General features: G+C 39.6%; 2 protein-coding genes across 3 annotated transcripts; one reads left to right on the forward strand and one right to left on the reverse strand.

Moving 5' to 3' along the window:
- Window positions 1–14,683: 14,683 nt before the first annotated feature.
- On the reverse strand, window positions 14,684–333,784 carry POU6F2 (POU class 6 homeobox 2). Its single transcript, XM_082015100.1, has 10 exons — window positions 333,485–333,784; window positions 271,852–272,023; window positions 199,418–199,509; window positions 198,248–198,476; window positions 114,760–115,082; window positions 73,086–73,232; window positions 40,959–41,165; window positions 29,496–29,664; window positions 19,646–19,814; window positions 14,684–16,326 (listed from the first exon to the last, which is right to left on the reverse strand). The coding sequence occupies exons 1-10, from the start codon at window positions 333,587–333,589 to the stop codon at window positions 15,822–15,824; spliced, it is 2,118 nt and encodes a 705-aa protein (XP_081871226.1). The 5' UTR covers window positions 333,590–333,784; the 3' UTR covers window positions 14,684–15,821.
- A 43,998-nt stretch (window positions 333,785–377,782) lies between these two features.
- On the forward strand, window positions 377,783–490,241 carry VPS41 (VPS41 subunit of HOPS complex; the record flags this gene model as incomplete). 2 transcript variants are annotated; one of them, XM_082014943.1, is made up of 29 exons in its annotated part: window positions 377,783–378,268; window positions 382,302–382,340; window positions 398,115–398,222; window positions 401,195–401,272; window positions 418,981–419,055; window positions 424,732–424,794; window positions 425,952–426,017; window positions 436,466–436,585; window positions 440,838–440,984; window positions 442,181–442,247; window positions 450,390–450,487; window positions 452,874–453,003; window positions 454,713–454,828; window positions 456,433–456,489; window positions 458,692–458,753; window positions 459,524–459,605; window positions 463,733–463,825; window positions 464,313–464,440; window positions 465,293–465,437; window positions 469,567–469,608; window positions 469,738–469,788; window positions 471,027–471,164; window positions 474,091–474,145; window positions 475,249–475,389; window positions 476,893–477,029; window positions 486,079–486,178; window positions 486,986–487,030; window positions 488,503–488,582; window positions 490,161–490,241. In XM_082014943.1, the coding sequence occupies exons 1-29, from the start codon at window positions 378,227–378,229 to the stop codon at window positions 490,239–490,241; spliced, it is 2,586 nt and encodes an 861-aa protein (XP_081871069.1). In that variant the 5' UTR covers window positions 377,783–378,226. The 2 variants fall into 2 exon arrangements, with proteins under 2 accessions (XP_081871069.1, XP_081871070.1); XM_082014944.1 differs by lacking the exon at window positions 377,783–378,268 and adding an exon at window positions 381,665–381,685.
- Window positions 490,242–516,976: the final 26,735 nt, after the last annotated feature.

The raw sequence follows: 516,976 nt of genomic DNA on the forward strand, positions 1-516,976 counted from the left end.
GGGGAGTTGGAGGTCAACACTCCTGTGGCAGGGACCAATGGCCCTGGGATGGGCTGCAATGGGGTCCTGGGCCATGGGCAGGGGTGGGGGGAGCCCCGGGAGGGGCTAGGCAGGAACAGTAAGGTCTATTAGTGCCCTTAGTGCTCTGACAGTACCAGTCTTCACACAAGTTCACATCCTTGAGAAAATAAACCCTAAATCAAACCGACAAAGCCTGAAAATGCAACTAGAATTTTTACCCCTTGAAGAGAAAAGGGCCAGTGACTCCCAGAGTCCACCTGCCATCTTGCCAGCACTATAGATCTTCTCCAGGATGGTCCATCCTTGCTCCACCTCTGCCTTCTGAGACAGCTACTGGTTTTCAAAACTCCCTGTTTTGCTGTTCAGGAATTGCAGGGGAGTGCCGTTAAAGTGTCCTCTTCAGTTTTCCATGCATTTGTGAGTACACACATGCATGTTACCTACCAAGACAAACGCTGAATGCTAAGAAACCAGAATAACTGTTAGCAGTGTGGAACTTTATTTTCAAATATGCAGACATTTATGTTGGTTGCAAGTATTAGAGTTGGCGTGCTTTAAATGTCATCACCGTTTTAACATCTATAGAAGTCTGTAGAAATAATGATGAAAGAGATTCTTACTGTAAATGTATTGGAAATGGCAGCATTCAGTTACCTGTAAATGTTAAAACATTGTCTACTAAGAGCTGACAAAGACAATCAGTAGATGCATGCTTTAGTTTGTCAGACATTCAGCCCCGGAAGACCTGTTCCAGCTCACTTTGTGTCCATCTGAATGTTGCATTCATGGTGCCAAAAGGAGCGGTCTGGCCCAAGGTTGCGGTGACGGGGGGAAAGCGTAAATGCCTCGAGATGATCTGAGGGGGCTGCAGTCACTGGTGCTCTGGGTGCTGGTTGCTGCGTGAATGCTGCAGCGTTCCTGTACTTGCCTGTGCGGAGAGGTGCCAAGGAAGCTACCACAAAGGCTTTTGGAGAAAGAAAGATAACAGGGCAGGCTGCCCTTTTGGGAAGCACAGCGGGAGCAGAGTCCATAGAGCTTCCCTGGGGGTGCCCCTGCCAAAATGCAAACACAAAGAGTTTTAACTCTTCGGACGCTGTGCATACATCTGTACAACCTTCCAAGTGGTTGTTCGGATGGAAAATGTCAGTGTTGCCAGAGCTAAAAAAAGTAATTTATGTACTTTCATGTAAATAGCTCTATTACTTTAGATTGTATTGGGTAGTGGAAAATAACCAACAGCCTTTATCATGCAACACCGGTGCAGATTGCTGCGAGTAATTTCCAGTAGTGATAGACTATCTTGACAGGATAACTTATGTTTGAATTTCACCCATTTCACTACACAACTTGCTGTTCACTGCTGAACTGGACTCTTCTACCACATCTGAGAGGAAACCAGACCCCTCATGAATTTGAAGTCTGTGTATGCAGCTGGCACCCCAGAGAGATGCTTCTGCTGTCTTATTTGTGCTTTATGTAACATCGCTTAAAGTGGCTAGTGAAGATAGTGCATCTGCCACTTGAAACTTAGTCTAAGTGGTTATTTGAGTTTTAGACTTGGACAACAAAGATGGCACTGCAGGTTAAACACCCAAGTGTCTTCAGAAAGCAAACACAGAAAGGTCACTAATCAAAATTCACTAATGAGTTTCAACACACATGCAAAGAAATATTTTTTTCCAGTTTTCATTCAAGTCTTGTTTATTGTTTACTATCATTGAGACCACTTACAGTCTAATTTCACAGAATCAAAATTCTCTCCTGCTCACTCCCTTCCTTGCAGCTGCTCATAAGAAGTTTTATTATTTTAAAACTGTTCTGAATCTATGCAGGTATATAAATATCCTATCCCCACTCCTGTTGCAACATCTCCCACACCCCCAACAACAAACCCCTGTGAATTTTCTTCCAGGTTGATGTGTACGAAAACACTTTGAAAAAAGTAGTCAGACTTTTATATGGTTATTTTATGTGTGCATTTCACTTTGCTGCAGGCAATGGCAGAATAAAAAAAAATCAATCCATATTTGTGCAGAATGAAAAGATGAAAAGAAAAAAAAATTTCCAAAATAATTAGCTGTGTGGTGTAAGGAATGAAATCATCAAAAATGCTTGACCTGTTCCCCTGCTTCTGCTGAGCCCTTAAAATACACAAACACATTACGAAAAATGGTTACGAAGGTTTATTTCAGGGAACAGGCTGCTCTCTGTTCTGGAGACTAGTGAATGCTAGCCTTTTTCTGAAGCCTGGAACCTCCCTAGTTCTAATTTAGGGGTGAGTGCTTTAAAATGCAATTGAAGCCAAAAATAAGATAGCAAGGGATTTCTTTAGTGAGTCAGCCATTCGTTCAGCAATGGATTCAAATGTGGCTACAATAGCCACAATTGAAAAGTTTTATGTATGTACATCTGCATCTATGGCATGTTTGTGTGTGTGTATATAAAAATACAAATACACAAATACATATATTCACATAAATATGTATATGGTCATTTGCATTTGTGTGAATATATATTCACATGCACATACATGGTAAATTTGGTTTATTTCACCTCCCTTTCAAAAGGCTGAATGTTCCTGTTAAGTCTCAGGAAGATGCAGAAAGGAAATGTAGATGCAATTGGTATGGTTGAAAGATACTTGGGAAAATAGTTTATTAAATGGGAGGAGGACTTCCGAATGGCTTAAACATACAGCCTTACCATGACAGTGCATTAACAGTGGCCAACTCCAGCAGGAAAGATTAATATTACTTATAAAAAAACTGGTGTAGAATGTTTGTTGTACTGCCAACAACACTGTATAGGAGGTGATTTTTTGGTCCCTGGAAATGATTTTTGCACAACGCACTGAGTAATCATTGTCTACAACGCACTTTTTTCCACCATAAAACCTGCAGAAGGAATAATACGGCCCTAATTTTTCCTCTAGCTTCTAAGGAGAACTCTAAAATATATACCTCATGCCAGTAGTCCATAAACTCCAGTTGTGCTCAGGCATTATGCAACCTGAGGCTATCAAGATCAATAAAATTATCGAACCCACAAATATTTCTACGGCCAGACTTTTGTGGAAAATTTAGAGAGGCATATATATCTGTATATAGGAAAAATAGACAAAGAGGCCATTGCTGGTAGGAGGAGCAAAGTCTGCTCAGTTTAGACTGCAAGACAGTGAACATCAGAAATGTGATGTTCATGGTTTGATGCCAGAGCAGTATAAATTCAAGAGATGCAACACATTCAGGAAATGGATTTAAGGAGGATGGATGACTGGCTCTGGCAATTGCTAATAAGATGCAGAATGTTTCCTGCCAAGGTCACTGGTTTTACTCCATTTCATTATCAATTATTAAATATCTCTTCCTCTTATTTATTAGTTTACAAGTTGTTTTCACATGAGGGACACCATTTGGTGTCCTATGTGAGGTGAATTGTTGATGACAAGTCGGGCTCAAAGCAGAGCAGTATCTGTAACAGGAAAACTGTTCTTTCATTGGCAGTAGCTTGCAGTCTGTCGGGAGTCTCAAGTGTAAGGACAAAGTCTGTGTAGGCATGTAGAGCTTGATTACTTTTTTTTTCTCTCTTGCTGTATGTTCTATACTGCATCAATAAGAAAGATAGCTCTTGATTTTTCTACCAGTCTGATACTACACATATGCAATAAACTTCCTTCCAGCATGGTAGCAGGGAGTGTACTAGATGGTCAACCACTGGCTTTCTACTCGGACTTATATCAAGGGCCACCTTACCTTATGAAATAAAAATCATGAATTTTAATTTTTTTTCACCAGAATGGCAGCTTAAATTAGAATTTATGAGGTTGAGAGGCAAAGAAGGGATTTGGTCATGTCATAATGGTAAAATGTTAATAAAGAAAAAGGGCAAACTGCTTCAATATATATGAAAAACAAGAGCACATTTCAGTTATTTTTTTCTCACAGAATTCCTTGTATAAAGGAAACAGTCTCTGAGGTTCATTAACAAAAATACAGGTATTTCTGGCAAGTCAGTCCTCAAACAAATAATTCTCCTTCTTCAGAACAGATATGGCATATTCTTCATGTTGCCAAAGGAAAAAAAAATATTAGATATTACTGAGAGGATGTAAGAGAGTAGAAAATTCAAAGCACAATCATAGGTGGTATGAATCACCCTAAAGGACATGCTGAAACTCTGAGGCAGTGAATAGTCATCTGCTTTTTATGGGGGTTGGATGGGGTGAGGTGGTTTTGGATCCAGCTGTGCTTATGGATGACATTTCTGTGCTCAGCATTTTCCTCATTCCTTTCTTTTTCACCTTTGCCGTTGGAGTGGCTTGTGTGATTGCTCTTCAACTTGTTTCAGTCATAGAGAAGCGAGTTAGCGTAAAAAATTGGAATATTAAGTGTTTGTTGAGGTTGTCCCAACTGAAACGAGCTAGTGAATGAGAAGAAGAGAGTATCTGCTAGAAGACCTGAAGAGTCAGTCATCTTTGGTAGCTGGGGTTAGGGATGAGAAAGGAACATAGCAGCCAATTCTACTGTTGCAGATGTTTGCAGAGCACATTTGCCTGCACCAGGAGAAACTTACGGATCATCATCTTCTGAAACGTGTTGCCTAGTTGGGTATCAGGGTGTTGGGGAAGACTGTAAATTGCATCTGCCAGCTGTATTCATAGCCTTTGACTCTGTTCAGGTTGCACTGTAAATGTCAAACGCAAAGGAAAGCAGTGGCTGAAACCCTGCTTCCTTATTCATATCTCCCATACTGGCATATTGAAGTACCCTTGCGCTTCAAGAGCTAGGCACCACATGCTCCGGGTGCCTGCATTGCAGGGCTTCCTATTTCAGCCACAGCGTTTATTACCAGACAGCTCGTGAAGGAGCATCCCCACTGCAGAAAGCTGCCTGTAAGGTTGGTGTGGGCTTCTTTTAGCCCTGCAGCACATTTGGCTTGCACCGTGCTCTGTGGTAGGACATGTGTTTTCCTCTTTGGATGGGTGGGTTCGAGAGAGAGCAATAAGCCTCACTGCCAAGAATGATCAACCTTTATTCTGATAAACTAAACTGGATATCAACATTGCTGGCCTCCTCTAACCCATTTCACTGCACAGGTGCTGAAGGAAGTGAGCTTCAGAGCTTCTTTGAAAGCAGATGAGCAATAGAAGAAGAGGAAAGCATTGAAATGTCAAAATCCTGTCCAGTTCTGGAACCAACACTCAAGCGGCTAAGCAACAAAGCTACTTAAGGTAAACCTATAATCTCAAACACTTGAACATCTCCCTCCAGTTTAAATAGGCTGCTTCCAGTGTGCAAAATCTTACTGACAGTAGTGAACAAAAGTGGCCTCAAACCTGCTGCAGATTTTGTTAAATTAACGAATGAAAAGCTGTGTTTGTCTCTCCTGTGTTCACAAGTAACGTATTTTTCTGATTTAAACCCTGAGCCAGAAAAATAGACTTTCTAATACAATATCTCATAAGCAGTATCTACTGGGAGGCTATTTGCCTCTCCCACCTCCTTTTAATCACCTTACCAGTGCAATAGGAATGGAATGTTCTTTTCAGCTAGAGATTTTTTTCATCCTAAATGACAACATAACTGCTGTATTGGAAATGGAAGTGAGAGACTGCTTTCTTTTAAAGACAGTAGCTCTCCACAGAAAGGAACAGTTTCAAAAGGAAGCCAAGGCCTACTTGTTGTGCTGGGAAAAGTGTTGTGCCCACTTACTGTGATTTAAATGCACCTCTGCAAGATTTACTTCTCTGAAGAAGTTAGCAGTGGGCTTTGTGAAAGGAAGGATGTGAGCCCTGGCAGCCCACTGGTCCTTACTGGTATACCTGTTCTGAAGCATCGGTGGCTGGGCTTGTAAATCACACGGAAAATAGGCAGAACTGTGAGCACGAGGACTAATGAATTCTGGTTTCCTAGGATGTGCATCTCCTGGTGGCTTGTGAGCTCAGTATGATATTTTTCCTACAGCTGGGGATTTTAGAAGGACTTTCTTCTTGTCCCATGTTGATTCTCTGGTGTTGAGTAAGGGTTGAGTTTACTGCAGCCTTTTTCTCACCTGGGACTCTAATCTGCCTCTTTCTTCTCTAGGCTATTTTCATTAAACCTGTAGTTATCTGTGAGGTTTCTTCTCTTCCGTCAGGTTAGTTTGAAACTGGCCAATGTTTTAAAGCATTGAGGTTAAAATTGTATGAAATCTAAGTAAATAAAGCAAGCAAGCAAGCATGCAATGGATTGTTTCTTTATGATACCAAGCTAACATGGCTACATAAACGTTTAAACACACGCAGAACTGCTTGCTTACCTGAGACATGATTGGACTAGGCTGGAGATGCTGGTTTTGTATATCGGCACATTCACTTTTAAATATTACAGAATTACAGTATGTTGATACAATGAAAATAGAAAAAATAAAGCTGTGCACAATCAAAAAATAAATAACTGTGCCATGTGATTCTTTGAAAATGGACATTACTTTCCTGTCCTCTAAAAACCACAAATGATTACAAACAGGATTTAAATTAGTTTTAGGAAAATTATTTCTATTACTTCAGTAAAATAGTCTGAGGCTCAACATTTATCTTTTAAAAATGTTGACTTATTTAAAAGAGTCAGGTTTCAATTTTAGCATGAAACTCAAGCCATTTCCAGATATAAAGGTAACTTGCCATATTCTCATCTTCAGCTGATGTTTGAGGCCACAGAACCTGCTTTTGATATCACACCTTTAACCACAGCAGAAGAAAGTACATTATAAATAATACAGACTCCTCAAAAGCTTGATGTAGAGTGAGTGTATGCTCAGCCGATGCCAAGCGATTGATAGGCTTTTATTACCATGTACAGCTGTTCTAACACATCTTAAGAAGAAACATTCTGTCACTTGTGCCTTTTTTATTTTTTTTTAAACAAATGACTATGATTTTTGTCTTTTCCTTTCTCAGATATGGTCTTTATTATGTATTACCTGTTGAGTAATTTCTTTGAAGATACCATGACCTGTGAAGTGCATATGCCAGTGTGGATTTTTGATCCCTGCTTTTTGTGTTCCTCACTCTGGACGTATAGGCCACCTGGTGAGTTTTGATCCCCAGACTAGCTGATAAGTCTTAGAGTCAGGTTGCTGATGCAGATGCTTGGGTATACCACAGGCACAAAGTAAAATGGTGCTGCTTTAAGTCCTCCTTATTAGTGGTCAGTATGGGAATTTGTTAGGGCTCCTTCAGAAAGAAGGATCTTAAATGCAGTGGAACAATAGAGAGTATTTTAAAAATATTTAATGGCTTGTGCTCTTGCATTTATCCTGTTTTCTCCAATGTTCCTGCCCCCAAATTATCTTCAGCAGCAAGTATTTCTGGCAGCCGTCCACCAAGCCAGAAACAATAGCTGTATTGACTTTAGACGGAATATGCACATACCTTTCTTGTTGAGATACGGCCCCCTCTGAGTTGTTTGTGTTTCAAAAATAATAAAGGACATATCAAGATTTACTGATGGATGAGCTAGAAGAAGTGATAAATATGAGTATTGATTCACAAACGCCTAGGGTAGGTCCAATCCTGTGAAGACTTACACATGTCACTAAATGTATCTATAAAGGTAGCATCAAAACATCAATAACACTAGTTGCACAAATGAAGTTATCTACATCATGCACTTGCAAGATCAGTCCCTTCAGTTTTCACAACTAGTAACTGAAAATAGCTCTTGCTATTCAAGGAATAACCGCCTCTTCAGGTAGCTTAACCTGGATGAATTGAGGGGTAATGTTGGGGATAGTTTCATATTCTTCTGTTTAAGAACACTTAATTGAACTGTAAATGTCAAAAGGACAGAGGCAAGATGGTAAAAAACAAACACCAGAGTGCCTTCTTTGCAAAAAATTAAATAGCTTTGTCTTCTTTTAAATAGCTTTCTTCGTAGCTTTGTCTTCATTTCAGTTGATAGTTAAAAGACAAGTTTATACATTTTAGAGAAAAGATATCAACAGTTCATGAGAATGTGAGATGTTTAAAATTAATAGCATTAAAACCTAGCAGGAATGATTGAATGTCAGCACAAGTTCTTCAATGAATTTAGAAAAGGGGTAGGTGTGCAGAGGTTACACACTGGACCAGGTAGTTCCGGGGCTGCTGGGGCAATCCTGGCTCCCCCAGGATCAATTGCAAATTGCCAAACAATTCAGATACCCTCTAAGACCTTCAGCATCCTGGGATCATCACTAAGAGAGAACATACCAGGTGGGAGATCTTCCTGTTGATGATATTGATGGATAGACTGGATGAGGCATGGATTTTTGTTAATTAAAGCCAGGAGCTCATTAGCAGAACACCAGCAGTATGCCGTGTCCGAAAAGAAGGAAGCAAGTTCTGACTTGACAAGATCCACATGCTGTGCTGGTGGAGGTCATGCCACAATTTTAAGCTGCTGCTCCACAAAACCAGAATCTCTCGCGTTCTTTTAGGACTGGCCCACTTGTGTAGTCCCCAGCACAGCTGTAGTACTGCCAAAGCCAGGTTTTGCTGCCCCTTGAGCTTGTGTGTGTGTTTGTGGCCCGAACCAAGACTTAGCCACGCTGAGTGTGCATGTGATCACACATACAGCTCTTGGGCTGAGGCATTTTGACATGAGGCCAGTGATCATGCAATGATACAAGTTCAGTGTCCTTATGAACACAATAAAATGAAAGACGACTTATTACATAAGCTGCTGCGTGCCCTCCCTGCAGCTGCTTTGGTGGATTAGACAAGGCTGCTCCTGGCATTTCAGTGGAAATCGCGGCAATTGGCATCTGGATTAAAAACCATGGTCATTGCTGGTGAACAACCTGGTGACTCTCTGCTCAGTCCTGACGACTGTTGTCCACAATGCGGAAAAATGCAACAGTAGAGGACTTGAACGATGGAAAAAACAAACCTGCAGGTTTTGTAGAGCCGAGGGAGAGAAGCAAAAAACCCTTGCAACTCAATTATTTTCAAGAACATCACGATCTCATATGGGAGTGATTCATATTAAATCTGAATTCTCAGATTAAAAAACAAACCTCAAGAGAACCTTCTCTCTTGATAAGCCTGTTTTGTTTCCCGAGTGCTTGTTTAACTGAAGTTTAAGTCAGTGGAAGGGAATCTTTGCTTACCAAAATCCTCCTAATACTCCAAGTTTGTATCCCATATATATACATTTAGACTGTGACCGGTCATGAAGCAGCTGCACAGGGGAACAGGACATATAAAAATGTGTCTTCCTTGTGTAGTTCTCTGATCTTAGTGCCAGCTTTCCTTCCATCACACCTGTCTTAAGGGGAGGGCAGGGCACAGAGTTTACCGTTTATCAGGAATATTGCAAATGTGTTGTTTTTTTGCAAGAAGTACAAAAGAGAGGCCATGGAAAGATTTGTAATTCTAAAGCACTTTGTCCTTAATGTTGCACTTAGGGAGCTTTGAAGTATTGTCATAGCCAAGCTTAGAAATTTCATTTTTAAGGCAGTCAGTAAAGGGTGCGAAGTCTTATAGTCAGCTTTCAGTGGCTTGAAGGTAGGATCTATTTTGAGCTTTCGGTGGTCAGTGGGAACATAACTGATACAATCTGCAAAGTCACCATTTCTTGCGAGAAAATAGATCCAGGTCATCTAAGTAATGGCTAGGTAGGGTCATGTGCCTATGAGGCAGCTAAAATACCCATAGTATGATCCAAAGAGAAAATTTTGCATTTTTAAATAGGGTAGGGGGAAAAAGCCTCTTACCAATGTTTGCTTGTTTCTTTATCACTGTTGAATGAAAAAATACCACGTTCAGATTTTAGTAGCTGGTATGAAAGCACAAAGGGTCATTCTCCACATTCTTGTATCATTTAAGTAGGTGAATTATGTGGGTTTGAAGTTTGGCTGTTAGACCGTGGCATGGCGGCAGGATGCCTAGAGGAGCTGGTGTAATTCTGATACCCTCACAGGTCTGTAGTATGCTAGGCTGTCCTTATCTGTACCACAAGAGGTATGCTGCCGCGCAGGTATTTACCAGTGGGTAGAGGTAAAAACTGCTCAGTCCCATGGGGATTAACGGTGTTGGCACTCCCTGTGTGTAGAAGGCGTGTGGAAACCTGCAGTCACTACTTCTGAAGTGAAGTGGGCACATGGTGGTTTGGCCCAAAGACATGGCAGTGGAGGTAGTACCAAGATATGACATGCAATCATCACGGTACCCCAGTGTCTTCTCTTTGTTCTCAGCTTCTGTTTACCTTTGGATTCGGCTGCTTTTGTTTCAGACCAAAGGAGGATTTTGGCACTTAAAAACTTATCTACTTTTTCCATATATACTAGCTGGTCTAACAAAAGGCTACACCTCTATCATCTTTGACCTGCTTGTGGTGCCTGGATCATCATGTCTAAAAGAAAGTTACCTTTTTCCTTTATCTTTCTCATGTAGCCCATAAAATGCAGTAAAAAATGCATGGAATAAGGGAAATTCCAATCTGGAAAAATTCAGGATAAATAAATATCCCAGGTACTCCCTGTGTTTTTTATGCAATTTTTGATTTTTTAACACATGGTATCGGGAACGTAAACCAATATTTAACAAAATCAAAGGAAAAAGGTTTTGCAAAAGTTTTGTTCCAAAGTCTCAAACACTATGTTCTAATATTGTCAAAACTTTTCTCCTAGGCCGTTTTTTCCAAAACAACTTTATAATACAACTAATTCACTTCTCAAAACATGTTGATTTTTCAGAATCATGTATTTAGAGAACTCAATATGACTCAATGCAAATGGCCTGAAAAACAGGCATTTCTGCTACCTAATATCATAACCACAGAAAGAAATGAGGAATGAACCTCATGAGCTCTGCAAAACGGCAAGAGAAATCATTTGAAAGGCTGACCCAAGCTTGCTGCCACACTCCCCTTCCATCACTTACCAGGGCTCTGTTCTGGGAGCTGGGGAAGCACTGGGAGAGTCACCGTTTCTGGCCTTCATGTGCATCTGTGCTTTGCTCTGCTTGGCCTGGGGTAACACACACTCACCTGAGTGATTCCACCATATTCCTGAGGCAGATCCTCTACTCTGCGTATCTGTAGAGAAAATAAGACATGGCCAATGTACATGCCCACTCTGGGTACAGAAACAGCCTTTAGTTTTGCACATGAAGTGATGCTCCACAGTGCAAATGGATTTTATTCCTTCCTTTCTCCTGAGCGTTTAACTATTTTTGTATTGAACCGATGTGAAATTACATGAGCTCTGATCATGTGAATAATGCATGGGATTTAAGACAAGCACGTGAAAGGAGCTTATTTTTCATGTCAAACAATTCTTTATTTTTTATGGTACAAATTAAAAGTGACAGATCTGAAGCTGTTAAGAAATACACAAAGTGCAGCTTTACTGACCATACAGATATTGCTCTAGATTAAGTACAGTTTTTGTCAGTTTTTTTTTTTTTTTTCATGTTAAGCAACCTGTGCAGATAAATCAGCTTTGGTTTCAAAGTCAGAGTAGTAAGGAGCTTTTAAATATCCAGTTTGGTTTCTTGGTCACAAGTCCACCACATCAACTCCTTTTGTAATTATTTGTATTTTTTAACAACACAATACAGTCCATTTTGTACTGCCATCTTTCCTGCTGCATGCTCCATGCATGGAAAAACAGATCTCTTTGCAGTGCTTCATAAGTGACCCTGGTGACCATCTGTAGATTATAGCACATAGGACAAAAAAAATAATAATAATAGTAATAATAATAATAATTAATAATAATATCACTTTTTAACAATAAATAAACAAATGTGCCCCACATAATCTCAAGTTGGAAACAAGCAAACCACATGACAAAAAGCTCATTACAAAATGTTTTCCAAACAGATTTTACAGTCAAACATTGACATGGAAATCAATTTCCTCTCATCTTCTTGTTTGAATGTTGGTCTATAACTGGGTACAAGTAGAGTGCTGAGGTAAAACACTGATGAACAGTTTTATTTTTGTATTTCTTTTTTTTTTTTTTTTAATAGTAACAGTTTAGTATTGCGAGATTGTCAGCAACATTTAGCCATATCTATACAATGTGCATATACCTACATACATTGAGCTTTGGTCCAGCATTGAGAAGACGAGCAAAGGCATTTTACATATTTCTTTTTGGTTATAGCTTGAGTTCTTTGATACGCCTCTACTTGTTCCTTCCTAGCTCCTTTTTGCTTTCTTGTTCTCTCTTTTTTCTTTTTTATTTTTTTTTTTTAATTTTTTTTATTTTTTATTTTTTTCGGTAATAACGTAAAGAAACTGGAACCATTTGAATGTGTTTGATTTCTTCAACTGTCCAAAATAGCTTTTTAGTGAAAAACATAAAAAAGCAAAATCGGAACAATAAGTGAACCCTTGGTTCAGTATTCAAATAATAATTATCTCTTTCTCTCTATAAAAAAAATTTCAATGATCAAATTGCAAAACCATTAAACCTTCACATATGACTGAAGAGACTTTTGTTTCATTTGCTGGTAGCAATCTATCTTTTAGTCACATGCAAAATTAAAAGGTATTCAAATGTAATCGATACATGAAAATTGTTTACAAATGGAAACCAGAAATGTCACCATTAACAAAATAAAACAAAATATTTATGGCCCCCCAAAGATGTATGACTCACATGTAATTTATCTTCCTAAGAATCTGTTCAGGCACCATTTATGCCTCATAGCAAAAATTTGTTTATAAAAAAATTAATATAAGAAGCATTACAACACTTTATAAATAATTTACAAAACATAATACAAAATTAGAAAACTGTAAAAAAAATCACTGCACATGAATGGTTTTAAGACTGTGGGATGAACATCATTTTTTCTTCCAAGCTGGCAATTTATATTTATTTTACATTTTCACTGTCCTAGTTATATCCTTCTGATATGTACTTTGGAACAGAAAAGAGCTTATATAACTGCTGCCAGCATATTTTTAAACATTTACTATCTTTCATACACTGTTTAGTTAACTTTTCTTCTTGGGGGATTTTTGTTCACAAAATTTAGAGCAGTCCCTGGGAGAATTGCAAATTTAGTTTTTAGGCAAAGAATGGTTGATGGTTTTGTTCTCAGGCTGTTGATGATGAGGTGGAGGTGGGAGGTTGTACAGTCTCAAGGGTGGCTGAACAGGTAATTATGCACATGGCGTCAGTGACTGGACAATTAGCAACATACTGGAGACACGGGTAGGACTGTAGGAGTGTCTGCTTCCAAATATGATCTATTCTTCCCTACTTCCCTGTTGGCTTCTGGGTGGTGTCCTGATCATTACGTAAATTGAATTGTGTCCACAAGTTTAGGGCTGTTCGGTATAGATAACATAAATATATCTGTGTATATAGGTACCTATGGACAGAGAGGGAAAAAGAAAACCCAGAGGGGCAGATGTTGCTGTGAGACTCTCTTGCCTTCATGTACTTAGCTTTGGTGAAGCATCTTTTTTGTCTCTCACAATTTGCCTGTGGTTACTGAGGTGTTTTTTCCCCGGCAGATATTTATATATCAACAGTCAGAATAGAGTCAATAACAATTCTCACTTTCCTCCTCATAAAAGCAATACTGAAAATATCCTTAAACATACCCTGCTGAAGCTTAAAGCCCAAAATGTATTTGCTGGATGTGAGCCCAGCCCAGAGTGCTGGATCCTCAGTGCTCTCCAACCCTGACCTTTGAGAGTGCTCACTTTTAGAGGCAGTTTCTGGCACAGATGATCATCTCTGAAGCCTTTAAAACTCCTCCAACCACGCAGCAAATACCTCATTCTACAAGGCAAATCCCATTAATAAAATAGTGAGGGCCAGATTCAAAGCCTAGTGAAATCAATGGAAGTCCCTTTCTTTCACTACGTTTTGGATACAGCTTTGAGTTCTTGAAAACTCTGTAATTCAGGAACCTCCTTCAATGTCCTGGGTAGACCAGAAAAAATCCAGTACAACCATCTTGAGGTCAGTGAATACAACCAGGAGTTACACCAGCAGGGTTATATACTACCACCTCTACAGCAAGCTGAACCAAATCCCCAGTGTCATCTTTTGGAAAAGTCCTGATCAAGATGCAGTTCCTACCCTAATAGAGGGCTGAACCCCAAAGGCTGGAGCAGAACTCAGCAGAAGATGAAAACCACAGGTGACCTTCACGGGTCAGCCTGTACCCCATCGCGAACCTGCAACACCTTTCTCTCCCTCTGAGCCTTGGTATACTCATAGGTCTAATGACCACAGTATTTTAGAAGGTGCTTGTCCAATCAAAAAGGAAGCCACAGAGATAAGCTGTCTTTAAAGGAAAATCAATTCACCTGAAACATATTGCAGGTGACCCACCTTACTATTCCCAAAGGATATTCAATGGATTTCCCTATATCCTGATTACTTAGTCTAGCCAGTGGTCACAGCAAACACCTGCAGAAACGCATCCTCCTACTGAAGAGGTCAAGCATGAATATTGGGATGACATAACAAAAAGGCAGAAGGAACAAAACGCTACGATTGAAACAGTCCATAGTGACGCAATGATCAAAACATCCTCCTCACTTCTTGGCTTGTCTGTTTGTTTTCATCAGAATCTCAAGACATTTCTTTGGCTAGCAGACTTCGGAGAGAAACTGCTTCAAACAGAACCATAATATAGATGCAGTGCTGAACTAAGTGTGCAGTTTATATTTATACTACAAAATGAGTTTTGGTAACCTCTCCAGGTTCATGGCCAAAAGACAGAGAAATCCCAAGCTACGCAGTCGACAGTAAGCACAATGTTCAGCGTGGGCTGACAGTTCATCAGACATAGTCCTAATCCTTCTTCATTCTCTATTGCATTTCAGCATATCAATATAAAAGTGTTCAGATTTCACTTTTCTTTTTAAAAATCTTCAAACAGTACTGGGTTATGTGGGTTTGGGGAAGGGGTGGAGAATGAGCTGGAATTCCCCCTGGAATGAGGGGGAGGCAGCAAAAAGAATCAGAAAAAAAGAAGAAAAAAGAAATGCAAACCAAGACATACACCCTTAGAGGAGAAATACCAGGCCCTGCAAATCACAATAAAAATAAATTATTCTTGGCACCCAAACACTTGGAGATTGCAAAACTGTTGTCAAAAAAAAAAAAAAAAGAAGAAAAAAAAAGAAAAGGAGGTGACTGCTATGGAATGGCTTTAACACCTGTTTGTACACACCTGCAGGGGGTGCGAACAAGGATGAGAGAAATGAATCCAGTTGTTTTCCTCTTTGCAAAATACAAATGTAAAAACTCGTAACACAATTTTACACTCATAAAAGAGCAGACTAACAATCTAGTTTGCAATGCCATGTTTCTGACTTTGGTTAGTAGTTTTCATAGTGAATCAGCACTTGATACCTGAAAGGCTACCATCACTCCTCCAGGTGGCAGGCTTGTATTCTCTTTTAAACAGATAAAAGTTTTTTTTCTTTTTTTTTTTTGTTTTTGTTTTTTTTTTGTTTGTTTGTTTGTTTTTTCCTTAAAATGTGTTCACATTGTCATAATATACAGAAAAAAAGTAAGCAGTTATTTGGTTTACTTTAAGTCCATTTAAAAAAACTGGCTTTTTCTTTTTTGGGGGAACTAATTCTACGACACACACACACACACTAAGTGCTGTGTATTTTCTTGTTTTGTTTTTTAAATAGGAAAACCCACAGACATTTATAAACTGTTCTGTCCTTCTTGTAGTTTTCTCAGTCTTTTACTTACAAGCGTGATGAACAGGTATTTTCACAGAGTTCAAATGGTTACATTTCTGTTGGTGCGGGTTTTTTTGTGTGTGGTTTGGTTTTGTTTTGTTTTTAGGAGTTTTCTTCCAGAGAGTCTGTTAAAGGCTCCATAGGAACTGCCGTCGCAGGCTCGTGTTGTTTCAAACGTTTAATTGTGTTCTTCAGTGCTTGCCTCTTATTGCAGAACCAAACTCTAACTACTTCCCGGTCATAGTTCAGTTTCTCTGCAATCTCTGTCATTTCTTGCCCAGAAGGGTGCGTGTTCTTCTCAAAGTGGGCATTCAAGATCTCAAGGGCTTGTGGCGTGAATGAGGTACGCCTCTTGCGCTTTTTGGATGGTTCGCTTCCGATAAACTCGGTAAGGTTCTGCATACCTGCTCGATGGCGGGCCTCAGCCTCAGCCATCCACCGCTCAAGCACCGGCTTTATCTTCTGGGCACTTTTAGGGGTGATGTCCAGCTTTTCAAACCTGGCAGGATACAAAAGGCCAGGGTTCAGTTTGGCTGTCAGACTGCTAGCTATAGTGTTCTCTTGGGCTTCCTGTGGTAGGAAAAAGTGGCTTCTCAGGATGGTGTGTCTGAGGGAAAATTGAGAAAGAAGAGTCTTACACTGATGCTCTGCCAGGGTGGGACTTCCTGCCTGCCTGACTAATTGACTGGCAGAGGTAATTTACAATGGATTACGAAAACTATCAGATAGGTATATCTATAAATATTTATATATATTTTTAAGCTAACACAAAACGAGCACTACAACAAAATTCTTAGTACACTAAATAACACAGGTTATGAGTTGCGTTTTCATATTTCTGGCGATCTTCAAAAACCCTTAAGGCTAAGTCTAATTACAGGAAATGACATCAAAGGCAATTGCTTTTTATTATCCCGTCTTTGTGGTTAATCCTTTTGTTTCCCCTCCCATGGCATGTTGTCCAAACACCACAGCTTTAATAATACAAACCAATGGCAGTTTCTAGCCTCTGAATATCAGGTTTCCTTTCCTTTCATTTTACAGCAATTTTCACTGTTTGCAAGTTAACACTATATCCCTTTTTCGGGTCGGAAAAAGATTCTCATAGCTACGGTGGTGTTCAGCTGAAACAGCTGGACACATTGCAATTATCTTGACTGCCCCCACAATGTGCAAAGACAGACTCATGTTTGCCAGATGAAACCCAGCATAATAGTCTACTAATATGCTGTGGCACCAAGCTGGGTTTATTGTGGGATTTCTGCAAACTGTACCAGAATGATATCATTTCCTGTAAATGAGGTCTTCTATATATCATTTCGCCATCAAAAGTCTTTTGCCAAACCAGATTTTACAAGTATTATAAAACATCTGGAAAAGCAGCCACACAAAGCTTTAATCCTTTCAAAAACAAGCAGAAGAAGTGAGTTCACATTTCATGTCTTATAATATAAGTACTTGTTTCTTTCATTTACCAAGTTCATTCTCTCTTGCTACGCATTAAAAATCTTAACCCAAGTCCTCTGATGCCACCCATTTGTATTTCTCCCCTTCGCCTATGTCCACCCTGCACATTGCGGTATTTAACGTTGCGGAAAGGCAACAATTATTGCGCGGCGCTGCTGCACTCTCCAGCCCGCCCGGTGCTGAAGTGCCGCTGCCGCTAATCACGACGTGCTCTGGAGACAAGACTGACCGAATCAATGCCTTTGCGCAAAGCAACTTGGTGACTGGAGTTGGCAATTTCTAGCATCTCTATTCAGCACATGGCGGCTGCAGAAAATATTCCAGCAAGAAACAAAGCATTTTTCACAAATGAAGAGTAAGATGGGGAATAATTTCAGACAGTAACGCTCCAAAGGATTTGTAACTGGTGCCTGGGATCCTAGTGTGGTATTGACTGCAAGGTGTCCTTCCTTGGTGTCCAGTGATATTTCAGGCTGAAGTGAATGTTTTAGAATGCATTGTCTCAAGTTAAGAAAATGCCATTGTTTGCATGCAGAACATATCAGCAAGGTGCTATATTGCTGGTGTGATCTGCACAGGGCACCAGGAGACTCTGCTTCTGTCTCCAAGTTGGTTGTTCAACTTGCTTAGCTTACTGCCCTTTCCATTACCCTGGAGTTCATAACGAAACTCCTTTGTTACCATTAGAAGAAAAATTAAATCTACTATTTCTGAGGAACTGCATACTGCTGCTGAAGCAGCTTGTCTTGCTGCTTAACAAGAGATGAACAGTCATAGCAGGTTATTACACCCCAAAGTGACATCTATCTGGGGCGGTCAAAGGAGATAAAAATACCCTATAATCTTGCAAGTATTTGGGACCAGACTCTGCACCCAGTCCTCATGTTCTGAGCAGTTTGCCCCTCTAAGAAGCCCTCTGTAAAAGGTCTCCACATTCTGGGCTTTTGTTAGCTGCGTCTGTGCTCCAACTTCATCCTTACTTGGGTTTTCACAATAATTGGTTAGTGGGGAACCCTTTCATTTAGTAAAATTCAAACCATCCCCAGTGGTATTCTCAGGTGTGAGGTAGATGGAAGAAATGAGAAGACAGCAAACTAGACAAAAGCAAAGGAAACTGCAATTTATCACTTTAAAGTACAGTATGTTAAACAGCAACTTAAGGCTACAACAAATTGGCAATTGCTAAAAACTCCACCCGTTTTAGGCATTCTTTACCCATCGATCACAGGGAAAAAAAAAATTAATTCTTAGCAACAGGGAGCAATAGTATTCATATCATTGGCATTGCTTGTTAGTGTTGATGCTGCAGTACATGTTGTTTGGTATAACGGTATACAACTCTTGAAACAAATTTCCCAGCAGTAGTATCCTTGTATAGACTGAATAAAGGTTATTTTCTACAGGGAGGTATCTTATAAGAAAAAACAGTAGGGGAGACCATAGAAGTGAGAGGATCCTATGGAGCTTTTTGTATTTAACAACAATCAATGGGTTTTATGGAAAATCATTGAGCAAAATGTGAGCTGCAAGCTCACTACCCCATACTGATGTTATTTATAACCTTAGTCTTAAACTGCAGGAAAAGTACACTTCCATTCTATGGGGAATACATTAAAAGTATAAAGACCAGATAAAAAGACAGAGCATTTCATGGATCACCAAGAACAAAATCCACTTAAATAAGCTTAGAGTTGGTTTCTTGGCTTTCACTGATGGAGAAGGACTATAAGGCATTGCCCAAGAGGAAAAAGCTGTTACTTAAGTGTGTTTGTTACCTCATGCATAAACATGGGATTACTGTAACACACATACATGCATATACGGTGTTTGCTTCTAACTACTTTAACTCTGTCAAGACTGTATTATCATTTCTTATGATTAGGGAAGATTTCCGCTTCTGCTTTGCATACATGGGTTGTCTGTTTGTTTTTTTTAGTAAACATTTGGGTGATAAAAGATGAATAGCTGCTGGTCTGCAAGATAGCAGGAAGGATAATTTTTTCCCTTCTGTGTTGCCTAGGTAAATCATCATTAACATCCTATATGTGAAGTGCTAACCACAGTAATACAGGTTTTAACTTAGCAGGGATGCAGCCATGAAATATTTGTTCAGTAACCCTATCTGTAGAAAATGGCACAGTATGAAGAGGGTCAGCTGGTGCTTATCCAGCACCAGCAGGGTCTCCAGCTTGTCTACTGAATTAAGTCTCAACGCCAGGAACATTGTTTCTCACTTGTTTAAAAGGAGGAGTTAAAAAAAAACCCCTAAAGTTACTTTAGGGCTACACAGTAAGAACATTTTATCTGCCATATACCAACATTATTGGCTGATTTCAGTCACAGATTAAATAATACGTGCTGAAGACATGAGACTCAAACACAAGCATGCTCCTTGCAATAAGCTGAATAATTATTAAAAACAAAGAGAGGAGAGGAGAGTTTATGATGTAACTTGTTACCTGCAGATGGCAGACTGGCTATAGGCTGGGCCTTCGGTGGCGCTTAGGGCTTGGCCAACTTGAGTCTGTGTCAGGCCAAGGGACAGGCGCCGTATTTTAAAAGCTTTGGCAAATTCTCGGATTTCTTCCAGATTCACCCCATCCACCTCTCCAGTGGCTGTTTGAGGATCTGTTGAAATATTGTTTTAATCATGTCAGTTCTTCGCATCACATATAAGTGGGCTAGGCTTACACCAGCTATCATTGTCAAGACGTTCATATTCTTTTTTTTTTTAATGCTTATCCCTTTCTCTTCTTCCCCAAACAGAAACAGGCTTGCCTTGTCAGGTGTGTTACAAAGCATGTTCAGATTGCTAAAATGCTAACTAGGCTGCAGTGTTTCCAGGTGCTGGTGAAAGATTTTCAAAGACATACTTTGTTGCTGAACTTCTGAAAATGGCCAGCTCACCTCAGAGTGAGGAGGCGGCTGGGATCCTCACTGACATTTGTGCCTTGCAAAATGTCCCCCAGGTTACTAAGTCATGTTCTCCGTTTTCCCTTCTTATCACATACAGAAGGAAGGCTGGTGTCAATATAGGTATTTGCAGGCTGTGGGGAGGGCTAAATATATGCATGAACTGCTTGAATTTTTAATTTGAAATCAAGACTTTCTGCTTTATCTAAAATCAATGCCAAATAAGGAGATTCATAAGCCTTCCTTCCCTTGTCCACAATACCCAACCCAAACTGCCAGCCAAAAGTCCAAAATAACCCAGCAAATGGTTATTTTTTTATATTTAAAAATATAAAATTATTTATATTTATATTTATATTAGTTATATTTAAAACAAGCCCAAACAAAACGCTGCCTTTAAAAAATCCTTAATTTAAAAATAATCTTTTAAAATACGCCCTTCTGAGAAGCAGCCTTTCAAGCTTTTTATTCTGCCTCCCATCAGGTTGATAATCGAAGAGCAGCAACATCAGCCATTAGGTTTCAGATGGTAATGCTGCACAATTTTTTGCTTTTACATTAGCCCCTCAGAAGATAATGCTTATGATGCTGAGAGAATAAATCTGTCCTTCCTCTCCATAGCAGTTTACTGACACAGAAGCCTCTGTCCCTTAAAGGGCACGTAATAAAGCATGTGTACCACAGGAAAGCTCCTTTGGTGCTGGATAACTCGGTCAATTTAGGACTTATCAAGGGAAATGACACAACAGCTGGAGAATGGAGCATTTTTTTCTCCCCAAGCTACTGATCCCTGGCTAAATGAAAGCGTTTGCCAAGTCACAGACAGCATGGGACTGGGATGGTGAAAGATTTCAAAGTGTTGTGCAATCCTGCATGTAGTGAAGCCATTCTCCTAGTGAGACATCTCTATTGTTCCTCACCTCATTCCTCAGACTTCTTAGGTGAAAAGTTTGCAGCACAATAACCCATCAATTTCTGTAAGTGCAAGCAGTTGTCCAAGGACGGTGCTAGACTACATTACTATTCTGAACCCTATATGAGAGTGGCTCCTGCGAGTACTGCTATAGGTAAAGGCTTCTCAGCGTTACAGTAACAAAGCTTTTATTTTCAGGGGTGTATAAACCTGATGCAAATTCCCTTATGATGGAAATGTCCTATAAAAAATCTTTTAGTCCAATAATGGACAGAGGGAAGAGGTTTTTCTGCTATATAAATTTAGCCTATACCGATTCGTAGCTTGAGCGTAAGAAGCACACACAGCAATAGTATTCTAAAGACACTTGTGTATGCAATGAAGGGCCACATGAGCTCTGCATACAGGGAAACACGCATATAGGCTGAACCTTGTTTTGACAATGCTCCACACTCAGAATTGTCCCTCCTGTTGTCAGTGCTGTGCTTTAGCTTGCCTAAAGCACAGCATGCATGCACTCATTCGGTATAAAGCTAGGGTACGTATTACTTGGTTTTAAGTAGTTGGTGCAATGACAGGGGCCACTCAGATTTATAAAGTAATTGCCTTTAGAGATGTGACATTTTCCTACTTACCCCATGCACAGTCTATCTAGCATACCAGTTCTGATTTTCAGAGACACAAAATGGAGCTGGATGCTTGTCTGCCCTTTGGGTCTCTGAAAAGCAACTGATAAATGTACAAAATATCATAAATTATAATGGCCTCAAAGATTCCCTTGAGTAAAGTGCACTAAGATGGTGACCTTCCTCACCTCTTTCCTTCCTTCACATTAAGGCCTCTGACTAACGCTATTAGGGATGTGACAAAGGACAATTCTGATGTTCCCAGAGAATTTTCAAAGTAGCAAACACTATGGCAACTGGCACCTGTAAACCTCCCCAGCTCCTGTTAGGAATAAAAAGGGAGGTAAGAAAGCTAAGGTGTTATTTGCTTGCACATTATAGAGAAATTCTGCTAAGTTCTGCTGGATCCTTCTGTTGCAACAGTGACTATCATGGGAAGTCCTTTCCTGCTTGAACAAGGGAACAAATTAGGCTGAGCTCTCCTTCAGATGAGAAGAAAACCTGGGATGCACTTCAGGAATATGGGAGTAGATTGTAATATATGGCGGAGTATCTGATGAGAAAGAGGCTTCATTCTTACATAGCATCTTTGGGAGGAGGAAAGTACTAACAGAGATAGACCAAGACACAGAAGCCTTTTATCCCTGAACTCTAGGGAGAACTGCATTTGTATCAAATCAAAATCACTTCTACTTCAGGTGTGATTCAAAGCCCTTTGAAATCCATAGAAGTAGTCCCTTGATTTCTGTCAGCTCCATAAAACTCAAATAGTACTATGAAGACCACTCTATTGACATGATTGTACAACAGCACTGGTCTGTTTTACTCTATTGCCATTAAAATGCCATCAATACATAATCTTGGACTCTGTGGACTAATATATACACATATATAAATGTATACAAATAGATAATGGACTTTGTTTTAATAAGCTCTGAGCTCTCAGGACAGTTGAGTGTGTAGTGTGCTTCATATTTTAGGAAGAGTAGCTTATTAAGGACTGTAAATAAAATGGTGCTTTTTAAATTAAGTGGATATCCTAGAGAAGGCAGCACAGTGCCAACACAAAAAGAAAGAATACCAATCTCAGTGAGTGGTTGGGATCTACAGTAGCAGCATTTAAAGATTTCCAGCGTACATTATGGCTTGATAAAACAATGTCTGCTGTGTCTAGGAAACTACTGGGTGCAGGAGAAAGGTGAGAGACTTGTCTGGGACCATTTTAGAGGATATGTGTACCTATCCTCTAACAAAAAGGAAGCCATCTAAAATTCCCCCAGATGTCCTGGTGGACAGTGAAGGTGGGCGGGCAGAATGGCAGGAATAAAATCCACAGGCTTTCCTTCTGCATTGAAACCTCTTTTTTCCTACTGAAGGAACTGTTGAATTCTCCTGAAAATCCCACGTGACTTTGTTGGTGAGTGCAAATATGCTGTGATTTTAATAGTTAGGGGAAAGAGTTGCTACAGAGAAATCAGTGCACCCTGAAGGAGAAGGCAAATTTCTGTTGAGCAGAGTTCTACCACGGGAGGAATTACAGGGGATGATTTCCCCAGTCAGACAGGAGGAGAAATAGCTGGCAGAGGAAGTCCAATGGAAAGTAAATTGGATAAGAAAGGCAGGACAAAACATTGTTAATGGAAAATGGACTGGAGCTCAAGGGAAAGAAAGAAGAATAATTTGTTTGTGGGAGGCATTTTAATTTTATAATGACAGATGACAGTAAAATGAATTTGGAATGAAGAAAGGAACTTCACAGAGACACAAGTCTCAGAGCATGAGGGGAAACCAGTGATTTCCACAAAGAGAACATATGGTGGAAAAGTTAAAGCAATGAGAAGAGGGATGCATCTGAGAACAGGGAAAAGAAATGTAAAAAAGGAGGAATAATGATATAGAATCGAATGAAGAGAAAACAAAGAAGAGAAAAGAGAACAGAGATAAGATGAGACAATACAGGAAAATCATACAAAAGGGACAGGAAGACTAGAGATGAATTTTGCAGTCCTTCATTAGGCAGAGCTTCTTTTAAAATGTCTTTTCTTTGAAAACAACCACAATTTTTTGTCTTTAGAAGAACTAGCACTTGTTGCTGGTGAGAGATGAAGAGGTGAGGATGAGGTAAAAGGGAGAAGCTATAAAGAACACAACAATCCAGGAGGGAGGAAAAAAAAGGACAGGAAATAAAAAATAAAGGATTTTTTTTTTAAAAAAAAAGGAAGGAAATGCACCTTTTTTAAAATTAGGACACATGTTAAAGAAAAAATGTGAAATCATAAAGAAAACATGACTAGAATGAAAAGTAAAAGGAATAAAAACAAGGAACATGGAACACTAAAGTTATTAAAGCCCAATTCTGATTCCTTTCTCTCAGTACTTTAGTAATTTCACTGATGTGAGGCGGCCTCTTGTAAAGAGAGTTACTGTCTTTACAGTAAGTGTGCAGAACCTTGACCCAAATAATTATTTATACTGAAGTTATGTTGCTCTAAGCAATCCAATTAACAGAATAAGGTAGCTGAATATGCCTAGCTTTTCATGAACTTTACTATATTTGGCAACAACTTCTGGCATATGGCAAATCTCCACTAAGGTACTTGACTCTAAGTCCTCTGCTGGAGGACTGGACTGCAGCTTTGGAATGAATGAGGAAAAGGAAGCAACAGTATTCCTGCCTCAGGAGGGGTAAAGCAATCAAAGCGATGTTCAGGGGGTCACAAGTTGTTTCTTGCTGCCCTCATGCCTGTGGATTTCTTTCAGGACCACTGACCCATTGCAGGCCTCATCCCAGTAAAAGATTTTGAGTGGACTTCGGCAAAGACTGGATTTCAATTGTAGGCCTGTTTTACAAAGCTCTGCTAGCCAGTGTGGGAGCTGGGAGGCTAAGAAGGCTTTGTTCAATTATGGGCCATAGGCTTGACAAAGCGGTGCTCCTGCTCTTCAGGGATCTGCACCCAGAAGCTGAATGGATTCTGCAAAGGAGCAAAACAGGGATGACTTTCTGTCTATTTATTTCCCTGTGTGCAGGCACAGTTGTATGCAAATAGGTTTTTAGTCACATGAAACAATTTTCAAATTCGTGAAGATCAATTAAGACTATTTGTCTAAAAAGATGGTATTATCAACGACAGCAAAAAGCTGTAAAGGATTCTGTCTGCCTTTTCATGTTTCATTACACAGGTGGTTTGATCTTTCCCTACTGAACTAACCATATTTTCCTCTTTCATGCAGGCTCTTTCCACATTACTAGAAACCAGCAGGTAGCTCTCTTGTGCCCTTGAACATTGTCACTTACGTGCCAGCACAAGCAGGCTTACACATGCAGTGTTAGCTCCAGTTTGTCGTTGGCTACATGCTCTCAAGAATATGTTGGACAGCCATCAAGGATCACTGAGATGACTGTTTTACTTTTATCTGTGTTACAACACTATGTAAATGTCAGAAATGAGTTGATTCACCCCTCACACTACTCAGTCTGTTGGTCTTGAATAGCTAGGGACTAGATGAAGGCGGAAACATAAATTTAAAACAATTCCAGAACATTTTATTTATGTGTAATTATAATCATGCTTTTTTAGAGGCGCTCCCTATCAATAGCCTCTCCCTTTGGAATGCTCTTAAGATCTGGGTCCCAGTGAAGTAATTCCCAAGCACAACGCCTTCCTCAGTCTGATTGTATGAAAAACATTTTCTTTACCCTGAGTTCCCCACTTGATTTAATTGAGCTTTCTTCTTTTTTGAGCAAGTGAGCAGCACTTCAACTATCTTCTCTGTGCCATGCATTATCACAGGTAGGGTATTGACTATGGCTAAGTTTGCCTGGCATTTGCCATTATAAGACAAATTTCAGGTCAACTACTTCTGAGAATGAGGCTAATAAAACACGTTGTTCTGCCTGGGATAAAAGAAAGATATTGTAATAACCTCTTTTCTTTAAGTAGTTTCAGTTTCCCTACAACTTGAAGGATGGCCTTAATAGGTGTCAGGGAGATAGCTGTTATGTCAGTAATTGGCTTCCTGCCATCCCACGTAAAATCTGTCACAAGTCCAAGCAGGTGAGCCTCCAAAACTCTTATCTACTCAGTAGAGATTTGCTAGACCTCTCTGTGGAGCTTTGTTTAATATTTTCTCTGTACTGAGGATGCTTGAGCCTAAGGCTGAAGTAGATGGAGAAGAACTTCCCCCTCCTATGGTTGTGGCTCTGGCCTGCTTTGGGCCAGTACGGCAGTAAAGACAGAGAGACTGACTCGCCTCTCCTCTTGGTGATTATTTTCCACATTCCCCTGATGGGAGGGTAGAAGTGGTGTCTGCACGATTTTGATGCAGAGGGGGCAAAAATTAACCTTCAGTCTGAAGAAAATGGAAGGAAAAAAATACCCTGAAGACTACTAAGGAGCAGGGATTTGAGTTTGGAGTGGAGGGAAAGAGGGCCTGACTGTGCAGAAAGTAGTAATCATTATAGTAGAGGAAAGAAAACATGTAAAAAGAGGTGGCACAAGTGATAAAACAAGGTAGAGGAGGACAGGAATTACAGAATCACAGAATGGTAGGAGTTGGAAGGGACCTCTGAAGATCATCTGGTCCAACCCCCCTGCCAAGGCAGGATCACCTAGGGCAGGTTGCACAGGAACGTGTCCAGTCAGGTGTTGAAGGTCTCCAGAGAAGGAGACTCCACAAACTCTCTGGGCAGCCGGTTCCAGTGCTCCGTCACCCTCACAGTAAGGAAGTTTTTCCTCATGTTGAGGTGGAACTTCCTGTGCTCCAGTTTGTGCCCATTGCCCCTTGTCCTGTCACTGGGCACTACTGAAGAGAGACTGGCTCCATCCTCCTGACAGCCACCCTTCAGATATTTATAGACATTGATAAGGTCCCCTCTCAGCCTTCTCTTCTCCAGACTAAACAGCCTCAGGTCTCTCAGCCTTTCCTCATACAAGAGATGTTCCAGTCCCTAATAACCTAATATTAATTACCTAATAAAAAGGCTGGTAAAAGGGACACAGATATGGTCTGGGGATAGAGACTGACTGGGAGCTGGAGGGGAACTGAAATGGGAGGAGGAGTTGAAGAATGACGGACTGTGGTGAAAGCAGACTGCAGGGAGAGGGGAAGAAGAACAAAACCATGGAGGCAAAGGGAGTGCAGATTGTGTGGAGAAGGGAATGAGGAAGTAATGGGACTGGAAGTGGACAAGTCATGGAAGGAATCAAGCCTGAGAAGAACAAGTAGAAAGTCTATGTTCATTAGTGTATCCCCTCTCCTCCCCAAATTGATATTCCTGTGCCTCATACTCCTGTGCTTTCAGCCAAATCCATAAGCAGAGCCAACAAGTTGATAACACAACCTATCAGCTTCTCCATCCATTCAACTGACAGAAGATCTCATATTTCCAACTATGAAAATAAGCATTATCTCACCATATGACTGACTTGCTATTCTGCTTTTGTAACGACCTTGAAATTTATCCAAGCAAAAAATGAAGCTAAAAGAACATCCTTAGAGTTGCACAAATAAACACTCAGCAGATACAAAATGCTGGAGTTACAGTAGCCCACAACGCAGTGTAGCATAGTCTTTGAGCTCCGGATTACCAGTTCTTTCTCCCCAGACCCTTGTCCAGTGCACAGGAGAATCGTGCTTCATTACAGATGAACTGATTGATGTATTTCCTTTTTACTTCTTCAGTGTGTGGCCCCAGACCTCTATTAAAGCTCTTCACCAAAGACATAGTTATTCATCTCCTCTTGAGCTTTTCTGCTTTTTTTTTTTTTAAATCTTAATTTATTTTCTTGTGTTTCTACAAGATGAGGGTCTTCCCCTTCTCATTCACAGAGAAGTGGACAGATATTAAGGGAAAAAGCATTTTTGGGTACCCAGTCTAGGTCAAGTAGGAGGTGATTTTTTAGACTGTGTCTTTAAATGGTTCTTTATACAGTTCCACAGTGAAAGTGCACTTAAAATTGTAACTGTGAGTACCAGGTTCTTCTGTAAATTAAAGTCCAGAGTTTCAAGCTGGATATTGAGGGAGCACTTGTGAAAAATCTGATTTAAGTGACTTGCCTGCCATTGCACTGGAATTACGTGGCAGACAGAAAGCTTCAGCTCCTCAGCCCTCTACTGCCTGAAGCAAGTCCATCCTTCACCCTTCTACAGCTCCCCACCTCAAATGTTATGCAAACTGGGGAACAGTTTAGCGAATCAGGTAGGGAACAAACCATGGGACAACAGCCTGCCTGTTGCGTTAGTAATTTTGGTGCATCCCTAGAACAATTCCATTTGGAATGCACTGAAAGAAGGATGAGAAAATAATCACCATTGCATGATTTTAATCATAATGTATATCGTTATCATAAAATACGTGTTCTAAGAGGAATTGCATACAGTTGAACAAGCAACTATTTTTCTAGTAGCTCCTCCTAACTTCGGATGGATTTGTACTGTAAACTTAAAAGGCTTTCTTCCACATAGCTTTTATTGTGTAGTGTGCTTATCCACATGGGGAAATTGACTGGAATAACTATTGGAATAGTGGAATATTTTTAAAATAATTTTTTAAAAAATAATAAATAATTGTAAATATTTTTTTTTAAACTGGAATATTTTTTTCATAAGAATGTTCACAAGGGAAGCTATTCTGGACTAGCCATTGAAAAGTAACTTATTCTGCGCTAGCTATTGTAGTCAATTTTCCCACATAGACAAGGGGTAACTTTATGTATTTTTAACATGAAGCGTCTTATTTGTCTTCTTCCTATAAGCTTGTCTACATGAGAAAATTTACTGACAGAGCAACAGCAGTATATTTATATCAGTATAATTATATCTATATATTTTATGTACTTACAGCTACCAATGCGGATATTTTTATTCCAGAATAAAAGCATTCACACTGGGAGTTACACCAGCATAATTTTACCACTATAGCTCTGCTAGTAATTTCCCCATGTAAGCAATCTCTGAAATAATCTAACCAGGATTTTTTCACATCTTCCTTTGCATGACAATTTCTCCAAGCCCTTCATAAGCTTGTATCAGTCATATATTTTACATTACCAATATGGTGTGAGCTATTGTGTTTGTTTACATGAAATATGTACATTGGAGTATCTTTGAACAAGGTCATCTAATACACGCAGATTTTTGCCGATGTGCAAAAACTGTTAATGCTTCTTATGTATACTTTTAACACATTGTTTTTGCTATGTAAAGACCAAAGTTAATGCTGATAAGGTAACAGCGAAGACTCTGAACTGTGTGATCTGGAAAAAAGGGCAGTTCAGGAGGTCAGCTCTTACAGTCCTAATACTGAAACTCAGTTATTTCACTGCAGCGTGCTTCTCTCTCCTCTCCCACGTTACACTTCATTCTTATTTAAATTGTGCAAGATTGGCAAGAAAGGTCTCTTGTTCTAGATTGGTGTAGTGCTAGGGTTTGTAAAACAGTTTGCTACACTAACTAAGCAAACAAACAGTAACGAACAAGCAGCCTAACCAAAAGAAGGAGGATCTGTCTGTCCACCAAATTCTGAGCAATATAATTCATTATATTGACTAATTCAAAAATTCTCATTTCCAAAGACCATAAACTACATTTTAGTTAAAAGAATTGCCCTTATAAGTCACTTAACGGCTGCTACCATTTTTATGACCATTTTTAGCAGTGATCAATTTCTCAAGGCATGTTTACCTTAAGCCCCATCCACGACAGCACTTAGCAGTTCTTACTGGTAAGAATCACTCTACTTAGCAATATACAATCTACTATATGGGAAAAAAAAGGAGGGAAAGCAGATCAGGAAACTCAGCAGTGAGGAGGACAAACAGAGGAGAGAATTAAGGAGAGCCAGGGAGCAATACTTACTGCTGACTAACTGGCCAACACTCAAAGCTGAAGAGGAGGAGGATGAGGAGGAAGAAGAGGAAGCCTGACGCACTGGGCTTTGAGACATAGATGCTTGACTGTGAGCCAAATGCAGGAGATTGGGTTGTGAGGCTGCTTGTCCCACTTGCGTCTGGGAGGGCTGATGGAGCTATATGTTAAAATGTAAAAATAGGTATTTAGAAAATGAAGCAGTAATAGGAAACTTTCAATGCACCATCTCACCCGTCTACTTCTGGGGAACAAATCCCATAGGAGCATTAAATACCAATGGACTTAGTTCAGGTGAATGTTACAGCAGGAGCAATCTGGGCTCCTTTGAATTCTAACTTTTCATTTTCCCAGTTTAATCAAATACTTAATCTAATTAGAAGCTAAAGATTTGTTTGAAATGGGTAATAAGAGACCTATGACATTCCCAGCAGCATTATGATTTAATAAATACATGTCCTTACCTGTTTTCTGACAGATGAAGTCAGACTTCTGTTCCCTACATGGATTCTCATATAAATCAGCACTGTTTCAGAGAGGTCCTTTCATACTGCAGGACCAGGGCCAACAAGACCAGGAATGGGGAAAAGAAAATAAATCAGGGGAAAATCCCTCTCCTATAGAAAGGAATAATTTGTTTTATGACTTAGATCTAGCAAACAAACAAAAAAGTTCAAATCTTATTTCTCAATCGATAAATCGTCCTTGCCTAAAATACACAGTGAAATTTCTGAGCCCCATTCACATCAGGACTCTGTCAAGTAAGACATACCTAAAAGGTCGAGTGAGTATGGTAAAAGCAAATGATATACTGTGATATGTGAATCTGGCTTCACAATTTTTTTTAAACAAATTTTACAACAGTGTAGTCTTTGGTTGTTCACTAGGGGAAAGGAAAGAACCATTAATCCCTTCTGCCTATAACAAGTTTTCATGTGGGATTGAAAACTAGGAACATTGTCTGGTCCTGATTTTTACATAAAACTCCCAGCAAATTCAAAGGGCAATCTCTCTGCAGAATGAAGGACACAATGGACCTTACAGTTTTGAACTGCCTTCTAGTAGTCCGGTATAGCCCTTTCAGAGCCTCATGATACAGTAATAGAATCCTGATACACTCAGGTGACTGCTACTGATTATACTTTTATTTTATGTTGATTCTTGATATTGATCAAAAAAGATTGCAAAAATGTATTAAAAGACTTCCCTTTTAAGTGATAGTTGTTATCTGCATTCTCAGAAAGGGGGAAAAATAAAGGCCTATTTGGCCTTGCTTGAAGTCAGTAATTTAAATCTATTTCTTGAATTCTAAGGGGTATGAGTTTTTCTCTTTTGATATTTAACTGAACAAATGACTTCAGAAAGGGAGCTGAATTCATTAGTAATACTCAAATTATATATAATATGCTCCCAGAACACACAGAAATGACTGCTGCTAAGTAGACAACAAATTGTATGGCATAGTAGATAAAGGTATCTGATCACATTCAAGATGACACTTCTCTGTGGAATACATATGAACAATTTTAATGACATTATTCCTGCTGTGGGTCTGTTTAAAAATGGAAAAAAATTACAACTCCTTTTTCTACCTCCCACATAGAATGATATAATGCAAAATGAAGCAAGAAACTTTAAGCTACCCTTTAATAATAATGAAAATTATTTATCTGACCAGTTTTAGCCTATTCTGACTTTCCTAGGGATAAATAAACAAAAACATTCTATTATCTTGAGGTTTTTTGGATCAAGCACATTTTAAAAAAGAAAACTGGCACTGTATCAAAGGGATCATAGAATCATAGAATAGTTTGGATTGGAGGGACCTTTCAAGGTCATCTAGTCCAACCCCCCCTGCAACGAGCAGGGACATCTTCAAGTAGAGCAGGTTGCTCAGAGCCCTGTCCAACCTGACTTGGAATGTTGCCAGGGATGGGGCATCTACCACCTCTGTAATAGCTGAGAAGCTGATTGAAAGGCTTCCAGATTTCAGACTCACACAAGCAATGGGCATCTTTAAAAAAATTTCACTAAGGGCTGGATTTTATCTATAGAGAGCTCCCAACCCAGAACGTCTACTTTTATAACATCTTCTTTTTGGGAAGCAGTCCACCAGGAGGGCTGGCCTCCTCTGAATGATGCAGAAGTGGACTGCCCATCCATTACACCCACATCATTCCAGACTGCAGCTTTCGGGAACAGGCAGGTGTTTGGGCTCTGGGTCTGTTGTCTGAGGGAATCTCTAGCAAAGCTAAAGATTTCAGCCTAGGTGAGGGAATAAAAATATGGTATTTAGATGAGTTAGGTGCTTTCACACTATCTGGAACAGTCTTAAAGATGTTAGTGCTTATCGGCGAGGATGGAGGAGCAAATGTGGTAGCTATCTTTAAAAGAAAGATCTGCAAAATTATAGTCCAGTCAACTAGACTTCAACCTGTGGAAAAGTACTGAAGAGAATAATCAAACAATTTGTAAGCACCCGCAAGACAGTAAGGTAGCAACAGACAACATGGATTGTTAGGAACAAACTGTGTCAAACCAATCTGATCTTGCTCTAAGACAGGATAATTGGCCTCGCAGACAGGGAAAAAGCAGTAGGTGGTTTGACTTTACAAGTCTCTTGACACTCCCTTGTGTGACATTCTTTATAACCTAGGGAAACATAGTTTAGATGAAATTGCTGCAGAATGAATGCAAAAGTAGTTGGAAAACAAACCCAAGAGGATAGATATCTATCTGTTGAAAAGGAACGGTGCATGGATGGTGCTTCCCAGAAGTCTGTCCTCATTCTGCACTAATCAATATTTTCTTAATGACCTGGATCATAGAGAAGAGAATATGCTTACTAAATTTACATGCCAATGACATGCTGGGAGGGACTTTTGGTATGTTAGAATACAGGATTAGGATTCAAAATGATCTTGTCAGTTTGAACACTGGGGTGTTGCAAAAGTTAAGAAAAGGCAACTCCCATACCAAGCTGTATGAGCAGGAGTGAAGTCTGCAGTGCATGTGAAGAAGATTAAGGGATTGAGAGCAGCCCTGCTGAGAAGGACTTCGGGGTGCTGGTGGATGAAAAGCTGGACATGAGCCGGCAATGTGCACTAGCAGCTAAGAAGGCCAACTGTATCCTGGGCTGCATCTACAGAAGCGTGGCCAGCAAGTCGAGGGTCGTGATTCTGCCCCTCTGCTCTGCTCTGGGGAGACTGTGTCCATCTCTGGAGCCCTCAGCACAGGAAAGACATGGACCTGTTGAAGAGGGTCCAGAGGAGGGTCACAAAAATGATCAGAGGGATGGAACAGCTCTCCTATGAGGAAAGGCTGAGAGAGCTCGGGTTGTGCAGCCTGGAGAAGAGAAGGCTCTGGGGAGACATTACTGCAGCCTTTCAGTACTTAAAGGGGGCTTCTAAGAAAGATGGGGACAGACTTTTTAGCAAGGCCTGTTGCAATAGGACAAGGGGTAATGGTTTTAAACTAAAAGAGGACAGGTTTAGACTGGATATAAGGAAGAAATTTTTTACGATGAGGGTGGTGAAACACTGGCACAGATTTCCCAGAGAGGTGGTAGATGGCCCATCCCTGGAAACACTCAAAGTCAGGTTGGACGGGGCTCTGAGCAACCTGATCTAGTTGAAGATGTCCCTGTTCACTGCAGGGGAGGCTGGACTAGATGACCTTAAAAGGTCCCTTCCAACCCAAACTATTCTATGATTCTATGATTCTACTAAGCACTGCAAAGTACTTTGCAGGGGGGCACCATGTCCACAGCTAAATGCCACACTTCAGAAAAAATCTTGACCAGCTGGAGAAGAATAATCAGTGTGGCAGAGGGCCTGGGAGTTACCTGAGACTTATGAAGACACCTGGAACGAACTGGTCATGTTTAACCTAAAGAAGGAAAGACTGAGAGGGATATGATGCTCAAACACAGGCAGAGCTAATAAAAAGAGGAGAGAACGAGTTTGTCTTACATTTTATAGTGGAGAGAATGAGGTGTAAAAATCTGGAAGACTCAAATTTTATGCTGGGAAAAGCTGTCTAACGTGGCAGTGAAGCACGGCATAAATTTGTGGGGGAACCTTTGGAGTTCCTATGAGAGTGCTTAGGAGCAAGTTAGACAAATACTGGAATAGCTACTCTGCCTGAGAACAGCAGCGTGGACTGGATAATCTCTTGAACCTTGACCTTCCAGCCTTAATTTTTTATGATTCTATGCTATTTCCCATTGGTATTTCTCAGGGAGAAATACATGATCATGTAAGACACAGATGGCAAATCCAACATTTTTCCAGCCATGCTACACATATAGTCCCTAAACAGTTCAGCTGCTGAACATGTACACAATAAATCTGATGCTTCCAGGAAGCACCAGAATGAGATGGCATTCTGCATTCTCCAGTTGTGCATGCAAAGTACACGCACACCCCACAGCCACTACGTAGCACATCCACAGTATGCTGGTTAAGTCTAGGAAATGTTTGATTCTCTGCACATGTATCACAAAACGCATTTGCAAATGTATTTTTGAAATAACTGGGATACCCAGAAGCTTGGCAGTTTTCTGGTCAGATGTCCAGAAATCTTTGGACAAATGTAAGAAATTCTCAAAATTTGGCTGGGCAAAAAGTGATACGGCTAGGGAAGTCTGGATGCACAGTGACCTTAGGTGTAATAGCAATATAGAAGGGATATTTACAGATTGTTGGTTTCTAACTCACTGCTTGTGAGGGAAAAAGAGAGCAGTGGGGTTGGAGAGGCTGAAGAGTGACCTTAAGGCCTGTCCATGGACTGAGGGAGGATTCCATCTTTAACTCCCTACATAATTTTCAGCACACCCTCTGTTTTACAGACGTGACGGATAAGCTGTAAATGTCCTGCTTAAAGAACAATGATAGTTATCTATGTCATGAAATTGCATTAAAATACGCTCTCTCTTTTCATCCACTATAATTTCCACTCCAGAAATAGCCGTAAGGAGAGGTGACGATTAGATTATGAATTAGATTCTAGATGACAGAAACAATTCAAACTTGCAATAGCTGACTTTTCCCCATTTTGGACACGTACATATGATACGAATTATATTTATGACTGTTGTGCATTTTCCATCCAAAGACAGAAGGAGGCACAGAAATTACGGAAGCAGTTGCTGTAAGTGCCATTCTGTGTAGGTGGATATAGTAGAATGATGACTGTATGCCAAGAATGATGACTGTATGCAACACTGATCAGTATCTGGCAGGAATGTATGTATGCACACTACAGCTAGAGGAATAAGATGAATATGAGAAGCATAAAGTGCAGCATAATACTTTATAAGAATAAACTGAAAATTAAAAGGGCCTGATTCTTATTTCTTTTACATCAGTTTTACATGCTGCTGTCAACAGTGAAGGTAGTATTGACTGATAATTGCAGAGGCAAAGAATGAATTGGGTCTGTAAGAATAAATTTTGTTCTTAAATGATGTATGTAGGATATTCCTACATATGGTTGGGATGGTTGATCGAAGTTCTGTATTAAGGTCTTCTTATGACATCAGGGATGTTACCCTGCATCCAGAAAGTGACATGATAGTGATAGAGTAACAAGGTATTTTGCATAAGCTAAGGAAAGAGAAAGAAGCTAAGTGGAAATGAAGAACAAACTTTTGACAGAACATTGCCCTGTATCATAACAGAACTGCTACTATTTTTACAGAGAGTCTGGACAAACAGCAAGGGCAAAACATGGCCCTAATGGAAGGGAGAAGAAAGTAATGGGTTTAAATTGCAGTAAGGGAGGCGAGGGTCAGGCATCAGAAAGACCTTTCTAATGCTAAGGAGAGTGGCCTAGGTTGCCTAGGGATGTCAGGGAACCTCCATCACTGAAGGTTTTTAAGAACAGGTTAGACAACCATCTGTCAAGAATGATACAGGGACAGCTGATCCTGCCCAGGGGGAGGGGATGGACAGCATGACCTCTTCAGGTCCTTTCCAGTCCTATTCTTCTACGATTCAGTGAAAAGGAAATCTGAGAGACGAGGAAACACAACAAATTAGAGAAGACAGAGGTGAAAAAGACAAGTATAACAAAAAGGGCAGAAGAGATGAAACTAAGAGAAGTGGCACAAAGAGCAAGAAATACATTTTAAACAACCCTCTTTATGACACAAATAAAGATTTTGATTTTTTTTTCTGATGTCAGCTAGTTCTTCCTGGGAAATATGGACATTAGCTCTAGTAAAGACTAAAGTCCATGGAAGGTGCTGAAAAATAAATACCTTGATATAAAAAGACATTCCCAAACACTTTGAAATGCCATGATAATGCCTTACAGAATTAGTAGTTTTAGTGTTTCATGCTTCCATTTTTCCTGTAAACAGAGTTCTCTGCTCCATCTATGTTTCCTAAAATGTGCCATACATTTGTTTTTGGGAAAGTGTGGTGGTGTGCTGTGGCCACTGCATGATTTGAGAGCACCATGGCAGAGGACGTCTATCTTCAAACCTACTCATACTCCATGACCAGGCATGGGCTTCAAAAACGTTTTCTTAAGTCTGCTAGCAAATGGAAAGAATAAATTATTATGCATATCCACACACTTCATGCCAAATCAGTTTCACTGTCAACTCTGCCAGAATGTTTCCACCCTGTGGCCCAAATACTCTACCCGATCACCCGATCACCGTACTTTAGTTTACTCAACTAAATTCACGTAAGTGAATATATGAATCTGAATATGAAACCTATTTGATGCTTAGTAAGTGTTTTCTCTCTCGGTATAGTATAGTATATATAGTATAAAGGGCTTCTATACACACTGCTTAGACTGACAGAACAGGTACATTTGAAAACTAGCATAAAAAAAGCTCTTTGGGTTCACGCAGGCTGTGCACATACTCAGCTCAAAATGAAGACTACAGCAAAGAAGTGCTGGTGTGCTGTGGACATAACTGGGCGTAGGACTTTAACAGCATCTGCTGAAGTTCTTTTAAAGCCTTTATGTGGGGTCAGAACTACGTCCAAAGTATACGCTGTAACTGAAAGTCTCTGCGCTCGCTAAATGAAGTTGAGGACACAGCTGGGCTTCTGTAGGAGACATAATTTTATAAGCAAATCAGGTGCATCAGTCATCTTTCAGATCCCCATCAGGAATGACATAATGTCAGTATTACAGTAACAGATGTAAATGTGTTAGATAGGTGTAGGTAATTCAAAGGTAACAGTAACAGTGAACAGTGCTTTACTCTCCCTATGCCTTAGTTCCTTAGAATGACACAGGTAGTGTAGTGATATCTTCCTATTCCTAATGGTGTGGTGCAGTTCTATTGACTTTTCTGAGATATCCTATTCCTACAAGTGCAGATGCCACAAAGAATACTGGTCAGGAAGAGATGTAACTTACAAGTCAGGTGTTCATGCTGTGCCAAAGAAAATCTGATGTAGTCACTCATACTAGCAAATAGTGTGGTAATCCTGACTTTCAAAAATCTAGTGATTTTATCCATGGATGAAATGGAATTATGCAATGCTGATCGTAAAGGAAAAGAGAAAGAAGTTAGAAAAAATTGTCATCCTCATTACTGAAAGTCATAAAAAGCAAAACAAAGTTGGATTGAGACAAAGCAGTTTAGTGGCTACATTAAAACACAGAGAAAGAAGAGTGCATTTCTCATAAAACAAGACAGCATCAAAGCAATAAGAGCATCACAGAGAGAAAATGACTGAGAGCTGGTTAGATTTTAACAGGAGAGGAAAACAAGAGATTGCATGGAGTTGTGATAATGAGATGGTAGGATGTATGTGGGAGGTTGAAACTGCAGAAAGAAAACGTCTGGCATGAAATTTGGAAAGCAAATGTACAAGAATGACCACAGACCCATCTGAGAGCTGTCTATGTCTTTTCAACAGTTTATCTGGAGCATGATAGCCAATGACAACAAAGATGGAGAACTGACTACGTAAGAAAATGCTGCCTAGTAGCTTGTTTTATTGTGTTAGGAGTTGGCAGAAGCCCAAAGCTAGTAGTGCTATAAGACACAAAGAAATACAAAAAGTTCTGGCAGGCAGTGTATATAAAACAAGACTGAGGACAACTGGGACTACAGGCCTGATTTAATGAATCCAGTATGTAGAAGGAAAGAGCCAGACAACAGCAAGAAGGGAACCTGATGATGAGGTACACTGGCGAACAATATAATGTGTAGAAGTTGTTTCTGTGTGCTGTGGGCAAGAAAATAGTTGTGAAAACACCAGTTTTTAGGAAAGCTGTTTAAGAAATTCATAAACAAGAATGTGTTTTGAACCCCAGTGATCACTGACAGCTGGATTCTTCTTACCTAATTTCAGTCACTCAAAAATTAATTGTCTATCCTAAAATAGCTACCTTAGCCCCCTCTCATGTCAATGGAGACAATAGATACCTTAAGATACCTATTAGGGATTCAACCTATCTAAAAATTATTCTATTTTGACAGCTTGAGTTGCACCTTGGACATGCATATGTCTCCTTGTTTCTACAGGAAATCTAATTAACTAGCTATCTGCTAACTGCTCTATGACTAAGTTAAGCAAGGTGAATCCTTTCCTAAATTTCAGAAGACTCTAATTCATGGTTCAAGTTCTTCTGTCAGTTATGAATATATGAATAAATAAATAAATATATGAATAAATAAATAAATAAATAAAAGAATAAAAAAAAAAGAATAAATAACGCATGTAGCCTACCTAAGTAAAGCCGACTAAAAACAATGTCTGAGGCATTTAAATCTTCATTCTTCACACAAAAAGGAAGCATTGGCACGCATTACTTAGCAACTGAAACAGGCTACACAGGTTCAATCACTGTGACTCAGCTAACAAGAAGCAGCTTACTATTATCGCTTGCAATAACCTCTCCTTCTCCTGCAGTACTTAGTTTCTAAGGAAGTGACAAGTTGAAAGTTAAACTAGGACCATCTGTAACTGCAACATTTTACTACATTATTTATTTCCCTGTGACATTCTCAAAACTTTTCCCAAACTTGTCTTGCATTCTTCTTTCACCCTTCTGAAGCTTCTTTCATCAAGTTACAAGACACCAAATGCTGTGTGACACCATTTTCAAAAATATTTTGAATTTGAAATTCCTTCTGAGTTTGAGCTCTCAGTTCCTCTGATAACAAGGTTTTAAACTTATGACTAAATATGCTATCATTAGCCAAACACTACAGTTTTGCTAAGTGTTTAACCAGGCAATAAGATAAATTCACAATCTCCTTATACTTTGTGTAATTCTATTTACTTTCCAAATGATATGGCAGTTTGTATAGTACTAGCTCAAGTGCTTTTGACTGTCCATCAGCATTATTCCTATGAGGAATCTGGTTTTGATACCTATTCTCTGCTTGCGCTGAAATCAATGGCAAAATTTCTTCTGACTTTCTTCAGTAAAAGCAGAAGAGCCAGTAGAGGGAGCACAAATACACAGAAATAATTTTCTGTGGTTCCTATAAAAATGATAATGTGTAGTATTTTTTCATATAGTATTTGCATGACACACCCCCCCCCCAGCCGATCAAAAGTACTGTCTTGATCAGGCTCCAACCGATGCAGATAAGGAGGCTCTGTGTTGCTTGGTGCCCCTTCCTGCAACCCCTGGGACCTCCGGACTCTGTGTGAGAGGCACAGGCTGGACCCTGCAAAACTGATCTTGCAAAATAATGTTTTCTACTCACACGGCATGGCTGGGCACACCAGCACAATTCGGGGCACATCTTTGGCTCTTGGACATAACCAGAGTTCTGCTGACTGACGGTCTGTGCCGGCTGATCCTCTGTTTTGAGGACCGCACATGAGCACGCAGGTTGGATGAACTAGTACAATACCGCACGATGTGGCTAAATAGTGACTTTCTACCTCGAACCCCTGCTCTTATTCAGCAAGCTGCAGCCTCCAGCAGCAGTTTGCCCCTTTATGTGAGCCCAGTGCCACAAGCCGTGCAGAGAAAGGTCACACCGCTGTCCCCTCTCTGCCCACGGATCCTACTGGTGGATGTTGCCTGGAACAGGTTGCTTTGCTGCAGGACTCAGAAGGTGCATTGCTCTGCGAGCGAGAAGGTCTCGGGGAATAATACAAGACCTCTATCCTCCTCTTTACCTCTAAACTTCATGCATTTTAAATGGGATCTCAGGATTGCAATGCTTTTTGAGAGCTTCCCCCATAAATGAAGGAAAGACCTAATCTTTCTAGAGGACTGACTCAAAAAGAAACACCCCACCCTACACACCCTCCAGGAAACCAAATTTAAGCTGCTGAGTTTCTTATTATTCCATTGTCAGGCTTTCCAGTGCAGGAGAACACAGAGCCCTCCCTCCCATCCATTCCACTTTGTTTAAAGCCTCATACATACAACAATTGCAAAAGCATTTGCCAGTAGTATAAGTCTGCTCTCATTAAAGAAAATAGTTAGATGAATGACAAGTGCTTTGGAAAATGCCTCTGCTAGATACCACAGAAGATAGGATGGAAAAAAAGACTGTAATCATTTGGATGTGACATATTTTCAAAACAAACAAAAAAGTCACCTTAGAGATCAATTTGCTCTCTGCTGCTAAATTTGGAAAAAAAAAAAAAATCATTAATTTGGAGTTCAGGGCGCCCTGGGATTCTCAGAAACATACAGAAGGCTACTACCTGTGACTGCAGGCATAGGCAGGACTAGCAAACGAGCACCACCAGCAATAGGAATGGTAAGTTGAACATTTGAGTGACACTTTCATAAGTACCTTTTTGGTAATCACATTTGATGTCTTCTCCATCCTCAATTTCCTCTCTTTCAGAGAAAAAAGTTGGCACTACAATTCTTTGCTCTACAGATGTAGACAAAACTAATGAACTTGACTTTAGAATACTATAAAAAGAACTACAGAAATCTTTTTGGACCTGAGTGAAGTTGCTGCACCCATCCTGAAGTCTGTGAACTACTTGGTGCCAGTGAATGATAATTTCCCTAAAAATACAGTCAGTCTACGCAAATATGCACAATCATATCTGAATTTCCAGTAAAGAAGACTAGTAAGTTTTTGTATTTTCCTTTGTTTTCTCTGCACATTCCGAAACACTTCAAACCCCAGTCTACTGGGTGATCACTAATGGAGGAACTGAACTTTATAGGCCAGGTGGGCTTCTCCTGTCTCATATTCCTACTGCACTTTTGCTGCAGAAAATTTCTCAGTTGGCCCTATATTGACCTTTAAAAGAAAAAAAGAGAATAAGTGGATAACCCCTGAATGTATAAATAAATTATATAATATATTATATTATAGCTACATATATAGTAAGCACTAATACGCCATGTAGTATGACAGAATTCCTCTTTGGTTAGTAAAATTGGAAACAAGTGGGAGGTTTTGGAAAGTTTTAGAGAGTCCATGAAAAGTAGAAAATTTCTGCGCATCTGTTTTGATAATCATTCAGGCTACAGACACTTTACCTGCTGGCCTGGCTTGAGTGGCGATAGTGTTATTCCCTGGGTATTGATCACTGGGAGTATCTGGTTGCCGATGACGGTAGCGATGATCTGACCCTGGGCGTTGGTCAATAACTGTGGAGTTATCGGCTGCACCTGAAGTCCCTGAGCTCCACCTGCTGCCTGGCTGGAGGGGACTGGATTAGGCATCAGTGGGATTGTTCCTATAATCTGGAAAAAATGACACAGAAAGGGAAAATGCACACATGCCACATACACTTGCCACACATAATTACTTGTTTTACGCATGTTAAATCAAACTTAGGTGAAACAAGCACAGAGAGACAGATATGCCAGGCTGAGGGTGGGAAACAACCGTTCCTTTACGGGAGTGAGAAAGGCTTTCAAACTCATTTGTCATGCCACATATCACCTGTACGTTTTACCACCATCCACTGTCATCCCCAACAAATCTGTTGTGGCTGAGAGTGTATGAAACAAATGCTGGACCACACTCTGTCCCCTGGATGATCATTTGTTCTCACCTCTCATTTGAACGTAGAGTGAAATAGATGCAAATATCAGTCCTGTTTGTCTTGCTTTCTACAGCTCATCTGTACAACTGTGAACCGATGTGCTTATGTAATTTTCCTCGATTTACTGATACCTAGATGACCACCTAGGACTCCCATGCGATCTCAGGAAGGAACAAAGAGATACTGGTGCCTTTCAGGACCCAGCTTATTAAGATATGTTCATAAAAATGCAGCTGCTTTTGGATGACAACTAAGTAGTACAACACAATGGGAGGAGTGCTGTTAGAGAAAACATTTTAGCTAACATTTCTAGGGCAAGTACTTGCAGAAAGAGACACTTGTGACATCTCAGATTTGAGAATACAGTGTTTTCCTAAAATGTGAACGCGCCTGTAAAACTAATATTAGGATGAGATGTCAAATAGATACTGTAAGAAAGCTTGTCAGTCAATAAGCTTCTAGACTGAAGAATGTTACTCTGTTGGAAGACATTTTTTCCAAGTATTAAAGCATCCGAAACAAACTTCTGATGAAACTTGTGAATAAAACAAAACTTTTTTTTTCCCCCCAGACAACAACAAATGAAGCTAGAGTCATAGGATTACTGCAACAGGAAAAGTAAAAAAAAAAAAAAGCAAAACACATCTCATTTCCTTCACCACCTCTCCTCTGACTTTCCCTATCACAGCCCCCTTGAAAACATCTATCCCATTTTAAGGCTTCCACTCTTCCCTCTTCAGAAGCCTTGCTTCCTCCTCTTTATCCTCAACATCCACCACACCGCATGTCCCTTTGGTCCCCCACCAGTATCACTGCAGCTGCCCTGTGTTCCTCATCACATAAATTGACTACTAGTGTGGACCTGCTTGGTTGCTGAGAAATAGGGTGGTTTATGGCTGAGTTCTCCCTCTTTTTTCCTTACTGGGTATAGTAACAGGGGATAGTAACAGTAACAGCTTTCCCCAGTCTGTCTGCTCATTCTCATTCCATTTAGGAGCTTAATTGTCTTTTTAGATCTCTTTATTTCTGATAAATTTTGTTGAAATTGGTCAGCTGTTTCAAAACCATCATATGGAGAGATGGATGAATGGAAAGAGGGAGAGAAGGATAGACAGCACTAGCCACAGCACTCATTTCCTCAGGAAAACAGGCTAAAATGTTGCTAATGAAATTTGAAGGCAAATTTGTCTCCAAAACAAACATATACCATTCCTATTGATTTCAACTATTAATTTACATTATACCAATGGGAAATGGGCAACACCGTGTAAAATTTCCTTAAAATGACTGTTTAATGAAAACAACGGTGGCTTTGTGGGCAGACCACTAAGTTACTTTCTGACAGTGCAAAACTAGAGTAACAACTCTGAATCTCTTGCTGAAGATACTAAAAGGGTACGTGTATGAACTGTGTTAAGAACAGCAAGGATCTGCAAAGACGTCTGCATATTTAAATCACCAGAGTTGATACACAACCATCCCAGAAAAATCCATCCTCAGGAAAGCATCACACAGGGATATCCAACTAACTCAGGCATAGCTGGAGGGGCAAGAGGCTCTCATCAGAGAATCACCCGCTTTCTTCCGTCATTAGGCTACGATATCACTCAATCAAGTGACAGTGTCCTAATGAGTGACTGCTCCTTCAGCAGTCACAGCCCGATGGCATGCCTCTAGGTAGGCTCAACTGCGAAGTACAGTGTGACAACTTAAACCGACTCCCTGAGTGTAAAGAGTGCACTTGGTTAGCTATGGCCGCTCAGCTAATCAGTAGTAAGTGCTGAAGTCATCATCACTTTACCAAATTTGCCCAGTTAGAAGTTTGGATGGGAAGACCAGAGAGCCATAAAGAAAAGCAGGACAGCTCTCCTGTGGGAAGACCTGGTAAAACAGCAAGCCCAGCTACTAAGCTATACTGTAAGAGCTGCATACATCAAAACTGTTCTAAACATTTTAAAGATATCGTTTAAGTTCTCCTTAATGCATTCCTAAAAGGTAGACAGATCAATAAAGATTATTCCCCCCATTTTACAGAGCATGAAAGTGAAGCACGATGGAGCATATTCAGACAAAGGTTGTGATTTGGAGAGTTAGCCTTCTAAGCTGGAATTGCCTGTGAGTTTCTCTCTGCAGACCACAGTACTTTTATATTTATTTAAGGTGTCCCTAGCTGAACTGCAGCTGCTCTTTAGTTCATGTAAGAAGATGGCTGTTCACTGAGGAGGGAGGCATTTATTTACATCATTATCAGATTTCAGAATGTTTCCTAAAATCTTTCAGTATGAATTAAATACAACTTTCATGCAGTGCAACATGTAAATTTCTCCTAGTTTTTGGTGACCTAAAATATTTATAGGTCACAAATACAATCTTTCACTTTTACCATATGTCACCAAATACAAGGAATAATCCTTCTTAATTTTATCAGCAGAAACATAACAAAGGCCTCTCCTTCCTTTGCCACGTCAGTAAAGGATGCGACCTTGGAGTGTCATTACTCCAATGTAACTTTAACTATCAAGGTCCTAATCCCAGCAAAGCAAAAAATGCTGCGCTGGTGTTATCAGTAAATAGAAATGTTTGCATTCACATTTAAAATGCATTTCTTGGACTGCAGTTGGACATTTTATAGAATGACAGTGCTGAAGTGGACAGTTTGTAAGGTCAGAAGCAGAAGGCTATCTATATGTATTAATGTGTGTCACACACCATTCTGTACATGGTGTGCTGTCCATGCACACAGCCAGAAACAGAGCAAGGAAAACATCCAGCTGGGAGAGCTGTTCCAGAAGGACAAATGAACAAATGCCCTCTGGGATGTTACTGTAGGAGCCAAGGGTAAATCTGAATGGGAAACAGTTTTCTTATTTTGTGAAACTTACTGAGATTTCAAGATTTTTTTTTTTTGCCATTTTATACCAAAATAAAGTAAAATCTTGTCTGGTTAAAAACAAGACGGCCACCTGTCTCTAGTTATAACCAACAGTGCTACTGTTCATGGCATGCATCTTTGATATGGCTAAACCCAGATTCAAATCCTTTCAAATTCCCCCTTCTCCAAGTACCCTTTCCCAAACATCCTAACAGTTCCCCAGTTCACACTGCTTGGCTTTCTGTGAGTAACTAAAATATTGACTAAGGAGGAGTACTGAAACTGGATCCCCTCCTCAAACCTTGTGTGACTGTTCTGATGCTGGGCCAGATCCCTCTTCTTCTCATTTTGGTGAGAAAATCCATCCTGGGCTTTGCTAATCTGTCCTGTTCAAGTATCATAAAAGCTGGCACTTTATGAAGACAATTTAAATTTTCTGAAGACATAAAACAAGACCATGCCACGGGCTTGAGACACTGGCATGCCACAGTACAGACTATTTAATTGCCAGTGATTTCCCTAGTGGGGAGGCATCGTTCCTTTCTAGCAGCTGCTGTTATTTCAGATTATATTCAAGGACAGTTCAGGAATAGCACGTGACGGGGACTTATCCCACAAGATACTTACAGAATCATTCAGTCACAGAATGGTTTGCGTTGGAAGAGACCTTTTAAAGATCATCTGGTCCTCCTGCCATGGGCAGGAACATCTTTCACTAGATCAGGTTGCTTAAAGCCCCGTCCAACCTGACCTTGAACACCTAAAGGGATGAGGCATCCATAACTTCCGAGACACAGCAGAGGAAAATTCTTACTCTGTGAATGTTTGGACTCAAATTCATAAACAATCCCACCTGTCAAACACATTCTTGAGAAAACAAACACATCTTTTAGGTCCTTATGCTACAAAAATATAGTTTTAAAAGTTTTGGTGGTTTTTTTTTTTTTTTACACCATGCACATTATTTTCACAATTCCTTTTATACCTCATACAATTGAAAGCAAGCACTAAGTGTTCACAGAGGAGGTGCAAAACAGGTCTCGTATGCAAAACAACAGACAGTTCTGAAAGTCCAAGGGATAACTCAAGGAACCCCTTTGTCAAGGCTCCATAACCTCTAAGGGGGTCAGGCACAGTAACCTGCAGAGTGCTGTTGGTTAAAATAACTTACACCTGGTTGTATCTGTTTGAGGTGTGGGCTACAGACATAGGCACAAAATGTAGTGCAGATGTGACACTGGAAATCCTATCGAGGTATTTAATGTAAATTCAGATCTCAGCCTTTTTACAGAGCCAGGGCTTTGGGCCACCTCTAACTAAAACACCAAGACTGTAATTCTGGCCCTGTTCAAGTGACAGAGTTTTGCCAGAAGTCTTGGTGGAGCCAGGTTTTCACTGCACATATTCAGTAACATTCTTTCATTTCTGTTTATGGATTAATAGATAGAGCAATTGCATTTTGAGATGCTCAGAGAGCAGGTTTTACAGATGTTAATTTAGTTTTTATGCTTCCCAATGTTAATTAAATTTTAAGAATCAATTATTTGTTTCTAACTGCAAAGGAAATTCAGGGTGATCTTTAGGACCATCTGAATATTCTCCACTGATTAATCTGTTACTATCATTTTAGCATCCTTGGATTTCAAGATATCTGAGATCAGGCCTCTCAAGTCTTACAACCTGAATCTGCCATTGCCAAAGACAACTCCCATGATTAAGTGTTATTCACATGAAATACAGTTGTAAGGCTTGGCTTCATCATGGATTAACCGGGCAGATACCTAAAACAACCACACAGCCGTCTGCTCACCAAGGAATGGGGGAGAGAATCAGAAAAAAGGTGGAACTCGTGGGTTGAGAAAAAGACAGTTTAACAGGACATAAAACAATGATAATAATAATAATGATAAAGATAAAAGAATATACAAAGCAAGTGATGCACAGCACAATTGCTCACTACCCGCTGACCTGATTCCCAGCCAGTTCCCAAGCTATGGCCCCTCCCTGGCCAACTCCCTCAGTTTATATACTGAGCATGACACCGTATGGTATGGAATGTCCTTTTGGCCGGTTTGGGCCAGCTGTCCTGGCTGGGTGTCCCCCCCACCCTGTGCACCCCCTGCCTCTCACTGGCAGGCCAGCATGAGAAGCCGGGCAGTCCTTGACTGCTTAGCGACAACTGAAAACATCACTGTCTTATCAACATTATTTTCATCCTAAATCCAAAACATAGCACTATGCCAGCTGCTAGGAAGCAAATTAACTCTATCCCAGCCAAAACCAGGACAGGCTTGCATCTGAAGCTCATTTGTTATACCGCTCCCACACACCATCTATGGGCGCAGCGGTCTTTGCCTACACAGCCCTGCAAACTGTAAATTCATCTGCACTGAAAGAATAAGCACACAAAGTGAAGGTGAAACACCAAGGAATGGAGCTGACCATGGAGGGAAAAAAATCCCAAACCCTCAGTATACCAACAAATATCTGTGAGTGTTACCCGCAATGGCAGGGTCATGTCCTAGCACTGATACACTGAAGTGCTAGTAGCTATTGTGCTGTTAAACAGACTTTGGCCCTTGTCTTGCTCAGTAAAGGTTTCTTCTTAGAAATGAAATAAAAACATCTGATCCCTTAAACAACTGATGCTTAAGAAAGAATAACATTTAAAAAAATCCATTCTTATCCTTTCTTGACTGACAACATATCTTCATATTTAATTGCCTTTGTGGATTACTTGGCTGTACTCACAGACTGAAACTGGGGGCAGAAGCTGAGCAGCTGCTCAGAACTTCTGAGGATAAATGTCGAATTGTAGCCCCGTTTGCGCTGCAGATATAAAACAAGATTTTGCATAACTGTATGAAGGACTAATTGCTGATTTCCCAACAGTGAGTCTTTCCTTGCGGCTCCTAATAAACCAACTGTGTTTTGACATTAGGTGAAGTTACTATGATATTCTAGAATGAAGCATACAACTGTTTTATTAAGTTTTTCTCCCTTTCCCCTCATCAGAAGCAGGGATCACAGAATCATTAAGGTTGGAAAAGACCTTTAAGATCATCAACCCAACACAGAATCACAGAATTATTAAGGTTGGAAAGGACCTTCAAGATCATTAAGTCCAACCGTTAACCCAACACCACCATGCCCCCTAAACCATGTCCCGAAGTGCCATGTCCACACGTTTTTTGAACACTTCCAGAGATGGTGACTCCACCACCTCCCTGGGTAGCCTGTTCTAATGCTTGAACACTCTCTCAGTAAAGAAATTTTTCCTAATATCTAGTCTAAACCTCCCCTGGTGCAACTTGAGGCAATTTCATACAAGGATGCTGCCTTGGTTCACTGTTTTCCTAGCACAACCAAAGGAATATTAAACTGTAGCCAAATGGATGGTTCAGCTGCTGTGAAAAGGCTAAGTAAAATCAAAGACTGACTAGGTTATTTCTACTGTCAGCTAGGGCTGACATAAAGCAAATAGTGCCACTTCATCTGAAAAAGGAAATGTTAAGTTTTTTCAGCAGTATCATCAAAATAAACATCGCTCTGATTTTATCAGTGTTACAACCCTTTAAATATTGAAGGTTAATTATTAGGTTTTGAACAATACAAGGACAATATAAAAATAAAAAACAGGGAAGAAGTAAAATGAGCAATAGAAAAATTATTCAGTAAAATGAGGCAAAACACCATATACACAGAAGCTAATTTAACGTCTCAAACTGTGAACAGAATGCATCAGCGTCTTACTCTTAGGTAGTAAGCCACAAAATCACTATTTGAATGAACGTTTGCTGATTTAAATATGCTGCATTCATCTTCACCTTCTAGTCCTCAAAATATAATCTGAAATGAAAGCTCACTTTGGTTTCTGTCATATAATGCTGGTACATTGAAACACTTTTTTTTTAGTTTTACAGGGCCAAAAGCTAATTTAACACCAGGAGTGATACCACCTACAGTACATGGGACAGTGTTTATGGTTTGGTTCATTTTCTACAGTTTTGCAAATTTGCCTTCAGAAGCTGCTTCTGTTTACAGATCTGTTCCTTCTTGTATGGTCACTGTACCAGCATGAGTTACTTTAAGGTGATAATCTAAGGAGAAAATGACTGAGGAAAGGACAGAATAATGAGAATCTGCACAGGATTCTTTAGCCTCTGTGCAGCTGCCCGTTTCTTAATCACACATATATATTACCTATATAAACATGGAGACAGATATTTTTATTTTTTAGATATATATATGATTTATTATCTACCAATATCAATAAACCCAGATATTTATATACATTATACTATAGATAATACTAATCTACACACTTAAAAACTGGAAGCATGAATACAAGCTCCATCTGCAGATTACTTCTGAAAGAAATGTGACTCCGTCTGGTTCTTTGGAGTAAGGACAATACGATTCTTGAACCTCAAGACAGGATGAGGCTAAGGCTGCCTGTGTCTTTTGAAGTAAAAGCAGTATTAATTTATGCAAGGCTTGCAAATTGCCTTTTCTTGATGAGAACTCAAAAAAATGGCACAGCAAAATGCTATCATGAGAACAAGGCACTAAGTGATACTAGAAGCAGGCGGCTATGAAACTACTTCCGAGTCATCATTTCATGTAAGGAATTATAATTTTCAAGGTTAAGTATTGTTCATATATCATAAAATATACTGGATGGTATATTGTTTGTAAGCATCATAATGGAACATTGAGTCTGACATTCTGCCTGACTTTTTCAGTGCTTTATTTTTCAGAAAATAATGTTTGTATAGTAACATCAAACTATACAGAACTTTATTTGTCATCACTGTAGGAATTATGTGGTAAAATTTTTCTCAAGCAAATACTATTATGTTCTGTTAGCAGGGGCATGTATACAGTCAGAAAAAAAAAAGTCTCTTTTATCCAATATCTCTATTAACACAACATAACATTTTCTCGTTGCAAAAATCTAAAGATATATAATTACCAAATTAAAATTAAAAATTATGTTCAGTGTCTGCTGAACTGTTCTTTCTAAGCAATCTACTTATCAGATTTAGCTTCCTTTTAAAATCAAGAATTAAGTCAGGCATAAGGACCCTTAGAGGTCACAGTTCTCCGAGTTGAGCAAAGCATCTGTTGATTTTAATTAGATTTACACATCCCAAGGATTTCTGAAAATCAGCTAGCTAGATTCTTATGGAAGTGTTCATTATTTAAAATTCTTTGATGGATGACTTGTATAAAATATTTTAGCAATATTTTTGTTTGTTATGACAACAGCGATAATACTGTGTTATGATAAAACAGCAAACACTGTCATAACAGAATTGTTATGACAAAACAGCCATAGTTTCTAATAACATTTGATGATCCCAAAAAGAAGTCACAACTTACTGTTTTTAGCATTTGACTGCTTGTCTCCCAAACCACAAACAACTCCCCTGATTGCCGTGCAGATTCTTGTAGAGTGTATACATGCAAATACATTTTTGTATGTGCGGTTTTGGTATCTTTTTTGCTGTAAATACTCTTAAGAACAAAAAGTAATAGTATTCACTTCTCAGGAAGTAAATACAAAGCGACTGGGCCACCAGCATGACTTTCTAGATTTAATTACAATGAAAATATTTTGGTAAATATTCATTCACCTCTACATTCTTTTCCTGCAGGCTGAGATTTTCACAGTAGCCTACAGGAGTATCATTGCTACTTTGGCTTCTCTGAAGATTTCAGTTTCAACTAAGTATCAAGCAACTCGGAGACAAGAAATCCCTGAACTGAAATAAAATTTCTCAACCTTCGCAAGCTTTGTATTGCTGTGGTGAAGGAAGAATATGCGCTGCATCTGCAAACCCTACCATTACTTTGTGTCTTTAGACTGCAAATCATTTAGGACAAGGATTGTCTCTTTTGGGCATTAACGTAATATAAATATTTACTGCTACTTCTCCCTCATAGCATAAAGAGTGGACTTGCTCATAGCCATATCAGAATCTAACATACTGGACATACAGCAGAAGAAAACGTAGGCATCCCTACACTTTGCAATACATGCCATGCTGAGCTATTCAAGGCTAGCTTGGGAAACAAATTGCCCTTTCTCAGCAAGCCTAATTAGGCCAAGCCCAATGCGTGCCAATGTGATTAAGTTGCTTCCATGCTATGGTGACATTATCGGCTTGTTTGGAACTAGTTTTGATACTTGGTGTTGTATTGCACTATACTGGCCTGCTATAGAGATGCTATTTAGAGGTCGGGAGCCAGAATGAGGCAGGATTTAGTAACTGCTCTTTGATCCTCTGGCTTTTAAAGAAGAGCTGCTATTGAGACATAATCTTACGTAGATATGAACAAGATAATGTTCTCTACTGCCACAATAGTTCTCACTGAAATAGTGCTCTTTTAATTTTTCAAGTTGTAATATTACCCTTTTAAAAAAGGGATCTTACACACTATTGTCAATGGCTGTGTCTGGGCGAGCAGAAGAATTTTTGGTGCTCTATTTTTATTTCTTTCTCTAGTTACTTCTCTCAACTTGTTTTGCAAAGACAAGAAGCTGGATTAAGGACATGGCATGCTCTTAACTGCCTTCAGTGGGCAGTCACTGCTGTTGCTGCTTTATCTTTTGTTGCCATTCCTGAGAAAGTTATTCTACCACAAGTATTACGGTCTTACACATATATGTTAAATTTGGAATCCTCAAAGACTTCTTTTTCTTGTTAATTTTCATTGATGAAATTTCCTGAGGAAGCCAGAGTGTATTCTGGACAAATTACTTTGAAGGTTTAATGATGTTTTATTCTAGCCTTGACTTGTCTGTTTGGAATACCAGTGTGTGTTTTCTTGGACACTTCTCCATGATAAACTGGACTGAAATCATTAACCATCAAACAATCTTCAGAAGCAATCTTTAGGACCACAGCTGATTAATTAGATTACAGGTCAAAGAATTTCTAGGTCATCAATACATTCTTGAATAATCTACTCTCATCTTCTCACTATCAAATTACATATACTGTATAAAATATTTATCAGAGATCATCAGATTATTTCTCAGTCTGTAACTCTCATAAAGGTGAAATTAGTTAGGCATGCTGATTCAATCATTTCAGATTTAGCCAAAATTCACTACAAGAAGGCTAATAGATATTGCAATCAATCAGTAGCAATGATACTCAACATTGTTGTTATACAATCATATTTCTCCAAATGCTGTTATAAATCTTGAGCTTGCTGCACAGATGCAACGACTACTGATGTCACAGTAGTTGTCTGTCAACCCATCACTTCAACATTGCACTTGTGCAACAAGACATTCTTTTAAATACAAAGTCATGCCCTACTTGAGCTGATGTTTCTACAATTTTAGATGATCTGGACTTCAGTTAAATAAAAGATAAAACTGTTTGTCTTATTAATTTAGAGTTGTAACTTTTAACATGATAGCCTACAAAAGCTCAAGGCAAGGCTGAGGTGAATAACTGTGCTAACTTTTGCACCTGGTCAGACGAAAGTACTACTGAAACACTTGTAAATTTTACAGGGCACACATTTCTTCAACAAGAAAGTTTCAGACTACTGAGAACGAACTACAACGCTAATCACAAGTACGACTACAGCGGAATGAACCATTCTGCATTTCCTCCCTACCATGGATCCTCACTATAGAAACCAATATTCCAGCCTATAAAGTGGAATTTGGTTGCAATGCCACACAACGGATGTTCAGAACAAGAAGGAAAAATTCATTTCACTGAAAGGAGGTCGGAAAATTTAGGTGGGTCATATGCAAGTTCTTGGAGTCATGACTCCAAGATTCTAGATCTGAATTGCTAGGGAAAAAAATCCTTCCCAAGAACAAATACGACTTCGCTTTGTCATACAATCATCAGAAATAGAGTTGATTGTTCATTTCAGTACCACTGGTTCCTTGAAAATTTACCGACCAAATATAAGCCAGACTTAGTCCTTCTTACTTTGTGAAATTTGGTATGGCTGCTGGTTCAGTGTGCTGCTCTGCCAATCAGTTCACCTTTGTCACTAAAATTCCAGTCCTCCATTCAATCATCTGTAGTATGTTCATATAAATACTATTTATCTCCCTACCAGTACTCTTAGGAGCCTTAAGTAATTTTTGTAAGGCTACCATAGTTATCAAGAAAAGCCACCACATAAAAGTAGGGGGTTTTTACGTCAAAGGTGGCTATCTCACTGAAAATACCCTCATCTCGTTCTTTTCTTGAATGTTAGTAGTGGGAGTGTATGCGTCACTGTTTGAAAACGCAATAGCTCAAGTATCTCGCATTATCAAATGCAGCATTAATCCATTTCACCTGAGCTGACAGACAGAATGGAAGGAAAGGTGTTCCACTCACATCTTAACAGCTTGACTTAAATTTCCACTCTGGCCACCATCCAATACAAATCACAGTTATAATAAGTTCTGTAATACCGATACTTAGTATATTGTGATGGTATCTACCAAAAATGACTGGTCCTAGCATCTCTCTCAGGACAAAACATTCTCCTGATGCAATGGCACTTAACTCGGGAGGTAGCTGTCTGTGGATCTGGAGATGGATATCCAACATTCAGTCACTGCTCCATTTCCATTTGCCAAAATACATTTGTTTGCGATAGTTTATATACAGATTTGAGTCCCTGTCAGGGCTATCAATTTATTTTGGTACAATCAAGATGTTTCTAACTGAACAAAAACTCCAAAAATGACAGTTAAATCTAACTAAATTATTCTCAAATTTGGGGAAGACATAGCAAGAGACTGCATTTTATGCACCTGTGAGGAGAACATGCATCTTAGTTATTGGTTTCATTCAGGGCTGGTCCACAAGTTTTCTTAAGGAAGAGTTAAATAACTATGATTTTCTTATTAAAAGCGACAGTGGACCTGAGGTAATCTCACCTCTAGCACCTACATTGCTACTATACTGAAGCAACATGCTCCTGATACAGACAGGCATGCTGAAACGTCTCTTTATGTATTTTGTTATGAATTCAAACTACTTCATCTTTCTCTTCTGCTGGCAGCAGAGCCCATATCCTTGAGGCCAGTTCTGTGGAAAGTGGAGAATCAACAGACATTTAGAAAATTATCTGTTAGTCCTAAAAAGATTTCCTTTTCTTTTCAATGGTGACCTACAGAGGACCAAAGGTGAGGGGCTCCTTTACCTTCTTGACTCCAGAGGAGGGGGAGGACAAGGGTAGAGATCAGCTGTTTCCAGGATCCCTTCTCCATCAGTGTACTTGTTGCTTGTCTTACACTTATATTTTAAGCTATTTTGGGCAGGCCATCATTTTTTTTTTCTATGTTAGAACCAGGCCGTAGCACAGTATTCCAGCCATGATTATGGTGTTGCTGTAGACAATAAATAGCAACAATCCTATTTTTCATTTAAAAAAATAATTGTTCTATTAAGTAATATTTTCATATTTCCTCTTAGTTAAGATAACTGAAAACTGCGATGCGCTGTACCAAGACTTGCAAGTGGGATAATATTGCTGCACTTTCTGGTAAAAATTACTGGGATTATGGATTCCTGATGGAAGAATTAAGGGGGTGCTACGTTACCTTCATCAACACTGAAACACTCCCAATAAAAAAAGAAAATACATTAAGGTCATTTTTACACACTGTTGAGAATGGTTAAGACCAATGCTACAAACTGGGGAAAAAAAAGGAATTATAATGCTAAAAGAGACCCTTATGCTTACAGTTTATGCATTTCCTTAGAGCTATTGTTTTGCACAACTTACTCTTGCAACTGTGGCAGCTGGGGTGTCAGTGGACCTCAGTGAATCGCACTGAATAAACAGATCCTTCCCAAGTTCAGAGGACATCATTCACAGTTACAGCTATGGCCCTTCTCTTTTGTTACCTCAGTTGTTCCTCTCCATGAACATCCAGAGCACTTCCACAGCTCAGCTTTGCCAATTCACACTTGGCCAGATTCTGCCTCTCTCTCTTGTTATGCAATTATCCAAATGAAGCTAGAGGCTCCTTATGGATTGATGCACTATACTCATTACCTGAAGGAACCAGAGAACCTTAACCTCAGGTATCTTTAGTATATGAGAATTTAAAACTATTAGTAAGGACAGCCAGATGGTATTTCTGTCCTTCAGGCTTTGCCTTACTTTGAGTAACCTCCCTGATACCAATCCACGGAGCAAGATACTAGTTAATAAGACTAAAAATGGTAGAACTTTCTATAAGGAGAACAAAGCTCATATGAATGGGGGAAACAGCAACTGCAAAATTTAATTTAGTTTTAAGTATTGTCAAAATGCATATTGTACTTACAAATGTCCTTGTAAAATATTTTTTAAAAAACAATGAAGTCTCAATAATACAAACCCTCTGTAAAGCGCTTCTTATTAAATCTTGGAGCAATAGAAGATTCCCTGGTGTATGTGAATTACAGCAGAGGAGGATGAGTGAAGTGCAAATGCCACAGTATAATTCGTATATGGAACATTTTAATTGTGGGTAATGGCAGATTTTCAATTTTATAAGTCAAGGAATTGTGCTCATTTCTGAGACAGAACTGAATATATTAACTGCCCTTGAAACAGTATCAATATTTCTTCCTGTGCACAGCACAGCACAGTAAAATGCATTCAAAGATGAAAGCTCTTTGATCCTTTTGAATGCTTAAAGATACCAGAACAGTGCCAATAAGCTTTGAGGAAGAGGCTAGACAGAAAAGAAATATTATTAATTGCCAAGATAGCACAATATCCCAAAATAGTGACACTGAGTATACTAAGGACTCTGAAAATATTTATTGTTCATAGTTCTACCCCACTGAGTCTCTTGGGCCATAATGGGTTCCTTTCTTCCCCTCTCTTCATTCAGGTGAAGTCATCAGTATGCAAACATATTTTATCTTGACATACACACAATAGCTGTATCTTTTTAGCCCTCGATATTAGGGAGAGAAAACTGTCCTAGATTATATCACAATGTAGATCTTACGAGTAAGAAACAGACTGAATAACTGGAATCCCAGAAGTCATTTACAAGAGCCATTGAGCTTTGCTCAATGGTCCACTGGTTCTGCTGCACTCAATGGCCTGGTGTGGTTCTGCTGCCAATTGCCAGGTAATATTTTCTAGGAAGATTTCATCTCTGGGCTTCTCATTCATTGATAATGATGCCAATTATCTCTGGACTCCATTTTAGTTTGGAGCTACGCTTGCGTAACATTATCAGGCCTTGCTCTGATTTGACTTCTGCTAATAAAAATCAGAAGTAAATTTACTGACCTGAATGCAATGGCCCCTGGGACTTGAACAAGACACAGGCTGATGTTTGGGTCTAGCTGCAGCCTGTAGTTCTTTTTAAATTATGAATAGTCTCAGGCTAACTTGTACCCTGTACAGCCAAGGTCTGGTTTTGACTGGTTATCTCAGGCTTTGGTTTCAGCTGAAGCTAGAAAAATGTAGGGCTTCTCCCTCTTTTTCCCTGTTCATACAGAACCCATTCTGCCCAGTGGAGCAGACCTGTGCAAACCGAGCGGATGATTCATGAGTAGTTCTGGAAAGAAAGTGGGAAATTATGTTATTTCATTTTTTGGTTTTGCTTCAAAATGGAACTTAAGTTAAATTTAAAATTAAATAAAAATATGAAAAAAATGGTTCTAGGTAGATTGAGCCATTCTGTTCAAAACTGAAATATTTAATATTCTTTTTAACCTTTCTAGAGTTGAAAAACCCCCCACTAAATTTTCAAACAGAACAAGTAAAAATGAGACACTTAAATCTTATCAAGACACTGTACTTTAAATTTTTACTGAACAAAATTTGTCAAAATGACACATTTTATATCTAGATTAAATGCCATTTTTCCATCAAAAGTCAGCGATGAAAACAATGTCATTCAGTTCTGCTCACAATGCTGCACGAATTTATACTAAAAGATTGATAAATGAGGTAGTAGAATGTAATTATACCTCACTCTTTAACATAGATTCAAATGCAACACTAGAATCCTGAGGGGTGCTTCTGGATACATAATAGATTTCTTTCTCTAGAGCCCACTGCATTAATCGCTAAGGCCTCCAAGAGCACTTGCACTGGGGCAGACTCCAAGAGCTCAGCCAAGGACTAGAAGCCTGATGTGCTGGGTACCGGAGAAAGAAAGGGTTGAGGTAGTCCCTCTTTTGAAAAGGGAGAGGAAGCCCTCATGCTGTCAGGACGGGTGGTACTCCGGCATGCTCCAATGGCACAGAATAAAGTCCTGCTGCTTCCCCAGTGAATCTGTGCCTGAAAAGTGCAAAAGACAATGCTCTCTTCTCTACCTCTTTATCCTGAAGATATATGTGTTTGTTGAGAGCCCAAAACTTCCATTTACTCTATAGCTTTTAACAGGGTGTCTTTTTTAACCTCTTGGGACACGGGACAACCTGGCTTTAGTTTGAGAGTTGCTGTCAAGTGGGGTAAAATATAAATGACATTGCTCCGTCTACCATGATTCTTCCTCCAGCCCCGTGCTCTGGAAATACGTGCATGCATTTCTTACCCATCACCCTATCCTGAACAATGCTCAGAAAACTCAGTGATGTCTAACATGATAGTTAAGAGACTCCGTACATCTACCAGCCTCTCCTTCGTTCCCTCACTTTCCCCCTCAACCCTCCCCCAAAAGAAAAGGAACCCATTTCTCAGATTAAAAATGAAAATTCATCCAGGCTCAACGTGTTGTTGATTTGTCACCCAGGCTGCTTCGCTCAGAAATGAAAACGTAAAGATGTGTAAACAACAAATAACCTCAAAAAAGAAATGAGCATGTCAAAAAAAAAAAAAAAGTTATCAAATATGCATTTGTTTATCACAGTCATGTTTTATGATTCAAACCTGATTCATATATATTTTATGAAGAGAATATCCATTGTGGTGGTAAAATTAAATGTATTTTGAAACTTCTATGTGGCATTTATCTATCTGCTCTATCAGAAAAAAGTTGTCATATTCATTCAGACATATATTACTTTTTCAATTTCCTGTCAGTAATATTTTTTTAATGTTCTTTAGGGTGAGACCACAGGATTTCTCATTTCTCACAACAAAGACCATAACTCATTAGAATTATGTTGATGAGTTTACACCTAAAAAAGTGCATCACTTTTTCTTTTTTTAACAGGTGAACAATTTGCACTCTTATCCATGACAATCATGGCTTTTTTTTCTTTTTTCTTTTTTCCTTTTTTTAAGATACAGAGTCAGGTAGAGGATTGTTGGCTCCTTTTTTTCTTTCTTTTACAGATGTTCATCATATAAAACACGAACTTATGGTGCAATTTTACGATGATTCAGGTTCTATTGTGAGCCACAAGAGATAAAAAGATAGCATAAGTATTGAAACTCCTTATCACATATCTCCCCTATCTTTGATGATTTTGATAGAAAGTTTATATAAACCCAGTGCGTAAGAATAAACAGTGCTGTGCAGCAGCCAAGGCCGAAGGGTCATAGTTAAAGAAGAAGCAGAAACCAATTAAAGTGAGTTAATTGACAAGCGGCTACAGGTCCCATGCAGAAGACTGGCTGGAGAGGTGCAAAGTGGAGATGGCAACTTTTTTGAGTTACTATTAAAGTTACACTGTAATAAGAACCTTATATTATGTCCCGTACGCTCAGTACAAGTCCTGCTACGGATGTTGAAGTGCAGTGGGTCAAGCCCTGGGTAGAAAGACCACTTGATCCTTATGGGGCTTTTTTGATAGGCTAGTAACGACACCATCCACAATACAGACTAAAGTGTGCTCTTTGTTGGCAAAAAATGAGGATAATTCCATAAGCAACCTTTGAGTTTCATTTCTGAATAAAAGCAGAATATTTGGAATCAAATTAGAGGATGTGCCTCCCCTTCTAACCATACATCATATTTGGGAATAAATACAAATTTAAATAATATTTGGTAAAGCTGGAAATAATAATGATGGCCCAGCTTCAAAAGGCTGTTGATCAGTTTGGTTTAGAGATGTATCTAAAATTATTTGAACACCAGCAACTTAAGCTATTTTTTAGGACAGAAATTCTTATGTGGTAAGACTCTCTGATGACATTTGTGGCATCTGCTGGTTGGAGGTGTGCTGGAAATACTTTTAAGCTGGCCTGTGGCCTGAGGATTTAGTGCATCCCTTTTCTGTCCTAATCAAAACAACAGGGCAAATGCACAGAGAAATGTAAAAAGTGATCTGTTAAAAGGAGAGATTGCTTCCTCACTACTACAGGCTCAAAGTGTTTTTTTTTAAACCAGAAGAACCTCGGAGATGCAAAGTCTTCATTTATGCACAGCTGATTTTTAAATAACAACATCCTACAGATGGAATACTTAATCTTACTTGAAAGAAAAGACACTCAACAGAAAGACCCTCCCTTCATGTTGCTATCCATCATTTAGTTAAAGTATCAGTAAAGTTAAGTATATTTTAAATAATTCAAACAGATACCATTACCTTGGTCTCTGGGATGCTACTTCTCTATTTATTCAGAAGACACAAAGAAGCAAGCAAGCAAAACAGGAGCACAATTTTCACAAAAATTGAAGAGTGCCTCTAGACTCATCCCAAAAATAAGGCAAGTCAGCCAGTGCCAAGTTCTGTGTGGCCATCATCAGCTGCTACCAGGATCTGAGTTAAAGCTCCTGTGACCGCCATGGGGAGCTTAAGGATAACATTATCAAAAGGACTCAAGTCCCATTAGAAATAACTGGTGTGTGGTATTCTAAGGATGGAATTTATGTCATTTAATGTTTGCCTCCTAACGTTAGAAGTCCATTTGTGGACTGCCATTCAAGCTCTCTCTAGTCAGGGTAGCAAGTGAGGAATCTCTGCAAGGTGATTCATCTCAGCCTAAAATGCATGCCTGAGATCATAGAATCATAGAATAGTTTGGGTTGGAAGGGACCTTTAAAGGTCATCTAGTCCAACCCACCTGCAATGAGGATCAATGAGATGTTTTATTTTTCAAGAGTGCCTGTTTCTTTCAGTGATGACAGAGAACACTAAGCAACTAGCTTAGATTTGATGCAGCCTAAGCTAACTTTTATGTGGTTAAAATTAGGGAAAACTAATTCCGTCAGGAGTCTAAAGATATGTATGGCTCTGCTGAGGACCAAAGTAAATTCCAATAATGACCTACTGCCTAAGTCATTTGGAAAACAGTTGCCTTTTTATTGACCATCTGAATACCTCATCTGTACAAAAAGGGAGGATAAAATAATAATAAAAAAATCTAAAAAAAACCACAGGGTTTTTCCAGGGAAAAGGCTCAACCTTTCTTTTTTTTTTTACTTTGTGAGTTGTTATTAAAATAAGACAAGGCTTTGAGAAGGCCTCATTGGTAGAAAAGCAACAACACTTTCAACACATGCACAAAATTAAACCTGTTTGACCATTCCTGTCTATCACAAACATAAACATGGAGACAGAGATGATTCACTTAAATGACTTCAACTTGACTGGTAATATCTTGACACATTTCACTGGGGAGGGTATAACTTACAGAGCTCTTAAAAAGTACGTTTAAAAAAAGGACACAGCAATGACTGTGGACTGAAGATTTACTAGAAAGATTCCCTAACCATCTCTTGGAAGTCAAATTTCCATGTTCTTTGCAAACACACTGAGAAATTGCCTTCTTGACATGATGCTCATTTATCTCCCCTCACTTTGTGTTCTTTGAGGGCTCCTTTTGCATCATTTGTTGGGTAGTATGAGGCCGATTTAAACATTTCTACATTTGTGCTGTTTGCCAGAGACCATAGTGATTTAGTGAATCAGGCATGCATCATTCATATTTGTTCCCTCTTTTCACTGCATATGATTTTAAGGAGGAATAAAAGGCAAGGGGAGCCTAGGGTACAACTTGCCTCAGTAAATGCTTTTTAGGAGGGGGCCTTTCCACTGATGGATCAGGTTATGATAATTTGAGCTTGAGTCAGTAGTATTTAACATATGTATTTTTATCTGTATTCAGAAAAAAAAGGCTTTTGTTGTAGCATACTCACTTGTGACATTTTATTCTCAAAATACAGGATGTAACACATTGTTGGTTAAGGACTTCCATGTAAGCAAAGCTCTAACTATTCATGGTTGTAAGTAACAGAAGCATGAAGGTATCTGAACAGGCAAAACGCTTGTGTGTATTATGAACAGTATTTCTGTCTAAACAGAAATAGTCTAACATTCAGATTTTAATTAATCAACCTAACTAAGAAGCTGGCAAAAAGCTTGTCTAGATTTTGTCCTGTACTCCCTTCCAACACCTCATTATACTCTGATAAAAACATACTTTGTGATTATGATTTCAGAACATTTTCAACCAGTGCTTAGACTTCATAGATGAGAATCGTATCAGGGCTTCCTTTGCATTTCTGTATCTGGTGAACTGAGGATCAGGTAGTTTTGTTCTCTTTGGACCTTTGTGAAGAAAACTTAAAAATTGAAATCTTAACTTTTCTAAGCAGTTATTAAATATTTAATCACAGTCTCCAAGGAGGTTTTTGTCTTGGCTGTTGTGGCAAAAATTCTCTGATGTGGTAGAGAAGAATGTTCTTTCCTAATGCCAATTACATGCTTTTCTCATTCAAAGGTGGCGACCTTATGATTTAGCTACCCTCTGTGCCCATAGATTCTTGAACTTTCTGCTTTAGCTAAAGGAGTATCTTTCAACAAAGCCCATAAACAACTTCTGTTTTCAAATTCATGTATCTACTTGAGGGCAAAGATAGGTGACTCTCTTCTACATGTGTCTCTACCCGAACAGTAGGTGTGATGGCTGGTACGCTTCAGTGTATGAGTTATGAGATAAATACTCCTGGGTATAAATATAGACTATCCAGAACAACAACATATAGATTTAAACATATAGAGTGGTGCACTGTAAGTCCTAATAATAATAGTGAGAGACTGCACATATAAAACCCATACACCAGTATCTGTACAATTAAAATTAACAGATCTATAGTGCAGATGCCTGAAGATGATTTAAACACCTAAAAATGGAAGTCACCTCCCAACACTTTGGAGGGGTCTGTGGAGGTGATGTTCATCAATGTGAGAGACTTGTCAAGAAACTGTGAGACCGTGCCATCCTGTGGGCAGGGGTTGGGAAATCTTTCCCATGCAGTTCTGCTAACAAATCTCAATTTTCTTAGCCTTTTAAATACTTCACTTCTGGCCTCTTGTGCAGAGCTGCCAATAGTACCACGCTACATGGTACCACCTAGTAGTGAAAGGATATGAGTGTTAACACAGTATCCTTTAACTCCCACTTCGCAGTCATTCACTAATACTTATATCTTGGTTAGAAAAATACAGGCCTAGTTTTATTCCCCAGTTAGCAGACTGCAGACAATTATGACCTGTGTACAGTCATGATTACACACTTCTAACATTACACAAGAGACAGATTTGAGGTAAAAGAGAGCAGTGTGGCATCTTCCATACCAAGATGAGAAGGTTTAGTCTATCTTCGTTTGTCACCAGAATAAAAGTTCAACAGATCCCAGAGACAGAAGCCTGACTCAAGGAAGTAATTAAAATATTTGTAATTTGGGGTCCTTGTGGGTACTTGTATCTTTACTGAGGAAACGAACATGAAGGTCCAGGTAAGCGTATGTTCGCCTGTGTATGTGTGTATGTACACACATGCATGTGCTCATGTAAGTGGGGAGCAATTCAGCTGGAAAAAAGGTTTTAGGGTTTTGTCAGGATTCTGCAATAAGAAAGAACATTTTTCTGGATTGGCCACAGGAGGCCTAATAGAGTATTGCACAGTATCTAAAATGGGACTAAAGACTTATGTTTAACTAACTGGATCACAGATAGAGTGTGGCAAAGAGCTGTTGTCAGGAAACGAAAATGGTAGAGATAGGGGAAGCAGAACAGGAGCAAGGGAATTAGATACCTTGGGATGTCTGGGGATCTGTCGCTGACGTTGCCACCAGGTACCTGTTCATCCATATGCCTGTTTCCACAAGGTTTTATGCTTCCACTTACGGAAAGAACGGAAAGAGCGAAACCAGGACAGGTGACAACAAGCTAAGGCTAATAAAAAGAATTGAGAAGGAAAGGAGGACGGTTTAGCATGGCAAATGGAACTAATTCCCCCTCAAAGCTAGTGCACTGCATGAGCCTGATATCTTTTCACACTGAGGCTGTCTGTCTATCTTGTGCTATCAAATAAGACATATCTCAGCTTAATGCACAGCCTGCAATGAAAGGAGTGGATTAGGCCTCTGGAGATGATGACTAACAAGTTAAAATCAAACTTTTTTTCAGCTGGGCTGCAATGACCTATTTATACAATTTCTTTCTTGCTAGCTAGCTTTTTTTAACATTACAAGATGTACCTGGCCTCTCTCATCTCTCTCTAAACTGTCTCCCTGATGTCCTGATCACTCTCTGATCTATTTCTCTATCTGCTGGGTGGATGCTAATATGACATATCCAACCTCTAAAACAAACCATTTATTTTGAAACTTGGCTATGTCTGAGTATTTGATGCGTCAAACATTAAAATGAATGTATATTTGGATATTGGGTACATCATGTCTTGATATTAAATTATCTCCTGAAAGGTGGATTGATTTTTAAACTGGCAGGATATATGTATTGCTTCCTTGAATCTCTAGCATGAAGCTAGACATGAGGGGAGACTCGGAAAGGTTCTCTGTGAAGCAGACACAGAATTGCTCAAGGGCTATGAGTGTTTTCTTTATATTAATAAATTCTTTTTTGTGCTTAAGGAAAGAGATTCTGTCATTCTCTTCCATTATTATGTGACAATAATACATTAATCTTCTATGAGAGACACTTATCCTAGAGATAATATTTAATTAATGTGCAAAGAAGGAAGTTTAAGTGAAAAAGGTACTTTAAAAATCATATATATTTAATAACATTGGCATAGATACTTCAAAGTCCTTTTTTTCTTTTTGATATCTGGGCCATTTGCATACATAGACGCTGAAGCCTAACACTGTCAGTTTCTGAAGAAAAATGACAAACTGAGATACACTTTCAGAAAGATAGATTGAGTGTCCATTCATGGTTAGGACTGTGATTTTTTTCTGCTTGAACTTTTCCTACCGCTGTTCACAGATGCAACACACAGAAAAAGACATCGCAAAATTCTTTGCAATACTCTAGATTCAAACCAGAAGACAGAGAATCCTTCCTCTTACTCCTGTTCAGTGTGCTACTTGGAAGCTTGTGGGTCCACATGTAGAAGCCTATGCGCCTGCATCTGTCTGGTTACCACTATGAACACTACATGAAGACAACTCAGTTGTTGGTTTACTATCAAATGAGTTAATCAAGTACTTCTGCAATTTTCTGCTCTTCATGTGAAGACTGCTTGGGGAAGACATATTTTTTCACTTTCAAAATTTTCACAAGATATCGCTAAAATATGGACTTCTCATCCTTTCAGATTTCAAAACAAATACTGACTGCACTGCAAACAGAGTAGCCCCAAGTTCCTCTCCTCACGTGTATCTCTAAGACATTGACATACAGATGTCAAGATGGCAGCCCAACAAGAAAGCCAATGGCCTTCATTTGTGTATGAAGACTTATGACTTCTAAGAAAATCCAAACCTTCCCCAAACAATAGCAGTGCTTTACCAGTGAGTCAAGGACCTTAAATATCTACCATTCTACATTAACTTCCACTTTTGAGAGAGTGATCTGGCTTTTTTCCCCTTTGCCCAGATAGCCCATGTTGATTTTCTTTTTTCAGGTATCAAGGCCAGTTTAGCAGAAAGTAAAATTCTGGCACTGGCAAAAACCAGTTCATATATACAGGATGAGATAAAACCTAAATGAAACTAAGCACCATGTTATATAAAGATCTATAATCTGTGGGGTTTTTTTTCCAGGAATGATGAGGCACATCTGGAAAGATAACTCTCAGATTTGGCCCACTATTTCCTCTGCTTACCTACAACCCTTCTATACTCCAATGTGCAGAGCATTCCCTTGTAAGAAGCTCTGGACAGTCTAAAGGAGAAATCCCAAATTAAGAATAGTCTTGCATTCCAGCCTAATGTGAGTTTCTTATAAAGCAGGATTTTTATCATCTCTGGTTGGACGATTAAGTGGCCTTAAATTGTTCTCAACTTTGTGAACTCCTGAAGGCATGGAGTGATGCAATATTCCTGAGCATAACACTTAGACTGGTTGGGAAACATCAGTAATATAGAAAGCACATTTCTTGGCACCATCTACACGCATCAACTTTGTCCACTGCTTTGTTTATGTCACCTTAAAGACTTTTCAGTGAACTTAGAAGAACTGCTTTTGCCTTCAAGTTCTGTGGTCTGGTTCCCAGGAATCTAAATGGCCACCTAGTGCTCCTTGATGAAAGCAAAACCTGCCAAATTCAGTCTTCCCAGATAATAATGGTCAAACCTTCTCTATGTACAGCAGAGTTTGTTTTCAGGGGAAGGTCAAGGCTTGGAACAAATTCTAACAGTAGCCGAGGAACGTTTCTGGGTTTATCACCTCTGGCTTCACATTCTGCTGCAAAAGCTAGGTACCTTTCTGTTATCTGCCTTTCTCTAATAAGCAATAAGCACCTCTAAGAAACCCCTTCATAAAGATTTTTAAATCCAGATGAAAACAAAACCTTAAAAGTAAAGTGAAACAAACAAAAAAATTCCTAACAAAGAGACAAAACCAAATGCCCTTATCAAACATATGACTATTCTACAGGCTTCTCCTGGGAGGAAGACCAATTTGTGACACTTACTAGTCATGTTTCTTAATGCTTTACTGGAAGGTGATAAGATATGATGATAAGGAGAGCAGTGTAAGAACCTCCATAAAGCAGAAAGATTTCATTGACTGTGATGTGTGTCACTGGTGATAACAATGAAAATTTGCCATGCTTATAACCACCTCACAATGCTAAGATGAACAAATTATAGGAGTGGTAGGTGCTTCTTTTAGTTACTAGTTATCTTTCATGAAAATGGTAGGTAAGCTGAACTAGTAGTTAGTTTGTTTTTCTCCTCCATGTAAAAGTAATTAAGAAGGCAATGACAAAAGGATAGGTATGTCCTGTATTTCTGATTTGAAATAATTTATTTAAATTAGTGAATAATGTTTTCAAAAGTACCTAAATGCTTCAAGCTTTAAGGCTCTCTTCAAAGTATATTTACTCCACATACATAATACAGCATGCTACCAAGACCCCAGAGCTAGTAACTAATGAGCTAGATCCTGTGTCACCTTGTTGAGCAGCAGAATTAATTAGTACAACCATAAGACCCTAATACCAAGGTTTTTGGCTTTTGGGATCTGTGCTACTAGCTACTATGGCGCTGAGACATAGAATGTACCGTCTTTGGGAGTTTTCTTGCAATGCTCCATTACAATGCTTAGACATGCCTTCAAGCACTAAGACTGGTAACACTGACTGAAGGAAACTCGGGCTCTTAAAGGTATATAAGTTGCTCTTGAAAGTAAGACTTAGACACCTCTGAAAAAATCTACGTCAGATACATCACCTTGGCAGAGATCCAGGCAAGAGGCTATAAATCTGAAGTGTGAAGCTCAAAGATTTGTTGCAAGGTAGATGAAATAAATTTTGGAGACCTTTCTGGAAAGTTGTTGATAATTTTCAAGCTGAAAGAGATTTCAATACACAATTATCCTTTCCTTGGTATCTGATTGGAGACTTCAGTTGTGATCCAGTATGGCTCCAGTATGTGTTTTGCAGTAAGGAAAAGTTTCACACCTCCCTCAAATACTGTTCCCCTTCCAGCTTCTATCTGCAACAAATGTTTAACATACCCATATTTTGTTCTGGTAGTTTTTGGGGAATATTAGAATCTCCTCTACTAGAGGTTTGACTTCAGCTCATCAGCTAGCCTTGAACTATTCCTTCCTACTACTCATTTTTCTGGAGCTTTGGAGGAAAGTGATGCTTCTACTTTAAAGCCAGCATCTTTGTACAAGCAGGTTGTGAGTTGGTCATACTGTGTTTTTGCAACATTTTTGCAATGGTTGGGTTTTGGATAATTAATTTCAGAACCTTTTCTACCCTGTCCTGTTTTTAATCCTGTGAGAAAGTTAGATTCTTTCCGTTAAATATAATGGCACCAGGATGGTTCTGAACTTCTTGTTATGAGGGGCTAATCGAATATCACTTTTCCATGTTGCAGATGGGAACTGTTCTGAATTTCACCACTGTTTTAAAAAACATGGATATGGATTTCACAATTGTTCACAGTTGTGGATATCCAAAATTTATTAGTGATCACTGCCTAGAATAGACAGAACAGACTGGCTGGGTCTTGTTTTGGCATAATTAGCCTCACTCGCTGCCCCTGTCCATTTCAATGAAACTACCAATTTGCATGACCTGAGAGTTTGGTGCATACATTTTCACATTTATGCCACTGTGGCTAAAATTGAGGTTAGATAAATAGTACAGTAAAATAAGGACACAGTCAGCAAAAGTACGTTAAAAGAATTTTTCGTCTTTTGATTCAACTTCACATGTAAGGTAATTAAACAAATAGCCTCCCTGATGTTTAGCTGCGGGGAGAGGAAACCAATGGGAAAAAATCTTCCCCTACAACTGACCTTTTCTCACACTGTGTGCCCTTTTCTTCCTGCAAATAGCAGAAACATATGTATCCAGCCCAAAGTGAAACGTTGAGGGGTGGAATAGATAGTCAGACTCCACCCAGCAGAAATTCAATATATTAGTATGAAGGTCTGTCAAAACAAATTCTCCTGGCAAAAGGTTTTACAAGGAATGTTCTTAAATGCTAGTATTATTTGATTGTTACAATCCTTCCCTCTAGCCTCTCCCTCAAAATGTGCCTCTTCCATTATCTCAGGCTTGTAATGAAATTTCCTTAATATATACCATCCTGATACCACCAACTCCAATTTCTGTCAATCAGCCCTGGGAAGACATTGTTAGCAGTCGCTATTTAAACAATTATTGTTTAGATTTTTGTGAACACTGTTAGATGTTGTGAGGGCTGAAACATCAGTGGTTAGCATGTATTACAGCTGCGTAGCTGAAACAGATGTAGCAATGATACGAATTGTTAAGAGGAAAGGATAATGGACATCACACACCTGGAGAACAGTATGAATTGCACACATTCAGAAGGACTTTGAGGAGTGTTACACATTACTTGGCTTTGGGCCTCCTAGAATTTCTGAGAGAGTTAAGAAAAAACCCACAACAAACACCCAATAAATGACCAACATCCTTCTTTAAGGCCCACGACGAGGCCCACGTTGCATTCCCATTGATAGCTGCCAATTTTATTGCTTAGTGTAAAAAACCCAACAAACTAGGTCACATACCAGTCTCTACATACCTTCTTGGGAGATGACTAGTAATTTGACAATGTTAACTTTTTACTTTGACCTGTAGCTGTCAAGAGATTCTTGCATCTGCGGTTCAAGAGAACTGAAGGTTTTATAAGCAACTTTGTGTATACATACTAATTTGCGCATCGTAGCATACTCTACCAGCAAGAAAAAGGAGGAACAATTGTAAAATTGAACAAGACAAGAAAAAGCAGCAATGTATTAGTCCCTTTAGTTGTATCTAAACACAAAATTATACTATTGTCACTGAATATGTACTTCAGTGATTTAACAGAAACAGTGTAAATCCCTGTAAAGGTATATATTTCAGTATTAGAATATCTTATTTCTATTTAGCTGAAACCTGCTCATGAAATAAAATGGAAACAAGTTAATAAGTAAATAAATAATAAAATCAGGCTCTCCACTCATTTGTTTCTCACTTGTTTAACTAAACTGTATTAAAGTCTACCTTAGACTTAAAAAGGGTGTTTGCTCTTGTAGGGGAGACAGCCCCAACTGAGTATCATAAAAATAGAATGAAAATGCTACAATCACCTTTTTCTACACCATTTTGCAATTACCTCACCCTCCAAAAGAAGGCAATGGCCTTGTCTATGGAAAGAGAGTGGTCCTAGCGCAGTGGCCTATCATATATTTTCCAGATTGTGGCCTTGGGCACTTTAACTATGACAAGACAGCTGCTACACTTAAAATTATAAACTCACGTTTGCAAATAATTCTTATCACGCCAGGAAAAGGTAGTTACAGAAAAAGGTGAAAATAATAGTACCTCCATGTACATATGTAATAGTTGGGAGGACAGAAATTCCCTTCTGAATGAAAGATACTTCAGTGCTTTCCAAGCCAGTCCACAATGAGGCCAATGCTCTTTTTTAAAATCCTATTCTCTGTTTTTATTGCACATGACGTATTACATTGTACTGTACAGTGTGTGGTGATGAGAAATTCCCTGCTTATTTAATTGTGATCCTTCAATGAATCTGAAAGGGAGCGCTTTATTTCCATTTCTTTAATTTACTAGTTCTTTAGCTGATGATTTTATTAACCCTTGTATTTGAGAACTGATGCTTGACAAAAAAGAAGATGAAAAAAAGGCCTTTGGCAGTATTGTGAAGGCCTGGAACTGAATAATGCACTTTAATAATGAGGGATAGAGCTATGGCTTTTGCTGATGGCTGTGACCGGCTCTGTGACCTGATTATGTCGCAGAGTGTCAGCAGCTGAGACACTACAAAAGGGAGCGCATCCCATCAAATCTATCTCCTTTGTAATCACTCGCACTGCTGAGAGGCTTGTTAGGAGCAGGGAATCCATCAGGCCTCATTAGCACCATTTACCATCAAGAAGCTCAAAGAGCAAACGTGTACCCTCTCATCAGAATAATGAGAACCAAAGTACTCCTATTATCTAATTGGATCAACAATGCCTCTCTCTATTTAGTTTCCTAAGCTACTTGTGGACTACAACTCTCAAAAATTAGTTATTTTTTGTTAATTGCCAGGGTGGAGCTGTGCTCAAGGTTTTTCATATACAGGTTTTCATATCTAAAGAGAAAGGCATGGGCACAATGAAGCCTGAGCTCCTCCAAGGGCATTCTTACATTATACTCATGCCATCCCAGTTAAATTCACTGTTCATTTAAAGTATGTACTGTAAAATTATACCATACATACTAGGTTTTCCTATTAACCTACGAAGAAATAGAACCTATTGCCCTCTCTAATCACAAGACAGTTCATAATGCCAACTCTTATCATGCTACTTTTTTTACACTTTATGGTAAAATGTTATTTTGACATTGTATTTTGAAATTGCTGAATTAGGATGCATTTTTCTTCTATTAGACAACTCCCATCTTTCAAAAAGAGAAACTAAACTTACTCAGCACCCATAGTTAAAACATGTCTGATCCTGTTGAAGTCAAGGGACTTAAATGAATGCAACTGATGACAATTAAGCGCTATGTTTTAGCCAAGTAGAAAGCTGGCTTGCAGGCAGCACTTATGGAAACCAGAAGCAGCAACCTTGCTTCCATATTTCTGTGGTTCATCTCCTTACAAAGATTAAGAAAACAGCCAAAATACACATTTCATGTACTTAATAGACATAGTAAACCCCACTCAGAACTCCTAATATTTTCTTCATTTGCAGTAACAGAGCAAAAAAGAGAAAAGTCTGGTTGCTACATCTCTGAAGTATCCAAGTGCAGCAATGCCATCAGGATCCTACTATAATGGCAGGCTGAAGCCAAGCGGGTAGACAGCTTCTCTATGAAATCAGTGTATCTACTGACAGGGTGGAATCTAGCAATTCTGCTACCCCGGCTTTTCAATTTAAGATATGAAAGCCCAGTCCTGCAAACATTTCCTGGAAAGTACTGAGGGCAAATATAATGTAAGCAGCATTACATGGGCCAATAGCTCTTCATAATAGGCCTCTGAAAATGAAAATTTGATTTAGAGTCCTCTACCTGTACTGTATCAAATTAATCAGGTGATGTAATCATATTATTCCAATGGATTAGATCTCTTTGCTACAGTGGTCTTAGGGAGCTCTGGTATTACAGTTCATATTGGCACCCAAAGCAAAAAAACCCCAAACTTATTACACCATAATTGTGAATTCAGTAATTAAATTAATAACAAATATGTAATATAAAGTATTGTTAAATATATAATTTTGTTACTGTAAGAACTCCTAGGCTATTGGGAATTAAGGCCATGCCATATGTCATTTAAAAGATCATTTCCCTAAATTTGCCATAGGATGTTGGATTTGACCTATAGCTTAATGTCTCCAGGGATTACTGATCACCATGTATTTAGCTAGACAGATGGACATTTACAAGCCCTGAATTTCTGTAACAGAAGCAGTGTATAATTACAAAGATTGCACATACAAACAGTCTGGTAAGTCATCCAGCCTTATATTTGCAGGAGTGAATTTTGGGTGTCTCACTTGTGATTCTTTGAAAGGGGCAATTTTCAAAGGGCAGATTCTTAACATATGATGGAAATCTGGCTCCTTAACCAGAACCAGATCATTCAGAAATGGAGTATCCCTAATTACTATTCACTTATGCTCCCAATTGTGAAGAAATATACCTTTCAGTTCGTGTTTAGTTGCTATAATGCTATTAATTGCAGGGAATGTAATTTAATTTCTGGAATATAGTTTAGTTATACCGAATAGTCCTGTTTTGTAGACAGATAGCTTCAGAAGCATGCTTTAGGCAATATGGGTTTATGCTGAATATTGTAAAAATGGGTGTCATATTACACACTTATTATCAGTATTTGTCTATATGGTGGTGAGTTGTGATTATAAACCAAGGAACATTTGTAAAAACAATTAATAAAAACACAGCCCTTATTTAAATGAGCTAGGCAAACAGACAGATTCTGTAATTTTACCTAACAATAGGGAAGATTCTGCCTTTCTCTTCTCTTCCTCTGCAACCTGTGGAATTATTGGACTTTACATTATGTGTGGAATAAACAAGACTTAGCATGAGGGATTCTATAGTTTCACTTTGTGATATCTTCACAGTAGCATCCTTTTGAACATACAATGAATGGCCATGCTTTGCTTATGTTTTCTGTGGAGAACATGTAAAGGGAAAACCATCAAAAAACTAGTCTGGGTTTATATCCAGCTCTTACAACGAACATCTTTGGTGCCAATTGCTTCGTGTGAGTGGCAATTGTGAACCATTTCTGGAGCACAGATAGAAACAAGCAGGCTTCTAGGTTGGAGCTGATCTGACTATGAGTTATAGGTATTATAACCAACTTTTCTTCCAAACCAATACTCCATCCCTCCAGAAATCTTAATAGGCTTTTGAGAGCCTCCATTTAAAGCTGGCTGCATAAAATGATTCTTTGATGAAAAGGGATTGAAACAAGGGTTAAAGTAGACATTGAAAGGTTATTGTAGAGGGCACATTGTTCATACAATCCTCCTTTAATATGTGTGGTGTGCACCTGCGATAAGATGATTCATTAGATAAGGCCTCACTTTGACAAGCTCCATCGTTCAACCCCCGGGGTAGTGATGGAACAATTCTGCACCCACCCAGTAAATATAACAAGGTCAGCATTTTTTTTTCCTGGGACTTGGATGGTGATAGTGAAGCTCAGGATGCATCTTTGTTTATATGTTATGTTAACAAAAAAAAAGGGGCCTCCTATAAACTGTTGTTTTTTATTTTTTAATGGGCCAAAATAAAAAATGCCACCCTGTTCCAATTAAACAACACGGTGAAAGGCAATTACCAGGAAAAAACTCTTAATCGTTTTTTTCAACCCCTAGTAAACAGTAAGAGTAGAAACTAAACTTTAGATTCACATATCATCCAAGCTGCATCGTTTCAATACATGTTCACCAGGGCCTAACATCCACATATGCGCTGTGGATATCACTTACAGCCAATTTGTAGCATTTAGAATAATGACATGCAAATTACTCAGTTACCAGGTCCAGTCATAAGCTATATTGACAGATTTGTTGCAGTGACTTTACGTGAAACTACTAGCTGTGTTAATTTTAGTCATAGCAAATGCGATAAAGAATGACAGCGGCCCCAATCTGAAAGCTAGTTAAGCATCCTGCATCAATGGCATTATTTTTTTATGTATATATGGATTCAGATGCATCATATGAAGACTGAAACCAAAACAGTTTGCAACAAATAAACAACTTCCAAATTCAGATAACGCACAATCTCTTAGACACACCATAAATATTGTTCAAGTTTCTGTTTGGAAAATTTTCTTTAAAGCAAAAGTGTCTCCCAAATCTGCATTACAGACTGGCAGATTCATTGAAAATTGCTTAACTTGGTTAATCAGCAAATGAGTAAGCCACACAGTTAAATCCATCCCAGATACTTCATTACAACTTACATTGTGTTGCTGTACTTAAAACATTTAATACCTTTTAGAAATTAAATAATACAGAAATATTACAATTTGCAAAAAAGTGTAGTCTTAATAGTACAGTAGCACTTTAATAATAGTTGTCTGTTATTAGGCATATATAAGTGGAAGATGTTTTTTAAGAATCACAGGGTTGCTGGACTTGTAAAATACTGTATTATTGTGCTATTTTGATCTTTTCAAAATTGAATTAAAATAAAACAAAACAAACCTTAAGGTTTTTCTGGTTTGAAAACACTTTCTAACAGCTCTTAACTTCTTCCCAGTTCTCAGATTTTCTATTTCTTACCTTGTCTGGCAAATCAATATTTATTTATCTTCAGTATGTGCACTTCTAAATTGCTGTCATGCAAGCGGAACTCTTTTTTGTCCCAAGATCAGCCCGCCATCAGAATTCACTGTTTGCTCCATCATCTACTCACCTGTCCTTGCGCATTAGTGACAAGTTGCCCTGTGACCCCCTGAAGACTCGAGAGGGCATTGCCAAAGGCCTGGGAGCTTGCTATTGAGCCCATGGCTGCTGCTGCTGCAGCCGCTGCTGCTTGACTTGCTAGTGGATTATTAACCAGCTGAAAAAAGAAAGAAAAGATCATGGTAAAACCCCCAATAAACACAGAAACACAGATTGCTAACTGGATAACATAAAAGTGATTGTGCTAGCGTGAGTAAAAAACTGTCTACTCCAAGAGCTTGAGAAGTTTTGAGAGGTTCTTACTTCTGAGGCTTTGGTGTTTTTGACATTGAACGGTTTTTAAAAAGCCAGAGGAAATTCCATGTTAGTATTAAAGAATAAAACTCTCTTTTTTTACTCTTTATTGTCTTTTTTTTGTTGTTGTTATGCTTGATGTGTTTCCTTAGGTTCAATGTGCTAATGCCACAGGTGTAACAGCCTAATCCTGCTGCAGACAGCAATCAGTGAAAGATTAGCATTTGGTTTGAATGGGAGTGGGATATTTACTTGGGGATATTCAGAACAGAGCCTATTTTACTAATGACCCCAGAAATGAGAAAAACCTGCAGATCCTTTAATTTATATCACTAAAGAATTGGTCTCAACATCTAGATAAATCACAAATGACTCAACCCTGTGATTAAGTTCAGTGGAAATCAACTAAAAATTCAAAATTCATTTGCAAAATATGATACTAAACATCTTACTGCTTCTCAACTGTGAATGATTAATGGCAGGACTCATAAATTTTCAGGAAGTGAGTTGTACTGCCCACTTCAGTCATTTCTATCTGGGTGCTCCACATAAAGCATTGAGCACCGTCAATGGCTTTCACCTTGGGAGACTATGGGAATCCTACGGAGGAATGCTCCTATCAACACTTGGGTTTATCAAACTTACAAAATGTGTGTTCCTCTGTCAGAATCAAATGTCCTCCGGGAGATGGCTTGTTCAGTGGATTATTGTGAAGTTTATATTTTGTCATCCTTTTCTGAGAATGGACAAACTATGAACCAAGCACACAGGAATGACAATAAAAAAAAAAGTAAAAATGCTGGGACAGCTGTCCTGAGAACAACCAAGCAAACAGAGTTCAACAGGCTGAAAATGTATTTTAGAGTAGGTTTGCCCCCTAAGAATCACTGCATTTTAGCAGAGCTTTCAAAATGCACATTAGCATGGGAAAGTAAGGGTAAAGCCAAAAGTTTGAAGGAGAAAAAAGTCTGGGTACAGAAAAGATATTTTTTTTTTAGACTGAGTTGAAAATGATGAAGCTAACTCAGAAAAGCTTAATATTTGAGCTGAAATTAGTAGGAGTTCTAAGTCGTTGAATGACAAGTGAATTTTATCAATCAAATGTAGAAATGGAGAGTCACAGACACCAGTAAGGGATGTACTCCACAGACAGGCCCTGCTTCAAAAATAGGTTATAAAAAATTAATCAGTGATTAGTAGATGTTTTAAGCATGTTACAGATATGAGTAGTGTGTATGTTATAGATGTTTAGAAGACCATCAGTAGAAGATGTCAGATATGGTTATAATCTATGCTTATAAGAAACCTACTTGTCTGTTGGACATTGTGAAATCTACAACAATTGATTGGTCATACATTAAAGCATCTATTAATAATTCATTAGCCCTTCATGAAGTATTTATAAATGGAACCTTGATATAAAGCGTTGCCTAAAGGGGTGCCTTGGGCACATCCAATCCCTCTAGAAATTGTAAAGTAAATAACTAAATAAAGATTAGTAGCAATGCTGGACAGAAAAGATGACATTGTTGGAGGAAATATTTTGATTTGGAAAAAATTGTTATATGAATCTCCAAAGCCAGTCTGCAGCATCCCATGGCAAGAAAATCAAGCAAGAATAAAACACAAAGGGGGAAACTGCAATGGCTGCTTGATTAGCAGTCCTGATAAGCTGTGAAGAGAGCTGAGACACGCACAATGACCAAGGCAAAGCTCGGTCCCTGAATGCACAGTGCAAGCAATTCCACTGACTCCACCAGGTGTGACCCCAAATGTGGTTGCATGCACTCCTCAGTGACTTGGGTGGTGGTGCTTGAGCACAGCAGTGTAATGTCGGATAACAGTATAGATAAACTTGTCTGTTTTCTGCTCAAAAGAGTGACATTTCTTTATTGTCCACATCAGAAGCTGGTAAACTCTCTTTCTCCACAGCACTTCATGGGCAGCGGCTGGGACTTGGAATAATTCCCTTGTAGCTGTAAATACTTGAAGAAGAAAGGGGCAGTAGCAAAAGTGTAAGACTTTCAGAAAAGGCCTTCTACAGTCTTATTAGGAACCCACGAATTACTGCACTTATGATCCTATAGCATCTGACTGTAGGTATAAATGATAATCTTTGCACAGTTACCTGACATCAGCTAATAAACTACACTAGCTGCTATAGCTTATTGGCTTCAGCTGCATATAGGAACAGTTACTTGGGGAGCATAGGTAGGCTTTTGAATCTGGAAACTACAAAGGGTTAAAACTTTCTAAAAATCAGACTATCATCTCCTAGAATCTCCTTTCCTTTTTTCTTGCTCCAGTTTTCAAAAACCGTACATTTTCAAATACAACAATAAAATTTAATTACAACAAACCCTGGAGACACTCAGGATTGCTTTTAGTTGCATCACAAAGATAAGCTACTTATTAAAAATGATGGCAGAGGCTATGATATGCATAGGTACTCTGGGAAGTACCATGTTCCAGGAAAAATCACAGTGAATTGGCCAACTTGCAGGGTAAGAGATTTCCAAGTGCATATAAAAACATCCCTATCTGTTCATAAGTCTGATTAAAAATGAGAAGATGCATTTTTCTTTGAGCGCTTTGGGAAGCTGTTGACTGCAAGTTACGCTGTTAAAGTGATGCCTTTTATATTGTGTGCAAATCGGGGATGGAGAAATATACCTCATTTCATTAAGTCTGGACACCAAGGTACCTCCTAACACATTATCTCTTGCTTTTATTTTAAAAATAAAATCTCTGACTTAAGAGGTTTATGCCATTTCTCAGTGCAGGTTGGATCCCTGAGAACGCTTATTGGAAATATTAGAAATATATTATGAAAGGTCCAACAAAGGGCTCTTCCCATTTTGTTTCTGTATTTAAATAATGATTTAATTTGGAAGGCTGAGACATTTGGAGCTGTCAATTCCAGTGCCCAAATTTCTGCTCCCACGCAAAACACCAGCCATAACAGCAGGTAATAGCAATCTTAGTCTAAAGTGACAGGCCAGCCCTCTCAAGGATGCCTCCGCTAATGACATGATCATATGGGGAAGCAAACTTTATGAGGAAGAATCTTGTAATAACTGAGTAGCTTCAGTACATTTTTCTGACTTCCCAAAGCTGAACTTTTAAAGGAAAAGTGTATGAAAGTTGTTCTGCTCTAACTCACTGTAAAGCAGGAGCCATCCCACTGCAGCAAACAGAACTCACACAAATAAAACTAACCTGTAAAAATGATGGGGGATGAAAGAGGCACTACTTACAAGATCCTGGAACTGTGACATGTGAAGTGAGAGATCCTAGGGTTAAGAAATAGTCTTCAAAAAGAACAATTTCAAAAAAAATTTGGTAGTGTCCATGCTGCAAACAGCTTGCTTGAGAGCCATAAATACTTTTTATACTGGAAGAATACCCTCTTCCTCTCTTTTTTCCAAAGCTAACTTAGTATGTCAGTGAACTTTCTGTGTGAAACTGATCAAGCATTCATGTATTTTTGAATACAAGATTGGATTTGATAGCCTATGCAGCAATTTTACTTTTCTCTATAAAGGGCATATCCCACTGAATTTTCATTCCCCTGGTCTGGAAATCAAAGAGCCAGTTTTACTTATTACAATATCACTCATTCAAAAAATATAAAGGAAAAACCAAATGGTTTGACCGATAAAAAGACAAGACATTTCAGGAGGCCAGAGCACCACATGAAAAAATGGGCCTGTAACCTGAAAGGTAAGGTCACTTTATATAGTGCCAGTATAAGAATAAAGTTAGATCTTGTGTCTTTTCTACAGGACTTGTGGGAGAGGCTAGAGTGAAGATACGCTGTCTGAATGCAGCAATGGAGAATGGAGGGACATATTGTGGGAGTAACAGCAGGCATAACTTCATTTTACAAAATCGTATCGGTGTTTTTCAGGAAGGCTGTTAAAAAAATCACATTTCTGGATATCTCCTAGTAATTAAATTAGTGTAGAAAAGCAGTGTATTTGATTAGGGACCAACAGATTCTCAGTCTCTTATGTTCTCAGACAACCCTTTCTTTAGGGAATGTCACACTACTAGATCAGCTACTGATAAGCTACTGAGAGTGTTTGCCTAAACCAATGCTTTTCAAGGCAAAACAGAAAAATCCTTTGATTTAAATAACTCTAAAAGTTGAGAAGAATTCAGCAATGGCTCTCAATCAGAAACACATGATATTTTTCTTTTCTATTCAGCCTATGTGAAAAATTATCATAGAAATGAAATTTTTATTAGCATGGCATTAGCTTTTGTAGGAATTTTTAACCGAGAATCTATGCAAATTTTATCTGTGTTTAGTTTATGAGAAAATTACATGTTAAAATCTAATGGGTTTTATTCCCATTTTTTCACAGTGGCTGGTGAGACATAGTTTTGGTAGTAGTCACTTGGCCTTAAGGGTAAAAGACTGTTTCAAACTGAGCACGGGCTTCTGAGGATATTCTGGTACCTTCTTTGTTACTGTGACCAGCGTTACCATCTGCACTGGGTGTAGACAGCAAGGTTTTGGTAGCAGGGGAGCTGCAGAGAAGGAGGGGAAGAAAACAGAGTGAGCACAACAGAGGGAACACCAAGGTCAGAGAAAGGAGGAGGAGGTGCTCCACAGCGGAGCAGGTACCCCCACTGTAGCCCTTGGAGGACACCACACTGGAGCAGGTGGATATTTCCTGATGAGAACTGTGATCTGTGGAGATCACGCAAGAGCAGGGGAGGAGTGTGAAGAGGAAGGACCAGCAGAGAGAACTGTTACGCACTGACCACAGCCCCCACATTCCCTGCACCAGTGGGGGTATGAAGAGGAGTCAGGAATGAAGGAGTGAAGTTAAGTCTGGGAGAGGGGGAAGGAAAGTTGTTTTAATGTTTGTGTCTCTGTTTCTCACGACCTGAATCTATTTTAATTGTCAATAAATTAAAGTTGAATCTGTTTTGCCCACAACAGTGTTTGATAAACAGTCTCTCTATCTTGACCCCTGAGCTTTCTCATCCTATTTTCGCCTCCATCCCACTGAGGCAGTGAGCGAGTGGCTGGGTGGACATTTGGCTGTTAGCCAAAGCTAACCCACCAGACCATCCCATTACAATAGCTGTAGACTATATCTAACAACAATAATATGCAAGTGTCTTCAATGCCTTGAAGACATAGAAACAGAGTATTCCAACCCGGATACCCTACGCTTGGTTTCTAAACATGAATGAACTGATGCAGAAGTACAGTTTCCCTGGAAGTCCCTAGTGGCTCTTTTGGCACATACTTTACATAGTATTAATGCTGATATTCCTAATTGTCTTCAATATGCATATATACCTTATACCAGTTGATAGCTCCCTGGACATACATTGAACCTCAAAATCCCTGAAGGAATTTTAGAAAAAACACTGGAAAGACTGCTTCAACTGAATCCTGGGAAAGCACCTAGATACCACAGCGATGAGTGCCAAATAAATGTTTGTAATAATTGACAATAAGAAGACCACTTAGCATTTATATAGAATTTTGCAGCCAAATTTTTCAACTGTGGGTGCCTGAGCTCTGCTCATTTAATTTATTTTTAGGGTCCTAAACAAAAATAAGTCAAATTTTCAAGAAACCTGTGAACATGTAGATCCCAAGAAAGCCAAGAGAGAACACACAGGCAACATAAACCAAAATAAGTTAATTTTATCCAAAAAGATACTAAGATCAAACAATTTGGAAACACTGTATGTTTCAGAGCTCAGTCAGAGACTTTTTTTTTATTTTGACCCTCCCCTCCTTCTTTTTACTTTATGTAATAGGATAATTACAACATTTAACTTTTATAAATGAACAACAGGGTAAAATGTCTAATAAAATGCCTGTCATAGAGCCTAATCATGCATAACTCTGAAAACATGCCCCAGCAGGCAAATGTTTGAAGCAAATCCCAAATTATAGAAAAAAAAAATCTGTCAACATTTGTTTTTTGTACAGTGCTGGGATATGATTAACCTATAAACTATGCAGTTACAATATCCAGACCCATCCCATAATGTCTGTTTATTTCAAAATTGCACAGGTCTATATTTGCAAATGGTTGTAGATGGTAAAGAGTTCCAAACAGGCTGCTTAGACAGACATTTTAGTATATGCACATATATCAGATATTTATGTGCAGAATACAGTGTAGAGACAAGGATATTGGAATATCTGAAAGCACTGACTTGCCAGGGACACTTAAAATATCTGGTTCTCACAGATACTTAATCTGCTCATTATATACATTTATTGTGGCTGAGCTATTTGCTGTCTAAATCTATGCTGCATTTTCTATCAGGAATAAGTACTGATAGTGGTATCACTGATGCGACATGACTTGATTCAATGCAAAGCGACGCGACCTGAGGTGATGGGAAGTACACAGTGCTCATGTACGCCTTGATATGACATGGGTAGAGGAGGATGCACAAAATTCCTCACAATATCTCTGTAAACAAGGTGCTGCTGGTCAAACTGGAACCAGTCTAAGAAACTATGATAACAATTTACAAAATAAAAAAGGCGTATTTTTAATAGAGTCATGGCAAAGCAAATAAGGAGCAGACATAATTCCCAGATTTCTAGGACCAAACTACTGGAGACAGGAATAATGAAGAACACTTCAGGGCACAAGCAAGGAGTGAGTGGAAAGCATCCTAGCCTTTTCTGCTCTATTAGTGACAGAGAGAAAAGAGAAGAAAGGAAACTAGAGGAAAGGGATCCTACTTGGGTCTAATCCCACAAGATAAATTAAATCGAAGGTGTCAGCATGTCTAAGGATGGGTCTTCTATGTTTAACAAAAAGAAGAGCAAATATATTTAAATATATTAAATATATTTAAATATAAATAACTACAGGGAGTAGCTGATTGACTCCTTTAGCAGCAGGTCAGTACTTATGGACTACTCACAGACTCTAGTCCTGTGGGTTCCTGGCTGTCAACGTTTATAACTTACAAGTAGGAAATGTCCCAGATCTGTATAAGCTGGCACACATTGTTTCAGATTTTAATGAAACAGAGCCATTTTGGTTTAGTCTGGTTAGTTAGCTTTATGATTATGCAGTCTTTAAAATATCTACAACTGTGTATTTTATGCATGATATAAACATTCTGTAAACAAACTACCTCATCTGACTTGATGAAATTTTGCATCGCTACTAATCATATTGTATTGGTGCTCATAAAAAAGGAAAGAGTACTGAAAAAATTAACTGAATTCTCTAATTTTCTGAAGTAGTTCCCATGTGTGGAAAGAATGAAAGCAAAGAGCATCTCCTAAACTTTCTGAAAGGTGCTGCAACTCAGCTCATTTCAGGTGGATTAGTTCTTTGGTTCCTGTGTTTGTCTATTTTAGAATGATTTATCTGGCTTAAGAAAGATGCTTTCCCCACAAGAAAAATGGCTACTTCAGGGCTCCCTTGCTGCTAAAAAAATGAACTCTTATCAAAAGGAAATTGCCATCTGTCTTCTCGGATAAGAGCCCAGTACTTGGGTCTCAGTGATCTAGCCTCTGTAGAAAGTGTGTCAACCATGAGACATACCAAATTAATCTCCCTAATATAAAACATTTATTTGCCTTTAATTTGAATGTGTGAATGGCACGTGCACATGTAAATATGACAATTTGCATATATAAATGTTAAAAATGCAATGTGAGGTCACACCATGATAATATGATGCTTCATGTTGGTATTTGAGAAGGTATTTCTGAAACAGTCTTGCTTTACAGCACAGTACGCAATCTTAGTATAGAAGCCTGGAGCTGTTTATTTGAATATTCCTTAAAAATTGGACTTTTAGGTACAGACCTTCTCTTTTGCCCTTACAAGAATAAATCCTACTTAATACTTAGGGACACATTGCTGATTGAGAACATCTATAAGGCTTCTTTAAAAATTCTAAGCCAGGTGCTCTGCAAAGAGCTTCATTTTTGAAGCTGGAAATACATCTGTATACTTTATTTGTCATGTAATAGCATCACCAAATAGGTCTGCTTCCATGCAAGCTAAGTGCTTACACTGAAGTCTTATTGACGTGAACGTGAAGAAGATCAGATCTAAAACTGGAACTACATGGAATATTTTTCTTTTCACTGCTTTCAGCTCCAAACTTGACCTTGCTAGGTGCACCCATCTGATACAAAGTTGAAGAACGATACAGGTAACTCCTGAGTGCAGTGGAAAGATTGCTGGCAAAGGTACAGGTCAGTCCAAAATCCACATCTGGTTCTGAATCCAGTTATCTAGAAAGCTGGAAGGACTTAATCCTCTGTGGTTATGTCAGTTTACCACAAAGTCAAAATGACATAAACACCATAATTGATACTGCACGTTTGAGAAGTTGTCTCTCTATTTTCCAGGTTTCATGGAGAATATATGACATATCAAATCAGTTGACACTGATTTTTAATTAGACTTTTGAGTTTTGCTGAAATGTCCATATACAAAGTGAGATTTGAGAAGTGTGAACAAAGTTGAAGGAAGCATTTAGTTTGAAAACCTTGAAGTCAAAAGCACATCTCTAATAATATAAATGTAAGGGGTGCGTGGTAGCCACTAAAACAAGAAACTTGAGTGAAAGTCAGTGTGAGGGGAGAGGGCATGCAAAAAAGGATGCTGGGGGTCTCTAAGGATACTGTTAACATTTCTTTGGGGCACTATTTTATTACTTTAGTACAGTCCCGAGTGCCCAGTGATGGACTGAGAATGTGACTTTGTTCAACTCTTTGCTGTCTGTGTGTCAATGAGGAGGTTACAGCTGCTACTCCTTTTCTAAAGATAGAGCAATGAACACTTACAGCCTGTGCTCCCCCTCCTTCCACCAGCACTATGTGAGCATATTGCATCTCAGATGGTAGCGACCTCCTGCCACATTCACCTTTGGAAGGCTTAATTTGACTGTAAATGTATAAGAAGCCACTAGCTAACACAGGACTGACTACAGCACTTTAAAGCCACTGTTTATACATACACACACCCGCTAGCCTCTTTTTCACCAGCAGTCCCGCTCTGTACATCAAACTACATACATACTGGTAACAACTGTGTATTTAACACGTCAAAAATTGTGCCCTCAATGCAGCTCCTACAGAAGAGGAAAGGCAGAAGGGTTAATAGGGTAATGCAGCCACACATGTAACATTTCCACAGAGAACCCTCTCTCCTCCCAGGCACTTCCATCTCATTTTGTGTCAGCAAGAGACCTGCTCCCAAAACCAAGCTGCAAGTCCTGCCCCAGAAGCAGCACTGCCGGAGCATGCTTACGCGTGCTGCGTGGGGCTGGGCTGTGTGCAGCATCAGCTACATGCTTCCATGTTTAATTTTGTTAATGTTCTTCTGAGAGATGTACAGAGTATTTACCAGTTACTTTAAATTTACTGATTTCCTTGAAAGCTTTCCCCCCCCCCCCATAATCCAGCCACGTCCCACTTTTCCTGTGACTTGGGGGGGTGGGTATAATTTTTTTTTGCCATGATAGACTCTCCTTCTGCTTTTACCTATTTGATTCCTTTTCTCTGATCTCTTCTCTCCAGTCTCAGCCACTTTGCTCGTGTCACTCTGGATCTGGTCACAATAGGTTTTCCATATGGGAGTTCACACAGAGCTGCAAAAGCAGCAGTAAATCTACTGTGTCTGTAATGCTGCCATATTAATTCCTAATCAATTTCAAAGCTGCATTTGAAACTCATATATTTCACCTCAGCAAAATCAAAATAACGTCAAGTTGCCAACAGCAAATGAAACTTAGAAATATAATTAAAAACATATAGGCTAGGAATGTATTGTTTCTGAGGTCTTTGCAATTGCCACTGTGCCAGGCACTATAAATTGATGGCAAGAGGGTATATGAAACTGAGATCCTCTTATAACAAAAGCATAGCTCCATATTGCTTGAGGTAACAGAAGAACTGCTGTTATCTGAATGTGAGTGATGACTGCAAGTATAAACTGAAGAATTTTTTTTGCTGCAAGGATCAATTCCAAATTGGTTAAAATCTGAGGCTGAGATCCTGCAAAGACTGCTTTAAGTTAGCCTGTATGCAAGTCCTAATGCAGTCCTGGGTAAACTCGAGAGAGTTTGTGTTGGTCTGTTCTTGTGACTGTGATTTTTCTACTTACAGATAAAGATGGGGTGTGACTTATACATGTCCTTACATAAAATCACATGCAAATATTAATTTACCCCGTGCTGCTGTTACTATATTTCAAACAAAAGTCATGGCAAGGTTTAGCTCCTATCATCCTGTTGTTTTTTGTTTTTTATTTTGTGGAGGCAAATGTCAGAAATAACGCCTATGTTATTATTCAGTATCTGGCTGAATGCATAGCCTGTGGGAAGTCTAATTATCATTTACAATAAATAATTTCCTCCATATTTATTATCAATGGAAATCTACTGATAGACATTCAGCCAAGGAATTCTGCTATATGGGCAAAAATATGTACTATCTTTTTCAAGAGCAGCTCAGCTTACAACCTGAATGTCTGTAGGTTTTTCATTAAATTCATTATCGCCTTATTGTACCTAGACTCTTGTTTTTCTATAAGGCACTGTCAATAGACAGACAGATGAATTTCTTCATGTTCTAAGTATTTTCTACTTTTATCTGTTGACCAGATTCACAAAATATTTATGGGCCCTGTAGCAATTCTTGTGCTTTAGAAAACAAGGGATTTTTTTTTTGTGCTAAAAATAACATAAAGTTCCACGTTCTTGGTCTGATTCTGATTTCTCTCCACCAGGATATAAACCTGGTGTAATTTTAATGAGGTCAGCAGAGTTGCAACTGGTTAAAACAGAGGTAACTACTGTCAGCCCCTTCAATTTCTTATAGGCTTCAAATCTGCAGTAAGGGGGAAATGATACACTCATTTGAAATATGAAAATTAGCTAATTACACTGATGTTTTATTTAAATCAAATAGTCTCACCAAAAGCCTGATTTTTTTTTTTTTGCATTTATTCCACTGTAGACGCTATCCACTGAAGTCAAAAGTCAAAACATTTACACCTACAACTGTGAAACGAACGGCTTTTTCTGTTTGCAGACTGAAAAATTCCCTCGAAACAACCTACTCGCCCCCTCCTCCCCTCCCCCCCAAACAATAACAAAACACAGTCCAGGCAGACCTGGAGTGGTAAAAAAAATGGAAAAGAAATAAATTTTAGGCCATATGAAACATTTAGTACAGACCAAAATGATTTCTTGAAAGGAAATGTAAAATGGATCACCCTCACAGATGGGTGTTTTATAAATGGAGTGGAAATACTTCATTTCCAAGAAATCATTCTTATGTGCCTTCTCCTAATCTTACCCATTTTGGGGTGGGAGGAAGATATATATGTTCCTAAGTATTTGCCACAATATACCTTTGAAAAGGGTGCAGTCTGCAGACCTCTTTGCAGCCACTGGTACTGGTGGGTGCTACTGGTAATTCTGTCGGTTAAAGGAGTAAGCCAAGGGTCAAAAATGTTTTTGCAGGCACCCCAACAACAACAACGCTGTTGTTCTAATGCACCTCCAGCAAGGAAGAAACTGGGATAAATCCAGCCCAAGTGCAATTAAGGCAGAACTCTTTCACGATGCCTATCACATTTGTATTACTTGTACATGCAATAAGAACAAAAACTCCCTATAAAGTATGTACTATTTGCCATCCAAACTTAAAGTTGAAGGTAACCCCTTGAAAAGAAAAATTTCACAGAGGGCACTTGCATAGTTTCTTACCATTCCAGGAGAAAACAGATGAACAGAAAAGGTACAGCCTAGTTTTAAGTACGTATTAACTGAACACAGAACGAGGGTGCAGTCATTCTGTACTGGACTGTTTCCTCTTTCAGCAACGGCAATCAGCAGGCAGGTAACAATCCTCCTAGTTTTACCTCAAAGAGACAAACAAGGATTCTGACTTGCAGAAGATCTGGTGAACCTCAGTCAGCTAGAAGAGGCAAACAAAATTAACAGCCTATTCTAAACCAGAATTTGTTACTTTTCCGTGGGTCCAAGAGCCAGTTTTTCGGTTGTACCCACAAGAGAGCAAGAGTGTTCTGAGGGGGAATTTCCTTTCTCTCTCCTGAAGACCATGAGCTGGCTGAGCACTGCAGGTTGCTAAGGCATCTGAACCAAGATCTGCAGGGAGCGAGGGACAAGGGTCCATTTGGCAAGTACGCTGTAACTCAAGGGCTCCCTGACATTTCCACTGGTGAATACCACAGTAGGGGATATCAGAAGGCTTCCTCTCCCCACTGGTCTGACAGACCTAATTTAAGGCAGATTTACCTGATATACTGTTAGAAGTCAAAAATATTTCCTTTGATTCCAAGAAAATTACACTGCTTATTTAAATGAATGTCAGTGAAATCAGACCTCTTCTCTTTGCTCCTAACTAATACTCATCCAAAAACAGTGTGCCTCTGAAGAACCATCAGTGCAACAGGTGGAGTCCCACCAAAGGTCAGCATAACTGCACCAGCGCAGAGCAAGGCAGAATTTAGCACACTGATGCTGGCTTGTGAAAAATAAATTAGAAACTTTATGGATATTAAAAACAATGCTAAACCAGGGTGTTTTATACAGTAATTATAAAGTTATTTATCAGTAATTCAATACTGAGGGTGAAAATATCTTTTTTATTGTTGCCTGTGATGGTAATAATTCTCTCTGGCATCTGTAAAAGGAACAATAGCTTTTCATTGATTTTGCTTAAAAGGAAAGTTCAGGGTTAGAAAATTAGTATTTCATGTGGAAACATGAAAAACTTTCCAAAGTATATATGATGGAAATAGTAATAATTATGCTTGAGGAGGAAGGAAATCTTGTGATTAGGGTCCCTGGGCAGAGATCTAGAAATCTCACTAGGGGTCCAATTCTCATATTTTCATTTCTTTAATTTTCTGTCTGAAAATGAGAATAATAAAACTCCCTTTCTTTTATCCTGATTGTTTGTTTGTTTTCTCTTTAGATAATATACCTGAAAGTCCATTAGGGCTGGATTACATATGCACATGCACCAAAGTAAGGCAAGATGCAAATTAAAACCAATCTTCTCATTTCAGGGTAAATCTGCATGTGGAATATTTTTTCCTGTTTGCTGCACAGTACCTAGTGATTATGTATTTATGTAGTATTTATGTGAAGTTGGGCCCTTAAGCCACTGCCATAATATATATGCAGGTAATATTAATGGAGGCCAAGAAATTCTTCTGAGGTACAGAAATGAATGAACATCTAAGCAAACCTGCTCACAAAATGTAGGTTTTTAACTAAGAAGCACATAAATGGTAAAAATAACTACAAGGGGCTATTTCAAAGTGAAAGCCGACTTTACACAAGGAAATAGTAGATCCAAGAGAGCACAGTATATATGTCTGGATCTGCTGCTGTTTAGAAATTAACTGGTTCAACTTTGTTGGCTTACATTATCAGAACACCCTGCATAAATGAAAGCCTTGTCTTCTTTCTGAAGTTGCGATCTGAACATACACATATTCTTTAGAAAACACTATTTTTGCCATTAATGATCTGGACACTTTTCGTAAGACTTCTCAATTACTCAACTTGCCACTGCAGTGGTGGGGAAACCCCCAATGCATCCTACCATTCCTTCTGGCTTTCTGTTTATTCACACTCTTGTAGTAAATGTCACATATAATACCTTGTTTTTATCAAGTCCTATTTTAAAATGAATTACAGTAACTCAGAATACTTCTTTGAGCTCTACACAAATCACACTCTTACTATGCAGAAAAGATGACTCACTTGTATAAATGACCCTCATCGTATAGCTGTTAAAGATAATAAAATCTGGGGGAAAAATTGTATGTCAATTGTATATGTCTCAAGCCACGAGAGCCACAGAGTACTAAAGGCCCCTTATTTAGGATTGGCGCTAACTGGCCTCCAGCTTGGTGGGCAGAGAGGAGTAGCCATGGATGCAAGGCCTTATCTACTCAGCTGTACAAGTGGCTGTTGTGGAAAAGAAGAACTGATGATATGGTGGGCAGCACTAGGTAGCTCTTGTTCTGCCTCTCATCTGTCACTGCTGGGACACGGGTGGTTTTGCCTCCAGTTAGAGCTACCCTAGTGACAGCCAGCTCCCCACTTCACCAGCAGTGTCTTGGGGACAGGCTCCTGTCCCAGGAAGGATGGTCCTAACTGGCCTAATTTTTTTTCTCATTTGGGGGTTGGGGTTTTTTGTGTGACTGCTGGGAAGATATTTTTTCAAATGTTAGCAATCCTATGCCTCTTCAGGGTACTCTTACTACCCAAGATCTACTTTTGCTTCCTTGGCACTACCTCTTCCTTGCTTGGGGAAAGAAGTTGGAGAGTCAGTAGAGACCACGTGCTACTGCATGCTATCCCACGGAGCAGTCTGAGTGCAGGCTGTCTTTGAATCTTCCAAATACATTAATTAGCCAGAACTGAAACTGGAGATGGTGCTTTACTCAAGGGATTTAATGGAGTTAAATCCAGTTGTCAGCTGGTCACAAATGGTGTTCCCCAGGGCTCAGTTTTGGGGCCAGCCTTGTTTAAGGTCATCTTTATTGATGACCTGGATGAGGGGATTGAGTACTCCCTAGGTAAGTTTGCAGATGACACCAAGCTGGGTGGGAGTGTTGATCTGCTGGAGGGTGGGAAGCCTCTGCAGAGGGATCTGGACAGGCTGGATCGATGGGCAGAGGTCAACTGTATGAGGTTTAATAAGGCCAAGGGCCAGGTCCTGCACTTCAGTCACAACAACCCCATGCAACGCTACAGGCTTGGAGAGGAGCGGCTGGAGAGCTGCCTGCCAGAAAAGGACCTGGGGGTGCTGGTTGACAGCCGGCTGAACATGAGCCGGCAGTGTGCCCAGGTGGCCAAGAAGGCCAACAGCATCCTGGTCTGTATCAGAAATACTGTGGCCAGCAGGAGTAGAGAAGTGATCGTGCCCCTGTATGCGGCACTGGTGAGGCCGCACCTCAAATACTGTGTTCAGTTTTGGGCCCCTCACTACAAGAAGGACATTGAGGTGCTGGAGTGTGTCCAGAGAAGGACAATGAAGCTGGTGAGGGGTCTGGAGAACAAGTCTTACGAGGAGCGGCTGAGGGAACCGGGGTTGTTCAGCCTGGAGAAGAGGAGGCTGAGGGGAGACCTTATGGCTCTCTACAACTACCTGAAAGGGGGTTGTGGTGACGTGGGTGTTGGTCTCTTCTCCCAAGTAACTAGCGACAGAATGAGAGGAAATGGCCTCACGTTGCGCCAGGGGAGGCTTAGACTAGATACTAGGAAAAATTTCTTTACCGAGAGAGTGGTCAGGCATTGGAACAGGCTGCCCAGGGAGGTGGTGGAGTCACCATCACTGTAAGCGTTCAAAAAACATGTGGATGTGGCGCTTCAGGACATGGTTTAGTGGGCATGGTGGTGTTGGGATGATGGTTGGACTTGATGATCTTAAAGCTCGTTTCCAACCTTACTGATTCTGTGATTCAACATACGATGTTGTAAGGGCATCTGAAGTTAAGATTCGTCTCACACAGCTGAGATTTATGTCTAGTGCTTACTACCTATTCTTCATAAATGCCCTGGATTGGATATGGGGAAATAAAGGCAATGAGAAAAATGTGTGCAATCAAATTATTCTTGGGCTGCCCTTTACCTCCAAAAGGGAGTAAAGGTTTGGAAAAACATAGTACAGCTGGAGGCCTGTTCTTTGCTTACACTAATGTAAGTAAGATAATAGTCAAGTCCTAACACTATAAATCCAGAAACTTAAAAATAGATGGACAAATAATCAAATTACGGTATTACAGAACAAACATGCAGCAATAAAAAGAAAGGGACTCCACAGCCATACTGCACATGGAATGTATTTGCCAAAGCTGTATCAAAAATGTCCTTGAAGTCAAATTACAAAAGCCAACAGGCATAAAAGGAAAACTGAGAAAAAAGAATATAAAAAAGAAACAAAAAAGCAATCACAGTTGAATAGGTTGCCTTTAGGACTGAGCCCTGGATATCCATGACTCTGAGTGTGTGTGCATGTGTGTTTGTGTATAAGAAACGTGCAAGAGAAAATACGTGAAATGCAGGATTGCTCCATAAACTTTAACGAACAAGTAACAGCCTAGTATAAGCTACCATCTAATACAGTGATACGCTATATTAAAGAAAACCCAAGAAATATGTCATATATACATTTCAGAATGTTCCCATTACCCAAGCAGAAAACAAGTAAAAAAAAGTATATAGAGATTAATCTCACGAAGGATAAAAAAATTACAGGTCTTGAATTATATTTACAGAAGCAAAGCACTGCTGAGCTAATAAAAGAAATAAGTAGTTCTAACATATCAACACAAGAGTGCTGAAACATAAAAAAGTGGAATCACAGGAACGACAATTGAAATAATTATTTTAAATCAGACACATGACATACAACACATCATAAAACCACTAAATCCTAGATTAGGAATAGAAGAGAGAAGACTATAGGTAAATCAGAACACTTATGTATTTCTGTCATCTTTCTGCATCTCATGAAGCCTATACACCACTCCTGCTGAGCAGAAGATCTAGAAGAAGAAATGATTGGCATATATAAGTCACTGCATAAGAAATGAGCTTTTAATCTACATGTGATGATCTTAGAAACATACAGTCTTTTTGACTAGTGTTCTTTTTAGTTTTACAAAATAGTGTCACAACTATTCTGATATACCTTACAGTAGTAGTACAGGAGAAAAAACTTGCAATAATGCTCCTCTCAAGCCCATGTTCTGTCACAAAGCTATAAAAATGGTCTCTGTGGGAACACAGTTACCCCACACTGCAGTCACACCTTGGTCTTTCTGTCTGTTTGGGGAATGCCCCCAACACCTACTTTCGGACACTAAAGTTACAATGCCAGTCACCCTTCATTGACTCTATACTTGGTAAAGGGAGGCAGATGCTCTAGGGGGTAATTCAGAACTTACAAGACAAGGCCCTTTTCTGCACTGTCTTCTGGAGAGGACTCTTCTTCCATTGACCATGGGGGCAACTGAGCATCCATTTAAGCGGCTCAGTTGGATGGCACCTACCAAAGGCACAAACCAAAGGCATGTACCTTGTACCAGGACCTATTGCAAGTGGAGTTTTGCAGTTTTCCCAGTTTTTGGCCACATTGCACACCAAGTCCCGCTACCTGACTTTGGCCATGTCTATGTGTTACTTAGTGATTTAGATTTGAGCAGAGAGAGGTAAGAACCTGTGTTAAGGGACTACTTCTGACCCCTAACTATACAGGACCATATAGTCTAGCTCCCAAATGACACATTTCAGTTAAACGATCATTAAGTTAAATGACAGAGTGACTATCTCTGAATGACATTCAGGGTCTTGCAGCTCTTCTGCCCCTCTACTCCACTCTGGTGAGACCCCGCCTGGAGTACTGTGTCCAGCACAGGAAAGACATGGACCTGTTGGAGAGGTTCCAGAGAATGTCCACAAAAATGATCAGAGGGAAGGAACACCTCTTCCGTGAGGACAGGCTGAGAGAGTTGGGGTTCTTCAGCCTGAAGAAGAGAGGGCTCTGGGAAGACCTTACTGCAGCCTTCCAGTACTTAAAGAAAGTATTATAAGATGGGGACAGACTTTTTAGCAGGACCTGTTGCGACAGGACAAGGGGTACCAGTTTTAAACTAGAAAAGGGTAGATTTAGACTGGCTATAAGGAGGAAATTTTTCACAGTGAGGGTGGTGAAATGCTGGCACAGGTTTCCCAGAGAGGTGGTAGATGCCCCATCCCTGGAAACATTCAAGGTCAGGTTGGACAGGGCTCTGAGCAACCTGCTCTACTTGAAGATGTCCCTGCTTATTGCAGGGGGATTGGACTAGATGACCTTAAAAGGTCCCATCCAACCCAAACTATTCTATGATTCTATCTTCAGGAACCTGTGACTGGTCTCTAACTTCTTATAATGAAAGCGAACTGTAAAGTGCAGCAATGCAGAAATGCTTGCTCAGGCCACAAAAACCATTGACTGTGCTAACATGGTAGTCCCCTGCGCCCTGCTTTTCATTCAGCCTAGTTATCCTGCGTACAGCGTTAACAAAGACAGACCTCTGCACAAGCTTCAGTACCACTGCATGGTTCGGTATTGCACAAGGCAAGCCCAAGAGCCTTACAGAAAATCTGCTGTTGTGCTCAAATTATGCTTCCCTTTAACCACATACTTATTTCCTGTGGACAGTAGAGGTGCAGTCCTGAATGTACTCCATGTTATAAGAAAAGTGTTAGTAATTTTTCCCCTGCTTTTAACAAATGAGTACATAAACCTCCAACGAAATAATTAAAAATTATTCTTTAAGATTGTTCCTTACTGGTTGTTCTTCACTGAGTATCCCTGGTTCGTTGTGATCCTGTTTTCTCCAGCTGTTGTACAATGCAATATTACACTGGAAGGGAACTAGGAGAAGATCCTGACATCCCCCCATATCTTTGCTTTTAAGCTCCACTTACACCTATAAAAAAGTAAAGAAAATATTTCATCTCCTAAAAAGAACAGCTGAATTTATGCCCATTATGGTCATTATTACTAACAATAGGACTCCTGTTGGTGTATTTTCTCATCACAAACTTTTTAAGCAGGGGTCAATAATCTCTCTGGGAGTTCATAAAATGCTCAAAAGCAAAACAGCAAAATTACTCCATATAAATCAGCCTGATGCAGATGAAATCACATTTCATTTCGGGGAGAATACAAAACAATCCTACAATCTTCTGAATGTTGCTTTAATGTAGACTTCTTTCAGGAACTTTAGAAACTAGCATTCAAACAGTAATAGCCCATAAAACATTGTAAACAGCTTATTTTAGATAGAAATCACAACACTTCTAAAATAGGGTTCATGTACTGACCGGCAATCAAATAGGGTGAACCAACTGAGTAACACTGTGGAAGTTTTCCCCTCTGGTTTCAGCTTTTCTTAGAGGATTAAGGTCTGGAAACTCAATTTGTTCTACTATTATATTATCTATAAAAGGTGGTCTCTTGCTAGTTGGCTCACCATCATGCCAAATCCTAGCACTTTAAAATACATCTATTTGATAACTAGAAGTTATCGGGGGTGGTGGTGGGGAAGAAAACAAAATCTACCTGGAGTTAATCAAAGGGGTTTTTTTTCCCCATCATTACTTCCTGAAAAAAAAAAAAAAAAATTCAAATACTCTATATTGTAAAAGGAACTTGCTTTATTGTTGTGTTGTGAAGAATCCATTAATCAAACTGAAAGGTAAAGAAATTGCATTTTTACTTTTGTAATGTTTTAATATGAGATTCTTTTATTAAGAAACATAGCTTAGAACACTATTTCTTAGAGATTGAGCCTTCCTTAGGAACTCAGAAAATCTAGGTCCTAGTTCTGTGCCTGCCACTCTCCCTGAGTGACCTTGGACAAGCTAGTTAATGCCTTACTAACTCATTTCTCCATCTATAAAGTGGAGATAATCGTCATCCCTTTGTCTTGCTTGTCTGCTAAGACAAGAACATCTTTGGGAGGAGGAAATGTTACAGACTATGTGCTCGGACTTCCTATAGCCCAGTGGCCTGTGATCTTAGCCAGTTCTTCTAGATCCTTTCCTCACACCCAGTCCTACTCCCCATCTCCTTTATCAATATCATCTGTGAACTGCTCTGAGATGGTAACAGTGAACAGCCAGCAGGACTGCTGATCACTGTGAGCTGGTTCTAACACTCCAGTAAGGCACAGTGTGATGGAGGGTAGGCAAAATTACTGTGCTAAAATATGGGTAGACTGAGGCATAAGAAAAGTCTGGATAAAGAAACATCTTAAAACTGTCTTTTCCATAGCCTTTTTATCAGTAATACTTTAAAGCATACTCAGCAGAGTTGGGGCAATAATTTATGCCAAATAGATTTATTTAATGTATTTTTGCTTTCAGTGTTGTCTAGATTGGTGAAAAGGAACTACCTGTATATTAAAAATACTACTTTAGTGACAGAATGGAAAAGCCAGCAAATGATAATGCCTTCTAGCCAGCTAGTAGTGGAGTTAAGTGCTAACAGCATCATTAGAGCTGCAGAAATCTCCAAATGCTGCAACAAGAAGAGTGTGGGGCTGAGAGGGAGCCTGGCTGTTGATGAACAGAGACAGGTAATGCTACCCCATGCTTTACACATTACTCTCTTACACCCAGCCTAAGGATCCTATAATCCCCCATTTCAGCTGTAGCCTGCTGTTTTCTGGTAGCCTGCTGTTTTCTGGAAAGACTCTCCCGGTGCTGCCCAGGCCTGGTGGCTGCATGCTCCTAGGTTCTCTGGAAGGAATTCAGCGAAGAAAAAACAAGGAGAATTACTGGTACGGCAGCAAGGCCCAGTATGAGAGTCCAGAGCATATGTGTTGGGGTGTAGGAAATGGGCTGAGAAGGGGACACCCTTAACAAAAAGATGAGGGATAGGGTTTAGCTCCACAAGGGCACTCTGCTTGTGAAATTATGCCAGGGTGAGGTGCAAGCTGCCACCGTACATTTATGGCACATGTTCTTGGACAATTCTATGCAGCACTTGCTTCTGGCTGGCAGTAGGAGGGAGAGAAAAACCTTAAAATAATTGCTATGAATATAATTTGCAATTAGGAGATCACACACTAGAAGTTATGCTGAGTTTTCCTGTAGAGATGTAGAGCAGAACAGTAGTGTCCTGGCTCTCCACAGTTTTAAGCATCACTCAACTGCTTCCTGCAGGCTAGAGCCAGGAAGGAACACCATTTCCAGTATTTACATACTGCTTTTATTTCTCCTATATTTAGATACTGGTTTTATTTCCCCTGGCTGCTCCTGCAGCCTCTGAAAGTTTTAGGAATTTGAGTGAATTCCTAACAGCCACAGGGAGTGTGAGGGTTCAACCTGTGGGGCCTGACAGGATGCAGGATATGATACTCCTCATCCTCAGTTTGGCAGCCTTGTGAGATTCAGCTTTGGCCACTTGCCAGTGGCAGACAGGACAGCCACAGCCCCGTTGTGCTGTTTGTGTATTTGGGACCCTGCATACACACATCTCATGTTTCTTCTCATTGCAGCAGCCCACCCATAAGCTTTTCTCAATTTGAAGTAGATGGCCCCAAGTTGACCATGACATCAATATTTAAAGTACCCTAGCAGCTGTGGGCAACTTCTCCACACACCTTAAGACACTTTTGTCCCTTTCTTAATAAGCGTACTTAAATCTTACCCCACTGCTTTGAGACTGGATGATCAGTTTTCACACATTCAGCCTGTTACATAAAACAGTGTTCCTTTGTAATACAGAGCACACCAGGGAGAGAGATCAGGAGGTAGAACACCTTTCATTCCTACTTGGGTATGTTCTTAACCCAGTGATTTGTCACTGCTACCTAGGAGAGAAAAACAAACACAAAACTGCCAAGTGTATAATCCAAGTCCCAAAGCACTTGGTGTGGAGACATTGATGTTATTTTTAAAGTTGGAGTATATCTTGTCTTGCATGCCAAATTTAATACAGTGTACACTTTCCCACTCTAGTCAAATAAGAAATGCTTGAGGGAGTGTGTCTCTCACTAAGGCCTGCCAGTACCAGACGCTGATTTACCAGTCCTGGAACCAGGGTAATGTCTTTGTGTTTCCAGGGTCAGATCCTGCCTTACTGCGTGACGCACTTCTTAATGTCACCAGGCAGGGAAGGCTCTGAAACATGATGCTGTGCTGAGAGCTCTACCAATATTTCTCACATGCAGAGCTTTTAAGAGAAACTTAAGGATGAAGACAAGTGACAGTCATAAAGTTTTAGTTGTGCTATGAGGACAAACTTCCCAAATTTCACAGTCACTAAGATCAATCTCACTTACACTGCTTTCGTACTGATGTATCACACTTGACCTTCTACAGAGTTGGTCCTGATTTACACTGGCATGAAATGAGTATTAGACTTGGTGTTTGATTCAAGACTAGACAAAAAATCTGACTAATGCTGTCAATAGAAAAGGGAAGGTCACATGTTTGCAATTGCTTTGCAATGAATACTGATCAATACTGAACATCTTTGAATTAATGCGCTGTCCTTTTATGAAGTCTTCCTAGAAGTTAGCTATAGATGGAAGAATGAATCAAACATCAGGACACTGGAAAGAGTGAACAAAGCAGGACATTGCTAATTATAATAAAAAGAAATAAGTGTTTCAGATTATCAGTCTATTTTTTGTAACTAATTTAGGCAAAGGCATTATCTGAGCTCTGTTTTATCAACTATTGTTTGCGATTGCTGCTTTTTTCTATCAAAACACTATCTAACTTCATCCTCCCAGATTATAACTTCCCTAAGATCTGACAGATTTGGCTAGCTAGTCCTGTTTGAAGACTCATAATGAGGGTCTCCTAAAAAAGATTAGATCCAAGTGTGAGGGCAGTCTTCACTCTTCTTTGCTCCTTCCTCCTCTGTGTTTGCCGTTCCTAGAAGGGAGGAGCCAGCAGATGTCTTGATCCACTCATATTTTCCTTTAGTTTATTTCTGTTCATTTTAGTGGCCACATGAATCCAATCTTTCTTACTCATGATAACCATGTATGGAGTAAAGGGAATACAGAGAAAAAGCAGCACTGGCTAAGAAATAGGCTGTTGAGGACTTCAAGAAACGTCTGCCTTAAAAGACCAGAAAAGAAAGGCAAGGTTGAGTACCAAATAGTTTAATATAAAATTAGAAAAATGTCATCTAAATTAAGCATCCTGTAATGCTCTATTACAACACAAAGGAAATGTTCCCTGCAATTTTAAGCATTTTTCCCCCTATTGACCTTGTTCATAATCGATGAGCTGCAGACATACAGGTATTTCTGAGTGAAGGAGCAGATCAAAAAAAGTCACCTGTTAGTATTTTAGCATGCCACTAACACTGGAGGCTTAAAAAAATTCAACTGGAGGCTCTGGTGGGTCCACTAATTGCAGTTAATGAGATATCATACTCTAAGTGTTACAGCATGATCGTGGAATTTAACATTCCTTGACTTTGCTCCCCATATTGTGGTCTATTAACATGGAATTAAAGCAATGTCCTAACATCATGGCTACAACATGGAAATATTAACTAGGAAAATGTAACTCCAACTGAATGGAATACATTCACCACTTCAGGCCTTTCAGATACAGTAAAAGTAGAGGAGTACAGTCAAACTGTTGAAATTTTACAGGGTATTATGCAACCTTCCTCTCCTGCAAATACCATGAGACCTTTTATTCCTCCATGGCGAAAAGAGGTGAAAACCTGCCTCCTTCATGATATTTTGACATTTCCGTAGCTTGCCCTAGCTATAACAAAGCAAAAATTAAAGGAAAAAACTTCAAACTTAAGAATTCCCTGAAACTACCACTCAGCTTTCATACTTGAGTGATTTGCAGCCAGAGATTTGATCCAATTTGTCTTTTATTTTAACTATTTTCACCTGTGCCCATTTCCAGGAACTTCTTGGTATTTTACTAGCACAGATGCCAAATGGCAGATAGGTCTTACACTCTAATCAGGAGCAGGTGGAGTCCTACTCAAGCCCATCTAGTTCATGCCAATCCCACGATGAAGATGCAGCAGTATGGACTTCAGCATAGCCTGTGTAAGTGTGCCTGTGTGTTTGATTGGGTGGCTCGTTGCATTTAATGCCCTGTCATTGTACCTCCACTCTTCCTGGCACTGAATCTTGCTTCACAAAACCTAGCTTGGGTATGTCAACACCACTGCAATGCTACTTCTCACTTTCAGGGCAGACCTAGCCTGGACAACCATGGATTGCTAGAGGCCTCAGATTCCACAGGGAAAGAGGTTTCTTCTGAAACACCTGGAAAGAACAAGGAAACAACTCATATTTCTAGTCAGTTGTGCTGCTATTAAACTCTTCAGACATAGCACTTATTTGTTTTGGACATAAATGCAGAATTTTCTTATCCCATCCCCAAGAGATGATCAGCATTGTAGTACTATAGCACCAGCCTCACAAGGAACACTCTGCAGATCTATGTCCATCTTGAGGCTCCCCCATCTGCCTGGCCTGTAATGAATCTTAAATTTTCTCAAAATCATCGCTCATCACCTGAAGAGGTACTGAAGAGTAAATGAAAATAGCCATCCCACAGAAAAAAAAAATCATTTAATGGCTGAAACAAAATGCCATCACTGCTGTGATAACAAAAGGTTTAAAGCACATTACTGTCGCTTCTCTATACACTTGAGGGCTGGCTACTGGGTCAGATGGTGCAACAGTCCATGTAATCTCCTGAATGGAAAAAAATTAGGCTCAAAGTGCCAAATAGATGCCCACAACATGATATCAGGTAAAACAAACACATTCCACCTATACCCCCTCCTCAAATGTTAGAGAAATAGAGAGAAATTCCAGTCATTTCTCATTACTGTGAAGGTCAGCCTAGCTGGGAAAATTGTTTCTGCTTTACAATTCCCCAAACTGTAGAAAGCAGTTAGAGTTCTGGACAAAAACTAATGTTGCATTCAAAGGGAAAAGAGGCTGATATGGCATTGCTGCTGTAATAAGAGAATTTTTTACTCTTTCCACTTCCCTGTGAACCTAATCAACTGTGACATGAGAAAATATACTGGGCTCACCCAGCCAGAATCTGACTGCCACCTGAAAATGTCCTCAATATTCCACTGTTTGGGACTTTACAATGATCCTTCCGACATCAATTTTGTACATGTACATCAAAATGCCATTAGAAATGCTTACAAACACCTCCTGCTCACAGGCCTGCACTCAGACTCCAATCGAAGCCAGGCTGTAAAGACTCCCCAGTGGTTGACTAAAGGTTTCTTTCGATTACTCATATGAAAGCATTTGGTTATGGAAAGGCATCTTGGAGGAGCCTGGGGGATCTAAAGATCTCCACCCTGACCTCTCTTATAAGCGCCCTTGAATGTCATTAGGAGCAATATATATTGAAGGTACTTTAAAACCCACCTTTAACATTTAATTAATATCTGTCGACTTATTAAGTTTCCTCATTCTCCTTGAGATTCAACAAATAAGCCATACCTTTCCAGGGTTGCAAGTATATGGCAGGGAGCGGGAAGGTGTACTGAAAGGAGAGAACAAGAACACATGGTATATAGATCCTATCATACTTAGTTACATGGATGGGTAGGTTCCTGCCTTCATGTACGTGAACTAATGCACACATAACACATACATGATGCAGCTGTAAATTAATTTAGCCTTGATAAATGCCTGGTACATTTAATGCATTTCTTAGTGGCACTTTTATTGTTTCTCAGTGATGAAAAGCTGAATAAATCTAATGAAACTGAACAATGGTATTATCACCCTCTTCTTTTGTTCTAATATTTACAGGAAATATTACAAGTGTTTGACATATAAATTGAGCATTTGACTGAATTTAATAACCATGTGATCAATAAGAAGTGATATTTTTACAGTCTAAGTTCAATATTTAAAGGGCCAGATCTTTATCAAAGTGCTAAAGCTAAAACTTTGTTTTCAGAACCTATAATCCCTCTATTTTTAAAGTCTGTATTGACCAAGTATCATTAAAAGTCAAATTTTGCTCATAAAGTCTCAATCCTATTGGAGCTAGAATTTAGATATTTAGGGATTTATTTTAACTGTACATTCTAGAAGCATTTCAACACTTCCTTATATTAAAGTTAGTGTTGAGTGATAGGAAGTCACACAATACCTACATTAAAGATCATTCTTTATGCCTGGAAGATACCAATTATTTAAAAAAATAAGTCTGACCAACCTTCATCATACATATGCTCCCTATGCATCTTATACTCAACTTTCTGTATCAATCATGTTTTAAGATTTTCCCCTTAAAGTAGCTTAGGAACGTCCTTTCATTTTGCATGACTGCAAAATGAGAATAGGCCAAATGCAATCCAAACACAAGGCAGCCCTCCGAGGAAAAGTAGTGCTCATGTTAGGCTAAAGTGGTAGCTCTCCCATCCAAACAACTGACAGAATATCACGTAACCTATACATGAAGAGGGCCTGCCCTCTTCTCCCCAGAGAGAACAAAGCCAAATCAGTCTTAGCTTATATCTGGAATATATACAGAGCTCCTTGTGGGCAGGTCTAGCACTTACAGAAATTGTTCATTAAAGTTTCCAGCAGGCAATTCGCAAACAGAAAAGACATGTATACTTATACACAGAAAGTTACAGGGTCATGACATTTCTCCACTGTTACTTAGAATTGTTTCCTTTGTAAAAGTTACTATACATATTTGGGCAAGTAGGAGGGTAAATTCTCTTTCTGGCCTGGTGAACAGTGAACTATTTATATTCCAAGATGGAAAAGTAAAAGCCCTCAAGCATTCATTATTCTGCCAAATCAGGGCACTCACCAGCATGTGGAGACCCTGGTTGAAGCCTCAATCCGAATCAGGTGTAGTGAAAGGCTTGAACCTGAAGCTAAAATACTGTTTCATGAGATGATTTCACCAGATGCTATGAATAGATTTGCTTTTCAGAGAATCTACAATTTTCAACAGGCACTAATGACAAAGAAGCCTTGAGTTGTCCATTTGTTTCAAAGAAGGTTGCCAGGCATTTTGCAAAGGAACAAGTTGTAAGAAAATGAGGGCGGTTATTGCCCTGATGACTACAAACCGCAGCTCTTGAGGTAAAGCTCCTTTGCTCAGTGCTGGACCATTTCACTGGCATGGCTGACTTTAATTCACAGGGCAAAGCCAGGTCTGTCAGCTGTCAGAAGTGAGAAGTGTACTGATCTTTTCTTTCTACTTTGTGAGGAGTCTCCTCCTCAGATCATTACCCCTGTTGCCTTGATGCACTGAATCACCCCCTGGGAAATTTCAAAACAGCACCCTAATGTGAAGATTATATTCAACAGTGTGAAGCTGTCCAGTTTACTGGAAAAATGTCAGACTCAGCTTTTCTAAGCACCAGGCAGTATTTCTGAAGCCTATGGTGATTTCCAGGATAAGGATTAATTCAAAATATTTTGTCACAATTTTTTTTGCAAATAGGTTTTAAAAACTTTGATGGAAAAATTTATTGCACTATTATTATTTCCATTTGAATTGCAACTTTTTGAAAAGTGATGGGCATTTTGATTGTGTTTAGGAAGTCTCTCCCTCCATAAGCTCCCAAAGAAAGTGTTTTGGTAGTACTGAAATTCCCCAGTTTTGGGCTCTTCATTTTGAATCCAATTTCTCAAATGGCATAGGGGTGCATGCACATATGGTAAAGTAAAATGGATGAAATCAGACTTCACAGTTTTATTTCAACCATGTGAAACTTTGTCAGATACCCCGTTTTTTCAGTTTTCTTTTTCTGGTTTGGCATCAAATATTTGTTGAGATCATGGAATATCCCTGGGCCTGATTTTTGCCTAATCCTGGTAGTAAGACTTTCTCCTGTGAAGAAATTACAAACCCAAATATAGCATATCTATAAAAAATTCCACAAATTTCATTATCTATTGCTCAGATGAGGGGCAGGTCTTATCTGAAAATAAGGCAACTTTTTTGGACAGTCCCAGAAAACAGAGCATCATCTGGCTGACCTTCAGACTTCCAAGTGAGGCTATAACCAGGACTATCATCTTACTGCTATGACTTGGAGTAAAGGATATTGTTAACCTAGAGAATCAGACTTTCAAAACCACATACCGAAGATGAAGCTTGCATGTCCTTATTGATTCACAAAGGTAAATGGAGATGATGCATACAAGTGTTGCGCATTTTAAGGTCCTGTTTAGGTTGATGCTTGTCAAAGAGTATAAAGCCAGAGAGCTGGGAGATGTTTCTACATTTCACTAGGTGGTTTGAGGTTTCTTTGTAGGTTTTCCATATAAATGAACGCTATGCAGGCCATGGTTACCATGAAATAGGTACATGGTATCTAGTGCAAAATGGTAGTAATGACTTTTTTCATAAGTAACGGTCCCACCAAAGGCATCTCAGATGTATATGCTGACACTTCTAACCGCTATCCTCATTTTTATTTTGTGAATAATTGCTCTTTCTGTATGTGACTGCTGCTTTTTCTGCTGACTCAATTCCCCTTTTGACCTGCAGACCCCTCAGATAAATATCCCAGGGATATCCACTTTGTGTTCCAAGACATAGGGTAGTTTAATGACTTGTGAAAGTGTCTGTTTCAGCCTTTAAATAATTTACATGTTACCATGTTTTCCTCAGTAAACTGTGGTAATCTCCCTTCTAGAAATAACAGGTAAACCCTTCTTGTAACTTACACTTTACACAACGCTACAGTTAGAAAACAAAAAATGGAGTTATCACCTGCTTGACAGGATCAGCAATCTTTGGGAGGCACAGCCATTTCTGCAGAAGAAAATAATTAGGATCTTTTGCTAATAGGCAACCTAAAATTTATTAGTATGCTTCACTCAGGTATGTGTTAAATAAGTATCAAAAGGCAGACTTCTCATCTGCCCACCTCTCAGGTAATTGGGCTGCTCTTGGGACTCACAAGAAACAGCACATCCCAGGGCAACGCACATGTGCAGTTGCCTTCAAAAGCTTTTTATTTTTCTTTTATTTGCTCACTTGGGGTCTCGATAGAAACTTCCTATGGGTAAGACCTGGCTCAGAGACCATCAGGTGCATAACTTTGATCTAAATGGGCTTTACTGCCTCTTCTAGCTTCCTTCTTGCTGGACCACTGACTGATAGTCTACACAAAAGGTTTTGTACTTTTCCTACTAGTTTCCTTAGTGTGTTTTTACCAATGTAATCCTTAGTATCATTAGACTACTGTAAATACTAATTGCTTAGAGGACCTATAAAGTACTTATTATAAAGTTTCTTAATGATGATATATTAATATGCCTATGTGAAAAGTTATACATTTAAGAGCTCAGTAACTCAAATAAACACAGGACATTGTATGAACCTGGCTGGTGTGGACTGAATTTTGGCATTTCCAAATTGTCAGTTTCTTGTGATATAACTATAGACACGAGTAAGATTCTTCTAAGAAATCCAGGGGTTGAAATCCATGTTTTCGCTCCTTCAAGGGCTAAGTAATAATTTCTACAGTTCACATCAATGGGAGTGACTCAACCCTTCTGCAAATTAGATCAATGCTTATTCAAGAGACTAGCATTAGACTTTTGCACAGTATTATTTAATTTTAACTTGTCTACACTCCCTTTGTCCAAAGGCTAATAGAATATAATTACACTAGGCTAGGAAAAATTTGATAATGTTGTAGGCAGCCTTACATTCAAAAGTCCCTATTGTCACTTTCTCCTGATAACTCTGTCAGTGACATACTATTGTGTCTCTCAGTCATAATCAAGTGAGATTAAAATTATTCTGAAAAGTAAATGTATGAGGAAACAACAGGAGGTACACATCAGCACAAAGGATGCAATGGCCCACAGTGCCCATACTAAAGCAAAGGTCGTCATTGCCTTACTATCATAACCATGGGTTTAAGCCTCTTTTCACAGATGTTAAAGGACTTTTAAATTAGCTTCAACTATTGCATGTCAAGGCTTGATTAAGAGATGGTTTCTGCTGGACTTCAGCATGATGAGTAGTGCCAACTCTGGGAATAGTATAATGGAAAGAAAATGGATGGGAATGGGGACACATTTGATACTTCATTTCTAGCATTTCCTCATTCTCCTCAACTCTTGATGTAGCCAAATACCTTTATATCCATTTCTGAACAAGATTTAGGCTACAATAATGTAACACAAAGATATATGATGAGCAGATTTAACCAGCACAACACTTTTACACAAATTTAAAAGCACTGCCCCAAGAAGATACAAACCGTTAACTAAATCAGTCCTCTACAACAAAATGGTGGTTACATTGGGATAATTTCTGTATATACATAAGCCCTCCATGAATACTACACAATTGTTTCATAGCACAGATTAAAGTTTGAAAAGCTGCCCCTTCTTTTTGAAAAATTAATATGAACACTTTGGAAAAAAGAAAAAGAAAAGAAAATACACATAAAGACCATTAAAATTCTGACTCTCCAGCCCCAGGAGTTTATCTTATACATTTGTAGTTAAGTATGTTAGCAACTCGACTGTTTTCCTTTGCCTACAGATTTCTCATGTTGCTACAGGTTAAGACTGAGTTCTAAAGCTGTTTCTCTTACTAGTGAGTGCTTGCTTTTCAACATTTTAAAGTGAAGATGTGAACAAACCTTTGAAAAGTGATTGAATATTTCAATGCAAATATATTTTGTATGTAAAATATAAAAATCTCTGTGTGTTGCATTTGAAATCTGATAAATATTTATTATCAATGCTGTTTGCTTTTAATCTGTTCAGGATATCATTCATCCAGCTCTTTAGTACTTAAACAAAAATGGCATTTACATTACAATATTGCTTGCCAACAATCTCATTTTCTGGTTTAGTCAGCAGCCTTCATGCTTGATTAGTCTTTAATTATACAAATACCTACATATTAAAAAAGTTTTCTTTTTTTTCCATACTTTGAGCATGTAATTATTTTCTCTTGCATGCAATAACCTTTAATTTTAGGATTAAGCAACTGATTCTCTTTAGTATGGATGGATTTTTTCAAGTGTTAAAGCAAATTTGGTTATTGTATTACGAGTAGGAAAATTAACTTTAGGAAAACCTTTCATTAATGCATTTGACAGCACAGTGAGCAGCTGATGGAAACTTCAAAATATTGAATATACTTGAAAACAAAATGGATACCAATTCTGTGTCTACTGAAGTCAACGGCAATACTAGTCTGAATTCAGCAAGACAGTGACTGGGGCTAGGCGATTGCTCTTTTGAATATTTCTTGCTTTTGTAGATTAGTGTTACAGCAGTACCTAGAAGCCCAATGCAAGATCAAGGCCTCATTGCATTATACCAAAAAACTGTAAAAGTCTGCAGTCTAAAGAGATCAAACAATGGTGGGAGAATCAACAAAAGAACAGAAAGATGAAGTGACGTACCAGACAGTGACAGAGCTGGGCCTGCACCAACTGCAGTTGTTGGTGCTCCTGACTCCAACAACCCACTTACGAGAGCACTTTGCTTCCTGATGCAAAATATTTTTCAAAAGTGAATTCGGTAAGCAAAGGTATAACTTGATAATGAGATTAGAGCTAAATATGCAGACTGTATGTGGTGGTAAAAGAACCCCCTCCCCACTTGCAGTTTTCACTCATGAGAGCATGGACTGCCAAGTTTGGGTCTACAGAACTGACATATGTTATCTCTATACCTGTTTGTACATTTGAAGTACCAGTGATTTCCCCCTAGACATACTCTTTGAATGTCTATGGGGAAAACATCAAGGATTTTTAGAATGGCTTGGTTTTCTCAAGTTTTGTTTATTTTTATATTTGTTTTACATGAACTGAAAATTCTGTCAGGCACATTTTGATTGCATGGAGAACATCTTTCATAGTCAGAAGACAGTTAAAAAAAAAGGAAGCTGTAATTCTATAAAGATGAGGAGGGAGAAGAGGGGGAAACCTTCCTAATGGCATATTGAGCTTGCTCCTGTCTCATTTGAGAGCTATGAGAAACCTTCTGCCAACTTCCCCAATAGTAGTGTTAGGTCTTGTTATAAAGTGAAAAGTTGCAGACAGAGGCAGGATGGAAACGCACAGGGCATCTTATTCCAGAGTGGCGATCAGCCTTTCACAATGCCAATCCTTGTGGGTTTTTGTGTCTCTCTCTCAGTGGAAAAGGTCAGTAGGAATAAAGGCACTGTGAATAACAAAGACACTGTTTTTCTCCCCTCTCCTCCTCCCAGCGTTTTCCTTTTCCTTCCTAAAATCAGGGCCTGTCCCTGAGGAATTCTACACTGATGGAAGCTGCAGCCTCAGATGAATCCTGGGAATGACACTGACTTCTCCTTACTTGCCACCTCCTGGACCTTGATCCAGCCCTAGTCTTCATCATCTGCCCTCCCCCCACCCTGTAGCCCATGGAGCACCCATGTTGGCAGCTCTTCGCACTACACAAGGTGTCCCCCATCCCCTGGGGAAAGGCCAAGTGGAGATCATCCCTCCACCACCTCATGTCCTGTTCCACCTGGAGCCACCAGTGCACAAAAGGATAGCACTGCCCAAACTGGAAGAGCAAGAGGGACAGATAGCACTGCAGCTGAGTTTGGCTATCAGCAGTTTGAAAATGGGATTATAAGGTTACTGCGGTGAAAATCCTAAGAGCATTAGCAACTAACAATTTTTATATCACTTGTTATCACATTCATTCAGAATCATCTTCTGATATAAATTTATTTGCTGTCACTACTACAGAGTACCACTCTATACTGTGACTGGGCCCGTATTTTAGGGTTTTCTTTATAGTATCTGTATTTTTGCTAAGAGTCTAGGATCCTCCCAGGTCTGACTGCTTTCCTGACACTTTTTACAAGCATCTGAGTATTTCTTAACAGGTATACAAAGATATTGCAGCAGTGATTGCTGCTTTAAAGAATCTCAGCTCCTTTAAGAACCACAATGCACCATCATCATTCCTTTAGTAAAAGGATAACCCTAGCATTACATGGTGTGCTATTTTCATACATCAGTTTTTCTCTTCTAGAAGCTCAGGTTTGCCTTCCAACCTCTTTCACAAACAAAACCTAGCTTGATTCTCCAACTGGAATCCTCACAGGATATTTAAGCTATCAGAAATTAGTCGAATTCCTGTCCTGCTGGAAATTCGCCTAATTTAAGATGTAATTTCTGATGCAAATGCAGATGAAAGAAAGAATATTGAAATGTTTCAGCAAATAAAAACTTGCATTTGAAAATGATTAAGTATTTCAGTAGTTTTCAAATCATCATAATGAATTAAAATGTTTTCAATTTGTTTTGCTAAATCACTATTTTTTAGAAATCTAACGTAATAAATTGTTTATACACAACTTAAACTGATTTTTAAAAAAGCTATCCTCAGTTCCTTCCATTTCCCAGGCTTAAAATAGAAAATTATAATAAAATTTTGGGCAGGGGAGAAACCAACTTTGTGGAATTACATCATTGTTGGAAAAGAAAAATCACTTAGAAAATTCCTCATCAGTTTAAGTTACTACAGTATCAAAACAAAAACTGGGTGTAGTTCAAAGGTAAGAGAATTCTTTTTCCTGGGTCTAACAGTGCTCATCTACTTTGTTGTTTTCTTTCTTTTACTTCATTTCTTTTCTCAACTTGTGGCAAATTTCTTCATTTCTTGACTTTGTCCTGGGTCAGCCACAAAAATACAGTGGTGCTACAAGACAGGTTTTCCTAAAAATCTTTCAAACTTTGCTGGTGGAATGAATACTAGGAAACTTGCAGAAGACTTTTTTCCACCTGAAATTTTTATGGTGAGGTCCCTTAAGACCCACAACCTATCTTCTTCTAACATGGATTCAACCAGTTGATTTGTAGGTTTGGGGTTTTTTTTTAATAAAAAAAAGGTTATAGTAGAATGTAGTATATTAGAAGTACATAATCTAAAAATAAATTTTAGGATCACCACATCTATAAAATATCGAGTCTGATTGTTGATTTCCTACCTTCTAGGACATGTATTCTCATGTGCTGCTATATACCCATTTGCTCAAATAATTCTAATTTCCTCATATCCTAACCCACTAGGAGCTCTTAGAAATACACATTTTTTGACTTGTGCCTGAGGTGGTAACCTCTGACCTTTTAGATTTCCAATTTCCACATAATTAATTGGTACTTCAAACAAAAGTAGAAGGTTGGTGGAGAAAGGGGGGAAATGAAACAAGAAGGATTTGGGAAGCTCATGTTTCCAGTGCAACCCCTTAGATAAAAGGATTTTTTTTCCTTTTGCCTAATTTGTTTCTAGTTGCAGCACTAAGGTCAGAATAAGCCAAGAGAATGAAGGGAATAAACGTCCTGATGGGCTGCCTGAAGCTGCCTGGTGTTACGGATCAGCGTTAAAACCAGCTCTCTTTCCTCTGCCTGGGCCGATGTAACTCACTGGAGTGGCAAATTACATCAGACCTACAGCTGTAACCCGACATTATGATTAATTTGATCAGTAATTTCTCCTGTTTTTCATTTTAATCGGTGTGACTATTCTGCTGTGGCAGGTCTTTCAGATCTAATTAAGATAAATTTCAGAGTAAAAGACTTGGCAGAATTTTCGAGTCAAATCCGAGCGTCAAGTGTGAAGACCTGCAGCACCAGTCAATCAATTTCCAGTAAAGACGGCGGGCTGTAACTCAGCAATCAAACCATTAACACTTAAGCAAATTTCATAATCTCTAAGCTTATGCTTAGTCACTCTCTCAAAACACTCTGGCTACCAATAAAAAACAGAAAGTAGTATTATTTTTTTAAATACCGGCCGTAAACTGCATCGGCTAAAACCACCAACAGAATCCACAAGAGGACACTCTGATAGATCTCAGCAATACTGATGAAAAAGGCTTAATTTTAAATTTTAAAACACAGTCTGGAGTGGTTTTATTTTTTATTTTTTTTTCCCAGGCAATACCTAGAAGCTGAGCACCTCTTTTAGTTGCTTATTTGTACAAGGAACTTTGAATGATATAACATCAGGGCTATACCACTTCCAGAATATTGCTCCTCAATCAGATTCAACAAGACCACTAGGTTCTCTATGTCCACTTGCTTCCAAGTAGAATAATTTTTTTCTCACAGGACTAGAAACCTGTGATGACTTGCAATTTTTTTTTTGTTTGTTTGTTTTTTTAGCTTTATTACAAAGAGGTGAGAAGTACGACAAATAGGAGAAAATAAAGCAATGCTTTGGGATATCCTCTACTTCCCTGAAAATTTTGGAAATAAGAGTGAAAAGAAAAAATAAGAGAAATGAATGTTAGCAAACCAGATCTACTGGATTTAAAAGAGTATCTTTGGGGCTGTGTCAATTTTTCCTGTCCCTAAGATCCCCAAGGGTCCTCCTCTCTGCCTAGAGAGACTTTAGAAATAGAAAACCTTATAGAATATGGATCCTTTCCCAGATTTGTCCTGGAATGATATTATTTATTTATTTCCCTGTTTATTAAATACTTCAGTTGCTTTAGGGAGTTTATGAAATGCTCCCATTTCAGAAGCCAGGGCTTGCTACGCAAACAGCTCCACTTTCCTTCAGAGAATTCTCTAGCAAATGGTTTCCTATATTAGCCTCAGCTTCTGCCCCTTGGGTGCTAATAATGCCAGTTGTTTTGCTCGAAGATTAATTTCCTTTGCTTTAAGTGTGAGTCAGACACTAGTACTCCTTATGCTTCTGAAAATAGCAACACCTGCAGAGCATATTTGGATGGACCAGGCAGCCAGTAGCCCAACTGAGAGAAGGTTTCCTCAGGGAATGAAGAGACTTGCTTTTAAAGTCTCTTTGAGAACCCTTAACAATCTCTTTGCTCTGTTTAAATGCAGTATTCAACAGCTTTACAGTGTTACGTCCCAACGCCTGAATGACCCAAAAAAAGCAATGAGCTTTTGGGAGAAGGAAGACAGGTGAGGAGAAGATCTGAAACCCTAGTCAGTCCTGTGAATGGACAGTCTTACACATAAGTGAAACTAGCCTTTCTGTGGAAATGACACCGATGCATCTCCAGGTAGACATGAAGAGTAGCAGTCCTCAAACAAGCTAGCTGTGCCAGGAAACCAGCTTGCATGTCTCTGCACTGTGCACTGGGGCCAGGAAGCATGGTACAGCACAGTGCAGCCGGAAACACATCAGAGTGTCCAGCTAGGACAACTGCCATGCTGCTATATCAGACTGGCCTAGCCGGTGGCAGACTCAGAAGGGATGAGGAGGATCATGGAAGTGCCTAGAAGAGGTCAGAGGAGAAGAAGAAGGGAGGCCCCGGATGCACTGAAACTCAAACCCAACAATTTCTCAAGCAAAGTTCAAATTTGTGAACAGTAAACAGCGCATACAGAGCATAAAAACAAAAGGAGGGTACCTGAATCACAACTGCATTTGCAACGGGTAAAAAGCACGTGTGTGTGTGGTACATCAGTATGACCATGCTTTCTGGCCAGTGGAAATTTTTACACAAGTACTTGCCTCTTCCACTCATGAAATCACCTTTATCAACACACAAAAATCATTAAAATACCAGAAGAATACTCAGAAATCCAAAACTGTCAGTAGAACAAGATGTTTAAATCTTGGACCTGTTTGAAATGAGCAGGGGATAAAATATGCAAAATATTTTCAACAATTCACCAAGCTCAACTCAATGTAGCTGACTGCAGGGCAGTTTCCATCCTGTTCATTTAGAGCTGAGACCTAGCTCTTGCCAGTACCTCCCGGAAATCCACCTAAGATCAGCACTTCAACAGGCTCACTCTAAGGAGGTCATGGGTATGAACCTTCCTGAATATATGTCCACTGTACGTGTCTGTATCACCTGTTGCCTTGTGATGTTCTGTATCCCACTCCCTATTGACACAAAAACTTATACAATTTTGGAAAATGGATTCAAAGCACTGCATTTGCTCACCATTTTTAAAATATTTCTTTGTCGAACTGATTACAAAGTAACTTGGGAACAGATTCAGACAGTCTGCACAGTGTCATATGCAGGAAGAAGGCTAGATAGTTTTACCAAAGCAAACAAAAAACCCTAAGCGGGATTACTGGTGTCATGATCTTGATCAAGTTTTCTTGATCTCAGAATTCAATAAGCATGGGAAAAATACAGCAGGTCTTGGATGTGAACGCACACGTAGGACAGCCCATGACTATAGTCCTTGCAAAATTATCCTGGCTGCCTTCCTCAAACCACCAGAGACTTGCTTGCTCCTTCTGTATCTTAAAAATATGCAAATTTACCAAAGTATCAGTAAACACTGAGATTTCTTTAAAGTACATTTTTCCTTAATGAGAAGCTAACCAGTGAATGAGGCTGAAGGGAAGGGGTGGTTTGGTTTTTGTGACTGTTGGAGCCTCAGGCATCTCTGTATACGTTCTCCCTCATTTACAGCTGAGTGTTTCAGCCTTTCTGCTTTTCTTTTCTCCTTTGTTATAAAAGTGTTGAGGTTCCAAATACATTATTTAAGATTAGTATGAAAATTTAATCTGAAGGAGGTTCTGGTTTTGCTATCCTAGAGTTTCCTATTACTTGGAAGATTTTTCTGCTGTTGTCATCTCCTCACTTCCCTCCTTCCCTCCTTTTATTATTATTTTTTTCTAACTCATCATTTTCCGTCAGCTCCAGTTATTGTAGGTAGGCTTCTATGACAAGAAGGTGTTTTAGGAAAGAGTTCTGAAAATGGTCAGAATAATTTTACAGTGGGGCAATCCCTGGGGGATTTCCGGTTTGTCTGTTCCTATTCACACATGAACAGAGCAGTAGAAATCATTGGGAATTCTTCTATTCCTGTAGTGCAGCCCTGCCTTTCTAGTTCTGGCTGTGGGTACATTCATCTTATCCATACTGTTAAAACACACACTGGAGTGTCAGCACCAGAAGCTAACCCCCATTTGGAGCCAGTTAAATACATGTTGCTGATAGAAAGTGCCTTATTCTGGTAGTCAAGCAGAATAATTGGCTACTTAGTACTTGGCTCATCTGATTTTATACAGCATATAATCAAGATCTATGGCTCCAGAAATTTAATTGAATGGAAACTCTGTAAGAGGCACTAACTATGGTTTGAAGTTGCAACACGCTGACCATTCAAGAACCCGTAGATTTTGCCATGTAATAACATTAAACATTCACAGGAGAAGCATATTTGGAGAAGTGTATTTTCCCAGAAGTAAGGGTTTCAAAGTTCCCAATTTACAGCATGAGCCAGGTTGTCTTTCACCTCTGTATTCCTTTGTCTCAATCATTTGACACAATGAAAGTAAAAATCAGACTACAATTATCTATATGAGGAATGTCACCATTTTAAAATGAAGGGATGAAAGTCTTCTGTCATCTACCTGACCCACCACCTCCTGAAATACAGCTCTGCTTTGGAAAATTCTCCTCTGGTTTGCTGTCTTTTGCAAATCAGCAATGACCCTGGTTCTGCAGTGTTTTGCTTTTACCAGTGTAAATCTGGAGCATCATCACTAATGTCAGCACAGAAACCAGGCCCTGGAACCTAAAGTGAGTTTTTTCATCTTTCTACACAATCATTAAGACTTCCTAAAAATAATAGTTTTGTAACTAGAATCCAGCCCACTGAACTGAGTAAAGAATAGTGATAAAATTAGAGCAGAGTATTACAGAACAATCTGACAAGAATCGTTCTGAGACTTTTAGCTGGTGTACGCTGGACCGGTATTATTAATTTCTGATCAGCTAGCAAAAGTACCTCACGCAGGTATACCTAAGCAAGTCACTTTCATTTAATTTGCCTTCTGAAGGACATGACAGCATCTGTACGTTTTGAGATGTAATTGCTGTTATCCTTCAGAGTTTTTTTGAAACAAACACAATCATCCTCCTGAATTACTGACTTTCCATGACAATTTTTTGAGGTTGAATTGTTCTAAACTAATATCTTTCAGACAGATTCTGAATAATGTAAGAGGATAAAGCCCACATGAAAAAATGAAGAATTCAGAAATGAAATTTAAGCTGTCAAACTTTAACTTAGTTGATCTTTATTCCCTTAATATTCTTCAAACAAAACCCATTTCATTCTAGTTCATAAAGAACATTACCTTAGAGGCCATAATATCTCTGAATTTTGTTCTAGGTCGATTTTTAAGTTAAAGCATTAGACATTAAAAAAATCCACATTCTAAGCAGCTATTATGAACTGGATATATGAACTGCTGCCAAACATGGGCTCCCTCCTTTTTTTTCTTTTTAAAGTTTGTGCAGAAGTAAACAATTTCAGATCCAGTCCTCAAGCTAGATGTACGGTGAAAGAACAGTTTTTCTCTGCAGGATTTAGAATGGAAACACAAATTTCATGGAGGAGATTTTACCACTGCTCTGCTTTAGAAAAGTACTCGAACACATCCTTCAGCCATAAATAAAGTGCAACAGCAGTTCCTCTGAAAATATTTCTTAGTGTCACTTGTTTGCATATTAAAGAGTCTCACCATTCTCAGCAATATGACAGAGCATGTTTCAATTTCTTAAGTAGTTCTTAGGGAAGCTTGCTGTAGAAATGCTGCAGAAATGGCTAAAAGGCCAAACTAATGGCCCTACACACATCGCTAAGGTGAGGCCTGAAGTACTGCGTGGAATTCTAGCTTCTTTTCTGCATGTCAGCACACGGTGTATTTGTATCTGTGGACAAACTTTGGGTTTTCATGGTGAAAATCAGAGAGGAAAGAACATTAAAAATAATTATCCCCCAATTTATTAGTAACTCTTTAATGCTGAGCCAGAACTGACAGCTAATGACTTCTAATTGCTTGACTGCTCTGAAAGTGTCCCAGTCACACAGCTAGCTTAGCAGTACTGTCTGAGCTCAGTCCAGTGGGAACGACAGACCTCCCACGCTGGTGCCTTTCATTAATTCTAATCCCAGTTCCTAAAAGGTTTAGGGCATAGCGTTTGAACTAAAAACCACCTCAGAGAACTTGGTTCCCTCCTTCCACTTCTGTTGAGTCTGCCACACCCAGGCTGCCCTCAGAAGGGTGGCTGTGAGGATAAGCATGCTAAGGAGAGCAATATGGCAAGGTATCTCCATGAAAACATTGACGCTGGCACCTCCCAGGCAAGCAATTACTGGTTTTACTTATTTTTATCGTACTTCTGCAAGTGAGATGTGACCCTGGAGAGCGAAGACTACAAAGTGCTTCTACTGGCCTGTACCTGTAGGTTACAGATGAGACTGGAAGTACTCAGATTCAGATGAGATTTAGATTGGGACCAGCAGCTATTTGAGAGCTAAGACTTCAGATTCAGTGCTAGTACAACCCTCTTGAGGTATGTTCACTGAGATAATCCCCATTCCTCCCTACCCCAACTCTAATTTATGTATGCATTTTTGTTTAGAAAACTGAATGCCTTTTGAAGCAAAATATTTAGTAGGCAGTTTTAGCAACATACAGTGTATACAGTTAGTGTGCATACATTTAAGCTGCACCAAGACAATAAAATGTAACAGAAGCTCCTCTGGAAATATTCCTGTCTCTGTATGTCAATAATCTGCATATTAAAGAGTCCCAAAGCACTCACTAGCATGATAGACTGGGCATTAAGCGGTGCCTAAGTAGCCCTTAAGACAATACACAGAAGAAGCTCTAGAAACATTATGCTCTACTATAAGAAAAAGCTCAGGAAGCAAGGACACATCTCTTGTGGACTTTTAAGTCTATTATCAAAACCATTAAAAAATCAGATTTGATGCAATTTAGTTGAAGCTTAGATTAATGCAGGTTTAACTGGCCACACAGCAAACACAGCTTCTTGTAAACCAATTCCCTTAATTGTTTGAAAAAGGATTTTTTTAATTATCAAGCTAAGGCAGTTTCATTTCTGCAGGAAACCGAGCCGAATGCATTACTGTGGATAAAACTTTTGAAGTGGGGTCTCAAAATTTAGGGAATAAAGTGAATAGAGACTTTGCTGGTTTCTAAGTGCGGTTCCACTGCCCAGTGAAAGAGACCCTGCTCACTTCATGTACTACCCTTATTCAGTGTCACTCGCAGGATGTGAATATAACATGACAACATGTAGTGCAAGAACACCCAAGTGTAAGAAATCACGACCATTAGATCAGAGCTCTCTTGTTTCTGCCCAGAAATTCCAAGATGGGCAGTGCCCAGCATCAGTGTGGGTGCCATAGCTGTCGGTTTATTGAAAAACATCCATGTCATTAGAGTGAGCACCTAGGAAAGGCATTAACTGGCATTATTAGCTTTGGAGTCTATACTGAGACTCTTAACAGAAGTATTTGATTCTCAGCAGGATAAATGTTAGGACTGTGATTTCAAGAAGAAGGATAACCCATCCATCCCTTGTGCATGTCCACCAGCAGAAACTCTGTTTCTTTTAGGGACAGTCAGGATCATCTGCTAATGAACAGCTAACTTTGCTGTCCTCATAAGCTACCATAAAGGGTGACCACCAGGCAAATGCCATTTGCGAAAGTCACATGCTGAATTGTGGAGAAAATTAGACAGTTTTCTATAGATTTTACGATATGGACTTTAAGAGCAAAAGATGTTTAGTCTTCAGAAAGGAGCAGACTAGGACCATCATTAGTTAGCTTTGATGGCTTATCAGGCCTTTTAGCTGTTCTAAGCTGCATGCCTGTAAGGATTAACTAATATGAGGTGAAATTTCTCAGCCTGTATGGTCAGAAGGTGTAACCTTCACTGGATTTTCCCTTGCGGTGGGAGATTATGCACTTTCTCTTGTTAGACTGTGTCCTGGTTTCAGCTGGGATAGAGTTAAGCGAGTGGCTGCATGGTGCTTAGTTGTCGGATGGTGTTAAGCCATGATAGTCGATGAGAGATTTGTACTTGGTGTCCTACCTGCAATGGATTTGGTGAAGTAAGAGGAGATGGAAGTCCATGCCCTGGCGACTGGCTGGGTTTCTGAGGGGAGCTGGAGGACTGTGGGGCCGGAGGCGGTTGGCTCTGACTCTGGGACTGTGTTTGGTTCTGCTGCGGTGGTGCTGATGGCTGTGGCTGTTGGGTCTGCTGGGGTGGCTGTGGAGTCTGTGCCTGCTGACCTTGCTGCTGCTGCTGGCTTTGCTGCTGCTGTTGCTGCTGCTGACCTTGCTGCTGCTGCTGTTGATGCTGGAGCTGCTGAAGATGTTGAAGCTGTTGAAGCTGGGAGTTCAGGGATGAGGTAGCTGTGAATTGAAGAGAGGTAAGGGAGTTATGTAGGTTTCAGTAATACCTACTGTGTTAAAGATATTGTGGATTAAATTCTGATCTGTTACATTGCGGGGCACACTGCCCCCTGAGGTCAGCTAGCCTCAGTCTTCAAGTTGTGGCAGGAAATTAATTAACATGTTCCCATCAATAATAGCCTGTGGCTTTGCCAGTGAAGTTCTGCGTAAGAGCTGGACTTCACCGGAGGCAATGAAAGCCTTTGGCCCTGCCCACAGGATGGGCATCAGAGCTGACCAGCAGTCTTTGCTCAGACAAGCTTACCAGTGAAGTCAATGGGAATTTTGCCTGCCTAGAGAAGAGGCCAACAGGATGTCACTGTACGCAGCACAGGAAGAACTCATAATATGAACTGGTGCTGTTATATAAAGAAGAAAAACATAGCTGTAAAGTAAAGCATGCTCTGAAAAGAGCTTTGTCACATCTTTATACAGCAGGTGTCAGGAAATAAAACATTCATCTGTGAAATTTCTTGTGCAATGCATAGGTAGCAAAAATACCCAATAAAATGCATGTGTCACTGAAATAAGAACCGCTCCTTATCATTCACATCTAAAAGCTATACAGTTCCTCTTGTCAAATAGTGTAGGTATTCTGTGCACTTGCACTGCTCACTTATTCCTGGTAGTAAAGGTCTGTTGTGTTTTGCTAGCATGTGCTCCAGATGTGAGGCTTGGAAACTGGTGGCTCATATCAACCTGCTGGCACAGAGGAGAAACCTTTTTCTTCCAGAGACACACTCAAATTGACTAGGACATTAATTACATTCAGGAAGGCAAGAAGTGTGACACAGAGATGTCACTAAGGAAGAACAGCTTTAAGCTACGCCCAGAACATCACAGGAGCCTCATGCTTTCTGGAGTTATGCCCTGAATAAGTCACCCGGGTCTCTGGCCTTACCCACTTTAAATAAACATCCTAGGGTTTGCATTAGATGGCTATGAGATCCCAAGAGGAACAGTTTACAAGATCTTTGCACTACTTTGCCCTCTATACTGCTTTGCCGACACCATTCTGTATTGTAATTTCCATCAGCAGAAGCCAAAGTAAACTGGGTGTGAATCAAATTTGTTATTTCTGAAATAGCATTCAGATTTCATGGTCAGAAACTGTGTTCACCAAGTTATCTGTGGATTAGCAGATAAAGCCAAGTCATCTCCACTTTCTTTTCATGTCAACATCCCTATTTCAGCCTTCCAGATGTCTATGCCCTGTGGATGAACCTGAGGTCTTGGTGCGACTTATGAAATCAATGAGCCATAAACTGGAATAAGCAAGAGAAAAAAGAAAAGAAAAAGGAGAAAGATAAGGCAGAATGGGTAAGCCAGAAAAGGCTGTATGAAGGAAAAGTAAAAGGCTTGGTAGGAAGAGCTGTTGGTCATCCATTCCTATACTCATAGCTGCTCTAAATTTTCTTTCACCAGATGTGGGAATCAAACTACAAATACGCCTTTACAAGAATTATAGTATGTGTATGTGACTTCAACAAAGAACCAGAATAATGCAGAGAAGCAGGACTGGTAACACCAATATATTTCCATCAGGAAAATTACTGATGGAAGTTTTGTGTTTCAACATAAAACATTGTGACCATCAGATTAAAAACATGCATGGTATCTCATGCAAAAGAAATCAACCTGGAGAAGTAAGGGTACACTCCCACGAATTCCATGATCAGAACTCGTATCTAAATGACCCAAAGCCAACAGTGTAGTAAATGGAAATCTGATCTAAGGCATATGAGAACAAAAGAATGGAGAAGGTGTGTATACAAGAAAGCAACTGCATAGACAAATATTAAGCATAGTGTGAGGCACCTCAGATGGCAAGGAATACCATTCACCAATTCTATCTGTAGGCATCTACATAGAGGTAGAAAGACCCTTCCTATTCCCATAAGAAAAAAATTAACCTAGACCAGCTCTTTATCATGTGCAGGCCATTTCCTCACCTGTGATAACTTAGTAGTCTAGACAAACCATTGATAACCAGAATCAAGACTTCAAACACAACATGCCCTTACTGCTTCCACAGATTCCAATACAGAAATGAACGCAATGATGCTCCACAGAAGCATAACTTGTAATACATATGGCTCATAGAGAGAAACAAGGGGTTGTTTTATATCCTGCACAACTGGACAGAATGAAACAAAACTTTCTCTATAAGCAGATATAGTGGGTGTTCTTTTGTACTGCAATGTTCCCCAAGCCCTTTTGCTCCCACAGGGCACTCTTAAAGACCATGGCTTGGAAGAACGAATTTGTCAGAATGCCATACGTTGTATGTAGTGCACTGGGTCATGTAGTAGGAAAAAGCATTTGAGGTGGTGGGGGAGCCATCTACTGAAACATTTTTGGAGCACAGAACATGTTTGGCTCCTTGAGATACGCCTTTCAGCTAGAATTTGGAAAATATGGCCAATAATTAAAAGAATGCTGGAAGTATCAATCTGAGAGAACATGAGATAACATAGGGATCACTGTGATTCTGATAACATAAAAGCACAACAACAGGGCAGCGCTAGATTTTTGTCAATGGTCTTATGTTTGAATTTACGGTATGCAAAAAATATCTGTTGATATAATATTAAAGCTGAAAGCATCACTGCCTGGCCTTCTTAAAATGGTGACATACAACACATGAGGAGAATAGTAAAGAAGCCCAAAGTGTAAAAGAAATGAAGTTTCTTGACAATCTAAGACAAACAAAAGAGTGGTTACACTACATTGCAAAAAGTTAATTATTTTGTGCGTTTGACTCAGATCAATCAGAAGACTAATATTTAATAATTATTAGTTTTAGTGTTCACCACAGAGCATACAATTTTCTTTCAGGATCCTTTCATTGAAATGTTGCCAAACAGTGGCATAAGTACCCTTACAAAATTACAGAGTCTAAAACACAAATACAGATATACAGAAATAGTACTTATCTGTTTGATTACCCTTGGACAAAAGTCCACACTTATTGAAATGTGATTTTACTAAATGTATGAATCTGCTTAAGAAAGAAAGATTATATTGTTGCACATGTTGGGATTTACTTGCTAGGACAGTCATCCTAATGGTGTAGGCCTCAGTTTGAGTCATGCATTTAATCAGCTGTTGAATTACATGCTTAAAAATTAAGTCTTCATTAAACTTCCATTCTCCACAAGACCAATACTCTGTTTAATGGGTATTTTGATTTGCATATTCTTTTTTCTGCCAATACATAAAATAAGGGATGTAATCCAGAGGGGAAAAAAAGAGGGAAAAATGCCTCAAAAACTTTTTTTTTAACCTAAAATTTTGCAGGTTCAGATCCTGCTGAGCTGCTAATGTAACCTATGTTGAATGGCCATCGCCAACGTACTTCTGAGCATTGACAATGTAAGCAGGTGCAATCACTCAGGCAACTTGACTTGTCTGATGAATGAACACGGTCTGAAGCTGACTTGGAAAACACCAAGTTTGTAAGTTCTATGGGCACATCCAGCACTTTCAGATGATGGCTTGATATGGAGATATTGTTCAATACTTGAATGTTGGCCTATGCAGGAATACCAGTAACTCTACCATTCACTTTTGTACTGGAAGTGCACTCATTCTTGCTGGGGTGGAATGTGGTCCCTTGGGGAAAATTTTGTTGATGACGAAAAGTTACTTCATGGAAAAGTTTCCAAGTTCACTGCCAGCAACTGCAGAAAATTATTCAAATAACTTCTTGTCTTTTCATATCATTCCTTTAAAAAGCCTCTCTGAAGCCTACTATCATGCTGAGCTATAAATTGCACTGAAGTGGCTTAGTGACGTACAATTAACATGCTGTTGCTAAACAAACAGAAAGGGAATTGGAAGAAGGACTGTTAGATCAGACAAGGCTTTCCCAAAGCCACACAGAAGGTGTACTGCAAAGGTGGATTTAGGGCTCTGGGTCATGCCTGTAGTCCGGTGTTCATGCTGCCTGGTTGCACTGCCTCTCACAATGTGTGTACTACCCACAGCAGGGGTTGTGTCATATTATTGTTTGTAATCAAATCCAATCCAACACCTAGAGCTTGCTGGCATAGCTCATCCATTATAAATCGTATACCTGTCTAGCATTTGTCACTTTCTGCAGAGCTTGGAGCCTGATGGAATTTTAGGTAGTACAACAGTGCTGTGTCTGCATGTATAAAAGATAACATGCACTGCCTACCTCACAGGAATCTTTTTATGACTTACTGGCTAACAGCTGGGTAAAACTTTGACATATTTAAGTGAGAGGTGCCTACTTTCTTTCAGAACTGCATTCAAGAATTAAAAAGGCTTCCAAAAAACTGCAAAAAGTTATTTCTATGGTTAAAAAAACCAACATAAAGTACATCACTTTAAAAGAGAGATAATCAACTAAAAATGCATGCAAGCTATGAAAAACTGTGAGGAAAATCCACAAAAGCTGTGTAACATTTCAACTTTCCTTAAGAAAAATATATGTTGAATATATAGCAGGTATCCAAGAAGATAGTAAGGAGAGCTAATACCTATGAAGAAACAATAGCATGAGGGGTTTTCAGACTTAAATTTTAACTATAATTTCTTGGTTTCTGTGGTTGGCAGACTTCCTAAGGGATCACCCCACGCTTCATGATCTTACTTTAAGCGGATTATACTTAGCCACAGTATCAAAGCATTTACATTAGAGTAAGAGATGTGGAGTTAAGTAATGCAAATAGATGGTCAAGAGGCAGCGAAAGCAAACTTTCTCATCTCCCAGGTCACCTACTTCTATACTTGTCACAGACCTCAGACTACTTTAAGGACTTAGAGAAAGTTATGATCTAAGGAACGCACTCCTTGACTTCCTTTGGGGAATATCTTAGGCACAATGCTGCTATGCATTTACAATATTTACAGAAAATGTGTCTTTATATTTCTGTTCCTCTGCTGGTTACCTGCACAGGAAACTGAAATGAAACTTAAATGCCCCTCTGCCAGGTAGAGTAGTGCAATGGGAAAAAGCAGCAGGCTGATCCATGACAGGGAGAACGACTGAATCATTTTCTTAGCAGGAAAACTGAAAAGGCTCCATCTTCAAATCCCAATCCTGGTTGTATTCGCTTGAAGTAGTATCAGCTGCCTGCTGCCTCTGGCTAACATATTACTGCATAATTATGGGAATGGCTCTGGTTATATTTTAAATAAAAATACACATTTGAAAGTTTAATCACATCTCTCCAAAAAGCAAGGAACATACGTTAGCCCACAAACGTTTATATAATGAAAACATTGTATGAATTTTAACTCTTTTTTCACATCTCATTCACAACATAAACTCAGATTCTTAAGACCTCTACAGTGCTTGGCAGAAGATCACATTAATCCTCAGGGATTCAATTTTTATCTAGAATCTGCTCTTGTGGATAAGCTTCACATAATGTCTGATTTATTTTATTAATGTTTTGTGTATGTTTGTTTCTGTGTAAAGAGGAAGGAGGAGTAGGAGGAATAAGCCACATTTTTACCCTACAAACTATTGTGCTGCTCTATCCTCTAGCTTCCTATTTACATAATTGCATAGATGTTTTTCAGTGCCTTGATACAATATACAACAGACTAAAAAGCAGACAATCATACATTAAACTTTCCCCTATTTGACTGAACACAGAACTTGGTTCTTGCCATTTCAAGGGCCTAATGCCTTTTTCTACTTCCCCAGTAATGAAGAATGGATTTGCATTGCCTTAAACTGAAAAGTATAACTAACTTAAGCATCTGGGCTTGTGTTTGAACTGACATGGCCCCCTTTTTTTTTCCACCCTGTTGTTTCTCTTCTAATGAGGTATGTGCCTTTCTTTTCTTTGAAACAGATTTCTAAAGATTGAATGCACACGCTGAACAGCCTAATGCAAGCCTGTGTTTACACTCTCTCCCTCCTGGGTAATGAGGGGTAGGCTAGCCAAATATCCAATATGTTTTTGCATACGCTTGAATTTTCTTTTTGAGAGCAAAATGTGAGTTGTTTTAAATAGGTTAGCATCGTCTTTGTGAAAAAAAATGAAGGGTTGGACTTGTGGCTGAAGAGATTAATAATGGGATACAGAGCATATTATTTCTAAATCATTGGTTCAAATCCAGGCTAGGTCAATACAGGGAACAAAAGTCACTGCACTTTAATGATGCTTTTGAGTGTTCCCTACCTTATAGAAGATGTATTAGATGTATAGGAGATGTATTCACACACACATGCCCACAGAGAGCCTGCACTGGAAGCAGTCTGCGACACAGTCAAGGTAATAAATTGATGGTCTCCCAATACCTATTAGGAAGATCATAAAGACTACAGCCTTGGATGGCATCAATTGACATCTTTATTTGCACTTTCAGCAGAGAGGCTAAGGATAGAAAGAGTAAGGAGACCAAGTCATCTTGTCCTTCCTAAAGGTGATCCCTCAAGGTTCAATGCAGGGGAAACCTGCATTGCCAGTGCTACTCTGTACCAATTCTGCAGATAAACAGAGGGCTTCACTTTCTACTGTTGTCATATCTAGCATCTTTCATGAGCACTAAATTCACTTTAAAGAATATAGGCAATAAAACGGAAGTATTAAGAAGAAAACCATCATAATTTATACGGTGCCTGTGGTGTCTCCACATTTTGATGTATACTGGAACTTCCCTGAAAAATGATCCACTGCATTAAATAAATCTGACATTTTTTTCCCTTACCAAACTTTAAAATGTACAATAATCCACTAAAATCTTAAGGGGAAAAAAAAAGAAAAAAAAAGTTGTTGGATAAGAGCTTGACTAGGTATCAGGGCAAGTATATTTGGAATACTTCCCATTCTGAGATAATCTAGGGGCTATTTTCCACTAGTTTATGACAACACACTGTGAGTAAAGTTCCCTGAGTGTATTGTAAAAATTGCATTAACCTATTTAAAATGCCCAAAGGCAAGAACAAGCTGGAGAAATTAGACTTTAATAAGCCATTTGCTTCCTCAGCTCAAATGGGACCTTAGGCCTCATATTGTACAGATGGCTGAAACATTAACTGGAGTCAGGGTATCATCAAGACACAGAGGATCAATCAGGGAGTCGTCTTGGGACTCTCATGCAAAGACAGGCAATTAAAAACCCACCATAGCATAGTCTGAGGGCAATGTAAGTGTTTGAATGCCAAAAGCTGGGTGTCAAGCAAGCGATACCTAGATCTGGTAAACTCCTAATTTTACCAGCCTCTTTTTTTGGTGTTTTTTGTTTTCTTGTTGTGAAAACATGAATCTCTCAGAGATCAGGGGGTAGGAGTCTAAACATCAAGTCCTTATGCCAGATAAAAGCAGTTTTCTAGTTACAGAGAGCAGGACTGGTCCCAGATTGTCTAAGAACAAAATAGTGTTGGAATGGAAAATCAAATTGAGTGGCATGGTATTCCTACAGATCGGATTTCCAGACCATATTGAGCCCATAAGAACACTTCTATGGACAAGAATTTAAGATAACCTCCCATTTCTTGGGAAAAAATCTGCAGGACTCCCTTGAAAGAAACTAATTGACAGAGAAAAAATGATCATCTAAAGGCCAACAGAGCCCAATATAAGATTTCACAGCCGAAGGGATGTGACAGGGAACAGATGAATGACACAAAGAAATTAAGTTTGAAACAACAGTCTGCTGACTCAGAGAACAATGACCATGACTCATAATGGACATGAGACAAAGGCTGGGCACTGTCTGAACACACAGCCTTTAATAACAGAAACTGCAGCTTATTTTTTTCCCTCTTTGTCTCTGTCAAATGCTCGAATATTGATGGGAACCATAATTTCCATGGCCCATATGCAGACTATGTGTTTGACATGCCTCGAAGTACCAATGCTTGTAGAAAAAGCAGCGCAAAGACATATGGCCCCAGGAGCTTTGGAAGAGGTCGTGCAGAATCCTGTCCTGCAGTTCAGAGGGCCACAGGTCACCAGTCCACCTGCCATTTCTGCTGGCAAGGTGGCTATGTGAGGCTTCGGGGCAAAGTTTTGTCAAGAGGAACTGGCTGAATTGCCTGGTGGCTTCAAAGGGTGATTCTGCGTTCCTTCAGCTAATAGATCTGCAGTTGCATCTTCTATAATTGTTTATGGCAAATGGCTCTTCTGAAAAAGAAATATTTATCCAGATATAGCTTCAGCAATGGTTCTTTGAAGATCAGGAATTATTACAAGTCTCTTCAAAGAGTCTTTGAAGTGAGTCATGTTTCCTTAACTAAAAGTGAAGTTACTGTAAGTGAAATGTACTGTGTTTTTTGTGCACATGTGCGTTTGCAGTTTTTTTTAAACAATACAATTGAATAGTGGATCAAAGTGTTTGTAGTTTAAAAGGTTGGCCTTGATGCTGAGTTTGTGGAAGTGTCCTGAGAACGACAAAGGCCAATGTCACTTTCCCCCAGCCTCAGCCGAGGAAAGTAGCAGAGGGTACCATGCCTACCAGGTGACTTGGTATGACTGGTTGCTTTCATCTCTCAGACTTTCATTATATCTGTCTTTCTATCATTTTCCACTTACAGTCTATTCTGAAAGCTGGTAGACCTGAGACAACTGTTTTCTATCAGGAACTCCAAGATTCACGCAGCTGCAAATTCTGTTCCCAGCGTGCAAATTCCAGCTAGAGAAGTTAGATGAATAGCAGTGCGAACAGGCCATGGAACAACTCAGAAAACAACGTGTATGCTATAAGGGGAAAGGGGAAAAATGCAGCTAGACCAGTCTTTTCCTTTACAATCAATAAAACTACAACAGCAAGTATGAGAAGCAGGTGCAAAAGTGGCAGTACTACCTCGCAGCAAGGCTATGCACACAGATGTATTGCTTGAGCAGTGGCTTAGGCTTCAACCTTGTTGTTCAAAAGGGCCCTGTTATCCTCAATATAGCCTTGAACTTCTCCTGGTTTTACCAAGCCATGAAAAATTAAAAATGTTGAAAAAGGTGGGGAAGAGAACAAAACAAACTGATACTGCAAGGGCTGTAATAGTCTCAGTCCCTATGCAGCTCCCAGGGACTGAAGGCCATTCACAGAATCACTAGGTTGGAAAGGACCTTCAAGATCACCAAGTCCAACCATTAATCCAGCACCACCATGTTCCCTAAACCATGTCCTGAAGTGCCACATCCACACCAGCTGGGACATATGTACAGTACCATACTGAAGATAGCCTTCTTCATCAGTCATTGAAGGATAAAAATGGACTAAAAAACTTTCTCTAAGTGACACAATATATTGCTTAATAGCTGTGGTACGGGAGAGGTCTCGAGCATCGGTCACTGGGTTGGTGAGGAGGTGCTGTGCTGGGTGCTGTAACCTCAATATGAGAAGATGGAGGTGTTCTTTCTTCAGATAAGGGATCAATGCAGAGAGACTATGTAACTCCCGCCACATGAGAAATCATAGAAGAGCTGGGAAGCGAACTCTAATTTGTAATCTGTCACGCCACAAGCCATTCCTGAACGTATGTACCACTAGCAAGGTACATTATGTTTACCTGCTGTTGACTCACAGTAGCTCTATTTTGCCATCTTTGAGAATCTTCCATGATTTTTATTATTTGCTGTGCATAGATAAGAATAGCTGTATTTAGTTGTGTCCATTTCAAAACATACCACAGTATTAGTAGCTGTTTTATTTTTGTAAGCTTTATGTTAAGTATAGGTCAGTTTAAGGCGATCTGCCTATATCCCTGTTTCTAGTTTGTTTATTTTACTTGCAGAGATACTAAAACAAAGTTAAACAGTAAGTGAGCAGCAGTTCTGAATTCTGCACCTGGTCATCTGCTGCAGATGAACTGACTGCTCATTTTTAATTTGAAGTAAAATGGGGAGGCTGAATATCAGATTTCTCTCCTGTCCCTATAGCTCATCAGCCAAACATGTTGCTGCTTCAGGTGCTAATCCTAGCTCGGCTGTGCTTGGCATCTATCACCTTCGCCCAGCAGCAGTGAATTAGCTGCTCTTCGAGTGCTCGCGTGCTTCCAACTACCTAAATTTCCTGCTCACTGTTGAAATAAACCACCTGGTTATTCACATAGATAAACTGCTCACCAGTAGAAAATCTGGGTGGGAGACTTAGGGAGAAGATTTTATAGGCACTCCTTATTCATGGGCTGTAAAGTCAGTCACTCTTCTGTGTTAGAATGAAGCTCCATCCACAGGTGAACAGAAGGGCTGGGGAGTCCAGAAAAGCAGCTGCACTGCTCTGCCCAGGCAATGCACTAACCACTTCATAGTTTTCAAAAGCACCTCAGGAACCCTCAAGCTGTTTGGTATGTCATACATTTTTGTACACTGCAAAATAGTTTATAGCAGGCCTTTGAACAAACTGCATCTAGATCTTACTTTAGTTACTAAGCTGCTTCTTCAAGGTTAATTATTTTTTATTTGAAAGGGGTACACAGCAATTAATAAAAGAACTTTGACTTAAATAATGTGTTTATTTACATGGAGCAGGAGTCCCTAGTTATAGAAAAGAAACAAAATCCAAAGGACTAATCTAAAATTGGCCAAAAATCTACTTAAAAATTATTTATTTACTATTTCTGTCCACATATTCAGTCAGAATAGAATGTTGTTGCCCTTTTGATGCAGTGACTAGTACCTTATTACCCTTATCAATGGCAATACTTGCTTTTCCAGACCAGATAATGGAAGAAAAGCTGAATTTGGTTGCTAACCAGTAATTCACCAAAAAGCTCACAGGAGGCTAGTCCTTGCCTTCCTCAAGGCAACATTGCCTTAATTTTAGTATTCAGGAGAATGAAATATCATTTTAAATAAGGGTTTAGGTCTCATCAGCTGCATGTGTTTAGCTATACCAAATCTCAATGATGCTACAAAACATTCTTCTCACTGTTTGTCATCTCCAGGTTCCTCAGTCTTTGAAACAAATTCATCAATGTGTTAATGCATAAAAAAGAGAAGTGTTTACCAATGCACTAAGGCTGTTATAAATATTAAATACACCTGCTCTTAACGTTATCCTTTTGAGAATTACAACAGAATCCTGCAGAACTTGCTCTAAACATACAGAAAATTCACAAGAGAATGTATACTAATAGGTGTATTTTATTCATCCTATAGAAATATAGTTGCAGTGTTGTAACTAGATTGTGTGAATTTTCCATACAACAATTATAATTTTCTCTTACATTTTTCTTCTGTTATATATAACCTTATCATAAAATAATGCAAAAGGTAAGTTCTAACTGTAGAGAACTAAGACGATTTTCATGATAATGAGAACATTAGTCATCATGTGAAATTGATTGCTAACGTATAGCCATAGATAATGATGTTTGGCTTGGGGGGGAATCAAGGGGACAGAATTTACTGTTCAAAAATTTCCTTGCTTGTGAAATTAGTGGATTTCTAATCTTCCTGAGGAAGCCTACTGAGAGGTGTAGATGAAAATACTACATAAATACTGGGCAAACACCATTACTAGATTTACTGCAGTAACTCCAATGTCAATTAAATGGAGATGAGCTTTTTCCAAAATAGTGTATTTAAATGAAAAGCCTGGACCATTCAACAGTACAAAATAAAGAAACATGTCAGTGCTGATACAAGATCTAGCTTTTCGCTCAAATTGACTTCTCATTAAAAAAGTTAGAGGAAAAAATACTTCTCAAGCGGGATGAACTACCTATCATGGCAACCCTGTGAACAAAAGTTGGCACAGTTAGTGCACACAGAAATCTGAAACCACTACTTTAGTTTTGTTTTGCCAAGTTTTAACTAAATAGATGCAAAAAACTGTTCCTTTCATTTTCAGTGCCAGGTATTTTGTCTTTAATCTGTTGATTTTAATAGCTTGGAAATGAATGTTTCTTCCATCATCAATTTAAAGCTTTTCCATTTGCCAGCTATGGATGTTTTTTCTACTATGTGTTTTCAACAAAGCTGAAATTAATACGGTTCCCTTTGATTTTCCATCCAAGCACCAGGGAGCATGGGGCAAGCTATGCTTTCATCTCCATCCTTGAGACGGAGCCAAGTTCAGCATCACATGACTGCAACACCACTCCTCTCTTTCCCTCTCTCCCACAATCTTCCAAAAAAGGCAATTTTTGGACTCACGTTTGTCTTTGGGAAGACCAGCTCTACAGGTATCCTCCAGCATTCTATAGGGAGGGCAATTCCTATGGCTGTCATCTCTAGCAGTTCAACTACTGTTCTTCTTATACCAGGCCCTCACGCTGAGCCCCAACAGTCTCTTTTTCCTAGCAGCTCTAGACATTTACTTCTTTATAGCTTATGAAACTATGATAACACTCCAGCAATCCTTGCCTTTGAACAGGGGACTGAAGCAAATGCAAATTTGGCTAAACATTATTGTCAGAAAGTCTTATTCATGTGATTGTGGACAAAAGCAGTTGTGTAAATTCCTGCCTTTCTTTTTTCAGGAATGTTCAGGGGTTTTTTTTTGCCAATAGCTACCCAATCATTAGAGCTTGATGAGAACTGCCTCAGAAAAACACCTACAAAGATAAGACACATAAGTGAAGGCAAATGTTCTTTAAGCAATCACCCAGTGCAACACATTTCATTAGGAGGTTTGCAGCATACACTGCTGACAATTTTATGTATATGGACTGTGGATCACATGGATTTCCAATTCATAAAGAAACTAATGTCAGGAAAGCATTTTATGCTTTAATGTTTTGCACTGGGAAATTGAGAGGAAGACAAGAACATAAGACCTCTGATGTCTGTGAATCAACAATGGTCCACAGACCAGTACAGACAAAACCAGAACTAATTTCCATCTCTTTTTTTTTTTTTAAAGCAGCAATAATTCTTATACATTTACAATACAATACAATATATTATATTCTTATATATGTAAGAATATATATAAAACAATACATATATAAAAGAATATAAGACTATTAAAACATTATTATAGAAAATATATCTTTATATATAAATATATAGTATTATTATAGATAAAATAATATACAATATAAATATACTGTATATTATTTTATATATCTATAATATATAAGAATATATAATACATATAAAAATATATAATATATAATATTCTTACACAATTACAATATTCTTAAAGCAGCATATTCTTAGATACATTAATTCTAATAGCCCTGTCCTGGTTCCAGCTGGGATAAGAGTTAATTTTCTTCACAGAAGCTAGTGTGAGATTATGTTTTGGATTTGGGATGAAAATAATGTTGATAATGTACTGATGTTTTCAGTTACAGAATCACAGAATCATTAAGGTTAGAAGAGACCTTTAAGATCATCAAGTCCAACCATCATCCCAACACCACCATGACCGCTAAACTATGTGCTGAAGTGCCACGTCCACATGGTTTTTGAACACTTCCAGTGATGGTGACTCCACCACCTCCCTGGGCAGCCTGTTCCAATGCTTGATCACTCTCTCGGTAAAGAAATTTTTCCTAATATCCAATCTAAACCTCCCCTGGCACAACTTGAGGCCATTTCCTCTCGTCCCATCACCTGTTACTTGAGAGAAGAGAGCAACACTCACCTCACCACAACCCCCTTTCAGGTAGTTGTAGAGAGCAATAAGGTCTCCCCTCAGCCTCCTCTTCTCCAGGCTGAACAACCCCAGGTCCCTCAGCTGCTCCTCGTAAGACTTGTTCTCCAGACCCTTCACCAGCTTCATTGCCCTTCTCTGGACACGCTCCAGCACCTCAATGTCCTTCTTGTAGTGAGGGGCCCAAAACTGAACACAGGATTTGAGGTGTGGCCTCATCAGTGCCGAGTACAGGGGCACAATGACTTCCCTACTCCTGCTGGCCACAGTATTTCTGATACAGGCCAGGATGCTGTTGGCTCATGTCTACGGTTTTTTTTGGTGGGTGGGGTTTTTTTTCCTATTTGTGCTGGTTCACAGCCAGCTGAACATGAGTTGCTGCTAAGCAGTCAAGGACAGCCCAGCTTCTCATGCTGGCCTGCCAGTGAGAAGACGGGGGGTGCACAGGGAGCTAGAAGTGGCACAGCCAGGACAGCTGACCCAGGCTGGCCAAAGGGCTACTCCATACCATATGGTGTCATACTCAGTATATGAAGCTGGGGTGAAGAAGAAGGAAGAGGTGTGTGGGAGGTGTTTTGAGTGGTGGCATTTGTCTTCCCAAGTAACTGTTATGTGTGATGGAGCCCTGCTTCCCTGGAGGTGGCTGAACACCTGCCTGCCCATGGGAAGCGGTGAGTGAATTCCTTGTTTTGCTTTACTTGAGTGTGTGGCTTTTGCTTTACCTATTAAACTGTCTTTATCTCAAACCATGAGTTTTCTCACTTTTACTCTTCCAATTCTCTCCCCCATCCCACTGCGGGGGAGTGAGTGAGCAGCTGCGTGGTGCTTAGCTGCCGGCTGGGGTTAAACCACAACACCCTAATTATCTGTCTCACACAGTGAAATGACGTCTGACTTCTTGCAGTCACAGTGCTATAAGCATTGCTGATTTAACTGACGCTGCAACGATTTTCAGATTTGATCACAGTATATCCACAAAATTGATGAACTTTAGATGCCTGCATGATTCTGTCACTGTTTTCAGCTGTGACTAGGAGCGGCCTTTTTGTCAGGTTCTGTCTGATGGGTGCCTTGCAGACCTGCATCGCACTTGGCCGAGAGGGCTCAGTTTGCCCCTTGCCATAAGAGTCCTCCAAGAAATAGTCCCAAGAAGACCATGGGGAAAATTTGGGAGCCACTGCCCACGCCTTGTGCCACAGACTGGCTCTCTTTGCTGAGATTCAGAGAGCCCTTGGCTTATGTACTGATCTGAAACTTTAATCTCTCTGTGGAACACTTTAATCAGAAACTATTTTCATAATTTGTAAACACCGCCAAATGTTTGATTTCAGGCTGTTTAAGTGATCAAACCTTCTGATGGAAAATGAAATAAATAAGAATCAAACCATCAGACAAAGAAAGTAGTTATAAATAATTAAATATGCTGTACTGACAAATACTATTCTCACCTGGATTCTGTACTTCCAAGATGCAAAGCACAGTCTTCCTAATTAGAAAAAAAAATAAAAATCCTGTATGACAGAACAAGCCAGATCAGAAACGGGGAGGCAGGACTGATTTTCTTATGGATGAACATCAGTGCCTGGAAATACACTTCCTATTCCTGAACTTACCATACCTGGGCATGGCAGTTAATCTCCCTGCCTCACTTTCCTGTTCTATAAAAGAAAAGGAGGGATAATAAACTTCACTTCCTTCAGCACAGGAAGCTAAGTTAGTGAAGTACAGCAATGTGTACTAAGATCCTTGTATTGAAGGGGGTCAACGATACAAAAAGTCTTATTTCCACATGGAAAAGATTGTTATAGAGCTACCTCCTACATTGTGTTAATGAGAGATAGGTGGTTTAAAAGCATCCATTTATTTTCTTTTTCTTACATTTTGATAATGTCTGGGTAACACTTTTATTCCCAGCAGTTCGTAAGACTTTTTGAGATCTCCAATAATAAGGATGTCTTTTAAGATGAACTCTCAGCTCAGGCACATTTTAGGCACTTGTCTCACATTCGGTTTAAAGGACACCTCAGAAAGAAAAGCAATCCCAGGTTTCCTGGAAGGCTAGTACTTAAAGAGTTCATTGCACACCACTGTGAGCACCTCTATCATCATGGACACACTGATGGAGCCAGCTAAACCAAAATAGCTAATGATAATAACAATAAAAAAAAAAACCACAAGAAAATTTCACCAACAGGACATCACAGGTAATAAAGTGATTCCTCCAGTGCAGTAAGCTAGGGCAAAGAAACAGGAAGATGACAAAAGAAAATGAAGGAAAACAAATTCAAGGGTGATAACTATAGGACCCCAGAAGGCTTGTTATGTGAATTGACTGTGAGTAACCACATCCTGCCACCATGATGCTTCATAAATTCTGTGATCTTAAGAGGCTGTAGACTACTGATGTCACTTCCTCTGCTAATAAGACTGATGCTTTCTGCCCAAACTTTTATTATGCTTATGAAGTTTGAACCATTGTGTGAGCCTTCTTCCTTCCTGCACCAATGATTACTGCTTCCCAAATTTCAGAAGAACAAATGGGAAATGGAAACTCCTCTCAATCTCTTGTTCAACAACTCCTTCTTTCCCTCTTCCTAAATCCTTGCAAAACAATTCTCTGGCTCTCAGGAACAGTGATGGTAGGGCTTGCTTGGTTTTATTTTTGAATATATTAGAAGTAATAATAGTAATAAACCAAGAAATCTGAGTAGATTTTATGATGTTCACATGTAGGTGTGACATACATGCAAGAAAGACTTTCACACATTATAAAGCCCGTGCAGGCAACATTCAGCCATTCTGTCCACTGAGAACACATAGCAAGGCTCAGAGAGCCAAAGAAAGAGCAGCCACATGAGGTGTTCTGGAGGTACTCTCCAAGCAGAAAGCCTATACAGGCTATATACTCAACAGCTCTCCTTACTGCAGTTCAAATTACAGGAAAACAGTTACTCCTCTTAGCACTTACTTCTGAAGAGCAAAATATGCAAAGGCAGCTGAGATCAGGTGGCTATGGCCAGTCATGATCATGAAAATTGAAGAGAAAGGCAGGCCTTGTGACTTGTCTTATCCATACTTTGTATCCTTTTCTTCCCAGTCTAAAAAGTCACAAAATGAATCAAGGCAGAGTCATCCCTTCTTTACACATGACGGGGCAAAAATGTGTTCACATCATACAAGCCACAGAAGGCTTGTCCATCATCTGCTTAAGTTTTGAGTGTTCACTCAAGTAAGTGTATACCAAGGATGTACCTTCAAAATTTTACAATACTTAACTTAAAAAAATGACCGTTCATTATTTTCTTTGTCTGTGAGACTAGTACCTTCACAGTAATCACTGGCAATAAAAAAAAAAAAAAAAAAAGCCCTCATAGACCCCACCTTTTCCCCCAGACAAACTCTTGTCCTTAAAAGCTAAAAACCTCCCAGTGGTCACCTCTTGCAGCTAGTGAACTACATTACAGATGCACTTGCTGACCAGACTTACCTTTAGTATCTCAAAGCAAAAATGCTGCAAATAAAAATATACAAATCAACATAGCTGATGAGGACAGTGGGACAAACTCTTCTCTGAGCTTCACAGAGCAATAAGAGCAGTGTCAGTGAATTCACACTGCTGAAACCAAGAGGAAAAGTGGCCTTTATTTTCTTAGTGGAGCATTCTGTCTTGCGGATCTGATTTTCTCTTTGCTTCAGTTGTGCCACTAACACTGTGCTTGGCACTTGCTTTGCCAACCCTAACAGATAACACAGGAGATGTCTACTCTCTAGACTTACTGTCCTTTGCAATAATGAGGGTATCCAAACTCTTAATAGTGTACACAGCAATAAAACTTGAAATAACACAGTAAAAAAACCAAAACAAAACAGCATAAAAGGTCTGAAAATCCTTGTTTCTTCCTGGCCTTCTCACAGCTCCTGCACAGGATTGTATTTCATCTTTACTATGTTGTCACTCCTAGTAAGCAAAGGCCGCTTATATTTAATAATTCTATTATTTTCTTTTCTACATTACGTAAGACTACTTTAAGAGCCCGCTGTGTGTTTTTGGGCAGACCCAATCTGTTCTGCCTTGCACAGTCCAGGCATTACCCTCCAAAATGGCCCTGCTGAGCCTTAGGCACCACCAGCAGCTGTTCCGCACGGCTCTTTGTGCCAGGGACGCTGCACTGCGCATTTAGGAGGAGGATGCCAAGCCGCTGTTTATTTAATGTCACCCTCCAAAGCCCCAAAGATATCACAGCCATTTATGAGTTGCATGTATAAGTTGGTTTATCGCTGTATTTCTTTTAACCCCGCACTGCCCTGATTGTCCATTTCCTAATTCCTTTTTCTCTCTGTCTCTTTTTCAAGACTACCTTCTGTTTTGTGTGGTCTTGCATGCAACACGCACATTTATTCTTCTTGGACTAAGTATTCAAAAAATGGAAGAAAGAAAGAAGGAAAGAATGAAAGAAAAAAAAAAAAGAAAGAAGGAAAGAAGGAAGAAAATAACGGAGAACAGTAAAAATCCAGAGTCAAATGTGAGTGGCACAGCTATAATTCTTTATGAAGCAGCAGGTAAGATTGATTGTCAAGGGTCAAAAGGCTAGGTCAAACTCCGCTCATTCGTCAGCTGAATGTCATTTTTGTTTTCCCTGTCACCAGATAGCTTTAAAAAAAAATTGCAACTCCTTCCTCATTATCTGGGACTTGGCTCCTTTCCTGCCATCCAGTATTAATGAAACTGTGCTTCAAGCCTGGCCTTCATCTTTGAGGTTCTTCTTCATGTACTTCCTCCCTTTCTTAAGTACTACAGAGCGAGGACAATTTTAAAGATCGTTTTCTCGCACAGAGAAGTTGGAAAATTGCCGCTACAGTGAGAATGATTTGAAAACATACATGCAGTATAAACGTCTGAATGAACAAAAATGTAATTAAATCATAGCAGGTCCAAAGCCCACACAGCAATGTAATTGAATCATGGTTAAATCCGTGCACCTCATATAGAATCCTTAAAAAACCAACACGATACAATATTTTGAAATCATTTATGAGGGGAAAAAAAACACTTTTTGTTATAATTACAAGCTGTGCACCGCTGGAATAATGCTAATACTGAAATTATCCATCGATTTACCGTGAATATGATTTATATACGCCTGATTCAGATAAAAACATAGCCAATAATTCCCTCAAAGAGAATTAAACATCTAAATTAACTGAAGTTAAATTATACCTACATGGTGAAATTTCAGCTGGCCTGAAATGGGATGCCATTTCAAGCCAGCAGTTGGTGATCCAAGGGAAGCCTCCTCAAATAAAACCATTTTGTGTCAAAGGTAAATTTAGGTGCAATTATCTTCTTGTGCATTTACATAAAGGCAATACTCTTGTGTCTATTGAGTGCTTTTCACAAAGGGAACTCAGGGTAAATTACACAAATAATTAAACCTCATCTAAAGTATATCCATATGAGGACTGCCTCTGTGTTTAGAGGAACAGAATCAGGAACCCTTCAGCAACAGAATGAGAGGATTTACTAAATTAATTTTCATTAAACACATTGCCGCACAGGGTGATTTAAGTATGTTGACTAATTGAGATAATACCTCCTTTTAGCTAGAAAAAGGACCTTTTAAAATATTTATAACCACTTCGGGGCAAAAATATCCTGAAACCCTGTGCTAAATTTGTATGGAATAACATTTCACACTAGTCTAAGTTTCCTGCACAAGCAAACGTGGTGACTTCAGTGAAACTATCTGCATGAACAGCATCTCAGACAGGAAACTCAAAATGCTTTGTGAAAACAAATGAGTTTTAACTGTGAAGAAAAGATAAAGATAAATAACAACTTAAAACAAAAAGAAAAGGTTCTGATTTCAAAATATTTGGTGGACTATCCACCCGCAACTTGGGAAAGCTATTTCAAGGCTTGGCTGCTGCAGGAGCACAAGCTAGTCTCTGCTTCCAACCATAGGTGGAAGATAATACCCATTAAAAATGTACAGAATTCAGCTCACAGAGTGGTGGATGGCAGAATTATTTAAAATAGAGATAAGAGGTTCACTAGTTGAATCACTAGTAATTAGTTAATCCAAAACTTCAGTTGGATATGGCTGCTTTTCTAGCCATATTACAGTGTGGACACCCTTCTGCATGTGTGCTGCAGTGTTTCAGTTTAAAACCTGGAGTGACTCTACATCACTAATGTGGGAAGCAGCACTGTGGGATCAGCCCAAGTGCATGAATAAAAGTAATTGGAAAACAGAGCCGGGCACTGCCTAGGAGAGCCTCTTCTCATTACATAAAATGACTGATTATGAGATCCCAGCTGGGTTTTGCATGGGGCCTTGTTCACTGAAATATTAATAGATGACATTTAGCTAAACAGTACAACAGAACCATGATACTGTGCTGAGAACCACTGCCATAAACGCATTTTACTTCCTTGAATGAATACTAATTCATTGCAGGCTGTTGCCAAACTGCCACACTTTCTCGTGACAAGCTACAGCCTTCTCTACTACCCACAGCTCATTGGAATTACACAGCTTACTCAGTTTGTTGGTCACGTCTAGCACAGAAATTAGCTAAGGAGGCAGTGAGTCCTTCTCTGTTGCTCAGGTGGGAGCGGGGAGCATGGAGGAACCCTGTGGATATGACACAGGCAGCTGCTTTCTTTGATAGTCTGGAAGTGATGCAGATTGTCAAGCATTACTTCCAGGTGCAGTGAAACCCAAAGTTTTGCCTCCATAAGTGCCACTCAGCATTTGCTCCCCCCAATTAGCTGAGGAACACTTATTAATTATGTGGCACACAATAAAGCTTAATATTTAGTGAAGGACAGAAGATCATACATGAGCCTTCATACTCGCTGAAAGTCAGTTGGTTCACCCATAATATACTTTCTTCTTACTCTGAACTGGCCTCTTTGCTCCCCCTTTCTCAAAAAATCACCTTTTTAATTTCCTTTTTGTTTATATTTTTTTCTCCATTTCCTTTCATTCTGTGACTCCTCGGGGTTCCCTGTGTGGATTCACTGTAGACTATCAGAGAGCATCTTTACAACTCTCACGGCATGAATCTGAACCATGTGAGTGAAAAGCAGCCGAATTCCCCTCAATTTTGGTAACAGCAGTTTGAAAGCTGCCCCCACTGAGATGAAGTTTTGGAAAATTTCTGTGCTATTTTCCATGCTTTAGTTTTGCAGGGAGACAACAAGCTAAATTTTACTCTCATCTGCCTGAGGACCCTTCCATGCTTTTTGGCCTTTCAATTGTTGTATAGTTAATACAGAAGGAGAAACCTGTAGGAAGCTGCTCTATCCTTGAATAGGATATTAGTAGCACTTTGTTCTCACCATTGCTTTAATCAGACACTGGTTACATTTCTACTGCAGGCTGACCCTACCTGACTGGTTCTTCCATGTTATTTTTAACACTGATGTTCCTATAACTTAAAACCATTTCCAAGCAGACTTTTCCTCACAGGACGTTGCGCTCTCACCTTCACTTTCCTTCTTTTGCTGTTTTCCACAGCGTTATGATCAGCTGCTAACAGCCTTGTTATTGCGTCATGAACAACACTGCTCTGATGGACTTCTTCTGTGGCTTAGCTGTGTGTAACCTCTACATGTTTTGCAGAATCACGTAATACAAAACAGGCATCCCTTCTCCCTGGCACCAGTCTTACGCTAAGCCTGTTTTCCTAACTGGAGGAGTACCTTTTCACCCCATCCGCACATGGCATTACATCTCATCTCCATCCCCCTTCCCATCTCACACCTGATGTGGTTTTCTGCTTTCAGAATTTTTGTGGGTTTTTGAACCTTAACGCACTGACATTTCTATTTTTTCCTGATTCTCTATTCAGTTTTTAAGGTTTACATTTTCTTCATGTAACTTACAGAAACCTGTCACTCCAGCATTTTTACAGCTCTCTCCAGTCATGACTTGGGCCTGAAACTACCTTTATGTCTTCTGTCTAATCTCCCATGATGAACCCCAGGTTTATAGTGAAACAGCACAAAATGACATATATGTTCTGATCATGCTGATTTATCTTTTCCAATACCTCACTTCCATCTGTGGTTTTGCTGTAGGAGTCCTCAAGACAGTCCTAAAATTCTACATCGTGAATTCTACAAATGAATCCAGAACCGGATTTTTCTAAAAAATCAAGGAACCAGCAAGCATGGACTTTACAAGACAGAAGGGCAGGCTCTAGAAAGCTATAGTGAGAGACATTAAAATAAACCTGTGGTGTGAGCAACAAGCAACATATTGCTATTATTTGTTTAGAACCAAAAAAAGGCCAGAAGTATGCAAACCCAACCAAATGAGCTTTGCTGGCATTGTGGTCCCTGAAAACGAGGGGTTTAACAGCCTCCCTCTAAGATTGGCTTTGGCACAGGCTCTGCACATGTAACCGACAGCTGGCAAACTCGGAGCTCTTTCCCCCAGCCTCACAGCAAAAAACAGCATACAAAAATGAATAGATCAAAAAGGCAAGCAGGGGTCCTTCCCACTTCAACTTGCTGCTGCTCCTAAGATTTTCCTATCAGAAAGCGACTTCTACCTATGTGTGAGAGAAAAAGCAGCGCTCTCATGCAGCTGCAGGATGTGGGAAGGGAACAATAGGGCAAAGGACTATAGATATTGCTTCATTGCATCCTAACATCATTTTATGGCATTGAATTGAAAGATCGCTAAATACTTAAATCGTAAGCCAGATGATGCAATTATCACTTGAGCATAATTCCTACTCACTGAAGGAAATTTGCCTGAGCACGAACTGTAAGAACTTACAAGCTTCCCTTGTCACAAGATTATTCTTTATGCCTCACATGTATCATGAGTAGCTGGGGCAGACAACTACATAAAAAATCATTTAGAGGAAGACCACGGACAGCAATGACGTCTTAGAATTGGGGCATAAGGCTTTATAAGAACTTTAATGCAGAAAGCTGCGAATTGTATAGATTTGTCGCTTTCATTTTAACATTAAATGGAGATTTAATATGACTACTTTCATTTGTCACAAATGCACAATAAGCAAGGCTGAAGGACTAATACGCAGAGACCTGAAATACATTTCCTCAACAGGAAGATTCGCATTTCTGCAGGCATAGCGATACCACTATTTTAAGAAATAAGGATCAAATTAAATGTTTACTGCTGTAACACAGTGTTGCCAACAGTGTCAGTAAATTTATAAACAGTTTATAATTTTAACTGTCTTCCAGACAGTGGGTCATATGTGCATTTAAGTAGTCATAATAACCTGTCAGTAAAAATTTCCTGTAGCACATTCATAGCAAAAAATATTTGCAAGTTGAGCTTATACATTGCTTATACATTGGCAGAACAGCTTCTCCTATGAATTGGTACAGCCAACCCCTCTGAAAAGTAATTTCAGTTTGATCTGATGTGCTAACTGGGATTTTAAGATTTTTTTTTTTTTTTTAATTTCCAGAATTCCTTTTCAGAATTCACCAAATAGAACTTTTAACACAAAGCCATTGACCAGAAAACTGCTTGCTTTTGACCCTAGATCAATAAACAACTACCCATATTTGCCTCGTGAGCTGTTATTTATTATTTATACTGGGGGTGTGCAGAAAGCGAGAGAGGCTTTCCAAACACTTTGGGAGGCAGCATTCAACAACAAGAAGCTTGCCAGCCAGTGTGCAATCACCACAGCTACAACTTCCTCAGGATTCGTACGCCCTCATATTCTCTTCCCCTGTTCAGAGCAGCTCTCGTTCCCTGTGTATTAGAACTCCTTTCAGTGGGATCAGGCCCACCATGATGCTCTCGCTGTTTAACCTCAGAAAGCAGAATGCTTTCCAGGCCTGCATCCACCTATGATGTCACCTAGCAGAGTACTGAAATCTCAAATACTATCCATCAGTCATTCCTAGTGCCACTTGTCCCTCCTGGCGGGTCACGGCACTGGCAAGGTCAGCAGCAATGCACAGTGCAATGCTCACTCACTAAAGAACAGCCGGGGAAATGTCTTGCTTCCCCTCTTACTGGTTTAAGCAGCACAGAAAATGGGAGTGAAAGTTTGAACCTTTCTGCAGCGAGATGTCACTTGCTGGGATATTAGGAGAGAATACTTCTCTCCCACACGCAAGCACATTGGCCAACGTGTGAGATTTGCGTGTACCTTTGAGAGGAAGAATTGCCTCCGTTTACTCAGACCATTACACAGAGTGGAATAAAACAGTCACAGCGTGGGTCTACTGATGCCTTATTTCAGAAGGCAGCATTCACACTGTGGTCAAGGGGAGCCCAAAGAAGGCAGCCCCAGCATCCCTGCTAATGAGCATCCCCTCTCATACTAATAAACTAAAGGTTACATGCTTCCATTTCAACAAAAATGAGGTAAACTTATTTTTGCCTGTGCAGTGACCCTCTGCAAGAGACAGCCAACAGGTAAAGCATTTAAATGGTGCATTCAGAAGTCACAGGCTGAGTGCTTTCCTTTCTATGCCTTCCTTTAAAAATCACGAGCAAACCCAACCAGAAATAGCTGCTGATAGAGACCCTTCGAAGACAGTTAGGAAACCAGCTAAATGTGCACAGACAATTAGATAAAGTCATGTTAAGATGAGGGTATTTCTCTCTAACTCAAAATGGTAGTTTATTATATTGGAAAAAAAATTACTGTCCTTGATTCCAGTCCACAATACAGACCTGTGTTTGCTCAAGACACCAGAAATTCAGGACACATAGCCAAGTGCAAATTCGGCAACTTTGCCTCTAATTTACTAAGGTTATTGGTAAAGTTATCAAGCACATATCCTGTATAGAAGAATATACAAAGGAAACACATCTCCACTGAGTTTAAACAAACTATTTCTAAATTTATATACATGTGAAAGTAACATTCTGGATGCATGTTTAAAGACGCCAATTATGAAAAAATGTGGCATTTGTTTCTACCGAAGCCAAACTTCCATTCTCAGCATGTTATATATAAACTCCTACTCCTTTTGTTAAATGGCCTTTCTTTCATTCCTATGTTTTCACTTGCACTTTACTTGTGCATTAAGTACATATTCTTTAAGCTACCTGGAGTGATTTCTAAACATTTTCATGTTACATTTAATTTAAAGTGTTTTATCCTTTGTATGTGGTTTAGAGTTTTATATATTATCTTGTATTTAGTGAATTTTATCCTCTGGTATGCTGCCCAGTTCCAGTAGCAGGGATGGGCAAGGGGGAGGAAAAATAACACCTTGGAACAATGACCTGCTGTGAGTGCACTCTAAATGCAAAGCTCTGAAATGTAACTGTTATTATCAGTCTCACAACTATGTAAATGTAAACTTCTTGGCATACTCAGTAAGAGACAGAAGAAAAGCACTTGATTAAACATTGCCAAAAAATGGCAAGTTTAAATACAGTGGTCTACAGAACTTTTAATATTCAAGTTTAGGTTCAGTCTGCTCTTTACAGAACCGAATTAATTCAATAAAAAACTTTTAATTAAGGGTGTTCTCCAACTGGGTATTGTTGGCACACAGACTTCTGTACAGCATGTACCTGTTGATCGGAACGATACCCATATCCAGCAAGATAGTTATCAGAACAATAATGGACAGGCCACAGCAAGAGACAGGGGAATAAAATCTTTCCATAATTAAAGAAGTATCAATAGTTCCTCTATATTCAGGACAAAGTGAGGGAACAGAAGAGTGTTAATAATCATTCTGGAAGACTACAGAATACTTGTATTGCTGAGCTTTCTGGCCTTGTCATGTTACAGTATTCACTGTGTTGCATATCTCATGAGCTATCCAAACCGTAAACTCATTTGCTCTGCCCCTGCTACTCTATCTAGAATGGCAGGCATCAAGCCTTCATAAAACAATTGTTTCTTATTGCTTTTTAATATTTTGTTCTTCTTGGAGCAGCTACTGGGATAGATTAAATGGAAAGCTGACATATCTAAACCTAATGAAAAGGACTGCCCTTTCCTGTGGCAGTTGGTGCTGTGGAGAGAGTTACAGTCTACAAAACAGCTTAAACAGATGTTGCAAATTTCTGCAAAGCAGTTGATGCTTCTATTCAAACACCAACCTAGGGGCCTACCTGCAGGATCTGATATTGCTGTATGCACATAGAAGCAAGAGACTTGTGTATCTCAGCTGTTTATTTTTTTCCTCGCTTCTGTGCTCCCTATTTACAGCACTTACTAATTCCAGTGATTTTTCCTTTTTGTTCTCTTCTCTGTATCCTTGTCCGAGCAAGTTGGATTTGCTATGAAAAATCCCTGATTTTGCCCCTGCACTGTTCCTCGCTCGTTGCATGCTTCGGGTTTTAGATGTACGTCAGAAACACAAATAAATCACTAATAAAGATACATCTCCAAGTAAAACCTGTCCACTCATGACAATGAGACATCTTTGAGCAGCTCCACTCTGTTACATCCGTCTGCACAGCTTCATCCATTTGTACATCCTGTGTTTAGGGCCTTTATCCTGCAGTCCATTCTTACATGAAAAATTTATCAGAGAGATTGTCAGACATCATTTTCTGAAGGAGGTCAATGCTGGAGACTGGACATTAAGGTAGATGGATTCCTGGCCCAATGCAGTATGACAATTTCTGTATCCTTAGACTCAAAAAACAACTCACTTTTCAGCTGGAATGGTGTTTTACTGCCACGGCAGTCTGCCAGGCTGAACTTATGGAAGTTGTTGTCTTACTGCATGTGACTGAAAATGCCTTAGTATACTACATACCTAAGACTCTTTCGTGTGCACTTAACAGAACTATGGTAGGTCTGGTCCCTGCATCTTCAGCCCTTGGTTGTTGATATAAAGGGTACAGCCGAGAAGCTGTGCCAGATCTTCTTTCTCTTTCCCCCCAGAATTTACCCTATGGTTCTCACCATTCAAATAATAGGAAATATAGAGATCATATATAGGCGCAGTTGTTATGACACACTGACTTGGTCAGCTACACAACAATTACACGGCTTTATGAGTCCCTTTTCAGGTACAGAACAATTCAGGTTAAGGAGTGATCGGTCTAGTTACCCTTTTTCAGCTTAAAAGTAAAAACAATACATTTCTAGCATATTGCAGAATAGTTATATTCCAAGAAAGCCCAGTAACACACAGTGAGTAAATACCTGAATCTTTTCCTTCCATTATTACTGAAAATTATTCTCTGGGAAAATTACTCCCAATGTGAATACTTCCCAGTGCAGTATTGTTCTCGCTGAGAACATGGATATCATATTGACAGGAATGCTGTGAAAGGCTTCTCCAGCAAGAATAAGGAAAGAGCACAGTGATCTTGCAGCTGTGGTAATTCAGGGTCACCTGTGGAGCTGCACCTGCAGCATCCCCTTTGCTGGCAGAATATTAAGAACCAGTACTTTTCATATAATTTCGTGTCTATGAAATCATTGCCTGGATATAGGAAAATTTTCACGGCACCAGCTGAACACAAAGCAAATGATCCTAGCTCTTCTATCCAAGCGGTGAATTCCTTCTTATCTGTCTGTACAGACTAGCACAAATGATACATCACCCAGCTGGTCCTGAGACACATTAGGTGCTTGGCAAGTGGAAGATGGCATGTTGTTTTGCATGGCATGTTGGAATTGACCCTTCAAAGCCTGAAACTATTTGTTCTTTTGTTTACAACCCAACCTAGTAATGAAGTAGTGACTTGCGGCAAGCACTTGCTACATGAATCATATTTTTGAGTGGTAACAGCAGACACTGGATGCCTGATCGCTGCTGTATCGTGGCTCAGGCTGGCCTTAAAGCTCAGGGATCTTTATCTACTGCACCTGCTTGACACAGCTGATAATTTTCTCTTTTTCTACAAAACATTCCTTGGCTTTCTATCACTTTCTGTTTCCAGTCTCCTTCCTAGGGGCAGAAGTCAGTGTGGTGGTTGAGGATCTATGTTAATTACCCAGATGGAGAAGACTGCTGACGTATTCTTGCATTATGGCACAGAGATGTCATCTGAATTACTTGCCGATTTCATACATTCTTATTGTTTTTCTTTCTTGCTCCTAACAATTTTTCATGGATTTTACCCAGCCCTTTTGGGTTGTTTGCATTCACTGTTACACCTTCAGCTATAGTCTCTAAGCTCATCATTCCTGAAGAGAGTTTTTCCCTCCACGCAGTCACTGTCCGTTCAACCTGCCCCACACTCCCTCTTTTTGGGAGTCTGTTTGTTATTACAGGTTTACTATCTGCAGAAGGTATGATTGATTCAAAGTCATAAACAAGCATGATGTTTTGCAGGGAAATAAAAAAGACAGATTCCTGACATGAGGAATTTACATTGTAAAAATTATTCTCTTCCCTAATTCTGTTCTTTTTCTGTCAAGATTGACAACATCACCACGATCCCTTCCTCTCAGGCCTCCAATGTAATCTCGAATTGTTTTTGTTTATGACTGACCTTCATAATTTGCTTTCATCCTCATTGGGCAAAAGCATCTTTCTCATCTCTGCCTTTCCAACTTTCCAGCCAATTTGCTGGACTGCTTCATCCTGTTTCTTTTTCCTGCAGATGCTCCAAAGTCAGCTACTGTTACTCTCCCCTCTCTCAAATCATCTCACCTCACCTCTCTACTTCCACACCAAGTTCATGTCTCTCATTATTTTCAAATCTCTCCCTGTACTTGACTGTAATGTTAAGCTTATTTTTCTCCAATATCCTCTATTCAACTCTTTCTATCCAGCAATCTTTTCTTTTTAGCCTTTTTCCTCTCCTAGTTCTGGCTTCTCACCTTCTAGTCACCTACCCTCGCACTGGATCAGTTACCCAGTGACTGTTATCCACAAAGTTTCCTGCTTTTAATCTGGAAACTCCTAAATACACCCCGCTCTGTGAAGCTACAGATGAGATGGTCCATACCTGACTCCGAGTCTTTCCTTCTTTAATCCTCCACGAAGGTCCACCACTTACTGTAAGTACCATATGAATAGTATTGTACACATTTGTGTTTTTTTTTTTCTGGAGCTGCTAAGTTGCTATGGTTTCTGTGAGCGACTGACCCACGGGGCAAACCACAGGACACTTGCCTCAAAGATGGCTCGTCTGGGCGAGAATGCCTTCGGCTGGCGATGGGAGTGGCTGCAGGGCCACAGAGACCTGTGATTGGTGCCACAAGACCCAATCATGCACCACTACGTCATGCAATAGTCGCGTGATAGTCGCGTGAGGAGCGGGGCTGGAGCCGCGTGAAGCGTATGCGCATGTGCAGACGGGCAAGAACGCGTCGTTGTCATGGAATTTGCAGCCCGCGAATGAGAAGAAAAGGGGCTGCCAAGACAGGTGTGCGTGTGCGCGCGTGCGCGCGCCGCCGCCGCCGCCGTCATCCGCCACCGAAACATCGAGAAGCTTGGACCCCAGGAAGCCGGGGATCTGCGGTGGTGACTGTCCTTGCAACTCTGTCCCGAATGCTTGCTGGATTTCGGTCTTCTTATTCCACTCTGTCCTATCGCTATTAGTTTCTTACTTTTAATTATCGCTACTATTTTTTTTTTTATTTTACTTTTGATAAAAAAGTTGTTTTGGGTATACGGCATTTGACCTCGTTTGTGTCTTAATCCCGCTCTTGGGATCATATCGAAACCTCCCCTGACATTGGATCGTGACAGTTTCAGAACAGTTAGGATGCATCTTCCTTTAAATTTATGGAATCTCAGTCCTTGCTCTTTGTTTGGTGCAGTGCAAAGGCTGTGAAGTGCTATACAAAACAATACAGTGTAACACAAATAACTACTAATGACAAGCAAAAGATAAGCAACAGAGAATATACTTGCACTTGGGCAAAATACACTGTTGAAGCTTTGTATTTAACATGGTTAATCTTCATCATAGCTGTGATGTCATTAGAGAAACATATAATTAAATCCACAGTTAAGTTATACCGGAGCCTGAAACACAAACATCGGCATGTCCTGAATTACATCAAATGATGTAACATAAATAGTAAAATGTTTCAGGAAGTGCTTAACTTCCATCACAATTTCATTGTCCCTTTCTCCATGAAACATGAACTTCTGATCCAATTTCCATGCAATGTGGATCATTTGCTCATTATAAAAGCCCTGGTAGGAGTCTATTATAAACCAACCCATATCTGCATTTAATACATGAAGGGAGGGAGGGGATGGATAGAAGTGACAAGTTATGAGATAAATTTCTATAGTTACTTAGTGAAAAAAAAACAAACCAACAAACAATCGCAGTTTCTAAAACATGCAGACAATTCTTTCAAACAAAATATATTGCATCTAAAAAGCAGTAACCCCAATTTGGATCTCCAAATGAGTAGTGAAGATGAATTAACATCTGGACATCATGCTGGTGAGTGATGAGGGATCAGAGATCACAACCAGATTAGGTTCATCATGTTCCTGGTGTCATAGAGAGGCCTGAACCCTCATTAACATTTATAGCTGAGGATTCAAGAGCAGTTACTGAAACCTGAAAGAATTTGACCAAAACCTGACTAAGAGAAAAAAGCATATGGGAAAAGTATGATGAAAATCACCATTTGACAGAAAACAGGCATAATTAAGAAAAGAGGATAGTTTTGACTAAAATCCTGCCCCTCTTTAATAGAAAACCAGAGAGAGAAGTAAGAAAAAAACTAAACATGAATAGGAAAAAATAAAAGGGAGCAACTGGTCTGAAATAAAAGCTTATTTTGTAAAGAGTTAGTGTGATAAATTAAAATATCCAGGAAAAATTATGACAGGCCTAAAAGCAGCAACAATAACATGATTTTAAAGGTATATTAGGAGTAAAAATGTCTAGTAATGTGCCAGACCCATTACTAGACAAAGGTAGTTAAAATCATTAAAATTAAGCAGAGAGAACTGCTCTGTAAATAAGAAAGATACTAACCTGACCTCAGTCCCAAGGAAAATAATGAAAAAAATAGTATTGGATTCTCTTAATTAAGAAACAGGAATATAAATAGCACCAGTCAATGTGGCTTTATGAAAAACAGCCTTAGTTGGACAAGCCTGACTGCAGTCTTCAAGAGAGCTACAAGTTTGTTGGACAAAGAAATTGTGATGACATGAACTCCTCAGACCTCCTTTTTAGAAAATCAGACGTATACCACAACAATATAGTACATGTCAAATGGATTAAGAACTAGCTAACTGACAGTTTGACACTCGGGCATAATTCTCTGGAAGGGGTATTTTTAACAGTCCTGCATGGATCAAAAGTAGACACAGAAGAATATGACCGCTGCAATGCCCAAAGGGGTTTACATTTTCTTTCATAACATTTAATATTTTCATCCAACAAGTAAATATATAATCACCACATCAGAATGGCAAATATTGGGAAGAACTGGGTGGTCATAAAAAGTAACCTGCCACACCTGGTAAGCTGGGTCCAAATCCATTTTAACACAGTACAAAAATGCACAATGATACACCAATGGACAAGGCATGAGGACATATCCCCAAACAGAGTACTGCCTCTTGCAAGTTAAAGCTGCTTTTCTTAATGCATTACAGAGCTTCCAGGACACAGCTGCATCTCAAAGAACTGCTGGAATCGGAAACATCATGTGCAAGAGGACAAGATTAACATTATTGCTGTGTCACTGGTGAGAAAAGTACTGGAGCACTGTATAAAGTTCCAGTGACCAAAGAAAAAAGTTCTTAAAAGGTTCTTGAAAAATAGAAGAGGTGTGGAAAAGAGCTGCTAAAATAATTAGAGAAAGTACACTACTGTGACAGACTGAAAGAGCTCGACTTTAATTCATCTGAAACAAAACCAAGCAAATAGTGAGAGATGTCATTTGACTTCACTGAAAGATTCCTCAAGGTAGGCATAAAAAGCTGAATTCTAAGTATATACAAACAAGAAATGAAGCAGCTTGTAAGTAATGAAGACCACTGAGAAAAAGATCTCTGGAAGACTGTAGATTTTTCCATAGTTCTGAATTCAAATTCATGATTTGACGCCTTTCTGGAAGAAATATGCCAGCTGAACTCCAGAGTCTGCTGGGTGAAAAATAAGAAGAACTTGGACAAACAAATTACTCTTTTAGTTCCAAACACCTGAAATTATAAAACAAACTGGACTGTAATGTATATTTTCTGAATAAGAAAGTATATGTTATGTGCACTCAGTGACAAAATACAACAAAAGCAACATTTTAGAGCAGAAAATCAAGTCTCTCCAAAATCTAACACTGGTGATTTTGTGGAAGAACTCAGAGGGAAGAATACGGACATCAGCCTTTGGAAATCAGGGCATTGGGGCTGTTTTGCAGTTCTCCTTGCTGAATCACTGTATTCACTTCATAGGAAAGAGGTTTTTCCATTGATTTCAGAGAACCATCATCATCTTATATGCCTAATTCGCCATGCTTATAAAGTGTTTTGAAAATTGCTAAAACCTAGTACATCGCTTCTTTTTCTTTAAACTCCTTCTGGAGCTTCAGTTACGGGGTGGGGCAGACAGGACTGGGTGACTTGCCTGTTCCTGAATGTGCCGATATATCATCTGCTTAATTGTGTGTGTTGCTTCCTCTTATTCCTACTATAAATGCTGCCTAAACAGTTCAGGAGCTGATTAGCACCTTTCCTTCTCAGCGAATGCATCCTCTCACCACAGGCCCCTAATAATTATCTGTTCTTTAGCCTTCCTTGCTCTCCTGCTTGACAGCCCCCCCATTACCCTCCTAATGTACTGTAAAGTTGAATGCATTGCAGGATTTTATTGTTACAGTTTTGTGGGAAAAAAACCAAGAACTGAATAGTCACTGAATAATAAAAGCAAGCAGCATACTCTTTAAAGCCTTGAGTAGTTCAAAAGCATAAAGAGGGAGTTCATTTCAATCTGCAGGAGCCAGTTGCCATTACAGGCTGCTAATGTGGTTGATGGGCTGAAGGCATGCCTTTATGCTGCCTGGTGCAAATACATGTGCATTTCTGGAAAGAAAGATGTCTCTTTCCAGTTGTATATGTCTGTTCAGCCTCTGTAGAGAAACGTAAGAGAAGTTTGCCACCGGGCTGGATTCCAGGGGACATCCATTCTAGTGTGCCCTGGCCGACTCTGGTGACGCTTTGGGTTGGTCTGTCCCTCACAAAGGACACGGACCTTACAGCTCTACAAAAATAAAGTGTTTGCTGTGCCAAGCAGGAGGGGATAAGAAATGAGAGTTCAAGAAGGTGTTTGTCTCTGAGAAGATGAAAGTTTAGACCAATGTCCATATACACTTCTTCTGAGATGGCCAGTTACTATCAGTTATGACTTGGATTTTTTGGTAACCTGGATATCTATTTTCTCAGAACCAGAACAGTTCATTTCACATAGACTAGTAGGTCTTCCTGGCCTCATAACTGCATCAGCATAGCCTTGCTTTAAACCAGTGGTTGTGTCTTCTTATTTTTCAAATTAATTCAGTAATTACATCTTCTTTGACACTATAAGATCAAAGAAAATTGTCTAGAGAATAATAATAACAATAATAATAATAACAACAACGTGTGCAAAAATTCAGAGAGATCTTAGTGGTTGAATCGTGTATGCTTATCCAAAAAGGGGACCTATCATCTCAATGGTTTCTATAGCAGCATGTAAAGAAAATGACATATAGTGACTTTTTCATAATCTTATCATGGTATTAACATTAATATTTGATACAAATTCCTCAATTAAACAAAGAGATGAAAGAAATAGAAAATTACTTAACCCTGTTTTTTAAATTGAAAATTGAAATTCGCAGTAAAATTCAGCGCTACCACCTCTCACAGTGGTCACATACCACCTGAGAAATACCAGGCTGCCTCACTCCATTGTCTTACCAGCAATTATGTAAAAATGACTTGTAGAAAACCTGTATTTGGTACCTGAAGAGTTAATCAAACCTTAGCTGATCCGGGGGAGTTCTTCCCTGCAGGTCCTCAGAGACAATTGTAATTAATTTGATCTTCTCCAGTCATTAACTCAGATTCATAGTGAGCTCTCCACACACTGCTCTATTAATTCACTGGAGATCAGTTCTCGGGATTCATTTAGTTAAGCAGCACTGCTGGATTACAATTTAAAACCCTTTAAACTGGTTGTAATTGATGTCTGTTTATAGAAGCTTACTTTAATGGAGTCAACGTGAGATGAAAATCTACCGTACTAGTCTAAGATAGTGTCTTGCTGTTTAGAGCAGGTCTCCAGAGGCATCCAGTTAAATAAGAGACACTGCAAAATAAAATAAATTCCTCATTAATCACCAACCTACTCTTGGCATTTTTAAAATAGTTTTTGGTCCTCCTGACTGCTGGTACCTTGGAAACGGATCTAAAGTAGATCTTCACTGTGCAATAACATACACATTTGTTAGGTGTTAAGACTTGATCCTGAACCCAGCCAACAAAGCTCCTGCTGGCTTCAGTGTAAAGTCAACAAGGGTGAATGTAAAGAGCAACATTGTCTTCCATTAAAATCTCAAAGTATCCAGCACAATGGCTGTATTTCTCATTGTCAGATAGCAACGTACTTGCAAGAAGCTCTTCCCAAAGTCCTGGAGCAACAAGACATGGACATTGGCACTCTGAAAACTACATTCTGCTGTTGCTGTTCAGCGATTAAAGCATGGTTGGACAATGATGTTAGTGCTGCTTAAATAGCTTGACTTTAATTTCTGTGTTCCACGTGGCAGCAGGTAGTTACAGTAATGGCATCTAAAACACAAAGTCTGAATACAAAGTCTGGTCAAAAATATACAGCTTAGAGCCACCTCTGAAGCGATACAAGAGGAAGAGTGCTATTTATTATATTTCAGGCAGAAGACTGGAAATTCAGACGATCTTGTGCGGACCATTAGCTTTATGCATTCTACCTCCACGCTTGGACTATGGCCAACTCAGAGCAAAGACAGAGTAGCTTAGGTCTATCTGTATCTATGTGGCTAGACATAAACTGCATAACATGAGACAAAATATCTCAGGTAATGTTTTCTGAAGTAGTTCATTGACCACAGAGTCCCTGTTTAAGGGAAACTAATTTGAGACCACACACACTTGATTTTCTTTCTAAGCACTCAGAATTTTAGCTGAAATGAAGAACAATTTCAGGTGTTTTCTCTGAAAATGAAACCCAAGCTCTCTTAGATTGCCATCCAAAAACCACAAGCATCACAAACTAATATTCATCCAGAAAATAAAACCGGTCTTTGTGTTGGTCTCTCTGACCGCAGAAGAAAGATAAACCTATTATTAAGTTATCTACTATTACATCTACTGTTATCTACTGTTCATTTGTAACTTCTTTACAGGGCTGTTGTGAGGCTAAATTAATAGCTTTAAAAACTTGTAAGATCTTGGGTGGAAGATGTTATTTAAATGCAAAATCAAACCATTGCATGACATGGAGAAGAGATTCCTATCTTGCAGCACCCTTTTCTAGAATAATGTGTTTCAGACATCCCTGCTTTGTATACAAAATGCAAAGAAAAATTAGAGTTTTAGTAGCTTAGTTTAGTAATGACAATCTTAATATTCACAGGTCCAGATTCAATTTTGTTTTACAGGCAACAGTTTTGTGTTGTTCTGCAGGTAAACTGGTACACAACATGGCCCTCAATACAATATATTTTTCCAGGCTATTTTACCCGCTAAGTTTTGTGTGTACAGGGAAAAGAACAAGTATACCTTTTATACACAAACGGTAAAGGGATGGAAAATACTGGATATACTTTTTTTTTCAAGCCCTAATTGCAGCAACATATTTACTCAGCATTCTTTAGGTGCACTCAATCACTCATACTTGAAGTATGGCTTGAGTGCATAGGGACAGTATGTGCTTTCACAACAAGATAAGACAAATTGCAACAATCTTCTTTAATGTGATCTTATACCAGATGAGTTGAACAATACTAGAGGAAGCCAATGGCAAACTTGACTGTTTTCTCCCAAATAAAAGTGAGGTGGAAATGGAGGTCAGTGATTTTCTTGGTGATAGTGTTCTTCTTGTCAGAACTGAAAAGGAACTGGGGTGCTGCTCACAGCAAATGCAGTGGGTAATTTTGTTAAGTATATGTTACTCACTGCAGCTTATAATATACAAAGAAAACCCAACAATGTTGTTTGATTCTCCAAGACGGGAAAGAATCTACAAATAAGGCACAAGCATGAAGTTACAATATATAAGGAGGAGGTGGCTTGCACTTTTCTGTATTTACCTTTTTTATTTTTGTGGGATATACCACCATACTGCAGCATCACAGAGCTGTTAATGAGTTAATTCCGTTAACAAGTAGGGGATGATCATTTTACTGACAGGGAAACTGATGCACAGGACAAGTCTGTGACTGGCTCAATGTTCCACAGTATGTCTGCAACATGCTGGAAAAGAGAAAACAAACACCTAACCTTCATACCAGGGACTTGAGCACAATCCATCTTTTTCAGCTACTGACATGAAATGAAAATTCCTCAAAAGGTCAAACAGGTGGCTAAACAGCTGCTTAATGATCGTTTCCTCTGCTTTTGTTGATTTTGTGTAATTACTCACTATGCTCTACTAGCAACACTAGAGATGACACAGCTTCTCTCACCTCTGTATTTACTGCATTGGGCCCTTACTGCTACCAGTGGGCTGCTTTTCCATTGACGTGGAATTATTTCAAGAATGCAAGAATACACTGAGTAGCCAAAACCAGAGATGGTTTTAGTGGTACGAGGGACGAAATCCCAGCAGGCAGGGAGATGGTTGGCTCAGTTCCCCTGTACTGGTTCCTTGTACTCAGTTCCCCTGTACTGTGAACAACGCAAATGTGGTTCCCACACTGAGTTATGCCCTGGGACCAGAGCAGTGTGCAAGCTGCTGGGAAATCCAAGCCTCTGTGAGGAAGGACCTTTCAAGGTCAGCATCAGCAGATGGCACATGGACCTTAGCCCAATTTGCAGCAGGACCCCTGGGGAAGCACTGACATCTCCTCTTTATGAACTACCCCAGGAACTCTGCATTCACCTGGCCATTGATCAGTTCCTGGGGTCATGAACATTGGCTGACAGGCCTGCACCAAAGTACACTCCGAGGCTGAAGGCTTTCAAAACCTTTCAGGCCCTCAGTAATCAATACATTACTTCATTCATTTACTGCACACATGCTTCCCTCAAAGGACTGTTAATGGAAGCATTCCAGATACGAACATCCACGTTAAGGATCAAAAGTCTAGCTCTCTGCACAGAAGAGCATTAACCAACTGTGTCCAGTTTGTGTCTATTTGTGTCTGGACGTTTGCACCTCAAATCTGAGAGCCTTGAATGTCTGGTCTGGCAAAATAAAACACATTAGCTATGTAAAAACCCTGCTTGTCATGCTCAGGAAACTTGACCAGCATAGTTCACCTCCAGATAAACCGCTAACTTGAGTGAATTCATCTGCATGTCTTTTAGGGAGTCTTTCGAGTTTCTATCCCACATCTACTCTATTGCTGTGTTTATACTCGTTCATTTGTCACGCTGGGAAGGAGCAGTAGATTTGCTATTAGGAATCAGTGCATCATCTCTGTAAATAAGTTTGGGTATAAAGTAACTTTCTATGTTAGACCTAACATGCTGTTTCCATGAGGAAGAGGAAGAGCAGGGAAAGGCATTTCACATATCTGTATGTAAGTATCTGCATTATTCTTCCTATATGAGGAAATGTGAAGAGCAAGTGCCTCCCTCAGCTGGAGCACTGGTGCTGGCAAATGTACTGCTGTTACCTCTGACACTTGCTCTGAGGCCTCACAACCAGTGAATGGGAGGATAAACCTACTTTTGCCTGCTTCATGATGGTGGAAGAGGAGCCCTTCCCAAACCTGCTTCCTGAAGAGCCAATTCAGTGAAACAAAACTGGAAACAGAAGGGATATTTCTTGAGACATTTAAAATGCTGACGGTTACATGAAGGGTGGGAGAGAAGAGGAAGCAAAATCAGGTTTGTGATACAATGCAAGCTCCAGTTACAACTACAGAGAGGCCACCACATTACTGAAATAACTGCAAAATATCTTTGCTTTCTATTTCAGAGGAGAGCAAGAGGAGTTCTGCACTGAAAGGGAGATGTAATGCAGTGTTATACTGAAGTGAATATATCTTTCGAGTTTCAAATGTGAAAAGCAGTGCCACTTACTTCCCACAAGCCATAGAGCTCAGTGCGTAATAACAAATAGTTCTGTCTTCATTAATCCATACTGTTCTCAACAATCCTGCCCAAAGCTGCTTCTGGGTGATCATCACAGTTTGATAAAGTGATTACTAGATAATGCTATCAAATAACTATCATGATTAAACAAGTTACACGAGTCTTGAAGCACTGAAGCAATTTACGTGAGGAATGAGTTTCTCCTTCAAACCACATAATAAAAATATACTAAATAAAACGGGTTTTGAACAGTGTACTGGAATTAGGTCCAGAAGAATTAAGTTTGCGTTTTCTGAATAGCTACAAATACTACAAATGACCTTCCTATGAATAATACAATTACTTTAAGTAGCAGAATTGTTTTCCAGTCCCCTTTCTTTGGTATGTTGTTTCACTCCGTGTGTGAAATCTGTAGCAAGGTTGTTACACCTGTCACTGTGGCTTTCTGCACACCTGGACTATTTTATAACATTACAGATTTCCTCTTCTCTACCCAATGTACAGACACACAAATCAGTCAGAAAACAATTTGCAGCTATTCAAGAATTTTACATCCAAAATGTCAAAAGCTGCTCAACATAATTTGAGCTCAGAGCCCCCATGTAATCCTGAGGTTGAGATGAAAGAATTAATAATCAGTCAGAGTGCAACTGTTCAGATTCTATGGGAAATCAGATCGACCTGCAATATGAAATATTTCCACCAGCTGAAATGACCACCAAATAAATTGATGGCAGTGTTTATTATGTGCAATTCATAAACAGAAGGCAAAAGATTTACTATAGAACAAACATGATTATCCTGAAGGCAAGAAGGACTTGAAATAAAGTCAGACAACAGAGACTCTAGGTCATCAATGAAATCATAAATACAAATATTCGATGGCTATCCTCCCTGCAACTGTCCTCTTGATGCCATGCATAAACAGGCCATTTAAGATCATAGATTCATAGAATAGTTTGGGTTGGAAGGGACCTTTAAAGGTCATCTAGTCCAACCCCCCTGCAATGACCAGGGACATCTTCAACTAGATCAGGTTGCTCAGAGCCCCGTCCAACCTGACCTTGAATGTTTCCAGGGATGGGGCGTCTACCACCTCTCTGGGCAACCTGTGCCACTGTTTCACCAATGTGATTGTAAAAAAAAAAACTTTTATCTAGTCTAAGACCTTTCAGTACAACTTCCTCTGTAAAATAGACTAAAGATCAGTAATCTTCTAGTAGGAGACAAGACTTGTTCTTGCTGCCTTCTCTCTGCTTAATTTAGTAATTTGCGGTTCTCTCATGCTTGTTTCAAGTTTAAGCAACTCCTCCTTCACTTCCAGGAAGTGGAAGTGTATAACCATGCCCCAGACTGCAATTCACATCTTAATTCTTATCACGTGTGCCTGTCACCCTGTGGCACTCTATGTCCCTTTTGTGCCCAACTCTGACTTCTGCTCCCTAACTTCCCAGGTCTTGTCCCCAACACGTCAACTGTTGTTCAAGGCCCCATTACCTCCTCTTCATCCCGGACCATTCCCCAGACCCATGCTCTTGCACTCAGGTATCAACCTATTCCTGAAATAGTAACGCATCATTTCTGAACAACCAACCAGCACCGTACACCTAAGCTATTACTCCTCTCTGCCTTCCATGCAGTAAGTCCTACAGGGCACGAACTCCCTTTATATTTATGTCTTGTACAGCCCCAAGCACACTGTAAGCATTTAATGCATAAAATAAATAACAACAGACATGCAGCTCTGCTGGAGACAAGCAGGAACATTGAGGAAGCCAGGTTCAGCTAATCAAACTTGTATTGTGTGAAGTGGGGCTTCAACTTACAAAATAGTCAGAAAAGACAACTGGGGCAGGGAGGAGGACACAGACAACTCTTAATATTGACCCAGCAAAGATTCTGACATGTCTTTAATTTAAAGACCTTAAATAACCCTTCTGAGCATAAAGTCACTACCCATATGTACACGACAGGCATTTTGATACTCATCTGAGCTTCCACTTGCATGAGATAACCTTTTGGGTATCAGAGTATTGTTTTAAAGACTTGAAAGACAGAGAAATTTACCACAGTCCTGATTATTCAATGGTTAATTACCATGGCACTTACGAAAATGCTTCTTTTCACCATGTAATTTCAGCTTCCTGTCATCTGAAGCTATAGCTCTGTCTGTTAGACTGATTTACTGTTAGTCTTTTACAGTAAGCAGAAAAGCTTCCCTCATTTAGGCACTTGTAAGCTGTGATTAATTTTCTCTTTTTACAGCTAGAGACATCAGACTTTCTAAGTTTCCAGATGTAAAGCAAACTTTCCAGCCCTCTAGCCATTTTTCAACCTCTTTCCCGTATCTTTGCCAATGCAACCATTTTTGATGGATGTCTACCAGAAGTGTGCAACTGTTTGTGTGAGGATCCTAGTGGTGCTATAAACAGCAATACAAACTCCCTTTTGCTGCACATCAAAATAGCTCCACTCCCCAGTTTTAAGGCAGTTAAAACACATTCATTTAGTAGTTCTCAATAAGCTTTTACTTCCCATTTCACCATTCAGTTTGACATATGCGCAGCCCTGATCTTGTGCAGTATTAATTATTTAAGCAATAGTATTACCTGATGTAAAATTAAATGCCTCAATGCAGGTGTGAGATTGTGGTTTTGTTCTTGCTTTTTGTGTGTGTGCTTTTTGTTTGTTTGTTTTACTGTTAGAGCATTAATATGCATTAGCTATTGCATCTTTGCGCAGACATGGGAAGACAGCCTTTACCATGCTGACGGCAAGTTAATCCAGTACTCCCCAAACAGGCGTGACCTGGCTTAAGGAGGTGACATAACGTGCAGAATCTGGTGTCCACCAGGACATTACAGAGTAGCAGCCACTGCATCTCTGTGGTCTCACCTTTTCCAACAGGGCATCAAAACTACGCCTATCCTATTGACAAATTCTTTCTGTTGATTAAAATTCATCAAAATACCAGAGACGTATCCTCTACAAAAAACAGCACCAGTTAGGAAAAATTTCATTCCCATTGTTTTAGTTGTTTACAGTATTAGCTTTCTATTATTTTATCCATTATTCCATCTTGATGGATAAATGGGATAGTACAGTAAGTAGCTCCAGGCTCTGAAGTTGTTCCAAACATATAATCATTATGTCTTAAAATCCAAACAAACAAACAAACAAAAATCCCAAACAAAAATAACCCACAATTGAATACTTCTCTTTATTCAGGTGTGCATCTTATTTTCCACAAAGTTGCCATAAACACAAATAAGAGGGATGAGTATTATTAATCAAAAAGTCCTTGCTTGGACCAATTTGGACACCTTTCCCATTTGAGTGATGTGGCTCAGCATTTTTTAATATCGTTATTTATAGATCACCACAGGTGAACCTGATGCTTTACAGAGAACTAGAATGACAAGACCCTGCCCTGAGGTGCTTACAGTCTAAATTAGATGTACACAGTGAAAGATGACAACAAACAACAAAAAGAGGTGTGGATTAAGAGTGTTACAACAGGGAAAGAACAATACGTGCCGCCTCACATTTCTAGTAGCTGTCAGTGTTTTCTTCAATTCTTTGATTTATATTTCAGATAAAACAAATACACTTAAAGACCAGGAATTAGAGAAGATTTTTGAAAAAGGATAGGGAAAAAATATGACTTATTAAAGCCCAACACAATAAAGGAAGTCTTCTTGCCTATCTTGTGGTCTGTGCCGGGTCCTACCAACTGAATTATGATGGGAAGAGAGCTAAGGGAAGGAAACCACAGTGACTTGTCTACAGAAAGGTTTTATCACACACTGACAACACTAGAGCACATGGAAGGCCTGTTTAGTTTGTCTCATACAGACAGATGGAACCATTTCAGGAACCATTTAGACTTTGGGAGAAATACCAGCATTTCAGAATCAGAAACAAACTATTTTTTCCCTATGAATTAAAATTAGACAAAAAGAAAAAAACCCACATGAAAAAGATAGGGTCCTCCAAACATTGCAATTGAATAGTTTTGTAATTTCTTTGCCAGGGCAAGGAATCTCTCTTACTAAGTGTTTTCTAAATGGCCTTATTCTTGAGTGGAATCCATGGATGCTATAGTAAATCCTAACAATAGGGAGGGAAAACACATAGCTATATCTTAGAAATCCATCTGAGACATAATGTGCAAAGGCACATACTTATATCGCTATTGCTGATACAAATTTCCCTCTCTAAGGTGTGACACAGGATCTGGGTCCCTCAGGGTATTCATATAAGAAATAAACTATGTATGGATGGGAGTCAGGGAAAAGGAGTCAGCGTCTTTGCTTCACAAAAGCGTTAGATATATTGTATGGCACCAGAGCTATTTAACATGGTATACAGTCTCCAACCATGGCTGTTGGCTGACTTTTATGATGTTTAAGGGCACTGTTAGAGTGATCCTTCCCTTGGCACATCATCCCAGGATCAAGAAATCAGCAGTCAGGGGAATTCCTCAGCCTGAGGTCACATCTAAACCACTGAATTTAATTACCATTAATTTATCTAGTCCCGTTTTGAACTCATTTATGTTTTTTGCTTCCACAGCTCCCTGTGGCTACAAGTTGCACAATTAAATTACACAGTGTGAGAAAAAGTATGTCCTTTTTCTTGTTTTGAAGCTATTCTATGACAATTTCAAGAGGTGGCCCATGTTGAATAACTCTTTCCTATTTAGTTGCTCTATGCAATTCATGACTTACAAGCTTCTATATCGCACTCTCTCTTTTCTAAGTAAAGATGACCAATCTATTTAGTTTGCCCATGTCTAAAGCCAGGCATTCACTTCTGAACATCTCAGTCACCCTTTTGCTGGGTCTTTCTAATTCTATTATGTCCTGTGTCTGGGCTCAGTAACCAAAAGTGGGTGAGATACCCAACACGTGGGCAAACTATGTACCTGAAAAGTAGCATCATGATGCTAATTTTGCTTTTGCTCTCTCCATTTCTTACTAATAATTGCTAACATTTTAATGGTCCTTCTTAATAAACTGATTCTGATGTCCCACCTCACCACAAAACTCATCATGGCCCTCACAAATCTTTTCTACTTCTTTAATTTCCGCATACTCTGGGATGTGGTGGGATGAAGGACTAGTTGAGCTATCAAGGTAATTTTGGTTGTCTTTGCTATTACATTAAGAGGCATCTCCACAAATGTTATTAGCAAACAGGGCTCTTACTCAGGGCTGAAACTTCTAAATCTCTCTTCTGAAATTTCTTCTTGCTCCTCACATGATAGTGGCTTCATGACAGAGAACTAAAGTTGCGAAGTAGGGAAACAAACTGAGGATTGCGTTTGCAGCTGTTTTGGTTTTTTTTTACTTTTCTCTGTTAGTCCTACAGCAGCATGATATGATTTCCTTTGGTTTTTTTTACCAACAAAGTTGAGTCACATCATGACACCAGATCCAGAACCAAACACAAACTGTTCTTCAGTTCTAAATGCTGTCTTAATATGATAAGCTGAGTCGTTACTGTCACACATATAAGATGGGGAATTCAGAGCTGTATTCAGGTAATAAATTTCTCCAAAGCTTACTTTTAATAGATTAAGATCTGTCACGCTTACTAAGGTTATGTATTTCTTTATCCTGAAAATAATTCATTGTTAGTAACGACAATATTTAAGAAGTATAGAATTTTGCAAGATAGGTAGCTATGGGAGAAACAAACTCTGAGTCTTTAAACTGAAAAGTGTATCCACTTTACAATTAGATCATTCTTTCTGAGAATTTACTCAATTTTAAAACTTGAATTAATAAGAATCAAACACCTACTTTTTTGAGAATGAAGTTGTAAGAACTGTTTAGCAAGCCCACACACATTCAATTATTTTAATCTTCAGTCATAAGTCAATACTTGCAGCACCTTAATCATTTTTGATTCTCTTCCTTGAACTACCTTCAATTTATCAATGCCTTTTTAAATACAGATTCTGTAAGATATAGTGGAGTCATTTTTTATGAAGAAATGAGCAGTCATTAGCAATCTGCTCAAGTGAAAATAAGTGTTAAAGATGAAATACACTTTTGAATAAAGAGTAACTATTATTTAATGTTGTTGAAATTCAGCTTTCCCCCTTTCCTGAAAATGAAATAAAACTTTCATTAGAATTGCATTCACTGGGCTTTTTGAGGCATTCATATGGATGTGAGATTGGGCTTTTGTTCACATGTATGTGGACTGGGTGTATTTTAATCTCAGAGCTAGTTAGTGTTAATGTGAAACTGATGGAGTCTTCACAGCGCTCAGTGTCAATGAGAAGTCAAAGAGAACAGGCCAAAATACTCCTGATCAGCAGATATATAAGCTTGGTCAGATCTGAATTATACTACAACTTTGCCAAAGAGTCAAATAAATCCTAATTGCAACAGGCTTTAGGATTGTGTAAATTTTCTGCATTATTTACAGGCTAGCTAGTGATCAAATAAAGTTTGGGAAATTAAAAAAGTGGAAGCAGTCAAGCAAATTAGTATGTCCTACTTGTGCATACCGGTCAATGTACATTAAGGCAGTTCTTTACCGTTCGTTCCCTGCTTAGAGATTCCTTGTTTCTGCAGTGTGTGAAACTATTAAGTTGTTCCTTTCAAAAGAAGACACATTGGACAAAGTTAACTCATGGGAACTGCTGTGAAGCAGCAGGTGGGTGAGGGAAGCAGGAGACAAAAATCAGTATCAGCAAACACATACAAACAACTCTGCATCGTCTTCCAAAGTTACACTGATGGAAACCAAGCCTTAGTTAAGGTCTGCGAAGGCAGCTCCCTGCCTTTGCCAACTAGACATGGGCTCAGCATACGTGGTGGTACAGGACCAAATACAACAACCTCCGATTCCTTGAAAAATCAAACCATGGTGGTGAAATTACCCTAACCACATTACTGCTTGCGGAATGACTATTCTACAGGAATTCCAAGCACTCGGAATGATATATATGGAAATACATACATACTTTACTTGTATACCCCTCGCTGCTGCTTACTTAGAACAGAAAAATAACCTGTTAGAAGAAGCACCAGTGGATAGAGAGTAGAGCACAGAATTTTGACCTGAAGTTATATTCTCAACTTAGTTACTAGTACATCTACGACCACAGATATTTTAGACGTACTTGCCACTTGAGGCATATCCCAGACTGTTCACCTAAAAATTGAGGCATTTGGAACCTGTGGCTTTCACTTCACCATCCTTATTTTCCTGTATCCAAAGAGCTCTGAGAGTTTTGGGAGGAAAACCTTCTGCACGAAAGGAATGGCTACCTTTATACTCAGTAAAAGTATTTCTAAAATATGCGTTGACACTTGAAGCCAAATTCACCCATCTAAATCCATGAACCTCAATTCATCTTAGACGCTGTTCATAGCCAGTGGAAAATTACAGGCACTTCTTGCGAGTGACTCACACCTCAGTCAGCTTATTCAGTTTCTGTGGGTGCCTCTCTGTGTGCATTAACTCCAGATGGCATTTAGGGGGGACATGTTCCCAAAATACACACTTCAGGTGTAGCACTTAGGTGGGAAGCACTGAGGCATTTGTATCCTTTAAACTGACTTGGAAATTTCAGCACTCTTTCAACACACTATGCAAGGCTCCTAGACTTTTCAACCCAGGAAATGGCTGCAGCGATACCACCTTTGGCATTATGAGCCTTTCTGGAGGAGCCATCTCCAGGCATCTGAGTTGAGGTTTTAGTAAAGTCTAAATGTGATGCTCACCTCCAGTTTCAGTTCTGGCACTCCCCTGGCCTTCTCAGTGCTCCTAGTGAAGGAGAAAAACATCTCGAGAATTCACTCCTGCACCTGAGCCAGGTATTCCCTCTAACGTGAAGTGGGAAGATGAATTTTAAACCTGGCACAAGGGAAAAAGGCTCTATCTAAGCATATATCTACTTACCCAGGTATTGCTAAAGCCACTCAGGCTTCCTGGAAAAAGACTTATTTCGTTGAAGGTGGACTATGCTGATCTTAAATTGGACATGTCTATATTACTTCCTGCAAAGCTGCGTATCCTTTCTGAGGGGCATAAATTTCTGTTTTATGACTACAATGATGCAAAGCAATTTTAAATGCCCGGAGGAGAGAACTAGAAAAGACGAATGAAAAGGAATTGAATGATTCATTAGATTCTGAGGAAGATTTGATGAGGAATTCTATAATTCTGGACTTTTAATTTAATTGTATCTCTATTACTTTTTCCCCTTCTTTACCTCATAAAAATATAATTTTTAAGAGCTCCTTATCTTGCAGCACATAGTAAGAAATATAACACTGTTTATTTTGTTTGGACAGTACATTTGGGTTTTGAGGTTGGTGATTTATCAGTCTTCTCAGGTACTAACTGCACCTGTATACCTGGAATGTCCTGATTCCTGTTTCAGTAAAATTATGCCTTTGACATAAATTTCTTACTATTTTTGAACTTTATAGCATTTTCTATAGGTAGGAGATGAGTGCTATGACCTCTCCGTTTATTTGCTCAGGTATTGGCTAAAATCTCTCCTCATTCACATTGCTCCAAGGCACAGGAGTGCTGCTGAAATCAATGGAGCTGTTTTGGATTTACACTGACTTGTGAGCACAATCTCACTGGTGTCTGTATCTTTTCTTGAGGATACTGTTATGGTTTGGATCAAACTATGAACTTCATCCTATAATAATTAATCTATATTTTGGGGGTCTGAGATTTTTCTTGATACTATAACTCTGCATATCAGGCTCTCAGTTGTTACAAAGAAAAATCTACCAATCTATGAGAGATGAGGTTCTAGCCTCCTAATTGCAAATCTGATATAATTCCTCTTCATTTCAATAGGCTTTGGTTCAGTCTTACAGCATTCCTTTGACCTACCTTTTCTGAAACCTGTTCCCTTTACTCTTGCTTCAAAGATTTGGTTGATTTTTGTGTTCCACACTATTCGGAGCTGAGGAACACCTGCAAACCAGCTACTCAAACAGAAGTAGCCAAATGCTAAAAGACACTTTCTTAACATTGGACAAGGTAACAGAAAATAAATTAAATATCTTAATTTCATGTTTATAAACTGTGAACAGTTGAGCAGAAGTATGAATTATTCACATGTGCAAATATTATATGCATAAATTATCCCAAAGCACTCTGCCAGATCTGCCAAAAGAGGAGCAAGCAGGGAAAGGTCTTTCTTTCCTGAGAGAAATACAAAGCAAGAAAAAGGTGTATAGGCGTGCTTCCCCTTGAATTACCTAGTTCAAAGTGACTTTTGCTACTCCATGCTGTGTTTCTACAACAGGTAACAACCATCTGTTCTCTTCTTTTCTCCTCATTGCTTTTTCAGCCCTGCAAAATTCTCCTGCATTTTCCAAGCAGCTTTTCATCTCGTACAGAATATTCTTCCCTGAGAAACTTTATTATTAAAAATCTTTTGATTTTTTCCACAAGTCCTGTCACCTACATTTTCGGAGAACCCACGCCACTTGTCCTTCCTTCTCAGGAGAATAATTTTACACATTCTTTTTTTTTTTACCATTTTACAAGGAGTATGGCTAACACTTGATTTTAAAGAATCATCTTGTTTGAGGGCTGCACTCTACTTCCACTGCACCAAAATGCAAAGTTTGCGGAAATGAATAGTGCTTAGCAACACAGTGTACTGCTAAAGTTCCTGTAAATTCATTAATAATTTCAAACCAGCTAGGAGAAAACAAGGAACAAATAGTTACAATACTTCAGCAGTGACCCTCTGTTTCTGAAACAGTCCAACAATAGGCTTGGTTTTTGTTGACTATTTTAATGACAAACACTGAAATGTAATTCCTCCCCCTACCCTGGTTAAGTTACTACTTAACTGTACTTAGGTGCAATTTCATCCCAGACCCTATAAATATGTTTTTTCAGTATGACTCAGTAGAACTGCCCTCTCCTTAATATTAGCTACTTATTTAAGTATTTGCATGATTAAGAGTGTATGAGTGTATCTATAGAGAGACACATACCTCTCTAGGTACAGGTATAGGAATAGGTATAGCTATAGATCAATCAAATAAAATCAATCAAATATTTCTATGAAAGGAAGCTAGGATGTAGCTCTGGGACTTATCTCTTTTAAGTAGTGATTAATGTCACAAATTTAAAAATATGTAGGCAGTTGTTTACGAATTTACAACAGATGAACTATTGCTCTTATATGCTTTCCAAACACCAATAAATCTGACAGAAACCTCTACTGGTATAAAGAATAGCACAAGATTCCTGAAAGTCACCTTTCACTCAGTCAACCAAGCGGCAATTTAATAATTAGACTACTTAAAGTTCACTTAAATCATTGAAAAGTTCCTCTCCGACAGCAATCACCACTGCTCTGCAACACCATGAAAAAGCTCAGCTTTGCCTGAACAGGGACACAGAAAGGGAAATGCCACAACATATAGCAGCAAAATATATGATTATCTAAACAGCATCATGGGATGTAGCTGTCTGGATCCTAGGCTTTCAGCTGCATTCAGATAGGATCCAAATCTCGTCTCACATTTGCTAATGCATCCATATTTTCTTTGTTTTCACCCGAACTGTGCTTGCTGGTACAAGGGCCATAGCATGCAAGCTATTCACCTGGTTATACCCCTTAATGATTTAAAAACAACAGCCTCCCCACACACCTTCTCTGCTTCTGCCTGTACCAGTCTCACAAAGAGCCAGCCTATGGACAGTCATAACCCGGAGTACCTGCTCCCTCCAGGAGCAGCAGTGCCCTGCAGCGTGCCGGAAACCTGCATTTTGCTCTTGGAAATCCAGCGTTCGTGACAGGACACAGATTTCCACCTGTCAGAACTGAAGCTGGCTACAGCTGTGACATTATGGAGGGTCACAGTGTTCACGTGGTAGCCTGCTGGGCTCGTATAACTAAAATCCATTTTAAAGGAGAGTTAACCCTTCTGAATGTGCCACCAAATGGTTCTAAAATAATGGGACCTGTTGCTTCCACTGGATTTAGGCTGGTAGTTTATGTGGGAGAAGATACAAAATTCATGCCACATCTGCAGAGCTAGGCAGATAGTCTGTCTTCAAATTTTCTTTTTTATGGTACTTACCTTTTTACACAGCCTTCCTACAGCAAACACAGGGACACAAGCTAATTTTTAGCTTTTTGCTTAGCCAATCAGCCAAGATTCTTAAAAAATGCCCCTTCCTCTTTTCTAAATCTGTATATTTGTGTTTAAAAGCCAGCCTTCAAAAATGCTCAGGGCCATGGCTTCCACCATGGAAATACAAATATCTTTGCTTAGGGCCATTATAAAAACTGGCCATGAATTCAGATACCTAAAGATTACTTAAAAGCCAAACATTAGTCATATTTGAGAATTATTTCTATTATCATCTTGCAAGTCTCTGTTAAAACTGACAGGTTGTGTTCTTTTTTCAGTACAACTTTTCATGCTTTTCTCATATAACCAGATTTTTGCAGTGTGAACTATAATATATAGATATATTTGTATCTGAGGGCACTTGTGAACCTGCCTGTAACTTCTAGGACTACTCAAAATCCCAGACACACCCCTGTCCTATACCTATATTTCTTGTATTCCCAGTCTCATTAACAGACACCTGTAGTGAAGCTCATGTATGCAAGTGTCATTAATGCTCATTGTCCTTCTGGAAAAAAAGCTCATTTCAGAGAAAACAATTCACTGTAATAGTATAATTCCTTTGATTAAAAAACAACACAGAAAAAAAGCACCCCCCACCCCCATCTTCTGAGATATGCTCAACTCAAAATAAAAGTAATAGCCATTTCACGACTCTGCCCATTAAGGAAAGGTAGCACTTACACACTCACTGTATACAGATCAGTAAGTTATTGTAAGCTCAAAAGAGGAGACAGGCAGGGTTGAGTGAGGAGGAAGAAAACAAATCTAAAATACTCCCTCTGACCAGGGAGGTCAAAGCTTTTTTTTCCCTGGCAGAACATTTTCAAATGAAAAAATATGATTTGTCTTTCAATGCGCCGAACGCCAATCTGCCTATACTATGGACTAACTCCTACTACTTAAACATTAAACATTTATCTGGATTCTGCAAAAATAGAAACAGAAGCAGTGTTTCTAACATCTGTTGTTGCTGGAATAATCATGTTGCCGTGCAATGATTATGTTGGGATCCTTTTACAAAATGAAAACAGCATTCATTCGCAATTATTCATTACAGTAGGGCCCGCTCACCTCCTGTGATTGTTATTTAAGATGAAACAGCACTCTCATTTTCACTGACTAAATCTGGCTTATCAGTGAGCTTTTTGCTTACAGATAAATTTTCCTCTGGGTCAATTCAACTTAATTTTAAGAGGTTGTGTTGCATTATACTATAAATTAATTACATCAACTGCCTGCAGTTTAGTGCACTTTAATGAACAGTTAATACACTGCTGCAGTTCTGAGTGAGAAATTACTCTTCGTACGGTTATTTCAGACTCACGCTGGTTAGGATTACTCCTCTGTCTCATTCCATTGACATGATCCCGTAACAGGACGAATGTATTTTGCACTAAACATTTAAACAATAAAAGAGGACATGGAGAGAGAGACTGTGGGAATATTAATGAGCAGGGGAACTTCAACAGGGCAGCAATGAGATGAAAGCAACGTTGCTATTAAGGAATGTTTTCACTCCTGCCTGTCTATCAGAAGGCCGAATCTTTAGATAAGGGTTTTTCAGCATGATACAAGATGTTATCAAATGCTGTTGTACAATATTTAGTCTCAAGGGCTGACTTAAAAGAAATGGCATCAATATAAAACAAAACAACACACCACTACCAAAGAAAAGTGGAAGGCAAGTACAGCAAAGGGTTCAAGTTTGATGCACAGTTATTATCACAGCTTTGCTTGTCCATAGAGCTGATTTTTATCTGGACTGGATATCAGTGATAAGTATACTTTATGTCTATACATGTCTGTGTGTGTGTGCATGTGCATTTCCTCTCTAAAAGGGGAATGTGAAAATGTAGTGAGGGAGAGAGAGAGTATAAAATTGAATGCAGGCTGCCAGGATGGAAATGATATTTGTTTTCTATCACACCAGAGATGCACCATTCCAGCTTTTGTCCTTCAAAGCTGCGAGAGACCACGCTTTAATGCCTGCAGGTTGACCATGCATTGTTATTATACAGTTTTCATGTTCACATCATGTGTCATCTGACCAAAGGAGAGTCTACAAAGTGAAAGCCTCATGCAAAATTTATGCTTATATGGCTGTTTCAGTCAGTGGAAAAATCAATACTGCAGGCTTGATGCACAGAAATGACTGAGTGCTCTCTGACTGACACTAAAAGCACTGGGAGATTGAGGGGCTGCATTTGCCGTTCAAGGAATTGAGTGTATTAGAGCTCTTATAATAGTCTGCTCACCTTATATTAGCCTTTCCTTGGGATTATTTTTTGATAACAATTATGATTGTGGGGTTTAAGGCAATTACACTATTACAAAGAAAAAGCTGCTTTTTATGTCCTGTAAAGCTGTCATATATTTCACACCACAACTGCCTTCCAATTATTTTGCTACAATGCACTTTGGAAGCAAAATGTCCTAACTGATATATATTAGTCCTTTATGTTTTATAAATAAAAATCAGAAGCTGTAATGTAATCCTTCAAAAGAAGCTTCTTAGTTTCCCAGATGTTATTTTTAAAAGAGTAAAATGCAGTGTTTGTTGTAGGTCTTAAAAAAAAACACACACAGTATCTGTTTTTATATGGGAGGACAACACAAGCCAGAGATGTTGCACAGATTGTGCATGCTGTTGTAGCTCAAAATGCTAATACCACTTGTTAAACATGGACAGATGTGATCCACAAAGATGGAGTTTAACAAAAAAAAAAGGAAAGAAAAAAAGAGGGAGAGAGAGAAATAAAACACCAACTAAAAAAAACCCTAACTCCTTAAAGGTTTTTTAGAAAGCAGGTTTCAAGATGTAGTTTAATGTTAGGGTGAACATCCTGCAACAATTTTTAAAGACTCATGTTAGACATAGAGGAGGGTATCAGAAAATGGACAAGGAAAATTAATGTTTGAAATAAGAAACAAACTCTGGTAATCTACTTCAAGAAAATTACATATATTCCCTCCATCAAAAAATACCTCTGGTCGGAACAGTAATGCATTTGCACTGCATTTTTGTCACTGTAAATACACAGAAGTATTTTATTAGATGGTATTACAAGCTTTTCATCAATGTCTTCTACTTTTGTAGAAGGTAGGTAATGAGTAAAATGATTAATACAGATTATAAGAAAGGATTAAGAAATGCATTGCTAGTTGGTTTAGGAATTCCTGAATTCCATAGCAACTGTCATTATATTATTACAAAATATACTTCAGTCCCATATTCAGCTTTTTGACATCTATGCACATATTTAGCTGTGGCTCGCACTTTTAAAACATACAGTAATGCTGATTAATTAGAACAGCTCAAGTGGGTGGCTTTATTTCAAATTCAAACCATCAGACATGAGGTGGGTAAAAAATATGGCCCTTTCTAGCCATAAAGCAAATAAAAAATTGATGAAAGCGAAACACACAAATTACCTCACAAAACACTGGTGTTTGTATGCCGTGGAAATATAACGAATACGACCTAGCTGAAGTCTCACAAATTACAAATGACTACCTCTGCAGCTCCTGCAGCAGAGCCACAGCCACCAGCGAGCAGCTGAGTACAGTATATTTCCCCCAAAAAAGTTTTACAAAGGAGTTGTGTCTAATAGATAGTGCCAGCTGGAACATGCATTCAAGTATCCTGATTACTTTAACTCACTTCTAAAACGATAATTTCTGCGAATATGTGAATTTAGACTAAATTTGCCATCACGTTTCTGTATTTTTGTGTGTGTGTAGTGGGGGTGTATGACCCTTTTGAACTCAGGACCACCAAGAAGCAGCTGCCATCCACAGAAGCTGGACTGGCACAGCTATAAACCAGCTCTGAAGCCCTATTCAATATGGGGCCACTTCCAAGAGATGAGAGTATCTGCTTGCAATGACTTCATTAAAAATGCTGGAGTGGCCAACCTTCCTCAGACCAAGGTCCTCCATTCCATTTTCTTGTTATGTTAACCCCCTGCCTGAAATCGGTAGGCAGTTTGTCTGTGGAATGACTGCACCCGTTCAGGCACTTCTGGGGCGCAGAAGGGACCACCACGAGGACTGGGCTGATCATATAACTGCATGAAGCCTACACGGGTGGTGGGAAGGAGATTCAGTGAGTTCTTTTTGGAGACAGGCTGAATTTTCACCTGCTTGTCGTAAGGAAGGAAGAGGGAAGGCACCTGCTGACTGAGAGGGTAGACAGCTGATTGATGCCTGATAGGAACTAGTCAATGTACAGTCCCATTGTAGCTCTACGGGACGCGTCTGTCAAGCCTTGACTACAGTGTCTCTGAACAAATGCTGAAACCGACTTTTTCCTGCTGATTGGAAAAAAAACCCCAGCAAACAAGGAACACAGACATTGGCAATACACCTTAGACTATGGGTGCTGTCACATAAATCTCTAGCTTGCCTGTTTTTTCCACTACCATGCAGAGAGGAGTATGTGGGGCAATGCATGTTTCTACCTATGGAAGTTGTAACCAACAGCACAGAAAAAGGCCTCAAAGAGTTTGAGGGTCTTTTCTCTGGTAAACTAGGTTTCTGTGTTTTAAAACTCTTCCCTCAATTTTTTTTGCTGTGTAGTGATACACCTCTCCAGTAGACCATTCAAAAGAAGAAACAAAAAGAAGAGGAAAGACCACAGTTTCCATGATAAAATATACTGATTCTTTTGATATCTCTTCTCTCTTAGCCTAATAGATTAAGAGTGTGAATAATCTTCATTAGAAATAAAGCAGCACAACAGCAGTGAAAACAGCATTTCTAGTGCTGAGTGGAGGCATGCGAGGACTGAGAAAGACGACTGATTTCAGGGTCACAGATGACTGTTGCTGAAAGGAATCAACACCAACCTATTTACAAACTGGTGTATTCATCTCATCTTTGCTGGCTTTCATGCCTCATCAGGCATACCAAATTAAAGAACAAAGTCTGTGTAACAGAACATTCTCTTAAGTTGAAGGTAACGGTCAGATAAATGCTGAGCTGAAGACCAATGGCTCTGTTCTCAACCCTTTACTACAGCAACTACTTCTCTGGCTGCAGTGGGTTCCTTGCCAATTTACAAGATTTGGCTTAAGGAAGATGACAAAACCAAACTGGCAAAAACTCCCCTTGAAGGGAGTCCGGACTTCTGGGTGCAAGGTAACTGAGGAGAGGACATGGCTGGCTGTTTCTACAGTGTGGTAATTTCTTCCTTTGTCCCATATTGAAAAACCATTCACTATGCTCATGAAAGAAATAGCTATGACTTTCTCTGTTCAAAACAAGAAGTTCTCTCTCTCCTAGTCCTTCTCTCCCCAAAACAAGTGAACTAACAAAAATGCCATATTAGAAGCCATGTTTTAACACTCGAGCACTGAAAAGTAACAGCAACTACAGTGAAGGTTACTTGTGGAGCGCTAGTGTATTCAATACTATACAAAATACACAGGTTTTGCTTCAAGGATCTTATATTTTAGTGAGAAAGTATCTTCTCACCCGTAGACATGGAAGAGCTGTATTGAAGTACCCACAAACCTATACCATTGTCCTCACATTGACAAAGCTTTAGTAGCAAACTTTGGCCAGGTAGAAAGTGAGCCAAGAACTTGGCTTAATACACAGCAGCTTGTTTTTCTTCCATTGTGTGCTGCTCTCATGCAGTGTATCTGATCACAGCTGTAACTGGGAGCTGCCCAAGACAAGAATAATTGTGTTAATGTGCATTTGCGGAGTTTCTAGCACCCAAGGTCTTTGATCAGTGTCTCTAAGTGTTACTGGAGTACAAATAAAACCTAAACACTACCAGCTCTACTCAAACAGCTAAATGTTACCTAATGTGAAAGGTATTATAAAAACACAAAGAAAAAATATAAAGCCCTTACACTGTGAAAGGGCAAAACTACAGCTGAAAGAAAGGATAGAAGGAAAACAGGAAATTGCAAATGTGGAGTACTTCAGCCTGTTAAATGAAAATCCTGACAACTTTTTGAAAATATTTAAATACATGCATATATACACAGTGAAATTTAAAGGTAGCTAAGGTTAATTTGCATCCTTGCCGCTACAAATAATTGTTGTTAATATGTCCCTGGAATGGATATGAGTAAGTAGGTGTCTTGAGAACGACGGCAAGAATAGCACATCCATGCGCACGACAGCTAATTCAGAAGAAGATACTTGATACTTTTTACAGGGGTTATCTATACTTTACAAGAGAAGAAGTGTGAGCAAAATTATAGGGAATGACCAGAACCTTAATGACACAGACCACAAACACTGACAACAAATTGGTAGCAGTGCAAGGCTGCCCAAGAGATCAGACTGAAAAGTTTAGAACCTAGTGTCTGAGCTTGGAAAGGACATGGAGCTTTAACAAGGTTTATTAGGAAAGAGAGAGGGAAAAAGATCAAAGTAAGAAAGAAGATGGAAAAAAGTTATGTTAATGGTAGAAATCAACTATTAAAACTATTTGGAAACATGAGAATGGCAAGTTTTGGGTAAGGCTTGGATATGCAAGGAAAGAAATAGGGATGTCAAAGACAGGTTAAATGATTAATGGAGAGGATGTTGCCAGAAGTGACAGACAGCAATGTAAGTTGAGGCATGTCTGGAAAAACAAAAGTCAGAGAGACAAACCAAGACAGGTTTAAGCAAGTCAGGAGCAGATGGACACACCCATAAGTCACCACTGTGAAGACTCTAGGTGAAGATACATTGAAGGATGACAAATAGTTTTAGCTATTTAGCTTTAGCTTTCAACTAAATCCAATTTAAAAATGTAATTTAATAATTAAGGAATATTTTGTGTTATCTGTGTAAGAACAATAGTTTCATTACCTCAAAACTTGTGTGTTGACTTTTTTCCCCTTAACAATGTAGTATATTTATTGTTTAAAACATCAGGTTTGAAGGAAATTCAATGAGAAACAGTTGAACAGGTTATGTGTCTACTAGTACAAATATATTTTGTACAGTTACAAATGGGGGGGCAACTAGTCAGAGAAGTGAAAAAGAGCTCCTCTAACTTTCTCAGCTACTTACCTTCTTCCTTGTCCTGCAATTTTGTTTTTAGTGAGTGAATGCAACCACCTTATTATTCTGCATGAGCTTAACCATTGGCTTACTTTGTCTTGTTCTCCTGCTTAAGAACTTCATTGAAAAAATGTTTACTTACCAATTATGACTGACAAAGTACTCAGCTGGAAAAAACATCTTCCAGCTTCGTTCCCTCATGAAATTTTGTTGTGTGGAGTCCTATTAGATGACTGTTTAGCTTTTTCAACTTTTCCATAGCAACATCTTAATTTAAATGTATATTCTTTCAAACAAAGAAAGCATACATTGGAGTACAAAAGACCTGAAACTGCCGGCCTTAATTATGCTGAATAGTAACACATCGAGATCAGTGGAATAATATTATACATTAAGTACAACTCAACATAGTAAAGACAATATATTCTAAAACCAGAATGCTCAACAGATGGCATAAAAAGCCTCCCCCACCTCCTTAACACCTGTGAAATTAATATATACTTTATAACATAGTCTAATATCTTACAAGATTAACCAAGAAAGAATGGGAAAAACATACTGTTATAAAACCAAGAATCTTGCAGCTGGAGGACAAGCTGGATTCCACCCCTAATCTTAGGTCATCACCTTCTGAACAATGCATCCATGCTTCTGAATTCATAGCTGGTGTGCAATGAACAGTATTTTTTATGTCAAATACGTAACTCTAAAACATAATACACATATCTACATGGGGTGTATGTTTGTTGATCTAATGGACTGAACAAGAATAAGTTGAAACAAGGTTGTATGGTTAGCTGGCTATACAATAATATGCACAGATAATTAGTTGACTCAAGATTTTAAAGAACTGAACAGATGTGGAAAGTCATTATCCACTTCACTTACACTGCTCTTGTAGTTGGAAAGGGACAGTGACAGCAGAGGTGAGCTGCTGTGACACTCCTGGAAAGCCATTTGCTTCTGAAAATCAATATATTTCAACAAGTTTGAAAGTGGTTGCTCCCAAAGATAAGTTACAAGTAAGAGGAAGGCAGCAAAAAACTGAAGCTGTTAAATTTTTCCAGATTTGCATTCCACAGTTGAGGAATTTGTTAATTTAATGCTAAGCATTTCTTCAGAGGCAGAATTTTAAGTACTAAGTTTCAGGGAGAAAATTAAAGTGATTACTTTACTCTCTTTGCCTTCCCCTCTTCAACTGTTTCTGGAATACATAGTGCATTTCTGAGATGATCAGAAGAATTTGTGATTTTTTGGCAGTTGGGTATCACTGCTCTGTTGCTTTGAGAACCATCCTGTGTGGAAGCCTCTCCTATCCCAGCACTACCTGACCTGAATTAGCTTGTGAGCAGAATAAGATGCTTCTCCCATTCTGTGGTTTCTACTTCACAGCCTCATTCTTTCCCTTGTGCTTTTCCTTTCAACAACCCTGCATCTAAGTCTTCTCTCCTTTCTAGTGCATTGTTGGTGTCTCATACCAACCCAGATGCTGCTTCATGAAGAAACCTCCAGCTTCCTCTTCATATTCTGCTTTCTTCACTCCTCTTTCCAGATAGTATTGCTCTGCTGTCTTCCAAAGGGAATTTGACCAAGTACAATGCAATTACAACTTTCTCTTTCTCCAACCACCAGTTTCTTACTGGTTGTTCCACTAGTCCCACTAACTAGGTCCTCTCTCCTCACTGGAGATACTCTCATTGCCTTTTGTTCATGCCCTACTGGCTATCCTTTTCAAAATACTAATTTTCTTTAGTTTTAGGGAAAAAAAAAAATCAGCCTTAATGTCATCTTTGACCTCCTCTGACACTACAACTACTGCTCCAGCTACTTACTTCAGTTAATTAATAATTAAACATATACTCACAATCACAGCCTGAAGTTGTTTACTTAATTTCACCACATACCTCTACAACCTGTCTCACATCATTTGCACTCAGCTGAACCTGTTCAGATCCAGTGCTCTATCCTGGAGCACTTCACATCTCACATTTCTAATTGCTTCATTGGCATGCCTTGCAGAAGATCCTTCTAATCCCTCATTCCAGCTTTCTGTAACAGTTTCTTCAGGTCCTGGTCCTCCTAATACTTTATCCGAGTAATCTCAAAGACACAAATTCAATTCCGTCTATATGCTGACAGCAAACAAATCTGCCTGTCAACTCTTAAATTTTAAAGATTCTTCACACATAGCCTATTTTAAGGTTGTTCCCTATGTATTTGCACAACCAAAACTCTTGTCCAAACTCTGAGCACCTTACATCTCAGTTATGATAACATCCTTTTTTTGCTCACAAGAAAAGAAATTAGTCTCCTTTTATCTTACCAGCATTTAGAGAGCTGGTGGTTCTCCAGGGCTACTATCAGAGATGTCTCTTCACATTGTTTAGTTAGCTGACCCTTTTTTCATCACTTTAAATACAAGCTGCTTGTTTTCATTCTCAAGGATCTGTATTGCCCAGCTCTGCTCTTCCTCTTCCCCCTTTATGCCTCATTTACTCTTCAAGGACAGTGTATAGTAAGACCATACTGACCACTACTACTTTACTGTTTCTTTTTATTCCCTATGTGACCATATTAATCTGTGGTCTCCTGTCTTAGATGCAGCATGGGAGCCCTTCTAGTTCTGTATTATTTTAAGTGCACAGCATGATGGGATCCCAGTCTGTTCCTTAGGCACAACAAACAACAAACAAAAATAATCATATTTTTTTCACAGCAATACCTCTGTCTAGGAAGTCTACCTAAAGCAAGTACAACTTGAGGGCAAAATCTGCCCCAGTGCTCTGTGGAAATAGAATAATAAAGAGATGTTGCAAATCTCTGAGTATTTAGTATCTACCTTCAGGATTCAAAGGGAAATCTTGTACCCCAAATCAAAATCAACAACCTTGAGAAAAATACCCATCAAGTGCATTGAACCACATGATGTTAGGACTCTTCGGTGGATCGTGTTTCTCTACCTCTGTCCCCTCAGCCCCCTAGGAAAGCACAAGGAAGCATAAGTACTTCTAACTGAGGGTGGTTCTCCCCCTGCGTATTTCTGTTAAGACGGCATCCTATTGCTCTGCTTTTGCCAAGGGGCTCTGCAGTAAGAACATAACAGAGTCCTTTCTGTCCACCTCCTCGATCAGAACTCTTTTCTGAACTTGAAGTACTGCAAATCTAGGGCATCGACACAAAACACTTGTCTCCAGAATCATAAATCAAATGGACAGCAACTAAAATCAAGGTGTTGCTGAGGAATACATAACAGGGACCAAGAGGTCTAAGTCTTCTTTAACAGAGGTTTCTTTTTCTAAAAGAAACAACCCCTGACCCTGGAGTCTCTGTTCTTTCCAGGGATACATCCTTTCTGTAGGTGTTTTTAGATTCTGAGCATGAAAGGGAAGAAAATACTGTGTAGAAAGGAAGGGGATCACTGCACAGGAAAAGATTTGGAGGCAGATCTTGGGTTCTGTTACTCCCTGACTTCTCAGCATCTTAATTTTCTCAGCAATGAAATGGATATAACATCACTTAATAGAGATATTGTGAAATCTTAATTGATGGTTGTAGAGCACGTTTAGATAGCAAGATGATACAAATCATGGGCATGTAAACCATTATTTCTACACAATAAAGCTATAGTTGCCTGCTTTTTTGCCTTTTTTTTTTTTTAATGTAGCTATGCACAGGTTTTCTTCAAATGCTGTCTTTAAATCTACAAACCCACCACAATAAAATCAACCCTTCTACTAACCAGCCTTGGATATCTTTCAGGAGGACAAACGAGAACATCATTGATTGAAGTATCTTGACAATCTTTCCTCCATAATACATCGGAGTTTCTTCCTGTCTTCTGTACTCATGTTAAATGCACTGTGTTTTACTAGCAGCTTAAAAAAGCAAAGTAAATTAGCATCTTTTACCACTTTAATAGCATATGAAAGAAGCTGGTAAGGCAAGAAAGGTGAGGCATGCTCAACATGAAAAGAAATTATTAGATCACTTACATATCAACATTTTGTATTTCATAGGCCAAACGTGATCAGTTCTGATGGGGACTCCAGAGGAAAAGCTCTCAGCTTTTGAAGGAAATGAAGGCAATGCATTTAGGAGATTCTATTCTATCCTGTCACCTAACCTGGCATCTTTCCTAAAGCCCATGATTTCAAAAAGTGCAAAAAACCTTATATGCATGTTCCTTCCACATCCACAATGAGACATGTGACATCTGGGCTAGTTTTGCTTTCCTCTTCTCTCCCTCCCTCCTCTATTCTCTCCAGACATATTTCTATCAGTTCTGATAACCTAGTCAAATTACAGCTCAAGTAATTAAACTCTGTTTAACAAATCCTTCTTCATTCTACTTCAAAGCTAGAATGCAATGTCACCATGAGCCATTAAATGCTTGTATGCCTCTGTAGAAACAGATATATCTGAGCGGTAGTTGAAGTGACTCTTTTATGTGCAGTTTTTAAAGGATGTAGGATGAAAGGTGCTATATAAATGTAAGATATACTTTTTCACAGTCCAATATCTTAGTGAAAGGTTGTAATTAGCGTAAGTTCTGCTTAACATAAATCAGAGCTTTGCATTCAACATTTCAAATGCAACATCTTCACAGAATCACAGAATCACAGAATCACTAGGTTGGAAAGGACCTTTAAGATCATCAAGTCCAACCATTAATCCAGAACCACCATGTCCCCTAAACCATGTCCTGAAGTGCCACATCCAAACGTTTTTTGAACACTTCCAGGGATGGCGACTCCACCACCTCCCTGGGCAGCCTGTTCCAATGCCTGACCACCCTCTCAGTGAAGAAATTTTTCCTAATATCCAATCTAAACCTCCCCTGGCGCAACTTGAGGCCATTTCCTCTTGTCCTATCACTAGTTACTTGGGAGAAGAGACCAACACCCTCATCGCCACAACCCCCTTTCAGGTAGTTGTAGAGAGCGATAAGGTCTCCCCTCAGCCTCCTCTTCTCCAGACTAAACAACCCCAGTTCCCTCAGCCGCTCCTCATAAGACATGTGCTCCAGACCCCTCACCAGCTTCGTTGCCCTTCTCTGGACACGCTCCAGCACCTCAACATCCTTCTTGTAGTGAGGGGCCCAAAACTGAACACAGGATTCAAGGTGCGGCCTCACCAGTGCCGAGTACAGGGGCACAATCACTTCCCTACTCCTGCTGGCCACACTATTCCTGATACAGGCCAGGACGCTGTTGGCCTTCTTGACAAGATGTAGATTATTTTATGTTGGCCATAAAAAGCAGCCTGTAGTAAAATATTGTAATGATGGTCTGAAGAAGCTTTGGAATCAATAGATGAAATTAGGGAGGCCTGACCTGCTCTGCTAGGAACAGCCAGTACATCAGACAGACTTGGTTTTATTTGACCCTTAATTTCTTGCAATTGTTTTCTTTCTGGTGAGTTCAAAATTCCTTAAATGTTTAAGGATTTTGTTGGCATTGCTGTTCTGGTTGCTTTTTTTAATCTAACTTTGTTTTATACAAGATATGGTGAATGTTTAAACCAGAGAGAAATGCTAGGAGAGCAGAATGTTCTTAGCACTGCTGGATATTTCAAGCCTGTGATTTATTTGCAATGTAATTCAATTATTAAAAATAGACAGTATTTTTATATCTTTCAATTCTGCTATACAGCAAATCACAAAAGCCAGATACTTTCTATTAGTGTTTGATAGCATGTGGTTACTGAGGCCATAAAAAAAAAAAATAAAGGGCACTTACAGTTTTAGTATAAACTATGATTAATTTTTATTAAGATGATACATTTATATATTATAAACTGACAATTTATTTGTAGATTTTTTTCCTGCTAGTTTAGTAGTTTCCCTTGGTGCAGAATGCAGAATTGTATATGAGATATTTGAGTGTCTAAAACGATGTATGATAAATGAAGTAGCATGCTACTTATACGCTTATCATGTTCTCTGACTAGCAACAGGTTCAGCAAAGGGCACAGCCAGTAAATGAAATTTTCCACCAGGACAATATATCATCACAAGAAATGTATGCGTTGGAAACTTACAAGCTTGCTCGAGATGCGGACAAGGTGTGAAATGGTAAAAAATGAAAAGCAGAAACAGCATATAGTAAATTTCAAATTCAGCTTTATTTCCATACTGGCTGAGCCTGGTGCTTTAACTGTTTGCAGTCATGTAGTTTAGAAAATAATAAACGCATACACACAAATTTATCTCAGTTTTAATGCTAGGATAAACTCCTTTCATTAGATATCCTAGAACTTCTTTTGAGAAAAGAAACTGTAAAGCGTCTCATGAGAGTATTTTTTTAAATCCCCTTCAGAGTCAAAATATAAAGCAACATCTTTAAATGCGTATTTCTCCCTCAGAGTTACAGGCTGAAAATCTGCTCCAGGAAATGTTTATTATAACTTTCAACACTCTGCGGAGAGCACTAATTAAAAATAATAATAAAAAACTGAGAAAAAAAAAGTATCTGTATATTTCCCAGTGGAATTTAGTTTGTTTACAAAAACATTTCATAATAAAAATTTCTGACATATAGCCATGAAATTCTAACACACTATAAATACTTCTGTTTTCTTGCAAAAAGGTACACCAAATACAAAGAGAAACTTCTTGGTATTCTGGTGATAGGTGGAATCTCAGCTAAAAATACATTGAGAGTGTCTGTTTTCATGGCTACCAGCTGTATAGCCTCACTGAAGAGAGATGAGCATTGGAAAAGCTGGTCAAATTCTGGAATTCAACCTGAAAGAAGCTTCTGAAACTTCTTGAAACTTAACTGCTACACTGCAAGAAATCTAGCATAATGACATTGGCTTGTGTTTATTACAGTAGTGGCTGTATTTAAATGCTTGAACAACTGAGTAGAAATTCCTGCTCTTTTCTTATACCCTTGCTGGATAAAATACACCTCTGGAGAGATTTGGCTGATTTAGTTTTACTGTGCACAGTAATTTTAAAACCAGCTGAACATACTTTGGGCCATAATGTCTTTCTATTGCCTTTTTTTAAAAAAAAAAAACAAACCAGAAAATTCTCCCCCTCTTATCTTTCTCCATCTCGCTTCCAACTAGCAACCCTTCTTCCACATCCCACTCAAAACAGAAGCAAAATACGCTTACAGTCACATTCAAATATTTATTTAATAAATGTTCTATTCTCTGCCAATGTATGTTATGGTGGACATCTTGTTTCCATGGGCAGAATTTTTACCACTCCATTCCAAAGATGTTAGTGACAAACAGTCACAGAGAGACATGTGCAAACAAGTAATATTTCTTTTAATGAACAAGAAGCAGCGCCTCTTCTGGACGTAGGCTTGTCCTGTTCACTCTCTAAGCCTTCCTAATGGCAGTGCTGATGTGGTTTAGCCAAGCATTTTGATTGGAGAGCAAGACAGACTCTCTGATGCACCAAACCTCCAGAGAGAATGTGTGTCTCATTCTCAAGCTGGCTCTCCCAAGTCCTTCATTTTTCATCCCATGTGTTTAGGTTTTCTGTTTTCCCCCCACAATGGCAAAATCTTAACCTGACTGAAATCAAAGGAAATTCTGCTATTCCATCCAATGGGGCCAGGACTTCTCTTCACATTTTTGCTCAATTCCAGGCTTTCCTGATTTATATTCTTTGGCTTTATGCTTGACATTTTTGTGCCTCACTGTCTATTTGGATTTACTGTTTCTCTGTCCATCTCAAGGTCCATCCAGGTTGTGATTTTCTCTAACCTTTTATTCTTATAATCCTAACTCAGAAACAAACTTTTCCTGGTTAGGCAGACTGCTGTCTTTTGAAACACAGTGAATCAAAGTCTAAAACCAAACCAAAAGAAAAGGCAATGAGATTTCTTTGGGGTTTAAACAGAGAGAATTAAATAAAGTCTGTACTTTTTCTAGAACATGAGGCTAGACCTTGTCCAGTCATAGTCCTCTGGAAATTTAGCCCCAAATTCCCAGTTTCAGCAACAGCAGTCTAAGAACTAACTCTCTAAGTGAAATTAATTTTGCAACTCAGAGGAAAATGAGACCACTTGTTGCAAGCCTCCGGTTTGCTCTTTTGCTCTCTCACACAAGTCTCATGACCTTTGCTGTGTCTGGAACAAAAGACCTAATCTGCTTGGTTGATGTCAAACATCAGAAGTTTATGCACTGTCTGGTTAACTTTGTCACCGAGCAATGACTGTCGTCTTCCAGGGTCAGGCTCGCTCTCAGCACTGACACGAGGAGACCCCATGGGCTCTGTTACCATTTCAGAGCGTGGGTGTCTCCTGTGCCAGTTCTTTGTGCCACTGAGTTCAAACACCCAGGCACTGCTCTGTAGTTCTAAAAGCCAAGCCCTCTTACTCATTCACAAAGTAGTTTCTTTACTACTCTCTCTCTATTCCTTTCTTGCTGTATATCATAGCCATCTTTTTGGACAACTGGCATATTTTCAGTGCCATTTGTTTCATCCTGCCTCGTTGGATGCGTTGAGACTTCCATGAACACTATCTTCCACCCAGTTTCTGTTCTTTCCCCCCAAATCTGTTACTTGGGATTGTTTTCTTGCTCCATAACATTGTTATTCTTTTATTTAACTTATCAAATTGACATTAGCATCCCTGAAACATTCTGTATAAATACAACAAAATATAGATCTTGTTTATTTTCTTCTTTTTTTACAGAGGATAAGTAGACCTGCAGTTAACCCTGATATCTTTTTATTTGCCACCCTTCTCAGGGGTGTGAATGAAGATAAAGACTATTGAGCTTCATCACTACTACTATGGCATAATGCAACATGAACTACTTAAAATACTTAAATTTTTTTAACATATTGTCAGAGGTAAAATCTTTTGGAAGAACTGTAAAAATTAATGATTTTAGCTGGCAAAGGAATTCATTTCTTTAACTGTTTTGTACCTTTTTGCTCTGTTACTTCAATACCTTTCTAACAGTTTGTTCCTTCTGAGACAAATATACTTACTATTATAAAACATATTATTACATAAATTGTCTTGTGGGAAATCACAGGACCTTAATTAAGGAAGATAGCAATGATTTAACTTTTATATCTGGTTTCAAAAGCCTGGGGACATTTTCCTCTCAGTCTACATGACACTGCGGTCTCTAAAGAAGAGTGGCTCCTAAAATTCATCCTGCTTTCTTCCTTAAAAGCTTCAGAATCCTTGTCTTACTTTGGCACTATGTACACTTGCCTTTATGGGCATAATTAGTAAATAAAACAAAGCAAAGAAAAAATACCAAAAGCCCATGAGAAATCAGTGCTGGAAAAAAAAGAATTTTTTTACAAAATAAATTCTCTGTTGTGGACTGTAGAAAATGAATGAGCCGCCCATACAAGTACCATGTTTAGTCTTGCTTCAAAGTGCTTTATAGTTACTAGGTTTCTAGGTATATATATTCTAGGTTCTACATTCAAAGCAACATTTAACTGATTTTTCCAGTTCTTTGAAACTTCCATAGATTTTTCTATAAGCAGTTCTCCCTTTTCTACCTAACTAAAGATGGCTAGGACCTTTATCAACTAGCAGCTTTACAGCTATAGACCAGGACAACTCACACTGGCCTTAAGCAGCTTCCTTGTCCATTTGGAGGGCCACGGGAAACCATCAGAAGCAGCAAATGCAGCTAAGAGAAGATCTATCTTTATGAGCTCTTCTAACTCCCTGAAGACAATATGAGGAATCATCAACTAGTAGTGTAAGTAACCTGGATTTATGATATTACAATATTACTTTGTTGTTTGCTTGTTTAGACAAAAAAAAAGGCTCCAAAATGGGGCAGCACTCAATCTTTTATTGTTCCATCCGATCAAAGGCCACGGACGAATATTCCAAAGTATATTAATAATTCTTTCCATCACAGACTGCAAGACCATGAGAAATACAGCTCTCCTTACATTTTCCTTTGTGCTTAATTAACATGATCTTGATGTTACTGGAATAATTCTGTTGCCATTTTGACAGCAGTCAACTATTGATTTTGATGATACAAGATTATCCCTGATATTCACCTTTAGAAGACAGCTAGATTATATGCCATGAATTTATGGATGTTACAGGATTCATATACTTATTTATGGGGGATGGGAGGGATGAAGGACAGAGAGAGCTGAAACAGAACTGAACAGCCAAAGGAATTAGACCCACTCTCTTATGTAAAATAAACTTCCCAGTCTTTAAAAGCGTACAAAAATTAAATTATGTCAATAAAGATTTGGTAGCATTTTAAATTAACTCCAGTAGAAACAGTCAACTTAACTAGGGTCAGGAGAAAAGGCAATAGAAAAAATTGGCTTTTGTGGTTCATTTAAAGCACAGCCTCAGAAGTAGAACCTGCTGATTGCAAGTACTGTGAGTCTGAGGTTACATGAACTTAATAGTGACTTTACAAATCAGGAACTTTATGATGAAATGGATCTCTTCATTAGAAAATCCCTAACTACTTTGTGGTGTGTGGAGATGTTATCTGATCGTTCAGTGATGTACTTGTGGTTTGTAAAAATGGGGACCCTAAAGATCATCAGAGCCAAAGTCTCTTCCCTGGGGCCTTTTTACCGTGCTGACACTTACTGAAAATCTACCAGCAATACACTCTCCAGAGCAGCAATCATTAACTCATTCAAAGTCACAGGCGCAAGGGTCTGGGGTTAGCAACTATTAATTAGTGTAATTATTCCCAGGATGACAATTACCAGCTGCAGGATCCACTTAACATCTATTCTCAAATCTTGTCTTTCTGCAATGCTAATGTTTCTAATAGGTTCATTTACCACCATTTACTGATTACATTCACTATGGTATATTGTTTCAGATGGACAGGACGGAAAGCCGATACCTAATATTGACCTTTATAGTATCCTGTGATTAGAAAGGCTGCTCCTACCATCATTAGCCACATCATTCTATTGAAAAACATATATACTATTTGTGATAGATTTGTGGTATTTTTCCTCTTTCAAATATGCTTACAAAATTAACTTCCTAGAGGAATAACACGGCGTGTTTCAAACTATATTCTTCAATAATGCACTCATTGAAACTAACACATTGCATATATTAGTTGCACAATTTGATGTTTAAGACTATTTCAACTAACGGTGCTATGCACATAGTATAATTCCAAACCTGATTATCCAGTCTTCATTAGAAAAAAATAACAATGAGAAGAGGTACAAGTCTACAGTCTGTGTTTGCTTGGCAGTGTTTGAATCCTGCATGGTGCTGAGCCATATTGAAACCCTGTGCAGTTCAAAGAAACTAGAATGCTTGGCATGCATTTAAATCAGACCTATATTTTTCCTAAATGAACAGAACAAAAGAAATTGCATAAATCTATTTTCACCTGTTTAGGGAATCTGACACACCTCTCCTGTGAAAAGGGAGAGAAGATGTCCACAACAAACAAGGCTTTGACAGGACGTAGAGCTAATTCATTTAATAACAGAAGGAAGCAAGCCTTTGATGGGAAGATTTTTCTTTAGATTGTGAAAATTGGAGGTATTTTAAATCCATGGTGGGACTAATTTCACCAAATGCTTTAATAGATCCTACTGATTCCAAAGAATATTAATCTCTTGCCAAATCAGAGCCTTATATTTCAAAGTGCATAAACTATGATAAATCAGAAGTTGTCATACATGGAGACTACAGAAGGAAGAAGATTATCTGTTAGAAGGTGATACAAGAGTTCCTCTTTCCAATACCAGTAAAGTCTGGATTACTGAAACAGGAGGAAGATTTTCTAGTACAAAAGCAGGAGAAGAGTGCAGAGAGTATGGCATCATGTTATTCTGACATGTTTCTCTTTCTTCATTCTCCAAGAAGCTGACAGCAAGAGAAATCAGGGATGCCATACACTGAATATCAGAGTTCAAAAGGGATGGCAGAACAGAAGCATGGCAGTATGTTTTCTGGAGAATCTTTAATTTTTTACTCTTAGTATGCTGAGTCACAAATCAAAAGATAAAATATTTTTTAAACTGTGTTAATATAGGGTTTCAGAGTGGTAACATGCTACTTTAGTATATATTTTAAAGGGACTCCTGGACAGTGCCTCAACTATGCAGGAGTAAGTGGAAGCAGCAGTGTTGCTTTTAAATGTGCTGCTAGATTGTATTTGTGAGCATTTGATGTTCTTCTTTAATAACCTCAAGTAAAAGGCTGAATGAATTCAACAACAGTAGCTGAAAAAAGTGCAATGAGTCATATTATAGGAAAATGGAGAAAAGGATACAGGACTCTCCACTGAACACAATCCTATATTGTAGGCAATCTGTGATAACACCCTTTTCATTTCAGTTCAGTCCCATAAAATTACCACTAACATTACAACTCATGCAGAACACAGATAAATGTAAAAATGTCACAGAATTCTTCCAGATGGGACTTTTAGTTCCACTAGATCACCATCTACTTTTTTACTTGTCTAATATTTCATTACAACCTTCCATAAGTTAATTTTCTTTCCACTGACCATGTAAATCACAAATCAATTTTCATTTAAAATGCCTGACTACAGATTGCTCCTGAAAGCTCAAAGCATATGCTTCAGTGAGCTCTCCAACATTCTTAATGCACATTAGAAAAATGTTGTGGTTTTTTAAAAATCTTTTAAAAGGAATTAATTTTATATTAAAGTCTGGCATGAGACCCAAGTAGTGGTACTCCTCCCTTCCCTCTTCTCCCCCCACCTCTAAGAAGCCAGTACATATTTGAAATGTAACTGTATGTAGAACTAAAAGTCCTTCATGACAATGACATTTGTTCCTAAACCAAAAATTCAGGCAAGAATATAAACTGCTTTAGATTTGCAGAAAGCAGACATGATTACTTAATCCCAAACCCCTAATGCAATCATGTACTTCTCGAGGGGAAAGAAGACAGAAAAGGAAGAAGAGGAGGAAAACCACTCACAGTTCAGCCATTGGCTGTGCTTTATTTGAACTATTATTTTTCTCATATTCTAACAGAACATTTGTTTGGGCTAAAATATATGATTGAATATTCCTAACTTTACTCATGGAAGCAGCCACACTAAAACCAATAGGATATGCCTGCGAGACAAGCAGGATTCGGAAACGTTTTATAGGAATGCCCCAAAAATATCCTGAAGCTGCATTCTCTGAAATGTTATTTTCTTACATTAATTTAAACATAGTGCTCTCCCCCTACAAGTTTGTAAACATACATGTGGCAGATTGGATTTGGGAAACCTGGTTTCTATGGCTGGTTTTGCTACTCTACTGCTGAGAAACACAGGGCAGTCACTTTGCTACTCTGTGCCTCAGTTTCCACATTAGTAAACAGTGAATCATTAAAGAGACCCTTTTTCATATTAAGCAGGACCACCTGAATGCCTGAGCTGACACATGCATAAGCTTTTGCTGAAGCAGAAAGAGCTAGGAGTGATCATGTGGTCATTTTACTCTTTTTATAGGTAGACTACATTTCCTCACACCAGAAACTTCTGTGCTGTTTAATCTCAGATTGTTTTCACAGGCTTTTATTATTTGAGAACCTCAGCACCAAACCTTGAAGGAAAAATACTCCAACAGAGCAACCTGGTGTGATGGGAGAAGGAAGGGTTGTATCTTCTCTTGGAACACAAAGGAATTGTAACCCTTTCTAATAGCATGACCCCAGATCACTGAAGTCTAATGAACCAATTAAGTGCGAAGGACTTTGGTCCTCTAAGTCTCTTTCCTGATCTGAATCTGCACGCAAGCTTTCCCTTCACTCTCTTTTCCTCTGCTTACCTGGCACATCCATATTTACCATGTCTCCCTCCACCTTTGGGATTGTCCTTCCATCTCTGAAGTTCACTTCCACGCCGTTCTGCACCACTCTCATCACAGCTCTTAGTGAGACAGTACAGCTTTGAATCCCAACTTCTTGAAGTACTCTGACATTGGGATTCTAGCTTGAGGGTGATGGAGAGGGTGTCGGTTTAAATAAGGCTGAGTGCTCATGACAATTGAAAGTAGTTCTGCGTTAAGTGGGGCTCTTTCTCATAATGCAGTATGTCAGTGCTGACCACTGAAATGGGGGAAGGGAAAGGCTCTTGAGCAGTCTCTCTAAATAGGGTCTTGCCAAACCATTTGCAGGTTATAGTCAGCCAAACCTTGAGGGTCTTCACAGAGAGTTTTTTTAAAACCCAAACTCCCAAATGTCAACGGGGCCTCAAGCATCACATCTAATGTGAATCTGCCTCACTAAAACTGAGAGTAGAGGGCCTCCGGACTTGGCTCTGTGCTGGCATATCACAATCGCCACTTAGAGCTGACCACTTACTTGTTACAATGACGTGGAATTACTTCAGATATGAAGAGGTGTGGGGAAAAAATGTTTACTTTGCTTCCTTATTTAGAGAAAACCCATCATCTAAGAAGGAAGCTATTCACAACAGTGAAGTCTCCAAAAACATGTCTATTAATAGTCCCTGAAATCTTTATGGAGTGGGATTACTATGGAGATAACCTGGTCTGGTCCTCTAGCAAGCTTTTAAAGTTAATGACTTTAACTAAATAAACAAGTAGTTGGTTGGGTTATCTCACCAATCAGTAAAAGGCCCACAAAAATATTCAGTGTGGATGATGCCTGTGAGCTGGTTCAATTGAGTGACTAGCTTACTTTTTTTCTCTTTTCCCTTTGCCTGGCCAGCTAAGGGCCAGAAGGCTGTGCTTTTTGGGTTTTACCTCACTTGCTTTTTTATTTTTCCACTCATATTTCTTTTAGTGGGTTTTTGTTCCATCAGCATTGGATTGACAAATGCCTCTAATGATCAAGAGGAGAGCAACCAAAGACTAATCCCAGTTACGGTGGCTAGAAAGCATGCTAGACACCTGAGAGTCTTTCAGTTAACTAGATCCTCTACCTCGGTGTGTTACTTTGTGAAGTACTTCTCAGGAGGAGTTTCTATTCCACAGCCAACTGGATAGAGGCTCCTGGATGAGGGAGCTAGCTGAAGCTTAAAAGGGGCAGTAGAAGTATATGCACATGCTCATAGGTACAAGCTGGGATGTGAAAAATAAAATATTTGAAGGCATATTAGAAAGAAAAGTAAAGCAGAGACTTCTCAAGAAAACCATGCACTCTCCTAATAGACTTTTCAACCACTCACGTTTTCATGTAATTATCTTCTTGATGAAGAGACTAACATCCATACAGAAAACATGATGCTTGGGAAGCCTATGTTTCCACTGTGAATCACACACTACCAAATACAGATCAAAACTTCAGATTTAGATGTCTATATGCCCATTTCAATGCCTATCAATAGATTTATATACACACAACATTCAGGCATCCCATTTTCCCATTTTCAGCATTTTGTTTACAATTACTAAACAGAACATTACGGGTACTGGTGGCTAAAATCAGAGCTGCCAAGTTCAATTTAACTCTTCAGGTGCTGATGGCAGAGAGTTGTTTATTACATAAGCTGCACAACCCTGCAACCTGGGCACTCAGTGCTCTAACAGAAGCCTCTACCTAAATAACATTGCTCTGAATCATTTGCAATGAGGATTTGTTTTCATTGCATGTACACCAGTCACTTCTTCCTGAACATCGTGGTTTAGCCCCAGCCGGCAACTAAGCACCACGCAGCCGCTCTCTCACTCCCCCTCCCACAGTAGGGTGGGGAGAGAATTAGAAAAAAAACCTCGTGAGTTGAGATAAACACGGTTTAATAGGACAGAAAGAAAGAAGGAAAGAACAATGATAATACCAACAAAGGAATGTACAAGAACAAGTGATGCCCAATACAGAGATTGCTCACCACCCGGCGATCAACAGCCCGTCCCCGAGCAGCGATTTCCGCCCCCCGGCCAACTCCAGTTTATGTACTGGGCATGACGTTGGATGGTAGGGAATATCTCTTTGGCTAGTCTGGGTCAGCTGTCCCGGCTGTGTCCCCTCCCAGCTCCCCGTGCACCCCCAACCTCCTTGCTAGCAGGCCAGCACGAGAAGCTGGACTGTCCTTGACTGCTCAGCAACAACCCAAAACATCAGCACATTATCAACAGTTTCTCATCCCAAATCAAAAACACAGTCTCACACTAGCTTCTGTGAAGAAAACCAGCTCTATCCTGGCTGAAACCAGGACACTGAAGCATTAATACAGGTTTAAGGCTATGTCAATATTAGCAAGTGATTTGCTACAGTATGGAAGGATCCCTGATGGAGGCAGTTGGTTTTGAGTCCCTTTCTTTCCCTCTACTTGCAGTTCAGGGTTTTTACTTTGGACTGTATTTACTCTGGTTTCTTGCACTGAACATATGGGTCTTGAAACTGTCCAAAGGGCCAACTGTTGGTTCGGGCCTTTGTATCTCCACTTGGCTCTGGAAAGCAGTTGGTGTGCACGTGAAGTGGAGCTTCTAGTTTAGTTTCCTCCAAAAGAATCTGGTCTGTGCATATTAAACTAACGTGCAGCAAACGGTGAAAAAAGAGGGATTAATTTAAAGTCTGCTCTATTTCTCTAAGTCAAAATACTTCAGTAGATGCAGCCTGCTATACAGTAAGATTTATTTTATGAACAATGGTTTACCTCCTGCTTTCCTACACCACTTCAGCAAAAACTTTGCCCTTATTAATAGCAGCTAAGTTTAGGATTCTCAGCCTTGGTTTCTAAACTCCACCATGACATTTATGAAATGATCAGATCATGAGACAAAAAGAATGCAAGTGGAATGTGACTGTGTATAAATTGCTCTGTATTGGAAATCTCATCCCATTCTGCTATTTACTTTTCTCCAAGTAAGATAATTATATTTGTATAGGTATAGGTATAGATATAGATTAGATGTTACATTACAAAGCCACAAGGGTTGCTGATCTTGTTAACATGATGGTTGTCATAGTTGGTTTTGTTTTGCATGAGCATGAGCTCATTACTGAGAACCCTTGTCATTCACATCGACTTGTCTTCTTAATGGAGCATTTCTGAAATGAATGGCAGGACATATACATTTCAATTCAAACTGTACCTTGGAGTCTTGCTCCCACTGAAGTCAGCAGGGCTTCAGGACAAAGCTTTATAGCTTGTGTTTTTACAGGCATGCTGTAGTCTCTTGTTCAGTGTGCTTTTAAGGAAGGCCAGTAGTGGTTTTCAAATCATTTTGCTTTCAGGCACTATTTCAGCTGGTCTATTTGGCTACCTTCTGTATTAGGTTACTTGCACACTTACACTCTCCTAGGCTCAAAAGATGCTATAGTTCTTTGTATTCCTTGCAGTGCAGCAGGATGCCATGATGCAAATATACAAGCCTTACCCTGTCTCAGCCAGAATGAGTATAGTTTGCTGTGCAGAAGAGGTGAACTGAAAAGAAGTCTCACTGCTAGGGAGGGTAATAGCAGCACTGCTTTTGCATCAATCCCCTGCCAGGCAATCCATAGACTGACACTGATGGTTGCTCTGGAGGGAGTCACTTACCCTCCAAGCTGGAGGTAAGATGCCAGATAAGCAGTAGCCTGTAAAAAGGGATTAAAAGAAGAGAGAAAACCAGGGGGAAAGATTAAGATAATTTACCCTTGTCTATCGTATCCATCATAAATCCCATTGTCAGTATCTATTGTTCAAGTATGTGACAAACTTCTGTTTCTCACCCCTCCATAAAAGCCTCCATCATATGGAAAGTTGCGTCCCTTTCATGGTTTTATAATAAACTGGAAGTGAGTAACAGTGCGATATCAAAGGAAATAAAACTCCAGTTGCTATTGCTGCTGGGGTTGCCTTCTGAATGTGGCTTATACAATATTTCATCTGTGCTGACACCTTTCACTCTCAATTATTTGGCTGCTGTCAAAACAAATCAATCATATTATAGCATTGTGTCTTCATGTTACCATTCCACTGCAAGTTAGCTGCATTAGCTTTGAAATATATGGAAGTATAAAATTTATCTCTATTATTTATTTAATACAACTTTCTCCCTTGTGAGTTATCTCACAAATAAGGCAAACTCAAATTATCTGATGTCAAACGTTGAATATATATAAATGTCACTAAGAAATTTTAAAATAATGGCACTCATGGGAACATAAATGCATGAAGATACACTTGATAAGTCTTACACTTACAACCAATTATATTCTTCTGACAAACGGAACAAATAGTATATGTTTTTAATCTTGGTTGCAACTGGCCAAGGTGCTCATATTAGATAAATGTAATTTCATACAACATAACTTTGAAGTACTACTCCTATGAAAGTAGAGTAAAACGAAGATTTAAAGAACTGATCTTGTAACCAGTAAAATGAAGGCGGGGTAGGGGGGGGAAGCTGGGACTGAATATTTTTTAAAGATGCTACAGTGCTGGGAGAGGAACATGGTCTTCCTTTACAGTTCACAAGCATTGACTTGGGAAAGGAAAAGTTGAAATCTCCAAGAGAGAATCTGAAAGTGATTGCTCTGTTCAGATCGCTACACTTAAGGTTTTCAGTGAACATGTACAAAATTTGTTATTGAGAGGTTTTATCCTTTTAAAAATAAACAAAATAAAAGAAACAACTTTCAGGTTGCCAATAAGTGAATTTCCTGAAAATGTACTACTATCATTTCCTTGCTTTTTTGACAGGATTCATGCCGTGTTACAACTGCATCTTCTAAAATACAAAAGCCCAATATACTGGGGAAATTACAACAGCTTTATCACCTTCAGATGTTTACCTCTTCTTCATTTATTACTGCTGATGTAATGGGAAATCAGCTGCACAGTATAAAATAAATTCAGGAATATTTGGATTCAAAGTATCTTTAAAAAAAACAAGCTGAAATATAAAGGATGGACAGAAAGAGCACTGTATGAGGAAAGGGACAAGAGACTGAAATGGGATCTGGGAAACAGAAAGGCAAATATATTCAAGGATCAGATTATGTAAATCCAAAGCATCAGCATTGACTTGAATAGAGTCAGTCATGGAAGTGACATTAAAAATGTGTCTTTATGATGAAGATTTATTTTTAACATTGCATAATTCATCATAACAAAATACAACTAAGTGAAAGAAGAGTATGTAAGATATGTCAAATCTACAGCTGATTAAGTTTAAAAGCAATATTCATGTTAAAATAAATAAGCAAAAAAAATCCATAGCAGGCAATAGTCTAAGAACCCATATAGCATTGGATCTTACTAACTTTCATGGAAACTTCCAATCCTTCTATGGGGTGGGTCCCAAATGAGGAAAATTCACCTTATTATTGCAGCTACTGCAAAAGAGCCTAGCATCTTTTAGGTCTATCAACCAGAACAAGACTTAAGAATTCAGGACATTTAGCAAAGATCTAGCTGTGTCTGAGGAGCTCAAGGCATCTAACAGTGGTGACTTAAGCCACTTTGTAGGAAAGCATAGTGCTAACTATCTGCACATTCACTTACAGGTGGGAAAAGAAGTTACAGAAAACATACATGAATTGTCTGCCATCACATGGGGTATGTGGGGTGGAGCACAGAGCGGAACACAGGTCTCGCATCTGTGCTCTCCGCTACATCTGTCAGAGCAATAGGCTTGTAAAGAAGAAACATTCAAGAAATGAAAGCAGCTTCAGGGGTCAGTAGCAAAATGAGACCAAGGCCTGAAGATCTCCATGAGTACAGATTTCTATCCAAAGGACATAAAATTGCATAGAGGTCTGAAGACAAGAAAACTCAAAGAAGTTTCACTTTCATCATTTCTGATGTCACCAGACAGGTCCCATTCCCATTTCTAGAGCAATCTCAGTGGCAGACAGAATTATTTTTCTCAAAAAAAAGGAGAAAAAAAAGATGCTGTAAAATGTTTCAAGATGCATAAACGTTAAGATTTTAAAGGCGCAAGACAACTTCAGAACTTTCCATGACAATTAAAAAAAAACCAAACTGGGAGATCTCCATAAACAGAGGTGTATGGTTCTGTGGTACAGAACCACAGACTTCAAAGAAATTTCTTTAAAAAAATTGGCTCCCAGCCAGTTAACTTATATGTTCCATGAATTCAAAATTCACACTATTAAAAATGCCCATAAACCCAGTTGGTCAATAAAGACTTTGTTGTTTTTATGAGTCCCTAAATATATATGTTCTTGATTAGAATCTCACTGGTCTATCAGGAACACAAGTTTGTATCCAGGGAGTTTTTAAAACATGAATCATAAGGATTTTATTAATACAAACACCATGGAAAAACAAAGGAAATTAAACCACAAAGACTATAAATGTCTGACTTAAATCCACTAAGGCAAGGAAATTAAGAGCGAAGGCTGCAAATCCATCCAGGTAATCCTTCTACAACTCACTGTACTGAAATAAAGAGTCTTGAATCAGCGTGAGTCATATATGCATATACCATATGGATATACCTACCTATTTGCATGTGATCTACCAATGCATGTAGCATGTATGCTACAATGTGGAGGTGAGGAACAGAGCGACAAACACTAGCTAGGATTTTCACTTGCATTTGAAATTTCTTAGCTTTTGTAAGATTACTGTAAGTTAAGTGCTTAACATTATTGGAATGAGTTTTCTCTACATTAATTTAAATTGTCACGGTCTAAATTCAAGAAGAAGATTAAAGGCTCCTGGAAACAGGTACAAAGATATACTTTAAAAGCAGCATTAAAATGCATCCCTGTTCTGGTTGACAGAAATTTCATTTATAATCCTGCACGCACAATATTCCTGCCAGGAGCGGAATCAGTCTGAGTCAGGGCTGAATAAAAAGGGTACATTCCCAGAAATGCCCAGGTCTTTTATACCAGTCACGCCACAACTCCTAGCCTAGTGGTCTTGTCTGCTACAGGGTAATTAACCGATAGGTTTTTGGCAGAAACTTTGGTGAGGTCCAGACTACTTCTGTCTTTCCCATCTGCTTCTTGGCATACAATTCTGGAAAGTTAAGACTCTGCCAAAAATTGGCCCACAAAGTTTAAGTAGGTGTGAACACTTTGATTTCAGAATTAATTTGATCTACATCACATCATTACTCCTCACTGATGTTGTTCCATAACCATCAGTAGTGAAAAAAATAGGCATGTCTGAGGTCTGTTTTGGGTGGAAGTCAACAACAGAGCACGCAAGCTTAAGCCTACTGCATTTTAATGCCTCTGACGGTAGGCCTTTAACTTATGGGACAGAAAATCCAAACAACAAATAGCTAACACACCGGGAATGATCAATAAACAACTGGTAACTAATAAAGCCCTGAACCTTTCACATTCCCTCTGTGAAGGTAGCAATTTGCCACTGAACAAGATGAGCAATTAACATGGGGCCACAGCATTCCCACAGGAGAAGCCTTGTATGACGGGGAAAAACAAACAAAACAAACAAAAAACCAGCCCATTAAGGTTCTTTCTGTACTACCCTCAGAAAAGCAGTTTTTGCCTTTTCTCCCAAAAGCAAATGTTAGGCCTCCCAAACAGTACGTTTCCTGGGTGACCAGACGGAGACACAAAACCTTCTACCTACCCCATCTTTAGGGATCTCTGCCTATTACTTCAGTTCGCCTATACAACGCAGTTTGGATGGGCTACAGCTGTCAGCCTGAGGAAACCTGCTGTAGTGGCTGCTAATCCATAGGCGCTCCATCCATGCCACAGCGTGCTTAAGGATGCACAAATTTCTCCTATTTTTTTTCCTTGTACCAAGGTAGGGAGGTTAGTCTTAGGGGGTGGCTAACCCCTTTTCTTTGTGTACGTGAGCCCTTCACAGCGACTGCATTATGTGCAGCATTTATACAGTTATAGGGGGGGTATATTTGGTTTGAGGGCTTCACAGAAATTGCTAGCGAGTGCAGCTCCTTTTCTTGGTTCTTGTCATTCTTGTTCTGGTTATGCTAGTACACTGTAGAAGTACCTGGGAATAAACTATTCCTCTAAGTGAAACATCATTTTGATTATTACTGACATTGGTGCTCATTAAAATACATAAGTGAAACACTGCCTTTCTGTAGACTCTGAAAGCTATTTCATGTTACTTGAAGGGGAATACAAATGAATAGGGACTGCATCACTTTAGTTAAAAGGGAAATATGTTCTAAAAGCCTGGAATTTGGACTCTAGATCAGTAAGAATTGAGGTTTGTAGTTTATTTCTTCTCTGTCTCTTTTTTGTTTTTCATCTCTCTCTGATTTCTGATTTTTAAGGTGTGTGTACATGGAGGAATGGAGACAGAGCATGTTTACTTTATCTGTTGCACAATTAATGATACAAATCTCTGTTCAGATGAAACAAGATCTAGTAAGTGTAAACAATACTTTTTTCTTTTTGTTGCCATTGTCTTTATCTAACATTCATTTTGACTGATCTCCACGTAAAAAAGCCTTTTTACTTTTTTACCATCATCTATGTTTATTGTTACCCATATCAGTGCATTTTAACGGCTGCCTCCTGTTAAAACTCCTCTCAAGTTGTTTAATATATTTCCCTTTCCATTGTATTGCAGCTAAAATATGATCTGCTGCTCTTTAAATAATGTAATTTAATTATTTCACATTTTCAGCCATGTAAGGCTTCCTTTCAGCACTGAAGCCTTTCACTAATGATTTGGTGAGATAGTTTGTTCTCATTTCTTTCCGAGCTCAAGACTGAGAAACTCTGACTTGGAAATAAATTACTGACATCCACTTTAGGAACAGTACAATGTGTAGTGGAATTAAAGTACACAAAGTTTCAGTGCCATGAGGCTAGAATCTCCAACTTGTTGATTTCTTTCAAGGTTCAAGTGTCATTCAAGCTCCGTATCGGTGGAGATATCTAAAACACTCTTGTGCTAGTGCTATGTAATGTAACATATTCAGGCCAGCCCTTTGCAGAGAAACTCCCAAATTGTTATCCATGGTGTGTGAGTGGCCAGCAGTGAGCTGGAAGGCAACACCATGCTAATTTCTTGTCATTTCAAACATGTATACATAGCTAAAGGGATAGCTAAAATATACTAACTTTTTAGCTAAAACTGCTTTGGCTGTCATGGAAGAGTGAAAGAAATGAGATGAGAGCCTTTAGCAGCTCCTCAGCACTGGAATACCTTCCCATTTCTCAGTGATTTCAGCATGAAATCAACAGGGCTAAAAATATATTAATAAAACAAGACAGAACAAACTCAGTCTCCCCGAAAAAGGTATCTTTCTGTTCAGATATACAGAAATATTACATTGAGACATAAAAATCTGATGCTCTTAAGGAGAGAATGTCTCCAAGAACATCGGCTCCCAGGCGTTACTGAATACTCTGAGATTAAGCAGCTACTGGTCCCTTGGAGAGATCTTTGAGAAGGGTAACTTAAAAAAAGAACACACTCCCCCCAAAACCTAGAGAAATCTGACCTGGCAAAGGATGCAGAGACTGAAACTGTTCAGCTAAGAGAACAGTTCCCAAAGATGGAAAGTTGAGTATTGATGAACACCAATTTGGACAGTAAGAGGAAAGCTGGCAGAGTGTTTTCTGCATTAAGTCAATAAGACAGGCCAAGAAGCTATGGACTAAAAGCAACAGACAGGCAACACATTGTCTTGTAGGGTACCTACCTCACTTTTTCCCTTCTCACAACCTCATCATTGCTATTGTGACACTTCCAAAATTTTTTGCTGGTTAGGAAACCATGGCTATGTTCCAGCTGCAATTCTAAGAAACAGTGTTGAGGGAAACAGGTGTATAAATTTATTGTGGACAACAGCTTTCTCAAATGGTATTTAAACTCTTCTCTTCAGTGCTTTTAGTGGATTACAGTAAAAAGCTATGGTTGTTGATTTTACTGTTTTCTTCAAAGAACTCTTGGTGCAAAGTTCCACAGGTGAATCTGTGTTATGTTCAGGGATTTCTGTTTACTCTAAAGCAGATGGCTCTATTCTGCCACCAACCATCTGGCATTCCAGTAAATTGTAATCTTTGCATATTCCTTGTACATTTTTTGTGTAAGTTTCACAGCAAGAATTTACACATTCATCTTCCTTCCTTCTGTTCACACACATTGGACTTATTTGCTCAGGGAACAGATATGGTATAGCAGTGCGTATGGCAAATGACATAGTGAAATGAAGAGAAAATAATCCAGTATGCATCAAGAAAAGTAGTTCTGAAAGAATCTTGCAGTCTAAGCCTCTCTTCACTTACAGCAACAAAATTCCTATTGACTTAGTGGTGGATAAGGACCATATAGCAACTGAACAATTTAACAGAAATACAGGAAAAAAAAAAATTCTTGTTTATAGGTAACTGACAACTGAAGAATAGGTAATTTCCCTGAATAAGTTATACTGTGTGAGTAATTTCCATATCATTAAACTCTCAATTTTACCAATGTCTTGAATTTTTAAAGAAACTGTTTTCTCACTTTAAATACTTAACATATTTCCTTTATGATTTCTATCACTGAATGCTCTTTTCTCTTTCCACAAGCAAGGGTCTTCATTGTTTTATCCAGTCGTCCTGAGGTCTTACCATGCTAAACGCTGAGTTAGAACCTGATAGTCCCCAAGAAAAAAATCAGTTAAACATATATGTGGATCACACAAAATTTAGCGGGATTACTAGCTTGATCAACATTTAGTATGAACTCAAGTATTCTGTTAGATCAGAACTTTCCTGAATTCATATATTATTCAAAAAGTCTTCAGGGTTGTCTTTTGAGTTACCTACCTGGGGTAGTTTGTGATGAGGAGGTTTAGAATTTTACTGAGGAGAGAAGAAAAAGAAGACAGGAGAAGACCCAGCTCACAGGAGCTGTGGATATCTATGCTTGACTGCACTGGAAATTCAGGGACAGCAGACATGACAACAACGGGAGTAATGAGACAGTTTAGAAAACAGTGTGAAAATATGTCCCGCAGTCGTCTAGGCTGACCATTCCACAGTGAGGTTTAAGAGAGATGGAAGTTGATGAATATGGTCTGATTTTGCCCAAAGGGCATGAGTTACCAAAACTGTGTTGAAGCACAGGATTCTAGGAGTATATCTATAAAAGTGCTGGCTATAAAACACACATTCTATGATTATCTTTCAAATAACCACAAAAAACAGGGACCAGAAGTCAGTCAGATTCAATGGAACTGATGATATCACACAGCTAAAGAAGTTCTGTAGAAACACAGCACTATTGCCTGACTCCTGTCTTCATTCAGGCATGCATTGGGTAGTGGGCTACATAGGAAGCAACAGAAGCTTACAACTATGATTTCAGGGCTCTTAAGAGCTATCTTGACCAAGTTACTTCATTTCCTTGTGTATCAGTTTCACTTCCAAATAATGTGGGCAATGACGCTTGTTTAGAGGATCGGGAGGGTGGAGAAGATGACAAACAGCAATGCAACTAACTGAATTTGTAGGTTCCGTTCCTTTCATACCTTAAGGAAGGTGTGGTTGCCTCCATAGACAGGGAACTGCACCCGATGCCCAAGCAAGTCCCTATTTGAACCAATGCTTCTGTCTACCAGTAAAGAATAGAGAGGGAAAACTTTTCATCTGGTAAGGTCATTGGTTGCAAAATTTATGTGGCAGCAGAATTACACCTTTTAGCTAGCAATTATACACCGATGGCTAAACTAAAGAGCAAAGGTTGCCTGGCTTCCTCCCTTCTCTTCAACTTTGCAACATGGGGTGAATAAACGATGTAAGAACTGCACAAGCTTATGTTTATTTATAATACTACATAGCCAGCAACTATAACCTGGAGCACTCCAGAGTGGAAGGATACATTTTTATAATGCCTGTTTCTTCATTAAGATTTCATCATCCACCTACGCTAAAAAGCCACTTCCCCTTCACTTTGTTATATCTGCTTTCACCCTCTCCTGTTCTTGCATTATTTTTTTAATCTCCAGTTCCCTACTTTACATGCACTCTCAAATTTTAAACAAGCAAAATTTGTGCATTAGTGTGTCCTTTTCATCTATGATTTATGAATGACAGGTTCTTTGGTGCAGCTTAATGGTATGAGAGAGACATTATTTTAAACATTAAAGTGAAAACCATTTACAACTATGATGAGAGGTCTGTTGACATTAAACTTTAAAACATGCACAAGGTAAAGGCAAGCAGCTGCTCCAACAGGTGAGAGTACTACGCATGCAGTTTGTAAGGGAGTTTGTTCGACATATGAGCCATCTCTTCCTTTTCTCTGTTTCACAACCTGTAGGATTTGGTTCTTCAAACAACTCACCTGGTAATCAGCGGCCACCAGAGTTTAGTAACTAAAAAGTACTTAGGGCGCCGTGCAGAGCATTCATGTAGAAAAATTACCATTCTGTCTAAGGAAAACTTTTCCTACCATTTACATCAGCAAGAAATAAATTGTTAAAATAAATAAATAAATAGAGAGCGCTAAAGCTTTATTTTGCTATTTCTTGCCCACCCTTTTATCACTTTCACACTGACAGTCACTCCTTTACCATCCTCTTCCACTAAAGCTGTACAATTCTATTGTAAGATTTTAGCCAATACTTATGTTCCTATACTTGGTTCAGTTCTGTTCAGCAGCAACTGCTTTCTGAGAAGCAATCAACATAATTAGGAGCAAATACATACATCTGTATTTCACATCGTATGTGTTTGGATTGAGTACTGTTTCTAACAGTGTTAGACACATTCATTGAACAGCAGAGAATACTGGGGAAGAACAGGGATTTGGAATCTCATGGCACTGCTTTTCAGTCTGATTTTTGACCACAGGGAGAATGCAGCAGGTATCTTAGGGTAGAACTATTGCAAACACGGTAGAGCCCAGACGTGGGGAGGATACATACAGAGATGAACTTTTTGCTTGTGTAACTCCCTCAACAGCTTGGATGAGGATGGCAGAACCTTACTGATAAAGTAGACCTCCCACAGCAAGAACAAGAACGCATATCTGGGGCACTGATGACAGCTAGCTGAGAAAACTGATTTTATAATAAAAGGTTTTTAAAAAAGTGATTGTGATGTGATACTGTGTTTTTAGTTGCCCCTATTCATTCAGCTACCCCAATCAGCAGTGGTGAAACAGAATAATTGTCTTCACGCTGCCATTTGAAATTTTAAAGTGAACTGTGAGTAGGGAACACTGGTCACTGATGACAGAAAAGCCAAATGAATCATTCAAGTACTTTAAAATAATGACCCATAGAATCTAAGACCCAAGCTCCAATCTGTTTTTATAAAAATGCAAATATCCCTTAAGTATCTCTCAAGTATTCAAAAACAATCCAAGTATTAACTTTCAATACACATCAAGAGCAACATTTCATTGGAAAAGGAGATCAATGAGTTTAAGAGAGAGAGATAAAGTGAAACAAACAGGCAATAGAACCTATGAGAAAAATGCTAAACATGACTTACCTTGTAGATTTTGCAATGGCAAAGTCATGATGCCTCCTGCTGCAGCTGCTGCTACCAGCCCTTGGATGTTGGTGAGATTTGCTGTAGGTAGAGTTAGGACGAGTCCTTGTTGGCCCCCCAGCTGCCCAGCCATGTTGAAAGGAATAAGAATTGGTTGATTCAGGGCTGGAGTGCCTCCTGGCATCACCCCTGCTACTGCTGAGGCTAACTGTTGGGCTGTCAGTAATGGCTGTAACAAAACACAGACAGCAAGCCTATTTTACTCTACATAGCTCAGTATTTACACACTTACAACTCCTCTGGGTTGGGATCCTTTCATGTTCCATTATAGGCATGCACTGTTTCCAGTATCTTAAAGCATACATTTTCACCAACACAGAAAGTTTTGACAAACTTGACAGGCTGAAGCTGTAAGCCCTGCAATCATGTAGCATGGTAGCAATCCCAGTTCAGTCTAGACTGGAAAATTCATTACACATGCACCAAAGTTAGTTTATGAACACAAGAAGGCCTAACTCAAGTCAGCCTGCAAGTGTCTAAATGCCAGCATTTCCCAAATTTTCCCAGTTGTATACTGATTGATAAAAGCTGAAAACACTGCAGTGACAATTACCAGAAGCTATGTGGACCAAGACCGTCCCGGGAATTTGAAAGAACACTGAGTATATTCTTAGAGTGTGGCTGAACTTGGATAAAACTGTGAAGTGATATGGGAAATCTTTTAAGAAGTTATACAGTGCCAAAATATTATGCCTACATTTTGCTCTGAAGAAAATAAATACCTGGCATAAAAGATAATCAAATGCCTTTACTAATGCAGGAACAGTGTGTGACAGGCAGAACTGTCAGAGCCAATAAGGTTGCATTAAAATTGCACAAGCTTTTAAATATTAAATTATGACATGTATTTCAAAAATAGCATATAAGAAATTCAAATAATTTAACCTCCTAAGTATACAAAACTGCTTAGTTTTTATTTTAGAAAAACATATAAAAACCTAATATTTCCAAACAAATAACTTTGAAACATACATGATACATACATGCTCCCTTTTTGTAACACTAAATGCAGCCAAAGAGAATCACATTTTCTACATTACACAGACCAAAGGTGGTCAATCGCAGTTTTCAAATTGCATGTCTCGGTTGGTGGAAAGGAAAGATACTGACCTGAGGCCCAACAGGGAACGCAGGATGGGACTGACTGGGTTGGTGCTGGTCTGTTGGGCTTGTGTCAGGCAGCACTGTGTTTCCTCTGGCCTCTGAAATCCAAAGAGCAGAGTGACTTTAATATCAGGCCTGGGGACTGGCACATTACCTTCTACTCTGATGTCACATAACATCAAGCTGAAAATGATATGTTAAAGTGCTTTATCAATAACTCAAGCACTCAAATCACTTATCAGCTGCATAAATTATGCTAACATTCATTCAGACCAGCCAACTCATTCAAGGAGCTACAAAAATCTGACAGCAATGAAACTGAAGCTATCATCAACCCAGCTAATGCGGGTTGCATTATACATCAATTTACATACAGTACATGAGCACTCCACGTCTGTGGGAACTGCATTTTTTTATGCTCAGATGAGCATCAGCCATTCTAATTTCTGAAAGCAAAAATTATCTGAAAAACAATCAAGTCACATCTACTTTGTATCCTAATAAAGTCTCTTATTTTGTCAGTTACTGAGGCGGCAAAGGCTGTACTATGTGCAATAAAAAGGCACTGTGAAAACTGAAAACAGGTATGCTTCCAAATGACAGCTATTCCCCTTGTTTTCTAAATTGCATGTGGGAGGCAAGCAAAATTCTGTGAAACCAAGGATTTCCAGCATTTATTGAGATGATCAATATCCAACAATCGAACTATATGCTGGGCACCAATGACTTGCTAAGCACAGAACACAGTCCAGCACTACTGGATTTTGCTGAAGTCTGCAAAACAGATTTGGAAAGGAAAAAGAGAGAGAAAAACATCCTATCAGTTGTAAGAAAGTACCAAGATGTTTTCAAAACTACGTCTCGATCCTCTGTTTCCTCTGGGTGAAGGACTCGCATTGATTCACAAAGTTTTGCAGTGCTGATGGCACGATCAGGCACACATTTATCTTTGAAGCTGAAAGAATGACAGCAAGCATCAAAAGTAGATGCAAGAGCACTGTGGTCTCTTAAAAAGAAAACCCTGGCAACAACATCAGGTTTCCTGGTTGGTACAATAGCTCCTGTTCTGTTAGTTCTTTCTGATGCGCAGTTGAAATCTCGTTCTATGTAAACCTTCACGAGATGCTCTTTTCCAATGTTTGTCCTGTGAATAACTACTGCAAGACAATTCAGAACCGGTTTATTGGCACATGCTGACGCACTAAGGAAAAAGGATATGATTCTGTCACACTTATAAATTTTAAAGAGGGTATTATCAGCTCATTTAAAACAAATTCTTGTATATATTCTCCAAGGGGACAGACTTATAAATAATGGAAATGTGGGGAAAAAAAACCTTCAGTACATTAAGGTACAAATAAAATTGACTGCTACATATTATTCAACTGACTTCTATCTCTGTTATCTCAAACATAATAGCATTTTAGAATAGGATCAAATGTGCCGAATTATTATGCAGAAAGCTGTAAATCTGATTAATTTGCAGTATTTTTGTGTGGTCTCAAAAAGTCAGAAATGGACATTGCTTTGGGAATACTTAAAAACTATTGAAATATCTGATTTGGAAGTAATAAAAAAATACAGACTTGCTGACATTTTATAAAGTGAATTCTGTAAAAATACATTTGGCATTTTAATAACCACTGTCATTTAATAGTAAGAATAAGGTGACCTATCATAATTGGTGAGGACTCCAACAATTGCCTAATAACATGCAAAAAGAGACCCAGTCACTAAATTTTTAATGTGCAAATTACTCATCTGAGTTACTTGAAAAGAAAGAAGTGTAACTAGATACGCGAGATTCAGTGAAAACTGTTTCAAGTGCATTACAATCCTAGTGCTGCTGCCATCCCTAAAAACCAAAGACAGGTTTTCTTCAGTATTGCTTCCTCCAAAATAAAGTGCTATGTTACTAAACACAATTTTACCTTTAGTAATTTCCACATATTGTTATAGGTTTTTTTTAATCTTCTCATCCCTGCTGTATGTATCAAGTAATATTAGATCAAAGGTTCAATACCAATGAATATATCACTCCCCATTAAGATCAAATCTTATAAATCAATTTTGTTTATGTAATTTTAAGGGCTGAGAATTTGGTCTTTGTGTGTGATTTAATTAATATTAAAATAAGCTCCTGATCATCTGTCACATCATTAAATTGTCCTATGAAAGCTTTGGGAGAAGAGCAAAACTGGAGTCAAATATTCACTAGAATTAGATTTTATTGCAATTACTGTAGCTTGAGCTCTCAGAAAATAAATAAGAAGTTCTGAAGAAATATGCCTGTGCTTTAGTATTTTTTTCCATGGTGCAGCTATCCTGCGAACCACTGTTTTCTGCTATCTGTACCCTAAGGATTTTGCAATATTTCATCTCACAAGCTGTATGTAGCACAAGTGGGTTATACAGGACCATAAAACCAAAATTAATTGCACTCCTTTCCTTTTGCATTGCACTAATTGGAATCACTTAGGATTACATTCCTTTCATATGGTCACTCATTGCAGATGATGTATCTTTTTATTTCAGTGCTCGAATGCTCTGCCTGCTGCTCCTAGCTCACTTCCCATAGGATGCAGGCAACTCAGCAAAACAGCACATACTTTCATGTTCATGAATGTGGTCTTACATGGCACCCTATATGAAACTATGCATACTGTATTCTCAGACTGAAATTCTCACATTGCCTCTCATGCCCCTTCTAATCCACCTGCTACAACAGCCACTCAAGAATCAAGTTTTTTGTTTGTTTGTGTGTTTTTTTGTTTGTTTGTTTGTTTTTATACACGCAGAAAAATCTGCCTACTAGGCTGGCAGTAAAGACAGTGAAGTGAGGATTTCAGGGTTAAGTTCTGTTGCATCACACACAGTGACGGCATTTGTTGCTTGCTGTACACTATCTTCAGTGGGACACATAGGTCAAAGCTCCCAGGAAGGCGAAGCACAGCACAAAACACTGGTAGAAGACTACTTTTCCTTTTCTGCCTTATAATGGTGACTGGGTAGATTCCTCTGAGTTCACAGAATCTGAGGAGTCTGGAGAGCTCTGTGTCACAGCTACTATTTCTGATTCACAGAGGCTACTAATTTGGGAAAATACCTTCATTAAGGCCATTGCCCTAAGCTGGCAGCATGCCATTCCCTGCATTGTTTTTCCTCTCAGTTCTTACCACCTGTATCTGGGAGCTCATTAGTTCCAGATGCTGGAATGACCTCTGCAGGTAAATTATTCCCCTGTCCAAATTCCAGTCCTCACTAATAAAAATGACCTGTCAAAATCTAGCCTAGATTTTCCACTTGTGCAGACCCAGGCCATTACCTCCCATTAAGCTATCCTCCCACGTTGCTCAGCTTTCTATCAGCCAGGGGTATGGCAGCTAGGAACCAGGACTCGTAGCAGTCCCCATGGAACTGGGGAGCTACAGGCAGCACCTTCTCTGTTCCCAACTATGCTTTGGAGAGATTTTATTCTCATTACACCTCTGACTGCTGGTGCATATGGGGGCAGGGAGAAGGCAGTAACAGGGCACCTACTCTGGGAAGAAAAGTAATTCTTAATGCCATTTGCCTAGGCAGGGAGGTAAGACTTCTCTTGAGCACTGCTATCACAGCCTAAGTCAATGAGTTTGCTCAGTAGTACCCTACGAACAGACAGTGGTGCTACTGCCATGGTACGGCCATAACTGCAGACAAGGATTTAATATTTAATAAGCAGTATTCATCATATGTGATTCATCATAAATTAATTATAAATTATATAACACATACACTCACCTCTCATCCCACCAAGGGACTGGGAGGACATGACACAATAAAAAATTGAAGTGCACTGTAAACATTGTAAAATAACCCTCTTAAAATAAAATACTATTTAAAATAAAGCTAAGTAAAACAAAGGCAACCTTCTTCTCCACTTATCAGAACAAAAAAAGAAGCCCCAAAACCAAGTGAAAAACCTTGTTGGACAATACCTGGTTTGAAAATGAAAAAACCACAAGAGAAACATCAGAAGGAAAAAAAGATTCCACATCCAAAGGCCTCTGAGCCTCATTACAAAATTACAACTGTAAGCGCACTAGTTATAAACAGGCTTTCCACAGTTCGCTTCCTTTTTGTTCTTGCACACCTTCAGCCACATAATGGGTAATTCATTTTTAAATGTCTTTATGTCCCAGAGCCCCACAAAGGAGGGAATGCTCTAATCCCCACTTTACAAATGAGGGACTAATGGACAGAGGGACTCTGATGCAGATTCTCAAATCGGCACCATTTAGGCACCTAGGTCTCCTCAGCTGTAGTTAGAATGTTTAGGAAAGCATGGGTCAAAACACAAAACTGCTCTGTGACTCCTTGGCTGCTCCAGGGCTACCAGCAGCTCTGACAAGGCGATCCTGCCTGTGTTCCCCGGCACCCTGCACTTGGATGCACTATCTGTCCCAGTGGCCCTCATCTCACACGATGTCCGATGCTTGCAGAAAACCCGCAGCTGACTGGCACATGTGACTGTACTGAAGAGAATTACAGGATATATGATGGAGCACATTAAACACGTACATCCCACTGTCCTGGAACCTCCTAGCTCATCTGCAGGTGTGTGCTTGTGCCTGCTCACCGGTGTGACGCACACTGGCGTCTCCTCTCAAACTCCACACCAAAGCTCATTTAAAGCCAATGCTCAAACCACAGCATAGGAATAGCCTCAGCAGATGATCCGGGCATAGATAACTTCCTTGTGGTCTTCAAGAATTAATTCAGTGTGTCTTACATTTGTATCAGAACCAGGGAGATGCTGGGCCACCTCTTTCTAGTACTCAATGCTTTGAAGAACAAGCAGGATCAAATCAAAGTACTAGATTTTCAGTTATCAAAAGAGTATGTAAATCCTTCTAAGATACCCGTTTAAGCAAATATTTTAAATGAGTCAATGTTAATAAAAGAACACAGCATTTCAAGCAACAGTTCATATTAAAATCCTTAGATACAGTTCCACAATGTGACATTAAATTACTTGTATTTATCTATCAGTAACTGTAACAATAAAAAAATCAAGAGTAGACTTTTTTCTTACTCACTGAGACAACTCACATTAAAGATACAGCTTTAAGAATGAAATCATTAAATTGAAAATACTGCCTGTGTGAAAAAGTAGTCTCACATTTTTAAAACTAATAAACTCACAGTCTGAGCATGTAATATAGCTGCATTTACATCCTAAGCCATATTATCAGGACAAAAAAAGATAACTTTTGAAGAGAAATTAAACAGACCAACTGATAATATTCAAATTATTGGGTATGGTATGTGAAAGTCCATCACCCCTGATTAAAGTAACTCAGCTCTTCATTAAATGAACCCTTAATTGTCAGCAATTACACCAGAAACAATCTTGCTGAACAAAATTTAATAGCTGGAAGAAAAAGATGCAGCTGATAATGAAAAAAATGTAACATTCCCTCCAAACAATCCTCATGCTGCCACAAAGCACCATACTGTGGCTCTTAATTTCACTATTTTCGTTTTCTTGATGCCTCAAAGGTTGAACATGTAGGTAGGAAGCCTTTCCAAATTACCTCACTGTAAAACCTTACTAATCAGATTACTACACAGAATTTCACAAACAGATCTAAATTTTACAATACTTGCAGGAGAGAAAATTGAGATTTTATGCTGAATCCATTTTACATCGGTATTATCCTACGGTTATCAGAGGAGATATTCCTGTTACCTCAGTAAAGAAAATCAAGCGCAGAAATTAAATGAGAATCACCCACTGAAAGGTATGAATTTAAGCTCGGACTTCTCATGTTTAATTTAAGTAGTCAGATAGTTGTGTTCTTCCAGTCCATGACCAACATGTGGCATACAATTCACTCATCTGGACTGTGTATCTCTTTAAGTGTCAGGTTATCCCACAGATTGTTAAGCAATTCACCTTTTCCTGCTGACCTCTACTTCAGAATCTAAGCTTTTATTTCAATGCAGAGATTTCAGCCTCACAAAGAAAAATGAACAAGTAGAGATCTGGTTGTGTGCGGAATTGCCACCAGCACCTGTTAACTCTGAAACCTAACAATGTCGCAATGTCGGTATTATTTTACTGTTCGATCATTTTAGCACAACATACAAGTATGTGCTTGTCTTCCACAATGTCAGATTGTCTCAATTTACATAACTCTCACTCTTAATTTTCCACTACCTAAGTACAAAAACGTTCTAGTTTACCTTTGAAAATGTTTGTGGTGTGATAAGGAAATGCCATGTTGATCTACCATATTGACATATATGTCAGTACAATATCCTGTACAGAAAAGTTAAAAATGGTGCATGCAAAATGGCCTAAATTAGACAGCAGAATGAATAGAGTGGATTTGCTTTACTGACTGTATCGTTCAGTACTTAAGTAAAACCCCACAGTTTTATACTTATCTGAAACTGCCACGCAGTTGCTGCTGCAAAGCTACCAAAATCACTGCAGAGCTCAAAATCATTCTGCCAGCAGAGCACAAAATCTTGCCTTTGCCTGGTCCCTGGGGATATTTTCTCCTAAAGGATCTTCTCCCGCAAGACATATAAGGTAGCTGAAATCACTCTGCTCATTACCCATATGCACAGAGTTTGGCTTATATTTACGCATCTGCATCTTTCTGGATCAGGACTGATAACATTAGAACTCTATGACTGTTTATAATGAAAATACAGCTCTTGAAGTGATTCAGTTTACAGAGAACTTCTCCTGGGCAACCAACAGTTGTATCTACCAACAAAAAAACTACCATACCAAGGCACAAAAATCACAGATAACACAAAAACCAAGCTCTCCCAACTGCCTTAAATGTTCTTCTTTCCTGTCTTTATTTTTGCTCCCTTTCCACTATCTTATCTTTTCTTCTTTCTTTTTTCCCTGATTTTTTTTCTTATTGGTGCCTATATGAATATTCTTCCACTTCAGATACTTCATGTGGGAAAAGAAGCATCACTACTGCAGTAAAGGTGAAAGGATATAATTGTAAAAGTATGTTATTTATTCAAAATAGACTCATTCTACTTTTCTTCACCCCCTTAGTGCATAAAAATCCCTTGTTAATGGTGCATACATTTTTTATGAATTGGACCCTTCATATTGAGAGTTCTAGTTTCTTTTATACTGTATGCATTAGCACAAATACAATCACATTAAGGTCACAAAGACCCTATCAGTTTTCCCTGAATTCATACAACATTTCATACTCACTGTTTGCTGTTAGTGCTGGTGAATGCAATGATGATAAAGGTTACTTACCAGAAGATGGACAGTTGAATGCATTATTATTTCATGTTGGGCAGCTGATCCCTAGCTAAGAAGGGCAGGAGGCTTCTCTAAATTAAACTTCCCTTTCTTTCCATCCCTGGAAGCTTACTAAATGCCAAAGAGGAGCACATTAAAGAACATCTCTTTTGGAACAACTGCTACAGTTTGCCATCTTTCTACAGTTAACTAACATTTCTTTGTGATTTTTACAGCATTTATCTGTGCATGCATTTTTCTTCCTGACAGGGCAGAGGGCAAACTTTCCACCAAAAGCCCAACTTCCTGACACTCATCCTCCCAATGTGACCCCTGTACCCTCCCCAAAATAAGGTAGACTATGATGATATCTTATAAGGATATACATTGCTGTTTTCCTGGAGAACCTTGCAAAATTTACATATTATGGGCTTGGCCACTGGCACTAGAAGTTACTGAAATCCAGGCAATACCTGTGGATAGCCTCTGGTGCACAGTAATTCAGACTTCTGGGGGGAGAAAAGGGTAGCATCACTGACACCTTTTGCTTTTTAAAGGTTACGTTGATAGGCTTATTTACAAAGAATAGGGCACAGGTAGGTGGCTGATGACCAAAATTTAACTGTCAGCTTTGACACTTTCCAGGGACTGGAAAGGAAAAACTGTAAGGTGGGGAGGGGATGAACCTAGTGTCCTACCAGTCATACAAGAGCCTGTTTAGAAATTCAAATCATCTGGTTCAGTGAGTAGGGAATACGCAGTTAAGGAAGGAAGCATTCAATTAAACCCAGTAAGAGCACCTGCTACGTAGATCTTCAGCAGAGTCAGTGTTCAGCAAAACACACCCCACAATGTATGTAAACTCCTACAGGAGCATCCTGACCAGCAAGTATGGTCAAGCAACAGTGGTTTATCACTCTTGCTACTGAGTTCACTGTCTGGTTTCATCCCTGTGGTGTCTTTAACAATTTCACACTCTCTGCTGTGGTCTTTACACAGCCCTGTGGGGCAGCTCCATCAAGTGTCTCATTACAGGTTGTTCAGCTGTTCAGACTTTATTGAGACTCTTGAAAGAGCCATCCCACAGAGCAGCATACTGCAGGAGTCCAGTCGAGATCCAGGAGGAAAGCTTAACAGTGACAGCAACTCTGTATGCAGGAGACCACACTCCCGGATCAGACTAAATCACAAAACTGGTAAGTCTACATTATAAACCTATTTAGCTGCACACGTACCTTCAGAAATTCCTAGCTACAAAAATGCAACAGCCTTCCCCCTTCAAAAAAGCCCGTGCTGTTTGCAGCAAGTTCTCATGATGTGGCTCAGCAGGGTGAGCCATTATTTCAAATGAAAGTGTCGGCTGGGAGCTGCAGAAACTCATGGTATACATGCCTCCAGATCTTGTAAATCCTGAACTGAATTAACTTCTGTCTCTTTATTATTGTCCGAAATCAATCGTAGTGACTATTTACAAGGGGCTTTCACCAGGAGTTCCCAAATACTTTATATTTATCTGTTTTTAAAAAGCATTCAGTCTGCTGGCCAGGTCTTGCAAGCTATGTCAAGCTTGAAGTTTAAAACATGCCACAGGGGCTTCTGGTCCCCCCCCCCTCCCCACACACACACTTCTATTCCCTCCCTCCTCTGTAGACCAAAAGCTAAAAATATAAAAAAGACCTAAAGAACTAGTAGTCAGAATTGTCATCCTTTCTGCATCCCAAAACTGAGCAGCTATTTGCCAGACAATGATAGTGAAACACTCCTCAGCAACCACAAAGATGGTCTTTCGCACACTTAAAAATACTGTAAAGCAGATCTGCAGGGAAATACAGACCCAAGTGATTTACAAACAGTTGGACTCTGTTCCTGTAATATGCTGATCTTGCCTTTACGTCAGTCAAACTCCCATCAGCTTTCACATGTGTTGGATTAGTTCTCTAGGAAGGTGTTGTGGTTTAGCCCCAGCCGGCAACCAAGCACCACGCAGCCACTCGCTCACTCCCCCACAGGGGGATGGGGGAGAGAATCGGAAGAGTAAAAGTGAGGAAACTCAAGGTTTGAGATAAAGACAGTTTAATAAGTAAAGCAAAAGCCGCGCACGCAAGCAAAGCAAAACAAGGAATCCATTCACCACTCCCCATGGGCAGGCAGGTGTTCAGCCATCTCCAGGGAAGCAGGGCTCCATCACGTGTAATGGTTTCTTGGGAAGATCGACGCCATAACTCCGAACGTCCCTCCACCCCTTCCTTCTTCTTCGTCCCAGCTTTATATACTGAGCATGACATCATATGGTATGGAATATCTCTTTGGCCAGCCTGGGTCAGCTGTCCTGGCCGTGTCCCCTCCCAACTTCCCGTGCATCCCCAGCCTTCTTGTTGAGCAGTCCAGCACGAGAAGCTGGACTGTCCTTGACTACTTAGCAACTACTCAAAACATCAGCACGTTATCAACATTTTCTCATCCCACATCCAAAACACAGCCTCAAACTAGCTTCTATGAAGAAAATTAACTCTACCCTGGCTGAAACCAGGACAGAAGGGTTTAAGAACACAGAACAGGTTAAAAAACTTTGTACATAACAAGCACATATCCCACAACAGTCGTATTGTGTGAAAGATCTCCTGGTTAGTAACGCCTTTTCAAGGCAAGACCTCTTTGTAACAACATGCCATGCAGGAAGGAAATAGGCAAAAAGAAGCCACACAACTTAGCTTTGCCAAAATACCAAGCGGCAGACAACTTACTTCAAATAGAGGGCACTGTGATACCTCCTAACGGGATTAAATTATATGGAATATACAAACTGTCTCTAATCCATGAGAACGCTTGTGTTCATATATATATGTATGCCTCTCTCTATATAGATATGTATTTTTAAACAAATTAATTTCTTACATCCCTTTCATTTTTATATTATTGTTCTGTTTATTTTTTCAGCATTACAGTAATTGAAAAATATCTACTGGTAAAAGATGCTATTAATTTAAGTGCATTCATAGTGTGTTATGTCACTAATAGACTTAGGTAACATTATTCTTTTATCCTTTTTACAAAGCATTATTTTATTCTCCTCTCATTTCTAAGATTTTACTTCCACTTAAAGTCAAGTAGAGTGAGGGCTTTGCAGAATTCTATTATATTATTGTCCTGTCATTATTCTAACTCCATTACACAACAACACAAAACCAGCATCAGCCTCCATTTGTCATATTATTTATTTTGAGGATTATGTCAGGTCTCAGACTATGTGTACGTGCCTACTAAACATAATTTGGAGTTGGGCAAAAAGTAAACATTGATTCCTTCTAAAAATGCTTTTAAAGCAAACACTTTTTACCTAGTCTATATTTCTCTGAGAGCTGTGTCATCTGATTTTGACCTATGCAACCCTTTAGAAGAATCTAGCTACATTTACAAAATATAAGACAATGTCTGAAGGTACATACAGACAAACAGACCTGAAGTTCTTTGTCCGTACTCCTGGCTGAGCTGACATAAGCCAATCCTGGTGTGGAAGCCACGCAGCTGTGCTCATGTGATGCTCTGCACACACACGCTGTGCGTCACTAACACAGCTATGTTGCTTCTAGGCAGAAGCTGGCTTGTGTCTGGCCACAGTGGAGAACAGTGGACTCTGAGTAAAGAGGACCTTGGGCCCACCTTTCCTACAAGTCAGAGCTCTCAGCAGCCAACAAATGACTCGGCACGCCTGATGTGCTTTGCAGAAGTGGATTGTCATTGCCTTCTTAATATCTTCTTTTAGCATGCCGGGCTTTTAGGATATGCAAAAGACAGTCAGGGCTGGTTTGAAACAGCCAACACTCCTACCGTCCATTCCTTATGGCTACCATAAAGGAAAGAAAGATCAGGAGCTAATCCAGCAAAAGCAAGATTTAGGCTCAATGCCCAACCATCACAGAATTCCTGCAAGACCTTCACCAGCCCTTTTCATCTCACACACAGAGAGCATTTAGGCCCTCAGAGCTTAGAGAAGTCCTGGACCAAAGGAGCATGTCAATCAGAGCAGCTGCATCGGCAGGTACTGCCAGTATGCAGCTTTCTCCAGTCACAGACTTCTTATCATCTGACACTACTCTACCTTCAGGGAAAACACCTATGTTGGACATGGTGCAATGTCTGTGCAACTGGACTCTAGAGCTGCCTTTCCTCCACATTGAAGGAATCTGCACTCAGCTGTCCAGGATAGCTTCATGTTGTCTGCCACTGCATGCCTTCCTTGCATCCTCATATCGGCACAAAAAACTCCTCCTCTCTTCACCTTACCTCTCCTTAACTCTCTCTCCACATACAGGCTACTGAACGACTGCTGGAGGAAATAATATCTACTCTCTATCAACTACATAGTCCCAAGTGAAGTTCTGGTCATAATCAGTAACTCCATTAACCATCACCCAGATTGCTCCCCTTGTTATTCAGCAGAACCTGTTGATTATATAGATAACAACACACTAAGTAGATTTAACTCAGCAAGAGATGTCTGGGTTCAAAACTCACTCTAGATTAAACACACATGAAAACAAACAAACAAAAATACTCATATTCATACTTACTGTCTTCTCAGTTAAAAACTTATTTAAAGAGTTTCCGGGCAAAATCCATCTCTTTACCATATGTACGAGTGACATTCATAAGGGAGTTGTATACAGAAAACGGGATGCAGTAGGTTTTATTTCAGTCATTGTGAAGCACACCACTTATATGTGTTAGTGTACTTTGCACGTATATTGTTATAATAGCATTGTTTTCACTTAATATGATTCTAATGACTTTCCTCTGAAGAGCATTTGTGGACACCACAACTCCCTTAATGGTAACAATGGATAAACATCAGCTTGAGAAATGCAGGTCTATATTATTTATGAAGCTGCAATTCTCCTGTAAATAACCAGTTGTTAAAATGATATGTATCTATGTAATTGAGTCTTCTGTACACAAATAAATAAGGCTTTATTGCAATGTCAGAAGTTAACAGACCAGTCAATAAAATCAATAACTCACTTTTTCTTGCTTATATATCTAACTTTTCTCCACCTTTCCTATGTCCTCTGTTTGTTCTGGTTACATATTAACACTCCGATGAATAAATAGCTCTTATGATACTATTTAGTAAATGGAAATCGTGGCCTCAAGAAAAGTCTGAAGAAACACCATCTCAGCAGTTTAACACTGACTATTCATCGTGTACTTTAACATACACCTGTTTGGTATAAATCGGGGAGAAATAAGTTGTCTTGATCTATACATCAGAGTGACAGATACTTTTAATGTGAATGACTACATGAAGGTCTAAGTAAATTAGGTTCATATTGATACATTTAGATAAAAGTTCTCCAGGCCTGGCCTACATTATCATATATCCATTGTCAAAATGGCACTGCCAGATTGTAACACTGTGCTGCTTATGACTCTATGGTTAAGGTTGTGTCAGCATTCCCATTTTTCAAATATTTATAACTTGGCTGTAAAATTTGCTTTGGCTTGAAACTTAGTGAACCAGAAGCCAGATCCTACAAATCTTTACTCAAGAAGGTTGACCATTTTATTTCAGTTAGAGTGTTTCCATTAGCTGGGTCCTGCCAGATTACAATCCAAGGTCAAAGTTTACGAGCCTGGTTGTTTTATTTTCTTAATGAAAAGAGAACTGGGTTGCTTTAAAAATATTCTTTAAGAAAAAAAAATATGGAAGCACTGGAAAATAATACTTGATTTTGTGATGTGATTAGGTCCCTAACTTGATATTCTCTTGTTTTCAGTACTTTGAAGAAGAAGAAGAAAAATTAGCAGCAAAGCTGCTGCAATGTCAAAACTAGCCGTGGGGCATATACACTAAATTTTGTTCCACTAATTACATTTTCTTGTGGGTTTTCATCTGGGATCTAGCACACCTCCTAAACAGCATAAAATTGGGATGGCTCCAAGTGAGCCATTCTCATCTATCAGGAATACAAACATGCTCGCAAAAGCTATCTTATTATATATGCTCCACACAGGCTCTTCATTCAAAAATATTTTAACAGATGTCATGCTGGATAAATATAATGGCTCATCGGAGGCTTAGAAACACTTTACCCACAGTAGAAACAAATTTGGGCAGCATTTTTCAAATTGAGTTAAGTCCTTAATACACACCCACAGGCTTACTTAGACTTATAGATACAATATCTTTTTCTTTTGTCCTCCTTAGCTAGCTGAACACATGATCTGTTATCGATGAAATTTTCCTGTTCTGATGCTGCTCTTTTGGTTCACTGATGAAATATGTCCTGCCTCTGCACTTGCCTTTTGGATAAGATCACTGCGGAGCACTGGTTGGGGGACAAATGCAAGCCCCTTCTGCACAGCTCCAGCAGCTTACAGGTTATCTGCAGAGAAGCGCAGGAGGTGCATGTTGCACAACAGCATCCTTTGAATCCTTTCATTTCCAAAATTGACCATGGACAGGGTTGCCCAAAACAGCAGAAGGTAGCGACACATTCCTACAATTTGTTAACCTAAGCCAAAAAAAACCCAACAACAGGAAATGCTTTTAAAATAGATAGAATATAAATCCAGTTGATGAACAACAGAAAACTATGCCGTTTGGGATTCCTTTTAGTTTCATTTGGAGGAGACTTTTACTTCTACTTTCACTGTCCCTGGTACAGAAGACCATGTTGCAGTAAGTTGTATTTGGCTTGATACTGTAAAGATCTTAATAAACAACTTCACTCTTGTGAGCAGACTCACTGAAGTAACACAAGCATGAGGCACCCGTGATGCTTCTTTATGCTCCTGGGGTACAATCCCTCTATGCATAGAGTGAGCATGTGGTACTATCCTCAGGTCTTTGAGAAGTTGCAAGGCTTTGCAAGGCTTCATAAGAATTTAAATATTTTCTTTTAGTTTACACAATTTTGTTTGGCATTGAAGAACCAGGCTCGAGCAGCTGTGCAGATGGAAGTACACTATTAATGTAAAGCAATATCTATTGTGAACAGCATGAAAATTCCTTGCATGGAAATTACTTTCTTCCCCATAAGTTTCATTTCATGTCATATAATAACACCAAGACAAATTGTAAGCTACAAGCTTGCTGTTTTATTATAAAGTATTTATAAAAGTATTTATAACTTTATTCTTTAAAGTACCTGTCTTTTACAAAGTTTGAGATCTTAAACATCCAGGTTATACGACAGTGCATGCACCTGACATACCAACTTGCAGGATGGCATGACAGTTGTGTTGTGTCATGTGTTGAGGCCCAGGGTTATGACAGTAAGCAGGGATGCCGTGCTTTCTCAGGGGTCCCAGCACTGTGGCTGGGCTCTCTAAATACAGTCCTTATCTGCAGCACTTCCACGCTGGGACCCCTCAGCAGCAGCCCCGGCAGCCCAGCTGCTCTGCAATACCAGCGAGTGAAGCGGGAGAGGGCTGCGGTGCTGCTCTGCTGCAGACGAAACGCCAGACAAGAGGCCGAGCAGCACAAATATCAGTTCTCCTAAGCCACGAGTGGCAGACTTAGGGGATGACGTAGCACAACATGGTGGAAAGGAGTTCATCTAGCAGCGCATGTGCTGGTGCTTGCTGTTTTTAGTAGGGGTTGATCTTTCTGCAACAACCTGTCTAGGGCTAGCTCCCTGAAATATTAGGCCAGCGTCATCAAGTAAGGCAGAGCCACTGCTAAGACCTGGTCGGTTGTTTGAGTATCCGATACACTGAGCACCTCAGGAGCAGTGCCTTCCCTTCGGAGAGTGAAGGCATGGCAGCATTGGCTGCTGTCTACCTAAAGCATCAGGCAACATGCTGAGCCTGCCTCTGCGCTTGAACTCCAGGCACTGAAGTAATTTCGTATCAGAACTTCAGGCTGACCAGCTATGGGGGACACAGCTCAGGGGATAGAAAAAAAAGTGGTTTAGTCACTGCAAAGAATAGTGACAACATTCGTGTCTCATACCTAGATAAAATGCTGTCTTAACCTTCATTCATTTCCTTTTGAAGCACATGGTTCTAAAGTAAAGGGGGAAGGAAGAATACATACCCTTCATTTGTTTACAATAAAGTGGTCACAAGACTATAAAAATAAAGGTATGTGGTGCAAATCTATAATTCTGAGCTCTTTTTCTCCCACTCTGATGAACTGTGACAAACATCACAGAACAAATCACACCATACCTTCTTATACAGAAAGACAACGGTTTTTAATCACCTGTCTCAAAGACACGCTTAGAATCCTTAATTCTGAGGATCACTCTGTAATCCTAAGAAAAATCCTGTGGATATCGGGGGACAAAACCACTCCTACAGTGATCCCTACATTTTTCTCCAGGGCTCTTCACTGGGGCTGCACTCTCATAACATACATACACTTATTTTGACACCTGACATACCTCTCCTAAGAAAGAATTGGTTTCAGACTACAGTTGCTTTCCTTGGCTCCCCTTTCCTGCTCAGCTTCTCCTTTTACTGTGCTGTTTTCCTCCTCTTTTACGAGGATTCTTGGACAAAACCCTTGAAACAGTGACTTCAATAATATTAAAAATACGTGGGGTTAATTGCTTGTGTTTTTAAAGGCAGGGTGGGTCTTGAAAAAAAACAAACCTCGCATGCAACATATGAGGCAACTTTTAAGCCCACAATTTTCTGAGAATAACTTTGTACTTGCAATAAAAAAAATATTTTGCATTAAAATGGGAACAGTGGAGGAAGTCAGAGTAGATGGGTGACAGATCCTGCCACTAACACAAGGGTTTAAAACATATCAGGGCATCGTCCTTGAGGCTAGAGGCCCCACACACTTCACCCTCTCATGCTGGAACAGAAAGTAGAATTTTCCCATTAGGAGCAGCTTATCTTCCAGGGATACTTTCCTCCTCCGCAGACAAACATTTTCAAACACTGTATCATATTCACACTCTTCTCCTGTACTTACCAAAGACATAAATATCTTAATATTTCAAAACTATAATATAATGCAATAAGATTCAGCATAATAACATCCATCAGAAAGGAAAACTTAAAAGAAAAGCATTGCATTTTCTATATGAAATGATATATAATGACCATTGCCTAGAAATGGATCAATCTGGCTCCAGTGGAGCAGCTGTATAAGCATTCAAAACAGCAATAACTACAAGCTCTGGTGAGGTACTTTTCTTCCCAATGTCATCTCATTTTATCCCCCCTGAGCAAGGCTGAAAGTCATGCTGAAAACATGCAGACAGCTTTCTCTCCCTGCCCCCATTCCTGAAATTCTTGATTTTACTAATAACACTCAATTGGGTAGCAATTTTCAGTTGTAACACATTGTACTGAGTCCAGTTGCAACAACCATAAATTCTATTTTTAATGAGTTAACAATGTTTGGGGGTAAAAACACACCGGGGAAAAAAGTGACACATACAGAATTTGTACTTTAAAAGATTTTTTTTGTTGTTGTTTTAAAATGTTTTTGACATTTAAATTTTATACAATTGATGGGAATAATGCAGGTAATTAAAAGTGTCATCATCATCATCTTTTTCCTCTTTTAATATACTTTTAAATAATTTAAATGGAACAGAACAGTCAAGACTGAGTTTTTGTATTTGGAGGCCAGATCTCACTGAATTGCACTCCACGAAGAACCAAATAGAGTTTTCCACCACATTTCTACAGTTTGACAGAATTTGACAGACAACTTGACACCAAACCAATATTTGAATGTAAATAACCCTCAGCTTCTCTAATACACACCAGTTTGTGGTTATTCTCAAGGGGTATGTTTGAAAGTTGCAAAAGGTCATGACAGGAGTGCCATATACAAAGACAAATGCCAGAGCTGTGCTTAGTCAGCTCTCAGTCCTCATGTACCACAGGTTTTTGGTTTCTGAAACCCCAGATTTTTTCTGGAGCAGATGTGGAGTCGTGTACTCAACCTAAGTACAATAACTTGTTTTTTTTTCATGGGTCCCCAAGTGCACAAACCAGACTCTAAAAACCCTTTCCTACTTCCTCTAGGAAATTCACAGGTTCTAGGTCCATTCATTTTCCTTATTTGATAGCTTTTACAGATTTTGCAACACAGAACTACAGAACTTTCCTACTGTAATGACAGTGAATATCAAGGAATTATCACTTGCTTTTAACAAATGACAAGAAATACCAATGATATGGTAATGGCAGTTAACAGCATTATTAGAGTGAAATTTTTTCTGCTCAGTTTACCTTGGGGGCCAATTTCCCAGAGCAAACAGAGGCCAGGAGTGAATTCACATCCCAAACCAAACAGTCAAATGCAACCCACAGTCAGGAGTTTTGAAATGGACTCACTTATCTGGTAGACCTGTACAGTTGTCTCCTCTCTGTGTGCTACCGCAGAGAGTGTACACACTTGGGAGTGTGTTGGAAGCGACAGCCCTCATCTTTCCAACTAACAAGGACTGTTTTAAACTGCCCAACTCCACAGTCAATTTTGTATCAAACCCCCCTCCTCTATGGATCAAACAGCAGCAGCGAACACTGCACAGGGGGATGCACCACAGCAAGCCTTCTGATGAGGATTTTCCATAGTCTGCCTTCTCATCTGGCAGGATTGCAGCAGCACTGCCAGGTGAATGTTGGAGTTTCTTAGATCCCATCATCACCATAGTAAGTACACTTCAATAGTGCAAAATGCTCAGGCCTCACTGCTGTTCCCCGGGCTCAAAGGTTTCCACAACCACTTTGCATCCAATTTCCCCCAAGTCCATTTCTTTGGCATCCCCTACCATTTACATAGACTCACGACTGCTTCAGCTACTCTCACCGTGTCACCAGGTAACCTTCTACTTTCACCCAAAAGCTCATCACGCTGTCAAGATGTTAGGGCCCATTTGCACAAAAGACCCAAGGCAGTGTGTGTGGGAATACATTATCTTGCTACCTTCCGAGACATTTGTCTGAATTATTTTCTGCCCAATAAACCATGAATAAAGATGACAACATCCTTTACGAGAACTAGAATGATTAGCAGAGTATTAACTTTTATCCTTGCCTGGCATTTCAGCAGCAATGATGGTGCTCCATGAAGTCTTTCCAGTCATTTACTTACTATAGTTTAAATTTTTCCAAGGACTTCATGTAGCTGCTTCGTGTGTAAACAGTACATAATTATTACCACACTATGCTATTCTGCATTACAGAATAGGCAAAAAACCCTGCAACTATTTTTCCTCTCACAGAAGTTGTCAGCAAATATTTCTTTTTCCTGAAAAAGTCAAGTCCAGGGATGGTAGACTTCCCAAATTTACATCCAGTTACCCAAATTCTGCTCTCTGACACACACAGTTCAGCTGAATAACGGAGAGTTCCAGTGGATTGCTCAAAAAGATGAAGGTCTGACTGTCCACCAGCTCTGCTAGGAGTTTATAGATCTGGTCCCGACACATGTTAGATTAGGCAGGCATGCGTCAACATCTTTTACTGCTCAATTTTAAGCCTACACATTTCTGTTTAATTTCAATACAACTAGTCACGTGCCGACACGTACAGACATGGGGATTAAGTGACAGCTAAACAAAACCCCTTTTGCATACATATTTTTATGCTTATATATCATGTCCTCTGCCGAACATGAAGGTGCAATGGCATATATTTCTGCACCTAGTCCATGTGTTTATGCATCTGCTACAATGTGATGTGCTGGCACCCCTTTTCATGCACCTGTGTAGTGACCCAGCTGGGGGAAATGATATATTGGCTGGACTGGGGAAAACACAAGAAAAAAATATTCTTTTCAGCAGGATGGTCTCCTTGATCTGGTTCACCACATGGGTTCAGTGCAGAGGGCAGAGCAGGGTCAAAGTGGAGCAAGGAAGCTCAAACAGAATTACTACTGAAGGCGTTAATGGCTACTTCTGCAGAAAGGATTCATCTTTGGGCATCTACTGATGTGAATGGTTCAAACATATACAGAGACTTACACTGCCAGCATATTGGACCGGTCATTTTTATGAGCCTGACCACAAAACCCAATCCTGTGAGATTGTGCTCTGGCAGACAGAACGGGAAACACCTTCAAGCATCAAACCAGACTGAAGGCCTTGCTTTCAAATTTTTGGACAGGTGCACTGTAATACAGTTGAAACACCATTGTATGATACTCTGTCTGCTTTGGATTCTCATATGTTCACTCCAGAGGGTAGGAAAGCTTGACAATATAAGTTTTATTCAAAAATTCCTCTTCTCATGCAACATTGCTTGCCTCCAAACAGCACAGCAGAGCAGCACAGAGGGGTTGTCTGCCTTCTCCCAAAGAGGACAGTATGCATTTCACCACCAGCAAGCAGAGCTGGTAGGTCCAGACTCACAAGGGCATAGATTATGCTGGCAGCATGAAGCATTGAGCTTGGAAATGAAGCTGGCAGCAGGCCAGGAGATAAGATCCAAAGTAGCTCTTCGTATCCTAATACACGTGTCTCAATCAATGCTCAAACCAATAGACTCCCAACGGGTCTGCAGTCTTTCCTGACACTTTGTTGACATGTTGCTCAATTCCATGTTGGCCAACACGTACACTGCTCTCAGGGTGTGTTCTCAGGGAGCTTGTCCTGTTTCTGAGTGCTCAACAGTTTTTAGACTTTTCAAGCTCTCCTCTGCTGATTAAAAAAAAAAAAACAACAAACACCAAACAAAAACCAAGAGGCTCTACATGATTTAACACATGCCTCTTTCGTCAAATTGCAGTTTTGGTCCTGAATTAGTTACATCTGCTCTGCAAAGGGAACTCATGCTCTCAAAGAGATTTGCTGCACCTTGGTGTAGGGATGCTCTACACGGGCATGACAAAAAACTTACTTTTGCAGGGCATGACACAAAGTTAACTGATTTCAAAGACATTCATTGACTTCCGTAGGGTTGACTCGGCATGTCAACATCAAGCCATCTTCTAATGAAGACCAGAAGGAGCACATGCAAACAGTGCTGTTTGCGAAGGTCCCAGCAAGTGCTGAACCCCACAGGAGGGATCTGCGTTCCACTCAATTCTGACAAACATTCCTTTAAACATGCTCTCATCACCCCTGGAATGTGGCAATTCCCTCTTATCATAAATTTATCATGTACTCAAAAGTGCCTTGATTTTCAGATCTGTAGCAGACACTAGCAGACAATTCAAATGAGAGAGAGAAACCACCACTGTTTAAGATCAGCCTAACATGAAAATGACAACATACTTCCCCACCACTGTTAGCCACAGTGAGAATTACTCAGCAAAGCAACTCATGTGACTGGCATTACCAAACCATGTGCAGATCCCTTTGCCACCCTATTTTATGTACAACACCATTGTGCGCCATTCTGTTTGGAAATTTTGTTGCTATTTCTGTTACATGGCTGAGCTTGTGGGAATTGGTCCCCATGTCTTCTGAAGGTGATAATCCATGGCTTTTTCCCCTGTATGTCTTCTTCCCCAAGTCTCCTTCAACTATCTCTCTGTCTTTCTAATAGGAGAATGAATTTATTGTTTGTGAAGTTTTCAGGGACACTTAATCATGCAAGTCTAGTTAATCACTGAAAACCCATTTCCTGAATGTCAAAATTTCTCCTGTTGGATAGTAGTGGCCTAATTCTAAACATGCTCAGGTAAAGAAAAGGACACAAAAGCTTATTTCTCTCTGGTTTTTCAAGATCCCCATAGATCTCTGGTGGCCCTCAGATTAAGACTCCTTCATTTGTCTTATTCCCAAGAGAAACCAGGCAAAGCATGAATAGGAGAAAAATAAGCATGCATGGCAGAACTATTTTCTCTCTTTACGATGTTTCTCACACCTATAATCTACATAGAAAGAAACCCGAAAATAACAAAAACAAAAAAAGGAGTTCATAAAAATTTTGGGAGTCTAGAAGCTCTGCAGTCAGCGACATTTTCATATTGAGATAAGATTCATATCCCATCTACTGTCTGAGGTCTTAGCTCTAGCAACCTGAAACAACAGAAAAGTTCAGCTAGTATGGGGCTACGTTTTGGATTTGTGCTGAAAACAGTGTTGATAATACAGGGATGTTTTCATTACTGCTGAGCAGTGCTCACACAGAATCAGTGCCTTTTCTGCTTCTCACCCCACCAGTGAGTAGGCTGGGGGTGCACAAGAAGCTGGGAAGGGACACAGTTGGGAGAGCTGACCCCAACTGACCAAAGGGATATTCCATGCCATATGACAACATGCTCAGCATATAAAGCCGGAACGAAGAAGAAGGAAGGGAGGAATGTTCAGAGTGATGGCATTTGTTTTCCCAAGTAACCATTACCTGTGATGGAGCCCTGCTTCCCTGGAGATGGCTGAACACCTGCCTGCCCGTGGGGAGTGGTGAATGAATTCCTTGTTTTGCTTTGCTTGTGTACGCAGCTTTTGCTTTCCTTGTTAAATTGTCTTTATCTCAACACATGAGTTTTCTCACTTTACTCTCATGATTCTCTCCCCAGTCCCGCTGTGGGGGGAGTAACCAAGCAGCTGTGTGGTGTTTAGTTGCCAGCCGGGGTTAAACCATGACAAAGGAGAAGAAATAAGCTGTCCCACACCTATTTCACTGATGGGGAAACCTAGGAACAGGGAGTAGATTGACCGTGATGTTGCCCAAGATTGACTTGTCCAAGATGATGCAACAAATCCATGTCAGAATTGGAACTGACCTTTCCTCTGGAGCTGTTTTGTGCCTAGACCTGAGCTCAAAAAAAAAGCAAAAATAAACCACAAAACAACGATAAATGTTATTGGCAGCTGGAAAAGTAGAAAACTGACTCATGGGGACAAAAAGTTGCACGTGAGATAAATGCAAGCATTCTGCCCAAGAAACCTGAAGAAAATTGAGCTGTAGAAACTCAAAACATTCCACACAAATTGATGAGCAACAGCAAATTTTTAGGTTTTCCAAAATAGGTGATAATAGAAGCTGTCTCCCAAAAGGGCCGAGAATAGCCTGTAGTAAGAGACAGCAAACTTTTCTAAGTTTCTGAATCCTCTCTGTGTTGCCCCTGTTTTTCCCTTCAGAAGATGCGAGATGCCTCTCTTCTTGATGCATAGAGCATTGATTGGATTCAAACTCTTTCCACTTCATCCACTCTCTTTTATCTGGTGAAGTGCATGCGCAGCACTCTGATCAGTGGACAAGATCGTTCTGTAGTCAGCCAAGGTATTTGTCAAGGGGCTGTATTTAAATATGCATTGTTTGCAACAAAGGAATAAAGCTATGAAAGGTTATTAGAAAATCAAATGCAGCTATAAATTAATTTCTGTAATCACTATTCATTAATATTTAATATATTTATATAAAGGATAAATTTCCTCAATTCCCTAGGCATCCTGCATTTAATAACGTGGAAACAGCTTATCTTCTTCCTGTTGCTGAGACTGAATTTGTAATAACTAGTAATGTTAAATGTATTTTTTAAAAATCAATAATAAATAAATACATAAACACTTCCCCCCAGAATGGTCCTGATGTTATTTACAAAATTAAAAAAAACAACTACGGAATGCCAAGGGACTTCATAACCATTTCATTACTACCTTCCTAATTGCATGTGGTGGAACTGCATAATCAGTTTATTGAAATTGAAATCTTTGGAACTGATTCTCCCTACAGACATTAACAATAAGCATCCTGTGCAATAACACAGTGCTTAATGTAATATAAACATTATATGCACCAAGCTTTAAACATCCCTTGGCTTTGCCTGCTGGAAATGGACATTTTTAACACTCTTGTGTTCTGCCACTGCATTGAATCAAATATCTAATTTACAGACTGCAAAATACAATATTCCCATATTACAATAAATAAAGGAAGACATTCAGAAAACACACACACAATCGGTATGAGGATAAGCAAGACTACATTTAATAAAGTGGAAATAAAGAAGGCTCTTCTAGGAAATCTGAATGGATTTTGATGCACAATATGAAAGAAATTGCTTCTGCTTCCCACTGTCTCCCTGCAAATAACTAGGCTGATACTACATAGTCCGGATCCAACTTACTTCTGCTTAACAAGGGGACTTTACTCTTGTGAACAGCTCCATTCATACAAGCAAAAGTATTTTACTCACGTGTATACCCAGTTATCAATAGGATTGCTTTCTAAAGAAAGACATTCATATTTCAGTTTGCAGGATTTAACATGGTAGCAAGTGATGATCAGACTAAGAAACATTCACCTGCACATTCTCAAGTCAACATTAAGTCACCACACAGAACTCAAAGAAAAATGTTGTACCTTTATCTGCTTTCATTTTTAACAGCAAATAAAGAAAAGCTGAGATTTTATTATTATTACTACTATTACTATTGCAAAGGCATTTGTCCTTTTTAAAGATCAGGAAAAGGTGGGGGGGGTTTTGGGGGGGGGTGGGTGGAACTCTGATTGGTGGGTTTTAATAACATTTTTTTCAGGTGCTTTAAACAGCATAGTTAGAAAAGTCTTTACCAAAGAAGAATTCAAATACTTGAATTAAAGAGGACTAGCTGGCTCCACTAATTTTTCCAACAGTTAAAAAAAGTAGAAACAGAAAGCAGTCCTAGAACAACTTTGAAGAAAGTTGTTTCTTCTTCTCTGTAACTCTGTCATCATGCAGCATCAATGGCATGTGGACCTCTTAAAATGTCAGTGTCAGTCACCTTATCTTCATAAAGACACTGAAAAGATAATTAAGATTAGGGCTATTAGTTCTTGGGACTGTTCAGTTGTCTTGTAGCCTTCCCCTAGATTCAACACTGATGGTGCATAATACTGGGGTGTCACAACTGGTGTGTGACTTTATAACGACAGCCAGCCAGCAGAAGTACCAGCTCTGCTTCTAGAGGGGGGACTCCAGATTTGAGCACAGCATTTTGCAACATCATTTTATACTTTTTAAGAACATAACAAACAGTATTGCACAGTTGTGCAAGGCACCAAACGTAGCATTTGGAGCCAGCTCTGTGCTCGAGCAAAGCCTCCCAACAGACTTGCTCCTACCACAAGGGCTGGACATCACATCACGGGCAAAGGAGATAGCTGGTTAGTGTCCTAAGAACTGTGATGACAAAAAAAATTGAAGACAATTTTAAACATAGAGCGTCCAATCCAATACCACTCAGTACTTTTCAGTGCCAGCACAAGCTGTGAGACATAGCGTCACACAAGCCTGACACTCATTTCAGGCGGAATGGGGGGAAATATTCTTCCATAGACTTGACAAGAGTGTAAATGACTGCAGAGGCCATAGTGCAACACCTTGCACATAGTGTGCTACTTTGATTACTTAAACCTGAGTCTGGCAAAACACTTGAAACGCATAAGCCTCCCAAAGACAGAAGGGCTCAGCAAGGCCAGTGGAAAGACTCCCGTTGATTTGAAAGATGACTGTTGGACAAGGACCATTTGGCTATATGTGAAGTACTGGTTTATAACAGAAAGTTTTGCCTGCTGCCTTTAAAAGAATAGCATGCTAAAAAAGAATTAGAAATGGAAAGAGAAGGGGAAAATGCAGTCAACCAAATTTAACTACACTTCCTCCTCAGTGGGTCCATCCTCAGTTAAAACATCAAACAGTGGGGAAGTACAGTACATTCACGCCAGCTAAAAGCCCACTGAAAGCAATCTAAGAAAGAAGCAAACCAAAATGAATGTGACAAAATATCACAAGAAAAACAACATTAATTCAAGCTTAATGAAAAAGGGATGCAATTTGTTTTGTTGCTCATACTGACTTTTCCGAACACGGCACAAAGTATTGGAAGTAGGCTGGGTACTTTCAACAAGTTTTATTTTATTCAGTAAAAGTTTTACTTATCGAATAAGTTTTGGAAATAACCTGTTTGTCGTAATACATGTGTGTGTGTGCGTATGTATCTCCCCCCTCCCTCTCTCCTTTTTGAGTAAAACTGTCCTCAGATCACCTCATACACAGAAATGCAAGCAGGCTGACTCCTACACAAGTAGAAATACAATTTCCCTCCATCCTTCCCTAGTGTTAGTTTATGCTTCAGCATCATTCTGAAAGGTAAAGAACTACAATAGAAATATTTCTCTAAAAGTCAGTCCCCTAGTGGAGTGGATCTCATCTTTAAGCAAAATTTTGCTTCTGCAGTTTGCAGTAGTTACATGTACCTAGTTGTAAAGGTGAGTTAAAGTACTCAAACTACATTGATAGCTTGTTTTTAAACACCTGTTTACATTCTGTAAATCATATACCTCAAGAAGCTGAAGCATTTGCAGGTTCAAAGCAGATTCAGGAAATTAATTGAAGGGGGAGTTGCAGTTTTGTGACTTGAATCTTTTTTCTACCATCTGAGAAATAAGGAAAAGGCCTGAGTTGCAATGCTCTCCTTTTATTTTGGTATATCCAGCATTTTGCACCCAATCTCTTAAAATCTAATGCTAAAATGTATCTGTAGCTGGCATGGGAAAAGATTTTCAGAGTTGCACTACAAATCAACATATTTTCAAATATACGTGTTCTGGATGGATGAGATGCAGAGAAAAAGTATTTAGGATTGGGAGGATCACGTCTATCACTGGCATAAAAGAGGTGAAATGCACGTGAGTTAATCTTGCTATGGCATAGAAAGCCTATAAAGAAATGAAATTTCTATCAAAGATCACTGCATTCTCCACTGAACTTTCATCATTGAAAAATTAGCATTTACTATTACACGCAGTTTTCAGAAGAGCATCTGCCATGTCTTTCTGTAAGCAATACACCCAGCTGGGAGAAGGGTCCAGCAAGGAGACAGCTAGCCCTGGATTAGGGACATGATGAATTGTATATTCAGCTGCAGACTAGAAATGCACAAACCTGAGCCTGAAAAGGAAGGTCTTTGACCTATTTGCTATGAAACCAACAGACAATTGCCCCGGACTGTAAGATAACTCCTGTTGAGGAGTGCCAGCTTGTCATGGAGGCAGCCGCAGGGGTAAGTCACCCCCGCAGAAGTATCTCATTGCCTGATGGGAGCACATCAGATCAGTGCCCAGTACAGAAAGGCAAAAGCGCTTGTCCCCTTGAGCTCCTCCTGTCCCAGGAGCACACTGAGGCAGGTAGAAATACTTCCTGACTCACCACAAATTCAGTAAAGGGTACTCCCAAGGGAAGCTTGAACTAGATTGGGTTTGGAGCTTGGCAGCAGAGCTGCTAAATAGAAACAACAGCAGCTTTAAATAAAAGCAGTGGTGTGTTAAAAACCCCTGTGCAAAGCCTGTTTACCTGTCTGATTTCTTCATGTTTCTTTCCCTCTCACTTCTCCCCGACTCCCCCCAAATTAAAAAAAAAAAGTAGATGTGAAGGTAGAAGGCAAACCTGAGGCTCTGCCAGACTCCAAAAGCTCATAAAACCTGTAAGAGTTCAACGGCTACTTCTTCGGACTGCAGTATGGTAACTTGCTAACAGGGTTTGGCCAAGCCATATGTTAGTATAGTACTGGGTCTTTAGTGATGGATTTGTACCTGAAAATGGCAACAAGGGGGGAAAGCAGGTTGTTATTAAAATATTCATGAAAGCCTAAGAAGATTTTAAGTGAGAATATAAAAGCAAACAGGTTCTTTGCATTACTCCCATGCTTGAACTCACTTCCAATAGGGCCAGTGAGAGAAGCTCCAACAGACATCAACAGGAACCATATCAAACCCCAAGTCTTACAAACCTGGACGCATACTTTACTTCAGAAGCACTTTCTTGACACAAACGTAGTCAGGAGATGACAAAGAAAACTATGCCTTTTTAAAGCTGTATAGCAGAGCTGGATAATAAAAATGTTTAAGAAAGGAAACAGGGAAGACAGTGCTCTAAATTTCTTTAAGTACAATACACTCTCTATTTCCTTTGTACCAGCTCAGTTCTCCTTTCTATCTTCCTTAGTCAGCGTGCCCAAATTGTCAGGGAGAGTGGCAGCACTTCGACAGGACAGGCCACTAAAGCTGCTTACTATTATCTATTGTCATGATGTGCAGCTACATGACTTGTTTTTCCTACTTTCCCTCTCTCCTACAAAAAGCACAGGCGAGGAAGGAGGAAACTCTGACCAGGACTCGATACTTGGAAAAACTCCATTTTCCTAAGGAACTGATTCCTTTTATTATTATTTCCATTACTGTCTTCAATAAGACACATCACCAGAGGACTCTCACACATCCCTAAGATGCAGAGGCACCAGGCAAGCTCTGGAGGAGAAGGCACATTACTTGGCAGGGACAGAGGACACAAGGCTGCTTCTGCCAGGAGGAAGCATAAGGGCCTCCGGAGATGCTGGAGGGAGCTGCCCGCAAGCCGTGGCACCTAGCCCCAATCTGCAGACCAGGCACTGGTTCCAGAAACACAGGCACTAACTCCTGAAACATGTTTATTCAGTGCCTGACACAACACTTAGCTTGGGCCTCTGGCTGCCACAACAATACAAATACTGCAAAGCAAAAAAAGGCAACAGTGTGAAAGGGACACTCATGGACCAGAATAACAGGCAGCAGCTTTTCTGCACCTACAACATTTTGAAATCACTTAAATTGTCCAGTAGATACTTGACATCAGGCCTGAAAGACAGGCAAATATGAAGTATCTCTCTGATCACAATAACAGGCAGCAAAAGTCAGAAAAGAAAGCCAGGCGTGTTTTGCCCAACTTATGATACAGGATTTCTTGACTACCAGTCCCCATGCTCCAATCACTAATCCTTGCATCCATTAGCTAAGGAAGCTCCATGCATGTAACACTAATCTGATCTTGATGCTGGAAGAAAAACAGATCAATACAGTATTCATAAGCTGATGTATGACTAAAGTATTGATGCAATTTTTCTCATGTGTATCAATGCTTTGCTATTTCTATTTTGTTTGCTTTTCTATGTATGCAAAATACATGCTGTGTTTCTACCTGTTGTATACTCTGCTCTTTCCCATTCTGTAAGAACAAATAAAACGAAGAAAAGGCTTTAACGAAACTCCTGCTCATGGTTGCTTCAGCATTGTAGGGTTCAGTCCCACCAGACACTGAACCATATGTTTATGAACATTTTGGCCCATCTTGGAATTTATTAGTGCCTAGTAGGAACAGTGCCGAAAAATCTTTACCTTTAATTTCCACTATCTAATTTAATATTCCCAGCATCGTTAAAGTTTTCCTTATTTTTCAAAAATACTGTGACTTCTGGGGATAGCTCCATCTTTTTGTCCTGTATTTAGACAGCACCTAGTGCCACGAAACCCCTTGTAAGGAGTGGGATTGCAAAGAGCTGATACAAGAGTCAACCTTCCTGAATTTGACCACAAGGAGTGGGCTAAAAATCTGCATCTATTTTGATATTAAAAAAAAGTGTCATTCTCCTATGTCATTTAATTGCCAGTGCTCTATATACTAATTAAAAATACATTCCCAATTTACTTTTTTTTAAGACACCAAAATTTTGCAAATTTAGTTTTCCCTGCTTGGAAATAAGGATTGCTATAAAGCCTGCATTCCACATCTCTGACATGGGATTCATCTGACCTATATACCCAGGTAGAAAATTTCTGATTCTATGCTATTTTATTTTTATTGAAAAATACTAAAGTAGCTAAAACCAGTCGATGGAATTTCACCAAAACTCCATGTTCAGAAGAGTAAGGGTACATTCAATGTATAGAAGAACACTAATTTCTAACATCCAGAATGAAATTTCAGACCAAAACCAGAACGGGCAAGAAACAGATCAGGCTTCCTAAGAATAGCCAGTGCCCCAGTGGTTTCTGCACTTGGCTGAGTCTGGGAGCACTAAGATCTGATTCAGGACACAGAACTGAGTCTCTCATTTCCCAAGCTGATGTCCCACGACACTATATCCTTGCATTCTCTAAAGTGCACATTCGTCTCCACCTTCTTTTACTGAAATAGCTCAATTTCTTTTCCACAATGGGAAAAAAGCCAGGCCCAAATTCCTTGGTGTTTTAGTGAAGTAAGACTTGAATGTCTGGGTTGGCCCCAGGAGCCCTCAGCGCTCCCGAAGCCCAGCGCATACAGAATTACCCCACGTGTGCTTCAGCATCTTGAACGCAATGTCAGTGCACAACTCAGAAATCCAGGTCCACCTACCAGTTACAGTGGAAAGAAACTGCTTGCAATAGTCCTGGTCTCATGCAAGGCTAGATGTGGTTCACACACAGACAAAACAGGAGGACCAGGATCACCCTCCCATATTGTTTCTATTAAAAAAAAAAACCAAACACCACTATACCCAAGGCAAGCAAAAATTAGCATTTAATTGTGAAAATTAACTGGTGATAATTTTACTCAGAATTGCAAGAAACTGGGAAGTGTTTAACTTTTCAGTGTTGGTAATACCGTCAAACAACTATAGGCTAGTCCTTCAAAACCTACCAAACTCACATCATGCATAAGAATACATAAATATGAGTAAGTATATATGTATTTTTAAGAAATATTGATTTTACATAATGAAATTTCTTTCATCATCTGTTACCTATCCCTATGAAATGTTTATTCCAATAAAGAGATCTTCCCCACACCTTCCGTAGAAGGAAACCGAATTTTTTCTCCACTGCCTCCCAAGCTCTGTAGAGACGGCTGTGCAGGCTCCCTGCAGAGATGACTGAACATGCAGGGTGCTGGAAGCCCTCTTGGGCTTATCCAGTGCATCATCCCTGTTCTTAAAACTGGACCTAAGTGCCTTACTGGGTCACAGCCAAGGGACACTGTATTGTGTGGGGCTGTGAACATCTTTTTGGAGGAACAGCATACTGTGGTTGCCCATTTAGTTAAACCTTGCAACTTTAGCAACAGTTCCTCTGTATGTCAGCAACATTAATAATCTGATGCTGAAGCTACTGGTTGCTTTCCCCTCCAGAGGGGTTTCAATCAAAAGGGAAGAATAGCACTAATATTAATCACTGAGCAGACCGGCTTCTGGGCATACACCGAAATATCTTTATGCAGGACATGAATTCTCTCTCTAATGCTGCATGTGCAGACATAGCTGCTGCCATTCCTATATGAAGTCTCATACATGTCCCACAGACACATCATACAACACAAAACATATAATCTGCCAACAGACATTTCTTTAAGTTTTCTTCCATTGTTCTTTCCTTGGATTTATTATAATCATCATGAATTTATTATAGTCATCACGATATGTATTTTCTTCACTTTCCTGACCAGCTTTCTAATGCTTATAAACACACTAAAATTATATGCAATCCTTCTCAGGTTTTTAGAAAACACTACAATACAAAAAATATAGAACTATAAAATCTAGGTGCATGCTTTATCCATATGATATTGCAAGGCATGACATACAGCTGTCATTCAGATCTTGCCATGTCACATACAAACATTTCATTAATGCATCTCACATCACTTTTAACCTTTAATCCCCTGATTAGCTGACTGATTCAATGGGTAATTATTTGATTCCAGTCTCTCTGCCACAGCAACATGTTCTCCACTCCCCAAAAACATGGAACTTCTATCAAAAGTTAAATTAGCTCAGGATACAGGAATAGAGTATCTTGCTCTAATGGTAGGCTTAAGGTGGAAGCCTTTTAAAACACTCTTATAGAAAAAATGAAGAATGTTACCCTAAAAGGGAGAGTCTTGGCTTCCCGAAGCAACTCATTTTCTACACTAGGAAGTCTGCACTGAAAACACTTTGTCGTCATTACAATTTTATGTAGCGAAAAGATATTTTAAGGTTTTTTTTTTTCCCCTGAAGATTTAATGGATCCCTCCGAGCCTTGCTCAGTTCAGCTCGATCCAAATACACCTGAGAATCAAAAAAACCAACTGCAGTAAAACTAACACCAAGTAGCTACCAGCTGTGATTTTGCAGGCATGTTTGCATGTGCTGTCTTTTACCCTGGAACTGGTACAGCAGGTAGAGACACTGCAGGGTGGCAAGGGGGCAGCAGCCCCCATTAAGGACTGCTCCCACCTCACCTGATGCAAGTGGCAGCAGATCCTCTCTTCCCTGCCCACTCTGCACCTGCGCTGGCTGGGGGCAGGTTCTGCTCCTGTCAGCAGAATTACATCAGTAAGATTATGGACACATGGAAATATTTATGAAACCAAAAACCCATGGTATTCACTGCAAGAGAAGTCTGGCACACAGATAATGAAAAGTTCACCTGTCCTGTTGGCCCATCCATATTTCACCACATCAAAAGACTTAAAGATCCATTGGAGGGGGAACAATATGAGTGAGAAACATAGCTGAGGCCATTAAGCACAAAATTTCTAAAATAGTCTCGGCAGATCGTCATGACTTTATTTTGCACACTCTGTCATGCCAAGTTTCTCAGGCTTTCACTTGAAGGATTAAGACTTTCTCCTGAGATATGTCAGGCCAGGCTCCCATGAATTCCAATTCCAGTGCTAGGGACTCCATGGGACTTGGATAATTTATTATGAAGCTGGCTTCACAGGTCTTTGATAATTTATTACAGATCTCTCAAGCCCGCTTAAAGAGCTGTCCTTGATCAGCCAATTGTCTAAGTTAAAGGAAAAAAAAAAAATTCAATCCTAGGCTGCATAAGTAAGCTGTAATAAGAACTAAACACTTCATGGACACAGAGAGATAAAGACAGCACAGAAACCTCACTCAGCTGGCTGCACTGTTTCAAATGTCTCCAGTGACCACAATACATCACTGCAAGTCCATCTAGGATATTTAGTTTTAATTCTCTGTTAGAGTGTTACACAATAATGAAAGTGATGAAATAACATTAACATGAAGGTTACATGTAGTTATTGAACTAGCTCCTCATTTAAAATTAAATACCATTACTCCAGCAAATAGGAACAAATTGAGGGCACAGTTTGCCATTGTTCCTGCATCCTATGAAGTCTAGAAAAAGTTAATTGACACAAATTTTGAGCAGCTTTTGGACAGATCTGCCGTTTATTGATCATTAAAAAAATTCAAAGGGAAACAATGCAAACATAGGCTTGTAGTTCTAAGGACTATATTTGGGGATTTTGTCAAAAAACGTCTCGTGCTTTGGAACCTAGAAGCTAAAAGGTAACTTAAGTCCTTAGCCTTTAGCTTCTAAGAGGTAAAGAAAAAGGTGTGTCAAGTAAACAAAGAGCTTTTTAATTTTTTTAAATCCATTTTATTTACAATGACTCATGAAACAAGGTGGGAATTTCTGATATTTCGTGCTAATAATGCAGCATGCAAATGATTCTGAGAAATATCTGTGTAGTCTACTCACCTTAAATTGATCTGTCTCTTAATTTCTTTTGGTGAGAAAATGCCATAACAGGTAAGGCCTCTTACTGAAAAAAATGCAACCTTTTATCTTACAAGAACACTCTCAATTACCTACTGCAAGTGAAAGTAGACTCTCTAAAACTACAGGTGCTATTCAGACATGGATCCAGTCTGAAACATCTGAAATTCATTTCACATCATTCTTGCTTCAACAGATTTTGCAGGTGCTGTAAGCATCCAAACCACACAAGCGCAATTGCTGAAGAACTTTCATGAAAGTTACTCCAATCGCTGTGTAGAAAGAAATAGGAGAGAAAGCCTTTGTGTGCACACTCTCTTTCTGTTGCCATCATACTGCAGTATGATGTTTGGTACTCACATGCTGTTTACATTCTTCATTAGGGCATTTCATGAAACCATCACCAAGGTGTAGGATTTTCAGTTCACTTTAGGAAGAAAGAAAGGGTACAACTGAGAGAGGAGGGGTGAAGACAGCATTTGTATGAAGAAAGGCCACATTGCATTGCTACCTTCTTGGATGGGGTGTTCATTCCTGATAGAGTTCAAAGGCCTGGACACAGCTATTTCTTTGAAGATGCAGGAGCTGTGTCCTATTCTTTTCCCAAGCTGTACAGCTTACCACTTCTGTTGTGCAATTACGCCTCCCTCCTGACATCCCATCTGTCAGTAGGGTTCTTTAACCCCTGGAATGAGCTTTTAGTGTTCACACTGAGACTTCAGACATATGAGTCTACCGGGAATTGTCATGATGGGCAATTAGCTTTAAACTTCAGCATAGGGTAATATTTTCCAGGCATTTCACATCTCCAGTTCAAATGCGTATACCATCACTAAACTAGTGTTTCATGATGAGGATGTGTAGAGGGAGGATTAACACCATCACCGTGTCCCACAGAGCTTCAGACTGCAAGAACGCAATTATTGTGCACAGGTATCTTTGGTCCTTTCCTACTGGGGGAATGCCTGTCTACTAATAATCTTGGAAAAACTCATATTCCACTCAGAAGAAGCCTGTCTGCTTCTGTAATGTTGCCAGAAGTGCAAGTAAGCAGCCTAAGTCTTTTCTGACTCTCTCCCCTCTGCGACTAGGTTACTGTGTACATTAAAGTTTTTTCTCCCTCCCTCCCTCTTCACAAAGCTTATGAATTAAAGGAAGGAGCCATGGAGGTGTGATAACTTGCCTCAGAGTCCCTAGGCTGCATACAGCACAGCAAATCTTGCCACTGCAGCTGCCACAGGCAACAACAATCCACCAGCAATATCTACACCGAACTTGGGTGGAAAGCTTTTATGATACAACTGTAACCTTGGAAAAAAAAGTAAACAAAAACCCCACAAACACAGCTCCTCCTTGCTCTCCCTCAAAACCAAGGTGCATGGCAGCTTTTTGCTGCTGATCACCCTGGGGTGCTCGGGCTGCCCGGGATCATCGCACATCGTATCAGCACGTGTGGGAGCACAGCCTGCCGGCACGATCGCCAGCGATGCTCACGCTCGGCAGCCAGCAGATAAACAAAGCAGCAACACCCACTATCAAAATGTCAAATACCTATAACCTCTAACACAACATAAAGATTACAGCAAACAAAATGGACATCTAAGAGGCAAAGAGCTGTAGGAGCAGAGGAGAGAAGTGATTGTGAGCACGGAGCAGGTGAGAATGCTTTCCTGACACTGCGAATAGTGCAGAAACACAGGGCTGACATGTTGTGACTACGAGTTACCAGTAAGGTATGCTTTTTACAAACCCAGGCTCCTTCCTCTTACGGTACTTCAGAAAACATTATCAGGTTTGCAATCAGCCTAAAAGCCAAGCGTGACTTGTGGGTCAGCTCGGACAACTCAGCAGCATTAAGAACAAGTCTCCCCTCCAAATACTCCGGAGCAATTTGCCCAGATATTTCAGGCACTCATTAGGCATTTGTTTCCAGCACGCATGGCAATTATTCCAGCCAGCTGAAGATTTCATAATGTAAAATCTTTTGGATTCTGACACACCAACAAAAGGCCAACAGCTAAACTACAGATGCAAAACTGGAGCTCAATAAAAATGATTCCTGAAATGCAGACTATTTTCAAGTTATATTAGCAAAGAACCTCTTAATTGCTGTCTTTATCGGTATTTTTACCATCTGAACTATAGCTGCTACATGACAACAGGCTATATATACCCTGCATGAGCCAGATATGCTGGGTACCAGAAGGTGTGGGCCTAATTCTGCTTTCCTGATATATTCCCTATTTCAAAGTCAGTAACACTCTACTCCACCATCTGGGTTTGCCTGCTGGCAAAACCACCTGCAGCTGATGCGGATGACCATGTCCCTCTGCCAACCAGCCTCCCTCTGCTCCTGGCCTGGCAAAGCTTCCCAGTACTTGCAGTAACTTTTGTAAGCATTCCCCCATGCACACGTGGGGAGAAAATCCCGATGCCCTGAAACAAGAGAGAATTTGCACGGCAGGAGGGGGCTGCTGCACACACACAAGTTTCTGACAATGAAGAGGTTAAAGTTCTGCAAGTGTTTGCTAGAGTGAGGAGTATTGTCAGCAAAAATAAAAGAAATTATGTTAGAAGCAGATGGAGCGAATAATTTCCCAACCTTTGCTACATAAACACAGAGTCTAAAGGCTTCGGGCGACTTTTACCCTGGACGCTGTTTTTGTCAGATCAATGACAAGTCACGTTAACAGCGGTGTTTAATTCTATCAATATGTGACCAATTGTGTTAGATTGTTTGGCCATTGATTTCACTTAGTGCTACAGTTGAGCTCTGAAAGGAACTGCTTTCCCCTGCATTACCACACATGGTGACAAATGCCCAGCGCTGACTTTCGCTCCGGCATGCACAGAAGCTCTACTTTAAAAAGCCAGACTGCTTACATGCTGGGAGAATACAGCATTACAGTCATATTCATGTTATTCTTTATTTATTTTCTGAATCTCCAAGTCATGCCATGCAATCCTATTTAGGTTTGAAAGAGGACATTCACAGAAAACAGCTGAGCAGACAATATGACAGACGACAATCTGGCCGCAGGAAAATGATAAGGCAGACCTGGGAAGCTGCACAGTGGAGGAAAACAAAACTGAGAAGGCTAATTCCTTTCGTATTTACTGTGAGTGGGCCACATCCTGAAGCGCCCGCCTCAGGTTCTAGCACTGTTTGCTAAGGCAAACTCACCTTGTGCACAAGAGTTTTGACCAACAATGACTTAACTGCAGTGGTCTTTAGTGTATCATATTTGCCATGGAAACCCCCTGCACCAAATTCCTAATAGGGGTTTATACGGGGCTCGTACGTCTGCCACAACACATACAGCTCTCAGGCTGAGGCTTAAAGAAGAAATTCAGTGTTTGGCTACCCTTTCTCCTGGGTAGAAATGAAGAAGTTCTTAATTAAATACCTATTAAACTGAGTTTATTTGAAAAAAAATAGCAAAACCACTCATGTAAATACCATTTTTTTAAGCAATATTCTTCCTCCCAGTATCCTCTGAAACTACAGAGATTTCAAATGACACAAAATAGCCCAGAAATCCTTAGGTTCTCACTAGCAACAGGGTAAATCACTACACATAAGATAAAGCAAATTTTAACTTAAGCTGCTTTTGACAAACCCCTATTATTTAAAGCATATGACATAATGGAAAGATAATATTCTACATGGTTCGGGTTTACACATCTTAAATATTGCACCTTTCAAGAAAAGTTATGTTGCCTCCGGGTACCAGGCTTATAATTTCGTGGCACCCTACGCAAATCTGCGCCAACAGTCAGCATACCTGTAAGAGGGAGCCATGTTACAGAAAGCCTGGCTCTTCATAGGACCTTAGTGACAATTTCTAATTTTAAGTAATTCCACCTGCATCTCTCTCCCGAGTCATCTTTGTGATTAAAACTGCCCTGATCTCAAACCCCAACACATACATTTTTATTTAGCCATCTTCTGATAGTTTTTCATGTAGAGATTACCTAACTTAAGTGGGTCTTGTAGCTTCCACGTGCTCATTCACCATCTCCAGAGGTGCTCCTGGGGCACGAGTGATGGGACATGCCAAGGCTCCGTGGGGAGCTCATAGGGGTTTGCACAGGGAGTTCAGCCAGGCAGCATCCTGGGCTGGGGACTGTTTTCCCCCCGGCTGGGCGTACGTAACTCCTGCTATGTAAATTCCACTGCTAACGCTTGATGGTCTTCTGCGTACCAGCAGCTTGGGGCATGCCGGCAGGTGCAAGCATACAGTACACAAATCCATTAACTGTTCTCCCAATTTACAGCTTTGCAGTTTTACGGCACATCAGGGCTGCCACCAAGGCTGTCAAACCCGATGTTCGCAAAAATCAGGAGTTAGGCTCAAAGTCTTGAGGAGATAACAAATCACGCAGTTTCTATAGAAATACTAAGTGACCAATTCTTTGCTTTTTCAGAGCATTTAGATACTGTTTTCTGGCATTTCTCCCCAGAAAGAGAAATATATTTTGATGTTCCTTATGAGATTTTTCTGTGAATCTAAGAAACATTGCTACATTGCAAAAACCAAACCAAAGCAAAACCAACATAAGATTTGCAGTAATATGAGTCTTATTTGATTCTAATTCTTTCCTCTTGCCCTGCTGAAAACGATGCTTCAGAAGATTTCTATAGCATTTACTAGCCACCTTGAAGAAGCAGTACTTGCCTGGATGACAGTAACATTGGACCAGGAAAACAAACATGACAGAGATTCTCTGGACCCCTCATACACAGACCTTATGTGGCCTCAATCAATACTTGACTTTGAGTCAGAAAAACATTATAGGAATCAATTAAGATGATGAAATTCATTGTATTTTACCCATCTTCCTAAAGGAAGGAGGCCTATTCATTCTCTTGCTGAATTATCAAGCAAGGATCTGCCAAAGACACCACACTGGATGGAGTTAAGTATAAGCCTTGGCAGCAAGGAAAGCTTCGGTGGGACCTGTCATTTGAATAGTCTTATATTTCGGCAAATATGTTATTCTGGTTTACTTTTTACATGTTGCTTACAAGTGCATTATGAATTTTTTGTTGATCCACCTGCGATAAGCTTATTCTTTAAATTATTTAACTATATTTACCAAAAAGAAAAGAACAAAAGAGAGGAAAATAAACACATACTGCTAGCTGATTTTAAAAGTGAAGAACAAACCAAAAATATTTTTTCAAAACAAACAACCCCAAGAAACCCTGATGAAAGCTACAAATAACTATTTGGTGCAATCCCGCTCCAAATAAGATACATACCAAACACTCTAAAAGCTTAAGTCAAAGAAAGAGTGCATTTATAAAACACAGAAGTCTCATAGGGACATTTTCCACTTATCTCAGAAGTCCAGGATCAACCCCAAAGTAAAGGCATGCATTTGAAACACAGTGCAGCTGCCTTAATTGAAAAAATATACAAATACATACATTCCCAGAAGGACTCAACTCTGCTCTCTCATTGACCTGCATGCCATTATTAAAGGTGGGGAAAAGGCTCTCCAACTTGCATCCAGCTCCACTGAGTTGGCAGGGAAAATTTCTGTTGATTTCAACCTTGTCTAACAAGCTTCCAAACTAACAGCGTTCATTTCTAAATCTAAAGGGAAGGAAAAGTGCACTTATTCATGTCTGTTCCATCACCGCTGTGAGAGAGATACAGCAGAGAGTTTAATTTGAGTGTATTGCCCATCCTCTCCCTCCTCCTGAGCCACCTGGGAGGACAGCACCCACAGGCCACTCTTAATTAAGATGGTCAGGAGGTGTGCGCATATTAAAACAGCACAGTCAGTGGGCTGTTGTGTACAGCTTCCTAAAGCCTTTAGCCCTTGTGCGCCTTTACAGCGCTCAGCTTATCAATTTACTTGCAAATGGCTCCCTGAAGTATTAACCCAGGTTAATTATTCGTCAAATATGATTATGCAGTGGTAATGTAAAAAATCGGAAATGCGGGATGGAATTTTTCACTCCAGCAGTTTGGCAATTGTGGCAGCTGGTGGAGAAGCTGGAGTAATTACCAGCCCATTCCAGCTGGTGGATCAGCACTCTGGTTCAGGGCGGGTGGGGGGAAGAAAAAGCAATAAAGAACCAGAGGAGCGGGAATATGAGCCGTGCCAATCGACGTGGGGAAAATTTCACAGCTGCTGGTGGTGATAAATGAGAGACGGTGGCCCTACTTCTAATCAATACATGTAAATGCTACTCATTACAGCTTTTATACACACTTCTCAATTAGCCTTTCCTCCCACTGGTAACAAGGAATGTCATGCTTTCTGGACTGTGAAAGTGGTTCGGCAGTAAGTTCACCTGCATCGGTGAGACGCAGGAACAACACTCGCAGCTCAGCCTGGCAGCAGGTGGTAGCAGTGGAAGTCTAAATTCCTCCTGTAATGTGAACTAAATGAAATCCCAAGTGTTGTCATTTAATTAAATGTTTTTTTTAAATACCATTTCCTCTTTCTTGCTGCTAGCATAACCCAGTTCCAGACACACTCCTTTGCCTCCCCCCAAGTCTTTCAAAGTAGTGGTGGTGGGGAACAACTAGCTAAGATAAACATTTAGACCTGTAAGACCCAACTAACTTTGCCCTGTGAAAAACAAACACATAAAAAGAGACTAAATATTAGTCCTGCACCCTAATAAAGAAAGTGTCTTTTTGCAGAGTTAGGAGTTTCCCTGCTTCATTTCCTCCTTATCAAAAAGGTTATGTGCTCCCATTCCCCCCCGCCCCCAGCCTCCATGTGCCATTTGAAAGTAGAAAGCAAGTGAGATTACCCCACACAACAGCACCTCCTTTCTTTGCAGAGGAGAAAATCATCACCACCCACTCTTTTCTGGGAGTTCAGCCCAGCAGAGGCCCAGGCACTGCATGAGCTCACCACAGCCATCCTCCTGCAGTTCCTGGTGCCATGTTATGAAGCTCCCCAAAGCTCACCTTGCATCTGTAGTGGCTGTCTCTTGACAGAGGCCAGCAGAGAGCTGAACTCTAAATGGAAATACATCACTAGGTCCCACCCCAGGATATATCTTTCATCACAAGGCTTACACTTTTTGAAGAGTCACTAAGTCTGCTTGCTTCTTTATTAATCCTAGAAGCTATAGACCAAATAACAAAAAAAGAATCAACACTGCTAATTTTTCACAGAGTCCCCAGTGACCATGCATAGCCTTGACAGTCACCTTGCTTTACTGAGACTTACAGTATTTAATGCTTCCCTGAAGGTCCTGTTGTGGGAGTCAAGTGAATACAGAAAACTAGTTTTCCCTCTTCCTTCTCCCTGCCACCTCACAAAAAAAAAAAAAAAATCTTGTCTTGTCATGGTTTTAAAGGATAGAAACGTGAATATAAGAACCATGGAGCCTCAAAATCCAAGAAGCAAGAAATTACTATTAAAAAAACCCCAAACCTGTGATTTTTATATTCATGATTTTTGGAGTTGATGGTCCCAAGGTGATTCGTCTGTTAACACATCCTGCTCATGTGAACAAATACAGACTACTTATCTTAGAATCTTATTCTTAAGGGTACACAATCACTATATATTTCTGAAAATGCAGCCACACATGTTTTCCTTCAACTTAAAGAGTAAAATACTCCAATTTCACCACCTAAGGCCTGGTTCATCTATCATCATCAACTGGATTCTTCATGCACATCCAAGAGCAGTATCTGACCCTGCAATCTAACTCACACATGTAACCTTTCCACTTGAAAAACTACCATTGCACTTTGTGGGAACAATGTGCAAAAAAGGCCACAGGACAGGATCTTCAATACATCCTTAGTTGTTAGCTAATTTTTCCACCTTACAGAGAAGTCAGAGGTGAAAGTAAAGTTTTCTAAGCACCATTAAGTACTATTAATCCAGAATTTTAATTAATTTTGAGACATCTGCTTTGCAGACTTCTTTTGAGTGTCACAGACCATGTAACATGCTGTTCAGAACTTCAGTACTCAGGCTGCTTACGCATTCAGCCAGAGTTGTAATACATGTGGCTGGGTGCATTCTTGCCTTCCTCTCAAGCACAACGCATTGTAGAAACACCATGCAGTTGTGTAAAACTGAATTTTTGCAACTAAACAGGGAAAACGTATGATGTGAGGTATTACGACCAGGCACATTGCTGGTCTACTACTACCAGAGATGTGCCTGATTGAACCAACATGTGATGGTTTGGGAGCATATACGGTGCTAACTGTATTTAAACAGTTTGCCTGAATACAAATGTAATTCTAGGATCTTTAATCATAACTCACTTAACTGGCTTATTTAAATTTACTTTAAATTTTTCTTCTTTGCTGATAGGTGAATATGGCCAAATAAGGCTGAATAATCTCCACACAAAGGGCTAATTTGGCCCTTTGCGCTAGTTTAGCTACAGAGACCTTTCAAAGCTGCACTAGAAGTGGGACATGCACAATCCCACACTCAGACAAGCCCCAAGGCACCCTGCGATTAGGAGGCAGCAACTCCCTGGCAAGAGGTTAGAGCCAGCAATAAGGACACTTTCTCAAAGCAGGGAGTCCTGCCAAGCCATCAGTGTCAAGTTGTTATCTAGAGAATGGCTACTCCAGAGGTCCGTAAATCAGCTGCCTCAGCTAACGCTCTCTCCTGCTCCTCTTGTCATCGTTCTCAGAGAGATCTTTATGTTCAGTGCAATCAATTTTTATAAGCCCAAAGTATTAATTCTTCATAGCAAAACTTAATCCAAGTCTATGTAGTTGCACAAGCAGCTTGCCACTTTTAGGAACACAAGCTTTTACTACAATAAGGCCCTCAAAGCGTTTGGATTAACAATGACCCACCATACTTTCTGTCCACTGGATGCATCAATATTTACTTACTACTAACACAACATATTTCTGATACACACATTCAATGCAATATGATACACACATTTGATGCAATGTTTTTTAAAATCTTGCTGTTACTGATACTCTAGTTTATATAGAGCCAACAATATATGTTGGCTTTTTCTGTGTGTATTACATGAACATATTTGTAATTATACATAATCTTATTTGTTTCCCTAAGCATATTATCATGGACCTATAACTAATTTTGTTTCATAAACCGAGCTATGCTTCTGTTATTTATTAAATGTGTATGTGTGCATTCTTTTTACATGTTGATAGAAAAATGAGTGAGGAAGAAGAGGTGTCAAAGGAACACTGCAGATAGAATCCACAGGCTATGAGCTGTAGCAAGATGTTTTAGATAATGTTTCACATGTTTTTAAGTGTAGTTTTACTTCTAGAAATACATTGTTGATATTGACAATGTATCTGCTCTTTCTATTGGACACTAAAGCATACATTTGCCATCCTGAATAGGTGACTCCCCACACTTCCATACTTTTTTGGTGATCCCATTCTGTACTGCCTTAAAAACACAAGATTCTGTGTTTTTCTCCCTGCCTGCTATAAGTCCTGTAGGATATTATAGAGCATTGCTATTTCTTGTCGCTACAAGTCACCTTGCGCTATGCTAACTTGCCAATGGCATTGTTTCAACTCATCTACTTTACACACCCAGGATTTGCACTTTTCTCAACTTCCATATTAAAAAGAGAAAAAAATTAAAAGAAATCCTCAAAATAGAGGCTTCTGCTTTAAAATAATTGTGCAACGTCCTCTGAGTCTACAGTATACTTGTTCCAGACTTTGAACCTACTCTGATACGCTCAGATCCAAGATGCTAATATGGAAGCACCACAGATATGTTCCCACAAAGTCACCCATCATTGGGCAAATACCAACATTGCCTCTGGTTTGGGACACCCTTCCAGGATTCATCAATTATCTTAGGATTACTAGACCACAGCTGGACAGTTCTGGCCCCTCTGAAAGTGTTAAAGGATGAGGAAAACCGGGATGCTCTAGACCTGTTCTACTATTCTCCTATTCAACACAAATGGTCTTTCTGGAAATAGAAAATACAGGATTTTCTTTCCTTGTTTTCAGTGGATTTGTTTTTCTAATAAAAATTATTTAAAAAAAAATAACAAAGGAAGGTTGCTTTCAGGACTGCTAACGCAGCCAATACAATTTTCCCTATATACACATGTGCTGGAAAAATAAACACCCCTGTACAAATTAAAACAATATTTTTCCACTGATTTTGAAGATACCAGAGCTGGCTACAATTTCCTAGTGCTTACAAAAATACGCAAACACAAAATCAACAACCTAAACACAGTAAAAGTTATTCTAGTTTTGTTGCCCATGCTTGACAGACATAACTATGTCCTGTTATTCCACATGCCTTAGTGAATTTGAGAACTTTCCCTTAATTTTCTTGAATTGTGTCCTTTTTACTCTTCCCCTGTCAACTATCTTGACATTTCCTAAATTTCCTGTAAAACTTTCTTTGCTATGTGCTCCCCGCTCTTCAATAAATAATCGCTAGTCTTTCACCAAGCAAATAAATCCCTGAGTTTTCTCAAGTTATTCTGAAGTATGGACATGAATCGTTCTGCCCCAAGATAAGTTTAAATATACTGTTTGTCTCCCCCAGGTATCTAAGACACTGCATTTATTATGCCTGCAACTATGTTATTTTATAACTTATCCAAAGGCTGAATCCTTGCTTGCACGAACACAGATCACGGGAACAGAGCATACGAGAAGACATGGTGCATGCTCGCTTTTGCAAAAGCTGTTAATGAGCTGTACTGAAATGGTAGCTGTCACTTTGCATTGGATCAGAGCAATCTGTACAATGTAAGGAAATTAAAAGCTCCCAGTGGCAATGGATCCTGTTTCAGTCATTAGCTGCTAGGGAGTGACAGAGACCATTCAGAGGACCAGCCCCCCGTGAGGTTCTTTGGTCCTCAGGGGATTCACTGCTAATGCTGTTTTATGCCCCACTTCTTTGTGATGCAGAGTGAGCACAAATGAATTGCTATTTAATTTATTTATTTAGGTGCAGCTAACATTGCAGGGGGGAAAAAACCCCACAAAACATGGATGCATTAATCTAACAATCAAGATGGCCACACAAGACATTTGGTGAATGCCTATAGAATACCTACATGGATGCGTGTGCGGTAGATACATTATAATACAATGAATACCAAATATATACTTCCCAGTCCTTTGCTATTTTCCTTTCAAGTAGGTCCACTGAGACTGAATTAGAAAAGCAAAACCTCCATTAAGTCTTATTTCAGTATGAGACATATGGGAGAAATATCTATCTATCTATATTTTAACAGAGAGTCTGAGAATATTTGCTTCAATCTTTGTGTTTCAAAAGAGAACGAATCAGGCAGAAGGACAGAAGGTTACAGATTAGTCCTGGTCATTGCTCAAAGAGTGTGGGTTATAAATAATAAAGGAGAAAAGGGTGAAGGACACTAAAATATAACTTGGGGCCCACAATGGAATAATCAAAGCAATGAATCTAATTTCAGCTTAAAAATACCAAGCAACTTTGGATTGCATGTGTCTGTGCTGGTCTTCTGAAATATAGGAACTGATACACTAACACACATGCCATCCACACACTTTTAACAAGTTCCGTAAGGAAAACAAACTAAAGTGTAGATGACAGGAATATTTGTGTGCGTGCATGTGTATGTATGTATACCTGTATGCATATATAAATTTATAGTCCATATACATTCTTTAAAAGTTCCATGCTAAGCAGAAGACAATCAATTGTCTTGCTAATGTACAATAGATGACAAGCAGTTTATACATACCGGGGTATATGTATGTATATACGCACATATTACATATACACACCTACACATACAAGCATAATTTTTTGTCTGTTAGAGAACTGTTTTTAAAGGGCAATAGGTGGGGCTAATCCTGCAAACCTGCCGTATGATGGTTACAGATCTGACATACTTGCAAGATGAGGCGTATTAGGCGAAAAGCTGCAAGGTGCTGAGAGGCAAATATCTTCAATACACACCACTTCTCCCTTGCGGTGAGAGGGCTCTGCGCTGCTGAAGAAGCAGTCGCCCTCTGGCAGGATCAGCTTCGAAAGGGTCTTTTGCAAGATTGGTTTTTAGCCAGATAACTCAGTGTCAAAATGAGGCAAGGAAGAAAAGAATCACTCAGTGAGCACCTTTAAAATTACGAAAGGTTCTGAAAGATAATTTTCTCCAGCCTCTTGGTTCAGAAGCTTCTAGGTCTGACCCCTGTATCTATTGCTATAAGGGAAAAATCACACTGCTCCTCCAGGATCAGGCCATCTGTTTACCCAAAGTATAAGGTTTCCTAAAGATGACCACTGACTACAGGAGATTAAATTTACAGACAACGCTGGGGCTAAGGCAATTTTCCTCCTTCATACATGTCCTGAAAATATACTTAGTGTTTCACGTGCTCAAGCAAATGAAGAGCCACAGCTTTACTCAGATCACTAGGTCAAAAAAAAAAACCAGATTGTACGCAAGCATGTAAAAATGGGGAAGTACTAATATAAAGTTTATCTGGGCTTTAGGGGTGCCATCTCCTAACCCTGATGTGATCAATGATGCAATTTTAATGTCCTAACACAAAAAAGCAAACTGAGGCAGTGCAGATAGGATCACACAGCACAGGACTGGGACTTCTTGCTTCCCCATGCAGGTCAAGTGAGAAGGCATCAGGGATCTGCTGTGCAGACTAGTCACTACCATGTGGGTAACATGCATTTTTCTAGGGTATTTTGAAATTATTTACTCCATAGAGTAGTTTCTGGACCACAGGAAGGAGTAATTTTCTTCAGTTACTATTGGCTGGTTCTTCTGTATTTGTTTTCTCTGTTTTTATCTTCCGCAACCTATCCCTCACCAAACCTGCTCTCTAGATGCAGCGCTTCGTGCCAGAGCAGCCACATAATCACAGACAAGCAATGCCAGAAGTCCTGCTCAGTTTCTCCACACCTGAGATGAATCACACTGGTGGATACAAGCAAGACCCCTCCAGTAATTTTGTGGCCAGCGACTAACAAGGCTGAGTGTGAAAAAGGTCGTTTCTCAATAATAAGAGACAAATTTGGACAGATTTTAATGGAGGTATTTAGAGGATACCACCCTACCAAATTTTGTTCCAGTATACAAGGAGACACAAACAAGCTAAAATAAATTAACAATACTAGGCAACATGTATTTCCCTGCTGTTAGTTCAGGAAATGGTTGAATCATCATTGTTGCAGGCAAAAGTTACCCTCAGGCAATCATATGACATGGAAAAATTTTAGTTTGAAGTTTAAAACTTTAAGACTGGAGCTTATTAACGTCATGAAAACATGCTCTTACAGTGGAAGGTATCAGGCAGGCCTTGCTATATGAGTTTCTCCCAGTTCTTATGACACAGAAAAAGTTTCAAAACCATTCTTGGCTAAATTTGCTTCTCAAATCAAACACACATATACCTGTACACCCATTACTATTACAAGAATCTTGTACCCTTGCTGCAAGTTCTAATTACATGCCATAGTAGTCAACAGAAGGCTAATCTCACACATACACAAACACACACAATTTAAGACAAAATCTGAAAAAGAAAATTGCTAGATTTCGACAAATGTGAAATTGTACAAATGTCAGTACGTGTAACTGTAAATAAAATAGAGAAGAAAAAGGCTCAAAATAAAGGTCAGTGAAAGCTGAAATTCTCTCTCCTAGGCATAATACAGTATATAAAGTTATTACCAGGCCTTCCAGGACTTGCACAACTTTGCCCCTTCTTACATCTCATCTCTAGTTGCTCATGACCTCTGCTTTGCCAGTCCAACTTACCTTTCCACTATCTAAGGTGTTTATATAGCCCCCATTAGTGTAGTACAGGAAAAAATCTCACAATCTTTTAATGTTTTTATCATTGTGAGACAGGGACAAGTTATTATCCCTACTTTGTACAGAGGGAAGCTAGGCAAAGCAAGGATAAGGCACATTTTTTTACCTGCTTAAACTTTACCATTAAGCTAAAGTGCTTGGAAACTCTGAGGATAAAGTCCGCATAGACATATGAAGCTGCCTTAATTTATGTCCCTTCACTTCCTTCTTTTTTTTGTTCCTCCCTAATCATTTTGAGGGTCCCCCATTCCATATCTAATTTCAAAAGTGACTACCACAGACAGTGCCTAAAACACAGTGAAAATCAATGGAAGTTAACCTCTTAAGACCTTACAGACCAGATTTTTAAAGGTTTTTAAATACCTGGCTCTCATGCTTCAATAATCTGGACCTAAATGACTCCCCAAAAAACAGATGAGCTCTTGCCATGCCTACAAGGGCAATGTTTTAATACCTGTAAAATTTGGGCTGTGCCCACCAGTGTCATAGGAAGTGTGAAAAGTGTGAAAAAGCTGTGACTTGAACCCTGGACTCTTAAATCCTTCAGGAAGACCTTCTTTGAGGCACTATCTTTTTCTCTGTTATCTGTCAAATTAATTCTGTTCACTGAAGCAACTGCCCAAAGCTGGGAGCTCACTCATTCATTCCTCTGCCAAAAAACCTCTTTATACGAATTTCTGGCTAGCTGACTGCTACTGACTATCTCTGAAACTTCGAGTTCAAGTGAAATAATGTCATTCTTCCCTCCTCCCCATCTAATTAATTTTAAGCTTCCTCTAAATTTTTAACAGTGTACTACAAATTTTTTTTTCCCCTACATGGATTTGCACTACAAATTTTGAGAGCGCAAGGCTGAGGTTGTAACTACAGGGCACAGAAAATGGGAAACATATTTGGTGAGCAAGAAGGTGCCTTAAGAGCGTGACAAAGAAACAAAACACGCCCTTGCTGCTTCTGTTTAAATGATTGGTAAAAGGGGAAAAAAAAAGGCCATTTCCAGTATCATCATCAAGATTCAAAGATTCATCTCAAAGTGAACCAATTCCACATCCCCTAGCTGAGCCTAAGTAGATTCACAGTCCTCAGGTAGATGTCAGTGCATTACTTTACACTCTATTCAGATTAGAGGTTTGCTTTACAGCTATAAAAAGGTTAAGATCTTTCACTTTTTAGTATTTTATAGAAGCTCAGACCTGATATTCACTATGAGGAAAACACTAACAGGAGGCCAAATCCTCCTAAAGACATGTCACTTTTAGTAGTAAGTGCTAACAGGCGACAAAAAACCCTAAGCTCTTCCTCAGTGCTTACCACAGTACTTTCGAATGCAAAAGCATAGAATTTTACCATGCAGCATTTCCATTAGTTTCTTAACATAGGAAAGAAAAAATACTTTTCTTTCTAATAACAGAGCAAGGCAATGTGATAAGCAAAGGTCGCCCCCCTATTTACACTGTCAACTGAAATTCTCTTCCACTTTTAACTAAATATGAGGTTCTTCAGTCCCTGTCCTGAACTACCTGCTGAAATTATTGTGAGCTACTGAGCTTAGTGAGTGTTGCGAATGTAAATCGGGCAAGACAAGTGTACAGCCCACATAAAAATTTGTAACAATTATACTTTGTGGTAAAAAAAAATCAATGTAAAATATGACTGATGCATTTTTCTAAGAAATGCTAGATTAAGACTTCACTTTGTTTGCATGGCTTGCAAATTTAAGGTAAACTGTTCTGTACACAAATCATGAATTAATGAAAATTAGGATTAAATGAGGCAATAACAAAAGGATTATAAAAAAATTGTTGCCTTTAAGATGAATACTCCAATAACACTGGCTCAAAACAATAATCAAGTGCCCTCCTGTTAGCCTGTTACAGCTATCTATCTTCCCCAAAAAGGGTATAAATGAAATATTTGCATTAATCTACCCTCTACAAAAGTCCACATCATCCCCAGCTTGTGAGGATGTTATGTCTGAAACACAGCTTATTACTAAACATAGCCTGCTACTCAGTTTGGTTTTTTCTTTTTTTTTAAGAAACATGAAATAGTAATACAGTATGTTATGTGTAAAGAGACTTTATTAGAATAATCTCTCCCTTAAAGATGCTTTAAGACTAACCCATCCACTGACCCATGAAGGGTAAATGCTAAATTCTTACAGTCAAATATTCATTGTAACTCTTTGAAAAAGATGGATGAGCTGCGGGCTCCTCTTTAAATTACTGTGAGATGGATAAGTAGGTACTATCATCTGGAAGGTGATCACCATCACTAGAAGCATCACCTCCCAGCTGTTAAAGATGACTGAATTCTGACAAAGGAGGTTTGTTTACCTAGCCATAAAACTGCTATAGCACCTCACTTTCTCATTGTACATATCTATAACACTGCTCTCACGAGAAGGCAAACTTCAGATGTTGCAAAGGCAGCTAGAGAGTAGATTTTTATTAAACCATCTGCTGTTTTATAAAGCAACACAAGCTAATAATTAATTTACAACCTGACAAATCTTTAATCTTAAATCAGGAAAGAATTTATTAAAAGAGTAACAGTGCATGATATGCAGAATGACATTTTTTTGAAGACCCACTGAAGGCTAAACACAGTGGGTTTCCTTAAGTTCAGCCAGTGACAACAGTTATTGTGGCATATGGTGTTGGGACTTGGCCCCAGCAGCACGTGGCTGAATACCTGTAGGTATTAGGGAAAACCACTGGAATTTCTGGTCTCAGGATCCAGCCCAGGGACTTGGACTCCATAAGCTGAGAGTCCTCAAAACACTGGGAGCTTCATTTGAACCTGAAGGAGCTCAGAGGCTAACCCTTAGCGTATTGTAACTTTGCCACAAGGGTCATCAGTGCATACATAGGGTACAGAACCCACTGGAACAGGGAACTACAGGGACCAGTTCTACCGCATTCATGCCGAGTAGAGAGCTGGGAGCCAAAAGCTACAGCTTCTGAGAGGCACAAAAGCTTGGGCAAAATTAAGCGTTAGCCTCTGGCTCCCTCTGCCAGCTGAGCTCTAGACAGAGACCAGATGCTGGCACTGAATGTGGCTAGAGCCAAGAACCATGTACCAGTATGGTCTACCCTACTCTGAAAAAATAAAAACACAAAGAAATCCACCACCATCTTGTAAGAAGTTCAGAATAACACAAAGATACTTGATGGATTTTTACCAAGTTTGTGGGTTACATCTCATGAACTGTGCTGGTCTGACCAGTCAGTGCATTCAGTCTTCAAGGCTGAGAACTGCAGATGCTCCCTGGACCAACAACAACACTAGGTACAGAAAACTTCTTCCTCAGGTATGTGAGAAGTATCCCACACAAAGCATGTCTAAACAAAACCTACTCTCAGGCCTAAAGCTGGTCTACGTCTCTCATTTCCGTAAGATGGGTATTGTGGGGTGCGCTATTCATACAACTCTCCCTCTCCTACTGCCTTGAATACTAGGTGGCTTTCAGAGATTCACCACCCCAAATTTCTAACTCCTGTTACCACTGCTTCAACAGGCTGCCCTGATGCCACTGACCACACTTGCCTAATGAGGTGTCTTGCATACTAAAAAAACTGAAAACAATGCTGTTTTTTTATTTGCAGGGTGTGGGTAGTTTTTTAATTAGTTTTGTGGGGTTTTGTTTGAGTTTTTTTAGGTTTTGAGAGAGACTTAAACCATACAACTACGGTACTTAAGACTCAGAATTACAAGTTGATACCTTATTAGAAATATAGGCCAAATAATTTTTGTACTGCAGTACACAAAAAACTATCGACTACAGTAATAATAGAGGATTGCCTTTAAAAGATGAGCACATGTGGTCGTAAGTGCTAGAACCAGAATGAAAACCGTGTCTGTTTGATAAACCTATGACTGCTCCTGGTACATATCCCCAAAGCACCAAGTTCATTAACAGCATAAAGAAATAAGTAATCATAATCTACTGAGTCAGAGCAGACAACTCCCAGACACATCACTTCTCAAACCCTGTCTGCTCTCCAGGATGCCTGCGATATTTCCAGAGTCACCCAAAGTGGTTTAACTCTGGTTTAATTAGAGAGTCCTCATGTAATATCAGGGGCATTGTTTGTAAAGTATGATACAGATAATAAGAGTAATTAAATTTGATGTTAATTTAACATACACAAGCAACAAGTTAAAATTTTCGTAATTTTCTTGATCTTCAAGGCTTATCTGCCTAACTATATAAAATGCTACTCAATAATCTGAAGCTTAATCTTTTTCTTTTAAGAAATCTTCAAAATTTAGAAATAGAATGTGCTATAAATGAGAAAAAGATCACATTTTTAAAATATAAAATACTGGTGTAAGTCCAGAGTGACTTGGAATGAACACAGCATCAAGGAAATCCAAAAATAAATTCAAGAAAAATAAATTAACCATTTTAAAATGATAAATGCTTGTAAGTGATGAAAATATTATGAAATGCTACATTTCATAGCATAATCTCAGCTAGTAAGTCTACAGCTGCACTTTCAAACACAGCTCTGCTTTCCCTATTACTATCTTCTGAATACCTGGATTTGACCTCTAAGCTGTGTAACTTTTTTTTTTTTTTTTAATGGGAAACCTAGAGCACACCAAGTGCTTTATCCTTACCATCTCATTTTGTTCTCTCTTCTATATGACCCTTGGGTGTATAGGTTATAATAACTCCGTTTCAACGCCTATTACAGTTAGTGCAGCTGTGGGAATCTAACAGTCAACATCTACACTATCAGTAACTATTGCATTCTTAATCAGAAGGATCAAGCCAAAGGAGATAAGTAGTTGAGGACATTAGAAGACTCAACTATCTCCATCTTAATAAAGACAACTTTCTTCTCTCATCACAATGACTGAGAAGTCATGTAAACACATGCACAAGGAAAAATGGTGTACTTTTCTTTAAACCATAAGCATTTGAGTTTCAAGCTGGCTTTTGGGCACATCCTTGAAGTTCAAATTTAACTTCACCGCTGGAAAGTGTAATGTTTTCCCTTATTCTTCTGTAAATATTGCATGATAGTTACAGTTTAATAAATTTCACTCATTAGTTTACACCACAGATCTTAGTCACAATTGATTAAAGTGGGAGGTGTTTCACAAGTAGTGAAAGGGAAACAACTCCTTAAGATATATCACTGTTTTAGTTTACATTTCCCACAGCACAGCTCACCAAGTCCAGAATGTATTTTTCACTCTCTAGTGTTTGCTTAAAGACTCTCAAACACAATATAAATTCCTCTGTCAAACCACACAATTATTTTTACTAATCCATTGAGAATGGCAGAAGCTGAAGCACTTGAACTGAGGCAGCCCACTACAATAATGTAAGAGTTCATTCAAGCAGGTGCAGAAGTGTTATGTAAATTTCAACTAACTTCTTTTTTTATGCATTAGCACCTCACATTAATATGCCTCAGGCATAAGATTAATTCCTTTGACAGTCACCACTAACTCACCGTAGCCAGTTATCAGCAGAGTGGTATCAACCTATACACGCTACAAATGGAACATGTTTTCCTAACTATTTTAGTTAAAAGGACAATAGCCGTAAAAGATGACTGGGGTTTAACACACAGAAGAAATAATCAGAACTAGCGTGGTGTTCCACAGCCACCACCAGCAGAGATCCTTGGGGAGTTGGTCCTGCATTTGAAAGTTGTATATTGAAAATTTTCTTCCACAATAAGCTTGAAAGGCCTTCCACAAAAACTCCAAAGACCAGGAGAACTCAAAGAGTATGAAGAACATCACTAAATTTTGGGAGTGAAAGTGTTTTTCCTATCCACGGTTCATGCTTATTTTCAATTAAAATAAGAGTTAGAAAGTTTTGCCAGAGCAAAAATCTGTTAATTACAGAAGCTAGGAAGTCTTTGCTTAAACCTGTAAGACCTATTTGTTACACAAGGTCATAACACAGACACTGCAATCAGTCTTCACAGACTCATAAGGCTGAGGAATGAGGATCTACGAAAGCAGCTTTCTCCACTGCTTGAGGTCGTAGGCAGAAAAAAGCGCTTCCACACATCAAGCTTCATAGAATCAACCAGTATGGAGAAGTTCACAGAGCATCTTCTCTTAAATCTGCGCCACACAGATTATGAAAATAGCATCATCCCCTAGCTGGAATAACCTTCACGTACACCACTGCTGAGCACCACTGGTTTGAGTAGAGCAACAAAACCTGCTCCACTAGTGTCTTACCTGACTGTACCAGATATGCTTCATTTCAGGGCTTACAATGTTAAGTTGCTTATTACAGAGTTACAACGACACTTCAAAATTCAGCTCTAGCTGCCAGTGAGAAAATGGTGGTGTCAGGGCCATGAGTGCACCAACAGGCCTTGATGTCCCCACTCTGACAACCTGGGCCCATGAGTCAGGGACTCCTGAGCATTCAACCCTTGCTTTAGTTGCATTTTAGTTGTACCAGCCTCCAGCCCTGTCTCTGACCCTGCCTCCTGGATGAGCCTTGGATCTACACTGTAGATAGCTTGTCTCCTGAGCCAAACTCTCATGCATGTGTTGTAGCTTGTCTCTAGTCCTGTCTTTGACCTCATTTCCATTCACTCCTGTCTGAGCTCCCTGGGTAGGCCTTGGAACTGGTTTAAGGCCCCACTGGATGCACCCATCAGTGGGGGTCACCCTCCACTTCTGCCTTACCTTCTCTTAGGGAACAGCCAGCCTCACTGCTGCCTGATAGGAGGACAGACAGTGAGGACAGTCTCTGGTCTTCCCAAATCATTCTTACTACACTGCCTGCAGCAGAATACTCCATCAGAAAGCCTAAAACTCATTCCGATACAGCTGTACCCCACTGTTGTACTCCAACTTCCCAGCATCATAGGCCATCACATGCCATTACTCCTTTACAAACACTTCCCTTCATTAACATGGTTCCAAGCACGAGACCATTCATCCACAGCAGAGACTCTTCTCATCCAAGAGACACCCAACAAGTTGGTGGACAGAACTTTTCATTGATATCTGCACCAGATTGCCCATCACCAGCAGAGTCACACCATTGTCTGGGCTAACAAAAAGACTCATAACGTCCACAAAGTCCAACATCTAGGGTCTAAATTGCCATCTTACTCTCCAAAGATGACACATACATAGGATAACTGCATCTCCTGCACATAGGCTTTTTACCTCTTAGTTATGGGAAAGTGCAATTGGCACTGCCTGAGGCAGACAAGTTAAATCCAAACCCAGAAATATGTGCTTTAAAAAGGGACATTGAAGATGAATCAGAGATGTCCTGTGTTGAGCAGGATGTAATGTAGAAGTATGTTTGTGAACAAATATCGAAGTGTTTATTGTTAAAACAGTTTGAACAATTTTTAATTATCTAAGCCATAGTTTTTATTTCAGCTGTGAATGTAATGTACTGTATTAAACTTAACAGTAGCAAAAGTAAAGGTTTATTAGCTAGTTTACAAAATCTCACAAAACGGGTCAATAAAGAGTAGGGAATGTCAGCTAAAACTATGACTTACAGCAATACATGATTATAAAAAATAAATGGATTTATGGGTTTTATATTGCTGGGCTGCATTTGAGATAAAAACATAATCCCAAAGTAGAAAAGTCTTTCCTGCATTGCACCATGGGTAGATCTGTGTTAAGTAGGCATAACACATCCCCATCCTGCAGAGATAAGCATTTTACACACATGGAGTTTGGGTATAAATTACCTTAATGAAGTTAGGTAGAAATTAGCTTTTGTGTCATAGGAATACAGGCCAGATACAAACTATCTTTAATAAATTAATATAAATAAATATTCCTTCTAGCAATAGGAGCTCATTCTACCCTATAGATGAGTGAACAGGGGAGAGGAATATCACCCCACAAGTTTTTATTAGAATCCTCCCTAGTCCCAATCCTCCCCAAGAAGAGAAGGATCACATCCTAAAGAACAGGATGGCTTTAAAGATTGTAAATACTTCTTCAGCTGTACAGCCATTGCACTTTACTGGACACAGTCTCCAAATATGCCAAATCCTCCTGTGGGTTTCATTCAGCTGCCTTGCACCTCTTGCTCTCTCAACCCAGCATCTGAAGGTGTTGCTTGGTATGCAGCTTAGGACCTGTTAGGATGATCACAACGCTTCTCCTGGAGTTATTACTTATTGTCAGCATCCTAGGCAAGCCTCCCTTAACTTCCCTTGACAGTTCATCATATCCTTACAGCAAAACTCCTCTCTATCAACTTAGAGGCCACGTGTCCCCATCACAGAGTCTGGAGTAGGAGTTTCCATGAACTGCAACTAAGCAAATTGAGAGGTGAGTGTTTTATCAATTCATGTTATTGAGTTTCATTTTATTGCTTCAGATCCTATTTAAAATTTTTAAGCAATGCAGCATGGTAGTGCTATGACCATTAAGTTGAGATATTTTGATGGTGTTTTTTGGTCCTGCTTTGTCTGAAATGCATGAATATGATTTTAACTAAAATTACATCATAGAAGAATAAAGCCTAGTAAACAAGCACAGATCATGTAAACCACCATGCTTCTTGCAGCTAAAATATGCAACATTGGCAGCAGCTAATGTGCATCACAGAAGTCCCCTCTTTGGACAGTAGCAGTCCAGCAAAATGATCTACAAAAAAATCATTCCTAAATGACTATTGATTGTTTCAGAATCGCTACATTTATAAGTTGTACTTCCCAGCAGGAAGAGACATTTATATACGTTCTATCTGAATCCACTGTCATTTGTCACCTCTCATTAAACAAGCAGATTTGGCTCTTATCTGCACTTACATGACAATTCTCTAAGAAAAAGCAAGTTGGACTGGAAAGATCGGAGAGTTATTTCAGAACCAGTATCACGGCATGTGAATAAGAAAGGCCACTGAGCATTTTACCAGTGTTGCAACAGCTCTCCCCATATATTCTGTTTATTTTGTGGCATACTAAGTAGTTAAACCAAATTGCCTTTCTGGAAGACTGACAAGTAGCCAGTCTTTGCTGCTTCTGCCTCTATATACAGTCCTTTGCAATTAAAGGAATAAAACAGAACAGTACTAAAAACCCCTCCTACCTAGGGGATATAGGTGACTTGAGAAACACCTACATTCAAAATTCCATTATCCCTTTATTTTACACCAGCACCTCAGCTTCACTGAATGTGAGTGAGAGCCAGTCTCAAGGCATTCATGTGTCACCCTCTAATTCATGCTGGAATCAAGAAGACTCTCTAATCAAAAACAATTAAAGAAATACTTGTAACGATATTAAAGAGGCTTCATTTTGTCTGACCAATTCTAGCTGATAGGCCTTAAGACTTTAATTCCTATCGACTGACTTTTTAAAGGTGTGCCCTTTAAAAGAAGTAAAAAAAAGTGTCACTTGTTTTTACTGACTTTTAACTAACTTTATTGTAACATATTCTGAATCATTTAAAGGGGAGGGCACTTTCTGAAGTCACTTCTGGGTTGGATTACACACTTGAAACCTGCAGACAATCACATCGAACACGTTCATCATGGACTGGCCACCTCCAAAAAAGCACCTTTCCCATCCTTCAGAAATTGTGGTATGTCTTCCTACACACAAACAAGTATAGCAGAAATGTAATATTGCCAAGTAATTCCAGCATTCACTGAAATTATTCACAATTTGCGAAGTACAAATGAGAAGACAGTCTTCAACACCTGCTATTGTACCTGACCAATATTAGCACATGGTTTTTCCTATTTCAGACCTGTTGAGCTTCCTCAGCAAAACTGAACAGTTCTGTACTTGTGTTTTTCAGGGATGTATGGCTTAAATTCTGGTGTCAGAGGCTGGCCTTTAGGGACCAAAGGATGCAATGACAGAGGGATTTGCATAACTAGCTCCTGCTGCTTTTTTACAGTTTGCTACCATGTGTTCCTCCTGCCTCTGAGGTAAAAGCTGGTGAAAGTCTTTTTAGGGGAGAGAGTGAGATATACTTAAGAAATATCTTAATGATTTTTAAAATGCAAAAATTTTATTTTATAGCTACAGGTTTCATTAATTATTTAGTTGCTAGTCCAATAATTTCAATAATTCTACTAGGCCTGAACAACAGCTTCACTTCAAAAGAAAACCCACAAAAGCATTCACAAAACTGCGTAAGTGCAACTTTTTGTGCATGTGCTTGTCAGGGACTGATATCTTGTGTTATCCAGTGTTTGTTCAGCAGAATCTTATCAATGATTTAATGAGCTGCTTGTTGGGCAGGAATTTTCTAAGAGGAGATGCCACAGTCAAAGACAGTTTAAAAAGAAACACAGTTGAATGGTAACACGAAAAGGTTGAATTGTATCTTCAGAAACACATTTATGCATGCTTATTCACTTCCACTTACCCATGAAAACAATGCACAGTCAACTCATGTAAACACTAACCCAGAAGCATACAGAATTACTCCAAGTCTCATTGTGCAAGAGCTTAAATAGGCACTTACTTTACATAAGTGCATGCTCCTCCCAGCCTCTTTGCATTTTAGTTCAGGCTTTGGGTGAAAGATGCCTTTGTGTACACTGAAAATGCAAAACTGATACCCAATTTGCCATTCCAGCTTTTTCCGTTTGATTTTGAAATTAACAAAACTTCAGGTTTTAATATTTAAGCTTTAAAAACACTATATTCATGTACAGCAACTGCAGTCTTCCTTCTCATAAGTTTACATATGAACTTTCGGTCTATCACATGATGCTCTCTCTAAAGTACCAGGTAATTCTCGCCAGAACAGCTTAGAGAGTGGTTCAGAAAGCAGCTGGGTGCGCAGCACAGAGTAAATCAATATAATTACTTCAGCAAAAGCTACTACCTATCCCTGTTACTTGTAGGAGGATAGGTAGAAAGATAAAACACATCCATAGTGCCTTAAACATAGTGGCTCCTCTATCTTCATTTATGGGGATCCATTTTCATTTCCTGGATCCTACTGTGAATGTTTCCAATGGACTGCAAAACAGCTACAGTTTAAATACTTTTTTAAGGAGTTGTTGCTCAATGTGGGGATGCTTGGTTTGTTTGCTGGCACTGAGCATCTGCATTAGCTTCCCTGCATGTATCTCTACAACTTCCATAGTTTGGGGTCTGAGAGCAGATGGAAAACAATTTACAGACCTTTAACAGTATTTGTTACTAGTGTTTGTTTTCTGCACATTCATGCTTGAGAAGAGGGACAACATGCCCAAGCACAGGGGAAGAAGCCCGAGTTTCTAGAGCATCCTAGAGCACCAATGAAGGGACTGAGTAAGGAAGATACACAAGCTAGGACGGATTCAAGCATAGCTGAATTTATACTTGGGGGTCCTGTAACTTTGCAGTCACTCTTCCCTCCCCTCTCCATGCACCACAGCATTTCATGATCTGGTCTGGAACATAAATACCAGGGAGCAACTTCACCAAGCTAGTGATACATACCTAGCAACCAGCATCAATATGAGCCCATATGCTTCTACTGAAAGAGATGGTAATGAAACAAGCCTGAGCTAATGCACAGACCTGGTAAAAACCCAGCAAGTAAATCCTGTCCTATTAGAAACAAATTCTGTTCAGAATACAAGCCATTTAGAGAGACCACTTACACTCTCCAGTTGTACTATGGATCTTGCACAACTACATTCATGCTGCCTTTTGGTCATATTTGCCCTTCAACCTTTACCACTCCTTAACGTTTTGACAGTGAGCATCCTGCAACGGAAGCATCTCCCTGTCTCCCCACTCGGTCTCAGAGGATGCTGGTTTTCCAGTGGACAGTCTGGGACAGTATAGAACAGAGCAGAAGTGGATGCACAAAGAATCACACTGATGTGGAAACAGCCATAAGTTCTCCTTCAGAATAATTCAGCAGAAAGATGACAAATTTCTGAATATAGCTAGGCCTTATGAATAAAGCAGGAAAGCTTTTTCAGGGGGAGCAAAAAATGCTGTTTATTCTGGACATAACAGTCTGGCAGTTTAACCATCTGCAGCTCTTTAAATGCACACTCACTTCTTATAAGAAGTTCCCTGAAAGACTGCACACTACATTGATATATTATATACACAAAGGCATTTACATGTATAGGAGAACAAATTCCTTTGAGAAGTCACTCTGTACTGTAGCAGAAATACCATACCACTGAGGTGGAAGTTGTTAGCGTATCTTACCAGTAGGTTAGTCAGTGATTCCATCTGTCTTTTTGACAATTTGTTCACAGCTTTCCAATACCCTTGTGGTTTCTTGTCTGGTGAAAACCCTTGGAACGCACCGTGATTGCGGGTTACCTTTTCTTCAGTGTTGTGCAAAGGCGAGCCATAGAGCAGAGGGTTTTTTTTCCCCACGAAACCAAACACATTCCTTCACAGTTCCTTCAGAGCTGATAAATTCCCGATTCAAAATGCAGAGCAGCTCCAACCGAGTCCTTCAGCAGTGGCTCCTTTTTAAGAAGGGTTAAACAGCTTCACATCCCATTGGTTTCAATGGGAGATGAAGATGCCTGACCCCCATTCCCTCCCCATGTTACATGGTCCATGTATGGTTTGCATACTGAAGCCTGCTTCAGGCACAAGATACACCGATAGCACAACCTGTTTTTTTTATTTTTGTTGCTTAAATCAAAGAAGTCAGAAACGAGGGAAACAATTTTACTCCATATCACCCTTCTGTGTCTCTCCCTGTCAGCTCCTCATATCCCTTGTTAGCAAAAAGAGCTGCGTAATGCCAAGAAAAGAGGTGGCAAGATCCAGATGACATGAAAATAATACGTACCACAGAAGAAACCCTCAGAAGAGTTTCATTCGTGACATCCAATAGAGATGCCAAAAAAAGCTTGCTTAAAGCACCAGTCTTATTTTCTTTCCTGAAAAGCTAGAAGCCTGTACAAGCAAAGTGACTGCACATTTTAAACAGATTCAATATCCTCCTCAGGACTTGAGTTTACTTAGGCAGTTGAAATTGCAAAGAGCTAAACTCTGCCCTCGCTCATCTTTGGGGGACCCACATTGCATTTGGTAAGACAGCAGATGTGAAAACAAATACAGCTTTTGGACCACCAGTTTCAATGAGGATTTTGAGCACCAAGGCACATAGACAGACAGGCAGTTTACTTATTATCATTTCAGTCCTTGGTCCTCTACAGCAGTGTTCTCTAAGGTGGGGTGTGCGCACACTAAGGAGTGTGCAAGACAATCCATTGGGGTGCAGGGAGAAAAATTTTTTTTGTACCCCAATAAAATTTAAAGATTTTTAAAAATAATGTTAATTTCATCTTGATCTTATCCTTTTTTTAATATTTATTTTTGTTTACACTTTAAGATGTACATATTACTGCAGTAGTACATATAAATAATTTATTTATAAATATACATATATTGGGGGTGCATGCTCAAAGGCTTGTAGCTGATAGAAGTTTACAATCAAAAAAGTTTGGTGACCACTGTTCCACAGACATTATTATGGTTTACTTGAGAACACTGTCACACCAAATTATTTTGCTAGGATTAATAAAATTGCTTTTCAAATGCTGTCTTTCATCATGCTGATGTACTTTCGTCATTAACTTAAGCCCCATGAAAACAACCACCAAAAGAACTGCTTCTAAGGTCACATCCCCTTCCTTCCTTTAGGACTCTCCAAAACACAGAACAACTGCCCCTCAATTCTGAAAAAGTTATAATGAATAGCACATATAATGCCATATTACAAGTCTGCAGAATGAAAAGGGGAAGGGAGAGACTGGAAATATGTCCTCAGGCAGTGCACATTATCACAACTCTGGTTTCCAGAAGAATATGGTCGACAACAGCTGCCCACACAAAACTGAATGGGATACAAATAGGGTGCAAAACACCCATGTGCAAAATCAAAGATCTCATGTGATATCATTTAAATGATATCTCTAGGTAACCCTACTGGTGCTGTACTATTTTAGTCTGTACTCAGGTATGTCTACATAAGCTGTTAAAAATATTCCATTTGTATTGATATTATGCTGAATTCAGCCTCCTAATCCTTGAGTGAAATCTTAACGAGTCTGAGTGAGCCAAGATTTCTCCCCTGGAGCTCTTGAACATCCCACTCAAAGAGGAAAAGGGATGTGATCGCATTTTGAGGTTATATTAAAACAATGGCATTTAAAATAGCTCACTGTTCAAAATATTTGCTAAATAATAGAGTGTATATCATTTTAAGGAAACTTCCTTTTTTCTTTAAAAAATATTTTTAATGCTTCAACAGCGCATTACTAAATAAACTGACACAACATCTCAGAATGAACATAAACGTGCAATTTTAATGCCTTCTAATCACACAAATCAGCACAAGATTTTTGTACTTGTGCATGACCTTCTTCAAATTATCCCTCCATTTTGGCTGAATCAGAATGAGCATGGGCTATTTGATAAAAAACACTAAGTGTGTGAAATGAGGGGCCCTCATCGCTTCTGCCAGACTCCTCTTGACAGAATGATGATAGAAGCATCACATCCCTGGGAGAGTAAATGCAAACTGACAAGAGATGAGCCTTTAGATGTTGAATATAATCTTGAATTGTGCTTGAAGTGTCTTATTATCTTGTCTTTTGATGTCTGAAGGGGTGGCTCATTGTTAGAAAAAGGAAAGCCCTTGCACATCTTTGCCGTCTTTAAAAATTGTTTGGCCTTTAACAACTGCTTTTCCAACTAATGTCCATTTCTCCTGACAATAAATATGGCAGGTCGTCAGCAAGTGACAAACAATTTACTTTACATGCCAAGCTTTTATGGTTTTTGAGAGCTCATGTGGAAGCATATCTTAAAAAGCAGTAGGAAATTAGCACCATTACAAATGTTAAGATGGCTGTGTGCGTGTAGTTCACTGTGTGGTTATTCATTAAAGCTACGTTTCTGTTTTAAAGTCCTGTCTTTCCTGCATTCAGACTGCTGTTAAAGTTCTTTATTTATCATTGACTAAAAATAGTCAATGAAAAATAAAGAGCAAGAAGCAATTTTCTTCTGCTCTAAAAAAAGCACTATTATAGATACAGTGCATGGGTAATGCATAAAATCATATTTATTAATCATAACAAATCAATATCAGTAGTAGTATGGCACAGTATACCTGTATTGCAGACCCTCACAATCACATCACTGTTTTTTCCACCTTCAACCACCTCGATTGTGTGGGGGTTTTTTTTCTTCAAACTTAAAAGTTTAATGACGAATCAGATCAATATGATTCCTTAGCAACTAAATCACAGGCGCACTAGTTTTTCCTGTCACAGCACCAGTTTTGCGAAAGCAGTCAAGTTCTTTTTTCAGGTCTCCGTCACTCTGAGAATCCATAAGAATTCTCAAATGGATCATAAACTGTTACAGGGTTCAGGTTATTGTATCATTATAAAAACATATTGATACAGCACAGATGACAAGACATGCAGCTCTTGTGCTAGTCTATTACAACCATCTGAATACCATAAGAAATATCAGATATAAACAAAATAGTCAGCAGTAAGCTGTCTTTTAGGGAACCTGATTTTTTTTTTTTAAACTGTTTTAACCTGATTTGAAACTCAGCAGTTATATGAACCCACAGAACAGAGAATACAAAACCATAAAAATGGGTTATTAAAAATAACCAAAAACCTGACCAGAGCCTAGAGTTTTGGGGTTTTTTAAAATCATTGCAAGAAAGGGCCTGATTTTGCTCCTTCTGATAAGTATGAATGTTTTGCTCCCGAGTTTTCACACAGAGTACAAAACAAAACCCTGCTTCCACCCCTCCATCTCCCTATCCAGTACAGCCCTGGCCAGCCGCACTGCTGCTGCTAGGAGGATGCACTGTGTTGTAACACGCCAAAAGTGCATCAGCTTTTACACCAGACAGGGGTCTGCCGCCACGTGTAAGCCTGAAATATGTAAAGTGCTATTCAAAATACACCAGCCATCATTTTACACAAATGAGATAACAGTGATGTGAGAAAGGCTCAGCCCCCAAACCCAATCCCTTTGAGGTCCAGGTCACAAGCCGGAGTCCCGCAAATCCAAAGTTGCTCATTGACTAGGACATCTCATCTGAGTAAACCTTTGCATCATCTGGTCCCTCTTTTATTCATTGCCTCATAAAAGCAAAGAGAAGTGGGGGCTGGGGGAGAGCAAGCAGGACCTGCTGATTGAAAGATTATTTTTTTTTGTCAGCAACTGTTATGAGAAGGTTCACTGTGCTGTATCCATGCAGTTAAAATAAGGAGACTCTGAAAGCAATGCATCAAATCCCAGCAACACAGCCACACAAGAGTTTCCTTCACAGTCTTCATACCAGGGAAAAAGCCTGCAACTTAAATGACTTATGCAAGAGCTTTTCTTGCTGGATATTGTAATGAAATTTACTGTGCTTATGAGAGTAAAGTATACTCAATTAGTAGAAAAAGTATTTTTAAAGTATTTTCATTTTCTGCTTTCTTCCAGTTGTAAATTTCGTTTTTCCTTTGGAGAGATTTGTGACTTGCAGTCCCAAATATTTATGATTTCAGGCAAGGAAGCATAAGAAAGGAGGAGAGATATCAAGCCTGTACATTTACAATGACCTTTGAGCTCATTCATATCTGTCCAATTTCTCCCCCTCCCCACGATCACTAGTCATGTATTTGTTTCTGTAATAACGACCATTTATGGCCTATAATTATTGTTGAATGCCTAATTATGATAATCTGCTCTACCATAAACATGCCCTAAAAACTTTTCCACCTTTATGGGAGCTTTACATAGGTTCCAACACAGAAACAAGGTCTCTGCCCGCAGCGGGTCAGATGCCGTTCCTGCCCCAGCTGCTACCCCTTTCCCCGTGGCGAAAGAGCAGAGGTGGAATCGCAGAGCCTTGGCAATATGTACACATACCTGCACAGCGTAACAGAAACGCACAGTAACCTGGGACTGGCTCAGTAATACATCTTTTGTTAAATATGAAGGCAGCATAATTACAGAGTGGCTGCTCCTTCCTGTCACCATGTTTGCTTAGCTGATTTTAGCTCCAGAACATGGGAAGCTGTAGAGCAGTGACCACGTTAGAGAGGTGGAGGCCACAGACTGGCATGCAAGTACTGATAGGACGAATACCCCGTTGAAATACATAGTCTTCCTGCGTATGTGATGGATGGTCACCTGAGACCTGTCAGGATGTGGCTTTTGTTTATTCAAATCCCTGAGCAAACATGACATCTCTACACCATGTGAATAAATCCTAATTGTATGCAAAAGAAAATATAAAAACTGGCCCATATTGTATTTGCTCAAGAGATTAGACTGAATTCAAATGATCTTTCCTCCTCTCCAGTTAATACTCTGCTATCTCAAGAAATAATTACACATACTTAATAGCACAATATATTAAAGCATGCCTTAAGGTATATTTACTGAAAAGCAATTCTGGCTTCTTGATTAAACACAGGTTTTGGATCATCCTCTTCAAGGAACAAACCCCCCCGCAAATGCTAAGCTTCAAACAAAGCACAGAAACCTAAAGCACACCTCGACAGCACAGACGCAAAATGCACTTGACTAGACCCGAGCAACAACTGCCCGTGCACAGCTGTCTACGTTTCCAGCTGTACACACACACCAACAAGCATAAGAAGAGAGGGGAATAGCTCCAAACCTGTCCGTAAGGAAGGAGAGGGGCAGAAAGGAAAGAAGGAACGGCACTTCTGTTTTTATTGACCCTCTATTTTACAAGCTTTGGCATTTGTGATGAGAATAACAGACTAGGCTGTGTGACCAGTGTGGTCTGGGAGAGGACTTCCTTAATCTTCTGCTGGAAGGCAACTGCCTGCTAATAGTTCTTTATTCAACAATTTGAAAACAAGATCTTAAAAAGCAGGACTATGTCAGATAGGAAACTGAGATAGAAAGTGAAAATAACGGAATCTCTAATGGTCAAACCATACAACCACCATCTGAACCAAAAAGCACAAGGAAGTTTTTAAAAGCTAGTATTAATGCATGTCTATAAACTCAATGCTAGTTTTTAAATAAGTAATCTAATGATAGATTGCTGTAGCAAATACTGTTCTTATAAGATCATCTTTATTTCTTCTTTGTGTAACATTTGAATCTTCAGAGTAACATGGAATTTTTTTTTACAACGGTTTTTTTTAACATCATATTCCAGTCACACTGGTTGATAATTTTTTTTTATATATACACACACACAATACAATAATATATATATTTAACTTTTGTAATCACTTTCCAGTAGCATGATTGCTCTGTTTTCTGAAACATAACATTTTCCTTAAGACAACTTCAAACTGTTCAGGAATTAAAATGATGGTTTACCTTTCTGAAAAGAAAGGACATCTGATAAGAAAAACAAAACTCCCACTCTGCCAACAACTCCTCTTGTATATTCTAAAATAAAAATAAAAATGCAAACTACTTTTAGGAATAGACAAGCAGTAGTTTCCTGTTAAACTGATACATTTTAGAGTGGTGGGGCATGGGTTGTGAATTGCTTTAGTGGATGTAGCTATCCTTGGAATATCTGGAGAACAAACCCAATTTCAGTCTCTCTGAGAATGGCAGGTTTTATTTAGCCAGATGGGATGAGGTACTATTCTTCTCTAGATGACCTCTGCTTTCAAAGTAAAAGGGCTTAGTCCCGCTTCCGAGAGCAAAGCAGTATCACAACATAAAGGAGGACATGTCACAATACAAATCTTCCTTTGTTTCATACTGATATTGATTTTTATTTTTATACAGCGGAAAAGGAGAAAAATGAAACTTTACACTAACAAATATCAAACCATTTCCATGACAAAATAATATTCCTGTTGAAACCCACAAATTATGACACATTTAATTTTATTCTGCTTTTGCCTCTGTTCAGCATTAATTTTCTCATTTAGTTGTCATTTTAATGTAACTTCTCCCACTGAGCTCATCGGGAATAATTTTGTAACAAGAAAAATAATGTTATTTTGGTACTACTAACGGTAGCACTAGTTGTAGTCACATAAAAAGTCAGAAAATAAACCATTAATGGAAGAAACGTTAATATACCGAATATGCAATTAAATCAACGTATAGAAAGCCATAAAGCTGATCTTCCCATCCTCCGACCATCTCTCTCTAAAAAAAAGGACCACAGGTGATAGATGCAACAGAAGAAACAGCTTAGCAAGGAAAAAGAATTAAAACAAAGAACCCACAAATGTCAGAAAAAACAAAACCTGGGAAGACAACACAACAAGTAAAACCAAATGCTACATAGGATATTAAAGAGAAAAATGATCCACAGGAGAATGGCAACTGTTACTATGAGCTTCCTGCAGCTACCTCTGCCTTTGGATATTTTTTAAAAATTTATTAACCTGACAGCAGGAAACTTTATACAGATTGCCCCCTGACAGGGTGCCAGCTTGGTATAAGCACTTGCTATCTCTTTGTTTAGCATAAGGAAATCAAGAGAGGTGTTAAGTGGTACCATGTGCACATTTGGGCATATCTAACTTCGCCTCCATCTGCCTCACCTGCACATTTCCATGGAGAACTTGCTTAATCATGTAAAGTCCAATAGAAACATCCAATTCTCCTTCCTTCTGTTTTCTACATTTTCTTCCTTTTTAACGTGGAAGTGTCTGATCTATTATTAATCTCAAAACACAAACCAGCAAGGATCTCAATCAAAGAAAGTAACAGTTCTTTCACAAATTACCTGTTTACTGCCTAGTAGCCAGCAAGTCCCCTTTGAAACAGCCAGTCATTTACGTTGCTTTTAAGCAAGTTTGTTTGTTGTTATTTTCCTCAAAGAAAATTGAGGTTGTTGTTCTCCCTCAAAGACAGGGAGAAGAAAAATTAATTAAAAATGAACTATTTGTCAGTCATACCAATTACATACTAGGATTTAATTCTTTTTTCTCCTTCCCCCTCTAATGCTAGTTATTCTGTATGTAAATACAACAAATCAGACTTCAAGCCTCATTTAAGAAACACGTAACATACACTTAGCTCAAAAAAATTTAGCAAAGTAGTAATTAGAGATCCATGAGAAGAAACAGAATTGCCTTTAAAAGACCCACAATTAACTTTCTCCATACTCAAAATAGCTTCTGCTCCTTGTTTGCTTTTTTGAAATAGGCTGTCTTTGTCACAATTTGGGCACAGCAATAAGAGTCTTATTTATTTCCATACAAGCAAAGGAATTTATAAGTGGGGCTGCAATATTTGCCCTTCATCAGCCCAATATTGCTTTCATCAAAGATTAAAGCAGTAAGACTCCAGTCTCCTCAGAGTTGGAAAATACATGCTGCCAGCATCAGTGCCACCACTGCCTCAGCTACCTGCAATACCTAGGTGCAGCAGGAACGCTGAGCTAAGGATGGATTTTCTATCTTACCATTGCAACATCCTTTGTGATTAAACACTCATAACAACTTTTTAGGCTTTAATGGGCATTTACTCCCCGTTCAGAAGTGCATCCCACACTGACTTCATCAAGAACTCTGCCAAGGAATCAGACAAGAACATTATTCAGAGTAGTTATTCAAGTCCCTAACTGTTTGCAAACACCTATTTTAAAATGCTCAGGTCAAATACATCCTTCCGAAATAACAATCAATCACATAGCCAGATTTTCAGATTCATTGAAAACTTACTTGTTAATTGAGCAAGACACCACTACATTTTAGAAAATGGATTTACAAGCCTATATAATGACCCAATTTTGTAAACATGCCACCCATTAACATTCCGCATTGACACAGTCTTTGTAATGAAATACTGCTCCTAATCCACAGATTACTTGCTTTAATAAAGGTATCACACATTCAAGCACTAGCAGTATCAGCCCTATGGCCCTTACAGATGGTATGGATAACCAACAGCGTCTCAGAAGAAAGCATCCACAACGTGGAAAGTACTGAATAAAATTATGTGAACCTTTATATGCAGATTAAACATATTTCAAACATTTGCTACATCTAAAAGGTGGCACCAGTTTTAATATTGAGACCATTTGGGCCATGAACTTCTCTATCAGAACAGAGCTTTAAAAAGCAGCAAGAGCGATAAACACACATTACTTCCTTTCACTGAAATTACCAAACCTTATCGAAGTGTTCCTGTTGGACAGGGATCTTATAGGCCTTTAAAATTTGATATAAGCAAAACACCGAGAATCATCCTTAAATATACTGATGAAAGGAAAGCTTTTAGTCTGAAGGTCTTTTCTCCCCCCACAGGCTAGATATGCTGTTAATGACAATAATGTGAGCTTCCTCACAGCAACCTGACAATGACCTCTGCTCTGACCTGCAGAGACCACTGTCTCAAGAGGTAAAAGACAATTTAGTCCTTTATCCTTTGTAACCGAAATTACTCCAGTATCATAAATACTAATCAAGGCAACTCCAATTTAAAAAAAAAAAAATTACAAGTTGGATAGTGTATGTTTCCTTAAAGAGCAATACAAGGGATCTACTAGCAAAACACGATCAGCTAGAAACGCCTTCTACCCCATTACGCTACAGCATATATGTGTATGCTTATATAGAAAGATGCACGCACCTCTAAAACATGGGTAATAATACAGGAAAACAAAATCCCAATGCCAATGGAGGGGTTTGAAAATAAATACTTGTTTATGGAAATATGTGCGGAGTCACTTAACCTGCATATCCACGCTCTGTATTTCAAGTGTACACAGTGTTACGAAAAAGCAAAAAACTGGTAGCGAATCAAATGAAACCACGGTCTTCAGATCCAGCACAGGAAACCCAAGATTTAATTTCACTGGAACAAAACCTTGCCAGCAAAAAAAGTCAGCAGTCAATTTTTTTTACTGTCCTGCAATTATTAAATAGGAAACACTTGTGTTCCACAATTATAGGCTTGGTCTCGCACTCACTATATACTTACAGCTTTATTTATTTCAATAAGTTTGATGCATAGAACTACAGCCTCGACTCAAACAGCAACTTTTTATAATTCAGTAAAATCACATTAACACGCAAGTGCATTCCTGGCTTTCTTTTTGCCATCATCTAATTATGTCACAAATTACCTTCAATTAAGGATGAATTAAGGACTGCAGCTAACTCCACGAAAGCCAGCCTCAGTCCCACAGGGGCTTCTAATGCTTGGACTAGCCACTTATTTCCTGGGATTTTACCACACAGAATTTTATGCACGACCTATCCCTAGTGTCTATACCAACTCTCGAATCTCAACAGTTATAATATTACACAGCTAAACATGAAGGTGTTTTTTCTTCTTACTAAGACTTTTTCAGACCAATATTTAATAACTTATCCTAAACTTGTTTAAAGATATTGTATAAAATGGCAACTAGGATCAACTAACTTAGGATCAAATCCCAATGTGTTTATTCAGGTGAAGCTACTACTTAGCATTAACAAAAGCTTTCTCTAGCAAGAGCCACGGCATTTGGTCTGTGTTACTATTTTGAAGCATACTGCAGAGTAATACAAGTTGATCGTATAGACACCGCTAAGAATGTCAACCGCCAAATCCAGTTTCTCTGTTTCTTAATTACATCATATGCTTAAAATAGGAGATACTGATTCATAAATATTTCAGAGTAAATAATATAATGTAACATAACAAGATCTCTTGCAAAGCAATTTCACCTCTTACTGCTCAGCAAAGCTGGGATTTCTGTAACTGAAACACTGTAGCTGTGCTAACTCCAGCTTCAAAACTGTACTTCTGAACTAATGTGTTTCAGGGTAGAGTCCTTTACCAGCATTTTGCACTTCAGAAAGTATTTTTAACCATGTTCTTTACTCCCTGCTTGTTTCACATGATTTCAGTATCGAAAGTCTTTTGCACACAGGTATGCAGATTCCAAAAATTCCACTGGTATAAACACACAAGTGGAGGATGAGAGATGCAAGCCCCCAGACTACAGGACAGCCTTTTCTTTCAAAAACAACCTGAAACAAAACAAAAGCACAAACAAACCAAAAACCACCACCACCAAGAGAAAGCAAGCAGGCAAACAGCAATCAAGCACAACTCCTCTAATCACAGCTGCTCCCATCATCACTCACAGTAACAACTGCGCACAGTGACCAAGTGCATCTTCCCAGACACCTGTGCACCAGTTTCAGGTGGGAGCTATGTCAGATCATCAGGAACTTATCCCAGTTCTTGCTGGTATTTCTAAGACCCAAGGAGCTGCAGCATTCACCTCCTTTACCCTGGGAGCAAAGACCCATAAGAAAAACAAAAGTTTACTGTATCTCTTCCTAAGCCAAAAATAACCATAATTAATTGTACTCCTGCCCTTTCCTCACCTGCAGCAGGGACTGATGTTTAAGAGGTGTAATTTTTACGATTACTTGTGCTATCTGCTACCAAAACAAAAATAAACACCCATTGTTTCTATGGCACACAGTGAAATACCAAAACAAGGAAGTTTGTGGAAAAGGAGTTGGCTTTTCAGAAAAGGTACAGGTGAGCAATGCAGATTCTTGCAAAAATAAACCCATCCATCAACAGAAGCTAAGCAGAATGCATCTGGTGAGAAAGAAGAAAGCTGTTTGCATCTAATCATTCAACTCTGTTCATCTATATGAAAATAAGACTCATGAAATACTGCTAACATCAACAAGACACTCAAATGCTGGTCATTCATTCCAACTAAATCAGTACATGATTTTCAGAAATTTTTCAAAAAATGTGAAAGCAGCAGTGTAGAAAAACTTTGTTCTCTATGGACCTGTCTCCTCCCCTTGACTTTCTAAAATGCTCCTCCCTCTCCTGCTTAACAGATTTTGGGCAAATTTTCACACAGCATGTGTTAAATGTTGTATTGTAAAATGAAAGTTATCTCTGATCACATGAAGGAAAGTTGGAGGAGAAAATTGGCAATCTCTATGCCATCATGTCAGTAAGTCCACAAATAATTTAAATTTTAGAGACTGCAAAGAAAGGCCCAAAGTATGCATTCCTAACACACTATTCATAACATTAAACAAAGAGAAACAGCTATAGAATAATGCTCCATATTTACGTATCAAAGCTTTAAACAAAATTACACTTAATTATTTTAAATATTTACTGCAAATCTATCTTAACGGATGCATCCATGACAAAGGTTAATAATCTTTATTTTAACTTTGCTCAGTTTGATCCTCAAGTGTATCAAAATAGCCCCACTGTCCTTTCTTTTATGTTCTCAAAGTTACTAAAATTAACTGACAAAGGGCTGCTGCTGAAAGATCTGTAGCATCTGTCATAATTGTAACAGAACCTCAGTAAGTGTTACATAAGTTCATACTGAAGCGGTTGAACTATTTCACCTACTTTTGTTTAGTTGGAAACATCTTTTTAGCAGTATAAGAACCAGGCTAGCAAACATCTTACACTCACCAACATAAACAGCATAATACATTAATTTGTAGCTTTTTCATTAGTGCTTTTAGGAACATAAATTATATTTGCGGTTCAGGAGGAGACAAGATATTGCTGCATATCATTTCTATATCCCACACAGCAACTCTAATGAAAGTGTTTGCGTATATTTCACTATCACCGTAGAGCATCCAAATGACAATGGCTAAAAAAATACCCTGCCTTTTATTACAAGACTTGCCTGAGCTAAAACACAGACATTTCACTACCCTCAAATTACAAGTCCTTTTTTTGTTTTGTATATGCCTTGCTAGATTTAATAGGCGCACCCTAAACATTTGAGCAAATAAAAATACACAAACACAGCTAAAGATATTTATACTACTGTAGACAACTAATAGCCCTCTGAATTTTAGACATTACAATTCTTTCCTGGATGAAATGGACTAAAACAATTATTATATGTTTTTTGAACATTCAAACTGCTAATGGAAATTATGCTTTCCATGGAAACAAAGATTACTAAGAGGGTGCTTAAAAATGGACATGATATTCAGTAATGGTCATTACTACAATCCAGAAATTAAATTTGAGGATTTTTTAATTATCATCTTCCCATATCTGTTGTGAAGTTGTTTAGTGGAACATTTTGTGTTACATCTTTTTGTAAGGAATAAAGAACATTTTAAAAGAAAATTGCATGTATTCTTTTGTTTAAAAGAATCTTGCAGCTCTTACCGTAGCTGGAATACTGAAATCTGAACACTGCTACAGATTTCCTTACAGATTATGAAATCAAAACTTGAATCTTAGAAAATGGGCTCTCACTCTCTTCCTTAAAGCTGCATTCCCTTTAAACAATTTTTTTTCCCCTTCAACTTCCACCTATAGGATCATGTAAAATAAGGATATGCTCCATTTCTATTAAGGTTTGCCTCAAGTCACAAATTGAAATAATTAAAAGGAACTCCTTCAGGAGAGCAGTCCCTCTAAACCCAAAATGTCAGTATGTACCATACACTGCTGCTCCAGCTCAGACATCTATCAACATCTATCACTCAAGCACGCGCCTCAACAACTCTGCTCCCTTTTCTGATTAGAGATCAGAGTTGCTTGAGTTGGTTTACAGGGTGTCATCCGTTTGAATGACAGATGTCTGTGTTGGAGTGCCACTCTTGCTGCTTTTGTTTTGATTGTGAAAGGTTACACTTATCTGGCACAATTTATACTATTTAAAATAAAGATTCAAAAGGTAATTTATGTTTGCACAGGCTTTAGAAAAAAATACTTCATTTCTAATTTAAAATAAAAAAATAGCTCCATGTGCAATACCCTTCGTAGCCTTTGTTTACTCAGTATACAGAGTATTGTTTATGGGAATGTTTCAGCTCTCTTCAGCCAGCTTTATCTTTACCATATAAAATGATAACTTTTCAGTTTAATCCAGCCTTAGAAAAAGCTAGTAGCATATGAGACACATCAGCACATAATGCAATAAATGTTGATAAACTCCAAGAAATTGCTCCCCCCTCTATTTTTTCACATTAGAGACCATGGATCAAAAGAAAATGTAAAATGTCTGCAACTTGCTTAAAATAAGTTCATTGTTGACAAAAGTTTTCAGGACTGACGCTGTCATTCTGATAGCCAGTTGCAATGGGAACAGAGGGCTGTATGCCTGCATGCTCCAAGCTACTCCTTCATACTTACAAGAAAATTGAGGGGGGGCGGGGGGGGGAAGGGAAAGATGACAAAAAAAAAAAAAGAACGAGGGAGATTGCTCTTCCGGACAACATGGTAGCAGTGAAATGAAATACCTAGACAGACTTACCGAAGAGCTTGCTGGGAGTGTCCTCGCTGTCATTTGATTCCACAGGCGCAAGCAGGGGCTCATTCAGCTCGTTGTCTGAAGTAGCTGCCTTGTCCTCACCTCTCAACTCTGCATTCATTTCACTCCGCAGTGACAGCAAGGGCTTACTGACTTGTCCAGCTATCATTGGATCCTAGGATGGGGGGGGGGGGGGGGGGGAAGAGTGAAGGGGGGAAAAAAAGTGGCAGCTTTGGTGTGCGTATATTCTCTCTTCCACTCCCCCTCTCTCACACACATACACACACTCTCTCTCTCTTATCTCTGGCTGCTCCTGCTGTTATTGCTGGCTGCAGTCAAGTGAAGAGCTATTACAGATCCAATGAGTTTTCCATTACTCCCCACCCTATTAAAGCTCAACTAGCATGTGAGAGATTCAGGATGCTTTGGAGAAAAACTTCTATGAAAGCAACACAACCAACACAGCTTTAATTGTGGGATGTGCTTTTTCTGTGCATGTATGTTTTTACACCTCACCCTGTCCTTAACGTAGTAAGAAAAGAAATTCCTGTATGCTCCCACGCCACGGAAGAGGAGCTCCCTGTGAGTGCTCCATAGTGATTTAAAGAGGCATCCCCAGCTGTACAACATTAAGAAAATCAAATACACAGTTTCTAGCATTCCAGCATTTCTATGAAAATACACAGCTGCAAATAGGCATTTCATTACATACATTCAAGAGAGAGACAGATTTCTTCTAACTACTCCTGTCTTTGGGATACTCCGAAAGTCCATAAACACACACATACACACATTTTTCTTTTGCAAATAAAAAACCACAGAAACCATTTTTTTAAAGATAGAATTAGGGAAGATACTTACACAGAGAGTTTGCAATTATTCTTGTGTTTGCACATTACACATATATATACATCTAAATTTTTTCTTGACGATTTGGATCTGGTTTATCTTCTGCTCATTGAGGACATTTGGGGGTCAAGAGTTATTTCCAAGCATACGCTATTATTCCGTTTGCAAACTAATAGGCATAATACCATGACAGCACAGAAGCCAGAGTAAAAAAAAAAAATTAAAAAAAGGAAAGGAACAAGTGACCTTGCTGCGCTCTCTGGCAGCTATTTATTGCAAAGTTCATGCCTAAATGGTTCCTATGCAGAGAACAGGTGACCAGCGAGCAAGTAGGTTGGTTAGCATGTTCCCTCTGTCCCGTCCTCACATTGGTCGATGTTTGCCTATGGGTTTTTTAATGTATTCATGTCTGAAAAGTGAATTTGATATGACACATGATAATCTATGAAAATGTTAATCAATACAAATAGTTTAAGCTGTCATCAAATGCACTTCTTTAGTCAATACTCATATTGCTGAAAACAATGTCACTGTCACCAGGGCTTAATTTGCACAGCACTTAAATATTGGACTCTGTGCATCAATGCACTCCTCTTCAAATACTGTAGGTAAACACATTTTCTCCCTATTTAAGGCTGAAGCACTCAGCACGCATTTAGCTGAGCCGAATCCTCCCTTTTGAATACCTTGATAGGTCCACTGGAGGGCAAAATTAATACTTAATTGAATCTCACAGTCATCAAAATAATCAATACTTTTTTATTATTTATTCTTTACAGTCTGTTGACTGTTTCAAACCTCTGAGGGAATGGTGGAAAGGATTCATGGCTTTGAAACACTGTCATTTAACAAGGTAATTTTCAGTGGGGCATTAGGGGTTGTGAAACATATAATAAAACAAAAATGGTGGCTTATAATAGGAAGAAAGAAAAGAATTATATTTCTGCCATCTAACAAAACAGGATAAATAAAAAAGCAAGTGCGAGAGGGAGAGGGAGAAAGGAGGGGGGAGAGCGAGAGAAAGACTGGCTTTTGAAGGGTTTTATCATATCAAGAGCAGAGCTGAGCTTTCATAATGCTGACATTTCTCATCCTGACAATCCTAAACAAGTGGAAAGGATGAGATCGCAGATATCATCTTTCATCACATTCCCCAGCTTAAGAACCAACATGACAGCTTCTCTCCCCTTTACACTGTTAATTACTAAATAAAATACTGCTCTCTGTCAGCATTAGATTATTGCAGATAGCAACCACAAACATTACTCCATTGTTTTGTTTTGTCTTTTTTTTTTTTTTCCAAACCAGTGATACCTACCTTGAACTCTTCAGAAAATAAATTAGGCTTGTGTCTACATATTGTAAATATATGAAACATAATCAATTTAATCAATGTGGTCAATCCATGTTATTGTCAGACTAAATTGCTGGTGATTTATTAACATTCTGTTTACTGTATTTATTAGCCAGCAACAATTTGAACATCTCTTAGATGTTTCTGGGGAGGAAACAAAAGTTAACAGCTTTCTCTTGCAGATGCTATAAAAAACCTCTGACTTGTTTTTCCTCATATTCATATTGCATTATGGACAGTCATTTACCAAGGCAAAAATTTTGTTTGTTTGCTTTCACATACTAAATAATGTATTTTAGCAGATTTTGCATCTAAAGGTCACTGTGAACACTAACAGCATTGTTTAAAAGTCTGGGCTGTTGCTCTCCATTTCGGGTGTTCAAAACTAACATCAAGAGTTGTTTTGTAACAAGTGTGAATCACAACAAAATTTGACCCTTTTCATCAAAGTGTCTGGGGGAAGGACCTAATCCTGTCCCCAGAGCTACCCTGCTAATGTGAGGAATAACAGCAATTTAGTGGAGGATGCTAAATCAGTAGAAATCTAGATTAAAATCTCAGCTACCAAATTCTGAAGTTGACTATACGAAAAACGGGAGGAAGAGCAATGCAGGAAATGCGACAGCACTGGGAGAAACCTCAGCTCTCAGATGTTAGTGAATTCCCAACAACTTCAATGGGGCCTGGATTTTAACCATTATATACATCAATAATTCGGCCTCGTCTGGAGTACTTTGTTCATGTCTGATTAACCCACCTAAGAAAGATACATCAGAAGGAGATGTGTGGTAAGAATGATGAAGAGATCGAAAGGATTGGGAATGTTTACAGGAAAAAGTGAATAAGAATGAGCATGATCAAAGTATACAAAATAATAAATGTCAGGGAGAAAACGTAGATCAGGAACTATGCACCCTACCTCATCTGAGAGAAAAGGGGCCTCCACTGAAATGGCAAAGTCATAAATCTAATAATAACACAAGAGACTTTTTGAAACAATAAGCGGGGAAAACCTGTGGAACTCATTGCTGCAAGATATCACCGAGACCTGCACCACAGTAAGCATCAACATAGTCACTCTTATTGCTGGGCAGACTCTTAGCAGTGAATTTAAAACAGCTTTGCAAACAGAGCCAAGGACTATAAAAACTGAAATAACATAAACGGCTGCCCCCTCCCTCAGACAGTACCAGAGTCTGTAGTTCACCGCCAGGGTAGTGCACTCTATCAGGTGGCAAATGAATGACAGCTTTCTCTACAAGCAGATGGATTAGATACTGCCTAAAATTCCAGTCTATATGAAGACTAAATAAATCACTCGAATGATGGGTTAAGGGAAGGTTTGTTTCCTTCAAAAACATACTTTTAAAAATTTGACATTTTAACTTCAGGTTGTCTCCAGGCTTTCAATTGCTTTCCATACTTAAAAATGCATCTCTTCTGCAGTGCATTATGCATGATTAAAAACTATTATTTTTACAAAAAGTATAATAAATTCTAATTCTAGTGTGCAGCAAGTGGCCTAGTCTGCCAAATTCCTTGGGGACTGGAGGGGTTGTTCTTATATTTCACAATGGCCCCCCTTAAAAAACTCTGGAGTAGTTGCTGTGGCAGCTGCAGGTCGAGCAGCCTTCTCCTCCTCTGCCCACCTGCCAAGTCCAGCCCAGAGAAGACACACAGCGTCAGAGAGGATACATCGAGGCAGGGCATTGCACACGCATCTTTTGCGGACAGTCCTGACAGAATCCGTTCTCCTTCCTGCCCTGGGTGTCTGTGGGCTTGATGTTCAGCATTTTCTCTTTGGAAGGTGTTAAAGGTCAGGTTACACTTCGCAGTATAACACGGGATCTTCCATTGACTTGACCAACAGCCACCCAAAAGTTTTTAATTTTGTATATGAAAAGCTAAAAGTCTAAGAATGGATAGAAACCAGCAAGATGAACTTCATAAAAAGGGTTTACATGCTTTAAATAAGAGGCAAGGGTACATAAAAGGGATATAATGATTCAGAATTTCAGATTGCATTATAACCACAAGAGCAAAGTTCAATTATGTGAGAACTAAGGAATTACAATCCCCTTATTGAAAGTATACCTATATATACCACATGTAGTGACAAACTTTACGTGTATCCTTGGCAGATACTCATATAACTTGTCATCTATTTCTTGTCCAACTAGCACTAGTATTTCCAGACTTGCCTGTTTTCTGACAGTTTTGTGCAGTGAGTGGTCCTCCCTGTTGTGTGTCTCCCTTAAGGGTGGCTTATACATCCTGTAATTCAGCTGCAATACCTGCTACTCCTCTGTTCAGCTCTACCACTCCCTGACGACTTAAACAAGCTGTTGGGCTTAATTTAACAGTAAAAATCATGTGGATTTGAAAATGCAAATTACAGTTCTGGTTACACACCCTCTTTTAAAAGCCAAAACCTTTACCTTCTTATCTGCAGCACTGTACCAAGTACAGGAGAACATTTATCACTGTGTTAAAAGCTTTGCCTCTGCACTTTAAGGGTAAAGGTGCAGTTTCTAAGCAAAAGTATTTAGTAATCAAAGACAGCTTTTAAAAGGAAGCTATATGGTTTTGTGTGAAACACACACTAGGCAGAAGTCTAAAAACAGGAGAACAAACTTCTTTTATCCTTAACATAGGCCTTGATAGGGCTTTATAAAGACTTCATGCACTGGTTTAGTCACTGATCTAAATTTTGTACTTAGTGTACCATAAATGTTGTTAGTTTGAATTTAATCAGGACAAAAAGATGGGGGGGGGGGGTTGCCCTTAGTTTGAAATTACTTTGCACAGACTACTTCTCTGGCTTAGAAATACTTGAAATTAATTTTCTGATTTTTTTCAAAAATATGAAATAAATCCTGCCCTCCCTCTAGGATTCTGATCTTGCACAGGCTTCTGTTTAGGACATACACAGTCCATATGTTTGCTCAAACAGTCCAGTTAAACTACCAATAAACATAAATTTTACACTGTTCATACATCATTCTAATGACTACACCAAAAAAGCACTCAAATTGTAGCTTTTAAAAATTTTTAATAAAGACAAAGCACCATCATAACCCTGGATAAAGCTATGCTAAGACATAACCTAGCTTAGAGACTTTGATTGAGGAATACATTAGAAAGACTCTACTGGGGGGAAAGGATTGGATTTATTTTGTGTCAAGTACCAGTGAAATTTAGGATTATGTTCCTTTTAGGAACTAGTCCTTCTTTCTTAATCTTATTGCTTCTAGACGTATTCCATTTTCTTCCATAAATAGTGATTTCTCACAGGCAACTTTCTTTGATTCTTTCTTCTAATAAATATTGTTTTACCTGCTGTCACTAATGTGCTGATATTTCCATCCCAATCTATCCATAGTCTGGTTTATGCAAACTACTTTGAATCAACCTTTTGTCCCCTGCTAGCCTCTGACCATTGCTACCTGCTGGCTGTCACTTCCCCAGAAAAAGTTAGAGAAAAATCTTCTCATTTTCTTCACAGCCATATGTACCACCATCTTTAGATAGATGTTTCTATAAGCAAAACAAAAAAGATTGCTGATATATAATCATTGATCTCCCTTCACTACTTTGATCTTATACTTATTGCATTACATATTTACTTACATCACCTATATTACTCATATTTAACTTAAAAAAATTTTCAGTATTGCCTCTCCTTCCTCTTACAGCAAAAAGCTGATACATCCCCAGTTCTTTTCACTCAATATGAATAATATCACCCAAAACAGTCTCCACTTCTCTTCAGCTAGAATGGTATTTATTCTCCTCCTGAAACCCTCTGTATCAGAAAAGATAGTTCTTCTCCCTTTTCTCAAGACTAGTGAGACTTTGGACATTGTATTTTTCCACTGATACCCATCTTCACATCTAGCGTTCAGGTTGCAGTTAAATAGGAGCATTTTCTAGTTAAAAATAACGTAGATAACTAACCAGTGTCTAATTATACTCATGTTATTAATAGTACTGAACTTTAATTAACAATTTAATTTGCAAAGTTAGAGAGACTATCACTACCCATGGTGCTTTCTTTCACGTAAATATTTTTCTCAGGTTTGGCAGTAATGCTAGGATAGTCTCCTTCACGTATTTACATTATTTTAAGCTGTCTTGAAATTGAAATGGTTAGTGCTGGTTAGTATAACGGAGCTTCTGACAGAAAAAGGGTTTTTCAGAAACACATGCAGATTTTAATTGTAGGTTTAGGAATCTTAAAGTTGAAAGAAACTTTTTTTTAAACTAAGTTTTATGTGGCCATGCCCCTTGAATTGCTGTGTCTTAAGATTGAGATACATGTTTTCAAATCATACCAAAAACCCCTCACTAAACATATTTCCCCCCCACACCTGAACTATTCTCCATAATGAAAATATTTCACATATTTTTACACCTATTGAGAACAAGCTGAAAAGTTCACAAGAGAAGTCCTTCTCAAATTGTGAGTCAGGTTGCCCTGCAACAGGCTGACTAGGGGCTGCAGGTTGGGAACATGCATATAGCAACTGCACAGTAGTAAATGGCTAGATCACCATTTATTTTATAACGAACTTGGGTTTATTGCTCTAAATGTACCCCAGAAGTCATGCTGCATGCTTCAAACCAGAAAGACAGACAAAGGTTGCTTGTTTCAGCATAGAAAAAGTGAGGAACAACTTATATCACTGTAGATAACTGCTGCATCTTTTCTGGTCCAGAAAAGCCATTTCTGGAACTGGCTGCCAAAGAAAGACTTACCTGCACAAATCCAGACATTGTGTTTTTCCTGACCTGTATGACACTTAGGAATTGATAAAGCCAAAGTACACACAGCATAGAAGCTTTACTCTAAACATGGCTTTCAACTCTTGAAGTTGACCTTAATGCTTCTGATCAATTATTAGTCTGATTTAAGAAACATTTTGCTCTTCTTGTTGCAAACCATTTCATCTTTAGAGTTTTGTACCATGTACAGAGTGAAGCTATATAAAAACTTCCTCTATTAATTAGGATAACAAGAGTTGTAATTTTGGCCTTGTTCCAATTATAATGATTCCCCATTTAAATGACGTTCTGGCTTACTGGAACGCAGCTTGCTCATCCGTGGACACGTAGCAGAAGTTTGTATGCATACAGAGGTCAAGAGCTAGAGAAGCTAGGAAGCTACCATGCTCCTCAAAACACATGATAGATAATAGTGCACAGCCACTTGGGAGAAAAAACAAGTCTTGACAGTGGCAAAAGAAACCAGTCTTCTAGTTAAAGATTCTGGCAGCCACACAAAAGCTGACCCTGTTTGTGAGAAACCAGAAGATCAGGCCCTACAGGTCATGACAGGACAAAGGCCAAACAGGCAGGAACATTTTTGACTGGGGCCAGTGTCATGGACTAAGCCTTCAAGAGACTTTCCCACTCATTTCATAGCATCATTTAGGTTGGAAAAGACCTTTAAGATCATTGAATCAAGAGATTTCCTACTCTTTTGCCATCTAGTCTCCTGAAAGTACAAGAATGACCTAGGAGAGCAATTAAATCTGAAATTAGAAGATAGTCCTAATAAAACTAAGACTTTGGCACATTTTCTTTATAGGATTAGTGGACATTATAGGAGTAGTGGACAATTCCCACTGCTCTGTCAGTTTTATTCTGCAGGGAGCCATGTCAAACACAAGAAACCATCCAGGAAATTATAAGCCTGTAATAACAACTAGGATTTTCTAAAACTTGTACACTGTGGGGCCAACTTACTAGAAGACTTGAAAAAATTTCCATTATGAGGAGGAAGACACTGTCTTCTATTAAAAAAATTTCTATAAAGGTATTAATCACTCTTAGGGAAAAAATGTACCCTAATGTAATAAACACATATTATAGCTGTCTAAAGGATCTTTGCTATCAAAACAAAAAATTCTCATTCATCCTGAAAATGATTTCACATGGGGTTGTTTTCATCTCCACACTCACCACCTAAAGGAGACATGAGCTTGTTTACCAAATCATTGCACTATCTTCACATGAGTGTTCTTTTCTTTTTTATTCGCTCAATTTCTGTTTTGCAGGGGCCTTAAACACAAGGCTTCTCTTTCCACATGATCTTGCTACACATGTTAAAAGATCATTCTACAACCTACAGCATCCCCTTATCAACATAATTCTTCTGCTCTCTATAAGAAAGAACAGGCCATAAATGGCCTCTTTGGAACTAAGAAATGCAATGAGATACTCCATGGGATACTCTGAGTTAGATGAAAGATCAGCATTTCTACCACAAAGCATTCAAATGATATTACTTTGACCTAATCAGAACTTAAATATGGTATTATATACAGTTTCTCTATATTTTAATTTGTCAGGCTTTGTCTCCCATGCATGCACGAGAAACAACTTGGGGGCAAGAAATATCAAAGACAGATTTCAGTTAAAATTGTTTTCTTTTGGAAATCAGCACATCCAGAACCACACCAAAAAACAAAATTACAGTAACTTTTGGACATTGATCAGGTACAAGAGAGAAACTTAACTAGGAAGCATGGAGGGGACTCACAGCAATTGCAAGAGCCTCTCCTCTTAGTTAAACAAAAACTTGATTTTACATAACGTGTCAGGACTTGCAAGTTGTAAAACAAAGAAACCATTAACTTGAATTTTTGAAAATCAGAGCATGGGTTAAACAATAACCTAGCTCAGCAGTTAAATTACTTGCATTTGATTTAGGAAAACACAAATCAAGATCTGTCTGTAGCCAGCCATGGACTTGGCTATCTCAGAAAAGTAACTTTCTGTTTCAGGATGGGTCTTCCCTGGCTCTCACCAGAAATTCCATCAGACACAAAGTAACACCTTCAAAAGAAAATTTGTTGAAATATGGACATATCAGTTTTAGTGCAATGAAGCAACGTTTTCTGGTGAAAGCTTTTTTTTTCCCCTGAATATTTTTTTAAAGTGGTTCTAATCTAATTCAAGTTTCATCCTACTCTTGGTCTGAATGCCCCTTTTAAAAACAGTTACAATTTATAATACAATACACAGCCACAACCTAGACCAGCCTGGAAATTGTGTGTCTATTTTTTGCGAACCTTTCAAAATCCTTTATAAATAAGGGTATACTACTTAAAAGAAACCCACCAGGCACATCAGGCTTTCACCGGAATATCACAAACAAAAATTGCTGGAAAATCTTCATTTCAGTATCGAATTGTTCTTTGTCAGCTTGAAGCAAGTGAGAAGGTCTGCCTTGAATTCTTCTTCCTAAACAAGACTGAAGGCTTCCAAAATCTGAATCCAAACTTAGGACAGCTCAGCCTTAATTTTATACATTATGTGATTAACCAAGGTAATCATCTCTTACAGGTGCTCTTCATGGTACTTGCCTTAACACAGCATTACTTGAATTCTAGTGACAAGTATGGGAAATGACTTCTCTCAGCTTTTCTACTGATACCATACCTTCTAGGGGTAGACCCTCAGATTTCCTTTCATCTACTCTATACATAGACTAAAATAGCAATAATGCCCATCTACTGATGAAACTAAAAGCTTCACCTGAACGGAGCCTCACAGACTAAAGTATTCTTTTCTTTTTCCAGATACTAGAAGATGCACTGCCATAAAATGTGGAGGTCCCAGGTTAAAAGTGAGAATCCCAAATAATTTTCCTATGGTTCTCCTATGTTGAGCTCATCCGACAGCAAAACCTGCTGTTATAACTGCTAAACATACTTAATAGTGCCACAAATACTGCAGATCAATAATGTTATGCTTTTTATATTTTCCAAGCATTTCCCATTGATAAATGAGTGCAATTTTTTAATCATACAGAGGATCTTCAGGCTCACTTTTCTTCATATCAGGTCTTCATCAACACCTGGGTACCACATCTTTCTTTTCACATAGTAGAACACAACATGTTAATTTCTGATTAAATGTACTCCAAATTCAACATGCCTGTAACTATCATACAACTTCACACTTCTAATGCAATTTGCATAAGGACTTGATTTTCTTTAAGAACTTGCAGCCCAGAGAGTGCTTTGCCTTTTTGTCAATGGCCTTAATCTGCTGGAAGCTGCAGGTATACTTACGAACTCCCAATGTTCCATTCATTATGCTAGGGTAGGATATGTCACATACCACACACGGTAACAAGTATTATAAGTTGGACACGTAGGAGGATCACTTCAATTCAGAGCCGTGTAAGAGCAGCTTTTCTATTTAATGCCTCAGAACAGGAAAACAGCAGAATCCTTACTGATCATTGTAGCAGCAATTACAGTAACTGGATTATCAATAAACAGTGAATGAAGCATTTTTCAGATCTGCTACTATTTTCCTACATGGACAATTCTATTCTTTATTAGATACTGTTTGGTTTGGATTTGTGTTTTGGCTTGGGGAGGGTGGGGTGTTTGGTGGTTTTTGGTGGGTTTTTTATTTGTTTTGTTTTGGTTTTTTTTTAAAACAAAAGTTGCCATGGAATGATTTGCCATTGGCTCCCTACTGTTTCTTAAGAAAACTCATTCTAAACAAACAATATTTCTGATCAGGTTTTCTGCCTTAAAAGTAAAACAAAACATGCAACTACAGCAACACTTTGTTGCTTCTGTATGTTATTTGCAAACTGGCCAACATCACTGGGCTGCTCAGTTTCACCCTTAAAGAATAACTATCACTGCTTAGAGAGTAATCACAAGTGCCATTGATTCCTTTCTGCTTCAACAGCAGAAAAGTGTTTCCAAAGATCCTGCTATTGTTTGTCACATACATATAGAATGTATGTACGTATATGTGTGCATATATTACATACATAAAAAAAGTTTTAGCAGACCCAATTCCTTCCCAATTGAGCCATTTGGACTGCTGCCATCTACTTCAACATGGACAAACACATACTCAATTCTCTGCATGGAAACCTCTGAGATGTATGCAAGGGCCCTGATCTTCTTGTCACTGAAATAGATAACAAAACTTCAATAGGTAACCCTAAATGTAGTTTAGTTGTTTCAAAAAAAGCATAGCTCAACATAAGCAATCTCATAATATTATTGGTCTCAAATTACTTTTCAACCTGCTACAAACTTATATGTTATTTTTCAAAAACAATTCATAAATGTAGTTTTTGAACATAAAGGGTTTCTTTCAAATTATTAATATTAGAGACATGCCATAATTTGCAGATTTTTTGGCAACATGTAGGATTACACAAAGTATGCACAACCCATGCACAAAAGCACATACCAGTACAAAATCTGGTTTTCAAAACATTAGTGTACCAAAAATTAATATAAAAATAGCCACCAATAATTGCAGAGTGAAAAAAGTTAAAATAATAAAATGCAGAATGTAAGTTTTGATCACAATCTCACATTATTGTTGATTACAAGTTATTTTCATGCGTCACTAAATGGAAATTAATATTGTGTTTGGCATGTATCTATTTGAAAAAAGCATCCTTGCCTTTTACTTTTAAGAAAAAGCCAATTCCTATGTCCATATTTATCACTAGTTTTCTGAACCTAGAAGCTATGTGTATATATAGTTTGTATAGGTGAAGGCAAAGAGCCACTTGGGTTTCCTGTGGCAAGCTTGAGTATACTAGTACAGCTGTGAGAGCATACCAGTATTCAAAGCACCTTCACCCTCCCCATTAGTTCTCTTTTTATTAAAAATAGTCTTTTCTTTGTGGGAGAGGAGGTTTGCCACCAGGTGGTTAGAATAGGAGGGCTGGCACCTTGGAGGCTCAGTTTTGCCACTGACCCTCTATGCATTGCTGGCCAAGTCACCTAATCTCTACAGTCTGTTGAACCAATTTGCAAAAGGTGTCTATTTTGACTTTTAATCATTCATACGAAAATATGCAAAGTAATCTACCATATCTCCACAGAGTCTCTACTGAACTCTGTCTTGATCTATGCTTTTCTATGGTTTAATAATATTTAACTTAAAGTTTCATAAAAACCCACTTTCCTCAAACAATACTTATCAAATTGTAATGGTATTTACTGTTAGGACACTTTCCACTATTTAAGTGGTCCACTTAATTTTATCTTGTTACTTCCATTTATTCTTTTTGTTAGCCTACTCCTTTGACAATTTACTTGCTTCCAATATCCACAAATAACCATTTTCTCATGTGTTGAGCAAATAATCAAGCTATGCATATTTAACCAATTTAATCCTTACATCAAGGAGAATCCACCTCTGCCATTTCTTAACCTGATGGCACTTCTGATCTGTTTCACTGAGCCGCTGCAGGTCTCAATTGTGCCTGGGAAGCCCAACACTGGAGCAATTTCAAAGGGCCTTCTAGGACCAAAAGGTGCTTTTTCCTTGCTCTCTTGCTACTCACTAGTACAATGCACGCCCTCCATCCTCCCAGCCTGAAGATCTCAAGAGGAATTAGGAAAGCAGATCTTCGTTACAAAGAAGGAAGACAGGAGAGTAAAGCAGCGTAAAACAGAAGCAGAACAGAGCTCATTTCTTCTGCTACCAGGCCCTGACCTTGTTCCTTCACCTTTTCTTCCATAGCCAGAGCTAGTACTGCTTTTTCCTCAGTAATATTCCCTTTCCAAGCAGTTATTAATGTGACATTCAAAGCAACTCTCCTTAAAATCCCAGTAGATGGTTCTTAGTCCTTAACCTACTGAGATTTTCTTCCAGCACATTTACTCCTCGTTTAAGTGGTCACAGTAGTTGCTCCCTCCTGAAGATTTGCAAGGTTGTGGTGAGTTGAGCCCGGCCAGCAGCCAAGCACCCACACAGCTGCTCGCTCACTCCCTTCTCCCACAGAATGGGGAGAAAACAAAAGGAAGGAGATAAGACTTGTGGATCAATATAAAGACAATTTGATAGGGGCAGCATGAGATACATGTGCAAGCAAAACAAGGTAAGGTATTTTTTCCACTACTTCACATTGACAAGCAGTCCAGCCAAATCCAGGGCAGCAGGGCTTCAGTATGCCTAACAGCTACATGGGAAGACAAGCATGCCAACTACAAACATCCCCACTTACTCCTCCTTTCCTACAATTTTTAATGCTGAACACTACATCACATGGTATAGAATACCCCTTTGGTCAGTTGGGGTCAGCTGTCCTGGCTGTGTCCTCTCTCAAATTCTTGCCCACCTCTAGCACAGACACTGTGCAAGCACTGCTCCACAACAGCCAAAACGCTGGTGTGTTATCAGCACAGTTTTAGTCACAAATTCAAAAAACTGCACCATACTAGCTGCTATGAAGCAAGTTACTTCCAGCCAGTCAGCCCCAGTACAACAATTCAGAGCTACAATTTAGGAAAATGAGTGGAGCACCCATGTCTGTGACATTCCTTGAGCTCCCTTTTTGCACAGCCAGGCAGCTCTGCTCAGCCCGCAGGCCTGATGGTCCCAGCTTCTGGGACCTCCCTCCCTCCTCCTCCTCTGGAACCAAGCATGGGCTTCCAACCCAACACATTAGCCTGAGGAGTGCTGAACAGAAATCTTGGCATAATGAAAACATAAGCAAAGACACTTAGGCAAACATCAAATAAATAAAACTGGCTACACTTGGGGTGAGTAAAACCAGTGACTTAAACCATCCCCTTTTTTGCTTGTTTGCATTTTAGACCATATTCTTATTCATAGATTTAAATCAACTATCTCATTTACTTTTACCCACATTTACTTAATCCATTTATTTCATGTGTTATCAAGTATTTCTCAGAACTACAGTATCTGAATGCTTAATTGTATCCTTTGAGCTCTGTGTTTCCACACAGGCTACAGTGTCCTCAGAATTCGTGGGGATATTAAAATGTTCTCTTTGGCCATAAAATCAAGTTGGTGGGCAATTACTTCAATGTGACACCTTATGTAAGCTTACTATCATGCCTTCACTTTAAACATTGTAAGTCCATGAAATTATATTGTAGCCATTGACAACACATACAATTTTGCCTGTTTGATATCCCATTACTGCAATAGCAGCCACAACAGTTTTGGAAAAAGCTCTTTTTCCATAAGAACATGCTACCATTTTTGTGCTCAGAAGTAGGGCACATTCTTAGGGAACACAATAATGCCACTTAAGTGACTATCACAAAGTATTTGCTTGTTTCCAAGAGAATGTAAATACAATCACATGCTTACATATAGAATTATTAGTAAAAGATGACCATCAGCTCCTACGCAGAATCAAATCACTTGCACAAACAGTTGATTCACCTGTGCTGTCAAAATAGCAAAAGCATTAAGTATTCTCAGACTAGGTACTTAGCTAGGACATGGAATCAGTTGCGTAGCACCAGGATGTGCACACAGATCTTCCCTATAAAGGGAAAACTCTAGCAGAAAAGAGAAACTGTAACCTCTACATAAGTAATACTATTTGTACAGTTCTACAAGCAGTTCCCAAACTTCCCTGTTCTGCTACCTTTCATCTTCAAATCCTTACACACACAACCAAATTTCTGTTGGGCCCAAAACATGTGGGAAGCCTGGAAACTCACAAGCTTTGAACTCTAAAGGGAATACGCTTCAAGAAGGGGGGAGGGGAGAGGAAAGAGGGAGGGAGCAGGAGCAAGGGGGCGAGAGAGGGAGGGAGGGAGCGGGAACAAGGTGGGGAGAGAGAAGGAGGGAGGGGTAATGCCAGTTTTAGAAGACTATGAGGGTTAAGCACAGAATATCACTTTCATTATATTCTAAGGCCAAGTGTTGTATGGAACAGAATTTATTAAAATAAGGAGAAAATCTAAATCCACAATCATCAAAAAAAGCTGGACTGCTTTTTAGTTTTCTAGGATCATATATTAAATGTGAAGAAACATTGAATTCTGTTCCATATATCAGTTAAAGAAAAGCTACCAAGGGGCTATGCTATAACCCACTTAGATTAATCAGCAACTCACCAGGGATTGGGGTGCATTAACATGAACTGCATGCTTAAGTAGCAATTCCCTGGACTTTATCACACCAAAATCTGCCTTATCTAGTAGTTTAAAGCCTTTCTGATCTTCCAAGTCTCACATGGCCACATGCACAATCCTTTACTCAGAGAACTGTTCCCAACTCTACATCACTCCCCAGCCTGATTCCAGCACAGCAATTGAGAACAGTTAGTAATAGGAGGAGGACAGACTATCTAACAATACAAACACTTGATCAAATCACTGGGCTTGTGTTCCGAAGACTTCTAGCTGCAGACTTCCACTAGTTCTTAATCAGTTTTTACAGACATCAGGAAACAAAGTGAATGAACCTGCACTTATGACAAGAAATTGTTAAAGGAAAATTATTTAAATTTCCACCTCTCTCCCTCACAACAACGAACACAGGTAAGGTAATGCTTTCAAAAGTACCTAGACACCCAGTTCCTATGATATCTAAGTAAGCTGCAAGACCACAAAAAAGGAAGATGCATGACACTGAGAAGTGACAACACAAATGAACACCTACACTGGTGCAGGTGTTCATTTTTTTCAGTTTTCAGAGGTCACATCATGTTACACCCCTGTATAGTCACTCCATCTATAGGATTTTCTCCTAGATGACGTAGTGTCTGTACACACCTTTAAGGGTTTTTAACGAAAAGATGACAACATACTGAAAAGCACTACAAGAAGACCAACCAGACATGTTAAATTTATTGTGACAGAAGAACTGAACTGCTGTAATGAAAACAAAGCCATGTTTATGCTGTGGTTAAATTATGGCTTTAAGATATGATACTCATTTATCTATATCTTCAGATCTAGATATATGGTTATAAATACACCTTCAGGCTATAAACTGGGCCTTCAAGTATGTAACCCTGCACTAAGTATACATACTGGAATCAATGGGACAACTTATACGACCAGATTTTGTGAGGCTGGAGTGCAGCAGTGGGGACAAATTGCTCAAAAGGTAACCACAGAGCTAAGTAGGAGGAAAAGAATGAAAATTACATCAAAACACATATAAGGGGCATTATGGGGGGGGACACATACGGACGACGGGGGGATGGGACACACAGAAAAGCAAGTACTGAGACTACAACCTTCTCCTGAAAAGTAGAAAAAGCTCTTCTGTTTGTGAAACTTTAAGTTCTACTGGATAGTGAGACACATAACACAGGGGTGCACAATCATACACAGTTATGGTGTCTTCTAAGCTAGATCACCAAAGGTCTTTCACCTTGAACTTGCAGCAAGTCAAAGAAATACTTTTTGCACTATTATCCAGTGAAAAAAATTAACACACTGCACTGACAATGAAAGTAGAAATGAGAGAACATGTGGTTTTGTGTTTATGTCCTCTCCACGAGTCTTTCCCAAGTTTGCTGGCTTCCCCTCTAAATGCTGTCTCTACAAACTCAGTCCAGGATCTCACTATCAAAGTGGGTTCTCTCCTGCCTCATTTACCACATTAACATCATTAATAAGTTATGACCTTGGTAACACCTATTCTAATTGTAATTGCCTTCACTAGGGTTCTGCAAGTGTAATTTAGCACTTCATTTAAGGCAATGAGATTGCAAAAGGCATCTAGAAAGTGGAGCACAGTTTATAACATTGCTGATGATAATGCACAGCTGAGTCCCTTTTAGTCTCCCAGTTGGTGTCACAGATATAACAGCAGTAAAATCTGACTTTGCTTAGTATCCCTGCTCCGCATATATGCTTACACCGATCTGACACTTTGAACAAAGAACTATAATGTGCATAGGTATTATTTAGAAAACAATCTCATTTTAACTATTAGCACAATGATTATATAATTTCATGGCAAAGTCCTATTTTCAGCTCTGCTTCAAATCCCATTGCTTTGGCTTGCAACAATTATTTACAAGAATAAAGTCAGATACATTCTGAAGACCAAAAGACAAAAACTTACACTAAACTTGGGGAAGATCTGTCAGACAATTCCTGTTTGCAACTCACAGGGGGGAAACGTGTATGCTCTGAAATTTTTCACTTATGACTACTGTCCCTCCAGTTTCCTTGTAGCTCAAGAAAACTTATTACCAACCCTGAACATCTTTATATAATGTGAAAATATTTTAAATGTTAGAGCTTAAGTCTACTGAAAGAAATAAGTTGTGAGTAAATTGCATTATAACTGAGTATAGCTAGTCTGTGCGAGAGAAGTTCCTACTTTCTCAACATCCGGAGATCACTCAGATGAAATAACATCCAATTTAAAAAAAAAAGCCCCTTAAAATGCTGGACAGCTGTAACTGATGACTTGGAGAAAGGGACACAAAACCTTGAAAATGATACAGCTGAAAAGGAAGTTTTCTGTAGACCTTTGTCTGCGCATGGAGACTCTAGCCTTGCCACTTCACTTCTCATGTCAAATTTTGAAAGCTTGAGATGAAGACAAACCATACCAGGAGTGAAGACTAGACAAATTTACTAGATACGTACTTCCTAAGAGAAAGCTAGAGGAGCTCTGACCTGTTCACAGTGACCGTACTGCCATCCAGAGGTAGGCTGCAGCTCAAGAGCAAGCAAAGTCTTGAATTGGCAAAAAGTAAAGACCTCCCTTCAGCCCACATGGCAGACCCCAGTTTTCAGTGAGCCATATAACTTATGGGGCAGTTTAGTCCTACAAGAGCATGAGGTTTATCTACTGTTTGCACCATTGCCAAGCATGGATCTGTGGCAGAATAGCTCCCAAGCAGGTTTTCCTAGTTTAGCTTGTCGCAAGAGGTGATTAACTCTGTACCAGTAGTCTCATTTTTTCAGGACAGTTAAATGTATGCACTCAAAGCTTTGTGAGGGCAAAGTATAGTTGGTCTAAAAGAAAAAAAACCAACAACCAACAGTGTGGGAATAAGGCAGGGTGGTCTTCCATAAAAATGCTCAGGACAGTCTAAGATTTATTTTTGGACAATAACCTGAAGAGACATTGAGGACTTACCGAGTCTGACCAAGAGATCTGGTTGATGGAGAACTCCCTAGGAAGTAGTACTGGCATTCATACATTTCCTTTCCAGGCTTCTGTGGTGAACATTTCAGTTTAAGGGAAGTCAAAACGTGGAGGACAGACTCCCTTTCTTTTTACTTCATTCAACAAGTAGAAGGAACTCAGAGATAAAATGTGAGAGATCATTTAGACCATAGGAGGAGACAGGAATAAGGCAGGGTAAGGAAAGTGAGCTCCTTATCAGTTGGTGACTGTGATCCAAAACCTGACCTGTAAAATACATTCTGTGGTTGCACTTGGCACCAGTAAGCGAGGGGTGGGTAAGTAGCTTATTCATCTAAATGAATACAAGCACATTCTTAACTCTTGACCTAGGCTGAGAATAAACTGTCATTGCAATAAACATTTAGTGTTGAAATATGCAGTAAGGTATCTCACAGTTTAATATTAAAGATCAAAAAAGTGCAAAGTTGTTTAACTATTTTCCTACCTTCTTAATATAGAATTTTGCATGCTTGGAATTCTTAAAACTGAAACATTGATTTCAGGTTTAATTTATAAGGTAAAAGGGGAAGATGGTTTGTCTGATTAAACAAAGCACAAGTCACAACAGGCATTCCTACTCCATATAGCGCATTAAGTTGTAATCATCTTATTCTGTAGAGCGGAGGCTTGACATAGGATATCTCTACACTACTACCAATAGTTTATACACTCTTAGCATAGTGTATCAAATTGCTCAGATAGATATAGCAAAGGGCATTGAAATAGTTACTTGAAATCCAAATGTGATTATACACATATATAATTACATCCTTTCCTTGGAAAGAAATCTGTTGTCTCCACACTATACGCAGCCAATGCCACTGAAGACTCTGGAGAGATGGAGAAAGAACTCACTCTAGATGAAGACAATCAATCAAAATCTTCTCTGGAACTAGAACTGCTGTTACAACAGATCAATAAATGCTACCTGTTGATCTACAGCAGTAGAAACATTAAGGAGTCTACTCAAGGAAAATGATACATATATGCATATTAACTACAGCATGCATGTGTGTTTTTAAATAAACATTAATTCTAGACAAACTTTAGAGGTTTGTTTTTACTCATGCATGCACATAAGCTGACATTGACCAAGACCCTGTTACTGTTCTATCAGCCTGAAATTCTGCAATAGGAAGAAACAGAGAAGTCAAATATTAATGGAAAGTGGGATTTTCCTTGCAACAGCCTCAATAAATATGTCGGTTGGTGAAAAAAAATAGGTCAAAAGTAGAAGGCTTATATCTCCGATATCAAAGAAAAGAATGTTTGTGTCAAATCTATTGGAAAAATTGCCATGAATGGTTCATCTGGGTGAAAATACGACCCTTGTAATGCTGCTAAGATCAGCGAGACCTAGGATGATATGTTGAATAAGAGCTGGTTGCAGAAGTTAAAAATGTCCATGGGAAGCTTTAATTTACATGTCTGTTTTCACAGTATTTTAAAATGGGTAGGAGAGGAAAGCGTAAAAAAATTGCTATTCAGGATGGTTCATTAATTAGTATAAAAAGGAAATTAGATGACTTTGAATATTAAGGTGACGTCCTTAAAAATGACATTCAACATTTTCCTCGTGTGCAAAATTTTTCATTTGAACTCATCTCTGCTTCCTCACTTTTGGATCATTTGTACTCCGTTTCCCTGTGGCCCATACGCTCTTGTTGTTGTATACGCAGTTCATCTTCCACCCTTTCCTAAAACACTCCAAAAGATAAAGTACAATGAAATATACAGTAACTTTAAACCAGAGAATCAGAAAAACACCTTCTTATTAGCCGCATATGTGAGGTCTGCTCAGGGAAGTGTGTACGACTCCAGCACCTATTTCTGCAGCAATCCTTGCACAGAAACCCGGTTGCTTCTTGCTCCGGATTCTGCAAGCAGATATTTCACCATAAATCTCAAAAACAACTTTTTCATGAGTGGAGACTTGGGAACTTGACCCTGTTGGGGTTGGCTGTAACAACCAGCAGATCTCTCTGGGGAGGCCAATAGAGGCTGCATATGCTTAACTCAAAGAAAGTACCTTAAAGGGCAGCAGTCATTGTGTCTACAACAAAACATGTAATTTAACTCTCAGTGACTTTTTGGTGAGAATCACTCCAGGCCTGCTGTCCCCACAAGACAGACACCTCAATATTGGCTATAAAAAAAGTTAATTGCGCTACAAATAGACAATGCTTCTGTTCAACTGAATTCATACGTGCCATGGTTTATCACCTTCCTACATTGCAGACAAGGAGAAGGAAAGAGAAATACCGATAACCAAGGTGTGTCCACAGGAAAGCATTACAGATGTTGCAGTATTTTCTTCCCCACCCCCTTTTCTGTATCACCTTCTGATTTATTTTAGGTTTCACAGAGAATCTGGTGGCTCATTGTGCTATTGTTTGAGTTTTATATAATCTATCTGCAATTGCCACCTCTTTCCATGATCTACCAGAGATCTGTTTTACAATGGAATGTGGTTACTGCAATGGGCTTTTATTGCCAATATCTTCATATACAAAATTCAACTGATACATTTCCTTCTATGCTTTATCAAAAAGGCTTAGCTGGAAAATATGTAACACATCTTAAGAATGCACCACTAAGGACCATTATGAGAAGATGTTGAGGTGGACGATGTTTTTCTTTTTTAATGAGAATATAAACTGAAGTGTTCTTACTCCAGGCATACATGAAAACACAAATAAATCATTTCAGGTGAGCATAAATTCTGCTTGCATTGTAAATGACCCTGCTAACAGAAATTAGATTGAGGCAGAAGCTTAAGTTCCCTTCTGTACACCTACTCTTCTTTGGGGCATTTTTCAGATTCTGGCAAACAAATTTAGACTTGAGCTGTAGAAAATCTATGATTCTTAATGCTCTTCTCACAAATCTTCAATTACTCTATTTTTAAGATGTTTAAATGAAAAAGGCTGTCAAGGCCTTGGCTTGTTTCCTTATTTTGGTATTGTTTTGTACCTGTGTTGAGGGAATAATTTGATTTTGTTTACTGCCATCAAAAAGGCCATTTTTAATACAGGGGGCAGGCTTCACTGTTTCCCCTTTTCCTCCCCTCGTAGCCTCTGGTGGACATTTACTTATGCAGTGATGTAGCATAAAGTGTCCTTCAGACTGAATACTTAAATTTGTGAAATGGAAGCTCAGAAAACACAGGATACAATCTACTGACAGAGGATTATTGCAGGGGGAGGGTGTTAGCTGTTTTCTTTTTACTTTTTAAAAACAACCAATCAGATCATTTAAATCCCAGGTTTAAGTGGCCCTCTCATTCACAAAGTACAGTCCAATAGCTGACTTGCTTTGAAATTGAAAACAGTGTCAGGACCTATGTCTGTTAGGGGAGCGTAAATTTGGAACAACTCCATCGACTGCAAAGCAGTTAAAATCAAATATATCTGTGATTAGAAATTGGCCTATAACATGCTTTAATTTCTTAACCTTTTCACAACAGAGATAAATCTCCTCCATATCAGTCAATTATTTGCTGCTACCAGTGTTACAGCTATGTCAGACTCACTGATCACATTCTTCCTGATTGCTTCCCTCATCCTAGAGAGGTAACCACACAATAAAGGCAAAACAACAGATGATCTTTCAGATGCCTGAAAACTTTAAGGAAAAAAATTATCACAGCAATTCTGTCCCAAGTATCCACTTGCTACTCAAAAGAATGAAGCTTAACCAAAGACACGCAAGAATTTGTTTTAATCCATGGAAGCGTGAATCATTTCCAAAGAAATTAAGGAATTGGCTATAATGAGTATAGAGGACTAACAAATTAATAGTAGAAAGTATATTTTATAGAACAGCTAAATCTCGCATGATTTTTAACCAAACGATTCAGTCATTTTCTAACCATATTTTAAGTGTTATCTAAATGCCAGGCAATTACAACTCTACAGACACAGAATAAAAAACCTCAGTGTAGTTAACATTCAAAGTAGCTGCTAATTTGTCCATTTATTTGCAGCTCATGCAACTTCATAATAGAGTTTGCCAGACTAACCTGTTTAGATATACACCCCCTGTGCTAGCAGTTATTAAAACAAACAATACATTTACAGTGCATCTTTCTCTCAATCTGCTAAAGCTGAGCAAAACCACATTTGAAGCTCCGAGACTCGCACCCAGCGGTGTCCACTTTAAATAGAAAAATCTCATTGATTGCATGAAACTCAGGTCTCATCTTTGTCCATCGATTCCCCTGGTGACCTTCTGCAGCATCAAAGCCCAGAGCGAACCCAATCTGACCCCGACTTTATGTGCATTATTATATTGAGAGACAGGAGCTACTTACAGTCCATGCCATTGTCTCCGTAGATATGTAATAAAGTATTCTAGAACTGCTCCTGCAGAGAACACTTCATGCACTCGGCATTTCCTTTTCTCTGTCTCTCTCTCTCCTCTCCAGTCTTAAAATTCTTCTCTTTGCTGTGCCGAATGCTTTTTTTTCCCCCCCCCTACAGTGGACAGCTCAAATGAGCAACTTCAGACTTTGACTAATACTCACATAACTCTCAGTAAACAACATCCTTCACACAGATCTATAACTAATAATAATGCTCTTTATTAAGCTCTCCTGTGAAACAATATGTCTAATAAAAGCTGCTCTCCATGTCGTTTTAATTATAATAAATCACCTTCATTATGATGCATACTTCAATATAACATGCCTAATGCTTAGCTACCTAGGATACTACAATAATGAGGACAGAGAGTAGACACATCTTAAAGAAAGTTATTTACACACACTGAAAAATTCTACAGTACCCTACTGCTTTGCAACATGAATTTCAACAACTTTTATCTTACCTTACTGTTCATAACATCACAGTTGAGAAGAAAAAACCCCCCTGAAAAATGCTGTTTACACAAATAACAGGACCCTGAATACATCCACTAGCATGGAAAAATAAGTCCTTGCAGTGCAATCATTTCTCTATAAATGTATAAAAGTATTTTACCACCCTGTGCAACAAATCAGTGATGAGACTATAGGCTGTTGTGCGCCGGTACCTAGGGATTTCATGTCAAAGTCAACTTCCTTGGCAATCCCTAGGGAACTGTGCTGTGCACATTCTCATGAAAGGTGTGAAAATCTGATTTTCTAAAATGGATCAGTAATTCTCTATGAAGGGGAAAAGGATCGATAAATCTTTGCTAAGTAGATTGTAAAGGAAAAATTATTCTTTCAGTGACAGTACATTAGGATCCTCCAAACAATCTCAATAAACTAAAGACATAGCATTTCTCCACCAGCTACTTTTGACTTCTGATATATTTTTGTAATCTCAGATCATTCTGCAATGCACATACATTTATATTTGCTAAGCAATGTTCCATGTTGATGTTGATTTATGAGTATATGCCATTATAATGCTTGGCTGTGAGTAGAAAAAGAAAATTATTAGCTGCTTGTAACCTGATAGATGTGATAGGAGGAAATGTCATTATACCCATGCACACATATATGTTTGTTAGTATATCACTCTCTCTGTACCTACACAATATCCTGTATTCACTCTCTCTGTATATACACACACAAAAAATATTTGCTATAATGTGTATTTTTATGGGGTTTTTTTTTGTTTGTACCTGCACATATATAGTTACAGTTTCAGGCGCTGAGACTTCATTATAACATATATAGCAACTGTAACACTACAACGTGCTTCACAGACCTGAAAGGTGTTCAGCCAGGTACTGAAGTAGTACACGCCACCTGGCATTTACACTTTCAAATCAGACAGCCACTTTGGACTTAAACATGTGATTTTTACATACAAGCAAAAGCAGCATCTGCCTGAACACAGCATGATATGGCCTACAGCAAGCAGTCCAAACGTATTGCCAAGTCAGAAACGGGCTACACACGCAAGCAGAGGAATTAATTCATCCTTTTTACACCATCTCTTTCTCCAGCTCCAGAGAGTAAGAGAATCCTGCCAAAAACGTCTATAGTGTTGTTTCTGCAGTGGTGGTAATATGCTCAGTGTGGGCACTTAAATGTCCATTCCAATTCTAAATGCCAGTGCCGGTATGAAACTTAACATGCTGGGTTGCATTTCTATTCCTGGCACTCCCAGCACAGAAGTATTCTGGGTGGTAATCTTTGAGGGGATGCATGATGAGGAAAGGAAAAAAGAGCTTTGTCCCTCTCCCTGATGCTGACAAAACCAGAGAGGAGAGGAGGCAGCCTCTGCTACCCAGAGAAACCTCCAGTCTGGAGACCAGACTCTCTCCCACGAGTAGGTTTTGGAACAAAGACACAAAATCAAGTCTAAGGAAGCCCAGAACAACATGAGAAATCAAATACAACAGGAAGGTGCAGGCAGGCAAAATTCTGAGTTCAGCACTCTGTAACTGCTTCATGTTTGACTGACCCCCCCCAAAATGGATGGAGTTTGAACCCTACAGTAAAGTTCTGAGTATTTTAACATGCAGAACTCTAACAGAGCCAGTGACATCCTGAAAACTGAATTGTACACCTGAGTAAGTTTCTCTGGCATTTTCCAAGTGGTGGAATGATGGGAGAAGCCATCATCATTTATACTCAGAAGATCCAATGCCTTGTATACTTCCACAGTTCAAGGATCCTACTTGCACAGTTTCCTTATCCTTTTGGCTTATTTTTTGTTGGTTCATGTGGGGGTTTTTTGTTTGTTTTTATAAACAGAGCAATAACAACAAGAGTGCTTGAGACAGATGCTGCCTAGCTGAGCAGAGGGTATCAGAACGTACCCGAACAGGCTGGGCCATTGCACTGTTTCATGCTTGAGGAAGCATGTAGTTAAAATTATGTCCTTTTTCCCGCTATTATACCATTCCTGTGTCCACCAAAACAAATGAGACTGGAATAAATGGACTTACAGTGGACAAAAATACATAAAGGAGAGTAACAAATGTGGCATATCAGTCTCTGATAAAGTCAACTCATATCATTGTCACGAGGGATAAAAGAGTAAAATTAAGTTCTTTTGCATTGACAAATCTCATTTTTACCCAAGAACACAATGGTAAGGGATCCTCAGGAGCCCGCTGCAGCTTCCCCTCAGACATGTGTATTTTGAACCCTTTCAGTGGAGTTTCTCAAAGCACTTAGCACATTCCAGATAATGAAGCTTTGCAACACCTTGTCAAGGTATGTGAGGGAGGAGAATTAAGGCCCACACGTGCACATATACACGTACACACACACACTGGGGTACCACAGGGAGGCAGAGTCAACATTTTAAAGCTGGATGCTTAATCTATTCTGGTCTGAAATTTTGACTCAGGTCACTAGGTTAAAACCACACAGGAAACCAATGCCAGACTAGTCCTTCCCTCTTATCCTGAGGACATGGAAACACTCTTGAAAGGCAGAAAGACATAGCTAGTCAGTAGGAGCCCATGGCCACTACTCATGAAAGGGAAGCTCTGACCCTTACAGATACTATAATATACACACACACAATAATATACATGCTCTCATCCATCACAGGTATCCAAAAATTGTTTGGGGTATCCCAGAGAATTATGGAATTGTCATCTTTTACCATAGGTTTTGGAAAAGGATATCTTCATTGAAACCAAACCATAGAAGCATTCAATCTCCCTGCAGCACCACAAATCAGAAACAAAAAATGGAAAGGACCTAATACTACTTGCGAAGCAGCACACTGGTGCCTCATCTGTCAGAGCGCACCTTGCTAAGGTAGTTCATGATCCACCACACCAGCAGGGTATAACAGCTGTATTTTGTTCTCTATGTCATACTGAATAAACCCCATTCTCTCTTAGATCAGTACGCGTCTTGCACTACACTTCTGAAGATTGCCCCCTCCCGAAGTCATAGTTCAGACCCATGTCCAGCATTCTAGCTGCGACTGACTGACCCAGAGTAGCATGAATTACCTGGTTTAGTCTGTAAGCATTTATTCAGACAGTTCCCTAACCTGCACAGCCAGCACCTCTAGGTGTTTGGTTTCCTCTGTTGTTCACAGAACAGCTGGGTTTTTTGGTTTCATTCAGTGACATGATTTTCTTGGAATGCAGGTAATATCATTTGCTTAGAAAACAACCTCAACTTTTTATTCTTTCTTCATTTTTTTCTAATATCATAGATTAGGAGGACAGCGAATGCAAGATTAAATACTGTACCTAAATTTTATAATAGTCTCCTCGCAGAGGAAACAACACTTACAGCTCCCTGTCTGCCTACCCAAGATGGGCTTGTTGCTACTGGACAAGAGCTATTTGGGTGAAAAATAAAGGGATGAACAATTGGGTTTGTTTTTCATCTCCTTTAGTTTTCTCGTATTCAAACATGATTTAAATTTTGAATTAGCAGTACTGTAATTGTTCAGTCCTGTTTTAACACAACTTTTTTTATTTACCTACTTTTGCATTTGATACTGCGCCCTTTCATAAACCATACAATGGAGGTGGATTCAGAATGCCTATGACCACTACTGGAATAATATGCAGTGGAGGCCAAGCCTAATTGTAGGACACTGCCTCACAGGAAGCATTTGCATGATTATAGCCAGTACAAACCATGGCTGTCTACACTCACCCCTTTGAGACTACCTATCTACTCCTCATCTGCACTAAAAAAATCAGATACTAAACATTATAGATCCCTGGTCAGAGATACTAGCTAAAAAAAAAATACCTGAACACTAAAGTACACATACACCTTCAAAGTTCAATAGTTGTATCTTGCACAAAGGACCAAATCCTGCACCCACCGAAATACAAAACTCCCATTGCTTTCAAAGAGCAAGACTCCATCCAAGAAATCCAAATGGCCGTTCATCAAGGGGAGGCCCATGGAAACATTGTATCTGAGGGCCAGGCTCTTTTTATGCCATAAAATGCCCACAAGTTACACCAGTGGTGCATCACAACAAAATTAACCTTACACTAGGCACCTTACAATGTGTCTTCCAGAATATTAAAAAGTTTCTTCCAACTACATTTTAAAGAAATGATTTTGAAGCTTTGCCCCAAACAAATAAAATTAAATAAATTAATTAACTTAATTATATTCTCTGAACCCTGATGTGACTGTTATACAGGCTATCACATATACATACATGCAAAATTCCAAGATATAATTCTATAGTAAACTGCTAGAAAGTTTCAGGAAGGACCTCTTCTATATCACAAGTGAAAAACTGCATTTGTATTCAAAAGCATGTTACACTCATGCTAATACAACTAGACAATGTGTATTTTCAAATTAAGTTACGCAGCAACCCTGTAGTAAAGGCTGAAAGTTACTTCCCCTCTTAATGGCACAAGATTTCACCTGATTTCTCAAAGAAACTAAACTCAAAAAGTTGTATACCATAGCTCATCACAGAATATAGCTTTTTCTGAGAAGTTGTCACGGTTTAACCCCAGCCGGCAACTAAGCACCACACAGCCACCCACTCACTCACTGCCCCCACAGTGGGACAGGGGAGAGAATCATTAGAGTAAAAGTGAGAAAACTCATGGTTTGAGATAAAAACGTCTAATAGGTAAAGCAGAAGACGTGCACGCAAGGCAGAGCAAAACAAGGAATTCACTACTCCCCATGGGCAGGCCGGTGTTCAGCCATCTCCAGGAAAGCAGGGCTCCCTCACACATAACTGTTACTTGGGAAAACAAATGCCATCACTCTGAATGATCCCCCCCTTCCTCCTCCCAGTTTTATATGCTGAGCATGTTGTCGCATGGTATGGAATATCCCTTTAGTCAGTTGGGGTCAGCTGTCCCAGCTGCGTCCCCTCCCAGCTTCTTGTGCACCCCCAACCTACTCACTGGGGGGGTGAGAGGCAGAAAAGACACTGACTCTGTGTAAGCACTGCTCAACAATAACAAAAACATCCCTGTGTTATCAACACTGTTTTCAGCACAAATCCAAAACATAGCCCCATACTAGTTACTATGAAGCAAACTAACTCTATCCCAGACAAAATCAGCACAGAAGTTTAAAACACATAATAAAAAGGAGGTTTTGGATTTTGAAAATGAACCTATTCTAACCTGTTTTATCTGCCCTGTAGAAGAACAATTATCCAGAGGGATCACAACAGGCTGGAGAAATTGGCTCACAGGGACCTCATGAAGTTCATCAAGAAGTGCAAAGTCCTGCACCTTGGCAGTAACAACCCTGTGCACCACTACATGCAAGTGGACAATCATTTGCAAATAAGTAGCTTGTCAGAAAAGAACATGGGGTTCTGGTGGATGCCAAGTTGATCATGAGCCAGCAGTGGGCCCTTCCAGCAAAGGAAGTGAATGGTATCCTGGGCTGCATTAGACAAAGTATTGCCAGCAGTTCAAGGGAGGGGATCCTTCCCCTCTACTCAACAATGGTGAGGCAACAGTTGGAGTACTGTGTCTGGTTCCGGGCTCCCCAGTACAAGAGAGAGATGGAAGGACACCAACAAAGGATCACTAAAATTGATAAGGGACTGGAGCACATCATGTACGAGGAAGGGTTGAGAGAGCTGGGACTGTGCATCCTGGACAAAAGGTTCAGTGGAATTTCATCAGTGTATATGAATACCTGAAAGGAGGATGCAAAGAAGACAGAGGCAGGCTCTTTTCAGTGGTGCCCAGTGACAGGACAAGGTACACACACTGAAACACAGGAGGCTCCCTCTGAACATCAGGAAACACTTTTGCACTGTGAGGGTGACCAATCACTGGCACAGGTTTCCCAGAGAGGTTGTAGAGCCTCCTTCCTTGGAGACATTCAGAAGCCATCTAGACATGGTCCTGGGCAACCAGCTCTAGGCGGTCCTGCTTGAGCAAGAGGTATGAACTGGATGACCTCCAGAGGTCCCTTCCAACCTCAACCATTCAGAGTCTGAATTTTTAGCATTTTTCTTCCCCATTGGACAGAAGCAAGGCAGGGAAAAACAGGAAAAAGAATCACCTTTAACCATATAAAGACTAATAAAGAAAATTTACCTTGTTTTGTTGGGCTTCAGGTTTTCCTATGTCTTATCTAACAAGAGAAGGGAACTAAAATTGCTGCATCAGGTACCGAAAAGGGAGAAGGAAGAAAAAAGCCCCACAGAGAGACTGAGTTTTCAGAGGGCAGAGGAAAACAGAGGACTTAAAATGACATCCTGCCTTGAAGTGAACTAATTTCAGGTAAGAGCACAGTGAAACAGAGTAAGGAATGGAGAAGTGTCATTTCCATGTTCCTCCATTATACATTTTGCAAATTAACACCTTGGAGTCTGCAGGACATCTACTTTGAATGGCCCAGTAAGCCTCCCATTCTTTCATTCATAACAAAGAAAAAAAAAAAACCCACTTACAATTACCAGAGGGGTCAAGTTCAAACATCTTGTCAGTGCAGTGTTACTGTTACCCTGAAACATTGCGGTAATTTCTGTAAATTTTTAAAGAACAACTTTAAGGTGAAGATTCCTTAAGGGTTTCCACCAGTATCTGGAGATAGGAGACTTAAGGGTTTCCACCAGTATCTGGCAGTTCTGTGCTGTTAACTGCTACTATCTCTTGTTTATATCATCCATCTTCTGTAGTCACCTTCAGGTTTGGCTAACCATTAACACACTAATCCATTAAACATATCAGGAAAACGTACTAATTACAGAAGCCTATATATGTTTTCAGAACTGTATACCTAGGCCAATTTTAAATGGATGCTCTTGGCCCCTCTTCTCAGTTGCTTACACAAGTGATCTGGTTTAGAAATACCAGGAATTTAGAAATACCAGGAATTTAAAAATTTAATAAAAAGCATAGATATTTCCTGTAGAAAACACCTTTAAAAATCCCTGAGGACTACAGATTACAGAGCATTTTTGCAGAGCAGACCACACCATTGTAAAGCACATATGGTATTCATATAAATTTCAGTAGACTACTGTATGAATGTGCTTAGATCTGTTGAGGACTGCTGAATGCAGATGAACATCTAGGACCTGATCCAGGTCACTGACATCAGTAGAAGCAGATTTACTGTACTCTGGGGTACAGATTTGGGCAGCATTCTTAGGATTTTCACAAGAATTAACATTCTTATTTTAATTAAAATACTGTCAGAACTTCCACAATACTTCACAATGAGCAAACACACTCTCCACATTTCTGATGGGCATAGATAATGGTAAACAAATGCCATATTCTTAAGTATTTGAGACTGGAAGTAACCATCTTTGTTTTGTTCAGTTGATCGTCAAAATTATCTTCAAAACACAGAACGAGTTACCTAGACCTTGCTTTCCCCACCTCTATTCGCTTCTTCGCTAATCTTCTAGCATTATAAACAAAAGCTTCAAGAAGTGTTTGCAGTTGTGTTATCAGCTCTACCATCCCTGCTGGAGAGCCACCTAAGACCTCCTTCATGGGCACAAGCAGTCATTTTCAGGTAAAGATGAAGAATTTAAAGAGCCATGACTGAAGAAGAGCAGGAAGTTGGACAGAGAAGAATCTTTCTTGCTGGGAAGATAAAGAAACCAGCTTTGCAGCTGGCTCTAGGCAGAAACTTCTGCCCTACTGAGGCCATCCATGACAATTTTGTAGCCCTTCTGAGCTGCAGCCCTAGTTCTAACAAAATAAGCAGGGTGTGCATTTGAAATAGGAACAGGGCTGGTGGTGAACCTTTTTTTGTGTAACAAATAATTTATTTTCCCTTGGCTACCTATCATGCCACCACTGGGTTAGAGCAAGTTACAACTTGAGAACAAGCAGAGATTCAAAGTAGGTAGAGTGTGAAAGAATGGGCATTTTGTTCAAACACTAAAAAGAATGCAAATACCATTGGAAATGGCTTCTCTGTTAAACTTCCTCTCCTCCTCTTCCTCCGTAGATTATCAGCATGAACAAATCAGAACACAAGACTGTTTATAAACCAAACTGAAACAACTCAAGTCTATTTTATTGACCAAGCAAAGCAGGCAGACGGCACAACAAGGGAACGGTATGTTTTTAAATACTTTAGAAGGGGAAAAAGTAATGCTGTTGCTAGCAGCCATGCAGTTCATGGAAGGAGTGTCTTTAAAAAGCAGGGGATGTGTAAGGAGAAAGGACTCCACAGAGCAAATCACAACACACCTCCAGATTACTTCATGCACAAGGTTGACAAGTCTTTTAAATATTAAGGGCCATGTTCTACTCTAATTCCACACACAGGACTCCCATTAATGTCAGTGGGTGTTTCACACAAAGCACAAGAATAGAAAACAGCCCTTGGCATCTTTCAGTATTAAAGAAAAAAGATTTCAATAAGTTTACTTAATCCATCAAACTGGCAGACTCTAGCATTAGCTCCTGTGATAGTGCTGTCAATGCTTGGTCAAGCCTAAAAAAACCTTGAAGCTTAAGCAAGTCTTGACACAGCAGAGAAGCAGAAGCTCAAGATGGCCAACTGTAAGAAGTAAATAAACTTTTACAAGCAAAGAGAATAAAGGATTAAAGGATAAAGAAAATTATTTTCCCCCTTTATATCAACTTTTTCCAGAGAAAAATATAAGTTTCTGAAAAAGAAACCCTGAGCTTGGCAGGCTGGGTGGAAGAAGAAAAGCAGAGACAAGTTTGGTGGGTTAGGGGGAATGGGAAGTAGAGTGTGGCTGCTAATCCTGCTAAAGGAGTCTTGCATTGACTTTAGTGTATTGCGGCCATACAAACTTTTTGACCATGCACTAGCTAGTTCCGTTTTCAGCCCAGAGTAACTAGACTTAAAGGTCTCAGTATATAACTTACATCCATGGGAAGAGTGGATTTGTGCCCGAGAGAGTATTTTGTTGTCAGATGCACAAGTCAGAGCTTTATCAAAGGGGGCAACTACAAGGCAACTCTGCCAATGCCTTCCCCCCATTGCTGTCCTACCCCCACATTGCCAAAAAGAACAGTCTCTTGACCACCAGTCCCTGTTGCTTGCCTTTTTTTTTTTTTTTTTTTTTTTTTTGAGATCACAGAGGCCCCATGCACTTCTTAGCCTAGGTTTTTGCTGGCTTGGTGTCCTTGGTTCTGGGGTACTAGCCCTCACGATAATTTCAAGCAACCTAGTTGCTTTGAAAGACAGTAGAGCCAAATCTGAAATATTAGATTCCATTCTCATTGCCATATTTAGCATCCATCTGGTTCATTTATCACTCAAGGCCGCACTGTGGGATTTCTGTAGCAGAGAAACTGACACAGGTATATGATCTGCTGACAATTTAGCTAGACAAGTCTATTGAAATGGTGTAAAACTCACAAGATACATGGCATCAGTAGTCTGACCTTGGTCCATAGAATATTTGAGGCAATTTAAGCTGTCTTACCATAACGCAAAGGAGACAATTCGAAGAAAGCAACAGGGTAGAGGTACAGGTAGTTGTTGGACAGTATTATCCAGGCTTTTTCTCTCCCCCGGATATATTGATGCACTTTATTTATAGCAGTAAAAGCATCTGAGCACACGCAGCATTTGAAGACAAAGTTAAAGATATTACAGAATGACGAGCCCTACAGCCAACTGTACTAACAAGTCTGTTCTCCCTTCATTTCTTTCTTCTAATTCAGTATACAGCTGACTTATTTGCACTCATCATTTTAGCACATGAGCAGTAACAAAGCATAGCAGTTACAATGTTCTACTCCCTCCTTGTTCAGTTGCTCTTTGGAATGAACTCCCTCTTACTCACCACTGTCTTTCTTCCCTGTGTAGTTACATCAATCTCTCCTTGGATTGCTATTGAGGAAAAGCAATTGTCCAGAAGCGGAAGTTACATGTAGCTCTGAATGGGGCAGCTTCCCCATGTTCATTATAATCAATGGAGTCTCTTTCATTGACTTCTGTAAGAGATGGATCAAAGCAAGAACCTTTCTTTAAGGTCCTTCTGAACAAATTTCACATGAAAATGCCAAGATGCTTCCTGCCAGGAAACCTACAGAGAATCCAGGCAGAACCCTGTTTTCAGTTACACAACAAACTCAGATTAAATGAATTGCCTTCTGTGGTTTTCCAGTGTCGATTCCAATTATGGCTAATGCTGTGTAAAACCTAGGCTTAAAAAAACTGTATCAAGAAAAGTAGGGTGAAGGTCAGCATGCACGTGGGAAGCACCATGATTTTGGTTTCAATTTCTTTGGGGTAGCAATTTTCAAATCTACTCTGTTTACAATTCATGGCAGGTGGAAAGGTTATACTGGAAGTGATTTGAAGAAGTCTGTGTCCTGGTTTCAGCTGGGATAGAGTTAATTTGCTTCATAGAAACTAGTGTGAGGCTAAGAAGAGACAGAGGCACAGCAGGATATATAAAAACATTCTAATGATATGCACAGAAAATAAAGTCACCCTTAACTACTTCCTCAGCAATCCACCAAAAAGACTAACACAAGCATGTGCTAATTAATGTCCTCTGAATTCAATGGAGGAACTGAGCTCTTCAGCATCAATGGCCTCTGCTTGAACAGGCCTTATATTTGCAAATAGACCTCATTATGAATTCCCAACCAATTCCAATACTATGTGAACCACTGCAACTTAAAAATACAAATTTACACTAGTAGAAGTTAACTTATTTGGACCACTGAGGACTTGCTATTAAAACAACTCTCCTCCCTTCCCTGCCTTCACATATGTAGTCCTGTTGAATCCAATGGGGCAATTCCCATGAGATGAGCCTATTTTCTGAAAGAAAGTTTTCATCATTGCTCAACAGCCATACTAGATCATGGCAGAAGAGTTTGATCTAGCTAAATTCCTGCCAGGCATAAGGTTCTTTAAAAACGTTGCAGTTTCTCCATCTCTAGCCTTTATCCACTGCTCTGAGAAAAAAAAAGAAAAAAAGAATCAAGTATCTGAGTAAACCACCGGCTTTAGTATACAAGTTAAGTATATACATTCCTTATAACTAGGACTCCTAATAGTGCATTTAAATTCTAACTTGCACTTTTGCAGCATCCCCATGGAGTTAATACTAAAAATGAATGAATTAAATAATGCTACTATGACTACAGAATTTCTCACACACACCCTTACACTGGCTTATCTAGTTTTAAGGTTTAGGACTTACACAGTTGCAAACTACAGCTGCTTAAATGACAACTATTGTTCACTGCATGATATTTAGTGAAATAAATGCTGAAGTATGAAATCCATTAGTGCCACATATACCATACACTGCATTTGCAAAGGCTTAGTTCAGGGGGGAGGGAAATTACTCTCCCCAGATAAATACAGCTTTTAAAGGGTTTTTTATTATTATTATTTTCTTCCAACAAAATATCTGTTTTTTTGGAACATCTCTATCTGCTGGTATCCTGAAACTCAATTAAATACCTCAAGGCAAGTATTTGTTTGCTATTTCCTGTTGGAACAGTGCAAGAATGTTCTTTGTGTTATTTGGAGCAAGCAGCAAAGACTGCAACAACACATTGGTGACTTAACTTCCTTGGGGGAAGAGAAATTCCAACATATATTTAATATATATTTATATGCTATAGAATTAGAAAGGTAACCCAAAGAGAACAACAGGCACAGATAAGCACTTGTTATTGAAAAGGGCATAGGAAACAAGAGGAGTATGCACCAAAGTGTAGTGGAGCAGGATCAGAGGTGTGGTTGTACCAACCAGCTCCCACAGAGACCACTGGACACCCAGCTCCAAACTAGCACAGCAGTCCTGTGACTTTTGCCTGATTTAGCTTCCTATAAATTCTAGTGACCGCAAAACAAATCAAACAGTAAGAGAAACTATAGTAAATTCTGTTTCTCTGTGTTTTTTTCCAACTGGTTTGGAAACCAACTGTGCTACCACCTGCCATAGAAAAATGTTGTCCTGGGTTGCTGCCACTCCTGGAAACGGAATATACACCAATTTGGATGAGGATAGCTTCCTTTTACAATGCTTCATTTGCTCTGTGATCCCAAGCTGAGAGGGAAACCAGCCAATTATGTTGAATGCAAACACATTACAGAGAAGTATCCTGTGCTTTAAAGAAAATAAAATATCCTTCATTTATTTATGAATGATCTAGCCTGGCTTTGAATGAAAATTCAAATACAGGGAACAAAAGCAGCTTAAGTAAAGCTATACTCTCATTCACACTCAGTAAAACTGCGATTACCTCTTTTTCCCTTCATGAAATAAACTATTACTCCTCTAAAGTCAATTTGCAAAAGCCTCAGCTTATAAGAAAACAAAACTCCCCCTCCCATAAAAACATTCAAAACAAACCTGTCTAGACAAAAGGCCCAGTTTCCCTACTGCTTTGTGCTAGGGTAGAAAAAAAACAGTTGTCTGCTACATTAGTGAGAAATAACAACTTCAGAGAGTCAGACACATGCTGAAATGTTTCAGTTGAAATCAAACTCTGAGAAATTTTTAAAATGTTTTCAACACATCAGCATGAAGCATCGACCTAGTTGGAATCACTTAGATCTAAAGCAAATGCACTGATTGTTTTCACAGCATGCTTTTCTTCTTCAAGCTGCAACAGGCAGACTGGCAACTGCTGTTCGGAAAGGTTTTCAGCCCCCTGCCTTGGTCTACTGTAGCCTATGACACGATCAATACCAGGGTTAGAAGGCAGAGGAAGCTAAGGAAAGATTATGAAGATGAGGTGAGTGGCAAAATTGCCTTACAGAATTTGTTCTATCTCACCTTGAGTCTTTTCTGCTGCAAACAAAGATGGAGAACCACCCCAATTCTTTCTCTGAAAGGGGGCAGAGATGGTGGGGAGACCATGTGACATAAGTGCAGACAGCTCTCAGTGCACTTCGGAACATTCCACTCAACAGATGTGACAAGAAAGTAGACCATGCCAGAAGATGTCTGTCTTTGTCAGGGTGGGATGGAGATACTGCTAGAGAAAGCTTTTCCCTCATTAATCAGTATAATTAGCATGCACGGTGAGAAAAAGTTCACAGTGAAATAAAACTTGAGCACTGTCCTTTAATCATTTTACCTCAACCCAGCCTGTGCTATCTGCAGGCATCTCTGCTCCAGCCCATCCAATAGGGACCAAAGTCTTGCAAACAATCCCCCTCCCCTTGCACTGGTGCATAATGGGAGAGCGCTTCAGACACCAGTCCTGTTTAATATGCCACTGCACAGGATGCTTTCACTGACATGTTATAAAAATCTTTACAGCTTTCAGTTGTTCAGGTACCACATTATTAAAGAATTTTTACAGTAACCCTAACAACTTTAATACAGTGCAGCTCTTGTTAGGCTCTTCATGATGGAAAATGTGATTTTTAAGCCCCTTACTGGAGACACCATGCTGTTCTGCTACTCTATTCTGCCACCAGTTTATGGAGATAGGTGACTTAGGTTGAACTTACTGCAGTAGTGTGAGAAGGGGTGGGAAAAAAACCAGTTTTTCAAGGGGAATAAGAGAAGGCCTGGCTTATGCCACTGTCTGTTTGTTCGTTTCAGTTAAGCATACAGAAGAATCCCAGGAGAAAAGCATATTTGAACATTAACAGCATGCAGAAGCCAGAATATTGTTGGGATTCAGTCAATCTGCATTTATATTTTAATATGATAAAAGATAGGAAATGGAACAGAGAACAGAAAACCCCAGCTTTTTTCCTCCTTTACTGACATGAATTTTATATAGTAATTTAAGTGCTCTACAGCACAAGCAAAATATTTATTCTAGATTATGTAGACCCCAGTTCAGTACATCACTCCAGCCAGGATAGGGCTCCTTAGACCCATGGCCTAGGCTTGTATCACCACTCCATAGTGATAATGGAATTAACCCCGCTGTAGACCTTTTGTTTCTAAACCGTTACAGCACTGTTATTTGTGCTGTGGCTACAACTACGGCATTTGTGCAATTCTTTATGTCCAAAGAGATGGAAAAACACTCCCAGTTCAGACAGAGGTAAACACAGGTTAGCAGACAATAAGGGACAAGCCCTCCAATATGCATCAACATGTTTAAGTCTGACTATCATCTTGAACTTGAGATTAGCAGGAGCTACAAAAGTTGGACACTTTGCTCTCCTAGAGAGCAGCACAGGTGAGGTAAACAGCAAATTAGGTTGGGGAGGAGGTTTTTTTGGTTTTTTGTTTTGTTTAAAACCTTTTAGTAAAGTGGCAGTAGAAAAGGTGGCAGAAGAAGCAGTGAGGGATTGCAGTGAGAAGCCCACCAGTATGGGGAGGCACAGCCCCAGGGCGTGGACAGCAAGCGCCCTGCTGGCACCAGAGCTGTTTGGGATGAGTGCTGCAGGTGAGCATGTGCCAGCCCAGCACTGTGCACGCTAGCACAGGGCCTGCTACAGCACCCACACAACTACAGCAAGGGCTGGCAGACCTCCCCATCCTGCAGCCCTCGCTCCTATCCCTTCTTTTCTTCTGCAATAACTCAGAAAACACCATTTCACCTCCCCCAACAGCCCAGCAGTACCTCTTGGATCTGCTTTCCAAGAGCTTTGCAAAACACACCCAAGTGACTCCCTCCCCATCTGACCATCATCTCTTGGTCTGCTCCCACTCTCTGGGGCCCCAACTGCCCCAGCCATTGGGGCCAGCTCACACAGTCACACCCCAGGGGCCCCCTACCCGGTGCTGTGTGGGTTCCCAGTTCACAAAATTAGTTAGGGGAAAGCACACCCAAACTTTGCTTTGCCTTTTGTCCTGTATTTAGAAAAAAACATCATCTGACTATAGAGGTCTGTTGTCAAGTTGGCATCTATACTTCAAAAAGTTCCTGGCATGAGACAGGAGACAAAAAAATTCATTCATCCCTGTGAATTTGAGGACTTTTCTTTTGGGGAAGGAGTTCCCTACAGACAAGTCAGTCACCTGACAGTATTGTTTGTGACCAGGCAATATGTTTGGTAATTGCGTCATACTGACATCTGAGGTTTCAATTAATCCCATCTCGGAGTAAGAGAGAAGTTTCACACGTCAGAGGATTTCCTCTCTTACACTACACTGAGTTGCTTGGGGCAGAGCGGGTCTCTTGTTTTGTGTTCATCTTTATAGGTTTAAAAGATGATTGCTGTAATGTAACATGCAGGCAATAGACTTGAACAGAACATCTTGGCTGGCTGGATGGATTTTTGCAAAGGTTTGAAGGTCTTTGGGAACCAATACACAGGGTTCATACTGTAAAAGTTGCCCTAAGAACACGTAATCACTGTCATTTGACAATTAAACAGGCAGGTATTTGCTTCGACTTTACTTTATCCTGCTAAGTACCAGACTCAGAACTCATCCCTCACTAAAAGCCATGGAATTTAGTCTCACATGAAGGACAACTACAAAGTCTACATGTGACTGGGGTCTCCCACATATCCCCTCACAGTGATACATACAGTAGTTCATTAGTTTGAAGGCTTTTCTGCACAGATGTTAATCCCAACCTCAAAACCCAAACCCACCAATTCTCAGTTACAATTCAGCCACTTCCTACCAGATGCAAGACAGACCCTAACTTTTGCTTGCAGCTACACAGTCAGCAACAACATGACAAAGCAGTGGATGTATGAGCCACATTTTTTGTTGTTTGTTGGAAACTCCCATTACAAGCTGAGAACACAGACAGCAGAAACCTACACCAAAAAGTAGCATCAGTGCTAGCAGCGTTGGGAGGGGTTGAATGAAGCAAGGAGGAAGATGGCAAAATATCTTGTCTGCACAGCAGAAACACCAGCTGGTCCTGTAGGACCTGGGTCAGAGGCTTCCACATGGGGTCACTTACACATGCACAACCTTGATGTGTCTCATGGTGACAGTGGGACTACTGCTTAGAGCCTCAGCTGGAGACACCTTAGGTCTCCTAAGAGCTTTCATCTCCAGCTCTTCTGGCATAGCACCAGCACCACGTGCTATTAGTTTTCCCTTTGAAACTCACAGCTTCTCTAGAAATTTCATGTGCAGCACTGAAGAGCCAGAGGAGAGCAAGGAGGCTACCTTTAAGTGATTAGGGCTGCTTACAAGCATATTGGCACTTCCAGACCTTCTTTTGCCCAGTAAACTTTGCCTGGACAAAATCTGGAAATGTAAAATATAACAAATGGAGAACTTACACTTTTCACTGTGAAGAAATTTAGCAAACAAACTATTGCCTACAAAAAGCTGTTTAAGGTTGTTCACTTTTACCTTAGAAAACTATTATTATTTTTACATTTGGTATTTGTTATTGCTACATCATTACACATCCTAGCAAGACAAGCATCAGAAAAATCAACATCTTCAATTTCACACTACAGCTTTGCTTAAAAGAACAGTAAAGCACATTACAACAGCCATTGCTGATAGCTGATAAACAGTTACCAACAAGCCTACTCCAGATATCACTATGTGTACATACTAAAGAACTTCTTGCTGTGAAGAACTACACAGACAGAACTTAAGACAGACCAGTAATTCATAATTCCCAAGAGCCTAGATCCAGGCTCAACAAAGGGATATGATTTTTGGACATGGGGCACTTGACAAGTTCTGAAAATAATGGTCACAAGGAAGTTCAGATAACATGGCCAAACCAGAGGCCTCCATTCACTAATAATTTCTTTACATTGTCCAGCACTAATCATTATGACGTGATTATAAGTATTACTTCACAATAATATGAGGGGGAAAAAGCTCTTTATAAAGAAGTGGAACTTTTTTGCACAATGCTTTTCCTTTCCCAACTACTGTTAAACTCTCATAGAAGTTACATGACAGTCAGTACTTGCTCTGTGAAAAATTCTAATTTCATGGTATTTTTTAAAACTTCTTTGGAGGGATACATGTCAACTGTATGAGGTTTGTCAACTGTATGAGGTTTAATAAGGCCAAGTGCCGGGTCCTGCACTTTGGCCACAACAACCCCATGCAGCGCTACAGGCTTGGGGAGGAGTTGCTGGAGAGCAGCCCAGCGGAAAGGGACCTGGGGGTGCTGGTTAACAGCCGGCTGAATACGAGCCGGCAGTGTGCCCAGGTGGCCAAGAAGGCCAACAGCATCCTGGTCTGTATCAGAAACAGTGTGGCCAGCAGGAATAGGGAAGTACCCCTGTACTCGGCACTGGTGAGGCCACACCTTGAATCCTGTGTTCAGTTTTGGGCCCCTCACTACAAGAAGGATGCTGAGGTGCTGGAGCATGTCCAGAGAAGGGCAACGAAGCTGGTGAGGGGTCTGGAGCACAAGTCTTATGAGGAGCAGCTGAGAGAACTGGGGTTGTTTAGTCTGGAGAAGAGGAGGAGGAGAGGAGACCTTATTGCTCTCTACAACTACCTGAAAGGGGGTTGTGGCGACGAGGGTGTTGGTCTCTTCTCCCAAGTAACTAGTGATAGGATGAGAGGAAATGGCCTCAAGTTGCGCCAGGGGAGGTTTAGATTGGATATTAGGAAAAATTTCTTCACTGAGAGAGTGGTCAGGCATTGGAACAGGCTGCCCAGGGAGGTGGTGGAGCCACCATCTCTGGAAGTGTTTAAAAAAATGTGTGGATGTGGTGCTTCAGGACATGGTTTAGGGGACACAGTGGCGCTGGATTAATGGTTGGACTTGATGATCTTGAAGGTCCTTTCCAACCTAGTGATTCTGTGATATATCTTCACATACCAGATGATTCAGAAAAAAAGTCAAGATAATACTTAATCTAAAAAATCTCTTTTGACTATTTAATATAAATGAACCACATTATGAAACACATGTCTGATGGAGGAGAGCTGGAACATTTCCAACCCTCAATTTTGGTACATTGCTTAGGACACTCATTCCATCAGGTCAAAATTACAGGCTTTGGAAATTTGTTTGTGAGAATTAACTTGCCAGCTAAAAGTTAAAAAATAGCTTTTTAAAGAGTTATTTGTTTGTAACTGCTATATAATGAGAGGCACAGTTCATATCTCCTAACTTAAAAGACTTCCCAGTGTAGATTACAGTCCTTTCCTTCCTAGAGGAACTTTCCTTTAGTACTTAGAGAGAAAACAGGATTTAGAGTAACTGGCTCAGACTTCGACGTGTAATTTAAGATGTCTAAGTCAGAGCAGATGAATGCCATATGAGAAATTAAGCACCAGAAGACATACAGACACACATTTTAAAAGTCTAGCCATAATTATAGGTTGGAGGAAGAAACTCACTGACTGACAACTACAAGATTCATAAAACATGCAAGTACATCTGGAAAATTGAAAATTCTTTAAAAGTTTCCTTAAATTATGTAGATGGAAGTGTGCCAGGCAATTCTTCCATTAAAATATATAATTGTACAAACTGCAACATCTCTCCAGTTACCAGAAACATGCTGCAGTTTTATGTTGGTCTCCAAATCTAAGAACTTAAAAATTAATTAAGTCACTCATTTCAGAGATACCTGTAATGATTTAAATTTAGGAAATACTTGTAATGATTTAAAATCCGTTCAGGTAACATTAACTCTAAACTAATTCCTAAAAATTGGATTAAGTGCTAATTCCCATTTGTGCAGCAGCAATCTTTTTATCAGATGAAAAATCACAAACTTCGGAGGGGAAAGAAAAAAAACAAAGCATGTTTAAATCTGATCTTGAGAAGTAGTATCTTTCTCTTCAGATGAACTGAATCAACATAGTAAGGTCCAATTATGTTATACTTAGGCAAGGACTGTAAGCATCCTGAAGTCTGTGTGCCCATCTGGAGGCTTATATACAGCCAGCACCTTATATGAATACGCATCTTCAGTTTGCATAGGTTGTATAACAAACAGAAAAAACAGAAGTAAACCTTTCAGATGTTCTGCAGCAATGAATGCATCACTCTTACATATTCCTAGACAATATTTCTGTTAAAGCTAATTAGGTAACATTTGGACAAATCAACATTGATCCCAAAGGTATATTCAGGTTGAGAAGGGCAATTACATACCTATAGCCCAGGTAGCAGGAAGAGAAGGCTATGATGCCTGCTGTGGAGATTCCCACACTGACCTCATTTGCCCACTCAGAGGTTAAGCTGTACTCCAGCAAAAGACTGCAGCATACTCTGAGCTTTCAGGGCATAAGAAGCATCACTGACTTCAGCAAAGCTTCTGCCATACAAGCAGGGCTCAAAAATATAGCAACTAGAACATTATTGAAGCAGGTCCATTTGGGCCTGACAATATATCATTTGAAGTTTGCTGCCAATGTATCACAGGGTCCTAATGTACACCTTCCAAGAAAGTGTGCATATTAATACTAAAATATTACATAAAACCTTAAAATGCTGTATTAAATGTTGTCATAAATAGGATATTTAATTAACATGGTTCTTGTGTTGAAGAACGTTCTCGTCGCTCCTGAAGCAGTGAATGGTTACAGTAAAACATAGGTACTGCCACAAAGCAGAAGGGAACAACAAAAAAAGATTCATGCTTGGAAGATGAGGTTCTTTAGATGACTGAGAATGAATATACCTTCAGGTTTTGGAGCAGTTCTTTAATTCATTCATGGCACACTGAGTATCAGCCAATATAGAGTTTTTGGAAGGTAGAAATTTGTCCATAATCTCATTTCATCAAGATCCTTCAAAAGCAGATTTAGAATTGTTCTGTCCCCAGCACAGACTTTCTGTGGTAACTACCACACATTCTCCAAGTGGTATCAGTTAATGAATAAACCCCTGTTGACTTCAGTGAAGTAAGGATTTTCACCCTTTTTCCACAGACTTTTGTAAACAAGCTTAACAGAGTTTGTAGCTTGACAATACAGTAGATTTGGATAAACACCCCACGGTTTTTTTTTTTAATACAAGTAAGTTTCCATTATGGCATTCTTTAGGCAGCAAGGTAGTGTTCTCTGCTGCTCCTTCTGTGCAGTTTATACTTGTTAAGACTTTACACATTATTTCCAGCAACATAAGAACAGGAGAGCTTTGGAACATGGGAGGACACAGGTAAACAAAATAGTCCCTTGTTAGCAAGGTAATATTCTCAACTAGAGAGGCAGAACCCTGCTAAAATTGTGATTCTTTACCCTGGGACATGTCCAAAGCACATTGAATCTTTCCACAAGTTTCAATAGATTTTTGTATTAGACACTAATAAGTATTTACAGTTGGGTTGACTGTGCTCATGATAAAGGTCTGTTTAGCAATATTGCTAACAACATGTTTAGCAACAGTATCAGAACCATGTCCATGCATGCAGCCTGTGTTTTGAACAAGGTTCTCTACTAAAAAAAGTCAACAGGAGTAAATTCGCATGCCATTTTATATTCTAGCTCTGTTCCCTTTGGAACATGGAGTGGGCTATTTTATCAGGTTTTGCTACAAACCAGCAAACACAAAATTAATAAATGCTTATTGTGAGCTATAGGAAGAAGGGATACCAAGTGAGGCCAGTTCACCTGAGCTCCATCTACTGATGCTGTTACCCTGTTATCAGAGCTGCAATACTGGAAAACACCTGAGGGAGGACAATCTCCTAGAATGGAAAGAGCACCTGGTAGAATCACAAAAGGAAGAAGGAGAATAGGTGCTTCAGAAGCCAAACAATATCCCATGTCTCTATGTACACATTAACATATGCAATCTATTCTCTAAATGAGAAACACGGTTAAAAAACAGCCTGCAGAACTACTCCCCCCCTGCTCCTTTGACCTATCAGAGGGCAATGGAAATCCCCCCCTAAGCACTGCTGATATCCTGCCCAAGCGCCACACTGGAATTAACTGTAAACTCCACTGGTAACATTCTCTACTCCCATGCCCACACTGCCATGTAAAATCACTAGGCTCAACTACACATTTTTCCATTTCATCTTACAGGTAGCTGAAGGGCTCAGAAGCAGGAGAATGTTGCATTTGTAAAACACTTTGGAATATATAAGTACACTAAAGAGAGATTCTTTAAGAAAAACGCAGACGTACTGACATAATATTATCCAAGAATAAAACCCTTTCATGTAGAAGTCCTCTACAAGTAGAGAACAAAAAAGCAGTCATAGGGAATGCTAATTGTTGTAAGCCCAACACACCTTCTGTTGAGAAAAGAGCTTGTTAGCAATACTGTAATGCAATGCTTAAATGCAGCACAGCAAAGGACAACTTCTCAAAATAATTCAATTTTTGCCTGACTGTAATTTTGTTTAGCCTAACAGGAATTTTGCAAATGGTAGTATGAGAATTGAGGTAAAGGGATGCATCTGTAAGCCTTGGCTTTCTCATCTTTGCTGTTTAAGTGTCAAAACATTCATCAGGCTGTTGGGAAAAAGAACCCAATATAAAAAACCATTAAACCCATATCTAGTGGAATAACTATTTCTTTGTTCCTCCTTTTACGAACAGCTTCCAAAGCTCTCTATTAACGTTCCACTTTTTCATCTGTGGTACATCTTCTGTTTTTGTAGGAAAGATTTCCACATATCAAAAATTTCAGTATTGAAACTGCTTTGGGTGTTGTTTTTTTTTTTTTTTGTTCAGCCCTTAAACAATAATCCATGGGAAAGTCAGACACTACCAAAACAAAGAAAAATAAACCACTCTTTCCAAACTTAAACTACATACTGGAGAACAGGCAACATCTTTATCATGGGTCCTGATCTGTATTTCATAACTCTGGTTTAGGAAGCAATTCAGAAAGAAATTATAATCTTTTAACAAGTTGCCCAAATATTTCCTGACCAATGACCTTTTGCAACAGTCTGCCGCTGCTTGTAGATTGCCTACACTCCACATGCAATTAGCTTCCCTCAATGTAACACAGATGAATTCAACTACCACATTTTCTCCAGCATTCCCTCTGTATCTAGTACAGAGAACCTCACCTACAAAATTAAAACTCAGCAATGCTGTGATCATGCTTAATACCCTTTTGCTGCCTTTCAACTTTGAAAAAATTTCAAAGAATTCCATTCATTTTACCTTACATTTGAGATCAACAAAAGGGTTCATTGATCAGTCACTGCAGATACAGTATACAAGCAGATACACTAAACTGAGTGCAACACATCATAAAATAACTATGGAGTTTCATAAAGCTTGGCTAAAGAAGCTTTCTCCTTAATTTCTTATTGTTATTTGTATTTTACTAGGGCACTCTCTAGATAAGTGAATCCCTGCACCTGCCTAAGTCTATTACTGCACCATTTTAAGACCCGGGCCTTAGCACAGGGTCAGTTGTGACAAGATGGAAGCTCTTGGCTGAACTTCAGCAGCACCCCTTTTGCTGTACTTACCTTGGCTGCACCCAGTATCACCTTGCTGGCCTGGCACCAGTCGCCCAGCAGCACCAGGAGGACAACAACCAGAGACCGTGCTCTGCCCCTCCTAAGGGCACTTGCACACAGAGCATGTTTATACACCTCCTCTGCTCCCTCAGTCTGCCTTACTTCACCCCTCGTAGACTTTACACCTCAGAAAAAAAATTTGGTCTTAAATCCAGGCTCAACATGAATCAAAATTTTGGGTTTAGAAGGCAGTGGCACTACACCACACAGCAAACCCCACCTCAAATCACCCAACTCTCTTTATAGAGCAGAACCATGGCCCAGAAGCTGGCCTGGTATCTGGCTGCTCCTAGGTTCCTTCCATGGAAATACCAGGCCTTAACTGCCCTAAGCAGCCACAGCTGGGGCCTCCCCCACCCTGCCCACAGCCCCATTTAGCCCAGCAACACCACAGCTGTGCTGGGCCCCAGCTCCACACAGTCCTGCTATGGGCCCTATGGCCTGTCATGGCTTCTTACCTGACTGCTGCCTTGCATGGTGGCCTTGGGCTCAGCCATCCCTGGCTGCCATCCCAGGCCTGCCCTGCTCAGGTGCTGTGGGGACAGGCCCCTGGTTGGTGAGGGCCAGCCTGCTCCCCAAACCTTAGGAAGCAGTGGCTCCCTCACACCTCCTCATGTAAAGGTACTGCTTGATTTCTACCATAGCTGATGTAAATAAATGTCCTTGTGTAACTAAAATCCAGCCAGTGTCCTCTATACCTTTTGTATCTTCTATATACATTTGAAAGGATTATACATGGGACTGAGCTTACTCGTTTTTGTGGTATAACCTGGCAGGTAGATGAAGCAACCACACAGCCATTCGCTCACACCCCCCGCAGTGGGATGGGGGACAGAATTGGAGGAAAAAAAAAGTAGAACACATGAATTGAAATAAAGACAGTTTAATAGGACAGGGGAAAAAAAGAGAATAATAATGATAAAAGAATATACAAGTGATGCACAGCACAATTGCTCACTACCTGCTGACTGATGTCCAGCCAGTTCCCAAGCTGTGGCCCCTCCCTGGCCAACTCTCCCAGTTTATGTACTGAGCATGACACCGTATGGTATGGAATGTCCTTTTGGCCAGTTTGGGCCAGCTGTCCTGGCTGGGTGTCCCCCCCACCCTGTGCACCCCCTGCCTCTCACAGGCAGGCCAGCATGAGAAGCCGGGCAGTCCTTGACTGCTTAGTGACAACTGAAAACATCACTGTCTTATCAACATTATTTTCATCCCAAATCAAGAACTGTGATAGCACTGTACCAGCTATCAGGAAGAAAATTAACTCTATCCCAGCCGAAACCAGGACACTCATGACCAAGCAGCTGTAGGGGAAATGCTACAGTTAAAACTTTGGACCTAAAATTTTACAGTGTAAGAATTAAAGAAGCTGCTGTCACTGCACACACTAGCAAACCTGGAAGCATTATGGAAAAAGTAACTTTCACTAGAAAATTTGCTGTGTATTTCATGGCTCATTCCGCACTGTATTACATGATACCATTGCAATTACATGTCTTATGCACAGCACCCTTGAGCTAAAGAGACAAATTTTGAGTGTTCCTGCCAGGCATTTGCTGCCCCTGATGCCCGTGGCGGCCGTCCCTGAGCACAGGGGCACCCATCTGGCACTACAGCACAGAGCGATTCAGTGGTGCAAATACACCGCCCAGATACCAGTGTGAGCTTGCTTATGAAACCCATTCTTATCAGATCATTTGTGAAGGAAAAAAAAAAAAAGTACTATTTTAGCAAAACTTCATCAAATAATAGTTTTTCTTCTCTTTCTCTAGTCTGAAGGGGAGACATTCACTAGATGAAAGCATGAAAGGGGTGTTAAAGTATATACTATGAGTATATACTACAACTATATACTCATGCTGGAGGCAGCTGCAGATGCAGTAAGTGTCCAAGGTGGCGTTTACAGAGCAGAAGCCGATACAAAGCAGAAGGACGCCGACCCAAAACCAAAGTGTCTTTTAGAAAAGGAATTTCAAAAGAACCATTAAATCACATTGCAAGGAGGTGATTGGTATCACAGCCAGCAACGCGTCCGCTAACAGAACAGCTCTGGACGTAAGTCACTTTTAACGGCAGCTTCATAGTTGTTCTTGGTTTTGTTACCTTTATCTGAAACATTGTAGGCCCTAATTTGCCACCAGACAATTCCCATGCTGCCTTCAGTTAAGGCATAAAAATGGAATTTAAGAGATTAACATTAATGGTGGTAACAGCTAAAAGTTTTGCAAAGTATCAATAAAGAGCAGGAAGGTGATGGGGTTGAGCCCCGGGTTTACACTTGTCTCAGTTGTTACTGCACTACTACCACGAGCATGCTTTGCTGACGTTTGGTAAGACGGGTCCCTGGACTTACATCTCAAGAGATGCTGAATAGATAAAGGTGAAGAGAAAGGATATAACATGGATGTAGTTTTGTTATCCTCAGTCTTCCTTTACACAACTGTTTCACACGGCTCTCTGCCACACCCTAATCCTGGCTACTATTCCTAATCTTTCAATCTTTGTGAGTCCTTATTACCACTAGTTCAATATATAAAACTGTAATAAACCTATTAAAAAACAACTCTGAAATTTTTAGCCTTACCAAAACACCTTTTCTCTAGCTGCCATGCCCTCCTTCCACCCTGAATCTTGCCCTTTCTTCTAATCCTGCCTTTTCCACACCCCCATCTTGGCAATTACTCCTTTCCCTTTGCACGTCACTGCCCCACATAAGTGGCTTGTACTATCTACCTATTCCCAGTTCTCCTTCAGTATGATGGCATGCTCTTTACTAAATCATACATTAGATTATAGTCGCAATTGTAAATAATGCTGGAGAAAAACTAATAAGTTTCAGAAAATTATCCCCTCCCATCAGAAATAAAATTGGCATAGTATAGGAATTAAAGTGACTTCAATCTGTTGAAAGTAGCAATTATATCTGTTCAAATGATAAGCCAGTGTTGTTTCTCTGTAGCTTTTACTTTGCAGTAAAACCTGAAGCTTTTACTTCGCAGTAAAGGAACTGTATTAGACACTTGAAGTGAAAAAGCATTTTGCTTTGCAATGCTTCCATTTCTAACATTGTAAATAACTAATCGAGGCAGTGGAAAATTAAGAGCCAAGTATTACCTATTATAGGGGTTTCATGTGTCTACTTTGTACAATGACCAGTGTCTATATATATATCTAAAAATCTAGATGTCAGTCACTGTTCTTGCAAAATTACTGTATATATTGATAGGTTCTGTCTGTTGGAAATAGTAATGCAAGATCTCTGGGAATTTTTATTCAAAGTGAAAATTCAGCTACGTTAGAGTCTCTAGTCCTACCAGTCATATGAAAAAGAAAGGAAAAAAGTCCATATGGTTGGTGTTCTGTAAGCAGAAGAATTTGAGTGCTTAATTCAAAGTTACTTTTTCTTTAAAAATTCTCTTTTTTTAATCTTTAAAAATTATGCAAATCCAACCTCCCCCAAACATTTAAAAGCAAGTAAGATTTTTCTGGAATTTGGACCAGAATATATATACACACACAAACATGTATATATACATGTATACATATGTTGTATACACGCATACATAAACTTTCCACAATTCCTAGGAAACCAAAAAACATTACATAGCAAATATAATATTCAGAAAGAAGTATAATAAAATATTATCTATATTGTTAAATGCTATTATGGAATTATAAGTGGAGGTGTGGAAGTATAAAGGTCACACTAAAGGAACCTAATCTGTGCGGCATAGGTAGTTGTTTACATAATTAAAGGGTCTATTATTATACATATTTACAAGGAAAACAAATTGTGACTGTACAAATACTTCATTTAAATTACGTGGCTTAACAATACAAATAGTGTTTCTCACATTTTGCATGTGTAGCTTCATATTTTTTAAAGAAAACCTGAGATACTTTGCCAGTGGGATTTGTCAGAAGAACTTCTGAGCAGTGAGGGAAGTCGCCCCACAGGTTTTCTGTTTGTGTCTTTATCCCTAGCCAGGTCCCGTCCCCGCTCCATTGCTCCCATCATCTCAGCTTGCCCACAGATGGGGCAAGTCCTCTTCCCTATTGTCCCTCACAGTTCCCAACCTCTCTTGGATGCCCACTCTTCCCTCAAGCTCCTACTTTTCCTCTCCATTCCTTACAACTCTCTAGTACTGACTGACTACTTGTGCACTTGCTATTTCAGTCTATACCTGTATCTTCCCTGGCTCTTGTCCTGTCTTCATTTGAATCATGACTCTTCCTCCTCCATCTCCCCCGCATGTGGTCACTGAGTACACAGAAGGGTGAGGGTCCCTGGTGCCACCTTTGTCATTTCCCAAGACAGGTCAAGTTAGAAGCTAGGCTTTCAAGGGGGGACAGAAATAATCTGGTATCCCTAGAAGAGGGAAGAAGATGTAGGCTCAACTTGGAGCAAGAAAGATTCTTTTTGGCAGCAGGAAAACTTTCTAACAGTGTGCACTAAGGCAGGGGTAGTTAAACAGAACTAATAGCACAAGGATACCGTGGAATAGGTGCTGCTGGAGTTTTTCAGGAAGCACTTCGACAAATACCTGTCAGATGTGACTCAGATACGCTGATCCTGTCTATGTGCAGATGACTTTCTGAGCTTCCTTTCACACCTTTATTTTCTGTGAGTCTTCAGGGGATGCAGCTGTTTAGAGTTGCCAAGTGAACATGTGCCAACTACATTTCTCAAAGGCTTGGAACATAATCAAACATGGGTGGATTGTCACAGGATACCCGAAGAGACATCTCAGATGCAATGCTCCTACTCCTCATCAAATGAAAGGTTTTGCTCTTAAATAATGGGGTGTCTTTAAAATGGGCAAAATATCCCATATCTCCCTATCCTCCTTGGGAACCAGTAAAATATTTTGGCTGAAATTGTCTTCAAAAATATTCAGGAAGAGGTGGAAATGCTACAGCAGCAAAGGTCTTAAGATAGGAAATACTGGGCTACTTCAATTATAGAAGGTTCTACAAGCCCTGCCAATATTTTTCCCTTGGGCTCTCACAAAATGGGGAAGCAAAGAGAGAAATATCTCACAACCTTCACAGAATCCCTTAAGCTTCCTACGTGCCCGTTTAAAAGGGATTATGAAATAAAATGGAGCAGGAAGCTTCTCAAAATTTAAAAGAAAACTCTTGGGTCAACCCCAAAATTGCTATTTTAATATTTTTTCCCATGTCTGATTAAATTTTAAGATGTTTCCCATTAGCGTAACTGTCATTCTTTGTTTTGCTGCTTCTGTCTTCGTTTGCTCTTTTTATTTACCCTTTGACTTGGAGTTGAAGAATTCATCTGACAATATAAAGTATAGAAAGAGGGAATTTAACTGACATTAATTTCTATGAATTTAATTTGTTTTCTTTTTCACTAATCCAGGTGTACTAACTGAATAATGGTCTGGAAACATAGATCTTTGTCAAATGTTGCAGTGAGCAACACTGCAGCCCAGGGGAGTGGGGGGGGCGGGAAGAAAAAAGAGAAGAAAAAAAAGAGAAATGGATTAAGCTTTTTGTTTTAAGCATACTAATTTTAAAACTATAATGCACTTGATTGAGAAAACAGCCTTTATTTTGTTTTTCTTGTATTGCCAGGTACTGACTACTACAGTTTGACTGGTGCTCACTTCCCTCCCTTTCATGTTTTCATTACTGCCCGCAAAGGTATGGATGGTGGCTGGTAAAAAAGGATTTGGCCCTTTCACCTTGTCTTTTTTTCAATTCAGAATGGATATTAATGAACACCTATTTGTAGCTAAATAAGGCTTAGTCCTTTGTGTCTTCCCCAGTCTGATTTCTGCCTATCCCTTTTCCATTTCCACTTGAAAAAAATGGAAATTCCAGACCATGTATTTAGGCCTGATTCCCATTTACACTACGGTGGTTTTCCACCATTCTGGAAATATAAAAGAGCTTTGAAGTACATGTAAATAAATTACTCTTACACCCACTTTACAGCTGGTTTGTACTGCCAGATGGTATAAAGAGGTCTCAGTATAAAGTAGAGTCAGGCTACTATCTCCAGGGGCTAAGCTGCTCAAAAAAGAAAAATAACCAAACACGAGCATTAAAAAATGAAACAATAATAAATATTTTTAATAAGATTTCTCTTTTCAGGTGCCAATTTCAGTCTTGGTTTCTCCAGAATTAAGGGAAATTACATGAGAATTTTTACAGTTTGCCTTGCAGAACTGATTGCAAAAAAATCCAAAAGACCAGTTTGGATACAGTATAATTAATATCAGTCAGGGCAGGGAGCACATGGGGCTCAATTTCAGTGTCCTTCTCTTTTGCTTTCTGTGCATTCTTGCTGGTTAGCTTGAAAGTCACATCACACAGTTCATAATTAATCAAGCACTGTAGACTACACTGGTAAATTTGCTCATTTAAGGGCTTCTGAATCAGATGGAACAAACTTAAAAGCTGCTGGTGATCATGTTTACCCAAATGTAACTCTGCTTAGCACCACGGAGATACTTGTGGTGCACCCTGGTAAACATCAGATCAAAAAGAGACCCCAAGAACACATCCTGAGCATACCCATTTTTAACATCAGTTTGAGATTTAGCATGCTTTTATTTTCTTAGAGAAGTATGAGACTACTTTGCAGGTTTTTTTTAAATTTAGAGGGTAACTGAAATTCACCAACATACCCTAATAAATGTCTGTTGTACCAGAAATGAACGACATCATGATGCCAATGAGGTAAAAAAATTCTCAACACACTGGCCAGATTAAAAGCACAGATATTTGTGCAGTTCTTAATTCAATAAAATGCTGTGGTGCTTCATGGTCAGAAGGAAATACTTCTTCAGCAGCATGTGTTTCTACTGTGTCCTTCATGAAAGAGTCAAAGGGTACTTTACAATCCAATCCAATGCTGGATATAACCTTTTAAATAAATAAACTGTGGTTTAAGGATTTAGAAAGCACTAGATCAAAGAATGTAATCTTTGAGATCTAATAACTACGGTGGTGGGTCTAGCATAAGGACATGAGCAGAATGGAACAAAGGTTTGCTGAATACCCACAGTGCCTCTTGGGTTAAAATTCATTACAGAGTCACTCTAAATCCCTAGTTAGGGGGCAACACTCAATCTCTCCTCTTGCTAAGAATCCAGCATGAACTTAAAAAATAAACAGAAACGAATATGTTCAAGGGAAGAAACTTCAGTCTTCAGCCTTTTTTTATTGTTGTTTGATCATTCAAAATCCAGGTCTTCCTTTCCAAACACCTGCCAATGAGTCTATTGCTCACCCCTCCAAGATTTCAGGTTCAGCCTCCAGGTTTTTGCCTACACCACCACCACCACATTGCCCCATACCCCCTGACTCCTACTCTTCAGGATTAGCTGAGTGGAGTTGGAGAACTGGCTTTTTTTTTTTTTTTTTTTTTCAGCTGTACATGTCTCTATCCCATTGTGGCCAGGTGAGATCCAAGCCTTTAGCATCACATAGTGCAATACACAATATGGTGCTTATGTGAGCTTTCCCTATAAGTCTGAGGGGATGCTTGTGGATGTGCTTAAATGGCTTCGTGATCAACCTTCAAATAAGCAACAGCACTAAAAACAAACAAACAAAAAGATAACTCTGTTCAGAGCCATTCCAAAGCCTCATGTGCTGTTTTAGAGCACTCCAGTTTCTCTTCTGTCAGGCTGTGACACTGTAAGCTTTGCTCACACACTTGCACACACAGGTTTTCTTGCCTACTTTGGTGAGAAGCTGGAGCAGCTGATGAATACTGCATCCAAACTTCTGGAAAAATCTTATCTTTCTTTATTTCCCACCATAGGCATTACAACACACAAACTACCACTTCTGCCTATTGTTCAACCAGCATCTTGTCAAATCTGGCTGCAAGATTAAGCTTCCCCAATTCTGAATTCAATATTGCAACCCTACGTATATAAGAACCAAGCTGGAACATTCTGGTTTTTGCGGTTGTTTTTTTCCTCTTAATGGACAAAATTGTTTCGGCTCCGAGATCACAGTTTGCCCTGACTATAACGATAAATCATCATGAATGACACTAAGTGAAACAAGTTTGATGTTCTCTGCTTTTATTCTTCCACATTATAAGCCACTTCTACATTTACCACAACTTTCAACCTTTCCTCCAAAAGACTGAGAGTTTCTTGTTTACAGATATTATTTCTGCTTTGTATAATCCATTTGAAGAATGAGAAGCACGTTTTGTACACACAAAGGGATGGGCACAGTGAAGGGAAGGTAAGACTTATGCCAGGAATCCTGTGATAGCTGTTTGTTTCTTAGAGCAGCATAATTCTCCTTTATTCCTGATTATTTTATTTCACTTTAAACCGAACAATTTTCATGGGAAACCTTTCAGTTTTTCCTTCATTAACAAGATCTGAGCAGGAAAAAAGACATCCAATGAAAAATTTCCCCTCGTGTTCTTCAGGGCCTAATGCTGCCTTCAAAGACTGAAAACATTCAGGCCTTGCTGGAACAGAGTCCTGCCTAACAAAGCTGGTGGGAAGTCCAGGACTCTATAAGCACTTGGCAGCATCTGGTTCCAGTACCAACAGCTATAGCCATCACGACAGTATCTCAGAACTGCCAGACTTAAAGGGTATTGGAGTTATTTGCATATTTATCTCTTTTTTATTTTTAAAGCTGGATTTGGTAACAATCAGGCACAGTTCTCTACTGTTACAAATTTTAAAAAATAATCATTACAGCCTTTATGAATAAATGGAAGCTGATGCTAGTTTGCCACTGATGGGAGACAACGTGATTTTAAGTAAGTCACAGCCTGAGATAAGGATATGAAATATTTTACTCATTAATATTGTTGTTTCAGTCTTAGTCTATGGTGCAAATTTTTTTTTACCCTTCCCACCCTCAAGATGACTTCCAGAAATGGGCTAAAGCCTCCAGCTTTTAAAAAAGCAGACTTTTTATTACAGTAAAACTCCTCCATACTTCACTGCACATGAAACATGAGCAAAGCTCAAGTAAAATCCAAGTTAGAGCTTCACAAGTTGGCTCAGTAAGTGGAAAAGCAGTTAGAGCTGTAAACAGTTTGGTGAAAAGGACAACATTCTGATACAAAATTATCTCTTCTAATATGTCTAAAAGCAGCTGTTCTGTAGCACTATTAACATGACTTGCACTAATCTGCTCATAAAAACTTCACATTCTGTTATTTTCTATTGCTTAAAACTCTTGTTTCCATAGCAGGGGGTGACTAAAAAAACCACTTTTGTCTTTTACTGTTGTCCTTATAATATTTCCTTTTTGGAAGTGCCATTAAACAACTGGATTGTGTCTTCTAAACACACGCAAGTCTGAGATCCTTGAAAAAGCTAGAAACTTGTAAGATAAAAATTACTTGATAGCATCAATGACTGAAGTAGCATGAAGCTTCTTTCTAACATTTTTTTTTTCTTAAGGACTGGTTTCTCTTTACAATGCCCTTCCCCATCTGTGGGTTCAGAGCCCCATCCTGGAAAGAGTTACCTATGGCTATAGATCATATTTAGCAAGTAGTTTGGGTAACACTCACTGGAAATAGCACAGGATCAAAAATTACTCTTGCAAGTAAGATTTTGCAACACTGCTATTGGATTTCTTTTACAGTAAGGTGGTAGAGGAAAGCCCATCAAGACAAGACCCATCTGTTTTGACAAGAACACCTATCAGCATCCTGCCCTGTAAATTCTCATTCACATGAGCAAAGGGCATAGGGCAGCTGTGCAACACCAGACAGCAAGATCTGTTTCTGAGGCTCTCCTCTCTGAAACACATTTCCTCAACTTTAAGTCTATGCACCAGTGTTAATGACACCAATTGCTGTTACTCATGTGAGTAAAAAGAAGACTATGCATAGAAGTTCGTTGGACTTCGTTTTGCTATAATATAGCATGGCATATACAAATTGTACCACTCTTAGACATAAAAAAACAGGCTTATTAGTAACCACAATATGTATTCTAAACAGCTTAAGAACATTTCATTTATATCATTCACCATGTAGGGATGGCTTGGAATAATGATTTTTTGGGTTGTGCCCCCCCCCCTTTTTTTTTCTTTAAGCTTTCTCCCACTACCGCTTTTAAAAATGGCTAGAAATTTAGAACAGTCTCTTGAGCTTCAAAATTTTCTTTTGATCTAACACTTAGATAAAGCTCTCCTATGGAGCAGCACTACCAGTCAACAGAGAATCAGCAGCAAATATCAACAACTAATCATTCTCGTTTGAAGAAATAGTCCTACATATCACAGAGGTTTCAAAGCCAATGATAAAACAAAAACCCTGAAGCTATAGTTCATTTACCTGTAGCCCTGATATCCTCAAAAAATAAAAGCGTTCAAGAGCTTTGAGTTACTACTTTTAACCCTAATAGTCAGTTATAATTATAAAAGAGTTTGCACTGCAATTATTTAGCTAGCATTTAAAGTAGACTTTGTTATATTTATTCGCAATGACAGTTACTCGATAGGCAAGTTGGACCAGATCCTGCGAAGTGTTATTTACGTGAGGAGTCCCGTTGAGTTCAGTATCGTACTGTGCACCTGAAGATTTAGCAGCTGTAGACTTACATGGGCTTAAGTGATTTTCTGACCAATTTTTAAGTGCACATTTAAGTCCTGTTAAGTTTAATGAGATAAACACGCATATATTCAGAACAATTTCATAGCAAGAAGCAGCACTACAAGCAAATGCCCTTGAGAGATGTAAATCACAGGAAAAAGAATATTTTGCCATGTCCTCATCTTAATGTTGAAAACTCTATATACAATTTGTCTTCGATTGTCCTTTTACTTTCTTCCATTTGAGCTGCAGTTCAGATGAGAGGAAAAATAAAAGTCTTGTTACAGCTACAGGTCAGCGTAAGATAAGAGGCTCAGCACAGTCACTTCTATGTACTGTACATACAAAAGTGGCCCAGATTTGTATTTAGTTTATCAGCGTAGAATCTAGGAAACACAGCAGAGGTACTTGAATGTAAATGCATTGCCAAAAGATAAAAAGTCTACATCACTGGACGACTGACTCTTGCCCAGCAATTTAAAGGTCATCCGACATACTTTATTTTTCTCTTACAATTAGAATAATAGTTAATATACAGAGAGTGTAAATCACAGCTTTTTAAAGATTTGACCTCTCAATTGGCCTTACCCACAAACTACTACATGAGACAGCAGAGTAGCACAGAATAGAAAAGAATAAAGAAATTCAATAAGAAATAAGGAAAAATGACTAAAGATGTTTTTAGAGGGCTGATATCAATTAAAACCCCATTTTGGTGTGAAAACAAGAAAAATCTTTTTACACATGAATGAAAATGATAAAAATCCATCTTTTCTGCTCTAAAAAGAAAAGTCAAGAGAGAAATGCATTCTTTTGCTGGAATCTAGGCCTAGGACCAAAGAATTTACATATATTAAATTAATGAGATCCAAACTCCTCTGCAACAAATATTTATACTGTAAAATATTACAGCCACATTCCTGCATCTCCTTACAATAATAATTCTTAAGGACACACTATACTGGAGAGCATATAAAACAGTGGGTTTCTGCAGAGATGGAATGCTTCATTATCAGAGTACCAGCTTGTTCATAAATATTAAAAAATATGTTTTTGAAGTTTTCCAAACATGATTCTTATTGTCTACATTGTCTCTCTACTACTGAAAAAAAACAGTCAGTGTCTACCTGCCCATAAGTCTCTCTCCCACTGTCTCAAACTGCAGAAAACAACTGCTGGTGACTGCAAAGGACAGCAATGTCTGTGCTGGACGTACACTAAGCAGACAAGGGAACAAGTAGTCTGACCTTACTTATGCAAGTAGTCATGCTTACAATGATGGGTCTAATTCTTTCTAGAGAGAACAGGATTTGTCCCAAATGGTAGACAAAAGGGCACAATTCCTTGCTGTATTGTAAAAGTGGGTCTTAAATTTATATCTAAGATGGTTCTTTTCTGTTTGCATGTGTTATAGGCACGTCTGTATATTAGATTAGAGATGGAAACAGGTATTCCACGAGAAAAAGACTTTCCCTACTACTACAAGAAGAATCACTTAAAGATTGCTCAAGACAAACTAACGTTATAGATGTGATCTTCATTTGGTAAAAAATTAAACTCCTGGATATGTATTGATCTGCATTACAAAACAACACTGACAACAGATCAAACTTCTGAAAAGTGACCCATGAGTTACGGAAATGAATGGCTTCTCCGAAACGTTTATCCCCCTGCTCTATTCTTGCTGGAGGGGGGAAGGGGCAGCACGAAGAAAACAAAATTTAAAAAGCAACAAATTAAAACACAGACCAGGAAGACCCACCTTGGCTGCAGCAATGGCAATGTATCAGTCCTATAAATTGGGCTTCAGAGCAGAACTCTGTGGGAAACAAGCGCATGTTTACCCTTGCATAAATAGCTTTTACTACATGATGAGCTCACATGACCCTCACATAGAGGATACCATTGAAATATAGAAAATAAACACAGTTAACATGTAGAAAGAGAACTCAAACATAGCAGTAATAACTGCAAACGCCTGCTTATTTGAAGAGGAATGCTACCTAATTTATTTCCTCTCAGTTTAGAGAGATCTAATTTAAGCTGCTCCCCCCCCCGCCTTCCCGTTTTACTATATTTGCAAGAACCAGTGAACACAGAAATATGCAGCCAGCCCGGGCCCTCAGGCCGGTGGATCAAGATGGCAGGCTGGCCTGGGCTCCCCCGGGGATAGCAGAGCCAGAAGGGTGATTGGACACAGTGACCTGTCTGCATGAGATGAGACAAAAACAGGAGGGCTGTAATGCTGATGAACTAACCTGTCACTCACAAGCTCAGGTCTAGGGGGGAAAAAAAAAAAAAAGAAAAAAGAAAGGGAAATAAAAGAAAAAATAAGAGAAAGGTGCAGTACAGTTTTTAGAAAGCATATGAAGTAGAGAAAATTCTGTAACTGGAATAATTAGATGTATTTAATTACCTGTTCATTTAGATGAGCTCAGGATATGTAAGGAATATGGCATAAAAATCCAGCTAATAGTTTCTATAAGAGCAAACCACATTTGAAGAGATAACAGGTACTGTGGTTCAGCATGCAAGGAAGGGTGCTGCAGACTATTGCTGACAGGGATCGGGGTTTCATTCCAAACACTCCAGTTATGAATCAAAATCACAATGAGCAATGAGCTTCTAGATCTTGACACGCTAGGCAAGGAGGTTGTTCTTCAGAGTACTTGGCTGTTTAATTGCTTGCTTGGGGGAGGAAAAATCCAGAGGAAAGGTATACGAGCAATTCTGCAACTTGGAGCCAGTACACCCAGGTGCTAGGTAATGGTCGGGATTGTAGCACTCTGCCTACCGTTGCCATCACCAATGGGAGCCACTGTGGACACTGGTGCTTGGAGACAGATTAAATCAAGAATATAAAAAAAAGGTGGAAAATACAGTTAATGACGAACAAGTACTTGGTGTTGAAAACGCCTCTAAATCAGCATGCTCCTGCTATTACTTTCATGTCATACACAGACTAGTGTTTGAACTACAAATAACCGCTAGTGTTTCTGATCTCCATTGGAGCAGAGATATACATGTATAGTTTGGATTTTTAATTAGGCAAGTTCACACTCCATTAACAGCAAACAAGACTGAATTTAAAGCTACATCTGCAGGATTAGTCAAAAGAAAATTTAACTCCTGCAGCTGGAGAAAAATACAATTCTAAATGAGAAGGCCAAATGGTAAACATTTATTCAAAGTTTTTGCTTTCAGCGGTTTGAAAGTTAACAAAGACTCTGAAAAGCTTTTTCTAAAACAACAGTGTCAGGTAACGAATGTCTCTTCACTATGTGTATATTTTTAGAACACGTAAGTATTATTTATGAAAACTAAATATAGACTTACAGTGTGGAAAGATTTTATGGCATAGGGTTTGTTTTTTTGATAGTTATTTTCTCTTGCCAGCTAAGTATTAGAGTCCATAGAGAAAGTCTCTTTCTATTTTCAGCAACATTTTGTAATTATACTGATTGTTCTGTGCTTCCCAAGTTTTAAGTAACTCTTTTATTATACAAGTAGAAAATACATAATTTTTATCTGAAAAAAACACAAACATTTGGTTCTATCTTCCCATGTAGCTAATAACAACCAAACACTGGACAATTAATCAAAACAAAAATATACTTGAACATTTTGTGGACTAATGAACACATTTGGATGTGCACACTTACACATACGATATGTAAATGTGCACACATACAGATCTAAAAAATGTTTGAAACACCTAACATATTAAGTTGCACAATAATAATATCCATAAATTCTGACATAAAAACCCCAAAGAAGTTAGTCACCTAGCATAACAAAATGTATTTTTCTTCGAAGTGCATGGCCTGTTATTGATTTTTAGGAAATTAAATACACTAACACACGATACCAACATTTTTCCAGACATTCACTGAACTTTTTTTAATTGATGAAATATGGAATGTTACACACAGAAAAAAACATGCTCCTATGCTTTCCTATCTCAAAACCACTTTCTGAGAGCTAGCAAGCTTCAAACATAAAATAGCTAACTTACACTTTCTTACGTACCAAAGCAAAAGTTACATTAAACAAATATTACAAGCTTTGAGATTTATCAAGGTTTCAGGGTACATTTTCTGTCAAGTGCACTTGCCTAAAACCTTGCCATGGTATCTGCCTTAAAATTACTATATATATTTCTTTAAGACTGAACAAGTTTACACAAAAAGGTAATTAATCTGCTCTAAAATACATATTTTCACGTAATGTAATACTGGCAAACATGTCCCACTTTTTAGGTATAAACCAGCCTAATAGAAAGCCGTTAATGTTTGGGGGATTTTTAATAAAAAATGTATCTTCTATTTTTAAAATATTTAAAGCAATAAAAGTCTGTGGTAAACACGGTATTACATATTTGACATTTTCCGCCCAGAAATGCATTACTGTGTACGATGGTATTAATAAACCATGTGCTTTGAGGGACTTCTGTGCTTTGCCATAATTTAGTTGAAAACAGTTGTAGGATGCATATTTTTCCACAATTGTATCAACATATAGGAAACACAAATACTATGTCATCACCTCAGCAGCATGCGTTCACTACACTGGAAACATATGCAAAAAACCACAAACTTTTGAGAGTTCAGAAAAATACCCTTTGCCAGAGACTGATTTACAAGCCAGTGGTTAATGAGAAAGTATTGAGCACTTAAAATTTTATTAGAAAAACAGACACCCTCATCCAACTCTGGCTGCATTCACAGGAAAACAGCCCTCCCTGTACAACAGGACAAAATAATTTAATTTCTTTCCCCACTTCAGGTTATTATTTGAAACAAACGAAAAGACAATGATTCTTCTCTCTTCTGGCTAAAGCTCAAAACAGCACAGTTAAAACACACACATAAAAACTACAGACTTATTAGAAATCACAAAACAGAAAAGAGAAGGACTCACTGACCCATTTGGAAGACAAAGACGACAAAACGAAAAAGCTCTAAAAATCAGCTTGTGAGGCCTTTGCGAGATATTCTTCTGGCATTTCATCACAGCAGCCCCAGACCAGTTCACTTCCCTGGATACAGGGAGGGAGAACTAAATAGAGCTGTTTATTAAAGCTGTTGTGCTGGATTGCATTAGGAAGCACGAGCAGACCACCTGGACCTTTCAGATTGTGGCAGTGTTTAATTTGCAGGCTGCCCCTCTGCAGCAGCAAAGACTACTACGTTTAGCAAGCTCAATCACACATTATCTGGGTTAGGAGTAAAAGAAGCAAAAAGAAAAAGAAAAAGAAAAAGAAAAAGAAAAAGAAAAAGAAAAAGAAAAAGAAAAAGAAAAAGAAAAAGAAAAAGAAAAAGAAAAAGAAAAAGAAAAAGAAAAAGAAAAAGAAAAAGAAAAAGAAAAAGAAAAAAAAATCCACAGCCTGTAGTATAGGAATACAGTCAATATAGAAATAATGAACAGCATTAGAAATAGAAAGCAACTCCACAGAAAACGTAACACTTTCACTCCTCACTTCTTCTACTTCAGTACATTTAAACAAAATACAACGGTAAATTAATAAATAGATTGATTTGCCAAAGCTCAGACTAAATTTTAACCCAGGTTTATTAGAAGAAAAGCATGGTATTTTAGGTTTAACTAGTGATTCCCTGGCCAGATTATTGTGTTTCTTTTGCCTTTCTTACTTTCAGTACTACGCTCTCTGGTAGCTGAAGATACAGATAGAAAGATGGTACTGTAAATATGAATTATGTGAATCATATGGTTAGACCCTTGTGGAAAAAAAAAAAATAAAAGGGGAGTTGAGAAATGGCTGACTCCATACCTGACCAATTACAGCTTGCATGGTCCCTGTGTCCTGCTGAGCTGAAAGATCGCAATCCATCATATGTAGTCTTTGAAAAGGAGAATGGGGGTTTCTGGCATGCATCTGTCAATCAACTTCTGCACTCACAACCATCACCAAAAGCAAGGGAAAAAAAGTCAAGCTGCTCCACCAAATAGGATGAAACAGTCATGTGACCTTCAGCACACTCACACACATACATACTTCCATACAACGTATGAATTTTCTGCAGATATGAAATGACATTGACAAATACCCAATACCAAGTAAATAAAGTGAGACAAACAGCTACTCACCAAAGACAAAACACTTGCTGTAATCTTCAGCCTAAAGATTTAATAAACCTAAAAGGTATTTTAAACCGAGGCTTTTCTTTTGAGCCTAAACTTTTCAGATAAGGTGATAGAATTTTATATATGCAGACAGTGGTTGGAAGTTTAACCCTTCGCCTCCTCTCACAGCTTCTATTTTTTATTCCCCCCTTTGTACTTCTACTTTATGGCTGTTCGAGTTCCTGATTTTTTTTTTTTTTCCTTTAAGTTTCTTTTCTGTGAAAGTGAAGAAGCTTGCGTTACCTTCTTTGGATGTGCACAGATTATAAGAACTTGATAGAAGCAAATTGCTAACAGGAAAAAAAGGAGCAGGGGCTGAGAAACCTGTGTCTCTACTCACAAGCCAAAACGTGTCTCACTGCTTTACTCCACCAGAAGTAAAATGTTTTTTTTATTGGAAATATATATTTAAGTATTAGTTTATGTGAGCTGTGATGAGCACTCAAAATATAAAATATTCAGACTATGTAAATCCTACTCACAGAATCCTTTCCATTTTGAAGGTTAGCAGAGTTTTGGTTCATTCACTGCTCCACTGAACTGACATAAAATGTTGTTACTTATGAAGGCAAACATTACCATTTTTTCTAATGGAAGCAGTTTGTTTCATATATCTTCCCCTCTGAGTTAAGATTTGCAAGAATTTCCAAGACTATTTTTTCTTCTTGTCAAAATATATCAGCCACTTGTCTCCAAAAACTGAGTGTCATGAACAACACGCTGCAGCATTGATTGCTGATATGTTATTGGCCAGTGATTGCTGAAGGGTGACATTAATGTAACCCGGTAGCACTTTAACCCTTCAAAGATCAATACAGTCCTCTGGCAGTACAGTAGAATAACAGCCCATGTAATTTTTGCTGTATTACAGCTTCATATAAATATTAGTGCATCTTTCTGCCCGCTTAAAATTGCAGCTCTGTTACTGGTGCAAACAACCTGCTTTTCAAAGACTGTCAAAAGAAACAACGCAGAAAGAAGCAGTCTGGTTTCTAAGCTTAATATAATGCACCCTTTCTGTTTTAAGAAAGTTTCTGGCAATATTTTGAAGTTACCCCATTCTTAAAGATATCGACAATATTGATCTTAGCATGCAATATCCAAAGAAATGTGAGAATATCAACAATATTCCAATTGTAGGCACAGCACTTGCCAGTCTAATATTTTTACAATATAATTTTAAGATCCAACATCCAGGAGTGTTTGGAATGTGAGGGAGTGCATGTGTATGTGTATGTGTGTGCATGCATGTACAGGAGAGAGAATTTTTATGTTGAGGGGTGTGAGATGGGCAGGGAATACCAAGTTTACCTTGTATTCTTCGAGTTTCTATAATACAATTTTTTTTATTAATTGCTAAGAAAAAAGTTAAGAAAGGAGGTTTTGGTACGTATTTCAAATATCAGAAACAGGAAAAGAATTCACATGTAGATGCATGGAGATCCAGAAGTGCTCCTAGCCCAACAAGTTATTTTAAAAGTTTTTTGAATCAAGCATTTTGTACAGATATATACAATATTAACACTAAAACTCTGCCTCTAGGATGAGGAAGAAGTACTTGAAATGGTGCTTCCAACATCTGCTCAGTATTTCACTTACAAACATAATTAAAATGCACCATTTGTGTTTAAATCTTATCTGCTTCTTACTCATGAAAGAAAAGACACTGAACTAATACCTTGGGCTGCCTTTTGGTCAGCTGAGAATTTGCTGCGGTCTCATAGCTCAGGACAATTCTACGGAAAAACCAGGCAGTGTTGTGAAGGCCATAATCAACATCTGTATCATCACAAGCAATCCAAAATACAACTGGTAGATGGGGGAGTAATTGGTGGAGATTGCCTCGGTGGTCTCCAGGAAAGCAGACACGCTGAAGGCAAATACTGTCTATGAATTTCAAAGGGAAGTTGAGGATGTTTATTTTATAGTTTCTATTGAGGAGGAGCCTTTTTGCAGTGGATATGCACAAACACCTTTCAAATTTCCTGAACTTCTCTAAGCAACTAAACCTGACAATTACTACTGCAGGGTTTTTATTAGCAAAGACACTGACCTAGACATACATCGCAGCACACAAATAAGCACAGTGCTCTATGCACACAAATCTGTCACACCCTTACGCACCAACAAACCAACCAGACGCTCATGCACACTCAGGCAGAGCTGCAAGGGCTCCTTGCTCCCACAGTGAGATATATGCTGCCTCTCTTTTTACCATGATTAATCTACCCTTCCAGGAAATGCCAATCTACTCCCTAAAAATGTAAAACAATGTCCCTGCAGCTAATGCCTCTGCATAAGTCATGGCATCACTGTTAACCCAAACAGCTTGTAAGAGCTTCCTCTGCTACCTGTGATGCTACCCTTACCTCTGTGGAGCTGGAGACCTTTTCCCTCAGCCAGATCTACCTGGTCCTGTAGGTGCTACACAGCTGGTACATGGGCACCATCCCAGCTTGACTATTCATCCTTTGGACCTTCCACCAGCCACCCTTCAAGAGGTGTCACTCCAATATTTCTTTTTACTTATTGTGAGGAATTGTCTCCCTACCCCCCACAAATATCTCCTTGCTTTTCTGCTTGAAAGATGATTTAGCTCTCCTGTCAACAGCCAAAAAGGTGAGGGAGCAAGGTAGCTCCTAATCTGCCACAGGGCAGACTCAGGGCGGAGAGCAGGGTGCAAAGGCGAATTCGGCAGGCCAGGTTCGCTCTAACACTGCCAACTTGAGGAAAATTGTTGAAGGACAGAATGACAAATATTGCTTCCCAACCGGCTGTGCTGTATCCCTTTTTAGACTCTACTTTTTTCTCTGCAGTATACTTCCCCTGTTTAATTGAAACAATAAAAAATTAAAGCAGTACTTTTGAATAATGTGCTTGAATTTACCTCTCAGCCACAAAGCTAAGAAGTTGTGAAAATAGTATTACTGTATATAATACTTTATCTTATTTTTTCCAGGAGAATACATATTTCCTGGGTGAGAAAAGCAAGATTTAAAATTACACAGCAGTGCAAAACCCAATTACTTTGTAGTTAAAATGTGTTAAAACACATATTTATTTTTTAATACTCATTATTTATGATCGATTATGGTTCCCTGCCTCAAAAGCTACAAGCCCTGTGATCAACAGAGCCCCGGGTTTTACTACGATACCTTTATGCAGTTGCTGACATGCCATAGCAGAACTTGCAGCAGATGCAGTGAAGAGAGCGAGAGATCCTTCTGCTTCTTACAGCATTGGTACACTAGGGGGACTATTTTTCCTCTTTTCTGGAGTGATGGATGCACTGCACTGTTAGAGCAAGCTGTTGTACCTCCCACTACAGGCCCTTTACTCACCGGTGCTGAACAGGTTAAACACAGAAGGCTCAGTCTTGCACTCTTCAAAGATAAACAAGTCTAATTCTGAGCTGTCAATGTCTCTTCCTCCCTCTCTCTCTTCCTCTATCCATCTCTGCCAAACAGACACTATATTACATTTTCATCTTGATTTTCATGGATATGTGAGTGAGTTTTCCATATGAGCAAAATTCTGCTTTCATTTATGCTAATTCCAAAAGAATCATTTTGTATTAAGAAGCACTAATGGACTACAGTCTCTCTCTGTGCACGTCCATTCTGGTAAATCATTTTTGCTTTTTGAGGGAATTTTGCTATTTAAAAAAAAAAAACATGTTGCTTCTAATTTCTGCTCCTCCAGATTTTATTAATTCATAATTTCTGGGTCCCTTCCACTCCCCAAGAGCTCCACTTTACAGAAGCTGAACTACTAGGACATACTCGCTCACTTCAAGGATGGCACTTCCTAAGTGCTTGGCTATATCATGGAAAGGAAATTTGGGAAAAGAAGATGATGCTGTGCCTATATTGCTGGAACAAGGCCTAAGCATAAACTACATTTTACTCATTCCTGTGCAGCCAATGGGTTGGCATCCTTTTCTACAGCACTATCCTGCACTGTCTAAAGAAAATTTCTGCAAAAGAACTTACTTTCTTTTTGTTATTTTAGAGAAAAGAGGCTTGCTGTCTTGCTTTTTACCCCTGGGAAGGTGGGAATAAATTCCCCTCCCTTTTTCCTGCTAGATCTAACAAGTTGGTCTGGTTGAAAACTTATTTTTGCATTTCAGGAAGGATAATTGTTCAGTAGGTCTTCCAGGTTCCTGATTAAACTAGAATTTATAAAAGATGAAGGGCACTCCCTAAAAAAAAATCTAGGAAATGAGACTGTGCTTCCTCCCATCTACATAGTGAAGAGACAGCACCTTCCTCCTCTACTCTTACGTGAAGTGATGGGAGGTGATTACAGCAGTGATGCTGGAACCTAGTTAGTCAGATGATGAGCTAATGTCACCCTTTTTCCAGGTGAAATGGAATTGTGGAGGAAAAACATGCCAAGAGGCAAGATGAATTAGCAAAAAAGGGTGATATTGACTGGGTAAGGTTTAATAATGTACTTCCCAGATGCATTACTAACTACATCAGTCTAATAGAACCATGTTCCTCACGTCTCATGGTTTCTTCTGCAGCATGTGGCACAATGGGCTTTTTAAGCCATCTCCTTATTGGATATAGCATGGACAATAACGGAGATTTACATCATGTCAAGAACAGACTATATTTGGGTGAACTAACAACATTCAAGAAAGGCAGCCAAGAAATATGAATGAGTAAACAGATGATTCTCACAGTGAAGGGAATTGTCTTTTTCCAAAATTTTTGCAAAATCTTTGGCAGGATTTATAACACGGCATTGACAAGGACAGCAGAAACATAAAAAAATAAGGCATATATTTCTGTTCATTGAATTATAGGAATTTATTAATGAGTCACAGCATTAACTATATAACTCTTTAGAGCAGTAATGCTCTTACCACACCAACAGAGAAAAGCTGGTAGTTTCACAGTGTGATGATGATTAACTTATTCACTGATATATTTGCTTTCATTTATTTGAGCTGTAAACGGCTCGTCTTGCACAGCCGCTACTCCCACTTCAACACAACACAATGGAGTGACAGCAGCACTGCAGACGAAAAAAAGAGTGATTGTGGATGTGGCAGGAGGGATGGGTAGTGCCAATGAAAGTACACATTTCCTACACACTACGTATCCTAAGTAGATGCCTCTCTCCCATGAAGAAAAAAAAAACCCAGTAAAATGATGTACACATACACCTATGCTTCTCTTGCTCCAAACACTTTAGATGATGTTTGAATATTTCATGTGTCAAACAAAGGTATGCTATATACAGAGAAGTTCTTCCTAGCATTACATTAGGACATCTTGCAGTGAGAAATGTTTGATCTTCTGATAGTCAGTTCACATCATTTGGTTACACACTTTACATCCTGCTGTGTATTGCACAGGACCAGGAGTGAAAACGTGATAGGTTTGAGCTACTGAAAGAGCTGCCATGTAATAATTGTTCCTGGGTTTGTTTCATCTATCAGTAAACTGTGTTAATTGCTTATGCATATGCAAAAGTCATTAAATGATGACAATTATGATAAATGCAGTTAATAGCAAAACCTATATTTAAGTTTTTCTAATATTTTCTTGCTCTAAGATGTTTATGACTCTCTGCCAGTCTTTAGTGCTCAGACACCTGCTGAGGATCAGTTTCTGTCCACAGTTTGGCCATAGCAAACCAGAAGCTTACAGGGGGAGGCAGCATAGGTTCATGGAAGGCAATCCATGATGGGTTGCTGAATACTTTGACACCCTCTGGCTTAAGACGTGCCTGAGCTGCAAAAAGTTGGAGGATGAGGCAGTTGGAGGATGAGGATGAGGAAGGCAGTTGTCAGGGAGCAGCAAGGACCAGCTGCTAACTGAAGGCAGGCAAGTCAGGAGCTGCTGGTGACCCTGGCACAGGCAGTGCCCTCACAGACGGGGCACCATGCCTCAGGCTCTGGCCCATATGGGCAGAGCCAGTGGCTGGTAACCTGCTCCATCAACAGTCCCTGATACAGCGAGGGGATGAGTCAGGCCCAGGGTGCAGCCAGGATGACTGGGTGTGAGTAGCAAGAGATGCAGCTGGAAACAGGCTTGGAGACAGGGTTGTATCATGGGTCCCCAGGTCCATCCAGGAGGCAGGGCTGGAGACAAGCTATGACCTAGGTCTGAGGGTACCATCCAGCAGAGCAGCTATCTACAGCTATCTAACAAGATTTCGAGATTCTTTAAATGAACAGACACTGTCTGACAGCTTTCTGCACTCATTGCACCAGTTTTGCAAAGTAATTACCATGTGTGTGCTAGAAGATTGCTTTTCATAGTTTCTTTCATTAGTTAAAGAAAAAAAATAGAAATTCCTTTGTATCGAATGACATCATCAGTAATTTCATCACACTGGCATTCTCAGGTCGTTTCAGATGGGCATATAGAAAGCACAATCTTCAGTCTTTCTTTGCAGCTATCTTACAGGTGTGTAGGGCCTCTTAAAGAGAGGCAGTTGCCTTTTAGTGCTGGATGGCCACCTGGCCAGCCACCTCCTTACCCACAACAGCATTACCAACAACAACCTTCCTCTTCACTAAATGACTGCACAATTAATTTAAAAAATCATCAGCAACCTTTACTCACACTCCTGAAGAGTAAAGCATATCCCCACAGACAGCAGTGACACGAACTGCATCGCACTGGCCCACCAGGGTTTCGTCTCTTGTAGCTTTTCCAGTATCTGGGCTGATTTGGCACTTTCTCCAATGAAACCTCCAAAACAGAAGCTCAGTTGATGCCAGCTGTGGATATTTTCTTCCTTGGAGGAAGACATCCATTTTGAAAGGGACTAGTCTGACACCACCAGCTTCATGGTCAGCGCCCACCCACACAGCCCATCTGTTGCCCAGATGGCTAGTGGAGAGCTGGATCTACTGGTTGTGATTGTGTGGAGCCGGACTCCAGCAGGCTACTGATGGGTGAAAGCTCCCTTAATACATGTCTCAGGCTCCACCCTTCATGCTTTGCTGCCATCAACGGTATGAAAAAGTGAAGTTCATGGTCAGGTCTTTTGAATTTTGATTGCAGAAAAGCATCGTTCAAGAAATGCAGGCTTCCTTGTCCACATCATATTCTGTATTTCATGGCACCCATGAGGCAGAAAAAGCTCTGTCTCATGGTATAGTTCTATGGCCCCCATCCTCCCTACCAGCTGAAGCTCTGACAGAAGAGACATCCTCTACATCAATAAACCCTGCATGAAGAACTGCAGGGTAGAAATAGGTAACTCAATGTCAGGTGGAGCATCACGAATTTCTGCTCCTGTTTGAAAACACTGGACTAGGCAAATGTGTCTGGAGGCATGAGTAGATCACAGGGTGACTATGAGCCACGAATGTGATACAGGCAAATGCAGTCTTGTGTGTCAGGCAAGATATTTCCATAGGAAAGGAAGCTTTGTGCAAAGCTTGGGTGAGATCTGTACCACTATGGACATTTCTCATTCCTTGGGTTCAAGAATGATAAATCCTGTCTGCGATGAAGGCAGACAAAGACTAAGCAGTTGATTAGGGACATGGAGGGCCTACAGAAGAAGATGATGACTACACGGAGCAAGACCTGAGAGGGCTGCCATCACTTTCAAGAAAGGTATCAAAGATGAAGGCCAAAGAAGGAAATGAGCTATTGAAATGTGAAGAAAAATATCGTAAAGAACACAAAACTATTCAGGACTTCTTTCCAAGAAGAAGACCTCACCATGAACAGTGCAGTAGTAAATGTCCTTTGGTGCATTGGTAAGGAATGACGAGGAAATCATGCATGTTCCCTACATCTCTGCAAAGCTCATGCAGAGGGAACCAAACCCCTTTCTTTCACCTCTGGCATCACTACAACCAAATGAATATCTATGGTATAAATGCCCTTATTTACATAGTGTGAAGGTACAAAGCAATTTTGGCATCAACGTACCAAACGTTACACTTTCAGAACTCCAAATACTAAATTCTAAAGGAAAAAGAGATTTGCCAGGCTTTTAGGTAAGATCTAAACATCTTCCCACCAAGTGGAAGTAGGCAAATAACTCTCAGAAAAATTAAAGCCACAAACAAACTCTGAAAGTTTTAGCCCATGGCTGATGCGCATTCGTATCCCCTATAAACAGGGCCAATGGGTGTGTTTAACAGAGAAGCTGCGCAGCTTGGTTTCAGTGGGACAGGGGAATGTGACAGCGATAGCAGCACTGGTATTATTTTCACAGTTTGGAAGAGGCGTCCTTTGCCTGGCTGTGCTTTGGGGATGGATCCAAAGGCAAATCCAGCCTTTCTGCCACACCAGTGTAACCTCCACTCACTTGTTTTTCAAAGCCTGTGTTATTTCCGTGGTGGTCTGTTGGCACCGTCCACCCCAGCCTATGAATCTGGTTGCACTTTGGCTTTCCTCCAGGCTGCTGCTATCAAAATCACTGCCCTTTTGCCCCAGGAAAAGGGTTTGTGTCCAGCCAGATCAAGTCCCCGGTCCTCCTCGCTGCGGGGCCTCATGGACATTAGCTCTAGCGCAGACAGGACAGCTAATAGGGGTGGTCTCTGGGCTGCAGGGCTGGTTTCTGCCATGACCTGAGAGAAGAGCAACAGCACAGGTTTTTCCTTGTGAGTCGAGTGGCAGAGGATGCGCCAGGCACACCCAGCAGCTGTGCCCAGTGCATGGCCACCAAGGGCAGGGACTGCCTCAGAGCCAGCACCCCAAAGGCTTCCTTCAATGGATTCTGGGCAGAGGGGTGGTGGGCAGGTCTGTGGCAGGTGAGGTTGCGCATGGGGTGCCCCGTCACCCCTATATCACAGTGCCACCACCCAGCAATGCAGCAGTCACAATGCCCTAGGGCAGGATAAAAGGGAGCATCCTCCAAAGTCCTACTGCCAGAGCTCGCCTGGGGACAAACCAAAGACATCCGAGAGGAAGTCCTTGAGAAGCTGGTGGAATTACTTGGAGGACACTGAGGGAGGAAGACTGGAGGCTGGACAAGGCTGCTGGAGATGAGAAGAACCACCAACCCCTGGAGCTGTCCAAGGCTAGCATACCTTTTCAGCTGGATAGCAGTGGCAAGACCAAGGGAATATCTTCTCGAGGAGCACCGCAGAGCTCGCCGTCCTCATCCCCTGTGGAGCCAGGGGCAGCAGCCGTCAGAAATGGGATGCAGAGTTGTTGCAAGGGGTCCCAGTGCTTTGGAGCACCCACTGGTGTCCTGCCAGGCGTGGGAAGGATTCTTGTCCCCAAGATCCATCAGGCCAGGGGTATTTGGGCACTCTTGGAAGCCCCTCAGATGGCTCCAAGTTGAGGAGAAGAGGGCTTGGGCATCTCCTGGGAGGCATGAGCAGCCTGTGAGATGAGGAGGCAGGTCGTGCTCACATGCTCAGGGAGCAGCCGATCGCCGGCTCTGTCTGGGGTCAGGAAGGAATTTTCCCCCGGGGCAGATTGGCACTGTTCCCCGGGGGTTTTTTGCCTTCCTCTGCAGCACTGAGCATGACCGCTTGTCAGGACTCCTCTGGTCCCTTTTGGCTAGGTTCCTGCCTGCTGCTCATGCACCACCAAGATGGCCTCTCGTGCCCTGCAGCTGGGGGAAGGAAGGCTTTTTTTCCCCCACGATGGGCTACCAAGTGTCCCCAGGGGGGAGGTTTTGCCTTCCTCTGCAGCACTGAGCATGGTCCCTTGCCAGGGCTCCTTTGGGCCATTTTGGTGAGGTGCCTGCTGCTCCTGCTCCACAACAGTGGCCCTCGTGCCCCACACCTGGGGGGAGGAAGCTGTCTAGACTCCCAGGGTGGCCCCCAGGAGTTGTTGCTTGTCCTCTAGCACTGAGTACAGCCCCTTGCCAGGGCTCCTCTGGCCCTTTCGACTCAGTTCTTGCCGGCTGCTTGGGTACCTCCAAGGCACCACTCATGCCCTGGCTCTCTTTGGATCTCTTGCCCAGTGCAAGTTAGGAGCGGGAGCGAGCTCTGCTCCTCCCTTGGCTCCATTTCCTCAGGGCTTCTTGCTTGTGCAGAACAGCCTGTGCTTGGAAGGGCTCCAGGCTGCTGCCCCATCAGGAGCTGCCACTTCTCAGCTCTCCCTGCGTGCAATACAGGGGCCGGGCAGGCACGAGAGCACTTGTCAGGCATCGCTGGCCAAGAAGCTCAGTGGAGCAAGTTTTGGAAGGCAAAAAGTGCGCTTGTCATTGCTACATGTCATACTTTGGAAAATACCCCACGGAACCACACACCTCTTCTTCTTCTTCTTTTGTGTGTTGTTGGTCCTGATCCTCATTCTTCACATTCTCACTCTGCAGGAGACAGGGACTGCGTGGCCTGTATTCCTGCTGCTACTTTCTGCAGCTCTGCTTTGCCAGGCTGCAGGGATGTTTTTTCAAGCTAAACTGAAGAATGCATCAGCCTGCTCCTGGCTACACATGCACACTGCATTAATGCTTGTGAGCATCGGCTCTGAAACAAGAGTCAGAAAAACAATTATCCTGTTTCCACTTGTAACCTTTGTGATTTGTGTCCTTTAAGGTGTTTTTGGAGATGAAAAACTCCTGGCATTTCAGGCAAGTAACAGTCTCATTACCTGAGTCACGGTGAGTGCAGGGAATAGGACAGGATAGGACAGAATAGCATAGAACAGAACAGCATAGAACAGAACAGAACCTTCTATTCTAAAGCTCAGCTGGATGAGACCTACAATAATCATCTAGTCCAACTGCCTGACCACTTCAGGGCTGACCAAAAGTTAAACCATGGCATTAAGGACATTGCCCAAATAAATACCTCTTAAACACTGACAGGCATGGGGCATCAACCACCTCTCCAGGAAGCCTGTCCCAGGGTTTGACCACCCTCTTGGTAAAAAAATGTTTCCTCATGTCAAGTCCGAACCTGCCCTTACGGATGCAGCTTTGAGCCATTCCCACACGTCCCAGCACTGGCTACCAGGGGGAAGAGCTCAGCACCTCCCTCTCCACTGCCCCTCCTCAGGAAGCTGGAGAGAGCAGGAGGTTTAGATTGAATATTGGGAAAAATTTCTTTACTGAAAGAATGGTCAAGCATTGGAACAGGTTTTCCAGGGAAGTGGTGGAGTAACCATCACTGGAGGTGTTCAAAAAACGTGTAGACATGGCACTTTGGGACATGGTTTAGACAGCATGGTGGTGGTGGGTTGACAGTTGGACTTGATGATCTTAGAGGTCTTTTCCAACCTTAATGATTCTGTGATTCTATAAGTTTGTCCCTCAGCCTCTTTCTCTCCAAACTAGACAAACACCCTGCCCTCAGCTGTTCCTCAGAGGACAGCTTTGGTGCCCTCCTCAGGACACATGCAAGTACCTGAACATCCTTTTCAAATGGTGGGGCCCAGAACGGCACATAATACTCAAGGTGAGGCCACACCAGCGCTAAATACAGTGAGATAATCACCTCTTTGGACCAGCTGGTTATGTTGTGTTTGATGCACCCCAGGATGCGGGTTGCCCTCTTGGCTGCCAGGACACACTGCTGACTCCTCTTGAGTCTCCTGTCAACCAGTACCCCCAGGCCCCTTTCTGCAGGGCTGCTCTCCAACCACTCCTCTCCCCACTGAGACTTGTGTCTGGTGTTATTCTGTCCCGGATGCAGAATCCAGCATCTGTTCTTGTTCCATTTCATGCCATTGGTGATTGCCCAATGTTCTAATCTATCCAGATCCTTCTGCAGGCCTCTTGTCCCTCGAGAGAGTCAGCAGCACCTCCCAGTTTAGTGTCATCAGCAAACTAGCTAAGGGTGCATTCAACTCTTGCATTTAGGTCATTGATAAATATATTGAACAGGACTGGCCCTAGAATTGAGCCCTGATTAACACCACTGGTGACTAATCATCAGCCAGATGTAGCCCCGTTCACTGCAACCCTTTGAGCCCTGCTGTTCAGCCAGTTCTTCACCCAGCACACTGTGTACCTGCTCATCTCACAGCTGGACAACTTGTCCAGAAGGATGCTGTAAGGGACAGTATCAAAAGCCTTACTAAAACACAGAAAAACTACATCTGCCACCTTCTTTTCAGCCACTAGGAGGGTGACCTAATCGTAGAAGAAAATTAAATTAGTTAAACAGGACATTCCCTTTGTAGACCCATGTTGACTGTGCTTGATGATTGCATTGTTCTTTACATGGCTTTTTATTAGCACACAATATGATCTTCTCCATAATTTTTCCTAACAGCTCTGTAGTTTCCTGGGTCTTCCCCCATGTCATTTTTGTAACTTGAAAATGTTGGCTATCTTCCAGTCAGTGGGGACCTCCCCAGACTCTCAAGATCTTTCGTAGATGATTGAGAGGGGTCCTGCTGTAACATCTGCTTGCTCATTCAGTACTCTGGGATGAATCCCATCAGGCCCCACGGACTTGAGATTAGAAACATTTCTTTACCATGCGTGTGGTCAAACCCTGGAACAGGCTTCTTGGAATGGTGGTTGATGCCCCATGCCTGTCAGTGTTGAGAGGCATTTATTTGGTCAATACCCTTAATACCATGCTTTGCCTTTTGGTCAGCTGTGAAATCATCAGGCAGTTGGATTAGATCATCATTGTAGGTCCCTTCCAGCTGAATTATTCTCCCCTCTCCTCCCTTCCCCTCCCCTCTCCTCAACATTCAACTGATACAACTGGCTCCTTACAATTCCAGTGTCAACAAATGGAAAATCAGTGTTCCCATAGTCATGGTCCTTTAACTCAGAGGAACATGCAGCCCAAGTGATATAAGACACGGTGAATAAAAAAAACAGGAGCTAGAAAGAGGGAGAAGAGTGGGAACAGTGTTGGTAGCAACTGAGGAGAAATTAGAGACAGGTGCCAGTTCTGGGAAAAGCACACAGGAGGAGACTTGGGAAAGAGTAGAGCAATAAAGTTGTGTTTCTGGTGTAGAGGTCTCCCATGGAGGACTGGCCCTGAACTGACAAAAAGATGAGGAGTGACAGGCAGGTGAATGACAGGGACCCTATGGAGGAGAGCCCTTGGGAGTCTTTGTCCCAAGGAAGCTATTCCTAGTTTCGAAACTCCAAAACTGTTATCTGAAATGACAACAATTTTTAATTGATTAGGACATGCTCAAAGCACACTTAATAGGATGTGAATAATCAGGACAGCTGTTTTGGTGACACAAAATGCAGAGAAACATTTTGATCCTATTTCACAGAATGTGTCCTGTGTCACTTACATGGCATGATCACAGCTACCCAGGCTGCTTTGTTAGGATATCTTTGGGGTTTAATTACCCTGTCAATTAGAGTTAGAGGTATTAATGTGGCAGTAAAATGATACAGATTGCTCACGGGTTCTGTTCTCTACTTGTTTGCATTCATCAGTCTTGAAAGAGGAGGACTTTACACATTGTCTTGACATGGATGCTAATAAGCCTACAATGAGAGATTTGCTGCATCAAATAAATAGGTGCCAGCAGCCATGAAGAGAACAAGCTGGGATAATGGCACAATGCAGCCCAGTAATGAAGAGGTGGAGACTATAGGCTCCTGGCTAGGGCAAATCACTCTCTTGTTTTTCAAGGATGAATGGATTTAGCCAGTGAACGGGTAAAAGCATTTAAGAAGAGGGGACTGATGACAAAACCAGCCACATTTGAAGAAAATGAAGCAGGACAAAAGTGCATTGCATCAACATATGCTCTATGAAGCTATAGAAATAATTTAAAACCGAGTATTGAGTAAATGGAAGTAATTTCCAACATGAATCCTGAATTAGGGTAAATGAGAGAAGCATTCTTAAAGTATATGAAGGTATGTTGACTTATACCTCCTGAGAATACAAAGACCCAGATCAAGGCTCATGTTCATACGCAAAGCATTTTGGATCAACTTTTTTAGTTTCAAATGATCTGGATTAAGTTGGACAGACTGTAAAAATGAGAACTATTATTAATATTGTATGCCACAGGCTGTATTAACTTGTATCAAATGTACATGGTTTTGTGCAGGCCAGTCCTTGCTTAGTGCTTTCAGCATCATCAGTGGAGCAAATGCCTATGGTGTCCCTGGGTGTTTAAACTACATTGTTTTTCAAGGTAAAGTAAAACATGCATAAAGTCCATACACTTCTAGATTATTTCTTTGTGTGACTTGTAGAAGTCATACCATGCTGTGATTTTAATGAATTCTATCTTCACATGTTCTTACTCCTGGAAGACCTTTATGGCCTTACTCTGTAAACTTATTCCCTCAAGCAGTTTTATATACAAAATAGAACTATTTCTGAGAAATGGGGTTCTAAGATCTCAATAGATATATTTGGGTGGAGACAAAAAAGTATAAGCAGTTGATGCTGCTAGCCACATCAATAATAAAATGGAAAGACTCCTAAAATTCAGAGTAGTTCTCATTCTTTTTGCTTTCAGTTTATACACTATGATTTTTCAGATTGAACAAAAAATACACTATTCTCTTATTTTCAGTCAGTTTCTTGTGCCAATTTTAATGCACAATGCTTCAGGACTTGGACTGAAAACACCGAAAGAAGAATGATAAGAATTCATACCATTGAATTACCATTACATAAAATCATTAGGTTTTATAATCCCTGTAAACAATACATTCATTCCCTCTCCAAAAATTTAGGACCTAAGCTACCTCTCAGCAGTCCCTTTAAAAATGGCAATTTTCCTAGTGGCCCATAATATCAGTACAAGTTCCCTCACAGATCAAGGGCAGCAGATCAGTTTAAGAGCACAGATTCTCTAGCTAAGGTTAACAGCCCTCTGTGTTTATTTCAGGAAGACTTTCCTGATTGTTAGAGATGCTTCTTTGGGCCATGGTAAAAACATTACAAGCCTTCAGAGGCAAGGCCATTTGGGACAGTTGCAGACACAGATCGAATACATATTAAGCTAGTATTTATTGCATATGCAACAAATTGAGTCTAAGACTAGATTTTACACACTCACAGTTAAAATTGTACAAACCGATTTATTGGAATTCCTTGCAGATTGTTTCTTGGGTGTCTTTTCCCCATTCCCCTTCCCCTCCTCACAGTAGAAATGTCTAGCATAGCATCTTCGCTTCCTTAGTTTCTGCTGAAGAACTCTTTAGAGAGCTGGAAAGGGAGACCAAAAGCTCCAGCCTCCAGGAATCTTGGTAGATGGGAGAAAGCACTCTGCTCTCAGGTTTCACAGAACCATCTCCCGTGCCACACTTCTGTATAATGAGGCTGCCATCTCACTCATTTACAGGGCTGGTCCCCATACTAAGGACCCAGAGCCTTGCCTCTACCAGCACCTGACTCCATTCAGCTCCTTCCTGTTCAGCTCATATGCCAGGGCATCATGAAGCCTGGTAGCGCAAAAAAAAAAGGGATTTACCTTGGTACCTTTCCGGTTCCTGCAGTGAACCACAGTCTGCTTGTTTAGAATAAGATCTGGAAAAACCAAGTCCCAACATTAAAAGTGTTGTACACTGCTCTCATATTGATCTGCTGGGCTATTCTCTGTTTTGTGCATTCTAGAAGAAGTAAGAAGCAGCTGGAAAGAATCTAGAAATTCAGCATACATTAGGATTCATCACTAACAGTCTCTGTGCCATCAGTGTTCTAGCCTTTGGGCTACTACATTTTTCTGCATCTAGCCATATCCAACTAGCAATGATCAGTATCATTAACCTGTTTCACAGTAACCAGTAAGAAAACACAGAGCCACCAGATGTTCTGATGGGCAACAGGTCAATGGGAGCTGGGAGACTGTGATGGGACTTCTTTGTTTTCCCTCACAGTCTCCTGCCTCCAGCCAGTCTCACCTTGTCAGAGAAAAAGAACTTTGAGACAGCACTTCATGAAGGAGCTGCAAGACAGGGTGGCATCAAAGGCCTTTATGCTGTCCATCCCATCTGTTTAAGGGTACAGCTCCTTTTACACAATACAGTCGCTCTCTTTCACTACTTTCCCAAGGTATTCCACTTTGTGAAGGAAATTGTCTCTCTACCTTTACTCATGTAAGCTAAAGGACCTCTACTCCTCAAAGGTCCTCCTTTCTGGGACTCACAGATCTTCTTTGCTCTCACACACATAGCAACTCTCTTATGCTCCAAGCTGTTTGGTTTTTTTTACCTTAATGGTAAAGGTACAGGTGGAAGGAAGAAGAGGAGGATCATTTTCTGCCTCTAGGTCCTCTCCTTTCCTCTTGCTAAAATGGAAAACCCCTTCTGGTAGCATCATCCCTGCTGTAGAGAGGGGAAGGAGGTAGCTTGGACCAAGGCAAAGGCCACAGTTCTGATGGGCAGCACAGAATGGGGCCTGGATGCCAAAGCAAGTGTAGAGCACATCTATTTGATCTAGCATACATTTTGAATCTAGATACTTTCCTGGCATTGGACTATCACTCTTCTCTAATCTTCTGTCTATTCACAAAGCCTCACCCACCCACCTGCATGTGCCTTTATTTCTGTTTTGGCCCAGTTCAATAAGCAATTGCTATCGAGACATCAAAGAAAACAATAGCAACTGAATAATGTTAACATTTGATGTTATAGAAATAAAATAAAATATCTGAAGCAGAATAAAGCTACAAGATAAATATCTTCACAGTCAGAAAAAAAAGAATGTCATGACTTTAACCTGTTTACATGAAGGTATTTTCTCTGGTGGGATAATAAAAGTTTCAAAGATCTTGTCCTATATAATATCAAAACCTATTACTATTCAGCAAGGGAAAAGCTATTCCCTTAAAATCAAGGTCCTCTTTAAGAGCTTCCAGCAGGAAAAAGCTTGTATTGTGTGCACAAGCCACACAGAAGGCATCTCAAAGGGAAATGTTAGCCTCAAATTAATTTCTGTCAGATTTGATTGAAAAACTCACACATATCTGTCCATTGGAGGTTTGTGACCTGACTCTGCCTGACTGGGATTTGGTAATCAAATAGAGACTCCTACAATACATTTATCAGTTTTGCTGTAGTCAAGAGATATAGCTGTAAAAATTGTGTAACAACAGTAAAATTAGAACAAGGAGATTTTTAAAATTATCACTGTGCAGCTTCATTTGTTCACTAACTAAAAGAGTGCTCATAATTAGAAAAAAGCAAAATAAAAATTAAAATAATTTAAAAACATTATGCTAGTATTACTGCACCATGTCTGAACCGAACTGTATTGTTGTAGTATAATGGACTTGAACGGATTTTTCCTACGGAGCCAAGGTAAGACCCTTAATTTTGTGTGCTCTTGTTGTTGCTGGCCACTGTTGCAGCTACTCTAAAAATAGGCAAGACCTCAATCCCTTTTTATATGGCAAGTTCTGAAAAAATGTACCATTAAACCTTCTCTCAAATTCTCAAATAATTGTTCAACTTTCTCTTATTTTCTCTCAATTTATTACTTCTAGAACTTTAACATCTGAGAAAGAAATAATAAACAAAGAAATCCCTTGAGAAAAGGTTCAATTTTTCAACGACATCTAATAAAAATGAGGTACCCGAATGTAACGGCAGCACTTACAGATATGTAACTGCATTGCCACAGAGATGACAATGAGGAGAAGGCTGAGGTATTCCATGACTTCTTTGCCTCAGTCTTCACTGTCAGTCTCTTTTCCCACACCTCTCAAGGGGATGGACTGCAAGACAGGGACTGGAGGAGCAAAATCCCTCCCACTTTAAGAGAAGATCAGGTTCGAGACCACCTGAGGAACCCGAACATGCACACGTCTATGGGACCTGAAAAGATGCATCGCAGTGTCCTGGGGGAATTGGCTGAAGTAATTACCAAGCCTCTCTCCATGATATTTGAAAAGCCCTGGCAGTCAGGTGAAATCCCTAGTGACTGAAAAAGGGAAATATTGCACCCATTTTTAAGAAGAGTAGCAAGGAGGGCCCTGGGAACTACCAACCCATCAGCCTCACCTCTGTGCCTGGGAAGATCATGGAACAGATCCTCCATGAAGCTACGCTAAGGCACAGGGAGGACAGGCAGGTGACTTGAGACAGCCAGCATGGCTTCACCAAGGGCAAGTCCTGCCTGACCAACCTAGTGGCCTTCCATGATGGAGTGACCACATCAGTGGACAAGGGAAGAGCTACCGATGTCATCTATCTGGACTTCTGTAAGGCCTTTGACATGGTCCCCCACAACATCCTTCTCTCTAAATTGGAGAGATATGGATTTGATGGGTGGGCTGTTGGGTGGATGAGGAATTGGTTGGATGGTCGCATCCAGAGGGTAGCAGTCAACAGCTCAATGTCCAGATGGGGATCGGTGACAAGCGGTGTCCCTCAGGGGTCCGTATTAAGACCAGCACTCTTTAGTATCTTCATCAATGACACAGACAGAGGGATGGAGTGCACCCTCAGCAAGCTCTCAGAAGACACCAAGCTGAGTGGTGTGGTTGACACGCCTGAGGGATGGGATGCCATCCAGAGGGACCTGGACAAGCTCAAGGCACAGGCCCATGTGAGCCTCATAAGGTTCAACAAGGCCAAGTGCAGGGTCCTGCACCTGGCTGCAGCAACCCCCAGTATCAGTACAGGCTGGAGGATGAAGGGATTGAGAGCAGCCCTGCTGAGAAGGACTTGGGGGTACTGGTGGAGGAAAAGCTGGACATGAGCCAGCAATGTGCACTCGCAGCCCAGAAGGCCAATCATATCCTGGGCTGCATCCAAAGTGTGGCCAGCAGGTCCAGGGAGGTGATTCTGTCCCTCTACTCTGGGGGGACCCCAGCTGGAGTCCTGCACTCGGCTCTGGAGGCCTCAGCACAGGAAAGACATGGATCTGTTGGAGAGGATCCAGAGTAGGGCCACAAAAATGATCAGAGGGATGGAACACCTCTTGTATGAGGACAGGCTGAGAGGGTTGGGCTTGTTCAGCCTGGAGAAGAGAAGGCTCCAGGGACACCTTATTGCAGCCTTTCAGTACTTAAAGAAAGATGGGGACAGACTTTTTAGCAGGGCCTGTTGGGATAGGACAAGGGGTAATGGTTTTAAACTAAAAGAGAACAGATTTAGACTGAATATGAGGAAGAAACATTTCACCATGAGTGTGGTCAAACACTGGCATGAGTTTCCTAGAGAGGTGGTAGATGCCCCATCCTTGGAAACATTCAAGGTCAGGTTGCATGGGGCTCTGAGCAACCTGCTCTTTTTGAAGATGTCCCTGCTCACTGCAGGGGGGTTGGACTAGATGACATGTAAACGTCCCTTCCAACCAAACTATTTTATGATTCTATGACATTACACTGGCTCCAGCCAAACCCCTGGAAGCCCACACAGAACTCCAGAAGCATAGTTGTTTTGGCACAGTAAAACCATACAGAATCTACATCTGCTGTCAGCTATTCAAAAAAAGAATCTCAAATTTTATGGTCATTTTTATCAGAACTGCGCACCATTTTGAACTTTGGCCTCATTACATCACTTCATTATAAGACAGAACTTCTGAGGCACAACTTCTGATCCAAATTGCTCACTATTTAAAGAAATGGTGGGAAAAAGAAAAGACATTCACCCAAATTAAACTGACCAAGGCAGCTGTGAGAATATCCTATTACTTGGACCTATCTTCAAAAATTTTATTTAGTCTATATCATATCTCATTTAAACGTTCTTGAAAGGATCTTTAACTGAAGGAGTGTGGGGAGAAAAGCAAGTGGGGAAGAGCAAACTGTGGGGAGGGAGAAGAAAAAATGAGATAGAAACTGGTAGAATGGAGGGTAAGAAGCAAGAAGGAGAAGAAACAGGACATGGGCAACTGAAAATTTAAGGGAATGGGAACTGGACAGGAAGAAAAAGGGCAACAGAAGTCATTGTCAATAGAAGGTGAAAGACTGGAGGCTGACAGAGAATGTTCAAGTTTCAACGCTAAGATTATGATGATCATCTCAAGAAGATTCCCTGGTTTCTTCCAGAGCTTCTGTGTAGAGGGTAACGAGTCTGCTAGTTCCTATGCCTGTGTAGGTCCAGCTTGGACAAGAGGATCAGCAAGGAGTGAAAAGGCCTGACTCTTGGAAATGGAATACTAAATGTTTGGGACAGGAATGGAGCTAATTTCCCCCATATTTTTTCCTCCAAATAATACTCCAAGCTTTTGCGGACTGATGAGCAGAAAACAGGGTTGTTTACACGCTGGTGACCCTGACTAGTGCAACAGAAACACCACTTTCATGCTACCCCTGCCTTTATAATGTATATCTCCATAAAAATGGCATGTTAAAAACTAGCAGAATTAACTCGTTCTTTCCTCTATTTTTATATGATTTTCTCAGCCTAACAAAGGAGGTGAATGAGGGGGAGAACACCATCATAAGTTGATTGTACACTGAAAGAAAACAGAAAAAAATTGCAAGAACTGAGGCAGTAGCACTGAGACCAAACATCCACATCTCTAGCTGCTGGGGGCTTGCTGAAAATTTTGGGTTTCATTCCCTATTACCTCAGCTCATATGTCTTCATTTACTCTGAGACATTGTAGAATGCCACCATTTTGATTTGTTGTAGCATTTTCCATTGTATATTCCTCTTTTATCTTCTTTATTTACCAACCAGATAACAGTGTATTTTTAACAGGCACCTCCATTAGGGTATTGACTAAGTGGCTCCCAAGTCCTTTGTCACAAGTCACTGAAAAAAAGAGATTGGTAAAGTAATTATTGATGTTTTCTGCTGCCTTGGTAGCTGACACTATTCCCAACCATTTTTTGAGGAGAAGGAAAAGAGGGAGTATAAAAATAACAGAATAGGGTCACTTCAGAATCTATCTGCAGTCAATTGCAGACACTTTCCAGTCCCAAAAAATTACTGTGGTGTACAAATGTAATTTCCTGGCTATCATACCCTCACAGCTCATCACATTCTTTACAAGGGATTGAAGTGGCAATGCCTGTGCCTTTGGGATGAATGATTTTTGAGGAATTATGGTGAATACGACTGAGTACCAATAAACACCAGTGTTTTCATGGAGTAATGTCTCTTAAGGGCCAAACTCCAAAAGCATAAGTTAAAGCAGGAGCTAGGCCAGCCAAGACTAAGAAAGGATAGAATAGGAGAAGGGAAGATCAAAGTCATGCATAATGTGGAACACAGAGTGGTTGGTCACTGTTGCTTACAATACGAGAGCTCAAGAAAAGCAAGTGGCATGATTCAATAACAAAGTTCAAACACACAGAGCTACTTTTAAAAAGAGCACATAATTAAATTATGGAATTCACCACCACAGGATTTTATGAAAGACAAAGGTACAGGATAATGGGTATGGAACACTGTGGTCTGCTTGCAAACCCTAACCAAGTTCTTCATTGTAGGAAGTCAGGAGGGGTCACTTTATATGTACCTTATTTTTTGTCCTGGTTTCAGCCAGGGTAGAGTTAATTTTCTTCATAGAAGCTAGCGTGAGGCTATGTTTTGGATTTGGGATGAAAAAATGTTGATAACGTGCTGATGTTTTGAGTTGTTGCTAAGTAGTCAAGGACGGTCCAGCTTCTCATGCTGGCCTGCAGCGAGCAGGCTGGGGGTGCACGGGAAGCTGGGAGGGGACACAGCTGGGACAGCTGACCCAGGCTGGCCAAAGAGATATTCCCTACCATATAACGTCATGCTCGGTATATAAAGCTGGGACGAAGAAGAAGAAAGGGGTGGAGGGACGTTCGGAGTTATGGCATCTGTCTTCCCAAGAAACCATTACACGTGACGGAGCCCTGCTTCCCTGGAGGTGGCTGAACACCTGCCTGCCCATGGGGAGTAGCGAACAAATTCCTTGTTTTGCTTTGCTTGCGTGCGCGGCTTTTGCTTTACTTGTTAAACTGTCTTTATCTCAAACCATGAGTTTCCTCACTTTCACTCTTCCGATTCTCTCCCCCGTCCCACCGTGGGGGAGTGAGCGAGCGGCTGCGTGGTGCGTAGTTGCTGGCTGGGGCTAAACCACGACATTTTTATACTATTTTGCTAAACACCTAGGAGCAACCACTGTTGAAAACACCTGTGGTGTGAATATGACACTTCTTTTGTTCTTCAGGAAGGCAAAATTGCTAAGTCTTGCAGTCATTGGTTTTCCTTAAAATTCCAGTTCCAGGAGTCTTTATTGCATAGGAATCTCAGATTTTATCTAAAAACTTAAATGTATGTGTAGAGAAAGTTTGAAAATATGATCTCGCTGTGCTATATGGCCTGAAAAAATGAGAGAAAATAACCATATGCACATTTCATTTCTGTAAATTAAGCCAGTCTTATAGTCCTGGTTCATAATTTTGGAACACCATGGGGACTTGTGTTTTTGTTCATGCTTCAGACTTACCAGTACAGTAAATACATTCTATTAGGTAGAACATTATCAGAAAAAAATATAAAACATATTTCCATCAACCGGTTATATAAAATATTCTGTTTTTTCTTTCAGAACTTCAAGTAAGTGCTGTCAAATTCACTGAGCACTCACAACTTCTACAAAAGTCTGGTCTAGGATCCCTTCATGAAGAGCCTTGTGTATAACCATCCTCAATTTTACTGTGTATCTTGAATACCAACAATCTTATAACAGGCCAAGAAACACATAGATATTCAGGGTTTGAGCAGAAGCACAGAACCGTTCATTTAGAACTTGTAATGGTCTGGTGGACTCACAAGCAGGCTGAGGGGCAGGGAGAGGAACTCAGCCCTTATTTCCTTACCAGGAGCTGTAACCTGTGTTGACAGCACTGCTACTATTAGTCGTATGAAAGATGGGCTGCTAATGACTGATTTTCAAACACTGCAGCTTTGTCAGTCTCCAGGAGTAGAAATGAACTCTGCTCAGGTTCAGAAAAAAGAGAAGGGAGTAAGCTGTTTTTTGTTTGTTTGCTTAATTGAATGCTTTGCAAGACAAAGACGACAGTGTTGGCATCGCTTAGGTAACAAGCTGTGGCCCACCTTCTATTTTACAGTTTTTTTTTAAAAAGATCCCAACATTTCATATTGTAGTAAATAAAGAAGTAGACTGCACAGACAATCTTTTCTAAAATTTCTGTTCCAGTGCTGTGCTCAGAGAAGGGTTAAAAGAAACTGCAGCTATGTGGTCTAGTTACTGTCCAAGACACCTGAACTGAAAGGTGGTATTTGTGATCACAGTCAGTGTTGAACCAGTTAAAAGCCTTGAATCTAATCATGCCAGTTGCTTGGGAAAGATTTCACTAATACAAAAGCACAGCAGAACAAGGACAGTAAAATAATATGTCTCTTGTCTGCCTTGACTGCAGTATTTAAATATTAGCAGAAAGTCAGATGAATTAACAATTCAAAACCCAAAAGCATTACTGAAATTAAAATCACAAGTCTTAGAGTGAAAACATCAGGACTTTTGTTTTCTAATTCTTACCAGCATTAGTTAAATGTATTCACTTTCAGTTGCAGGATTTTAACTTTACTGAGTGTAAAATCTATTTTAATTTGTTCATTTGTTTGTACATCTTTTTTTTTACTTTTCAGTGATTTTTTTTTCATCATCTTTAAGTGAACAAGTTTCTATGCTTACAAGATAAAGTAATTATTTTTTTATCATGGAAAGAGGTAAATGGCAGAGGAAAAATTTAAATACTCTTTCTAAAGGCAGAATAACTATCTCATATAATTGCTTCTTATCTCTATAACAGTTTAACAGCAAGTTTCAGAATTACTTTAGTTTTTTTCACATTCTAGAATTTGGTTAGAGGTTACAGAAAACACCATTATCGGCACTGCACCAGTTTTCTGCTTTCAGTACAGAGTATACCAAGGAAAAGGAGGATTATAAAATGGGTGTCTGAAGTCAAATTAGAAATGGTTAGAAAGTTTCTATTGTCACTTCAGAAAAAGAATCATGATTTTTTCTGTCCTGTGGACAATACCCATTTTTTAGCTCTAAAAAGTCTTAGTTTTAGTGACTACCCAGGCTGCTTCAATAATAGCGACTTTCATTTTGTCACTTCTCTTTTTCAGAATTAGAATTTTGCTTTTCTGCTCCTGTTCCTGCATTTGTTTAGCACATACAAACTACAGTGTCATCAGTGACATTCTGCAATAAAGCTGAGTTTACAGATACAGAGGCATAAGATCTTCCCTTGTTTCAAACGTGGCCTTTAATTCTCACAGTAGTGCAAGTCCAGTGATCTTGTACCTGGCACCAGGCTACTAAAGCTAATATTTCAGCATTTTTAACAGATTTTGAATGCATCACCATGTAAGCAGCTAGACAGATATAGCCTAAAGCTGTACTCAGAAGTCACCCAACCCACCAGTGTAATCTTTTCACTCAGACGTGGTCTTCTCACTCCTGTTTCATGAAGCTTGCTGAGTAATGATCAAGGAAAGAATATGGGTCTCCTGCTTTTCTGAAAAGGAGGGAAAGCATTTCTCTGGCTTATGGGAACAATACTGTCTGCAAAGTCCTTCTTGAGCAGTGTGGTAAGGGCTTATGCGCTTGCAAAGCATACTTTATTCAACATATGATACCACCGGCTCACCTGCTGACAAAAGCCCGCAGAGTTGGCTTGATGTAGAGAACACCAGATGGAGCACAGACTGCTTCCTAGAGTTGCCAGGACTGTGCTCTCATTTTGTTGCAACTGAAAGGCAAAACAGAGCCCTCAGTTTAAAAATCTATCTATAAATTGCTGAGGTCTATGGGTAAAGAGCTCTGTAGAAATGCCTCTAGATTAATAATGGTGTTATTTTTAATTCAGCTGCCATTAGCCACCATCTGTTTTCATAATTCATCTGCACTGCAATGTTAGTCTAGCGAGACTCTGCTAGTCAGTATTGCTCCAGAGCTGTTCCTTCTCTCCAATCTAAAATAGCAAAGGGCCAAAGTGATACAGCACCAGGAAAGGTATTTAAAATAAATTAACGAATGAGGCATGCATTTTAAAAGTGTATTTCTGTAAATTGTAGCACTTCCATACATGAAAGCTTAAATTGCATTTTGCAATGGTGAAAGAAAGAATGCAATTTTTAAAATTAATTCTCAAAATCTACCTCATCTCATTGCACTGGGAATTTTTGAATGGGAGAAGAGCAGAAGGGAGTCACAGGAAGGTAGACCTTTAATGCACAATTTAATTGTTTTCAGGGTTTGTTTTACTTAGGTTAAAAACCTGACTAATGTTGTTAAAACATTAGTCAGAGTGGAACTGGATGGGAGTTATTTCTATTGACTTCAATGGACTTTAGATCAGACCTAAACAAAAGACCCATCTTGCTAGTCTTACTTGACTAACAAGTAGAAAAAAAAGACTACTACAGCATGATGTAGAAGTAGGGCAAAGATTCCGGTCCTTGATCAGCAAAAACACAAACCTTCTCAGACTCCCAGACTTTCACGTCTGACCTTTCTCTATGCTCAAGCAAACACATCTGGATTATGTTACTCTGGAACACAGTTCTCCCTGCACTTATCAGACCTTGATTGGAAGCTGGCGGAGGGACAGGGTCCAAAGTGTCAGAAGCAGCTCAGCGCTCAGGTGGGAAGGAGGCAGACTGAAGCTCCAGAAAGCTATGAGGTGGGGGAGTTTTCTGCCTTCAGCCCTGAGCAAAGCAAAGAGAAATACCTCTGGAAGCTCTGCTAACCTGTGGATTTGTCTACACTTTCTGTGTATGTTTAAACCAGAACATAAATACTGAAAGACATTTGGCTATAGCACAAAGTTTTTCTTGGACTGTTGAGCTCCCCCACACCCTCTCCTCAACCTCCTATGCATACACAATTTACTTCTGGGAAAAAAAGATATTGATATAGAGCTTTTAATATTCAGTAACAGCTACTTCAGAAAATATCTCAGTTTAGAAAAGCTATAGGTACGTCTTCCTCTAAGGCCCAACCCTGTGAGGTGCCAATGCCTCTTAACTGCTCAGCATGTCAGAAAGAGGCTCTTCATATGCATCTGCATTGCTCAGTCTCTGTTTAATGTACTACCAAGACACAGAAACAGCCTATAATTCCTGAGAAGCTGAAACAACAGAAGCTTCCTGTGGTCCTGTATTAATGCTCCAGAGGGAAAAGCTGCAGGTGGATGTTCACTCATTGCAGATTCTCATTCTCCAGCATGTGCCTGTGTCAGTTATCCTATACACTTCTGACGGCTGGAGATTTCCTGCTATTGGACTTGACCTTGGAAGGTACTTTGTACATTGTTTTGCTTGGAAGAAAGGTCTTAGAAACAAACATCTCAGTAAGTTTGTATCTTAGGTATTCATTCACTAGCAGACATGATTTTGTGCTTTAGAAGAAAACTTTTGAAGGATAATAGAGGTGTTTATTGTGCATTGTTGTGATCAGTTTGATACTAGAAGTAGTACTCTTTACATGAGCAGAAATAAAGCAAGGAGGATGCAGCGGGAAAACAGGAAAAAAAGATAATCATTAAATTACCTGTTAATCATGGCTATGGCTATAATGAAACCTGTGTCTACCCTGGTTAGCATAACCATGTGTTTGTAGCAGATGCAGTACAAATGGAAGGGTAAGTAGCATATAAAAAAAACCAGCAGGGCTTGCTAGGTTAGTGTTGCACATTGCCCTGGGAGCCTTAGCCTTCATAATGCTAAGGGCTTCCCATTTGCATTTCCTGCGCCATGTTTACTACAAGATCAGAAAGTTAATTTTTGAGCTGTTAACCATGATGTACATAATTTGTTTTGTCAGTATTGCAGAGAAGAGAATCTGGCATGTGACATTGAAAGCATGTTAAGAAGGATTCTGGAATTATCTTTTCTGGGTAAATTTTAGGAACATGAGGTTTGCTAAGATATCTGTTGTTATTTATATGAAATGTTTTCTCATCCATTTACTTGCCTGGGAGAACCTATTCCACTAGGTTCTTATATAGGTTCTTAGCATATTATATATTTAGAAAACAAGACCTGTCATTACCAATTTTGCTTTGCTCAATCCAATGATGTGTTCAACACACCATGAACAAGAATGATACTCTACATTTTGCTAACAAAGCTATTTTGCCCCTGACATTAACATCAAAGATACTTTCTTCCTCTCTGATGATTTATTCAAGCTCTAAAAAATTAAGTAACCTTAAGGACCTGTAGAGTGAAAAATTAATCCACTGAGTATTTTATTATCTTTTGTTCTGATGCAACATCAATTGAAATTGATGGGAATGCTTTTAGTACTTTTAACAGCATTGGATCATGTTTTTAAACATAAGAAAAAGTGCCAAAACCTTACACACAAACAATTCTGAAACAAGAATTTGAAGTAGAGAGGGTTGGCCCCTAGTCTGAACAGCCTCAACTTGTAGAAGAGTTTGGATATAAAGTTGGAATGTCACATTCTTCCCTGGAGTGCCAGTGACTTCCCCCTGTACTGCTGTCAGCTCAGATCTCACAAAAAGCAGTGTACCCTTATATCATTTATGTGTATATTTTAAAGCAAGATTGTTCACTTTGGAAAAGCCCCCAAACTCATAAAATAAAATAAAAAATTAAATGTGAGAAAAAGAAAAAACCTCATGTTTATATAGCAGATACGCTAGGAAAGGACATCTAGGATGAAGTCCAGTCTCATGATATCACATACCACTATATCATATATTTGCACTTATATATTCATCTTTATTCTACTGCAATCAGTTTTCTGGACTTAGCTTGATTAGTAATTAAAAGTAGTCCAGCACAGTTAAGGACAAGACTCTAATTTAAAAGTGTTTATGAGTGAGGTGAGAACTGGGCTTCTATCTACTTTTACAGGAGTGATCAAGTTTGTCATATAGGCTCAATTAAAATTGTGCACCCAAACTCATGTGGGATAGAGACTGCAGTTTGTAAGATGATTCAGAGGTGGGGGAAGAGTGCACAGACAACTTTGATAACGTGGGAGTGGGATGAGAGAGAACGATGAAATTGTACAAGCATACTGGAATTGAGCCCAATAATCAGGCAATAGTTGTCTAACTTTCTCCAAATAAGATAGGTGACAGACGTAGAAAAGAAAGTGATCATGATTTGCCATTTATTATAAAATCGTGCTTTCAGCTTGGTAATCAAGTACAAAAGATAGCAAGAGATATTTTATTGTAGGGTTTTTCAATAGCATCAGCAGTTTCAAACACAGTGTTCATCATCCTGTTCTGGCCAGGGCTCAAGAAACAATAAAACATCGAAGGCTCTGTTTTGATGTACGATCTACATCTGGTTAGAGGGTATACATTCAAACCCATTGACTAGTAATAGATCTGGAAGGAGGACTCCAAAAGAAATACTGATAATTCCAACGGTCTCTAACAGTCAAAGTCCTGATGGAAGTAAATTGGAGTTTTGTACTCCTGAAAATTTAAGCTGCTTTGCTATGCAAAATAATATCCTGGCAGGAGAGGAAAGAAGAGGAAAGTCTTCTGGAGAATGAATAGCTGGCATAACGATTTTTAGATGTAAATCACTTATTCTACTCTAAAAATGTTTTCTATTCTAAAAGTGAAGAAAAATAAGAAAATTGAAGAGTTAAATTATTTTTCATCATGGGAAGTTTAATAAAAATAAATGTAAAAGTTCCCGTTAATCACCAGGCTTCTGAAGTGGTCAAGATACACAAATGTCCCCATGGTATTAATCCCATTTAACATATACCTGAGCTGAAGCAGAAAGAAGCTGAGTGGTGTACACAAGATGCAGGGAATATGTGGCATAGCAAGAACAGAATGTGTATTTCCTGGATCTTTGACTTTAACCAGTGTGTGGGTATTTCTGCTTTGCCAACAGCTAATACTTTCCATTCCCAATTATATATATACACACACATACATCCCAAGAACGCAATACATTACAGAAAAATGTGCTGAAGACAAGTAATGCCCCATCACAGTTAATAACCTTTGAAAGCTTTAATGTGAACAATAGCATGTGTCTGTTCTGCAGATTTTTCATTAAAGTACATAGAACAATCTTGAGGAAAAAAATTAAAAAGAGATTTGAGGAAGTAATAACACAGAGGTTAAAAAAATATTGATTAGGAAAAATATTTTCTTCATAAAAATACTATTTCTTTTTTAGCAAAAAGAAGCTGCTTAGTCTCCAGAAAAAAAAACCCAAAGTATTTTCTGAAGGCATCCATTTCATTTGTTGTGAGCTTTGTTGAATAATGAGCAAAACTGTCATTCGTCTTCCAACCTTCTCTCACCTTACCTATCACACTGAAAAATTTAAAATTCTTCTGGAAAGTCTGTGCCACTTCATTGATTATATTGAAAAAAAATTCAACACCAACTTTTAAATACTTTCAGTGGGGTTTTTTTTGCAGTCTAACTACTTGCCCTTTGGTGCTTAATATCTTCTTAGAAGATACAACCTGGTAAATTTAGTATGGATTACCACAGACTGCATTTACTTCTAATGAGACATAGTTTCTGCTGATCTTTTTCATCTATCTTCAGAGAAGAAAGATAAAAAAAAAAACCTTGTTTCTGTCAGAGTTCGTTCTTTGGTGTCAGGGAAACATGCTGGGTTTTTTTCTTCTCCATCTTCTAAGTTTTCACCTTGATCTTGTAAAATATTACAAATAATCCAAATGCACATATTTGTGCTGGTATTTTGTAAATACAAACTGAATAGTCAAATAGTTGAAGATAATGATAATGATTTCTTGAGAATATATTTTTCCATCTTCAAGAAATGCATGGGGTGGTACACTTCCAAATTTCAGGAGGCTGGTGGGTGACTTGCAGACTAAGGCAAATGCAAATTAAGATAGCTGAATCAAGGGCCTTCTGATGACTTCAAAGGGCTTTGGATTGAGCCTCAAGTTCTTAGGACTTTTCATCTCTAGATATCAAAATACTTCACAACAATCAGTACATTTCATTACTTCTATTTCATTGATGGGGAAACTGAGGTATAGAACAGTGAAACAATTCTCTCCCTATCATTTAGTGAGCCTGTAGCACATCACAGGATAGCAGTCAGCTCTCATGATTTTCCCTTTCTGCCATCTCAATGAAGTTTTCTCACAAAGATTGCCTTAGGAAATAATAGTTAGGCTTGTTACTCCAGTAATTTTGCCCCCCTTCTGACTAAACTCTGAAGTAACATGTTACATGTCACTTGACAGAGATCTGTATACTGATCCCTCAGGACTAGTGCTAGATGTATTAGTAAACCTCCAAAATCCCAGTGTGCTGTGCCTGCCACCACCAACTCTCATCATGGCAGTTCACTTGCATCTTTTCCTATCACCCTTTGATCCTCCCCATCTCTTACTAATCCCAGCTACTTCAAGGGATTAGATGGAATTCAAATGAGATCCTGTGTAGATTTAGAAGTCTGTTCTTTCAGACAGAAATTGTATCCTCTCACCTATGTTCAAAAATAAGTAGCACACTATCGTCACCAGCACAATATAAATGGCTAATTATAATAAAGAGCTGGTTGCTCATAAAATAAATAACAAGACCTTTGTGTGCCTCTGTTCCGTTTAGTCTAAATCGTATAATCTGTTTTATATGTTGGGAGCTGGACTGTCTGCATGATGTTAAATAGTTAAAGGGGAAGCCTAGCACTTTGTCACGAAGGAGCATTCTTAATAGCTGCTGTTTAACACATACCATGGGAAAAAAAGGTTGTGAGTGCCCATTGGATGAGCAACAGCAGTTAACTAATAAATACTATTCCCAAGCGATTCACAAACAATGAAGTAACCAAAAAGAGCCATGTTAATTTCTATTCTGTTTTCAAGCAGGAGAACGAAATCAATATTTGCTTAATGGAAAAAGGCAATTCTTGAGGCAGGCCACCAAGGGCAGAAAGACTGTCCTGTAGCCAAAGCATAAGGCTGGGAATCAGGAGACAGAGATTTTCCTTTTGAACTGCTTAAAATGAGTTAGTATTGCTCTTTGCCTCACTTTTCCCACTTGAAAAATGCGAAGTTGCTCCTCATGGATGCTGCATGAAGCAAACAGGTGATAACAGTTTTCAAGCTGGGTATTTTCTGGACTGGCAGTGAATACTGTGGAGAAGTGTTGCTGGTGACCTGTCACTATCACTGCTGACAGCAATCCCGGCACAGATAAAACTGGGGCTGCTTCCTAGCACTGTACTAAAAATCTACTTAAATGAATTGGGAAGGTGAGGACTGGCATTCTGCTGCTGCTATGCACACGTAGCACGCAATGGGTAGAGTACTTCAATATCTGACCCAACAGCTCATAAAAGTGTTATTATCCACAAAATACCTTCTTGGGGGCTAAAGAATGAGAAGAATGGAAAGAATTTATTTCAAATTCAAAAAATGGCTTTTTGGGAGGATATCATCCTATTTTGGCCATGTGGCAGCAGTATTTCTCCACATCCATTGTCAAGAGCGATCATCCCATTAACATTTTTATACTATAACTACATGCTGTAGGAATGCTGCATAGGAATGCTATGTATAAAAGCTGTGTGGCCTTTTATTGTATGAAATACTCAAATCTTTTAAAACCTTTGGAGGTGAATCATTTCCTTAGTAGGGACCATTGACTTAGCAGGACTGTTAATGTTTCATTAGTTTTGTTTCCATGTCAGAGGTTGGTGGATTGTGCAGCATTTTTTAAATCTGTAGCCTTTGGATAATCTAACTTCAACAGCCTTACATTTGAATTCGCTGAAATCTCATGATACATTACCAGAGCTAGGTATGTTTCCCACATCAAAATAAAACTCACCGAGACTGTATTTGACTAAAAAGGTATTCCACTCCAAGGTGGAGGAAGGTAAGAGGACATACTTAAGTAGTCTGTATATTACCTCAGGCACCACTCACAGGCACTACCCTGCACCCCAGGGACTTGGATTTTGACTCTGACATTGCTTCATAATCAAGGGTTGTCCCAGGGTGAACTGTCAGACTTCAGCTATGTGGTCTAGGGTCAAATCCTAAGGGGATGCAAGAGAATGGGAAGAGATGGCAAGGAAAACATAGCTGTGCAAAGAAGCGGGTTTATACAGGCAGCTAAAGATGTATCGAAAGTGTATTGAAAGAAAGAACTGATTTTAAGAGTTTTTTTCTAAGCTAAGTTATGATTAGAGCATCAGAAAACAGAACATACAGTGAGGATTGTGCTTTCAGTAAATGGAGAGGTTGTCTCATAGTTATGGAATTTGTGATTAAAAGGCCCGATGGCAGTAAACTGATGGCCTGATCCTCAGTGACACTGAGGCCTTTTTTTTTAAATTTCCTGTGAGTGTAAAAGGGATCTGAAATGTACATGATTATTTGTGTCAATGTCTTGCACAACTGGAAAGAAAGGGGAGTTCACTGAGACAATCAAGGGTTTATTTGGCTGGCCAGAATCCATTCTGCACCTCGGCTCAAACAGTGTAGCACCTTGGTATGGTGGTAGCACCAGTTAGAGGGACTGGACAGGCTCACGATACATTTTATTTAATGTTTTGGGCTTCAGGAAAGTTAACTGGACTTCTCTTATGAATGAAATTGCAGGATCTGTAGCCAAATTAAGATGGTTCAGTTATACTGTAATAACTGGGAATGAAGGCAACCTTACATCATCAGAAAATCCATGGACTTTTTTTTTCTGTTGTGACCAGCTATGTGCCTCTAATTTCATGTGTTCATATCTATTGAATATTTCAATCCTTGGTTTAACAGGGAATATGGAATATTTTGGTGAATTCTTAACCCCTTTCTGATGAACAGCAAAATGCTTATTCAATTTATTGGAATCAGAATTTTATGTCACATCTGTCAAATGGCAATATCAGTAGCTATCTGCTTGACAGGCATCTAATTGTGGCTTAATTCATTTTGTTGCTTCTCCTCCATTTTCACATTTTTAGTTCTTTCCTTCCTTCCACTTTCTGGATGTCAGTTAAGCAGTATTACAAAATATATATACAAAGATGGCAAAGTTGAAAATTCTCTTCAGAATGTTAGCATAATATGCTCTATGGTTATAACCAGAGTATTATGCATGGAAAGCATACAGTATTCCTGAGGTAGGAACTCTGATAACCTCATCAATCATTTCCTGTACGTTATGTACACTATTTAAGTAAGTGGAAAGCTAAGTATTTTTCCTTGAGGTTAAGTGTATGTCAAGAAGAAGAAGAAGAAAAGAGTTTTTCACTGTAAATACAAAATGGATTTTCCAATGATCTGTTTAACATTGACTCCATTAAAAACCTCAGTAACAGAGCAGATCAGAAGTAGTGAGGGAAAATAATTATCAGAAATAACACTTGTGAAGAAAAGCAATAGGAGAGAGCTTTACTAGGCTTTGGTTATTTGACTCCCCAGAGTCAAAGGCAAGACACAGCACAGCTATAAAGAAAATGAAATTTCCTGTAGCTACATGCCAATATTTTAAATATTTATTTTCTATATATTAATTATTTGAAGAATAATGGTTGATATTATCAAAAGCATAACATGTTGGTCTAAGTCTTTTCCTACTGAAATCAACACTGAAATTCCTATCAACTTCACTGGCAGCAGGGATAAGCAGCTGCTTCTGAAAATATTACTTCATAGGGGCTTTTTTTTTGGTGTGTAGAAGGTGAGGGTTATTTTGAAAATACATGTAATCTATAGTTTTTTCACCTTGAAATCATATAAAATACGGCAAGTTCAAAAAGAATACCACTTCTGTTTCAGGTGGAAAAGACTTCCAAAAGAACTCAAAATCTTTCAAAGTGAGAAGATGTGGCATAAACAAAATGATTTACTGTGTCTTCACAACACAGCAAGTGAGGCAGCCCAAGCCAAATATAGAGAAACTTCATATTCCAGTGACAACTCATCTACCCAATATATACATAAGTATACCATATTACATTTTCTTCAGGATTGTATTTGATGAAAATGTCGCTATTTAGGTAGTGATCTGTTCCTTCACTGTTTTTGCAAAATTCTTCTCTAAGGTACTTGGACAAATGTTGCCACTGCTGATCCTTTTAGTGAACACCTCTTAACTAACAATAGGAAAACCTTCATCAGGCATGAAATGTAAGATTAAAAGAAGAATGGCTTATGTTCTATTAATTTTGTTCTACTGTATCCTGAAACTTTCTTTTTCTTTAGATTGAAATACAAGTAGACCAATTATATCCAAGGTATGTCTGTGTATCACTGTAATACAGTTTATATAGAAGAATGTCACTAAGATTTGGAAAAGAGAGATTTTTGTGATGTGTTGATTTAGGTAAGCCATTTGGAAAGATGGTTTTCAAATAGGTTGTCTTCTTTAAAAGGAAAAACACACTACACAGAGCTGTTGGGAAAATTACTACTACATCATCTTCTGGTTACCCATGATCAATATCTGGAAGCAGCTGTGGCGAGTACGAGTGAAAACAGTAGTATATTACTGAGATTCATGCAAATTTGTAACAGCCTAAGGTAAATAATAGCAAAATGCCTGGGTAATAGCACCTGTGTATAGAAAGACCACGGGAGCACAATATGATTCTGTGTATGGGTCCATGCTGCCAGCTTGGTCCACTCTATCTCCAGTGCTCCTTTGCCCTGATCACCAAAACTGTGCACATGGCTGTTCACATCTGGGCTCCCCTCTGTAGTGAGGAAACTATTGCCCTTTACAACAGTTTGCTCCAGGGTCTGCTATAGACTGATAATACCACAGCAGACCTCGTCAAGTGTGGCTCCTTCCTCTTAAGACAGTCCTCTGGCACTACCCCAGAAGTCTTTGTGCCTTAGCACGTTCCTTCGTGTCTCCCTCCTGGATATGAAAAAACTCAGCATAATGCAAGACACCCACCTGACAGACAGAAAAACTATCTTTACATCATTTCAGGTACTTAAAATTGGAGACTCACAAGAAAGCAAAGCCTCAAGACAGTCTGCACCAGTGACCTTGGGAACGAGGATAATCTTGCTGATGCAACCTATAAGAAAAATATAGACACAAGTGTCTTGATAATTCATTAATGACAAGGACCTCCTTATGCCAGTTACACACATGATAAACAGTTGATCATAATAAACATGATAAAGAGTTCTGTTAAAGTCACATTGTAAGACGGATAATTTGTAAAAATTTTCTTGATCTAGACTGAAGTTTTAGAAACTGGAATTCTGGATTTTCATTTCAAATTCCAGAAATGCTAATAAAACTATAAAATCCTAGAGTCAAGACTTGGGGTCCTACCTACCTATGTATTTTCTTTCAAAAATTGGTCTCACTTACAAAGATAGACAGCAGTTCTCAATACATAGGAAGGAAGTCCAATTGCTACAAGCTAACAAAAGCTAAATATGAACATGGGGATTAAATTTAAGCTTGTTCTTGACACTCTTGGACCAAACAGTATCTTAAGACCATTCTAACGATTATGCAATAATTTTATATTAGATAAATCTCGGTGCTTTCTTTGATGAAATTGCTCATTACTCAAATTACATTTACGTTTGACAATGGAATATGGCACTAATGCTGCTTTAAAAAGATGAAACTAATGAATAACCAGCTAGGAGCAACATATAAATGGGAAGTGGCGACTCTTAAAAGAATAGTGAGGACTCCACAAGACCACAAAACACAAAATATCCTTGAGGAAGACATGAAAGCATCCATTATATCTTTATAGCTATAGACTTTCATTTTTATATTTTGTTTCAAAGAGAAAAATTCAGTGTCAGTAACTGTATATTAAAACCTAGGAATCATAGAAATACATATAGGAAACAGGAAAAAAAGTCAATGTTAGAAGGCATGTTTCAATCCTATTAGGAAGCAAAAGGAATGCTAAAAACAGAATGACAGCTGGAAATGGTAGTTATTTACAATAATAAAATAAATGCAGGAGGGGCGAGTATCTTGCATCAGTTTAACATTAATAGAGTCACGTGCCACTAGGCACGAATTAAGAAAGATGGGAACAGATTGGAGGTATAGCAGATAACAGTCACAAAAATTATTGGTAAGATTTAAAGCATCTTTTGTGAAAGAATCAGTGCATCTTTCTATTTAACTTAACAAATAACTAAGAATTGATTTCATGTTAGGCTACGAGTACTCACATGGGGAACAGAGATCTTTTAACACAGAACTTTCAAAAGTTGCTGACAGATGGTGCCATAGTGGACATAGTGGAGTGCCTCAAAGCTGAAGTAAGACCAATTTAAATTTGCTGTAGGGGTAAGGAAAACCCATTACGTACTGAGTCCTGCAATATTAAAACTAAGGGGCACTTATCAAAAGTGGTAGGAGACCCATAGCAGAGCAGTTTAAAGCAGGAAGTGGCAAGCAGAGAACTTCTGGTCTTCACTGCCTCAGGAGACTGTGGAGACAAGCAGTATCAGCAGGTCCAAAAGAGACAAATTCATCAACAGCATGTTTGTGAACAGACACTAGAAGGAGCAGTTAGGGATGTGCCTTCTAACATCCCTGATTCCATGCCAGTAGATGGTGGGGTAAGACAAGGGGGGTGAAGTACGTGCTCTCCCTAAACAGCATCTCTTATTGCCACTGTGGGGGACCAAGCACTGGGCTAGATGGACCACTGTTCTGACCCAGTAAGACATTTCTTTTGCATTCTTTATTCTTCTAGCAGTGAGTATAACTGCCCTTGAAATGACTTCTCAAAAGTGCAGAGAGTTCTGTGTAATTGGAAATGTTATGTCAAGGTATGTTTTCTTTTAAAAAAAAGGGTACAAAGAGGAATTAATTCAGGTAAATCTCATGGCCCATGTTAGGGAGGAGTTCAGATTAAATCACAGTGCTATTCCCATCTGGCTTCATAATCTATAGATCTATGAAATTTTCTCGTAGTATAATAATTTTTCAATTTAAGACTTGCTGCTTCTATACCAGGCCCTTAATATTTTTAACTATAAGGTTTTTAAGAGGGTCCCTTACTACCTCTCCCTTCATATACAGGTCTTGTTTATCTTTAATAAATGGATAATTGTACTGGCTTTATGTTGTTTACTGTTCTTCACATTTTTTCATCTTCTCTGTGTGCTCTACCTAGCACAAGAAGGTATCTTTCAATAAAGACTGCCTGAGAGTGGAGATGAAGAAAGGGAGCAGAAGAAACACAGACAGGGTGTGAGGGTCAGAGGATGACAGAAAAGACTAAGAGAAATGTTATTCCTGAAAGATTTGAAAATAACTCACCATCATTTGGGAAAGTCTTTAAATGTCAGGGAACACAGATCAACTACTTTGAAGAATTTGAAATAATCTTTCAGATATTATTAGCACTCTCATTTCTATAAAAACAGGTGATCATTTAAATGTAATTTAAATATGCTGCAGTGGTGGGACACAGTGGCAATGTATACTTTCATTTCTTTCCTTGCCTTTTTGATGATACGGCAAATTACACAGAGGTAATTTTTAGCTCCAATTAAAGGTGGCAGTTACTATGATGCTTATATGTTACTACTATGTTTAACAAAAAAATATTAATTAACCTTGTTAATGACTTTCTTATGAAGAATTGCATATGAGCTTAGCTTTATGAGCATGGTTTATCTAGCTTCGAGTCATTAAAGAGTATTTATTTGGTTTTTTTAATTTATAAATGAAATGGCTCTTATAGTAATTGTGCTGGTACTTATTTCAGGAAGAAATGTGATAAATAAATTTTAGAGGTGGATTGAGAAGAACTAATCAAGCAACTGCAAAATACTCTAATGCTGGCAGGTGAAATAGGATCTTTTTTAAAGTATTAAGTTCCTGAATGTATTCAAGATTATATTTATGGAAACTACGGTACAAACTGAAAGTATCTTCACAGAAATAATTCTTTGATAGCAAGGGGAAAAAAAAGAAAAGCCTTTGCAAGTTTCTTTCTGCAAACAAACAAACAGAAAGAGGAAAGCCTTTGAACTTCTATTGTTCTGACAACAATATTAGCTATGTTTTATCCAGCATAGTGTTTTTAAATGCTATTAACTTACCAACAGCACTGCTTTTTTTTATTGAATAAGTGGTGGTGAGAGTGGTGAGAGACAACCCAGTTGAATATTTTGTTGGATGAATCAGTCCTACTTGAAAGCAGCTGAGAGCTCTTGGAGACTGAAATACAATAATCTCTACCAAATGGTATGGATATTTGCTACTTGTTATGTTTCACAGTAGTCAGGGAGAAAGTGTGTTAAAGCAAGAGACAAAAATCCTAGCAGTATTTGGAATCTGAATGTTGGTCAAGGTCCAAGTTTCAATGATAATTCTGATTTCTGTGGCAAAAGGTAAATCAGAAACTCATGACAGACTTGAATTTTAGAAAGCTGGATGCGGGTGTCAACATCCTGTTAAAAATGTCCAGCAGAATTCCCATCAACTGGAAGTTCTGCAGTAAAGAAGGCACTATGAACATTAAAAGCATCACGGTATGGCTAAAACCTTTATTTAAAAAAACTTTTGAAGAGTGTTATTTTGGTGAACCAAGTTAGAACTAATCAACAAGGTAGAACCAACCTATCATCACTTGAGATGGATCTGAGGCAAAACACTCTACCTAAACTTCAAAGCGCTCATAATCTCACAAAGGATCACAAATCTCTCCCACTGGTACAATTGACTTAACAAAAACTTAAGATCTACGTGCTGGCAGACAGTGAGAGAAAATAGTTTTAAAGGTTAGGACAGAACATCTATTTCTCTTAGGCAGTGCTCTATTTTCCACTTATGCTGAACTACTCTCAAGCTTTTTATCTCCAAAGGTTGCCTGGGATGTTCTCAGGCCCAAAAGTGTAGCATGCCACTCCACGATATTTTAAAAAGTCCTGGCAGTCACGTGAAGACCTTAGTGACTGAAAAAGGGAAACATCGCACCCATTTTTAAGAAGAGTAGCAAGGAGGGCCCTGGGAACTACCGACCCATCAGCCTCACCTCTGTGCCTGGGAAGATCATGGAACAGATCCTCCATGAAGCTACGCTAAGGCACAGGGAGGGCAGGCAGGTGATTCCAGACAGTCAGCATGGCTTCACCAAGGGCAAGTCCTGCCTGACCAACCTAGCAGCCTTCTATGATGGAGTGACCACATCAGTGGACAAGGGAAGAGCTACAGATGTCGTCTATCTGGACTTCTGTAAGGCCTTTGACATGGTCCCCCACAATATCCTTCTCCCTAAATTGGAGAGATGTGGATTTGATGGGTGGGCTGTTGGGTGGATGAGGAATTGGTTGGATGGTCACATCCAGAGGGTAGCAGTCAACAGCTCAATGTCCAGATGGGGATCGGTGACAAGCGGTGTCCCTCAGGGGCCCGTATTAAGACCAGCACTCTTTAATATCTTCATCAATGACACAGACAGAGGGATGGAGTGCACCCTCAGCAAGCTCTCAGAAGACACCAAGCTGAGTGGTGTGGTTGACGCGCCTGAGGGACGGGATGCCATCCAGAGGGACCTGGACAAGCTCAAGTCATGGGCCCATGTGAGCCTCATGAGGTTCAACAAGGCCAAGTGCAGGGTCCTGCACCTGGTTGCAGCAACCCCCAGTACCAGTATAGGCTGGGGAATGAAGGTATTGAGAGCAGCCCTGCCGAGAAGGACTTCACAGAATCACAGAATCACTAAGGTTGGAAAGGACCTTCAAGATCATCAAGTCCAACCATTAATCCTGTGCCATGTCCCCTAAACCATGCCCTGAAGCGCCACATCCAAATGTTTTTTGAACACTTCCAGTGATGGTGACTCCACCACCTCCCTGGCCAGCCTGTTCCAATGCTTGACCACCCTCTCGGTGAAGAAATTTTTCCGAATATCCAATCTAAACCTCCCCTGGCGCAACTTGAGGCCATTTCCTCTCGTCCTATCACTAGTTAGTTGGGAGAAAGGACCAACACCCATGTCGCCACAACCCCCTTTCAGGTAGTTGTAGAGAGCGATAAGGTCTCCCCTCAGCCTCCTTTTCTCCAGACTGAACAAGCCTAGTTCCCTCAGCCGCTCCTCATAAGAGTTGTGCTCCAGACCCCTCACCAGCTTTGTTGCCCTTCTCTGGACACGCTCAAGCACCTCAGCATCCTTCTTGTAGTGAGGGGCCCAGAGAAAGAGACTTGAGGGTACTGGTGGATGAAAAGCTGGACATGAGCCAGCAATGTGTGCTTGCAGCCCCCAAGGCCAGCTGTATCCTGGGCTGTATCAAAAGAAGCATGGCCAGCAGGTCAAGAGAGGTGATTCTGCCCCTCTATTCTGCTCTGGGGAGACCCCACCTGGAGTACTGCATCCAGCTCCGGAGCCCTCAGCACAGGAAAGACATGGATCCGTTGGAGCGGGTCCAGAGGAGGGCCACAGAAATGATCAGAGGGATGGAATGCCTCTCCTATGAAGAAAGGCTGAGAGAGTTGGGATTGTTCAGCCTGGAGAAGAGAAGGCTCCAGGGAGACCTTACTGCAGCCTTTCAGTACTTAAAGGGGGCCTGTAAGAAAGATGGGGACAGACTTTTTAGCAGGGCCTGTTGCAATAGGACAAGGGGTAATGGTTTTAAACAAAAAGGGTAGATTTCGATCAGATTATAAGGAAGAAATTTTTCACCATGAGGGTGGTGAAACACTGGCACAGGTTTCCTAGAGAGATGGCAGATGTCCCATCCCTGGCAACATTGAAGGTCAGGTTGCACGGGGCTCTGAGCAACCTAATCTACTTGAAGATGGCTCCGCTCATTGCCGGGGGGTTGGACTAGATGACCATGAAAGGTCCCTTCCCCCCAACAAACCCTATGATTCTATGCTGAGTGCTTTGCAGGAAGTGCTGAAAGATTTTAAAACCCATTGATGTCATTGCTTCTTGATAGCTTTCAGCACTTTTGGAAGGTGGGTGTGGGAAGGGTGGCTGAATCAGATGCCAACATATTAAATTTTCCTGACACAATAAAAACCTGTAATCATGGCAGATTGAATTGATACCTTAAGTCTAAACAAGAAAAAAATTAGGTTTGTGCGTTTCTGCCGAAATAAGTATCACACTGTAAGTAAATCACATTGTTTATACCACTTATTCTATGTGCAATGAAAACAAGAACAGCTGTTCCTTGACTGCTCTGTTTGTAACAAATGTGCCCTGTTAGCCCTTATAATAGCAAAGTTTACAAGATCTGCCATCCATTCCAAAACAGTCTGTTTTTCTTGGCATTTATAAAGTCGGTTATTAATGTTCAATCAGTTTAAAAAGTGCCACAAAATGTCTCTGCTGCGGGAAAAAAATAATAAAGAAAACCAATCTTGAAACCCAAAACCTTTATGCATTTTTTTTCCCCTGAAAGTGGGAAAAAACCCATACTGGGCAATGTTTCCTTTCACTAGATATATACAGTCTTCAAGTACCAGATAACATAGCTATGCATTGCATATTACAGGACAAATCCTGGCTCCATTGACAGCAGTGATTTTTTTTTTTTCATTGATTTGTATGGGACTAAGATTCAAGAAGTTCAGAATGGGACTGGAATGAGTTCTCTAAGTAAGCAACACGGCTGTCGGCAAACATCTCTTACAGTCTGTTATATAAGTCTATTAAGTCTCATCTTGAAATCAGTTAAATTTCTTGCCAGCAAGGTTCTTCTGAGGACCCCACTTGTCTGACACATGGGAATCTACTTCTCATTTTCAGCCTAAATGCACTGAAAATAGCTGATACCTATTTAATCGCATATCATTTACTTTAATAGCTCTTTTTCCTCTTCAGTTCTTTTTTATTTCTAGACTGAAGAAGCCAAGCTTTTTTTTCCCAGTCTTCTCAAATAGAACAGACCTTAAATTTCTGTGTTCCTTTTAGTGGTCCTTTGCCCCTTTCCACTTTGAATTAATCTTTTTTTTTGCAGCAAAGGTGACTTGACATGTACTGCAATTTCCAGGTGAGGTCTGAACAATATTTTGTACAATGGCAGACAAACATTTCATTTTCTGTAGATATCTCTTGGCTTATATGGCCAGGACATTTCCACACTCCACCATGGTACCCTGATAGTCCGTAGACATCTGGTAAGAGCAAAAAAGGAGGTTTTCTTATGTCATTTGCAAATGAAATGTATTCATGATAGTTACATTTATATGTTCTTGTACTGACACTGTTAACTTTGATAGCTCTCTCTCACCCCAGTGTCAACCTCTCAGCATGATTTTGAAGGACAGTTCTATCTCCTCTCAGTTGAAATTCTGGATAGTAGTTTCTAAAGGTATGGCAACAATAGACATGATTTACATGTCCAAGCTAATACTATCTGCAATTAACTTTCATTAAAAAAATGATGGGATCAGGCCCAGCCAGCATGGGTTCATGAAAGGCAGGTCCTGCTTGACCAACCTGATCTCCTTCTATGACCAGGTGACCCGCCTAGTGGATGAGGGAAAGGCTGTGGAAGTTGTCTACCTGGACTTTAGTAAAGCCTTTGACAGCATCTCCCACAGCATTATTCGGGAGAAACTGGCGGCTCATGGCTTAGACAGGTTTACTCTTCACTGGGTAAAGAACTGGCTGGATGGCCGAGCCCAGAGAGTTAAATCCAGCTGGCGGCTGGTCACAAGCGGTGTTCCCCAGGGCTCGGTTCTGGGGCTGGTCTTATTCAATATCTTTACTGATGATCTGGATGAGGGGATCGAGTGCTCCCTCAGTAAGTTTGCAGATGACACTGAGTTGGGTGGCAGTGTTGATCTGCTGGAGGGTAGGAGGGCTCTGCAGAGGGATCTGGACAGGCTGGATCGATGGGCCGAGGTCAACTGTATGAGGTTTAATAAGGCCAAGTGCCAGGTTCTGCACTTCAGACACAACAACTCCCTGCACCCTGCAACGCTATAGGCTTGGGAAGGAGTGGCTGGAGAGCTGCCCAGCGGAAAGGGGCCTGCGGGTGCTGGTTAACAGCCGGCTGAACATGAGCCGGCAGTGTGCCCAGGTGGCCAAGAAGGCCAACAGCATCCTGGTCTGTGTCAGAAATACTGTGGCCAGCAGGAGTAGGGAAGTGATCGTACCCCTGTACTCGGCACTGGTGAGGCCACACCTTGAATCCTGTGTTCAGTTTTGGGCCCCTCACTACAAGAAGGATGCTGAGGTGCTGGAGTGTGTCCAAAGAAGGGCAACGAAGCTGGTGAGGGGTCTGGAGCACAAGTCTTATGAGGAGCGGCTGAGGGAACTGGGGTAGTTTAGTCTGGAGAAGAGGAGGCTGAGGGGAGACCTTATCGCTCTCTACAACTACCTGAAAGGGGGTTGTGGCGACGTGGGTGTTGGTCTCTTCTCCCAACTAACTAGTGATAGGACGAGAGGAAATGGCCTCACGTTGCGCCAGGGGAGGTTTAGATTGGATATTCGGAAAAATTTCTTCACCGAGAGGGTGGTCAAGCATTGGAACAGGCTGGCCAGGGAGGTGGTGGAGTCACCATCTCTGGAAGTGTTCAAAAAACATGTGGATGTGGCGCTTCAGGACATGATTTAGGGGACACGGTGGCGTTGGATTAATGGTTGGACTTGATGATCTTAAAGGTCCTTTCTAACCTTAGTGATTCTGTGATTCTGTGATTGTACGGCCTTATGGTCACCTGGCTCTAGTATAGTATTCTAAGAGTTCTCTTTTATTGATGAAGTTGACTTGTACATTTTTAACTTCTTGGCTTTGATGCCAAGGGTAGGGACTGGGTACATTAACTGTAGCTCCACCTTAGATCTGGAATCTGTCCACTGGCAAAACCTGAGTCTTAAAAAATACTGCCTATTGCTTTTTAGCTTTGGCTGTATTTTTAACGTATAAAGAAAGTAATATGTGTTCAAGCAAGGTGTTCAGGTCTTGTTTTAAAAAAGAAATGCAGCAGCTCCTAAAATTGTAGAAAGACATTTAGGCTTTCTAAAATGCTTCTGCTGACACTAAACCATGCTTGGGCAATTTCAATATTGACAAATTAAGTACACGTGCAGAGGTGACAAAGGCTGCTGCACGTCTTGCCAGAGGATCTAATGGAAGCTTGACCAAGTGTGGCTCAGATGGTTGCCAGTAAATGGGCCTTGTCTTGCAGAACTGGCAGTCCAGCCTGCATAATGGTGGCAGGCACAGACACACTGCAACTAGCGCTTGGCTTCAACTACACCGTCCCACTGGGGGCTGCCCCCGAGCCCCTGCTAACCAGAGGCCATCTTGTTATTCACCACAGCAGCTGCCTTCAGTCTCCTCATAGCTGGGTGTGCCAAGCTCTCCCTGAGGGACTCAGGGGAATTCAGCATAAAAAAGGCATCTTGCTCACAGCTAAGGAGGGCAGAAGGAAAACCTGACTGGGACACGTTGTCCCTACCGGACCCAGCCCTGCCTGGGCCCTTGGTGTAGGTTGTGAGGCAGCATCACCATACCTGAGGCTGGGTAAAGCCACCCCCCACTCACCATCCAAAATAACCACCACCACCACCAAAAAACCCAAACCCAAAACCAACCAACAAACAAACAAGCCCCCAAACAAAAACAAAAACAAGGGAAGAAAAAAAAAAGGGGGGGGGGGGGGAGGAAAACGCACCTTCCTCCGAAACTACATTTCCCAGGGTGCCTCCACATTGCCGGCTTCCTGTCCCTCACATGACGGCTCCCGGCCGCGCCATGGCGGAAGCCGAGGAGAAGGTAGAGGCCGGAGGGCGCTGCCCAGCCGGCGGGGCCGGGCGGCAGGCGCAGAGGGGCGAAGGGGCAGCGTGTGCGTAGGGGTGCACCCTCCTGCCGGGGGTGCGAGGGCCGGCGGCGGGACGGGAGCGGCGGGTGGAGCCTTCGCTGCGGCGGGGCGAGGCCTCCGTTCCCCCGTTGTGCTGCGCGGAGGGGGCTGCCTGTCGGGTTTTTTGTTTAACACCCCAGCCCCCCGATAGATGTCCAGGGGAGGCGGCGCAAGTCGTGAGGGCTCCGCTCTTTAGGTAACACCCGAACCTGGGGGCTGGGCGGGCGGGAGGGCAGCTGCATTTATTTCTAAAGACTGAAATGTAGCTGGCACCGCTGTAGAGGCACGATTGAAGAGCTAAATGGTCGCTCTAAAATGGTTGAGAAGCTGTCGTTTGCCACGTGGCACAGGAGCCATGGGCAAATTCATCTCAACAGGAGAGTTTTCTCCTGGGACAACACTTGAGGAGTCTGATATTTGTGACCCGTGGTTCTCTAAAGTGGGTTTCCTTCTAAAGGTGCCTCTGCCTAGACAGTTCCTTCCCAAGGAAAATATCATATAAAAGCAAACAGTGAAGTTCTCAGTCCTTTCAGATACTTTCTCAGTGTTTCTTTGCTGAGCCAGGACTTTTATTTTTGACATACAGCTAAGCTGTGTGATGTTTGCTTGTCTGTCTTGAATGCCTAAAGGTGGGAGGGTCTTAAAATTGCTTATTGGCCTTAATTGGGAATTGGCATCAGGTTTCCCCCTTCCCTGCTGTCAGGGATTTTGCTGGGAGAGGCCGGCTTCTTTTCGGGAGACTTCATGGCCTGCTTTGGTGAGTTTTTAGCTGTGGCAGCGTTTGAAAGGGATAAAACCAACTCTGACAAATCTTCTTACCTTCTTTAATGATATAAGAGATTAAAACAGCCAGTGTTTTGTTCTATTTGGGCCATGATAGGAAAGTTTCCTTATTCGTTTCTGTTTATTTCTTCCGGGGAATGTGTACACTTCTACTGAAAGGGATGGGTATGTTGTGCATGTAGGTGGCACAGTTTCTGTGAAACCCAAGCTTCATGGTTTTTCCCTTCCTGCAGCTTTAAGTCTTGGGTCTAAAAATGTAGTTGATATAATCTGATTATATAAGGGCAGGGAAGGAAGACCCCTATATCTGTCGTATTTGAGAACCAGGTTAAGAACTTAGTGAGAAGTTATGTTGGATCTGCTAAGTGAGGGACTATAATGGTGAAAGATTACTTCACATTTCTGTGGCTTCCTCATCCATGTTCCCATTCTCCATTCTTAGGCTACTTGAGCAACAGCATTTGCCACCTGGCTGAAGTGTGCTGCTGGTTTTCCCTTAGAGTCTGAGCCCTACCAATGACAGCTATTCCTGTATGATTTGGGATTCTGGTCAGATATAAAATTCTACAAATCCCTGTTGCAGGATTTCCTTTTCACAGCTACAAGGTTACTAAAAAGTAGAAGTGGGGGATAATCCTCTCTCTGCGTTTGGGGAGGGGGAAAGAGGGACCTAAGAAAACCCCAGGGCAGTCATAACTGCAGTTTGCTCTTCCAGTTTGCCTATTGGAGTGGGAGAACTCGGGCAAAAAGCTTTTCATAGTAAGTTGTTAGCAAAGTGAATTGCTAGGTAATTCAGTTCTAAGCACCTTCGGATAAGTTCTTCTCATGGAGCAAACAACAGTTTCTGCATTTCTTTACTAAGCCAAGACTCCCTCTGAATTTTTGCATGTTATGTTCTGCAGTAAAACATAAAGGCCATGAAGCATTTGCCTGAAGCTGTATGCTGGTTATGAAATTTAGTAGCTACAGTAGCAGTGGCTTGTGAATACAGTAGGCATACGAAGGTGCATGTCCCAGATCAAAACAAATTGATATTTTCTTGGTCCACACAGGTTGATTATTTGAATCAAGTTCAAGTGCGCCCTGATTTTGTAGGTCAATATTTTCCAAGGATGCCCTTGAACATAACAACTTGCAACTCAGTGTAATCTTTATTGTTTAAGTGACTTGGATGTAAAGATCAACTGGTGTAACAGCAAGTGGGCTGTTACTCCACTCTGCATATGTGTGAGTCTGTCTGTGTGGTGTTAGATAGTGAGCTCATCCTGAAAATTCTTATCACTGGCTTTCCCTACATTTATGTTCTCCTGAATAGCCAAAACAATTAGGGGCGGGGTGGGGTGGGGGTGAGGGGACTGTGGTGTAGCTGCGCTAGAAAGTCTCATGTGTACCAGCAAAAATGTCACTTGCTGTAATTGCGTATTTTGTTTGGGAGAACAGATTAACTTTTTTTTTTCCCCCAAACAAATTCTCCTGTTGATACAAACTATGTGAATTGTATCAAAATATCAAAATGGTAGGGCTAATAGTTTTCATTTATAAAATGTTGAGTAGGCAATTCTTGGTTTTCAGGAGAGAGGCAGTTTTTCTGTTAGGAATCTGGTGATATTTTACATTGTACTTTGTGTATTCTTCTAGCTTGTCCAGTAGGCTGACAGTGTTACATCATGATATTTTAGTTCTGTCATAATTTGGTTATTGCTAAGTAGGATTTAGATTATATGTAACAAAATTCTTATTTCCTGAAAGGTATCTGCATCCTGTGAGTAGAGATAGTGAGACTGATGGACAAACAGTTGTACTTGCAAAGCCAAACCTAAGCTTGAAAGGATTTTACTCCCTCTTCATCTTCACTTGACTACCATGTTCTTTCTACTTGCAACTTCCCAACTCCTGTCATAAATAAAGACTGCACAGATAATACTTCTATGGGATGCACATTTTAGAGGTGGATCTGTCTGTAGTAAGTAAAATGGAGGAAACAGATGGCAATAATCGTGGTAACACCTTGCAATGGGTTTCAAGTCGCAAATAGAAATGCTGCTTTTTTCCTCCATCTGTATCTCTAATCTGTTGTGATGGTCAGTGTGGTCACTAAAGGTGAACCTCCACTAATGCAAAGGAGGCATTTGCCTTCTGCTTAGAGCTCACAATTGGTGCATTTTATAAATGGGGAAAATAAATAAATATGACAGACTAAAGATGACAATGGTTGTCAGTGCATTAAATTGTCTTCCTTCTCCATTTCTTTTTAAACTGTTGGTAACTGTGTGTCTTTTTTTTTTTTTTTCCTCCCCCATTCTCTGGTGAAATTCTGTGACTATTTATCTTACTGTCCAAGTACTGCTTCATAAGATTTGAAATGCTGCCTTCTCTCTTGCTCAGTCTTTGCTTATATCATATTTTGTTGTTAAAATGCTTACATTCACTGTCAGCGTATTAGTTGTAACCTTTTATTGCTACTGATAACGATAAATACGTTAAGTAAATCTTCATTTTGCTGACCTCTTTGAGGAGGCGTTGCATCAGCAGATTTTCTCAGTGGACAGGTGAGAGATTAGCAGGAGTTGACTTACAATATTTTTTTTGTAGGACAGTAAGAATCATTGTCTTGCCAGAGAGAGACATTTTAAAGGTACACTTGCTTCAAAGGCAAGAGAAAAGCCACATGGCTTGCATTGATGTGGGATGGGAAGAAGAAAGTCATTAAATGCTGGATTCCTATGGAAAATGGTTTGAAATTATTTAATTTTAAAGTAAGTCTATTAATAGCTGAATAATTGAATACCAAAGCTAGTTTGTACATAACTGGGGAATCTGATTCTGCCTCATAAGTCAAGACATGGGCAGGTGCTTTGCAGAACTTGCTACCACTTTTGGAAGGAGGGAAGCTTTCACAGGGTCAGATTCTCAGATGGTCCAGTCACTCTCTCTTTTAGGGTATCCGACAACAGTATCGCAGTCAGCTGGTGCCACTGAGTGTCAGTGTGGCTCTAGATTGCAAGTGCAGTGCAAACTGGGTAGGAATGGGAAGGATGGAAACTCTGAACTTTGAGTTGCTTCTACTTTGTTTTCTGTCTCTGAAAAAAGGCTTAAAAAGGGAATTGCTGCTCAGATATAGATGTAATTAGCTAATTTTCCCTTTGTTCTTTGTGTCATTTTCAGGAAACCAGGTCTAATGAGGAATCAACAGATGAATCTGAGGTAAGTCTGCTTAAAATGCTTCACACTTGAATCTGTGTCAGTGCTAGTTCTTTGGCCGTATGGAGGGAAAAATACTACCTCATTGATTATTTTTAGAAGTTTTGCTGGAACTATGTAGAAAGAAATGGTAATCTGTGCTTAAATTATTAAAAGGGAGCTGTGATTTGCTATTAGAAGCTTCTTTATATTAAAAAAACCCACCAACCACAATCATCCCATTATAGTAAAATGAATTATGGTGAGAGACAAATTCAAGTGCATGTACTCTGTTTTGATCAAATGAAAATTTAGTTGTCAGTATAACTATATATGCAGTAATACTACATTCAGGTAATTACTGCGTTATTTTAATAGCTTCACAGTCTAGATTTAATCATGTTCTGTGGAATCTCTGTTCTTGAGATGACAGTTTGTCAAAAATTCTCTCATGTTCTGGAGAGGTCTGCCTACCCTGCTTGTAGGTGCTAAAAAAAGTGGGCTGAGCGTGAGGAGAGGAAGGGAGCTGCAGAAGGTTCAAGAATTTGTCCCTGAACAGTAATGTACTAACTCCAAACCTGCCATTATTGAAGGAACCATTAGAGAACTGGAAAGAGATACTTGACTTTAGTGTGGTCTAGGATGGCTACAGGAAGGAAGAAATAAAGGTGGTTGTGAGCAGCTTCAGCTGTGGCCACCAGCAAGGACAGATGACACAGAGCAGGGTATTACCTTGATAGAGTGTTTTCACCCATTATGTATCTAAGTGAAAGCGGCTCCTAGACTTTCAAAACTTTAATGGACTTGCTGTCAGCAAAATTTTCTGTTCTTTACCTAGGGACTTCATATTTGGGATCTGCGTTTAAGCACTAAGCAGGCAGAAATCTTAGTTTCCAAGACAGTGAGTACTGCAGAGACTGCAGTGGTGGATTTTGAAAAAAATGCTTTTGCAGAGGATGGTGGCTTTGTTTCTTGTGGGATATTTTTTTTCCCTCTGCCTTTCATAAGCGGGTGTCTGCAGTGGTACCGTAGGGTATTCCTGGTGAGAAGCAGAGATTTCTTTGGCCCCTTAATGTTGCCATGTGGAGCAGCTGACTGGACCAGATATTTTTTGCCCCGTGTGAAATGGTTTCATTCTGGATGTTCCTTTGTGATGTGAAGTGCGCAAAGACAATGACTGGGCCAGGACTCAGTATTTAGTAGAATAGTAATGCTCTCAAGGGTTAACATTGACAGTGTAGTGAACACAAATACTTACTTGCTGAGATGTTTTTTCTCTTCAAAGCCTATTGTAAGTGAGAACTTGTTTTAGTGGCCTTTTTAATGGCCTTTCAACATTTCAGACCATAGTAAATAAGTATTACAGCAGAATTAATCATAAATTGGTTGCCATGTTGTTGAGGTTTTATTTGTTTTTACTTTAAGTAAAAATAGGCATCATGCAACTTTCACAAAATTGAAAGTCATAAAATTCAAACAAGACCTTTGTTAAAGTTGATGTCTATTTTTAATGTTAATTTCACGTATAGAGAAGTGAAAAGGAAATTTTCGGATTGAGAATGTAGATGTTGGATCTAATGAACAATGCAATCATCATTCTAATGCCGATGAAAACACTTTTCATGAGTTGTCTTTGAATAGTAAGTCTAGTCTGTATTGTCTTTACACTATGCAGGTAGCTGATGAGGTGGAACTTTGAAACCATTGTTTCAAAACCTTCAAAACCTTTGAAAGTACTTGAAGGAAGTAATGAACAGTTTCCACAGTCTTAGTGTTTTCATCACTTGTTAGGCTATTTCTAATGATCATTCAGATAGAAACCAAAAATAGTGGTAGAATGAAAAGGTCTAAATGTTGTCAGTGCTTGCTTGTATTAATTGAAGTATGGTTAGAGATAGGATTGAACTGATGACTTCGCTCTTAGCTCTTGTGATCATAAAATTGGATTATTTCTTTTGGGTGGCTCATAGTTTGAATAGTCAGGGATGGATTTTGTGGTGGCAGTACTAGAATGTGACACACTAATCCTTGCAGCCTGTGTCCAGTTTTACCCATTAAAAAATAAAATATTTATGGTGTGGACTTTGTAGACATCTTGTCATCATAGTAATAAATGTTTTTGCATATACAACTGGTCTTGCATTTAATTTAATTTAAATTCTTCCTATTAAATTAAAAATTATTACTATTGATTTCGGAGGGCACATGACACATATCCAAGTTATACTATACCAGTCTTTTATATTACGGAGGAAAGTAATTTGTAAATACCTGGTTTTGAGTAAATGATGTCCCTATCTGAACTGGATGTGTAAAGAACATACAACTTTTTCTTTTCCTATATTTTTTACACTGCTGTGCCATTATCGTATTAAAGAAACAAACATGCAGTGATTCTCTTTTATGCAGCAACTCTTTCAGTATCAGTCAGTTAGTAGCTCCTTAGTAAATAAGATGCTAATTCTAAGTTGCCACCTGCTTGGTTTGTTTTGAATCACAGGCTCTTTAACCAGGTGCCAGGATGCTTATTCACACGGACTTGGTGGTAGAGCTTTATAATAGGCCTCAAATGTGGGAGTCTGCAAAAATTGACTGTCTTGAATGTACATCAGCTAAAAGCCCTTCATTTTAAGTTTGGTTCCAATTCTTGCTTCCCAGGTAATTGAGTTCCTAAGGCTGCTTAAGTGTTTAATACTTTTCATCTGTTTAAATCAGAATATGTAAAATTCAAAGGTGTTAATTAGCAGAGATGGTGCCTATGTTCAGATGTTAAGCAGACCTTTCAGTGTGAAGATAGTGGTAGCTACTTGTGTGAGCACTTGTAGAAATCTAATAGATCTTTCCTGGTCACTACAGTACAACTTACACTTTTATTTCATATCCTTAGATATGATATGAGGTATCATAAACTTTTTCTTTTCCTGTAGACAGACTGCTATATATTATACCATGGTATAATGTGGAAGCAGTAGATCTAACACAGTCTTTCAGTTCTCAAGAGAAAAACCTACTTGGTTTGCTAAGTAATTCTACTGCAGTCTTGAAGCACAATTATTTTCTTTTTGTATCTTCTGGTTTTGTTTTTTTTAATTGTGCTTGTGAAGTATATTTGCTTTGCTTCTCCCAACCCTGTCTCATCATCAAATATGCTACGTTTGGGGCTGAGCCTGAGCAGGTTGGTTTGGCTGAAAAGTCCTAGTACAATGTGGTTTCATTGGCTTATTTAACTTTATTTTACAGCACCTGGAGCTACATGTTTGGACTTTCACATTTGATGAGATCTTAAAAACAGACAACAAAGTAATCTGACTTTTGGCTGTTTGTAAACTGTGGAGGACAAAGTCTGCATAAATTTTGTACAGCTTGAATCTGAATTTCTGTTTTCATATTAATTTTCTTCCTCGCAATGTGTCTGTTCCTGTAAAATCATACTTTTCTCGGTTCAGCTGTTTTCTGTTAGGCAGACAGTTACATTTTGCCAGCTAATTAGGAAAAGATAACACTAATAAGTAAACAGTTAAGCTTTCTTCAGTAGCAGTGCAATGTGGTGGTGAGAGGCACAGCGAGTACAGTAGCGCACACAACAGCGTGTATTGTGAAATGCACCCATGAATCACTTGTGTTCTGTGAAGAGAGGAGTTATTTTTGTATCTCTTAATTCAAAAGAAACCTTATTAAAGAGGCAACTTGAGTCTTCCTGAACCTCCATACTGCTCTGCACTGTATTGCTACAGTGTGTTTATTTACAGTGTGTTTATTTACAGTGTGTTGTAGTTGCACAGTATGGCAGTCACCATTCATTACATGACACTATGAAATCTTGTGAGGTCAGGTGAATGTTATTTTTGTTTTCACTGTATATGTAGTGCACAAAACATTCCCATTGAGACTTAATTTGTACTGATAAAATCATATATTGCACTGTGGAAAATTGCTGGTCTGCATAAATTAGTAACAGTTATTTATGTAGCAGAAAAATGTTTGGAAGCAAGCCTCAGGGTCCCAGGACCTACAGCTTCTGACTCAAGCTCAGACTTCATGTACAGGTTAATAATGCTGTGCCTCTTTCCTGCCTGCCCCCCACCAATCATAAAATGAGTGCTATGTCCCATGAAATGATCCTGGGTTTATATAAGGAGTTTCACTGATTTTTTTTGTAGGTGCTGCGCTACAGGGTAAATTTTTTGTTTTGTATTGTTGGACTCTTAAAGGAAACCACACAAAAAAAAAAAGCAGGTGGGTGCAGATGTTAATTTTCTGCAAAAAGTTACTAAAATATTTTTTTTAAAAAGTTGCATTAATGTGTGCATTGCTGTTGGGTATTTTTTTTACTAGGTACTTGTTTGTGCAAGTCATCAGTGTTGCATATGTTTTGATTCTAGCACTTCCATTTTTGTATCTCCTGGTCTTAATGGGGTTTTTTGGCCTGTTTTCTGATCTTTGATCACTAGTACTCTTTGAAAGAGATATGTTTGTTCATTTAGTTTATTCTTTTTGTTATTTAAACAGTATTAATAAATTCAATGAGAGTTTGTAGAGACTGAAGTATTGTAGAAATTCTTAGTTAATCCAATGCTCAAGCAATTTATGGCTGTTTAGAAATATCCCTCACTGATACACTTTTACCTCTGAAATTGGTAGTGGTTTTGTTCTTTAAGGTTTTGAAAACTGGTCAGAGCAGGAACACAGTTAGGAAACATGTAAGCCTTAAAAAGAGGTAACTGAAAGGCCTTGATGTTTTCTTTTCCTTTTCAGTGTACTCCAGACCTTAGTCTTGTAGGTTGGGTCTGGATTAGGTCGAAGCAATTAAATCATTTCAAATAAATAAAGCATCTGGTAAAGAAGACTCCTTGTCAGACTGTGTTTCCATCAAAATGTTTTCTTAACATGGAGTGTGGAGCATTAGGCTGGAAGAAGTGAGCTCTTCTGTGGCTAGTAGCTTTCGAAGGGGCAACACCATTGCAACAAAAAATGGATGGCTGAAAAGTAGATTTGGCTACTATACCTCAGTCCAACTTGCCTTTTTTTGGTCTCCTGTCTGACCTTTGGCAAAGTACTTCTTTTCATTATGCCTCTTTTACTTATTATTGAATAGCTCTACACTAGGTTGCCATTTTTCTCTTCCAGTTGTTTTAAAAATATAAAATGGGAGAAAAGCATATTCTTTTTCACATACCAGAGCAATCTGAAGAGAGATTGCTTCCCCCTGCCTGGCTTTAAATGAAATTGGCCTTCTAAATGGGGAGAATGGAAGGAAAAGATATATAAATTCCAAATAGAAAGTTCTCCTCCTTATTAATGAGAAAATGTATCATGCAAATAATTTATTAATTTGAGTCAGTAGGGTGAGCATAGTAAATTATTTATTGAAGTTTAAATGGAATCTTTTCATACATTAATTTGAAAAACAAGTTTGCAGTGACTGGTAACTAACATTATAATATACATCGTTAGAGGATTGACTTGCAGGAAAAATGGATTATTGCTATATTCTTATAATATCTTCTGGGTTTGAGTGAAAATTAGATACTTCATTTAATGAGCTATTAATATTAACCAGAAGTGCCTGTTCTATCTCTGTGTTGTGGAATACATAAAAAGTAAAAATGCGTCTGTGCATGTTACATAAATTAAATGCAATTGCAAAGCTAGCGAGTTAACAGACTATGCAGTCTCCAAAATACTAACTGCACTAATCTGGGTGGAATAACACTCTGAGCTGGAAAAAAGGAAAATAGCATGGAAGTTCAGCTATTTACCATTTAGCTCTTCCACTGTGGTGAGTAGGTGAACTTTAAAAACTACTGTTCCCAAAACTGCACTGTAGGGTTTTCATATGCAGTACATCACAAGGTGGCAAGCGGGCTGCTTGAGCAGTGTTAGCGAGGGAAACAAATGTTTACCCAAGTTCCTTACTCAGCAAAAGGAAAATACAAGTAGAAATGTGTAGTTTCATTGAGATCTGAAGTGTGTGTGGATTTTTCACTGTTGGAATTGAATTTGGACACCGAAGATAAAGCGGTCTATGCTGTGCTGCTTTTGTATGGTGCACTTGATGTGAGTGGACTGATCCTGTGCTTTTGAACACTGAAGTGGATTTGAAAGTTTTCAGGTGTTCTTTGCCATGCACAAAACTACCAGCAAAATCAAACAAATTGATGGGAGTTGAAGTGAAACCAAATTGTACTATACAGACTTTTTACTACTTTTTTTTTTAACATGCCATTTATGATGATGGCTCATGCACAGTGTGTTACCTGTGTGTTACTCCTGTTTTGTGACTTGGCTGGTGCTGAGCTCCTTCAAACCTGTAGGAGTGAATCTTCAATTGGTGTTTTGCGCATATAGTGTGATGTTCTGTATACCACAACAGTTTTGCTAAGAAATAAAATGATCTCTGCTTTGCTGTTCATCTGTGTGTCATTTCATATTGTGAATGCAGCCCATTTTGACACATATCCACAGGTAGCTGTATCACCTTAATTCCTTGCTCCCGGTGTATATCTGCATTTTTCCAAAGAGGTCAAGGGATTAAATAAATCCCTGCAGAAAATGCATGGAGAGAACAGAAAACTGCCAAGTGAAATTTTACCATCCTAATCCATATTTGCCAATTTTACAGCCAGATACTGGGAAAGTATTGCCTTCTGAGGAACCGTAAAGGAACTGGGTGGGAGGTATTCACTTCACTTCCTTTACTGAGCTAACTTTACTGTATTTTCACCATAGAATTGGAGGGAAATATTCTAGCAGCATTAAGTCACAATGTGTTGTCATGGTTTACAAATTTCAGTCTTCATGCCTTTTGTTGTCTTGAGTAGCAATAGTTGCAGAATAGAACCTAGTTCTTGTGTAGGTTGGAAACTTGAATAGGTTTTTAGTATTTATTCCAAATAATTGTAACATACATTCCAAACTATATTAATTCTCACAAAACCTGTGTTTACATAGTGTTCAAGATACAGCGGCCTGTGCTCTTTCGCACTGTCTTGCAAGTGTTCTACAAAACTTGAGTAAATAGTCAGGTTTTTTACAAAGATAATGGTATGTCTTCCATTATGCCCGCCTCAGTAATTTGCATCTTTGTTGAAGTTACTACTCAGGTTGTCACTTGAGATCAGTAGTTTTATAATATGGTGCTGTCTTTATAGAAAATTGGCAGTTTGTTATGTGTGTTTTTCTCTTTTTTTTTTTCCCCCCCAAATATTTAAGCGGGCTAATAAACAAGACCATGGATGTTTCTAGCTTTTATTCACTATTGCTTTACCTGCTTTTGAACCAGTGCCTTCAAGCTGAAAGGCTCCTTGCTATTCTCATTCTTAAACCAACTGATTATCTTTTGTGCTTTGTTAAAATTTTCTTGTGGGAACAAACTTTTAAATACAAAAGTAACGGAAGAAAGGAGGTTCACATTCTCCTGGTAAGTTTTTAGCCTCCAAGGGGTCTGGTAAAGTGCTCAATATTTAAATTCAGCAAGGTAAATAAAGCAACAACTTCCAATGAAATTGTGTTCCAATTTGTGCACTATCTAGCAACCAGGGCTTTTGAAGATTAAAAGCCTTACTCTGAGTTATTCTTGGCATCCCTTTAGTGTTGGAGGTCTGATCACATTGAGAGAAATTGAGTCAGGATCCTTATCCTGAAAATAGCACAGGTAGTCCCTTTATCATTGAGACAGGAAGAGAAGTCCAGAAATCCTATCTTAGGGATGGAGGAACAATAATGATGAAGCTGCACTTTGCAATAGTCAGGTATTCTCCTACTATAATTCTCCTCCTTTGCTCTGTATTGCTTGGTTCTGCAGCACAAATGGCTATATCTGCCAAAACAGCGAAAGGATGAAGTGCTTTCTTCTGTCTTGCTTTTGGGTTTATTTTTCTTTTCTTGTAAAAGAAGGTGGGGTAAGATCTAGAAATGGGCAGCAGAGAAGGTGTGGTGTTTGCATCATTTTGAACACAGGAATCTTTTTACAAAGTAAATATGGCCAGATCTACTTGAAGATCTTAAATATGTGACTTTGAGGTGTTAGATTTTTAAGGACTGAATGGGCTTTTAAATTGCACTCAGGTGTTTCTTGATTACACAGAGTAACAATCCACTAATGTTTTTGCAACAATGAAAACATAAATTTTGGCAAATCTTTGTGTCATGAATTTCCAGCTGGTTTTACTTTGTTTTTTTTTAATTTGATTATTTATTGATTCTTTAAATTATTTTTCAAAACCAGTGTTTAGATTCCAGTTGTCTTGAGAAGAAACCCAAGTTGGGCTAGGTTTTTTCTGACTCCTGTGTCAGAATGGTGGGCAATAGGTTGTTCTGTGGGTGGTCTCCTTCAGAAATGCCAGGATCAGAGGCAAACACTGAAGAAGTCGGAAGTTACAATGGAGGAAAATTGACTTCTAAAACTTCCCAAAGGCAAACCTCCTTCCTCCCACCATTTCTGACCAGAACTAGTCATCATCTTCTAATGAGGTGGGCTTTCCAAATGGTGCTGAGGAGGAGTAAGACTCTGCTGGCATACGTGCTCAACGCAGCATGCGTTAATAGCATGTCAGGTTACTCAAAGCTGCTGTGAGGAAACAAAGGCTGCTTTTGGGATAGAGGAGAGTGGACAAATGTTGAAAAATATTCTTGGATCCCTTCGTGTATCAAATAGATGTTATACCGATTCCAATGTAATATATGGGGTTCAAAGCTTTTACCTCTCCTCTTTAAAGTGCAAGTGACAATCTGATGCCAGCAGGCATAAGGTGAGAGTAGTATTTATGAAGACTGAGTGTTTTGTGACTATTAAAAGTGCCAAAATTGGGATGGGAGTCCGGGCTGGGAGGGTTTGCTGAAGTGTTTGAGGGGAGTTAGGGTATCAGCAAAGGTCTATCAGAGGGTTGCCAGGAGACAAAGCAGAGCAGATTTGGAAGGGGGAGGTTAGGGACAGGCTGGGTTACGCTTCCCCTTACTTATGAGGGTTCAGGACTCTGCAGTCTTAAAAGTGGAGATTAATAGCACCCTTAACTTGTTGGCTTTGGATAGTTGGATTATAGGTGGGATTGACTGGTGTTTTGAAGAGAAGCCACCTCCTTCAACCTCTCTCTGTAAAGCCAGAAGTCCAGGGAAATGCAGCAGTATTTTAGGTTAGCTGTAGTAAGCATGATAGAATTAAGAGAGAAAAAGCTTCAGATAATGACATTTTCCCACTGAAGTGTACAACACAGAAGCACATGTGTGGGTGGCTAGTAGCCAGTCGGCTGCTCTATGCTCCCCACCTACCCACTGTCATCCTCTGCCCGCAGCAAAGTGAGACAGTGGCTGCGTGGTCCATTGGTTGTTCCTTAGCAAAAGCTGCACGTCTAGGCTGAGCCAGTCGTGGGACCCTTCTGCCATGTGCGTTGCTGCTGTTGTTGTTTGTCTCCCATGGCTTGGCACCCTTTCACCCCTGGATTATCGCTGTTGAAACGGCGATGATTTCTAGCAGAGTGCATGAGAGGGAGTTGCTCATGCTGGACCTTTAGGAGAGAAGTTGGAGGTAGAAATGAAGTGGATCGACGTTTCCTTCCCTTTCTTCATCTGCTGGTGTACACTGTTTCCCATGTAACGTGGTGGCAGGGAGAGTCACTTCTTTGCTTTTCCGTGGGCATCCCAAAACCCAGAGTAGCCCAGTCAGCAGACCCAGCCCTGCAGAGCGGCAGTGGAGAGTGGCTGTGCCTGCGTCATGCCTTGCCCTCCAGACCAGGCTGAAGAAACTGCTCATTGTCCTAGCTGAGCAAGGGTGCCTAACCCGAAGCATTATTTCCAGGGTGGAGAAACTATACTTTGTCAGGCCTAATCACTGTTTGTCAGGCCTAATTACTGCCTTTAGGTACAAAAAATATGGGAAGTCTCAGTGTTTTAGCATACAGCTATTAGAAAAAGTACATCTGTGTTAAATACAGTAAAACAGGAATTGAGAAATAATGCACACAGATACTCCTGGGGTGGTACTGGGAATATGGAGACTTGTATCTGGTCATCTGGATTACTGGATTATCTGGGCCACATTTAGCCTAAAGATGGTCTGAGTAGAGAGAACTGGAGATGACTGATTAATCGAACAGTGAACCTGCTTGTCTGAGAGACTTGGTGTTAGGTAAGTGTTTTCTCTGAAGAATTTGGGGAGTGGGAGTTAGCAAACCTAAATTCAGGTTCATTTGTAAATCAGTGCTTCATTTATCTCTTGACTCTGAATGACGGGAGATAGTCAGATCCTAACAAAGGTCTGGGATTTTAACTAGAGAGAATAAAGACTGAAAAATAATCATATAATTTCTTTACAGGCTCAAGGAGGCATTATGACCTGTGTTATAAAATTCCTGGGTGTGGTAATGAGGTGAAGATTAAATCAAAAGTTTCAACTGTGTCTCTGTATTGTTGGGTGGTGCTTGCTTCCTCATGGAAATCTTGTGATGGTCATCATAACGTTTGTAAGGTGTTTGTTGGGCCCCCTTGTCCAAACTGGGATTTGCTCAGCCTCCCTGGTAACACTGGTGAGAGGAAAGGTTTGATGGCTTGGGGGTCAGGCAGTGGTGTAAATCCCCGCTGATGATGCATCTTTCATATCAGTGTGGTTAGAATTCACCCATTCTGCTTCTCAGCAGGCTACCAGGTGCTTGGATAAGTACTCAATGCTCCCATGTCAATTAGGGAATTTGTAAATAAAAGATCCTACCCACCCTACTGCCCTGCAGACGCTCAAAAATAAACTTGAAGCAACCAATCTGACCCCCTGATTAAAATATAATTTCCATAAAAAATTAACAGCTGGAGATTGTTATGCTTTAGATCAAGTCAAGACATTTGTGGAACAGCCTTGATTTGACCAAAAAGGTAAGAGATGACCTTGGTAACTGAGTTCTGCTGGGTATTTTGCTGGACTTTGTGCTTCTGTACGTATAGAAGAGAAGTAAGTAATTCTCCAAGGAGACTGCATTCTGGGGCTTGAAGTCTTTTCTTGTTTTTCATTTGTTGTTGAATTTCTGTAGTAAGTGAAACTGCCCTCAGCAAAGCACTAAAGATGTGTTTATTAATTTTTGTGTAACTGAGGATGTTCTGCAAACCTTTATTTTAACCTGAAAATAAATAGAGTTGATTTCTTTGGTTCGACTTGAGATTTTCACATAGTTTGTAAACTGATAATTCTGGAATTCTGACTAGTTTATTTTTTTTCTTCTGCATGATAATGATGATTGTTTAAATAAATAAAAATGCTGGTTTCTTAATAGGTTCGTGGGTTTCCAAAGATCTGACCTGTATCAAGTGTCAAGAAAAGTAACTCTCACAAATTGCTAAGTAGCCTCTTCTCACTTTTTAGCAGTAATGTTGGGTTTGCTGTTTGGAAACAGAGTGGGGTTTTCTTTTTGTGTTTTGTTGTTTTTTTTTTAATGAGATCTTACAATGTGTTCTAAACTATCTATTCAGATACACAGAGGAAGAGCACTTTTAGTGGCCTTTAAGCTAGGAGGAAATGATCTAATTTCACATTTTTCTTATAATCTCTGAAAATGACATGAACTTGAAAGAAAGCATGAAAAAAATTAAAATGAGCTGTGTTTTTTTTGTTTGTTTTGTCTTTTTTTTCAAGACATGGCCTTTTAGGAAGACCTGTGACACCAGAGCCTTGCTGTAGTAGAGTGTGAGTGTAGCTCCTTTGAAATTGCTTGGATGATGGACCTCAAGTATTTTCTGTTTAAATGCTTTGCAGGGTCAAAACTTGCAGGTGTAAACAAGGCTGGAATGGCCATCTATAGTGATTGGAATTCTAGCTGGAACTGGTTGGAAAATGAGCAAAGAGGAAGGGCACTTGCCTTATAATGTATGCACCGTTTATTTCCATAAAGGCTTTGAAAAACTTAGGGGGCAAATCGTGCGGGAAGGATGACACTTTGCTGTCAGGGCCCGTAACATAATTAGAGTATCCGCAATCAGTAGAGCATGTAGTTCATGTGACAGACTGTCCTGTGGGCAGATCCTCTGCTGCAGGAGCAAATGTGGGCTAACGGAATAATTCTGGGAACTGCCCACAGGTTCCTTTTGGAAATTTTCTTCGTGAGGACTGATTTCAGATTTTTTTTTTTTCTACTCACGATTTTGCCGCAGTTGTTCCTGTAGGCAAAGCTAGAAAGGATGGGGCAGAATATCTGAAGAACATTGTGAACCTGCATTCAGAAAGGCGGATGAGCATCCCTCGCAGTGGCACTGGCCTTTTGGGAGCTTATTGCACATTTGAAGCTCGCCTTGGCTTTTTAAATCTGCTCCAGAAGGGTTGTTAGTGAGTTTCACACCTACTAGGTGTTAGGTGTGGGAAAGGGAGTTTGTTTTCAATTCAGGAGTTCACCAGTGACAAATGGAAAAGTTCTTAGTAGGAAGGGATTTGTATTGGTCTCACTGGTTAAAGTATTTAATTCACTTGGAAATGTGCTTTCAGTGGGAAATGTTTATGGATACTTGTTCTTTACAGGTTCTTTACAGTTGTATTTTTAGCAATTTGACTGCTAGCTTTAGCAGTAAAAGGCAAGTAGAAAATTAAATGGAATATCAGTTTCAAATTAACATTCCTGTGATTGAAAATCAACCATTATTTATTTTGCAACACCATGAAGGTAGCTTTCTCCTGTCAGCTCTGTGGGTCTCCTTCCCTTTTGGAATTTAAGGTTGCCATGTGTGGAGCACTTTACACATTTTGTGCAGTATACATTTCTTTTTTTCTTAATACATTTGTGAAGAATTTCAAAATTGAGTGTTGTTGGGCTTGTTTTGTTTTGGGTTTTTTTAGGCAGAAAATATGGAAGAAGTGTTAAGTGGTGGTACAAGAAGCAGTGCTATAAAATTTATTTTCAAATGTTTAGAATCCTTTAGGATGGTTTAAAGGACTTCTCTTTAATTAAAAGTGCTATACACTTAGGAAAAATCCATGTTAGTTGAGAAATTGATTCCCCCTGTAAAAAAAAAAAAGCTAGCTGTGAGTTTTCTTGTCTGGGGTAAATGTCACTCTGTTTATATCTTAGCTTTACTGCAAGTCAGGACTTGTACTATTCCTCTAGGTTGTCATAGAAACACAGCTAACTGTCATCTCAACTCAGGCTGCTGATGGTTTTATTTGTAGGTTTTCAGGATTATTAAAATTTAACAAAAATTATTGATTTGCTTTTTATTAACACTGGCTTGTGTTTACTTTAGAAGTTCAGATGGCATAAAAGCTTTTCCTGATAGAAAAATACCTTTAAAATGATTAAGCTCTAGTACTGTGAATAAGAGATCATCATATGCATTTAATATGTGAGGTAGAGTCTTAAGCAGTAGAGAAATCTTGCATTTTTGCGAATCACCTTTTCCATTTTGTTTACAGCAAGGTTCCCCGACCCCATTTCAATTCACCTTTTAACTTCACTTTTACTTAACGTAAAAGATATCTGTCAAGAAAGCATGAAAAGGGTACATCATCGTGCCTAATATTGGAATTTTATTTTCATTTTATTTACTTTTGTAAGTACAACATTTTGTTTTAATTTTATTTACTTTTTTGAAGCTTGGCAGAATGCTTCAGTGCACTGACTTTTGAAAGTATATATTTTTTGTATGTGTGCAGGAAAAATTACTTAGTTTTCACTCATAAATAAGACAGGAAAAACTTATTTACAGTAACTTTATTTAATGGTCCATGGATGAATGCTTTTATGCAAACTACTCGAGACTAGAATTAACTTTTCACGTTGGTTGCACATTTGATGTCAAGACTCCAGCAGCATGGATCTTACAAAATCTAGATGACTGGATTTCAATTCTTACTTTTATGAATTTATTCAATGATTGCCCATGCATTTCAAGTGTTATCTTTGTAAGCAATGTATAAAATGTGGTAATGTATTAATTGCTGTAAAATGGACGCATATGTCCTTGCACCCTTCCTCCATCACATGTATGCTTTTTTCTTTGACTTTATCTCCTCCCTCTACCCTGTAGTCATTTATTAAGGATCTGTAGGTGCAAGGAATTTGGCTGATTTATATACAGGCCTGTAATTTGACATAGTCATTCTGTTTAGTAACAACTTTGTTCATTGTTAGATTTACTGAATAAAATTGTTTCTTGGTGGACATTCTGACATCTCGCTTCAGACTGCTACGTCATGGACTGCTGACATCCCTATATTAATCTCATTTATATTCTGTCATAAAACTCTCAAATACCATTTTGAAAGGGCCTCTCTTTGCAGTGTATTTATGTAAGCATGGGGCTAAATATTGAGTGTTTCCATAGGTCTGTATGGCTTTTATGTGTTTTGTATGAGGGTGTGTACGTATTATTGTATGTGATGGTAGCAAGCATGGTAAATGGCCATAATATTTAACTTGGTAAAGACTGGCTTAGTACTTCAAAGGCAATTTAAAATATGTTTTATTAACAAATTAGCATGTCTCTCTTCCAGGTATATTTTTCACATCATTAGCTACCAGAAAACGTTGCACAAATACAGTCCTTCTGCCATAGGCTGACACTGTGCATTTTTATGTTCTGTTCCAGGGATTGGAAAGCAGTGGCTGGTGGGAAGTAAAGGGCTCCTGTACTAGAACACCACACTGGTACATGCTGGTTGCTTAGGAATGAAAGACATGATTTATGTGGGAAACACTCAACGTTGATATGTTAGTTAGAACTAATAGTGAGTGTGGGAGACTATTATTGTGGGTGTACTGTTTTCCAGTGAGGACTGAGGGATATATATGAGTTTGTTTATGTCTGTGCATGTATAGTATTAACTGAGGCTTACTGAAGCTTATGGAAGCTCTCTCTGGCGTTGTATTTCAGTTGACCATCTGTTACAGATAGGTGCCTGCGACCAGAGAGCTATTTTGCACCTTGGATTTTCTTTCCTAAGAGATAAACGTGTTGGGTGTTTTTTGATCAATGGATTTGCCGCTTGTGTGTTTTAGCTCTATCTCCTTTCTCTTCACTGTGTGCCACTTGATGCATCATCTTTCTTTGCATTTAAGTAGCGATTGGGTGATAATACCTAACATGCTTGAAAAGAAAAACAAAGGAAAGCTTCGCTGTTTACCAGAAAAAGTTCCTAACATGCAGATGATATAGGTGATCCATAGGAATATGCTGTATCCAGATCCTTTTCCCAGACAGTTTTGCAACAACGTATTTATATTTTTTTAAACATAAACACATAGGTGCATTTTATTACAATTAACTTATTCCTAGTGGATTCTTTTTATTTTTGTTCACAGCATTTTGCCTCTATTCTTCCTACAGAAGTGCAGCATCTTATAAAGGTCTTGAACTTTCTTGAAACCTGCATGCTTCAGCTTAGAGTTAACTGTGGCTACAGTGGCACACTTTATTTTATCATCATCTGTTTTTCCATATCCATCCCTTTTATATTTTTCTTCTGAATTGGGAATGATTGTGTAACAAAGTACACATGTACATGTTTTCCTGCTTTATAGATATCAACTAAGTGCCTCTTACAGCTGAATTGATATGCTGCTAATACAGTCTATGTTTGCACCCAGAACTCTGGAGTAAAAAGAGAAATTAATAACAAAAAAGCACAACTCAAGCCCCCTCCAGTGATAAAAATGTGGAAGTTTGGCTTCTGATTCCAATGGCTGTTGTTAAGAGATAGCAGTGATCCATCTTTGCCTGTTGCTGTGTGATTGTTTTGGGGGATCTTCTAATTTGTTTTTATTTAAAATAAACTTCTAAACATTTGTTTGTTTTTTCTCTTGCTCCTTTTTCCTTACACTTGTAAAAATTTAGGAAGATGAGAGTGAAGAAGAACCTAAGCTGAAGTATGAAAGGCTTTCTAATGGAGTGACTGAAATTCTTCAGAAGGATGCAGCCAGCTGCATGACAGTGCATGAAAAGGTATATTGTGACTTTGTGGCAGAGAGAGAACTTCTGCTTCATTTTATATATTTATCTGTGCTTATAATGCATCAGTATATTTCTGTGTAAATGTGCTGCCAAATCTAGAAGTGCAGTGTAAGCCAACACTAATGTAAACGAAGTTCATGGTAAACCTGTGTTGGACAGTCCGTACTTTCTCAGTGAGAAAATGAGGTGAGAATTCAAGGTGCAGTGATTTGTTAAATGGCACGTTTACATAAGCTACTTGGAAAATGCTCACTCGATTTTAGTTATGGACAGTATTATGATCAAGAATTGGGATACAGTCTCAACTTTCTTTTATTCAGAAAGGAAATTGGCATATACTGTGGTTATTTGTACAGCCTGAATCATCGAAGACAGACTTGATCATGCTAGGGGCCAGCTTAGAATATATTCAGATGTGGAATATATTCAGCTGTTTTTCTCTTAGTACAGTGTAGAAGCAAGTATTTACAATATTTCTTTTTCATTTGCTTGTTTTATTTGAGGGGGTATCATACTAACGCTTCCCTGTTCCCCTTCCCTGATCCAATATGTTAAATATGTTTAAGGAGAGGGAATGCATGTGCTCTAATACTGGTAAGGTTTGAGACATACAAGAGAATGAAAGTAAGAAAGTGATGGACAACGCAAAGTAAAGAAATTTTACAAAGAATCATTCCTTTGTTCTTACAAGGAAGAAACTTCATATGTTTCTTAATTGATTTAAACAATTGCCTTTTTATTTTCTGAGTTTTCTCCTTTATAAATGCCGCAGAACATTTTAAAATACTGAGGAATGCTGAAGAGCATCTGAAAGTACGAATTAATGATTTGTCAAGTAACTATTAGTATGTAAAACACAATAGCTGTTTTCTGAATGTATGATTTTTCACAGACAGTAATACCTTCTGAACAGTTATTGTTGAGGGATCTATGTCTATTATTTGGCTATATTTTTAGATTGACTTGTGTTGTGTTTCTTTTACTCAAAGGACTGTTGCCATGGCTCAAGAGGCTCTTAAGATGAGGCTTGTATTTTAACTGTGTGAATGAAAACAATAAGTCTTCTTAAAATGTTTTTGACAACTTAGAATTACACAGATATTTGGAAAATTGGCAAGCATTTCCTCCTGGTCTGTGGCCTGTTTGTGTTACTTTTTTTTCCTGAGCCTCAGGTAAATTTTGAAAGCTGAAAGGATAAACGAGATTTTTCTATAAGGATGTGCACAAATAGAGCTTTTAACTATAGTGTCACAAAAAGTGACAATACAGGAAAGCTGTTTAAGTATCCCAGCACTTACAGTTTTCCAGCAAACTAGATACACTATTTATGAGAAGGATCAATATTGTTAGAAGCCAGGTACTGGAGTCTTTTAGGAATAGGTCTCTTAGAACAGAGAGATTAAAAATGAAGCTGGGTTATAGGTTTTGCAAGGGTGTTTTCTGTTTTGTTCTGTTTTTTGTGGTGGGTTTTTGTTCCCTCCCTGCCACAAGAGCAGGAAAAGCCCTTCTAAAGAGTCATCATTACCAAAATTATACAGTACTATGTAAAATATGCCTCTGATTAACTTTGCTGGGAGTCCTGAAAATCTGGGTTCTTGTATCAGCCTAATTTCCCACCAGAATTATTTTTTTCTTTCCTGCTAAAGCATCATATTTTCACCAGGCTTGCTGTCTGCACTGGATGACTAATCGTCATGGCACCTGGTGCATTCAAGCAGGCCTGTGCAGTGGAATAGTCATACCTAGTTATGTCTGCACACCTGATGTTTTATTAACCAGTATTGATTTTTTTACCCAGGGGACTTTTTTCTTCCTGAAAAAAGGCAACCTTGCAGGAGTGAAAGGCATTGCAGGGGATGAATTTCTAATGAACTCCTTCTTTCCCTTTTTTGACTCCTTTTAATGTAGCTTCATATTTTAAGTGCCTGAACTGAAATTTCATTTTAAGCAATTCCATTTTGATAAATCCTTTTAAACCTTGACTTTCTGTAAGGTTATTTTTTAAAGATTGTGCTGCCTGACTGACACGCTTAGCAGTGCCTGTAAATTTGAGCATTTCATTATAGGTTGCAATGAAGCATGCTCACATGCAGTGAAATACAGAGAATTGAGGAGCCTAGGCTATTTGAGTAATGCTGAAAGGAGGGGGAATAAAAGAAACCTCTGTCATAAATCAAGTAGTACCGAAGTTCTTCCTTTTCTGTTTAGGTGTAGTTCACATGGTTCAATTAACAGCAGATCTCTCAGAATCAATTCCCTTCTTGTTTGTATCAAAATAAGTTTGTGATAGCATGTATTTGTGTGGAGATTTCTTTATTTTGCTACTATTTTTTAGAATGAAACTCCTGAGATTTCCAAGGAACAGTGTATTTGTCTTGAGAGTGTTCAATGTAGGAATGTTACTACATGAGGGGAAGCAAAGCCAATGGTTATCTGTGTGCTTAAATGCACTGTCAGAGACCTTCCATAATTCAGCAGTATTTTACCAGTGGCTTACCAGTGGCCTTCTGCTGTGTTTGAACATTTTGTTTTTATGTTAAAGACAAAGAATTAAAAAATAAAGCCCAAACTAAAACATTATGATTGGAACAAAGCTGCAGAAAGGATCCAGAAATTATTTCAGGTCTGTGTTAGTCCTTGCTTTCACGCTGCATTTTTAATTTGCTGCCACAGTCCATCAGGCAGTGTGTACGGACTGCAGACACACCATTAGTTGTCAGTGAATGAGGGTCCTCATGACTCATTCTGACAGCTAACTTGCACTATCACAGTAATACGGGCTTGAAGCCCTGTTTTATTCTTTAGGTGCAGTTAAAATAAGCTTTGTCTATAGAATGCTTTTTTTTTTTAACCTGGGTGCTGCTAATCATTAATCTGCTAAACATCCAAGAGTTCATTTAGCATTGCTGTAGTTACAGTTTTGGTGTCTTTGTGTTTACGTAATCAGTCTCTTTCTTTTACAGTTTTTGGCACTGGGAACGCATTATGGCAAAGTTTATTTACTTGATGTCCAGGGGAACATCACACAGAAGTTTGATGTTGTAAGTATGGCATTATTCAGAACACATCGACTGGGATGTGAAAATGCTGCGATGTACTAAGTAATAAATAAATTAATGCTCTTGCTACACCTGTAATTTTACTAATGCATTTCATGAACTCCCTCCCCATAAGAAGCAGTGTATGGTCGTTCCAAAAAGAAGTTGCACTGGATGGTTTTGTGATGAGCACATCTCAGTTTACATGTAATAAACTTTCTTTGTGAAGACAGAAGAGGAAATATGTATTTCTGATTGTGAATGGCTATTATTAATTATGTACCCCAGAGGCTCGTGACTACCATAAGGCATGATCCTACTCATTAGGTGACTATTGTCAGTTGTTAGTGTGTGCACAATCATCTTATTTAGTTGCCACAAGTAATTGAAAATTGATTGATTGCCTTACTGGTTCATTTTATCTACTGCAAATATATAACGCTAATATTTTATGTGAATGTTTTGAAGCTTGGACTCTTAAGGGATTGTATTGATTGAAGAAGCAGCAGACATTTTCCTTATTGTGGTTCCTGATATTAGAGGATGAATGAAATGCTCAGTTTAAAGGTCTGTTCTAGAGTATTAAATGTTCTTTTTAATTGTGGATGTTTGTTGATTATTTTTTGTTTTGTTTTTTAGTATCTCATTTTTAAATTCCCTGTCTTTCATGGGAGGTGGGAAGAAGAGAATTAGCTGGTTTTTTTTCTCCTGGCATTGTCACAAAATCTAGTAGCCAAGCATTGTTTTCATAGCAGTGTCAGCACTTGTCAGAGTATCCATCACAAGATGTTGGAATGTTTGCAAAGAGAACGTATGTTCTAAAGCTGACACAGCTACCTGCATGGGAGGGGTGAAAGGTTTTGTTGATATTTTTGAAAAATCTAATTATGCAATTGTGTAAGAGGGGGCGGGAGGAAGTCACAGGCAAAACCTAGACTCCTAGGCACAACCTTTGGAGGAAATTTTATATAGTATTGGTCAGATTGACAATGACCCTACTGGATATTAATGAAAGACAAGCTAATTATGTTCTTCTGTTTCTTTTAACTTTGTATGTTCATCAGCCCCACAGGGGAGATGCTGACTGCATTTCAAAAGAGGAGAAGCTTTTGGTGTCTCCCTTACAGTTCTGATTAGTTTACATGTACGCTACTTTCTAAAGACACAGTCTTTTTCTCTCTGAAGTAATCTATTTGGGGCAGGCCAGATGAAAGTCTATCTATCTGAATTGTTCTCTTCCATCTTTGCAGTAAAAAGCTGACTCAAAGACTCAAATGACATTGTGATTTTCTATTGATTCAGGCATTAAATGTCTCAGGCTTGTGTTTGTTGTACCCCGTGTCAGGTACTTGGAAGACATAATTTGTAGAACTGCCTTTTTTTTTTCCCCTAAGTGTGTCACCAATGCCTTGTTGTCCCACGGTAGTTCCAAAAGGTGAAATCTTCCTCTTTCTGTAAAGACTTGGGGCACTGCCTAGGTGTAGAGCAAGGAACAAGGGAACCTGTTGTCTAATAAAGACTATAAAACAAAATCCTTGTGTCCTTTTTATATCCATCCACCCAAATCTGCTATTCTTTTCTTTGCTTCTGTTTATTAAAAAGTCCTACCAGTGCCTGCTGGGAGGATGGTTTCTCATGATGAAGTTAGGGTTGGGCTATATAAACTACCTTCTGCTCTACAGTGCTTACTTGGTTATTTCTTTTCCAAACTTGACCTGCTTCAGGATGAAGATTTTTGTGCCATGTCTTCTTGTAAGGATGGCAATGATTTTCTTTTAACCTATTGTTTGAATATGAACTGCTTTTTGAGTTGGAGAATAGGAAAAAGAAATGTTTCTTGGATTCTATTCTTAATGTTTCTGTCTCTTTTTGTAATGTATGTATCTCCAGTGCAACAGATAAATTATATCATGGATCAGGTGGAAAGGGTGCTTCTTTTTTTTCTTTTTTATAGTTTGAAGAAAATTTATTTTGAAGTAAGATGACTTACCTTTAAAAGAAAAGTTTTCTGAGGAACTACTAAGTGTTGTAGAACAGTATGGGCTCCCTATGAGGGAAACAAAGCAGCTCTGTGACATCCTTGGCTGCTTAAACTGAATTTCTCTGAATGAATGTTGTCCACTGTTGATCCTGTAGATAGTTTATTCTGAACTGGCTGCTGTATGTCAGAATATTTCCCTTCAAACCTGAACTTTTCAAGGTCTTGGACTGTAGACTAGAAGCATCACAACCAAATGTTTGGTGGGGTCTTCCTTCTGTTCTCTCCTATCAATGCCTGTTTACTGTCTCTCCTCCTAGGGGATTTGCATTAGAGCACTGCCATGTTGTAAACCCCAAATAAAACTTAACCCTTCCTAGGAAGAAAGTGAGTCACTTCCCGAAGTCCTACAGATGCAAAGCATTCCTTGTAAATGTGCTGGGGTGAAGAGTATTTTCTCTGGTTCTTTGTTGGGTCTAAAATGAGCAAATTCCTTCTGCATGGTTTTACCTTGAAGTTGTAAATAGGAGAGGTTATGTGGTGTGTGGTGTTACTAATTTCTGGAAATCAGTAGTGTATAAAAATTGTTCTGGGTAAATAAAATAGTTTCTCGTTAAAGAGCAAGCAATATTACCACTGAAATCTTTTAATTGTTTGCAGTAAACAGTGTACCTGGGGAGTGACTCTTCTGTGGTTTTTTCTTTTCAGCAGATGTTTCCTGCGTTGTGAGATCGCAGAAACGAATAGTCAGGATAGGAAAGTGAAACCCTTTGTCTGGAAGAAATCAGTTATGTAATTCAAGGAATTGTTCAGCATCTCAGCCTTTCTCTGTGTTTTTCAGGGTTGTTTTTTTTTTTAAAGCCAAGTTGGGGAATATAAAAATTACTTTTCTACACATCTAAGCTTTTAAATGTGTAAATAGGAAAACCAAACCATACACAGGAAACTTTAAGTCACTAGATCTGAAATAGTGTTAGTCTGAAATAAACCAGAATGGAGAGAGAGGTTTTTATTTTAAGCTTTTTTTTAAAATGTATTTTGATGGCAAGTTCATATTAAATATATGTAGAAAATACCATTGCTGCTACAGTAGTCCTCTTGATTTCCGTTTCTTTCCTAATCTCAGGTAACAGTGTTCAATAACGTAAATGGGCTTGGAAATGGAAGAAATAAGAATTTTGTTTCCATAATTCTATATTTTCCATATTGGCTTACATCTGGATTTGAGTCAAATGGTAAAACAGAAATTGAGGCTGATCTCAGAGGATATGCAGCATAATTACTTCATCATGTGTCCAGCTCCTGTGAACTTTGAGGGGGAAAACTCACAGATAAATTGCATAATCTCCAAAATGGCCAATTTTTGAATGGTGGCCCTCCTGTTGAAGACTGAATGCATAAATGTAAAGACTGACAACTTAGAAGTTCTGATATTGTAACATGCTTTTTTGTTTGGTGGTTGTTTAAAAAAACCTTTTAGGACTTCACTCTGTAATGTCCATAACAGCAAAGCAATGTGGGTATTCTGAATTGCAAATACTGGCCCTAGTGCTGCAAAGACTTCCATGTGCTCTACTTTGACCCATAAATATTCACAGAGGCCTCTGTGAAACTAGTGTAGACAACTGAGAAGTCTTTTCAGAAGACAATCTTGCTCTCATCCTGCTCTTAAAAGTATCTAATGGATCCTCTGCCAGGTGGATGAAAAGTCTTTTCAGGTTTGCAGCTCCTCTTGTCAACAGCAGTGGAAATCATAGAACCACAGAATAGTTTGGGTTGGAAGGGACCTTTAAAGATCATCTAGTCTAAGCCCCTGCAATGAGCAGGGACATCTTCCACTAGATCAGGTTCCTCAGAGCCCTGTCCAGCCTGTTTCCAGGGATGGGGCATCTACCACCTCTCTGGGAAACCTGTGCCCCTGTTTCAGCAGCCTCATTGTGAAATGCTTCTTCCTTGTATTCAGTCTAAATCTCCCTTCTTTTGGTTTAAAACCGTTACTCTTTGTCCTACCGCAATAGGCCCTGCTAAAAAGTCTGTCTCCATCTTTCTTGTGAAGCCCCCTTTAAGTACTGGAAGGCTGCAGTAAGGTCTCCCTGGAGCTTTCTCTTCTCCAGGCTGAACAACCCCAACTCTGTCAGCCTGTCCTCATATGAGAGGTGTTCCATCCTTCTGATTATTTTTGTGGCTGCCCTCTGGACCCGCTCCAACAGGTCCATGTCTTTCCTGTGCTGAGGGCTCCAGAGCTGGATGCAGTACTCCAGCTGGGGTCTCCCCAGAGCAGAGCAGAGGGGCAGCATCACCTCCCTTGACCTGCTGGCCACACTGCTTTGGATGCAGCCCAGGAGATGATTGACCTTCTGGGCTGCGAGTGCACATTGCTGGCTCATGTCCAGCTTTTCCTCCACCAGTACCCCCAAGTACCTCCAAATCCGTATCTCTCCAATTTAGAGAGAGTTATGTTGTGGGAGACCATGTCAAAGACCTTACAGAAGTCCAGATAGATGACATCCATAGCTCTTCCCTTGTCCACCGATATGGTCACTCCATCATAGAAGGCCACTAGGCTGGGCAGGGAGGCCTTTCCCTTGGTGAAGCCATGCTGGCTGTCTTGAATCACCTGCCTGCCCTCCCTGTGCCTTAGCACAGCTTCTAGGAGGATCTGCTTCATGATCTTCCCAGGCACAGAGGTGAGGGTTGGTAATTCCCAGGGTTCTCCTTGCTACCCTTTTTAAAAATTGATTCAGTGTGTGCTTTGAAACGGGTGGTAGAGACTTTTGGTTTGGAAGGAATTGAGAGGCAGGAATTTGGGGGCTTTGGTCTTGGGTGGTGCTGGTATCTCAGCAGCCATGCTTTTGCTCTTGCATGATCCCTCCTTCCTCTTTGCCTAGTGTGTTTTTAGCTCTTGCCAGTGTGGCTGTCTTTGACAATGTCAGCCGCCTGAGATTAACGGATATGCATCCTCAAATAACGTATGTTTGACAAACTGGTGTTCTCTTGTATTAGGGTTCAGTGCATTGAGTGAGATGAAATGTGTCAAACGCATTGAAAATTATTACTCAAAGGCAACAAGAGGCGGGGGGGGGGAAGCCTGCTAATGCCACTGACAGAGGATGATGCAGGACTGATTCACAGCATGTTAATTCCAAATGCCTCTCCATCTTTCTCTTCTTCTTAGACTGTCTACAATTTATTAATATAATTATTGCCTCAACTGACATCTTGTGGATTAAGGACTTGTAGATATGAAGAAAGCTGTATAAACATGTTTAGTTAAGTAACAAATCAAAAACCTTTCAAAGGGCAAGAAAACCTGCCCCCATTCTGGTCTTCTAATAAACATCAAGCTTATAGCAAAAATGGTAAGAAATCTTGGCTGGTGCCAGTGATATTCTGTGAGAAGGGGAAACATTGTCTATTTTATGAGTAGGGGGGTTTAAATGTTTAACACATTGGTGGTGTTTCAGGGGTGATGCATGGGCCTAGAAAACAATGTAAGTGGTGTTTTAAAGCTTCCGTTAGTGCAAAGAAATTGAAGTCCTTTTAGCATGCAATGTTTGTGAGCTATTCAAGACTGCTGGAATTTCAGAAAGAATGAAATAAGTAGAGACCCCTTCTTGCAGCATTTCTTTTTACCACAAATTTCTTTCCTGGCCTTGCCATTTTTTTCTAATTGTCTCACATTGTGTAGCACTAAATATTTCTTCATGTTTTTTTTTTTAATCTGAGCAGCAGAAATCCAAAATCACTCATCAAAGGTCATCTCTGCTACTTCGAAAAATTAAAGTGGAGTTCCTTCTGTTGTGTTATTTTTGCCCTTGGGTTTATTAAAGTTACAGCGCTCACCAGCCTCTGGAGCAAGTGTGTTGCTTGCTTGAAGGTCAGTCAGTGGCCTGTTGGTTTTGTTGATAACTCAGCAGGTTGCAAATAAAATGTCAGAGGTTTCTGTTTGACTTGATGTGCTTTTGAAAAAGTTTAATTGCTAAGAAGAAAAGCATATTTCTAATGAAGAAGCAGCTGTTGTTAAGCACTACATGCTGTTGATGGAAACGATGCAGAGCCCACTAGCTGCTGTGAGAGATAATGCAGCATCTTTCAATGGGGAAGGTAACTTTTAGCGTTTGATTGTATAATGAAGTTGTTACTTTGAATGGAACTTTACATGAGAGTTTAAGACTAAGATGATATAAATGTCACTTATTTTGACAGGCTACTTAAAATTCCCTGTTTATTACTTTAACTACATCATTTTAGTTGTCACTGTCAGACTATGAAAGAAGACTTAGTTGGGAAATGAAATGAAGCAACAGAATTTAGAGTAAAGATCTGGTTAGCTGCGTGTTAGTATTTGCAGGGTGTCACTGTGGCTGTTAAATTTGAAGCTTGAAATCCCGTGTTTTGTACAAAACCAAGCGGGCTGCTATAAATGTAGGCTCCAAAAACCAAAGTAAAATATTAAGGCTTTGGTAGGAACTAGTGTCTATGCAGGGGACAGGTTTCCTTCCCCTCCATGGGACCTTCCACCCAAATGGGTGGTGCAGTCCTATAGCTTAAATACTCTAAGTTAACCCCTAGCTCTGCCCAATGGAAAAAAAAAACAGAGAAAAGTTGCATCCTTTGGAATTTTGCTCTTAAGACATGGCTGTCTACACCCAATTGAATAGCCCTTCTGCTTCTGTCTACCTGTCTCTTCATTTTAACTGCAGATGATTCAGAAATCCAGAGGTTTTTACAGTAGTTGTGGGAGTAACTCAACTGGCCTTTTGAGTCTGTCTTTTTGGATGTAATAAAGGCGTGAAAAGTATGTCTTATGATAATCTGGTACTGTGCTTATTAAGTTATTTGTGAACTGGAGTTTTTCCAAGGGGAACTGTGGAACTATTGAAGATTAGGACCCTTCCTTGGCAGGAATCATGGTGTACCTGAGTATCTTTGTCACTGGATGACAAGTGAGGTATATTGCCTAGACCAGCAAACATTGTGCTGTCAGGACTGTTACTCCATAGGTCTAGAAAAGTTTCTTGTTTGACACAACTGAAACCAAAAAAACCCTCTCATAGGTGTCTTGCACATAATCTTTGTATCCACTGTATCTAATTTTCCTTTGAAGGGAGAGTTGCTTAAATTTTTACTTAAACAAAGGGGTCAGATGGATGTGGAAGGCATTTGCTATTACTAGAGATGTTGTTTGGAGTGTGGATGAAATATGGGAGTTTTAAACACTTGTAGTATCATATACGATTAATTTTTATAAGCTCAAAACTGAGGAAGGCATGACCATTTCATTGAATTATTCTTTCAAGCTTGTAGCTTAGTGCAGAATAATGTAAAAAGTTTAGTTGGAAGTATGGGTTCAGCTACAGAAGGTCTTCTATGGTCCAGCCATTTGTTTCTTGAATGCTGTTAGCTCACAGAAGTCAAATGCGTGCTTGTCCAGTCACAAACAAGTATGCTGTAGATTAAATTTATTTCAGTTAAAGTATAAAGCCGATGTACTTCATCAGCTGTTTCTTGCACTACAATTTTTTCTGCCTTCTCTTTTGAATTTTTCACTAGCAGTTATGTTGCCCATGTACCTTCTTTTGAGAAGGATGTCAGCCACATCCTTAGACTGAATGATCTTTCTACATCTTCATTACTCTTCAAATGCATGTTGGTTTTCAATTTTCTAGAGAGTGGGTATGCTGTTGTCTGTCAGTTGTATTTCGTGACCAACTATAAAGGTACTACATTTAAGGTACCTTAGTGGCCCTCTTGAATGTCACTGATTTCAGTAAGAGTTTGTTAATGTGACCTCTTAATGAGGCAAAGGGCTGTGATTGAATACTGTTTTGTCACAGTCATCTAGGCATAACAAATAGTCAGTTTCTCTTGACTTGGTAGGGTCCTATCATATTCTGTGTGTTTTCTCAAAAAAAATTGAAATCTGCAAAATTCTAGAGGGAGAAAGATCTCATTAAGGGAGAATGAAGGACATTGCTCCTATAGTATTTAACGCAGCATTGTTGGTCAATGGAAGGGCAAAGTTTCCAATCCTTTTTTTTCTTTTTACCAGACCTTGTAGGAACTCTGAGCCTATTTTTGTGAAAGATCAAGTAAGGGACCTGACTGTAATTTAGCTAAGTGAATTCACATGTGGCATTTTCAAACATTTTTGAACAAAATTATTTGTGACATTATACAGAACTATCAAAATCATCAAAACAATTCTTTTTTTTTCTTTTCCTAACTGTTTCACCATCTGAGTTTGGTAACATTTGCTGTTTAAATGCAGACTACATCTTGTGATTATTTAGAAAAGATAATGTGTGTTTGGAACGATTACTGACCTTTTCTGTAAAAAATTGCCCTATGCACCCTAATTTGACAACAATATTAGGCAACAAAGTTTATTTGCTTTTAAGAAAAACACAGAAACATAGTTTCTAATTTCAAAGACATATTAAACAACCATGCACAATAAAATTCTTTTTCATCTCTGATTTAAGCACTTTTCTAGAGTGTAATTGGCTCTTAAAAGAAAGCCTCAAAAGACTCCTGACAAATTTCAAACAACTGTTAAACAAGGAACATACTTTTCTGTGCCTTCGAGAGGCTTAGTTCCGGACAAGAAAGACTAGGTGCTGCTAGGTTGTTCTGTCTTTTACTACTTGTTGGTATTTGAAGAACTACAGATTCTCACTATCAGGGATGTCTGGGAACTTTCTGGTTTGACCAGGTGATGTTGACTGACATGAGACGCATGTTCAGTGAGTCACCGCATCCTTTTTCCAGTCATCTCAGAAGCCTACTGTGCCACATCTGTCTCATACCACTCCCCCCCCCCCCCCCCCCAAATACTCTTTGCTGGTATATAGCTGGACCACTGGGCCAAGTTGTTATAGAGTTTTTATTAGCAGCAATGAAATGGCTAGTTTCAAGTAGCACTGATGAAGTCTTTTCATAAAAGACTGCTAACACAGACGTGTGTTTTCTAAACCTTAGTAACCTTTAAAAGTATAGGGAGGATTTGGAAAGGTTTGATTCCTAAGAAGCTACTATACTGCTGATTCCTAGAGCTGTTTTCCTTTCAAATAGCATATTATACCTGGATGACATTTTTCTCGATGCGGAAGGCAGGCACTTATGTGCATATATACGAAATAATAGCAGTTTGCTTGTCAGAATTATTCAGAGTTCTGGCATTAATAAAATATTATTTGCATTAGAAAATGTTTTCCTAGTTGGAAAGTCCAAAGCAACTGAGTTCTGGAGGACAATGTTTTTTATACAGGTTGACATTAATGATAGAGCTACAGCCCTTTGTTTCCATTAACAATAAAAATGTAGCACTGTTAGAAACACAGAATGACATAACAGGGGCATAATATGATGAACAAAACATGAAGGCAAAACTAAGTATTTTTTCCCATAAGGGGTAAGATATTATTGATAATGAACTTTGTAAATCTAATAACGATTCCTTTCTGAAGGATGAGACTTATTTGTTTTAAAAGACATGGCAGACTGTATAGCAGTTGTTTACTGCACTCCTGATTGATTGCTAAATGTGGACAGTCCAGATTTGACCAGTCTTGGTGTTAATACCTTCAGAGTGGCTGCTGACAAAAGTACCTACTTTCAAGCTGACTTTCTCCACTGTGTTGCTGCTGAGGACGCTAGTCCCACTCAGTGTCCTGTGACACAGAGAAATAAAGGTATAAAAAATTTAAGAAAATTAGTATTTCGGTGTTGGAAGGCTCACCATTGTAACCCTAAACTGACTGCTAACTGAAGTCTATAGCTGCTGCAGGTCTTGGCAGTTTTGAAGGTAGGAGCTGTGAAATGTGAGCAGTGTAAAGGTGGAGGAATGAATGAATCTGCTTTTTTGATCTACTTTATTTAAAGTTTATTATAAGCAATCACATCTACACATCACTGGTATTGAAATAGAGCCTCTTTGTATGTAAATGCATTGAGGAAGTTGGACGGGATCAATTCGTCTTCACATTTAGTTTTCCCTATCTTACTGTCACAGTGAGGATATGGCATACAATATGCCGTTTACAGTAAGTTACAGTGCACTTCATGATCCATAGTTTCTATTTGTGTGAGTACTCTCCTCCCTTTCTGCCTGTCTTTTTGATTTGCATATGGTTTTAGGATCCTGTCAAGAATCAGACACCCAATGTTGATCACTGTTGAGTATCTCTGATAGGTTTGTGAGACTTTGTCAGATGATATAATTGCAAATAAAGGAACTTCCAGAGTTGATGTCCAAAGAGAATACGATGCTTTCAGTAAGCAGGGAATGTGTTTATTATTGCATATAACTCTGACTTACACCAATCTATACCAGTGTTGATAACTGAATGTTTACATGGAAAATGGCACTTTAGCTCTAGCTATTGGCTGAACTTCAGCATTGATCACCCAGTATAATATTTAACTATGCCAGGAATATGACTAGTTATGGCATTTTCAGCCAGGAAAGGGAGTTCCTTCCTTTACGATATTTATGCTTCTGCCTGTTTCCGTCAGTGGGAGTTAATAAGATTAACTTATTTCAGTAGCCATCAGGTTGGGATCATTGTCTGTAGTGGAATGGTTGACAGGCTAAAATAACGGGAAAAAGTAGTGTAGATTTTCATTGCAGGAGCTGATAGAAGTAAGAAAACTATGTAGTTGTGGAGAAAATAATGGCTACATATAATGGAATGTGTGGAGAAGCAGGGATGCTAGGCTCCATATGGTCATGTCCTCTATCCTGTGTTAGGTCAGGGAGGAGGGCGAGCATAATGGCTGTTGTGAAAACCTTCTTGGAAATCATGTTGGCACAACAGTGCGTGACTGCTGAGAAGAATACTCCAGAGCCTCTTTGCTTCTTTAAAAGTTGTTTGGTCAAAGCATGGATAAAATAATCTCTAAAAAGAAAATCAGTCCTGAGTAGAACTCGCGCTGTATGACCTGGTTGGCCTTTCTCATCAGTCATGTCTCTGAAATGTGGCTTATCAAGAAATGGAGAAGAATCTCATACTTTCCACTTTGAGGGGCAGACTTCTACAAAATCCTGCTAAGTGCATTAATGACAGTGATGATGGTATTCTGTTAGAAACAAGCTGTGAAAGTGCCCTGGTTAGTTTCATCCTCAGAGGTTTAAGTAGGTTTTTTGGATTGTTTTTTGAAGCCCACTTTATAATTCAGTAGCCTGTATGGAACGTTAATGCGCGGTCATGGATTCTCCAAGTTCATTGTGGTTGGGGAACTGGTCTGAAAAGAAAGCAGTCAGAGAAGTCAGTGAGGTGAACCTCCAGATTGCCTGGGATAGTCTTCTCCCACGCTGTGCTGGGTCTTCCGAGGAAGATGTATGTAGTCATTGCCTGCAGCCCTTCCTCAGTCTTCCACCTGTACTTCAGCCCTCCACATGCTTGTGTGATAGGGAATACTGCTTCATATTCTCAGATGGCTTTAATACACAGATAACAACAAAGAAGTAGATGCAGGCTTAGGACACACCATCGTTGAAGACCTACAGTTATACAGCAGATGGTGAAGGGGGCCTGAGGAGAGGAGGAAACAGGAGTAATTTGTTTACTTTGGCACAGAGCTCCTGGGAGGATATCTCCTTACACACCAGTGTTTTAATAGAAAAGAGATTCTACTTCAGATCCATCAGGAATTAGCTAATGATTAAATTCTGCTAGGAATTAGTGTTGGCCTTTCAATATAGATTTGTTTTCAGTAATAGTTCCATCATTCCTAGACAAGCATTCTGGTTATCTAGCAACTACTACAGATTTAGGAGATCCCTTGTTAAATTTTTTTTCCTTGGATTTTTTTTCTTTTTTCTTAGTCCCTGTAGTTGACAAACAAGATTAAGGGATTCACTGATGTGGAAAATATTGAAATCACTGTAGGCTTTTTGGTCTTTCTCACTTTCTCAGACTATATATGGACTTTCTCAGACTATATATGGGACATTCGTTGTCCTCATATTCCCTTAGTTGTAGACAAGTTTTTGAGATCTTTCTTTTTTGTAGGCAAGGTCTGCCTTCCCGCAGACAAAATAAAAGTTAATGCTGCTATTGTTCTTTGTCCCAGACCTTGTCACTCTACCCAGCTTTTCCCTCCTCTCTTTTCTTCTAAGCAATATAATCTCCCATTTTTCATTTGGAGAATGACAGATTCAAGAGTGTTATAGGAAAAGCACTGGAGCAGGAATGCTCACTTATCAGAATTTGGCTGCCAGTGTTGAACAAAACCTTGTTGGTGTGGATATTAGTAAATTTTCGTCAAGTAAAAATATAAGTGTTGTAAATGCAGAGTATACTACTTCTATTGCAGGCAGTGGCAAAGAGCTTATTCTGTAACTTATAAAGCTGCCTTTTCAGTTTAAACCTTTGTGCTACTACGCTATGTTTCTCAGCTGTGTATAAACGCATAGGCATGTGTGCACTTTTACCTGGTTATAGGTAAACTGTGATACAGCATCAGAATTTGCTTTTCTGAGTTGCCTTTCCCTCTATTGCATCAGTAAAACTCTTCAAGTGTGCAAAAGATGCTTAAGTCAGTGCAGCACTGCAGCATCTGGGGCAAGAGAGCGCATGGGTTCAATTTCTTCTTTTTAAAGGTAGTTCCTCAGTACAAGAGATCTCTGGGCATCAGTGTTCTGAAGTCAAAACAGATGGGATAAACAACATGCAATACACTTGTGCTTAGGTGTTGTATATCTTCCTTTTTTTTTTTATTTAATAGTTGAAGACTCTCGCACTATCTCGTTTATTTGCTGTCACCTCCTATCACTTCCCAAAATAAAAAGGCCCTGAAAAGTAGAAGTTAGGTAAATTAGGCTTTCTTTTAGGTGGGCTGAGGGTATCATTGTGGATTGGAAAGGCACCCTTGGAGAAAGAGAATATTCAGTACTTGCCTAGTGTGTTGGGTTTTTTCCCCCCAATAGTCTTAAAGGCATTGCGTGTTTCTCATAATTCATTGGTGTTGATGCATATAGAATGTCTAATTTATGGTTGTAAAAGCTGAAGAGTTGGAGTTCTATTCAAAGCAAGCTCCTCATCCTACCTAGAGCAAGGCTTGTATTTTGAGAGGATCTTAGCTTAGTTATGACAATAACTGAGGCAGTTTCTATTTATGAATCAGTATTTTGCACTTGGATGCCTCCACCATGGTGGAAATACAATCATAAAAATGGTAGTCCAAACATACAAAAATACAAACATAAAAATGGTAGTCCTTACTCTAGTGGGCTAACATTTTAAGCAGTGGGTTGATTGGTCATATTGTTGTACATTGGAGTTTTACATGCTTGTTTATGTGAATGTCATGCAGATGGAAATATATGAATAAATGAAAAATAGGCACTTGTAGAGGACAAATTTGTTTACTTTATTGCAATTCCAACTGTGTACATGTAATTTGCCTTACTATGGAAAGCAGCTACATAGTAGTTATGTAGATCCAGATTGATAATAATGTAGCAGAAAAGACCTTATAGGTGTTTTTCTTCTCTGGATATGCATATGTGTGTGTGTATAGATAGATAGATAAAAATGTTGGGGTTAATTTAGGAAAAGTTGCTGAAAATCCTTTTTAAAGAATGGATGAAAGGGATGCTTAAGGGAGTTGTATTAGTGATGGGAACCTCTTGATGTAAAATGAGCTTTGTTGTAAGTATGATTGAACACTGCTTTGCTTTTCACACTCCTAATATGTGTGTTGCTTGCCTGCTAACCATGGCTAAAAGGCATGAAGTCACAGGCAACTATTAAAACGTTTAGATTCCTAGCTTGTAAATATTGCATTTCTCTCAGAATTGGAGTGAAATCCAGTCTTATGTTTCTTGTTCATCCACTTCATATCCATTGGGATGCAGCATTTGTGAAAGAATCAATTATCCATTTGTTAGTCAGAGGAGCTTTACAAATTATACATTAGCAAATTGATTTCTGAGGTTCACCATTGGGGGACTGATAGTATAAGGTGGGTTGATGATGAGTGTCAGGGGAGAAGGAGTTGCCACAAAGAACACAATTAAAAGAAGCTTTCTGAGTGGCCGTGAATTTACTCCTAATTGAAGAGCTGACATAATCCATACTAAGTGCGTTTATTTCAAGCATTTTACATTAGGTAATTGATTATCACATGAGGTACATTTGTTGGTAGATACTTGATTTTCCTGTCCTTCAAATTTAGGATTTTGCAAATGCCTGCATTTAGATCTTTATGTGCAAGGTTCCTGCTAGCTTTTTCTCCCTCTCCCTAAAATTTTCTTTCTTCCATTAAGGTAACATTTTTTTTGTTCTATCGTGTCAGCTTGACATTATTGATTTTGAACAGTCAAACTTACTTATGTTGTCCAGAATTCCAAACATGTCTCCATCAGAAAGAAAACTGCAGCTAATGGAAATTCAGCTGAAGGCATTTCTTCCTCCTTTGCCAGAACTTCCACACTGTATGAAATTGTGAAGCTGTTCCCAGGTTAATCATTTCAGTGTATTTCCCTTCCTAACAGGATCCTCCTTATTGCCAGATTTAAATTATGTTGCTTTAGAAATACTATGTGTGGTGTTGTTATAACAGTGCTTGAAGTATCATTGTGACCTCAAAGAAGCCGTGTGTTTTTACGTGCAGCTGCCTGTGGTTTTTTGGAATGGGGTTTAAGATTATGTAATCTTTTAATTGAGTAATATTTACATGGATTATATGTTCCTAATTTTTAGATTGACACTTTGTCCTCAGATTGCTGTTGTAATTCTTAACTTGTAATTTATTTATTTTTTTTAAATATGATGCCTGTAAACTTGGACAGTGTTTTTTCCCCACCCATTTACAATACCGTTAAAATGGTCAACTGACCAAACCCCAGAGCACATCCAGGTTCTGGCTATATCAAATTATTAGTCCTCCAGATTGTGATGAGTTAGTGACTACCTGTGTCCTCTCTAACCTTGAGTGATTTGTCATCTTTTGGTGACCTGTAAAGGTGGATGTTGCAGGAAGGGTATTTATTCTCCGTACTGTAAAAACCAAAAACTGGTTTTCTTTTGCCAGGCAAATTAAACTCCTCAGTGGGTTAGCTGGAATAAGGTTTGGAAAAAAAACACAAGGGAAAGACAATTGTAAGGCTGTGGCTGAGCTGATAATGTTTAATAAAAATAAAAAATAAAAGCAGGGTGAGGGAGGGTAACCCACAAAATTATCTGTGCTCCTCTTTTCTGAAATACCAGAATTATCCACAGAGTGTTGGCAAAGTTATAAATACGACAAAATTTGAAACGGTAAGTAACTTTGACTGGCACAGCAGTATATTTATTAAAAATAATTGATATGAAAAGATGATTTGGAGTCAATTCTAGAAGAAACACTTTGGTTTAGATAACACATGTACCAATTTTATCTGTAGTCTTTTATTTCTGATTTCCTGGATAGTTTTAGATACAAAACTTAAACAGCTTTCCAGTGGAATGTAGTTTTGGAAGTGGTAGGCTTAACTGTGACTCAGCTCTGTCATGTCAGCCCTGATGGCAGGTGTAGGTGCTGGAGAGATGAGAAGAACATGGCCAATTGAACACTGTACCTTAGTGTATAACCCTGTATCAAGATGGGGTAATTCAGATGAACTTTTTGCCTTTCCAATTGTAGAGTAATAAAAGGAGAGAAAAACCTTTGTGAGAAAGTTACCACAATGGCAACTTAGATGCCGGCCAGAACAAAAAAACCATGCCACTTCCATGATGAACTCAGATGAAGTCTCTGTGCTTGGCCTTTCGGAAGGCCTGAGTTGTTTCTCATTGTAGAGGGAATGGTAGGCTTTTTTTTTTTTTATTTCCCCCTAGACAGAGGCAAAATCTTCTCTTGCACCTTGATGAACAAAACAGAAGTTTAGAAGGGCATTTTCAAGGTAAGGCAATTTTTATGAAGCTTCTAGAAGGTGAGACTGACAACTGACATGTCTTGCCTTACTCATCATCCTCAGTTCCTGGAATTGGCCAACTGTATGTGTAACATCAGAGAATCAGAGCTTTCACAAAGGTGTTGACCACACCAGCAGGCTGATGGGCTTGAGCCGTGCTCCTCAGCTGACACCCCCAAAACGTGTCGGGAGGAACGCAGCCAGGGGCTGTGCACCAGCTGCCTGCATTGCCAGCGTAACCGCTCTGTGGCAAATGAAAATACTTCTGGAGCACATCAGTCAAGGAAAATTAGTTCAACTTCTTCCTCGGCAGTGCACTTTTTGGCAGACAACGCGCAGTGGAAAGACCGCTTCATGATAGGCAGTAATTGCGGTACTTCCAGGTAGCATTTTGTGGTGACAAAGTGAGACCAAGAGTGGTGTCTCCTGCATGCAAGGCAGTGGGAAAGCAAAAGGGCTGGCAGCATCCTTTTCCCAACTCATCGGACGACTCTTATAGTGCAGGGCTCAGTTGTTCAACCTTGATTAGAAACAAGCTTCTAGAAAATGAAATGTGATTTGGCCATATATTCTTTTCATGGTGGAAGAGAGAAAAACTTCATTTCCCTGAGTTGGAATTTTTTTGTGTGTGAAAGATTATGGGGAAAAGTTTTCCAAAGGCTGTGAGAACACCTGTTTATCTCCTGTAGATAGTCCATCTGGACAGTGTGTTTTTATATAACTTTTTGTAATGTACTTTTTATGTAATTCCAACTGCCATAGTGTATATAAGGACCTGTGATATTTTAGACGCAGTTGTGTAACATCTGATGTCACCCCACAACTCCAGCGCTATTCCAGTGACACTTTCTTCTCATACAAACATACTATGGATTTCTCTTTTACTATGCTCAGAAACACAGAAGTGACCTGTTTTGTGGTTTAATCCATTCAAAATTGTATGAGAGTAAGAAAAGTTGTTCTTAAAAGAGACTTACTTGGGTGAAGATCCTTCAATGATGCTTGAAATGATACGATATTTGTTACAGAGGGTGAAATCAGGATCATGGTACATAAGAAGGTTCTTGTTACTTGAGTATAATTGGATGGGTTTTAGTATGCGAGAGGATATGCATCACGTTACCCAAATGATGTTATAAGTTAGTCCTCAATACTTAAGGGTAGATGTTTAAGCTAAGATAAACAGTAACAGATACCAAATAACCCTGTAGCTTAGAACCAAAAGTATATCTGGATAGGGAAGGGAAAATTTATTAAGTTGAGGCAGTTTTCGGGCTTTTCTCAGTATTTGTCTCAGAATAAGTACGCCTATATTGCACTTCAATACCTTGTAATACTCATTTCTGAGAACACTATCAGAGGCAAAAATGAAAGCAAGAGAAAGGGATTTGAACAAAGAAACAATTGCCAGTATAGCCACCAGCCCAAACCAGAAGAATTTTCAGTTGTTTGATGCCTGTGTGGTCAGTGTGTTTTATGCTGATTTGTGAGAGTGGGAGAAGCTCTTAACAAACAGCTGTGGTGCGCAGGCACAGATGCTCAAGTTCTGGGAGCCTGGCGCTTCATGAGCGTTCCAGAGCCCTGAGACGCGTAACTGCAAAAAATGTCAAATTTCTGGGTTAGGCAAAAGGTTGGAAAGAAGGCTGTCCTTTGGCATTGTCATAGGAATACCTATTCTGTGGGGTTTTTTTGATTCATGCAACTAAATGTTACACAACCATTAACACATAAATCTCAGGAAGTGCGGAGATTGTTAAAGCATGTGACTAGTGATGTAACTTTAAAGTCAACTTTAAAACTTTTTTTCTTTCTTTTATTTTCTTTCTCTAGAGCCCAGTGAAGATTAATCAGATCAGCCTGGATGAAAGTGGAGAATACATGGGTGTTTGCTCAGAAGATGGCAAGGTACAACAAACCCATTTATATATTTAATAAGGTAGCAGGTAGTCCTCAGTATTACACTTGAGATAATTGTGATACCTGTGGAGTTAGTTCCTGCGTTTAGCACCACCACTTTGACCATCCATTTTGAGAACTGAGCTCACCTTTGAATACTCAAAATTAAAGTCAAATATATTTTGCACAAATGTGCCCTAGGAAAAGTAATTACAAGAATGTCAATAATGTAACTGGTATTAAGCTGATTAACAGCTGTGGCAGGAGGACATGTCACCTTAATCATTACTGCTGTGCCAGTTATACTTCAGTGACTATTCTGCTGTTCCTGCAAGACAGTAGTTTAATGCCTTTCTGCTATAAATCCACAAAATTGGATTTTGTGGGCATGATTTCTGTGGGCTGGTGGTTTTCATTTTCACACACGTTATGAATGTTTCTCTTGAATTATAGAATCTTTTGATAAGCAATCATAGTTTATCAGAAGAATAAAGTGTCTTACAACAGCCACATTAAATAAATGTAAAATCAATATATGTACAGTTTCCTAAAAAACTGGCACCTACTTCCTTGACTGAGGACATATATCATTTGTGCAGTGTATAACTAACAATTATCAGTGCTTCTCTGGAATGTTGAGCTGTGACATTTAGTGGTTTTGGTGATTGATTTTCCACTTAGAAGAATGTCTTTTTTGTTTTTAAGTCGATGGCAGTCTTTTCTAATGTTGGTTTGCAATGATAAAATTCTAATGCACTGGGTGTACTTAAGCTTCTTTTTTAATATAATGCTCATATACAAATGCAGTGCATTAAAAATCATTTAAATCATATCTCAATATCCATCTAACTTACTGAGGAGAACATTTCTTACAGAGTAGACTTGGGGGGAGGAGGAGTGTCAGTGATGCTAATGCATGCACCCCATTCAGCAGAAGTTCTATAAATTAAAAATAAAATTGGATTTTGCAGTAGGCAAAACGGGGAAACAACTCCGTTAGACTGTATGGGCTTGGGTTTTTTCCTTCCAAATAGGTGGGTTTTTTTTTCTCAACAGGCAGGCAGCCAGCCAGTTTATGTATCCTTTTGTTTCTCGGAGATATCTTGATGTCAGTATCTTGACACAGTAATTGGGATACTAGTGCCTATCAAAGTGGGTTGTAGAATTTTACAGCTTGTGAGAAACACAGCAAGAGTGTCCTAATTGTCTAAGCAAGATAAGGGAAGGGTCAGTAATTGTGCAAGGTAATAAAAATGTTGAGCTAGCATTGTTGGTTTAGGTGTTGGTTTTGAATGTTGGTGGGAAGCAATCGCTGTAAGGGCTTCTCATATGTGACTGTGGATTGCTGACTTGAAATATGTATGTTGCAGTGAGACTACAAGCCATGCATATTCTTCATATGTTAAATTAATATTAAAAATACATATCTGATTTCATAAATGTTCAAAAATCCTTAATCCCTACTCTGGTGTGGCTATATTTGAAAAGACTCCAATACTTTCAATGGTGACTGTCTTCAGTTAGTGAGATAGCCAGTAGGTGACATTAAATGCTATACAAGGCAGCCTAAACTATGGTCCCCAAGTCACGGCTAATTCTGGCAATGTTTTTCACGCAGGACTGGGGTATCACAAGTACAATATTCATCATATTTGCGTTCACAGAGTCCAGGGACATTGATGCTTCACCATATTCTACACTGAAAAGCTCATCTGGAGATTTGAAAGATCTGGGTGTTTTAGAAGTTAGACTTTCTACTTGACCCAGAAAGGTGTGTCTCTATGAAAGAATCGACCCCTAAAATGGGTGAAAACACATACTTGTATGTTGTGCTACTGTATACGAAAATGGCAGGAATTCCTGGCCAGGTAATGTAGCACTTCTGGGTTCTGGATCATAACAAAAGTGTAACTTTACAATACTTATAGCTCTTTCCTTATTACAGTGGGAGTGTTCATATTGTAACAAGTTAAAGACTTGTACAAGTGGTTGCAAAGTCGTCATTAGCTCAGATAAATAAGTAAAAATAGTGAAACCCTTTTTTAAAAAAGAATAAAAGGAAAAGTTAAACAGCTTAGTTTTCTTAAACCAGCTTTAAACAAGAAAGGGATATAATAAAAAGACCTGTGAATTTTGAGCCAGCTAGGTTGATACAAGTATTTTCTATCAATTAATAAAGATACGTCCTCTAGACCACTGCAAAAGAGTTTTGCAATAGGTAGGAAGTGCGTTTTCCCATATCAAAGTGGATCCAATATGAGGGAGATGGAAACAATTTGTCTTCTTGAAGGAAGGCCTTATGATGACAACCCCCTCCTCATATCTGTTCTGCTGTCTGATGTATTTTACTACTATTTTCATTCTTTTACCGCTCTCGGACTAGATTTGGACTAGCTATGCTGACTGGGAGAGGGGCATAGCAGCACAGTGCAATTCTCTAACCCTCCTCTTGCTGGGTGGCATCCAGACCTAATGTCAAAACCTGTCACCTGTATGTCATACATGGCCAACAAGTGCTTTGGGAGCCGCTTGCAGCTTTTCTGTACTGCACGTTTGCCTTATTGAAAATCCTCCTTGCTAATGGACTCCACTGCAGCTGGTCACCACTGGCATGGCAAGGAGCAGAAATGAAAACCACCACCACTCTAGTCTGGCCACTGTCTGGGGAAAATGTCTGGGTATTGAAATATTAGGATATAAGAGGAGAATTTTGGTGCTGGAATAAATAGAAGGGGAAGCAGACTTGCAGCTTCAGAATTGTGGAGTTTTTTTATGTCACATTTTTGCCTACTTGTATCCTGTCTTGAAAAACCTGGATCTGATTCCCACTTTTGCTAAAGCTCTCTTATGTCATTATATAACAGAGATATAATTTGCACCCTTATTGGCTTGTCATTTTTTTCATATGAAGAAATAGAAATTATATTGAAAACCTATGTGGTCTACCTGTTTTAGTGTAATATTTAATGCCCGTAACAACATTTGTGTTAAGAATATCCATAAAGTATTACATGCATCATTTTTCACGAAACGTGGCTTGTAGATAAAGTGTGTTTGTTTTCCTGCCTTTTGATCACTGAAGGTTGGCTGCTTCTTCTACATGCAGAAGCAAAGAAACAGCTAAATCTGGATGCACTGGAGTAGCAGGTTCTGAATATTTAAAATCGGACAGGACTGGCAAAATGTAGTGGACTCTCATCATGAAATCCTATTTCCAGCTACCCCAAAAAATCACGAGTTGAGTGGGGATAGAAAGTAGAAATGGAGAAATCCAATATAGGTTTGTAATATCAAAAGAATCACTTTCTCTCTGAAGAATAAGAGACATTAAGAAGTAATAAACTGTTATACAGTGTCCCTAGAGTAAACATGATAACATGTATTTTATGCTGAGTTGTTTTTTCCTCTTTAGTTAACTGGCTCCGTTTTGTTCTCATACACTTAAAGGAATATCACATTGCAGTGTTCAATGCAGTATTACGAAAACACTGAAAGCACTGTTGCTAATGTTAATTTTGATTAATTAGTTTTAATCTGAGAGGGGTGTTATGTCTTTTTTGAGGATTCTGCTTCCATGGAATTTGCAGTGTCGTGTTTTAACCACGTCTATTCTCTTGCTTCCTCCTTTCTTCTCTCTGTCTTATTTTCTCTTTCCTCTGTTTCTAATGTTTAGGCTGTTGCATTGGATATGCTGTGCCAACCGATGAAAACAGAAACCCAGAGAACAAAATCCTCTAGACATCAGCCTGAAGGTTTTCTAGGCTTACAGCCAGGCCCAACTCAAATGCAACCCTTTGGTTGGCTTACATAATCACAGCTTTGCGATATATCTCACTGTCTCCAAATATTGATTTTCCAATCCTTTGGAGCAGTAGCTCTGCCCTACACAGTGCATGCAGCAGTATTTTTAAAGCATGTTGTTAGAGGCAGTATATTCACTAATGAGTAATGTACGGAGCTGATAATGCTGCTTAGGAGGTGTATCGAGGAGACAAGCTTGAAGGGAGATGAGGTGGTTTGAGATGTTTTTAACTTCACTGAGACTGCTGAACTTCAAGCCGCTCTGAGGATAGCTTAGTTCCTCGCTGATGGCTTAGTTCCTCCTGTAGTTTACCTGAAGTCTAATTTATTTACTCTGTCTCCTTGACTATCTGCAGGAAATTTGGGGGTTCTTGTCCTCTGAACTGATCTTTTTAGAGCCATTAAGCCTCACTTTTTGTGGCCTGTTACTGGTATTTACTGGCTTTGTTCTGCAGATCTTTGTCTAGTGGATTTATTATTTTTTGTTACTACTATGTTTTGGTTTTCCCTCTAAAGGAATCATGATGGGGATGAGGAGAGAGAGAAATAAGGTTAAAAGATCTCTTAGATCTTTGAGTCTAACTTGATGAACACGCAGAGCAGAGTTACTGAAGGGATTACCTTTTTCAGAAAATAAAGACAAGTGATTAAACCTGTCTGAGAACCCTCTAAAGTAGATATGCTGTCAGATGCAGTTTTTCAGTGATCGGTCCATGGGATGCTCCTTTTTTATTTCCTTCTTCCACCAGCAGTGTCCATCCCTGCTGGGATGATTTTGTTCCAATAGCTTCTGGCAGTGGGTGGAAATCTCTTAAAATCATAATGAAAAAGCAAACCAGTTATTATTCTTTGTGGAAATCATAATTAGTGAATCAATTACTAATTCCTGGCCATAAGCCTTCAACTCTGTTATACTCCTAAGTTCTGCAGGAACTGAATTGTCAACTGTCTCATCTGAGAACTGGGGAAGGGAATGTTGCATGTTGGATGAAAAGACGAGTCCAAAAGAGGGTTGTACTTACAAAAAGCTTGAGAAACCCTATTTTGTAGTCATAGCATCTAAGTCTAATAATATCTCTTAACACTTGATACCTCTGTAATTGTTCTGTAAGGAAAGGGAAGTAAACATTTAAAAATCTGTTAATTCTCTTGACAGTAGAAACATGCTTTTGGTTTTATTTTTAGTTTTGGGGTTTTTTTTAATGTTGACCGTTCTTCAGATGGATTAATTCTGATAGATATTCTGATGGCCTATGGTTACAGCTTCAGTGCTGACTGTGAAATGTACTGAGACATCAACACATGAGAAGGGAGGAATCTTCAGAGACAGACATTTCCAGTGGTCTTGGAATAAAACAAAATAGCACTGAATGCACTTGGGAGGAGGAGAGGATGCCAAGAAACATATAGGACTTGTTTTTCAGGCTGGTTTTGCTTTATTGTCACAAATTTCTTACGTAAACCCTGTATTGCTGGAAGGGGAAAAAATCCTACAGTTCGTTCTTAAAAAGGAAGTGTTTTTAATTTATCTTTGCCTGAATGTATTATGTTGCTCTTACTTTACTTAGATCAGTATCTATTAACAGGTTTGATAAGCCTAAAGCAAAAGGAACTTGTAGTTTTTGCTATGTTTATCACAAAAAAAAGATTCAAATAAGTACTTTTGTACTGCTGCAAATATTTAGAGATACACCGTAATAGAAGCCCAAGATGTCTCAATTAACTCTGAATTGTTATATATTACTTATTTCTTTTTCTTTAGGAAATAAAGTGTAACTGTTAGCACTTAAATTAATCTTCTAGTTGTTAGTGATTTACATTTATCTTTAATTGTCAAGTGGTTATTAGATAAATATTTTTGGGTTTTTTTATATACTTCTTCAGGTGCAGGTGTTTGGATTGTATTCAGCGGAAGAGTTCCATGAAACATTTGACTGTCCTATTAAAGTAAGTGCTTGTTTTAATCTTTAGTAATTGTGTTGTTGTTGTCTTTAATAACAGAAAGGTCACATTGAATCTAAATGAGAGGGAGGAATACCACTTCTTTATAATGTTATTCAAGTCACTAGAAAATAGGTATCTATCTCAATATAAAAGCTTTTGATCTGGTTAGGCAGGAGGAAAGCCGATCTTGGTTTTATAAGAAGTATTATTGAGTTTTTCAAATACAAAAGGCAAAGTGAAAGAGAAATTGTCCTGTTTCGGCTGTTACCTGTCTCAACATATTTCTTTCTTTGTAGATCTGTGATACAAATTCTGAGGGTTCTGCTAACTATGAGGTCAATATTTTGCAACCAATCCTTATCTGTTAAGCCTACCTTAGGATAAGGCAATGGATGCTGATGCTGGTATACCCTGAACTTCATAACTGAGGTTACTCTTCTTGAGAGACATGTGGCTGCCTGGCTGTTGAAAAAGCATTTCTAAGTAGGCACATGGGAAGATCTAGCTTTTTTTAACAAGAAAGATTTCTTGCAGGAGGAAAGGTGGTGTAGGCAAATGGTTGCATTTTGCTGCTAGGGGTCTTCCATGTTGCAGCTGCTCTTGGGGAGGGAAAAAGGAATGAGGTCATTAAGTTTTCAAACACATCAGATGTGACTCATGTGCCTCGTAGGGCTTTACTGCTCTTACAGCTGGATCTCCCACATTTGACATGTAACACGTAAGGCAAAGAGGCTGTTTAAGGTGCATTGGTGCTACATGAGTTTGTCCTGTGACAGGGCTGAGGTGCGTGTGCTCTCTAGGCAGACCCCAAACAAGACTTAATCGGGGTAACCCTTGCTTGTGGCAGTTCAATGCTGCACAGTCCTAATTCTGCTGCCTGCTGTGCAAAAACGTAGTTGTTTGGTGTAACGTGGCCCTCGGTGTCAGGCGTGTGACTTGTCACATGTCATATAATACGGAGAATTTTCTACTTTTCTAGGCAAAACAAATGTTAATGTCTGAAACAACTAGGCTGTACTTCAGAGAAAGAACTTGGCTGTAATATTTGATACATGGCAAAGGGTTATCTAGTTTAAAGGTGCTCCCTGTAAACTCGTACTTAAGCCACAATACTCTCCTTTTTTTTTTTCCTTCTTCTTCTCCCCGACCACCCTCCCCAGATTGTTGCTGTTCATCCTCATTTTGTAAGATCTCACTTCAAGCAATTTGTAACAGGAGGGAAAAAGGTAAGCAGTCATAGTGTAATGAATTTAGGCTATCTTTAAGCAGTTTTTAAAAATAGCTCGGAAGGCTGTGTTTGTGATTTTTAACACCTAGAGCAATGGATTCTGCTTTTTCCTTCTCTTCATGCCTTGTATTTCAAAACATTCTTTCTTAATTAAGACTAATTCCAGGAGGGGTGGTAGAAAGTGTACTTTTTATGTTAAAAACGTGTTGCAACAAGTTGAGCTTCACAGTAGAAATAGTTCTGTCTACATAGACTGAAAAAAATGTCATTTGCATTTCCTAGGCCAGTGTTTCTCCATTCATTTTAATTTGTTGAAGTGGGAGCTGAAGTTAGATCTTAATACTGATCTTTTACAATGCATGCTGGTTTTAGTGCTTGGGATTTTTCTTCTGCTTTACCTGTGGGTGGTTTTTGTTTTGTTTAAACAAAACAAAACAAGTGTATTCATCAGTTCCTGTTCATGTGTGGGGTTTTTTGTTTTTAAAGTAATTCAGGGGAGCTCTTGGTACAGTAGAGCTCCCACTTTAAGTACTTGTATCTGTGTAGTTAAAGTCTTCTACTTAGGGCAGTTGTTATTTTAAATGTGCATTTGGTGTCTTATTGGCATAGGGTTCAATTCTGACTTCCAGATTACAGCTGTTTCCAGGTCCTAAAAGTATTTTGTATCACATTTTTACTCAAAATATGGAAAGTTTGCTTTGGAACAGTTTCTTGAATTCGTGGAATTTTCCTGTTGCCTTCTCTTATGAATTAAGGATGAACAGTCCTCACTTACAGATGCATCAAACCAAATGCCATGGGCTCTCCCTTACCAGCATGTAAGAAATACAGACTTCTAGTGCTGAACACAACTTAATTTTCATTAACAGTTCAATATATTTCAAAGCATAGCTGTGTTTTATTTTGCTTTTTAAATGGCATGTATGCTTGACAGATTTTTCTGGCTGGTCGGCATTGCTGTTGTCCTTAAAATAATGCACAGTCAAGTGTATCTCTTTGTCAACCACCAGTTTGTGAAGCTTTTTAGTGCTGATAAAAGTGGTATGGAAAGAGAGAAGCAGGGAATTAATAGAACCGGGCTCTGTCAAGTGGTAAAAGAGCTTGCATTCACCTGATGCTGAACAGAAAAAAACATCAGGGAGTTAACACATTCTCTTTGGTTATCTTTGATTACTTGACAGGTTGTTTTATATTCTATCCTCTGGGGAATGGTATACTCATTCTTAATGCATTCATTTTTTGCTGAGGAACTTTCCTCTTCAGGAAAACTTTAATTGACATCTTAACACAAGGTATTTAGCATTGAAATAAATGTCCCTCGATGCCTGTAATTTGATTTTATTGATACATAAAACCAACAAATAGAGCCTCTTAGCCTTGTGGTAGAAACCCTTCCCCTTTTCTCCTCTTCTCCAAAAGGAGTGTGTGCTCGTATAACAGCAGCAACAAAATGCTCTATGAAAATTCAGAAAGTTAAATTCCACCTACTTGCTTATTGAAGATGTTTTTTTATTTTCTGAAAAGAAAAAGCCCTTGGAAAACATTGCTGCTTTTTATTTACATCTCTTCTCAAGTGTAAAGCCAGAGAGCTGCACGGGGGCAGCAGGAGAGTTAGTCCACAAGAGCGAGGAGAAGGAGGCTGAAGCATACCACCTTGGGCTGTGGACCTCGCATCTCTCGCCCTGAGGCTGGAGGTTGTGTAGTTGGGTGAGCCCCTTCAGGGAGGGGGACGGGATCTCCTGTTGCTTCTGAAGTCTCTGCACTTTTAGCTTTTGCATGGACACAGAGACGTCGTAGCTGATAGCTGGCAGCGGTGGCAGGCATGCTGCCTGTCTTCCCCATCTGTACCAAGGTGGGGATAGCAGTTAGGACAGCGGTAAAGCTATCCTCATTTTGGATCAAACTTAAGAGAAAAGCTTTGCTTAAGGCCCTCATGTGATGTTCCTTGCCTGAGCTGCATTCAAAAACATAATATGAAGTGTGTGAGCTCTCTGCCCAAAGGGTTGCAGGGTCTATCTGGTTTTTTATTGTTCTGGGAGATGGTGACATGATGTATATTAGCATTTTAAATGTTGGGAGGGTTAAAAATTATTTGCTAAGATAATTTGAGCAGATAAAAAGACCCAGAAAGACATTTGGTCACTTCCTCAAACCACTCAGTTGCATTACACACATTGTTGTCTCAATATGAGACGTATGTTCTTGATTTTCTACTTGAATTTCATGCTGATTTTGGTTTACACTGAAACAATATAAAAAAAGCCAAACCACACGTGCCTGCAGAAAGCAAGAACTTGCCCCCTTGAGCTTAACACTCTGTTTTGTCTCATCTCAGAAAAACACTTTAATATTTGCTTACATTTCTTAATTTTATAGACAAGCATCTGCCTCAGTAGGATCCTTAATGAATAAGGTAAGGGGGTTATAACTGTAAATAACGACTGCCTTAATTTTTTGAGAAATATACAGTGTTTCATAACAATATAAAATGTATTAAAAATACACTTCTCAGTTCAAAGACCCACTGCAGAGCATTCTGCAGATGTTCAAGGTGAGCAACAATCTCCTTAAAATAAATAAATAAGAATAGAGGCGGGGGGGGGGAAGCTCAGGGATGCGCTTCAGGGATGCGTGGTGCAGGTTCTTAGTTCCCAATACAGGTGGATGTTTGGAACTTGGGTGAATTTTCCTGTGATGCTGAGATTTGCCACATTTTAGGAGCTCAGCATGACCTAAAGCTGACTTAAGAGCAGTGCTTCCTGGGGTAACTGTTTAAAATCATTGCAGATTGTTGGAAGCTTAACGCTACCGCGCATATGTTTACACAGTTGCGTATATATATAGGCATATATATATAGGCCTATACTAGAGTCCTTTAAGAGCAGTTTTTCTCTGAATGGTATTATGAACTAATTAATCAATTTAAATTTTTTTATTACTAAAGTACCAGTTTTTAAAAGTAAAGAACTTTCATTAAGCTTGGGATAATATCATTGCCACCTTTTTTGGGCTGGAAAAGCTCTTTTTTCCCGCCCATTTTTTTAATGAATGAGTGTTATCTGTGCCTAGAAATAAGGCAGGTACTGTGGAAATGTTGACATGATTGTGGTGAGAAGCAATAGATACCAAACAAAATAGAGGTGCATCCCTGCTCCCCTCCCCCTTATTTCTGCAATTAACTACAGCACCATTGTGATGACTTGGCAGATGATGGTAACCCTGAAATAATAATACTGTGTATTGTAAATAATAGGGCATTCCTGTCCGGAGCAGACAACAGAGCTTCAAAGCAAGGGAAAAGACAAATACTGTGCTATTGAAGGCCATAACCTTCTACCTTTTAAAAAAGGGTCTAATCTTAAAAAATAACAGGGTAAAAGCCAACTAAATGAGGCTGGTAAAGCTGAAAAAAAGGTGTTCTTTGTTTAACTGTTACAGTACTGGTCTTTCCCAACACATCAACTAAATGAACGTTATTGCAAAGTCTAAGTATCCATTATATCCAGAGGGTTAAAGAGGCAGAACTAACAAAGAGAGAAGGCTGAAGAATATTTCATTTCTGAAGTCAAGGTATCAGCTACTGCATCTTATGTCAAGATAACTTATGAGAGCAAGACAACTTGAGGTTTCTTCTTGGTAGAGGCATTGATGAGACTCCCAATTTCATGTTTTGATTAACATCAATAACCAGACACAAAGGTATTAATAGTGAAATTCATAGGAGAGTGAATCCTCTGGAGTGATTGAGTTGCTTTGCTGTATGTGTAGTAATTAAGAGGGTTTTTTGGGAGCTCTCTACCTAGCATGGTAATGGGCACCCAGTACAATTAAGCAAATGAATTCTGAAGCCAGTATGGGAGTTATTCAGTATCTTGAAGGATTGGGCCTCCTCATTTGCCTAGGGCATGCATTTTGTATAAGTGTTGATTTGGGTATCCAATCTGAAACATTTTAAGGGCTAGGGAGTCAAGATAAAACTGAAAATTTACACTGTGACGTCAGCAGTCACATCTTTATCTGTGTCTATAGCTACAAAATATATTTATATATATAGTGGACATAGATGTAAAAAGATACTTTTAATGCGGTCTATATTTCTTTTGCTTGAGAGGATACACTGTAACAACAGGTTTTCAAATGCAGATGGAACATGTTTGTCCTGTTTATCCTCCCAGAATTCGGGACTGCGCTTGGGTCACAACAACCCCATGCAGCGCTACAGGCTTGGGGAGGAGTGGCTGGAGAGCTGCCCAGCAGAAAAGGACCTGGGGGTGCTGGTTGACATCGGCTGAATACGAGCCGGCAGTGTGCCCAGGTGGCCAAGAAGGCCAACAGCATCCTGACCTGTATCAGAAATAGTGTGGCCAGCAGGAGTAGGGAAGTGATCGTGCCCCTGTACTCGGCACTGGTGAGGCCGCACCTTGAATCCTGTGTTCAGTTTTGGGCCTCTCACTACAAGAAGGACGCTGAGGTGCTGGAGCGCGTCCAGAGAAGGGCAACGAAGCTGGTGAGGGGTCTGGAGCACAGGTTTTATAAGGAGCAGCTGAGGGAACTGGGGTTGTTGAGTCTGGAGAAAAGGAGGCTGAGGGGAGACCTTACTGCTCTCTACAACTACCTGAAAGGGGGTTGTGGCAACGTGTGTGTTGGTCTCTTCTCCCAAGTAACTAGTGATAGGATGAGAGGAAATGGCCTCAAGTTGCGCCAGGGAAGGTTTAGATTGGATATTAGGAAAAATTTCTTCACTGAGAGGGTGGTCAAACATTGGAACAGGCTGCCCAGGGAGGTGGTGGAGTCACTATCTCTGGAAGTGTTCAAAAAAATATGTGGATGTGGCGCTTCGGGACATGGTTTAGTGGGCATGGTGGTGTTGGGTTAACGGTTGGACTTGGTCTTGAAGGTCCTTTCCAACCTTAAGGATTCTGTGATTCTGTGATTTAGTATCTGAGCATATCGATGCTAGTGCTTAAACATTAGGCTGTCTTTTCTTTGTTATAAAAGCAGAGAGAACTTTGTGTTACCTGAGGCAAATTTCTGATTGTTTAAAAAAAAAAAAAAAAAAAATCTAAAATACTACTTCAGCACTAGAATCCTGGTCTGGACCTGTGATGTCTCCTGCCTGAGTTGTGAAACAAGCTGATGTAAATTCCTTTCCACTCCAGGTGGAACAATGTCATATGCAGAGACAGGATAGCGATTGCAAACAATGCACAAGCGGGAAGAGAAATAGCATTCTTGGGGATCTGCCACTGCTGTTATGGGTAGTGGAATTTGTATGTTAAAGTCAAGTCTGCCAGGGAATGTCTCAGATTTTTTTCTTTTTTTTAATTGTCTGCTTTTTAGTGTCAGCAGCTGCACTTTGCTTTGTAAGTAGATGACCTTTACCTCTGAACCCTATGATACATGCTTCATAATAACTGGTTGGATCTTTTGACAAATTATTAAATTGTCAGGATGCTGTTTGCAGCACAGTCCATTTTTAGAAAGCAGATAGTCAGCTGTTTGGCATTATGTTGGGTAGAAGAGTACCAGACAAGAAAGGCAGATTGCTTTGTAAGCTATAAAATGTCAGTCAGTAAATACTTAAAGGCCTGGTTTAAGTGAAGAAAGAGTAAATACTATGGCAATTTTTATCCGTGCATTGGATAATTTACCGTAAGCAGGAAAGAAACTGTAGCAGCAAGCATGCCACAAGAATACAGGTCTGTGATTTGCTTGCCGTGATGTATAATGCCCTGATGTATCCCATATTACTGAGCAGATGAGACTTTCATATGTAGTGGTGTGCCGTTTGCTTAATAAGCAGATTATTTGGCTTACATTTCTTCTTTATTATTTGGATGTGCATTTGTTTTCTATGGCAAAAACCAAAATGTGCTGTAACAAGCAAATTTAGTTTGTGTAAAGAGACGATGGATCATAGTCCTGTGTGCATGTAATCTATAGATCTACATTTTGCAAATGTCTGTGTAGAAAACCTTTTTCATTGCCTGAGGTGGCAAGCAAAGAGGATCTAAACACACGAAATGTGTGAGAGCTTGTGTCTCTGCCTGCCAGGCTGCAGGACTTGCTTTCCAAGGTGCTAATTCTGTACTTCTTTGTGAATAGGTAACAGCTGGAATCTAGCAGTTGAGTTATTAAAAGTACAGACTAATAAATGTCCTATGGCATTTGTTTGTATTAAACATCTCAAAATTTCTAGCTTCCCTGTCCACGAACTACAGCAGCAGCTCCTGTTTCCTATCTCACTGCTGCCATCACTTACCTCCCAATGCTGTTGTCTACTACTGCCTCCTTTGCTTGATTTCCCTTGATTGCACCTCCAGCCCTCCCCTCCATCCACACCCCAGCTCCTGAGACAACAGCGGTTTGTGCCGATATTTTGAAAACTCATCTTCAGCTGAAAACTTGAGGCTTATATTTATTCTCTGCCTCGTTTGATCTCATCCAGTCCATTGCTGTTCCAAACAGAAGTGATAATTTTTTATTGTCGCTATATATTTTCCTAGGGATGTACGATTAAACAGTAACTCTTCATGTGGCATGCTGTTTTGTGTTACTCTCGGATATCTGTTAATCTTGGCTGTGACTGTAAATGTTGGTTTTATGCGAAAAACAATAAATATCTATAGTGATCACTTGTAACCATGGCAGTAAGGTTAGGTTTTTGTGATCTTGCCTGGCTGAAGGGAGAGTTGGTGACACAGGTGCCAAAGACCAGAACAAATGCCACAGGTAGGCGCATCTTTACACTCAGGCAAAAAAAGAACAGGCCAAGGAGAACAGGGTGAGTTTTTTCTTAATTTTTATTTTGTAAAAGAAAAACTAATCCAACAGTGCTGCAGTAGGGAAGGGTGACTCTTGAGTTAGAAACGGAAGTCTCAGCCTTTTTCCTCTGTAAAACTCCTCCAGACCTCTACAAAGAAGGTGCTATGTTGAAAAAAAGTGATGCTGCTGTGCGTAATGCATCAGTAAAAGTGTGTTTCCTTTGAAACTTTTCACTGTCTGAGAATAGACACCTTTTATTTCAGTGTTTTGAAGGTGATATTTGGTAGTGGAATGAAATGGAATTGAATTACTTCACCATATTGATACTACCAAAGCTGCAATCGTTGCCCTCTTGTTCAGAGGATTGAAAATTCCTGTAGATAGTTTAAAGACTCGGATTACATGTAATTAGTGTTAATGCTAATTGCATTATAGGCTCCATTAAATCCAAGCACTAGTCTATTCTCTTTAGTGAATGCACTCTAAAATAGAGTTTTGGAGGAGGTTAATCTCCTGGTAGTGAAAGATAGAGAGAGATGTATTCACTAATCCAAGAGAATTATATCAACTTGTTTATAAAACCAAAAAGTGTCCTGCACTGTCCTCTTGTCTCGTGCATTTCAGTGTGACTTTTTTCTTAATGATCCAGTGGACAAGCATAAGCAGTTGAGACGACTCACAAAATAATTAGTAGTGAACCATTAGAAGATTGCAATGTACTATGAAGGAGTGTGGGTGGGGACCCTTGAAGTCAAACTTTATTTTATTTTAGCTGTATTACCGTGTTGTGGTACATGCAGGAGATACTGGAAGCGTTTTCTAAGTGCTACTGTGGCAGGACTAGACAAAGGACTAGAAAGATTTACCAGAGCAGATCAAAAAGAAGAAAATATAAACTGTATTGCAGAGAATGCAAGACAGTGGTTTTTGTGGCTGCTGTTGAAATACAAGTACTGTGAATGCTGACTGCCAAAATACGGGATTTATGGGAAGTAAAGCCCTAAAATATTTTTCCCCCTACCAAAAAGACAGGAAGGTGATAGGAGGAACCCCTCCAGAAATGGTGGATTTTTGTTATGTGTCTAGCTTTTCGAAGTTTTAAATGGCTTTCTGGATTGATAAACATTTCAATATGAAGATAGAAAGGAAGACTAAGAAATAAATTAGGCTGCTTATTTTGAGAGATGCATTCAGTGGATAGCAGTTCCAAAACACATAGCGAAGTTCTTCGTTCAGTAACAGTTTCCAGGTGTTGTTATGTCAGGAATAATAAATAAATCGCATTATGTATTTCAATAAAATGCAGATAATTGCACTGCAGTTAAATCAATAAAGCATGTTTTGAGATCAATTTTTTTTTGAAGCCACAGTGTTGAGTGTCCTTTGGCTTCAGTGTTGGATCTGTTGCACTTGCTGATATGAAACAGGGAGTTCTGGGTGCTGCAGTGGTTCAGATTTCACTTTCCATCTTTATTACAGGCAATATCAGACTGTTGTCTTCTACTGCCTTGGTCTGAGAATTTAATTAAGCATGTGCTTAGAGTTGAGCATAGACTGAAGCAGGATTTTTTTTATTTTTTTATTTTCATTTCTCCTCACCGGTTCTTTCTCAGGTCATTTATTTTTTTTGCAGTTTCTTACTCAGGTAGAGTATCATGAAAAAGCATGATGTTCACGAACCATGAACAGTAACAAAATAGCTGCAAAGTGTCATTCCAAGCTCACTCTGGATTTTGTGTGTAATAAACAAACTTAAATCACGATTCAGTCATGAGCAGAAAAGACTGGAAGTTCATTTAATATAGTTGACATCAGCCAGTTTCAACGTTTCACATCATCCACATCAGTTTTCGCAGCCTTGTCCAGTAAGTCCAGATGAAAATATGTATTTTCTGCTGTTGTCTTTATTGGATTGCATGGAAAAAAAGCATCCGAGTGACAGTTCTTTTTCTGTCAAGCCTCTCCTTAGGAGTTTGTGAACTAGGAAAAAAGTAATTTTCAAGTCCGAAGCAACACAGCACTTAGTTTTCAATGTCATCCTCAGCTTCTGAGTGGAGCTAATTAGTTTGGGCTGAGGACTGCTCCTGCGTTTCACACCCACCTACCAGCCTGCTAATGGAAATTCCTCTGTAGGGCACTGCCTTATGACCGTAGATGTTACCTCTGATTTTAATGCCTTGCCTTGGTCGCTATAAAACAGCGTATCCACAAGAGATTTGTTGAGTAGCCTTTTCATACGTGGAAAAAAAACCCCTAGACTGTCTGAAAGGTGGTCCCTCATGTCAGCTTTGTGAAGGACACAGAGTCATTTTGGGTGGGGTTGAAGTGGCAAGATACACTTCAGTGAGAAGGTTCACGTCTGGAGTGCACTTCCAGCAAAAGTTTCTGGTAAACCGTCCGAGGTGGTGACTGCGTTAAACTTCTGGAGAAAATACTTGTCTTCTGGTGCCATCTTGTGGCGTTCGGAGAGAGAGACAATCTGCGTATTTTCGTGTAATGTGTAATAAGGCAGTCAGTTAAAAATCCTTTATTTCGTTAAAAGATGTTATTTTAAACAATTAGTGTCTTGTCATCTGACGTGTGGGGGTGGGAGAAGCCTTGCATGAGAAAACATGTACAGCTGGATCTTAGATCGGAGATGCTAGCAGCACAGGTACTCCATTTAGGTTTTAGTATGGTAAAAGTCCTTGCAGGTAGCAATGTTATACTTCTTAATGGTCGTTGTGCACTCATGTGAGCTCGAGTTCAGGTTGTGCATCTGGCTATGTGTGGGTGTACTCATGCAAAAGTTGGCAGGACTGGTATCTTAGACTATGATCTTCATCGATGCTGCGGCTGCTTACTTCTGTATCCCTCCAAGCGCTGCACTTTGCATCGGTCAAAGTTGATTCCATGTTATAATCCTATTAAATAACTTCCCGAAACCTTATAGGAACCGCTAAAAGAGCTGGACTGTCATGTAGCTGGGTTTTTCTTTGCTGCTTCAAAGCATTTGGTAATGTCTCTTACGCATTTAGATATTCTAAAATACCTTCCTTAGTTGCGGAGCCAGGGATTGCCCATCACAGAACTTTTATGATCAATTGTGCTTGTTGTACAGTGCAGTTTGCATGTGTGGGGCTAACACACAGCATCTCTAGAGCCCTCTTGAAGGCCGTGTAGTTCCATGTGGGGCCAAGCAAAAAGCCAAAGACCTAGGGGTCTTCGATAATTTTCTTTTGACTACACCAGGCATATGAGATATTTTTCCTATCTCCTGTTTTTTGGAGGGAAGAAGGAGCCTGTTGCCAGATCAGTGGATAGGTGTGAGGTGGCCTGGTTTCTTTACCAGCTTTCTGAAGTGTTGTCACTAGTGCTATAGGATTAGGTTCTCAAATGCCTTCATTTCTTTATCCTTAAATTGGAAATAATTTTATTTACCGTTCTCTGGAGAAACTTATCAAAGGTCTGCTTATTAATATTATTATTAAAGTAATTTGAATTCTGTAGTATACAATATTCTCAATGTATATGTACTATATGAAAATATTTTACTGTATTTGCTTTTGTTTTGTGACAAGTGTGTATTTTTGGTTGCCCTTGAATCCAAGCAGAGTAAGGGATAATGAAGCAAAAAAATACCTCCCATGCTTACAAACGGCACTGTGTCACAGAAATATTTCTTGTTGCACTTCTTCATAGCTGCTGTTATATGAGAGAGGCTGGATGAATAGATGGAAGCCTTCGGTTTTACATGAAGGGGAAGGAAATATAAGAAATGTAAAATGGAGAGGGCACTTAATTGCTTGGGCCAATAACATGGTAAGTATTTCACCTCTGTTAAATGAACAAAAATACTGCTGCATTACCCTGATATTTGAAATGTTTCAATGTTAATTGCCAAAATATTCCATTGAAAGGTGGTACATTTGAAGAATTGAGTATAAAAGGCATTGAAGGATAGTGGTTTAGATCCCATTTCTTCAGAGACGTTTCTTCTGGCGTTTCATGCTGGCTAGTCAGTGTTCTCTATATGATTGCCAATTCTGAAAAAATCGAGAAAAGTATCTCTGCATACTACTGTTAGGGGTGGTCACTACTGTACACTGTTGTATAGCAGACTTCTAACCAGTGCAATTTATTGAAGGAAAATGTCTAAGAAATGAATGCCAATATAACTCTTCTTTATGTGAAAAACAGAACATCACCACCTCCCACCACCCCAAACCTGTCTGGATTTTGTAATTTGTATTGAAGTGACATTATCATATGCACTTCTAATGTTGTAAATTATAAAAAATTACAGTAATAATGTCTTACTTTGGTAGGCCACTGGAAAAGGCTAGACTTAGGAGAAAATAGGCCCTTTTTGCTCTAAGTGTAATTCATATTTTAAAGGCAACCATTGCTTTCATGCTGAGTGTTGTATTTCACCTATCACTGTATATCTAATCGATGGGTCAAGGTCTGTGTTTTAAAGCTCAGCAGTGAGGGATATGTTTTTAAGTGTGTATCATGTCTAAATTCCAAAGTCTTATTTTAAAATGTGGTGAAAGTACTTCTGAAACACTAGCTTTTCTCCTTTTGCTGTTTTTCCCTTCTGAAAGGAAGCATTTATTAAAATATTTTAAAGTCATTGTTCTTTTATTCCTTTCAAAACCAGTTTGCTATGAAATTGTTGGAGGTGGGTTTTTGTTTATTTGCTCCCCTTTAATAACTGCATTAGTATTGAAACTTCAGTGAGTGCTTGGTTGTCATAACATTAGCTCTTTTGAAGGTTTTAATTAAAATATATATTCTAGGTGAACCTGCTGGGAATAGATAGGACAGTTGAGGAGAGCTATTCCTAGAGATGATATGCCACATCATAACACAGAATACTAATAAAATGTTGAGAGCCATATGTCAGAGACAAAAAGCCATGGTCAGGGCCTATCTTTCAATGAAAAATGAAATGACACTTGCCCTCCAAAAGATTAATATATTTGGTTATTGGCCTTTCCTTTCCCCCTTTACCTTTTTAAAAATTTCTCCATCTTCTAGCAAGGTTTTGTGTTCCACTTTTTCTTTTGAAGTCAGAGAAAATCTTTTATAGCCTTTCTTCTTACTGTGCATGGCTACCTAGTTTTTATTTTCTTATGCCTTTTTTTTTTTTTGTACACTGTATGTGAGCTTGTTACACATTGGATATTCTGAGATGGGCTCCAGGTTATTTAGGCATGGTCTAATTCTGCTTGTCAATCCATGTTTGCTGCTGTGCCCTCTTCTCCTTCTCCATGGCCAAGAGTGTAAGTTTTACAGAGACACCTGACGACCAAATCTTTAGAGGAATTAGGCTGCTTAACTCCCATTTGAAGAGATTTTAGACTCCTTCACGGTAGGAAGTTGACTCTGAAAGTCCATTTGGTTCATGAGGCAAATGGCATACTTTTAACTATAGAGGTTCCTATGCTATGGATTGGAAAGGCACTTCAAACATAAACTAGTCTATCCCATATAGGATTTGCTGCCTTGTAGAGAAACAGGTGGTGTGATATGGGTCACTTTTATCTGAAAAATATCCTTGAAGACAAAGTGGTAAGATTAATAAAGACAACTTTATTAAAATGCAATTCAAGCAAGATTGCAAATTTTATCAGATGAGCATAGAAAACACAAAGCATAAGCTCCTTGTTTGTTACCCAGAGACCTGGGCTCTGTATGTTGCAGATGCTGTAAGCTAACCTTGATGGCTGTTAACCTAAGAGATGCCAATGGGAATGTGTTCCATACTCACAGTTCTTCAGTGACAAAGATCACTGGGGAAAAAACAAAACAAACCAAAAAAACCAAAACAAACCAGCCCACCTACATACCACTTACTGCTCCTTCTGTTTTTAAAAAAAGAAATAAAAAAGAAAAAAAAAGGGGGGGTGGGGGGGAAGGCAAAACCTGGCTTAGACCGTGACCCCCATGATTAGACTCTTTGACTTACAAACAGTTGAATCTGTACAGTTGGGGACAAAGAAACTCATGAGAGGGGAGCAGAAACAGGCAGGGGAATCTTTTAAATCAGTTTTGTCACTAGAAAAATCCTAACATGGAATGGCATCCTGGACACTGACCTTTGAAGGTCCTTTCCATCCCCTTTTCTGTGATCATGAGAGTTGGGTTTTTTGCTCACTGAGCTTAAAGGAAATACCTACTAAAATCTTCTTGTTTTATTTTGGGGACTTTTGTTTTTAAATCACTAAGAACAAGTCATTACTTAACATGAAATTAATCTCCATTTTGCTATTAGAAAAGTTATACCTCACCTTTTCTAAATGGCATGGAAAAATGATTAATGGCTCTCCCCCCCCACCCAAATGACTTTAATCTTTCTTTCTTTCTTTAAACTTCTTGATCTGTTAGTTTAGGAGCTTTCCTGAAGAGACAGTGAAAAATCTCAGCACAAAAACCAAAGCATCGTTTAAATAGGCTTGCTTTTCTGTTTTAATGTATGCGTAGAAATGCATTTCTGGAGAAGTACAGATTGGCCTCATTTATCTTAATGAGCTGTTGCTTCACATCTTTTCTTTTTCCAAGCTGAAAATTTCTGCTTCCCTACAGGGGCTGTTGTGGAAGAGCTGGGATTTTTTCATTTCTCCAGTAGTAGCACCAGCTGAACAAGCTGAACTGGTTCATGACAGGAATTGCTAATCTGTCACTCTTTCACTTACTATATCTTTTCATTTGGCATGTGAATTTAAACTATCTGACTTCTAATCCCTTCGTTCCTTCTGTCACCTCCTGGGTTAGATGGGTCTTTGTATCAACAGCTTTTTCTGTTGGCACGCTCAGCCCTACCCTGAAACTTATGCCATAAACTGCTATGACTGCCTTAGCATACAAAATAATATTTGATGTGGTGAGTAGGAGTTTGTCATTGTGGTGGGTTAACCCTGGCTGGATGCCAGGTGCCCACCAAAGCTGCTCTGTTACTCCCCTCCTCAGTTGGACAGGGGAGAGAAAAATTAACAAAAGGTTCTTGAGTCGAGATAAGGACAGGGAGAGATCACTCACCAGTTACTGTCACGGGCAAAACAGACTTGACTGGAGGACAATTAGTTTAATTTATTGCCAGTCAAAATCAAAGTAGGATAATGAGAAATAAAAACTAAATCTTAAAACATCTTCCCCCTCACCTCTCCCTTCTTCCTGGGCTCAAATTTACTCAGGATTTTCTCTACCTCCTTGCGCCCAGCAGCGCAGGGGAACAGGGAATGGGGGTTGTGGTCAGTTCATGATACGTTGTCTTTGCTACCTCTTCCTCCTCAAGGGGAGGACTCCTCACTCTCTTCCCTTCATCCAGTGTGGGGTCCCTTCCATGGGAGACAGTCCTCCATGAATTTGTCGAACATGAGTCCTTTCCCACAGGCTGCAGTTCATCACAAACTGCTCCAGCCTGCGTCCCTTCCATGGTGTGCCGTCCTTCAGGAACAGACTGCTCCAGCCTGGGTCCCTCACGGGGTCGCAAGTCCTGCCAGCAAACCTGCTCCAGCCTGGGCTCCTCTCTCCACAGGTCCTGCTAGGAACCTGCTCCAGTGTGGGCTTCCCATGGGGTGACGGCCTCCTTTGGGCACCCTCTTGCTTTCACGTGGGCTGGAGGTGGAGATCTGCTCCACTGTGGGGCTGCAGGGGCACAACCAGCCTCACCATGGTCTTCCCCATGGGCTGCAGGGGAATCTCTGCTCTGGTGCCTGGAGCACCTCCTGCCCCTCCTTCTGCACTGACCTTGGTGTCTGCAGAGCTGTTGCTCTTCCATATTCTCACTTCTCTCTTCAGCTGCAGTTTCTGTTGCCTTTTTCTTTTTTTCCTCCCCCTTCTAAAATATGTTCTCCCAGAGGTGCTACCAGCATTGCTGATGGACTTGATCTTGGTCAGTGGCGGGTCCGTCTTAGAGCCAATGCTAGCTGGCTCCATCAGACATGTGGGAAGCTTCTAGCAGCTTCTCACAGAAGCCACCCTTGTAGCCCTCCCTGCTACAAAAACCTTGCTGTGCAAACCCAATACAGTCATACTGAATAATGTTCTCTTGTATTTAAACTTCCAGGGCGTGAAGATACTTGACATGATCTCCAAGCAAAGAATTACCAATGTGCCTCGAGATGACATAAGCCTTCGCCCAGATATGTATCCCTGCAGCCTTTGCTGGAAGGATAATTTAACACTGATTATTGGCTGGGGAAATTCAGTAAAGGTGCAATTACCTGTCTTTGTAATAAATGCTTGCTGTTATCACAGACAAACAGAGGATTATTTCTGAAAAGCAAAGACAATCGAAAAAAATAGAATTTGGTTTGACTACAGTGTGCAGAACTCCTGCTGCCATAGAAATGTCATTGGACTGACCCTCATGAGGAGGAGCAGTGATAGACACCCAGCAGTCAGACAGATCTCTGTGTGTGAGCACGCAGCGAACGTAATCCTCAGGGACACTTCTCTCCTCTGTGCCTTGGAGAGATTACCTCTTTTAAAAGCTTTTAGTGGGCTGTTGAATTAATTTCTTTTGATTAGCATTAAGGAAGACCAACTTACCATGAGGTATTTTTGGAGGAGGTTGTTTTGGGGGCTGAGGAGGTTGTGACTGCTAAAGCAGCTGCGTGATTTCAGTCAACCATGGGGATAAAAAGAGGTGGGGTGGGAGGACAGGTAGATTGGGGTTTTGTTCTGCTTTCAGCAGGGAACTGGCATTTTGAGCTTGTGTGCTGCACACTGACTGTGAGTTGCTCAGACCAGCACCTGACATGAGTTTGTTACAAGCCTGTTAGCTGTTTTCTTACCACAGACTGCTACATCACTGCACAGTGGGAAATTAAAAGTGCTCTGTAGGAGTAGATGGAAAGGGAGGGTGAAGTGAGGTGAGTGAAGCGTAAAAAGCTTTTGGAGCGTTAAACTTAGAGTTTTACAAATGAGGAGGTTTGTCCTAAGTTTGCTACCTGTCTTCCCACTTGTATTGTGCTTGCTTCACAACATTTGGGTATTTGCGTTTCTTTACACGTACATACTTTCTTCCTGTTGTTGCGAGTTGCAATAGCATATTCTTACTGAAATTGTAAAATAAGGAGACGCAAAGTGTGAGAAGATGCCAAAACCAAACTCACATATATGCTAAAGAAATTGTAATGGGCAGATGTTTTCAGATTTGTCTCATGTGGTCCATCTTCCTTCTCCTTTCCCAGTGTATTTGTATGGCTGTGGACTACAGCTACAACTTTCCTGTCTGGTTTTCTTCTTCAGTGATGCATCATCACTGTTTTACAGCCTGTGTTTTTCAAAATACAGAAATGCATGTCCGACAATGTCTCAATAAGATAAGGAGTTTCTGGGAAAAGTTAGTATCATTTTAGGAATTACAGTTGGTTCATCATAATGATTCAAATCTCTGTTTCCTAGATTTGCTCAGTAAAAGAACGGCATGCCAGTGAAATGCGTGACCTTCCAAACCGCTACGTGGAAATAGGTATGATTGTGCGAATACGCTCTTTTTCAAAATTATATAAGCTTTAAAGGTCTGTTTTCTCATTCTAGCCTGAAGAAGCTGTTACAGTTCAGAGGCTACATGTAGTCATGACATAAATGTCTTCTCATTTTTAGTTGATGAGGTTGTCATAATGTGCTCCTGCATAGGTGGTGATTTTTTTGGTTGTAGAGATTCTTAAATTCTGTGATCATCTAAAATCAGAGATCCTTTTGTGAACGGTTGATGTCTTAACTTTCCCTTCACATAGAGTCTTACAGAGAACTTGTTTTTTTTAATCTTGGTTAAATGATGATCAGGAGAAGGAGAAAATAGATGCGAATTTATTTGATTATGTGTTACTTGGCTACACTGCTCATAACTTTTTTTCTCTCTTTTTTTCAAAAACATCTCTGGTATAGTGCTTGAGTATTGGTTTGAATTTCTTTTTGTTCCCTTTTTTGCTTCTATGTTTTATGTTCTCCTTTGCTTTCTTATTTGTCTAGCTTAGGTGATGGGAATAAATTTCTTTATTGCTGATTAATGGAAAAGGTCTTGGCAAAATTTCTATTAAGTAAAGCGTAAAGTGGAATTCAAAGGAAATTTGGAGGGGAAGAGGGGGTGTAAACAAAAAGTCACAACTTCTTCTGAGGAAAGGAAATATATATGAAGAGGTAGTGCTGGGAAGATAAACAGGCCCTCTGGGACTCTACAGACTGAAGTGGACAACAGTTTTTATAAACTTTGGTGATTCCTTGTCTTGACTATAACAACATGAGATTGTAGACGAGAGTGTTCAAGTAAGATCCTGATTTACGTCAGATTAGAATGGTGCATGGCATAGGTGTATACTCTACTTTCTAATTTCAGGAAAGAACCGTTTTAAAATAGCTTCTGAAAATCAACTAGGAGACTTGTTAAACTCTGTAGGAACTCTGGATACTGAGAGATGGTGGCATGCCTGACAGTTAACTGAGACCTGAAAGCTATTTGTTTAAGATTACATAGTCCCAACAGAATAATTAACTGTGGACTTCTAGGATATTTGGGAGAATTTTGTCAGGGAGAAGTTCAGTCTTGAGTTTTAGCCTCAAATCTTTACGTAATATTTTCTGTACCTGTAAGTAGTTTTTAGAAAATAATTAAATGGGTTTGTTTACATAGTGACAAGTGAACAGAGGCAACTTCTGCTTCAGATATAATGTGTCTATGTGGAGGGAGCTAATCTGATATGATTCTCTGTTGGAACTTCACTTATTAAAAAGAAAAAGCTGTCAGACGATTTAGGTGCAGACCTGAAGGTTAGAGACTTTTGTGGAAGTAACTTTTTTAATCTTACAATTTTTAGCCTAAAATCTCTGTATTCTTTAAGACCTGGAATTCTATCTCAACTGTTAATGACATGCTTGAGATTTTTCTCTTTGGTTTCATGTCAAAGCACTGAAACAGCTCTGCCAAATGCTGTCAGCACTGCTCATTGGAACATCGGTATTAAATCGGGAGGGAAGAGAGACACATTATTTGTTCAAGTCTCAGTATAAATTACAATAGCTTTTGATGTAGTCACATAGAACATCTTCTTGAGAGCTTTGTGTCATGCTATAGCATCTCTTTCAATTTTATTTCAACTTTATGTTTTAAAGGCATACTGGAAGATCTGATATTGTTAATGGGCAGACCAGCAACAGTATAGGTTTTTGCAAGACCATTAATATCCTAAGTGGATGCATAAGCTGATACACTTCATAATGTAAAGAATTTCTACAAGGCAAGAATATCCTTCAGTGGCAGAATAGCTGAATATGCTTCAGATGTTTTGACTCATCTTGGCCGACATCTTTTGCCAACATCTTGGCAACATACTTAAGAAAAATGAAACCCATTACACAGTATAGCTTTTGTCATGCATGTGTGGACTTCTTTGGGTGGGGGTTTTTGGGGGTTTTTTTTCCCCGCTGCTTTTAGAGTTTTGCACTTGGAATGAAAAGCAGAAGTGGAGTAGGAGACTTAATAGTCTCCTTTAGAACCTTTCTGAGGGCCTCAAACTTCCGCAATAGTATCATAGTAAACTGTGATGGCATTAGTAAATAACAAATATTTCTTAGTGGTTTGCAGCCCCGTGAATAAGGAAACAGAGCATTTCCTGCATTGCAAATTAGGTTCATAGGATCCTGTGTAACAAGGTCCTCCTCATCTCTCAGTCTGTCTGGACACACAGCTATACTTACTCTGAGGCAGGAAATAAATATGGTGTCTACCATATTTACTAAACCAGGTGGCCCTTAATGTGGGCAGGTAACATCACGGAACTGTTCTAGCTGGTTTATTTTAAAAAAAGATAATGCTGTGATTACCTGTAAGAGAAATTACGTTAATTATACAGGTCTCCTGTACTTAGATCTGCATGGTATTGCTAATTTTATTTACATCTTTCAATATATTAATGGTGCTTTTCTTCTGTAATCTTTTGCATTGTCTCTGGTTATATATTACAGTTCATTGTGTCCATGGGTCTTCATTCAGTGTTGAAGATAAACTCCAGTGAAATTTTTCTATTTAGGTTTAAACGTATGTTAGCTGAGCAGATCCTATCCGTTTAGCTCTGTCAGCTACCGCTGTGAAGTAGTGTATTGATTAGAAACTATTGGTATTGAATTACAAGCTTAGCATAGACTAAATGCTGTTGTGATCCTACTTAAAGAGTGCTTGGCCTCTGTGCTCACTCCTGATGTGTGTACAAAAGCTGTAATGCTGGACAACTTCTGGTCTGAACAGGGAACCCTTCCTCAACTGGAGTCTGTGACAAGGCTGGTTAATTAGCACTTTGCAGTTAATACGATGCCTTTTCATTTGTGAAACAGGGCATCTAGTCTTCAATGACCTTGTCAAGTAGCTCGGGATTTTATATACTTTCATGAGGAAGTACTTTATCTCTGCCTCAGCTACTCAGGTTGTTAATGATAGTGGAAAATATTGAATAAAATATTTAAAATAAGAGATTAACATTGGAAGTCAGTAAAAGACTTGAAGTCAATTAGAGACTTCCTGTTCAACTTACTTTAGCCCAAATTTTATCTGAGCAACCTCATCTTAATTCCAGGTGCCAACCAGCCAGCAATACCTCTTGCGCACTTGTCTCGCCTCTGCATTCCCCCAAATTCCCCATAAAGTAGAATTCTGGCTTAAAAATGACGTGTTTTGTGGATACGCTTGTAACAAGACACCTGTATGTTTTGTGAAGGAATAACTGTATAACTACATGGCAAATTATCACCCAGCATTGAGATTACACATTTTTATCTGAAAAGAAAACAGGAGTATTTATTTTTTGGTTTGTGAAGTGAGATACTGGGATCTACTATACCAAGATTTTTGTCGTTATATAGATGGAATGTAAAGCTTAATTAATGAATGTGATGAGCAGGAAATTAATATGACTAAATGTCATCAGCTTTATATGCTGATTTATGCAAACATTTAATTTCATTGGAGTAAGTCTGCTACGCTCCGAGAAGAAAGTTGACAAAAAAAGAAAAAAGCCCAACCCATTTATATAGCTAATTCCACTAAGATTTGCTGCAAGCCAAACTGATCACTTATAAATTTCTTGATAAAATTAATCAAGACTATCAGACTCCTGAATATTTCCCTGTTGGTTAGCAAAGTTTCCTCAGTTCAATATGTAATGGAAAAAAGAGTTTTTCAGAAAATCAACTTTGAAGCTTTGAAACGTAAGCTCCTGACTTTCTAGTTGTCATCACGGATTCCATGGGATTTCCTTAAAGGTTGTGTATGTCTAGCTAGAGAGTTGTACAGGCAATTGCCATATTTCTAAAGATGATTTTTATTGCTGTGTGAGGTGGAATAGGGATAAGATGATTTCAGCACCATGGTAGCACTTCTGTTACAGGCAACCTGACTGCAGGTAAAATAGCAAATTGTAACATTGCTTACAGTAGACAAAACATTTTTCTAATTTAATTGGAAGAGTAGACCTCAGCAAATGGATGATTACTGGCATGATGAGGTAGTGGGCTTTTTTCTTGATTTTTCTGATTAGCATGGTACTTTAATTGAGAGAAACGGTTTTGTTTTCATAGCAAAATTCTTGCTCGTTTCCATTCTGTGCTGTGGTAAGGCAACAGTTTTCAGGGACAGAAGCTTTACTGATTTTAAGCCTAGGTGGTTGGGTTTTTTTTGTTCAGTGATCGTATTCAATTAACAGTATCATTTTCATTACCCTGCTTTGCTTTAATGAAAATGTTCATCTTCTTTGCCATGTGGCATTTGAAGTTATATATAGAATGATTGATTAATGGCTGCTAATTTTTTCTATAAAGTTTTTCTGAACCTTCAATATTCAAACAAATAAATTTGAATATGAGTTTTCAAACCACTTTGATTGTAAATAAATAGTAGAGGGTCTGAATTCCAAGTCTGGAAGCATCAGTTTTTGCTAGTTATCGATGCATAGCACTTACCATTGATTTTAGTCTTACCCTACTGCTCTTCCTACTGAAATTCAAGGAAAAAGATAGTCCATTAAAATGCCATAGCAATTTGTACATAATTAGGTAAATAGTTGCTTGATTTCACATATAGTAGTCTGGATAGAAAATTTGCAGGGACTTCTAAGGATATGCAAGCCCAAATAAAGGATCTCGATGTGGGTTACTTCACTGCTCCTCCCCAGAAGTTTACAGTGCCTTTTGAGTTGCACCTGACTTTTCTTTAACTGGGCACATCCTGACCTTTCTGCTTAGGCTTCTAGTCAGAGGTAGGTCTGCCCTGGAAATTTGAATTATATTAAGGCTGTTGTGGAGTCTTATGGGAGATAGAAACCAGGTGTTCATATATGAAGATTTTCAGAGCAAAATATGAATGTTAAAAATATGAGATTTGTAATTTCTTCAAAGATTATATTGTACATCTAAAAGTAAGAATATTCTTTTATTTAAGTAAAAATATATTATGTATATATGTTTATGCTTTGTGTTTTGTTTCTGTACATCTAAAGATAGCCTAAGTGATACTTCTGCGGGACCTTTTCCGGTCCTCTAACTGGAACTTAATGCACATACTGTGGAAAAAAGAAAAAAAGGTCTTTTTATATTTTATATTGAATGCACCTTCTTGCACATGATCATAGGTAATCAAAACATGCCATTTTATATTGTAATCTGTTTTGCATAAATAACCTAGTTCAGTAGAAGCATTGGTGGCGGAGATACCATCTTGTGAACATGTAAGGGTATGCTGTACTGTGGCCCACAGCAATGACCGCAAATTTTGCAGATGTACCTGGAGTAGCTGGATAAAAGGTAATTTGGGAATGTGTAGTGGCATCCCAGCAGCTAAGGACTGAAGCAGTTAACAGTGCACCAGAGTTCTAGGTGAGCTGGGATGGTTAATGGTGCTGTGTGGCTCGGCTGCTGTTGATAGATGAGTGGGCTACCTAAAAATTAACTTGTGTGTTGGCTTTTCCATTTCTTTCATGTATCAAATGGAATTAAAAAAAAACACCCCAGAACATCCTTCTTTTTCTCCACACATTAAGTTTCATGTTAATTCTTTGTGTGCTAGTTCAGCTTCCTGTTTACTTCCCAAAAGACAATGTTGAAACCTTGGCCCCATTTGAAATCAGTTGCAAAAACCTCAGACTGTAAGCAGAATTTCACTCTATAAATCTGCAGTGGAAAAGCAGGCGCTGGTTTTTGAGATTTGATTAGACGAAACAGACTTCTTTTAGTTTCCGTCCACCGCATGTGTGTGGATCATTGAATTCCAAAGAAAGTTGCTTTATAGAGTTTGGGTAAATAATGTAGCATATATTGTTTCATTTCTGTAGTGTGGTGTATTTCTATTTCATACATTTTGTTTAATAAACAACAAAAAAATTATTTGCAGGTTTCTTCTTTTTGCTTCCTGATAATTTGTTTGACAGCTGAACATAGAGTAGATCCACTATCAGCGTATCTTCTGTCTTCTCTTACGACAGGCATAAACATGTATGACACGTGACCATACCTTGGTCATTCCCATTTATTTGATACTACCTTTGTTTTAATTATTTTGGATCCTTTTCAAATTAATAGCATTTCTGCAATGCGTCTATGTTGGACTTTTTTTCCCTTTGATCACAAAAAAGTGTCCAGAGAGTAAGTCAAATTAACCTGTTAGTCTTCTGTGCAGCTATAACTTCTACAATTTTTTTCAGTGAGACTTTTTTGATTAGCTGCATCAAAGGTTTTCATCAGGTCAAGAAGCACTGTCTATGCCAGCTATTCTTTGTTCAAGGCTGTAGCAGCAGAGCTAGAGCTTTGTGTTTCAATAAGGCCTCTTGAGGAGGATGAGCTTAGAGAAAGCTGAAAGTGAAACCGAGGAGACTAAACTATTTAAAAACAAAAGTTGAAGTGGTGATTTTTATTTGTTTGTTTATTTTTGTCTTGCAGAACAGTACTACTGCTTGACCCTAAATACACCATTATGTGGATGTTACAAACATTTTCACTGGGAAAGGAACTGAAGTTCCAGTCAAAGTCAAAGAAACATACGTGTTTTTTTGAAACTGTCCCCACAATCTTTGTAAATGTACTGTTCACCATGGTGTTTTTCTCTTCGGATTCAAATCACAATATTTTATATGCCTTTGAGAGCCTTCTCTTACTGCTTTTTAACGCTGAAATAAAATTTCTTTTCTTGTCCTTCTAGCCAACATTATGGATTTGACTTTGTTTTTTCTTTTAAAATGCCAAATACTAAATTGTAAACTGGGAATAAGATATGTATATGTTCCTGACATGGTTTGTTTAAAATCATCACTCAGAGCAACATGTGACACAGTCAAAGTAATCTCATCAGTCTTGCAGGCTAGAACAAAATAATTATGTACAGGATTACAAATGTGAACCTGTTCTCTCCTAGAATAGATTGAGTGCTCTACCCTTGTGCCATGCTTTGGTACCCCAGTGATGTCAAAGTGTCAGCAGTCATTAAGAGAAAAATAGTACTTGCTTATTCATTGAGAGACAGGTGTCAAATCTGTACTGTACTTGACAGTATTTTGTTCTCCTTTAGAAGGAAGATTATTATTTCTCCTGCTCCTTCTTATTACCTTAGCTAAAGAAAATTAGCTTTATTTTTGGTGTCATTATGCTGCATTTTCCGTTTGCTTTGCTAACATAGTAACTATTTTAGTAAACAGTAGATACTAGTAATGTAGTGTGCTAAGCAGTCAGCAAGGAAACAGTTTTTTTTCTACTTGCACTTAGATTCTCCTAAAACCATGTTTTGTGAGAAAATGGTGATGCATCTGACATTTTTGTAAAAGCTTATAAGTATAAGTTTTTTTTTCTAACATAACCACTTGGATGATTCCTGTTCTGGGCCCCGTGAGAGAGGAGACCACAAAAAGGGCTTCCCAGTTGTTGAATCCACTGTAAATCCAGAAGAATTAAACGAAACAGCTATTTCTGTGGCAGAGGTCTGCTTTAATGAGCCCTTTTGTAAATACAGTTCAGCTCTCTTTCTTTCTCTTCCTCAAGTCATCATGTAGCCATCTCAATGTTAAAACAAATTTTAGGAAATTACATGTTCAGTTTTAAGAACAAGGGACTATTTAACCATATGTTTTCTTTGTCATGAGGGTATCTATAAATCTTCCTGTGATGTTTAAAATGACGATAAATAAACTGTGATCTTTGTGTTTTCATATAACATGCCAAGAAGTGTAGCAGGTGTGATTCTCTTACAGTCTCATGACTTGCTGCAAATATGCAAACCAATGAAGACGTTCGATTTATTGCCTGTTTTACTGAGTTTGGTTTTGGTTTTGTTTCCTTTTTTTCAATGTGATTACTGAAAATCAGGCTGACCATTCATTTCAAACATTTCATCTCTAGCATGTCCTGGAGCACAAACATTTCTTCTTGCAAGCTTCAACGGAATTTAATACGTTAAATGTAATTTTTCATCTTGCTGATCCAGCTGGGAAGTCTGTAGGTTTGTTACATGTATTGAGTCTTCATTTCTCTGAAGTGCTACTGCATACTGTTGATTGCCACTGAAAATCAGTTGGGTGTTTTGCTTGGGGAGTAATTAATACACGTTCCTTTATGTAAGTCTGTTGTCTTTCCTGTATTTCAGTTTTCCAGTTCGACACTGAATTTTATATCAGTGGACTTGCGCCTCTCTGCGACCAGCTTGTTATACTTTCATATGTAAAGGAGATTTCCGAAAAAACGGTAATTGTATTTACGCTAGAATTTCTTCACAGCATTAAACTGCCCTGTGAGTGGGGCCTTAAACTAGTCACACAAATCTGATTATCTGTGAAAAAAATTTGTAGTCCCCTAGTAATGAACAGTGCTTGAAACTTCTCTGACCTCCAAAATAAGGTCAGTGGAGGTGATGTTAAAGACAAGTGTACTTACCTTTCAGAAGTCCTGTTTGGGTTCCTTTATTTCTTGCAGGAGGCAGAGAAGTTCTCTAGATAGTCCTTCTCTTTCCTTTTCCTTCCTTTTTTTCCTCTCTGTCTTTTTCTCTCCTTCTTTCTGCTATTTCTGCACCAGAAGAAATGAAGAATCTTTTTATGCCATGAGAGACTTGCTGACACTGCATCTTGGAAGAAATGAGAGTAGTGAAGTTGACCAACTCAAGCAATAAGTGCCACTGTGGCGGGGGTGGGATGCATGATTGCGAGCGGGTGGCATCATTGGCTCCCTTGCTTCCGAGACCTTTAGTTGTGTACGCCCAGATACATGTGTAGATAGGTAGAAATTAGAATTCATGTCAGCCGTTTCTACTGTGTGCGGGCGAGTGCCACGTCTGTCTCCGACATTTATTTCATATTGCCAAATAAAAGACGAGGCAGTGGAGGAAATCCTTGAAGTTGCGGTGTGAGAATGGCAGATGCTCTTGATCATCTCTTTGATAGCACGTCTGCATTAGAACAGCCATCTCCATAGTAACCTTAAGCAACTGGGTGCACAAGTTGCTAGGCAATGAAATGCTGTAGGTTCAAACAAAAGCTTGAGTCTGCTGAAATCAATAGGGTTAGCTTCTAGCTCTGCTGCAGGATGTCAGATTATTATTTCTTTATTTATATTAAGGAGAAAAACAATGTCACAGCAAGTGCTTCCCAAGAGAGCCAGTGCAGTAGTCCTCTAGTGCGGGAGAGTCAGTGAAAGAAAAGGAGACAAACAAATGGGATAAGGAAGGGGGAGGAAAAGGTGTGTTGAAATGTCTAGGGAGCAAGGGAATGGGGAAGCTGCTGTTAATGAAGTAGTAGCATGGGAAAGCAGCTGGTATAAAGGAGGTAGTGACCGATAAAGGTTAAAGTCATTCTAAGTGCTTCGGGAAGGAAAGATGAAAAGAGAATTTCAGGTGATATAATGGTAATAGGATGTAGGAAAGAGATTTTTTCATGTATTTGCTTTTAATTAGCCTTTTAAACAAACTCCAAATGCTGGACTTTGATAACTTCTCAGTTCTCTGGGTAAGTCTAGCAGGGAAACAAAAGTACTCTTCTTCTCTCCTTGTCTATGCCCTGGTGTGGTGGGAGCCCCTCTGTTAGTGTCTTGGCTCCATGGAGCCTGAGGTGCCCGAGCTTGGAGCAGAAGTGCTGCTCACTTCAAATGCTGTTCTGTTGTGAGGAGCACTGTTCTTCCTATGCTTAATTTCACAGCTTTCAAATGACAGCTTCCTACTTGTTACAAGTTGGGTCAGAATTGAACTTTGATATTTTATTTTCTTTGTTTTTATTTTACTTGCACTGGAACAGTTAAATTGAGGAAAGACCCGAGTGGTGCTGCTGCCAATGCGTAGGCTAGGGCTGTGTAAATCCACTTTGCATTTCTCCTCACTCTTTCATTAGGTATTTTGCTATAACTTACAGCCAGAAGTAGAAAATAAGGTATTGTCTTGGACCTTGACTTAATTAAAAACACAGCTAGTTGAAGGCAGCGGTTTGCCTTGGATAGAAGATGCAAATTCATGTAATCTTACCATAAACACCTACATTGCTCTTGAAAGTTCATGTTACTCTAAAATCATCAGCACAGCAAAGGTTTTAAATTATTCTCAGATTAATTTTTTCCCTGCTGCTGCTGGACACTTAGAAGTGCAAACTTAAACACCAGCTAAAAAAACCTCAAGTTCATCTTAGTACCAGAATATCACTGATTCTTATAGTGCTGTCTTTCAGGGCCTGAGCCCAGCTGAGAATGTGTCTTAAATTGTTCTGTTGCTTGTTGGATGCAGTGGTTGATGATCATCTGTGATAGCCCTCAAAACGTCTGTGACCAAGAGCAGAAAAATAGTGAGCAAACTCCGGGGAAGCGTTAGACCTCTGTCTTGTCTAAACTTCCTTCTCTGTGTGCTGATCTGTTCAAGGGAAGCAAGCCAAGAGTAGGAATAACTTTCCTTTGCGTTTCAGAGGCGATTACAGCCACTCTGTGGAGCACAACTTTGCAACTTGCGTGGTTCGCAACTGAGTGCCCAGTGCAAAGTACTGGACCTTTGGGAATGTTTGCAGTTGTTGAAATTTCATCCTTGTTTGTAGATGACCATTAGTTAGCATTGCTAAGGTAAATTGTTTAGAATGCAACTAAGGTATCTGCATTTTTTTAGGAAGTGGAGTGTTGTGCAAGGCCTAGACTGGATATTGTACAACCCCTACCTGAGTCCTGTGAAGAGATCTCTTCTGATGCACTAACAGTACGAGGATTTCAGGAAAATGAGTGTAGAGATTATCATTTAGGTAGGTGTTCTTAATATTGTTTTATTTTGTTTCCATAATTTGGTTAAAAAAGACTTGATTTGGGAGGACTCAGCCTCCTTTTTCATTTTTATGTCATCTCCTTGAATAACTGTCTATAACTGCTGATGACACTGAAGTGTAAAGTGAAAATCCACAAGAAACAAATGTGCATATCTAAACATCATGATTTGTAATGCCATCTATTAAGTCAGACATACTGGGGAGGGCAGAAGTATAGATCTCATGTAATGTCCAGTATTGTGGAAGGCAGTATCTTTGATGGAGATGTATTCAACATATGATCTGTTGGAGCTCTTCTGTTTCTTTGGACACAAAGGGCTTCAGGAGTACTGAAATGAGTGATACAGTGTCTGGAAAAGCTGCTTTAGAGCCAAAGATGGAATAAATGTCATTTCAACAGTAACATGCACCTGGATCAGCTTAAAAGGAGCTCACTGATATTTTAGCTTCCCTGTGCTGACAAAGCTGTCAGTGTATAACAGATATTTTATAATGGTAAAATGTAATGAATAGAAACTGGAGTTTGGCAAGTTCAGCCTAGAAGATAGGTTTAATTATGTAACACTCAGGGAGATTAAGGCCTGGCACAATATATATCAGTCTTTTAAATAAGATGGGATGGTTTTCTAATATATGTGTTGCAGTTCAGAAAGATGCATGGCAAAGCTGCGGCAGAATTCATTGGTGAAGATTATATAGCCTCTGTTATACAGAAACATTCCTTCTGGCTTTTAAAATCCATTAATCTGATTTTTAAGCATCTTCTCTGGCAGCATGCTTCAAATCATAGGCTTGGCAGGCCTCTTTGTGTATATCAATGCCCTTAAGCCACTAGAAATATAGTATATCTCCTCCTAATCTCCAAAACATCTCTGCTGCTATCAGTAGAATTGAAATTTCTTTACAACTGTCCCTAAGCAGAACATTGATGCCCACAGTTGTACTTTTATGGTAATGAATATTCTAGTTAATCTGACAAATCTAAATTTTTTGGATGGCTTTAAAACAAGCATTATTTTACGGATTGCTTATCAGTTCAGGAGTGTATTTGTATGCCTGTATAGATACAGATAAAGGATGGGGGATGGTTTTCTTTCCTGTACCTACAAAATATTGATGGTGTTTCTTCATGGGTTCTGTGGAATTAGTAACTATTCTGAACAGTCATCCTCTGATTTTACCTTTAAGTACATTTTTACTTTGAGCTTACTCAAAAATAAAGGCTTATGGTATAAGCAAATGCATTATACATATCACCTTAACTTACAGCATTGCAAATGCATTGCTGTAATGATGTGCTGTGTCCCCAGGGGTTATGGCATCTATCATTTATGCTTTTGATGGCCTTGACCTTGATGGGGAGGATAGGTTTATTGCCGGCTATGTAGTGTAATAGTCCTCTAAAAGTATAATAATGTGTTCTAAACCATCATAAAGTTTACACATAGTGGATGAATCAGAATTTGCAATAAGCTGTAGTGATTTTTTTTTTTTGAAAGCTGTTTTGCCATTTAAACCAGTTTTAATTTATTGGAGAATACAGCTTCCCAAACAAGCATGCTCTGCAGGACTAGCCTTGCTGTCTCCCTTGCATCTCCTCTTTTTAAATTCCCCTCAAGGGTATACTAAAAAGCAGGACTTTGCTTAAGGAAAATACAATAATAATAAAACTGTATATGCATTTGCAGAGTATTCGGAAGGTGAATCACTTTTTTATATCATCAGCCCAAGAGATGTGGTTGTGGCTAAAGAGCGGGACCAAGATGACCACATTGACTGGCTTCTTGAAAAGAAGAAATACGAAGTAATTTTTACAACGTTCTTTCCTTCAGGCTTTCCTCATTTGGAAGTTGGGGTGGGATGATGAACTTCGCTAGATCATTTGGATGGGATAGTTTCTGTTCCTACAGTCATTGACTAAGTGCTTGTAAAGGGTAGGAGTTGACTATACATCTCACCATCTCTCTGGAGAGAGAGTCTTCCTACTGAAACAACTCATCTAAATGGCACCCAAGTGAGACAGCTGAATTAGATGCTGTGAATACTGCTCTCAGCATCAGATATGAAATGTTTTATATATTAGCTGTCACTGAAAGTTATTAAAGATGGGGTTTGGCTTTAAAGAAGCAGACCAGTTAACTAATGAGGTACGTGGATATTTTTGTAGATCTATCCCAACTAAAGAGGGAAGGTAAATGGACTGGGGGGGGGGGGGGGGGGCCATATTAGATTTTTCCCATTCTATATCACTGCCACTATGGAATGAAAAAAGGTTATGTTAGGGTGCTGTGTGTTGCTCTGCGTTACTTACCTTCGGTGTTGAAGCTTTTAAAAGCAAAATAATACGGGCTTAAACTGTAATTATTGGTGCTAAAAGTAGTGTTACTCACAAAAAAACAGAGTCAATATATTAAAAAACAAGGGTATACACCTCCCTTGGGAAAAAGCAGCTGTATTTGATGACTAAATATTGTTGTGTTTAAGCATGTATATCTAAACACCTAAAACAATAATAATAAATTCTTACAGACAATATTAACATGCACCCAGTGTTCTGGATTCTGATGTCCTGCAGTTAATAACTTAGAACACTTGTAATGATGCATAAAGTAACTTGCAAATGCTTATTTACATGTTATTTGTTGGATGCCCATTATAAGAAAAAAGATGTGGGAAAGCCATTCAACACGTATTCCTTTTGTTAATGCAATCATGATATTCCTCGCGCAGATTTGTTTAAATCCTTGTGGATGCTTTTGCATCTGAATAGCAAACTCTCATGATGAGTGGAATTTTGCAGTTTATGTAAATCACAGCATTTGGTCCCTGAAGACTCCAGTAATTTGCAAGTGACAGCTGTGCGTGTGCCTTTGTGAAAGCCATTCAAGGTAGTAGATAGCTTGTGTATTATGATGTATGTTAAAGGTTTCATTTTGTTTGTAAAAGTGCCAGCTTTGTTTCTACATTTGAAAGAAGTAGAAGAATAGCAAAAGACACTTAAATATAAATCAGTTTGATTGGAGAAGACTTTTGGGCTGGCGTAGTGCAAGGTAGCCTTCCCTCACCCCATTTCCTGATGATTTTTTTCAAAGGTTTTGGTAGTGAAGGGCTCTCATTTGAAAATGATGCAGTGCGATTGCATTGTCCGTTTCATTGTAATCTTGCGATTTGATCCTAATATAGTAATGTGGAGTGAACCCAGATGGAAACAAAAGTAGTTTTCTCTTTGGCTGACTGCTTTTTTTTGAGTATGAATTCAAAGCTGTTCATCCAACCATGGCATTAAAAATTCTAGCGCTTCAGACACCCTGCTCTGAAAAATAGTTGATTTATGTAGTTCTAGAGCTTTCTGTATTGAAAGTTTGTATAGTTGGCTAGTATCTCTGTTTTTCTACTTTTTGAACATAGGAAGCTTTGATGGCAGCTGAGATAAGTCAGAAAACCATAAAAAAGCACAAGATTTTGGTAAGTCTCAAAACTTCGTTTCAAAACAAAATATCTGATATCTTTTAGAACACTGTGAGATGCTACAAACACATTCCCTGTTCTGTATTGCACCAGACAATAGCTGTTAGGCATACTCCAACTAGCATTCGATTTCCTGGTTTCAGCTGCAGAACAGGAATGTTAGTGTGTGAAACATGAAAGGATCTGGATTTTATGAAGGTACTATTGACATTAAAAAGAAGAGAATTGCACTTCTCTGATTTCTGATGGGGTTTTTGTTTGCTTTTACTTTTGTATTAAATTTGCTGCTGTTTCAAGTAACACACAGTATTACAACATTAGAGATTGGGAGGGGGGTGACACATTTCTCTTTAACTTTTACCTTGTACATGTGACAGGGTTTTGGCAGGAGTTTAAAAGGTGCAATTGGAAGACCTTTTAAATGCTATTGAAATTCAGTTGCAGTTTCACATCTAGCACTCTCATGTTGCTTTGCAATTCTCATTATTTTACATAGTTAAGCTCCTTTCTCCTTTATAGTTACTTCCCGTGTTCATAGTCCCTTCACAGAGCAACAAAGGGTGTCGATGATAATGTAATAGCCACAAAAGCATTGCTAATTTTAGCTCTTTTTTTAGTTTGTTTAGATTGACCTCAGTGTGAACACATTGGTATTTCATTAATACTGCTGCTTCTTTAAATGGAAGCTTATTTTAAGTACAAAGTGTTAGAAAATGTTTAATTTCTAGCCAGATTACTGCTATAATATGCACACTGTATATCTGTATGTCTTAAAAATTCTGTTCTTTTTGTGTAATCCAGAAGTCGAATCAAGGCCTGATGGCATGCCATCACCTATCACAGAGTTTGTATGATTTAGCCGCTCTGTGACCCTTGCAAAAGATGGTTTGCAAAAATCTGCTCTGCTAGGATGAAGTTCAGTGGGGGTATATACAAGCAGATCTGTTGAGTGTTTGGTCTCTAATGCAAAACCCATGGAATGTGTTGAGGGGAAAAAATGTTGACCTTAAGGATTTAAAACAACTCATGCTCTCACTGTCCAGTAGCGATCAGACCAATGATACTACACTCACACCACCTGATAGGTCTGGGGGTCCTGGGTATTTTTTAGGTTGCAGTAATGATCACTGCCCCTCTGCACCTCTTCAGCAGAATGTAAGGGTCCTAAACAACCACAGACACATAACACCTTTCCTTATACTGTCTTCTCTGCTCACTGGGGAGCTGGCCCACAGGAGAAAGAGACTGCCACAAATCCCCATTCTTGATAATGATGAAGTTGAAAGTACAAAGGTGGTTCCTACAGTGGAATCAAATCCTAAAATCTGGTTTATGTGCATGAATTTATTTTTTTTTTAAACTTTGTAGTAGATTGAACAATTTAAATTGTTAGGTACCTCAGTTCATATTCTGTTCCGCTCAGTACTGTCCTTGATTTTGACAAAAAAATTTTATGTTGTGTCTCAGAAGACACAAATGTTTTTTTCTATAAGAAGCAAGAACTGTTTTTTTTCCCTTTCATTGTACAACCCTCTTTTTTTCTGGAAAAAATACGCTTTTAGTTATGTGATTCTTAAGTTATGCAGTGGGTACACTGCACTGCATTGACCTTGACACCAGCATTGGGATTAGATTACAAAGTATAATTGTTTCACCAAAATTTTAATATATTAAATGCCTACCCGAATAATTTTACAGCTGCCCTATGTGATAAATGCTTGAGAGGGGAATTTAGTATGTAATAAAATGTAACGATCTTGGTAAATTCTCGGTAATTCCCTTACCTTATGGAGCAGCACTAGGTTATATTCTCAGTGTTTTTCCCCCTGCAAACTTTGTGTTGACAAAGCCTACAATGGCTGGTGGTTTTACTTTTGTGATAACTAATGCAGGCACTGACTGATCTGCTATGTTTTGAACAATCCTTAATATGTACAGGTGGCACAGTCTTTCCAGTGTCAATGTCATTGTGAGAATTATTTAAAAGAGCATCTTAATTTGAACCTGTGAGTGATCTAGGCAAGTATTTTGTGTTGATTGGTCTGTGGGCCCTACATCTAAAGGAGGATTGAAGGTATCCACTTAGGGCCTGGTGCTTGACCTAATGACGGTGCATGCAGTTGGAATGATGGTTATTGTGGTAGTCAAGCATTTGACTTCCAAACTTTAGAACTAATTCATTATTTTTATTCCCTTTAGGACATTGGCTTAGCTTATATAAATCACCTTGTGGAGAAAGGAGAGTATGACCTGGCTGCTCGGTAACATATTAAAGATTTTCTTTGCTGGCTAAAGTGTATCTGTGCACAGAAAAAGCAAACGCAAATTACTGATTCTGAAGTATTTTGTGATGTTGATTTTTCTGTGTGTTCTGGAGTTTCTGAAGATTCAAAACATACAAATGTGTTACTGTACCTGCTATTGCCTTGCCTTTCTTGACCCAAAAGTTACTATAATCTTTCTAAAGTTTAATTAGAATAGAGACATATGTATTTTTGAAAGTAAGCCGTTTTTTTTTTCAGTCACACTAGATTTTCAAAGTTGAGGTTTTTCTGTGCATGTTGATAATCATAAGTTTATTAGTGTGTCATTACATGTAAGACCGTCAGAAAATAAATTGTGGTTACATGGGTGTAAACAAGAACATCAAATTTGGATATCTAAAGTAAGAATTGGGAAGTACGTAAGATTTCTGTTTTCAGGTATATGGATGTGTAAGCATACCTTTTTAAGTGCTCCATTTTACTCAGCTGAGATTTAAAAAAACACTCATAAAGCTAATATGGCCCTAATCAGTAAGGGTGAATGCATAGTAAGCAGTCACGTACTCTTGGATGCAAAGAAATTGTAAGATCTGAAAGGAGGAGTACCTGGCATACTCTGCTTGAAGCAACTGTTGCCAAAATAAGTGACCTTTGAAAGTGTCTTGATAGGGAGAAGAAAGGAGAAAGGGATCATTACAGTAATGCTGTCACATTTGTGTTATTCTGTGTACCTACTTTTGTTTTTTCCCCTTTCATCTTCCTTCCAGAAAGTGCCAGAAAATTCTTGGCAAAAACACAGAGCTCTGGGAATTTGAAGTTTACAAGTTTAAAGAAATAGGTCAGCTTAAGGTAAGTTAATTTGCATCTCTGAACTCAAGTAATTGGCATGCTGTATTTCCTGCATGTTTTGAATAAGTATCTAATAGATCCCATTTAATGGCACTAGTGTGGTAGCAGGATATACTCTGCCCTCGAAATTCCTGCACCAGATCTCTAGTTGTACAGTTGTCATTCAGATTGATGTGTATATGTTTAACAAGCCTCAAAACGGGGTTGGAGGCATAGCACATCCAGGTACTCGGCTACCTATTTTTAACTTGTTGACAGCCTACAAGTAACCCCAAGGCCTTTACTTTCAAGGGTGCTCACAGTTAAATACACCTTTCCCGTTTACTTTTCACTCCCTTCCAGTATGTCCTGAAAAATCCTACCCCAACTCTTAAGGAAAATAGCCTCTGCGGCTCCCAGCCTTTCCTGAAAATCCTGGTTCCTTGCAACAGAGCCACAGCTTTAAGTGTCAAAGAATAGATAAATTGCAAAGCAACGGAGAAAACCTATGCTGTGTGCTGTAAATGGTGGCAAGAAAGAGGAGCAGTCTGCCCTATCTTGTGTTTTCCCTGGTTGCAAGCCAGCTACCATAACGGTATACGTTTAATGTAAGATTCTCAGTTAATAAATTGCCCAGGACATAAGGCTATAGTGCTGCCGCTGCCAAACCAATAGAAAGCATTATGCACACTCGCTTTGGTAACACATGTACGTTTATTTCTGAATTTTATGACTTCCTATTCAAACTCAATGAGCCAAAAAGGACGTATTATTAAGCTCTCACAGCATGCAGTCCCTTACTGGTTTTGAGCTGTTTAATTCTGTTCAAAGAGTGAAAGTGTTTCAGTACTACAGTTTTCAGAAATGTCTGGCTTTTGTTTTAGAGACATGCCAATGTGAGAACAGCCTTGCCTTTTGTATGAGTTCTTAGTGTTTCAGTGCACTCTTTGTCACCTTGAAAGATGAAAACTCATGTTTCTGTCTCTTTATTTCAATCCAATAAAGGACGTGAGTGCAGGTACGAGTGAAATTTTCATACAGTCCTTCTTAGTCCTTTTGGGTTTATTTTGGTTTTTAGATGCAGGTGTCTGGAATGGATGTTTTTCTTGTCTCCACTTATGTCATCCAACAGACTGTAAAATATAAAAATATTTGTCAGTTTGCTGCAAAAACATCTCTGCTAAATTACTGCCTTTCTAAACAGTTGGTTGTTTTCAGCCCCTTGAAAGTGGACTTAGAAAAACATAAGATGCAGACCGTTACATTATTCAGCTTCAAGTTCTGGTTCTAGAGGATACCTTTTTTTATTTTACTATTTCAGTTGCATAAAACTTGTCCCAAGTTCCTAAAGATACGTGAATATCATAAAGGATGAACTAACTTAAGCCAGATCTAAATGAAGTGGTTCTTGAAATGCTTGGGGTGTCTTGTATGCTATTTGGAACTTTTACCTATTTACCCAACCAGCAGGTATTAAACACGATAATAGTGTAACTGGGCTATAATGGCTTTAAGCCTTGATGAGAAAACTCTGAGATTTGGAGACAAAGTATATTTCGAAAGGGAATTTTCTTCAAGACTTTGCACTGTGTGTAAGTGGTTGCCTGAGATCTGATCTTTCCAGTATAACGTGATTTGCCAATAACGAAGATGGCAGTGAAACTAAAGGCTTAAACTTTCTTTCCTGCAGAGGGACTAATTAGTGATACCCCAATGTCAAAGTCAGTGGGGTGCGCGTCGTCTTTGTTTGCTTGTGGGTTTAGGAGGTTTTTGAGTGTTTTGTAGTAAAGGTCCTATTTGGCTACCAGAGGCTGTGTTTTGTTACCTTGACGTCTTGTGTCTTCAGTCAATGTCCTCTAGCAAACTGTGTTAGGGCAATTTGAAGATTTTAATGCCTTGCCAATGAGCTGCTCCTCTCCTTTTCCAGCAGCAGTGGCTTGATGGAGTTATGTGCTTGATCCTGAGTCCCTTCAGTGTAAAATCCAATGTCTCAGCTCAAACAGCTGAGGAAGGTGGATTTGAAAGAAGGTGCCAAACTCTGTGAGTGCTGGCCATTGTGGCATGAGGGATATGCTCCATTCTGTTGACTCTGCTGTGACAGCAGTGACTTTCAGCAGGGGTGCAGGATGGTCAGCTAGTGGCAGCAATGCTTTAATGACCAAAACATTGGTTAGAGGACACATGAAAGACTCACCTGACACAACATAGAGCAGCATTATCCAGACAGCCTCTTTCGTCTCCTAGGTATCCTCTGAGGAATAAATAATTGTGGTTTGGGTTTATTGGTGAGATGTTTTAGGCTATCTTATGTCGACTTCTATATGGGCTTTCTTGTGTATACCCTGTCCTTATACCTGTTGATCAAAAGCCTGAAAGCAGGTCTTAAGAAGAAACAAAGCAAGAAAATACTACTGTGTATAGTATTATTTTTTTTATTTAAAGTAATCCTCACCATGTGGTTCAGGAATTGGTACAAAGGCAGCCTGATTCTGGAGCTTTTTTGTCTGACCTCACTCCTTAACTACTGCTTAAAAATAACATAGAAAGAGTTTGTAACCTCCAGCACAGGTCTTAGCTGACCTTTGTGCCTAGGCTTAAAAATAACTTGGATGCCTCTCAGTTTGCCGAGAATAGGGCCAAACTGCAGGAGGTGGTTGTGCTTTTCCTTCAAAGCAGTGGGACTTGGGGCAGGAGAGATTTCCTTCCCGAGGCAGCCTGGCCCCCATGCCGCGAGGCAGCTGCGCCGCGAGGCAGCTCGCTGTGCGGCCAACCCGCAGCCAAGAGTTGCAGCAAAGCCTGTCAGGCAAGGCTGTTCATTTAGGAGGTGGCAGGAAGGTAAAAAGCAGGTATGAAAGCAGCCATTGGAGAATGTCCTCTGCCTTCAAGTCTCCAGCTGATATCCAGCTTGCTTGCTTTATAGTTGGAAGAGGATTTTTTGAGGGGGTCAGGAATATGATTCCCCAGGGCAGCTGGCAAGACTGTGCCCTGAGTTAGCTGTTAATTCTGTGACAGACGGTGGGAGCTGATGTTGGCAGCACACTACATTTTAAAGACTGGCCAAGCTCAAACAGCGTGGGGAGAGAAGTGGTCTCCTGTGAGCAATGAACTTTTAATTTTTGCAAAGACATTAACAATGCTTTTTTTATTGGTCTTTTATTTCCACCTCCTTTTTCACCTACAGATGGAAGACTTTAATGAAATATGTAACTTAGACAAATATTTTGATTTAAATACCAGAATTCATTGTGAATAGTCATTGCTATCTGTAAAATGGCAAAAAAAAAAAGATGTAGTGAGATGTTACTTCTTTGTTCAAACAACTTCAGTAACAAAATACTACTGCACCATGGGCCGTTAGTGGGCAACAGGCAACATCTCTGAGTGTTCGGAGGAATTTCATCAGTGTTGGGCCTTGAGCTCCAAAGTCCCAACACAGCTGGTAGCAGTAGGGTTTATTTTGGCAGGCGGTAATAACCTTAGCCTCTGGTATGAGCCGATTCATTCTGGCAGGTTCTCCTCTCCTGCCTGCCAGAATATTGCCATTGGAGAATGGCGGTATTTCCTTAACACCTCCTATAGAGCAACAGATCATTACACCTTCACCCTTTCCATGGAGACACGTATTCTCAAATTAATTTTCATTTGGGTATGTAAAAATAGATGGCAAAACAGAACTCTTCATAAAATGTAGTGATCTTCTAGTAAGTCATAAATCAAAATACCCGTTTCTCAGCTAATGAATGCTTATACCTTTTTACAAGGTGTAAGTCCAACAACGGATTTTGAAAACTTTCTTCTTCTGAGGGGTCTTTTGTGGGTTTTATTTTCTAAATGACAGGCAGTAAATACTCAGACTTCTGTAAGTGCAATGAATGATACTCCCATTCTAACTAGTATCTTACCATTATTTTTCTAATGAAAATTCTTTTGGATAAGAATAGAATTCCAATGTCTGCAATCCTAAAGTAAATAACTTTAGGATATTGCTTACAAATATGAATATACAGCACTTCTGGTGTTTACCAAGAGACGTGTTTTTCACTTAGCTTTGTTTTTTTGTTTCACAACAATTCTTTTTTCTGTCATTAGTGTACCAGGATGTTACATGTCATTCCCCTTCTGACACTTTGTTCTCTTTGTTCCTATAGGCAATTAGTCGTTACTTGCCCAGACGGGATCCAGTTTTGAAACCTCTGATCTATGAAATGGTCCTACATGAGTTTTTGGAGAGTGACTATGAGGTACTGCAGCCTGATGTGTCCACATGTAATAGCTGTTGCCAGCAAAACACCCTCAGTGAAGTGGAATTCTGATAGCAAATTCTCTGTTGTATTGAAACAGATTTTTTCAATGGACAACAATAACAAAAAGATTAAAAAGATTAATTTTTGTTTAGATTTTAAAAGAATAAGTAGAATGCTCTTCAGAGCACCCAAATACTGTGAGATCGGTTACTTATTATAAATACTATTACTTTTAGTTTGGTTAATGTAGCACAAGTGCTTGAGGTGCTGCACAAAGCATACAGCACCTGAAAGAGACCCAGCTTCATGAACCTTAATAACATTGCCCTAAGAAGGAAAATCTGTGTTCTGCACTGTGCACATCTGTGGGCACGCAAAAGTGGCTTAGAGGTGAAGCACAGCAGGTATCATCTGAAGCTTTGATGTTCAAAAATGTTCTTTAGGCCCTTTTTTCTATTTCTTTTACTATCTCTTATACTTTTAGGGGTTTGCAACCCTGGTAAAAGAGTGGCCTGGAGATCTCTACAACACCACAATCATAGTTCAAGCTGTAGTGGATCACCTGAAGAAAGAGCCACAGAACAGGACTTTGCTACGAACACTTGCAGAATTGTGAGTACAATTTTAAACTCCTATTACAAAAAGTAAGCTTGAAATAGTGTACTACAGTTGAAAAATATTTGCCCAACTCTCTTAACAGAAGTATCTGCTTTGCGGCAGTCTGCAGAATATCTGCTTTCTGTGCTCTCCACTCTGCTGATTGCACAGCTTAGCAATTCTTTTCCCTTCCTTATAAAGTGTATGCTGAGTATGAAAGCAAAGAATTTAGTGTAAGATTGGATTTACTACTTCTCTTTCCAAAGCAAATAGCTAGCATTTCTCTTTACACTGTCAGAGGAAGCCTCTTTTGTGAAGTGTACATTTCAGAATTACCTACAGGAAAATAAAAGAGTGTTTTTTCCCCACTATTTCAAAAGTAGTATATTTAGGTTTACTGCGTGGCTGGAAAAATGTGACTGGAAAATGTGCCAAAACTGATCTGGTTCTAGGCTGCATCATACAGGGGTAAAGCTCTTTGGTTTTCTCAGCCTGATTCCCATGTGAAGTTCTTTTCATACTGTTGCTTTGAAGAAAGCAGAGATACTGTCTATTGCTATGTTACAGTCTGTCCCAGTTTTAAGAGAGCAATGTTTTTTACCACTGAAGAGGGTTCCGGTTAGTTTGTGGCTTCCCCTGTGGTTTGAAAACAGGGAAAATGAAAATGCAGAGAACCACAGGTCAGAACACAAAGGCAGTGGCTGAGTTTTAACAAAAGTGAATCACAGCAACTATTTAAGTATTCATCAAATCAAGTAGCATCCTAACAAACGTTACATCCTAGAGTGCATTTATATTTTCCCTCCTAGATAATTTTCCTACACTTGGATATGTAAGGTCACTGTATCATAACGTTTTTTTAATCAGGTATACTTATGACCAGCGCTATGGCAGAGCCCTAGAAATTTACCTAACTCTGAGGCATAAAGATGTCTTCCAGTTGATCCACAAGCACAATCTTTTCAGTTCTATCAGAGACAAAATTGTTCTGCTCATGGATTTTGATTCAGAGGTATGTTATCTTAATGATTTTATATTCACTTTCCACTAGAGATATTTTAACAGATTAAAAATAAATGAGCTAAACATACTTTTGAGGCAGAGAGTGTGGTTGCTGTGTCTGGATACATTCTGAGGTAAGGAAGAATATGTTTGCCTAGACTGCAAAGTAACTGACCCAAGGATGATTTTTTTTTTTTTCCTTTGTATTTCCATTTGAGTATCACTGAGTGACAAGAGTGACGAATCCAAGATGATTGTTGATTCTCAAGTAGAGTTTCAGCATGATATTCTTTCTATATTTATAATCAAATAATGCTATAAATAGCGAAAGAAAGGAGGCAGTGAATTTTTTGAGGCATATGCTAAATGTACTTGCCACTTTTCTTTCATTACAGTTAATTAATAGAATAGGATAGACTATTTCAGTTGGAAGGGACCTACAATGACCATCTAGTCCAGCTGCCTGACCAGTTCAGGGCTGACCATTTTAAAGCATGTTATTAAAGGGCACTGTCAAAATGCCTCTTAAACACTGACAGGCTTGGGGTATCAAACACCTCTCTAGTAACATCAATGTTTGACCAGTCTTCCTGTAAATAAGTGCTCCCTAATGTCCAGACTAAGCCTCCCCTGATGGATGCAGCTTTGAGGTGTTCCCATGTGTCCTATCACTGGATACCAGGGAGAAGAGCTTAGCACCTCTTTCTCTACTTTTTGTGCATTTTTTGCTAAATTTAGCTGGATAACCACCTCTTTTGACCGGCTGGTTATGCGGTGATTGATATCCCCAGGATGCGGGTTGCCCTCTTGTCTGTCAGGGCACACTGCTGACTCCTGTTGAGCCTCCTGTCAACCAGCACCCCCAGAGCCCTTTCTGCAAGGCTGCTCTCTATCCACTCCTCTCCCAACTTATACTTGTGCCCAGCGTTACTCTGTCCTAGGTGCAGAATCTGCCATTTTGACTTGTTAAATTTCATCCCGTTAATCATAGCCCAATGCTCAAATCTATCCAGATCCTTCTCCAAAGCCTCTTGTCCCTTGAGAGAGTCAACAGCACCTCCCAGTTTAGTATCATTGACAAACTTACTAACGGTGTATTCAACTCCTGCATCCACATCGTCGATAAATTTATTGAACAGAACTGGCCCCAGAATTGAACCCTGATTAACACCACTGGTTGCCAGCCGCATGTGGCTCCATTCACTGCAACCCTTTGAGCCCTGCCATTCAGCCAGTTCTTCACGCAATGCACCATGTACCTGCTCATCTCACAGCTGGACAACTTGTCCAGAAGGATGCTGTAAGGGACAGTATCAAAAGCCTTACTAAAACCCAGAGGAAATACATCCACTGCCTTCTCTTCATCCACCACCATAAGGCAAGTGACCTTATGATAGAAGGATATCAAATTAATTAAACAGAACTTTCCCGTTGTGAACCCATGTTGGCAGTGCTTTATGATTGCATTATTCTTTAAATGACTTTCAGTAGTGTGCCGTATAATTTCCCCATAATTTTTCCAGGGACTGAGGTTAGACTAACAAGTCTAGTTTGTTCCTGGGTCTTCCCTCATGCCCTTCTCATACATTGGAATGACGTTGGCTAGCTTCCAGTCAGCAGGGACCTCCCCAGACTCCCAAGACCTTTGGTAGATGATTAAAAGGCGTCCTGCCATAACATCTGCTAGCTCCTTCAAAGCTCTGGGATGAATCCCATCAAGCCCCACAGACTTGTGAACATTCAGCTTACACAGCTTGTCCCTGACAATTGGAGCATCCACAAATATAAAGTCACTGTTCCCGCAGTTGTGGTCCTCCAATTCAGGGGACCGGGCAGCCCAGGGTCTATCAGTATTATTAAAGACTGAGGAAAAAAACACATTGAATGCTTCTGCTTTTTGTTCATCCCTATTAGATAACCATCTTCAAGTATTGGTCCAGTGTTTTCTTTAGATCTCCTCTTGCTGTTAACATACTTTAACAAGAAGGGCTTTTTATCTGACACAACACTGGCCAGTTTCAGTTCTAACTGAGCTGGCCTTTTGTGTCTTCTCACTGCGTACGCGAACCACAGCTCTGTACTCTTCCTACGAAGCCTGACCTTGCTTCCAGGATCGTACAGTTTCTTTTTCCTCTTAAGCTCCACAAAGAGTTCCCCGTTCAGCCAAGCTGGTCTTCTGCCCCACTTGCTTGACTTGGGACACAGTGGCATTGCCTGCTCCTGTGCTTCTAAAAGGTGGTTCTTCAAAATTTACCAGTGCTTGTGGACTCCTAAGCCCTCAGAAGCAGATTCCCAGGACGCTCTGCTAAGTAGCTCCCTGAATAGCTTAAAGTTTTGCTCTCCTGAAGTGTAGGGTAGCAACTCTACTGTCCTTTTTTCTTACTACACTGAAAAATTTAAACTCAACCATTTCATGATCACTGTGGCCAAGGCAGCCACCTACCATCACATCACTCACAAGTCCTTCTCTATTCACAAATAGCAAGTCTAGGAGGATGTCTTTTCTACTTGACTCACTGAGTACCTGTGACAAGAAATTCTCTCCTGCAAACTTCAGGAATTTCCAAGACCTGCTCATCACAGCAGTATGATATTCCCATTTCATGTCTGGGAAGTTGAAGTCTCCCATAAGGACAAGGGCTACCAATCCAGAAATTTCTCCTAATTGCCTATAGAATAACTCATCAGTGCTTATGTCCTGGCTAGATGATCAGTAGTAGACACCCACTACAACATCTCCTTTGTCTTCCATTCCCCTAATCCTCACTCAGAGGCTCTCAACCACATCACCCCTAACCGTAAAGGCTGTACAATCAAACCTCTCCCGTATGTATAGTGCGACACTCCGCCTCGCCTGCCCTGCCTCGCCCTCCTGAACAGCCTGTAGCCCTCCCTCCCAGCACTCCAGTCGTGCTAATTCCACCAAGTCTCGCTAATACCAATGATGTCATAGCTCTGGGAGCTGACCAATGCTTCCAGTTCATCCTGTTTGTTTCTCATACTGCCTGCGTTGATGTACAACCATTTCAGATACACTCCTGAGCCCTCTGTGCTCCCAGGAGCAGTGTAAATGTTCCCACTAGCATTGCCACCCTCAGGTGATGCCATGTCAACCATTGGCTTACCACAATCCTGTTGGTATCCTCTTCCCCCATTGATTCTAGCTTAAAGCTCTCTTGATCAGTCCCACCAGCTTATGCACAAAGACGCGTTTTCCCCATCAGGACAGGTGGCTCCCATCAGGCCTCAGCATACCTTGTCTCTCAAAGGCTCCTCAATGGTTTAAAAACACAAACTTTTGGTTTACTAATTTTTTTTTCTTTTTCTTCTGAAAGTTTGCAAGGTTACTAGCCTAAATTCCAAAAATAAGTATATGTTTTGTGCTGAATTCGATCTTCTTTCTTCCCAGCTGGCTATAAAACCTCAACAAATAAGTTTTGGTATGATCCTTGGGGAGAAATGAAGTAGGTCTGCTCTTTCAGTGCAGTGGTTGTTTAAGCACTGGAGCTAAAATATGGAGCCCCCATTCTAAACTACATAAGGGAAAGAAAGAGTATAATTCTTTTTTATTAAATACAGTAAATCATATCAGGGATTTATGGTTTTGTATTTTTTGAATGTGAAGCAAAGTTTGCTCTTCTAAGAGGAAGCAGAACCAGAATCCCGATGGCCACTCTGCTTACATGATCTTGTCTGCTTGTGTTACGGTATCAGTGTGCAGAGAGTCTGGAGGAATCCAGTTGTAAGGCAAGTTGAGTCATGTGTTCCCTGTACAGACATCTCTCTGCAGTTCCCTTTTTGCAATGGGACAAATAGTATTTCTACATCATTTGACAGTGGTCTTTTGTGACCCATGATTCAATGGGCATACTTCACCTGCAATATAAGTGCACAGTACAGATTGCTATTAGTGTGGAAACATAGGAGAAGTATTCTGGAATACACGATGTGTTCTCCTGTAACGCTGTGCTGTTGGGGAATGCTGATGTTATGCAAACTGCTCTCTGAATTACTGTTGCTGAAAAGAGTACGTCTGCAATATCCATCCGATACCCATCAGTGAACAAGCATAATACTATATAGAGTGTGAAAAAATGTGTGTACCTGTTTCTTAACTAGGTTCTCTTTCTTTGCTTTAGAAAGCAGTAGACATGCTTTTGGATAACGAAGATAAAATTTCCGTGAGTATAACAAGTTCATGGCATGGCAGTACAGTGCTTGCTTGTATTACTTGTCCTTCTTTCAGTCCTGTAAATGTGATGTTCATCACAGGCTTGCTAATCTGTTGGGTTTTATTTGTTTTCTTTCAGATTGACAGAGTTGTTGAAGAACTAGAAAACAGGCCTGAGTTACAGCATGTGGTAAATATTTCTATATTCTGTCGGTTTCAAGTTGAGCTGAATAAACTCTTTGCTGGGCACATCTTTTACAGATGTGGTTACCCTGTCAAGGTGCACATGACACTAAAATGTCAGATCATCAGAGCCAAAGTAGCTACTTCTGCTAATCCATTTTTTAACATGGCCATGGCATTTTTACAATAGTAAAATAATTCTAAAATGTGAGAACTTGATAGCATTCTGCTGACTTCTTAACATACCCTGAGGTACTCCTTATGGCACTGCAGACACTTGTCTTGTCTGCTCAATTACTTCTTGCTTGTATCCCTCCTCTTTCCCTACACAAAAATGGGATTGGATGTTGGGTGCAACTCTGAAGCATGTTTTGCTGATCTGTGGAGACAGTGAACTGCTTGTCTTTCTACAGCTATAACTTCCATACACTGCAGGTTTGTTCTTGTTTGTGCAGAATTACAATGTCACTGTAAGGCTGCGGCCCCACATTGCTGTTCCAAAAGCACTTCCTCGGTTTGAATGTGCTGTCAGTGGAATATATAACGTGTAACTGTTGGCTTGGGCTGTATTAGGGAGGGAAGTTTAACTTTCTGCAGGTGGAGCTCAGGGCATCGAGCTGGTAGAGAACAGATTTATGTGTTAGAGATCTGATTATAGGAAGCAGCTCTATGAAGTGTGCAGCATGCAGCCCAAGAGCTTTGCGAAGGCTACTGACTGTCAGTTTATGGAAGGGATGCATCAAAGTGTGAAGCTTACTTCTCTTTGAATAAAAGTGATCCTCATAATTATTTTCAAGGCTTTTCTATGCTCATCTAGGAAGGAAGGAGCTTTGCCACAGTATGTATGCTTCAGGGTGCTTTGGCTAAAACATTTTGTGCATTAAAAATTTGATCTATAGTTATCTGTAATGGTCAAGCATACCTAGATAATTGAAATGTTTCATTTGACGTATTTCTCCAAAGGTTTCCATAAAATTCAAAATGAAGTAGTTTCCTTGAAGGTTAAAGGACAGTTACTTAAGTGTTGCTGTGAAAACCTGTTTTACAGAGCTAGAGCTCTTGGAGATTGCTGTGATGAGGGTACTTCAGAAAAATGTAGTTAGTCTTTTGTATCAGGTTTTAATCTCTGTGCCTTTTAGTACATGTTAGCACATTCCTGAGGAAGTTAGGAGATTTTTGTTAGTAGAGAATGAATAATATTATATAAGTGATTTCGAGTTCTGATTTTCTTTTTTTGATTCCTAGTATTTGCACAAGCTTTTCAAAAGAGACCACCATAAAGGCCAACGATATCATGAGAAACAGATCAGTCTTTATGCTGAATATGATCGTCCAAATTTACTACCGTTTCTCAGAGACAGCACGCACTGTCCACTAGAGAAGGTAAGCCACCAGAATCTAAACACAGATCCTTGGTTTTTATGTACCAGACACAGTTACAAATTCAGTGTTGTGAATTTGTAACTGTGTCTGGTACTGCCCTCTACTGCCAAAAGGAGGAGATCCTTTGAGTTTGTGACCACCAGCAGAAGTTTGGTTTGCAGAGCTGGCTGACAGCTGAGACCTTCCTCTCTCAGCTCACAGGGCAGGAATCGGTGGGGATTTTTAATGCAGAAGTTCTGAATTCAGACTTGATGTCTATCTACAGCATATCTACACATCAGTGCCTGGCCTGACTGAACATCAGGATGTGGTTGCAAGAAATCAACTACCATTTTGCCAAATCTAGGACTAGACAGTGTTAGATCTTGAAAAATGGGTAGCTGTAACTGGAGTTTTTCTAGCTTTGTTTACTAAGGTCCTAAGTTGCTTTCAACTAATCTACACAACATTAACAGTCGCTGAACTAGCAGAGCTGAAAGTATTTTGTCTTTGCACTTCAGCTAGTAGACTTGGGGTTTTACAGAGTACCTCGTTTCCTCCTTCTTTAACCTTTTTACATTTTCCTTCGTTGCTCTTTCTTATCAAATTAATAAATACAATTAAGGGCAGTCTTTTCTTTCTTTTCCCCTGCTTGAATTGAACTGAATTGAATAGAAATTTAAGCTTTCCTCTTTAGTTGGATCAGTATTTTATCTTTTGTAGTTGTTGCTGTTAATGGCTGAGCAGAGCAGACTTTGTGAAAGGATGCCTCTCTGTATGTAGATATGATGATGACACCATTGGAGTAGTTTTAAATGTAATATTGAATACCACATTTTACGTGGTTGATACTCTAAAGAGAACTGGTACTCTTCCTGGCACCTCTCTTGTTTTGCATGCTTTTGTCAACTTTGCTGTGCGACACAGTAGGAAACACTGGAAAATACTTTCTTAGGATTGCAGGCTTGGTCTTTGTTGAAACTGTCACACAAAACTAGGCTGTCTCAGTGATCTTTTCAGGCAATGAGCCCGAGAGGTTTCCAGCCAGAGTCTTGTCTACAATATTGGCTTATTTTTTTTTAACTCTCTGATTCTTTTTGCCTTATGTATTATTTGCATGGTCATGGTTTTATGTATAAAACCTTACCTGCACTTTTTTTTCTTTTGGTGAAAATTAGTTTTAGTTATTGCAGATCCGGCCACCTATCTTCAGTGATGGGTGGGACAGAAAAGTGCTTGTGTGTAAGTGATGTAAGCACATTGCTGGCACTGCTTTGCTGAAGTTATGGGCTGGAGCAAGAATATGCCAGACCCATGAACCTTCAGAAGGTGGGGTGCAGTAATCACCAAAGTCAGAGAAAAGAATGTTATAAAAAGTGTCATTCTAATCTTACGTTAAAATGTTAACGTGTTTCAGTAAGATGCTAAGGAAGAGAGGAAAGACAACAACGCTGTATAAAATTTTGTTGAATTTACTGTCACTGCTGATTCTGTAATTATACTTCTTACCATACATATCATAAGTAACACGTTTGCCACGTACAAATCTTTGTTCCAAGGAAATAAAAAGGGGAGCAAGAATTTCCCAGTTACCAATATTTTCAGTTCTTGTAAAGCAGATTCCAGCGCAGTGTATAAATGGCAAAAAGCCATGATATTTTAACAAATTCACACTTACTATTGCTTTAAAGAAATTATAAACCCAGCAGGAAGAAATAATTCTTGTTCTTTAAAAGTTAGCCACTTTTATTCAAGTGCAGTTTAGGAAATCTTTTATAAAAGGAGCTGAAAGAGAAGGATGCATGTCGCCTGTTTTCCTCTAGAGGGAGCATGACAGTCAATAAACGTGCAGCATCGGGAAATACATGCATAGCTGGTACTTTGTAGTTTTAAGTGGAGAGAAAAAAGGCTGTCAAGTGTGTCTATAATTTATTAATATTATTCATGCCTTCATTCCCCTGAAGTATGTGCTTGGTAATTGACTTTACCCCTACCCCAAAATTCATTGCCCATGTCTCAAGTCTTCGTGGTAACCCATCTGAAATAAATTGAGAGTGAAAGGAAAAGTTAATTCCTGCCTACATCTTTAGCTGTGGAAGTATCTTATGCATTTATAGTTTTGATTTCCAAGTATGAAAGTCTTTATTGGTGAACAGTTGTCTTCACAGGAATGCTATGCATCTTGAGTTTGCTTTGTGCTTCCAGATTGGAAACAGTCCTGGCATTGTTTATGGTGTACCAACCCCGCCAGTTTTCTCTTACTAAAAACTTGTTGGTAATCAGTTTGGTAATTTTGGTAATTGTGGTCAGTGTTTGTCAACTACATGCCGATTCAGTAACTGCTCGTGGTATTTAGCCCTCAGGTCTTTAAACTAAATTTACAAGAAATGCTTCCTCCTTATTCTTTCATGCTTGGGTTGGATTGGTTTGTACTGTCATCTTGGAGGTCACTGGTACAAAAATTGGAGGCACCCTCTACCTCCCAAAACCATTCTGATTACCCTGAGGGGATTTACAGTCTTGAGTTATGAATGCATGTCAAGCAGGCCTCCATCACAAGAGACCTTGTAAGTCCACCCACAGGAAGCAAGTCTTGACAGCAGATATCCTGAATGCTTTTGGATTAACCAACTTTTGGAAGCAGAAGAAAGAAGTTGCCAGTAGATTTAAAGGTAGAGATTGGCATAATCCAGATTCAAATACCTGTTGTGTCCCGAGATTTATTTAAACCTGTAGAAAAATTTAAAAAATGCCATGGAGGGAGTTTTTCCTCTTAATTAATGCCAGAGGACCTGACAGTGCATATTAAGGGAGCTGTATTCCTGTCAAAATGAGTAATGCAACTTCATGGAAAAGTATCTTTAAGCCTCTTGCAGCATTTGTAATCAATAAAATATGTTACATGATTCCCTGTATTCTTTCCCTCTTCCCTTCCCTTAAATTCAAGGCTCTTGAGATCTGCCAACAGAGGAACTTTGTAGAAGAGACAGTCTATCTTCTGAGTAAGTAGCACTTGGTGTGGTAAATTACAACATGCTTTTAATCTTGTCAAAGTTTATGCTGCGAGAATGTGTGATGTATTTTCTAATATCGTTTAACACGCTTTCCCAGAGACAAAGTTGGTATACAGTCAGTACAACCAAATAACATGATTTAGAAAATAAAACAAAGCACTGGAATATTCATATAATGTCTTAACTCCATATATTGATTTATTGCATTTCTGATTTGGTGTTTTTCTGGGGTTTTGGAGGTGCTGGGTGGCTACAGAGAACAGCTTGGGGGGTGTTTTTGAGACAATCTCCAAGAGAAGAGCAATACTGTCAGTTTGAAGAGAGAGGAGAAATTAAAAAAATGTTCTATTCTAAATACATCTCAGAAGCTTAATATTAATCTTTTGCTGCGGTAGAAGATTTGCTTATGTTGCCTTTTTTTTTTTTCCTTAATAAAATTAATTGTAAATTAACTCCCAGAGCAGGCCAAGGAATTTGCCTCTGAACAGGAGACACTGTAAGACTTAGTTTTTGTTTTTTTTTTTTTTAAATGTTTATGACTAATACGTAAACAAAATGGAAAGCATTTTTTAATCAGTCTTTGTTTTAGTAAGAAAAATGTTTTGTGGACCACTTGGGAGCAGAGTAGGATTTACTCATAGGTTTACTTAAATAATAGTTCTGTATTTCTACTGTTTCGTCCTCTTCCTCTAATTTTCCATGGGTCTAAACTTCACTATACTTGCTGCAAATTAAGAGTGTCCATTCAGGCTTTTAAAGGGGGAATTTCATGTCATAGTTTACATACATATACACGCACACACCTTTACATTAGATGTTACTGCATTTCAGAACCCCTAATATGACCCAACACACCCTTAAGAAAGTCACCAGGTCTCAGTCCAGCAAAGTGCTCCACGCACTTGTTTGGGTTATACTGATTGCTCTGGGATTTGCATTCCTACATCAGATTAGATTAGATTTGGTCTTGCTTGAATTAGTCTGAGGCAACTTCACACTTAAAAAATTCATATTGAAAGAACCTCTTAAAGCACTGAGCATTGGATAAGCATTTAGGATTTATAATCTCTTTACTTATTTTTTCCTTCCAGGCAGAATGGGTAATAGCCGCAGTGCCTTGAAGATGATAATGGAAGAATTGCAAGATGTAGATAAAGCTATTGAATTTGCCAAGGAACAAGATGATGGAGAACTTTGGGAAGACCTCATTTTATATTCTATTGATAAGCCACGTAAGTAGGATAGTTTCTCAGAAGCCTTGCCTGTGTATTTTTTTTGTTGCGGTTTTGTTACTGCAATTAAACGATTGAATTATCCACGTGCATGTTAGAGAAAGTGTTTATGGATGGACAGGGAGGCGTTCTGGTTTGTGGAGCACAACATAGCTGTCCTACTGTGCATAAAAAGTTCCAGTAAGGCAGCATGTGGGCATGCTACAGAATGAGTACTTAGGGATTTAACATTTGACTAAGCTCTGCATAGTTATATCCTTAATGACAAATTAAGGGGAGAATGGTGCTTTTAATTTGGCAGAATGAGGGTTTATTTTTAGACAGCCTCAAACACAGTCTGTAGGCTTGATGAGGATGTTGTGTAGTGTGTTTATTGCAGCTGCTTCCCTTTGAAATTCTGAAAATGAAGAACCTTTTTGCCTTTCAGTAGAATAACTAATTTGTTTTGTTCTGTGGCAGAAAGGTAAGATCTGTAATAATGCATTTTGCCTTTCATCCATTATATGAATAGATACTCAAGTTTAATGTTTAGATGGAATCAGAAACTGTCAGAATCTCATATGCAACATAAGTTTTGTTCAGGAGGTAAATTCAGAGGAGTTCATGTGACTGAAAAAAGAATTACTTTAACTATCGACTCCATTAGTTTTGCAACCTCTTCTGGGACTTTAAATCAAGGCTTTAAAGTCTCTCTTGGGATCTCTTTTCCAAAGGATTGAATGTCTTGTAGAATTAGTGTCAGAATACATATCTTTTCATCTCTTTGACACTAATTCTGACAGGAAGAAGCGACCAAAATCTCTTACTGCTTTAGAAGAATGGCATTCTCAAGTTACCCGTACTTAAACGCAGTTCATCACTAAAAGTGATGTTAGAATCAGTGGCATCTTTAGAGCAAAAGGGCTTCAAAGCATATAAAATTCTTTCGGTTCCATCTGCCTATATGCAGAGCAAGTCCAGTGATATTCCTCAATTTTGGGGGTTGAAGAAAAAACACAGCCCTGAGGTTCATCCTTCTAGTGTTTTATTTAACCAGGTGTAATTCAAAAAGCAAAAGACTACTTTTGTGTCACTCTCACAAGCATTTAGAAACACATTCGAGTTAGGTTAAGTGCTTGGAAAATTTGGTTTTAAACCCTGGAAATGGAATAGTCGCATAATGTAGTTAATTTTTCTGGCTCTGTTTTCTTGAGTGCCCTTTTTATTGAATTGAAATCAATTATTTGTGGCTTTGTGCTGGATATCCAGTTATCCCTTTTCTGCATACCCTAGAAGGTCTGTGAATTGCCAAACTGTATCTTCCTCTGTTACCAAAAGACGTATATTTGAGTAAATACAGCTGCAAGAAACATATGAAGGCTATATAAAAGAAGCTTAGTGTTATCCCTTGGTAGAGAACTGTCATAGAATCAGCCAAAGCCTGTAGCTTGTCACCAAAGCATCCTTTAATCGGGTATTTTGCTGGATTTTTGTCTCAATTTCTTTGCCTTTTGGTTTTCACAGCTTTTATTACTGGTTTGTTGAACAATATTGGAACCCATGTGGATCCCATTCTTTTGATTCACCGCATTAAAGAAGGCATGGAGATTCCTAATTTGAGAGACTCGCTAGTGAAAATTCTTCAGGACTACAACTTGCAGGTAAATGTTGCATTCTTCCTGTGTTACTCAATTTCAGAGCAACTGCAAAATCGCTTTGCTACTGAACAGCACGAGAAATGGCTGTCATGAAGGCTTGTTCATTTTTGTTCACACATCTGTCATTGACGCTGTGTTGGTACAAAACTGTAACAAAAAGGGTAGAAATTTGGCAAGACTCTGATAGTCTCTTCTCTTGATGGCTTCTAGCTCTTCTATCTTCTAATGGCTTCTAATCTCTCCTATGCTGTCATGAGCCTGGTGGGTAAGTAGAACTGGAGGGTTCTTGGGTGATTCAGACTATTTTATATTGCCCAACTGTCCCATATTGGAAAGTCTCTCGTGGCCATTACTTTTCATTCTGAAATACATGAGGAGGCAGAACACAACATGCACTCACTGAAACATTCACCTGCTATAAGAGCTGTATGTTAAGTGCCATAATAACTAAAGGAGGATGAACTTTTAGAATCAAATTCATGTCTGTTGTGCAGAATGTGTTGATGTCTATGTATTTAAAAAAAAAGGACTGCTCATTGGATTATGGGAGTTCTTTCCCAGTGTAACTATACAGATAAGTGCAGCTCTCTACATGACCAGTTTCCGATGCATGTCTGTAAGAACTTACAAGAAGCGTACCCTTCAATGTTCCTGAACGTAACAACAGAGAGATTTGCACTGCATATTTTAAATCTCCCTGCTACCAAAGGAGGCCCAGACTTGAGTTCTCTGTGACGCTGCTTTGCACCTTTCTACTGAGAGATGTCGGGATATAGAGCAGTTTGAATGCCTCCAGTGTGACTATGCGGAGGGCAAGAAAACATAGCCCAGTAAGCATATGAAACTCCCAGTTTTCTGAACTTTTGTTTCTGAACATTTGTTTCTGAACATTTTTTCTGAACATTTGTTTCCCCTCTGCTGTTAGTCTTTGGACATCTCCAGCAAATAGATGAGCTTGACAGTTTTCAGTAAGGTCACGGTTGGTCTCTTGCCAGGCCAAATAAAGCCTGTATCTGCTAGAGCCTTCAATGATGTCAGAAGGGCTTTTAAAAAGGCAGGGTTTAAGCCTTTCCAAGGCTTCTCCATTATTTTATTATCGTATGGGCTTTAGATTATGACTTTCACTATTTCAAAGAAGCATTTTCCATGTCTTGTTCTCCTGACAGTCGTTATGTGCAAGGCGCTACCCCAGATAAGCAGATACATTTTTACATATAATGCATGTTGTAACATTACTTCCAGTTTTTAATTGACTTCCTGAGATACTAACATCCTTCCAATATGACACTTGCTAAATAGCATGCTGCATTTAAACAGTCACATGTTAATCTTGCTGCTGTCAGTACCCTGCTGCTTGCAGTGCTGATCCTCCTGTTCCTGCCTGCTGTTGAAATCCACATGTAATTTTTGGTGTGTCTGCAGACGGACTGAGAAAGCGCTGTGTGCATATCTACGGATTTACACATATGCAAAGTATATCACGTGGCTTTAGACAAAGCTGATGACGTCGTTTGGTCACATTTTGGGGAGGGAAGAATCATTTTGTCTTCAAATACCTTTTAACAAAATTGCTTTGGGATTAAAAGGATAAGTTTAACCTTCAGAGTGATACCTAAAATTATTTGCTGTTAGCATTGACATGCTTCATGGATGTCCAATTAATTCATTTTGAAGTAGATTTAGGTAGCTCTAGGGCTAAAATTTAGATCTTATAGGAATAATAGAAATTAGGGAAGCTTAATGTAATCTTTGTTTGGCTTGCTTGTACGATAACAAAACAGTACAATCAAAGAAAAGGGGGGGACGGACTGTTTTTCTTCAGAGAAATGTAAGCTGTAGCTTAAAATAAGGCTGTTCCTGAAGTGTACAGGTGACGTAAAGTGTACCGGTTATGAACAGATGGTGTGTCTACACTGAAATTTAGAGATGTGATTGAAGATCACATAGATTGGCAAGCACAGTTCTTCTACAGCAGAACTCTTTCTGCATTCAGCATGTGCTTCAGGACATGGCAGGGAGTTCAAGTAAATGTCTAAGTGGCCTCTCATTACTGCTGCCTGATTAGCTGTTTTAAAGCTAGCCTTTGGTGTGTTTGTATGATGCCTGGTCACACCTTCACATCATGTTGTGTAGGTTCACGTTGAGAAGTCCATGTCGTCTATTCTGGACTGGCACAATTCTTTGGATTTTGGTAAAAACTTCCTGATTGTATCATGTAATGTGCCAGATATTTTGAACTCATACAGAAATCCAAATTTCGCTGGCTAGATGAAATTCTGTAATTTCATCTCTTTGAATCTCAAGCTCTGTATGCCCATAAGTTTCATTGTTCCCATTTTCAAAGGCAAAAAAGAAAAACTTGTGCCAAGATCCATAAAGGAGGCATGCAGATGAAGTTAGAACCTGTTGCTTGGCTTGCAAGTCACTGCCTAAAACAAACACTGCTGATTTTTTCACAACATTGGCTCCCCAAAAGGTAATACAGCTGTGCCGTTACATTATTTAATTGTGGCCTCCTTTTGCAAGCCCTGATAAGATTGGTTTATGCTTACGTAAGTATGTGGATGCAAATTTCCTATTCTGCTCCTAAATTTCCTTAACAGTCAACTTTACATTAGATGTGATTTGAAATATGGGTAGGAGCTAAAGGCAGTGCCTTTGACAGACTTTGTCTCTTTAAAAACAATTCTTTACATCCTAGCAAAACCAAGTGAATCAAATTGAGTGGCTGCCAGAACATGCCATATGTGGCTTACAGTGTGCATTAGAGAAGTCTACTAATGCAAGAAAATTTGTTGTAATTTTTTAAAATCTGTGATCTTCCCTGAATAACTTCAGTTTTTATCAATGTTGGCATATTGCAGACTGATTGCTTCACTTCAATAAATTACCACCCATTAGATGAACCACTGCAAATGTTGTATGTGCCACTCTAAACTCACTTCAGTTCTAAAGTAATGTGGTTAAGTTATATCTTTGAAAAGGAGTTAATATCTATTTGCTACCAACCAACGAAGCATGGCACTAAGATAGGATTAGGTATTCTATTGAGTAAAAATAAAATGTAGGTCACATGAGTTCTTAGGCTACAACTTCAATTAAATACTACTAATTTACTTTTGCTCTGGTGTTACAGCTCTGCTTTACAAGTAGGAATCTATTAAGCTGCCTTATTCTTCAAGAATAGCCATTTTTATTTTCCAACTTCAGTAAATGCAATTCTGCCATGAACTTAAAGCATAGCACACACTTAAGTATTTTCCTAAACAGGAAAAGAATTAAATACTCATTTAAGCTGTTTTCTGAATTGCGATTAAAATGCCAAGTGATTATTTTTGTTTGGTTGTTTTTTTCCCCTCCTGCAGATCATTTATTATAATGTTTTCTCTTTGTCATTATCTGAGTGTATTAAAACCATAGTAGGTAATTGAGTGACACTGATTTATTGTAGTGATGAAAGTTTATTTACTGCTGAAATAATACTGATTTTAGTGTTTATATACAGTAACACTCATAGTCAATAAAGTTTTGAAGACATAGACAACAAAGACAAAGTTATAGCTGTCTGAATTTTAAAAGGAGTATTTATTAAGTAAAGTGTAGTCTAAAACTTTTTAAATTATATTTTATATCTAACTCCTGAAATCTAGTTCTTTGGTGCCATAAATTTATAGATAAAATAGACCACAGACTACTTCCTTTGAATTTATAAACTGCTGAAGATGTGTTGTCTTAAAGGAAGAACCTGCTTATTTAATAGAAATGACACATTTCTAGGTCATTTTCTATTTAATGGCAAATAAATTGCCATTCTCCAGTCAACATTTTCAAAATAACTAAATACCATACAAATCTTGGCAGGCTAACCAAGTTGAGCTAAGTTCCATTGATATCCTGACTAAACCTTAATAACTTTCATCTTTAGTGCTTGGATTTAAAAGTGTTTTCAAAGGCACAGAATCAAAACTCAACTTTATCTCCATACAATTGAAAAGTTGTTGTCAGGGTGACTTTAAGAACTGGTTTTTTTATATTTACTTGCATCAGAGCACCAGCTGGCTATTTTGGTTTTTGTTTCATCCAACAGTCCTTGAATTCTTTAAATCTGCAAGTGTGCTTTTCTACTGAAAGGCAAGACTCTGAGTAAAATCTTTTTTTACAATGTTCTATAGACAAACTATTTAACTGAGGCTTTTCTACAAGAACATCTTCACTGGCAGAAATAAAAAATAAAAAAATCAGTTCTGATACCCAAGAAGTTCAAATCCTCTTCAGCAACAGCTAAATGTTTGAAGGTGTGTGAATACTTTCTCCTGGGAAGTCCAACCTTCCTTGTTGGACTTAGAGACAAGTAATATTTAAACTCCTGTAATAAGGCATTTCTTAAACCCAGATTTTTCAATCTGGTACTTGTTTTTTTCCCTTACATTTAAAGGTAGCAGGAGCAAGAAGCAATCAGAATCTGCTGACACTAATTTTAGCTTCTAAATGAGGTATGGACAGACAATTTTACACTTCTGCATCCTGAAAGCAGGAGTGGCTACTTGAAGACCGATGTAGAAACACAGATGATTTCCTACTTGCTTGAGTAAGCACGGTAGGCATCAGTGGTGTTTGCCTTTTTTAAATCCCTTGAGTGAGATGGGTTGCAAACTGCTTAGGCTTGACCAGCACCAGAAAGTGATGTCATTCTCATGTAATTTGGTTTCCACACCTAAACATTGCTTCTCTGGGACTCGTACAGAACATCTGTTTCCATTAGGAATTTACCAGTGCAATTGTTTTAAAAACTCCTTTAGCCAACACAATAACACCAGTAATGCTCGTATTTGAAACTTGTAGCAAAATCAGCATTTCCTAGTATTGCTATGCAAAATATAAATTGAGACTGTTGTTTTTTTCAATGAAACCAGTGCTACTGATAGAATTTTTATACAGCAACTTTGGGTTGAAACTCATCACTCAAAATGGTTTGATCTTAACAAAGACCTTCTTTCTTGAGTGTACCCTTGAACTTTTTCGTATTCAGTTCACTGGAGATTAAATTGAAAAAGTATATGAAATTATTCACATGTTTAAGTCTCTGGTATCTGATTGCACAGTGGTCTTAACTTTTGAGTGAGGAATGCAGGAGCCTTTCTTAAAGTCAGTCATGCAGTCAAGCTCCAGGTTTCTGAAGCATCGTATCACACATGTCTCAGAGAAAACTGATCAAAAAAACCTCCTTATTTGCACACTTGTGAGCTCGTTATAAGCCTGTTACAATTTCCAAATATATAAAATAGGTATATTTACAGCTTTGGTCTATACCTGAGTGAAATTTCAGAAATGCTTGTGGTGTTGGAAGAGATTTAAATACCTCCCTCACTTGAGAAACACCTAATGTCTCACCCCTTGTATGACAATTGTTAGAAGAAGACTTCAAAAGATGTTGGCATGCTAAGATTTGTTTTCCCTAGCTTTACAATATAAAAGCAATTTGTTTAGATACACTCCCTCTAGGTTTTGTGGATTAGCCATTTTACTCAAATGTTGGCTTACCAGTTTGAACTTCGATTGAACTTGCACTAACTCTGATGGGTAGCAGAGATTCATCTGTTCATAGATTTCACATCTATCCATTCGTAACAGTTTATGAACTACTAGACTCCAATGATAATCTGATGAACACTGCTTGAAACAGCACCTGGAAAAATTATTGGGTTTTGCTCCTGAACATGAATAAGCTGCCGTTCAGACATCTTGGAGGCACTAGTGGGCAGGTGGCAGCTTGCACAGAGGGACATCTGCCTTTTGGTTGTAAAGACTGAAAGTAATGTGCTTTTAATTGGAGTTGTGATGCAGTTTGGAAGAATTTGGTTAGTTGGCCTTGAGAAGCTTGGACTTGTTTGAGTGCTAAGCTGAATCAAGGCCTGAATCCTGAATTCACACACAGAGCCTTAAGTATACCCTTTCAAATTAACTGCATACTGCAGTGTTTTCCTTTAATGTTAGACATTTGTAAATCAGGACTTTTTTAATTCAGTAGAAGTTTTTATGACTTTTTTAATTATGCAGTACAATCTTCTGTAATATAGTCAGAAAATGAACTAGGAATCTTTTTTCCAATAAATGTTTTGGTTTCAGCAGTTTTCATTTATTTGTTAAAAAGCATTATATCTACCTAAAATTTCTTTCTGTAGGTGTACCATGCTGTCCTGCTTGTGTTTACAATCACATGCTTTTAAAGGGTAAAGAAAGTTTCATCCTCTGAGTCCTATTTCTTCTCCTCTGAAGGTGGTATCATTGCAGATCTATGCCTGATGTCAGTTTTAACTAGTTCAGCCTAACCTTAGGGTGCACAGTTATATACTTCACCCTCTTTTTAATGTAAAGAAGTTAATTCAAACATTCTTTCTCCCTCTGTCTCACTCCCAAATTCCATCTCCTGCTTCTCTTTCTGTAACTCTTAAATTATCCATCTCATCTTTGAGCGCTTCAAATCTGTTTCTGCAGAAGTGTTGAGATTTATTACCTTGAGATTTGATTTTTTTACATTCTTCATTGTGACTTTTCCTTTTATATAACAATAGCTGCCTACTGTATTCCATTTCTAGCAAAATAAGGTCAGACAAACAGCCATTGATTGTGGTATGGAAAAATCTTAGTGGAGTTTAAATAATGGGGGAAAGATGTGCATGTGTCTTATCAGATATTTCTGTTACTTCTGTTTTGTAAGGCATCAAACAGTATGGATGTTTTCCGGTGACCTAATGGTGTCTACTGTTTCCCTCTTTATTTTTCTTTTTTTCAATGAAATTTTCCTATTGGTGCACTGTACTTTAAGTAGAAAATAGTCAGTCATGCTCCCTTGTTCCCATTGTATCTCTGTTCTGCCCCTCTCATTTAACATGCTTGCTTTGCTCCTTTTATTGTCTGCTTATGCTGAGGGCAACTAGCAGAGGCTCCAGTATATAGCCAGGACTTAATCCGTTCTAAGTTATTTCACACAGAATCACACAATCATTAAAGTTGGAAAAGACCTTTAAGATCATCAAGTCCAACCACCAACCCAACACCACCATGCCCACTAAACCATATCCTGAAGTGCCACGTGTACCGGTTTTTTGAACAATTCCAGTGGTGGTGACTCCACCACCTCCCTGGGCAGCCTGTTCCAGTGCCTGACCACTCTCTCAGTGAAGAAATTTTTCCTAATATCTAGCCTAAACCTCCCCTGGTGCAACTTGAGGCCATTTCCTCTCATTCTGTCGCTAGTTACTTGGGAGAAGAGACCAACACCCACGTCACCACAACCCCCTTTCAGGTAGTTGTAGAGAGCCATAAGGTCTCCCCTCAGCCTCCTCTTCTCCAGGCTGAACAACCCCGGTTCCCTCAGCCGCTCCTCATAAGACGTGTGCTCCAGACCCCTCAAGCATCTCAACATCCTTCTTTTAATGAGAGGCCCAAAACTGAACACGGTATTTGAGGTGCGGCCTCAGCAATGCCGAGTACAGGGGCACGATCACTTCCCTACTCCTGCTGGCCACACTGTTTCTGATACAGGCCAGGATGCTGTTGGCCTTCTTGACCACCTGGGCACACTATGTATGGGATATGTTTACCTATGTATGGGATATAATTAGCTGATTGAGAATATTTTGAATCAGGCAAGCACTCATTCTGAATGATAGTCTCCTTCAATTGTCCTTGCAAAAAGTTCCTAGTATTCTTTTCAAAGCTAGTGACATTTTTCTGTAATTAAAACAAAATTTAATATTCTCTGTTGCCCTTGGATAAAGTTGGAAGGGGAAAGACAAACTCAGATAGTTCCTGAGATTATCACAGACAAAAATGATTAATTTTTTTAAGTGTTTGTCTTGTAGAGCTGCATTCAGTTTCTGGTGCTCTGAACTGTTTTATAGCTCAATGTGTCTAATACTGGAGAATGCCATTTGCCCAGTTGGAAATGCTTGAAGTGTTACTCAATTTTATTTCTTTTTGATGTATTTCAGATTTGTAGTCTTAACTGCATATTATTCTTGGCGGTGCGTCTTTATTACTTCAAAATGTGTATGTGAAGGGATAGGGGTTTGGACAGTGTTCACCTGGCTGTAAAATCTTATTATTATACTTCTTTTTAGGTATTTGCATTAGCTGTATCTTGGACTGTTTTAGAATGCTCAATGTCTCCTGTAATGCAAATAATCAGGAGAAAGGAATGGACATTGCCTTTTTATACCACTTTTTTGATAGGGTGGTTCAGCTTAAAATTGATTGTGAGCCTCTTTTGAAAGCACTTTTCAGAGGGATTATTGTCTTGGAAAACAAATTTCCAAACATCAGTTTGGGAGGAGGAAGAAAAATTCCACAAGGCTTATTTGGGTTTGTCATATTTTCATACTTGCTTCATCAAATATTGCAAAATAAGGCAATAATTTTGTCGCCCTTGATTCCTTTTTGTGTTTCACAACATTGTCAGGCAATGACATGTCAATCTAATGAAAAATATTAAATAAGCAGAAAGGGGGCTGAGATGTTTGCGAAGGAGGAATGAACTCTGGACCTTTGGCTAGTTGAATGGCCATTTATTACTGCTTACTAAATGACAGCTCAGCAGGAAATACATTTGAACAAAACAAATTTTGAATTGTTGTGTTTACGAAGGTTTTATGACTATTAAATGCCTTTCCTAAAGAAGGCAGGAAAGATATGGGTAGAAGAAGTTTTGAAATGGTTTGGAAACCAGTTGTGAGAGGTGCTGTAAAAGTCCCTCTCCATTATTTTTTGTTAGTACAAGCTCATAGGAATAAGACCAAAATTTATAACAGTAGTATATTTGTAAAGGATTTGATTTTTGTTGTGGTTGGTTTTTTTTATAATATGGGGTTTTCATTTAGGTAGAGGTGGTGGTAACAGGAGGTTCCTCCTTTCCCTGCTTTATAATAGCTTGAAAAGTCTTAAACGTTCCTTGTGCTCTCTGTGGCAGCAGAAACCCAGTGGAGACTTGCCAAGATAGTTGATATGCCCATCTACTCAACAACTGCTGTATTTTGTGTTCTTTGCACAACAGATCTTGCTGCGGGAAGGTTGCAAGAAGATACTTGTTGCCGATTCTCTTTCTCTATTGAAGAAAATGCATCGAACTCAGATGAAGGGTGTTCTAGTAGACGGTGAGTACAGAGGAAATGTGGTGTCTTTCAAGGTTTTAAAGTCTTTTACTTGGTTTATAGACCCAAGCCACATGACAGTCCACTTTAGAAGCTGCCCAAAAATCTGAATATTGTACCTTATTCATAGAGTGCAATGGGATACTAGCTGCTTTCTCCTTTGCAAAGGAACTGCTGGTATCTAAAAAAACTACAAGACCCAGCATGCAGCTTTTTCTCTTGATCAGTCTCTGTGTAGGCAGTAATGTATTGTGTCCTGCAGTTTGTTTATAAAGGTGAAAAATGCTGTCCAGTGCCAACACAGATAGTCAGATAATAATAATCTGCAACCAAAGCAAAAGCTACAAGATAGTTTTCAGAAATAGTTGAAAATATTTTGCAATGATGCACGTGAGCAGTGCTGTAATAGACACCAACTGAGTGTTAATACCAAGGGGCAAAAGCTGATGGAAGGACAGAGGGATCAGATCTTGTGCTACAAAATGCTGCAGAGAAATCAGGCACCCATCCTACACTCCTTTTTTTCAGTTTGCTTTGTGCGTCTACAGCACTGATCCTAGACAGGCTCGCTCCTGCAGTTCTGCCATCATCAGAATCAGAAGATCTAAACATTTCTCATGCTGTTAATAGAAATGCTGCTTCAGTATTGCTCTTCAATTTTTAATAGACTCTGTTAGGCATCTTAAGTAAATACTTTAAGACCAAGCTCCATTTCTGTAATAGCAGTATGTTCGTGCCTACTTTATAAAAAAGTAAACATGGAGTTTGTTAACAAAGCTGTTAACAAGTTTGGTTTGTTTTGTTTTCCAGAGGAGAATATCTGCGAATCATGCCTGTCTCCAATACTTCCTTCAGGTAGGATGCTTTTCTAGAAGAGGTTGTCTGGGGTTTTGGGGGTTTTTGGGCTTGCTTTTTTTTTTTTTTTTTTTGTTTCCTCCTGTTTGCTTTTATTCATAGAAATGTGTAGTAGTCTTCCTTGGTAATCATTGTATAAATTTCAGTCTCCTATGCAAAGCTTGCTTATGAATTCTGACATGGGAGTGGAGTCTAATTTGAACTTTTTTGTTATAGTAAACACAGATTTTTTTTTTTTTATTCATCTTTAACTTTCTTGTTTTCTGTTTTGAATTACATGGAATGGAAGGCAGCTTTAATTCCGTCAACATACATATTCTCAAAGATTATTAGAACCACAAAACTAAGCTGTTGCTACCAAGTCTTGTCCAACTCTGTTGAACGATTTAGACTGAACTTGTAGATTATAAAGTTTTATGGCATGTACTTTTTGTCTGATTGGTGGAAAACTCTTGGCTTCAGTTACTGCTGTCATATTTGAAACAACTTACAACAGACTGTAGTTTCAGAACATCTTCTAAAGTTAGTCATGAAACTAGAAATTCAGGATATTATTTTGAACATTTACATTCTGCAAGGCAACTGTAGTTCAGAAATATAGCTGTTGGGCATCTTAAGAAGAAATAGTTCTACCAGGAGAATATCTGTCATAGCATCTTCAAACAAGAATACATAAGACAAAGTATATGAATGGTTCTTTCTTTGTTTGTTTGCTGAGTGTACATAGCCCAATAGAATCACTTACCTTTTTTTTTAATCTGGATTCTACTGTTTTTCACTTAAATAAAACTAGCTATACTATGATCACATGCACCGGTGTACAGACCAGAGCAGTCACATGGTGATAGAAAACCTGGCAGAGCTGAATGTGCTAGTGCCTTGAGATATGTATGTCAAGGGAGCCAAGAAATCTAATGTGGATGATGCTGATGAGTGAGATGGTTATTCTTTGATATGTGGATGTTGTATGTAGGCTTCTAATTGGGCTAAATACTTATGTGGGAATTGAAAGTCACATGGTGCACTTAGGCAGCTTCTTGCCAAATTTCAAGATCATGACATGCAGCGTATGTGCTAGAACTGCTTAATGTTCTGGTTCTTCCTGCACTAGTGCAAGAATTTTTTTGCTAACTTTTCTTCAAAATGGCTGAATTATTTGGTGGTAGTTTACTCTTCTCCCTCCCTGAACTTAGCATGTAACACATACGGACACAAAGATTTCTGGTGAAAAGGTACACAGCATTTAAGCCACAGAATAAAATTGTCTTATAATTCCATCACTGGGGCACATTACCTGAAACCATCGTTCTGCATGGTTTCTATAAATGAGCCAGAATAATTTAGAAATTAATTTGATACATGTTCCTTCATGTTTCTATGTGTATAATAGGACACAGGCATCTACTGCTGTAGCCGCTGAATTATTTGTTTCATTGCCCTGTTGTTAATACATTTACTTTTCTCTTTCCCAGATGCATCCAAGTCCTTCAACGTGGTAGTGTTCCACTGCAGACATATGTTTCACAAAGAGTGCCTCCCGGTATCTAACACAGTAAGGAACTGGTTGTATCCCTCTGACGCCTTTGCCAGAGATAAAATTATTTCCTTTTAATAACTGTGGAAAAGGGCATGGGTCTATCAAGAATTGTAATATGATTACAGTAATTATTTGTGATGATACCCCGTAGTAGTATGTGACTAGGGAGAGGGTGTTTAGGGCAGCCGCAACTAAAGTACATCCAATTTAGAAAGAAATCGTTGCTGTTCAAGAAGTATATTATCACTTTCTGCAGTCTGAATGTGCAGTGCATCTTTGAGACATACAGAGAATAAGACCTGTTTAATTTTTTTTTATTAATTCTTTTCTGTTGCAACTGTCACTTTAAGTATGTTTAATTAAAGACATGAATAAAGATATTTTCTCAACTGAACTATATTAAATGATCCTGACCTGCAAGCAAAAAATCCACTCATTTCAGAGTGAATATTTAAATATCTTTGTAATGATCTTTATGCTCACAATATGCTTCTCTTCATCAGGGAAATCTTTTTTTTCCCCCCTCTCCAATGAAAACAAACCAAAAAAGTAACTTCTAGATATAACCAGTTTTGAATTTAGGAATGAAAGCATCAGAATGGTAACAAAATTGCAAGGAAAATTCAATTTAAGCTTTTCTGATTCTGTATCTGTCTCTCAAAATGAACATCTAGTGAAAAAATAACTTTGGTGAATCACTTAATCTGCAAGTAACGAAGCAAAGTGCTTGCAGCCATATGGTACCGCATATATACTTAAATATGTTATGAAAATCTTAATGAATTAGATAATTTGCAAAAGAAAGCCTAGGAACTAGTAAATATTTATTTAAACAATATTTATCACATTTTATTATTTGAGAACTAATCTAAAATTTATCTAGCATTCTCAATTTGCTGGGACAGTGCGGGGACTGGGTAGCTTGTTAGATGGGATTTTTAAATGTGGCCTGGGTATTACATGACGTATGTTCTACAGTACGTATGAACACACAGGTATCTGCAAATAGCTGAACCAAATTCTTCACTGCTGTAGTGTTTCTTGGCCTTAGGTAATCAGTTGTGTTACTGATACTCAGTTACTGGTAACATACTGAAAGGAAAGAAATGCATGCATAAAGCACCACAGAGAGTTAAACACAGGAGTAAGAATAAACACATTTGATGTAAGATGGGTAGTATTCAGGACGTATTCTCAGGTGTTGGAAATCTATCTAGACAGAGCTGTAACTAAGACATCCAGTGGTCAGTGGAGCCAACCAAGTGACTTGACTTTCTTCTTTATCTATGAAGATAATCAGTGACTTTTTTTTACTCTGTCTTTTTCATTTTTGTTTGGAAGAAATTTGACCTTAGTCTCCTGGAACGTGGTGTTAATACACTTGGAGTGCGTGGTGAGGTGCATTGTGCTCTGACTCCAGACTCACCTGCTTTATTGTGTTGCGCTATATGGCCTTCCTACACCTAGCCATGGATGCCGCTCTAGCCTGACTGTCAACAGTAACGTTGAGGAAGGCATTTGTCATTCACCTTCTCACATTCTAACGTGGCCACATCTCTCTAAAGAGATCCTTGTTTTCTTTTTAATTTCTAGGTATCTCCTGTCCAGTTCTGCAACATATGCAGTGCCAAACACCGAGGGCCAGGAAGTGCAATCCTGGAGATGAAGAAATAGCAATCCCGTAGTTCTCCATGCCAGTCTGTGACACCAACTCTGTTAGGACCATGCAGAGCCAATGTAGTTTGCGTTAGTCATCATTTCTGTGTATAAGTCTGATTGGGATTTAAAACCAGTTTCTATAAGTTATCTAGCTTATTGAGCATTTTTGGGAAAGAGAAAATGTGAAAATCTTTCCCTAGTCTCTGTTATGTAATTCATATGTCACTTGTTCCTTTGCTCGGTTTGTTACTTAACTCTAGAACAGAAAAGAGAAATAAAATGGGAAGAAAAAAAAACAGTTTGGAGATTTGTGCTTGCTATCAGTTAATGTCCTCTACAGTTTGGAGCCATTTTAGGCTCATGGTTAGATATTGTAAAGAAAGATGAATTGCTGTGAATTCACCTCACAAAACTGCTTTAGTCCTGATTTAACCTATTAGTGAACCATTTAAATTGAGACCCATAGAAGTCTGCTTTCAGTGGGACGGCTTCAAGACTTGAAGCTGGCTGTGTGCTGACTCATACATTAAATTAACAAACTTCTTAACTGTTAATTCCACACAATGGCAATTTACCTTGGTTGTATGGTTACACATTCATGGTTTGTTATAGGCTGGTTATTTTCTCAATTGATCTTCACAATGCAGTAGTTTAAGGAGGGCGTTTCTCATGTTAAACTCACCCAGGAACTTTATTTTTAAATGTTAGCAGTTGAAATGTTATTCTGTTAAGTGTGGTTGTAGTGTATGATTTCTTTTGGGGGGGGGGGATGACCTTTCAAAGATAAGATCTCTAGGAGTTTCTTTTGGCCTTAGCCATTTAACAGCGAAGTTAAATGCGTCTATTTGGATGTTAACAAAACCCGTTTGTTTATTTTTAATTTCAACAGTGTTCTGTTTTGCTGATCCAAAGGAGGTGATCTTTCAGAAAGTCTTCACAGTAATATAAACTCTTTATAATGTTCTCTGATTAAATATAAGCATCTTTTCCCTAAGAAAATTCGTTTTTTGTAACTCCCAAGGTATTTTTCCTCTTTTTTTAATAACTGGAGTTTGAAAGTAAAAATACATTATTTTACCATCAAATTGTGAGGTTTAAATACCATCAAATTTTGAGGTTTAAATAAGTAGTTACCATCATAAGTTCTGAAACAATGGTGTAGTGATACTGCAGTGTATCTGTAGAACTGGAAAATGTAATACCTCTAAATTCTTCTGTACCTTACTCCCATGTAGGTACACCTTAAAATAATTTATATTGTAGAAACCTGGATATGTAGTTTATGTAAATTCTTTATACTCCTTTGATATCCTCCAGGCAGTTCGCTGAGCTGGTCTAGCAATTTGAAGAGTGATTTTTGTTGTCCAGTGTGTAGATCTGTATAATACTGGAACAAAATTTTAAGTGTATTAGAAATGCTAGAGTTTACTCTGCATGGTTACAGAGACAAAATTATCATTAAAAAGATAGGTCTCAAAAACATAGCAATCATATTCTATTGTCTAAATACAGATAGCTGAGGGAAAAATAAAAAATGCTGCAGATCTATGGACATGCAGTAGATGAAATAACAGAAGGATAGGAGCTTTGTAGTGCAGAGCATCGTCCCCGTAAGTTAAGCTTCACCCATAAGAATTACTGCCTGGCTCTGCAGCAGTTCAGTTTCACCAGCTAGTACACGTTCTCAGATATATTGTTCATTTATCTGTTCTTTACTACACTAATCAGGAAAGCTGCTTTGATTCCTAGTGAACAAAATGTTCCAGTGAACTCAAGGGCTGTTTCACCATGGTATTTGAGCTATTGCATGCCTGTAGACAAGTTTAGAAACTTTTTAAAAAACGTCTTCCTCAGTAGCTCTAAGCAGCTTTTCTATATTATACCCTAAGAATGCACTGTGCAATCCCATAAGCTGTCAGTTTGCAGGAGGAAAAAGTCAAATTACTCCTATACTGTTATGCCACAAAGTGTTCTGTAGCTCAAAGTTATGTGATAATTCAAAGCAGGTATATTGTTTACTTCAGCTTGGCCTTAAAGTCCCTAAAGCCTTTGAGCATTCAGTGACTCAGTTTGATTGCTGGTGGTGCCAGGCTAGCATATTGCATTATACCCTGGCATATTCTTTGCATTATGCAAATAATTTTAAATCACTGTATGAAAATCTGATCAAAATCTTCTCTAAATCCAAAGCTTCTTTCATTTGGGCTTCAGGGACTACCCTTTTCATGTTCCTGAATTCTAAATTTGCTCATTAAGATTCAGCAAGAAACGTACAGTCCTGACTTTGATTCACTTTTCCTAAGAAACCTTCACATCATAGAAAATGTCTGAGGTTAGAGTCTAAAATACTCAGCTACCCAAGAGCTTTTCTTCTGGAGAACAGTTCTGCCGAAGTAGTAGCCTTAAAGTTGCGTAACCTTCAGAAAATTACAGAATAGCACTTAGCCAGGTTCACCAGAGCTTATTTAAGATGTCAGTCCATTTATGAAAATGCTTGTACTTCTAAGGTGAAGTTAAGGTAAATTTAACAAAGGAAATACTATTTTTTGTCACTGATTTATCCAGTTCTGTGTGATTTCTTCAATAGCAACCAATCAAGTGAACTGAAAGGATATGTGATGGATCAAGTATGAAAGCATTGGTCTGCCATATCAAAGAGACAAAAGTATTTTGGTTATAATGAGTCTTTGGATTATTTTTCTCACCTGTCTTGGTTTTATTATTTTGAGACCCACAATGCTGTGTGATAGGCTTGGTGGCAATGTTGGGCTACACTGAAGATTTTGGTGGGCCCAGAAGAATGAGGAGCAAGTGGTGCTTGGTGAGCATGAGCCTGCTGAGGGCTCAGTTAAAATCAGGATAAAGGTTGACTTCTGCAAAAGGAGTTCATCTGTTCCTAGCAGACCTGTGAGGGACCTGCCAGGAGTAAAGCTCTAGCCAGCAATTTGGGGCAGGTAAGAGGTGCCTGTTGCTCTTCTAATAAATTATTTATTTACTGGGTGATATTTTTAGGGCTGATAGACAATGTCTGAAAGGAACTGGGACCGGTTCTGCAGATCTTTTGGGTCTCCTTGAAGTTGAGAGGTGCATGACTGGCTTTTGCCAGCTCCTGCTACAGCCGAATCTCGTGTGTTTACCAGCTAGTAGCTGTGTCTCAGTGGGCTTGAGGATGCCCAGCATTACATGAATCGGTGGGTCAGTTAATACTTCAAGGAGTCATTCTATGTATAAGGTAAGTCTTCCAGCTGTAGCTTCATCTGACAGCTGCTCACCTCTGGGAGACCTTGAACACAGGGCAGATTGGAACGGGATATTGGAACAGGAGTAAGTTGTTCAGTGTTGGACGCTGATCTTGTGTTACAGAGACAGATCAAAGACAAAATTAGTCGTTTGCCAATTTTCAGATCCACATCCTATCCTATTTGAAATAAGTGGTTTTTAGGGACAGTTGCTGCCAAGGACTTGACTGCAGATTTGTCAAGGACTACTGCAAAGCAAAGAACAAGAAATAGCCAGTTGTCTGCTATGTTTTGTCATGTATTTTTAATAGGAGACTGTGCTGCAACTTCTTTTTCTAAATTTTGGCTCATAGTTGGATAGAGACTGTCAATATTCTGTATAGACTGCACAGGTTGGCTTATCAAGTTTTCATCTTGGGAAATTTAATCACTTTCTACCTTAGAGTTAATGCTCATTCAGCTAGGGTCTTTTAAACAGGCACCATTTTACCCTTTGCTGTTGTGTACACTACCACAGTCGTTTTTTGCTTGTTGAGTAAAGTTCCTGACTGCAACTCAAGGGAACTGGAATTGCAAATAACCTCTTAAATGAAAAGCTCACATTGGATTTCCTGTTTCTGAAATGTTGTAATTTAGCATTCAAGTATTGTATGTCTCGGTCACCTTGGAAAATACACTGTCATCTCTGCAGGTTCGTTGGACTGGTCCCTGCCTGTGCCATTTGATAGGAGTTTGAAAAAATACTTGCAGGAAAACTCTTAGGTAATGCTGAACGAGGGCCATTATCTGAATGAGGAAAATTTCTCCAAGAAGCCCGTTTCCCTCTCTCTCCTCAGCTGTTGTACACGCCTGGCTTCATATCCATGCAGCATAACTTACCTGTGTTTACAAATGCTAGACACAACATCAGGGTGCCTTCCTCTCTAGAAGAGCTTCCCCCTTGAGCAGATCTTCGCCAAATACTAGCTCCAAATCAATTGCTGTACTCTCAAAACAATTGAAACAAGACTTGTAAGAAATGAAGTACCACATTTCAAGAATGACTCTTTAATTATATACTCTGGGGACTGTCTTCTTATTCCACTGTGCCATAAAAGATTAATTTTCTTTTGGCATTAGAGAAATCCCTAGATGATGGGTTTTTTTCTGTTCTTCAAGACAATGTGTGCTTTCTTTTTTTTACTATAATCAAATATTAAATTATGCAGAAAACGGGACATCTGAAGTGTCTGAAGCATCAAACGCACAAGAGCATAGTATGTGTGAAAAGTTCTAAGAGAAATCAATGAGTCATAGTGGGAATGACCTACATTTAGTCTTAAAAGGTTTCAATAAATGGCAATCATCATAAGGTTTTGCAATAGGGCAGGTCTTAGAGGCTCTGATGTGTTTAGGCTGTGCCATTGCCCCAGGAGTCTGCAATCTGAAGGACGAGGCTGCCAGGGGCTTCTGCTGCTGGGTTGTGCTTATGACCAGTTGTGGTGCTGCAGCAGCAGGAGTCGGAAAGCTGCTGGGTGGAGGCTGGTACCCCTCCAGCCTGGAGGAACTGCCAGAGGTGGAGGTGTAATAGAGTAATTAAAGGCTAGAAAGTGACAGGAGCTGCAGAGGGCAGTTGAATTGTTGGTTGAGTTTTTGATTGGGGTTTTTTTTTTCCCCCTCCTTTAGTCCTTTAGTCTGATCCCAGTAGGATTTAAGTCCAATTAGGTTCACGAGGTAATGGCATCTTGGTGTCTGACGGCTGTAAAATAGCATTCATCAGGATGTCAGCTGGATGATATGTTCCAAATAGTGTTCACATAGGATGCAGATTTGTCTGTCTCAGGTGGCAGTGAGGGACAAGAGCCACAATAAACAGTTGTGGATTTTGTTTTTTTTTAAATCAGATTAAGGGCAATGTTTTTTTAAAAATGAGCAACTGTCTCACATATTACTGTGTCTTGAATGCAATAAAGTAGTAGCACTGGAAGGTGCAGGTGCCGGTAGTGTTTTTATACTGTAGGACCCATTCAGTAGTAGCTATTTTTGCACATGATGGCACAAGAGTCAGTGAAGCACTTTCAGTGTGTCCAACACTAGCTATTAAGAGTCTTCATCTGGAATTTCTGCAAAGTAATGGAGATCTTTAGTTAAACAAAACAGAAATTGGGAAGCATTTCCTCTGTGCAGTCTGTAAAGCTGAGCCAAGAATGTATTTGTGGAGTAACTCAGTTGTATGTTATGCAGACTTTCATTCTCTCTGCAGCATCCAAAAACTTTCTGTTGTTGCACTAAAGGGACTACGTTCTGTTTACATTATCCCATATGACACAGAATCACAGAATCATTAAGGTTGGCAAGGACCTTCAAGATCATCAAGTCCAACCGTTAACCCAACACCACCATGCCCACTACACCATGTCCCGAAGCGCCACATCCACACCTTTTTTGAATACTTCCAGTGAGGTGACTCCGCCACCTCCCTGGGCAGCCTGTTCCAATGCTAAATGCCTGTTCCAATGCTAAATGCCTGTTCCAATTCCTAATATCCAATCTAAACCTTCCCTGGTGCAACTTGAGGCCATTTCCTCTCGTCCTATCACTAGTTAGTTGGGAGAAGAGACCAACACACACCTCACCACAACCCCCTTTCAGGTAGCTGTAGAGAGCGGTAAGTTCTCCCCTCAGCTTCCTCTTCTCCAGGCTGAACAACCCCAGTTCCCTCAGCCGCTCCTCATAAGACTTGTGCTCCAGACCCCTCACCAGCCTCGTTGCCCTTCTTTGGACACGCTCCAGCACCTCAGCATCCTTCTTGTAGGGAGGGGCCCAACACTGAGCACAGGATTCGAGGTGTGGCCTCACCAGTGCCGACTACAGGGGCACAATCACTTCCCTACTCCTGCTGGCCACACTGTTTCTGACACAGGCCAGGGTGCTGTTGGCCTTCTTGGCCACCTGGGCACACTACCGGCTCATGTTCAGCCGGCTGTCAACCAGCACCCCCAGGTCCTTTTCTGCCAGGCAGCTCTCCAGCCACTCCTCCCCAAGCCTGTAGCGTTGCATGGGGTTGTTGTGTCCAAAGTGCAGGACCCGGCACTTGGCCTTATTAAATCTCATACAGCTGATCTCGGCCCATCGATCCAGCCTGTCCAGATCCCTCTGCAGAGCCCTCCTACCCTCCAGCAGATCAACACTGCCACCCAACTTGGTGTCATCTGCAAACTTACTGAGGGAGCACTCGATCCCCTCATCCAGGTCATTGATAAAGATATTGAATAAGACCAGCCCCAGAACTGAGCCCTGGGGAACAACGCTCGTGACCAGCCTCCAACTGGATTTAATGCCATTCACCACAACTCTCTGAGCTCGGTCATCCAGCCAGTTCTTTACCCAATGAAAAGTACACCTGTCTAAGCCACGAGCCGCCAGTTTTTGCAGAAGAATGCTGTGGGAGACGATATCAAAAGCTTTACTAAGGTCCAGGTAGACAACATCCACAGGCTTTCCCTCATCCACTAGGCGGCTCACCTGGTCATAGGAGGAGATCGGGTTGGTCAAGCAGGACCTGCCTTTCATGAACCCGTGCTGGCTGGGCCTGATCCCTTCGTTGTCCTTCACATGAAGGACATATTCATTCTCTCTCTCTCTCCTTCTCCCCTCCTCCTTCCACCATCCCAAAGTACATGCCTTGGAGTAAATGCCTTGTTTTGAATTGTGTAGTGATTTTCAGTCAGTGTCTGCAAACACAGACACTGTGCTGTGTATGTGTTAAGGTGGGCAAGATCAAAAGTATATGCTTTTTATGTTGTGTGGAAGGTAGCCAGATCTTTGTTCATCCTTAGTTCCTGGGGGAGTTCACTCCCCAGTGTCAAGCCAAGGAAAAGATTTCCTTTCCAGAATAACAGTAATTTTCAGTGGTGCCAGAAGAATCACTGAGGTAGGAAGGAACCTCTCAAGATCATCTAGTCCAGTCCCACTGCTCCAGCATTGGTTGCTCCATCACCTCTCCAGGGTATGAGATAAGCCTGATGAGCCTGTGGTTCCCAGATCCTACTTCTTGCCCTCATTAAAAATTATGATTAGTTAATTAGAGGATTAGTTAAAACAAGGACTATAGCCTTGAAGAGGCTTTCACTTGCTTTCCTCTGGCCTTGAGGAAGCTATTTTGATTGACATGGCCTTTCAAAGATAATCAAGAGATTTCTATTCATGCTGAAAGCTTTGTGCATGGGTATTTTATAATGCTGCAGCCCAGTTCAAAGACGAAGCCAGTATAAATTATTGTGGGGTCAGATGGTGCCCAACAAAAGCGCAGATGTTCCTGAGCGCCTGGCTTAGTGTTATTCAATATTTACAATCATTATTCACAGAAACAGCACCAACTTCCTTAGCAGTGGTAAAAAGGCAGTTGCGTTTGAGCACATTTCTGACATGCAAATTTTCCTTTGCTGCCTCTTTCTTTCACAGGAAACTGCGTCTCTTGTCTTGCTCACTCACGTAACCAAGTGCCCTTGTGGCTCTCGCTGCCTGGGTACTGCAGTGGAAATCCTCCGTTCCTCCATTGTCCATACCAAGAGCTATGTCAGGCTTCTTTGAAGTTGTTCAATTTGCATCAGCTCAGCAAACCGATGTAATACCTTTTCACTACTGACGAATGAAAGGTGAAGCTGGACACTTACTTGTCTCTAACTACCAAGGAAGAATGAATGAAAATACATTGCATGTGGTAGGAAGAGAGAAAAATGGCAGGCCTTGTTTTGGGGAAGGGTGGGAGAAATTTTATTTCTTTAGCAGAATTAGTACAGAGAATTAGGTTTTAGATTTAAAAAAAAAAAATTTTTTTTTTAAACTATGTATAAAGCAGGCTGTAATGTCTATGCTAGATGGCAAAGATCAGAGGTGATGCTCTCAAGTCAGGCATCAGCATATACAGAATCCTCTGCAGCGATTTTAGAGCTTAGTGAAAGTTCTACTTTTGTAGGGTGCCTTGTGTTCACTGCTGTTCCCTCTGGTTTACTTTTCATGATAGGACTCGCTCACCCTTAACAGGCTGAAAAACAGGTAGCCTGGATGTGCATCTCCGCCATGCTCTATAGCTACGCTTCGTATCTATATATCCAGACAGCTTGGCGGTCACAGGCTCCAAGGCTGCAAATTGACATCATGAGGACCTTTGATTGCTGAAGTCTGTGTTGGAGCTTTGGAAACATGAGACAGGTTTTGTTCCTGCTGAAATGGATGACAAATTTGCCTCAACTGAAATGAGGAGAGCATGTGACCCTCCTTAGATAGTAGTTTGCATTATGAATAAAAACTATAAAATCAAATTGATCAGGAACTTTTCCTTTTGAGCTGGCTGTGATAGTCTGTAACTGCCTAGATGCATGTAGTACAAAATTACTTTAATGTTGGATCTTGGTGGTCATCCATAGGATTCATTGACGAAGAGGTTTATGACTCTCATTTATCATTCTAGGAAACAGTGAAAACCATTTTAATTAATAATGTGTACTTCCAAAACTGTATTAAAATGAAATTATAAGGGCATTTAAAGAGATTATACTTTGTGCTGCTACTGTGAAATACGAGTGTGTTGATAGTTGTAGCTGTTTTTAAATGCTTCTTCCCTTGTGCTGCATTGCAGTGTTACACCGAAGAGGCTCATGCTGTTGGATCTGAAAATGAAAATGTAATTGTGTTGCACGATGAGATTAGGTAAAGAAATTAAATTATCAGGCTTACTTAAACAGGTTTTTCTAGATATTGAATCCTTCCTCTCTCCTATTCTGCCTCACGACAAACTGTTCTTTTGTGACTGCAACCAGCCTTTACACTGAATTGAAGCAAATCATGTTACTGAATTCATTTACTATTCATTCAGTTACCATCTTTCTTACAATTCATGCAGTGGCACATGACAAGATGATTTTGTATATTTTGTTGAGGGTGAATGCCAGCAAATGAAATCTAAAACTGGTCACTGATTTCTGGTGTGATGACATGCTTATTATTTGATACTAGTCTACTGCAAATTTCTGTATATCTTTTTTTAAAAACAAACAAACAAAAACCCTTTCCTATTTCCCTTTTTGTCCATTGTGGTGGTGGCTGTATGGTCTCAAGACTATTCTTAGTTACCCTTGCTGGCACATGATAATGTAAGAGAAATAACCTAAAAGGAGTGAGGAATATAAAACACTTAGGTCTATTAAAATCCTCATGGTAACACTTCAGAAGTATTCCTAGTAGCTGAAGCATGAAAATAGAGAGAGTCCCAAAATATACTTGAGAAAATAGGGTGGTGAAAAGGGATTTAAGATTATAAGGAAGTGGGTTCTACCTAAGGTGGTATGAAGTTAAAGAGATGTTTTAAGCCAAAGACTAACAAGGAATTTTGTTAGTCTTCACCCAGAAAGCTCCAAGGGTGAAGCTACAAAGACTCTGTAAAGCAAAAAGACAGATTTTAATGTATTTCATGTAGGGAACCATAAAAAAAAAAGAATCTTGTAAAAAGAAACCCTAAAACCTATAATTGGGTAACATAAAATTCAGAGCAAGAGGTAATGTATATCATCAAAGTGCTGTTTGGAAAGGATCTCTGGAGGTCATCTAGTCCAGGCTTGAGGTTTTGCTGAGAAGAAGGTATCACTAAGACACCATAATACCAATGTTCGAGTTATGTAAAAGTATTGGAAAAAACTTGTGAGTGAAAGGCGGGCACTGTACACTTACGGAGAATTAGAATCAAAGGCGGTAAATAAATTAATACTATCAAAAGGTAATAGAGAATCAGTAATGACCTGAAATACTATGTTTACATATAAAGCATAATAATAGTAGGGGTATGTTGTCAGCCACTCGACCAGTATGGTAGCACAGAGTGCAAGGAGTCGAGGACAGAAAGAGCAATAATACTGGCAGACTTCAGCCATGCCTCTGTAAGTCACGATGAGGCAGCATGAGAAAACTACTTTTCAGTGCTACAAATGACTAGCCCTCGAAGCACCTCATCAGAGAGCACAAAAGGAGAAGCAGTCCTTGATTTTTGCTCTGGGAACTGCACAGAACTTGAATGCTACAACTGAAAGGCATTTGGTAAGAGAGTCCTGTGATCAACTTCAGTGTCCTTGTAAGATGTAGAAGCAAGAAAGTAATCTGTCACAGTAAAGAGTAACTGTTCAAAAAAACCAAACCAAAACAAAAAAGTAGTATATAAAATGAGGGAGCAAATTAAAAGCAGTAGTTAATTGTTTACAACTGGTATGAAAAATGCTAAATTCATGATAGTGGACTTCTTTTTTAAAAAAAAAGCAGTTCCCCTTTCCAAAGTAAGCCTTGATAGACAGAGAAGTGAAGAGACTGCTTAGACGTAAACAGATCTCCTTGAAAAATGTGCATTGGGTCTAGAGAAGGAGAAGAGAAAAGAACATTACATTCTGGCAGGTTAATGTCAAGTCACAATAAAGTAGGCCAAGAGACTCAATGAGAAGCAGTATGATAAAGCTGGCAAAGCTAACAATAAAAACCCTATCAGCAAGCTGTATATAAGGCCACCTGTGGTAAATGGAAGCAAAAAAGTGTTTCAACAAAGAGAAACCCCATCAGGAAAACCAAATTATTTCTCTGAAGTAAGTATTGAAAAAGTATTTATTATGAAAGTGTTCAGGGAAAGCCTAGAATGGAGCCTTTTTTAACATGGAAACTTCTGAAATGGAATTGTTTGTAGAAAACGTATGAAAAAAATCACTAAGTAGTATCAAACCACATGCATCAGCAGGTATTCACGTAAAACTCAGGTAAGTCTCAAAACAGGATATTGCTTCATGATTAACTGTGATGTGTGAATTGTCTTAAAAGTGAGTCCTAATACTAGAAGAATGGAAAGTAGTAAATATGCCACTAATATTTTCTGAAAGGCTCCATGGCAAATGCCTAGAAATACAAACCAGTAATTCTCACTTTTTTTACTGGATAAATCAATAGAAGTGCTGTTTAAAAAAAAAAACAAACACACATGGATATATCTATTTTATATCTTATACAGGGGAAAAGTGAACATGGATTATGGAGATGGAAGTCATGCGTCCTACTTACTTGATTTTCTTCTAGAAAGGACTTGATGAACTTGTCAGTAACTGATTCAGATGGTACAGTGTTTTTACACTTGAAAAAAAACCCAAAAGCTGATGTTAAAGTCCTTCAACAGGATTAAAAAAAAAAAAAATCAGCCTTGAAACAAGAAGCAAAAGGTTCCTAATAAATTTAAAATTGTTTAAAATGAGACTTACTGTATGATCAGCTTTCACAAGGAAGGAGTGATTGCTGATAAAATTTGACAGGGATAAGTGTTGGGGCTCAGGGTGTACAGAATAATCACTGGTCATCTGGAAAAGCGCTGGAGAGCAAAAAGAAAAACAATTCCTAACACTGTAAAAGTAGCCAGAATCAAAACTGAAAGCTCACTGAAAACATTTTTTTATCAATGATCTGGACGCAGGAGTTGAACACACAGTTAGCAAGTTTGCTGATGACACTAAACTGGGAGGTGCCTGTTGACTCTCTTGAGGGACAAGAGGCCTTGCAGAGGGATCTGGATAGATTGGAGCATTGGGCAATCACCAATGGCATGAAATGGAACAAGAACAAATGCCAGATTCTGCACCTGGGATGGAGTAACACCAGGCACAAGTCTCAGTGGGGAGAGGAGTGGTTGGAGAGCAGCCCTGCAGAAAGGGGCCTGGGGGTGCTGGCTGACAGGAGGCTCAAGAGGAGCCAGCAGTGTGCCCTGGCAGCCAAGAGGGCAACCCGCATGCTGGGGTGCATCAAACACAGCATAACCAGCTGGTCCAAAGAGGTGATTATCCCACTGTACTTAGCGCTGGTGTGGCCTCACCTTGAGTATCGTGTGCGGTTCTGGGCCCCACCATTTGAAAAGGATGTTCAGGTACTTGAATGCATCCTGAGGAGGGCACCAATGCTGGGGAAGAGGCTAGCAGGCATGTCCTCTGAGGAGCGGCTGAGGACAGGGGGTTTGTCTAGTTGGGAGAGAAGGAGGCTGAGGGGTGACCTCCCTGCTCTGTCCAGCTTCCTGAGGAGGGGCGGTGGAGAGGGAGGTGCTGAGCTCTCCTCCCTGGGACCCACTGCCAGGGCGCATGGGAATGGCTCAAAGCTGCGTCTGTCAGGGGAGGTTTGGACTTGACATGAGGAAACATTTTTTTACAAAGAGGGTGGTCCCCCCTGGGACAGGCTTCCTGGAGAGGTGGTTGATGCCGCATGCCTGTCAGTGTTTGAGGCGTTTATTTGGGCAATGTCCTTAATGCCATGGTTTAACTTTTGGTCAGCCCTGAAGTGGTCAGGCAGTTGGACTAAATGATCATTATAGGGCCCTTCCAGCTGAACTATGCTGTGCTATGCTATTCTTCTCCCTACCTCCTCCTTTCCCTACCAGCACATGTTGAGGAAATCTCTAATGCCACTTCTTCCCAGGCCTGCACTAGCAGAAGGCATTGCACGGGTCACCATGTCCCAGCCTCGGCACTGGCTCTGTGGGAAGGAGGCATGTCCCTTCTGATGGGGGTGAGAGCTGTGGATCGCCTCGAAATCATTGGACCACCTGAACAAATTTGCAAAAAGCAAGTATAAAGTGTGGTTTTTGAAAGTCTTCTGTGTTAATCCAGTTTAGCTGGGTTCCCACAGGATGGCAACACCCCACATCTCTGACCCTAGTGAGGCTCAAAGACCAAGCCCTCAGTCTCAAGCAGGACATGCTCCTCAACCGAATGGCTGCAAATCTTTCTGAGGTGAGCAACACCTGTTCATAACCTGTGGAATTTTTTTTGCTCCTTGTACTCATTTTTAGAAATGCCTAAGCTGTTTCCCATGGAAAACCATGCTAAAACACAAGAGCCTGAGGACAGCAGCACTCCCTCAGAGCAAAGGTCCACCTGGCCCAGCACTCTGTCTCCGAAGCGTCCAGCCATCAATGTCTAAAGCAGAGCGTATGAGCGGTGCAGGTCTGCTGCTGCCAGGGCCCTGGGGGTGCTCAGGGGCCTCGGTGGCTGGGACCGGCCTCCCCTGGGACCCCCACCCCCACTGTCTCCTGCCAGTGCCCAGGGGACGTGTCTCAGCTCAGCCTGGGGCCTTCAGCCCCTGCCTGAGCAACGCTGTAGGTGGGCCCGTCTCTGACCCTGTCTGCTGGTGGGCCTGGGGCCTGCACTGCAGAGAGCTGCTCTCCTGGACGCAGCCCTCGGGCCTCGGCCGTAGCGGGTCAGGCAGAGCTCTGGGCATAACGGAGCAGAGCTGTTCTGTTCTGGTCCCTGCGCTCGCCATGAGTCGGGTAACGATGAGACTGTCACTTCCCCGAAATGCCAGGGCTGCTTTCAGCTCCAAAAACACCTTCTAGGACACAAATGACAAAGGTTGCAAGTGGAAGCAGGATAGTATTCTAATTTTTCTGACTCTGTTTCAGAGCCGATGCTCACAAGCATTAGCACAATGCACATGTGCAGCCAGGAGCAGGCTGATGTGTTCTTCAGTTTAGCTTGAAAAAACATCCCTGCAGCCTGGCAAAAGCAAGTCACAGAGCTACAGAAAGGAGCAGCAGCAGCAGCAACACAGGCCACGCAGTCCCTGTCTCCTGCAGAGTGAGAATGGGAAGAATGAGGATCAGGACTGACCACACGCAAAAGAAGAAGAAGAAAAGGTGTGTGGTTCCGTGGGGTATCTTCCAAAGTCTGACACGTAGCGATGACAGGCACACGTTTTGCGTTCCAAAAGTTACTCCGTTGTGCTTCTTGGCCAGCGATGCCTGACAAGTGCTCTCGTGCCTGCCCGGCGCCTGTATCGCACGTGGGGAGAGCTGAGAAGTGGCAGCTCCTGATGGGGCAGCAGCCTGGAGCCCTTCCAAGCACAGGCTGTTCTGCACAAGCAAGAAGCCCTGGGGAAGTGGAGCCAAGGGAAGAGCAGAGCTTGCTCCCACTCCCAACTCACACCGGGCAAGAGAGCCAGAGAGAGCCAGGGCACGAGTGGTGCCTTGGTGGGGCCTGAGCAGCCGGCAAGAACTGAGCCAAAATGGCCCAAAGGAGCCCTGGCAAGGGGCCATGCTCAGTGCTGCAGAGGAAGAAAAAAAACCCCCAGGGACACTTGGTAGCCCACCGTGGGGGAAAAAAAAGCCTTCCTCCCCCCAGCTGCAGGGCACAAGAGGCCATCTTGATGGTGCATGAGCAGCAGGCAGGAACCTAGCCAAAAGGGACCAGAGGAGTCCTGACAAGCGGTCATGCTCAGTGCTGCAGAGGAAGGCAAAAAACCCCCGCGGACCAGCGCCAATCTGCCCCGGGGGAAAATTCCTTCCTGACCCCAGGCAGAGCTGGCGATCGGCTGTTCCCTGAGCATGTGAGCACAACCTGCCTCCTCATCCCACAGGCTGCTCACGCCTCCCAGGAGATGCCTAAGCCCTCTTCTCCCTCAACCTGAAGCCATGTCCAGTGCCCAAATGCCCCCGGCCTGACGGACCTTGCGTGCAAGAATCGTTCCCGCGCCTGGCAGGACACCAGTGGGTGCTCCAAAGCACTGGGACCCCTTGCAACATCTCTGCAACCCATTTCTCATGGCTGCTGGCCCTGGCTCTGCAGGGGATGAGGATGGTGAGCTCTGCAGTGCTCCTCAAGAAGGCCTTCCCTTGGTCTTGCCACTGCTATCCAGCTGAAAAGGCCTGATAGCCTCAGACACCTCCAGGGGTTGGTGGTTCTTCTCATCTCCTGAGGGGCTTCGTCTGTTCCCTGAAGGCAGAAGCAGGATTTCCATGTATCAGATGGCCTCGCTGGGAGCTGGCCTTGCCTCCAGTCTTCCTCCCTCAGGGCCTGCCAAGTAATTGCACCAGATTCTCAACAACATTGTCTGGGTTGTCTTCAGGCTGCCCTCAGGCCAGCTCTGGCAGCAGGACACAGGAGGATGCTCCCTTTTATCCTGCCTGGGGCATTGTGACTGCTGCGTTGCCAGGTGGTGGCACTGTGACATGGGGGTGATGGGGCCCCCCATGCACAGACCCACCTGATGCCCCTCCACCCAGCATCCATCGGAAGAAGCCTTTAGGGTGCTGGCCCCGAGGCAGTCCCTGTGCCCAGGAGGCCCTGGGGACTGTCCCTGCTCTTGGTGGCCATACATTGGGCACAGCTGCTGGGCATTCCTGTAAATTCATCTTCATGTTCAATTATGTAAATAACGCCATTTATACTGTAGACATTCACTTGGTCATGGTGATGCCAGAGGTGAAAGAAAGGGGTTTGGTTCCCTCTGCATGAATTTTGCAGAGAGTAGAGAGCATGCATGATTTTCTCATCATTCCTTACCTATGCACCAAGGGCCACTTGCTACTGCACTGTTCATGGTGAGGTTCTTATCTTGGAAAGAAGCCCTGAATTGTTTTGTGTTCTTTACCATATTTTCAATAGTGCTTTTTGCTGTTTAGCCTTCATCCTAGATACTTTTCTTGAAAGTGATGGCAGCCCACTCAGCCTTTGTCTTGTTCTGCCCACTCATCATCATCTTCTGTAGGCCCTCCATGTTCCTAATCAACTGCTTAGTCTTTGTCTGCCTTCATACCAGATGGGATATGTCTTTCTTGAACCAGAGGAACGAGAAACATCCGTAGTGGTTCAGGTGAATTTCTCACCGAGGCTTTTCACAATGCTTGCCTTTGGTATGGAAGTATCTTGCCTGACACACAACACTGCATTTGCCTGAGCATTTGCCTGTATCACATTCGTGGCTCATAGTCACCCTGTGATCTACTCGTGCCTCCAGGGACATTTGTCTACTCCAATGTTTCCAAACTGTAGTAAAAACTCATGGCACTCCTCCTGACTTTGTGTTACCTATTTCTACTCTGCAGTTCTTCATGCAGCGTTTATTATAGAATCACCGAATCGTTTGGGTTGAAAGGGACCTTTAAAGGTCACCTAGTCCAGCCTCCCCTGCAATGAGCAGGGACATCTTCAGGTAGAGCAGGTTGCTCAGAGCCCCGTCCAACCTGACCTTCAATGTTGCCAGGGAGGGGGCATCTACCACGTCTCTGGGAAATCTGTGCCAGTGTTTCACCACCCTCATTGTGAAAAATTTCTTCCTTATATCCAGTCTAAATCTACCCTCTTTTAGTTTAAAACCATTACCCCTTGTCCTCTCACAGCAGGCCCTGCTAAAAAGTCTGTCCCCACCTTTCTCATAAGCCTCCTTTAAGTACTGGAAGGCTGCAATAAGGTCTCACCAAACCCTTCTCTGCTCCAGGATGAACAAACCCAACTCTCTCAGCCTTTCCTCACAGGAGAAGTGTTCCATCCCTCTGATAATTTCTGTGGCCCTCCTCTGGACCCTCTCCAACATGCCCTTCCTTGTCTTTCCTGTGCTGAGGGCTCCAGAGCTGGATGCAGTACTCCAGCTGGGGTCTCCCCAGAGTGGGGTAGAGGGACAGAATCACCTCCCTCGACATGTTCGCCATGCTTCTTTGGAAGCAGCCCAGGATACGGTTGGCCTGACTTGATGTGAGGAAACATTTCTGTACTGAGAAGGTGGCTAAACCCTGGGACAAACTTCCTGGAGAGGTGGTTGATGCCCCATGCCTGTCAGCGTTTAAAAGGCATTTGGACAACACCCTTAACACATAACTCTTTGTCAGCCCTGAGGTGGTCCAGCAGTGGGACTAGATGATCATTGTAGGTCCCTTCAAGCTGGACTTCTCTCCTCTCTGCTCCTCACATATCCTAAAGGACCTTGTCCAGTGACTGGGCAAGATTTTGTTCAGTTTTCACCTAATTTTATCAATACAAGAAGAAAAAAACGAAAACCAAAACACAACAGCAACTCAAAGACAATGATTCATTTTAAATCAATCCCAGGAGACCTGGGACTCAGTATATGCAGTTCTAAAAAAATGTCTCCCTGAAAGCCAGTGGCAGCCAAAGAGCAAGCCAAATGGGGAAGTCATTAGGAAGAGCAGAGTGAACATCTACTGCACATTTCTCTGGTGTCTCCACTTGTTGAGTTCCGTATGAAATCCCAGTTTCCACCTCCTCCATCTCAAAAAGCCACAGTAATTTCTAACAAGGTTTCATAGACCTGATCTTTGGCTTGATCTGGTGTGGTAAGTCTTGATGTCTTATATTAAAGTGTGTGTTAGGAAGGAAAGGGAAACAAAAGACAGGATTGTGGGAAAATACAAACAAGTCATGGAAGGCTAAATTGTAATATGGACAATACTTTTAGGAAAGTAGATGATAACTTCCAAACTCCAGGGAAAGTCTACACTATTTTTAATACCATTTTGTCAGATGTAAGAAGCATCTTTCCAAAAATACTTTGTCTGTTACCAAAATGTTTCCCTACAAAAACTTATAGTATTAGAGATGAAGAAACATTAAGTGACTTAATCCTCCCTCCTGTCACCGAAGAGTTGCTTCCTTGGATTTGGTTTGCATGGCAAGTTTTTGGTAGCGGGGGGGCTACAAGGGTGGCACTGGTGAGAAGCTGCTAGAACCTTCCCCCATGTCCAATAGAGCCAGTGCCAGCTGGCTCCAAGATGCATCTGCTGCTGGCCAAGGCCGAGCCCATCAGCGACGATGGTAGCGCCTCTGGGGTGACAGAGTTAAGAAGGGGGGAAAAAAACTCTGCGCAATTGCAGCTGGGAGAGAGGAATAAGAATATGTGAGAGCAGCAGCTCTGCAGACACCAAGGTCAGTGAAGGAGGAGGGGACAAGGTGCTCCAGGCACCAGAGCAGAGATTCCCCTGAGCCAGGCTGTCCCTCTGCAGCTCATGGAGCTCCACGCTGGAGCAGATATCCACCTGCAGCCCATGGATGACCCCACGCGAGAGCAGATGGATGTCCAAAGGAGGCTGTGACCCTGTGGGAAGCTCGTGCTGGACCAAGCCCCTGGCAGGACCTGTTGACCTATGGAGAGAGGAGCCCATGCTGGAGCAGGTTTGCTGGCAGGACTTGTGACCCTGTGGGGGACCCACACTGGAGCAGTGGGTCCTGAAAAATGGCACCCCATGGCAGGGACCCAGGCTGGAGCAGTTTGTGATGAACTGCAGTTTATGGGAAGGACTCACATTGGAGAAGTTCATGCAGAACTGTCTCCTGTGGGAGGGACCCCATGCTGGAGCAGGGGAAGAGTGTGAGTTGTCCTCCCCTTAAGGGGGAAGGAGTGGCAGAGATGTGTGATGAACTGACCACAACCCCCATTCCCTGTCCCCCTGTGCCACTGTGGCATGAGAAGATAATCAGGAGTAAAGTTAAGCCCACAAAGAAGAGAGAGGTGTGGGGAAGGTGTTTTTAAGATTTGGTTTTATTTCTCATTATCCTGCTCTGTTTTTTACTGGCAATAAATGAAACTAATTGTCCCCAAGTTGAGTCTGTTTTGCCCATGACAGTAACTGGTGAGTGATCTCTCCTTGTCCTTATCTCAACCCATGAGGCTTTCATTATATTTTCTCTCCCCTGTCCAACTGAGAAGGGGAGTGACAGAGTGGCTTTGGTGGGCACCTGGTGTCCAGCCAGGGTCAGCCCGCCACATCTCTACAGTACTAGCATATTGTCTAGAGATCTAGAATCTGCTTTTAGATATTTCCAAGCAATACCACATCCTACAGGTCCCTTGAAGGTCTACATGTAAGGTATAATAGATCATACCATTAAAAACTTACAATGAGCATGTGAATTTCTTTCCTTTTCTTTTGCCTCTCCCCTGATACAAAGACAAATGTTCCAGAAGAGGTTGGGCTGCGCTGCTGAAATTGCTGTGGACACAAGATAGCTACAGCATTTACTTCCTCTAATTGTAGCCTCTTCTTTGTGCTAGTGCTGCTTTCCAGTCCTTCTTCACACAAAAAATCTTCAGCTATCTTTACTACAAGCTTCACAAACAAAAGAGTGGTTATGCTGGGATTATAATGGCTCCATGCAAAGGTTCATTCAGGCTTTGATCAATCTCCTCTTCTCATGTGTGTTCATCAGGTACACAGTCTGTTTTCCCATGATCCCTGCAATGGGAGAAACAGGTTTCCGGGTTAAACATAGAATCACAGAATCATTAAGGTTGGAAAAGAGCGTTAGGATCATCAAGTCCAAACATCAACCCAACACCACCACGCCCACTAAAACATGTCCTAAAGTGCCATGTCTACACATTTTTTGAATACTACCAGTGATGGTGACTCCGCCACCTCCCTGGGCAGCCTGTTCCAATGCTTGACCATGCTCTCAGTAAAGAAGTGTTCCCTAACATCCAATCTAAACCTCCCCTGGCGCAACCTGAGGCCATTTCCTATCATTCTATCACTAGTTACTTGGGAGAAGGGACCAACACACACCTCACCACAACCCCCTTTCAGGTAGTTGTAGAGAGCAATAAGGTCTCCCCTCAGCCTCCTTTTCTCCAGGCTGAACAACCCCAGTTCCCTCAGCCGCTCCCCATAAGACTTGTGCTCCAGACCCCTCACCAGCTTCATTGCCCTTCTTTGGACACGCTCGAGCACCTCAACGTCCTTCTTGTAGTGAGAGGGCCAAAACTGAACACAGGATTCGAGGTGTGGCCTCACCAGTGCCGACTACAGGGGCACGATCACTTCCCTACTCCTGCTGGCCACAGTATTTCTGATACAGGCCAGGATGCTGTTGGCCTTCTTGGCCACCTGGGCACACTGCCGGCTCATGTTCAGCCGGCTGTCAGCCAGCACCCCCAGGTCCTTTTCTGCCAGGCAGCTCTCCAGCCACTCCTCCCCAAGCCTGTAGCGCTGCATGGGGTTGTTGTGGCCAAAGTGCAGGACCCGGCACTTGGCCTTATTAAACCTCATACAGTTGACCTCAGCCCATCAATCCAGCCTGTCCAGATCTCCCTGCAGAGCCTTCCTGCCCTCCAGCAGATCAACACTGCCACCCAACTTGGTGTCATCTGCAAACTTACTTAGGGAGCACTCAACCCCCTCATCCAGATCACTGACAAAGATATTAAACAGAACTGGCCCCAGTACTGAGCCCTGGGGAACACTGCTTGTGACTGGCCACCAACTGGGTTTAACTCCAGAATGAGTTAATGTATCAGAGTAAACATTTTTCCATTCAAATCTGTTCTAAGGTAGCAAGTGTATTTTGAAGCTGATTTTTAAGTCGATTAAAATGTTTTGAAGAAGTAGGAAGGAGCTTTGAAAAGACCCTTCTGTAGAACCTCAGTGATTTCTGGCATGGGGGTAAGTGTCCTGTGTCCAGGCGAGGAGCCCGCAGGGAACGCTCTGGGGTAGTGACTGGTGGCAGGTTGGTGTGACAGCAGAAAACCTGTGTTTGTGCTTGCCTCTGGCAGGTTCTGCATGAGCGCAGTGTAACAGGCTTCCCTCCCCTCTGTCTGATTTCAGATGCTGCCCCATCTACTGTGGTGGCAGCTCACGCATGGGAGATGTACCAGCCTTCACCGTTCACGAGATCCCCTACCCCAGGCCATTTGATCTGCTTCATTTCGCACAAGCTGCGCCGGGATACTGAACTCTGGCTGGTGAAGGAGCCAGTAAAAGCAATTTAGCGTTCCTACTCTAAGCACGAAGGAGAAGTAAAACAGGATCCCTCATTTCATTTGCCCAATGTAGAAAATTTGGATCCTTCTTTCTTTCAAGCCAGGACTTGTCACAGGGTTTGTCTCTTCTACCCTTCCACTGCATCTCACCATAGCAGGCTTATGGCTAGCTGCTGGGTTTTGTCATGGGGGTGGATGTCACGTACCAGGAGGGAGCATTACACATTTGAGGTGGCCGTCATTGCTCTGCTGTTATTAATTTCTCTTAAAAGGGTCATTGGCATGAAAGCAAATAGAATCAATGACTTAGCCAAAATTTGTCATTCCAAATGTCACACTGCAACACTTTCAGCTCTTCAGGCTACTGGGTGGTACACCAGAAGCCCATACCCGAGGTAGCACTCATCCTCAGAAGGAAACAGTTCAGTTCCTGCTTCACTTCAAATGGCCAATAAATCTCACTGAATGGACGGATGGTTACATTTCAGAAGGACAATGAGGGAGAAAATTCATAGCTGGTGCTATTCTGAGAACCCCGGGCACCACAATGACTTGATACGTGCATAAAGGTCAAAATGACCTTGTAAACGAGAATGAGATGGCTCACTGTTTGGGTTAAAATAAGTACATGAAAAGGTGCACCGGGTCCAGCCAGTGCATAGGTTTTCTTTATGTTCTCTTCATGTGGTTTTCACAAAGAAATGGGTAAAACTCTTTGCAACTTTTTTTAATTTATGTGTTGTGAATCTTTCCATCATGTGATTGAATTGTAAAAATAAAAACAGAAAAAAAACTCAAAAAAAAAAAAAAAACCAAGAGGAAAAAAAAGAAAGGCAAAAATACCCAACACAAAGCCTTCCTGTGATGAAAGCAAAATCCCTGTCTTGCACTCTGACCGTGGTGCAACCATACCAGAGTGAGGTGGCACAAATCCATATTCCGCAGTGATTTCTTGGTACTGAAAAACAGAGAAAAGCGATCTCCTGGCTATCCTAGCGAGCGGCGTGGTGCAAAAGGATCTGGCCTGTGGGGCAAAGGAGCTAGCGCTGAGGATTCAGTGTCTGCATTACGGATGCTTTACCTGCCTTGCTTCAGATTCAATCTAGTTTGGCCCTGTGGGCTGTGCCCCTGCAAGCAGCTGGAGCAAAAAAGATCAACTCTGGGAGCCCGTTTTTCTGGTTTGGTTTCATCCAACAGGAATCCAGCTTGCATGTTATGTCCGCTCCGGGGGGGGAATCGAAGAACAGTGGGTGAGGATCATTCAAGGACGGCCTGAACCACAAGGCCAGCACGGATGAGTGACAGTCACTGGTTGTGATCTCCACCTGTGAGAAGAGGATAACAAACCCAGCCAGAATTGCATGGAAACTTGGTTTGGTAGATTTTTAACGGTGTTTATGAACAAAAGGGTAAGGGTAGATTTATACTCTATGGATAACATACAGTATAGCATACTCTACTATCAGATGTATGTACTACATAGAGATGCTAACCCTCAGATGTATTCAGTTTTGTCTGCAATTTTTTGTTTTTCTGGACTCCATTTGGATCAACTGTGTAAAGCAAGAATTATGAAAACAGAACCTCAGCACAGTGATAGTTAAAATGACTGTGGTAATTTTAATTATACTCAAGCGTGCCTCCTTCTTTTCAATACAATATTTAAGCCTAATTTAACTATGAAAAGCAACAGAAAAAATGGTGCTATCTTATTCAACATGTATTCTGGTTGATTCTTCTCAGTTTTGTATTTTAAGAAGCGAAAGGGTGGTGTGTAACCAGCTACAGAACCTCCTCTTAATGTTGTGTTAATCTGTTTATAAGATTGCTTCTTTGTGTCTGCGATAGACTTACACCTCAAGCTGCTGGCAGATATTCTGCCAGAGTGCAGAAATAGCCCTGCTTTGCAAACTGCATCAGCTGCACTTTAATATCTTAGAGAGCACCCTGGGGGGAGAAAAAAAAAGGGAAGTAAAAACGTTCTGATTAGGCATCTTTCATATATTAGTTTTTGATTTGCACATAAATACATTTTTCATTTAATCACTTTTCAACTTCCTAAATAAAGCAGAAATGGATGAGAAAAAATTCATAGTACAGGCATGATCTTTGTTTCCAGAGTTTTAATTTTATTTTATATTTCTCAATGCTCAGTAAAATTCAGGTTGAAACCAAATGTCCAAACCTGGAGATCCTCCCTGAAATGATACTTGCAACTTCTGCTGTTTAGCTACTAGCACTAATGAGTATATAACGAACTCTTTTTAGAGCAAATGGTTTGTTCCAAAGTGGGCTTGTTCTCTCTAGCTCATCCTGTCATTAGCTGTCCCTCCTCTGGTACCTGCTGATAAGTGCTACAATGCGCTAAATATATTCCCATCACTAGCTCTGATCAGCACATGTCGTGTGTCGTCATCTGCACATTTCTCAGAAAACTCACTGGATTATTGACTCTGACTCAAAAAAACTGCCTTGCTCAAACAGGATAGTTGAAAGAGTCTCATTGCCCTCAATAAACCCCAGACCAAATTCAGCTAATATAATCTTTCTGATCGTTCGGCTTTTCGATTTTTTCAATTTCTTCATAGGCAGATGAATTAGCAAAGACTGGTAAGAAGATTTTCCTAATTAAGTTAATTATGCACTTTAGAAAGATCTCTGTAGGTGTAGGAAAAATATAGTGGTGTTCTGCTTGCTGCCTTTTGTTGTCTTGTCTGTTCTGAAATTATATCAGCTCTTGGGCGTTGCTCTGTGGTGAGTTATGCACAGCATCTCTCAGGATTAATAAATGGCTGTTCCTAATACGTTCCTTTCATGACAAATGTTCCAGTACAGTCGTAAAGTGCATGACCTGATTCATTAAGATATCACAGTAAAATAACAGGACTGCTTCTATGAATACTTCACAAGGGATGTCCATCGGGAATTTATAAATGCAGTGGTGTAACTGTCATGTACACGGTGGATCACCAACGTAAAAATTATGGCATCAAAATGATGTTGTGATCCGGGGACAGTGAAAAATATTTTTAAAATTTAAAACTTCTGAACTGATGGTCTTCTGCAATATTTGTATGGTTTCATGTTGACACCAGCATTACTTCTGCTTCCATTACGATTCACCTGCCACATCTCTTCAAATATCCATTGTGGCCATCTCCTGAACCACAATGGCTGAAGTAGATACCACAGCATCATTTGATATGCATCCCAATCTCTTCTCCTTCTTCCCTTTCCAGCCTCTGGCCTTTCAGGCACTATGCAGCATCTACCCGGCTAGAGTTTTACTTTAATCTTCCTGGTGGCTTTTCTTGGTGATGACTTTGATTCTTCAGTCCAAATTTCATCCATTTAAAAATGTTAGCTTTAAAGTTCATAGCACGTGGGCCATAGGCAATTGCTGTCATTTGCCTTAGGAGGAGAGTGCTTCCATCCATTTGTCTAAATGGAGCCTAATTTCTATTCAGAGGTCTAAGTTGTAGAGGGCTGCAGGGAGGGGAGATTAAACCCACCCGTAACAATTACTGTAAAGGCTTACAAAAGAATTTGATTTCCTCAACAATCTTAAATGCTGGCCTCGTGCTTTAATTTTGTTCCCCCTAGGATGCAATACAATTAGAAGGATTAGGCTTGGACTTTTTCCGTTTCAAAAGGCGCATGTTTTCACTTTCACCTAATGACATTGGCTCACTAAGAAAAATGTGTGCCTTGAAACTCACATTAAAAGCACATTAAAAGTAACAGCTGCAGTGCAATTTCACAACAAAATTGTTCATTGTCTTTGCATAGGTAACTGCACATCAAGGTTTGTTAGTCCCAAAGCCTATGTGACAATTACAGTTGGTTTGTGTTGCACAGAGCCAAAACATATGGATAGATGCATCCTCTGCCTCAGAGTATGAAATCCTAAGCCAAAGCTTATTCAAGTCAAATAGTAGTTTTTATTAACTTTGATAGTAGCTGGGACAGGCCTTGAAGCCCCAGAACTTACTTCAAAGGAGCTTTGCAGTTCTCTATATCTGTAATTAAAAATCCATGAAAAACGTAAGGAATTCCACCTGGTTCTCTACCAAGAGCTATTTCCTGATCACATCAGATTACAAGAGAGACCAACATTGCTTGGACATTGATCTGTTTGTGGGAACCAGGCAATAGGTTTGACACTGTAAACACTCACTCATGTGGTCCTTTAATTCTCACTCCCCATACTTTTATGGGGAAAACTCTTGTGCAAAATCTTTTCCTCTCTTTTTGCTTTCTTTGAAAACTATTTTCGTAGTGTACCAAAGTTCAATGTGTTCTATCTTAGCTATAAAGATGATAATCAATATAGAAAGCAGATTCTGTTCCTTTGCGTCGTGATGTGCTTCAACATGAGCAGAGACAACTCCCTCTCTTTTGCTTAGTGCTGTTTACCTTTTACAATTTTTTTATATAGGGGAGTTTTTCAAAGTAATGAATGTCACAAAAGGTGATGTCAACAGAGGGGTCTTGTTGGTTCATGCTGTTGAATGATCCCATCTTACTGCTCTTCTGACATCTGCGGGCTAATTTTGGAGCCCAGGAATTGGCAGCACTGATCTTTTGGATCAAGGTTTTGAGTTATATCTCAAAGCGGGTGGAAATGTGTCATGTGTACTCTACATGTTAAGCAATATTTTGGTGAGTCGTGTAATATAAAGCATGACTTAAAATATCTTTTCACATCTACACTACATCAATCTGGTTCAGTCTGCCTCTGCTCATGTTTATCATATGCCATCGCTCCCAGCTCACCCCTGCATCTCCATATGTCGCCCTCACCTTTTGTCTCCTACTAAGGTCATTAGGCCCAGGTGCAAACAAAAAGCTCAGCAGCTCAGTCCTGCAAAGCCTACACTGCATTGCAAAGTTGGGTCTAGAGGGGCTGAGACAGTTTCCAAAGTTTCCTGAGCTCTAAGGAGTGGGAGAGGGAGAAAAGACTCATTAACTGTGCAACCCAGACTCCCTCAGTCACTTTGTTCAGGCGACTTTTACCATGAGGGATGGAAACGAATAGCAGGGTTTGCACAGTATATCCCACATACACAGGACTTAACAATTGCAAAGCAGTTCGCCGTTGTCTAGTGGCTAAGACTGGTGAGTTGCTGAGCTAATATGCCACCACCCCAGCAAAGCACTGGATGGTCTTGGCAGTCCAAGGGCTGGTCTCCATCCCTCCTTGCAACGGGGATGAACTTTCATGTTGCTCTTCCAAGTCCTTGTTTTTCCCTTATATTTTAATACCTTTTCATGTCACCATTTTTCCTGTGAAATTTCCGCAATTTGCTGTCTGTTCCAGTCTCAGCAAATTTGTCTCTGCCTGCTGTTTTATTTTCCACGCTTTGCACGTCTCTAGCCAACATGCTTTCTCACAGCGTCTCCTCACATCTCAGCTCTTACCTCAGGACCCTGAGCCCGGGTTGGGCAGCTGGGCTGTATCAAAACCAGCCCTCAGCTCAGGTGCGGCCACAACCTGGGGAGGAGGATTGCAAACGGGCTCCTCGGAGTGACTCCGACGGCAGGCACACCTCTGCCAGTTGCTATGAAATGCTGAAGACAGAAATGTTTTTCTCACGTGAACGTAGGTGTAGCTAAGTGTCTTTGTGAAACCGCGACTCAGTGCCTGCCGCCTTAAATCATGATTTTTCTTCTTTGGGTGGGAAGGGTAGGAGGTGAGATTGTTACCACCCACTTGTCTAGTAATAGTCTGGCATTTGGAGCATCTACTCTGCAAAAAGAGACATGGCTTTTGGGCCTCACTCAAAGCTTTGCCTCTCAAATCCCAGGAGAGCTCTGCGAGCACCAGGCTTGAGGGCAGTTAGACTGCGGTTGGCGGCAGAAGCTGTTCCTGGCTTTGCAGCGGGTGCCTGCTCGTGTGGGACTGCCCCAGCAGAGCTCAGCAATGGCTTTGCAGCAGCCCACACCCCAGCACGGCTCTCTGCCAGGCTACCGCGGAGGCTA

The sequence above is a fragment of the Phaethon aethereus genome (genome assembly GCF_964289735.1).
Source record: "Phaethon aethereus genome assembly, chromosome: 2".
NCBI classification, from domain to species: domain Eukaryota; kingdom Metazoa; phylum Chordata; class Aves; order Phaethontiformes; family Phaethontidae; genus Phaethon; species Phaethon aethereus.

What these genes read in the sequence shown, in the direction of transcription:
- POU6F2 (XM_082015100.1), bottom strand. Translation starts at nt 333,589, where the DNA reads ATGCATGCCAGAAACCCCCATTCTCCTTTTCAAAGACTACATATGATG. An exon ending in GCCATTGCAAAATCTACAAG is followed by an intron (nt 115,083 to 198,247) that starts GTAAGTCATGTT and finishes TTCAATTCACAG; the next exon opens with CTACCTCATCCCTGAACTCC. An exon ending in TCACTAATGCGCAAGGACAG is followed by an intron (nt 41,166 to 73,085) that starts GTGAGTAGATGA and finishes CATTTTTTCCAG; the next exon opens with ATTATAGGAACAATCCCACT.